At 42.9% G+C, this 571,213-nt stretch overlaps 5 protein-coding genes, 1 long non-coding RNA gene and 1 other non-coding gene across 15 annotated transcripts; 2 read left to right on the top strand and 5 right to left on the bottom strand.

Annotated features, from left to right (window-relative positions):
- Positions 1-116,360: 116,360 nt before the first annotated feature.
- On the bottom strand, positions 116,361-150,153 carry LOC132406404 (uncharacterized histidine-rich protein DDB_G0274557-like). 3 transcript variants are annotated; one of them, XR_009516156.1, is made up of 3 exons: positions 147,951-150,153; positions 140,236-140,308; positions 135,797-135,886 (listed from the first exon to the last, which is right to left on the bottom strand). XR_009516156.1 is itself a non-coding variant. In XM_059992041.1 (2 exons), exon 2 carries the CDS (start codon positions 120,421-120,423, stop codon positions 119,485-119,487), a length of 939 nt encoding a protein of 312 aa, XP_059848024.1. In that variant the 5' UTR covers positions 120,424-122,612; positions 147,951-150,153; the 3' UTR covers positions 116,361-119,484. The 3 variants fall into 3 exon arrangements, 1 of the variants encoding a protein (XP_059848024.1); XM_059992041.1 differs by lacking the exons at positions 135,797-135,886; positions 140,236-140,308 and adding an exon at positions 116,361-122,612; XR_009516155.1 differs by lacking the exon at positions 135,797-135,886 and having other exon boundaries at positions 139,967-140,308.
- Positions 139,592-139,676, bottom strand: trnar-ucu (transfer RNA arginine (anticodon UCU)). Its single transcript is given in 2 exon segments — positions 139,592-139,627; positions 139,640-139,676. It is a non-coding gene; the product is annotated as a tRNA-Arg (tRNA).
- A 5,852-nt stretch (positions 150,154-156,005) lies between the features above and the next one.
- On the bottom strand, positions 156,006-159,122 carry LOC132405857 (uncharacterized). Its single transcript, XR_009515982.1, has 3 exons — positions 159,070-159,122; positions 157,796-157,942; positions 156,006-156,628 (listed from the first exon to the last, which is right to left on the bottom strand). It is a non-coding gene; the product is annotated as an uncharacterized LOC132405857 (long non-coding RNA).
- Positions 159,123-167,512: 8,390 nt separating this feature from the next.
- LOC132406398 (breast cancer anti-estrogen resistance protein 3 homolog) lies at positions 167,513-218,892 on the top strand. The gene is made up of 11 exons (XM_059992028.1): positions 167,513-167,764; positions 173,054-173,181; positions 175,459-175,904; positions 183,469-183,563; positions 193,022-193,650; positions 196,230-196,345; positions 200,559-200,730; positions 205,202-205,313; positions 206,252-206,455; positions 210,508-210,715; positions 211,648-218,892. The coding sequence occupies exons 2-11, from the start codon at positions 173,074-173,076 to the stop codon at positions 211,661-211,663; spliced, it is 2,106 nt and encodes a 701-aa protein (XP_059848011.1). The 5' UTR covers positions 167,513-167,764; positions 173,054-173,073; the 3' UTR covers positions 211,664-218,892.
- A 9,768-nt stretch (positions 218,893-228,660) lies between these two features.
- On the bottom strand, positions 228,661-401,318 carry LOC132406403 (cdc42-interacting protein 4-like). Its single transcript, XM_059992040.1, has 14 exons — positions 401,073-401,318; positions 308,653-308,768; positions 296,461-296,517; positions 293,410-293,557; positions 290,148-290,210; positions 286,521-286,625; positions 284,307-284,435; positions 282,115-282,261; positions 275,876-276,073; positions 256,752-256,861; positions 251,651-251,783; positions 242,472-242,590; positions 240,112-240,248; positions 228,661-230,065 (listed from the first exon to the last, which is right to left on the bottom strand). Exons 1-14 carry the CDS (start codon positions 401,094-401,096, stop codon positions 229,911-229,913), a joined length of 1,641 nt encoding a protein of 546 aa, XP_059848023.1. The 5' UTR covers positions 401,097-401,318; the 3' UTR covers positions 228,661-229,910.
- LOC132406402 (protein GPR108-like) lies at positions 399,933-555,614 on the top strand. Of its 5 annotated transcripts, none has more exons than XM_059992036.1 (21): positions 399,935-400,092; positions 403,422-403,540; positions 418,090-418,259; positions 442,499-442,619; positions 470,809-470,925; positions 471,837-471,881; positions 480,485-480,576; positions 486,253-486,413; positions 487,332-487,411; positions 490,121-490,189; positions 491,501-491,608; positions 493,710-493,843; positions 504,079-504,154; positions 508,138-508,211; positions 511,954-512,071; positions 520,482-520,612; positions 535,529-535,572; positions 538,114-538,163; positions 540,329-540,412; positions 543,013-543,134; positions 553,862-555,614. In XM_059992036.1, the coding sequence occupies exons 4-21, from the start codon at positions 442,530-442,532 to the stop codon at positions 553,947-553,949; spliced, it is 1,683 nt and encodes a 560-aa protein (XP_059848019.1). In that variant the 5' UTR covers positions 399,935-400,092; positions 403,422-403,540; positions 418,090-418,259; positions 442,499-442,529; the 3' UTR covers positions 553,950-555,614. The 5 variants fall into 5 exon arrangements, with proteins under 5 accessions (XP_059848021.1, XP_059848018.1, XP_059848022.1 ...); XM_059992037.1 differs by lacking the exon at positions 403,422-403,540 and adding an exon at positions 407,785-407,972 and having other exon boundaries at positions 399,946-400,092; XM_059992038.1 differs by lacking the exon at positions 403,422-403,540 and having other exon boundaries at positions 399,933-400,092; positions 490,124-490,189.
- LOC132406401 (protein Dr1-like) lies at positions 428,818-442,008 on the bottom strand. Of its 3 annotated transcripts, XM_059992034.1 has the most exons (4): positions 441,855-441,902; positions 436,683-437,095; positions 435,559-435,722; positions 428,818-432,336 (listed from the first exon to the last, which is right to left on the bottom strand). In XM_059992034.1, exons 2-4 carry the CDS (start codon positions 436,903-436,905, stop codon positions 432,202-432,204), a joined length of 522 nt encoding a protein of 173 aa, XP_059848017.1. In that variant the 5' UTR covers positions 436,906-437,095; positions 441,855-441,902; the 3' UTR covers positions 428,818-432,201. The 3 variants fall into 3 exon arrangements, 2 of the variants coding, with proteins under 2 accessions (XP_059848017.1, XP_059848016.1); XM_059992033.1 differs by having other exon boundaries at positions 436,683-441,972; XR_009516152.1 differs by lacking the exons at positions 428,818-432,336; positions 435,559-435,722 and having other exon boundaries at positions 436,908-437,095; positions 437,213-442,008.
- Positions 555,615-571,213: the final 15,599 nt, after the last annotated feature.

Raw genomic sequence — 571,213 nt, 5'->3', positions numbered from 1 at the left:
GAAAATAGAAAAGGGGAAGTAAGGTAGTGCGAGTCAGGTCCGGATATCTGGAAGGTACGGCCCAGATCCGGGTCAGGATCTGTTCAGTAGTCTTATCGCAGTTGGAAAGAAGCTGTTCCCAAATCTGGCCGTACGAATCTTCAAGCTCCTGAACATTCTCCCGGAGGGAAGAGGGACAAAAAGTATGTTGGCTGGGTGGGTTGTGTCCTTGATTATCCTGGCTGCACTTACCTACTTACCTCTGAGGACATAACTAGTGGGATCATTTGGAGTATTGTGTGCAAGTTTGCCACGTTGCGGGAAGGATGCGGAGTTTTTGTGGGAGGCTGCAGGAGACGTTGCCTGGATTAGATGTCCTGCATTAACCAGACCAGCGACGTCTTTACTCTGTTTGTGCCACAAAGCCTTGCAGTGTATTCAGTTTACACAATGGGGAGGACAGAGATCTTCGGGATGTTACCTAGATTAAACAGTACTGGCAATTAAGAGAAACAAGACAGATGGAATGTTTCTTCTGGCATGCGGGAGACTGAGGGGCGACCTGGGAGAAGTATGTAAAATTATGAGTGATATAAACAGGGTAGATAGTTAGAGGCTTTTTCCCAGGGCGGAAATGTCAAATACTAGAGGGAATAATAGCTTTAAGGTTAGAGAGGGAAAGTTTAAAGGAGATTTATGAGTTGAATTTTTTCGTGGAAGGTGCAAAGGCACAAGTGGCTTGCTGAGTGGGGGAAGGGGAGAGAAGAGGGACTTGTTTTGCTGCTGTTGTGGTGTCGTTCTTGCTGCTTGGGTTGTGCTGCCGGACACCATGGGCACGCTAAGTGGCGTTGGAATGCGGGCTGCTGCCATCGCATCCTTGGGCTGTGTTGGGTCGTCAATGCGAACGATGCATTTCACTGTACGCGTATCTGAATCGGCGATCCTCCCAGGGGAGAAATCAGCCTGTTCCTGGCGCGAGACCCACCACTGAGGCTGGCTCCGGATGGGCCAGCAATCCACGCAGTTCCCGAGCGGGAAAGTCAGGGCTTTAATTGCTCCCCTTGGCAGAGATACTCAGATACTGATAGGTTAATGAATTAGAAAGAAAGCAGCGTGTGAGCATCTCTGTCAACACTTTGCATATGCGGACGGAGGCAGCAGATGCTGGAAATGAGCTGCTGCAGGGACTCAGTAGGTGAGGCAGCGTTTGTGGAGAGAAACGGACAGTGGACGTTTTGGGTCGACACACTTCATGTGAGATATCTGTTCACCTCCACAGTTGCTGCCTGACCTGCTGACTTCTTCCAGCATTCCGTTTCTCTTTCTCTGACCATCAATCTTATCTATACTTCTCATGGGGGCCCCACGCTAGCTTTGTGGTTAGCGCGGGGTGTCAGAGTTCAAAGTTCGATTCCAGCATCAGCTGTAAGGAGTTTGCATGTTCTCCCCTTGACGGCATGGGTTTCCTCTGAGCGCTTCAGTTTCCTCCCAAAGTCCAAAGACGCACAGGTTAGAAGATGTATTGGTCTTTATAAATTGTCCTGTGACTAGGCTAGTGTTTAATTGGTGGATTGCTAGACAGGGTGGCTTGTTGGGCCTGGAAGGGCAGTTCTGCGCTGTACTTGTTAATAAAATAATTTTATATTAGGCCAAATTTTTATATCCAGAGTGCATAGAACAGTACAGTGAGGTACAGGCCCTTTGGCCCGAGATGTTGTGCTGACATTTCAAACTATGATGCGTGTTTGAAATTCTCTTCCCTAAACAGGAAAAGTCAAAACTAAGCAGGTTTCCATACGTGGAGAAATAGGGGAGAGAACAATAAAGAAGGGAAGCTATAGAAATTATGGGTGGTAAACAATCCACTCCCATTGACTGGAATGCAAGTACAACCCAACTTCTGTGTCGGGTCAGTGTGTGTTTTTGAGTATTTTCCAGGCTGGGGGTGGCAGGGGTGGTGAAATGTTATGGCAGGTAGAGTTTGGGTTACACTCAGATCAAGCACAACATTCAAAATTCAAAGGGAATTTATTATCAAATTACATATATGTCAACAAATACTGTAACGTCCTGAGATTCATTTACTTGCACAAGGCAACAGGATTGATGAAAAATTACGCAGAAAGATGACAAAAGGAAACAAGTAATAATAACAATACTGAGTTGTAGAGTCCCTGAAAGGGAGTCCATAATTTGTGTTCAGTGTTGTGGTGAGTGAAGTTATCCACGCCAGTTCATGAGCCTGATGGTTGAGGGGTAATAGCTGTTCTTGAACCTGGTGGTAATGAACCCAAGGTTCCTGAATCTCCTTCTTGATGATCACAGCAAGAAGAGAGCACATTAAATAAGACAGCAGACTTGAGGGGCTGAGTGGTCTATTCTTGCACCCAATTCACACGTTTATGTATAAAACGTCCGTATGGCCTCTACCCATACTGGGCAAAGCACTGGAGCCCCTCCAGTGGCCTCAGTGATCAGAAATAGATGGACTGATGGTGTTTTTCAACTCGATCACGAAACATTTGATTGTATTAAGAACACCTTGAAACGCAGTTCTGTGTATTGAGCTAACTACAGTTCTTCAAAACATCTGTGAAGTCCACTAAAATCTTTTGATCTCTCATCCTTAGTTTTTTCAACACTAGTCATGTGACAGCAGAGTTTTAATTTCATAGTTTATAACCATATAACCATATAACAATCACAGCACGGAAACAGGCCATCTCGGCCCTCCTAGTCCGTGCCGAACTCTTAATCTCACCTAGTCCCACCTACCCGCACTCAGCCCATAACCCTCCACTCCTTTCCTGTCCATATACCTATCCAATTTTACCTTAAATGACACAACTGAACTGGCCTCTACTACTTCTACAGGAAGCTCATTCCACACAGCTATCACTCTCTGAGTAAAGAAATACCCCCTCGTGTTTCCCTTAAACTTCTGCCCCCTAACTCTCAAATCATGTCCTCTCGTTTGAATCTCCCCTACTCTCAATGGAAACAGCCTATTCACATCAACTCTATCTATCCCTCTCAAAATTTTAAATACCTCGATCAAATCCCCCCTCAACCTTCTACGCTCCAAAGAGTAGAGACCTAACTTGTTCAACCTTTCCCTGTAACTTAAGTGCTGAAACCCAGGTAACATCCTAGTAAATCGTCTCTGCACTCTCTCTAATTTATTGATATCTTTCCTATAATTCGGTGACCAGAACTGCACACAATATTCTAAATTTGGCCTTACCAATGCCTTGTACAATTTTAACATTACATCCCAACTTCTGTACTCAATGCTCTGATTTATAAAGGCCAGCATACCAAAAGCCTTCTTCACCACCCTATCTACATGAGACTCCACCTTCAAGGAAGTATGCACTGTTATTCCTAGATCTCTCTGTTCCACTGCATTCCTCAATGCCCTACCATTTACTCTGTATGTTCTATTTGGATTATTCCTGCCAAAATGTAGAACCTCACACTTCTCAGCATTATCCATCTGCCAACGTTCAGCCCATTCTTCTAACCGGCATAAATCTCCCTGCAAGCTTTGAAAACCCACCTCATTATCCACAACACCTCCTACCTTAGTATCATCTGCATACTTACTAATCCAATTTACCACCCCATCATCCAGATTATTTATGTATATTACAAACAACATTGGGCCCAAAACAGATCCCTGAGGCCTGAGTCAGTGGCCTCCATCCCGATAAACAATTATCCACCACTACTCTCTGGCATCTCCCATCTAGCCACTGTTGAATCCATTTTATTACTCCAGCATTAATACCTAACGACTGAACCTTCTTAACTAACCTTCCATGTGGAACTTTGTCAAAGGCTTTGCTGAAGTCCATATAGACTACATCCACTGCCTTACCCTCGTCAACATTCCTCGTAACTTCTTCAAAAAATTCAATAAGGTTTGTCAAACATGACCTTCCACGCACAAATCCATGCTGGCTACTCCTAATCAGATCCTGTCTATCCAGATAATTATTAATACTATCTCTAAGAATACTTTCCATTAATTTACCCACCACTGATGTCAAACTGACAGGTCTATAATTGCTAGGCTTACTTCTAGAACCCTTTTTAAACAATGGAACCACATGAGCAATACACCAATCCTCCGGCACAATCCCTGTTTCTAATGACATCTGAAAGATCTCCGTCAGAGCTCCTGCTATCTCTACACAAACTTCCCTCAAGGTCCTGGGGAATATCCTATCAGGACCCGGAGATTTATCCACTTTTAAATTTCTTAAAAGCGCCAGTACTTCCACCTCTTTAATTGTCATAGGTTCCATAACTTCCTTACTTGTTTCCCACACCTTACACAATTCAATATCCTTCTCCTTAGTGAATACCGAAGAGAAGAAATCGTTCAAAATCTCTCCCATCTCCCTTGGCTCCACACATAGCTGACCACTCTGATTCTCTAAGGGGCTAATTTTATCCCTCACTATCCTCTTGCTTTTAATATAACTGTAGAAACCTTTTGGATTTACTTTCACCTTATTTGCCAAACCAACCTCGTATCTTCTTTTAGCTTTTCTAATCTCTTTCTTAAGATTCCTTTTACATTCTTTATATTCCTCGAGCAATTCCTTTACTCCATGCTGCCTATATCTATTGTAGACATCCCTCTTTTTCCGAACCAAGTTTCTAATATCCCTTGAAAACCATGGTGCTTTCAAACCTTTAACCTTTCCTTTCAACCTAACAGGAACATAAAGATTCTGTACCCTCATAATTTCACCCTTAAATGACCTCCATTTCTCTATTACATCCTTCCCATAAAACAACTTGACCCAATCCACTCTCTCTAAATCCCTTCGCATCTCCTCAAAGTTAGCCTTTCTCCAATCAAAAATCTCAACTCTAGGTCCTGTCCTGTCCTTCTCCATAATTATATTGAAGCTAATGCTATTGTGACCACTGGACCCGAAGTGCTCCCCAACACATACATCTGTCAACTGACCTATCGCATTCCCTAATCTATTTACTAGATTATCTATTCACTCTTCTGTCCTTGAAATTACTCTGCACAAATCTATTTGCATTTTCACATTGCTACATCAAAATCTGCTTACACTTCAAGACTGATATCATTTCTAAATTTAACCACCAAGTTCAAAATCCCAGACATTCATGAAATTGAAGACAGCACTGGCCTTGAGATAGTCCTATGGGAGGTGTGGCAATACACAGAACTTCCTCTCAGGGTAACAGTACCGCACAGTGAATTCTGCTGTTTCTTGCCTTTTCCATTAGTTCCTCATCCATTCCCACGGTTCACCCCCAACCCGCACTGCATGGAGCATTGCACTTAACCGTGTCTTCATTTGCAATGTGAAAAGAAAGATTGGCAGGACCTTTGGCAAGGATGTCCCACAGCAACTTACAACCAATAAAATGCTTTCAAAATACCTGTAAAGTATCATTCTAGGGTTATAGGGTTATAGTTCCAAGAAACTTGTAGTTAGAGAATTGTCACATATGAAACCCAGACTTCCTTCTTGAAATGCTTTTGGTGAACCACACAGTTTTACTGACAACTCAGTGCAGGGAGATATGCGGAGTTCTACATTTAATCACTCTTTAAGGTGCATTTTAAACTTGCACGCACGGTCTGTGGAGAACTGGTTGCATCACCGGCTGGTACGGAGGCGTTGCTGCACAGGAGCAGGAAAGGCTGCAGAGGCTCGCAAGCTCAGTCAGCCCCATCAAAGGAACTAGCCTCCCTGGCACTGAGGACATCTTCGATAGGCAATGCCTCAAAAAAATGTGGCGTCCATCATTAAGGGCCCCCATCACCCAGGACGTGCCCTCCTCTCATTGCTCCCATCAGAGAGGAGGCCTGAGCCACACACTCAACATTTCAGGAACAGCGTCTTCCCCTCCGCCATCAGATTTCCGAACGGACAATGAACACTACCTCATCATTTTTGCTCTCTCTGTGCACTATGTATTTATCTCAATTTTATTTATATATATTTCTTATTGTAATTTATGGATTTTTCATGTACCGCTCTGCTCTGCTGCTGCAAAACAATGAACTTCATGTCATATGTCAGTGATAATGAACCTGATTCTCATTCTCATTCTGATCTACTTGCGTTTGGCCGTACACCTAATAACGCAAGATTAACTAAAGGAGCTTTGTCTTGACGGCCGTCCCCACCTTGCCCATGACCCTGGTCCAATAGTTTCACGGTCAGTGTTACTGATGTTTTCTAAAATGCAAGAATATGAGTTTAAGTTCCCCCAACATGGTACCTGAAAATTTTGAACTCTCCCTAAACAATCTGGAATTTAAAGCAGTTGTGACCAGGAAGGCACTGGAGACTCAAGAGGCTGTCGGTGCTGGGAACTGCAGCAACACACAATCTGCTGGAAGAACTCAGCAGGCCGAGCAGCATTTACAGGAGGAAAAGAAGTTTCGGGGTGAAATCTTGAATGTGCAATTTTGTATCTGAACCTTTCTGCTTCTCCATCTTCCTCTCCTTGTTTATAAAGCTCTTGAAAACTGATTCCCTTGGCCACGACTGGTTAGTTATGGACGTGCCTCGGTGTCAAACACAGAAGGCATCATAATAAACTCCAAAACTGCCCTAAGCAACTGTAATTCACAAAAAACGGTGGTGGGACTCAGCAGGCCAGGCAGCGTCAATGGAAACCGTCGACATTTTGGGCCGAGACTCTTCAGCAGGCAACTGTAGATGGACTGGTCACGAGAACCCCACTTTGTCACTCACAATCCATCCTATCCCGTCCCTCACTGAAGCCAATTGCATGTCTCATCATTCCTGGATTTCTTTACAGCTGCAGCTCTGCCTCTTTGCATTCACTGGGACATTGAAGAAGATAATACCATTCTTAGTTTAACATTACTATTACATTGAAGAGAACTTCTAGCCAGCTCCAGACACTCAGCTTATTAACGCTAGCTGTTACAACATTGTAACTGGCACTTTATACACGAGCTGTACAATCACATTCTCGTCAAATTACTGCACCAGAGATCCTGCAAAAAGTCACTGAACACACACAAAGTGCCGGAGAACCTCAGCAGGTCAGGCTGCCTCTATGGAGAGAAATAAACAGTTGACTTTTCGGGCCAAAACCCTTATTCAGGACTAACATTTTTTGTCACAAATGCAGTGAAGTGCATCACTTTGCATCAATGCTAACACTGCCCAAGGATGTGCTGGGGGCAGCCCATAGGTATTGCTATGCTTTCAGTGCCTATATAGCATGCCCACAACTGACTAACCTAGCTAGCACACACAAAATGCTGGAGGAACTCAGCAGGCCAGGCCACATCTATGGAACAGAGTGCAGTCGACGTTTCGGGCCAAGGCCGATCCAATGCAAAATTATAAGAGGTCAGAACTTGAGGGTGATTGGAGAAAAGTAAGAGAGAATGTCTGAGGTAGGTTTTTTTTACACAGACAGTGGCGGGTTCATGGAAAGCTCATCTGGGGTGGTGGCAGAGGCAGTACATTAGGAGCATTTAAGAGACTCTTAGGTAGGTGATGCACCATCAATAACTCTCGGAGACGTGAGGCGAGATATAGGCTTTTATTGGCTGGAAGAAAGAACAAGCAGCAATTGACCACCAGACTACATCGCCTTTATACAGGGGTCTGTGGGAGGAGCCACCGGAGCAGTCAGCAAGGGGGCGAGTCCAGACAGGCACATGTAGTTCACCACAGTAGGCACAAGGATGAAAGAAAAATGGAGGCCTATGTGGGAGCGAGGGGTTAGATTGATCTTAGAGTAGGTTAAAAGGTCGGCACACCATTGTGGGCTGAAGGGCCTGTGTTGTGATTTCCCTGTTCTCTCTGATGTCAAAGGTTATAATTACCTTCCAGCCAACATTAACTCACGTGTTTACGGGAACTTGGTATGTGTAAATTCGCTGCTGTGTTTCTTCAATTACAATCACACTTTGCTCGCTGTGAACGTAACACGCCCACAATGCTCGGCAGAACAACACTGAACACAACAAGCAACAAAACAATATCAGCAAAACAAGCCCCTTCCTCCCCCCCCCCCCCCACCCACCTACACGGACAGATCTCTGACTCCAGGACAGGCTTCAGGCCTCCAGTCACCAGATGTCAGGTTTTGACTTCCAGACATCCAATTGACCTTTGACCTTTTAAATAAAATCAAATGTTTTGTCTCCACTGCCTCTTCAGGTAGTGAGGTACAAGCCTCTAGGTGGAAAAAAATTCTTAATTTACTTCTGATCTTACTAACTTTGTATTGAACAATCACTTTGTCTGCAGTTTGTTTCTTCAATCAAATGTTTAGAAAATTCAGTGACAATCGGGATTATAGGGTTAAGGAGTACAGAATGGAAAGTGGGCACTGTCGACAAGTTTCCATAGCTTAAGGATGGAAATATTTTGCCTGAAATATAAAGGGCCAATGGCCTATTCTGCAGGGAATCTTATATTGGAGTAAGTTAATTGGCTAAAGGTCTTTTTATAAAACAAGGCCAGGTCACAAACAAACTGAAAAAAAAGGCAATGCTATTGTGATTATTTTCCCACACAAATCCTGCAGTACATATTTAAACTGACATGTCAAAATGTGGTAACATCTTTTCTGATTTGGGAACAAAATTGAATCATAAAATCTCCTGACCTACTAATAGGATCAAATATGTTATCCACCCAGTGTTTCTTCTGCACTTAATTCTTGGATTTCCTTGTGTGTGTGTGACAAGAATTAAGTGTTGTGGTAATATCTTTCCATCTGCTCTGTCAAATACGTGATGACAACAAGAAGCAGCATGTGAATTTGCAAAGTACCTTCGAGGTTAAGGAACGTAAACTGGAGGCAAAACTTAACACTGAGCCAGAGAAAGAATAGAGATGAATAAAGTCAAAAGAGAATTTAAAGAGCAAAGCGGAAAGGAAAAATGCAGCGGTTCAGGGGAGTGTATGCTAGAGCCTGGTGGCTGAAGACAGGTGTGTGTGTGTGAGTGTGTGTGTGTGTGTGTGTGTGTGTGTGAGTGTGTGTGTGTGTGTGTGTGTGTGTGTGTGTGTGTGTGTGTGTGAGTGTGTGTGTGTGTGTGTGTGTGTGCGTGTGTGTGTGTGTGTGTGTGTGTGTGTGTGTGAGTGTGTGTGTGTGTGTGTGTGTGTGTGTGTGTGTGTGTGTGTGTGAGTGTGTGTGTGTGTGTGTGTGTGTGTGTGTGTGTGAGTGTGTGTGAGTGTGTGTGTGTGTGTGTGTGTGTGTGTGTGTGTGTGAGTGTGTGTGTGTGTCTGACAATTTAGGAATGGTTTCATTTTGGTGAAGAAGAGGAGCTTAGGGTCACCAAAGACTGAATCTTTGACCGCATGATTGTAAACTCGGAGCTAAAGGCGAGGGTGAAGGGAGGCCGCTGGCAGAAAATTTAAAGTTGATCGCATGCTTGTGTGTTTGTGGGAACGCATTTCCTGCACTGTTGATACTTGTTGACGAAACAGGCATTTGTTTCTGCATTGCCCATTTCCCTCATAAAGCTGTGACCACCAGAAGAGTTGGCATGGTCGTGTAGTGGTTAGCATAAAGCTGTTACAGTTCCTGCCACTGGGTTCAGTTCCGGCCATTGTCTGTAAGGAGTTTGTACGTTCCCCCTGTGATTACAAGGGTATCTCTAGGTGCTCTGGTTTCCTCCCACAGTCCAAAGACGGATGGGTTAGTTGGTTAGTTGGTCACATGGGTGTAATTGGGCGATACAGGATTGTTGGGCGGAAAGGCTTGTTACTGTGCTGTACCTCTAAATAAAAAAAATAATTAAAGTTCTGAGAGCACGGGTACTTGGCAGCGAGTAGTGCAGGGTGAGGCCCCAATGTTGATTACTTTTATTAGAAATTGTGAAGCGAATTGTTGGAACAGAAAACAAATTGGATTAGGAGCCTTCTGGCCCATTGTGAGCGTGGAGTCATACAGCACTACAGCACAGAAGCAGGCCCTTCAGCCCATCTAGTATGTACTAAACTGCTATTCTGCTTCATCTCATTGACCCACACTTAGACCACAGCCCTCCACACCTCTCCCATCCATGTATCCATCCAAGCTTCTCTGAAATGTTCCACCGCTGCCACTGGCAGCTTGTTCCACATTTGCACTAAGAAGGTCCCCCTCAGGTTCCCCTCCCTTAACTATTTACATCTCTTCACCCCTTCTATTTCTTGAGAACCATTTCATTTGTGTTCCGTGGTACTCGGCTTTGTTGGGCTGTTGTTCAACCTCCTTCCTTCGAGATCTGAGCGTTGCCTTCAGTACACAAGAGAGGTTATAAAAGAGGTATAGCCTTCGACAGTTCTTCTGTCTTATTCTGAGGGTCAGTTAAACAAAGCATGTGATGCTTCACTGTACTTGCCTTACCAACTGGGAGTAACACACATTTAAAAAATGGCTTTCAAAACAATCTATCAATTAAAACAAGAAAGAGAATTTCCAGTCACTGCCCACTTCTCTTCTCATCTAGTTATGCTAGAATAAGATGGCAGAGCTTGTCGTTGAAACATTGGTTATAATTGATACCTGTACCCAGCTGAAGCCTGAGAAGAGTTTATTTGTCTCATCTATATTTTCAAATTCTATTTGTTCATTTTATTCTCTAGTAGCAATGTTCTACAACTTTTCAGTCTCAAGGAGAACACTTCCATTGTGTCCATCATAACTATGCGGCTAAGGACCCTGACTGCTGGAATAAATTCCGGATTCATATTTATTGATCACGTGTATGCAGAAACATATAGTTAACAACTGAGTATGTGCTGGGGGCAGCCTGCAAGCATTGCCACACGTGCTGCCACCACCTCTAATGCCCTCCCACCCACACTCATGGGCAGTCGTCCAACTGCCGGACCGGCCTCCAGCCCTGCAGTCTCCAGGTTTCAGCCGTGGGGACTTCCGATCAACCTCCGGTATCAACAACATCTACAAAAGAGTGGTCGCTTCTGCACCAGCTCTCTACAACTCTGACTGCTCAGTCACTAAGCATCTTCACTCACTTCTCAGCCTCCAGTACTTCTCCTTTTGCCTCTCTTGGTTCCCTCCACACGCTCCTTCCTCCTCCCCTCCTTATCCCACTCTTGTGGCCAAATGGGCTACGTTCATCCCAGAATGTATTTTAAAATATCTGTTGGTTCTAAAAAGAGTGTATGCTGATTCCCTAGCTTGTTATTACACCAGGGAGCAGAATGCCTTCACTCTGCTCCTCTCTGAGAGCCAGTCTGTAGCTTACTGCTTGTAAAACAATGTTCTGAGAGATTAATAGTATCTGTCAACACCGCTATTTACAGTTAAATGGAGTACGGTTTAAACTCTCCATTCACTCAGCTCTGTATTTGTTCAATGGGAAGGTCAGTTTAATGATCTAACTTTGCACTGCACACAGATTCACACAGGAGTTTATACAGACCTTTTCACAGCCTCAAGACATCTCAAAGTGTTTTATGTCCATGGCCTCTTCTACTGCCGCGATGAGGCCACTCTCAGGTTGGAGGGGCAACTCTCATATTCCGTCTGAGTAGCCCCCAACCTGACGAGATGAACATAGATTTCTCTAACTTCTGGAAATTTCTCCTTTCTCTTTTTCCATCAACCATTCTGGCTCCCTTGTTACCCCTTTTCCTCTCCTCACCTCCCCATCACCTCCCTCTGGTGCCCCTCCTCCTTCCCTTTCTCCCATGGCCCACTCTCCACTCCAATCAGATTCCTCCTTCTTCAGCCCTTTACCCCTTCCACCTATCACCTCCCAACTTCTCACTTTGTCCCTCCCCCCTCACCTATCTTCTGCCAGCTTGTACTCCTTCCCCTCCCCTCCCACCTTCCTATTATGGCTTCTTCCCCTTCTGTTCCAGTCCTGATCAAGGTGCTCAGCCTTGTTTATTCCTCTCCATAGATGCTGCCTGACCTGGTGAGTTTCTCCAGAATTTTCTGTGCGTTACAGCCAATGAAGTTCATTTTGAGCCTTAGATTCTGATTTTGCCTGGCAGCCAAATGGAGCACAGTAAGATCCTATAAACGCCTGATCACAGCTGACCAATACACATTGAAGCAACACTCCGCTGCTCAACGTGATGAAATCTGAGGTTTAACAGAATCACACTTCACGGTCTGACTCACCAAAGCTGAAAGGTGCAAAACGATGCATCGTAATATATACTCCAATATGAAGTAAGAGTGGCAGGTTTCTGGATAAATGGCAGATTGGTTTATTATTCTGGCTGCTGCTGGATAAGGTGCCTGTGTGTGATGGTTTATCGTTTGCTGCTCTTCCTCTGTGTTCGAGTGGTCTATCTCTCTCCCTCCCTCTCCCTCTCCCTCGAGGCTGCTGGAGGATGTTTCTTCAGTCCAGCACTTTATGGATTGGACTGAGCTCTTTCTGTTTTATGTTTTTTCTATTCCATGTTTTCACACATTCTTTCCTGTTGCCGTTTGGGGCAATTTATTAGGTTTTTTTGTGCAGAGGGGGTGCTCAGAGATCAACGTTCTTGCCATTTGTGCAATTTGGTTTTTTTGTGCGGGGAGGCGAATTTCCTTTACTCCACTGAGATATTGCTACATCAGAGTTTAATTTCTCCCTATCAAATTTCAAGTTGAACACAACCATTTTGTGTCTTGCATACCGCCATCCATTTCATTACAACAGTGCACTGAAGATGTACATGGTAAAACTTATTGTAGTATGTAGAATGAAGTGTCATAGTGAGGGAGAAAGATAATTTCAATTAGACCCTAATGAACAAGATCATAATGGGATGGATTGCAAAGTCAGGACATCATCCTATCAAACACTTTCCATTTCAGCTTATGAAAATAGGAATCTGATGTGCTGGGAGGTGATTCGGCAACACACAAAGACTATTTTATGGATTGCAGTAAATTTTCTGTATTCATATACTGGCCCTGAAACAAATGTGGAAATCTCCAAGATTATTGCGATCAAGAGATTTTCAACTCAAATTCAGTAAGTGGCTGCCTGCTTCAAGAAGTAATATTGCCTTAATTATTACAATATGGCTCCAAAGGAAATGTTACCACGATCGTTAGAAAATTGACTTGCCCTCTGATACTTTGCCTCCATTCGCTCTTCCCACTACTACCATCAGACAGGAGGTACAGAAACCTTAGGTCCCACACCACCAGGTTCAGGAACAGTTATTACCCCTCAACCATCAGCCTCCTGAACCAGCATGGACAACTTTACTCACCTCAACTCTGAACTGACATCACAAACAACAGACGCACGTTCGAGGTCTCTGAAACTCATTCTCCCAGTATAATTTACTTTTTTTTTGTTTGCACAATTTGTCTTCTTTTGCACATTTGTTGTCAGTTTTTATCCCTTTATTTTCCTGTAAATGACTGCAAAAATTAATCTTAAGGTAGTATATGGTGACATACACTTTACTATGACTTTCCCACTTTACCATCCAAATGAACTATCGTCGATTTGCAGAGAACCTGTAGCTTTATTCACACTTGAAATGACAGCCTGCTTTAACAGAGTGCTTTTCATGTTGAAAAACATCACAAGTTAAGTCATGGGTGAGCAGTCAAACAACCTGGGCGTTAATCAGCAAGGGGCCAGTTAAACTTCTTAAAGGAGAGAGGCGGGTTGGCAGAAGAGGTTGAGGGTGAGTTCAGAGCTTAGGGTCTTAGCAACCGAAGGGGAAGAAGTAATAAAACTGGGGAATTTGTCAGGCCTAAAGAAGCATTGGAGTGGCTACTAAGTATTTTCATTTAAATATATCCTCACCAGTTGAAACTCCACCATGGATAGTCCCAAGCCCAGCTGCAGAAGGAGAAGGCCTTGGACATGGGGCTAGCTAGCAACCTCATCCTATAAAAACCCTGAGTTACAGAAACATCAACAGAAGCTCCAAGGACCTCATTCCAGGAAAGGATGGTTCCTCGGCGAGAAGACATATGCAGTTGTGCGGTGAAAGTGTAGACAAAGGGATGACCGACCTTCTATTGGCCCAGGACAGAGGACTCTGGCACACTGCTGTAGGCAGCCTATGCCCCAGCAGGGCTGACGGACTTAAGAAGATCATCAGTTTAAGTAACATCACTGACAATGAGCAGAAAACAATTTATAATTCCTCATGTCACGGCTGGGTAAAAAAAAACACTTTCACCCCAGAAGGTTTATCATAAACCTGCAGCAACACAAGGATAGTGCAGAAGGGATGCTGCTTTGTACAGGAAAAGCTGTTTTTCTGGTGAGATGGCAGCAGGTCTCCCTCATGGCCTAGATACATTTATCCCTAAATCTTTAACAATAAGAATTGGTCATGAAGTCATTAATTTCATTTTGTGGCCTTGTGTCGTGTGGAAATGCAATTGCCATTTGAGCATATGTCATAATCATCACCACATTTTGGAAATAATTTGCTGTACTTTTGGATGTTCTATGGCCGCGTAAGGCTCGACAGACCCAGCCCTACGACCATCCGGAATGGAATGGCCTACAGAAACTGGCGGATACAGCCCAGTCCATCAAAGGCAAAGTCCTCCCCACTACTGAGCTTCATTTACAAGCACTGCCACTGTAACATCAGTGAGCGCAGCACCCATCAGCAAGGAAGCCAAGCGCCCAGGCAGTGCCCTCATCGTCAGGGTCAGTAAGTCGTTACCCTAGAACATCTGGCTTCTGAGCCAGCACAGGTAATTCACTCACCTCAATGCCAAACTGACTCCACAACCTATAGACTCACTCCATATCAACTTCTTTATTATTGGCATGATTTCTCTTCCTTTGCACATTGGCTGTTTGACTGACCTCGATTTTTTTATAAATTCTATTGTATTTCTTTATTTTCCTGTACAAGTCTGCAGAAAAATGAATCTCAAGGTGGTATATGGTGAAATGTATACACTTTAATAATAAATTTACTTTGAACTTTGATAACAAATGCACACCCTCCCTTTTATGAAATGGTCCCAGATGAACCCAACGAGTTTCAATATTCCACCTTTCATTTCCAGTCCACTCTATTCCTATTCTGGAGCCACTTATAATGATACTAAAAGTGCCCCTGTACACTCAGTGGCCACTTTATTAGGTACCATGGCACTGTAACTTCCTGTGGGATCAATAAAGAATCTACCTATTTATCTCAGTAATGCAAATGTGTAATCAGCTAATCATGTGGCAGCAACTCAATGTACAAAAGCATGCAGACATGGTCAAGAGGTTCTGTTGTTATTCAGAACAAACATCAGAATGGGGAAGAAATGTGATCTAAGTGACTTTGACTGTGGAATGATTGTTGGTGCCAGACAGGGTGGTTTGAGTATCTCAGAAACTGATGAGCTCCTGGGATTTTCATGCACAGCAATGTCTCCAAAAGTTTACAGAGTTTGGTGCGAGAAACAAAAAAACAAAAATCCAGTGAGCAGCTGTTCTGTGGGTAAAATTACCTTATAAATGACAGTTGAGAGACAATCTGCAGTTACTGAAAATCCAGGTAACACACACACAAAATGCTGGCCAGATGGTCTCTATGGAAAAGAGTACAGTCGACTTTTCAGACTAAGATAATGACAGAGGTGAGAGGAAAAAGGTCAGACTAGTACAAAATGACAGGAAGGTGTCAGTAATTCAAGTAACTATGCATTACAACAGTGGTGTGGAAGAGCATCTCTGAATGTACAATACATTGAACATTGAAGTGGCTGGGCTACAGCGGCAGAAGACCATGAATATACACTCAGAAACCACTTTATTAGGTATGGGGGTACCTAATAAAGTGGCCACTGAGTGTATATTCATATAGAATAAGCTCTTTGTATCATTAAATACGATAAATAAGCCTCAGCTTTGGTCTAAAGAAACTCAATAATCAATAGCAAAAACAGAGAGCTGATAATTATGCACCGCCTTCCCGTCGGCTGCAGAAAGAGAAAGAAAGATTCTCCCTTGCATCATTTCACTGATGGACTTCATTCGCACAAAACTTTTTCATGAGAATTTTGATTCACCTCAGCTATTTCTCAGGCAATGATGACAGGATTCTCCAAGTGTCGTTTAATGCCTTTCGGAGGTTTGTAAATTGTACATGAAAACAAGGAGCTGACTAAACCTCATGACTATGAAATGCCTCACAGAGATGCTGAACTGCATGTGCAAAGTTTGGTTTACAGATTAGTGCAATAAAAATAATTGTAGAGTTTCTGAATCACATGAGTGTTTTCTCGGAGGCTGGGCCATAAACCCATGGAAACAGCAAACAGTATTTTAAGAGAGTCATTACACTCAACAATATCACAATGCATTATATCCTGTTATTTACATAAAATATAAAGCAGGATTTGTGCGTTCTTGAGTCTTATCTTCCATTCAACATCAGCTGGCCACTATTACTCCTCGATCCCAATATCCCTCGATACATTCATTCAGTATCAAGAAAGCTATCAATCTCAACTGCCTTGTAATGACTGAATCCACAGCCCACTGGGAAAGAGAATTCCAAACTCTCTGGGTGAAGTCATTTCCTTTCAAACCAGTCCAAGGTAGCCAGACCTTTATCGTGTGACTACATCCCACGGTTTTAGGGTTTCCAATCCAAAGACACAGACTTTCAACATTTATTCCATCAATCCCTCACAGAACCTTGAATCTCAGTGCTTTGAGGCCCTTTCTCCTCAATATCCTCCCACAGCTCCACTGACAGCTCATTCAGGGGAGCAAAACTTTAAGGTGTTTGGAAGAAAGTATAGGTCGGATGCCTGAGGTGGAAGATCAATCTAACTCTTCCGTCCCTCCTTCCCACACAGCCCTGCATTTTTCTTTCATCCTTGTGCTTAACTCAGCGTCCCTAATGTATCTGCCTCTACAATCACCATGGCAATGCAGGGAAGATCGGTCTTCCAGTAGGCTAAAATGTCAGAAAAACACGATGGGCCCAGGGTCCTGCACTGTTCAATGCTGTCTGTTCTGTAACCTGCTAATACCATTACCACGAAGGCAACAACAACTAAAGGGATTATCTCTGTCAATGTGCCTTCTATCCGGTAGCCATTGAGTTAGACATGAACCCTGTCCTCACTGCAAAACATGCTATTTTTCAAAGAACGCAGAAACTCCTTACAGACGTGAACTTGGGGCACTGGCACTGTGTTAGCATTATGCTAACCACTGTCCTACTGTGCCACCCGTGTCTAAATAAATTCAAATTACATTTGTCACTATGAAATTTGATTCCCAATGTACAGTTGACAACTGGCCATCCCACCCACACTGCAAATACCGCAAGATTTCCACGTTTGGTATTAAATAAAAACATGTATATATCAACAGCAGCACTCCTCTCAGACAAATTTACCTCTTATTTCCTGATGTAGTGTCACTGTGCTAACTGACACCTCAGGCCTGTCTTGGCCAAGTCCTAACTTAGTGAATGCTTGAGACCACTTTTTTGGTTTAGTCTTGATAATTACTTTACCTTACTGAAGTGTTGAAGCCAGGGATCGTGAAGCTTTTTGAGAGCATGTGCCAAAATTGGCAGTAATCTTCAAAAAAACTTCTCCCATATGCCGTGATAATTTTAGCCAAGATTATCATTGATTAATAAATTAGTAACAATAATTACAAACATTTTAAGGGAAAAAGAACATAGTATTCATTGTTTAACTATTCATAAAAGTAGAAAATTTGTTAAAAATAATTAATATTAATTTTTAAAAAGACAATTGAAAAATAACTTCATTTCTAAATAGGATGGTTATTGTAATTTTTTACTGTCCAAATACTGATGTGTATACCAGATCTGTGAAGTTTTCAAAATGCATCATCCAGCATCACCTGTTCTTACAAGTGCAGCAAGCCAGCCAGCGTAAGACAGTTCCCGTGAAAGCATCTTGCTGATCTCGGCTTGTAAAAAAATTATTTGCTGCTTCGTAGGTAGTCATTATGTATCGTTTTATTATGGGTGGGGTTTAAAGAACCCTGCATGCCACATGCCAGCAAAATTTCTGTATGTGCCATCTTGGGCACGGGTGCCATAGATTCACAATGGTTCTTTATATTCATTACATAGGGCATATCTTAGCTCGTTCAAGAGTGAAGATTGTTCAGTACACTAGTGTGAAAGAGATCGAAATGTTTGTTCCACAATAAGCATAAAGAACACAATAGATATAAACAAGAGAAAATCTGTAGTTGCTGGAAATCCAAAGCAACACACAAAACGCTGGAGGAACTCAGAAAGGCAGGTAGCATCTATGGAAAAGAGTAAGCAGTTGACATTTTGGGCTGAAACCCTTCATCAGGATTAAACCTCATCAGTCCTGAAGAAGGGTCCTGGCCCAAGTGTCGACTGTTTACTCCATTCCATAGATGCTGCCTGGCCTGCTGAATTCCTCCAGCATTTTGTGTGTGTTGCTGCAATAAATATAAAAGCAATCTTAGAAATCACAATGTACAAGTAACCGCTATACATAGACTGATGCTATGTACATAAAGTGAAGCTAGGTAATGTATATGTGGCGACGGTGTGGAGTAGACTTCATGGTCAATATTTGACAAAAATCATAATGTGGTTGAAGGGTCACCATGCTGATAAATTATATTATTCATGTAACAAATAAATAACTTATCAATTATGAATTGTAAAATGTAAATATTAGCATTCTTACAAACAATGCCCAAGGAATGTAATGTTGCCATCTTATAAATCACCAGTGAACATAAACTCAACAGTGTAATTAACATAAACTGACTTATTCAGCCTAATATCACAATTAGTTTTCTGCAATAATTTCAGAATTAATGGTTGCTGCATTAATAGTTGAGGAGAATATTGTGTCAAAAGTTGGAATGAATACAAAGACATCAGAGCTGGACAGCATCAAAGAAAGTAATGGCAGGACTATATTTGAATTAGATTTGAGGTTAGCTATTTATAGCGGGGCCAGTGTCTGAGGAATCATTCTCTCATCCAGCGTCGTTTCAACAAAGGTCTGGAGTTTGTTCATTGCATCCCATCAGGCGTTAGATAAACAAATGGAACTGAACAACTGTGGGAAAATATTTTACATCCCTTCAGAGTGCAAATGGCTGCCTTGAGAAGGTTGGCCAAAACGGACTCCATGTGGTTTTCGAGTCAATCCAAAACTTGTTCTTAAAGCAGACCTCCTTGATGGCAGGAATATAAGAATTCTAATTGCAATGCAGCTAAGAGTTCAATTACTTATTTTATGTAAAATAGAAGTTATTAATTACCTTTTTACTCTAAAGGAGCTCTGTAACACTGCACAGCAAATGATTAGCAGCCACTGAACCAGCCAACATGCAGAAACCCTGGATTCCTTTTTCTGGTTCTGTGGGAAATAAACACAGGTTTGAGATTACACATGCCACACAAGAGGATCTTGAGTGACTCCAGAAATTACAAAGAGTTTAGAAATGTATTTTTACATCAGATTATTTAGAGAGAGAGAGAGTTATATGGCAGAAAAGCTGCCATTAACCCTGAATTATAAATGTGTTCTCAAATGTAAGCCAACGCTGGCAGGAGTTCAATTCCAGCAAACTCTGTAAGGTGTCTGTACATCCTCCCTGTGAACGTGTGGGTTTCCTCTGGAGTTGCAGTTTATTTATTTAATGGGATGCAGCGTAGAATGCTCCCTTCGAGCCATGCCACCTGGTCATCCCCCAATTTAATCCTAGCCCAATCACAGGGCAATTTACAATGACAAATTAACCTGTCAACCGGGAAGAAACTGGAGCATCCCAAGGGAGCACCCGAAGGAAACACACGTGGTCACGGGGAGAACGTACAAACTCCTGACAGGCAACGGGGTGGGGGGGGGGGTCCTCACACGGTTCATTGTGATTAGGTTGGGGTTAAATAGTTGGGTTGCTGGGCAGTGCGGCTCGTTGGGCACAGAAGGCCTGTTCGCTCTGCATCTCTAAATAAAATAAAAACAAAGTTGTTAACTCTGGATTATAAATTTACTTTCAACTGTAGGCAAACGCTGGCTCCGTAAAGCTTACACACAAGGTGTTCCACAGCGGTTTGCCTCAGGGCCAAAATCAGCCCTCTTTCTCTGGAACTGATGGCCAGTATATTGGGTCTTGCCTCGATTAAGGTAGCCAAGGGAAGCCAGAGCAATGTTTTTGGTGTAATTCCTCATCAAGGTGCTGACAGTAAAGGAAAGATTTTCACACAGTTTTACTTATATAATCTGATTTTGCAACCCTGGCGCACAAAGAAATCACTGAGCAAGAAATGATTGAATAGATCGCATAATATCAAAAAAACCTGAATGATATCACTAGTCATGTTTGTTCTGTCTCTTCTCCTGCCCTTCCCTTCCCTTCACTGCCTCAAACCGTCTGCTTGTAACCCACCTTACTGCAATAACTTGTTGCACGTTAAGTTTGATGAGATACACCCAGTGGCCAATTTACGCCTGCTCATTAATGCAAATATCTAATCGGCCAATCATGTGGCAGCAACTCAATGCATAAAAGCATGCAGGCATGGTCAAGAGGTTCAGTTCTTGTTCAAACCAAACTCAGAATGGGGATGAAATGTGATCCGAGTTTCCTGCTTATGGCAGGAAAGCATGTAGGTATGATCAAGAGGTCCAGTTGTTGTTCAGACCAAACATCAGCATGGGGAAGTCATGTGATCAAATGACTTTGACTGTGGAATGATTGTTGGTGCCAGTCCAGGTGGTTTGAGTATCTCAGAAATAAATGAGCTCCTGGGATTCTCACTAACAACAGTCTCTGCAGTTTACAGAGAATAGTGCAAAAACATAACAGCATCCAGTGAGCGGCCGTTCTGTGGGCAAAAACGCTGTGTTAATGAGAGAGGAGAATGGCCAGACCGGTTCGAGCTGACAGAAGGTGACTGTAACTCGAATACCCACGCATTACAACAGTGGTGTGCAGAAGAGCATCTCTGAATGGACAGCACTTTGAACCTTGAAGTGGATGGGCTACAGCAGCAGAAGACCACGGACATACAGCAGTGGCCACTTTATTAGATACAGGATGTACCTAATGAGGTAGCCGTTAAGTGTACTACATCAAGTACAACAGGCCCTTGGACCCATCTGCTCCATGCTGACCTGACCTTCTGCCTAATTCTGTCTACCTGCATTGGGACCATACCACCCCCCCCCCCCCCACCAACCCCCATCCACCACTCCTCTCAAGTGTTCCAACTGAACCTGCATCCACCTCACCTGCTGGCAGCTTGTTCCATGCTCGCTCCACCCTCTGAGTGAAGATGTATAAGAAGATTAACCTTATTTGTCACCTGTATATCGAAATGCGCCACCTGTGTCAAATCAAATCAGCCAGGAGCCTGCTGGGCGCCATGCTTTTTAATTTGTAAAGCGTTGCGTTAACCGCTACGCTACCCTGGCGCCCTGTTCTATGTGGCAACTGTTCTGCCTGCGACCACAAGAAACTACAGAGAGTGGTAGACACATCTCAGTGCATCATGGAAACCAGCCTCCCCTCCACAGACCATGTAAACATCCCGCTGCCTCATTAAAGCAGCCAGCATTTCACTCCTCCCATTGGGCAGGAGATACAAAAGCTTAAAGCTTTTACCACCAGGCTCAAGGGCAGCTTCTGTCCTGCTGCCATAAGACTGTTGAATATTCCCTAGTACGATAGGATGAAACTTGACTTCACAGCCTACCTCGCTATGACCCACCCCCCTACTGTCTGCCTGCATTGCAGTTTCTCTGTAACTGTAACTTTATTCGGCACAGATACTAGATGTAATGAATTGAACTGTGTGAATGATATGCAAGACACATCTTTCACGATGCAACACACACAAAATGCTGGAGGAACTCAGCAAGTCAGGCAGCGTCTATGAAGGAGAATAAACAGTCAAAGTTTTGGTCCACGACCCTTTATCAACATAGTCTTCGTTTTTTAGCTGCCCTCCATTACGCAATGGATTCGTTGCATAAGACAGCCTTCTGGGACTCAAAACTAATCAAGTTTACTTCCTTCCATAGATGCTCCGTGACCTGCTGAGTTCCTCCCGCATTCTGTGCATGTGTGTGTTGCTCAAGATTTCCAGCTTCTGCAGAATCTCTTGTGTTTAAGTTTTTTTTCTGTACCTCAATACATGTGACAATAATAAACCAATTTACTAGTTTCCCAAATCCCACCAGGGCAACTGGAGAATTTAAATTTAGTTAAATAAACCTGCCAGGAATGGTAATCATGAAACAATACAACCAATCAGCTTAATTATAGCCCCTCAGGGAAGGAAATCTGTCACATTTACATAGTCTGCCCTTTATAAACTCTCCCCAGCTTACAAATGCCCCATTGATGCACAGCCCAGATATACGAGTGAGTGTTGGGAGACTGCTAGTATGGATTTTCCAACTGGTGAGTGACTACAGGCACTTTCTGCCCCATGGGACCTTGATTTGTGAGTTCACAATCCACTTCTGAATTGTGAACTGTTGTAACCTGGGGAGGACCTGTAAGCAAGTCCCAGCCTATCAATCTGGTTGTGTCGGTAAGCCATCCAGCTCAGGGAGCTGGGCCTGATGGCACAGCTTGCATCCTGTGACAGAGTGTCAAAGGCTTCACTCTGCATCTGAATTTCAACGTGAGAAGACAGAGTGCTGAAAGCTGGAAATGTCTGGCAGAGAATTCCCAGCAGATGGAGGCTTGTGAAACATTCTGCAAGAACATCTTAGACTAAAACAGGATATTTGGAGCTCCTGACTTGAAGTAAAAGGCAGGCTTAAGCAGCAGACACTCCTGCAGTCCTATTCTAATTAGAAGAGTCAGATATTCCACGCAGACACAGGCCTTAGCTTGCTTTTTATCTGTTTGAAGGGGCTTTGGTCTAATTAAGGAGAGGAGTGTATATGAGTTAAAAAAGGACCACTGGTTTTAAGACAATAAGGGGCCCAAATCTTCTATAGGTCTGCTTCTACAGATTTAATAGCTACTTGTTTTCTTCAAATAATATACTTATTCTTTACGGATCACTTTCAAAGTTCAAAGTAAATTTAATACTGAGGTGCATATCTGACACCCTGAGATTCATTTTCTTGCAGGCATTCACAGTAGATCAAAAAAACACAATAGAATCAATAAAAAACCACAAAGACTAACAACCCGTGTGCAAAAGAAGACAAACTGTAAATACGAGAATAAATAAATAAATAAATCGGCGGACTTGCTACGTTGTGTCCTTGAAAGTGGGTTCATAGGTTGTGGAATCAGCTCAGAGTTGAGGTGAGTGAAGTTATCCTCATTAGTTCAGGAGCCTGCTGATCACAGGGTAGTTACTGTTCCTGAACCTATTATGGTCCAGTCCTTAGTCTGCATTCCGGGTCTTGATCTGGTCCACGGACTCCAGACTCCAGGTCTTGTAGCCACCCAGAAGCCCAGATAGGATCAACTTGGCTTAAGGAGGCACACCTGATGCCTAGCGGCTGGCAGGTGTAGATAAGGAGCTCTGGCACTGAGTCATGTCTGGTGCCATTTGCCTGGCTATCCTGTTTTGACCCTGGCTTGGAGTACCCACTGTTAATCATCTAATTCTGTAAGTCTGTTCTTGTAATCACCCTGAACTGAGCTCCCTTCCGATCCCTCGCCTCTGTTGGGTAAGCAGGCTGGACTGCTGTTGCCTGGTGGGGGGACTCTGACCCTTTCTTACCCCTCGCTTCTGATGGGTTGTGCCCTGCAACCTGCCCAGGTGCCCTGTGTCTTGCCCAGGCCCCTGTGTTCCTGCCTGGGAGGCTGGGCCCTGCCCAGGAGTTATGTGACCTGCCCAGGGGGCTATCCTCCCAGCATTCCTTGTCCCATTGACCCATCCTTTAGCCTAGCTAGGGTCTTGCCTTTGCCATGAAATCTCTGAACCCCAGGATCACCTTTGCATGCCATGGTCTCCTCATCTTGTTCTATCCTTTAGTTGTTCCTGTCCTGCCCCTAGTACTTCAGTGCCTGTGTCCTGCATTTGTGTCCAGTTTCCATGTCCCCTTGTGACAGAACCTGGTGATATGGGACTGGAGGCTCCTGTATCTCCTGCCCACAGCAACAGCAAGAAGAGGGCCTGGTCTGGATGTGGGAGGTTTTTCATGATGAATGCTGCTTCCTAGTGGCAGTGCTCCTGGTAGATGGTGTAGGTGTGCTCAATGGTGGGGATGACTTTGCCTGTGATGGATTGGGGTGTCTCCTCCACTTTCTGAAGGTGTCTCCATTCTTGGGTGTTGGTGTTTCCATACCATCAATCAACTAAAGCCTCTGTTTGCTCTGACTACAGCTGAAGCAGCCAATCACAACATAGGAGTCTTTCTGCTAACCCTGCTATCATCCTCTGGGCACACCAGTAGGGTGGTGCTTGCTGACAGGAGATTTGACTTTGATGGAGGGAACCAAAGCCCTTAAATAATCTACTTGAGGGCAAACAATGGGAAATTATTAAGAGTCTGTAAAAATTATTCAACTTTAGGTAAATGTTGTTACAACTGAAAGCAGTAAGACATTGCCTAAGGCAAGAAACAACTGGTGGGAAGAACACAGTTGGACGAGCAGCATCTATGTGAGGAAAGGAATTGTTGATATTTCACATCAACCCTTCCCTTTTACACTCAACACTAAACTCTACTCTTATCCTGCAGATATAAGGCAAGAGCTTAGTATTGGGTGCAAAAAAAGCTTGGACTTTGAGCCTTACATTGGAGATTAAGTGCAGACATTTTTGCTCAATGAAATACACTCGGTGACTAGTTAATTGGGTACAGGAGTGTAATAGTGAAGTGGCCACTGATTGTATGTTAGCAGTCTTCTGCTTCTGTAGCCCATTCACTTCAAGGTTTGATGCATTGTGTGTTCATAGATGTTCTTCTGCACATCACTGTTGTAACATGTGGTTATTTGAGTTACTGTTGCCTTCCTGTCAGTTTGAACCAGCCTGACCATTCTCCTATGACTTCTCTGATTGACAAGGCATTTTCGCCTGCAAAACTACCATTTGCTGGATTTTATTTTTGCTCTATAACTTCCAGAGACATGAAAATCCCAGGAGATCAGCAGTTTCTGAGATACTCAAACCACCCTATCTGGCACCAACAATCGTTCCACAGTCAAAGCCACTGAGATCACATTTCTTCCCCCCATTGTGATGTTTGGTCTGAACAACAAGTGGAGCTTTTGACCATGTCTGCATGCTTCTATGCAAAGAGCTGCTGCCACGTGATTGGTTGATTGGATATATGCATTAATGAGCAGGTGTACCTAATAAAGTGGCCACTGAGTGTAAAGTCCACAACATTTCTGTTTGCTACCTTGTAATTTACTCTGCATGCTCATAATGCTATGGTGCTGTTTAAAGGGAAGTATTATTAAAGAGCACAATAATAAAAGGAAATGTTCAGGACAACAGCCTGAATATTAGTTTGGTCAGTTGTGTATCTCTTCCTCTCTTTGTTTCTAACAACTTCAAGCAGTTCCTTGAAAATCGAAGTGTAACTCCAAAGTTGGATCATTGCCAATTTGGGAGCAAAAGGTAGTCCAGAGAAGCTTGACACCATATTCTTTTGCATGAACGTTACAACACTAGGAGTGATTTCTGAAGGCAGTGTTACACTGGCAGTAGCAAATCAGAAGTATTTTTCACACGCTGGATGATTAAATGGTCCATTTATCATAATAAAAAATAAAATGGGGGTGTAAATCGATCCTTTTGTGTAGCCGGTCAAGACCAATTTCACCTCCAGTGATTCTGGAATCGGGACAGTTTCACAATGGGAGTGGGATCACGATACAAATCCCTATTAACTAAGGTTAACAAAAGCTTTCAAACCATGCACAAAATACAAACAAGGCTCTAAGTTCAGAGAACCTGAAAAGATTATATTCCCTGCCAGTACACATGATCTCCAGGACAAAAACATTTTTTTATTTGTTTGGACTTCTTAAAATCGCGCTTTTTTTTTAACTAGAGAATAGCCACCCCCTGCTTATCCTCCACCAGCCCAGTGCTGGTGTGAAGATCATAACAAAAGCAAGATATTTGTCTAAGGGAGCAAATACTCCTCATCAGCAGGTCATTAGACAATTCATAGGTGAAAGATTTCCCCTCTGCTCAACTCATAAAATTAAGGACAACGCACGTGCTTTCACCAAAGTCCTGCTGAAATCCTGCCATAACCATGTTGGGAAACCTCAAGCTTCATTCAACATTATACTGCTAAAGATGTACAGATTTATTACATTCACAACGCAATTGTACACATACAGGTGGCAGGCACAGACACACACATGGACTTTCTCCTCTAATCTCACACACACTGACACCCTCACCCTCACTCTTTCACACACACACACACTTACTGACTGACGACACAAACGTACTTTTGATTTTGTTCTTTGTAAGCAGTTGCTCAAGATCAAGAATAACTTACTGTTATTATTATTAATTAACTTGCTATTAATTAATTAGAGATATGGCAAGATAACAGGTCTTTTGGGCCTTATGAGGCCTCATGCCCAATTACACCCATGTGACCAATGAAACAAGTAACACAGTCTTCGGAAAATGGAAGGATTCCGGAGCACATGGAGGTCATGTTGAGAATGTAGAAACTCCAAGAAAATGCAACTACCCAATAGGTCTACCATTGTAAAGACCTTCACCCTTTCCTTATGGGAAAACAAGTGCAGTTTGTTTATCCTTTATGATATTGCTGGCATTTCATTATAAATCTTCTCTACATCCTAGTCACTGTCTCTCCACTATTTTAAATGGATCATTTTTTTAAATTAAAGGACAGTAGCAGGCCCTTCCTGCCCAATGAGCCCACGCAACCCAATTGAATCCATGAGGCCTCCTAACACATATGAACTTTTGGAACGTGGGAGGCGCCCGAGAACACAGAGGAACCCCACGCGGTCATGGGAGGACATACAAACACCTTGCAGACAGCGGGGGAATTAAACCAGGTCACTTTCACTCTGGTTTTGTGGACTTGAAAGCTAATGAAACCAATATGGGATTCGGAGATTATTCCGCAGAGGGGTTAGGATGTGGTGACGGTGGGCAGGTGGATAGTCTGTGGTGGCCCCCTCCTCCATCATTTACTGTGAGCTCCTGACCACCCTGCGTGGCTCTCCTCCACCTAGAGCAGCCAGAGTTCCCCAGGAGTCAATGGGATGTTGCAATCCTTCAAGATGGCCTTGAGGATATTCCTTAATCTTTTCCTCTGTTTACCTGCTGATCTCCCCACAAATCAATTGGCGTATACATTACACATGCAAATAGGCCACATGCATGCTGACAGACTGACACACAGACACATACATAATAACAGGTGTGCGCGCGCACACACACGGCAAGACTAGTAATCTAGGGTAAATAAATAAAAAACATTAAAAAGCTGGAACATTTTTCAGAAAATTCAAGTCATTTACTATAGGTAGAAAGATAAACTGCAATCCAATGTACAGATTTCCAGTATCTGATATATATATATATATATATATATTTGACTTTCATAAACAAGATAAACACGGGCTGTCCCGCGAGATGATTTTCACATCTAGTATTGAAGAGGTTAACATTATTGTTCGCATACAGCACTGATTATGCTGAGGTATTCATGCATCACAATTCAACGAAAGGGCAAAAGACGGCTGGCATGCTATGGGAAAGCATGGAACATTAATCACCGGAGCCTGGGGCTGTGTGCCAGTAAATGTTGGCGGGAAAGTAAGCAAGATTGACAAGCAGTTCAAGCAGTGCATATGAGCAACAAGAAAAGGGATTTAACACATTACAGCCTGATTCAAATAGTAAACTTCTGAAGTGCTTTGCTAAGAAATGTCATTCTAATGCCACTGTTTCTATAAATAAGCATTGTGGAGTCATTGAAGCAGGGAATTGTCTGCATTCTTATTTCTTCAGAATTGTGGTCTCTCACAGGCACACAAACCTCCAACAAACTACAAACTCTTAAACACTTGTAAAGATTTTTTGATGGTATTTTTTGCATCATTCTCCTTAGGCTTTGGTCATTTACAATTGGAGCTGCTACTTTTTAATATCTTGGTCAAATTTGAGGTTCAGTTGTTGTTCAGAACAAACATTGGAATAGGGAGGAAGTGATTTTGACCATTGAATGATTGTTGGTGCCAGGCTGGGTGGTTTGAGGATCTTCGAAACTCCTGACCCCCTGGGATTTTCATACACAACAGTCTCCAGAGTTCACAGAAAACGTTGCAAAAAAAAAACACACACACACAAAAAAACATCCAAGTAGCAGCAGTTCTGTGGGTGAAAATGTCTTGTTAATGAGAGAGGTCAGAGGAGAATGGCCGGACTGGTTCACCATGACCGGAAGGTGACAGTAACTTGAATAACCATGTGTTACAACAATGCTGTGCAGAAGAGCAGATCTGAATGCAGAGCATGTTGAACATTGAAGTGGAAGGGCTGCAGCAGCAGAAGACCACGAACATGCACTCAGTGGCCATTTTATTAGATACGGAAGTTATCAAATGAACTGACCGCTGACGGTATCTGAGAAAGCTTTGGTTCTCCTTGGAGCAATGGTTGACCAGTTCACAGACCACATCTGATTTTGAAAGGGCAAATGGAGAAAAGGTGTTCTAATTTGCAGATGAATGAAGAACCAGGGGTAAAGCCTTGAAATGTTATCATGCTAATACGAGAGAGCATGATTTTAATGTAATGGAAGGGAAGTGGAGGGGGAATGTCAGAGGTAAGAATTTTACACAGAGAGTGGTCAGTGTGTGAAACACACTACCAGGGGTGGTGGTGGAGGCAGATACGTCAGGGACATTTAAGAGACTCTTAGATTGGCACATGTACAGTTGACAAATGGAGAGCTACAAAGGAGGGAAAGGAGAGGTTGAGCTTAAAGTTTCTGTACAACATCATGGGCCCAAGTGCCTGGACTGTGCTTTAAAGCTTTGTATTCTATGATCTACAGTATATAGAAGAGATGTTAGAAAGGAGCAAACACGAGGAAATCTGCAGATGCTGGAAATTCAAACAACACACACAAAATGCTGGTGGAACACAGCAGGCCAGGCAGCACCTATAGGGAGAAGTGCTGTCGACATTTCGGGCCGAGACCCTTCATCAGGACTAACCGAAAGGAAAGATAGTAAGAGATTTGAAAGTAGTGGGGGGTAGGGGAAATGCGAAATGATAGGAGAAGACCGGAGCGGGTGGGATGAAGCTAAGAGCTGGAAAGGTGATTGGCGAAAGTGAAACAGAGTTGGAAAAGGGAAAGGATCATGGGATGGGAGGCCTCAAGAGAAAGAAAGGAGGGGGGGAGCACCAGAGGCAGATGGAGAACAGGCAAACAACTAAATATGTCAGGGATGGGGTAAGAAGGGGAGGAGGGGCATTAACGGAAATTAGAGAAGTCAATGTTCATGCCATCAGGTTGGAGGCTACCCAGCCGATATATAAGTTGTTGTTCCTCCAGCCTGAGTTTGGATTCATTTTGACAATAGAGGAGGCCATGGATAGACATATCAGAATGGGAATGGGACGTGGAATTAAAATGTGTGGCCACTGAGAGATCCTGCTTTTTCTGGCGGACTGAGCCTAGGTGTTCCGCAAAACGGTCTCCAGGTCTGCGTTGGTCTCACCAATATATAAAAGGCCACACCGGGAGCACTGGACGCAGTATACCACACCAGCCGACTCACAGGTGAAGTGTCGCCTCACCTGGAAGGATTGTCTGGGGGCCCTGAATGGTGGTGTGGGAGGAAGTGTAAGGGCAGGTGTAGCACTTGTTCTGTTTACAAGGATAAGTACCAGGAGGGAGATCGGTGGGAAGGGATGGGGGGGGGGGGATGAGTGGACAAGAGAGTCGCGTAGGGAGCAATCCCTGTGAAAAGCAGAAAGGGGGGAGAGTGAAAAATGTGTTTGGTAGTGGGATCCCATTGGTGGTGGCGGAAGTTACGGAGAATTATACATTGGACCGGAGGCTGGTGGGGTGGGAGGTAAGGAAAAGGGGAACCCTATCCCGAGTGGGGTGGCGGGTGGATGGGGTGAGGGCAGATGTGCGGGAAATGGGAGAGCTGCATTTGAGAGCAGAGTTGATGGTGGACGAAGGGAAGCCCCTTTGTTTAAAAAAGGAAGACATCTCCTTCGTCCTGGAAAGAAAGGCCTCATCCTGAGAGCAGATGCGGCAGAAACGGACGAATTGTGAGAAGGGGATAGCATTTTTGCAAGAGACAGGGTGGGAAGAGGAATAGTCCAGGTAGCTGTGAGAGTCTGTAGGCTTATAGTAGATATCAGCAGATAGGCCGTCTCCAGAGATGGAGACAGAAAGATCAAGAAAGGGGAGGGAGGAGTTGGAAATGGACCAGGTAAATTTGAGGGCAGGGTGAAAGTTGGAGGCAAAGTTAATGAAATCAACGAGCTCAGCATGTGTGCAAGAGGCAGCGCCATCGCAGTCGTCGATGTAGCGAAGGAAAAGAGGGGGATGGATACCCGTATAGACTTGGAACATGGACTGTTCCAAGGTATAATGTAGAGTTCATTCTTGATAAGTGTGCTGGAATTAGCAGTGTTAATCCGTACATTCAAAAGCGAGTTGCTTTGTTACAAGGGAAAGGGGAAAAGCAATGAAACAGGACAAATTGAAACTTAAATTTCTTGTTTATCAATTAATTTCCATTTCCCTAAGACAATGATGGGATGTGAGAGACGTGGGGAGATTTTATAGAGGAATACATCATGGAAACAGGCCCTTCGGCCCACTGAGACTACACTGGCCATCAGCCACTGATTTAGACAAATCATACACGGATCGCGGTTAATTTTACATATATTCCCCTCATTCTCCCACTTCTCCAGCCCAATTCTACCAGGCATCTGCACAAGTGTGAATTAACCCACACTCCAGACATCTTTAGGAAACAGGAGGAAGTCAGTGGGAAACGCACACGGGCAGAGGGAGAATGAGAAAATGCCACACAGATAGCTACTGGAGGTCATGACTGAACCTTGTTCTCTGTCACAGTGAGGCAGTGCCTCTATTAATTGTGCCACTCTCTACTATTCTGTCTGGAAAGAATGAGACACAGGGCTCCGCTTGGTCAAGAGTGTCCCAGAAACATCGGCGGAAGTGGGGGACTGCAAGCCATTTAGCTGGTGGAAAGTAAATTATGGGATTTCCAATTGGCCAATGGCTGATGCCACTTTTTCAAAGACGGTTCCTCAAGATCATGGATGAACAACTCCCGGCCCAGTGTTTTTTGGGTTTTGAGCTGACTGACAGGGCCAAGCTGGGAACCACAGATTCTTCCCCACATAGGGCAGGTGATGGCGAGAGGTGAAGGCAGCTATACAACTTGTGAGAAGGTGTATCCCTTATGTCACTTTCATGTTCCTCATGGCCATAAACTCTCAATGATGTTATCCTGTCTTTACTTTGAGCAACCATGGGCCAGGCATTCCTCCTCCACCTATCACCTCCCAGCTTTTTATTTTGTCCCTCACCCACACACCCACCTTCCACCTCACCTGTCACCTATCACCTGCCAGCTTGTACTCGTCCCCCTCCCCTTGCTTCTGCCTTACCAATCAAGAACATATCAACACAACACACACAACACGCTGGAGGGACCCACCAGGCCAGGCAGCAACCGTGGACAAAAGTGCAGTCGACATTTCGGGCCGAGACCCTTCAACAGGGCTGGAGAAGAGAAACGATGAGGAGTATGACTGCTGTTTACTCTTATCTGTGCTTGCTCCTCCAGCATTTTGTGAGCGTTGCTCAAGATTTCCACCAGCTGCAGAATTCCTTGCATTTATTTCCAGGGGGGAGGCTGGATTATTTCAAGGGGCTTTTGAGCACATCCTTGAATCTTTTCTTTTCTTTTGCCTGCCTGGGAACCGCTTCCCATGACCGAGCTCAGAATAGAGCCCCTGTTTCAGGAACACAAGGGATTCTGCAGATGCTGGAAATCTAGAGCAACACACACAAAATGCTGGAGGAGCTCAGCAGGTCAAGCAGCATCTACAGGGAGGACTAAAGAGTTAATATTTCAGGCTGAGACCCTTCAGCAACCACAATGGGATGTGTGGGGGAATTCATAAATGAAATCAGCTTGGGAACAAGCTCTTGAATGTCTTGGTGTATCAATTACTTTCCATTGCTAGGAGACATTAACAGGTTGTGTTTGTTGCAGTGTGGGGCATGGATGTCCCAGCTAGCCAAACAAGTGTAACTAAAGCCTCAATAATTGGGATATCGGCCGTGGAGAAGACACTAGCATTGGTTCACTAGGCCTTCCAGTCAATGTTGGAGGATTAGGCCGAGAGAGTCTGGTGATATTTTTCAAGTGCCTTGAGATGCCAAGATCATGGTTAGGGGTCGCAGTTGCTTTTCGAACCCTGCCGCATCCCATTAATATGGAAAGCAACTGATTAACAAGAAACTTAAGGGCCTATTTCTGCGCTGCATTTGATGAATTCCTTGCAAAACCACAAGCGTTGTGGCAGGCCTGAGGTCACGGCCTTCAAATCTCCTTTTCCTCAGGCACCCAAAGGGTGCAGAATTGAACTGAAAGTGGGGGTAAATTTCCACACTGATATCCTTGCTTCCAAAATACAACCATAGGACATCAGAGCAGAATTAGGCCATTCAGCCCATCAAGTCCACTCCACCATACCTGTCTAGCCCCCTTTCTCAGTTTCCATGAAAACCTGTTGACACCTCTGTGATAAGAGAGACATCGCAGACCATGGGAACTGATTTTGCTGAGAATAATTTGGCTGACTTTCCCTTTCCAGTACATTGAGAATTGTTTACTTGGCATTATTTGTACTCGAGGAATGCATGGTATACAAACAACAAAAAGAAAACCAGAAAATTATTTCAAAAATAAACTTTTCAGGTTCTATATATAAAGATCCCACAATCCCTGTAATGCCTGGTACAGTACGTCTTTTTTAAATAACTCATAGTTCTGATTCTATAAACCTACTCTTATCCAGTGATGCACTGATTATTAAAAACAAAACACTGAGTAGCAGTTACTAAAATTATTAAAAATCATTAATAAGGATGTTTTAATTAAATAATTATTTTTTGAAGACTGAGCAACTTTGGGAATGCCTGAATGTCCTGAACAATATCCCTACCCCAACTCCCCAACTCACAGTCGCACTGGCCACTTCTCATCTTTTATTGCTGCCGTTTCATACATGTATACGACTGCTTGTCTTATTATAATAGTATCGGTAACATTATACTGTCTTACATGCGCCTCACACTCTCAGTCAACCTCAGCCACTCAGGGACTTGTGCTAATATTATTTTGTGACTGTATGTGCTGGATTGAAATCATATGTGCTGTGTGTGAGTACGTGTACTGTGGCTTTGCACTTGGACCCAAAGAAACGTTGTTTCATTTAGCTGTATATGTGTGTATGGTGGAACAACAATAGACTTGAACTGAACTTGAACTTTATACTTAGATGTGATCTGCTGGCACCAGTGGATGAGCCTCAGCTCCCAACATTTCACACAAATTTTCCTCTCATCCTCTGGATCACGATTAAACCTGTTCATACTTCCACCTATCACCAGAACATCAAAATGGCTCAAATCTATGAGTTTGTTTGTTGTAAATGCAAAAGGTGCATTTCACTGTATGTTTTGATGTACATGTGATAATTAAAGATGAAATTGGAAATGACTGCTGTGATAATCTTGGCTGGAATCTTGGTCTAAGCTAACATTCAGCCTCCGCCAGCTCAAGTTGCAAAATAAACTCTGATGCTGGAGTCTGAAAGGGTGGAAGCTGCACTCACCTGGATTTTTCAACTAGATGTCTACGTTGAGACCTGAGACCTCGGACTTTGTACCCTAAGATCACCACAATGAAATAACAGCCGATCCAGCGTTAGCAGAATCTCTTGTTTTTATGAGCAGCGGCAGATACGTGGATTATTGCAGAACACTTTCAGGCTAGACTCCTGAAACACAGGAGATGCTGCAAGTCCACAGCAACACACAAAACGCCAGGGGAACTCAGCGGGTCAGGCAGCTCCTACGGCAGGAATAAAGAGATCAGGCTGAGACCCTTCATTACATTCCTGAGAAAAGCTCTGGGGAACACATCAATCTATGGACTGAAACTGGAGCGCAACTGAATCGATAGTTAGGATTAAGATCTTAAGAGTAGTTTTACTTGTAGCATGTATATCAAAACATATGGTGAAATGTGCTGATTGCAGTGAGGGTGCTGCAGTTTCCTCCAAAGACACATCGGTTAGTAGGTTAACTGCTCACTGTCGGCTGTCTTGTGATTAGGTTAGGGTTAAGTAGGAGGGTTGCTGGGCAGTGAGGCTTGAAAGCGAAAGGGGCCTGTTTTGTGCTGTATCCCTAAATAAATTGTGCTGAGCGGTCCACAGGAGATGCCATGCTTCTGGCTCCAACATAATACTACCCACAGATCACTACCCCTATCCGTACGTCTTCCTGTAATGTGGGAGGAAACCAGAGCACCTGGAGGAAATCCACACGGTCATGGGGAAGAGGTACAGACTCCTTATAGACAGCAGCAGGAATCAAACCCTTTTCTTACAATTGGTACGGTAAAGCATTGTACTAACTGCTACACCACTATGCTGCCTCTTTAATCTTTACAACCAAACTTTATTTGTGTAGCAGCCAGATGTCAAGTGATGAATGTCATTTGCAGTGAAGAATGAGCCACGATATTCCCGGTCATAAACATAAGGGAGGGGTCTCAGCCCAAAACATCGACTGTTTATTCTCCTCCATAGATGCTGCCTGACCTGTTGAGTTCCTCCAGCATTTTGTGTGTGTGTGTGTGTGTGTGTGTGTGTGTGTGTGTCTGTTGCTCTGTGTTCTGAACTGCAATTGTTTCTAGCTTGGTTGTGGAGGTTAGTTGAGCTATTGTTAATCGAACTTGGCATTGTGAACGGGCTCGGAGAAACGAAAAGGTAAACGGTTGACAATTAGAGGTTATGCTTCAGCTGTTTACCGTGTGGGAAGAAAGCTCATGGTACCCAAAGAAACACAGCCAAAAATTTGTAGCAAGTTCCCAAAAACATAAGAGGTGATATTGGTTGGAAGGTTAATTATAATCTGACACCAGAAGGAACATAGCACATTACAGCACTATACAGGTCGTTTGGTCCAGACTATTGGACTGACCTTTTAACCTACTCTGAGATCAACCAAACCCTTCCCTCCTACATAACCTTCCACTTCTCCATCATCCATGTGCCTACCTAAGAGTTTCTTAAATGCCCCAAGCAAGTCCTTCATGCACTCACTCCTCTCTGTGTAAAAAAACTTACCTCTGACATCCACCCTACGCCTCCCTACGCCGCTTGTATTAGTCATTTCTGCCCAGGGAAAAAAGTATCTGGCTATCCATTTAATACACTGCACTTTTGAAACTGAAGAGTATCATGAATATATAATTAACTGCATTAACTGTAATGCTTAAATTTGACCAAAATCCACAGACGTCTGGCATCTTTGGAATTCTCTGTCCCAGATGGTGATGGATGTTAGATTATTGCAAGAATGTTAAATGGAGATTGAGAAAGCTTTGAAAAGTTGATGAATTGAGATTTAAGACCATAAGATATAGGAGAAGAAGTAGGCCATTCGGCCCATCGGGTCTGCTCCACTATTCCATCATGGCTGATCCTGGATCCCACATGAGTTTGATGTACTTGATAACATTGGATGTTTGAGGCTCTGGCTGGAAGACAATTTTATGAATTATGGGGGGTGGGGGAAGACAAGGTAGAGGTCTATTTCAACAAGGAAGTCATGTTTGCACAGAAAGAATCAACCTTTTGACTCAGTGGTGCTGTAAACAGTGGAGAGAAAGGGAAAACTACAGAACCACACACACTGATCTATTTTAGGAATGATTTAATAACACTTTTCAAACAAAAAGACAATAGGAAAGTGATACCCTGCAAGCATTACCGGTACCAAAGAGAGTTACAGGGTAAGATTTCAATATTGAACACAACACGCAGTGTTGGAGCAACTCAGGCAGCGTCTATGGAGGGAAATTAACAGGTGACATTTCGGTCCAAACACCCCCGTCTAGATTGAAGAAACCATTATAAGAAGGTGGGGAGTGGGAGCAGTACAAGGTTGTGGGTGTTAGGTGAGGCCAGGTGATGGGGAAGGCAGGTAGGTGAGGGAGGGGGGATGAAGTGAAGCTGGGAGCTGATAGGTGGAAGAGGTGAAGGGCTGAAGAACAAGACTGACAGGAGACGACTGTGGACCATCAAATAAGGGGAACCAGTGGTGGTGGGATTAGGCAGGTGAAGAAAAGTGGTGAGCTGGGAACCAGAATAGGGAGTGGAAACAGAGAGAAGGGTGAGTTTGAGAAATTGATATCCGTGCCTGCAGGTTGGAAGCAACCCAGATGGAACGCTGTTCCTCCAGCCTGAGTGTCACCTCATTGTGGCAGTAGAGGATGTCATGGACCAACATGTTGGAATGGTTCGAAGATTCAAAGGTCAAGTTTGATGTCAGAGAAATGTATACAATATACATCCTGAAATGCTTTTTCTTCGCAAACATCCTTGAAAACAGGGAAGTGTCCCAAAGAATGAATAACAGTTAAATGTTAGAACCCCAAAGTCCCCTCTCCAGCTCCACACCCCCCCCCCAGGCGTAAGCGAGCAGTGATCCCCCCTCCCCCCACCAGCAAAAAAAGACAGTGCATCTGTACTGTTACTGAGCCCAAGCGTGTGCTAAGCAATAGCAAAAACACAGACCAAAGTTACCCCAAAAGCTTCACATTTCATGTGAATTCAACAACCCACAGGTTTTCTCTCTCCCTGACAAGGGAGGGGGAGGTGTCCCCCATTTTCACAGCGAGCGGGAGACATAACAACAACACACTAGTTTACGATCTTAAAAGTCTGTTTCGTCGCTTTTCTCGAGCTCTGTGCCCAAAGATTGCAAAGACCTCGGGTCTTCGGGCACACAGCGAAAGATTTTCCGGCCTCCCCAACGACACACGAGTCTCCTGCCGTGACACCGACCCTCGATCCACCCGTCTCCAGAGCCCCGAGATCTTTGGCTTCCGAACACGATGGAGCTTCTCAGGCCAAACCCTTGGCATGTCGAATAGCAGCCAGTCGTGGAACCCCGAGACCGGGTCCCATTTCCACAAAGAATGGGAATGGGAAGCTTTTAATATTGAGTACTTCCTGAAGCTTCCGACAGTAGACTGGATTCCCACAGGGAATGCGATGCAGACCACTTGGCAATATTAGGCAAATATTTGATTTTTCAGGATTTCCACCAGTTTAGTAGAGTACATGAGATATTAACCCGTAGGAGCTGTGACCCAATTCTTCAAGGCATTTCTTCTGTAGATTATACACATCAGAGGAATGCCATGCTTCTAGGCTATGATGTTAAACTGTTTGGAGATATAAGGGATGATACGTAGGATAATCACCACCAGAGAATAAGTCAATATGGCAGCTTCTTCTTTCTAGCAACCATGTTAGAGAGTCCCAGTGTCAGAATTTCAGGACCAAATGGCTTTTATGAATGAAAAGGCCATTCACGCTAATTTGTCCTTTCCAAAGACGGAAATCGATGGCCAACACTAAAACAGCAAGCTTGGGGACAGAGTCGCTGGAAAGACAGGGGTTTTATGAGGCCGAAGTATAAGGAGCTTGAGTTATGTTCAATCTGTAAGCTATTGGTACCGTACAAAGTTTAAGTCTCGATGGGTTTTAATTATAGAAAAATGATAGATCAAAGGAGAAGTTGTGTGTATTTGATTGTCAATAGAATGCCTGTTCCCAGCATTTCCGACAAAGAGATTCTTGTTGCTTTAACCTTTTCACCCCATTTTATGATTATTTAAGGACTTAATGTGCTGAGCTAGAATGAACAGAACTAAATTATGACAGGATCATAACATTTAAAATAAGACAGCTGCCTAGATGTAATTACAAACAAAAGAGCGTTTATTTGTAGCATATAGAAATGGGAGTTACATAAAGCATTGACAACCAGGCATATTATGCTAATACTTGTTTACAGCAATGCATTCATTCATCTGTGACCATATAACAGATGCTCTTATGTTCCGACATTAAATTATACAGTCGTGTTCAGCACATTGTCTTCTTATGAGACACCAAGTTATTCAAAGTTCAAAGTAAATTTGTTATTAAAGTGTATATGTTACCATATATTACCTTGAGAGTCATTTTTTGTAGGCATTTACAAGAAAAATAAAGAAGTACACTAAAACATACAAATTTTCTCAGTATGCCCACAAGAAAACGAATCCCAGGGTTGCATATGGTGACATATACAGCATGGACTCTGATAATAAATTACTTTGAACTTTGATAAATAAAGGCTGTCCAACAACCAGTGTGAAAAACAAGAGAAGCAATGCTGAGAACATGAGTTGTAAAGAGTCCTTGAAAGTGAGTCTGAAGATCGGAGCAACACGCACACCAAATGCCGGAGGGACTCAGCAGGCCAGGCAGCTTCTATGGAAAAGATCAAACAGTTGCCATTTTGGGTGGAGACCTTTCACCCGTACTGGAAGAAAAGAGAAGAAGTCAGAGCAAGTCTCACCCCCGCTTTCTGCTTGATGGCAGTAGCAAGAAGAGAGTATGCTCTGAATGGTGGCGAACTTTAGTAATGGATGCCGCCTTCTTGTGGCAGCACTCCATAGTGGGAAGGCCTTGCCTGTGGTGGACTGGGCTCCATCCACCATTTTGTGTAATCTTTTCCATTCCCAGGCATTGGCATTTCCACACCAGGCTGTGATACAACCAGTTAGGATACTCTCCAGTGTGCATCTGTCAAAGTTTTTATTTTCACTTACCTTATTTTATTCTATTTAGAGACGCAGCACAGTAACAGGCCCTCAAGGCTCAACATGCCCGTGCCACCCATGCGACCAATTAACTTACTAACCTATATGTCTTTGGAACGTGGGAGGAAACCAGAGCCCCAGGAGGAAACTCATGCGAGAACGTACAAACTCCTTACAGATTTGAATTTTGATTTAAAAAATATATCATAAACATGAGAAAGTCTGTAGATGCTGGAAATCCAAAGCAACACACACAAAATGCAGGAGGAACTCAGCCGGTCGGGCATCATCTATGGAAAAGAGTAAACAGTTGACATTTTGGGCAAAGGCACTTCTTCAGGACCTGGATGTGAATTTCACCCAAACGTGCATCAAAGCAAAGCCGGCTTACATCTCCCGTCGCTCTGGACACAAACAAACTGTACTTTCCATATTTCACCACATACAGCACAGATAATGGACTTATTATCTAAGTCAAGGAGTTGTGGGTTCGAGCCCCGGTCCGAACAATGAAGCCCATACTACAGAGTGACTCTCAAGCTCAGAACTGAGGGGCACTTCGTTGGAGATACAATATTGCAGATAGATCACTAATAGTTCTCCAGATAGACAGAAAAAGCAGGGTGTCAGGACCAGAGACAGAGAGTCAGGCCTGCTCCGTTCGTTCTTCCACCACATTTACTCCTCTCTCCGCATTGCTGAGGCTGTGAGACTGCTCCGGCTGCCATGCGCCTCATACCTGCGAGCTTCGCGGTATTTTGCTTCACTAAATGATGAACTTAGACTGAGGCTATGGGCCTAATCCGGGTGCTCCGGTGTCCGTGGGTATGGACTCAATTTGGTTCAGAACGCTGTTGCTTGCTTTCACTATTTGCATGATTTGTGTTTGTTTCTCTCTCTCTCTCTCTGCGCATTGGGTGTTGGTCTCTTTTCTAATCGGGTTCCTTACGTGTTTCTTGCTTTGTGGCTGCCTGTGAGCAGACAAATCTCAAGGTTGTATAATTTACACATTCTTTGATAATAAATATAATTCCCTTTGAATCCTCTGAATGTCCTCTTCTGAGAACACAGAGGAGCAGTGAATCAAGTTGGTGTTTTAGCCGAGATTTTCCCCGTAGCCAATACTACAGTGACAGATGAGCTGTGCTGGGAATCTGCCTTTGTCATATGATCCAATTACTTACATTGTGGTTCTAGGGCTGTGAGACGCTTTGGGATTTTCTCTGAGAAATGGAACTTCTTGATGCCTTTACCCTTAACATTTCTATGTTGCTTATATGCAGCTATTTTAGTGTTTATCTGTTGCAATGTTCTTCCTAACGTAAAACATGAACATATAGGTAGGTTGTAAAACAATGGGCACCATTTGCCTTGCTTCTACATGTTTATATTTTCTGCCCTTTTAAACATTCTGGCCATAGATGTCCCATCCCCTTATTGCAAGGGGGTTGTAGTTCCAAAATAGAGAAGTCCTGCTATAAGTGTATCGGGCAATGGTGAGATCTCATCTGGAGTATTATGTACAGCTTCTCTGTCCTTATTTATAGAGGAATAAACCTGCACTGGAAACAACTCATACAAATTTCATTTGGTTGAATTCTAGGACAAAGGAATTGTTCAATGAGGGATGGACTGAATAGATTGGGCTTTTCTTCATTGGGATTTAAAAGAATAAGAGGTGATCTTAATTAAACATGAAAGTGTGTGAGAGGTATGACAGGGTAGATGCTGGAACAATGTTTCCCATCCTGTAGGAATCAAGAATAACAGATCACATACTTCGAGGACCTCCCAGAGAGTCATGAATCTTTGGAATTCACTACCCCGGAGAGCCGTGGAGGCTGTCAGCTAATATATTCAACGTTAGGAATAGTTTTTTTTCATCATAGGGAAAATTGAAAACAGGCAAGAGACTGGAGCTGAAGATAAGATTAGATCAGCCATGATATTAATGGCAAGGAAAACTTAAGGGTCATCAAGGCCAAGTTCTGCTTCTATTTTTGTTGTTCTTCCATTCACAGTTTTTGCACGGTAAGGAGAACAACAATGCGCCAGAGTTCCCTTGTTAATATTTAATGTGGTTAACCTGTTTGAAATTCAGTTCTGTGAAACCAGAAGTGCATCAATATCTTTTCTGCTCCTGGACTGAATTTCTGACCCTCCGGTACCTTTAGACCGATTTGCAGCTTCCTTAGAATGGTGTCATACAGTCATATAGCACGCAAACCAGGACCACCAAGACCCCATCTACACTATTCACAGTTCTGCCGCTCCCACTTCCCCATCAACCTCCCTCCTCCACCCTCAGCATGTTTTGGCTTGTGGGAGGAATGCGTCTGGTGAGAGGAACATGCGAGCTCCAACCAGTTAGCATCCAAAGTGAGGATGCAACCCTGGTTTCTAGATCTGTACAGCCACAACACTAGCAAATTGAATCCCTGGGTTGAGTGCTGGAACAAAACATTGAGGAACTACATTAACTAGACAATGTTTACAACTGGGATTTTCCCAGGATATGCCCATACCAAGAGCCAAATTACAAGCGGTATTGTCCGTGGAAAACCACACTCGCAATCCACAGAATTGCCATGCCCTGTGCACGTGTGCACGGCCCAAGTGTTGTACAAAACCTATCATGAAAGAGTTTTTGAGTCTAATGCGTTTATTTAATATAATAGCTTCTTCATTTTCTTTTTATTAGGCTGTGGGTGGGAAGGAGACGATCAGTAACTAGTATCTTTAGCCCAATCAACTACAGTGGAGTCTGTGTAGTCTAAATGGACCTCCTGGTCTCAATGTCCATTTCCTGACATGTGTTAGTTATTCTTGTGAATGATAGAGAAAGGGGAAAAAAAAATCATGACCCTAACTTGCTTATGAGTTGAAGAATGTTCCCACAGAAGACTATGCTGGTGGAACTGAAACATGTGTTTGTGATGTGGAGATAAAATGGGCTGCTGGGAAGCTGCCAAAAGGAAAAGCAACCCCGAAAGGAAAAGAAAGAGACCTTTTTACTTTACAGCAGCCCCGCAAGAGAACAAAATAAATTAACCCTTATAATCTTGTTCAGTGTTGAGCAGCTTCATGCCTAATCAGTCCGTATGCCACTGAAATTAGCTTGCAAGCAAATTCTTCACAGTTCATGAAGCCTGTGTTTGCTTACTTGAGGAATATAGAGTTTTGTTTTGATCACTACAAGAAGTGGGAATGTAAAAACTCGTGCAGTGGGTCAAATGACAGACGAGCATTTCTCCAGGAAATAAGATCCCAGAAGGTTTCAGTATTGCTGAATCTGCATTAAGTTTCTTTTGAAAATGCAGATACTGGAAATCTGAAATAAAACAGAAGAAAAATAAAAACAGAGTCTCTTTTCACAGATGCCACCTGATTTGCTGATGCCATCACCTTTGGTGTATAAATAATAGTGTAGTGGTCTGCTGACCTATGTGGAAGATCTCGCCAGAGGCGCTGATGCTGTTTTCTTCTTAGCTGTTGTTAGTCAGTCACCCTCGTGTAGTCGGGTACCAGGATCTTGGTTCATATTATAGGTCAAGGTCAGGGAAGATCCTGTATATCAAAGCAACTTCCCATGTGAGGTATTGGTACACAATGCCTAATGCTATTCTTCACTAAAACTGGGAATTATCCCCATTCCTTAGGTCACTGTGACAGTTTCTGAGCATAATTACACTCATGTCACTTACAAAATACTCTAATTTTTTTTTTTTGGTTTACTTAGAGACACAGCGTGGTAACAGGCTCTTCTGCAAACAAACCCGTTTCCCCCCCCCCCCCCCCACAATTACACCCATGCCATCAATTAACCTACTAACTGGTGCATCTTTGGAATGTGGGAGGAGACCAGAGCACCTGGAGGAAACCTGTATGGCCACAGAGAGAACGTACAAACTACTTTCAAACCCTGATCTCTCCCTGCATTGCCCTGCTCTATCTCTCCAATTCCTTCAGGCAATGTTAGACGTGACTGTTGGATTCTAGTGTTTTAATCCAAGATGTGTTTAGAAGTCAGGAAAGAAACACAAAACTTGTTGTTTCATGATTGTTTTGTTAAGGGTGGATAGAACAAAGGAAAGTTGAACTGACAGTGATAGAGATCTAATATGTGAAGGGAACGCCAAGATTAAGATAATGCTGCTTTGTGTTGAGCTATTTTATACCCATCCAGATAAGGAAAATACCATTCAAATTTGTAGATAGGAGGCAACCAATAAGAAAGAACTTATTCAAATAATGCAAAAGAAGTCTTAAGAGCTTTCCAGAATTATACTTCGTATAACCACTAGAGATGTATTACACATGCACAAAATACAAACAGATAATTACCTGTTAAACTGCAAAGAAAGTAACAATTAAACAGCTGGATCCAACACCAGGGATCCTCCCAATGAATCATCCCTTTGCACCCACTTCACCTTATCTTCTGCACCTTCCATAACACAGCTCAACCCTAATTCCTTTGCTTTCTCACCTCCTTCTCCATATTCAAATACACAGGTATCCTGCCACATTCCAAAAATGTAGACGTTAGAGTTAGCAGGTTGTTGGCATGAGATGTTGGTGCTGAAAGCATGGTGACACTTGCAGGCTGCCCCCAACACATTCTCGGATTGTGTTCAAAGTAAATTTATTATCAAATTATTGTATACAAACCTGACCTTTAATTTTTTGTAGACATTCATAGAAGAACGAAGAAGTACAATAGAATCATTGAGAAGCTACACACAAGGACTAACAAACAACCAATGTACAACAGAAGACAAACTGTAAAAACACCAAATAAATAAACAACACTGAGGACATGAACTGTAGAGTCCGTGAAAGTGGGTCCAGATGACCTATGTTGTTGTGTGAAGTTATCTAGTTCAGAAGCCTGAGGGTTGAAGGTAGTAGCTGTTCCTGAATCTGGTGATAAGGTTCCTGTACCTCCTTCCTGTTGGTCACTGACACTAGCGATGTGTTTCACTGTATATTTCAGAGTACATGTGACAACTGAAGCTGATCTTTAAGCTTTAACCCAATGCCAATACCAAAACTTATTTCAAGCAGTCACCTAAATACTGTGACTACGAGGGCAGTTGAGAAGCTGGTTATTCCATGGCAAGTGACATTCCAGGATAAGGCCGCTTGACTGGCATCTGTCAATCATCACCCAATACATTCCCACCCTCCACCACTGACACACAGTGCATACCACCTACAAAATGCTCAGCTGCTCAATGATGGAACGGTATAGACACAGTATGGTCCCTTTGGCTCACAATGTTGAGCCAACCAAGCTCAATCTAATCCTTCCTTCCCACATACAGCCCTCTATTTTCCTTCCATCCACATGCCAAAGGATCTCCTAAATGTCTCTAATGTATCTGGATCTACCACCACCCCTGTCAGGGCATTGCATGCACTTAACACCATCTTTAAAAAAAAACTTACCTCTGTTAACATCTCTATACTTCCCTCCGATTACCTTAAAATATGTCATTTCATATTAGCCATGGCTATCCTGGGAAAAGGGTGTCGGCTGTCCACTCTGCCCCATGCCTTTTATCATCTTATAGACCTCTTTCAAATCACTCTTCATCCTCATTCACTGCAAAAGGGGAAAAGTCTTTAAGACATGCCCTCTAATCCAGGCAGCAACCTGATAAATCTCCTATGCAGCCTCTCTAAAGTTTCCACATCCTTCCTATAATAAGGAGAATGGAACTGACACAATGCTGCAAGTCGGTAATAAGGAAGGCAAATGCACTGGATGGCTGCAGAGACCAAGTCATTGTGTATATTTAAAGCAGAGGTTGAAGGATTCTTGATTCGTAAGGGTGTCCAAGATTACAGGAGCAGGCAGGAGAATGGGATTGAGAGGGATAATAAATCAGCCATGATAGGATGGTGGAGCAGACTTGATGGGCCAAATGTCCTAATTCTGCTCCTAAGTCTATGGTCTTATTGTCTTAAGTGAGATCTAATTACAGTGGGCTTTTGCAGAAGGGGATTACCTTCAGGCCCAACTAAGTAATGTCCACCCTTCTAGTGTGCCTTCAAACATAAGAAATTGGAACAGGAGTAGGTTATGTGGCCCCTCAGTCCAACTCCTTCATTTAAAAAGATCGTTTTACTGGTTTTCTACATCAAGTACCAATTTCTTGCCTGATCCAAATATTCAAAAACATATTGATCTCTATTTTGAAAGAAAACGAAGTACGAGACTCCACAGCTCTGCTGACAGAGTTTTGAATATTTAATACACCGTGAGAGAATGGCTTTGGTCAGCACGCTATGTTGTCCACAAAATGTGTAGCAACCCTTGCTGGCTGCCCCCAACACATCTTTGAGCGCGTTGGTTGTTAATGCGAACAACGCATGTCGCTTCACATACAGTGGTCACTTTATTAGGTACATACTGTTACCGAGAAAGTAGCTACTGAGAGTAGGTTCATGGTCTTCTACTGCTATAGCCCATCCATGTCAATGTTCGACATGTTGTGTGTTCAGAGATGCTCTTCTGCACACCATTATTGTAACGTGGGGTTATTTGAGTTACAGTCGCCTTCCTGTCAACTTGAACCAGTCTGGCCATTCTCCTCTGATCTCTTCCATTAACAAAATGTTTTCATCCACAGAACAGCCACTCACTAGAAGTCCTTTTGTTTCTCACCCCATCCTCTGTAAACTCTAGAGACTGGTGTGTGTGAAAATCCCAGGAGATCAGCAGTTTTTGAGATACTCAAACCACCCCATCTGGCACCAACAATCGTTCCACGGTCAAAGTCACTTAGATCACATTCCTTCCCCATTCTGATGTTTGGTCTGAACAACGGAAACTCATGGCCATGTATGTATGCTTTTACACTTTGAATTGCCGCCACACAATTGGCTGGTTAGATATTTGCATTAAGCAAGTGTACAGATGTACCTAATAAAGCAGTCACTGAGTTTATGTTTCAATATACATGCAATAAATAAATCTAAATCTGAATCTTTTTTTGGCATTTCAGTCCTAAATGGCCTAACACATTGCTTTGAGACTGTGACACTTTGTTCTGCTCTTCCAACTAACTTAATAAAGATTTTGCCCCCCTTCGCCCCTCCATCTAGCGAAGCAAAATCCTTCTCTCCCAGTTAGCATTGCTGCTTCACAGTTCCAGAGTTCAATCCTAACCTTGGGTGCTATCTTAAAATGTCTACTTTCTCCGTGTGACTCTCTGGGATGCTTCTAGATGTTCCAGTCTCCTTCCACATCCCAAGGGAATGCTGATAGGTTAATTGTCTGCATCCTCAAGGACACCCACCATCCAGACCATGCACTCTTCTCACTACTACAATTGGAAAGGAGGTACTGGAGCCTTGGGTCCCACACCACCAGGTTCAGGTACAGTTATTACCCTTCATCCATCAGGCTCCCAAACCATAACTTCACTCACCCCAATGGATTCTACAACCTATGGACTGACTTTCAAGAATTCTACAAGTCATTTTCTCAGTATTATTTATTTATTATTATTATTATTATTATTATTATTATTAATAATAATAATAATAATAATAATAATAATAATAATATTTTGTTTTTATTTTTCTATTTGCATAGTTTGTTAACTTTTGCTTGGTGATTTATCTGTGATTGTGTGTGGTTTTTCATTGGAAACAGCCCGAAACGTCACCAGATTAATTTTTTCCATAGAAGCTGCCTGGCCTGCTAAGTTCCTCCAGCATTTTGTCTGTGTTTCCACTGATTCTATTGTGGTTTCTTTTTGTATCCACTGTGAATACCCACAAGAAAATGAATCTCCAGGCAGCATAGGGTGACATATATGTGGTATAACAATAAAATCACTTTGAACTTTGAACTGAAGAGCAGTCGATGGGAAAATAAGCTGTACGGCTACAGGGAACTAAATTAGGGAAAATAGGATGAGTGATCAAAATGTTTGCAGCCTAGCACAGACCCTGTGGGCTGAATGGTCTTCCCCGGCATTGTAAATAAAAAACCCACACGTTCGTAGCGAGAAACTGCAAACTTCACACAGTAGCAGAGGTCAGGGCTGAACCTAGGTCACTGAAGTTATGATGTTAACTCCATAGTGTCACTCTGCCACAAGTTCCAGGGCCACACTGGTGGTCCGGTCATCTGAAGCAGGGCAGGAAGGAGTTGTACGGATCAAGGTCTTGAAGGAAAAAGCAGAAAGAACAGTTGAGGGAAAGAGTGGGGGAAGAGAGTGCAAGCTGTAAGATAATAATCTAGAAAGGTTAAAAGCAACAAGAAGAGGTCATGGTACATGACAAGATAAAGACAATAATGAAAACATTCTGGGAATAGAAATTGTTAGAGTAAACAATCTAAAAGAAAATTAAAATAAAGCAGGTGTTAAATTGCGTGTGAGAACAGCACGACCGGGGCATAGGGGCAGAATAGGTACTTCAGCTCAAATACGGGTTCTGTATTGTATGCACATTGCATGAGAATTAAAACAAATAGGACCATGGAAGGCTCTACAAGCTGTTTAAATGCCAGTTCACCCCCCTCAGTTGCAAAGCCAGCATTCATTGCCTGTCCTTAAATGCATTGAAATTATGGACCTGTTCTGTGAAGCCCAAGAGATCAGGTTTAATGTCACCAGCATCTGTCTTGAACTTTGTTGACTTTGTGGCTTCAGTACAATGCAATGCATGACAATATAGAAAGAAACTGAATTCCAGTAAGCAGACATATTAAATAGTTAAATAAATAGTGCAGAAAGCAGAAATAAAAAAGTAGTGAGGTTGTGTTCACGGGTTCAATGTCCATTCAGAAATCGGATGGCAGAGGGGAAGAAGCTGTTTCTGAATCACTGAGTCTGTGCCTTCAGGCTCCTGTGCCTCCTTCCTAATGGTAGCATTAGGAGAACAAGGCATGACCTAGGTGATGGAGGTCCTTAATGATGGACGCCACCTTTTTGAGGCGTCGCTCATTGAAGAGGTCCTGGATACTACTGAGGCTGGTGCTCGTGATGGAGCTGACTAACTTCACAACTCTCTGCAGCTCACTTCAATCGTTCGTGGTAAGCTCCCTCCCCCACCAGCCATACCAGGTGGTCAGAATGCTCTCCATGGTACTTTGGTAGAAATTTTCAATGTCTTGAGTGACAAACCAAATCTTTTCAAATCCTAATGAAATATAGCTGCTGTCGTACCTTCTTTAATTGTGTGGAGCATGATGATCGGATTCAGACCGAATGACAATAAAGGAATGGGAATCCACTTCCAAGTTGGTGGGGGGGGGGGGGGGGGGGGAGGGAATTGCAGCCTGTAGTTAGAGTTCCTCAGTCCTCCATTTTTCTCAACACCAGTCTGGAACGTGCTGCTGAAACAGACCTAGTCATTTGCTGTGAACGACGTGATTTTGAACTAAACACTGTATTTCTAAATGTGCAACCTACAGAAGGAACTGAAAACTAGGAGAAGAAAAGGTGGAATTATAATTTTGATGAAAGCCGGCAGGAAGGAAGGACCCATGAGAGCAAACAGATAATAGAACCAACATGCGCAAAGCAAAGAAAGAGCAAAATGCATTAGATTCTGGTGGGGGTAGTCAACAGTGCAACACAGTAGTGAAGCAGCTGGTGTAATGTTTTACAACACCAGAGACCTGGGATCAACTCCAGCACTGTCTGTAAGAAGTTCGTATGTTCTCCCCATGACCACGTGGGTTTCCCCCTGGTGCTACAGTCTCCTCCCAAAGTTCAAAGACAAAGAGGTACAGTTTAATAAAGGGTTAGTAAGTTGTGGGTTTGCTATGGATCATGGCTACTCTTGCAGGCTGCCTTGTGCACATTGTCAGATTGTGTTGGTTGTTGATGCAAACAGTGCATTTCATTGCATGTTTCGATGTTTTGGTGCACAATCATAGATCTTTATCTTAAACACAGAAGTCTTATTTTTACCTTTTCATGCTGCAGTTGGGGGATGTACAGTGGCATGCAAAAACTTGGGCATCCCTGGTCAAAATTTCTGTTACTGTGAATAGTTGAGCGAGTAAAAGATGGCCTCATTTCCAAAAGGCATAAAGTTAAAGATGACACATTTCTTTAATATTTTAAGCAAGATTACTTTTTTATTTCCATCTTTTACAGTTTCAAAATAACAAAAAAGGAAAAGGGCCCAAAGCAAAAGTTTCTGTACTTAGTAACACCCCGTTTGGCAAGTATCGCAGCTTGTAAATGCTTTCTGTAGCCAGCTGAGAGTCTTTCAATTCTAGTTTGGGGGATTTTCACCCATTCTTCCTTGCAAGATGTCACAAGGGGGCGTTGGGGGCAGACTCAAATGCAAGACACAGACACTGAAGTAGTATGAGCAGGACAATATTTATTAAGAATACTAGGGAAGCCAAGGAGCGAGAACAAGATGACAACATGGACTAAAAGATAGGATAAAACCTGGGCTAGGACTTGGGACTTGGACTTGACTGGGAACTCAGGTCTTGGCGGGGATTTGACTTGTGTCTTGACTAGAACTCAGACTTGAGCCGGGACTCTTCTTGGACACAGAGCCGGGACTCTTCTTGGACACAGAGCCGGGACTCTTCTTACTGCAAACCGCCAGCAATTCTTAGCTGGTCACGAAAGCAACAGAATTCGTACCTTACTCAGAGCAGCAGCAGACAGCCGGCAACTCAGCTGGACGCAAAAATGACTGAATTCGCTAAGCAGCCACAGGCACCAAAGCAACCTAGAGCCCACGACACTTGGTCCAGACTTCCTGCACTGGCTGAGATCACATGTTTCTGGCAACTGGTTTTTGGTAATGAGCTTCTTGGTGTAGGTTTCTGATGGGACGGTCCAGCGAAAGAGTAGCTGGACCCCAGAGCTCCAGCCCAAAACGAGAATCAGGTGCCTCAATTAAGGGGCCCAAAGGAACAAGGGAAAACAGAAACAACCAGACTGTGGAATCCACGAACCAGACTGTGAACTGAAATGAGGAGTCTGTGGATCGGACCATGACACAAAAGGCTTCGTGTTCTGTAGGATTCTTCAGCCGTCTTGCATGCACTGCTCTCTTGAGGTCTATCCACAGATTTTCGATGATGTTTAGGTTGGGGGACTGTGAGGGCCATGGCAAAAGCTTCAGCTTGCACCTCTTGAGGTAGTCCATTGTGGATTTTGAGGTGTGTTTAGGATCATTATCCTGTTGTAGAACCCATCCTCTTTTCATCTTCAGCTTTTTCACAGACGGTGTGATGTTTGCTTCCAGAATTTGCTGGTATTTAATTGAATTCATTCTTCCCTCTACCAGTGAAATGTTCCCCATGCCACTGGCTGCAACACAAGCCCAAAGCATAATCAATCCACCTCCATACTTAACAGTTGTAGAGGTGTTCTTTTCACGAAATTCTGCACCCTTTCTTCTCCCAACATACCTTTGCTCATTACAGCCAAAATTTTAACTTCATCAGTATACAGGGCTTGTTTCCAAAATGCATCAGGCTTGTTTAGATGTTCCTTTGCCAACTTCTGTCACTGAATTTTCTGGTGAGGATGCAGGAAAGGTTTCCTTCTGATGACTCTTCCATGAAGGTCATATTTGTGCGGGTGTCACTGCACAGTAGAACAGTGCACCACCACTCCAGAGTCTGCTAAATCTTCCTGAAGGTCTTTTGCAGTCAAATGGGGGTTTTGATTTGCCTTTTTAGAAGTCCTACGAGCAGTTCTCTCAGAAAGTTTTCTTGGTCTTCCAGACCTCAGCTTGACCTCCACCGTTCCTGTTAACTGCCATTTCTTAATTACATTACGAACTGAGGAAACCGCTACCTAAAAACGCTTTGCTATCTTCTTATAGCCTTCTCCTGCTTTATGGGCATCATTTGTTTTAATTTTCAGAGTGTTAGGCAGCTGCTTAGAGGAGCCCATGGCTGCTGGTTGTTGGGACAAGGTTTGAGGAGTCAGGGTATTTATAAAGCTTTGAGATTTGCATCACCTGGCCCTTCCTAACGATGACTGTGAACAAGCCATAGCCCTAACAAGCTAATTAAGGTCTGAGACCTTGGTAAAAGTTATCTGAGATTTCAAATCTCTTGAGGTGCCCAAACTTTTGCATGGTGCTCCTTTCCTTTTTTCACTCTAAAATTGTACAAAACAAAAATAATACACTAATCTTGCTTAAAATGTTGAAAAGAATGTTTCATCTTTAACTTTATGACTTTTGGAGATCAGTTCATCTTCTACTCACTTAACTATTCACAGCAACAGAAATTTTGATAGGGGTGCCCAAACTTTTGCATGCCACTAGGGAGGAGGTGCCTAATGTTTTACAAAGACTGGGAAAAGCAGGGATAGGGCCAATGAAATAGTGGAATGTGTTCAGGGCAGTTTCCTGAAATTGGCAGAGAAACTTTGTTGCTCCCAGTTCCAGACAAGGGAGGTGCACTGTTTCTCCATGGCAAAGGATTCAACAGATATGGAGACTTAGCTTCAGTTCAACTGAACTAGTGAGCAAAAGATCGGGACCCTTCCTTTCCAATCCTGATGAAGCGTCTCAACCTGAAATGTCAACTGTTTATTCCCCTCCATAGATTTTCTGTGTTTCCTCCAGCATTTTCTGTGTGCTGCTCTAAACTTCCAGCTATCGGTACCAGAATGCTGAGATGGTTATGTAGTCAAAGAAGGCCACGGAGGTTTGGCTGTGGTGTGGCCTTGGAGTCATCTGAACATGAGGCTGAGATTCTGCGTGTTACACTGGGGGTTAGAATGGCTGTCAGATCTCTGAGGCCACATTGTTTTTGGTTTGTAGGAAGTTTGCAGGAGGTGAAAAATGGGAATCCGTCCAGGAGGGCATTAGATTAGTCAAGTGCAGAGATGTCAAATGTCTGGACACACTTCTGAGCAGCAGATTAACTACAGCTGGGGTGGAGGATATTATGAAGGTCACGGTGGACAGCCTGGGTGAACGGAGGTTCTGCACTCTGTAACTCATTCCAAGTCAGCTGCTGAAGACGTCCAATTCGGCCTAACAGTGGAGAGAAGGAGGCAGAGGCCAGAACAGTGATGGAGAGGATGCAATGCAGAAATTCATCCAACGTCAAAACATAACACGGCATCTGGTTCAGACTAACAGAGGATAGAGAGAGATACGAATTGATCAATCTTCCCAACATGCAACTTGAGAAATATCAGTCCATCCAAAATTTCTTATCGGATAAGTAGTGTGACCACATTAGTTCATGCTGATTATAAATTAATACAGTCCTTCGTACAGATTAAAAGTAATACAGTTCTTCATTCAAACAATCCAGAGCCAAGTGTGGAATTTCAAGCAGTTTGTTTCTGTCGGGAGGAAAGCGGTTCCCACTTCATTCCTTTGAACGCTATGCATTCAGCGTGTAATTCTAGTCCACAGTTCCACGTTCGCTCACATCGCTCCACACAGCACAGTACAATGAAAGCTCAGAATCAAAGAGTAGACCTCAGAGGTAAAGTCCGACTCTGCGTTATTGAACGTTTCAAGTGCACGGAAGCGTGCAAAGGGGAAAGGTGATTTTTCACAATGCAAACCCTGTTACCTGTTTTGGTTAGGTTTCAGGTCAGTGATGTGCAACAGATCACAACATCCAGCAAATAGTGGTGATAGAAAAGCTGCTTGAGTTCTCACAGTCACCTAACAGGAACAGGTGGGCAATGCCCTCCGTTTGATGGTGTAGGGTGGGAAACCGGGCCGCAAGGTGTATTAATGGCAAGCAAGGTCCCCACTAGGGCAGCAGAGATTGGCCAATGCTGCAGAGTCAGCGGTGAACAGTACGACACTCTATACCACAGTGGAGGCTTCGACACATCTAAAGCTTCAGCTTTCAAGATTATTATTTCCATCTGGGGTCGGCACAGTTAGTGTAAGGCTATTACCGTGCAGTGGGTTTGCTACCTGTACATTTCCCCCGTGACCACACAGGTTTCCTCCAGGTGCTCTGGTTTCCTGCCACATTCCGGAGACCCGCGAGTTAGTAGGTTGATCGGTTACAGGGGTGTAGTAATGCAGCCTTACTGGGTCTGTTCCTGTGCTGTGTCTTCAGTAATAAATAATACAGAGTGCCCTCGCTGATCAAAGTCAATGTCAAACTTCAGTTCAGAAGTTCCGGAAACTTCATGGGGAATTGTTGGGGTACGGGATTAGCCAGAACCTCATTGACCAATAGATCAGCCTCATGAGTTCCTCATGAGCTACTCCACAAAGGGTCACCAAGTCCCCTCCTCTTCGGAGGGTCACAAGGCCTACTCCTGTTAATGAGGAACCCAAGGTCTCCACCTTTTCTCTGGACCTAAAGGTCCACCCCTATTGTTGGTGTCAGCAGGATAGTTCCCATTTGTAGGATTACAAGGATGGCTTCTGCACACGAGGTGTAAGGCCTTCGCAAACTCGTGGGGCTGCCTCTTGCTCATGGGCTAACAAAGACTACTGCTGCTCATACAAAATGCTAGAGGAATTCAGCAGGTCAGGCAGCACCTATAGAGATGAATAAACAGATGACGTTTTAGGCCGAGGCCCTTCTTCAGGACCAGAAAGGAAGGAGGAATAAGCCAAAATAAGGTGGGAGGAATGGAAGCAGTAGAAGCTAGAAGGTGATGGTGAAGCCAGGTGGGTGGGGAGGGGAATTAAGTAAGATGCTTGGAGGTGATGGATGGAAAAGGTCAAAGGCTGAAGAGAAAGGAATCTGATACTAGAGGAGAGCAGAGCATGGGAGAAAGGGAACGAGAAGGAGCACCGGGGCAAGGTGAGGCAAAAAGGGGAGGAAAGGGGGTTCACAGAGTGGGGAATTGAGGAAGAAGGAAGGGGGAAGAAGTAAAAAACTACTGGAAGTTGGAGGGAGCAATGTTCATGCCAGCAGGTTAGAAGCTATCAGGTATAGTTCCTCCAACCTGAGAGTGACCTCGTTGTGGAAGAAGAGGAGGCCATTGCTTTAGATGTCGGAATGGGAATGGGGATTGGAATTAAAACGGTTGGCCACTGGGAAATCCTGCTTTTTGCCGAGGGAGTGAATGTGCTGGACAGACCTCCCCCCAACGCATGTCAGGTCACACCAGTGAAGAGGGGCATGGGATACAGTAGACAACCCAGGTGGAATGTTGGATGGACTGTTTCCGGCCCTGAATGGAGGCAAGGGAGGTGGTGAATGAGCAGATAAAAGAAGTGCCACTTGGATGTCGTGCAATGTACTGTATCCGGATAACTACACGGGTGGGCAGTTGTAGCTCAGTAGCCTCCCCAGTTATGCTCCGCTTTTCTCCTCTGGTAGTTCCATGCTGATGTTATGTTGCACTCCTAGACTTTGTTCTAAATGCCAGGAATGCAGGGTTTTAGGATATCATACCAAAAGGCAATAGCTCATATTGTGGAAATCTGTAAAATGTCAATGATAAAGCAACTCTGGATGCAGTTAGAGATGAGATCGGATATGGCAGGTTTGCAGGCCATGACTACCTACGAGGCAAACCTAACATGATAAATGTGCTACTTCACTCCCCGAAGAACTCAATGCCTTTCATGCACACTTTGAAAAGGAGAATTAAACTATAGCTGCTCAGATCCCTGCGGCATCTGGTGACCCTATGATATCCATCTCAGAGGCTGAATTCAGAATGCTTTATAAGAGGGTGGACCATCACGAGGCATCAGGACTTGATGGTGTATTTGGTAGGGCTCTGAACACCTGTCCCAACTGACTGGCTGGACTGTTCCAGGACATCTTCAATCTGTCACTGCAGCACTCAGAGGTCTCCACCTGCTTTGTCCAGTGACCATAGACCACAGACCATAGAGCTTTGTCCAGTGACCATAGACCACAGACTGTAGAGCTTTGTCCAGTGACCATAGACCACAGACTGTAGAGCTTTGTCCAGTGACCATAGACCACAGACTGTAGAGCTTTGTCCAGTGACCATAGACCACAGACTGTAGAGCTTTGTCCAGTGACCATAGACCACAGACTGTAGAGCTTTGTCCAGAGACCATAGACCACAGACCGTAGAGCTTTGTCCAGTGACCATAGACCACAGACCGTAGAGCTTTGTCCAGTGACCATAGACCACAGACCGTAGAGCTTTGTCCGGTGACCATAGACCTCAGACCGTAGAGCTTTGTCCAGTGACCATAGACCACAGACCGTAGAGCTTTGTCCAGTGACCATAGACCACAGACCGTAGAGCTTTGTCCAGTGACCATAGACCACAGACCGTAGAGCTTTGTCCAGTGACCATAGACCACAGACTGTAGAGCTTTGTCCAGTGACCATAGACCACAGACCGTAGAGCTTTGTCCAGTGACCATAGACCACAGACTGTAGAGCTTTGTCCAGTGAACATAGACCACAGACTGTAGAGCTTTGTCCAGTGACCATAGACCACAGACTGTAGAGCTTTGTCCAGTGACCATAGACCACAGACCATAGAGCTTTGTCCAGTGACCATAGACCACAGACCTTAGAGCTTTGTCCAGTGAACATAGACCACAGACTGTAGAGCTTTGTCCAGAGACTATAGATCACAGACTGTAGAGCTTTGTCCAGTGACCATAGACCACAGACCATAGAGATTTGTCCAGTGACCATAGACCACAGACCGTAGAGCTTTGTCCAGTGACCATAGACCACAGACCGTAGTGCTTTGTCCAGTGACCATAGACCACAGACTGTAGAGCTTTGTCCAGTAACCATAGACCACAGACCATAGAGCTTTGTCCAGTGACCATAGACCACAGAATGTAGAGCTTTGTCCAGTGACCATAGACCACAGACCATAGAGCTTTGTAGAGTGACCATAGACCACAGAATGTAGAGCTTTCTCCAGTGACCATAGACCACAGAATGTAGAGCTTTGTCCAGTGACCATAGACCACAGACTGTAGAGCTTTGTCCAGTGACCATAGACCACAGACCATAGAGCTTTGTCCAGTGACCATAGACCACAGACCATAGAGCTTTGTAGAGTGACCATAGACCACAGAATGTAGAGCTTTGTCCAGTGACCATAGACCACAGACCGTAGAGCTTTGTCCAGTGACCAGAGACCACAGACCGTAGAGCTTTGTCCAGTGACCATAGACCACAGACCGTAGAGCTTTGTCCAGTGACCATAGACCACAGACCGTAGAGCTTTGTCCAGTGACCATAGACCACAGACTGTAGAGCTTTGTCCAGTGACCATAGACCACAGACTGTAGAGCTTTGTCCAGTGACCATAGACCACAGACTGTAGAGCTTTGTCCAGTGACCATAGACCACAGACCATAGAGCTTTGTCCAGTGACCATAGACCATAGACTGTAGAGCTTTGTCCAGAGACCATAGACCACAGACCATAGAGCTTTGTCCAGTGACCATAGACCACAGACCTTAGAGCTTTGTCCAGTGAACATAGACCACAGACTGTAGAGCTTTGTCCAGTGACCATAGACCACAGACCGTAGAGATTTGTCCAGTGACCATAGACCACAGACCGTAGAGCTTTGTCCAGTGACCATAGACCACAGACCGTAGTGCTTTATCCAGTGACCATAGACCACAGACCGTAGAGCTTTGTCCAGTGACCATAGACCACAGACCATAGAGCTTTGTCCAGTGACCATAGACCACAGAATGTAGAGCTTTGTCCAGTGACCATAGACCACAGACCATAGAGCTTTGTAGAGTGACCATAGACCACAGAATGTAGAGCTTTGTCCAGTGACCATAGACCACAGACCATAGAGCTTTGTCCAGTGACCATAGACCACAGACTGTAGAGCTTTGTCCAGTGACCATAGACCACAGACCATAGAGCTTTGTCCAGTGACCATAGACCACAGACTGTAGAGCTTTGTCCAGTGACCATAGACCACAGACAATAGAGCTTTGTCCAGAGACCATAGACCACAGACCATAGAGCTTTGTCCAGTGACCATAGACCACAGACCGTAGAGCTTTGTCCAGTGACCATAGACCACAGACCGTAGAGCTTTGTCCAGAGACCATAGACCACAGAATGTAGAGCTTTGTCCAGTGACCACAGACCACAGACCATAGAGCTTTGTCCAGTGACCATAGACCACAGACCGTAGAGCTTTGTCCAGAGACCATAGACCACAGACCATAGAGCTTTGTCCAGTGACCATAGACCACAGACCATAGAGCTTTGTCCAGTGACCATAGACCACAGAATGTAGAGCTTTGTCCAGTGACCATAGACCACAGACCATAGAGCTTTGTCCAGTGACCATAGACCACAGACCATAAAGCTTTGTCCAGTGACCATAGACCACAGACCGTAGAGCTTTGTCCAGTGACTATAGACCACAGACTGTAGAGCTTTGTCCAGTGACCATAGACCACAGACCGTAGAGCTTTGTCCAATGACCATAGTCCACAGACCATAGAGCTTTGTCCAGAGACCATAGACCACAGACCATAGAGCTTTGTCCAGTGACCATAGACCACAGACTGTAGAGCTTTGTCCAGTGACCATAGACCACAGACTGTAGAGCTTTGTCCAGAGACCATAGACCACAGACTGTAGAGCTTTGTCCAGTGACCATAGACCACAGACCGTAAAGCTTTGTCCAGTGACCATAGACCACAGACCGTAGAGCTTTGTCCAGTGACCATAGACCACAGACCGTAGAGCTTTGTCCAGTGACCATAGACCACAGACCATAGAGCTTTGTCCAGTGACCATAGACCACAGACTGTAGAGCTTTGTCCAGTGACCATAGACCACAGACCGTAGAGCTTTGTCCAGTGACCATAGACCACAGACCATAGAGCTTTGTCCAGTGACCACAGACCACAGACCATAGAGCTTTGTCCGGTGACCATAGACCACAGACTGTAGAGCTTTGTCCAGTGACCATAGACCACAGACTGTAGAGCTTTGTCCAGAGACCATAGACCACAGACTGTAGAGCTTTGTCCAGTGACCATAGACCACAGACCATAGAGCTTTGTCCTGTGACCATAGACCACAGACCATAGAGCTTTGTCCAGAGACCATAGACCACAGACTGTAGAGCATTGTCCAGTGACCATAGACCACAGTCCATAGAGCTTTGTCCAGTGACCATAGACCACAGACCGTAGAGCTTTGTCCAGTGACCATAGACCATAGACTGTAGAGCTTTGTCCAGAGACCATAGACCACAGACTGTAGAGCTTTGTCCAGAGACCATAGACCACAGACCGTAGAGCTTTGTCCAGTGACCATAGACCACAGACCGTAGAGCTTTGTCCAGAGACCATAGACCACAGAATGTAGAGCTTTGTCCAGTGACCACAGACCACAGACCATAGAGCTTTGTCCAGTGACCATAGACCACAGAATGTAGAGCTTGGTCCAGTGACCATAGACCACAGACCATAGAGCTTTGTCCAGTGACCATAGACCACTGACTGTAGAGCTTTGTCCAGTGACCATAGACCACAGAATGTAGAGCTTTGTCCAGTGACCATAGACCACAGACCATAGAGCTTTGTCCAGTGACCATAGACCACAGACCGTAGAGCTTTGTCCAGTGACCATAGACCACAGACTGTAGAGCTTTGTCCAGTGACCATAGACCACAGACTGTAGAGCTTTGTCCAGTGACCATAGACCACAGACCGTAGAGCTTTGTCCAGTGACCATAGTCCACAGACCATAGAGCTTTGTCCAGAGACCATAGACCACAGACCATAGAGCTTTGTCCAGTGACCATAGACCACAGACTGTAGAGCTTTGTCCAGTGACCATAGACCACAGACTGTAGAGCTTTGTCCAGTGACCATAGACCACAGACCGTAGAGCTTTGTCCAATGACCATAGACCACAGACTGTAGAGCTTTGTCCAGAGACCATAGACCACAGACCTTAGAGCTTTGTCCAGTGAACATAGACCACAGACTGTAGAGCTTTGTCCAGTGACCATAGACCACAGACCATAGAGCTTTGTCCAGTGACCACAGACCACAGTCCATAGAGCTTTGTCCAGTGACCATAGACCACAGACTGTAGAGCTTTGTCCAGTGACCATAGACCACAGACTGTAGAGCTTTGTCCAGAGACCATAGACCACAGACTGTAGAGCTTTGTCCAGTGACCATAGACCACAGACCGTAGAGCTTTGTCCAGTGACCATAGACCACAGACCGTAGAGCTTTGTCCAGTGACCATAGACCACAGACCGTAGAGCTTTGTCCAGTGACCATAGACCACAGACCATAGAGCTTTGTCCAGTGACCATAGACCACAGACTGTAGAGCTTTGTCCAGTGACCATAGACCACAGACTGTAGAGCTTTGTCCAGTGACCATAGACCACAGACTGTAGAGCTTTGTCCAGTGACCATAGACCACAGACCTTAGAGCTTTGTCCAGTGACCACAGACCACAGACCATAGAGCTTTGTCCAGTGACCATAGACCACAGACTGTAGAGCTTTGTCCAGTGACCATAGACCACAGACTGTAGAGCTTTGTCCAGAGACCATAGACCACAGACTGTAGAGCTTTGTCCAGTGACCATAGACCACAGACCATAGAGCTTTGTCCAGTGACCATAGACCACAGACCATAGAGCTTTGTCCAGAGACCATAGACCACAGACTGTAGAGCATTGTCCAGTGACCATAGACCACAGTCCATAGAGCTTTGTCCAGTGACCATAGACCACAGACCGTAGAGCTTTGTCCAGTGACCATAGACCATAGACTGTAGAGCTTTGTCCAGAGACCATAGACCACAGACTGTAGAGCTTTGTCCAGTGACCATAGACCACAGACCGTAGAGCTTTGTCCAGTGACCATAGACCACAGACTGTAGAGCTTTGTCCAGTGACCATAGACCACAGACTGTAGAGCTTTGTCCAGTGACCATAGACCACAGACTGTAGAGCTTTGTCCAGTGACCATAGACCACAGACTGTAGAGCTTTGTCCAATGACCATAGACCACAGACTGTAGAGCTTTGTCCAGAGACCATAGACCACAGACTGTAGAGCTTTGTCCAGTGACCATAGACCACAGACTGTAGAGCTTTGTCCAGAGACCATAGACCACAGACTGTAGAGCTTTGTCCAGTGACCATAGACCACAGACTGTAGAGCTTTGTCCAGTGACCATAGACCACAGACCATAGAGCTTTGTCCAGTGAACATAGACCACAGACTGTAGAGCTTTGTCCAGAGACCATAGACCACAGACTGTAGAGCTTTGTCCAGTGACCATAGACCACAGACCATAGAGCTTTGTCCAGTGACCATAGACCACAGACCGTAGAGCTTTGTCCAGTGACCATAGACCACAGACCGTAGTGCTTTGTCCAGTGACCATAGACCACAGACTGTAGAGCTTTGTCCAGTGACCATAGACCACAGACTGTAGAGCTTTGTCCAGTGACCACAGACCACAGACCATAGAGCTTTGTCCAGTGACCATAGACCACAGACCGTAGAGCTTTGTCCAGTGACCATAGACCACAGACCATAGAGCTTTGTCCAGTGACCACAGACCACAGACCGTAGAGCTTTGTCCAGTGACCATAGACCACAGACCATAGAGCTTTGTCCAGTGACCATAGACCACAGACTGTAGAGCTTTGTCCAGTGACCATAGACCACAGACCATAGAGCTTTGTCCAGAGACCATAGACCACAGACCATAGAGCTTTGTCCAGTGACCATAGACCACAGACCATAGAGCTTTGTCCAGTGACCATAGACCACAGACCATAGAGCTTTGTCCAGTGACCATAGACCACAGACCGTAGAGCTTTGTCCAGTGACCATAGACCACAGACCATAGAGCTTTGTCCAGTGACCATAGACCACAGACCGTAGAGCTTTGTCCAGTGACCATAGACCACAGACCATAGAGCTTTGTCCAGTGACCATAGACCACAGACCGTAGAGCTTTGTCCAGTGACCATAGACCACAGACTGTAGAGCTTTGTCCAGTGACCATAGACCACAGACCATAGAGCTTTGTCCAGTGACCATAGACCACAGACTGTAGAGCTTTGTCCAGTGACCATAGACCACAGACCATAGAGCTTTGTCCAGTGACCATAGACCACAGACCATAGAGCTTTGTCCAGTGACCATAGACCACAGACCATAGAGCTTTGTCCAGTGACCATAGACCACAGACCATAGAGCTTTGTCCAGTGACCATAGACCACAGACCGTAGAGCTTTGTCCAGTGACCATAGACCACAGACCATAGAGCTTTGTCCAGTGACCATAGACCACAGACCGTAGAGCTTTGTCCAGTGACCATAGACCACAGACCATAGAGCTTTGTCCAGTGACCATAGACCACAGACCGTAGAGCTTTGTCCAGTGACCATAGACCACAGACTGTAGAGCTTTGTCCAGTGACCATAGACCACAGACTGTAGAGCTTTGTCCAGTGACCATAGACCACAGACCGTAGAGCTTTGTCCAGTGACCATAGACCACAGACCATAGAGCTTTGTCCAGTGACCATAGACCACAGACTGTAGAGCTTTGTCCAGTGACCATAGACCACAGACCATAGAGCTTTGTCCAGAGACCATAGACCACAGACCATAGAGCTTTGTCCAGTGACCATAGACCACAGACCATAGAGCTTTGTCCAGTGACCATAGACCACAGACCATAGAGCTTTGTCCAGTGACCATAGACCACAGACCGTAGAGCTTTGTCCAGTGACCATAGACCACAGACCATAGAGCTTTGTCCAGTGACCATAGACCACAGACCGTAGAGCTTTGTCCAGTGACCATAGACCACAGACCATAGAGCTTTGTCCAGTGACCATAGACCACAGACCGTAGAGCTTTGTCCAGTGACCATAGACCACAGACTGTAGAGCTTTGTCCAGTGACCATAGACCACAGACCATAGAGCTTTGTCCAGTGACCATAGACCACAGACTGTAGAGCTTTGTCCAGTGACCATAGACCACAGACCATAGAGCTTTGTCCAGTGACCATAGACCACAGACCATAGAGCTTTGTCCAGTGACCATAGACCACAGACCATAGAGCTTTGTCCAGTGACCATAGACCACAGACCGTAGAGCTTTGTCCAGTGACCATAGACAACAGACCATAGAGCTTTGTCCAGTGACCATAGACCACAGACCGTAGAGCTTTGTCCAGTGACCATAGACCACAGACCATAGAGCTTTGTCCAGTGACCATAGACCACAGACCGTAGAGCTTTGTCCAGTGACCATAGACCACAGACTGTAGAGCTTTGTCCAGTGACCATAGACCACAGACCATAGAGCTTTGTCCAGTGACCATAGACCACAGACTGTAGAGCTTTGTCCAGTGACCATAGACCACAGACCATAGAGCTTTGTCCAGTGACCATAGACCACAGACCATAGAGCTTTGTCCAGTGACCATAGACCACAGACCATAGAGCTTTGTCCAGTGACCATAGACCACAGACCATAGAGGGCAGCACATAGAGCTTAGGCCTGTGACCGTAGACCACAGACGTTCCAGTAGAAACCAGAGAGCTTAGCCCAGAGACTAGCCTCAATGACTATCACCCAGTGGTACTCACATCTACCGTGATGAAGTGCTTTGAAAGGCTGGTAATGGCTAGAGTTAACTCCTGCCTGAGCAAGGATCTGGACCCACTGAAACTTGCCTACCACCACGACATGTCTACAGCAGATTCAGTCTCACTGGCTCTCCACTCAGCCTCAGTCTACCAGGACAACAGCAATACCAACATCAGGCTGCTGTTTATTGATTACAGCTCAGCATTTAACACCATCAAGATCTCAGTACAAATCAACAAGCCCCTAAACCTGGGCCTCTGGATCCTCATCAGGAGACCACAGTCAGCATGGATCAGAAATAACACCTCCCCCTCGCTGACAATCAACACTGGCACACCTCAAAGACACATGCCTAGGCCACTGCTCTCCTCCCTACATACATAACTGTGTAGCTATACACAGCTCAAACACCTTCTATAAGTTCACAACTGCTGTTGGCAGAATCTCGGACGGTGATAGATCGGTTGGGTAGAGTGCTGTCTCAACCATAACCTTGCACTCAATGTCAGTAAGACCGAGGAATCTATTGTGGACTTCGGGAAGGGGAAATCAGGAGAATGCACAGCATTTCTCAGCGAGAGGTCAGCAGGGGAAAGGATGAGCACTTTCAAGTTCCAGGGTGTCAACATCTCTAACGATCTACCCTGGGCCCGACAGTGATGCAATTGTAAAGGAGGCGTGCTATTGGCTAAATTAGGAGTGTGTGAAAATTTGGTATGTCACCAAAGATTCGAGAATATTCCTGCAAAGGTACCATGGAGAGCATTCTGACTGGTTATATCAGCATTAGATACAGAGGCACCAATGCACAGGATTAGAAATAGCTACAGGCTGTCTGAACTCATAGGCCTGCCCCGCCCTACCATCAAGGCCATCTTGAAAGCGTAATGATTCAGGAATGCGGCATCCAATTGAAGGACCCTCATCATCCAGGAAATGCCCTTTTCTCATCACTACTATGAATGAGGCGGCACAGGAGCCTGAAGACCCACACTCAACATTTTAGGAACTGCTTTTTCCCTCTGCCGTCAGATTCTGAAAGGTAAATGAACATTACCTTATTATTTTTACTCCTCGTGTGTATGAAGGATGTAAGTCATAAAGTCAATTCAATATCTTGCTGTCTTTTTGCACTATTTTCTTATTCTTATCTTACTGTATTCTTATATTCTTAGGTAACCTTTATGTATTACTCCGTGCTACTGCTTCAAAACAACAAACTTCACCAAATATATCAGTGATAATATGGCTGATTCTGATTCTGAAAGGCACTGCCTCACAATAGTCAGCAAGGCAATGAGCATTAAAGAATGAGGCGTGGGCTATGGAAATGCAAAGAGAATGGAATTGCAGATATACTCTGTACCTATTAACTCATCAGTGATACATCACAGGAAGGTCAACAACATATTCCACATGGACCAAAACGTTTGCTTAGAGAGCACCCGGAACTTCAGAAATCACTACTAGACTTCCCTAAGAGGTTTCCTGCACCTTCACGGCTACACGTTTTAGGTTATCTGCGCATCAGAACAAGCTTGGACATGACGACTAAGATTGCTGCATGTCCTCCCTCAGGGAAAGGAACACCAGGAAGTTTAAGACAATCACGCTCACAATCACCGAAAATAGGGGAGGCCAAGGGAACAAGTCCAGATGAATTGAAATTCATTTATTATTGCCACGTGTACAGTGAAAATCTACCAACAGATTATATAGTTTTACAGATTATTGATTAGCTTTATTTGCCACATGTACTTCGAAACATCAAAACATATGGTGAAATGGATCATTTTGTATCAAACTGAAACAGCAAGGGTTGTGCTGGGGCAGCCCACAAGTGATGCCACCCTTCTGGCAACAACATGGCATGCCCACAACTCACTAACCCCAACTGTATGACACTGGAATTTCCAAGGAAACCAGAGCACCTGGAGGAAACCCACATGGTCATGGGGAGAACATACAAACTCCTTACAGACAGCAGCAGGAATCAACCCTTGATCGCTGTTCGCTAGCGATGAACTAACTGCCCTGCAATGGTGATGCAATGCATAAATGAGAATATTTATAAAAGAAAGCCTGCAACTTTTTATTCAATTTTTTTTAAATCTCCTTTTTCTTCTCTGATTCCTTAAAGTGATGAATCCATTGTTGGGGAAGAGTTCCAAGGGATTCATCAACTAAGTGGCCGTTTCCCATCTGTGAGCAAGAGTTGAGAACAGGAACACCAACAGCTCCAACTCCGATCCATTCTTTCCTCGTCAGAGAGAAGCAGCAAGGAATGGAAGAAAGTGGCCATCCACAAAGGGGGCTGTCAAGTTGGGGGAGGAGTGGGGCAAAGGATTTGGAAAAACATTGAACCTGAACACCAATATGGAAATAGCTAATACGAGGGCCATATTTTAAAGGTGATTGGTAGATGGTGTCAGAGGGGGGTGTCAGAGGTAAATTTTTACACAGAGAGTGGTAGGTGCATGGAATGCACTGCCAGGACTGTGTTAGAGGCTGATATATTTAAGAAACTCTGAGACAGGCATATGGATGATTGAAAAATGGAGGGTAAATACAGTGCCTATAAAAGGTATTCATCCCCACTTTATTGTTTTACAACATTGAATCATAGTGGATTTAATTTGTCTGTTTTTGACACTGATCAACAGAAAAGACACTTCCGTGTCAAAGTGAAAACAAATCTCTACAAAGTGATCTAAATTAATTACAAATATAAAACACAAAATATAAAACATAATTACTCACCTGCTTCAAGTCAGTAATTAGTAGATGCACCTTTGGCAGCAATTACACTGTGATTCAATGTTCTAAAACAATAAAACATGAAAACTTACAAGGGGAAGGGGGGGGGTGAATACTTTTTATAAGCACTGTATGTGGAAAGGGGGTTAGACTGATCTTGGAGTAGGTTAAAAGGTCCAGCACAATACTGTAGACCAAAGGGCCTGTTGTGTGCTGCAATTTTCTATATTCTATGTTCAATAAAATTCTATCATGAATACATAGCCAGGACAGACCAGGACGATGGCAGAAGGTTATCAACAAGATAAATCAAAGTTGAGGAGAGTGAAAGTGGGTGGTGCAGTAGCACATCAGATGATGCTGACATCTTACAGCTCCACCAAACCTGGAGCAAGCCTGGAGTCTGCACGTTCACTCTCTGACTGACTATAAGCTATAGGAGCAGAATTAGGCCATTCGGCCCATTGAGTCTGCTCCGCATGGCTGATTTATTTTCTGTTTCAACCCCATAACCTTTGACACCCTTTCTAACCTACTAACCTCTGCTTTAAATATACCCAATGGCTTGGCCTCCACAGCCATCTGTGGACTGCGTGATTGTACATTAGATATTCTGCTATTCTCCCACATAGAAGGCCATGAAGAGTGGCAGATTAATTGGCTGCAGTACATTATTCCTATTCTAAGTTGGTGACAAAAATGTCAGAGAAGAGCAAATGACATGTAAGAGAGACTAATTTACAGAGAAATAAGGGAAGGACTGGATTGAAAAGATGGCTCTGACATCTCCGCTCTCCTGCGGGCACCAACACAAATCTTGAATAGCTTATTGCCATCATTACAGGCTTCCAGGAATGGCAGGGAGCAGCGAGGAGGTCATTCATAAAACCTGGTTTGCTTAAAGTAGTATGAAGGGGGTTTGCAGAGAGAGTGTGAGATGTTACATGGGGCCAACATGAGATTGTACAAAGGATTTTTATTTTTTGCACAATATGCTGAGATTGCAAGATCTTCACACATTAGAACTGGAGTAACCAGTTCAAACCTGGTATCCCACCATGTAAGTAGGGTAAGAGATCACTCCAACATGTATCTCCATCTACCGGCATCTCATTCAACAGCCCCACAACTCACCAGACTAAACAATGAACATTATGAATAGGTTGAAAGTCAAAATCACCAAAACAAAAGGAAAGTCAAGTTTAAAAGGTACTGAGGCCTGAGAATTTAAACCCAGTCCTCCTCAATTCAAGAATCCAGCTAGCAGAAATTCGTTTGAACCATATTTTTCCAAACAGGAAGTATTGAACTCTGTCCAATGGGGGCTTACTTGTAATAGAACTGCACTCCTTCCCTAAGAAGAACTGCACTTCAAAAGCACTCAAATGGCCTTGAAGCATTTTGGAACATCTGGACGAACATGAAAGACAGCATACAAACACAAGGTCTTTATTTATTACAATGAGATGCTTTACAAGCTTAATGTGGCCAGCACTGACCCCAAAGTATTGCAACTGCCTGACTTGCTGCACCTAACCCAAGAACTTGTCAATGAGATGAGTGACAAGAGGAAAACTTGACCAGCAGGAGGTAGGGCTGAGAGTCTTGGGAACAAAGATGTTGCCAAAAGGAAAATTATAAAGGGGCTTTATGAACTGCCAAGTATTACAATATCTAGTTGATTCCAGGTACTTTTAAAACATTAGGTTTAATATTACACATACTTTCAAAATTAAATGGCAAGTTATTTCACTTTCCAAGCGCGATATATTATTTACACCAAAATAAATTAGAAACTGCACTGTATCTCTTTAACATCCTGAAACCAATTTTATTGTAATTTTCATATTATATCTGAATTCTAGTTTTTTGATAAAGGATGTTTCTTTTTTTAATTTTCTTTTTCTCTGTCTATCTACCTATGCTTCTTTGGACTTCATTTTGGTTCCCACGAGCCTGCAAATAAAACCACCCTGTCCAGTCTCCCCTCATACCTTTGCAAAAATTACCTTTTGAAGATCGATCTCTTCCAAAGGCGATGCCTAAAGAAGGTGACATCCATCAAGAAAGACCCTCTCATTCCAGAAGATAGCCTCTTATTATTACTGCCATCAATGAGGAGGTACAGGAGCCAGAAGATGCACGCTCAACAGTTTAGGGACAGCTTCTTCCCCTCTGCCATCAGAATGGTCCATGAACCCATGACCGTTACCTCTCTATTTTGCTCCCTGGTCTATTTATTTATTATACAGTATATTCTTGTGGCAATTTATAACGTATGTCGGTGATAATGAACCTGATTCTGATTGTGATGCTTGAAAGGTTCCACCAAAAGTAGCATGCTGGTAAATCTACCTCTGATTTGTTTGTCCTCAGTGAGGTCTCCGATATCCAGTGACACTCAAACTTCACGGTGTGCCCTGACAGATGTGCCTGTAAATGATCAAGGTCATGGATCCTCTCAGCCTGCTGGCCTCAGGACTATTACTGCTACCGATCCCAGCCAGTTGCATTGGAGAGCTTGTACTAATTCCACGATTACAGGAAGCGACCTTCTCGACTCAAGCTCAAAGGAGGCGGTAGAACAGATGTCCAGTGCAAGCATTCAGAAAGCACATCCACTGCAGTGCAGTGGGTGCAGGAGTCAGTGTTCATCCCTCACACCTCCAGGGATTAGGGTTCTGGAAGGCACACTTCACAGCACCAGCAGTCGGAAGTTCAGTGTTCAGTTCCTGTCACTGTCTGTAAGGAAGTTATATGGTCTCCTCGTGACTGCATGCATTTCTTCTGGGTGCTCTGGTATCCTCCAAAAGCATGCAGGTTAAGGTCAGTAAGTAATGGGTTGGTATAGACAATAGACAAGGTGCAGGAGTAGGCCATTCAGCCCTTCAAGCCAGCACCGCCATTCAATATGATCATGGCTGATCATCCACAATCAGTACCCCGTTCCTGCCTTCTCCCCATATCCCTTGACCCTGCTATCTTTAAGAGCTCTATCTAACTCACGTTGGTGTCATGGTAACGTCAGCAGATCATCGTACTGTGTTGGTCATTGACGTACTCCGCTGGATGTTTCGATGTACATGTGACAAATAAATCTGACCTGATCTTAATCCTATTTTGAACCTCATGTCTGGAGTTTGCCCATTCTCTTTGTGGCTGTGTGACTTTCAACCCTGATGTTCCCGTTACCGCTGACATTTCAACAACCTGCTTGGTTAGTTAGCTGTCAATCATTGCACGTCTAGGTTAATGACTGAAACAACTGTGGGATGCAGGGAAACATGGGAGAGGGAATGGGACTAATCTGATACTCCTCTGGGATCTGATGCACCAGTGGCCTCGTTGTCAGAAAAATATGAAGTTCTCTCAGGAGTGCCTGGCTTTGGCTCTTAAAAGATCTCCATGATCCCCTTGTTCAAAGGGCATATGTCTTGTGGGTGGTGTTCTTCATCAGTCCCTGACCCTTGGAGACACACTCCCACACTCCTCACTTTATGGCAACATCCATTCATTCATTGACCGCCAACCCTGTAGAGGGAATAATGCTGCCTTCTTAGTGGTGTGCCAAAGATCACACCTGCTGCATGGCTTTGTGACAATTCGCCTTGCAATCCTACATCACTCCGAAGTCATTACTGCACCACATTACACAGGGAAGCTTGTTGCTCCAGGAACTTCACATTCAAAGTCCTCGCTCTCCTCACAAACATCGCTACAGTCACCCATAATGCTGCTTTAACACTCAAAATACAGCAGGGAGCAATTGCTGAGTCTATGCACCCACCTGGACTGATGCAGTTCAATGCCTTTTTCTAATGTTGACCATACATCATTCCCTCAGTACTGAACTGATGTGCTTACCCAACGTTAGGCTAAAGATGGGAGCAGTTACATAAATAAAGTGTATTGAGTTCTAAAGCACTGGCACTCATCTGGTAAATTCTGTAAGCCAGGCTTTTGAAATAGTTGCTGTATTCATATTAAAATTATCAGTGAGATTTTCTTCTCATGCAGTAATTAATATTCCACGGAGCAATCTAGCAAAGGTAGAAGCCCTCACCCGTATCTCCTCCATTTCCCGCACTTCGGCCCTCACCCCATCCTCCCGTCACCACAACAGGGACTGTGTTCCCCTTGTCCTCACCTATCATCCCACCAGCCGCCGGATCCAGCATATTATCCTCCGCAACTTCCGCCACCTTCAACAGGACCCCACCACTAAGCACATCTTTCCCTCTCTACCCCTCTCTGCTTTCTGCAGGGTTCATTTCCTCCGCGACTGCCTGGTCCACATGTCCCTCCCCACAGATCTCCCACCTGGCACTTACCCCTGCAAGCGTAAGTGCTGCACCTGTCCCTACACCTCCTCTCTCACCACCATTCAGGGCCCCAAACGATCCTTCCAGGTGAGGCAACACTTCACTTGTGAGTCTGTTGGGGTAATCTATTGCATCCAGTGCAGCCTCCTCCACATCAGCGAGACCCGACACAGATTGGGGGACCGCTTCGTCGAGCCCCTCCGCTCCATCCGCCACAACAGACAGGATCTCCCGGTTGCCACTCACTTCAACTCTGCCTCTCATTCCCATTCGGATATGTCCTTACATGGCCTCCTCTACTGCCATGATGAGGCCAAACTCAGGTTGGAGGAGCAACACCTCATATACCGTCTGGGTAGTCTCCAGCCCCTTGGCATGAACATTGAATTCTCCAACTCCTCCCTCTCCCTTCTCCATCCCAGTTTCACTCTGCCTCCTCCTCCAGCCGCCTATCACCTCTCTCATGATTCTATCTTCTTCTACTACACAGTGCTTTCCTCTTACATTCCTTCTTCACCTCTCCTGCCTATCCCCTCCCCCACCCCTTGATCTTTCCCCTTACTGGTTTTTCACCTGGCACCCACCAGCCTTCTCCTTCCCACCCTCCCCCCACGTTCTTTATAGGGCCCCTGCCCCCTCCCTCTTCAGTCCTGACGAAGGGTCTCGGCCCGAAACGTTGACTGCTTGTTTCCATGGATGCTGCCCGAGCTGCTGAGTTCATCCAGCTTGTTTGTACGTGTTGCTTTGACCCCAGCATCTGCAGTGCACTTTGTGTTTACGTGTCGCACAGGTAGGGTGGTCCTGGCAGAGGAAATGTGGGGATTTTTCAATACTTCCTGGTAAAGAAATGGCATGCACTGCTTGGATGATCTCATGCAATTAGAACATTTTCTCATAAGATGCTTTCTTGCACAGCAGACAATAAACACCACCTCACCTTTTTGCTCTTGTTTTGCACTACTAATTTATTTTATAAAATTGTATTTCCTTTAAGTTACAGTTTTTACAAATGTATTGCGATGCTCGGCTGCCACAAAACAACAGATTTGATTTGTCGGAGATACTAAACTTGATTCTGATTCTGATTCAAGTCACCCATCAGACACCCATTTACCCAACACTAACCTCATTCTCTATTTCACCACATTCCCAACAACTCGGTATGTACCACTCACGTAGATATGCAAGGAGAAATTTACAGTCGTATCAAACTATTAAAACCTCCAGCTTTGTTATTTATCAGTAGAAAGTTCTAAGGTTATGAGACAGAGTATGAATCGTTTAACTAAAAGTGTCCTTATTCAAACTTTACATTATATTTCATTTCATTCGGCTATTTTATGAAGGTTTTATAGACCATCTGCTACTTAAAGTTCAAGCTCAAGACCTGCAAATAGATGGGTTTAGAAATATCTGTATAAAAGTTAAATCAGCTTACACTTCATGTGATACAAAATAAAAAAAACAGCTTAGGGTTTCAGTGTAAGATTTTACTTGGAATCCAAGATCACACTGCAAGAGTTTTGGAACCAAGTCAATACTTTGGTTCCAAGGTGTCAAATTAGCCAATTCTAGGGAACTCCAGGGAATTGATTTTGGTTAATAAGTCTGGCTGACTTGTAAAATCCATCGCAGTGAGATGAGATTTTCTCCTCACTGAGCGACTAATATTCCACAGACTGAGCTCCCACAGATAGGGTGGCCCTGGCAGAGGAAATGCTGGGATTTCCCATGGCAAAGAAACTGCGCGGATTGCTCAGATGATCTCAGGCAATTAGGACATATCCTCATAAGTCCTGGTTTCTGACACAGCAGACCCTACAACCCACCAAGTCTACATCAGCCAAAATGCTGGAGGAACTCTTGTGTGTGTTGCTTGGATTTCCAACATCTGCAGATTTTCTCTTGTTTGTGATCAACCACATTAGGCACCCATTTATTCTACACTAATCCCATTTTCTATTTCTCCACATCCCATCAACTTCCCCAGTTTCTACCACTCATGTATATACACTAGGGAATACTTACAGTGACCAATTACCTTACCAGCCGGCACATCTTTCAGATGTGAGAGCACTTGAGGACATCAATGCAGTCACAGGGAAAATGTGCAAGGCAGCAGCCGTAGTCTGGGTTGAACACTGGAACTGTGAGGAGGTAGTTATACCAAGAAAGCACAAGAGATTCTGCATATGCAGTCCTGATGAAGGGTCTCGGCCCAAATCGTTGACTGTTTATTCCTCTCCATAGATGCTGCCTGGCCTCCTGAGTTCCTCCAGTATTTTGTGTTTGTTGTACCAAGAAAGGTGGAGTGGTGTAGTTGGTGGAGTTGCTGCCTTACAGCTACGGCAATCCAGGTTCAGTCTTCCAATGGAGACTGTGTGGAGTTTGCATGTTGTCCTTTTGATTGGTATTGGTTTATTACTGTCACATATACCAAGATACATTTACCTCACTGGCGACACACAGAAACTGAACCCCTTTCGGACTCAGGGTGAACTAAGAGGACAGGGAGGAGGTCCGGCCCTTGCATACATAGCACACAGGCCCACTGGTGTGTGGACGCACCATGGCGCCCATGAACCAGATCCCCAGCTATGGGTAAATAACCCCTCTGCTTTTTGGGCAGCCTTGGGAGAGTGAAGGCTAGAGGAGTAGACCCAGACAGCAAATCCAGAGTGGAGCCCCTAAGGCAGCTGGACGTCATCGAACATCCTTCCGGCAGCTCCTGCAGCCAAACTGGTGCCAAACATGTTGCTTCATAAGCTTTCCTTTGGAGCACACTGGTGAGGCCGAGAGGGGGATCTTGATGACTGGGATCTCTATGCCTTCCACCCAGGCTTGCGATGATGATAATCAACACCCATTGTCCTTCAAGACAGACGGCTACCAACCACCAAGGTACAGTGAAAAATTTGTCTTACATACTGCTTATACAGATCAAACCCTTACACAGTGCACTGAGCTGGAATAAGGTAAAGCAAGAATAATGCAGAATGAAGTGAAAAGGACACGGAAAAAGTGCAATTGAGGCAAATGATAAAGCGCAAGATCAAAGCAAGATAGATTGTGAGGTCAAGAGTTCATCTTATAGTCCATTCAAGACGGTGGGATAGAAACTATCCTTGAGCCTGGTGGAACGTGTCTTCAGGCTTTTGTATTTTCTGAGAAGAGGGGAGAAGAGAGGATGTCCGAGTTGGGTTGGGGTCTCTGATTATGTCTGCCACTTTACTGAGGCAGCAAGACATTTAGATAGAGCCCACAAAGAGCAGGCTGGTTCTCGTGATGTGTCCACAACTCTCTGCAGTTTCTTACGGTCACAGGCAGAGTAGTTGCCATACCGAGCCATCGTGCATCCAGATAGAAAGGTTTTCTGGTGCACCAATAAAAATTAGCAAGGTCCGACAGGCACATGCCAAATTCCTTAACCCTCCTGAGGAACTGGAGGTGTAGGTGAGCTTTTCTGGCCACAACGTCAATGTGGTTGGACCTGGGTTGGGTATGGGTGATGTTCCTACCAGGGGACTTGAAGCTCTCAAGCCTCTCAACCTCTACACTATTGAGGTAGACAAGAGCGTGTGTGCCACCCATCCCCCCCCCCTTTCTGAAGTCTATGACCAGACCTTTTGTTTTGTTGACTTTGAAGGAAAGGTGGTTGTCATGACACATGTTGCTAAGTTCTCTATCTCCTTCCTGAATATGTGGGTTTCCTTGGGTGCTGTGGTTTACTCCCACATCCCAAAGACGTGTGGATCAGAAGGTTAATTGGCCACTATAAACTTCCCTTAATTGTGAATGATGTAATCTGGGAGGGGCTGACAGGAATGCTGGGATAATCAAGTGGGCTTAGTGTAAATGGGTGCATCCTGGTCTGTGAAGACTCAGTTGGTTGAAGGACCTTTTTCAATGCTGTATGACTTTGCCACTCTAAATGCTCACATGCACATATAAATTTACCAGTTCAAACTCTGCTAACCTGTGCCAAAACTCTTTGTCGCATTAGGGACAGGATCTGCTCTCCACAACGGCCAGAGAGGACTGAACTATTCAAATCTTGTTCTCTCTTTCTTCCCCAGTCCTGACGTTAACTCGATTTCTCTTTTCTTACCTGCTAAGGGTTTCCACACTTCAAAAATCAATGTAACTTTATTATGGAAGTACATATATGGCACCTGAGATGAATTTTCTTGAAGGCAGGCACAGAAAATACAAAGAAATACAGTCAAATCAGTAAAAAAAAACCACGCAACTAGATGGACAAACAACCTATGTCCTAAAGACAACAAATGTGCAAATAAAAAAAGACTAAATAAATAAACAAATAAGCAATAATTATCGAGAATATGGGGTGAAGAGTCATTGAAAGTGAGTCCCATAGTTTGGGGAACAGCTCAGTCTTGGGGTGAGTGAAGTTATCCGTGTGCTTCTGGAGTCGGATGGTTGAAGGGGAATGACTGTCCCTGAACTGGGTGGTGTGTGACCTAAGGTTCCTGTACCTCCCTCCCAGTGGCAGCAACGGGAAGAGAGCACGGCCTGGATGGCGGGAGTCCTCGGCGATGGTCATTGCTTTCCTGTAACAGTGCTTCTTACAGATGCGGGCAATAGTGCACTGTTTCCCGTTCTCATTTTAAATCCTCAGCCATTTAGTTTTCCCAGTCTTAAGCAAGAACGTGGATCTCAATATATTAGACAACATGCACATAGCTGAGAAAATTTGGCAGTATTTAGAAGGAAAATCAAATATTAACCATTCAGCTCAGCATTCTGCGACTGTTCCATACTGGGCCGTGCACAGTGGGTAGATCAGCAGGAACACCACAATCCTCTCATGATCGTTAAACACATTAAAGATGGATATGGATATATTATGCACATTTGCTTAGTGTCCCTTTGCAAAAGCAGACAAATTTAAAAATCTAGCGTGAGTGCCATGTCCACGATATCTGTGATATCCAAACTATGAAGTGTAAGCCAAGTAACTCTGGGCTGAGTGGAATTTTATAGAGCATTTGAGGATGACAAGAAATGTCAGGATCTCAGACTTACAGAAAAATACATTAAAGAAAGAGGCCATTTGGCCCACTGTCCATACTATCCATATGCAAGAGTAGCTCAACTGGTCCCACGTCCCCACCTCTCCAGACTTCTGCATGTTCCTTGTATTCTTACCCCCTTCCTTTCCAGACCCCACAATTGAGTCTGCTTCCACTGCTACTCTTGGCATACATTCCAGAAGCTAAGCGCGTACTGGATAAAAGTCATAATTCTGAATCTTTCGTCAATCACCTCCATTCTACTATATGTCCCCTGGCTCTTCACCTTGCGGCCAATGTCATGTTTCTTTATATCGAAGCTGAGGGGCCACTCCAATAGTTACTGTTTTTCACCCAATGCTAGAACACCCCACCCCCACACTCAAACACTTCAAGGAGCTTATTTAGGTGGGAATCTTAAATATGAATTAAGATAAGTAGCAGAGCACTTTGCAACACCAGTGACCCAGGTTTATTTCCCTCCGCTGTTGGTCAGGAGCTTGTACACGGGTTTCCTCCAGGTGCTCTAGTTTCCTCCCACATTCCAAACGTGTACCAGTTACTAGGTTAGTTGAGCACATGGGTGCAACTGGGCAGTGTAGGGTGGGCTCGTTGAGCCAGAAAAGCATGTTGCTGTGCTGTATCTCCAAATAAAATTGACAAATAAATATTCATTGCTCTTCAGAAACCTGTGCAAATTCCTCTGTCCTCAGTACCCCAACTGTGGCCTCCCACTAGCGGCAATGACAAGGAATGAATACATGGTTTACGATGATCAGAGAAGGTTAATCGATTGCTGGTTGTATTGTGGTGTGACCACAGAGCTATTTCCTGTGGTCACAAGACCGGAGGAAAGTGCAGATGGTTTTGTTAACATCTCTTTTTCTCTCTTTTTAAAAAATTCCTTATTTGATAAACTTGAAACCATTTCACATATTCAAGGATTCTCTCTGGCATTTATAGTTATTTAATTTTGAAGAAGAATTATCTGGCGGGTGGTGTGAGAACTGGCATCCCTCTTTGGGTTTTCACTTCATGAGGTTTGTACGGGAGTTGTGTCTGGCTTCTGAAATAGCATCATTATTAAAACGGTTCTTCTGGAAAGGGAACACTGAGGTTGAAAACCTGTCAGATGGCAAATTTTTGACCTTGCACTATGACCACCCTGCCTCGCCCACCATCCAAGCCTTCTCGAAGGAGGTACAGGAAGTTTAGGTCCCAAACCACCAGGTCCAGGTTCAGGTATTACCCCTCAACCACCAGACTCCTGAACCGGCGTGGATAACTTCACTCACATCAGCACTGAACCGATTCCACACCCATGGAGTCAACGACTCATGTTTTCAATATTATTGATGTATGTATTATCATTACTTTGTTTTTCTTTTTGTGTTTGGACAATATGTTGCCTTTTGCACCTTGGTTGTTGGTCCATATTTGTCAGTGTGTAGTTTTTCATTGATTCTGTTGTGTTCTTTGTATCTGCTCTGAATGCCCACAAGAAAGTGGACCTCAGGGTAGTATATGGTGACATATATGTACTTTGAACTTTAAACTTTGACTTGAGGTTACTTGAGTGAGCCAAACACTGGAGAAGCAGAGCAACGCATCCAAACCTTTCACAGCAATAACAGCACATGAAATTAACAACACGTGATAACTTTCCCAGTAACATGTCAGTAATACAAAGTTTAATGTCATCTCCAGTAACTGTGGGACAGAAGCTGCCCTTGAGCCGGTGCTACATGCTTTCAGGCTTTTGTACTTTCTGCCCAATAGGAGAGGGGAGATGGGAGATCATCTGGGGTCTTTGATTATGCTGGCTGTTATGCTTTGTAACTCCAAAAACTAATTGAAAGGAAAAACACGGGAGCTGGGAGATTCAGGTCCACTCGGCTTTACGTCTTTAGTGAGGCACTCACGTATGACGTGGTGGCGTCGTATAATCAAATAATATATTTACAATTTACTCAAATGTTACAAAAGTATTAAATACACAACACTCCTGCCTGCTTAGCTATAAACCCCAACTCACCAGACAAAGTTTTGAGCCAACATTTTCATCTTGACCATGCCTAGACGCCCAGTATGTAGCTCCTCCAACACTTTAGCTCTCAGCTTTGATGGTACAACTCACAATATCCACTTAATGCAAACATCCTCAAGAGCAAGTTCAATGATAAAAATGGGAGAACTGGAATTTCTGCTGCACAGTCCAGCCATTTAAGGTTGCCATGCAGACCCAAGACAGTGTGGGGCCCTTTCTGGTTCCCCTTTGGATCATCTCTGCTGTAAAAGGGAGGCTTTCAATTTGCATTAGGTAGAATGCGTCAAGAGGATTGTCCTCTTTTGTAAGTTTTTCAAGTATTTCCCTTTCCAAGGGTAAAGGTGACAATCCATCAGCATTCCTAAGATTTGTTGTCCTTTTGAATTCAATCTTGTAATTGTGCACTCCAAGAAACAGAGGCCGTTTCTGCATTCATGCTGCTGCTGTTAGTGGAACTCCCTTCTGTGGACTGAAAATGGACACTCGTGGTCGATGATCAGCAATGACGATAAACTCTCCCATACAGGTAAAGTTTTACACCCCAAACTAGACTCGAGGCTTCTCAGTCAATCTGGGCATAATGTTCTCAGTAGTGATAAGGAAATCTGATACAAAGATTGTAGAGCATTCACTTCCATCACTCATAACACATGACATGACTGCACCTGTACCATAAGTAAAACATCACAGGCAAACTTCACTGGACAATGTGGATTATGACGTGTGCACAGAGTCTGATGTCAGCATTTCCTTTAGCTTTTCGAAAGCCACCTCACACTGCCTTGTTCATTGCCAATTCTTCCCAATCTGTAATAATGAGTTCAAGGGATGGAGCACAGTAGCTAAGTTTGGCAGGATAGTCATTGACAAATCCTGAATAGACAATTGTGATATGTGCTTAGGTCTTGGGTCATCCACCACTGCTAGAATTTTCTCAGCACACTTGTGCGTCAATGGTGCGACCGCAGTAAATGATGGTTCATTCAAAGAATTCACACTTGCTGCATCATGCTCTGAGCCCATAATTTTCTTTTACTTTTAACACTATCTTGAGATATTGGAGATGTTCCTTGTCATCCACATTGGTAACAAAGTTTGACATCCAGGTAACACTGAGTGCCAAGACAGCCTTGCAGCACCTGGCCCATGGCCCATAGTTTTCTGCCAGAGTGCAAGTGCAGATGCTGCTCAAGAAATAAGCCCTCTGTGAGTATTTATGGTGAGAAACATTTTGGACTCTTCTTCTATCTCCATCTTTAGGAAGGCCTCAGCTAATCTACTTTGCTGAAGTGTTTTCCTCCAGAAAGGTTTGCTAAGATATCATCTATCCTGGGCAGAGGTTATTGATCTACTTTCAGCACTGGGTTGATGGTGACTTTTCGATCAGTGGTCATCCTGACAGACCTATGCATCTTGGTCACTGGGACCACTTGCATTGCCCAAAGGCTCCACTTAGCTCAAAAAGAATTTCTGTGGTCTCCATGTGATCTAACCCACTGGCTACCTTATCATGGATGGTATAAACAACCAGATAGGCTTTGTAAAACTTGGGGCTGGCATTTTCATTTAACACTGTTTATCCTTGATATGTTTAAATTTTCTAATGCCATCCTTCTTGTTGTTTACATTTTCTAATGCCACCCTTAAACTCTGCTGTGGCATCATCCAGTACCTTCATAAATTCACTTTCAGTTGACTCTATTACAGGGTATGTGGTATGCAAATGGTGGATGAATCAAGTTGTAGTTGTCTCAGCCAATCACAGCCCTAAAAAACTGGTTCTCCTGTTTTTACCACATACAGGCCCAATGTGGCTTGTTGTTTTTTTTTTAATTGTTACTAACGCCATTGCTACAGGAGTTTCCTTTCTCCAGTATATGTTTTTAGTTGGATATCTGCAGGCATCAGTTTATAAGAACATAAGAAATAAGAGCAGGAGTAGGCCATTCGGCCCATTGAACCTGTCCTGCCATTCAATAAGATCATGGCTGATCTGTCTGTAAACTCAGCTCCATCTACCTGCCTTTTCCCCATAACCCTTAATACTCTTAATATGTAAAAACCTACCTAACTGTAAATTTATTTAGCGAGGAAGCCTCAACTGCTTCTCTGGGCAGAGAATTCCACAGATTAACCATTCTCTGGGAAAAACAGTTTCTCCTCATCTCCGTCCTATATCTTCTCCCCTGAATCTTGAGGCAATGTCCCCTAGTTCTAGTCTCACCTACCAATGGAAACAACTTTCCTACTTATATCTTATCTATCCCTTTCAAAATTTTGTATGTTTCTATAAGATCCCCTCTCATTCTTCTGAATTCCAGAGAGTATAGTCCCTGGTGACTCAATCTCTCCTCTTCATCTCTGGAATCAACCTGGTGAACCTCCTCTGCACTGCCTCCAAAACCAGTATATCCTTCCTCAAGTATGGAGCCCAGAACTACACACAGTACTCCAGGTGCAGCCTCATCAGTTCAGTACCTTTGAACTACCAATTAAACTCATTTTGTGGAATGACTGAAACAGCCGTGCCAGTGTCCAATTCAATTTTAATTAATTTGCTGTTCTCTTCTGGTGTGAGCTATATTACTTGTCTCTTGTTAGATTTCACATGGTAAATCTCAAGGCTAATCAGACCTACGTCACTCTCATCATTATCAGCTTTTTCATCAACAGCAAGCAGATTAGTGCTCTTTTTGAAACTACAAATTGACTTTTTATCTCTTTCTCTTCCCTGTGGAGTATATTTATTTTTGTCTGCCTACATGCTCTGTGTATGAGTCCTATTTCACTGTATTTTCTGCAAGTTTTGCCTTTAAATCTGCATTGGTCTGTTGTACGTGAGCCCTGGCACAACAGTAACACAATTTGTTCGGTCAGGCAGGTCTCTGTTGAGAGATATTGCTATTTTGTTAATGCTCGTTTTCATTTCTGATTGCAACTCAGTTGTGTCTCTGGCTGCTGTTTCCTTCAATACAGTTATTTCAACTACTATATTAAATGTGAGTTATGCTTCAATTAGGAGCCATTTTTGAATGCTTTCTTGTAAGATTCCACAAACTAAATGATCTCTTAGTGCATCATTAAGCCCAGCACTGACCTGACAATGCTTGAACGATCTCTTTAATACAGTCACATAAGCTGAAATGGACTACCGTTCCTTTTGATTCTTCGTATGAACCCTAAAGCATTCTACAATCAACTAGGGTTTTGGTTCTAAATGTTCCTGCATACCATTCTTGATATAAGCAAAGCTCACTATGGCTGGTTTGGTTGGAGCAATCAAATTTCTAAGCAACCTGTATGCCTTTCCACTTATTGCGCTGGCACTTGCTTTTTATTGACTATTTCATTTGTTTCAAAATACTGCTCAATTCATTCAGTATACATCACCCAGTTATTTGTAGTGCAATCAAATGCATCTATCCTTCTGATGCAGCTAGTCATTTCTGCTTTATTTTTAAATTTATGATTATTAATGTCATTATGTCCCCCCTCACAGTCCTCAGCAGTCCTGTGTCCACTGTGGAGAACTTCAGGTTCCTGGGAACCACCATCTCTCAGGATCTGAAGTGGGAGCAGAACATCAGCTCCATCCTGAAGAAGGCCCAGCAGCGGATGTACTTCCTGCGGCTCTTGAGGAAATATGGTCTGCCTCAGGAATTGCTGTTGCAGTTCTACACTGCAGTCATTGAGTCTGTCCTGTGCACCTCCATCACTGTGTGGTTTGGAGCCGCCACCAAGCAGGATAGAACCAGACTACAGCGCACAGTGAGGACTGCCGAGCGCATCATTGGAGCCTCCCTGCCCTCTATTGTGGACCTGTACTCTTCCAGGTTGAAGAAGAGGGCGGGGAACATCATAAAGGACTCCTTCCATCCTGCGCATGGACTGTTTGAACTGCTTCCGTCTGGTAGGCGCTACAGATCACTCCAGACTAAGACTAATAGGCACTGGAGAAGTTTTTTCCCTACTGCGGTCACTTTGCTGAACAGTTAACTGCCGGTTAGCTGTCGGCTAACTATTACTTGGATTGCACTACCTGTACGTATAATCTATATTTTCATTTATATTTATCATCTGTTATGAGCAGAGAGACAACATCTGCCGGAAGTAAGTTCCTTGTATGTGCACAGGTACTTGGCGATTAAAGTCTGATTCTGATTCTGATTATCACCCAGTATAAACTGTTTATGAACCCATGAGTTTTGTCTGATTTATGCCTTTTTTAAAAAAACTCAAATGTCTCTCCCCCCTTTCAAAGAAAAATCATGCTGCACTTCATGGGGTAGGTAGCAGTCTTTGGTTTGTTTTAAAACTCGCTCATTGCAACTGTTACGTTTTATAATTCCAGAAGCTAATTGTAAGGAAAAGCACAGGGGCCATGAGATGAGTGTTTACTTAATTTTACTTCTTTAGTGAGGTGCACAGCGGTGTGATGACATTTGCTAATCACGTACTTCTTACATGTAACCTTAATGCAATATACAAAACACAAAAATGCTTAATCAAATGATATAGTTACCATTTTACTTAAATATCAATGAAATATTAACAGAACATAGAAAATCTACAGCAGATTACTGGCCCTTCAGCCCATAATGTTGTGCCAACGATGTAACCTACTCCAGAAGCTGCCTAGAATTTTCTTACTGCATAGCAATACACTATTGCAATACACAATAGCAATACCTCAGTATACAATACTGGCTGTTTTAAGACTCTGCGACTCCTTTGCTTGGTATTTGTCACAAATTAAGCAAGATTAAGGTTAAGATTAGCTTTATTTGTCACATGTATGTTGAAACATTCAGTGAAACGCACTATTTGCGTCAGCAACCAACAGTCCAAGGATGTCCTGGGGACAGCCCATAAGTGCTGCCACGCTTCCAGCACTGGGACGAGATGCTCAGAAACTACTAGCCCTAACCCATACACCTTTGGAATGAGGGAGGAAACCAGAGCACGTGGAGGAAATCCAAGTGGCCACTGGGAGAATGCACAGACTCCTTAGCGGGTGGGAGTAGCCCGCTCTTACAGCTGGAATAGTGCTACGCTCATCACTGTGCTACTGTGCCATCACAGGAGCCTTTGCTCTGGCCGTGCAGGTGAAAGGCCTTGAGGCACCAAAGTTATCCTAATGAAGCACCAGCAGCAGGTAAACATCATCCCTGTCCACCAGTCACCGCTGCAGGCTCCAGGCCAGGAAGCTGAAAAGCCAACCATTCATTTCCCTCCATTGACACTGCCAGATCTGCAGAGTAAGTGCAACATATATACTTTTACTGACTTCCCGGTTGCTAGACCTGCTTTAGGCCCCACTTTTGTTCTGCGTCACTGCCCCACCTAGAGAGTTGCTCAAGTGTCCTTTGTTAACAGGCAGCAGGCAGTGGGCTAATGAAGCTACTTGTACAGCAACCTTTCAATCTGTCCAAGATCAGGGGGATTCCATGAGCAGGAAAGTGCAGTGCAATTTGAGGAGGAAACAATGCACACCAGTCTACGTCCTACCTGGAACACCCTTCCCCCACCACCTCCTCCAGATTAAGTTGCTGATAGAATTGTCTGTTACTCTGCTGATGATAACAATGAAATCACTGGTGCCTGGGCAAGGGTCACTGTGATCACACAGAAGAGGGCTTGTGCTCCCTGGTGCGTGCTGGCACTGTTTTTGAGAGCAGGGAATGTCAGGCAAGGGAGTGCCAATGCGACATACTGGGAGTGCTCCAGTCATTTTACAAAAGATTAGAGATTAATGAATGCCTGTTAGCAGTTTCTACCTCAGATCCACTGCATTGATGTAAACATTCTGAAAACAGTAAAGCCAATCCCTGTTGCATCTCACACCAGCAACAAAGCTCACACAGAGTAAAAGCATAAGGCTCCACCAGTTGAGTTATGTCAAGTGGGAAGTCATGGTTTTAGGGGCAAGGTTGGGCATCATGGTAGTGTAGCGGTGTGCTACAGGCAGCGCTAAAATTACGACACGGAGTCGGTAACTGCAGTCGAAGGATAAACTTTATTCGAAAACCTCAGCCTCACTTTTAAGCCTCCCTCGACCTGCCCCCCGTGGCGCAGAGGCTCCAAAGCTCTGTGCTCGCAAACCCCCGTAGGCTATCTAATTGTGAGCCGGTTTGGATGTGCCAGGAAATGGGTCGCCACATAACCCCCCCCCCAGAACCGGCGATACACCCCCCAATGTCCACAGTCTGGGCCAGAACCTGCTTGGGAGCTCGGCCTCTGCGCCGAGGTGCCGGAAACTCGGCCGGTTGCGCCAGGTCCACATGGGCTGGTTTGAGGCGGTCCACCGTGAAAACCTCCTCTTTCCCCCCAACGTCCAGCACGAACGTGGACCCGTTGTTCCGGAGCACCATAAATGGCCCCTCGTATGGCCGCTGCAGCGGTGGCCGATGCCCGCCCCTTCGTACAAACACAAACTTACAGTTCTGTAGGTCTTCGGGTACGCAGGTCGGGTGCCGCCCGTGCTGTGAAGTGGGTATGGGGGCCAGGTTACCGAGCTTCTCGCGTAGTCTGCCCAGGACTGCTGCGGGATCTTCCTCTTGCCCCCGTGGGGCTGGTAGGAACTCCCCGGGGACGACCAGGGGCGCGCCGTATACTAACTCGGCCGACGAGGCATGCAGGTCATCCTTGGGCGCTGTGCGGATGCTGAGTAGGACCCAGGGAAGCTCGTCCGCCCAGTTGGCTCCTCGCAGGCGGGCCATGAGGGCCGACTTCAGGTGACGGTGGAAACGCTCCACTAGCCCGTTCGACTGTGGGTGGTAGGCAGTGGTGTGGTGCAGCTGAGTCCCCAAAAGGCTGGCCATAGCTGACCACAGGCTGGAGGTGAACTGGGCGCCTCTGTCGGAGGTAATGTGGGCCGGTACACCAAAGCGAGATATCCAGGTGGCGATCAGGGCTCGGGCGCAAGATTCGGAGGTGGTGTCGGTGAGCAGGACCGCCTCTGGCCATCTTGTGAACCGGTCCACGATAGTCAGGAGGTGCCGCGCGACACTGGCAGGGGGCCCACGATATCCACATGAATGTGGTCGAAACGCCGGTGGGCGGGATGGAATTGCTGCGGTGGGGCTTTGGTGTGCCACTGCACCTTGGCCGTCTGGCAGTGCATGCACGTTTTGGCCCATTCACTGACCTGTTTGCGGAGTCCGTGCCAAATGAACCTGCTGGAAACCATCTGGACAGTTGTCCGGATGGAGGGATGCGCCAAGTTATGAATGGAGTCGAAAACGCGGCGCCGCCATGCTGTCGGGACGACTGGACGGGGCTGGCCGGTGGCGACGTCACAGAGTAGGGTCCTCTCACCTGGGCCCACGGGGAGGTCCTGGAGCTGCAAACCGGAGACTGCGGTTCTGTAACTCGGAATCTCCTCATCTGCCTGCTGTGCCTCTGCCAGTGCCTCAAAGTCTACCCCTTGGGAAAGGGCATGAACGGTAGGGCGAGAGAGCGCATCCGCCACGACATTGTCCTTACCCGAGACGTGCCGGACATCCGTTGTGTATTCAGAGATGTAGGACAGGTGGCGTTGCTGGCGGGACGACCAGGGGTCGGACGCTTTCGTAAACGCAAAGGTAAGCGGTTTGTGGTCCGTGAACGCGGTGAAGGGCCGACCTTCTAGGAAGTACCTGAAATGCCGGATTGCCAGGTAGAGCGCCAACAGTTCCCGGTCGAAAGCACTGTACTTGAGCTCGGGTGGTCACAGGTGTTTGCTGAAAAACGCCAGGGGTTGCCAGCGACCTGCGATGAGTTGCTCCAGCACCCCACCGACTGCCGTGTTAGATGCGTCCACTGTGAGGGCGGTAGTGGTGTCCATTCTGGGATGTACTAGCATTGCGGCGTCCGCCAAAGCTTCCTTCGTTTGAACGAAAGCGGCGGCGGACTCCTCGTCCCAGGTAATGTCCTTGCTTGGACCCGACATCAGGGCGAACAGGGGGCGCATGATCCAGGCAGCTGAAGGGAGGAAGCGGCGGTAGAAATTGACCAAACCTACGAATTCCTGAAGGCCTTTGATCGTGGTGGGTCGGGGAAAGTGGCGGACCGCATCTACCTTAGCGGGCAGAGGGGTTGCCCCGTCTTTAGCAATCCTGTGGCCCAGGAAGTCAATGGTATCGAGTCCGAACTGGCATTTGGCGGGGTTGATTGTAAGACCGTACTCACTCAGTCGGGCGCAGAGTTGACGGAGGTGGGACAGATGCTCCTGATGACTGCTGCTGGCTATGAGGATGTCATCCAAATAGATGAACGCGAAGTCCAGGTCCCGTCCCACCGCGTCCATTAACCGCTGGAACGTCTGTGCGGCATTCTTCAAGCTGAATGGCATGCAGAGGAACTCGAAAAGGCCAAACGGGGTGATGAGAGCCGTTTTGGGGACGTCGTCAGGATGCATCAGGATTTGATGGTACCCTCAGACGAGGTCTACCTTGGAGAAGATCCGTGCGCTGTGCAGGTTTGCCGCAAAGTTTGAATGTGCGGCACAGGGTAGCGGTCCGGTGTGGTAGCCTCGTTCAGCCTGCGGTAGTCGCCGCACGGTCTCCAGACCCCCGTCACTTTGGGCACCATGTGCAGGGGGGAGGCCCATGGGCTGTCGGACCGCCGGATGATCCCCAATTCCTCCATCCTCTGGAACTCTTCCTTCGCCAGTCGGAGCTTGTCCGGGGGGAGCCGCCGAGCGCGGGCGTGGAGGGGTGGTCTCTGGGTCAGGATGTGGTGCTGTACGCCGTGCCTGGGCATGGCCGCTGTGAACTGCAGTGCCAGAACGATGGGAAATCCGCCTGGACCCTGGTGAAGTCGTTGTCGGACAGCCTGATGGAGCCGAGGTGAGGGGCTGGCAACTGGGCTGCACCCAGGGAGAACGTCTGAAAGGTTCGGCGTGTACCAGTCTCTTCCTGGGCAGGTCGACCAGTAGGCTGTGAGCTCGCAAAAAATCCGCACCCAGAAGCGGTTGGGCTACGGCGGCCAGTGTGAAGTCCCACGTGAACTGGCTGAAGCCGAACTGTAGCTGCACCTGACGGGTGCCATAGGTCCTTACTGTGCTGCCATTCACGGCCCTCAGGGGGGGACTCGGTGCCCTGCTGCAGGTGTCGTAACTCGTCGGAGGTAAAACGCTGATCTCGGCCCCAGTGTCGACCAAAAACCGGCGTCCCGACCTTCTATCCCACACATACAGGAGGCTATCCCGATGGCCAGCCGCCGTAGCCATCAGCGGCGGCTGGTCCTGGCGTTTCCCGGGAACTTGCAGGGCGGGCGACAACGGCGGGCTTCTGCGCTCCACCGCTGGTGGTAGAAGCACCAGTGTTCATTGGGCCGGGGGTTGGCGGGCTCTGCGGCCGGGCCTGGACTGGTTTGCTGCTGGGAGCGTGGCTGGGAGATCTGTGCGATGGACGCCCCGCTCACCTTTTTGGCTTTCCACAGCAAGTCCGCCCGGGCTGCCACCTTCCGGGGGTCACTGAAATCCGCGTTGGACAGCAGCAGGCGTATGTCCTCGGGCAGCTGCTCCAAGAAAGCCTGCTCAAACATGAGGCAGGGTGTGTGTCCGTCGGCCAGAGACAACATCTCATTCATTAAAGCCGATGGAGGTCTGTCTCCCAAGCCATCCAGGTGCAGTAAACGGGCAGCCCGCTCGCACCGTGAGAGTCCGAAAGTCCTGAGGAGCAGGGCTTTGAATTCCGTGTACTTGCCGTCTGCCGGGGGCGACTGTACGAACTCCGCGACCTGGGCCGCTGTGTCCTGGTCGAGGGAGCTCACCACGTAGTAGTAGCGGGTGTCTTCTGAGGTGATCCGGCGAACGTGGAATTGGGCTTCGGCTTGCTGGAACTATAGGTTCGGGCGCTGGGTCCAGAAACCCGGCAGTTTCAACGAAACCGCATGAACAGAGGCAGCGTCGGTCATTTCTGGTCCAAAAATCGTTTGGACCGTCGGGGTCACCAATTGTAGTGGTGTGCTACAGGCAGCGCTAAAATTACGACACGGAGTCGGTAACTGCAGTCGAAGGAAAAACTTTATTCGAAAACCTCAGCCTCACTTTTAAGCCTCCCTCAACCTGCCCCCCGTGGCGCAGAGGCTCCAAAGCTCTGTGCTCGCAAACCCCCGTAGGCTATCTCCCTTAGCCGGAACGCTGGCTAATTGTGAGCCGGTTCGGATGTGCCAGGAAATGGGTCGCCACAGTAGCATAGCAGTTGTTGTTGTTCCTTGTGGTGGCAACCTTGCAATTTCTTTTAGCTGTTTTGCCTGGTTTTTTTTTACGAAGCTGAGTTGCTAGCTCAACACCCAACCCAGCACGGATGGAAAGCGTGCAAGGGAGCCAGCCGGATTCGAACCTCCAAGTCCGGAGCCGATGCCACTACAGCACCGGCCAATAAAGCACAGCGGCTAGTGCAGCACTATTACAGCTCAGACTTCCGGTGCCATATTTAAAGAGTTCGTACATGCTCCTCGTGAACTGCATGGGTTTCCTCCAGAGGCTCCAGTTTCCTCCCACAGTCCAAAGGCGGCCCAGTTAGTAGGCCATTGCAAATTGTCCCATGATTAGGCTAGGGTGAAATAGGTGGGCCGCTGGGAGGCATGGCTTGTTGGGCCTGTTCAGGAAATCTGCCCTATTGAAGATTAAGCAGTTGGGTCCTGATAGGAGGAAGTTATTCTAAAAGGAGAAATTGAGCAAGATTGGCCTCTTTGCTCCAGGTATTTACAGTAGAAGAAGGGGAAGCAATACAGAGGCAACTAAGCTTTAGAGAACAGCTGAGTGGAAATGCTGCGGGTCTTCCTCTGGCTGGAAAATCAGAACAATGGGGTAAACACTAGAGCAACACACACAAAATTCCAGAGAAACTCAGCAGGTCAGGCAGCATCTCTGGAGAAAAATAAACAGTCGACGTTTCAGGCCGAAACCCCTCTTCTGGTCTGGAAAGGAAGGGGAAGAGGTTGGGTGAGGGGAAAGGTGTATGGATGGGGGAGGGAGATGAAGTAAGAAGCTGGCAGGTGAGGTGAGGGAGTGGGGGATGGCAAAGCTGGCAGGTAATAATTCAAAGAGATAAAATATCACTTCCCTGATTCTCACTTCAGCCCCCTCCCCTACCTACCCACCTTCCCCCCACTACCTATCACCTGCCAGTTTGTCCTCCTTCCTCCACCCCCCACCCCCCCCCCCCCCCAACCACCTTATTCTGGTTTCTGCCCCCTTCTTTTCCAGGACAATGGAGTGTAGTTTTCAGATAAATAGTTGGCAGTTTATTCAAGGTTAAAAATCTCTGAAATTCTCTAACAAAGGGGGCTGTAGATGTTTAGTCAATGTGTTCAAAACAAATTGATTGACTTTGAGCTGCAAAGGAGTCAAGGTCAAGATCAGGATTGTTATCATAGATACACATGCACTGGGTATAAATGCAGAGTGTATAAAAGTTATGGTACAGACATATAAACCACTAGGAGGCTACAGCTGGGGTACTGGGTGCTCCACAGGAAATGCTTTAAAGAGATAAATATAGAGACCAGCTTTGTTTGTCACATGTACATCAAAACGCTGAAACACACAGTGGAATACGCCATGTGCGCGATGACCAGCGCAGCCTGATGATGCGCCGGGGGCAGCCTGCAAATGTCGCCAAGCTGCAGGCAGCAACATAGCAAGACCACGACTTACTAACCTAACTCGTACGTCTTTTGAATGTGGAAAGAAAGCAGAACAACATCATTATGTGCCGTGTCAATTGACGTAGGCGATCACACTCTCATGACCATGATTATTCTTGACAAACTTTTCTCCACAAGTGTTTTGCCATCGCCTTCTTCTGGGAAGTGTCCTTACAAGACAGATGACCTGGCTATAACTCTTCTGTCATGGTCCCTTCTGGCAATCCCCCACCTTCCTATTTACCTCAGGAACTGGGCCTCAATCCCCTCTTTTAGTTTCCAATCATTCCCAGGTTCCACTAGCTACACACACCTGCTTTCCATCAGCAAATGCAGGATAAAGACCCCCTGATCACAACATGGAGCTGCCAGTTCGTTGGTTGACTCCGGTGTGAGTAAACTCGTTTCATGGTTCTTAGGACTGCCAATTCTAAGTCTAGCATTGCTCCTGGATACCAATTCCACGCTCGCTACATCAATAGCACCTCCCGACTCTGCCTCCGCACCTGTGGTCGTCCACCGCCTCGCTCACGTAACATCTTCAGAGATTGTTTGGTGTCAGTGGTCGCAAAACCAAGAGCAATCACTGCTCCCTAGGTTTGGTATGACCCTGATCGGGGCATTAAGCAGGTGCTACACCTTGCCCAAGGGTGACCTGCAGGCCAGTGGAGGGAAGGAGCACCTCACGCCTCCTTTGGTCGAGACGTAACTCCACTGTGCCACCCAGAAACTAGAGTGCCTGGAGGAAACCCACACGGTCATGGGGAAGATGTACAAACTCCTTACAGACAGCAGATGAAATCGAACCCTAATCTGCTAACTGCTACACTACCTAGCCATCCATATTCACTTCTGGCCCGCTCATAGACATGGGCCGAGAGGCAGTTCTACAGGGTTGGAGCATTTTGGATACGAGAGACTGGAAAAGCTGGGTATGTTTACTTTAGAACAGAGGAGGCCGAGAGGTGAGCTGATAGAAGTATACAGAATTACAAAGGCTGTAGATAGAATAGACAGCGAGAGACATTTTGCCTAAGTCAGATGACTTTGTTTAAGGTAAAAGAAAAGAATTGGAGGACAATCATTTTTTTTAATCCAGAAAGTGGCTGGAATCTGGAACATGTTGTCCGAGGGGGAAGTGGTGACAGATACAATCAGATGATTTAGGGGTATTTAGATAAGATCTTGAAGTACCATAGTGTATCAGGGAATGAGAATGATTTCAGTATGTTCTCGATGGCTGGTGTGGCTTTGGTGAGCTAAAGAGACTTTATGCAAGTGAGAAATAGCTTCTTTCTCTCAATTTTCAAGATGGCGGCGCAACGCAGCACACAGCAGCCACTCCAGGAATGAATATCTGTTATCTGTAAGTAGGGGCTGTGTACAATCCTGATTTGACGGAGACAGACGTGCGAAGCGCGGAGGAACATCTGGTGAAACTTTTGAAATGCCTGTTCCGCTGCCGCTGCTACTGTGTGATCAGAAAAATCTCCGGGAGGAAGGCCCCAAATCCTCGGCTTTGCCTGTTGCTTGGCGGCCGGTGCCGGGGTCGAAGCGCTCAGCAGAGATGGTGCTCCGTGCTCAGTGTCAGAGGGCTGGTCAGAGGCTCGAAGTTTTCGGACAGACTCGGAGTTGGCTGTGGTCGGAGCTCCCAGAGTGCTGTATCGGCAAGCTGCGGCGCTGGAGGTTCATGGCAGGAAGAGTTTTTCTTCCTTCTACCGTCTGCGTGAGATGATGGGCTGTAGGGACTTTGAGACTTTCTTTTAAACCGTGCCATGGACTGCTCTTTATCAGATTACGGTATTGCTTTGCACTGTTGAAACTATGTGTTATAGTTATGTGGTCTTTGTCAGTTAGTCTTTTATCAATTATGGTATTGTCTGCACTGTTGAAACTCTATGTTAACTATAACTATATGTAACTATGTGGTTTTGTGTAGGTCTTGTAGCTTTAGTTTAGTCTGATAGGTTTGTAGTTCCTTTCCGGGGAACGCGCTAAGATGGTAGCGCGATATCGATACGCAGCAGCCTCTCTGGACTCTGGATTGGGAGTTACCAAACGTTATGTGGTTTTTCTTGTGTGGTCTGTTTTGTGTTTTTTCGTGATATCATTCCAGAGAACGTTGTCTCATTTTTAACTGCAGTGTATTTGTGGTTTCTAAATGACAATAAACTGAATCTGAACATTAGATTTCTAAGCAATCCATGAACTCCCATCATTAATCCTTTTTTTTGTACTATTTATTAATTTTGTAATTTATAGCCATGTTACGTCTCTGTATCTTACTGCTGCGGCAAGACAATAAATGTCACATCATATTGAACAGATAATCAGAATAAACCTGATTCTGAACATGATTTACTACACATTACTTAAATATATGAAGGTTGCAGAAAGAATGGAGAATGTATTAAAAGAATGGCTCCAGGGACAAGGGACTATTAGACTGGAGAAGTGGATGTTCTCAGAGAAAAGACTTAAAGAAGATTTATTGGCAATGTACCAGACTGATTAAAAGAGGATAATATTCCTATATGTGAATGACACAAGGATAATTTGAAATATACTTAACTATTTCTTTCTAGCAAAAGAGATGAGAAACCTATTTACTCAGAGAGCAGTTATGATCCGGAAACAGAATCAATCATGCACTCACAATGAAAATGGATTTGGTGCTTTGGAGAGAATTATTTACGGGACCTCTGGGAAAGAATGAAAAAGCACCTCACAGGGTTACTCTACCAGAAGCCTACACAGAGTTAATCAATCAAATGCCACCTTTCACAGTCATCTCAATCCTGCGGTTCAGTGAATACAACATCTTCCCCATTTCCACCAAGATATTCCAAATATGAATCATGCTTTTTAATGTTATCTCTTGATTTATGCTTACCTTGCTTTTTGATCACAGCAAGCAATCTAAATTTAGCATAACAAATCTATCAGGATGGATCTTTTACACAACGGCATCCAACTCTGAGTGTATATAGTGGAACAATTTTGAAGCTCATGCCTGCCCTGCTCTAGGCTTCTCTAGCACTCCAACTGTAAATTGGTTTCAATGTAAATACTGTAAATACTCAGATCATAAAAATATTCTGTTTCTGCCTTGAACGTGCAATGCCTGAAGTGGTTGACCCTTTTTAACCAGTCTCAAGTTAGCCACAAGTATAAAGGCAAAGCCAAGTTGCAAGCAGTGATGGGAAACTGACTGAAGAATGTTAGCCCTTTGCCCCTAGCCTGAGACACAACGTTCTTCTGCTTTGAGTGACTACTTCCATAATTCCCACCAGGCAGAATGTTTACTGAAAACAGGATCTTTTTTGTTGCTTCATAAGGGCCACATTCAAGATTCATACCCAGACAGCACTTGATTGAATTGCACAACCTTTTCCCTTCCCTCAAATGTCTGGGCACATTCCCTTAAACTGAGCAGCATTCAAACCTCAGGTTTTCCCACCCACCGCTCTGGGAACAGGGAGAACATTAAAGTAGGAAGAAACTTATAGGCAAGATTTGTGTCAAGTGTCTATGTATACGTGCTCATAAATGTTCAAAGATCAAAGTAAATTTGTTATCAAGCTACGTATGTCACATACAACCTTGAGGTTTACTTTCGTTCAGGCACTCACAGGAAAACAAAGAAATACGATAGAGTCCACGCGGGGAAAAAAAAACAAAGACTGACAAATATACAATGTGCAAAAGAGGACCAATTGTGGAAATAATTTTTTTTTTAAACAAATTGTACTCTGGGCTCAACGGAAGTGAGTCCTTCGGCTGGCGAGTCAGTTTGGTTCTAAGGCAGGTGAAGCCGGCCCAGGAGCCCAGAGCAACAACTCTTCCACAAAATGTCACTTCACGGACATCACACCCTCCAGCACAGGGAAAAGGTGAAGATAAAAAACCTGCTGACAAACAACCCACATGTGATTTTTAGTAAGTGAGGGTAATCAGTACCCTGTATCAATCTTTCGCCTAATAATAAGGGCAGGAAGCCACCCCCCCCCCCCTTAGAACAAAGAGGGCCAAGAAAACACTCCTAACAGTGATCAGCTAACAAAGCCATAGTAAAAGTCTAACCACAGCAGTCAAATCTATTAGTGAAAGTGAAGCTAAAAAGCAAAAGAACTGTGGGTGAAAAACAGCTAACAAAATTAAAATTTATCAAATTAACTCAGAATCGGTCATTGCAAAGCTCCCAAGGTCTTGTTTCATTGAATACTCATGTAATCCCCTGGGTCGCCTCAGGCTCGCTCAGCTCGTTCTCGTCTAGGGGGAGCAGCCTTCGGCCCCACCAAACTGGGTAATCAGCTGGTGTGGATGCTGTGTGATGTCCCCGCCTCGCCCAAAAACAGACAGTACACCATATGCGATTAAATGAGTACAATTTATAAAGGTTACTATAATTAAGTGATTAATAATGATACAGTATAAATGAAGAAAAAAATAAAGAAAAGGCGCCAAACTTATCAAAGTCCAAACCACTTCATACACAACCGTTGGAGCTCAATTACCGAAGTCTTCTGGCCACCATTCGATCCCCTCCGAACTCCTCGACTCGCAGCTCAGGACCCTCCAAACTCCTCGACGCGCAGCTCAGGACCCTCCAAGTGGTCAACCAAGCACATCTTCCTTCATCTCCTCTCCTCGGAGTACCTCCTGGCCTCGGACCCCGCTTGGGGTCCATTCCTCGCCCAGCTTACAGCATCGCGTCCTCTCTCTCAACCCCTCGCGCCGATCTCCCCAAAAGCCAGTCAACAATATTTTACAGACTCAGAAGAAAGAACAACATTAATCCCAATTGGTTTACAAAGGAATACAATTCTCGTTATCAGTAAATTTTAACCCAAACAAGCTTCCAGCACTCTCTCACAACAAAGAAGCATTCCTACTTTTAACAAAACAAAGAAGCCATTTTGATTACATACCCAGTAACAAAGAAAAAAGAAGAAACCCCCTTTACACTCAAATACTACTTTGGGTTACGATGACAAAGCACTTCCTTGGGTAATTAATGATACCTTTCAGAAAACTACAAATATTTCAGAACCCTTTTCATATCAAGTGCTTGAGGTCAATTGTTAAGAACTTTTTCCAGTATGAGAGATTATTGCTTTTACTCAGCCGTGACTAAATGACGGTGCAACAGAGGGCTGAAAGATAGCCTGGCCGACCTGTGGTGTGGAACTGCATTCCAATGCCAGGACCCTTGGACTTTGAACTTGAGATTCAAGTTATTCAGGGAAAATGATCTAAGGCTCGTTGACAATCAAAGCAAAGGTCAATGCTCTGGAAAATTGTTTGCTTAAAAAATATAGCACCGATTGCTGGAACTCAGAATGATGGAGAGCAAAAGTTATACTGTGACTCATATAGTAGAAAGTTCCAGCAAGTGACAAGAACGATCAGGCTATTGGACCAACATCAAACACAATACATTTCTTACATGAAAGGCCATTAGTTATTCCTATCCCTTCATTCATTTTATTTTGGGTTATTTAAATATTTCACGATCTACTTTTCACTTGTGGCCTTAACTCGAGAATGCCCCAGCCTCATCCGGAAGTGCTTACCAGAGGACAGCATTTAAAGTCATGAGCAGGTGAATTCACGTGGGCTGCAGATGGAACTTGCCCCTGCTACGGGAGGACCAAACCCATGGTAGAAAGTCTGAGCCACAAACGCCGTATAGTTAAAAAGAACAGTTGTCGAAACGGGAAAAATCAAGTTGTCAAGATGAAAAAGCTGTGCGCTCTGGCATGGCTTTTCTAGGCTGCTGGTGTGAAGTCTGAGCTAGATTTATTTTCTAAATATTGTCCCCTAATTCCCTGCTGACCAATAAGTCAGAGGGACTGTCATACCACTGATGTGGTATCCAAAAATCATAAACTGGAAGGTCTGTTTCTGGCCCACCTTGAATTAGTGATGCACCATCAATAACTCACTCTGAGACGTAAGGCGAGATATCGGCTTTTATTAACTGGAAGAAGGAACAAGCAGTGAGTGACCACCATACTACATCCTGGAGACTGAGAGCCGGGCTCAGGCCTTGATCGCCTTTATACAGGGGTCTGTGGGAGGAGCCACAGGAGCAGTCAGCAGGGGGCGTGTCCAGACAGATATATGTGGTTCACCACAATTAGGTGATCAACAAGAAATGGGAATCAAAACAGAATTATCATATTTGATTATTATTCAATATCCTTTGCTGAAATGTCTGCAAATATGCGCATTAGGGTAGAAATCCATCCTAGATCACATGCACTAAATGTGTAACAAAATAGATGTTTCATTTCATACTCTTCTTCCAAAATTATTTTATTTTATTTTATTTTATTTAGAGATGCACAGTGGTTGTCCATCATATCCAACAATGACAGGAGACCTGAGCAGGAAAGTTTTTGAAGTGGAAAAGCTATTGCACTGGGGCAGTTCCACTCTCTTGACCTTGGAAAACCAGATCCAGTGGTAGAAGTAGTCACCACAAACTGGGGTCTTCCTTGGTTATAATGAATGACCATGACTTCGTCTGTGCCTTGTCATGTGTTATGGTTTGTAACTTCAGAAACTGATCAGGAGCCAGGGAAAGTCGTGTATTTAGTTTTTTCTGTCAGTGAAACGCTCACACATGATGTGATGGCATAATGACGTAACAACATATGCCATTCACATACATATAACACAAAATGAGTTATGTAAACAAAGAATGCTTAATCAAACAATATATTTACAATATTACTCAAATATTAAATACACGACATCCCTCCGTGCTTAGTTATGAAGTCCAATCCTATATAGAATGCATCTAAACTCAAATATGTAATGTATTGTTCTCTGGTAATTATATATATATATATATATATATATTTATACACACACACACTGTATACTATATAATACAACCACTACATAGACATTCACAGCATAGTAAATTTTAAATTGTCCCATTTAGATCTAAAGATTTAATTACTTTGGAGGATTTCATACTCTTGTGAGATAACATCCTTCCTGACAAGGAAGGTGGGATGGTGCTTGACGGTGGGACTTGTCACAAATTGTGGTCTACAAAGTGTTCTGAAACAGCAGTCCTTCAGAAGAGACATCTCAAAACAGTAGATGAGGCTGGAGTGGAGGCTATAAGGAACACTTCTGGCCACCTTGTAGCTGTATCCACTACTACCAAGAGATTTGTGCCCATGAATGAGCAGGCAAAATCCACATGAACCCTCTGCAAGGCCATTCCCAGGATGGAGAGCGATGGTCCCTCTAAAGTACGCAGGTTATGTGCGCACACATCTTCTGCTGCAAGTGCACAGAGGAGTTTAAGCTGCACAACCTCTACCTCGTTGGCATGTTAAGTATAAGTCACCATCACATTTCCTTTTCCGGTTTCTGATGCCAAAGGTGTTGACAATGTGGAATTTGCAATGCTTTGCCTGCAGTTATTAGAACTGCCTTACTTATATTGTTTTTGTTGAAGAGATTATTGATTCACTACATCGAATTCCAAAGAAGCAAAGGGTGTGAAGCGCCAAAGAACTGCTAGTTCATTTGAAGTTGAATGGCTTAATGAAACAGTAGAAAGTACTACACCACCAGATCACTTCCGCTACCCTTGCCGCCGCTATGTCGTCCGCCGTTTTCCGAGGGCTCGCTCGCCTCGCCCGGGCCCCGAGGCCGGCGGCGCTCACGCCCCGGGCAGGCTACACCGTCAAGGCGGCCCGCAGCCCGGTCGGCACCCTGGAGACCTTCATTGGATTGGGCACCATAACTGTCGCGATGCTGGTCCCAGCGGGCTTTCTCCTCGCCAACATCGAGAACTTCAAGAAACGGGACTGATCTGCTGGCAGGGAGCTGAACCGGAGACTACACTCCACTCACCCTCTCAACTGGGGATCCCATCTGCCGACATTCCAAATGCTCAAAAACCCGTGGCCGTCTCACGAGACGGCTGCCTTTGAATGTGATGTTAAATGCCTCACCTTGTTGAACTGATGCTGATTAAATTAAAATTAAATTTCTAAAAAAAAAAGTACTACACCAAAAGCTCAGGAGGTCAGGAACGTGCAGCTACGAGTAATATTTACATACAATACAGAAACTGGTGTTACCTATGTGCATTGTTGCAATGCAAAAGTTGCTGGAGAATTTAAACAATGAACAACAAGCTGCACGTGGTAGCTTATTATCCTTAGAATAGCTTCAGGTTTACTTCCACTTAAATATTCAATGTGCACATGTTGTTGTCACTGGGCAAAAAATTGCTCAGCACGGGTTTTGCGCACACTGGTCGTTACAAATTAGAGGGAACATTCAAGGAGAGGCACTGATTCTGGCATCTTCTGGATGTGCTGACATTCCGAACAGGGCACAGCAAGCTGCTTGATCTGCTGATCTATCCCAGGCCAGCAGCCAAAGCCTTCATTTTGACCAGCATGCAGCTCCTCCAACACTTCAGCTCTCAGTTTCAATGGTGCATCAAACCTCAATCCCCACCTAAGTCAACCCCCCATCAGGCTCAAGTTTATCTTGGTGCTGGTAAAAATAGGAGAACTGGAATTTCTGCTGCACAGTCCAGCCATTTAAGGTTGCCATGCAGACCCGAGACAGTGTGGGGCCATTTCTGGTTCCCCTTTAGATCATCTCTGCTGTAATAGGGAGGCTTCCGATTTGCATTCGGGAGAACATGTCAAGAGGAGTGCCCTCTTCTGTAAAGTGCTTCCCCCCCCCCCCGCAGAATAAACGAGGCAATCCATCAGCAATTTCATGAATATTGTCCTCTTGAATTCAATCTTGTGGTTGTGTTCTCCAAGAAACAGAGCCCATCTCTGAATTTGTGCTGCTACTGTTCGTGGAACACCCTTCTGTAGATCAAGAATGGACACTAGTGGTTGATGATAAATTCACTCCCAAATTGGTACTGGTTGAATTGTTTTACACCCAAACCAGGACTCAAGGCTTGTCTGTCAATTCGTGAATAATGTTTCTCTGCAGAGGTAAGAGCGTTCACCTCCCTCGTTCATGAAATGGACGTGACTGCACCTATACCATAAGGCAAACCGCCACAGGCAAGCTTTACTGAATGACGCGGATTATAATGTGTGAAGTCACCACTTCCTTTACCTTTTGAAAAGCCACTTCACACCGCTGTGTCCATTGCCATTTCTTCCCGATGTGTAATAATGAGTCCAAAGGGCGGAACACAGTAGCTAGGTTTGGCAGGAACCTGTGAGAGTAATTGACAAATCCAAGAAAAGGACTGCAGCTGTGACATGTCCTTTGCCGTGGGACATCCACCATGGATTGAATTTTCTCAGCACACTTATTTAATTCTTGTGCATCAATGGCGTGACCACAGTAAGTAATGTTTGGTTTACAGAATTCACTCTAGCGGCGCATTGCTCTGAGCCCATAATCTTCTAATCTTCTTGATGCTGTCTGGAGATTTTGGAGATGTTCCTTCTCACCCTCACTGGTGACAATTATGTCATCCAGGTGATACTGTGAGCCTACATAGCCTTGCAGCACCTGGTTCATAGCTCTCTGCCTGGGTGCAGGTAGAGATGCTACTCCAAAAATAAGCCTATTATAGCGATAAAGCCGGTTTTGAATGTTTATGGTGGAAATACTTCAGACTCTTCTTCCATCTCCATCTATAGGTAGGGCTCATCCAAATCCACTTTGCTGAAGTGTTTTCATCCAGGAAAGTTTGCGAAGATATCCTCTTTCCTGGGCAGAGGGTATTGATCTACTTTCAGTACCAGGTTGATGGTGATCTCAAAATTACCACGGATCCTGACAGACCCATCCTTCTTGGCTATTGGAACCACAGGCTTTCCCCATTCAACCTTGGAGAGAATTCCTTTAGCCTCCATGCCATCTAGCTCATTGGCTACTTTATCACAGATAGTACAAGAGACTGGATGGGCTTTGTAAAACTAGGGTATGGCGATTTCATTTAACAATTTTTTAAAAAAATTTTTAAAAACACAATTTCAACACCATTTGTATTTTCCAATACCATCCTTGAATACTGCTGTGGCATCATCCAGAACTTTTCCTAATATGCTTTCAGTTGACTCTATTTCAGGGATTGTGGCATGCAAATAGTGGATGGATCTCCAATCAAGTTGTAGTTGTCTCAGCCAATCACAGCTCCACAATGCTGGCCCTCCTGTTTCTACCACATTCAAGCCCAATGTGACTTGTTGGTTGTTGTATTCTATTGTTATGAATGTCATTCCCACAGGAATTATCCTTTCTTCAGTATACGTTTTTAGTTGGATAATCTGCAGGCTTCAGATCTTTGAAATGTCATTCAAATTCATTTTGTGGAATGACTGAAACAGCCAAGCCAGTGTCCAATTCCATTTTAATTAATTTTCTGTCCATTTCTGGTGTAAGCTATATTGCTGGGCTCTTGTTAGTTTTCACATGGTAAGTCTCAAGGCCAACAAATCCCGTGTCAATCTCATTATCAAGTTTTTCATCAACAGCGTGCAGATTAGTGCTCTTTTTGAAATTACAACTTGACTTTTTATCTTTTTCTCTTCCCTATGCAGTATATTTATTTTAGTCTGCCTGACATGCTCTTTGTATGTGCCCTATTCTGTGGCATTTTCTGCAGGTTTTGCCTTAGAGCCAGCATTGGTCTGCTGTATTTGAGCCTGTACCACAATGATAACAAAATTTGTTCAGACAGGCAGGTCTCTGTTGGGAGGCATTGAAATTTTGTTCACACTTACTTTCATTACTGACTGCAACTCAGCTGTGTCTCTGGCTGCTGTTTCCATTGATACAGCTGTTTCAAATGCTCTTCTAAGTGCGAGTTTCAGTTACGTGTTATTTTTGAATGCTTTCTTGTAATATTCCACAAACCAAACCAAACATCATTAAGCCCATTACTGATCTGGCATTGTTTGGACAATTTCTTCAATTCAATCATGTAAGATGAAATGGACTCTCATTCCTTCTGATTCTGCACATGAAACCTAAAGCATTCTGCAGTCAATAATGGTTTTGGTTCTAAATGTTCCTGCATTAAATTCACAATATCTCACTTTGGCTGGTTTGATTGGAATAGATAAACCAAAGCAAACTGTATGTTTTCTACCTATTAGATTCAGTAACACTGTTACTCACTTTTCATTTCCTTCAAAATACAGCTCAGTTCTTTCAGTATACATCATCCAGTTATCTGTTGTACAATGAAATGCATCTATCTTTCCGATGTAACTAGCCATGTATGTTTTGTTTTCTAATTTATTATTATTATCACATAGTACTCACTGTTCATGACCCCATGGCCATAGCCATTGCTTGTTGATTTTGTCCATCTTCTGCCCTTTTGTTTCAAATCAACTGCCTCTCTCCCCCTCTGAAGTAAAAGCATGCTGTGATTCAATAGGTACGTAGTCATCCCAGGATTGCCACTGTCATGGAGCCATGAATACTCGTGTACTTAGCTTTTCTTTTAGTGAGTCACTCACATATGACGGGGTGGCGTAACAACGTATGACATTCGCGTACTTCCTACATACAACACCTAATGAGTTATGTAAACAAAGAATGCTTATCAAACAATAACCTTTCAATATTACTCAAATGTTACTGAAATATTAAATGCCGGTTTCTCTCCACGAAGCGTTACCGAACCACCTTCTTGGTCAATGGATCTCCCTGTTGATCCCATCTGCCCAGTCGGCCAAAGCTGCCTTCACACGGTTGGGTTGCCAGCAGGCCTCGTACCCCAGTGAGCCGGGGACGTGCCTGTCCTGGTATGCATGAAGTTATTTAGAGATTAGCATGGTAACAGGTTCTACCAGCCCAACATCGCCACACTGCTCAATTACCCATGTGACCAATTTACTATTAACATGTACATCATTGGAATGTTGTGGAGGGGGGAACCAGGGCACCTGGAGGAACCCCATATGGCCACTCCTTACAGACAGGGGTGGCATTGACCCTGGGACACTGGAGTTGTAAAGCTTTCTCTAACTGCACTGCAACAATGCCATCCCATTTTTTTTATTGTCTGCAGTAGTGATGGTGTGCAATGTACATACATTAGTATAGTATAGACACACGAAATTCTGCAGACTGAGTAACACACACAAAATGGTGGAGGAACTGAGCATTTTGTCATCAGGGTTGATGATGGGTCACAGACCGAGATGTTGACTGTTCATTTCTCAGCATAGACGCTGCCTGACCTGGTGAGTTGCTGCTTGATCAAATGTACAATGGTCATGCTCATGGCATTGGAATGTCCCAACAGCACTCAATCACAGCACTAATACATTAATAGCCAGTCGTTCCCATATACCTGCACACCAATGCAAATATCTAATCAGCCAGTCCTGTGGCAGCAACTCAGTGCACAAATCCATGTAGGCGTGGTCAGACTAAACGTCCTAATGGGGAAGAAATCAGTGATTTGGACCCTGGAATGATCATTGGTGCCAGATAAGGTGTTTTGTGTATCTCAGACACTGTTGATCTGTGATTTTCACACACAAGTCTCTACAGTTTACACAGAATGGTGCGAGAAACAAAAATCATCCATTGAGCAGCAGTTCTGGGGATGAGAAAGCCTCGTTAATGAGAGAGCTCAGAGGAGAACGGTCAGACTGGTTCAAGCTGACAAGAATGTGACAGTAACTCAAAGAACCACGTGTTACAACAGTGGTGTGCAGAAGAGCGCCTCTGAATGTACAACACATCCAGCCTTGAAGTGGATTGGCTACAGCAGTGGACGTTTATGCATACACACTCAATGGCCACTTTTCCAGGTACAGGAGGTATAGTAACTAATAAAGTGGCCGCTGCGTTTAAATGATAAAGTCTCCAGTAAATAGCTTCAAAAATAGATCCATGTTCTGGGAAACTATGAAAGGTCAACATTTGGACTATATCATCTATTCAGAATTAAAGCTACAGCTGACTTAAATTAACTAATATGACTAGGAGATGAATCTTGAAGGAGTCTCCTATGACTAACAGTGTTACACGTAATCTTATATATATCTCATTCCTGGGCTATAAGGGAAGCCATTTTTCACCAATATGCAAAACAATCTATGATATGGGTATGAATTCTTGGAGAAAAAGTTAATACCTAAAAATCCCAGTGAAGATAAAAAGAATAGTTGTTGAAGCTGGAGTAATCGAGAGATAGAGATTAAAAAGCAGTGCGCTCTGGAAATACACGGCAAGTCAGTGTCTCAGAAGATTTTTAAAAATGCTTTTTAAAAACATCCAAACGTCCATCACAGCTAAAGTCCTGTCCACCACTGAGCACATCTACAAGGAGCACTGCCTCGAGAAAGCAGCATCCATCAAGGACGTCCCCTGTCCAGGCCATGCTCTCTTCTCACTGCTGCCATCGGGAAGGAGGTACAGGAGCCTCAGGACCCACACCACCATCAATCATTGGACTTCTGAAGCAGCATGGATAACTTCACTCACCTCAACACTGAACTGATCATCGAACACAACCTATGGACTCACTTTCAATGACTGTGCAACTGATGTCCTCAACATTGCTTGTTTATTGTGCACAGTTTGTTCTTCTTTTGCACATTGTCACAGTTTCTTTGTGTTTAGTTTTTCATTGATTTGATTGCAATTCTTTCTTTTACTGTGGATGTCTGCAAGAAAACGAATCTCAGAGTAGTTTATAGTGACGCGTGTACTTTGAACCAGAGCAATCTAATTCTAATTTTAAATACAGGTAGTTCCGCCATATATTTGCAATAATTTCTGTTTCTGTTCAAAAGGAAAGGGGTAAATCTATAAACAGATGTTGATGGGAGAAAAATTCACTAGAAAACCTAAGCCGATATTGTAACGTTTTAGTCACTACCTTTGTTGTATGTTGGATTGCATTGCAGCCGCAGCCAAATACAATGTGTGACTCTCACTAGCAGTTCCCATCACAATCATTCCCATTACACGTTGCACACAGGAATGACCAACATCTTTGTCGATTATGCTTCAGATATTTATTTATGTATGTATTAGTCTCAAGGCCAGAAATAACAACAGTCATTATCAGACCTAAACTTTCCAATCCTTATTTGGGAATATCAACTGAAAGAATTTTGCCTTCCTGACCCTAAAAAAAATAGTTTCCCGTGACATCATTAGCTCCAGCTCACAAGTAGCTGCATGTCTGAACTAACAATGAGGCAATCTGGCTCGATGGTGTGTCTGTGTCAGGGCTTTTGTCGTGGTTTCATGCGAGAGGCTCTGACGTTCAGTGATGTTGGTCTTTCTTGATAAGTTCGTCTTCAGGACCCCATCCATAGTGAGCACGGACACTAAGTGACAGGACAGTCGGATTCCAGCCACGTGCTAATGCTTCATAAACTGGCATATGAACCACCTATTCTACTTCTAAAATGTCCTGCATACAAACTTGGGGACTCTACATATCTGACCCTTCGTATCCAGTAAGTAATAAAAATTATAAGGGCTCAAAGGACTTTAGGCTATTGATGATAGCAAGGCTTCAGCAAGAAGGAGAACTCCTAGAAAACTGTCTGACACCATCCTGAAATCCTTCAATGTCACAAGCTGAAACTATACCAATCATTTCCATTTCTATGAAATGAAGGCAGAAGATTCTGGAACTATTCAGTAGGTCACGCAGCATCTGTGGAGTGAAAATTGAGTTAATATTTCAGTTTATCGACCTGTCAGCAGAGAATCGATCTCACTGATCTCAAGTTTTAACCCTGTTTCATCCTCCAGATACTGCCCGACCTGTTGAATATTTCCAGCACTTTTGTTCTAACATTTGGTTTCCAGAATCTACAGTACCTGTTTGCTTTTCTATTTACATAGCATATTTAATATCTCACTGTTAGTTCAGTGAGTTCTTCAATTTTCCTATATATGAACAATGTCTTATGAGGAGGGTTTTACAGAGCCTGCAAATACTGGAAAGAGTATTGTTTTCATTTCAACCTTTCCTACAAAGGAAGCAGATTCCTGCATTCCCTTAAGAAAACTTTAACAGGAGAGAATTCCCTCTGTCATCACAACTGCCAAACATACATTATATTTCAATCTTTAATTATAAGCCATTTCACTTATAGACAAGATGAGATTGCCAAGGCATGATAGCATTAGTATCCGTCCCTACCCTGCAGTGCAGTTAGGTTAAGAGTCGTCAACATTGAAGTTCTGGAGTCACACCTAGGCCCAACTGAGTAATGATGGCAGATTTCTTTCCCCGAAGGACATCAGTGAACCAAATGGACACTTATGACAGTGCAGTCTTTTCACAGTTTCTGTTACTATTCCCAGATCGATTTCATTGCTTGAATTTGCAGTCCCCAGCTACTGTCACAGGATTCATTTCTGCAGTCAGCAGTGCAGAACCCCGGCTGCTGGTCCAGTAACTTAACCACTACGTTACTGTCCAAATTCAAATCTAGTATAACTGAGATTTATAACAACGATAAGATTTGTCTCTCACACGTACATTGAAACATGCTGTGAACCTTGTCATTTACCTCGACAACCAACACAGCCTGAGGCCGCCCTCAACTGTTGCCAGGGCATGCCCACAACTCACCAGCCACAACCCGTCCGTCTTTTGGACTGCGGAAGGAAACCTGAGCATCTGTGGACACGGGGAGAACATACAAATTCCTTACAGGCAGCGGTGGGAATTGAACCCCGATGGGTGACTGTTGCTGCTGTATGACTCTGAGGGTCGGACAAGGAAGAGTCACATGCTGAGATCATGAGCTCAGTGCAAAGCCAGAATTAAACCTTCCAACTTTTAGTGGTTCAATTACTTACGGGAGAAAAATGGAGTTTCTAATGTTCCAATGCATTGCAAAGCAGAGGCCCTAGTGATTACAACCTCCTCTCCAACCTCATTAGATCTTTGTTAATACAAATAAATATCCTGTTACTTCAATATTGTGCTGAAATTCCTTCTCAAGTAAGAGAGATCATATCAGTGGAGAAGCCAACTGTTTACTATAGCCCATCTTTAAGTGAGTAAGATGCCTGTCAACAGGCAGGAGTGTTGTGAAAGAAACATGAAATTGACAGACTGAGATTGGAAATTAGCTTGGAGAGAAATGGTAATCAGATCTATAAAGACACTAGTCTGCTCGATCCTTTGTTTTGCAGTGCTGTTGGAACATTTGAATCATAACAAGATAATGCAAAACTTGTTCTTCCTGAAAGAGAGTTTTTCAGAAAAAAACACATGAGGCCTGGGGACAAGTTTAAACTTTCTGTGATTGCCTGATTTTTGATATACAAAATCTGCCACAGAGTTTGAAAAGAGTTTGTCACAGCCATTTGGGAGGATTTAATTGCAATATTCAATACTTGTTTTTTTCTGCTGTTCATCCCATCTAAGTTTCCTTGATGCCACACACTGTGCGTTTTCTGAACAGACAAATGTTTTATTCTGAGATTTCTACCAATGCTGGGATATAGTGAATTTCTATTGCTGTGCCAGTTTCTATTGGCAAAGTTGGCAAGGCCATATAAAAGAAATCTAATTACTGGGATTCAATTCTACAGAGTTTGCATTGTAACATACAGAAGTTATGCAAAAACTAAATTTAACCTTGATTGAGCCATACTAGGAATACTGATTTTACTTAGAGACATGCAACACTGAAACAGGCCATTCAGCCCACTATGTCCATGCTGACCCATCTGTGCTACACCCATTTACCAGTACTTGCTTTATGGCTTCCATATCCTGGCGATTCAAGAATTAATCCTAATACTTCTTAAGTGTTAGGGAGTATACGTCTCCCTTACCTTCTCAAGCAACATATTTCAAATTTGTAATCACCCTCTGATTGAAAATAAAACTTTCTCTTAGACCCCTTCTAACCCTCTTACCCCTCATCTTAAACTATGCCTCTGGTTTTAGATGCCCGCCTTTATGGAGAAAAGATTCACACTCTTCAGCTTGCTATCTCCTCTCAATTTTGTAAATGTGGTATTTTATAAAGGTAACCTCCTTCCCTGCGAGAAGCAACCCGGTCCATCTAGTCTCTCCTCGGATCTCCTATGCCACGGAGCGTGCTAATAACTCTTCTGTTTCCTCCCCAATTCTGGTCACCATATTGGCCATGGAGGTTGCATCCCAGCATGAGCCAGTATGCAAGCCAGGTAAGAACAATATGGACAGCAAGCTATTCCCCCGTAGCTGGCTCCCCGTCTCCATGCAGCTGATGAATCCAAAGGTGCGGCAGACGCCGATACAGTTTGACACTAGTGTTGCCAATCAGCATGGAAATCGACATGGGACTGCCTTAGGGGCTCCAGCTCTGGATTTTTCCCTCGAGGTTTACTCCCGAAGCCTTTTCCATGAGTGGGTACAGCCACAGGCAATGGAGGTTTGAGATCAGAGTTTTCCCTCTCCTAGATGAGCTGCCAAACACAGCTGACAAAACCTGTCTGCTCAAAGTGACAGGTTATAAGGCAGCAGTAACCTGCCTTTGCCCCTTCTCCTGTCAGGAGAAACAGTTCTGCCCGGTTTAGCAGCTAAGCCCCATATGAAAGCCAGCAGATGGGCTTGGTTGACAGAAGCTTTTTGAGATGCACTCCATTGAATAGGTAGCAGGAGCTTGTCCCCACTATCTCCCAGGCTATGACCACCTTAAGGAAGTATATTAAAGAAAAATTATCCACACATTAGAAAGGATGCGGAGAGGATTTAAATAATGGTGCCTTTGTATTTAAAGGTACTGGGAAATTATTAGCAGCCTGGTCTCTTTAGTGGCTAAAAGACTGAAGATTGGTGACCTAAAAGAGGAGTTTAGAATCATGAAAGTGTTTGTTGAAGTAGATTGGGAGAATGTTTCACTTGTGGGAAAAAAAAAGCATTGAAGCGATCAATAAAAAAAATAATCACCAAGAAACAAGATTAAAAATTTAAGATTGTTTATTGTCAGTATACGAGCGTAAAGGAGAAGAAAATGCTTGTTACTCCAGTTCCATTGCAGCGTTAAAAAACACAATAAGCATAATAAACACCATAAATACAAATATAATACAATCCTATAAAACACAACATACAAATGATGAATTCACAAGAAACTTCTTTACCCAGAGTGCTGTGAGAATGTAGAATTTACACAGACTAGGAGTGGTCAAGTTGAATACAGTGGATGCTTTTGAAGGGAGATTGGACAGGCATATGAGACAGAAAGGAAAAGAGACAAAAATTGTAGATTAGCTTCATTTTTCACATAGACATCAATACAGTGAAGTGTGTGAATGACAAACACAGTCATCACCACGCTTCCAGCACCAGCAGAACATACTCTCAAACTGCTAACCCTAATTTGTATGTCTTTGGAATGTTTGTATGTGATGCACCATCAATAACTCTGAGACGTGGGTTAAGGTAGGCTTTTATTGGCTGGAAGAAAGCACAAGCAGCAAGAGCCCACCACACAACATCCTGGAGACTGAGGGAGGAGCAGTGCCTCCAATCGCCTTTATACCGGGGTCTGTGGGAGGAGCCACAGGAGCAGTCAGCGGGGGGGGGGGGGGGGGTGTCCAGACAGATATATGTAGTTCACCACTGTATGGTCATGGAGAGAGCACCTTTACAAGGTGGTGGAATTGAACCCTGGTCACTGGCGGTACATTAACCGCTGATCTATCTTTCCACTGGAAGTGAAGGTGGATTTAGATTTTTTTTAAATGGGAGGAGATTTGAACGAATGCTAGCGTGGATGGTTTGGATCAAATGGCAGGTCTCTTGTATATTGCTACATCCCACCATTCACAGAAAAGTCACTTCAAAGCACAGCTACAAGAACTGACTTTCCTCCCCACCCCCACCCCCATACATCAGCAACCAAATCCTCATTCATGGGAAGATTAAATTTAGAATTAGTGTGTTTATTTTCTTAGGCAACAGGCATGGGTCTTAGAGTTTAGCATTGTTGAGAGAAGGACAATACAGAATTAGTCAAGGTAATTTCCCATCACCTTTCCTCTCCTTAATTTACATGTTTATCGTTTGGTTCAGCTTCACAGATGGTGGCAGTGTATCAATACTGATTAAGTATGCATCAGGTGTAGAGTGAAAAAAGTATCTTGACAGATCATCTGTGGGATTTTACACATTACGGTATATCGGGACAGGTCTTGTCCTGAAAACAGTGAGGTCATCGCAGCACATGAGAGAAATGATTGTTGATATTTCTTCTCTTTTCTTATTTTGACTAAAATCATTGAAGGCCAATTCTAATACTGTGTGCGTCAGGTCAGCTGGTTCACCAGAGACCAGAAATCAAGCCTAGAGTACTTTTTAAAAACACAAGAGGTTCTGCAGTTCTTGAAAATTCTAAGCAACATGCACCAAATGCTGGGAAGGGACTCAGCAAGTCAGCCAGTACCTATGGAGGGCAATACTCTTTGCTCTCTATCACCCAGCAATATACCCCACTTAACTTTCAGGACAGCCCAAAACAAAATCAGGGTCATAGTTATTATCAGTGATAAAGGTTGTAAAGTTTGCTGTTTAGTCGCAGTACAGTTGCAATACACAAGTATATTATAAATTATAAGAAAAACATATTTTAAATAAATAAATAAATTTTCTTGTGTTAAAGGTATGGGTATCTTAGTCTAACCACAGGTAATTTATTACTTATAAATACAAGAAATTCTGCAGATGTTAGTAACACACACAACATGCTGGAAGAACTCAGAAGGTGAGGCAGCATTTTATCTATTATTTAAATAATTGGATCCCGTGACTAATGCAGTGTTGCCAACACTTCAGATCTCAGGGCCTCACTTTTAAACTGCTCCTGTGTTCCTTCAGGGATATACTGTCCTTGTATGGCAGGTGGGATTTTAGTTGTATTCCTAGTTATCTGTGATCCTCCATGTAGCTGTCTGAGATGCATTAGGGAAACAAGAATTCTACAGTTGCAAAGTCCAGGGAGGAATGGCAGGGTAAGTGAATACGCTGCTGGAGAGATTCAACTCCTGTCACTAAATAAAAAGATGTTCCGTGTCATTCTTCTGACCAAGTTAGAACTTCTGGGCAGTTCAGTTTATGGGTCAGATTTTGTTTTCAAACACTGGAGCAAACAATGTCAGTGATCAGGGACCAGGGTTCAATTCGCGCCGCCTCATGTTCCCTTTGTGACCGCATGGGTTTCCTCCCACGTTTGGGTTGGTGAGTTGTGTCATGCTAGGTTGGCCTGGAGCTGTAAGCATAGTGACATTTGCACGCCCACAACTCACCAGTATGAGGATGTGCCGGCTGCCCTTGTACTTGTGTTGGTCATTGACACAAGCAAGTCATTTCACTGCTTGTTTCGATGTACAGGTGACAAATAAAGCCAAGCTTCTCTTCAGAGGTTAACCCCCTCAACTCCAGAATCAACCTTGTGAGCCTCCTCTGCACCACCCGCAAATCCAGTGTGTCTTTCCACAAGTAAGAGGGCCACAGCTGCATACAGTACTCCAGCTGCGGCCCCAACAACACTCTGAACAGTTGCAGCATCATCGCCCTGTTCTCAAATTCAATCCCTCTAGCAATGGCCAACATCCCACTTGCCTTCTTTATAACTATAAGACCATAAGACACAAGGATCCCATTCAACCCCATACACCTGCCCTCTTACCATATCCTTTGGTGCCCTGACTATTCAGGGAACGGTCAACTTTCATCTTAAATATATGCATGGTCGTGGCCTCCACCGCAGTCTGTGGCAGAGCATTCCACAGATTCACTACTCTCTGGCTAAAAATATTCCTCCTTACCTCTGTTCTAAAGGGTCACCCCTCAATTTTGAGGCTCTGCCCTGTAGTTCTGGATACCCCCACGATAGGAAACATCCTCTCCACATCCACCCCATCTAGTCCTTTCAATATTCTGTAGGTTTCATTGAGATCCTCCTGTATTCTTCTAAATTCCAGTGAGTACGGGCCCAAAGCTGCCAAACGCCCCTCATATGTTAACCCCTTCATTCCCAGAATCATCCTTGTGAACCTCCTCTGGACTCTTGTGTTGCACCTGGAAACCAACCTTTTGCAATTCATGCATGACACTCCCAAGTCCCTTTACACAACAGCACGCTTCAACCTTTCACTAGTTAAATAATAATCTGACCCTCTAGTTACCTCGCAAAGTGGATGGCCTGACATTTACCAAAGTTATACTCCATCGGACAAATCCTTGCCCACTCACTTTATCTATCTATACATTTCCATTGTCCACAATCTCTGCACAAATTGCTTTTCCACTCAGTTTAGTTTAATCAGCGAACTTAAATATGCTATACTCAGTCCCCTCTTCCGAATTGTTAGTGCACATCAAGATGGTCTTAAAAATGGAAAGTGCTCTGGGTATGATTTTACCCCAGAAAAAAATAATATTGTAACATGATAATGAGGCTGTTAAACAGGAAGGTGGTTATAAGGAAGAAGGATACAATGGAAGAGAACTGGGCATAGGTTCAGTACGAAATTACATTCAGCAGCAGAGTAAAATCAGTCTGTTTCACATAATGGTTAACATTTAAACAATGAATGCATATTTTACAATACAGCCATTTAAGTCAACTAATTTAACAAGAAAAGTTGTTCAGCCATGACTATCAGGAAAAGTTAAAGATAATTAAAGGAAAATGCTTATAACACTGCCATAAAAAGCAGTAACCCCAAGGACTGAAGAAATATTGGACTTGGCAAAGAGTGATCAAGTCATTAATTATGATCAAGAAAGGAAATGTAGAATAAGAGTTGAGTGAGAAACATAAAAACATAGAGCTTTTATGGACATGTAAGGAAGGTGAGGATTAACTGACATTAATATGGATCTCTTACAGACTGAGAAAGAAGAAATTACACTGTGCAAGATGGAAATGGCACAGTATATTCAAACTTGCTTAAGCCCATTGCCCCTATGGTGTATTTACAAAACTGTAAAATTAAACAAATAATTTTTCTTGAATTGCAATTTAAATTTACAATAAATTTTAAAGTAAGGAGTAAGAAAATCCTGCAGAAACAGTGGTGCACTCCAGGTATACAGTGAATAAGCTGCAGAAGAACAACAACAGTATTGGAGAAAATAATGGAGTTTAAAAGTTGTAAACCCTTATTGGACTTAACACCATAGGTGTAGAGTTAATGTTTTTCTGGCCAAGTATTCAGAAACAGAAATCACACTCTCAGAATGAAGAGTCCACACTTCAATCTCAGCCCACACTGAGGGCCGAGATGAGAGGAAGTTATTTCACTCAGAAGATGAATCTTTGAAATTCTCCCGTGCAGGAAGGAGGTTCGGACGTGGAAGATTTGCCATTATCTTATTCTGACTGGTTGCATTGCAGACTGGTACGGAGGCTTCAATGCACAGGATCGGGAAAAAAATGCTGTAAAGTATTGTAAACTCAGCCATTTCCATCAAGGGCACCAGCCTCCCCACCATCGAGACCATCTTCAATAGGGTGATGCCTCAAGAAGGCAGCAAACACCCTTAAGGACCCTCACCATCCAGGACACACTCTCTTCTCATTGCTACCATCAATGAAGAGATGCAGGAGTCTGAAGACACACGCACAATGTTTTAGGAACAGCTTCTTCCCTTCTGCCATCAGATTTCTGAAAGGACCATGAATCCCAGCAAACTACCTCACTTTTTCCATTACATTTAATTTTTTATATTTCTTATTGTACTTTATAGGAATTTTTAATATATTACATTGTACTGTTGCCACAAAATAATAAATTTCACAGCGTATATCAGTGATAATAAACTTGATTCTGATTCTGACTGATCAGATAAATATAGCCAAATAGACCACCCTTGCTTTGACTGTTCCATGTTCTGATGTTAAGCAGTTGCATACCTGAATGCTCAATACTCAGCTACTTGCCTGCTTCAAATGTTAATTCCAATGGAATTATCAATCTAAAATATTGGTTCAGTCCAATCACAGTATGGCCGTCAAAAATATAATGCAACTTGTTAGACATTAAGATGCATGGTAAAATGAATCAGGGAGAGGGAGGATCCAATCTGAAACTCAAGCAGGCACTATTGGAACTGCCCTTTGCTATTGCAAACCATGTAGAAGTCATGCTCCAGCAATCTGTAAACATGGTCAAAAGCTTAACAATACGCTCCTGTTGGAGATGGTATCAGGAGTTATTTATGATTTAGATTTGAATTGGCTGATTGAGAAGCAATTAAAGCACAGAAGGAGTGCATGTGCGAGAATGGCAGTCATATCCTAGCAAACTATCACTGAAGCGGTGTGCACACATCATTAGGATTGCAAAGGAAACAATCCACGATCCCACACAGTTGCATCCTTCCAAGGTCATCGCCTCCATCGCAGTTAATGAACGCCATGCTCTTTGAAGAGTCACGCTTGCTATATTACGGCCCTGTCATTTTTCCACATAAACAGCAAGATTTATCTGATTGCTTGCATCAATATTTGTGTTCCAGTGAGGGAAATGCAAAATCAAATGAAAGATAAAGGCTTCTCTTCAATACATCACACAGTGGGCTTCAAATTCTTCCTAATGAGAAATCATGTAGGTAAATAGTTGCACAAGAAACAAACTATTTCAATGGAAATCATGGGGGAATGACTCTCTTACACACATAATTTGCAAGGAACATGCATTTATCCCACACTGTAGCAACATGGTAGGGCCTAGATATTGGCATAGCTGTTAGCATAGCACTTTGCAGTGCCAGTGATTGGGGCTCAATTCCCACTAATCCCTGTGACGAGATTGTACATTCTCCCCATGACCACATGGGTTACCTCTGGGTGTTCCGGTTTCCTCCCACATTCCATCAGAAAGGGCATACATGTGTCGGATAGTAAGCTGTGGGCATGCTACGTTGGTACCCAAAGCATGGCGATACTCGCAGGCTGCCCACAGCACATCACAGACAATGACAAACGATGCAACTCACTGCATGTTTTTCAATGTTTCAAAGTACATGTGTGTTCAGGAGTCACATGTGAAGCATGTACTTCCTTATGTTAAGTCCCTTAATGGGTAGAGATCTTAAAACAAGGATAATGGGTAAAGAACTGGCAAATGGGATAGAGGGTAGGCACGTGCATCATCAAGCACTTGGGTAGAAGGAATGACATAGACTTTTCTAGACCGGGATCAATTTCAGAAATTAGAGATGCAAAGAGACTTGGGATTCCCTGAAGATTAACTTTCAGATTCAGCCTTATGGTCTTCTCAAATGGAAACACCGCTGGAGGCAGGAAATGGACCCTACTGCTCTTGTCTTCTGCCTAACATGTTCTAACAATTATTGAAGATCTCACCTCCACAATACTCGACTGGGTGTCTTGTTGGCACCTCGGCAGAGGACAAGATCAGCAAGATGTTCCTCACCAAAGAAAGTAGAAGACCTTGTCCACAGAATTCTTAGGAACTTAATCTGTTATTACTTTGAGAAGAATCCATAGTTATTTGCTGTATGTCTGTTTAGAATTTTCTTCCTTTAGTGTCTCATTGTTTCCTTTAAAGTTTGTAGGCACCAGGTAAAATGTACCAGGCATTCTGAAAATTTCCAAGAATCTTTTTCCTTAAAGCAAAGATCAACCTGGTAGGCAGTCGTGACAAGAGATGTTTTAACCAGTTAGCTTCTGAAGACCTTGACCCCTGTTAAAGCTTATGGCCATTGAACCATTTTTGATACAATAATGCAAGCCTCCAAGGGAAAAAAAAAGGGTGTGAAATTAGATTTTAATGAAGATGGAAAACTATTGGCATTGTATCTGAACTCTAACTGGATACATCACTGTGTGGCTCGGAGGGGCTGCTGCACAGGATCGGATGAATCTGTGGAGGGTTGCAAACTCAGTCAGCTTTTATCCTGGGCACCAGCTTTCCCAGCATCAAGGACATCTTCAAAAGGCGATGCCTCAAAAAGGCAGCATCCATCATTAAGGACTCCCACCACCCAGGACATGCCCTCTTCTCATTGCTACCATCGGGGAAGAAGTACAGGAGTCTGAGGCACACACTTAACATTTTAGGAACAACTTCTTCCGCTCCACTATCAGATTTCTGAACAGTCCATGAACACTACCTCACTGTTTTTCCCCTCTCTTTCCGCACTACTAATTTAATTTCTGATTCAGATTTTGATTTGGAATTCGTCATGGGACATTGGTCACAAAACTCCACCCCATTCTTACAACTAGCCTTCAGAAACACATTCGGTGTTCACACGCTTCCACTTTACTGCTGCAGGAAATTGGACATTAACTGAGCTTGTTCCTTTAAATCTGATGTTAATCCTGATGATTTAGAATTAACATGCTCCCATTATTGGAAGGTAATTCACAAAATCTTTGTGTACTATGTCTGGAAATCTTGGAAGGGGCAGAAAACATTTTGGCCAGACATCTTAAATGTATTATGATGTCATTTGTTGGTTTTATTTTTTCCCAAAGCAAGTGAGGTCACCTTGGTGAAGATAAGAAATCAAAGGACATTTTTAGGACTTAATTTCTTTTGTTTCTGGTCAGCAAATTGCATTTTTTAACTGGATAATTTAAAGAATATGTTCATACTTGCCAACCCTAACATTTATTACATATCTTTAACTGATCTTGAATTAAGTGGCTTACTTGGCAATTACCGGGCAAATTGATTTGGGCCTGAAGTGACACATTGTGCCTGTAAAAAGTATTCACACCCCTTGGAAGTTTTGTTTTACAACATTAAATCACAGTGCATTTAATTTGGCTTTTCTTTGACACTGATCAACAGAAAAAGACTTTCGTGTCAAAGTGACAATGGATCTCTACAAAGTGATCTAAATTAATTACAAATATAAAACACAAAATAATTGGTTTTATAAGTATTTACCTCCTTCAAGTCAGTATTAGTAGATGCACCTTTGGCAGCACTTACAGCTGTGTGAGTAGGTCTCTATAAGCTTTGAACATCTGGACACTGCAATTTTTCCCCATTCTTCTTTATGAAACTGCTCAAGCTCTGTCAGATTGCAATGTGATCATGAGTGAACAGCCTTTTCCAAGTCCAGACACAAATTCTCAATTGGATTGAGGTCTAGACTCTGACTTGGCCTCTCCAGGACATTAACTTTGTTGTTTTTAAGCCATTCCTGTGTAGCTTTCTTTGACTTTATGCTTAGGGTCATTGTCTTGCTGGAAAACAGATCTTCTCCAATTTGCAGTTCTCTTGCAGACTATATCAGGTTAACCTCCAGGATTTCCCTGTATTTTGCTGCATTCATCTTATCCTCTACCTTCACCAGTCTTCCAGGGCCTGCTGCAATGAAGCATCCCCACAGCATGATTCAGCCACCACCGTGCTTCACAGTAGTGATGATATATTTTTGATGATGTGCAATGTTCGGCTTACACCAAACATAGCATTTAGTCTGATGGCCAACAAGCTCAATTTTGGTTTCATCAGTCCATTGAACCTTCTTCCAGCTGATTTCAGAGTCTCCCACATGCCTTCTGGCAAACTCTAGCTGAGATTTCATAAGAGTTTTTTTTATCCCAACAGTTGCTTTAACTTTGCCACTCTCCCATAAAGCTGTGACTGGTGAAACACCCGGGCAACAGTTGTATGTACAGTCTCTCCCATCTCAGCCACTGAAGCTTGTAACTCCTCTAGAGTTGTCATGGGTCTCTTGCTGGCCTCCCTCACTAGTCCCTCACTAGCATGGTCACTCGATTTAAGAGGATGGCCTGTTCTAGGCAGGTTTTACAGTTGTGACATATTCTATCCATTTCTTGATGATTAACTTAACTGCACTGCAAAAGATATTCAATTACTTGGAAATCTTCTGGTATGCATCGCCTGACTTGTGCTTTTCTGCATCCTTTTCGCGGAATTGCTTGGAGAGTTCCTTTGTCTTCATGGTGAGGTTTTTGTCAGGACACTTGACTCACCAGCAGTTGGACCTTCTAGCCACAGGTGCATTTTTACTACAATCAATTGAAATAACTTAACTGTACACAGGTGATCTCCATGTAGCCAATTATGTGACTTCTAAAACCAATTGGCTGCACCAGCGATGTTTTGGTGCATGTGTCATATTAAAGGGGTGAATACTTACGCAATCAATTATTCTGTGTTTTATATTTGTAATTAATTTAGATCACTTTGTAGAAATCTGTTTTCTCTTTGACAAAAGAGAGTCTTTTTCTGTTGATCAGTGTTAAAAAAGCCAAATTAAATCCACTGTGATTTAGTGTTGTAAAACAACAAAACATGAAAACTTTCAAGGACGGGTGAAAACTTTTTGAAAGGGAAACTGGGTAAGGATGGTGCATTTCTTTCTACATCTTTTCAGTTGGTGGTCAAGATTACCATCTGGTGAATGAGATGCGATGCTACAGTCCCCAGTTGACCCGAAGAGGCGCTGATGATCCGTCTTCTTGAACCACTACCCTTTTTGTGTTAAAGATACACCCAGTTCCGTTAGGTAGAGCCGCGTTGGAATTTAGGCCCAGTAAAGTCGAGGAATGATGTTTCTGCCGATATATTCCACAGGGGAGCCTCTTGTCATTTGTGTTTTGTGTTTCTTCCTTTTCTTCATCTTCCTCCTCACTGCCTCCTCTCCTAACTGCTGCTGGTGACACTTTGGAAGCCTTAATCTTTGGATCCGGTTGACCGTCCATCAGGTGAACACAGAAGCGTGACTCTCCGAAGGCTTGGGGGGATAGGTTGCTTTGGACAATGCCTTTCTTCATGTCTCTTCTGGTTCCATTTAATGGAGTGCTTGCCTTCAGGTCTTTGGGAACCAAGCCCATAGATCAGCCTTTGTCCATTCAGCTGGCTCAATCAAGGAGACCTTGCCCCAAGCCCTTCTCTTTCTCTTAGGTAAAAGGATCTAACTACAGTCAAGAATCAAGGATCAATTTTATTCATCATATATACATTTACACGCATTAGGAATTTGCTGTGGTGTGTTGCTGTGACATATAACAACAAAAAAACAGCATTCAACAACTATAGAGAGTAAAGAATTATATAAAATAAAGTTAGAAGTACGGATATGGAATAAAAACAACCATGATTACATAAATACCAGCATGTGTTTACAATGTAAACTCCATAATTAAAAAGCAGTTTAAAGTGCTTACAGTGCAGTGATAGGGGTAATAGATTGGGGGGTGGTGGGGGCGGTAACTAGAATAGTTGATCAGATTAACTGCCTGGGCAAGAAGCTTTAAGGATAGCATGAAGTTTTTGTTTTAGTAGCTCTCTGGCGCTTTCCCAGAAGGGAGCCTTTAGAAAAATCAGTTTGCTTTCACGATGATGATTCCTGTCTGCTCCTTTGCCCGGGACACATACAAGCCCTGCCCTGACGGTAGGCTGCAGCCAGCGACCTATTGTGCTGACCTGACAGTTTGCCACAGTTTTTGTACATTGTGAGAGGACGCTGCACCAAACTAGGCAGTATTGGCTGAGGTGAGAGTGCTTTCTACGATGGCAGTGCAGAATTGCACCAGTACGTTCTGGGGAAGAAGGAATTTTACCTGAGCAGCTTCATACATTATACTGAAAAGAGCTTGTTTTCTTCCAGCACCAAGGCAACAAGAGGTCAATTTCACCCTGTACTCTCTGTGTCTGTGCCATACAGAGAACACTCCACACCCTGTACTCTCTGTGTCTGTGCCATACAGAGAACACTCCACACCCTGTACTCTCTGTGTCTGTGCCATACAGAGAACACTCCACACCCTGTACTCTCTGTGTCTGTGCCATACAGAGAACACTCCACACCCTGTACTCTCTGTGTCTGTGCCATACAGAGAACACTCCACACCCTGTACTCTCTGTGTCTGTGCCATACAGAGAACACTCCACACCCTGTACTCTCTGTGTCTGTGCCATACAGAGAACACTCCACACCCTGTACTCTCTGTGTCTGTGCCATACAGAGAACACTCCACACCCTGTGATCCCTATGCCCTGCTCCACAAAAATCATGGCCTATCCACACCCAAGTGCTCAACTTGCGAGTGTGTGCTTTATACTACGGCAATTTCAAGTTACGGTCATGAACGATCTGGTATCAAAATGCCAGCTGACACCGGTCTTTCAAACAGCACCAACTCAGTTTTATCTGAAGCATTTATCAACAGATAAACTCTCAGTGCTGCTATCAGCTCCTTCCAGATTTCCAGTGCACACGGGACAAAGCGAGAAATGAACTGAAGTAAAGGGAATAGGATGTCTGAACTTCAGGACTATTGTTCCATGTGACAGTAATGAACACCCTATTCTTAACAGATTGCACTGCCCAGCTCTTCACAAGCCTCATCCAGTTCATCTTAATGAATGAATACTATATTCAATCTGTCTCAGCGTGCATGAAAGACTACATAAAATGGAAGCAAATATCTGCTGATACCGTCTCTTTATTGGAACACCCAAGTGAGAATAAAACGTCACATTCATTAAAGAGTCCAAAGTCAAAGCCTAAGATCCAAGTAAATTATCAAGGTACATTTATGAAACCATTTGCTACCTGGAGATTCATTTTCTTTCAGGCATTTACAGGAAAGTAAAGAAATACAGTGCTATATGTAAACAAAGACTGCCAAACAACCAATGTTTAAAAGAAGACAAATTATGCCAATAAAAATTTAAACCCTGAGAACATGAGTTGTAGAGTCCATGAAAGTGAGTGTGTAGGGTGTGGAGTCAGGTCAGTGTTGTGGTGAGTGAAATTATCCACACCGGTTCAGGAACCAGATGGTTGAAGGGGTAATAACTGTTCCTGAAGCTGGTGGTGTGGGACCTAAGATTCCTGTAGCCCTCCTGCCCGATGGTAGTAGCAAGAAGAGAGCATAACCCAGATGGAGGGCGTCCTCTCTAAAGTATTTTACTGACCAACTTCAACATACTGGAACTTACATGACTCTCCTAAGAATTAATAGAATTGGGTTTAATGTCACTGGCGTATGTCATAAAATTTGTTGTTTTGTGGTAGGAGTACATTGCAATATGAATTGGATCAGCCCATGATTGAATGATGGAGCAGACTCGATGGGCTGAATGGCCTACTTCTGCTCCTATATCTTATGGTCTTATAACAGTAGAAACTATAAATTACATTAAGTACATTATATATATATGTGTGTGTGTGTGTGTGTGTGTGTGTGTGTGTGTGTGTGTGTGTGTGCATGTGTGCGTGTGTGTGTGTATGTATGTACCTATAGTCACATGTATTTACATATGTACATACATATGTATGTGTGTGTGTGTGCATATATGTATGTATATATACACACACACACACACATACATACAATGTACTTAAATATAAATTAAATAAGTAGTACAAAAAGGGAGGAAAAAATACCACTGGGAACAAAGAGGGTTGATGTCCCTTCTGATACATAAGGAACTATCTACCAAAGCAAAGATTTATATTTGCAGAAAGTACTTATTTTTAAAATGTAGAGTTGTAGATCTCCTGTTGGGCTGCAATGTGCGGTAATTATCAGGACAGGCTGCAGCTGTCTGATTTCAGCAGCGTTTACAAGGGTTAAAATTACCAGTGGCTCCTGATGACTCTGTTGACACTCACTCAACTCGAAGTTGACAGCCTGAGTGGGCCAGAGAGGTGAACTCCCTGACCTTTGCAGCAGAGGTCAGGTGCAGTGATATCTGAGTTAGTGTTGACAGCTCTGACAGAAACAATGCTTTGTGGTTATGCTCCAGGTCTGCAGAAGCTCCAGCATCAGCTTCAGAGGTACTGTGGAAAAAATTTGGAATTACCTAATTCTTCCACTTCACAAACAAGGCCAACACCATGGACTGGAGGAGTTCCCTCCCCCACCTGAGTTTCACCACATGCAAATAATTAATATTCTCCCATATTACCTAAATGTCTGCCACGTTCTCTTGCAGGTCCTTCTTTTTCTCTGATTAGAATAATCCGTAAAAACACAGCCCATTTCTGGAAAAGCCCTCCCCAGCATTGAGCACATCTACAAGGTGCACTGCCACAAGAAAGCAGCACCCCCACCATCAAGGACCGCCGCGTCCCACCCCCCACCATCCAGGCCACGCTCACTTCTTGCTGCTACCATCCGGACAAAAGTATACGACCCTAACCCCTGCGACCAGCTTCAGGAACAGTTATTACTCTTCAACCGTCAGGCTCCTGAACCAGTGTGGATAACTTCACTCACCACAAAACTGAACTGATTCCACAACCCATTGACTCACTGTCAAGGTCTCTACAACTCATGTTCTCAATATAATTTATTTACTATTTATCTATCATTATTATCAAATGTTTTTAAATATTTGCACAGTTTGTCTTCTTTCACACATTGATTGTCAGTTTGTGTGTTCATCGATTCTATTGTATTTCTTTGTTCTACTGTGAATGCTGCAAGAAAATTAATCTTAAAGTAGTATTCGGTGATATATATGTACTTGATAGGAAATTTACTTTCAATTTTAAGTCTCAAGTGGATGGGGATTGGATATGTGCTGATGAAGGGACTCCACCCAAAATGTCGACTCCTTATTCCTCTCCATAGATGCTGCCCGATCTGCTGAGTTGAGTTCCAGCGTTTTGTGTGTGTGAGTGTGTGTGTGTGTGTGAGTGTGTGTGTGTGTGTGAGTGTGTGTGTGTGTGTGTGAGTGTGTGTGTGTGTGAGTGCGTGTGTGTGTGTGTGTATGTGTGTGTGTGTGTATGTGTGTGTGTATGAGTGAGTGTGTGTGTGAGTGTGTGTGTGTGTGAGTGTATGTGTGTGTGTATGAGTGAGTGTGTGTGTGAGTGTGTGTGTGTGTGAGTGTGTGTGTGAGTGTGAGTGAGTGAGTGAGTGAGTGAGTGTGTGTGTGTGAGTGTGTGTGTGTGAGTGTGTGTGTGTGAGTGTGTGTGTGAGTGTGTGTGTGAGTGTGTGTGTGAGTGAGTGTGTGTGTGAGTGTGAGTGAGTGAGTGAGTGAGTGTGTGTGTGTGAGTGTGTGTGTGAGTGTGTGTGTGAGTGTGTGTGTGTGTGAGTGTGTGTGTGAGTGTGAGTGAGTGAGTGAGTGAGTGTGTGTGTGTGAGTGTGTGTGTGTGAGTGTGTGTGTGTGAGTGTGTGTGTCTGTGTGTGTGTGTGTCTGTGTGTGTGTGTGTGTGTGTGTGTGTGTGTGTGTGTGTGTGTGTGTGTGTGTGTGTGTGTGTGTTGCTCTGGATTACCAGCATCTGCAGAATCCCTCATGTTTATATTTGTTTAACTCATTTAGTTTTCAAGATATAGATTGCTTTGGCAGTGCCAGCATTTATTGTCCATCTCCGAATGCCCTTGAAAGGATGGCATTTTCCTGAATCCCTGATGTCAGACTGCAGGTGGCCCAGCAGAGACAAGAATAGATTGCCGATCTTGGAATCTGGGGCCGCAAACACAATGCTGGAAGAACTCAACGGGTCAGAAAGCATCTGAGGAGAGAAATGGGGAAGGAAATCTCTCTTCACAGATGCTGCCGGACTGAGCTCCCCCCCACCCCCCAGCATTTTGTTTACTGCTCCAGATTAGAAGGGCCATTTCGGAAGAGGCAAACACATTGATTGGCTCTATTTGTCACATCCACATTGAAACATCCAGTGAAATACATCGCTTTGCACCAAATCAAATCAGTGAGGACTATGCTGGCGGCAGCCACGGTGTTGCTGCATTTCCTGTCCCAACGTAGCGTGCCAACAACTACCTGCCCGTCTTTGGAATGTGGGAGCTAACCAGAGCACTCGTGGGAAACCTATGAGGCCACGGCAGAAACATACCATATAACCATTACAGCATGGAAACAGGCCATCTCGGCCCTTCTAGTCCGTGCCGAACGCTTACTCTCACCTGGTCCCACCGACCTGCACTCAGCCCATAACCCTCCATTCCTTTCCTGTCCATATACCCATCCAGTTTTTTTTTAACTCCTTACAGGAATCAAGCCCCAATTTTACAAGTGGTGCTGTACAGAGTTGCTCTAGCCGCCTGAGGCTGGAGTCAGATTTGTCCTTATCATCACCGACTATTTGTTTTGTAAAGCTTAAATTCCTAATTAATGGCCAAATTTAAATCCCTAGTGGGATCTGTACTCAGGTGACTGCTTTTTTTTAGACTGGCAGCCTGTTTGTCTGGGAACTAGTGTTTTGTACACCACAAAACAAGGCTTTAATGAAAAATAAAGTAGAGGAGCTACTGTGAGGTGAGACAAAGGTTGTGTTTTTCGTTCAGGATTCTCCATATCTGAAGTGCTAAAGCACAGATGCGGAGTGATAACACAGCTTCTACCATCTTAGCCATCTGCGTCGGCCTGGGCCACTGGGGCATTGATGAGGACCGCCTCAGAACTTCTCTGCTGTAGCTCTTCCTTGTGGCCACAGCCCCCCTTCAGTCATGACACCCACAGCCCCAGTAACCCCCCCACCACCCAAGGTCAAAATCTGGAAAAAGGCAAAAAAACACGAGATTGATATTTTCACATCACTGATATTGCACGCATGTATTGGTACTCTCTTCCTTCAAAGTACAGCATAAATCATACACCTGACACACCACTTTCTTCACCTCGTTCATTTGTCCATGTCCTTCAGTATATTTCTTAACGGACTTTTGGTGTGAGTTTTCTATGTCCCTACTTTGATTTCAGTCCAACTGCTGAGAACTGCCCATAATCATAGAAGCAGAACTAGGCCTTTGCTGGAGGAATTCAGCAAGTCAGGCTGCATCAATAGAAGGGAATGACAGTTGACATTTCAGAATGAAACCTTCACCACGCCTGGAAAGAAAGGTGGGTGGAGGAATGGGGCAAAGTGAGAAGCTGGGAGGTGAAAGGTGGAAAAGGTAAAGGGCTGAAGAAGAAATCTGATGAGAGAGGAGACTGGGTATGTGGAACAAGATGCCAGAGGAGGTGATAGAGGCAGGTACATTTAAAAGACATTTGGACAGGTAACTGGACAGGAAAGGCTTAGAGAGAGACATGGGCCAAATTCAGGCAAATAGGATTAGTGTAGACAGGTATCAGACCCATTGGGTTGTAGAGCCTGTTTCCATGTTATGTACTGGAACTATGAATTCTCTATTCCAATGGCCTTGTCAATCCAAAAGTCATCTATTTTTAATATCTCTAATATAGCTTACAATGAACAAACACATTGTTTTCATAAAAACAAGATATGCAGACATCTACAAGGAGTTTTGCCCAAGGAAGGCAGCGTTCATCATTGAGGATCCCCACCACCCAGGGCATGCCCTCTTCTCGTTGTTGGGAAGGAGATACAGAAGCCTGGAGGCCCACACTCAGCGATTCAGGACCAGCTTCTTCCCCTCCGCCATTAGGGAGGAGGTACAGGAGCCTGAAGACACACACTCAGCGATTCAGGACCAGCTTCTTCCCCTCTGCCATCCGCTTTCTGTATGGACATTGAACCCATGAATACTACTCCACTACATTTTTTTATTTCTACTATTTTACACTACTTACTTTAATGTAACTGTTTAATAGATGTGTATATATACTTAATGTAACTCAGTTTGTTTTTCTCTATATTTATTTATCATGTATTTCATTGTGTTGCTGCCATAAAGTTATCAAATTTCCTGACGTATGCCGGTGAAACTAAATCTGCTTCTGATTCTGAGATGCTGGGAGTCACAAAATGTTGGAGGAACTTGGCAGGTCGGTCGGTATCTACGGAGCGGAACAAGCAGTAAACATTTCGGGCAGAGACTCTTCACCAGGACTGGAAAGGAAGGGGGAAGAATCTGGAATAAGATGGTAGGGGGAAGGGAAGGAGTACATCTGGAAGGTGACAGATGAGGGGAAAGGTGGGTGGGTGGGGGAGGGGGGATGAAGGAAGAAGCTGGGAGGTGATCGGTGGGAAAGGTAAAGGGCTGAAGAAGAAGGAATCCGACAGGAGAGCAGAGTGGACCAGGGGAGAAAGGGAAGGAGGAGGGGCACCAGAGCGAGGTGATAGGCAGGTGAGGAGAAAAGAGGGAAATGGAAGAAATCCCAATAACAAAACATTTTCTATCCTGGAACTTCACTTGCTACGAGGATTTCTTTGCAAATGGAGTAAATTTCTGAGTAAAACTGATTTCTTTTAAACAACCATTCATTCTAAAAGTAGTGCTTAGTGTTGTAATTTGCATTTAGTTCCCAGGATGAATAACGCAATGAACTGAAATTCTAAATTGTTTGTAATAAGAATCACCCCTGAGTGTATTTGAAGTTATTTGTTGGCTCCGTGATTATCTAGCTTCATAATGATTTCTGTTGTTTATCTGCAGGGCAGTATTACTTTGCAGTGAAATGTCAAATTAGAATGAGAGCATGTCCTAGGGTAGAAACCAGGGACAATGGCCCAGTCTAATGTCGTCTGACAGTCTTCATAAAGGTGATTGGTTTTGACAGCTCAGGCTGTGCTGTTGTTTATTTTTTTCCGTGGGGCAGGGAGGTGGTAGGTTGTGTTCATTCTCTCCAAGACAATGGGCAAAAGTCGGAAAATGCAGGGACGTTGACACAGCACAACACTCCAAAGGCTCAGGCCTTGGCAGCGGTGTTTGTCCCACTTCACACGGGGCACGGCTGTCTTGGATGGGAACCGGGTCACCGAGCTTCAGCGCTGTCACACGAACCTTATTAAGATAATAAACGGGTCTGCTTCCAGTCGGAATGTACTTGCCAAGTGATGGAGAAGCACACTGCTTCGACTGTTTCACAATATACCACCCAGCTGCCCTTATCACGCCCGCCCGTCCCTTCATCCCCTTTCCACCGTGCCACACCACTGGCCACTTTATTAGGTACAGGAGCGGTCTTCTGCCCATCCTCTTTGAGATTCAATGTATTGTGCATTCAGAGACGCTCTTCTGCACAGCACTGTTGTAATGCACAGTTACTGTCACCTTTCTGTCAGCTTGATACAGTCGTTCTCCTCTGACCCCTCTCACTAACAAGGTGCTTCACCCACACAACTGCCACTCACTGGGTGTCTCTTGTTTGTGAAAATCCAGGCGATCAGCAGTTTCTGAGACCCTCAAACCTCCCCATCTGGCACCAATTATCATCCCCACGGTCAAAGCCATTTAGATCACATTTTATCCCCATTCTGGTTTGAACATCAAATGAGCCTCTTGACCATGTCTACGTGCTTTTATGCATTGAGTTTCTGCCACATGATTGGCTGATTAGATACTTGCATTACCAAGCAGGTGTACACGTGTACCTAATAAAGTGGCTTCTAAGTGTATAGCTTTCCTATTTCCGGATTTAAATCTCTCTTGGAACAGTGTTCTTTACCACCCTGGAAGCAAATTCAGAGCTGAGTAAAAGTTCAGACATCAGCACCTATATCGTCTGGAAAGAGAAACTCGGTGTCCATAGTCACCAGCTCTGTGATTGTAACTGACTCGGATAGATGGACTTTCATCTCAAGAGAATTTTCCAAGGTTCATATCAAATGATAGAAATGTTGGTGCACATTTATTCAGAAAATGCTTTAGAAATTTCTCCAGCCACACTGTGTTCTGGCAAGTATTTTCATTTCCCTCAGAGTTTCATCAGATACAAGTTTAAGTATTTATCTGATTCACAGCTGTACTTAATTCTACTCTGACTCAATATTTACACATCAGAAAGGGACAGTTAACCAGATGATCGACAACCAGCAAGTTTGTGTTACATGTTGCAGCCCCCCCCCCAACACCCCAACCCATTTATTTTTGGAGAAATTCAACACACTGATTACCCTCACTACTTGCACACACCATTTCACGTCTAAGTTACTTCCATGAATACTCCACCATAGATACGAGTCATGAATTTGGGCAATTGTCTCCTCTTTTGCTGTTTGATCAGTCGGGAGACACCTTTGCCATCTTGGATAATGTAAGGGGGATGGCACGTAGGGTAGCGGTTAGCGTAAAGCCATTACAGCGCTCGAGACCTGGGTTCAGTTCTGTTGCTGTCCGTAAGGAGTTGGTACCTTCCACCCAGGTGTTCCAGCTGTCTCTCACATTCCAAAGTCATACAGGTTATTCAGTTACTTAGTGACATGGGTGTAATTAGGCTTGAAGGGCCTGTCACAACGTTGTATCTTTAAATAAAATAAAGCACAGCACAAGTTGGCTGAAGATAGCCTTATTCCCTATCTTTCACAATCTCCTGGTGTTGCATTTGGATCCTGAGTCGATAGCAATGTTCAAAGTAAATGTTATTATCGAAGAACATCTCAGTCACCATACACAACCCTGAGATTCGCTTCTTTGTGGGCACACTTGGCAAATCTATTGGATAGTAACTATAACAGGGTCGATGGAAGATCAAACAGAGCACAAAGTGCAAACTGTGCAGATGCAAATATAAATAAACAACAATAACACAACCATGAGATAAAGAGCCCTTAAAGTGAGACCATTGGTTGCAGGAACATTTCAATGACAGGGCAAGTACAGTGTCAGTATCTCCTCTTATTCAAGAGCCTGATAGCTGAGGGGTAGTAACTGGTGCCGTGAGCCCTGGGGCTCTTGTACCTTCTCCCTGAAGGCAGAGAGCTTGACCTGAGTGGTGGGTATCTCTGATGTTGGGTGCTCCTTTCCTATGGCAGCATTTCATGCAGATGTGCTCAATGGTAGGGAGGGCTTTACCAGTGATGTACCTGGGTTGAATCCATACCTTTTGTAGGGTTTTCCGTTCAAGGGATTGGTGTTCCCATACCATTCTGTACAGTATGCCTAAGTAGGTTGCAAAGCATCTTTTTTGTAAAATTCTAGGAACATGGGAGCCCAGCCACTATGGTAGAATTATATTTGTATACAAGTGGAATGAGTGAAGGTATTTGTATCACTAAGAAGAGACATTAGAATGAGCCACTAATAGTTTAAGATCAAACTTAATGACAATAATATCATTAAAAAGTTAACTGGATTTAAAGAATGGAATTTCCCAGAGAAAGGCAGATTAGGTAGAGGTAGCACAGGCTCAAGAATGTTTGTAATCAGGAAGTATATGGTAGAGCTGGAAAGTGGCAAACCCTACACATGTGCCCAAGTAAAAGAAAAAGGATGCCAGGGATTGACCAGTCAATATCTGCTGAAAATCTTACCAAATACTGTATATCCTCTATTATCCACAATGTGAGAAGAAATTAGAAAATGCTCAGGAAAAAAAAGGAGTAGGAAAGGTCGTCATGCGTTGTAGTTGCAGACAATTTTGAATGAATTTTTCAAAGAAATAATAGAATAGATTGTGTGGGGTAAAGACGCTGGCCTCCATAGATCTTCATAGATCTTGGGGCAAGTGAAGTTGAGTGAAGTCATTGCCTTTGGTTCAAGAGTCTAATGGTGGAGGGGCAGTACCTGTTCCTGAACCTGGTTGTGTAAGTCCTGAAGCTCCTGTACCTTCTTCCTGATGGCAGCAGTGAGAAGAGAGCATGTCCTGGCTGCTAGAGGTTCCTGATGATGGACGCTCAGTACAATCTCCCTGTGACCATGTGGAAGGCAGTTCAGGGGAAGGAGGAGAAGAAATTTCTTCGTGGGGAATTTGTAATTCTCATAAGCAGGGTGTGGGGAAGGCTCAATCATTGAATTCTTTCAGAAAGATTAGGGCGTTACAGGAAGCTGGCTTTGGCCTTGTGGTGACATAGTGGTTGGTGTGACACTCAGAGCAGAGTTCAATTCCGGCACTGTCTGTAAGGAGTTTGTATGTTCCCCCAGTGAAATGCATGGGTTCCCTCCGAGTGCTCCGTTGTCCTCCCACAATCCAAAAATGCCCCACCTGGTAGGTTACTTGGTCATTGGAAACTGTCCAGAGACTAGGCTAGTGTTAAAAAGCTCGGTTACTGGGCATCGTTGGGCTGGAGGGGCTGTTCTGCACAGTATCTCTCAGTAAATAAAAAAAAACTAAACAAGATAGACCATTCAGATTCAGATTTATTTTTCACATGTATGTCAAAATTTACAGTGAAATGTGTTGTTTGTGTCAACAATCAACATACCCAAGGATGTGCTGCAGACAGCCCGCAATTTTAAAAAATCAGGCCGTGGTTTCAATAAGCGTCAAAGCAGACTTAAAGAACACAAAGGCCTTCTCCAGCTCCAATTTCTTGTATTCTTACATGAAGCTTCCACTCACTGATTAACTAGTAATGTTTCATCCACCAGATGGAGTATTACAGGAGACCTACAGAACTTCCAGATGAACAACTAATAGCAGCTATTAATGCTATTCCCCTTGGATATCTGCTGATATCCTGCCAAATTAACAGGAGGAGACAAGGAACACAGCGCAGAATTTCTTCTCCCTTGAAAGCTGCCCTTGCTGACAAGCGAGACTGTTTTCCCTTTTATGTGCAAGGTCAAGCAGTGTGCACTGGCAGATTGCTCCATAATGTGAGGTGTCACAAACGATTTTGTCCTTAGCCCACATCTAAAAAACATGCACATTTCAACATGTGTAATGAGATCGGGATCAGGAGTGGCAGCCAATGGTTTAAATTCCCTTTCCTAGGACAGGAATATAAAGCTAGTTTTATCCAAAGTTGCCCAATTTGAGGTCAGTAACTCAGTCTGGGTTGGGAATTAAAGCTGGGATCTATTCTTACCGATAAAATCTATAATTGATGTCATCTCTATTAAAGAATAAGTAAAGCATCAACTGAATTAAACCGGTTTTTTTTTTGCCTGTTCTGCTTAAAGAAATTGGCCTGGATCTTCATCTGTGCAAGGGGAAAAAAACAAAATTTTACTCCAACTTGTAAGTTCAGAAGTTCAAAGTTCAAAGTAAATTTATTATCCAACTATGTATACGTCACCCTGTACAGTAGTAACTTGAGATTCATTGTCCTGCGGGGATTCAGAGAAATACAATAGAATCAATGAAACCTACACGCAAAGGGCTGAGAGGCAACTAATGTACGAAAAGACAAACTGTGTAAGCTGTCAATAAATAAACAAACATAAATAAAACAATCAACATCTAAGTTGTCGAGTCCGTGACAAAGGATCCGTAGGTTGTGGAATCCACTCAGAGTTGAGGTGGGTAAAGTCATCCACCCTGTTCAGGAGCCTGATGGTTGAAGAGTAATAACTGTTACTGAACCCGGAGGTACGGGAACTAAGGCTCCTGTACCTCCCGCCAAATGGCAGCAGCGAGAAGGGAGAATGGTCAGGATGGTGAGGGTTAATACTAACTGCTAATAAACATTTTGGTGCAAAACTTTCACATACCTTGGCATCTTTTAGGTTCCCAAAGATGCCAGTTGCATGCAATAGCCAAAATTTGATTCTGTCAAGAATTAAAAATATATCATTGGTCAACAGATGCTGTTGTTTTCTGGGGAAAAAATAGCTTCTAACAGTACTGAAAGTCATTGGGAGAATTTTGCACAACTGTCTACGGAACAAACCTCAAGCACACTGATCCAAGTTGGGAGCCGAGTCACCACACCCTTGGTAGTTTCAAGACGCCTTCCTTCAAATTTGTGACCAGAAAGATATAGAAGGACGTCACTAGGGTTTGAGGAGTGGAGCTGTGGGAACAAGCTAATTCTTTGTTCCATGAAGTGTAGGAGACTGAGAGGTGTATCAAACAATGAGGGGAACAGGTCAACTGAACACACTCAATTTATTTTCTCAGGTTTGGGGAATCAAGGTCTAAAGAGTATAGGTTCAAGTGAGAGGAGAGAGGTTTAACAGAAATTTGAGCAACTTCCTTATACAAAGGATGGTGTGTGTGTGAAATGAGATGCCATGTTTGAGGATAGCACAATAACTTTTTTAAAGGTATTTGGACAAGTACATGGAATGAAAGGGTGGAAAGGTTTAGAAGGTTATGGGCCTATTGCTGGCAAGTGGGACTAGCCTAAGTGGGGCCTCTTGGTCAGCATAGACCAGCTGGGTCTGTTTCCATGCTGCATAATTCTGTGAATTCTATAAATATCAGAAGAAATTATGTTTAAAAGGGAAGTGAATCCATGCTCATCAAACGAGAAGTAAGTTAAAACAAAGCAGGAGAGAGACCCGATAAGAGGTGGTATCAAAACTGTCTTTGGCTTCCTTGTAGCTTTGAAAGTAGACTTCAAGGAGTCTCACGACAATATATCTAGTGGTCATTCAGCTGTACGAATTTCAAAAGGAAAGTGCGGGCAGGAGGCAGCTTGCTCACATGCCAGAAGGTTGCCACAAAGGTACCTGCAGGAGCACCATGCTGTGATGTTTCAGGCCGAGACCCTTCGTCAACCCTTCCTGACGAAGGGTCTCAGCCCAAAATGTCAACAGTGCTTCTCCCTATAGATGCTGCCTGGTCTGCTGTTTTCCACCAGCATTTTGTGTGTGTTGTTGATTGAATTTCCAGCATCTGCAAATTTCCTCGCGTTTGTTCGACCTATCTAATCACTCTTTACAAGCAAAGCCCTCCATCCCAGGCAACACCCTTGTGAACATTGTCTGCAGTTCTTCTAATACCACCACAAACCTTCTTGTGGTGTTGTAAAAGTCATGAACACAGTGCTCTAAGTGTGTCCTGACTGACGTCTTCTACATTTGCAGCACATCTCCCCAGCCTTGCCCTGTGCAGCCAAGCATGTCAAATGCCTTTTCACAACTCTACCAAACTACAGTGCCGTTTTCAGGGACGATGAGCTTCCTGCCCCAGCTCCTGAGGTCCTTGCCATTTGCTGTAAGTGCCCCTGTAGTGCTCAATGTCCTGAAACACCTTACCTCATCTTTAAATTTCACCTGCTATTATTATAGATAACTTTATTGTATTATTAGCATTCTTAAATATCCACTTTGCATGATAGCAGAGAGATGACGCCTCCCAGTCATGTGATGAAACTTCCAGGAATACTCTTCACTAGTGTTAGTAACACTCGTAAGAACACAATAGGGACAACAGAAGCCCCACCATTCAATGTGACCAAGGCTGATCTTCCTTCGACCTCATGTCCTCTTCTGTTCCAGTTCCCCATAGTCCAGTCAGACACAGAAATGTATCTACCTCTTCCCGTATTCCCCCTGATAATTTATGAAACCTTCAGGGTAGAGAATCCCAGAGATTCACCACCCTCCCTCCACAAGAATAAATTCCTATGCACATTTGCCTCCCAATGGAAGACACAGTCCTGTAAAGATCCTGAACATTAACAAACTGGGTAACATCCAGAATTTAGTCAATAAACAATTAAATAGTTTCATACTATGTTCTTTTGTCAGGTACATAAAGCTGCATGAGAACTTGAAGCTTTCTGTGCAAGACGGTTAGTTGGAGTTAATCACAACTGCCATCCTCTGAGACGGGCCTATAACTCCCCCTGGTGGTTTGAATACAAAATAACTAAATTTAATTAAAGTCTATTTTATTTTGATTTCCTGAGGGGCACAGGTCAAATGGCAAGATATTATAAATGTTGGAAAGCTTAGGGGAGATAAATCAGCATTATTATTTATTCCTTAGCATAGATTAATAATTAATTTCTATATAGGTGCAGTTGAGAGCATTCTGACTGGCTACATCACAGCCTAAATGGAGGCTCCAGTGCACAGGACTACAAGAGGCTGCAGAGCATTGTAGACAATGAAAAGCACAACGCTCCCCACCAGTGAGGACATCCTCAAGAGCCAGTGCGTCAGAAAGGTAGCATCGTTAACTAAGGACTCTCACCATCTTCTCATTACCAGTGTCGGGAAGGAGGTACAGTCAAGTCAAGTCAAGTCACTTTTATTGTCATTTCGACCATAACTGCTATGTACAGTACATAGTAAAAATGCGACAACGTTTTTCAGGACCATGGTGCTACATGACACAGTACAAAATCTAGACTGAACTACGTAAAAAACAACACAGAGAGAAAAAAAAAACTACACTAGACTACAGACCTACCCAGGATTGCATAAAGTGCACAAAAAAGTGCAGGCATTACAGTAAATAATAAATATGACAATAGGCACAGTAGAGGGCAGTAAGTTGGTGTCAGTCCAGGCTCTGGGTATTGAGGAGTCTGATGGCTTGGGGGAAGAAACTGTTATATAGTCTGGTCGTGAGAGCCCGAATACTTCAGTGCCTTTTCCCAGAAGGCAGGAGGGAGAAGAGATTGTATGAGGGGTGTGTGGGGTCCTTCATAATGCTGTTTGCTTTGCAGATGCAGCGTGTAGTGTAAATGTCCGTGATGGCGGGAAGAGAGACCCCGATGATCTTCTCAGCTGACCTCACTATCCGCTGCAGGGTCTTGCGATCCGAGACGGTGCAATTCCAGAACCAGGCAGTGATGCAGCTGCTCAGGATGCTCTCAATACAACCCCTGTAGAATGTGGTGAGGATGGGGGGGGGGGGGGAGATGGACTTTCCTCAGCCTTTGCAGAAAGTAGAGACGCTGCTGGGCTTTCTTTGCTATGGAGCTGGTGTTGAGGGACCAGGTGAGATTCTCCGCCAGGTGAACACCAAGAAATTTGGTGCTCTTAAGACTCACACTCAACATTTTAGGAATAGTTTCTTTCCCTCCACCACTGGATTTCATGAACCTCATTTTGCTTTTCTATTGCACTAGTTATTTATTTTCTGTAATTCATTGTAGCTTTTATTGTATTGCTCCCACAAAGAAAACAAATTTCATGTCATACAAGTCAGTGATAATAAACCCGATTTGATATATAATTAGGAAACAGTTAGATGTTCTTTAATTCATTAAAAAGATAAATGTCCATGTATTTTTCCAATTATTTCATTACTAATTCATTCCCACATCAATTACTTTTAGAATACAGAATTCAAAAGTAATTCATGTGAGAACGACCTACTAGTGACATTACCTCCCCAAATGAGAATAGCCTTTTGTTAATAATTAGCTAATTGTTCTTCCATGAGCATAAAAGGAATGTGTTAGCGAGATGAGGTAAACACTGATTTTTGATTCCATGTTTAACAAATCTATTTAGAAAAAGAACTTCCAAAGAGGACTGGTTATAGTCTCCTACCTTAATAATACGATGGAGCGGAGTCAACCTTCATTTATATTCACACTATCCATGGGTCCTGTAGCACTTCTCAGAAATGGGCATACTTTAGAAATGTTGTCACTGAGGTAGGGTGACATTTTATGCACAGCAATGCTCCTGGATAGCATAGTGATCACAACAAGGTGACTTGCTTCAGTAGTGCTGGTTAACTGATAAATATTAACCAGGACCCAGAGATAAACTCCACAGTTCGTTACCAAAATAGCTCCTTTTATACCTGCCCAAGAGAACAGCTTAGCTTCTCAGCCAAACACAAACACCTTGAACTCACTCATATCACTGGCACGTCAGTCTAGATATTTTGACACAGAAATTTAATTGCTATCCTTTCTGAGTTGGTGGTGTGAGAGCTCCTCACAATGACAGATGACAATACTGTGTGCTGGCGATACTAAGTTTGCTGCAGTTCATTCATGAGCAGGACTGTTGCCAGGTAAAACACACACAAAATGTTGGGGGAGCTCAGCAGGCCAGGCAGCATCTATGGAAAAGAGCAAACAGTCAACGTTTCAGGCTGTTACTCTTTTCCGAGATGTTGCCTGGCCTGCTGAGCTCCTCCAGCGTTTTGTGTGTATTGCTTGGATTTCCGGTATCTACAGATTTTCACGTTTGCTGTTGCTACGTAGGTCTTTCATTCCCCAACATAGACTGTTGGGGAAAGCTGCCACAAATTCAACAGCTCTCTGCCATAATTCAGTTACTTCATTTTCTCAGTGTTTCGCAAATCCCTCCAGCTTTGCCTGTCTATCAAAAGTAACATTGTGCTTTCTTTGTTAGAGAAGGCTGTGTATTTCTGTCAGAAGACAAAATACTGCCAATGTTGGAAACACTGACACCCTATTACAGGAAAGAAGTTATTAAACTCGAAAGAGTGGAAGAAAAGATTTACTAGGATTTGGCGGACTTAAAGGTCCGAGTTACAAAGAGAGGTTGCATAGATCAAGAATATATTGCCTGAACTGTAATAAAGGGGTGATCTGATAAGTTCTTGCTTCGTAAGGGTGGCAAAAGGTTACACGGAGAACATAGAACATGAATAGTACAGCACATTACAGGCCCTTCGGCCAACAATGTTGTGCCGACCTTCAAACCCTGCCTCCCATATAACCCCCCACCTTAAATTCCTCCATATACCTGTCTAGTAGTCCGTTATACTTCACTAGTGTGTCTGCCTCCACCACTGACTCAGGCAGTGCATTCCATACACCAACCACTCTCTGAGTGAAAAACCTTCCTCTAATATCCCCCTTGAACTTTCCTCTCCTTACCTTAAAGCCATGTCCTCTTGTACTGAGCAGTGGTGCCCTGGGGAAGAGATGCTGGCTGTCCACTCTGTATATTCCTCTTAATATCTTGTACACCTCTGTCATGTCTCCTCTCATCCTCCTTCTCTCCAAAGAGTAAACCCCTAGCTCCCTTAATCTCTGATCATAATCCATACTCTCTAAACCAGGCAGTACCCTGGTAAATCTCCCCGTACCCTTTCCAGTGCTTCCACATCCTTTCTATAGTGAGGCGACCAGAACTGGACACAGTACTCCAAGTGTTTTATAGAGCTGCATCATTACATCGCGACTCTTAAACTCTATCCCTCGACTTATGAAAGCTAACACCCCATAAGCTTTCTTAACGACCCTATCTACCTGTGAGGCAACTTTCAGGGATCTGTGGACATGTACACCCAGATCCCTCTGCTCTTCCACCCTCCCAAGTATCCTGCCAGAAGACAGGAGAATGGCGATGAGAGGCAAAATAAAACAGCCAAGATTGAATGGCAGAGTAAACTTAGTAGGCCGAATAGCCTAATTCTGCTCCATGTCTTTTGGGCTTATGACAAAGGTATATAAAATCAGAGACACATGGACAGGGTGAAAGCACTTTGTCTTTTCCCCAGGGAGAGGGCGCTGTAGACAAACGGGTGCAGGCTTAAGATCAGAGGTGAGAGATTTAAAAGGGATATCTGGGGGAAGCTTCGTTGCCCAAAAGGGAGTTTCCTAGTTGGAATGAGATGTCAGAAGAGTGGCTGAGGTGGGCAGATTAGAAACATCTAAAAGCCATCATTTAATGAGAGCACAGATGGGACTAGCTAGCTGGGCGCAGGGTCGACGTCAATGAATTGGCCAAAGGATCTGTGTCCACACTCCGACTCTGATCAGCAGCTAGCATACGTGGAATATGAAACATTAGTTTTCAAATTAATGCACCCCTCTGAAGAAAGATCTTTAACTTGAAATATTGGATCTGCTTCTCTCTCCACAGACGTTGCCTGATACACTGACCAGTCCTGTTTTCATCGTGACGTACTGTCAGGCCATTCAGCCCCTCAAATCTGTTCCACCATTCAATTAGATCATAGCTGATCTGTGTTATGATTCCATTTGACCAGCTTACCTTGTACCCCTTAGTAACAGAAAAGATCCGCAGGACTTCCAAAGTTCTCTTTCTTTCCATTAGGTAGCAGGGAGAACAGATTTCTATTAGGGTGGTTAAGATCACCAGCCTCCCCAGCATCAAGGACATATTCAAAAGACAGCATCCGTCATTAAGGACCCCACACCCCCCCCCAAATCACCCAGGAAATGCCCTCTTCTCATTACCACCATCAGGAAGGAGGTACAGGAGCCTGAAAGCACACACTCAATGTTTTAGAAACACCTCCTTGCCCTCTGCCATCAGATTTCTGATCAGGGCGATACCTCACTACTTTTTGCACTGCTTATTTAATTTTTACGTATTTCTTATTGTAATTTTTATTACGTTTTGCACTGTACTGCTGCTGCAAAATAGCAAATTTCCTAACATATCCCAGTGATATTAAACCTGATTCTGATTCTGGTTTTGAATCTGAAGGCTTATCGTGTGTTGGCCTTCTTTAGTTCAGGGATGGAGTTCATGAAGCCGTTGCATCTCTGTAGAACTCTGCTGAAACCAGAGTTCAGTTCTGGTAGCTGCATTATAGGAAGCTTTAGAGAAGTTGCAGAGGAGACGTACCGGGATGCTGCCTGGATTAGAGAACATGTTTGATGAGGAAAGGGTGAGCAAGCTTAGGCTTTTCTCTTGGGAGCAGAGGGGGATGAGAGGTGACTTGATGGAGGTGCATAGGATGATAAGAAGCATTGATAAAGTGGCACACGCAAAGTGCTGGGGGAACCCAGCAGGTCAGGCAGCATCCATGGAAGTAAACAAACAGTTGATATTTCGGGCTGAGACAAGTGGGCAGCCAGCAACCAGAACAGAAATGGCTGATATGAGAAGCATAATTTTAAGATCTAGGGGCGATGTCAGAGATAGGTGGGTTTTTTTTTACTGCACCATCCAGGCCACGCTCTCCTTTTGCTGCTGCAGTTAGGAGGCACGGGAGCCACAGGAACCATGCCACCAGGTTCAGCAACAGGTATTACCCTCAAACATAGGGCTTTAGAATTAGAGGGGGAAAACTTCACTTGCCCATCACTGAACCGTTCCCACAAACTATGGGCTCACTTTCAAGGAATCTCTATTTCATGTTCTCAGTGGTTATTTCTTATTCATTTATTATCATTATTATTTCTTTTCCCTTTCTTCCTTTTTGTACTTGCCCAGTTTGTGGCTTGCGAACATTGGTGGTTTGTCCGGCCTGTTGGGTACAGTCCTTCGTTGATTCCATTGTGTTTCTTGTATTTACTGTGAATGCCTGCAAAAAAACGAATCTCAGGGCTGTATATGGTGATGTATATGTACTTTGATAATAAATGTATTTTGGACTTTGAACCCACAACACTGAGTTACATCAGTCGAGTCCATAACAAATATGGCCGGGAGTCTACAACAGACCCCTAGGGCACTCTGTGATCAAATCATCTTATCATTCCTGTCAATTAAGTCCCAGGCCAAGTCAAAAGTCTGTTCCAATTCTGCACAGTCTGATTTGTAATCTTACATAGGGAGCCATAGAAATGGAGACACAAAAGGCTACAAATGTTGGAACTGTAGAAATGCTAGTGCAAGTGCAAGAAGTACAATGGCAAAGCACCACAATATTTGCAAACTTGAAGTGGAGTTGGAAAATTCTGCAAATACAGGAATGATATACATCTAGAGCAACACCCACAAAATGCAGAGCAACTCAGAAGATCCGGCAGCATCTATACGGAAAAGAATAAACAGCCAAAGTTTCAGGCCGAGACCCTTTATCAGGACTGGAAAGGACAGGGGAAGATGCCACAATAAGAGCGGGGATGAGGAGGGAAGGAGGACAAGCTACAAGGTGGTAGGTGAAGCCAAATGTGTGAGGGAGAAGGGATGAAGTAAAAAGCTGGGATGTCATAGGTGGAAAAGGTAAAGGGCTGGAGAGGAGAGCAGGCCATGGGAGAAAGGGAAGGAGAAGGGGCACCAGGAAGAGGTGGCAGACAGGTGAGGAGAAGGGGGGGGGCAAGAGGAGATGTACCAGGATGCTGCCTGGATTAGAGAATGTTTTATGAGGAAAGGTTGAGGAAGCTAAGGCTTTTCTCTTGGGAGCAGAGGACTGAATTGCAGAAGAGAGAAGAGGAATGGGGAAAATATGACCAGAAATTGGAGGAATTGATATTCATGCCATCGGGTCAGAGGCTACCTAGATGGATAATGAGGTGTTGAGGGTGGCCTCATCATGTCAGAAGGGGGTGCCATAGATAGACTGACATGTTGGAATGGGAATGAGGATTGGAATTAAAATGGCTGGCCACGAGGAAACCCTGTAATTTGCAGATGGAGTGAAGGTGATCAATAAAGCAGTCCCCCAGTCTATGCCAGGTTTCACTGTTGTACAGGAGGCCACATTGGGAGTGGCCAAAACAGCAGAAGCACAGGTGAAGTGTTGCCTTACCTGGAAGGACTGTTTGGGCCCTGAATGGGGGTGAGGGAGGAAGTGAATGGGCATTCTGCTTGTACGGATAAGTGCCGGGAGGGAGATTAGTGGGGAGGGATGAATGAACGGGATTCAGAGAAGGAATGATCCCTGAAGAGTGTGAGGGGAGGCAACAATGTGTAAGGTTCCATTGAAGATGGCATATTCTAACCTAGTGTCTGAATGTGGAGCAACACACAAACTCAGTGCATAAGGAGCACCAAGGAGCACAGGAGGTATATCCGTTTGGGTTACCCAGAGAAATCAGTGGTGGCAGAACATTGCATTGGCAATGGCCATAGGATTGACTTTGACTGCACAAAACTACTGTGCCGTGCCAATGGCTTGTGGGACTGCCAGGTGAAGGAAGCCATAGAAATAAAACTGGAGAAAAGGAATTTTAACAAAGATGAAGGTCTCACTCTAAGTAAGAACTGGAATTCATTGGATTCAAGGTGGGACCTTGGAAACCTGATTGAATGAGGACTAACCGATCAGCACGGGTGGACTATAGGAGTATAAATACAACCAGACTAGATGTGCCCAGGAAGAAGGCAGAGTTTGTATGCGATTAAAATCGATACCTGTATCCGGCTGGAAGTCCGAGAAGAGTTTATTCATATGTATTGTGTCTCTCCAATCTCCTTCACCACAACTGCCCCACAGGGACGTGTGCTTAGCACCCTGCTCTACTTGCTTCACACTTATGACTGGTGGCTAAGCACAGCTCCAATACCATATGCAAGTTTGCTGATGACCATGACTGTTGTGGACTGTATCAAAGGGACGTGATGAATCAGCATACAGGAAGGGGATAAAAAAATCAGTTGAGTGCTGTAATAACAACAAGCTCTCACTCAATGTCAACAAAACCAAGGAACTGTTTGTAGACTTCAGGAAAGAGAAAGCAGACGTTCCTGATCCCATACTCATCCGAGGTGGAGAGGGTTAGTAATTTTCAAGTCCTGGGTGTCATTATCTCAGAGGCCCCGTCCTGGACCCATCATATAAATATAATTGCAAAGAAAGCACAACAGCACCTCTACTTCCTCAGGAGTCATCATCAAATCAAATCATCAAAAACTTTGACAGACTTCTATAGATGTGTGATGGAAAGGGTACGGACTGGCTGCAAAGGCTTTGAGTGGAAAATCCTACCACAGGTAGTGGATTCAGCTCGGTACATCATGGGTAAAGCCCTCCCAACCACTGAGCACATCTACATGAAACATTGCCATAGAAAAGAAGCTTCTATCATCAATGATCCTCACTACCCAGATCATGCTCTTTTCTCTGCCATCAGGTAGAAGGCACAAGAGCCTCAGGACTTGCACTACAAGGTTCAAGGACAGTTACTACCCCTCAACCATCAGGCTTTTGAACAGAATGGGGTAGCTACACTCATTCTATTTCTGGTGCTCCCACAACCAATGGTCTCACTTTAAGGACTCTTGATCTTGATACTTCATTCTCTTGTTATTTATTTACATTTGCATTTGAATAGTTTGTTGTCTATTGATCCTGTTTACAGTTATTGCTCCATAAATTTGCCGAGTACACCCACAGAAAAACGAACCTCATGGTTGTAAGTGGTGACATGTATGTACTCTGATAATAAATTTTACTTTGAACCTTTGAACTTTGAACTTTGTATTTTGTTCTCTTAAAATCTGCATCTACATGAAATCTGCATCTTAAAATTTGTATTATCTCCAATTTTGTGATGAAAACTCATTGAATTGAAACATCAATTTTGTGTTTTTTTTTCTGTTAGAGTACTTCCAGCTCAATTCTGACTTAAACACAGCCAGCTGATCAGAAAATATCATCAGGTCAGAAAAATAAAAAGTGCATATTTTGCAGAAAAGAACACAATAATATTGTTTTTTTTTAATGTACTTCAGCTTGACACTGATCTCTGCAACAATTCCAAATGACATTAAAATGTACGTTTTCTTTATTATCTAAATTCAGCCCTCATTTTTAGGAGATTTATAAAAGAACAGATTTATTTCCCTCAGCAATGAATTTTTAAAAACCCTCAGAAACAAATAAATTTGTATTTTAAAAAATTATCATCTGTTTCACACTCACTTCTCAGTGGTGCTCTCTATTCTATTGCTCTCTATTATTCCATTATTATCATTTTAGCGTTTCTTCTTGCACTATTGTCACAATATTTTCACAAATTGCACCACAATATTTGTGCTACATGTCTGCGCTGGTTGCTGTAATTATTGTTGCATTTATTATTACCATGTACAGTGTTCACTCTGTGAGCGCCATGCAAACAAGGAATTAAATTGCAGTTCAGCAATAAAACTAATCCTAACCTTATATTAAAGAAAAACAAAACAAAATTAACATACTTATTATTTCTCCTATTGGTTAATAAACGCTGTATATAAAAGAAGTGTCTTATACTCCTGTAAAATTAAATGGCCATTTCAGATGTTCATAAATACTTTTGAAATAGTGAAGTTCAGTAAGAAGTCGAGCGATGTAAAAGGTTTTCGACTCCGCCGGGACTCGAACCCGGAACCTTTGAATCGCTTCAGCCGCTAGAAGTCCAATGCGCTATCCATTGCGCCACGGAGCCACCTGTTGGATCCAAGCTGGAAATAGACTATTCATTCTTGTATCGGAAGCGTAATGCTCAACCCAAACGCGCGACTGCTAATACCCTCCGCCTATGCCCCCCGACTCGCTGAACTCCCCCAGCATTTTGTGTTTGTTGCTCAAGATTTCCAGCACTTGCAGAACTTCAGATAATTACTTGCCATTTCTATTTTTTAGCTATCACCTTGCTGAGTCAACATCTACCCCAGGCGGCTCCAAATTATACCACCACGTCCTCTTCGCCGATGAGGTGATGTGAAATTAATGCCTGTATGTGTGTGGGGTGGGGAGGGGGAGAGCGGCGGCCGGCGCGGCGTCCGATACACCGGCGCCCATACCGGCTGCCGCCGCTAGGAGCCGCCCGTACCGACCGACCCGGGACAGAGAACGTCAGCAAGCCGTTGCCCCTGGCAACGCGTCCGCCGGGGCCGAAGGCGGCCGCCGATCGTTCGAATGGAGGAGGTGTTCAAAATGGCGGCCGCCACAGTCCGTTCAAACGCCGACGTGATGGCTGCGTATTTAAAAATAATGTTCATTACCTTTGAACACGCTGAGTGGCTGTGCCGCGCAATATTATAAAAGGTTGCGATTTTCAGCCTTCCGAAATTTCTTCTGGAACGGAGAACGGCTTCATATAATCTCAAATTCAGCGTTATTACCCCTGAGATATGCCGTAAAAATTGTTTTGCGGCTGAGGTACAGTGCAATACATATATTACAATAAAATATAGTAGACTATTACATATATAACAATGATATATATAGTACAAAAATAGAGCAAGATAGTGTTCATGAGTTAATAGACTATTCAAAAATCTAATGGTTAAGATTGAAGAAGGTGTTCCTAAAACGTTGAGTGTACATCTTTAGGCTCCTGTGCCTCCTCGTTGATGTTAGTAATGAGAATAGTTATGATAGAGTTGACTGTCTACAACACTCTGCAGCTTTTTCCAATCATGTGTAAAGATTAGTATGGGGCCCTCCATACTACACGGTGATGCACCAGTCAAATTGCTCTCCATGTAGAGCATCTGTAGAAATTTGTTAGTTTTTGATGGCATACCAAATCTCCTCCTCAATCTCCTAATGAAATATTGCCACCAGCGTGCCTCCTTCATGTTGGGCTCAGGATAGATCTTCAGAGATGTTGACATTCAGGAACTTGAAGCTGCTCACCCTTTCAGCTGCTGACCCCTCAATGAGGACTGCGTGTGTGTTCCCTCAACTTCCTGTTTCTGAAGTCCACTATCAGTTCCTTGGTCCTACTGATGTTGAGTGGAGGTTGTTGCTGTAACACCACTCAACCAGCCGATCTAGCAAACGCTTGCATGCCTCCTCGTCACCATCTGAGACTCTGCCACCAACAGTTGGGTCAGCGAATTTACGGTTGGTGTTGGAGCTGTGCTTAGGCACACGGCAACGAGTTGTAAAGAGAGTAGAAATCTCAAGGACTACAAAATATTTTAATATTCCATCCTATTATGTACACGCCTCTGGAGCTGGGAAGTGAGGTTAATATAAGATGTTATGCTTTAACAAGTGAAGCCAATGAGCCAAATGAACTCCTTCCATGTTGTGCATGTCTCTAATTCCAAAGCATTAAACTGTGCATTTTTTCTCTCCATATACTTATGTATTGGATTGCATTAGGTGTACATAGCTGACAGTGCAATTGGGTGAGGAGTTATACCACCAATGGTAGCACATTTGGCTGAGTAAGAATAATCAGTTTCCATTCTCAGTGCACAGAAATGTAGGTTGCTTTTGTAACAAGGAAGTCCTTTGTTGTCAGAGGTGCTGTAGAATCATAGAAGTGGCCCTTTCAGTTCATCTCGTACATGTAGACAGCAGTGCTGGTCTATGCTAACCCCATCTGCCTGCATTAGACCCAAATCCCTTTATTCTTTACCCATCCAGGTACTTATCCAAATGTCTTCTAAATGTTGAAATTGTATCTGCTCTGGCAATTTGTCCCAAATATTCACTACCTCTCAAATTTCTCCCTTGTCATCTTAAACCTGTGCCCACTAATTCTTGACTCCCCCATCCTCGTAAAAAGTTTCTAACTGTGTCTCTTATCTATGACTCTCATAATTTTACAAACTTCTGTAAGGGAACCTCTTGGCCTCTTGCATCCCAGTGAGCGAAACACAGCCTGTCCAATTTGTCCTTGTAACTGAGACACAAGAAAGACCTCAGATGCTGGAAATCCAAATCAACACTCATAAAATACCGAGGAACTCAGTGGGTCAGGCATCATCTATGGAGGAAAATGAACAGTCATTGTTTCAGACTGATGCCCTTTATCAGGGATCTTATACAGGATGTGAAGAGGAGTCCTATTGAATTTTCTTGGCACAGTTCATTTTACTCCATGGATGCTGCCTAACCGTTCCTCCAGTGCATGTTTCTCCTTGTAACTACAGCCCTGCATTCCAGTCAAAGCGACATGCTAGTGAACCTCTTCCTCGCTGTCTCGTTTGCTACCACATTAACTATCTTTTGCATAAAATTCCAAGCACAGATCAAGTTTTCTCTCACAGTTGGATGCAGCAATGGAGTCATTCCTAGTGTCCTGCGCAGTACTCATTCCTCAATCAATATCACTATAACTGATTTTCTGGTCATGATCTTATTGCTGCTTGCTGTACATAAATTAGCCTGCTTATATTATAATAATGTCTACAGTTCAAAAGTACTGTTTTTGGTTTACAATGTTTTGCAACATCCTGGAATCATAAAGGATATGCTATAAATTTAAATCTTTCTTCATTCAGCTAACACAAAGTAGTGCAAAGGGCTATGAAGAGGCACCAAGAAAGGACACGACACAATAATAAAAAATTAAGGACATCACTGACTACGCAAGGAAAAACAACTTCGACTGTACCAGTGACACCTCCCTCCCTGACGCCCTCAACAACTTTTATGCGCACTTCAAAACGTGCGACACCACGCCACCGTGAAAGCTACCTCCTGCCAGGAAAGCAGCCAATGTAAGAAGGACTCTGCAGAGACTCAACCCCCGTAAGGCAGCCGGGCCAAGTACTTAAGGAGTGTGCTCACTGACATCTTCATGGATATCTTCAGGACATCATTCATGCAGGCTGCTGTGTCCAATGCTTCAAATCAGCTACCATCATCCCTGTACCGAAGAACTCTCCGTTTTCAGAACTAAATGACTATCATTCAGTGGCATTGATGCTAATTTACATGAAGTGCTTTGAACTGCTGGTAATGTCACATATCAAATCCATTACTGCTACTTTGGATAGTCACCAGTATGCTTACGGACAGAACTGCTCTACGACAGATCCCATAGCATCTGTCACACACCTGGCCCTGTCATTAGAAAACAAGGACTCTTATGTCAGAGTACAGTTTCTGGATTTAATTTTGGTATTTAACACTATTGTCCCACAGACCTTAGTGAACAAACTCCTACTCCTCAGTCTAAATATGCAACTGGGTGTTGGACTTCCTAACCAACAGACCACGGGTATTCACGATGCACAACTGCGCCCACCCTTCCCATTATCTTCAACAAGGGTGCCCCCCCCCCCCCAGGGCTGTGTCCTGAGCCTATTTACACCCTACTCACACGTGGCAGCTTGGCTAGACACCTGAGTAATCACTTTGTCAAGTTCACAGATAGCATGACAATGGCGGGGCTTATCACCAACAACAATGAGGCAGCCTACAGAAGGAGGTGGAAGAGCTTGATAACCTTTTCCTCAATGTCAACAAGGCAAAGGAGATGGTTTTTGACTTCAGGAGAACTTGCACCACTCACACCCCTCCCTACATCAACGACATAGCAGTGGAAACTGCAAGCAGTTTCAAACTCCTGAGAGTTCACATCTCGCACAACTTCTCATGATTCCAGAACATATTACACACAACCAGGAAAGCTCAGCAATGCCTCTGCTTTCTGAGGAGGCTGAAGAGAGCTGGACTATGCACATCTATACTCACATCATTCTAAAGATGCACAGTAGAGAACATCCTAACAAGTTGCATCACTGCATGGTACGGACACTACACTGTGATGGACAGAAAGCTCTACAAGCAGTAGTCAAAATTGCCCAGTGAATCACCGGCACCAGTCTATATACAGAAAGGTGCCAGAAAAGGGCCAGTAGCAACATGAAGTATCCCACCCACTCTTCTCATGGACTTTGTCCCACTCCCATCAGAGAGGGGGCTGCGTAGCATCCACTCCAGGACCACCAGACTCAAAAACAATTACTTTCCTCAAGCAGTAAGGCTGACCAACACTTCCACCCACAAACCCACACTCCATTCCCCCAATCGCCACTACTTTATCACTTCCTGTCAGTCACCTTATCTACAGACACTCCCATGTCTAGTGTCACTTCATGGACATACAATAAATCTAGATATATAAGCTATCTTATGTATTTATATTTATTATGTTTTTATTGTTATTGTGTTCCTTAATGTGCTTTTTATGTGCTGCGTCAGATCGGGACTAACAATTATTTCATTCTCCTTTACACTTGTGAACTGGAAATGACATTAGACATTCTTAAAGGTCTTATGGGCATACAGAACAATTGGAGAGGGAGGGTTCAGTCTTGACAAAAACCTACAAGGCTGTGAAGTCTTCGGAAACCATTTCCCAATCCACATAAGAATGCAGGCTCAACCTTCAATCTGATCTCCAGGTGGATTTATTTATATATGTAAACTAAACAAGCTATGTGCCCCACACTGTGGTGAAGCATAGATTTCAGAGTGCTGGCAAATCACTTCCAGCAGAGGGGGCACAAAACCAAAAGAACTTTCCAGAAGCTTCAGCACTGTAGCCACTTACTGGAAGTTAATACTTGGAGAAAAGTCCCATTGCAAGGGGGCAGAGTTCCCAGTGAGAAAGGAAATAGGTTTCAGTTGGCATAGTAACAATCACATTACCTGATTAATCTTGCCAAAAAAGCAGGTACAGACCTACATGATTTATGAATAGTGATCAAAATCCAGTTGTTTGTTGAAGGAGCATGAACCCTTGAGAGTCACAAGGGATAGAATAATTAACACACGCAGGCCATTTGGCCCATTGTACCTGTACCACTTCTTTGAAAGGACTATCCATTGAGTCCCACTGTTCCTAATCCTTCCCATATCCCTTCAAGTTCTGCTCATTCATGCATACAAATGGTGGATCTTGCTGAAGAAGTTAGCATGTTGGCCTGACTCAAATCAAAGAGGCCTTGGGAGGGAGATCCCCCTCTTTGATACAGTTGCCATGGAGAAATGAGTAAGTGTTAGCAGTAACATGGTTAATACAAACAGGAACTGCAGCCTGTTTCAGTTTGAAATTTGCTAGAGACAATGGCATGCATGGCTACTGTCCACTTAACGCTAGAGGTAAAGAGCAATATGGAAGGACTAATTAAATAGCTCGTTTAACGAGCTGGCATAATCACAACAGATCATGTGGGTTCTTTCTCTGCTGTTTTATAATTCTCTGTATGCCTCTTAAATTAATTTGCTGTAGAAACTTCTCATAAAAGACTCCCAGTCATTACAGTATTTTAAACCAATCTGTACATTGCTATACAGTTTGAGGATGCATTGAGGAAGTGGTATATTGATGTGAAAATCGTACTTGGAACTTCACTTGCATCATCTGACACTCAGTTTCAGTGCTTCTTGCATGAATTGTGGCTATTTTAAAATGTACAATTGTGTCAGGTCAATAGCTGACAGTTCCAGAAAGGATTCAATTGTGTGATGTATCTTCTTCTTAGGCAGTCTTTCAGGACCAAGGATGATTTGCTGCTGCTCCAGTTTTGGATATTTTGAAGAGGTGAAAGTGGTCTATGCTGGAACTGCAGACTCTATCACAAGTTGAGCAGAAGATGATTTTGGGACAATGTGCATTTCTGCGGTTTGCGTAAGACTTGTGTGTCTTCCCGTCATCAAAACTGAGGGCTCTCATTGCCTCCTAAATGCTTCTCCATTTAGAGTAAGGATCCCCACTAGCCAGGTAGAAGCTACATTTTTTTCAAGGTGATTTTGAGAAGAACATCTTTGAGACACCTTTTCTGCCTTCCTGGAAATGCCTGTCTATACAGAGCTCAAAGTATATGGAGCTCAGAGCTCAAATTATTTTGGGAGTCTTCTGAGCCCTGCTGATGAAATTACTGACCTTGGAAAGTTGATCATCATTTTTATACCTCTCCTGCCAAATGTTTTATAGGATTTTGTTGACATAATATTGATAGTGATTCTTCAAAACCAAAGACTTCTACAGTAGGTTATGAATGACTTTAGAGCAGCAGTAATCACCTGATGTATGGATCACTATAGACTAGGCGCTTGAGGTTTTGGCCTTTGTGCAACCTCAGTCAGCCAAAGACAGCCTGCCACACTGGGGAGTGGTGAATTCTGTTGTCAACACTTGCCTTCATTCAAAGGTGTTCTCAGGCTGCCTTGATAAAGTGGAGGATTGTTTGTGGTGCCACTGAGAACCTTAAGAACCTTAATGATGGTCCTGAGGTAAGAAAATTAATAGACAGTTTCAAGCCTCTGGCTGTGGTTATTGATTGTCATCGTGTTTTGTGGCAAAGGAAGATTGATAGAGGGCCTTACCCTTCTGGATTTTGTATGTGAAGACCATCCTTTTGTATACTTCATTGAAGGAGTCAATGACATGTCACTTGATTTCTAAGGTTGCGGTTATCTTGATTCTGAGGTAGAGGCAATGATAATTGAAGAGCTTCCTGCTCGAACTTTAGACCAATTCCACTCCATTTGGAAGCTTGTTGGAAGTGAGGTGCAGCATTTTAGAGAGGAAGTTGATGTGTTGAAAGGTTCAGAGCTTGCTTGGTCATTTTCTGTGCTAGTATTGAATGGACCAGTCTGATAGGACCACAGCTTATATACTGTACAATTGTGTGGCAGATGTAGAATGGTAATGAATTTTTGAAGGCAGACACATTGGAGTACGATTCTTCATTATCTGTCTTTGCAACGGTGTCAACCACTTATGTAAAAATATTCAAAAATATCATGTACTATGTATGATTGGAGCTGTGCTTCATTTTTCATTGATTTTTCACATGTGGTATCTCTTGACGGAATTGTCCTTATGAGTCTGAGGGGAACCTTTCATCCACTGAGAGAAGGCCATTGGAGAAGATCCTTGTGAAGATTTTCAGGCAGTAGATTCTCAGAAATGTCACTAAAATGACCATAATCAGATGTCTCCTTTCTTGGATACCTTCTCATATGAGAATCATGATTTAGTGCCAGAAGTACTTTTCCACCAAGTTTTAATATCTTGGATGGAATTTCTCTGCTCTGGTAGCCTTGTACAGAATAATGGTCCTCGCATTTAGCATTCAGGGTTAAGAAATTACTTCCCCAAACTGCATGAAGAAGCAAATTATTTGCTTGAGGCAGGCAAAAGCAAACTCCATTGGAAGTACATAAATTATCTGTGAATTTGTATCATTTTAATTGACGTATAAAGTAACTGACAGTGGTATTTCATCCATTGCCCATCATTCTGCTCCTATCATCAACTGCAGATGAGATAGGATTAAGTAATTTCAGACTCAAGATTAAGTATCTCACCCTAGATTTGGTAATATTTTTGGTTAATGGACTTGCATTCAAACTAGCATAGTGTCCTAGGTTATAAAGTTGGATTCCACTCTACAATTTGAAGTTACATCTCTGTGACTTACATGAATTGTTTGAAAGATATCCTTAGTTCTATTTTACCACCGATTGTGATTTTCTCAGAATCAAAGAACAGTGCTCCTGTTAATTAATGTTAAGTAAAATGTCTTATAATACATATAATATGCATGTTGTTAAGCCAAATTGCCTGTTTCTGTAACTGCCTACACTTCATAGTAATTTGAAAAAATAGGCCTTGGGCTTGGGAAACCATTCTCTAATTCAAGAAGCACTCATGCCAAATAGAACTCCCCCATGTGCTGCAAACTTATGGATTGAACCTTTTAATTCTCTTCACTTGCTATAGTTCTATTATTTTCTGTTTCTTGAGCCACTAATGAAGCAAGGGGATTTGAAAAGGCTTTAATTGCCTGTCGACATTTTGTTCGAAACAACCAATTATAAATGCAATTTGCTACACCAAGTGAAACAGTGAAATATTTTCCCTTCCTATTCTCAGGACCTTAACTCCCTTGATGACTTAAGTGCATTAGAGTGAAATGTTGATAATATTTACTATATGATATTCTTATTTTGTACTCACATTTCCTGGCCTCTTGGTTTCCAATCCTGTACAAATGACTTTTCACTCCAGGCTGGTGTCTATCCCTTAGTAAACTAATAAAGAAGTGAAAAAGGTAAACAATCCCTAATAAAGGCTCAATGTCCAGAGAACAGTACATCCAGGAAGTCTTGCCAGCTACAATCAGACCTTTAAATATATTCAAGTATATTTTAACCATGCCTGGTTTATTCTTGCCTAGTTTAGACTTGCCTGTTTGATCATTTGTAGGTTTTCATGGAATTCCTTTGAGCCAGCTATGAATGGCATTTAGGGTAATGTACTGACATGTCTACTCTGAACACTTTGTTGAATATGTGCAGACTCAAACTGTTAAAAAAAATAATTCACTGAGAAATAATATATTTGTATCTTGTCTTAATTATCATGCACCTTTTCCTTGTTTTGTTTCTCTTTTTAAGTTTCCTCTATTTTGTTTATCTTTGCTCAGTCTTGAGTTTATCTGCCCTGTGCGGAGTGATTCCCAAGTCCTAGCCTGTGACTTCTGCAAACCAATCCCTGTGTAAAGATTCTTTGTTCAACTCCATGTTTGTCTCTGGTCTCCACTGAACTTCCACTGGTTGAAGATATGGAACTTCATGATAACAACCCTAGTTCAAATCCAGCCTGACTTACAGCAAGACTGAGCCACAACACGGACCCAGCAAAGAATTAATAGCTCCAATCAGTGCTGGCTAGCCATGATGAGTAGACATGAGCATGTGCTCCAGCAGATCTTGACCACCCTGCAGACACATTACCGAGATCATCCAGCTGAGCCGGCAAACTCCTGCTGCCACATAAACTCCCGAGTCTCTGAACCTGCCAGTGCCCAAGCGATTTGATGATAGTCCAGGGACCTGTCAAGGTTCTCTTACTCAGTGTCCTCTGGCTTTCAAGCTGCATCCCACCAAGTTCCCCTATGACCACCACAAATTGGCCTCTGTCGTCTCTCTAGGGTCTGGCAAAACTCTTCACTGGCCATAGTGCTCTTGGAGAAGAACTCTTCAAATTGTGCAAATGTACACCAGGGAGATGAAGAGGGTGCTTGACCACCCAGTCATCATATAAGAGGTGGCCAACTGGCTCCTCCAATTTCTTCAGGTACCTGTAGCATGGCTAACTACACAATCAAATTTCACATCCTGGTGTTAATGGGCATGTACTGCCATGGGTTATCAGGAGAAATTAAAGATGAATTGGCAGCCAGAGACCCAGTTGAGGATCTTGAGACATTCATTGTTATCTCCATCTGGGCTGACAATTGTCCCCAGGAAAGGACAGCACTGCACCAGGGCCTCTAGTACTGCCAATCTCTGAGCCCCTCCAGCTTCATCATTCTTGATGTAGTCACACACCCTTCCCCTTCAGCTCCCTTAAACTTACTCCAGAGGAATTGATGCACCTTGACAGAGCACAGCTTTCTTCAATTGAACGGGACTGGAGAATGAAGGGAAAGTGTTGCCTCTACTGTAGTGAGTCAGGCCATTTCCATCCTGCCTGGTCAGACTCATCTGGGGAAGGGGTGTGACAGGTTCCACAACTCCTCCCAGGTCTGCTACTTCCAGAGTCGTGCTGCCTGCCTCCATCTCATGGGAGAGCAGCAACATGCCTTTGGAGTTTTCATGGATTCTGACACGGACCTAGGTTTAGCAAGGTATCTCCAGGTTCCTCTGGTCCCTCTTGACCAACCAGTCATAGCCACAGCTCTGGACCCTGGGAGGGTCTCACTGCTCCCATATGTCTACATATAGAACATACCAACACGGCCCTCTTTCACCTTATCCATTCTCTGGAGATCTCGTTGATCTTGGGACACACCTGGTTGGCCCTCCACAGCCAACAAATTACCGGTGCACTCCATGGATGGTCTTGTTGTTGCCAGGCCCCCTGCCTACCCACCTCCTAGGCTGCCTCCTGCTGCCTCTCCCAAGCTGTCCTGAGTTCTGCCCATGTATGCAGAAGTGTTAGAGGGTGTTAGTAAGAAAAGGGTCTCTACACTCCTGGCTCATCGAACCTATGTCTGCACAGATGAATTGGTGCCCATGTAGGGTATAATACAATTAGTGAAGATATACAGAATTCACAACCACCAACATTGAATTGGGGTTCACTTTAAAAGATAGGTCTGGTGGGATTACATAATTACCCTTACCATGCTTTGTATTCAGTTTTTTGGAGTTCAATAAATGAGTTGCTATGGTTTTTTTCTTAAACATAAAATGTCTTGCATTGTTTTTTTTGCGAAAACCTACACTGGTGACCCCAATGCTTCAGGATGATTCCAGGGTTACTGAACATATTCGCCAACACAGTCATTTTGAAACTGCCAGAGCTTTGGGAGCAAAATGCCGTCACTTGGTTTGTACAAGCCAAGGCCCAATTCATGCTACAAGAAATCAGTCAGACCACACCAAATTCTACTATGGGGTAGCATTGCTCAAAAACTCCGTGGCTGGAGAGTGGTGAGTTTATTAGAACACGCGCCTGAACACGATAAATACCAATCGCTTTCATAGAAATTCACCTTTCATAGAAATTTGGACCATCAGAGTCTGAACACGCCAAACAGTTGCCGTCTTTGCCCAGCCTCAGTATCTCTCCTGAGAAATCACCATCCTTGTTTTATCTTTAAAGAACTCTTCATGCAGCAAATGCACGATCAAGTTCACATAGCCCTCACTTATGCACTTGAGAAGGATTATAGTGAGCTTGCTAAAATGATAGTCTACGCTCACCCAGGCTGCGGTGCATAATTTTTCTGCTTTTCCCTGCCTCAGTAAGTCGGGTCAGTGAGGCCTCCAACATAAGCACACAAAACAGGCAATGCCAAGTCTATGTTTTTACCATGCTCACTTTGGTGTAAATGCTAAGAAGAGCTGATCACCTTGCAGCTTCGACATTGCCAGCACATCGGGACGTCAGTGAAAACTGTGGATTCCAGCTGCCAAGGTGGTCTACTGTTCATTACGGACTCTCTTTCAGGGTGACACTTCCTGTGTGACATGGATGCTCAAGTGAGTGTGCTGCCAGCATCACCTATTGATGAGAAGGCAAAGAGCAACAAAACCTCCCTGGAGGCCGCCAATGGCAGCAGGATCCACATTTGATTGATTGACGCTGTGCTTCAGTGGACTTTACCCCTCTGTCCTGACTAAAGTGGCTAGATTTCTGCTTGGTGCAGATTTCTTGTGTGCTCAAGGACTGTTGGTCGATCTAAGAAATACCAGCTTGTGGATGTCAAGGGTGTCAGGGCTTGTTACCCTGGTCTCCCAGTAAGTTCCCCACAACAACTCTGTCAAGCGCATGCACCACTGCATGTGAGTTTATCCAACTGCTGGGTGAATTCCCAAACCTCACCAAGCCCACATTCTATACTACAGACACAAAACATGGGTTCAAGCACCACATTCCCACAACTGGCCCACCAGTCCATGCCTGCACACATAGACTGGACCCTGAAAAGCTGGCAATTGCAAAGGCTGCATTTGCCAATATGGAAAGAGTTGGCATTGTACACTGGTCAAGTACCCGCTGGGCTTCGCCCCTCCGTATGGTCCCTAAATATGATTGTGGTTGCCAACCATATAGCAATACCAATGCCTTAATGAGGTCACCAACCCTGACTGTTATCTGGTCCCACAAATCCAAGATTTTTCGGCACAAATAGCCAGAAAGATAATTTTTTCCGAAGTCAGTTTGGTTAGGAGCTACCATCAGGTGCCTGTGCAATTGGACATTCCCAAAACAACTGTGATAACCCCATTCAGCCTCTTTGAGTTTCTGCACCTGCCATTTGAGCTGAAAAATGCAGTACAGACTTTCCAACAGCTGATGAACTCAGTATCAAAAGACAGATTTTCCTTTTGTCTACCTGGATGACATACCTGTCTCCTGTGCATCGAAATTCGAACGCATATCTCATCTCTGCACACTCTTCGAGCGCTTAAGCCAACACAGTTTGATTATTAACTGCTAAATGCCAGTTTGGGTTGTCAACCATTGACATTGTTGGCCGTCGCATCTCCACAGAAGGTGCGAAACCACTCCATCAAAAGTAGCTGTTATTAGAGAATTCCCACCACTTCACACTACAGGAGTTTTCAAGTATGGTGAATTTCTATCACTGCTTCATTCCACAAGCTGCTGAACTTGTGCTCACACTGCATAATGCATTTAAAGGCAATGCCCCTAATCAAGTGCTTGACTGGTCAGCAAACATGAGCAGGGCATTTGATGATGCCAAACAAGCTTTTTCCAACATGACCCTACCGATGCATCTGCTCCCCAATGTACCTGTGGCCATTTAGTCATTACTACTGACATTTCAGACTGTGCTGTGGTTGGAGGTGTGTGGCAGCTGTTCACCTTCTTCAGCCGGGAGCTCCGTCCCCCCGAAATGAAGTAAAGCATGTTTGACCACAAGCTTCTTGGTCTCTATCTGGCTGCACATCATTTGTGGCCTGTGGCCATCAAACTTTACAACTCCTCCCTCGGAGTGTCAGACACCCTGAGCCAATAGCCTGGTCCTAGACTAATTTCCGCTTGGCATAATTTACTTATTATTATTTAATTATTTATGGGTTTATATTTGCTATATTTCGACACTATTCTTTGTTGGTGCGACTGTAACGAAACCCAATTTCCCACGGGATCAATAAAGTATGTCTGTCTGTCTGTTTTCTAGAGGGTCGCCATTTCACCACAAATGACCACAAACCCCTAATCCATCTGCCACTTCTCAGCCCAGATTGACAGAATATTATACCCTCGGTCTGCATGGTAGCAATGTCACCTGGGCTACATAATCAGATTTTGCAACTGATATACAACATATAGAAACATAGAAAACATACAGCACAATACAGGCCCTTCAGCCCACAAAGCTGTACCAAACATGTCCCTACCTTAGAACTACCTAGGCTTTACCCATAGCCCTCTTCTAAGCTCCATGTAGCCATCCAGGAGCCTCTTAAAAGACCCTATCGTTTCCTCCTCCACCACCACTGCCGGCAGCCCATTCCACACACCCACCACTCTCCGAGTAAAAAACTTATCCCTGATATCTCCTCTGTACCTACTTCCAAGCACCTTAAAACTATGCCGTCTCATGCTAACCATTTCAGCCCTGGGGAAAAGCCTCTGACTATCTACATGATCAATGCCTGTCATTATTTTGTACTCCTCTATCAAGTCACCTCTCATCCTCCGTCGCTCCAAGGACAAAAGGCCGAGTTCACTCAACCTATTCTCATAAGGCATGCTCCCCAATCTCCCCAGGTACTATCCTTATAAATCTCCTCTGCGCCCTTTCTGTAGTTTTCACGTCCTTCCTATAGTGAGGTGACCAAAACTGAGCACAGTACTCCAAGTGGGGCCTAACCAGGCTCCTATATGGCTGTATATGGCTACAACATTACCTCTCAGTTCTTAAATCTCAAACCTCAATTGAGTTTTTTTTAACTCAATCTCATGATTGATGAAGACCAATGCACCATATGCCTTCTTAACCACAGAGTCAACCTGCATAGCAGCTTTGAGTGTCCTATGGACTCGGACCCCATCCCTCTGATCCTCCACACTGCCAAGAGTCTTACCATTAATATTGTATTCTGCCATCATATTTGACCTACCAAAATGAACCATCTCACACTTATCTGGGTTGAACGCCATCTGCCACTTCTCAGCCATTTTGCATCCCATCAATAACCTGTTGTAACCTCTGACTGCCCTCCACACTGTCCACAACACACCCAACCTTTGTGTCATCAGCAAATTTACTAACCCATCCCTCCACTTCCTCATCCAGGTCATTTATAAAAATCACAAAGTGTAGGGTTCCCAGAACAGATTCCTGAGGCACACCACTGGTCACCAGCCTCCATGCAGAAAATGACCCATCTACAACCACTCTTTGTCTTCTGTGGGCAAGCCAGTTCTGGATCCAGAAAGCAATTGCCCCTTGGATCCCACACCTCCTTACTTTCTCAATAAGCCTTGCATGGGGTACCTTATCAAATGCCTTGCTAAAATCCATATACACTACACCTACTGCTCTACCTTCATCAAAGTGCATAGTCACATCCTCAAAAAATTCAGTCAGGCTCGTAAGGCACGACCTGCCCTTGACAAAGCCATGCTGACTATTCCTAATCATATTATGCCTCTCCAAATGTTCATAAATCCTGCCCCTCAGGATCTTCTCCATCAACTTACCAACCACTGAAGTAAGACTCACTGGCCTATAATTTCCTGGGTTATCCCTACTCCCTTTCTTGAATAAGGGAACAACATCCTCAACCCTCCAATCCTCCAGAACCTCTCCCATCCTCATTGATGATGCAAAAATCATTGCCAAAGGCTCAGCAATCTCCTCCCTCGCTTCCCACAGTAGCCTAGTGTACATCCCGTCCAGTCCCTGTGATTTATCCAACTCAATGCTTTCCAAAAGCTCCAGCACATCCTCTTTCTTAACATCTACATTCTGAAGCTTTTCAGTCCACTGCAAGTCATCTCCACAATTGCCAAGATCCTTTTCCGTAGTGAATACTGAAGTATTTATTAAGTAGTTCCACTATTTCCTCCAGTTCCATACACATTTTCCCACTGTCACACCTGATCGGTCCTATTCTCTCACATTTTATCCTCTTGCTCTTCATATACTTTTGGAATGCCTTTGAGTTATACCTAATCCTGTCTGCCAAGGTCTTCTCATGGCCCCTTCTGGCTCTCCTAATTTCATTCTTATGCTCCTTCCTGCTAGCCTTATAATCTTCTAGATCAGGGGTCGACAACCTTTTTGCCTCTGTGGGCCAGATCACATATTAATGAGCGGATAGTGTGCCAGATAAATGCCATAAAAAACTTGAAATATGGGATTTATCCATTTAAATACATCTAGTTATGTTTTGCCTCAAATTAATGAATAACGCATGCTATAAAACCCCATGGGCCGTAGGTTGCCTACCCCTGTTCTAGATTCATTTCATTACCTAGTTTTTTGAACCTTTCGTACGTTCTTCTTTTCCTCTTGACTAGATTTACAACAGCCTTTGTCCACCACGGATCTTGTACCTACCATCCTTTCCATGTCTCATTGGAACATACCTACTCAAAATCCCATGCAAGTATCTCCTGAACATTTGCCACATTTCTTCTGTACATTTCCCTGAGAACATCCGTTTTCAGTTTATGCTTCCAAGTTCCTGCCTGATAGCCTCATAGTTCCCCTTAATCCAATTAAATGTTTCCCTAACTTATCTGTTCCTATTCCTCTCCAATGCTTTGGTAAAGGAGATAGAATTGTGAACACTATCTCCAAAATGCTCTCCCACTAAGACACCCGACACCCGACCAGGTTCATTTCCCAATACCACATCAAGTACAGCCTTGTAGGCTTATCTTATAGACTTATCTACATATTGTGTCACAAGAAACCTTCCTGAACACACCTAACAAACTCCACCACATCTAAACCCCTCACTCTAGGGAGATGCCAATCAATATTTGGGAAATTAATATCTTCCTCCACAACAACCCTGTTCTTATTACTCCTTTCCAGAATCTGTCTCCCTATCTGCTCCTCGATGTCCCTGTTACTATTGGGTAGTCTATAAAGAACACCCAGTAGAGTTATTGACCCTTTCCTAATCCTGACTTCCACCTGCTGAGACTCCATAGACAACCCCTCCATGACTTTCTCCTTTTCTGCAGCCATGACACCATCTCTGATCAACATTGCCATGCCCCCACCTCTTTTTCCTCCCTCCCTATCCTTTCTGAAACATCTAAAGCCTAAACCTTGAACCATAGAACATTACAGCACAGAAACAGGCCTTTTGGCCCTTCTTCACTGTGCCAAACCATTTTTCTGCCCAGTCCCACCGACCTGCACCTGGACCATATCTCTCCATACACCTTTCATCCATGTACCTGTCCAAGTTTTTCTTAAATGCTAAAAGTGAGCCCACATTTACCACTCAATCTGGCAGCTCATTCCACACTCCCACCACTCTCTGTGTGAAGAAGCCCCCACAATGTTCCCTTTAAACTTTTCCCCCTTCACCCTTAACCCATGTCCTCTGGTTATTTTTCTCCCCTAGCCTCAGTGGAAAAAGCCTGCTTGCATTCACTCTATCTATACCCATCATAATTTTATACACCTCTATCAAATCTCCCCTCATTCTTCTACGCTGCAGGGAATAAAGTTCTAAGCTATTCAACCTTTCTCTGTAACTCAGTTTCTCAAGTTCTGGCAACATCCTTGTAAACCTTCAAGTCCTGGCAACATCCTGCCATTCTTACCCCTGCACCATCTAAGTCTCTGTAATGGCCACAGCATTATAGCTCCAAGTGCTGATCCACACTTTAAGCTTATCCGCTTTATTCATGATACTCCTCGCATTAAAACAGACACATCTCAAGCCATCAGACTGAGCGCATCCCTTCTCTATCACCTACTATCCTTCCTTTCGCACTGTCTCCAAACTTTCTCTATTTGTGAGCCAACCTCCCTTTCCTCTCGCAAACACAAGGGAATCTGCAGATGCTGGAAATTCAAGCAACACACACAAAATGCTGGTGGAACACAGCAGGCCAGGCACCATTTATAGGAAGAAGTACAGTCGACGTTTCCAGCCGAGACCCTTCGTCAGGACGAACTGAAAAAAAAAGATAGTAAGAGATTTGAAAGTAGGAGGGAGGGGGGAAATCCGAAATGATAGGAGAAGACCGGAGGGGAAGGGGTGAAGCTACGAGCCGGAAAGGTGATTGGCAAAAGGGATACAGAGCTGGAGAAGGGAAAGGATCATGGGACGGGAGGCCTAGGGAGAAAGAAAGGGGGAGGGGAGCACCAGAGGGAGATGGAGAACAGGCAAGGAGTGATTGTGAGAGGGGCAGAGAGAGAAAAAATAAGGAAGAGAGAAAAAAGGGGGGGAATAAACGAATAAATAAGGGATGGGGTAAGAAGGGGAGGAGGGGCATTAACGGAAGTTAGAGAAATCAATGTTTATGCCAATAGGTTGGAGGCTACCCAGACAGAATATAAGGTGTTGTTCCTTCAACCTGAGTGTGGCTTTATCGTGACAGGAGAGGAGGCCATGGATAGACATATCAGAATGGGAATGGGACATGGAATTAAAATGTGTGGCCATTGGGAGATCCTGCTTTCTCTGGCGGACAGAATGTAGGTGTTCAGCGAAATGGTCTCCCAGTCTGCATCGGGTCTCACCAATGTATAAAAGGCCACGCCGGGAGCATCGGACGCAGTATACCACACCAGCCGACTCACAGGTGAAGTGTTGCCTCACCTGGAAGGACTGTGGTGTCCTGAATGGTGGTGAGGGAGGAAGTGTAAGGGCAGGTGTAGCACTTGTTCCGTTTACAAGGATAAGTGCCAGGAGGGAGATCAGTGAGGAGGGATGGGGGGAACAAATGGACAAGGGAGTCACATAGGGAGCGATCCCTGAGGAAAGCAGAAAGGTGGGGGGGAGGGAAAGATGTGCTTTGTAGTGGGATCCCGTTGGAGGTGGTGGAAGTTACAGAGAATTATATCTGGATGCTGGTGGGGTGGTAGGTGAGGACAAGGGGAACCCTATCCAGAGTGCAATGAGTGCATACAGAGGACCAAACAGGTCCTGGAGAAGACCCTGAGGTGACATGTTGGGTAACCTAACCATTCGGAGAGATCATCAGCTCTGGGAAAGTTTGCTCAGAACGTTCTGTGTCATGATCAAAGGGTCTAGCTTTCCACCAAAGACCTTCCTTTACGGGTTACCTCTCAGAAATTGGCACCACGCTACATTAGACCATACAACCCAGTCACTTACCGTCTCCAGCTGCCCGACGCCATGCGTATCAGCCCACCTTCCATTTCTCCCTTCTGTGTAGTCTGCTAGCACCGGTCCTGAGTGCCCCCTGCTCCTCACATCATCGACGGTCAGCTGGTGTATGCCTGTCGGCTTCTGGATTCCCATCTGGTTTGCAACCCAGAGAAAAGTTATGGGTTCCCTCCCGTGATACTCTGGACCCAGACCTGATCAGAGGCACCCACTGCCACCACCCAGATAACCCTGGGCCATCAGGTACCAGTCACAGGGGGTAGGGTCCTGTCATGCTTTGAGACACACCTGAGTCCACTCCTCCTCCCCTGATTATCAGTTAATTATTTTCACTAGTGTCTTGTTCTAGTTACCAGTTTATGTGTGCCTTGTGTCTCTATCGAATTTCCCTTTGCTTTGTTTGATTTTGCTCAGTCTTGAGTCTACCTACCCTGTCTGTAGCGATTGTCAAGTGTGTTTTCTACAAACCAATCCTCAAGTAAAGATCCTTTATTCAACTCCATGCTCACCTCTCTCTGCATCTGAGTTCACCTGGTAGTCTACTGGTTAAAGGTACGGAACGTCGCCATAACAACCTGATTTCAAACCCAGCCTGACAACCACCTGTGTTATAGAAGGTCCATGTTCAAGTGAGATCAGGGTGAAAACTGACAGTAAACATCATTAACTTTCACTCTCTTCTTGTTACTAACATCAGCAGGAGGCACAGGAACCTTGGGTCCCACACCACGAGATTCAGAAACATTTATTACCCTGCAATCATCAGGCTCTTGAACTAGTGTGTGATTTTTATTCTTAATTGCTGTTTAACTGCATGAGTAGATCGGTGTAATATCACAGTAGTACTCTGGGCAATATGTGTCTAATCCCTGTATGGCAATTCGGATATAAAATAATGATTGGAAATAAAATAATAACTCTGTCAAATGATCATATAAAGCCCTAACTGGTTAATTGCAGTGGAGACGCAAGGCTGCAGATGCTGTAGGAACTCAGCCAGTAAAGCAGCATCTGTGGGAGGGAAGGCAATATCAATGTGTTGTTTCAAAACCCTATATCAGAATTGCATGAGCCACGTCCCGGACATGGGTGGGAAGGGGCTGGACAAGAAGAGACAGGAAAAGGTGAGGTATGTAGAGATATGTTTGGTGGGACATTGCAGTTTGTTATGATACAGCCTGGATCCTGTGACTCTAGTTTCATAGAATGATCTGGTGTATTCCAACAAGACTCTCATCTATATCTAACAGAAGAAGGCTTACCTATGTGGGAGTTCATCCAACATAAGACTGCATGCTTTAAAAAGGTAACTCACATCACTGACTCAAGGGAAAACAGAGATAGTCAATAAGTGTTGGGTTTCTCAAGCAAAGTTCAGCTGGCCTTGTCAGCTATGACCATTTCAGGAATTAATTAAAAATTCTTGCAATGTAATCAACAACTCGAAAGAAAGGCAGGTCTTTGTTTTGATGCTGTTCTTGTGAGTGTAATAAAGGCTGTCATCTCTTTATGGAACAGGCAGTTACTGTATATTAAATTCTGCATCAGAATTACTTAATACCATCTAATGCTCATTAGAGACATCATTAATTGAATAAAACCTTGCATTAGTGGGATGAAATCAACTATAAACTTTCATAGAACGAGGGTGACAGTGTAGTGTAGTGTTTAGTGAAAGTGGATTACAGCATCAGCAGCTTGGGTTCAATTCCAGTGCTGTCTGCAAGGTGTTTGTATTTTCTCCCGTGACTGTTTGGGTTTCCTCCCACATTCCAAAGATGTACAGGTTAGTAGGTTAATTGATCACCTGGTATAATTGGGCAGCATGGGCTCATTGGGCCAGAGGAGCCTGTTACCATGCTGTATCTCTAAATTTTAAAAAAATTAAAAGCTGTGCATTTAGTCTAACACCCTCTTTTTGAAAGATACTATTTAAATTGCTCCTAGCACCCTTTCAAACCCCTCTCAAAAATAAACATTATATAACACAATTTCTCACTCCCTTTTTTTTTAGAATTTTCTCACATCTGTATTTTTTTAACAGATCTTCTTACAGAGAAAGGGAGGAGAAAAAAGTTTTCCTATCTATCAGGCACTACAATTTTGGATTCTTCCTATAATCCTCTTCTAACTTTTTTGCTCTCAGATATCCTAAAGTACATGACTGTAGAATGAGTTACAGGAAGAAAATTAAGTCAGTTATCATCAGAAATTCTGCAGGAATAACATAGAATTATATTGATCATACATAATTAGTTAATACTCCTATATATGCACCTATAAACTTTTTCCCACTCTTCTTTCTCAATTTATCCCTCTATCCGTTCTTCCTCATGACTTTATCTAGATTCAAATGCATCTGTGATATATGGAACAACTATTCTTCACCATAATGAGCTGCATATTTCCACCCACCTCCAGCCAGAAAATTTATTTTGCTATATATATTATTGATCACCTTAGTCTCATGGCTCCTAGTCTGTTATGGAACCTTCTCTGTTCCTGCCCCAACAAATCCTGCCATAATTGCTATCAAATGAGGGTAACCAATTCTCTTCTCAGGGAATCCCAATCCGTTCATTTTTTCCTGAAAGAAATTACCTCCTAAAGTTCAGTAAGCAGTCTTGTGAATCTTTTCTGTACCTTCTCGTGTACTTTGTTATCCTTTTCTAATACAGGTACCAGAATATTTTTCATTAAGTAAATTCAAAACTGATAAGGATAAATGGTTAGATTAATGATTCCCAATGGGGGCAGTTACATGCCCTAAAGGGACATTAGGGAAAATAGAAGTTGTTGGGAATTGTTCAAGATTCATGGGAGGGTGGAGTGCAGTAAGTGGCACCCTAACTAGAGATACAAGACCCTACCAACCATTAGTAGAGCAAGTACTTCCAAATAAAAGAATGAGACATTGGAACACAGGAAGATCCATAGCTCTGTGGACAGTGAATTAGAACCAATCAGTGAACCTGCCAACCCCAAGGATTCCTCTTGAGGTGTTAAAAGCAACCTCAGCTTCAAACATGGAGTCAAGAACTATCTTTGGGGATTATGAGAACTTACATGATTGGTCAATTGCGCTAACTGGAATAGTATAAAGGTAGCTTGCCGAACACCAGCTCTATCCCAACTAACATTCAGATTCCAATCTGAATCCTTGTCAATGTAATTTTTGCTGTTATCATCTTCATCTTCGCCTCACTGTTCCTTTTGCATGGCGCTACCATCATTCAATCCATGTCAACTCACTGCCATTGTCAATATTCGATAGGCATTTGCAGTTTGTGTTAATTTTTTATTTTGATTTAGCCCAGTTAATGATAGATAAATACATCTGGTGAGATCTCTATGACTCTGAAGGTGCTGAAGCCTTGAATTCTAATCCCGCTAAAAAAAAACAGAAATGACAGAATGTGCGTCAATACAATGTAACATATCTGGAGTATGGTTTAATTCCATTCCCGTCAGATCAGCGATGCCCTATGTGTCCTATTTGTACCGTCTAATGAAGCCATGAAACCATCAAGGTTGCAGGAACACTTCAGTAAAGGGCATCCCGAAAAGGCTTCTTATGTTATTACTGTTCTAGAAGATGAAAGAGGCATTTGAAAAGCGTTGTACACTGGAGTCATTTGCAAACAAAGCTAAAAGAAGACCTTGATAGTGGTCTCATTGCTTCTTATAACATTCCCAAAATGATAGCAAAGTGTGGAAAACCTCATACAATTAGTGAAAGATTAATAATGTCATTATCAGAAGTGCTCACCACTGTTCTCAAATGAATACTAGTATTGTAAAATCAATACCTCTGAGTAATAAATCAGTAGCTCATCATATAGACAAAATGAGTAAAGACATTGAGTATCAACTGTGCACAGAGCTACCAAAAAACAGAATTTACGATTTTACTGGATGAGTCAACATGCATGACAACGAGGCATTGCTAATGGCATATTTACAGTTTACCAAAAATGGAAAAGTTTATGAAGAGATTCTCTTTTGTAAAACGTTAAAAACAAATATCAATGGAGATTCAGTCTACGATTTGATGAAAATGTATATTGAAAATAAAAGTATTCCGATTAGGAACATGATTTCTTGGACAACAGATGGAGCACCATATATGGCAGGTTAGATCTGGTTTAGTGGCATTTATGAAAAAGAAATTCCAAGTCAGTTTGCAATCCATTGTGTAATTCTTCATAAACATCTCACAGCCAAAAACCTCAGCTAAGCATGACTCTTGTAATATCTGCTATCAATAAAATTAAAGCTCATCCATTAAATAGCAGAATATTTTACCAGCTATGCCAAGATAACAATGAAGAATTTGAATGCTTGCTTCTTCACACTGAAGTGTATTGTCTGTCAAAAGGCTACTGCTTAAAACATTTCTTTGATCTTTTTGACACTGTGGCTGAATTTTTGCTCAAAGTTGGTAAGAGATTGGGAAACAAAATTGAACTTCTATGTGGTGATGTAGAATACCTAGCCGATCTAGATGACAAAATGAACATTCTAAATATGAAATTGCAGGATGAGAATTTCAATTTAATCCAGACAAAAAGTGCAATTTTATCAGAAAATTTGAAATACATTAGCAAAACATTGGGAGAAGAATGTTCTTACAGTCTCCCTGCATAGAAAGTATGAAAGTCTCTTTCACAGACAGTGATTTGCAAGAGTACTGCTTACACCTGCAGTCACTGAAGAAGGATTTTCAGAATCGATTCAAGGATTTGAACAATCTGGAAATTCCAGACTGGATAATTAACCCATTTCTTTGCAAGGTGAAAGAACAGGAAGAGAGCTTGCAAGAAGGAACTATCAAAATTCAGAATGATGAAGAAGCAAAAATGCTTTTCAAAAATGTCAGCTTTTGTGGTACATGGCTACACTTTCATATTAAGTTTCCTGGTCTTTGGGGAAGAGCCAAACTGCTCTTCATTGCATTTCCATCCTTGTAAAAAGAGGCTTCAGTGCAGTGAACCACATACTCACAAGAAACAGAAACCATTTGGACACTGCTACACGTGGAGACTTAAGGATCTTGTTGTCACTCTTGAACCAGATATTTCAATTCTCACTAAAAAACATTAAGTTCAAGGATCATCTTGATATCGAAGCTTCTGTACAGCACATGGGTACTGTGTAAGCTAATTTAAAGATGAATAAAAATTAAAAGCAGAAACATTGTTCATATGTTGGCATATGGTAGACATGTTTTTACACTCTGGGGGCACCAGAATGTATATTGTGCCTAAGAGGTGTATCGGCAAGTATGAACATGCTTTAAGGGGTGTTGGGCTAAAAAATGTTGGGAAACACTAGGTTAGATTTTAAGGGAATCAAGGGTCCCGGAATCGGCAGTCTGTGCAGATCAATACTGAAACTCAAAGGCCAATGGCTGGAAGCCCAGGGTCTGTGAGTCCACTGGAGGCTGGAGGAGGCCTGCTCTGGGGGGGGGGGGGGGTGTGTGTGTCTGTGTTTCAATAATAATAAGTACTTCATTGATTTCAAGTGGGAAATTCTCTCATTACAGCAGCAACATGTAAAAATACACTTAGCAGTGTACAAATTTTACTAATAATTAAGTATTGAATAATAATTTACCTATGTGCAATAATATACACAATGCAAATAAATCTGATTCTGAGAATCAGATACAAAAGTGGAACTCAGGACTACAATTAGTTCAGCCCTAATTGTTTTAAATAGAGTGGATGTATGGTTTACATCTCTTCCTTGTTATGGTCTAATCAATATTTAATGTTTTATAGATTCTGCTTCCATCTCTTGAGAAATGACCCAGTTGTTTAGCTGACTCTTTCCCTATGGCCTGAATTATGGAATGAATGGGTTTGAACACTAAATGGTAACAACTCGTGCTTAAGTAGTACCTATAACCTGCTTTAAGCAGCCTTCAGTTATACCGGTGCCAGAGAAGGATGTGGTGGCCTGCCTTATTGACTATCATCCAGTAGCACTTACATCCACAGTGATGAAGTGCTTTGAGAAGTTGGTGACAAAACCTATCAAATCCTGCCTGGGAAGTGACTTGGTTCCACTCCAATTTGCCTACCGGAGCAACAAGTCCACAGCAGATGCCACCTCACTGGCTCTTTACTCAGCCCTGGAACATCTGGACAGCAAAGATACACACATCAGGATGCTCTTCATTCAGCATCCAATATGATCATCCCCTTAAAACTAATCAATAACCTCCAAGACCTTGGCCTTATCATCTCCTTATGCAACTGGATCCTTTATTTCCTCACTTGCAGACCCCAGACAGTTCGGATTGAAACAACATCTCCTGCATGATCCACATCAGCACAGGTGCACCACAAGTTTAGTCCCCCACTCTACTCGCTTAGCCCAACTGTGTGGCTAAGCTCAGCTCCGATTCCATTTTCAAGTTTGCTCATGACACCACTGTCATAGGCCAAATCAAAGCGGTGATGAATCAGCACATAGCAGAGAGATTGAAAATCTGGCTGAGTGGTGCCGTAGCATCAACCTCTCACTCAATGTCAGCAAGCTTATTATTGACTTCAGGAGCCAGTCCTCATCAGAGGATCAGAGGTGGAGAAGGTTAGCAACTTTAAATTCCTCAGTGTTTGTTGTTATTTTGGAGGGCCTGTCCTGGGCCCAGCATGCAGGTGCTATTACAAAGAAAGCACAGCCATGCCTCTGCTTCCTAAAGTGTTTACAAAGTTTCAGCCTGACATCTAAAACCTTGACAAACTTCTGTAGATGGGTAGTGCTGAGTATTTTGACTGGCTGCATCACAGAAGCACCAATGCCCTTGAACGGAAAATCCTACAAAATATTCAAAGTTCATAGTAACTTTATTATCAAAGTACATATATGTTACCAATGTTACCATATACAACTCAGAGATTCAATTTCTAGTGGGCATACTGTGGTGAACTGCATATACCTGTCTGGACACGCCCCCCCCCCCCCCGCTGACTGCTCCTGTGGCTCCTCCCACAGACGATTGGAGGCACTGCTCCTCCCTCAGTCTCCAGGATGTTGTGTGGTGGTCACTTGCTGCTTGTGCTTTCTTCCTGCCAATAAAAGCCTACCTTAACCCACATCTCAGAGAGTTATTGATGGTGCATCACATACTCAATAAATCCATAGAATAATAACCCTAACAGAATCACTGAAAGACTACACCAACTTGGGTGTTCAACCAGTGTGCAAAAGACAACAAACTGTGCAAATACAAAAAGAAAGAAATACTAATAATAAGTAAGCAATAAATATTGAGAACATGAGATGAAAAGTCCTTTAAAGTGAATCCGTAGGCTGTGGGGGTATTTCAATGATAGGGCAAGTGAAGTTATCCCCAAGAGCCTGATAGCTGAGGAGTAATAACTGTTCCTGAACCAGGTGGCATGAGTCCTGATGTTTCTGTACCTTTTTCCCAATGGCCGCAGCGAGAAGAGATCATGTCTTGGGTGGAGGAGGTCCCTGATGATGGATGCTGCTTTCCTATGGCAGCACTTCATACTGATGTGCTCTGTGGTGGGGAGGGCTTTACCCATGATGGACTAGGCCTTATCCACTACATTCTGTAGGGTTTTCCATTCAAGGGCAGTGATGCAGCCAGTCAATATACACCCCACCACACATCTAAGGAAGTTCATCAAAGTTTTAGATGTCATGCTGAATCTTCATAAAATCCTAAGGAAGTAGAGGCACTGATACGGCCCAGTCCATAAAGGGTAAAGCCCTCCCCACCACTGAGCACATCTACACGAAACACTGTCACAGGATGTCAGCACTTGAGGAGATATCAGAATATTAAGGAGTTGCATTTAACCATTTTGAAGTGAGATGCCATTTCCCTTTGAAAGCAGCAGGGACAGAGATGAAGAAACGGAGGTAAAAGCCAATGTGGGCGTATCCTGATGCTTCTTCACATGATCGTAATATGTGCAGTTCTGATGGCCACGCTGTGGGAAGGATGTGATTAAGTTCAAGAGGATGCAGGCAGAGATTCACAGGAATGTTGCCTGGACTCGAGGGTTTGAGTTAAAGGAGAGAATGGATAAGTTGGGACTGTTAATAATGTACTGGTTACACTCCATAATGTACTGGTTAGGCACAAGAGTACATTCAGCCAGAGACTCATTCCACCGAGATGTAACACCAAGCATCATAGGAAGTCATTCCTGCTTGTGGCCATCAAACTTTACAATTCCTGCCTTGCAGTGTCTGACACCTTAAGCCAATAGGCTGGTCCTGGACTTATTTCCTCTTGGCATAATTTACTTATTATTATTTAATTATTTGTGGTTTTATATTGCTATATTTCTACACTATTCTTAGTTGGTGCGACTGTAACGAAACCCAATTTCCTTCAGGGTCAATAAAATATGTCTGTCTGTCTGTCTGTTACCCCTGGAGTGTTGGAGACTGAGAAGTAAGCTTTAGAGGTTTATAAAATTAACAGGGGTATAGATAGGGACAGAGTAGGAGAATCTAAAGTTAGAGGGCATAGATTTAAGGTGTGAATAAATTATTTAAAGGGGTTCCAGTGGGGAAGTGGGCAAATGGAACAAGCTGCTGGAGGAGGTGATAGAGGCAGGTACAATTACACTTAAAAGACATTTGGACAGCTGACTGGACAGGAAAGGCTTGGAGAGGGTTATGAGCCAAAATCAGGCGAATGGGATTACCGCAGACAGGCCTTTTGGCTGGCTCAGACCCAATTCTCTATTCCAATGGCCTTGTCAATCCAAAAGTCATCTATTTTAACATTTTTTTGGTAATGGACAAACACATTGTTTTAATAAATACAAGAGATTCAGCAGATGCTGGAAATCCACAGCAACACACAAAATGCTGGAGGAACTTATCAGGTCAGGCAGTATCTAAAGAGATGAATAAACAGTTAACGTTTTGGGCAGAGACTCTTCACCAGGACTGGAAAGGAAGGGGGAAGAATCTGGAATAAGATGGTAGGGGGAAGGGAAGGAGTACAAGCTGGAAGGTGATTGGTGAGGCAAAAGGTGGGTGAGTGGGTGGGGGAGAGGGGATGAAGGAAGAAGCTGGGAGGTGATCAGTGGAAGAGATAAAGGTGAAGAAGAAGGAGGTCAACAGGAAAGGAGAGTGGACCAAGGGAGAAAGGGAAGGAAGAGGTGCACTTAAGGGAGCTGATTGGAAGGTGAGGAAAAGGGGTAAGAGGGGAGCCAGAATGGGAAATTGAAAAAAGATGGAAGAGGGAGTGGGGAGAAATTACCTGAAGTCAGAGAAATCAATGTTCATGCCATCAGGTTGGAGGCGATGTTGCTCCTCCAACCTGAGTGTGGTCTCATCATTGCAGTAGAAGAGGCCATGGACTGAAATGTTGGAATAGGAAGTAGAATATCTTTAAAGTGCCTCAGATTTTTTTCTCTCTGGGAGTTGCCTTGAGCAGTGCTCTGGATATATATTTTTTTTAATTGCTGGGCAATCTTTGTGGTTGGTAATCTTGATTAGGTACCGACAAGAGGGAAGGGCAAAGTTTGCACAATCTCTCCACTTACTAAACTGAATGCTATGCATTAGTGTTACATAGGTTTGCCGTCACAGTGTCCTCTAAGCTAAAGGGTGGAGTACAGCACTGGGATATTCCATGTTTTGTGGGGGCATTGTGTCTCTCAAAAGTTCAGTAAAATGTTAACACTAAAATAGAATGACGTCATTTTAATTGTTAGACCGTTGTGCTAGAAACTGTTTGATGATGCTGCTTCACTGAAGCAGTACCCCTGCCAACCTGTGTGGGGTTACCTATCAGCAACCTTCAGTCCCCTTGTACCTTTCCGCTAATAGTTTTCCCTGGAGGTGCGGTTCCCCTGGGCTGTGTTGAGGTGCTTTTCCTCTCCTGAATAAAACCACTAACCTAAATGGCTCTATCTTACGGTTAGCAGATCAAAACTGGAGCAAACAACATACAAGGTAGGGAAAAATTACTGATCGGTGGTTCTCTATGGCACATCAGTTGAGACTGGGTGAGAAATGTGTGGAATGTGATTAATGAAATGGTTGAAGTTTTATTCTGTATTTACAAGGAGAGTTGTGCAAGACGTGTACAAACCAGTACCAGCGTGTTCAGGCTTCTAAAGCCATGAGAGAAGTAATTTTATCTCCTTCAAAATGGAAAGAAATTTTTGGAAGAAACATTAACCTAAATAACTAATTTGAATGTAAGTTATGTATGTGAGAATTGAATGGTGTGTGGGCATAGATTTAGAGGGATGGACAAAGGATACAGGGGCTATGAATGAAAGGGACTACAATGAAACAGAACATAACAGCAACAGGACCTTCAGCCAACAATGTTGTGGCAAATCAATTTTAAAATTAGTAATCAAATGGCTAACTGAACTAATTCCCTCTGCCAACCCAGTGTCTACATCCTTCCATTATAGAAATGTTTTTTTTTAACTGTGCAATTATGATATGTAACTTGCTATCTACAAGAAGCATAGCTTTCAAAAGGGGGAGAAAGTTGACAGGAAATAATTTGCTGGTCTGTTGTGAAAAGACAGGGAATGAGACTGACCAGCTACCTTGATAAGGAACCAGCGTAGTCTCAATATTTCCATGTCTTAATAATTCTGAGTGTGTTCTTTATCGATTCCTTCTACTGTCAGCAAAATCATTTCAAAATTTCTGATAGAGGAATTGTTACAAATCACATTTGCACATTTAAGGCCTGTCCTTTAAAAGCACTACTTTGCCATTTTCCCACTAGCACAAGAAAATAGGATCAGGTGTAGTCACCGGACCACTCTAGCATTCAATATGATTGTAAGACCATAAGCTATAGGAGCAGAATTCAGCTGTTTGGCCCATTGAGTCTGCTCTGTCATTGGTCATAACTGATTTACTAATACTTACCATAAACTCCTTTCGCTATTTCATTTTAACAATACTTATGAAACAGCTTTAACATAACAAAACATCAAGGTGTATCACAGGAATGCTGCTGATCAATACTAAAATTCTGCTACATCAGAAAATATAAGGACTGGTTACCAAAAGATTTGTAGTATAGGTTTTAATCAGCTTCTTCGAGGTTCTCGCAATCACTGATCTGCAGTGTCCTCCTTTTCGTGTGAGTTCGCACACCTCCACGTTCCTCAATCTACCAAATATTTTTCAATCTCCACTTTAAATATATCTAACTATCTCTAGGGCCTCAACCTTCCCTAGACTGTAGAGAATTCCAGAGATTTATTACCCTCTGATAGAAAACATTTATACACACCCAGCTTTAACTGACCATTTTGTGACTGTGATCTTTGGCTCTGGAGAGTCACTGAAACTGATGATATAAAGGTCTTTATTCATCGCAACAACCAAACATTCTCTTGGATATCCTCTCCACAGAGTCTCAGAAAGTTGAAGTAAATCACAATCTTACACCATTCGGATCGAAGGTAATAGCAGATGATTCAATACAAATTCAATAATTACAATGACACAGTTTATTTCAAAATTTTGAGTCCTAAGAGTTACATATCTACAGTGGGAGGCACCTCTGATATTCAAATCCCTTTGCTGGGACAACGTCATTCACAAAGATGGTCTAAAAGCTTCTGTCTTCTGTCTTCAGACATTCAAAAGTTAATGGTGTGAGGCTGACTCTCTGAGTACACAATATCCCAACCATTGATTAATCAGCTACACTCGTGACCATGTATGATATGCTAAGTGACATAATCAGTCTGGTCTGCAAGCTTTGCTGGACTCAGCCACAATGGCGCAAAATAACTCAGCCTATGTCGCCTTGTATTTGGATATACAAATGAGAACTTCATATGGTCACTTAGTAAACCTTAGCAGCCATCCCATGCTGTGGGCCAGCAGCCTGTGCGCTAGACAATTCTGTTTGTTTACAAAGCTGTCCTTTTAACTTCAACCTTGCAGTTTACATCTAGAACTAAAGGTAGGTTTGTATCTGAATTAATATCTGCTATGTTCGTATCAGAATCGGGGTTAATATCACCGCAATATGTTGTGAAATTTGTTAACTTTGCAGCAGCAGCACACTGCAGTACATGACAAACGTAGAGAAAAAACTGAATTACAGTAAGTATATATCTGTATTTAATAATTGAGTTAAGTGATGCAAAAACAGAAATAAATTTAAAAAGTTGTGAGGTAGTGTTCATGGGTTCAAGCCCATTTAGAAATCAGATGGTAGAGAGGAAGAAGCTGTTCCCGAATCGCTGAGCTTCAGGCTCCTGTACCCCTTCCTGATGGTAACAATGAGAAGAGGGCATGTTCTGGGTGGGAGGGGGGGGCCCTCAATGATGGACGCTGCCTTTCTAGGGCACCACTCCTTGAAGATGTCTTGGTTACTGTGAAGGCTACTACCCCTGATAGAGCTGGATAATTCTACAACTTTCTGCAATCCTGTGCAGTAGCACCCCCCCCCCCACCAAAGTCCACACAAAACAGCTCTTTGGTGTCACTAACATTGAGTGCAAGGTGTTGCTATGACACATCTCAGCTAACTGGTATAGCTCACTCCTGTAAGTCCTCTCATCACTATCTGAGATTCTGCCTACAATGGTTGTATCACCAGCAAACTTATAGATGGCATTTGAGCTGTGCCTGGCCACACAGTCATGGGTGTAGAGAGAGTAAAGCAGTGGGCTAAGCGCACATCCCTGTAGTGTGCCAGTGTTGATTGTCAGCAAGGTGGAGATGTTATTTCCAATCCGCACAGATTGTGGTCTTCTGGTTAGGAAGTCAAAGATCCAGTTGCAGAAGGAGGTATAGAGGACAAGTACTGTAGCTTTTTGATCGGGACATTTAATTGCATAACTCCTGAATCCTTAATGCCGCATCCCCTTGATCATGATTTGAGCCACGATCCTTGTGGGACAGAGTATCAAGGTCTGTTGGTTTGCAAGGACCCAGCATCAATCAGAAATGTGTCCTGATATTGCATAATTCACCTCTCAGGACATCCCAAAGTATATTGTAGTCAACGGCATAGCCTTGGAAGTGCAGGTATTGTGCACAGCAGCAAAATGTGCTCCCAAAAATACCAATGTAACAATATCCAGATAATCTGCTTTTAATGATCTTGGGTAAAAATAGGCCAAGGTGTTAAAGAATCATAGAAAATCCAGAAGAAGGTTGTTTGGCCCACTACATCTGCATTTTCTGATTCCAGCCCCCAGCACTTGAGCCAAGGCCCCTATGAATCATGGTCTCAAGGATATGCCCACACAGGTTTTAAATGTGATGAGGATTTCTCTTTTAGGAAGAAAATTCAAGACCTCTCCACCCTCTGGATGAATAAGCGTTCTCCCATTTCTCCACTTCTATCATTTACTTTCAATATTTCCCTCCTTATTTTTGTTTCCTTAACCAGGAAAATTAATCTTTCCTATATATTCTATCTATAAACCCATCTATACATTTATTCTATCTTTTCATCTTTCTAAAGTCCCCAGTTAACATCAGTGTGGATAACTTCACTCAACTCTGAACTGATACCAAAATCTATGGACTCACTTCCAAGGGTCCTGTAATTTATGTTATCTGTATTATTTATTTCCTATTTATTTATTATTATTTTGGGGTTTTTTGTACGTACACAATTTGCCTTCTTTTGCACAATGTTTGTTTGTCAGTCTGTGTGTAGCTTTTCATTGAATCAGTTGTACTTCTATGTTCTATTGTGAGTGCCTGCAAGAAAATGAATCTCGGGGTAGTTTATGGCGATATCTACAGTACGTACTTTGATAATAAATTTACTTTGGACTTTGGACTTACCTTGCTTTCCCTTGTTTCAAAGAAAACATCCCCGGCCCATCCTTATTCCTCAGAGCTAACATTTTCCAGTCCTGGTAACATTCCTATAGCTCTTCTGTGCACCATTCCAGTGCAATCACATGTCATGGACTGCATCCTGCTCCAATAAATAATGATGTGGGAACCTTTCACACCCACCTGAGAGAACAAACAGTGCTTCAATTACGCATCGCACCTGATAGATGACACCTCTACAGCACTCCCTCGCTGGGATGCACCTTGAACCAATAACCATATGAGGAGAGAGGCAAGATTGCTACCTATCCTCCCTTTGCCCCCCACCCCCGCCCATTCATCAGGTAAGGTTGCTGATGGGGATAGTATTTTTTTATATTCTGTGTGAGAGACGGAATTTATTAACACAGCTATAAATAAGTCTGGAATTAAACAATACTGAATGAACGTGCCCACATTCAACATTTCTATTTGTTCAGAATTCCCATTTCAGGCTGAATCGTTACGTTTGTGTTTCCCAGGACAGAGCTACATTCTGTCTTCATTAACTTTAATAAATAGCAGAGAAATTATAAACAAGGGAAATTGAACCCCCTGCTAATTACCAGATCTTAGTAGGTTGGGCTGCACAATTTTGCACACTGATTACTTTTCCCCTGAGGCATCTGAGAGTAATTTATGTTTGGCCACTGTGATCAAATGGTTACAAGATTATCATCTGCTGATTGTATTCAGCTCCTGGGAGAAGTGAATATCAGAGGCAAGCTGGTATTCTCAGACATTTAGCACAAGGAACGGATGACATATTTTTCCTCAGTGAGACTCCATGTGGCGTGTTGCATTTCACTGTAAGCATCTGCAGAGGTTTTGAAATATACTCCATGCCCCTATCACATACAAAAGTTGTTCGAGGCTGATCCAGAATGAACATTCTGAAAATCATGACCTTTATGAGTAAAGAAAGGCTTGCGTTCTACAGCTCTTTTTTACTAAGTCAGTCAAAGAAGTACTCTTGGTGAGTGCTGCAGTCCAAGAAATACAGCAACCGATTGGCACACATCAAATGTCTACAATTAGTAATCAAACCATCATCAGTCATCTTTTGTAGTGTTGCTGAGTGAGGGTTAAGTGTTCGCCATGACAAATAAGCCAACTGTTTTGTCAAATGCTGCCACAAGATATTGCAAGTCACGGTAAGAAGGAAGCAGGTTTTAGTGTAACCAAGAGATGACAGCAAGAATAAGGACGTCCCCTATATCAGTGTCAGGCGTCTCCCCTGATTTTATGCTGAGGCCACTGGGGTGGGATTTGGACATAAAGTGATCCAACGTGCAGCCCCAAGAACGCTACCACAACCATCAACACATCAGTGATTAGGGTCAGTCTGCATTGGAGATCTGACTGTTTGGGATTATAATTAATTTGGCACTGACCTCATTAATCCATTTTTTTTAGCTGCTGGCTGATAACATAGAATGGCTTCTGTGAAAGATCCATTAACAAAGGAGCTGGAGGAGGAACTGAAACTGAACACAGACGATCTCCGTAGCCACGCCTGGTTCCATGGCCCTATCCCACGACAGGTTGGAATTCCCTCTCTATTTCATTCTGTACCTATGAACCATGAGGCTCAAACTTAATACAACTTGAAAACCATAGCATACAGTTAAATTTCCTTGAAGTTAGTTGAAAATGCTGTTTTTCCAGTATTGTGCAATTGAATTTTTTAAAGTTAAGCATGCGAATAACCACTACAAACCCTTCATGGCCTCAGTCACCTGCGTCCTGTTGGAAAGTTGACACAGACTGATGTGTTTTGCTCCTATAGTAACACTAGGTCACACTGTGCTGGGGTTGAATGTTCCCAGGATAAGTAGGTTTTGACCTGGGAAATGGATATTACTGTGTTGGACTTGGCCCTCTAATTTCTTATGCTTCAAGGTCATATACACACTATACCAATCCCCACTTTAATGTCCCAACAGGAGCCCTAGGCAAATTCAGGCCCCAACCATTCTGTTGGTCTGCAATTTCCCAGATCACCGAATCTACCAGGTCAGATTTCATTCCTTCTGTTTTGATTCTACTGGACTCTGATCCATCCAATGGCCAGGATTTTTCTAGTACCTAATTCTACCCTCCCCACTCCCTGCTGATTCTGTTAGACCTTGAATACACCCTCTCCTCGTGTATGAGTCTTCTGATCTCTGACCTCCACTTTATTTTTCATTCTGGCACTACCGGAGTCCTTCCCCTCCCTGCGCCACTGATTCATCAGTTCCCAGATTCCTCTCTGGCTCTTTCTTTATTCTGTTAGTCTCTAATCTTTTAATTCCTTATCACTATCCCCTCCACCCCCCATCCCCAATCACAATACCAATAATGCTCCCTGAGCAATCCTCCTGCTTTCAAACTGCGGGATATCAAAGCCACATTTTACCACCCTCCCTAAATCCTGGCTATGGCAAAGGATGTCTTGGACTGTGTCCACTAACCATGATCACCCACTCCCCCAGTATGACCTTAGCTGAATTAGGCCATTCGGCCCATCGAGTCTGCTCTGCCATTCCATCATGGCTGATTTATTATCCCTCTCAACCCCATTCTCCTGCTTTCTCCCTGACTAATCAAGAACCTATCAGCCTCTGTTTTAACTATACCCAATTGTCTGGTCTTCACAGCTGTCTGTGGAATGTATTCCACAGATTCACCACCCACCCCCTTTCCCCAGCTAAAGAAATTCCTCTTCAGACGAAGTCAGCCTCTTAAAGGGGCTGAGGGCATATTTTGTAAAAAGATGCAATACAATAAGTGAAAATGTCAGCTGAGGGCCAAGGATAAAAACACCAATTTGCTACATCCATCCAGATTGCAAAAGAGGTTGCAATAAAATCCTAACCAGTTACCTCTGCAAGGAGGTTTTTTAAAATTATTAATTTGGCTCAGAGATCAAATGAGAGCCAGAATAAAGAACTATAAGACTAGGGTAAAGCATTGATGACATATAGAGGAATCCACATGGGTTCTAATAAACTGATTTTGTCTGAACCAAATGGCAGATCCAATTCACCACTAATGTGACATTCCATTTGCCACACTGCCTAACTGTGCCCTTTAATTTTACTTTTTTCTGCAGTCACAGAACAACAGATTTCATGACATACATCACTGATAATAAACCTGATTCGGATCCCGATTCACTGCTTGGATTGGAACTGTTAGCCCCACCTATTAAGGCAACAACACATTCATACACCACTTCCAACACAAGAGAAAACAGTCCTTAAAAAGGTGCAGACTTCACAGTGGGGAGAAACTTTTCATGGGAAAAGTGAGGAATTGAGATAAGTGTTTTTTTTCCAAAAACATCTAAATATAGAGAAGGAAATGGCAAAACTAATACTTCAACAGGAAGTTAAGGTTCCAACAGTTGATTAGATATCAGTGGCTGAACAGGAGTTATGCTCTTGCTTTCAAAAGACAATAGTCAGGAACCACTATGCCATCAAAATGGCCGGCTGCCTAGAAAATAAAGGAAGCACCCATGAGTTCCACCACTGTGTTATTGGTGATCATGAAATAGTGCCAACTTTTTCACATTTATTATCCTGCAGAATTTCAAGGAATCATTTTCCTTGGCCTCTTCTAAGAATTTATTTAATTCATAGCCAAATAGCAGCAGGATCAGATGTTGATCTTGGACTTCAGCTGATCGGTTGACCTCAGGTCTTATCTCTAATCTCAAGCCTGAAATCTTTCATCCTTTCATCCTAAAACAAATATGGAAAGGCAAATAAAATAAATTTAATATTAGCCAATGAATACCAGATGGAGGCTGATTCTCCTCTTTGTTAACGTAGGAAGCAGAGGCACTGATTGAGAGAGATGGAGATTTCCTCATCCGCGAGTCCCGTTCCAGTCCGGGGGACTATGTACTGAGCTGCACCTGGAAACACGAGTCTCTCCATTTCAAGATCATACACGTGGTCCTGCGGCGCAAGGAGTCCTACACCCGAGTGCTGTACCAGTTTGAAAAGGAGAGCTTTGATAACCTCCCAGCACTGGTGCGATTCTATGTGGGGAACCGCAGGCCAATTTCAGAGAAAAGTGGAGCGATAATCTTCCACCCAGTAAACCGCACTGTACCCTTGAGGTGCATAGAGGAAAAATATAGAAAAGCATCAAATCAAAGATCACAACATGGACCACAGGCAGTCAAAAGCAATGATCAAAATAAAAGATTCAGCTTAAATCTATTCGAAGGAGTATCTTCAGGCCAGCTTGAAGTGGATAGTAATCTTTTGAGGTAATTATTTATTTAAATAATTCTGGGAACCACAGTGACAGGGCTGAGGGTGGAGCAGTTGGTATACAACTAGATGCAATTGTATACAGGAAGGACAGGCAGATGATAGGACAGCAGTCAGCGGGATGAGTTGCAGTGTAACATGGGAACAAAATCTAAAAGGGTGTTGAATACAGGACCGGAGGTGTTATATTTTAATTCACGCAGTATATGGAATATTGTAGATGATCTTGTAGCGCTGTTACAGATTGGTAGGAATGACATTGTAGGAACCACCTAGTTAAGGCTGAAAAAAGATCATAGTTGGGAATTAACATCTAAGATCACACGTTGTATCAAAATGTCAGGTAGGTAAGCAGAGGGCTCTGTAGGTAAAAAAATCAAATCCTTAGAAAGAGGTAACATACTATCCAAAAATGTAGACTCCTTGTGGGTAGCATTAAGAAACTGCAAGAATAAAATGACCCTGGTGGGGGTTATATACAAATCTCTGCACTGTAGCCAGGATGTGGTCTACAAATTACAACAGGAGATTATAAACACATGTCAAAAGGGCAATGTTATGATAATCATGAGTGATTTCAATATGCAGGTAACTTGGGAAAATCAGGTTGGTGTTGGATCCTGAGAGAGAGAATTTCTAGAATGTCTTTTTAGAGTAGATGGCTTTTTAGAGTAGTTTGACTTTGAGCCCACTAGGGGAAGGGCTAATTTTGGATTGGGTGTTGTGCAATGAACTAGATTTGATTAGGGAGCTTAAGGTAAAGGAACCCTTAGGAGAGGTGATCATAATATCATAGATTTTACCATGCAGTTTGAGAGGGAGAAGCTAAAGTCAGATGTATCAGTATTACAGTGGAGTAAAGAGAATTATAGCGGTCTGAGAGAGGGGCTGGCCACAGGGAGTTGGAAGGGGACACTAGTAAAGACGACAACAGAACAGCAACGGCTGGATTTTCTGAGAGCAATTTGGAAGGCACAGGATAGATACATCCCAGTGGAGAAATACATTCTAAAGGCATAATGATGCAACCATGGCTGACAAGGGAAGTGAAAAGCAAAGGAGAGGGTACATAACCAAGGAAAAATTAGTGGAAAGTTAAGGGATTGGGAAGCTTTAAAAACCCAACAGAAGGCAACTAAAAAGGCCATAAGGAGGGAAAAGATGAAATATCAAGGTAAGCTAGCAAATAATATCAAAGAGGATACCAGAAGTTTGTTTTCAGATACATAAAGAGTAAAAGAGAGGTGAGAGTAGATATTGGACCACTGGAAAATGACACTGGAAAGGTAGTAATGGTGGACAAGGAAATGATGGATGAATTGAATAAGTATTTTGCATCTGTCTTCACGATGGAAGACACTAATAGTATGCCAGAAGTTCGAGGGTGTCAGGGGGCAGAAGTGAGTGCAATTGCTATCACTAGGGAGAAGGTTGCTTGGGAAACTGAAAGGTCCTAAGGTAGGTAAGTCACCTGGACCAGATGGACTATACATCAGGGTTCTGAAAGAGGTGGCTGGGAAGATTATGGAGGGATTCTTCTTTCAGGAAGAAGATTCCGGAGGACTGGAAAATTCCAAATGTTACTTGACTCTTCAAAAAGGGAGAGAGGCAGAAGAAAGACAATTATAGACCAGTTAGCCCAACCTCAGTGGCTGGAAAAATGTTGAAGTTGATTGTTAAGGACAAGGTCTCAAGGTACTTGGAGGCACATGATAAAATGGGCCAGAGTCCGTGTGGTTTCTTTAAGAGGAATAAAGGATAGACAAAGGAGAATCGGTGGAGGTAGTGCACTAGGATCTTCATAAGGCTTGGCAAGGTACCGCACATGAGGCTGCTTAACAAGATAAGAGCCCAATGTACAGGAAAAACTTTATCATTGATAAAGGATTGGCTGATTGGCAGGAAGCAAAGAGTGGGAATAAAGAGAGCCTTTTCTGGTTGTCTGCCGGTGATTAATGGTTGGTGTTCCTCAGGGATTGGTGTTGGGAGCACTTCTTTTTACATTATATTTGGTTGCTATATCTGGTTGCTATATTTGGTTGTTATATTTGGTGCTCTGGCAGGATAGATTAGAGGGCTCATCTCGGGAGACTATTTGGGTGGAACTGAGGAATGGGAAAGGTGTAGTAACACTTATAGGGGTGTATTATAGACCACATAATAGGGAGTGAGAATTAGAGGAGTAAATTTGCAAGGAGATAGCAGATATTTGTAGTAAGCACAGGGTTGTGATTGTGGGAGATTTTAATTTTCCACACATAGACTGGGAAGCCCATACTGTAAAAGGGATGGATGGTTTGGAGTTTGTAAAATGTGTGCAGGATAGTTTTTTGCAGCAATACATAGAGGTACCAACTAGAGAAGGGGCAGTGTTGGATCTTCTGTTAGGGAATGAAATAGGTCAGGTGACGGAGGTATGTGTTGGGGAGCACTTCGGGTCCAGTGATCACAATGCCATTAGTTTCAATATAATTATGGAGAAGGATAGGACTGGACCCAGGGTTGAGATTTTTGATTGGAGAAAGGCTAACTTTGAGGAGATATGAAAGGATTTAGAAGGAGTGGATTGGGACAATTTGTTTTATGGGAAGGATGTAATAGAGAAATGGAGGTCATTTAAAGGTGAAATCTTGAGGGTACAGAATCCTTATGTTCCTGTTAGGTTGAAAGGAAAGGTTAAAAGTTTGAGAGAGCCATGGTTTTCAAGGGATATTGGAAACTTAATTAGGAAAAAGAGAGATATCTATGATAAATATAGGCAGTATGGAGTAAATGAGGTGCTCGAGGAATATAAAGAATGTAAAAAGAATCTTAAGGAAGAAATTAGAAAAGCTAAAAGAAGATATGAAGTTGCTTTGGCAAGTAAGATGAAAATAAATCTGAAGGGTTTCAACAGTTATATTAATAGCAAAAGGATAGTGGGGGATAAAATTGGTCCCTTAGAGAATCAGAGTGGATAGCTATGTGTGGAGCCGAAAGAGATGGGGGAGATTTTGAACAATTTCTTTTCTTTGGTATTCACTAAGGAGAAGGATATTGAATTGTGTAAGGTAAGGGAAACAAGTAGGGAAGTTATGGAAACTATGACGATTAAAGAGGAGGAAGTACTAGCGCTTTTAAAGAATATAAAAGTGGATAAATCTCCAGGTCCTGACAGGATATTCCCTAGGACCTTGAGGGAAGTTAGTGTAGAAATAGCAGGAGCTCTGACAGAAATATTTAAAATGTCATTAGAAATGGGGATGGTGCCGGAGGATTGGTGTATTGCTCATGTGGTTCCATTGTTTAAAAAGGGTTCTAAGAGTAAACCTAGCAATTATAGGCCTGTCAGTTTGACATCAGTGGTGGGTAAATTAATGGACAATATTCTTAGAGATGGTATATATAATTATCTGGATAGACAGGGTCTGATTAGGAACAGTCAGCATGGATTTGTGCATGGAAGGTCATGTTTGACAAACCTTATTGAATTTTTTGAAGAGGTTACGAGGAAAGTTGACGAGGGTAAAGCAGTGGATGTAGTCTATATGGACTTCAGTAATGCCTTTGACAAGGTTCCGTACGGAAGGTTAGTTAGGAAGGTTCAATCGTTAGGTATTAATATTGAAGTAGTAAAATGAATTCAACAGTGGCTGGATGGGAGATGCCAGAGAGTAGTGGTGGATAACTGTTTGTCAGGTTGGAGCCCGGTGACTAGTGGTGTGCCTCAGGGATCTGTACTGGGTCCAATGTTGTTTGTCATATACATTAATGATCTGGATGATGGGGTGGTAAATTGGATTAGTAAATTTGCAGATGATACTAAGGTAGGTGGCGTTGTGGATAATGAAGTAAGTTTTCAAAGCTTGCAGGGAGATTTAGGCCAGTTAGAAGAGTGGGCTGAAAGATGGCAGATGGAGTTTAATGCTGATAAGTGTGAGGTGCTACATTTTGGTAGGAATAATCCAAATAGGATTGTAAATGGTAAATGGTAGGGCATTGAAGAAGGCAGTAGAACAGAGTGATCTAGGAATAATGGTGCATAGTTCCCTGAAGGTGGAATCTCATGTGGATTGGGTGGTGAAGAAAGCTTTTGGTAAACTGGCCTTTATAAATCAGAGCATTGTAGGAGTTAGGATGTAATGTTAACATTATACAAGGCATTGGTAGGGCTGAATTTGGAGTATTGTGTACAGTTCTGGTCACCGAATTATAGGAAAGATGTCAAAAAAAATAGAGAGAGTACAGAGAAGATTTACTAGAATTTTACCTGGGTTTCAGCACCTAAGTTACAGGGAAAGGTTGAACAAGTTAGGTCTTTATTTGGAGCTTAGAAGTTTGAGGGGGGACTTGATAGAGGTATTTAAAATTATGAGGGGGATAGATAGTTGACGTGGATAGGCTTTTTCCATTGAGAGTAGGGGAGATTCAAACAAGAGGACATGGGTTGAGAGTTAGGGGATATTCAAACAAGAGGACATGAGTTGAGAGTTAGGGGACAAAAGTTTAAGGGTAACATGAGGGGGAACTTCTTTACTTAGAGAGTGGTAGCTGTGTGGAACTAGCTTCCAGTAGAAGTGGTAGAGGCAGGTTCGGTATTGTCATTTAAAGTAAAATTGAATAGGTATATGGACAGGAAAGGACTGGAGGGTTATGGGCTGAGTGCGGGCCAGTGGGACTAGGTGAGAGTAAGCGTTCGGCACGGACTAGAAGGGCCGAGATGGCCTGTTTCCGTGCTGTAATTGTTATATGGTTATATGGTTACATGGTTGTCAGAAGTGATGGCTTTGTGGCCAAGTTTGCAGATGATATTAAGATGGGTGGAGGGGCAGGTAATGTTGAGGAAGCAGGGAGGCTGCAAAAGGACTTACACAGATTAGCAGAATGGGCAAAGAAAAGGCAGGTGGAATACAGTATTGGGAAGTGTATGGTCATGCACTTTGGTAGAAGGAACAAAAGCATAGATTATTTTCTAAGTGGGCAGAAAATTCAAAAATCTGAGTTGCAAAGGGATTTGGGTGTCCTTGTGCAGGACTTCCTAAAGGTTAACTTTCAGGTTGAGTTGTGGTGAGGAAGACAAGTGCAATGGTACGATTCATTTCAAGAGGACTAGGATATAAAAGCAAGGATGTAATGCTGAAGCTTTGTAAAGCACTGTTGAGGCCTCACTTGGAGTATTGTGAGCAGTTTTGGGTTCCTTATCTAAGAAAGACTGTACTGACATTGGAGAGGGTTGAAAGGAGGTTCACAAAAATGATTCTGGGCATGGAAAGGCTTATCATATGAGGAGTATTTGATGACTTTGGGTGTGTACTCACTGAAATTTAGAAGAATGGGGGGGATCTCATTGAAATCTACTGAATGTTGGAAGGCCTTGATAGAATGGTTGTGGAAAGAATACCTCCTATAGTGGGGGAGTCTACGACCAGAGGGAACAGTCTCAGAATAGAGGGACGTTCGCTTCGAATGGAGTTGAAGAGGAATTTCTTTAACCAGATGGTGGTGAATCTGTGGAATTTGTTGCCACATGCAGCTGTGGAGGCCAGGTCATTGGGTGTACTTAAGGCAAAGATGGATAGGTTGTTGATTAATCAGGGTGTGAAGTGTTACAGAGAGAAGGCAGGGGAATGGGGTTGAGAGGGAAATTGGATCAGCCATGATGAAATGGCGGTGCAAATGCATAGCTTAATTCTGTCCCTAAATATTATGGTCTTATGCTCTTAACTCCATTAGCAAGTTCAGCTCCCTGATGTCATCTTCCGTGTTCCATAAACTTGAGCTCATTGAAACTCTGCTGAAATATCCCATTGGTCATTCACGTTCTTCAATATCTCTGGCCTGTATCAATTCCGTGCTTACAGTATCAGTACCTAAATTTAGAAATCTAGTTTACAAATCCCTGTATTGTCTGGCTGACAAACTATCCAATTTTATTGTTCCACCAAAGGCAGTTTCTAGCTTTCGAGGCCCTAAATTTGTTGGGTGAACTATCTTTCTCTTTCTCTTTGATACCTTAATGTTTTTGGTCAAATGACCTGATTTCTTTTTTGAAGTCACTGGATGAAGTTTAGTTGATAATACTCCTGTGAAGCCCCTTGGGGCATTTTTACTGTGCTAATCCTAGCAGAGGCAAAGATATGCCTTATAAGATATGCCAAATAAGACCATAAGATATAGGGGCAGAATTAGGATATTCGGCCCATTGAGTCTGTTCTGCCATTTGATCATGGCTGACTTTTTCTAAACCCCATTCTCCTGCCTTCTCCCTGTAACATTTTACCCCTTACCAATCAAGAACCTATCAATTTCTGCCTTAAAGATTTGTTTTATTTGCAACATGTAGATCGAAACATCGAAGCATACAGTATCAGCATTCAGCACAGTCCGAGGATGTTCTAGGGACAGCCCACATGTTACCATTCTTCCAGCACCAACAGAGCATGCCCACAACCACCTAACCCTTACCCATTTGTCTTTGCAATGTGGGAAGAAACAGGAGCACCCAGAGGAATCCCACACGGTCACACAGAGAATGTCCCAACTCCTTAAAGAGAGCAGAGGGAGATGAATCCTGACTGTTGGCGCTGAAGGGCATTACACTAACAGCTACACTACCATACCTACCTATCGCTTGGCCTTCACAGGCCTCTCTGTATCAACAAATTCCACAGCTTCACCACCCTCAGGCTGGAGAAATTTCTTCTTCTCTCAGTTTTAAAGGAAGGTCCTTTCCTTTTATTCTGAGGCGATGCCTCCCAATCCTAAACTCTCCCACTAATGGAAACATTCTCTGTCTATCCAGTCTTTCAGTATCCCATAGGTTTCAATGAGATTAACCCGCCCACCTCATTCCTATGAACTCCTTCGAGACCACAAAAATTCCCCATGTCAAGCCTTTCATTCTCATGAACGTCCTCGGACCCTTTCCAGGGCCAGCTCATCTCCCTTTCAGATACCAGGCCCAAAATTGTTTCACAGTATTCTAAATGCAGTCTGACCAATGCTTTACAAAGACTCGGTAGTATATCCTCGCTCTTATGTTCTAGTCCTCTCAAAGTGAATGCTAACATTACATTTGCCTTCTTAAATTATCAACTCAACCTGCAAGTTAACCCAAGAGGACTACAATTCCCAAGACACTTTGCACCTCTGATTTCTGAATTCTCTTTAAAGATTAATTTAAATTTAAAGATAAATTTAAAGACAACTTTTATTCTTTATTCTTCAGAAAGGAAAGAAATAAACACAAAAGAAATAAATCAGCCAGAGATCTCTAGCTGACTACTGAGCTGTGCTGGGCAGTGCTGGCAAAGTTGGTTTGCTGGTCCCATAACAAAACTACCAGCAAGAGTATGCTGAAATGGAGAAACAAACAATGTGAGAACCCACAGCTAATTCTCATGATTATCACAGTACAGCACTCCAAAAATGTATTGTAGAATGTTTTAAATTCATGAAAGCACTATAGAGTTGGAGGCTCTTTTACAATACCAATTGTACTCTACCATGTGAATTGTTTGATAAGTTAGAAGGGATAACTAACAAAGCCATTCTATACTTACTGACATATTTTTATTCTAGGAATAAGGACAAGAGTGGCAGCCATCCAAATATTCTGGATTGGAATGACATAAAGCCATTGCAGTCTGCCCAGTCTGATAGCTACCTTTCTGGAGGTAAGTCCATTTTAAATCTCGCCCCTTGCACTGCATGCATTCCTATCCTGATAGGATGCATCCTAATAACACTGCCATTTCAGCTTTGAGATAATATATCTAGACTGTAATATCTTTTGCAACTGCACCCAATACTCTTTGATCCTGGGGACTGAAAGCTGTTAGAGATGAAAGTGGTGAATTATGAGCATAGATTGCTGATGCTGGGTTTGTCTTCCCTTGAGTATACATCAAGGGATGATTTAGTGGCATCAGGATCAGGCTTAATATCACTGTCATATGTTGCGAAATTTTGTTGTTTTGCACAGCAGTACATTGAATAATAATAAAAAACAGTAAATTACATATAATGGAAAAAATACATTAATTAAGTAATGCAAAAAGAGAAAGAAAAAATAGTAAGGTAGTATTCATGGGTTCATTGTCCATTCAGAAATCTGACAGTGTAGGGGAAGAGACTGTTTCTGAAATGTTCAGTGTGTGTCTACAAGCTCCTGTACCACTCCTTGATGGACACAATGAGAAGATGGCTTGTCTTTAATGGTGGACGTCGCCTTTTTGAGGCATCCCCTTAGAAGGTGTCCTGGGGGGGGGGGGCGCGGGGTTGCTGGTGCCCATGATGGAGCTGGCTGAGCTTACAACTTTCTGCAGCTTTTTCCGATCCTGTGCAGTGGTCCCACCAGGTGCTGATGTAACCAGTTAGAATGCTCTCCATGGTACATCTGTAGCAATTTGCGAGTGTCTTTGGTGATATACCAAGTATCCTTAAACTCCTAATGAAATATAGCCATTGTCATGCCTTTTTTGTAATTGCATTAATATGTTGGGCCCAGGATAGATCCTCAGAAATTACACCCAGGACTTTGAAACTGCTCACCCTTTCCATTGCTGATCCCTCAATGAGGACTGATGTGTCTTCCCTTGACTTCCTCTTCCTGAAGTTCATAATCAATACCTTGATCTTACTGGCATTTAGTGCGAGGCTGTTGCTGGAACACCACTCAACCAGCTGATCTGTCTTTCTCCTGTATGCCTCCTCATCATCTGAAATTCTGCCAACAGGAAGTGTCATCAGCAAATGTATAGATGGTGTTTGAGCAGTGCCTAGCCACATAGGGCATGGGTGTAGAGAGGGTAGAGCAGTGGGCTAAGCACATATCCTTGAGGTGCACCAGTGTTGATAGGAGGAGATATTATTTCCAATCCACACAGACTGTTTTCTCTTGGTGAGGGAGTCAAGGATCCGGTTGCAGAGGGAGGTACAGAGGCCCAGGTTTTGGAGCTCATTGATTAGAACTGGAGGTATGATTGTGTTGAATGCCGAGCTGTAAATAATAAACTGGTATTACTACTGTCCAGGTTATCCAAAGCTGAATGGAGAGCCAGTGAGATTGCATCCACTGTGTACTTATTATGGAGATTGATGTATCTGAGATAATTAAAGGTTTTCTTGAAACTGTTTCCTCTTGTGGGAAACTCTAGAACAAGAGATCATAACCTTAAATCTAGAACTAAGGCATTCATAGCTGATGTAATGAAATACTTCTCCGGCTAAAGGATTGTTCTTCCAAAATGTGTTGATCTTGGGCTTAGTTGGCATTTTCAAGTTGGGGATTGATACACTTTTATGAGACAAAGGTACTGATGATTATTGAATCAAGGTAGGTAATTTCCAATGGTACAGATCAATCATGGTTTTATTTATTAGCAGGAGGCACTTTTTAAAGATTAGCTTTATTTGTCACATGTTAATCAAAACATACAGTGAAAAACATTATTTTGTGTCGGCGATCAACGCTATCAGAGGGGCAGCCCACAAGTGTTGCCGCGCCTCTGGCGCCAATATATCATGTCCACAACTAACTGGAGGGACTGCATGATCTGTGACCTATTCCAGGTTTCGCAATAAGTTTCACGTGATAATCTTGAGTAAAGGCCCTTGATCTCACCCTTTTAAATACAAATCTACAATATAGCCACAATTTATAGCTCTCATCTGGATATCCTGAGAAGATTTATCTCATGTTTCAATAACAGGAAACTCCTCTGACAGTTCAGCATTCCTCAGTATTTTTTATAATTTAATTTGTTAATCTCCTATGGAGGTCCAGTTGAAAACTTGCTAATGAAGAACTATCAAATACGTGTACACGGACAGTGTGGGGAGAGACTGACGGAAAAATTAATTACTATCTTATTCAATGCACTTCTTTCAGATAAGACAAATTTTGACTGAACACAAGAGATTCTGCAGATGCTGGGAATCTTGAGTAACACACACAAAGTACTGGAGGAACTCGGCAGGTCAGGCAGCATCTATGGAAGGAATAAACAGTTGACCCTTCACTTGATCCTTCATCATCTTCATCAGTTTTCATTGAGGCTTTTAAAATCATGAATGGTTTTGATATGATAAGTAAAGCAGAGGGATGAATAGCCAGAGGTTACATGGAGAACACAGGACAGTATAGCACAGGTTCAGGCCCTTCGGCCCACAACATTTTACTGAACCAATTAAATTTGTAATCAAATGGCCAATGAATCTCTTCTGTCGACTCAATATCCATTTTCCCTCACATTCACGTGCCTATCTAAATGTCTCTTAAAATCCCTAATGCATCTGCCTCTAACGCCACTCCAGGCACCCATCACTCTATAAAGAAACAACCTGCCCCTCACATCTCCTTTGTAATTAACCCCTCTCACTTTAATTTTATGCCTTCTGGTATTCAACATTTCAACTCGGGGGGAAAATTTACTGCCTGTCTACCCTATCTACACCTCTCATAATCCTATAGATCTCTGTCAGACTGCCCCTCAGCCTCCAGAGGAAACAACGCAAGTTTATCCAGCCTCTCATTACAGCACATGCCAATCTAACATGTTTAAGATGATTGGGAGTGAATGGCAAGAAATATGAGGTAAAACATTTTTCTGCAGTGAATACATGTGAAACATACTGCCTGAAATGGGAAGAAGAGTCAACCATTAGCCGCACAGGAAATTGGATAAATACTGAAAGGAGAAAAGCATGACTACAGTATGAGGCAAGAATGTGAAAGTGCATTTAAATGGATAGTTCATTCAGAGAGTCAGCCCAGAGTCAATCAGTGAATAGCTGCCTTCTAAACTGCATCATTAGTTGACAACCCTGTGGCCTGTCCTTGTGGTTAGGCTGAGACATATCCTAAAAGGGTGGGGCAGGCAAAGGCCGTTTCTGGACTTATGAGGTTTGCATCAGTTTAACAAGTTGATCTCCTTTACATTTTTTTTTACATTTTCAGGATATGGCATTGTCCATGTTTATTGCCCATTAATAAATACCCTTTAAATTTCTTACTCATGGAAACTAAGATGTAGAAACAAAAGGATGTTAAATGGCTCCTGTAGAATTTACTCTCCTTTTCAGTAAGATCTATGCAGACCCTGTGCCTTGTCCATTTTCCTGCCTGTTTCCGTAACTGGCATTACATTTACTCTGTCTCCTGCACTCACTATTTTCATAGCCCAGCAATAACTTGCCACCAGTTTCTTTGAGCTTTAAAATTGGCCAACTTACTTTGAGCAGCTTTATCAACTGGCTTCTGGAAGTTCATATACAAAGTACTGTTCACTTCTGCAGTGATGTCCCTGTGTGTACAGCAACAGCCTTTGTTTGTTCCATCCAAGTAAGTTCTGTTTCACCATGACCACAAATTCACACTCAATCCTTCTGACCAACTGAAAGATTTCAAATTTTTCTAACAGTCTATGGACTATAGGCTCACTTTCAAGGACCCTACATGTTCTCAGAACTATTTATTATTATTATTATCATCATCATCATCATCATTTGTTGTTGTTTTTGGTGCACAGTTTGTCTTATTTTGCACGTGGGCTGTTTGTTAGTCTTTATCTGTAGACTTTCATCGATTCCATTCCATTTCTTTGCACTGCTGTGAATGCCTGGAAGCGAGTGAACTACAGGGTAGTAAATGGTGACAGTTACATCCTTTGATAATAAATTTACTTTTAACTTTAAATTTGGCACATTATTCAGCACAATATTGCCAGCCCTTGCATGCCTGGTTTGAGAACGTAAGCAGAAAGCTGCCTTGCACATTAACTCAGAATTACCTCTCAGATATGAACTAATCTGCTCCTCTCAATCTAAATGCAGTTAAAATTCCTAATTAAAATGACTGTGCAATTGCAACATGCTTGCCCATTTCAAAACTCCCCCCGAGATGCCCGTACCCCACTCCAGGAAGAGCTTTATACTAACAAATGGAATTGGCATAAAAGGGTCATCATGCCTTTAGAACAGAGATGAGGAGAAATTTCTTTAGCCTGAGGAATTCATTGCCACAGACAGCTATGGAGGCCAAGTCATTTAAAGTGGAAGTTGACATGTTCTTGATTAATCAGGGCATCAAAGGTTATGGGAGGAGGGAGGAGAGTGGGGTTGAGAGGGATAATAAATCAGCCATGGCAGAGGAGACTCGATGGGCCAAATGGGCCTATGTCTTATGGGACAAGATGTGATACTGAAGTTGCTGCTGTGCTGAGGACCTAGTGCAAACACCGCCCTTTCTGTTGCCTCTCTGCTGTCATTGGAAACCTGGGTGCTGGGAGCATGGGGTGAACAAATCCACTCCTAATTACCAGCCTGTCCACCCACCCTCAGTCAGCAACAAAGTGATAGATGCTGTCTTCAAGAATCCCATCAGGGAGCACTTACTGGTTCTCCGGTGTCGAGTTTGAACTTTGCCAAGCTCAGACCTCAACAGAGGCTTGGTCCAAATGTGGACCAAAGAGTTCAATTCCATACGTGAAGTGAGATTGACTGTCATCAACGTCAAGGCAGCGTTTGACCATTGTAGCATCAAGGTGCTCTGTAAAACTGGGATCAATAAGCATCAATCAATAAGTTAAAGTATTGAGTACCGGAGTTGGGATGTTATGCTGAAGTTGTGTAAGACATTGGTGAGGCCAAACATGGAGTATTGTGTGCAGTCCTGGTCACCTACTGTGCCTACTGGAAAGATCTCAATAAGATTGCAATCATACAGAGAACATTTACAAGGATGTTGCCAGGACCAGAGTTATAGGGAAAGATCGAATAGGTTAGGATTTTATTCCCTGGAGCACAGGAGAATAAGCAGAGATTCTATTGAGGTATATACAATTATGAGTGATACAGATAGGGTAAATGCAAACAAGTTTTTTTCACTGAGGTTGGGTGAGAGTAAAGCTAGAACTCATAGGTTCAGGGTGAAAGGTGAAATGTTTAAGGGAAACTCAAGGGGGGAACTTCTTCACTCAGAGTGTGAGTGTGTGGAGCAACCTGCCAGCAGAAGTGATGGAAATGGTCCAATTTCAACTTCTATAAGAAGTTTTAATAAGTACATGGATGGGAGGGGTATGCCCAGGGATGGTCATTAAATACCATTGATACCCAATTGCTGCGTGCTTTTGTGACCATTGCACATTTCCATGAAGAAATGTCTGAGCTGGGGATAACTGACCATCCAGACAAAGCAAATGGGAGACATCTAATCATAAACACAAGAGATTCTGCCAGTGCTGGAAACCCAGAGCAACATGCGTAAAATGCCAGAGGAACTCAGCAGGTCAGTCAGTGTCTATGGAGAAAGAAAAATCTATGGTGAGACAGCATCTTTAACGGGGAAGATGCTCCAGGAATATGTACGGTCACAGCAGTCACTCCTGCTCCAATCAACGGTGAAACTTGTAGTCCTGTTCATCTTTTTTATGACTGGAAAACTCTGCTGACTATAACGAACACTAAAATCTGCAAGTCTACCTCGTTAGCAAGTGGTATAGTGAAGGTGCTGCTCAGTCCAGACTAATGTGGGGAGCTGGCCTCAGTTTGCTACAGCTACTCAGAGAGGAGGCCGTTGGAAGCGGTGCACAGAAAGCGTGTCATTTTTTGAGTGAGACTTAAAACAGGTCCGTACAACTCTACTCACTACTGTTCAATCACTAGAGAATAAGAAGGATTACCAGACTCTGTCTGAACCAGTGGTAGGTGAGGGACTATTGCACATTTGTCCTGACACAACTTCAGATTTGGCCATCCAGCTAGAAGGCTTAATCTCCTTTCAGGTGGACAGAAACGCTGCAACGTCCAGCTAGACCTGTAGAGGAGGTCTGCGTGTCTACGTCAATGAGAACTGGTGTGCTAATGCCTCGGTAGTAAATGACAGATCGTTTTTAAATGGTGGAGTGCAGGCCCTTCTGCTTAGCGAGGGAGTTCACTGCCATTGTGATTATTGCTGCTTATTCCTCACCTCCTCCCCCTCCATCCCTGTGCTAGTCTGGGGAAATGCTATGGGAGCTCCACAGCACCATCTACAACCTCAAAACAACTCACCCCTATGGCGTCTTCGTTGCTGCTGGAGACTTCAATCAGGCCAGTTTAAAAACAGTCCTGCCAGCATGTCAGCTTCACAACCCGAGGAGAGAATACAATCCTAACGAAGGGTCTCGGCCTGAAACATCGACAATGCTTCTCCTTATAGATGCTGCCTGGCCTGCTGTGATCCACCAGCATTTTGTGTGTGTTGTTGAGAGAATACATTTGACCTGGTTTATACCAAAGTTTATGGAGCCTAAAAGCCTGCCCCTTCCCCCACCCTCCCTCAGATATTCAGACCACATATCCATTTTGCTAATCCTTATGTATAGACCACGGGTTAAATGAGTTAAGCCAGTTCACAGGGAGATCAGACCTGGCCAGAAGTTGCCATCTCAGCACTGGAGGACCGCTTCAAAACCATGGACTGGAGCATTTTCAGGGAGCAGATCATCTTTTGATCATGTTTCTTTTTCTTCTATTATGTTTTCTCTCTCTCCTGTATCCATTTCAACGTATATTTAGTTCTTAATCCTGACTACTCAATACCACAACTACAATTTATGATCACACGGAAAGGAGGAACTCTTTAGGGGAGTCAGTGTGGTCTTGTGCATGGGAAATCCTGCCTCACAATTCTTACTGAGTTTGTTTTAAACGGGCTACAAAGAAAGTTGAAGGAAAGGCAGCAGACGTGATATACGTGAACTTCAGCAAGGCTTTTGACAAGACCCTGCATGGTAGACTAATCTAGAAAGCTGGAGCATACCAGGTCCATGTGTTGCAGCAAACGACCAAATTTGGCTTAGAGATAGAAGCCTGATGGTCATGGAGCAGGGTTGTTTTTCTGACTGGAAAACTGTAACCGTGGCGAATGAATGGTGCTAGGACCTGCGTCGTTTGTCATATGTATAAATGACTTGGATGAGTGTGTTTGTGGTCTGATAAGTAAGTTTGCTAATGACACAAGGATTGGTGCAGTTGTAGCTAGTGAGCGAGGACTGTTATCTGAGGATACAAAAAGGCACAAATTTCTGGGAAGCTGGGCAAAGAAGTGACAGTTGGATATTTTTAATCCAGACAAATATGAGGTAATGCATTTTGTATCATGTAATAGCAGCCAGCCATATCACAGGAAATGGCAGCAGCCTTAAAAGTGTTGACGTTCAGAGGAATCTTGGGCTGTAAGTTCATAGCTCCCTCAAAAAATTGCAACGCATGTGGATAGGGTAGTGTAAAAAAGCATAGCTCAGAGGCTGGGGTATTAATTTTGTTTATTTTGCTGTGTAAGTCATGTATAATTTATGTTAATTTAGTTTGATGCAATTTACATTTGCCATGGTTGTGTCGCTGCTACAGAAAGCTAATTTTGGTGGCATTTATCCTGTAGGTGTGTATTCCCTTGACAATAAACCTGTATTGAGTATAAGAGATGAGGCAACATGTTGCAGGTGTACGAGATATTGGCTTGCTGTACTTTCAACATTGTGTAAAGTTCTGGAAACCACAATATAAAAAAGGTGTGGTTGCAGTAGAAAGATGGCAGAAGAGATTCATCAGGATGTTACCAGGAATGGAGGCTTTGGTTCCAAGGAGAAATTGGATAGGCTGGGATTATTCTCACTAAGGTGCTGGAGGATATAGAGTGACCATACAGAGGTTTATAAAACTGTGAGTGACATAAACAGGTTAGATAATCACAGTCTTTTCTCAAGGATATGAAGTCAAAGCTGGTGGACGTGAGCTTAAGATGACATTTAAAGGACGTTTTTCCACAAACTATTCATTAAAATTGGTGCTTATTCGTTGTCTAAGTGCCTTCTGAATTTCAAACTCCAACCTATTCTACTCTATCCTGTATGGGGTGTCAGGGAGGGGGTAGCACCTCTGGGGTGAAGACCTGTTCTTCCTTACTTTGGTCCTCAGCTAGCTCTCACCTGTGGCTCCAAGTGAGCTGTTTGCGTGTGACAGCGGCCACACCCCAGGCAACGGCTTCGACAGGCCGTCCTAACCAGGTGAGAGGAGCCGCCGGGGTTTTTTTGAACCTGGGTGATTCGTGCTTGTCTACCCAAAGTGTGTGAAGACAGGATTCGGCGGACTTCACAGTGGAATCCGCCAGCTGGTTCTATGGGCATGAAGGCGTATCCCAGCACACATTGTAGAATGTAAAGAGCATGACAAGACATGTAGATCGCACTAGTCATCCACTGCGTTCTGACCCATCTCCAGATGTCTTGACTCTTGACTTGCCACTGGATTCAGATAGACTAGGATGAGAGAGTGAGGTTGACCGCCTGCGCAACTCTCCCTCATTTTAATCAAACTCACGCGCAAGTCGCGACATCACAAACACACCCACCATGTCAGTTGTCCTCATTGCTCACGATGGATGTGCACAGGCACTCTATTTTCTAGCTTCATTTGATTACACTTTTAATTTTCCATTCACCTATTGTGGCTAAAACCTACAGTTTTCTTTTTTTAAGAGCTGTTATTAATGCTAATCCTCCTCAGAAACATATCATCCACTTACAAGGTTTAAGTTCTTGTGATTATTGTGTGTATCCTTTTTTGATCTCAGCTGGATTAAGATAGATCCCAGCTCAATGGTACCCCAAAATGGCACTATTAAGTGAAATGTCTTTTTCCCACACCTCGAATTTATCCACATTATCACCTCCCTAATCTTTTTATCCCTGTGCCTATCATTTGGGCGACAATTTAGAGATTCTGTTCTTGGTTTTCTCCGAAAAGGAATATGGTGTTGGTCCTGAGAGAGTCAGCAACATGATTAGAGCACTGGTCAAAGTGAGGAGTCAATAACAAGGGTTTAAGGTGGAGATTCCAGAGCTCAGAGGTTTGATAAATATAGGCACAACCAGCAATTATGGAATAATTAAATGAGCTAGAAGTTTGAAATGAAGTGGTACAAGTATCTTGGAAGGGCTTTGGTATTGTGTTTAATGGCCAGTTGAGAGAAACAGCAGTGCCCTAGCATCTATCTACCCATTTGACAGGGAAGACAACAAAAAAATAAGAAAGGGGAGATTGATGTACAGTGTGAGATTTATATTATTCATATTGTGTTTCTGTGTCACAGGACCCAGGGACATCATTCAAGCAAATGAAACACAGAAATTAATTCGATCTTCATCAGTGATGTATAGAGCGGGGAGTGACCCATTAATAAACCCCAAAGTGGGCCCAAGACGCCTTTATTCCCAGTCTAGCATTGGGTCAAGAGGTTCTGAAGGACAGTTACACTTGAAGGCACCTCCAAAACCACTCAGAATTCCGTCCATTGTGGTTCCGGATGTTCCTACAGATCCACTGTTAGATGGAAGCGTCTACTGCGAGCTAGTGCCACACGTTCTAAAGTCCGGCCAGAAAACTTCACCGTCAATAACTCACGTGGAGAGATTGCGAGCTGCAGAACGATCGAAGATCAGGACCCGTATGACAGACATGAATTTTTGCCTCCTGGATTTAGATATGAACTCAGTCTCTATGAAGGCCTGCCAAGAGGAAGCTGTGGAGGAAGATGGTTGGACATTCACTCAGCCACAACTGGAGACTACCAGCTCATTTCAACCCGACACCTTTACTTCAATCTTACTTCCGCCCGACAACAGATCTCTAGATCCATCTGTGCTTAAGCAACTCAAAGAAATATTCAGTGAACATGATGCAAAGACAATAGCACAGCATATTTTGAAAGTGGACTCTCAGGTACAGTACATGGGCTTTAATTAGTGATGAACCTGATACAGTCAAAACCTTTAGCATTACTGTTTCATCTTCTCAGTCATTTATTTGATTAGGTAAACTGGAGCATTGTTGGCACCGGAATGTGTGGTGACACTTGCAGGTTGCCTCCTGCGCACCTTTGGGTGCGTTGATTGTTAACTCAAATGACACATTTCACTGTATGTTTCCACATACATGTGATAAATAAATCTTAATCTGTAAATTGGAGGCTAAAAGTGCATTAAGGAGTGATGTAGGAAACTATCCAGCCCATTGGGTTTGCACAGACTTCCAGCAGATCAATCCCACTGGAGTATTTCATCTTGTTCCCATTTGAAACTGTCTCACATAATTTCCCCTATCAATTCCCCTTCGGTTTTCCTGTTGCCATTCACTTACACAAAGGGATCATTTACTGTAGAATATTAGCCTGACAGAACTGAGCTCTTTAAAATTTAGTTGGTGTTTGAAAAAGTCATAAATATAAATAAATACCCAATGGAATCTGTTTTGGTCTACTTGCGGGTGCAGACCCAGAACTAGAGGCATATATATAAATAAATCCAACAACAAAATCGGGAGGACCTGTCAAGCCAGAAAATTGTTAGAATTATAAACACAAGTGATTCTGCAGATGCTGGAAGCCCAGAGCAACACAAAATGCTGGAGGAACTCAGCAGTTCACATAGCAACTGTAGAGGGACATTAAAATGAGTGGCCTCCTGTATATCAGTGAGACCTGACGTAGATTGGGAGACCGGTTCACCGAGCACCTGGGATTCGCTCACCAGACAAAGCGAGATCTCGCAGTAGCCACCCACTTTAATTCCGCTTCCCTTTCCTATTCTGACATGTCAGCCCATGGCCTCCTCCACTGTCGCGATGAGGACATACTCAGGTCGGAGGAGCACTCCTTATATTCTGTTTGGGTAGCCTCCAACCTGATGGCACGAACATCGATGTCTCAAACTTCCGGTACGTCCCTTCCCTCCCCCCCCTCCATCTTCACCATTTTTCTCAGGTGCTCCCCCACCCTGCTCTTCTTTCTTCCATGGCCTTCTGTCCTCTTCCATCAGATGCCCCCTTCTCCAGCCCTGTACCTCTTTTACCAATTTCCCAGCTCTTTACCTCATCCCTCCTCACCTCCTGGTTTCACCCTTCCTTCCTCCCCTCCCCCCACCTTCTTGCTCTGATCCCTCATATTTTTTTTTCCTCCAGTCCTGATGAAGGTTCTCAGCTCAAAATGTCGACTGTACTCTTCTCCATAGATGCTGCCTAGCCTGCTGAGTTCCTCCTGTATTGTGTATGCATGTTGCATCTTGAATCTTCAGATACATCAGAGAAATTTAAGAAACTCTTAGGTTGACATGGATGGAAGTAAATTGGAGGGTTAAGTGGGAGGGAAAGGACACCTACTGTGGTATTGTTCTATGTTCTTACCTCAGTGCTGAATAGCCACTCTTCATTTATGAAACTGTGCCATTTGTCTTAGATCCCTCAGCCAGGTGAAGCATCTTCCCTGCGTATTGCCTGTCAAATCCTTTAAGAATTCTACAAATTATGGTGGGATCTCCTCTTATTCTTCGGTACTCTAGTAAATACAATCCCAGTCTACTCTCTCCCTCTCCTTGTATTGTAATTCTAAATCTGGAACCAGTACACCTCTGATGAGTGAGGAGACCGTAACTGGTAAGGTTCAGTCTCCCCAAGGCCCTGTACGATTGCAATTGGATTTCCTTCCTTCTGTATTAAAGTCCTTTTGTCATAAAGCTACTTGTAATAAACTGATAGCTTGCTGTGTCTGAAGTGTTAATCTTCTGCCACTTGTGCACCCAGGTTCTTTTCAACATCAACTCTTCCCAGTCTCTCACCTTTTAGCAAATACTCCACATTACACTGATAATGGCACACATTCCAGTACTATGCTCCTGCATGACCACTCAGCTGGCCTGCATCTCCTCAGTGCTTGCAATCTCTTACTTTGTGGAGTATTATTTCACGGATTGTGAAAAGCTAGGTTGTGAGCAGCAATGCCCGAATAACCTCACTAATTACAGCCTGTCCAAGATCAATTCATTTATTCCCAGTCTTTGTTTTCTGTGATAACAAATTATCTATCCACGTTGGTATCTTAATCCCAATTCCATGTGCTCTCACCTTGTTGATCAACCTCCCGTGTGATACCTTATTAAATAAGGCAAGACAGAATTGACTGATACTGGAAGAATCCCTTCCTATCACCCTGAGTTGAATTTGGCTCCTATTCCCACTGCCGAGATTTACACATGAATAAATGTGAGAAAACATATGATGCTACACGCATATATGTTTAGTGTCAGTGAAGGCCTTGACTTCAACGATGGCATATGAGGAAATTCTCAGTATCCACAAACTTGTGCCATTGGATCCACGCGTTTAAATAAATTCTGCATTTCTTTGTGAGGTTACTCTGAGAATAGGTAGGCCATTCCAACAGAAACAGAAAACACGTCAACGCCCTTTGCTAGGAGGAACAAATTGTTTTAATCTCTTGCAAAGATACACATGCTTTGATCTTGTAGGTTGCTCGCCTCGTCAATGTGTCCCCAGAGCAGAAGAGGATGATGGGAGTGAGGTCAGGACTCGATCTGATCACATTGCCCCACGGACACCAGCTGAGGATGGATCTCCTGGACAGGTAACGCCAACAATCTTTGGCACTGAGATGCCTAAGACCTCAACCAATTAAAACTTCTCTTGTTCAGCGTTTTGGGAGATCCACCTATACTTGTTCATTGTAGGAGAGAGGAAACTCAGCAGATAAAGATGAGATGAGGATGTCATCACAAGAGAAGCAAATTCCAATGTCAATTGCTTGTGATGTCTCAGGTTGTACTGCCGCAAGCTCTTTAGATGATGTTACTAAGCTACCCAGCAGGTGGAAACATTTAACAAAGTGAAAATTTGGGTTAGAACACACTTGCAGTACTGTGAATGGTCATTTTTTTTTGTAGTGTATAATATAAAACTATTGGTGAAACTGCTGAAAAGATTTTTATGATAGCAGGACACAGATGTTATATTGTTCAGAGAAGATAAAACAATTGGGATACTTCATTCAAAAACACAGAAAAAGTGAGGACTACCCAAGAAAAGTCTTGTCTTAACATTATTAACTTCCTGGAAAAGTTTTGTACTTGGGAGAGGAGATAGAACAAGGGCTATAAATTATGCATATCGGGAATTTAGGGGAAGCCAGCATATGATGGAAATGCAGGACACATATACAAATGAAGTCTTTGGTGTGCAGCAAAGAATATGGAAAAAGCAAAGGCAGGCACAATAGAATCACAGGGTGAGACAAGTAAGTGTACCTCCCATCTTTTGGGCTAAACGTCCTGGAGCAACATTCACAAAATGCTGGAGAAACTCAACAGGTCAGGCAGCATCCATGGAGGGAAATGAATAGCTGATGTATTTGGGTCCAGACCCTTCATCAGGACTAAAAAGAAATAATGCAGAAGCCAGAATAAAAGGATGGAAGAAGGGGTGGAGAGAGAGAGAAAGTGTAAATCATGTGAGAAGCTTGGAGGTGATAGGTGGAAGAGGCAAGGGGCTGAACAAGATGGAGTCTGATTGGAAGGACAGAAGACCATGGAATAATGGGAAGAACTGGAGAATAAGAAAGACAAAGTTGTGCACGATGGTAGGTCATAAGGGTGGGGGAGGAGAAAGAGGAATGAAAGGGAAATCAGAAGGGGAGAGGGGAAACAGAGGGAAGAGGTTACGAGATGTTAGGGAAATCGATAGTGATGATATCAGGTTGGGGACTACCAAACAGAATACGAGGCGCTGTTTCTCTAATCTGCATCTAACCTCAACTTGGTAGTAGAAAAAGCTGTAGACTAACCTGTCAGTGTGGGAATGGGAAGTGGAATTAAAAAGGCTAGCCAGCAGGAGGTCCTCTCTGTTACGGTAGGCGGAGTGAAGGTGCTCAGCTAAGCAATAAGTCAGGCCTCACTGTTATAGAGGAGGCCACACAGGACACAGTAAATGACACCGATGGATTCACGTGTGGGATAACTGAAAGGACTGTTTAGGGCCTTGAAAGGTAGTAACAGTGGGGGTGTAGAGGCATGTGTAACATTTAGCTTGCTTGCAGAGATAAGTGCCTGGAGTGCCTACGTGCCCTGTCCCTGTGTGGTAAGTACTGTGCGGGAATCAAATAAAGAAAAATGTACTCAGTGGCCACTTCATTAGGTATCTCCTGTGCCTAATAAAGTGGCCACTGAGTGGACGTTCCTATGCTGCAGCCCATGCACCTCAAGGTTCAACGTGTTGTGTGTTCAGAGATGCTCTTCTGTACACCACTGTTGTAAAGCATGGTTATTTGAGTTACTGTTGCCTTCCTGTCAGCTTAAATCAAACTGGCCATTTTCCTTGGACCTCTCTCATTAATAAGGTATTTTTACCCACCACTCACTGGATGTCTTTGTTTTTGAGTTTTGCACCATTCTTTGTAAACTCTAGAGACTGTTCTGCATGAAAGTCCCAGGAGATCAGTAGATTTCAAGCTACTCAAACCTCCCTGTCTGGCACCAGTAATCACTGCATGGTCAAAGTCACTTAGATCACACTTCTTCCCCATTCTGAAGTTAGGTCTGAACAACAACCGAATCATTTGACCACATTGAGTTGCTGCTATGTGATTGGCTAATTGGATATTTGTATTAATGAGCAGGTGTAGCTGATAAAGTGGTCACTGAATATACACTAGGAAAGGTATTCTGATGTTTGGTCACAGATAAAACAAAAGAAAATGTAGAGAAAGGCAAACAAATTGTTCACCAAGATTATTATTAGCAATTCACACCAAAGGAAATGCCTATTGGCTATTGGATATTTTCTTTTGGATCTTTTGAATTTTAGTCTAGATGGTGGACAGAAATAACAGGTGCTTCAGATGGTGGTTCCAATAGTTCTGCATTTCTGTTATGGATTGCAACCAAGGGTGTACGATAATAACAAAACCAGACATCGGTGCAGACAGTATCTGTAGAGAATATTGGGGATTTTTTTAAAATTGATTTTTTAATGCATTTTCTACAACATTACAAACAAAAAAAAACCCAAAGACAAAGTAGAAAATTAGTACAGTGCAAGATAAACATACAATAGTAATATAATACAAAATAAGATAATTGAGAAAGCACCCAAGTTGAAGTCATGTAAAGTTAGTGTCCTCCCCAAGCCCCACAATAAAAAAAAACTCCAGACCAACCAAAACAAAATGTAGAAAATATAAATCAGAACATTCAAACCCCCAAAACTGTAAATACACTTGAAAACAGAAGATAATAATGCCTACTACCAAAAAAAAAGAGCTGAAAGCAAGGGACTGAATTAAGAGGAAAATTATGAAAATACTCAATAAAAGGTCCCCAGACCTTATGAAACTTTATATCCGAATTAAGAATTGAATAATGGATTTTTTCAAGGTCTAAACAGGACATGATATCGTTAAGCCATTGAGCATGCTTGGGCGGGGCAACATCTCTCCATCTAAGGAGGATTAGACGTCTAGCCAGGAGAAAAGCAAAAGATAATATTCGACATTTAGTCGAACTCAAGTGTATATCTGTCTCACCCAAGAAACCAAACAGAGCAATTAAAGGGTTAGGTTCTAAGTGGTGATTCAGAATACAGGATAAGGTTATAAAAACATCTCTCCAAAATTTCTCTAAGCTAGGACAGGTCCAGTACATATGAATAAGAGAGGCCTCGCCACTTTTGCATTTATCACAAAGAGGACAAATATTAGGGTAAAATCGAGATAATTTAGATTTGGACATATGGGCCCTATGAACAATCTTAAACTGTAAAAGACAATGGCGAGCACAAAGAGAGGTTGAATTAACCGATTTGAGAATCAAGTCCCAAATCTCATCAGATAAAGGAATATTTAAGTCATGCTCCCAAGCCATTCTGATTTTATCCACAGGGGCACGCCGTAAGGATACTAATTTATCACAGATAAAGGATATTAAGCCTTTACCCAGTGGATTAATAGAAATAAATAAATCCATAGCATTTTTCTCGGGCATTTCAGGGAAGTTGGGAATTAAAGGATTGATAAAGTGTCTGAGTTGGAGATATCTAAAGAAATGGGCATTAGGCAGATTGAACTTTGCAGAGAGCTGTTGAAAGGATGCAAGGCGATTATCGATAAAAAGATCTTCAAAATGCCTAATGCCCTTTCTATACCAATCATAGAATGTTGAATCATACATAGTAGGTAGAAAAAGTTGATTATGTAAGATAGGACTAGAAAGGGAAAAACCATAAAACCATAAAATTTCCTAAACTGGGCCCATATTTGCAAAGTATGTCTAACAAGAGGATTAACAATTCGTCTAGACAAACTACTAGGGAGTGCAGAAGTAGATAGATCTTTAGTGGAATTCAGCTCCATTGCTACCCAATTAGGGCACTCAGATTAGCTATGAAAAAAAGACCAGAAGATAGTGCAATGAATGTTAGCTGCCCAGTCGTATAAACGAAAATTAGGTAAGGCCATGCCACCCTCTTTTTTAGATTTCTGAAGATAAACTTTATTAATTCTAGAATGCTCATTCTTCCACAGATAGGACAAAATAATAGAGTCTAAGGAATCAAAAAAAGGTTTTAGAAATAAAAATTGGAATAGATTGAAATAAATATAAAAATTTAGGGAGAATGTACATTTTAATAACATTAATACGACCTACCAAAGACATAGATAGAGGTGACCATTGTGACAGACTCTGTTTTGTAGTGTATAAAAGATTGGCAAAATCTTTTAGATTTTTTTAGTAGCTTGCCAAAAAAATGTTAAAATATTCTTATTGACCTTCTCATTTTGTTTCTTTCAGACATCACTTAATAGCTCTTGGAATTGCAGTGGACATCTTGGGCTGTACGGGAAGTGTTGGACAAAGATCTGCAGTACTTCACAAAACTATCCAAGTTGCAGCCGAGCTGAAAGATTCCATGGGCAATCTGTTTGCACTGTCAGCAGTGATGAAAGCGTTGGAGCTGCCTCAGGTACTTAGATAGACCCTCACTCCTTCTTCCTTTCCCAACTCGTTTCACTTTATCTCCCCCAAGTACATGAGATTCACACCAGGGTACGGCAGAGATGAAAATGAATGATCTTAGTTTTACATTTCACAGAAAGGGGCTACTGTGCCAGAGCCAGTTCATTGAAAACACAAATTAATTAGCTACTATGTCCTGCTTTTTTTCCCTCTAACCCTGAAAATTGTTCCTTCTCATGTTCATCCCCATCCCATTTGAATGTCATTACTAAATCGGCTTCCACTGTCTTTTTGGGTAATGCATTCCAATCAGAACAATTAAATGCATCAAGAATGTATTTTCTGGCCTTCTGATTCTTTAGCCTTTTTCAGTTCTTGACCCTCTGTCGGGTATTGATCATTAAATTATTTAGAAGTTGAGGTGATTTATTGATAGGAAATTCTACCATCTGTATTTGTAGCAGGCCAAGAGTGCAAATTTCAGTGGTGAAGTTTGTTTTAATTTAAGTACCTGAGAAAGGGGCTAGAAAGCTGATGAAGTCAGACAGGTCATTATTATCCAGAATTCACTGACTGAAAGAGCAGTGAAAACGGTTTCATTAGTAACTTTGGAAGGGGAATAGGATAAATATTTACAGGAAATAAATTTGCTGAGTTACAGCAAAATGTCAAGGGAGTAAATCTTATTTCAAAGGGCCAGCACAAGTACAACAGACCCAATTGTTGCTGCAGTACTTAATCTCCCATATGGACTGGTGGACTGTAATACCCACTCTCTCATGTAAAGTAACAGAATTAGCCTGCAGTCTACTGCAGTAGCAAGTTAGAAGTGTCCTGCACTTTCACATCAATTGTAGAGCTTGTCTTACTTTAAAGAAATAATCTAAACAACTTGATTTTAACTGGATCTTGATTTTTGGTGTCTGCTGTCTATGCCCTTATCATTATTTTGAAGGTACTTCCTTATGTTTGGGTACAACTTCATGCCCTGAAAGGGCTCAGGAGACACTCTACAATGAAGTGCAATTTGTCCATATCTGATATCTTCATAAACACACGATTTTCTGTACAGAAAATAGTGATTGTGATCAGCACAAATTTCTTCTCTGTTTTCCCAAGCCTACTACAAATCATTTGGAAGTCTCATATTTCTAAACTGGCTGAGATCAGTTATCTTATTGCAGACCAGATATCCAAACACTGTGGTCTGTTGATGAATGTAGGAATATTCAGAATAGATAGCTATTCAGTTCCAAAGACTGTTCCATTATTGTATTCTAGCTGTATACCTCTTAATAATCTTTTAAAACAATAATCCGTCTATCTAAAGCTATAGTTGGTCCATCATACACTGTCTTTTGGAGTAATAATTTCTAACATTCTGTGAAGAAATGTTGTGTGATTTCACTCCTATACAGTCTAGCTATAATTTTGAGATTATGTTTTGGATTTCTATACCAAAATAAACCATCTTATATCTATCCACCTTTTGAAATCTTCAGATGTTTTATACAAGATCACAAGAGCCCTGATGGCTTAATAAGAAATAGTGTGTGCTCAGGCTACAGGAATAGTTTATGAGGATAGGTTTGTACAACATTTGCACATATTAATTTGAGTTTAGAAGTGATCTAATTACTTTGATCAGATTACCACACCCCCACCTTCTATATACCAGATAGTCTTGCACTAATTTATAAAACCCATCTGAATCACATGACAATCCAAACCGATTCATTCTATTGATCAAGCATTGTATCTGCTCTTAAGCCAATATATCGTCTAAGGTGTCGTACCCAAAACTGAACACAGTATTCACTAAAAATGGATGGGGGTATGATGATTTTGTTCCCATGCCTTTATCGCGTTCAGAACACAGTGGAGCAGTAATTCAGAGTCTCACACACAAAATACTGGAGGAAGTCAGCAGGCCAGGCAACATCTATGGAAATGAATAAACAGTCAACATTTCGGGCAAAGACCCTTCTTCAGGACTGGAAAGAAAGGCGAAAGATGCCAGAATAAAAAGATGAGCGGAAGGGAAGAAGAACTAGCTAGAAGATGATAGGTGAAGCCATGTGGGTGGGAAAGGTTAAAGGGCTGGAAAAGAAGGAATCTGATAGGAGAGGAGAGTGGACCATGGAAGGGAGGGAAGGAGGAAGGACACCAAGTAGAGGGGATAGGCAGGTGGGATCAGAAAACAGGGAAGGAAGAGGGAAAAATTTTACTGGAAGGAGAAATTATGTCCATGTCAGTCAGATTGGAAGCTACCCAGACAGAATATGAGTTCTTGTTCCTTCTACTCTGAGAGTACCTCATCATGGCAAAAGGGGAGGCCATGGTCCGACATGTCAGAACTGGAACAGGATAGGAACTTAAATGGTTGGGCACCAGGAAATTCCGCTTTTGGCAGATGGAGCGGAGGTGTTCAACAAAGTGGTTCCCAAGTTTCCCAATGTCGAGGAGGTTGCATCAGGAGCACCAGATACAATAGGTGGCCCCAACAGATTCACAGGTGAAGTGTTACCTAACCTGGAAGGACAGTTTGGGGCCCTGAATGGAGGTGACGGAGGAGGTAAATGGGTAGGTGTTGTATTTCTGTCACCTGCAGCGATATGTTCCAGGAGTGAGATCATCAGGGAGGGACAAATGGACAAGGGAATCATGAGGAAGCAATCCCTTCGGAAAGTGGAGAGTTGGCGGGAGGTAAAGATGTATTTGATGGTAGGATCCCATTAAAAATAGCAATTGGGCTTACCGGGTGATAGGTGAAGACATGAGGAACTCTATCTTTGTTAAGGTGGCAGGAAGATGGAGTAACCGCAGATGTCTGGAAAATGGAGGAGATGCAGGTGAAGGCAGCATCAATGGAGGAGGATGGGAAATTCTGTTCTTCAAAGAAAGAGGACATCTAATGCCCTGGGAAGGAAAGCCCTGTGCTGGGAACAGATGCGGCGATGAAAGAACTGAGAGAAAGGAATAGCACTTTACAGGAAGCACCATGGGAAGAGGTATGGTCAAGATAGCAATAGGAGTCAGAGAATTATAAAAGATGTCAGTCAACAGTTTGCTCCAGGGTGGAGACTGAGATTGGTAAAGGAGCCGTCATAACTGGACCAAGTGATTTTAAGAGCAGGGTGGAAATTGGCGGCAAAGTTGATGAAATTGATGAACTCAGCGTGGTTGCATGAAGCAGCCCCGATTCAGTCATCACTGTAGAGCTGGAGGAGTTAGGGAGTTTTGCCAGGGAAGCTTTGGAACATGGACAGTTCTACGCAGTCAACGAAAAGGCAGGCATAGCTGGGGCCTATGTGGGAGCCCATGGCCACCCCTCGAGTCTAGAGACAGTGGGAGGAGCTGAAGGAAAAATTGTTGATGGTGAGAATCAATTCTGCCAGATGGAGGACCGTGGTGGTAGAGGGCAACTGGTTGAGTCTTCTGTTGAGAAAGTAGCAGAGAGCTTTAAGGCTTTCTTGATGGGGGTTAGAAGTGTAGAGGGATAGGATATCCATGGTGAAAATGAGACAGTCAGGGCCGGGAAGGTGCTGAGGAGATCGAGAGCACATGAAGTGTCATGGGTGTATATGGGAAAGGAATGAACCAAGAGGGACAGAATGGAGTCTAGTATGTGGATGTGAGTTTAGTAGAGCAGGACCAGGCCGAGACAATGGGTCATCAAATCCCATCGAGGAAATTGTGGAATAATCTCAGTTAAAGTATTATATATTTTTTAAATTGACATAAGTAGTGATGTCACAACACCATGAGATTTTTGTACAAACCCTTCAGAGGAGAAGGCCTGCTCTCTTACTCAGCCTGTTCAAACCATGGCTGTCTCTGCAATGGGTCAGCTCACCACTCAGTTCCAAAGCATTCATAAACGGACAACAAATGGTAGCTTTGCCAGTGACACCAAGATCATGAAAAAAGTGAATTAAAAGAATTTAAATGTTGGGTCTGAAAATGCAAGGGGCTCAACAGAAAGTAGAAACAACGCTACATTTAACTACAAACTTAACAACGTCTCCCAACAATCTCCCCACAAAGCGCAGTGAGCTGTGAATGGTTTTATAATTCACAGTCTCCATGCAAAATCATCACTTACAGCACTGTTAGGTCTAGGGATGACTGAGAGGGAAAATTATTCCACACTGCCATGGTGGCTCAGTCAACCTCGCACCTCGCAATTTAAGTCAATCTCAGGCCATGACACCCAGGAGCTTGTGTTCATTTTACTTGTGACTGTATGTGTCGGATCATAACTAAATGTATGGTGTGTGTTTTGCACCTTGGCCCCAAAGGAACAATGTTCGTTTAGCTGTATGGCTGAATAACAATAAACTTGAACTTGAACCACAGGAAACACTGGAAAGTAACCCCTCACATTGTTGATCTGGAATTGTTCAATTCCAGGAATAAAGGAGTGAAAAGCTCAAAAAATTCTACTGTTGATGCAACTTGGTCTCTTCCCCTTGCAGATTGTGCGCCTCGAGCACACATGGAGGACCCTGCGCAGAAATTATACAGATAGTGCCATCAAGTTCGAGAAGGAGCTCAAACCATTCATGAAATCCTTGAATGAGGGGAAAGGTAGGTATTTCTTTTCCAAAAAAAAGTCAATCAGTGACCAGGTGAGGGCAGAATTAAGTTAGCATTTCAGAATCAGAAATCCACCCAAATATTAAAGAATAGGCCTCGTTTTTTTTAAAAAGTTAGCTTCAAATATACTCCAAGGCCTCAGTGGTCATGCACTTTGTAATTATATAGTTCTGCTAAGAGTCAACTCTGTTGTTAAAGAGACCAGCATCTGTCTTTAGTAGTTAACTAGGTCTTGTGATTAACTGAGCAAAAGTCTTTGAATTTGGATAATTAACATGAATTAGATAGAATTATATGCATTGCTGCTACAAACTTATCACTTGATGCTTTCAGAACTTTCTGAAAATCATTTACAAAGAGAAATAGGAATGGTGGTAGAGAGATGTGGAAGCCTGGCATTCCATTTGTATTCTACCATGACAGCCAGGAAATCAAAATTTTGTTGATGATATTTTTAAAACCCCTGCAGTTTTTCTAAAAATACCTTTTTGCTAATTCATTGTTCTTTATCAGCATAGCCTGCTTGTGAACCTAGAGTCATAGGAATCGGGCAACTCCCAACTCTGAAAAGTTCCCGCAAGCCATTCGGTTGTGCAAAGCAGCCCCGTAACACACTTGGATAATCTGTTCTTATTCATTGCTGTAATTAATCACTGTACTATTAGCATATATGACTTCTAGTGGATTAAGCTCCCAAACCAATCTGCATCTCCATCTCTGCTGTTATTTACGATGCCCCTTAAAGCCTCTCTCATTGACTCACTTCTCGTCATCTGGCCTAATATCCGGTTTGTGTCGTTAAAAGATAACATGTTTGATAACATTCCCAAGAAATAATGTGGGTCATTAATGCCATATTAAAGATGCTACATAAAGGGATATAATGTTGTGAAAAGTGTCATTAAAATGCAAGTTCTTCTTCAACACAGCTGAGTTTCCTCTGCAAAATACCACCATTCCACACATTATGCCCATCATCAAGCTGATGGAGACACAGTCTGTATCTGATTTTATGGAAACTTGGGATAACATCGACTCAGACTGCGAACTGCTATTTAGGACCCTGGAAGCAGCTCGTGTTGCAACAGTGAACACAGCAATATACAGAGCCAACACTGAAGCCAAACTGAAAGGTAGGCTCCTCGCCCCGCAGTATACTACCCGACAAGTGTTAAATCCAGCGTTTCCTTTCAGGACCAGGCCTGGGCCCAGGTCTGTGCTAATTTGGGTCGTGGCTGCAATTCTTGGCACTCGCTGCCAGAAAGTTCAAAGTTCAATTTAAATTTATTAACAAAGTTTGTATGTTTCACCATATACTACCCTGAGATTCATTTTTCTGCAGGCATTCACAGTAAAACACAGTAGAATCAACGAAAAACCACAAAGACTGACAAACAATTAGTGTGCAAAAGAAGGCAAACTGCGCAAATAAAAAAATAAATTATGCTAAGAATATGAGTTGTAGAGTCCTTGAAACTGAGTTGGTAGGTTGTGGAATAACTTCAGAGTTGAGGTGGGTCAAGTTATTCACACTGGTTCAGGAGCATGGTGGTTGAAGGGTAATAACTGTTCCTAATAATAAGGGTAATAACATGGTGGTATGAAACCCAAGGATACTGTACCTCCTTCCCAATGGCAGCCATGAAAAAGAGAGCATGGCCTGGATGGTGGGGGTCCTTGATGATGGAAGCTACGTTCTTGAGGCAGCACTCCTTGTAGATGTGCTCATGGTGGAGTGGGGCGGGGGGTAGAGTTTTTCCTGTGTTGCACTGGACTGTATATTTTGTAACTTTTTCACTCTTGAGCGTTGGTGTTTCTGTACCAACCAGGATACTCTCTACTGTGCATTTACACAAGTTAGTCAAAGTTTTAGATAGCTTGCTGAACCTACAGAAACTTTAAGGAAGTAGAGGCCCTTCCATGCCTTCTTTGTGATTGTACTTATGTACTAGTTCCAGGAAAGATCTTCTGATAATGCCAAGGAATTTAAAGTTACTGACCCTCTGCACCTCTGATCCCCGCATGAGGACTGGGGCTTCATCCCCAGTTGATAATCAGCTCATAGGCTGTGCTGACGTTGAGTGAAAGGTTGTACCATTCAACCAGATTTTCTGTCTCTGCTCACTGCAAAGTTGTGGGTTCGAGCTTATCAAGATCCTAACCAATACTCCCCATGAAGTGCTGAAGGAGTGACGTGCTCTGAGGTAGTCTTTCAGATTAAACATTAAAACTCTGCTCTTTCAGCTGAATGTAAGCGTACCATAGTAATGCTTCTTTGAAGAGCTATTTATTCTGCATCATCCAGCCACCGGTAAAATAAATTATCTGGCCACCTTCACAGGCAGATGATAGTTTAGATCTTATCCTCTTCAATGACCATAGAGTACTGCAGAGTGTACTGAAATTTTAAAAATGCAATAAAATAGCACAGGAACAGGCCCTTCACCCCATGTCGTTCCCTAATACTCCCGTAGACTGTTGGGTTTTGGCCTACCTTTATTTGTCTCCCAAAGTGCAAACTTCTGCATTTATCAAGATTAAATTGCATCTGCTTGATCTATCTTACCATCTGATCACCAACTCACCAGTAACCTAAGACCATTCTCCAATTTTCATATCATATACAAATTGACTTGTACATTCATACTCAAATGGTTCAAATATAATGTTACTGGCATCTACCTGAAAAAGTAACACTGCACTGTCACTTTCAGCCTCCTCTTTATCTAGCCAATTTTGGATTTAATTTGTCAGAGGCCTCACTGAAGTAATATGATACCTAACTCTGGGGTTAAGCAGCGAAATCTGTTTAACAGCAACACAAATGATATCAAAGTATCCCTCACTTTTAATAAGCTATAACGTCCCTAAGGGATTGCACAGGAGGATTAACAAACAAAATTCAACAGTGGACTATGTCAGAGGATATTAGCACAGACGATCGAAAGCTTGGTTATGGAAGTGGGTTTATGATACCTTGGGAGGTGAAGGTATAATTACCAATGATAGATCAGTTAAGGGATAATCCAGAGGTCAGATCTTGAAGAGTATGAGATATGGAAGGTCGTAATGTTGACAGAGATTAAAGATGGTCTGGAAATGAGCATTTTATATATTTTTAAAATAATCAAAAATACAAAGAATTGCCTGCATGACAGGCCCTTCATTGTAACAACACTCACTGTGAGACATCCTCCCATATATTAAGGACTCTGCATGTTTGATGCGAGCCAAACATTCAATGAATATCTGTGGACTGCCCATCCATCACCAGCAGTCAAAACTATATGGAGATGGCAAACGAAGTGTGTTACATTGGGTCAGCAGTCTGCCTTCCTGTAAGGGTGCGACTGGGGTTGACTTGGTTCGGGTTTCAGAGGGATCTGCAAATGCTCGCCTTGCTCATGGAACATAAACTATGGAAACAAATCTGTTGAAACAAACTAATGTACAACTTTTACTCCCTTCCCTTCCACCTCAACCTCCTCCCCTAATCACTTCCCAACAATCTGTTTTTGGCTTAACATCTTGTTCTTTCTCATTCAATCTATCTCATCATCTTCCTTATTCTCTCTCACTTATAGAATCTTCATCTAGAAACCCAGAAGTGTCCAAATATAATAATCCTGTAGTGAACAGTTCTGTGTATATCAAGTTCATCTTTTGCCCTTTTTAAATACAATAATTCTTGCTAAATTTTCTCATATACAGTACATTCCATGTCTAAGAATTTAGCAACCAAAATATGGACATGATTATAATTCTGCTAGTGCCATGCTTAAGTCAAAAATATAGAGAAGGTGCATGGTCCCTGTTCCCACCAATCCCGGTTCATTTCCCTGACCGTAGGCAGTCTGCCTTTAACCAGATGCATCCAATGCAGCACCATTAGGAAACAATGCATCAAGATACTTTAAAAGAATGTCCTAATTTAAGATCTCACAGGTATTGCATTGAGACGAGGTCAGAAATTTTAACAAGGCACTAATTCTGTTACTAACTCGAGGATGAAAACAGAAATAGAGGCACCGCAGTAGCACAGGGGTTAGTGTGACAATTTTCCAGCTCGGGGCATCGGAGTTTGGAGTTCATTTCCAACGTCATCTGTAAGAAGTGTGTTTCCTCCAGGTCCTCTGGTTTCCTCCCATAGTCCGAATATGTACAGGTTCATAGTTTAATTAGCCATTGCAAATTGTAAAAATAAGAACTTCTGCAGATGCTGGAATGTTTGGTCACCAATAAGTTTCAATTTTGGCGAATGGAACAGAGGTGCTCGATGAAGTGCCCCCCAACTCCAATTTACAATGAGTCTCACTAATGTAGAGGAGGGTGGGGCCTGCTTCATCGAGCACCTTCTCTCCATCTGCCAAAGCTGAATTTCCCAGTGGCCATAAGTTTTAATTCTGATTCCAGCACGTGCCACAATGAGGCCACCCTCAGGGTGGAGGAGCAACACCTTATATTATCTGGGTAGCCTTCAACTTGATTTCTATTTCCTGTAAAATATTTTTTCCCTCCCCTTCTACTGTTCCCCACTCTGGGCTCTTGCCTCTTCTCACCTGCCCATCATACTCTCCTGGGACCCTTCCTCCTTCCCTTTCTCCCATAGTCCACTCTGTTCTCCTATCAGATTCCTTCCTCTCCAGCCCTTTAGCTTTCCCTCCCACCTGGCTTCACCTATCACCTTCTAGCTATCCTCCTTTCCCTCCTCCCACCTTTTTATTCTGGCATCTTCCCCCTTTCTTTCCAGTCCCAAAGAAGGGTCTGTATATTCATTTCCATAGGTGCTACCTGAACTGCTGAGTTCCTCCATCATTATGTGTGTGTATGTGTTGCTTTGGATTTCCACTATCTGCAGAATTTCTCATGTTTACCGCTTACGATGGCCAATTAACCTACTAACTGGTACATATTTGGACTGTGGGAAGAAACTGGTCACGGGGAGACGTACAAACTCCTTACAGTTGACACCAGAATTGAACTCTGAACTCCAATGCCCCATGCTGTAATAGTATTGTGCGAGGTGCCCCTATTTCTTTTTATGGGGAGAAGGCAGGAGATTGGAGTTGAGAGCCATGATCGAATGATGGAGCAAACTCAGCGGGCTGAATGGCCTAATTCTGTTCCAATGTCTTATGGTCTTACAATACGAGACTTCAATAATTGGTATTAATTTTTTCCCCAGATTTTCAAGCTAAAGAAGAATTGCTAGAGGTATTCGCGACTGAATTTGCTCTAAGATTGTTCTGGGGTGCCAATGCAACTGTAGTTGCGCGCAAAGAGAGATATGAGAAATTTGATAAAATTCTTAATGCTTTGTCACGGAAGCTGGAGCCTCTGGGCCCTTCAGAGATTTCTATGACAGAACAGACACTCGAGGCCAAGGAGAAAAGGTAAAACAAGTGAAGATCTAATGGCCAACTCATGAGTTAACAAAGTGCGTGTAGTGAGGTACTGACCAATGTGGCACGGGCCGTATGGGAAACGTCCTTTTCTTCTGTGCATGCATCTCCTACAGTGTGGAACTTGCTGCTTTCAGACTAATTGTTGTTTCTGTAACATGGACAGCAACTTTCAAATCCACAGCCTCCGGGCACTGAGGAAAACAAGACCAGTGGTTGCATGGGATCAGCTTTCCTCCCAAGTCACACACTGGATGTATTATTTGTATATACAACCTGAATATATATCTAAAGTTCCTTCATTGTCAAAATCCGGCAAATCCTTTATACATAGATTGTAGCAATTTATAGTGGTGGCTCATTATAACCTTGTAAATGGTAATTAGAGAGGAACAATACATGCTGGCTTTGGCCAGCAGCAACTTCATCAAAATAATTATTTTAATCTTAACTCCACTATGATTCTATACCCATGGAGACATAGTTGGTGTTGTAATGGCTTTTATAATGGGCTTGGGCTGCCCCAGCACATTCTTGGGTGTGTTGGTTGTTGATACAAATGGCACATTTCACAGTATGTATGTGTGATAAATAAATCTTAATTCTGTACCGAATGGATAAATTCTTTACATTTTACCAAAATATGGTCTAAATTTTACAGTGATAGAATCAAAGGAACCTCCGCATAGAAGTACCTTATACAGGTGGCAGTTTAGATAACAATCCATCTGACAACACAATCATGTCTATGGTAAACAGTGGTCTCCTGTTAACAGTGGTACACGTCAACCATTTGTTTCCTGTGCAAAGCATCAGATCATACCACAGTGAACTCCCCCTCTTTTTAGCCAAGGAACTTCAACGATAATGATGTCTTGCCGCAAAAGTTGTTTCATTTTCTCTCTACTTTGACTCTTATTTAGAGATACAGCACGGTAACTGGCCCTCCCAGCCCAACAAGCCTGTGCCTCCCAATCGCACCCATGTGACCAATTCACCTAATAACCCGTACAGCTTTGGACTGCTGGAGGAAACCAGATCACCCACGTGGTTACGGGAAGGACATCCCAACCTCCTGCAGACAGCAGCAAGTTGAACCCGAGCTGCTGACGCTGTAATAGCGTGATACCAACTGCTGCCCAAGATTATCTATATTTACTACGTCAGACCGAATCTTTCCAAATGCTCCAAAAATAAGCATAGAATTGATATATCCATCAGAGACTGCCCATCTCAGAGATTTTGGAAACAATCAGATGTACAACATACCACCATCTAATCGGGCTCAGCCTTCATTTGAAATCAGTGCAATCTCTATTGCTCTGTGCATTAGAGACAGAAGTGACTGCAGATGCTGGAAGCAAAAATCGACTGCAGGAGGAACATGCATGAGAGACATGGAGATTCAATGTTTCAATTGGGACCCTTCATCTGGACTGGTGTGCGTTTAATTTGTTTTAATTGTAAAAATGCAAACTCATTGTGAATTTAAGCTAGTGCAGGATGAAGCTAGCATGAACTTGAAAAGGAAACATGGGAGTTTTTTTGTTTTCTGGCCTAATTTGATGTCTATTTTCAGCCTGCTTCTCACCACCCAAGGCTGTTACATAATTTTAGCAGAATAGGACATTTTATCTTACAGACTTTTCTGTTGCTGTAAATCAAGGTCAAAATTCTCGATAAAATCAAAACAAGTATTGAAAAATTTCATTCATAAAAATAATCTTCAAATATTTCTTCAAAACCTTTTCTATCTCAGCAGCTGGAACTGTTTAACCTTGTAAACAGGCTTATTAAAGAGGACACAGCAGTTGCATGGACAGCAGGAATATGAATTCAGTACGTAAACAGACTGAGGTTTCCTGAAGGAGACTCATGGGTGGCTCGGATGGACTGATTGGTGACAAAAATCAGAAGAAAAATACAGGAAAAAAATGTCGCAAAAACAAAGGAGCTGGTTGTGGATTACAGGAAGAATAGAGTCGGGCTAACCCCTATTGACATCAATGGATCTGAGGTTGAGAGGGTGAACAGCTTCAAGTTCCTCGGCATCCACATCACCGAGGACCTCACATGGTCTGCACACCAGCTGTGTGGTGAAAAAGGCACAACAGCGCCTCTTTCACCTCAGACGGTTGATGACATTTGGTATGGGCCCCTGTGGTGAACTACATATACCTGTCTGGACACGCCCCCCCTGCTGACTGCTCCTGTGGCTCCTCCCACAGACCCCAGTATAAAGGCGATTGGAGGCACTGCTCCTCCCTCAGTCTCCAGGATGTTGTGTGGTGGTCACTTGCTGCTTGTGCTTACTTCCAGCCAATAAAAACCTACCTTAACCCACGTCTCAGAGTTATTGATGGTGCATCAGCCCCCAAATCCTAAGAACTTTCTACTGGGGCACAATTGAGAGCATCCTGACTGGCTGCATCACTGCCTGGTATGGGAACTGTACCTCCCTCAATCGCAGGACTCTGCAGAGAGTGGTGTAGACAGCCCAGCACATCTGTGGATGTGAATTTCCCACTATTCAGGACATTTACAAAGTCAGGTGTGTAAGAAAGATCACTGGGGACCCAAGTCACCCCGACCACAAACTGTTCCAGCTGCTACCCATCTGGGAAACAGTACCGCAGCATAAACACCAGGACCAACAGGCTCCAGGACAGCTTCTTCCACCAGGACATCAGACTGATTAACTCACGCTGATCTGAGTGTACTCTATATTACATTGACTGTTCTATTTATTATAAATTATTATTAATTACTATGATTGCAAATTGCACATTTAGATGGAGATGTAACACAAAGATATTTACTCTTTATGTATGTGAGGGATGTAAGAAATAAAGTTAATTCAATTCAGATTCTGGAAATTTGAGATGAAAACAGAAAATGCTGGAAACACTCAGCAGATGAGGAAAGAAAAATAGAGTTAATGATGTCTCATCTTCAGCTTAGTTGGTGTTGAGGCAGACATGCCAAATTGACTAGGCAGGTAAACACCAGTTGCTTCATTAAATATTATGACTGAGGCAATAAATCTAGAGCATTCTTCCCTCCTGCCCTTTGTCACTGAGCTACATAGAAAGTAACTGAGAAGATTGCAGGTAAGTGCATGCAGAGTTAATTGAACTGGTCACCTGGGTTCCTGTAATAGGTTATTGGAGCTGCAACATGAATCCTGCATTTGGTTTATTTTAGCAGAAAGATGATTCCATTATACAGAAGCCAAGTAAACACAAGACCTTAACATTTTGGTATAATGTCCCATAGATTTTCTGTTTGAAATAATTATTTTCACCAAAATTACTCAATCTCTTTTTCCTCTCCAATTGTAATTCACCTACAGAGATTGTCAAAGCCTGTCTGTCTGAATCCTTCAATAGTCAACTGTAAGTGGAGGGTCCCACCAAAGACCAGATAAACTGGTGGGTTGGGCCAGGTTGGGGCCTGCTGCAATAGTACGGATCTGTACACTCGCCAGGTCATTTTCACATGGTTTTCCTTTGCTAGCTGGATACTCAGCCGGGGAATGCATAAAGAACTTGACCAGAGTAGTCCCACTGTCAAGAGAATGGGCAGGGAACAGGAAGTGTAGATGTAGCTTCAAGTGTAGATGTCTACAATCCACATCTGAGTTGAGTTAGGATAGGGAAGAAATACACACAAGGGCTCAGATTGGATGTGTTCATATTTTAATTTTATACTGAGCTAATTTCTAGACCTTACCAATGCCTAAAAGTTGCCAAATCCAAGACCAAGCTCCAGCTACAACCTCAACTTCCACACAGTCTTAAAAAAAAATGACTTGCAAGTCTATAGTATTGTAAGCAGAACTTTGAGTGGGACTCAGCAGAATTCTCAAGCACTAGAAATATTTGATTTTCAACACATTAAGCTTTGACTTTTCCCCTCACCACAAAAGTTATTGATTTCTACATTCCCTCGTGATAAAACGTACTCCTGTTGGAGGTTCAAAGACCAAAAGGTAAAGAAGTGCGTCTTAATTCAACATTGCTAAGCACATGATAATATTGGCCATTCAACATTTGGTTTCATTAAAGACCTGCTTTTCCATACATGAACAGTAGATACCAGATAGAAACTGTACAGCTGTTCAGTATTCATCAATGATAACTACTGTAGCGGTGCTCTCCAAGTTTAAAACTTAGTATAAATAAAGCAAACATATAATATAATTCATGTATAACTGTTTAAAAAGTTTCTGTTTTAGTCATACTTAATATCCCCTTTCTATTCAGTGACCATAGGAAGAATTTTCCCCTCCTGATCAAGATCTCACTGGATGCCCATGGGTATCTTATAAACAGGCAGCACAGCAGGCGCCAGAGGGTCTTTCTGCCTGCAAGAGATAAAAATCAAAAAGGAATGCAAGAGTCCCTGTAATTGTCATAAATTACGAGACACTTCAGAGCAACTCTGGAGAATTGTCAGGGTTTCCCAGAACAATTTGCTGCCTTCTTTGCCTGTCCTTTTACTGGGTAAACAAACTGTGTCTGTAACAAGAGGTTTTATCAACAGGACTGAAGAACATTCACTTCCAATTCACATAATAAAATCTATACTATCCAATCCTCACCCATGCATACAAACCATTATCTGCATTATTTCTTAATCATCTCCATTACACTCCCATTTGTTCCTTCAATCTCAACCACAATTCTTTGAAATCTACCTAAATCATTCAATTACCAGGCAGTGCAGGGATTGTATCTCATTTCCAAAAGACAGTCCCTCCAAATCCCGCAGGGAGGAGCTAGCCATGAGATGTTAAAAAAAAGCCAAGCATCATTATTTCAAATATATCAAAGAAACAGTCAGAGGGCCTGGAAACTCAGTTCATTGTCTAAGCACAGAAAGAAGGCATTCAGTCTACACTGTGTTCTTTGAAAGATCAGGCAGACTTAATTTACCCCCACCCACTGCTGTTGTCAGGAAGTCTATCTTCCAGTTCTTGTAAAACTCTGATCCAAAATTATTTGTGGAGTTTGTTTCCAGCTCCTTTACAGGACAAACCATCCTGCTCCTGACAATTCTTAAATGAAAAATAAACTCACCACCTCCCCTCTGGGCCTATTGCCAATGTTTTTAAATGCACTCACGCATAACTAATTCGAAGGGTTAAATAAAATGTGGAACGAGCCCAGGGAATTTGCACAATATTCACAAGAACACTACAAATATTTGAGTTAATGAGAGATGCATGTTGAGCTCTGTCTGGATAGGTCCTTTGAGGATAACTTGTTGTAAGATACTTAGAAAGTCAGGAAATGTCAGGTGTGTTAAATTAATTCCCAATTTCCAATTCAGTTAAATCATCTTGAAAATCCATAACATATGTGGACAGGAATCTGTTGTAAAGATACTGAAAGAATTCTTGACTGTAAATCTCTAAAAAGGACTCATTAGAATCCTGAGGAAAGTTTCCAGGAAATGGTTAATGCTTTAGCTTATAGTTGGCTTCATAAAAGCCTGAAGCTGAAGACCGGTTGATTTTCCATTTTGCGTTTATCTCATAAGGTGGTCAACCACACATTATGGAGTAATTCCTATATTCTTCTAATGAACACAGGCACCACATCGACAATAGCCAGGTTTCAGAAATATGTTCACTCAAAATTTTGGGACTTTATTGTGGATTTTTGCTAAAGTTGTGGCAGTCCTATCAATTCTGAGTTGGGTCATTGGTAATTTCTTTGGCTGACAACACTAGTGGGATGTCCAGGGAGTATTGCAATGTCATTGATACCATGTTTAGAGATTGGGATAAAATTACAAAGCCCTTTAATTTTATAAACAAGGTGCATAGAAACTTCTCCTGCTATCCTGACCACCAGTAAGACATCAGAAAGCAAACTGTCCAGGCACCATCACGATGCTGTTGGTGAAAACTCATTCTGCAGAAATTGTCTCTCAGGCTTTACACATTACAGTCCTTCAAAGGTTCAGCATTGGTCATAAAATCTTTTGGGATTTCCAGATGAGCCCAGGTATATTTTCTTTAATGACGTTTGCCTTTAAGGGTCCAGTTTTAATCCTGCTCACTCAGTAGGAAGTTGGGTAGCTGGACATAATTTGCTTTCCACTACATTTTGAACATATATGAATCTGAGCCTGGATTATGGAAGGACGGGGTACCAATGAAACCTAGAGACAGTCAACAGGTCCAGGAGAACCTTTAATTAAGATTTTGTAAGTTGCATGCTCAAGTGTCTCCCCATACCATTACATCATTTTTCTGTGCATTACACTATTGACTCACCAATTTCAATTAGCATAGGTCCCGTCCCTTCAATTCTACCCTCTTCCCACGCCAATTACCAGCTTCGTCATTTCCCAGACAGATCAAGTAGAAGTATTTCTCTACATAGCACTGAGGTCCCAGAACTAAAATATGACTCTCATGCTGACAAACTATCCCTAGTCAGAGTAAAAGAGGTGCAATTCCCCCATCAGTCAAGCCTGGTGACACTTCGTTGTAAACGACTGGGATTAGTTTTTAATCTAACTCTCTTCCACTCACTGCATTTTTCCATGCCATTAGCTGCTTTTATTGGGAGATGTTTCACAACAGCCAAGCTAAATGAGAGTAGCATCTGTAGATGAGTGCCAGAAGACCAAATGACGGAGTAGATAATGGCAGAAACCCATATGCTGGACAAACCATTTATCAGCAACACTCTAAAAACAAATCATAACACTCATATGCATGGGAACGCAAGTACATATCGGTGGCTGTATGTCCCATATTACAGTGAATGTGCTTCAGAAGTGCTTCACCAGTTGTAAGATTTCCTAATAAATGTGCGTCTCTCTTATTTCAGTAAGGATGTCTGTAAACTAACATACATCCATGCACAAAACAAATTGGAAATGATGGTCTAACAATGTTAACCTGTAAAATAAGTTGTAATGTGTGCTCACGACTGCTTGTATTCTGTTCCATTTTTTAATAAAGAAGTTTAAAAGAAACATTTCCATTGTACCCTTTTGAAGTTTAATTAATGCTGCAACGTAGGAACCAAGGCAGCCAAAGTATACACACTGCTCCCACTGAAGGCATTGTTTACAGTGGCCAGTTGATGTTATGAATACCAAAGACATATTAATGCACATTGTAATTATCACTATGTTTAATAACTGATAAATATTGTACTATAAACAATATTTACAGAAAGACATTGTTTCCTGCTTGGCATTGCTGTCTGCCACACCTCCAACAGTGCCCATATGCCATCAGCCAGGGACCACCGCTCATTATGTTTCGCTCCCTCAGCCCTGGTACATCTCCTGGTGGTGGAACAGTAGCAGGAATGTCTCCCTGCCAACCCTGCAGCTTCCAGTGAGATTAGTCATTCCCCACCCCCCCCCCCCACACTCATTTCTGTCCTTCCTCTTCAGCCACAGCCAAAAGACGCCCTTTTCTGTCTCTTCAGCCAGCTCCTAATCGTCGCTCCAGTCACTGCCGTATCAGAGAGTAACCTTGTTGTCGATGGTCCAACGAAATCCCCGCATCCTACCTCCACAGGGTAGATGATGTAGTCCAGCCAGCTTCCTTACCCTCAGCTGCCAGGTCTGAATACTTCAGCCTCTTTCACATGAGGGCAGCCTCCACTCTTCCTCTGGTAAACTCAAATGAGGAGGACTGTCTTGGCAGCCATGGACAGAAGTATTGTGTCTGGGTGGAGAGACATGGTGGTGATTTCTATGGGGAATGTCTTTATGTCAGAGATAATCATCTTGCTCTTTAAATTGTACCATGGGATCTACTCAATCTATCCAAAGAGTACAGACAGGGTCCCTATTTGTCATCTCACCAAAAGGACACCATCTCTGAACTGTAGTCTTCCCTTGGCATTGTTTTATAAACTCAGTGTTCACTTTATTAGGTGCACCTGCTCGGTAATGCAAATATTTAATCAGCCTACCACGTGGCAGCAACTCACTGCATAAAAGCATGCAGACACAGTCAAGAGGTTCAGACCAAACATCAGAATGGGGAAGAAATGTGATCTGAGTGACTTTGACCGTGGAATGATTGTTGGTGCCAGACAGGGTGTTTTGAGAATCTCAGAAACTGCTGATCTTCTAGGAGTTTCACGCACAGCGGCCTCTAGACTTTACAGAGAATGGTGTGAATTTTTTTTTTAAAAAAAAATCCAGTTCTGTGGGCTTGTTAATGAGAGAGGTCAGGGAAGAATGGTCAAAGTGGTTCAAGCTGACGGGAAAGCAACAGTAACTTAAATAACCACGTGTTACAACAGTGGTGTGCAGAAGTGCATCTCTGAATGCATGACATGTTGAAACTTGAAGATGATGGGCTACAGCACCAAAAAAAACCACACCACGTTCCATTCCTGTACCTAATAAAGTGGCCGCTGAGTGCATTATCACTAAAATTTGTTGTTTCGCAGCTATAGAGAGCAGTATTTAAAAAAAATACTGCAGGTTACAATAACAAATATAAACAATATAAATAAATAAGGCAAAAGGAACAAAGTTGTGAGGTGATGTTAGAGTAGCCGGTCAGATTTTTGTCCCCAGTAGGGGCATCTAACAATAGAAGGCCTAGGTTCACAGTCAGAGAGGAAAGACAAAAGGGCAATTTTTCCATACAGAATGTGGTGGTAGAGCGTGGAGGGTTTATGTATCAAGCCACTAGAGGAAGTGGTAGAGGTGGGTCAATTACAATGTTCAAAAGACATTTGACCATAGACACGAATAGGGATGATTTAGCAGGATATGGGCCAAATGCACTTAAATGGGATTAACTTAACTTGAGAAAGCCAGGAAGATCACTCATCAATGGCGTCATTTACAAACCTTAACAACAAATGCCAAAATTATTTAACTAACATTCTGGATTCTGCTGATGGGCACTAAACCTACATTATAAGTGGTGAATATTATGAGTGATGGGTTGTAATCCTAGAAAACAGGCCACATCAAGGTTTTTGATACCATGAGGCCCCATCATCCGCGCATATGCCAAGAATTGTGAGTTTGAAAAAATGTATCTCTATAGTCAATTTTTTTTTCCCAGGGTGAATTTTTGCTGATAGGATTGAGAGTGAACTTTTGGATAGTGATTTGAAAGGGTGAATTTCTATTACTCAGAAGTCCATAAAGCAGGGATCACCTGTGATGGATTTCTCAAGTGCCATGTAGCTTCCAAGACCAAATCTAACCCAAAAATCAATTAACATTACATGAGAAGGAGCAGCAATAGTAGGAATGAAGTCAGGAGAATGAGTGGCCAGCTCACTTCTAAATTATCATTTTCCTGGAAAAAGAGTCAATTGAAAAAAAGCTCCTGTTTTCAGTTTTGAACAAAGAAAACTTGCCATTTCTCAAGGGTTTCTTAGAGCAGAACACAGCCAGCTAATTGAGGAAACAAATTGTTCCCAGCAAAAATGGCCCCAGGTGGGTTCTGAAACTCAAGAGTACAAGGTTATAGTTAACAGTAATACATCCCCACCAGACTGTTTGTACTGGGAACCATTCCACAATGAACTCTGCAGGAAAACAAACTGTGAAGATAACACTGCCTTCCTTGGTAGGGAACCGACAAAATGTAACACACAAACTTTCTCAAGAAGAAAAAAAATGGGATTTCCCTGACAGTTTTCAGATCCCCTTCAGGATCCCCAATGTTTCCAGCTGATAATTTAGGAAGTGCCGCAGTGGCTTACACAGAAACACCACACATTACAGAGCCGGCCACAGGGTTCAATTCCCACTGCTTCCTGTAAGCAGTTTGCATATTCTTCCTGTGACCATGTGGGTTTCCTCCAGGCGTTCTGGTTTCCTCCCACATTCTACAGACATATGCCCTGTGCTGGAACTATCTATTACCGTGCTGCATCTCTAAATAAAAATAACACTGAATAAGGCATAAATATTGGCCAGGAGATTAGGAATAAACCATTCCTTTTCTTAGAAACAGTATCATGTGTTCTTTGTTATTTCCATCTAAGAGCAGACAGGCCTTCAGTTTAACCTCTCAAGGTTGCATCCTCAACCTTACAGTATTACCTCAGTATACAGTGACCTAGGCATTCACGTTTGTTACTGGAATTGCACTTAAAGGAAGAAAGCTGCCTATGAATATTAAACATGAGGAAATCTGAAGATGCTGGAAATTCAAGCAACACACACAAAATGCCGGTGGAACACAGCAGGCCAGGCAGCATCTATAGGGAGAAGTACTGTCGACGTTTCAGGCCGAGACCCTTCGTCAGGACTAACTGAAAGTAAATCTCTTACTATCTTTCCTTTCAGTTAGTCCTGACAAAGGGTCTTGGCCCAAAACGTCGACAGTACTTCTCCCTATAGATGCTGCCTGGCCTGCTGTGTTCCACCGGCATTTTGTGTGTGTTGCTATGAATATTAAAGTTATCCGGAGTGAAGTGGAGAAAATGTGGCACTCACTACCAAATCTGTCAATTGTGGACCTAGATGAGGGGTTATTGCCCACCCTAGCTTCTCCTGAAAAATACAGAAAGAGAACCCTGTGGGTGTGGGCCTACTGATTTCCTCCGGCAGTTTGTGTGTGTTGCTTGGATTTCCAGCATCTGCGGATTTTCTCTTGTTTCAGGTTCACTAGGAATCTTGTTTGGAAGGCCTCTAGAGCTACTGTATTCTTTTTGTAAGATAAGGGGACTATGCCTTACCTGTGCGCTGTATTTCCTAACACCCTGTAAAACTGGAACAAAACCTCCCTATTCTTAAACTCCAACCTCATCACCATAAAGACCAACATGCTGTTTGCCTTCCTTGTTGGGCCTGTTTGCTAATGTTTTGTCACATGGAGGCCAAACCAGGAACAGACAGCAAGTTCCTTCTCTTCAAGGACATTGGTGAAGTACCTTCACTGGCCACTTTCTAAGGTACACCTGCTCATTAATACAAATATCTAATCAGCCAATCATGTGGCAGCAACTCAATGCATAAAAGCATGCAGACATGGTCAAGAGGTTCAGTTGTTGTTCAGACCAAATGTCAGAGTGAGAAAGAGATGTGATCAAGGTGACTTTGACCATGGAATGATTGTTGATGCCAGATGGGGTGGGTTGATTACCTCAGAAACCCCTGATCTGCTGAGATGTTCATGCACAACAGTCTCTAAGTTTACAGAGAATGCTGAGCGCATCTCTGAATGCACAACACATCAAACCTTGAAGTGAACGGGCTGCAGCTGCAGAAGACCACAAACATACACTCAGTTGCCACTTTATTAGTTACAGGAGGCACATAATAAAGTGTCCACTGAGTGTAGATGCCTTTGTAAAACAGTTTAATTGTACACTCACAAAGTTCAAAGTAAAGTTATTATCAATATACATATATGTCACAATATACTGACCTGAGATTCATTTCCTTCTGGGCATTCAGAGAACAACATGCCACAACAGAATCAATAAAAAAACTACACACAAAGACCGGCAAAACAACCAATGTGCAAAAGGAGACAAACTGCAAATACAAAAAGCTAATTAAATTAAATAAACAAATAACACCAAGGACATGATTGTAGAGTCCTTCAAACTGAGTCTATAGGTTGCGGAGTCAGTTCAGAGATTTGGTGAGCGAAGTTATCCGCTCCAGTTCAGGAGCCTGTGGTTGAAGGGTAACAACTATTCCTGAACCTGGTGGTGTGTGACTCAAGGCTCCTGTACCTTCTTCCCGATGACAGCAGTGAGAAGAGAACATGGCACAAATACTGATATTAAAATTCCTCTGTTGTATTGGTGAGAATTAAATTCACAGCAATACCTGCGGTTTAGGCCCCTGGCTGTGAGTCCAGTAACAATTGTAGGGCACCACAGTAATTATGTGAACAGCAAAGATGCATTTGAAGGGGGGTTGGGGTCTGGAAAAACGAATGAAAGAAACAGCTGAAGAAAAGTAGATGGGGTTGATGCAGGAGGACAAATAGAAGCAAAAATCAAAAGATCTTTGTCCACATTTTGTCAGTTCTATACAAGTGTTAAACTCATTTAATATTAACTGGCAATAATATTAATTATTGCACTCTTCTTCCCCTGTTGCATTGATCAATATCCAGTATCTCAGACATCACTCATATTCTTGCAAAAAGTATTTTTTTTAATTTGCAATATTATACATTGGACTTTGCCAGAATTGATCCATTGCTCTCACAAGGAGAGGAAGAAGTCAGGGATTTATGATAATTGACAGCACTCACTACTAACCCCAAAACCTCTGCTTTACCCTGTTGCTTGCCTTAGTCCCATGGAATCTCTGGTTCCAGGAACATCACATGTACATTGAAATATCCAGTGGGATGCATTGTTAGCATTAACACAACCACACCACACGTTCTGGCTCCAACACAGCATACACACATTTAGCAGAACAACAACACAGCCAGCCTACAAAACAACAATGCTGAGACAAAACAACTCCCTTTTCTCCCCTCCTACCCACACACACACATTCATGGCTCCAACCCACCGACAGGCTGTCCCCAGGCCTCAGACCTTCAGTCCTTAGCCCAGGCCCCGGACCTGGACCCACTGACTAGGGGCTTCCCCAGACTTGTCGACCCCAATCTTCGACCTCAAGACTCACTGACATCTGGGTTTTGACCCCAAGATATGTCAATCATAGGCTTCCAACCTCAGGACCTGCCGATTTAATATGGGCCTCCGATCCCAGGACTTCCCACAGAAGAGATTCTACAGATAGTAGGGCTCTGAGCAACACATACAAAATGCTGGAAGAACTCAGCAAGTCAGGCAGCATCTAAGGAGTTGAGAAAGTGATCAGTAACATTGAAAAACCTGGATTATACCAGCCAGCTGTATTAAAAAAATTCTTGCTAGCAACAAACCAGATAGGGGAATAATTATCTTTTCAAGCCAATGTTTTTAATTATTTTACAGAGCACCAAATTAAAAATCAAAATCTTTAATACTGAAATGTTTACCCAAGGGATTTTCAATCGAGGTATACAAAGGTCACTAATGATTGGTTAGTGAACTATTAAAAACTCCACACAATAAAATATAAAATATTAAAGGTACTTTACTCAAGAAAAGTTCGTAAAGCTCTTACTCTGATGTCCCAATTCCTTTCCTGTCCTGGAGTAAGGTCTCGGCCCGAAACATTGACTGTTTACTCTTTTCCGTAGGTGCTGCCTGGCCTGCTGAGTTTCGCCAGCATTTTGTGTGAAAGTTTGTAAATACCAATTTTCTGAAGATGACACTGGAGAAAGCTGCAAATTATCATAACAAATGCAGGACTCGTTGATCATTAATTCCTGGAAATCTCTTTTTCACAGACTAACAACAGTTAACACAGATAGAGTCCTCTATCTAGATTTCCATAAATCAGCAACACTTTGCAACTGACTGCAAAGATCAGGCCAATATTTTGAACTTTAAATCCACACGTACATCGTACCATACACACAAACAAAGTACCAATGCCTTCACCCTGAGAAGTCAAGCTTTCTGCTGGATGAGAATATGTGGGAAGTGGCAGAACTCCATTTACTGTCTGTGACAAATAACACTGTTGGCGTTGCTCATGATAGGAGAAAAATGACGGCCAACACAAACGTCCCCATTCAGAATACTTGGCAAACCACCACAAAAGTGTTTAAAAACTCATGCAGGCCACTTCAGGAAAGAGCAGCCAATGTCCATGCCATAGAAGAAATTGTCTACCCCGATGGAAGAAGGGGGGACCCATCCAATTTATGAAATAAATCATTTGTCACTACATCTGCAAGGCTTTAACCTCCAAAGATAGTGGACAACCCTCAACAGAATCCACATAGGCCACGAATGAAGCAGCTCCTTGGAAGTTGCATGCCAGCTCAAAGTTCAGCTACAAGTCCCGAAGGATCCCATTAATCTGGCCTCTAAAACGGGAGTAGGAGGCACCTCACTTTCTGACTGAATTCCGAGACAATGTCTAGGGGAGAACAGGGAAGACCAACAATATTCCAATGTCAAGAACACTGGTATTTGTTTTATTGTTAATGAAATCCTAGCTGCAATACCTTCCCTGGAGCCGAAAGGATCTTTCAATAGCGTTGGGGACTAACTTCCTTATGTCAATCCCACTAAGCCAAGAAATGGAGTGAATGAGGTGCTTCACATGGCCACTGATGGGTTTATGTAACAAGCTCACTGACCTTGTTTCTAATACAATGGGAATTCAGAAAAAACACAAGAGATTCTGCAGATGTTGGAAATCCAGAGCAATGAGATGCTGGGAGGAACTCAGCATCTATGGAGAGAAATAAAAAGTTGATGTGCTGGTCCTTTTAGAATCTAGTAACCTTTGTATTCTCTGCATTTGACTTTCCTGTACTCCACTCTTACTTTTCTCTTATAGAAAACAAATTTTTTGCTTTGTTCTCTGCATTGCTTCCCTCTGCCTTTCAAGTTGGCGTGTGTGTGTGTGTGTGTGTGTGTAGGGGGGTGGAAAGGGTTTATTTTGCTTTTGCTGTTTGTTGTACGTCGGCTGCGTGTTGTATGGCTACACATGTGGGTTGGCCCCAGCACATCCTCAGACTGTGTTGATTGTTAACACATTTCTCTGTATGGCTTGATGTACACAGGATCACGATCGGTATCTTTTGCTAGCTCCCCTAGATTATCTACTCCCTTACTTGTGATAGAGCTGTGTTCACAGGTTTGGCTGTGTGTTTGAAATCTAATTGATGCCAGATGCACCATGCCAGAGCACAGGAAATTACCCAGAGATACATAATGAGGTCACTATGTTACTGCACCATACGCCAAGACAGAACACCACCCTAAATCTATCAGGGATGAATGTTAAATGAACATTAACACTGGAGCTGGGGAGATTATGTCACCATGCAATCTCTGGAACTATCTTTTGTTTCCAACCCTTTCCTACCCTCCCCCCCCCACCCACCCATACACAGACAGGCCACCAGGCACCATCTTAAAATGTAGAGGGAAACAATACAGAGGCCGAAGCAGAAGTCAGAAAACAGAGAAGTCAAGGTGGAGTACAGAAATGTCAAATGTAAAACCGAAGAGTTCAACATGGTCTTATCATTGACTAAAGGAGGATGAAGCTAGAGAACCATCAGCCAGTTTTCTTTAGGGGAACGGAGGTGGGGAAGGTAAGTAGCTTTAAATTCCTTGGTGTTAGCAGATTGGATGATCTGTCCTGGGACCAGTAAGTGTCCTCAAAGAAGTTACGAAGTACCTGTATTTTCTTATAAGTTTCCATAGATTTTGAATGTCACCAAAATCTTTGAGAAACTTCTTTAGGTGCAGGAAGGAGAGTATCCAAACTGCTTGCATCACAGCCTGGTATGGACACACCAATGTCCCCACCATCCAGCCCATGCTCTCTTCTCACTACTATCACTGGGCAGGAGGTTCAGAAACCTCAGGTCCCACACCTCCAGGTTCAGAAACAGTTAGAAACCTTCAGACTCCTGAACAAGTGTGGATAATTTCAATCACCACTACTTTGTACGGATTCCACAACACCAGACTCAGTTTCAAAGACTCTTTACAACTCATGTTCTTTTTTTTTATTATTTGCGGTTTGTCAGTCTTAGTCTGTTTATGTCTAGTTTTTTTCCATATTCTATTGTATTTCTTTAATTTCCTGTAAATGCCAGCAATGAACCTCCAAGGTACTGTATGTACTTTGATAATAAAACTATTTACTTAAGTTATTACCAATAATAAGGATAAGTGGATAGCATAACGCATTACAGTGCCAGTGACCCAGGTTCAATTCCTGCTGCTCTCTGCAAGGAGTTATGTACATTCTCCCTGCGACCGTGTGGGTTTCCTCCCACATTTTAAAGATGTATGGGTTAGGGTTAGTAAGCTGTAGGCATGCTACGATCGCAGCACAGCAGGGTGACACTTGCAGGCTGTGTTGGTCGTTGACGCAAATAACGATTTTCCATGTGTGCTTCAATGTAAATGTGACAAATAAAGCTAGTCTTTAACTGACTTTGAACTTGATTCGCCTACAAGATGAGACCATCACTGTGAACACCAGCATTTGTTGCTCGTTTCCAAACTTAGTGGGGCAACTAAAATCAAAACCTGAACACAGAGAATATTGCTAACTCTCAGCAGGCCAGGCAGCGTCCGTGGAAGGAGAAATAGGGTTAACTTTCGGAGTACAGCCTGAAACATTAAAGTGACTTCTCTCCCCACAGATGTTGAATGTTTTCAGCCATATTCTATTGTTAACTCAGGAACCCATTCAGAATCAATAAGCTTCTTGCCAAAATAGAAAAGGCAAGACTCAAAGCCAAAACTCTCAAAGTTCAAAGAGAACGTACAAACTCCTTGCAGACAGCGACGGGAATTGAACCCGATCTTGTCACTGGCGCTGTGAAGATGTACACCATTAGAAGTCGAAGGAGAAGGGCTGCTCCATTGTTTAATGGTGCCGTGGGTGACCCTCTATCTCAGAATCACTTTTTTGTACTAACCCAATAACCTCTGCATTTTAATCTCCTTCTCTGTTGTAACGTCTTTTTCAAGACATGTCTCACTGACCAGTGATTTTAGATGTGCATCTGATCATGACCCCCCATGGTTCACTGTTGTTTCCACTCAATTTTTCTTTCACATTTGATATACCACTCAACTATAGATAGAGGCTGTTCGTGGAAGGCTTGTTCAGGCTCCTGTACAGCACCTGAACCTATGCCCACTGCCCATCAGCAGAGGTAAAGATACAAGGAAATCCCTTTAGAACAGAGATGAGGAGGAATTTCTTTAGCCAGAAGGTGGTGAAGCTGTGGAATTCATTGCCAATCGGCTGTGGAGGCCAAGACACTGGGTATTTTAAAGCGGAGCTTGATAGGTTCTTGTTGAATAAAGCTGGTCATAGGTTATGGGGGAGAAAGCAGGAGTATGGGGCTGAGAGGAAATATAACTCAGTCATGATGGAATGGTGGAGCAGATTCGAAGGGTCAAGTGGCTCAATTCTACTCCTACAGTTTATGGTTTAATATTTTCATCAACGATTAAATAGTTGAGGCATTCATGAACCAAATTCCCCATCAGTTTCCTAAATGCAGCACAAAGGGAAATGCTTATTTATAAACTGAGCCTCTCTGCATGTTGGCCAGAGTATACTTGGTCCCAGCCATTGCATTAAAATAGAAGGGGAGGACAGCAGTATGTTTAAAAAGTGTACCAGACTGATCATGGCCCAAGTTAAACATCTGAGAGTGTCCAGCACAGTCTGCAATTGTAAATTTTTTTTAAAAATCAAGATTAGCTCCATTTGTCACACGTACACCAAAACATGCAGTGAAATACGTCATTTGCACCAATGGCCAACGCAGCCCGAATGTGTGCTTGGAGCAACCTGCAAATGCCACCATGCTTCTGGCACCAGCATTGCATGACCACAACATACCAAACCTTACTAATCTACAAGTCTTTGGTACGCAGGAAGAACCCAGAACAGCCAAAGAAAACCCACATGGTCAAGGGGAGAACATACACAGTCCTTACAGACGGCGGTGGGATTCGAACCCTGATCACTGGCACTGTAAGCCGTTATGCTAACCACTACACTATCATGCCACCCACACTACTTAACCAACCAGAGCTGGAGGGAGGAGGTGGGGAAAGGAAGAAGCAACTAACGTTTGGAAACTGTGCTTTGAATGTTCAAAGATGGGCAGGCTGTGTGAAGTTCAGTAATTTGTATAAAAATAGAAAGTGAACATTTTCCATACTACAGGCAAATACCGGACGAGTGATCTCCCACTTAACAAACCCCGGAATGGGCAGTTTCCAATATTCTGCCCTGTGGCTGCCTGATAAGTGGATCAGGGGCTCAGCTATGGAGAGCAGCAATCACCACAGGAAGACTGTGTGTACACAAGCTGACATATTGTACATGGAGTCCTCAGTTGGAACAGTATTTTATTACAGTATTAGATTCGTGCAGGAAAACAACCAGGTTACTGTCCTATTGTAATGTGAAGCGCTTTATAGGTCTACAACATCATAAATGCTCCATTACCATATATTTTCCGCCATGGTTTAACAAATGGGCTACATTCTGGACAGCATACCAAATACCACAGAAGAACTGCTCAAGTTAGGACCCCACAGGTTAGCGTCAGGGCTCAAAATACCCGCCCTCAGTTCACTTCTGACTTATAACAATTCATTGATTTGTTTCTTGTAATAATATACACTTAAAAGACCAATAATTGGCAAACATTCAATTTTAGTGAAGTCGCGCTATACAAACGCACAAACAGATATAACCATCCATGCCCCGCCACAGGTTTCCAGAGGCAGCCCAGTACACTCCTGCTCTCCCCCAAAAATCCACAGCCTAAACTAGCTGCTAGTGTCGATCATCAGCCCCACCATCTAAGGCATCGTTGGGCAGTGCGCTGAGCTTTGCTCTTCGTTTCTAAATCGTTTCTTCTTACCCTTACCCCCACCATCTATCAACCTAAATTGACGCTGGCCCCCATTCACTCGGAGTGAGCCGTAGCCAATTCGCGCCAAGGCCGGGCTCCCTGCAGACTCTGCTGTGTCCAGTTGCTTTTCGGAACGGCCGGCCCACTCCTCACGTGCACGACCAGGCCGCCGCCGTAAAGGATTTGGAGAGCCAGCTCGACGCTGCCAGAGTAATTTCATCCGGGTGCCTCAGGCTGTCACACTCCAGGTCATGTTCTGAGTGGCTTTAACCCCGTGCACAGGACTTGACGATTGTACATAAAAGAAATGACAGTCTATGTAAAATATCTATATAAAAGAACGGCCTCAGTGATTTGCAATTAAAAGTCAGGAGCTCATCCCTAAATACAATTATTACTACACAATATGTACATTAGAACTGGATTTACTGTACCAGAATGGAATGCACAAGGCAATAGTCTTCCTAAAGTGAACTGAATGGTCAGAAATGCTCTCCTAATTATGTGCCGAAGATATTACAATGCAACTAAGTGACTCTTAGGTTTTTTTTTCCAATGTGAAGACCAGTGATGGTCAAGTAACCCTTGTCCCTCTCCCACTTTTCCAAGGAGCTGCCTGTCCCATTGAATGCTCCATCACAACACCACAATGGTCCAAAGGTGGAAACTGAGCCACTCTGAACCAGAGGGCAAGTCCCAAAGCCACTGACACCAGCTGGCTCACATTCTGCTGAGGGAGATCTTCACGTACGACGTGGGGACGTAGCCTTCCTCGCCGTTGTGCCGCCTGACCCGAGTCCATCCATCCCCCTTGTCCTCCTCGATCAGGTGCAGCACCTCTCCTTCCGCCATTGCAATGGTCCCTTCACTGTTACCTGCAACGATCAAAACAGCTCTTTACTCATTACGTCCTTCAATACCAAGCTCAAGCAGGCACCAACCCACGCGCTAAAGTTATACTGGCACATGCGTGCAGTGTCACCTCTCCATTCTGTAAACCCTACCAATAATAAAAACACACACAATGATTATCCTTACTGCCAAGTGAAGTAGCAGAAGATTCTTTACAACCCGAGAGTGAAGAAAATGTCTCACACCATCTCGGTGTCAGCTAGGCAGTTGCAAGAACCCACGAAGTTGGATAACACATTTTGAAATCCTCGCAAACTTGGTGTACACATCAATAAGTAGAGAGTACAGATAGACTCACTGATGAAAATAGTGTTGTGTGCATAGCTCTCAACACAACCACGTACAAACTGGACATAAATTATATTTGCCATCGCTAGTGCAGCAAAAGGTCTCACTGAAAGTAAAGTGTGTCTATTTCCCTTTCCTTGACCTTTTATAAATATGCACTAAAGCTTTTCACATTTCATGTTCACATTTCTATTATATATGAGCTACAATAACAATACTATTTAGAAATGATGTTATTTTTTCAATTGGTTTTTTAGAAGATTAATATTGATCATTTTTGAGCAGGTTTTCTAAAATGCTTCATTTATTTTGATCTGTCTCTGTTAGCAATGGAAGAGCAATGAATACATGATTCATCCTTCTTCCTTAAAAACGTTCATAACGAATGTTACTAATTCATTTCTCACTAACAATATCTGCTCAATATTACTAAGGCATGTGGAAGAGTTTTTAGAAGGTTATCGCCAATTTGGGCACACAAACTCAAATATGTTTGCCCCTTTGCACTAGACCTTTCTGCTCTAGAGCTCATAATATTAAAGACAAGTCCTTGATGGGCCTGTGGTCTAGGGCGGGGGTCGGCAACCTGCGGCTCCTGAGCCATTTGTGGCTCTTTCACCTCTGTGCTGCGGCTCCCTGTGGCTTTGGGAAATAATTGGTCAGTATTTAATTAAAATGTATTTTATGTTAGTTTGTTAGCTTTTGAAATGTAATTCTAAATTTGAAGATTATGGTGATCTTGTACAATCTAAGTGTGGCGACATCCGAAACGGCTCACAATTAGCCAGCATTCCGGCTAAGGGAGATAGCCTACGGGGGTTTGTGAGTACGCGTCTTTTGCAGCATCTGCGTCCATGGGGGCTGGGTTGAGAGAGGCTTAAAAGCAAGGCTGTTTAGTTCGAATAAAGCTATCTTTGACTGCAGTTTACTGACACCGCTACAACGTGTTTTTATCGCTGGCTGTCCAGACGGAAGGTGCTGAAACGCTTTGTCGCGTGTCTGGAAGAAGTGAAAACTTTCCTGGGCAGCAAAGGGCTCACCTTTCCTGAGCTGGAACAGCCAGAGTGGCTGGAAAAGCTACACTTCATGGTAGACATGACAGCGCACCTGAACACGCTGAACACAGCTCTTCAGGGGAAAGGACGTACAGCCCTGCACATGTTGGAGGATGTTTTGGCATTCGAGCGCAAGTTGACAGTGCTTGCCAGAGATTTACAGAAAGGCACTTTGTCTCACTTCCCCAATTTGAGAGAGTTCAAACAAGGTCACGACATGATAATTTCGGAGTATTTACATTCTGCAATCATCGCAATGCAAACATCGTTTGGGAAACGCTTCTGTGAGTTCAGAGAGGAAAAAAACACATTATCCTTCCCGGTCACTCCCTTAAGCATCGATCCTTCCCTACTGAATACGACTGCATTGGCAGGTGTGAGTCAACCTGATCTTGAGATGGAACTGGCCGACATAGCCGACAAAGACATATGGGTGTCCAAGTTTAGACGCTTGACAGCAGACCTTGAAGATGTTGCCCGTTCTTGCTCAGAAACACAAATGGAGTGATATTGAAAACCTTCCAAAACCGGACAAACTTGTGTTCGAAACATGGAATGCTATGCCCGACATTTATGTAAACATTAAAAAGTATGCGCTTTGAGTCCTGTCGATCTTTGGATCCACATATGTAAGTGAGCAGGTGTTCTCCAACATGAACTTTATTAAAAACAAACATCGAGCACGCCTCACAGATGACAGCTTGCGATCCTGTGTAAAGATGAAGGTGACGTCATACAGCCCTGATGTGCAGACGCTGTGCGCTGAGGTCCAGGAGCAGAAATCCCATTAACCAAGTATGATAAATATTTTAATTGCCTATTATTTTATGTGTATTCATATTTTTTCATTGTTCAGTGAAATAGTCCTTTTATTTTTCAGGCTGACAGCTGGCTGACGTTATCTTTGGTTTGCTGCTGGCGGAAAATTTAAGTTCGGCGTTTTTCATAAATACAAGAAGGACTCAAATAGACATTGAGTATTTTACTTAAAAGTAACTTTCAACCCAACGTCTTTTTTTCGGAGTTCAAAATGTTTTTGTTGCATGCAGAAATGTAATTTCGTTTTCTCTGCAGGAGTTCATCAATTTCATAAATGCAACACATTATAGTTTGTTTATACATAGCATAAAGGCAAAAAAAACGTTGTATGCAGTGTAATTTCATTTTAAATGTCAAACGGGTTTTGCGGCTCCCAGTGTTTTCTTTTCTGTGGGAAACGGGTCCAAGTGGCTCTTTCAGTGGTAAAGGTTGCTGACCCCTGGTCTAGGGGATAAGATGCTAAGAAACTATTTCCATTGTTGGGAAAATCCAGAGAAAGGGGAGATATTGAGCTTTTCCCCATTGCAAAGGTACCCAAGACCATTCAGCAGAGTCAAGTTTATTGTCATTGGCACAAAAACAGCGACACACAGATATAATGAAAAAACCTACTTGCAGCAGCATCAGATTCAAAACACACTGAACATAATTTATACGTGATGGTGATCAACGAGATTGTGCGAAACTAGACATTTAAGTGAAGTAAGGGCCTCGACCATGGATGTGGCGTCCAAGCTGTAAGCCAGCACACAAGCCAGGGCAGTCGATACTGAGAGCGAGCTGTTGCCCATGGAGCAGGCTCCCCCACTGCACACAACTGATGAATCCAAAGGAGCAGCAGAGGCTGATATATTTTGGCACCAGCAGCTGCCAGAGAGCCTTCCCCATAAGCAGGTATAGCCGCAAGGAGGTTTGAGACAACTTCCCTTTTCCTTGATGAACTGCCAACCAAGGCTGACAAGCCCCATCTGCCCAAAGTGCCCAGCTTTCCCCATCCCCTTCTCCTATCATTAAAACCGGTTCGGCTGTGCTTAGCAGCTAAGCCACACAGGAGCTAGACTTGGTGTCAGTGGCTATTTAAGACGCACACTATGGGAGCAAGACATTAGTGGTTTAAAAAAAGTACATCACAGGGTGTGCATGAGATGATCTGTGATGTGGTGGGATTAGGGCTGTGCAGGTCGGTTCAAGAACCTGATGGTTGCAGATTCTGGTTCAGATTTATTTATCACATGTACGTCGAACCATAGAGTAAAATGGGTCACTTGTGTTAACAGCCAACACACCCAAGGATGTGCTGGGGGGCACCACTCATCTTGACACCAACATGACATGTCCACAATGTTCAGCAGATTAAACCTGGTCGTGCAGGACCTCTGTATCGTCTGCCTGACTGCAGGGGTGAGAAGAGGGCACGACCAGGACAGAGGAGATCCTGGACAACAGATGCTGCCTTATTGAGGCAGTCCCTCATGTAGATGATCTCAATGGTGGGAGGGGTGTGCCAGTGAGGGGCCAGGCTGCATCCACTATTCAGTGCATTTCTGAGGCTTGGAAATGCCATACCAGGCCATGACACAACACACAAAGAATATCATCGATAGTGCACCTGCAGAAAATTAGAAAGCTGAGGTGTTGTCTCATCTCCTTCATGATTGCATCTATGTACCATGCCCAGGGCAGGCTGCTTGAAGTGTTAACGTCCAGGAATTGGAAGTCGCTGACTCTCTCCACCTCCAGCTCACTAATGAGAATGAGCATGTACTCTCTCCACCTCCAGCTCACTAATGAGAATGAGCATGTACTCTCTCCACCTCCAGCTCACTAATGAGAATGAGCATGTACTCTCTCCACCTCCAGCTCACTAATGAGAATGAGCATGTACTCTCTCCACCTCCAGCTCACTAATGAGAATGAGCATGTACTCTCTCCACCTCCAGCTCACTAATGAGAATGAGCATGTACTCTCTCCAGCTCACTAATGAGAATGAGCATGTACTTTCACCACCTCCAGCTCACTAATAGGAATGAGCATGTACTCTCTCCACCTCCAGCTCACTAATGAGAATGAGCATGTACTCTCTCCACCTCCAGCTCACTAATGAGAATGAGCATGTACTCTCTCCACCTCCAGCTCACTAATGAGAATGAGCATGTACTCTCTCCAACTCACTAATGAGAATGAGCATGTACTCTCTCCACCTCCAGCTCACTAATGAGAATGAGCATGTACTCTCTCCACCTCCAGCTCACTAATGAGAATGAGCATGAACTCTCTCCACCTCCAGCTCACTAATGAGAATTAGCATGTACTCTCTCCACCTCCAGCTCACTAATGAGAATGAGCATGTACTCTCTCCACCTCCAGCTCACTAATGAGAATGAGCATGTACTCTCTCCACCTCCAGCTCACTAATAGGAATGAGCATGTACTCTCTCCACCTCCAACTCACTAATGAGAATGAGCATGTACTCTCTCCACCTCCAGCTCACTAATTAGAATGAGCATGTACTCTCTCCACCTCCAGCTCACTAATTAGAATGAGCATGTACTCTCTCCACCTCACTAATGAAAATGAACATGTACTCTCTCCACCTCCAGCTCACTAATGAGAATGAGCATGTACTCTCTCCACCTCCAGCTCACTAATGAGAATGGGCATGTACCCTCTCCACCTCCAGCTCACTAATTAGAATGAGCATGTACTCTCTCCACCTCACTAATGAAAATGAGCATGTACTCTCTCCACCTCCAGCTCACTAATTAGAATGAGCATGTACTCTCTCTACCTCCAGCTCACTAATGAGAATGAGCATGTACTCTCTCCACCTCCAGCTCACTAATGAGAATGAGCATGTACTCTCTCCACCTCCAGCTCACTAATGAGAATGAGCATGTACTCTCTCCAACTCAATGAGAATGAGCATGTACTCTCTCCACCTCCAGCTCACTAATGAGAATGAGCATGTACTCTCACCACCCCCAGCTCACTAATGAGAATGAGCATGTACTCTCACCACCCCCAGCTCACTAATGAGAATGAGCATGTACTCTCACCACCTCCAGCTCACTAATGAGAATGAGCATGCACATTCCCGACTTCCCCTTTGTGAAGTCAATGGTACGCTTGTTACTGCAGCATCACTCAATGAGACATCCTGTACGATGTTCAGATTTAGATTCTGACTTACTTATCACATTTTATTTCCAGGATCATAGGAGATGTGAGAGAGGTATACAAAATTATGAGGGACGTAGATGCAAGCAGCCTTTTTCCACTGAGGTTGGGTGAGACTAGACTAAAGGCTTTGGGCTAAGGGTCAAAGGTGAAATGTTTAAGGGGAACTACTTCTCTCAAAAGGCAGCGAGAGTTGGGAACAAGCTGACAACAGTAAAGGTAAACGTGGCTCCGATTGCAGCACTTATGAGAAGCTTGGAGACGTACGTGGATGGGAGGGGCACGGAGGGCTGTGGCGGTGGGACGAGGCAGACGAACAGTTCGGCATGGACTAGACGGGCGAAAGGCCTGTTTCTGTGTGGTTGTGCTCTAAGACGATGACACATGCATCAGGATACAGTGAAATGTGTCATTTGCATTAGCAACCAAGGACGGGCTGGGGGCAGCCCACATTTCAGTGCCAACTTAGCATGCCCCCAACCTTCAGCAAAACAACCCACAGCTAAACCAGCACCTTTCCACCCTCTCATCCATCCACACAGGCCTCCAACCCCAGGACCCAACTAAGCCAGCATATACTCTTTGTTAGGTACACCTACGTACCTTCTCATTAATGCAAATATTTAATTAGCCAATCATGTTGCAGCAACTCAATGCATAAAAGCATGCAGAGACGGTCAAGAGGTTCAGTTGTTGTTCAGACCATCAGAATGTGGAAGAAATGTGATCTAATCGACTTTAAGCATAGATTAATTGTTGGTGCCAGATGGGGCAGCTTGAGTATCTTCTAGGATTCTCAAGCACTAAAGACTCTAGAGCTTACAGAGAATGGTACAAGAAACAAAGAATAAGACATCCAGTGAGTGGCAGTTTTGTGGGCAAAATGCCTTGTAAGTAAGTGAGGTCAGAAGAGAATGGCTAGATTGGTTAAAGCTGACAGGAAAGTACAAGTAACTCAAAAGGTCACACATTACAACAGCAGTGTGCAGAGAACAATTTCTGAATGCCCAACAGGTCGAACCTCGAAGTGGTTGGGCTACAGCAGCAGAACCACACTGGGTTCCACTCCTCTAGCTTATAAAATGGCCACGGAGTGTCTACTGCCCACCTGTAATTACCCTCAGGGTGGGTGCGAATTGCCCCCGAAACAGCTACAGTCCTCCTGAAGATGCTCACGCTGCTCTGTTGAATTGCAGGATTTAGATACAACAGCAATGAAGGGCAAGCACTTCATGTCCGTCGCCAACATCGGTGTCTTGGCCAACAACAAGTGGTGGTGTTGGTAGAATTGTGAATGGCACTGGAGTGGTGCTTACCCGCACAGTCACAGGTATGACGAGAGCAGAGCGTGGGGCTCCATACACAGTCCTGAGGTACACCAACCACAGGCTTCTGGTGAGGTTTGAGGCTTCAGAGTTTTGAGGGAACTGGAGGGTGTTTGTAACCTGGCACTCACTGCCTGACAAGCAGAGGAGACAGGCTTCCACAACATTTGAAGGGGTTTTGAGTTTCCAATGCATCGTTGGGTACGGAGCAAGAATTTTCTCCTCATTAACATGCTCAAAACACCGGCGAAACTCAGCAATTCAGGCAGCATCTATGCAGGGAAAATTTTCCAGCATCTACAGTCCTTCTGGTTTCTCTGAGTTTCTGCCTCATCACTGCTGATAATTGGGATTAATCTAGTACTAACACAACGGGCTAAAAAGCTCATTTCTGCACTATAGGACTCTACAATCAAAGGACAGTATTTCTGAATTTTAGGGGTTATGCTCTTAAAACAGTGATGAGGATGAGAGATCTGTGAATACTGGAAAATATTCCTTCCATGGATGCTGCCCAACTGTTGAGCTCCTCCAGTGCTTTGTGTGTTTGTGCTGACAAGGAGAAAATGCTCCTCTTGGAAAGTTCTAAATCTTTGGAATTCCCTAGTTGGTAAGCTGGGAAGCCAAAAGGCTGATGCATTTGAGATTCAAACAGACACTTGTAGGGGAGAACAGGATTGCTGGAACTGGCAGGAAGGAAAGTTGCAGCCATGAATTTAATAAATGGAAGAGCATCTGAAGGCTGAACGGCCTATTCCTCTTCCTATTTCTTGTTATGAATGAACAATAAGCACATGAACACTACCTCACTATTTTTGCTCTTTTTATTGCACTACTTATTTGATTTTTGTGATATACAGTAGACTCTGGTTAATTGGGCCATCAGTTAAGCAGAGCAGCACTTCCTGGGGATAACTCTTAATGAAAAGAAAACTAATCAAGAAAACAGCCAGATTCCTTTTGTTTACTTGGGACAGTAAGCCACTTAACTGGGGTAGGAGACTGTTGCCAAACAGTTTCTAACTTGTGTCAGACGCAGTTAAACATGACCCCGTGCTTACGGAGAAGAAATTAAAATGTGTTGTGTGTGCTTGTATTCAAAAAGCAGATATCTTTTGTCACTGATAGTTGCCTAGAAATAAGTAGAGAGGCAATTCAGAACTGTTTTGCTTACTGCAGTTTCAAGCATTCAGGCTTGGAGATGGCAGAAATGACCGAGAGTAAAAATGAAACAATTTCTCCACTTCAACAAGTTAGGAATTACGGAGAATTTGAAGGTATTGACGATCACCTTGAACGTTACAATGAAAATGAAGATTTGGAGGATTCAATTGTCAAATATGTTGTGGATTCAATTGTCAAATTGTATGAAGGCAGATGACTATCTGCACTAGGTGTCTGCACTGATTTTGTTCATGTACAGTCAATCAAAAGAAGACAGCAGCATACACTGGATGAATTCCTCTGTCAATTATTAAGAACTAATACCCAGTTTCATAGTACTGTAATAGTATTAGTAGCGTTCTAATTTTGTCTGTATTTAATTTAAATACATAATTTGTTACTCAGTTAAGATGTAGTTTGTCTTTTTATACCTTTTTAACTATTTCTATGAAACTTCAGCTAATTGGGGCAACTGCTTAATTGGGCCACAGTGTACTGGTCCCGATGTGCTCCAATTACCAGAATCCACTGAACATTTTGTATTACTTATTGCAATTTCTAGTACATTTTATGTATTGTACTGCTGCCATTAAACATCAACTTTCATGACCTATGTCAGTATAATAAATATGAATCTGATTATATTCTATTGCCTGAGTTCTGCTGTTATTAAAATTTAAGTATCAATGCCTGTAACAAAATTACTGGACTGGAAAAATGATCCAGGGATGAGAGTTTTATTACCATCTCTGCAGTAGGATGATTTAATCGAGTAAGTTCCAAAGCCGGGGTGGAGACACAAGAGACAGCAGTGCTAAAATCTGGAGCAACAAACAATCTGCTGGAGGAACTCAGAAGGTCAAGTGGCATATGTGGAAGGAAGGGAATTGTTGATATTTCTGGCCAAATTCCTGCACCAGGACCTGGTGCCTATACGCATCAGGATGTTGCGTACACACACACAAGCAGGAATAGTAGTAATGATACAATCACGCGAGTTGGATAACATACTCTCTGAAGGGATTGTCCACTGGGTTCCTCAGTTGGCTGTAGAGGCAACTCCGGGATCCAAATATTATCCCTTTAAGAGAGAATGCCTGTGCGTATCTTTGTCTAAAGTTGGGAGGCTGATGCATGGGCAGCCCTTGACAGACCAGGGTCAGGATCGAGTGGCATGTGATGCAAGATGACTGGGGACCTTTCACTGTCAGTGTGACAAGCCAACGTCATCCACCAGCTCCACCACTTTGTCTGGGACCTCACCGCCATGGCTGACCCTACCAGGAGCTAAACGCCAGGAGGCTAAACTCCAGACAACACTGCTCTTGGGACCTCAGGAACACAAGCCTGCCACAACAAGCTGATGAGCCTCCGAGAAGGGCATGTGCACACACACTCAGACTTGTTTAATTAGGATGGAGAGGCATTATTTTTCTAGTCGTTTTCTTGTAGTTTAACTTTCCTATGCTACCTTGTTTTTTTTAAATAAACCTGTGATCAGCACGCTGGGTCAAGGACTGGAGGTCTGCCCGGGTGTGTGAATGGATGGGAAAGGGGCTCATCTTGCTGTTGTGTTGCTGTTGTGTTATTTTGTTGTTGCTCTATGAAACACCGTGGACATGCTGTGTTGGCAACAGAAGCACAGCGACACTTCAGCACATCCTTTGGGATGCTGGTTGTTAACGTATTTCACTGTATGCTTCAATGTGCTGTACATGCGATAAACAAATCTGGATCTGAATCACCTGTAACTGTTCAGTGGTTCCACTCTCTCAGCAGAAGTGACGGAGGGTATGTGGTTGGGAAGGCTAAGGAGGGCTGTGGTCCAGGTGTGGGTTGATGGAACTAGTTTCTGAGCTGTGGCATTCTCTGACTCTAAAGCTCCCAGTAACTGCTGTAGAGCTGATTCTGTATTTCTCTAAAAGCCGCTCAGATTTTCTGCAGCAGGTGTCATGCCACTTAAATCTGCCTATTTTCTAGATTAATTTTTATCTCCAGTCTGAGTAAGAGACGGCCATGACTTACTTGAATTTGTGCCTGCAACATTTAATAAAATGATCGTAACCACCACATTCTAAGCCTCATTCTTGACTTCCAAAGAACCTTGGATCAATATCACTGGATCTAAGACACTAAAGCACACATGAACATACACACACCCGATCTTGCCAGCTCTTACCGTCAAATGGATACAGGGCAGTTGAGCTTCCTATGGGCTGAATGATGTCGTCCACTTCAAAATCATCAAATTCTGAGAGGGTTGGAGGCTGTGGCAGAGGCTCCTGCCCACTATCATCAGAGTAGGTTGTATCCGGACTGGTTCAAGGAGAGAAAGAAAATTAATTTATAGATACCTGATCTTTTGAAAACAATATGGTTTCTTGGCTGTGAATCAGTAGTTGGCACATACATACATCTATCAGAAGATTCATAGAGTCAGAGGAGGAAAACAAGCCCTTCAGCCCAAATTGTCAATGTCGACCACACAACCTACATAGGGTAATCCCACTTACTTGTGTCTGCCTCATATCCCTCTTAAACCCCTGCTATCCATGTACTTGTCTAAATGTCTCCCCTGCTATCAATGACCTCAGTCACTGCATCGTAAACACTTTAAAATCCTTTTTCTAATGCACAAAACATACTGGTATTTATGCTCATTTTATTCCATATCTGTACATCTAACTTTATCTTTCGATATAATTCTTTATTGTATTATTGTTGAATTTTTTTTTGCTGCATGTAGTGCCATAACACTGTCACACCACAGCAATTTCCTGATGCAGTGGATTCAGTTAATTGGAAAACATTGGGACTAATACATCTTGGCCCAATTAGCTAAAGTTTCATGGAAATAGTTTAAAAGGTATAAAAAGGATAAACTACTATTTATTAGTTCCAATGGTTTAGATAGGGCAGAGTTTGTTAAGTGCGTCCAGGTCAGATTCCTGTCACAGTATGTTGACAGGCCGACTGGGGGACTGCCATACTAGATCTAATATTAGGTAACAAACTGGGTCAGGTCACAGATCTCTCAGTGGGTAAGCATCTAGGGGACAGTGACCACCACTCCCTGGCCTTTAACATTATCATGGAGAAGGATAGAATCAGAGAGGACAGGAAAATTTTTAATTGGGGAAGGGCAAATTATGAGGTTATAAGGCTAGAACTTACGGGTGTGAATTGGGATGATCTTTTTGCAGGAAAATGTACTATGGACATGTGGTTGATATTTAGGGATCTCTTGCAGGATGTTAGGGATAAATTTGTCCCAGTGAGGAAGATAAAGAATGGTAGGGTGAAAGAACCATGGGTGACAAGTTAAGTGGAAAATCTAGTCAGGTGGAAGAAGGCAGCATACATGAGGTTTAGGAAGCAAGGGCTATTGAGGAATGTACTTTGCTGTATTGTTCTATGTTCTAATAATTAAATAACAAATTATGTACTTAAATGAAATACAGAACAAATTAGAACACTACAATACTATAGTTCCTTGTGGTTTTCAATGGGAAAATTCATCCAGGGTACAGTATGTATGCCACTGGGTTCTTTTGATTGACTGTAAATGGACAAAATCAGTGCAGCACCTCGTGCAGATAACGGGCTGCCTTCATACAATGTATTCAACAACTTTATCTGCCTAATCTTCATTTTCATTGTAACATTCAAGATGATTGTTGACACCTTCAAATTCTTCATAGTTGCTAATTTGTTGAAGTAGTGAAATTGTTTCATTTTCACTCCCAGCCATTTCTGGCATCTCCAAACCTGGATGCTTGAAACTGTGGTAAGCAAAACACTTACTGCTTACTTCTCGATTTCTATCAGTGACAAAACACACACGCAATTAACACTAATTTACAAACTGCTCACTCTAAGCACGGTGTAGCATCTAACGACCATGCAAGCACATGAGACTGACAGTAGTTAGAAACTGTTTGGCAACAGAATCCTGTCCCAGTTAAGCTGCATAGCGTGCCAAATTAAAAAAATGGAATTCCGGCCACTTTCTCGATTAGTTTTTGTTCTTTAAGAGTTATCCCAAATAAGTGGCTGTCCCAATTAACCAACAGCCTAATTAACCGTAATCGTCTGTACACGTAAATAAAATTGATCCTGATCCTGAATTGAACATTTTATTTACCTCTACCACTTCCTCTGTCAGCTCATCCCATTAACTGACCACCATGTTTGTGAAAACCCTGCTCCTCAAGGACCCCATACATTTTTCTCCTTCCCACCCTAAATTTAGGTCCCCTCAGTCTAGACTCCATTAAAGCTGGGGACTCAATTACTTTAGCTTTGCACCTCATGTTTCTGTAAACCTCTGTGAGGTAATGTGTCCAAGGAAACCAGCCTCAGTCCACCCAACTCTCCTTGTAAGTCAAGGCCACCAGCCCAAGCAACAACCTTGTGAACCTTATCTGTACCCACTTCAGCTGAATTAGATGCTTCCTACATCATACAAATCTCTAAGCTAATATTCCCGTGGAGGTTAAGTTACTTTTTCCGGTGGAGTTATCTGTGGAACTCACTCACCTTTCCTTTTCGTGTGACCCGTTGTTGTTCAAGGAGGGTGACTGGTCACAGTGGGGGATGTACTGTACACAGCTGTCACTTCTTGAAACAACCTTCCCTTCAGCATCTGTCAGCCACGACTTGGAACAAAACAAACAATTTGCTGTCATCAACATTCCTCCTCTGCTGGGGAATTCATTTCTCCATTTCCCTTTCCCTCCCTCGCTCCCTCCATTTTCCACAACCAAAGAAGGATAAAAGATTTCAGGAGCCCAGCCAATACTGCACAGAGAAGCCCACTGCCCACTGCCTGCAGTGGACTTGATCGCTTCATCAGTGACGAAGTGTTTTGAGAGGCTGGTAATAAAACATATCAGCTCCGGCCTCAGAGGCAATTTGGATCCACTCAAGTTTGCTTACCAGACCAACAGGCCCACAGCAGATGCCATCTCATTGGCTCTTCACACAACCCTGGAACATCTAAACAGCAAAGATGCATACATCAGGATGCTCTGTATCTATTACAGCTCAGCATTTAATACCATCATCCCCTCAAAACTAATCAATAAGCTCCAAGACCTTGATCTCAATACTTCCTTGTGCAATTGGGGATCTGGGATTTTCTCACTGTAGATCCCAATCAGTTCGGATTGGCAACATCTCCTCTGTGATCATCCAGACCAACAAGGTCTGCTACTGTTATTCACTGTACCCCAGGACCATTCCAGTCTGGAACTCCCTGCCACCACACATTAAATCTGCTGCTGATAGTAAAACTTCAAGTCGCTGCTCTTAAACACCGTAATTTAAATTACAACTGCATGCACAAGGGACTGCAGAGCCCAGTGGCGGCAGTTGGAGCAGTATGGACAAGACAAGACAAGAGGTAGTGGATTCAGCCCAGTACATCATGGGTAAAGCCTTCCAAACGAGTGAGCACATCCACACGAAATATTGTTGTAGGAAAACAGCATCCACCATCAGAGATCCTCAGCACCCAAGCTATGCTCTTTTCTTGCTGCTGCCATCAGGTAGAAGGTAAAAGAAGCCTCACGACTCGCACCACCAAGTTCACGAACAGGTACAATAAGGCTCTTGAACAAAGGGGTTAACTACAATCACTTTCCCATTCATTGAGATGTTCTCACAACCAATAATCTCACTTTAAGGATTCTTTATCTCATATTCACGTTACTTATTGCTATTTATATTTTCATTTGCACAGTTGATGTCTTCTGCACTCTAACTGATCTTTCAGATTTGCTGATTGTGCCCGCAGAAAAATTAATTTCAGAGTTGTATATGGTGACATATATGTACTTCAATAATAAAATTTACTTTGAACTTTGAAGACCAGGAATCCTTTAGTCACAAACACACTAAATGCTGGAGGAGCTCAGCAGGTTAGTCAGTATCTTTGGAGAGGAATTAGCCGACAACATCAGGCCTAGATCCTTTAGCAGTACTAGAAAGGAAGGGTTGGTGTGTGTGTGTGTGTGTGTGTGTGGGGGGGGGGGGGGTAGCAGAAGCCAGAATAAAAAGGTAGGGGCGAGGGAAAGGAGTACAAAGTTCAAAGTACAATTTATTATCAAAGTACATCCACGTCACACATACAACCCTGAGATTCTTTTTCTGCAGACATTCTTAGCTAATCTATAGACTGTAATTATAATCAGGATCTGTAAACTACAAATTTAAAAAAAGCTTTGACTAGCAGCCAATTCAGCATCAAAAGTTTGGAGGGGTGGGGACTTCAATCAGGTTCACTACCCGAGGAAAAAAGGCAGCCGCGTGTCACGGCAGCGAGAAGGAGCTTTGACCAGCAACCGATCGGTGTTTGGGATTGATTACTAAGAGCAAATTATAGGAAGGCAGGAGCAAATGCAGCAGCTGTCGTCCGAGTGGACATCGACTGGTGATTTTGAGGCTTTAGCTCTTCGAGGCTTCTCTCAGAGAAAACAGGAAAGAAAAGCTCAAGTTTTTTTTTCTTCTCTTCTTTATATCTGCTCAGCTAGGACGTTTGAGATGCCAGGCAGGAGAGTGAAATGCTGCTCTTGCGGGATGTGGGAAGGCAGGGAGACCTCCAGTGTCCCTGACGATTACAAATGTGAGAAGTGCATCCAGCTGTAGCTTCTAATAATGTGTTAAGGAGTTGGAGTCGGAACTAGATGAAGTCCACATCTGAGGGGGTATTAGATAGGACATATGGAGAGGTAGCTACACCCAAGGTGACAGTCAGGAAGGGAAAGGGACAAAGGAGCCAAGGAGCCAGTGCAGAGAACCCCGTCGTCAACCCCCTCAACAGTTTGGAAACTGTCTGGGGGTGGGGGGTGGAAATGACCTAACAGAGGAAAGTCGCAGTGGTTGGGTCACTGCCTCTGAGACTCAGGAGGGAAGTGGGGGGAGAAGAGGTGCACTGTGGTGATAGGGGACTCGTTAGATAGGGGAACGGACAGGAAGTTCTGTGGGCGAGAATGAAATTCCCAGATAGTATGTTGCCTCCCAGGTGCCAGGGTCTTGGATATCTCAGACTGAGCCCTCAGCATTCTTAAGTGGGAGGGTGAAAAGCCAGAAGTCATAGTCCATGTCAGTACCAATGACATGGGTGGGGCGAGTGACAAGGTTCTGTATAGGACAGGGGTGACAAACTCATTTTAGGTCACGGGCCGGATTGGGCAAAATGCAGCTTCATGCAGGCCAGATCAGTCGGACGCGTGCGAATGCAGCTTTCATTGCCTCCGTTTTTTCAGCCTGTTCTCATGTGTCTCAGTCTCTGCTATAACTACAAAGTGTTTCACTTCACAAATTCCGTTTCTTATGAAGAAGACTGCTGATCAAGCATTATTTTTATGATTGGTATTAACTTACAATCATAGGCTTCATATCACCGGGCCATTAATAATTAAAATAATAGATCTATCTAAAATGATCTCGTGGGCCGGTTATAATTGTACGCCGGGCTGGATATGGCCCGCGGGCCTTGAGTTTGACACCTATGGTATAGGGAGTTCAGGGAGTTAGGAGATAAGTTAAAGGACAGGACCCCCAGGGTTGTGATCTCAGGATTCCTACCCGTGGCACAAGCTAGTGAGGCCACAATTAGGAAGATTATACAGTTAAATATGTGGCTAAGGAGTTAGTGTAGGAGGGAGGGCATAGGATTTTTGGAGCATTGGGCTCATTTCCAGGGAAGGTCTTGAGCTCCCTATATTTCAACGCAAGAAGTATCATAGGAAAGGCAGATAACAGTGCTGAAGATGAGGTTGCTGGTTTACCAACAGCGGCAACGCATAGTGAGGAGAGGCTGTTGATAGGGCAAAATTCCAATCAACAAGATGAGCTGCAATGTAAAAGGCGGACAAAATCGAAAAGGGTGAATACAGGAAGGGTGTTATATGTGAATGTGCACAGTATGCAGAGCAAGGTCGATGAGCCTGCAGCACAATTACAGATTGGCATGTATGATGTTGCAGGCATCACTGAATCATGGCTGAAAGATTATAGCTGGGAGCTTAATGTCCAAGGATACACACTGTATCAAAAAGACAGGCAGGAAAGGAAAGAGGGGGTCGTGTTGCTCTGTTGGTAAAAATTTAAATCAAAGCATTAGATAGAGGTGACATAGGGTCAGAAGATGTGATAGAACTAAGGAACTGCAAGGGTAAAAAGACCCTGATGGGAGTTGTATACAGACCTCCAAACAGTAGTAAGAACGTGGCCTACAAATTACAACGGAAGATAGAAAATGCATGCTAAAAGGGCAATGTTACAATAGTCATGGGGGACTTCAATATGCAGGTAGATTGGGAAAATCAAGTTGGTGCTGGATTTCAGGAGGGGGGAATATTTAGATTTCCTAGGAGATAGCTTTTTAGAGCAGCTCATGGTTGAGCCCACTAAAGGATGCTGTACAATGAACCAGAATTGATTACAGAGTTTAAGGTACAAGAACCCTCAGGTGAAGTGAGCATAATATAATCAAATTTGCCCTGAAATTTGAGAAGCTGCTAAATTTAGATGCATCAGTATTACAGTGGAGAAAAGGGTATTATAGAGGCATGAGAGAGGAGTCGGTTAGAACTGACTGGAAAAGAACATTGGCAGGGATGACGGCAGAGCAGCAATGGCTGGAATTGCTGAAAGCAATTCGGAAGGCGCAGAATATAACATCCCAAAGAGGAAGAAGTATTCTAAGGGAAAGATGACACAACCATGGCTAACAGGAGGAGTCGAAGCCAACATAAAAACAAAGAGAAGGCATGTAAAAAAGCAAAAATTAGTGGGAAGTTAGAGAATTGGGAAGTTTTTCAAAACCCAGAGAAGGCAACTAAATATGTCATTAAGAAGGTAAAGATGGAATATGAAAGTAAGCTAGCCAATAATATTCGAGAGGATACCAAAAGTTTCTTCAAACAATTGAAGTATAAGAGAGGCAAGAGTGGATATCAGACCACCAGAAAACTACGCTGGAAAGATAGTAACAGGGGCAATGAAATAGTGAACGAATTGAATAAGGAGTTTGCATTAGTTTCACTGTGGAAGTACTAGCAGAATGGTAGAAGTTCCAGATGTCAGGGGGCATGAAGTGTGTGAGGTTACCATAATCAGACAGAAGGTTCTGGGAATCTAAAAGGTCTAAAGTCACTTGGACCAGATGGTGTACACCCCAGTTTTGAAAGAGGTGGCTGCAGAGATCGTGGAGGCGCTAGTAATGATCTTTCAAGAATCACTAGATTCTGGAATGGTTCCAGAAGACTGGAAAATTGCAAATGTCACTCCACTCTTCAAGAAGGGAGAGAGGCAGAAGAAAGGAAATGATAAGGCAGTTAGTCTGACCTCAGTGGTTGGAAAGATGTTGGAGTCAATTATCAAGGATGAGACGAGGTCTCAGGGCACTTGGAGGTACACGATAAAATAGGCTAGTTGGCATGGTTTCCTCAAGGGAAAATCTTGCCTGACAAATCAGTTGGTATTTTTTGAGAAAATAACAAACAGGATAGATGAAGGAGAATCCGTTCATGGTTGTACTTGGATTTTCAGTAGGCCTTTGACAAGGTGCCACACATGAGGCTCCTTAACAAACTATAAGCCCATGATATTACAGGAAAGATTCTTGTATGGATAAGGCAGTGGCTGATTGGCAGGAGGCAAAGAACAGGAATAAAAGGAGCTTTTTCTTGCTGCCAACGACTAGTAGTGTTCCACAACTGTCTGTGTTGAGACCACTTCTTCTTACATTATGAGGGGTGATTGATAAGTTTGTGGCCTTAGGAGTCAGTTTTAGAAAACCTAGCACATTTATTTTTCAACATAGTCCCCTCCTACATTTACACACTTAGTCCAGTGGTCGTGAAGCATACAGATCTTGGACCCCTAGAAAGTGTCCATAGCATGGGTGATTGTTAAGTTTGGAAGGAGACGAGTTATACAGCTCTCGTTACAAGCACATGCAGTTCAACTCTGAGTGATTATGCAGAAAGTTTGAAGTTAATAACTCGTCTCTGCCTACCTTAGGCCACGAACTTATCAATCACCCCTCATATATGTCAATGATTTGGATGACAAAATTGATGGCTTTGCTGCAAAGTTTGCAGACAATACGACGACAGGTGAAGGGGCAGGTAGTTTCGAGGAAGAAGAGAGGCTACAGACCGACTTAGACAGATTAGATTAGGAGAATGGGCAAGTAGTGGCAAACGGAATACAGTGTCGGAAAGCGTACGGTCATGCACCGTGGTAGAAGAACTGAAAGGGTTGACTACTTTCTAATTGGAGATAAAATACAAAAAACTGAGCTGCAAAGGGACAGGAGTCCTTGTGCAAGATTCCCTAAAGGTTAATTTGCAGGTTGACTCTGTGGTGAGGAAGCCAAATGCAATGTTAGCATTCATTTCAAGAGGACTAGAATATAAGAGCAAGGATGTAATGTTGAAACTTTGTAAATCACTGGAGAGGCCTCACGTGGATTACCATGGGCAGGTTTAGTCATCTTTATCTTAGAAAAGAAGTGATAAAACTGGAGAGTGTTCAAAGGAGGTTCACAAAAATGATGCAGGATTGAATGGCTTGTCATATGAAGAGTGTTTGATGGCTCTGGGCCTGTATTCACTAGAATTCAGAAGAATGAGGGGTAACGTCATTGAAACCTATTGAATGAAGAAAGGCCTTGTTAGAATGGATGTGGAGAGGATGTTTCCTATAGTGGGGCAGTCTAAGAACAGAGGACACAGCCTCAGAATAGTGGGGCGTACTTTTAGAATGGAGATGAGGAGGAATTTCTTTAGCCGAAGAGTGCTGAATCTGTGGAATTCTTTGCCACAGGCAGCTCTGGAGGTCAAGTCTTTATGTATATTTAAGGCAGAGGTTGACAGATTCTTTTCTGGTCAGGACATGAAGGGATATGGGGAGAAGGCAGGAGACTGGGGCTGAGAGGAAAACAGGATCAGCCTAGATAAAATGATGGAGCAGACTCGATGGGCCAAATGGCCTAATTCTGCTTCTATAATTTATGGCCTTATTGTAAAAAAACTGTGCAAACAGCTCTATTTCCATCTTTAATAATCTTTATATTTCCCTTTCTGGGTTCTTTTGAAGACCCTGACCAGGATTTACACACAGACTTTAGCTCTTTATGGCAACGGGACCCATTCTTGGGGTTTCAGGACCTGACGTTGTTTGGTACGCTTGTATTTGGAAACCTAACATCTCGGGGCTCTGGAAACAGGCAGATCGAGGGGCAGTGCCACAGCAGGAGACTCGTGTGCCGTTGGGGAGGCCGGAAAATCTTTCGCTGTGGGTCCAAAGATCCGAGATCTTTGCAATCTTCAGGCACAGAGCTCCTAAGAAGTGACAAAACGGACTTTTTAACATCGTAAACCAGCGGATTGTTGTTATGTCTCCCGCTTGTGGTGAAAATGGGGGACACCTCCCTCTCCCTTATAAGGGAGAGCGAGAACCTGTGGTTTGTCGAATGCCGGATGAAATGCAGCAGTCTTTGGGGTAACTGCAAGGTCTGTGCCTTTGCTGTCGCTTGTGCTCGGTAGCGCGTGTACTTTTTTTTTGCTGGGGGGGGGGGGTGGGAGGGGGATCATTGCCTCACTGCTGCTTATGTGTGGGAGGGGGGAGCTGGAGGGGGACTTTGGGGTTCTCACGTTTAATTATCCTCCATTCTCTAGGGCACTTCTCTGTTTTCGTGGATGCTTGTGAGAAAAAGCATTTCAGGATGTATATTATATACATTTCTCTGACATTAAATCGGACCTTTGAACCTTTGAAATGCAGATGTAAATAAACAGCAATAAATAAGCATAAAATAACAATATATCAGAGTACTAAAATGAGAGTTTTGTTCAAGAGCCTGACGATTGAAGGGTAGTAACTGTTCTTGAACCTGTCCGTGCAAGTCCTGAGGCACTTCTGCCTTCCACTTGATGACAGCAGCGAGAAAAGAGCATGGTCTGGGCGGCGAGGATCTTTGATGATGGACGCTGCTTTTCTACAGGAACGTTTCATGTGGATATGCTCAATAGTTGGGAGGGTTTTACCCGTGATGTACTGGGACAAATTTTCTGCTCAAAGGCATTTGTGTTCCCAGGCCATAATGCAGCCAGTCAGCACACTTTGCACCACACATCCATAGAAACTTGCCAAGATTTTCAATGACATACTTAACCTCCACAGTCTCTTGAGGAAGTAGAAGCACTGTTGTGCTTTCTTCACGATAATATTCATGTGATAGGTCCAGGGCAGGTCCTCTGAGATAAGTGACACCCAGGAACTTAAAGTTACTGACCTCTCCACTTCTTATTCTCCAATGATTACTGGCTCATTGACCTCTAGATTCCCTCTCCTCAAGTCTACAATCAGTTCCTTGGTCTTACTGACATTGAGTGAGAGGTTGTTGTTATTACACCACTCAGCCAAGTTTTCAATCTCTCTCCTGTATACTGATTCATTACCCCCTTTGATACAGCTCACGACAGTGGAGTCACCAACAAACTTGTACACGGCCTTGAAGCTGTATTTAGCCGCAGTCATTGGTGTAAACCAAGTAGAGCAGAGGGCTAAGGACACAGCTCTGTGGTGCTCTTGTGCTGATGGAGATTGTGGAGGAGATGTTTTTGCCAATCTGAACTGACTGGGGTCTACAAGTGAGGAAATCCATGATCCAATTGCACAAGGGGGTAATTGAGGCCCCGGGTCTTGGAGTTTACTGATTAGTTTTGAGGGGATGATGGTGATAAATGTTGAGCTGTAATCGATAAGGAGCATCCTGATGTATGCATCTTTGCTATCCAATGTTCCAGGGGTGTGTGAAGAGCCGACAAGATAGCAACTGCTGTAGACCTGATGCTTCTGTAGGCAAAATGGAGCGGGTCCAAGTCATCGCTCAGACAGGAGCTGATATGCTTCAACACCAGCCTCTCAAAACACTTCATCACTGTGATTGTCATTTAGTCAGGTTACCAAGCTCTTCTTGGGCACCGGTACAATTCAAGTCTCCTTGATGCAGGTGGGTAACACACTTTGCCAGAGTGAGAGGTTGAAGATATCTGTGAATACACCAGCCAGTTAGCTGGCACAGGTCTTCAGTACTCAACCAGGGTCTAACCAGGGTATAATAGAGCTCCAACAGAACTTTGCGGCTCTGGAGTTCACATTCCTGGGATTTGGGATTCACAATGTCTGCCCATATTAGTCCCTAAGGAGACAAGGCCATTAACAGTTGCACATTTGGGTCTACTAGGATAGGGTAGTCAAACATGGAGAAATGGAGAGAAGTGTTAGATTTATCTTAGAGTGGGTTGAAAGATTGGCATAACATGGGAGGCCAAAGAGCTGTACCGTGCTGTATCATTCTATGTATGAACATTACATCATTAGTCCAAACCCAAGCTTTTAACTCTTCTCCTTCTCCACCCTATTTTCCCTGCCCCAGTCACCACACTACAACCTCCAGAGCCTGCGGTGGGTAGGCCCTCTTCCAGAAGAGACACAGGCAGATGTGAGTGGCTCCATAGTTTAGTTCTGAAGGACAGCATAAGAATTCTCCCAATATTTACCCCAAATTACTAAACCAAATGAATTAACATTATCTCATTGCTCTTGAAGGGTTAAATCAGCTGTGCGCTCGAGCAACTGACTTCGGAAATGCTGCACTGGTGGAGAGTTTCCTGGGCTGCCCTGTGGTTTCACCCTACCTCATACTTCTGAAGTTCGTGATGCAGTCTGTCGATGTGCTGATTAGTTTCGACTATTCTGGGCTCAAGGCTGTTTGGATCTCCCATCTGTGGGTTCCGCTGATAGACATCTTTCATTTTATCCAATGCTTCTCTGTAAGAACAAAAAAAGACGTAACGTTAGTTCACGGAGTCCACTTCAACACTATGCCTGAGAGAGTCGGTCCCCATGCGGTTCAGGCCAGTGGTTTTCTGTAAGTACACACACCTTCACAACCCTGCTCGAGTAGTGAGCATCAGGCTGCCCAAACTTACATGGCAGAAGTCTCCGCCAAGCCTGACCCCATCAGTCACATCCGCAAGGTCACCTGGAGAGGAAATCATGGGTGGGTTCATCCCCTTCACAAGGGTGGGCACTTGTGTCAACCCAGTTGTAAACATGATGTTAACCAATCCATCTGTATCTTTGAATAGAAAAGGTGTCTATGTGACTGTGAATCTAGTGTGAGGGAAGTATGGGGGGGGGGGGGGTAAATGTCAGAGGTAGGTATTTTACACAGTGGTGGATACGTGGAATGTACTGCCGGGGTGGATGTAAGGGCAGATACATTAAAGACTCTTAGGTAGGCACAAGGATGACAGAAAAAATGGAATGCTATGTGGAGGGAACGGTTAGATTGATCTTAGAGGATGTGCTGGCACTAGAGAGGGCCCAGGGAAGGTTCAGAAGAATGACATTGGAATGAAAGGGTTAATGTATGAGGAGCACTTGATGGCTCCCTACCTCTACTCGCTGGAGGTGAAAAGAATGAGGGGGGGGGATCTCATTGAAACTTATCAAATATTGAAAGGCCTAGATAGAGTGGACATGGAGAGGATGTTTTCTATAGCGGGTGGTTCCAGGATCACAGGGGACAGCCTCAGAGTAGAAGGACGACCCTTTGGAACAGAGATCTGAAGTAACATCTTCCGTCAGAGGGTGGTGAATCTGTGGAATTCATTATCAAAGATGGCTGTAGAGGCCAAGTCAATGGGTATGTTTAAAGCGGCGGTTACTAGGTTCTTGATTACTAAGGGCGTCAAAGAATATGGGGGTCCATAGAAGAGGGTCCAGGGTGGATAACAAAGTAGCATGATGCAGACTCAATGGGCTGAATGACCATACTATGTCGTATGAACTATGGTATTAAAGGGTCAGCCCAACTTGGTGGGCTGAAAGGCCTGTACCGTACTGTTTCATTCCAGCAAGTCAGAAAGAGGAGCTGTCCAGACAGAATGGGACCGTGCGCCTGTTGCACAACAGTCTCTCTCTGTCTGCTTCTTTTCCAGAGAGGTAACAGTGATATAGGAGGGCCAGGGAAAGAGACATTATGTTCCAAAGAGGGGAGGAGCTGGCAGTCTGCCTAGTTGGCAGTCACCCAGCTATCATCTATTGAAGACGGGAGGTACAAGGTGGGAAAGTAGCACTCAGGAAAATAATTCCTCATAAGGTCTCTGTAAAAAGTAAGCTTTTAAATACTGAAAAAGAACGTGATATTTAATCAAGACGTTTTCTTGCTGATATCAAAACTCCATTACTTATCAGTTTGAGGTGTTTTGCAGCATTGAATTAACTACATGGAATGGCTGACAAGAGAAGAGACCAAATATTTCAGTGTTATGGTGCAGCTATGCTCCTATCAAAGAAAGCTAAATTAAAGGTTTGATATGAATCCCGATGAAGTTTTGAAATATCAACTGTTTATTCCTCTCCATAGACGCTGCCTGACCTGCTGAGTTCCTTCAACACTTTGTGTGTGTTGCCCTGGATTTCCAGCACCCGCAGAATCTCGTGTTTAAACTAAATGGCAGATCCGTTTCCCATTGAACTTTTTATCTCAAGCTGTGCGTGCGTGCACACACACACTACTGTTCTGATTTAGCATTTACCCAGCAGCAGTAACAGAGTAAAAGCACTCCTATGCAATACTCAACAAAACCAAAAAGTAACAAGTCAAAATACAAAAAGTACAAATTGGAGCAAGTCGGCAAATTTTCTTAAGTCGGGTTTCCTCTAGTCTGCAGCCTCACCAATTTTGTGTCAGCTTAGTCCAGGAGATACTCCCTCAGAAAACACAAGTACATGCTGAACTCGGTTAATTTAAAGAATTAAATGAAATATAATGAGCATCACTGGATGCACATCAACAGAGCAGAATAAATTCCTTACTGATAATACAGGGCTTGGCAATAATTGGTTTGTTTTCTGCTGAAAAACAATGTATAAAAAATCATAAGCAAGGATAATAGGGTAAGTCAGCTGTTGACATGTATTCAGCTGGAGTAACACCCAGCTCCCTGCCCAAGCTGAACAACCGGAGTTGCCTCCTTAAGCAACGATCTCAGAGGTTTAAGTGCTTATTTATAACAACTTCCAGTGACACAATGACCTGGAGCAGAGAGAACACGATGTGGAGAGCTTGCTTCCCATAGTGGGGAGTCTAGGACTAGAGAGCGCAGTCTCAAAATAGAACGTTCCTCTAGAACAGAGATGAGCAGGAATTTCTCCAGCCAGAGGGTGGTGAATCTGTGGAATTCATTGCCACAGACAGCTGTGGAGGCCAAGCCATTAGGCATATTTGCAGTGGAGGTTGATAGGTTCCTGAATAGTAAGCGCATCAGAGGTTACGGGGAGAAGGCAGGAGAATGGGGTTGAAAAGGGTCATACATCAGCCATGAAAAAATGGCAAAGATTCAGTGGGTCAATCAGCCTAATTCTGCTCCGGTATCATGTTGCTTTTTAGAATTACTATCAATCCAATAAGTAATTCTTCCCTGCATGGATCTGAAGGCCTGGTTCAGTGGTGGATCTATGCTGGCTTCAGTGGGAGAGGGAATTAAGCCGAAAATATTAACTCTATGTCTCTTTCCACAAATGCTGCCCGTTTCCATCATTTACTGGGATGGAACTGTATCACAGCTGCTAGCGTAACACTTTACTGCGGCAGCAACCCGAGTTCAATGCCGGCCACTGTCTCTAAGGAGTTTGTACTCTCTCCCCATGAGTGTGTGGCTTGTCTCCGGGTGCTCCAGTTTCCCTCTACATTCCAAAGACATAAGGCTTATGGTTAGTGAGCTGTGGGCTATGTTGCCACTGGGCTAATGTTGTTCTGTGTAAGAAAAGCTCTAAAAATAAACCAGCAAGTTGTAAGCTGGCGAGCCCAACATCAGTAATGGGAAAGTTAGTGGAAGATATTCTAAGGGACTGGATTTATAAGTATTTGGATAGCCATGGACTGATTAATCAGCACGGCTCTGTGCCTGGAAGGTCATGTCTACCCAATCTTATAGAGTTTTTTGAGGAAGTTACTAGGAAAGTTGAAGGCAAGGCAGGGGATGTTGTCTACATGGACTTTAGTAAGGTATTTGACAAGATCCCACATAGGAGATTGGTAGAGAAGGTTCAGTCACTCAACATTTAAGATGAGGTAGTAAATTGGATTAGACATTGGCTTTGTGGGAGAAGCCAGAGAGTGGCAGTAGATGGTTACCTCTCTTACTGGAGGCCTGTGACTAGGAAGAGCGCATCGGGGATCGGTGCTGTGTCATTTGTTGTTTGTCATCTATATCGATGATCTGGATGATAATGCGGTTAGCTGGATCAGCAAATGTGTAGATGACACCAAGATTGGGGGTGTAGAGGAAGGATATCATGGCTTGCAGTGGGATCTGGATCAGCTAGAAAAATGGCAGGTGGAATTTAATGCAGCCAAGTGTGAGGTGTTGTATTTAGGTAGGACCAACCAGGGTAGGTTTTACACAGCGAGCGGTAAGGCACTGAGGAGTGTGGTAGGACAAAGGGATCTGGGAACACAGGTTCATAATTCATTGAAAGTGGGTCACAGGTAGATGAGGCGTGAAGAAAGCTTTTGGCACGCCAGTCTTCATAAATCAAAGTACTGAGTACAGGAAATAGATGTTATGTTGAAGTTGTACAAGACACTGGTGAGGTCTAATTTGGAGTATTATGTGCAGTTTTGGTCACCTACCTGCAGGAAAGATGTAAGCAAGGTTGAAAGAGGGCAGAAAATTTACAAGGATGTTGCAGGGGAGTGAGAATGACTGGAAGAATTGGATCATTTTGGATCAATTAGATTGAATGGCGGAGCGGACTCAATGGGCTGAATGGCCTACTTCTGCTCCTATATCTTACGGTCTTATGGAAGCATGGCGAAATTTGAAGGCTGCCCCAGCAAATCCTTGAACTGTTTTGATCTTTGATGCAAAGTATTCCACCATATGTTTTGATATTTAAACATACATGCGACAAATAAAGCTAATCTTTAATTTATTACTTGAGTCGTGAGAATTCCTATTATTATGTTTTAGGAAAATAATACATTTATTGTTACCTGACTGGTACCTTCCAGGTCAAATAACACATCCTGGCCATCCATCCTGTCAGGGCAAGTCATGAAACCGAGAAAGTAAATCCACAAAGAGATTCTGTAGATGCTGGAAATCCAGAACAACACACACAAAATGCTGGTGGAACTCAGTAGGTAATGCAGCATTCGTGGAGAGAAATAGTCAATATTTCAGGCCGAGACCCATCATCCTGATGAGGAATCTTGGCCCGAAACATTGACTGCTAATTCATTTCCTTAAATGCTGCCTGACCTGCTGAGTTCCTCCAGCACCTTGTGTGTGTTACTGTCTGAACTCTGTCTGGGACAGAATATGCACATCACAACACACACTGATGGTTGAAAGTGCTCCTCCTGATCTGCTTCAAGTCTATCATCTGCTTACTGAACAGTGCAATGAAATAGAAGGATTGCTGAAACCTTGAGGTGCACAAAGTAGGTGAATTTGGATCAGGGGCAGAAAAAAAAATGCCAGTGGAACTCACAAGGTTGAGCAGCATCTGTGGGGAGAAAGGAACTGTTAACATTTCGGGTTAGTCCTGATGCAGGCATCTCGACCTGAAACATCAACAACTCCTTTCCCCCCAGATGCTGCTTGACTGGCTGAGTTCCTTCAGCAGATTGTTTGTTGGTCCAGTTTCCAGCACCCGCACCCTGTCCAAATTTGGATCAGAACACGTGTATTCCTGAATTTAGTTCAGATTCACCAAAGTTACCTCTGGTCAACTTGCTTCTGCAGCTCCTTGTTCAAGTCATCGATCTTCTGCTGAAGCTTTTTTCTGCGCTGCTCAGGTGGGAGGTGGCTGAAGTCTTCAGACACTGCCAGCTGCAGGGAGTAGAAGCCTGATCAGTGGCTGGAAAAACTGGGAAGAGGATCAAAGGTTTTGGCAGCAAAAGAACAATGGATCAAATGGATAATTGAACACTAAGCAAATCAGAGAGAAGGGTGGGGATGCAGAGAGTGCAGGGTTATCCTCATTTAACCAATGAACCTCTCCCACCCATTGACATGAGAAATAGATGTGCAGCTACTTTCAACTTGAGTCAGAAATAGATAAATTCCACTCTGTGAGCCTCACTCTCCTGGACAAGTGAAGTGGCATGAAAGCGTTCTTTAAATTTAAGTGAACTGGTATTGTTTTACTCGATAAACTTGACATTTTTTCTAATGCTGTACTGATAGATTTTCAAAATCACAATCCAATTTAGCAACATTCTCCCCCCACCCCCCCCCACTACTCTCAGTCCTTATCTTGGATCCTTGGAAAATTCGGGAGGCTTCAATAAATTTTGCCTCAAAAGTTATTTGCTCTGTGAACGTTGAACCATCCAGATCCTGAGTTCACTTTAAAAAAACGTTACCATGTGCCTCATCTTTGTGCAAGGCACAGGGATCGATAAACATCAGGAAAACCCAGCCAATAACCGAGTTTATCACACTACATACCAAACTTCACATCCTTTATCAGCAGCATCTTTAGATCCAGCCCTACACTGGAATTCACAGCAAACAAGATTTAATTTGTTTTTTTACAGACAAAAATCTCATGTGTGTTTTCAGAAAATGTGAGCCACTTTTATCCATTAAAATATGAACATCACTCCCCTACTCTTTTGTCAGAAGTCAGAAGAAATGTCTGTGGATTCAGAAAGGTGCAGTTTGACCACTCTCCATTGCACATCAATGGCTCTGCTGTGGAGAGTGAACAGCAGAAAGTTCCTTGATGTGCATGTAAAGGACAGTCTGACCTAGATGCACAACACGTCCTCGCTAGTCAATATGGAACAGCAGCATCTGCACTTTATGAGAAGCTTATAGGCTCCCTGACCCCATTCTAACAACCTTCTACAGCAGCATCGTCAAGAGTGTCCTGTCTGGCTGCATCACGTATGGCGCGGAAGCTGCAAGGCATCAAGACTCTGCAGAGGATTGTGAAAACCACCAAGGGGATCACTGGGGTTTCCCCCCATCTGTGACATTTACCAGGACAGTTGTAGATGTAGGGCCCAAAGCTTTGTTGGGGATCCCTACCACCCATCCCAATATCTCTTTGACCCACCACCATCAGGAAGGAGGAACAGCAGCACCAGGACTCAGACTGCCAGACTGGGTGACAGCTTCTTCCCTCGGGCTGCGAGACTAACGAATACCGAGGTTTTGGTCACTAGGACAGTGAGCTGTTCACCGCGCTGTTTAATGTTTACCTGCAGTGCACACTACATGCATTTTGAACTATATTTTATAAACTTATGGTAACATTTGTTTTGCGTGCTGTGTGTGATGGCCTGGGGGAATGTTGTTTTTGTTTGGTTGTATATATGTGCACTCTGACTGTGCAGCAACAGGCTTCCTTTGGACTGCAGTGACCTACTCCAGTTGCAGGTCACCTCAGGGGGAGGGGTAAAGTGCATCCAGAGCAGGGACCACCACACCAAGTAGCTTCCATCTACAGTGAAGGAGATGTCAAGCCAGCAACGATTACTGGGGATTCCAGGTTAGGGTTGCAGGTGGTTTACGTGCCTACGCTAGTGACTGTATTGCCTTCCTGGGAATAGAGTTAAGAACAGAAGTGGGAGGCTGCAGAGGGAACATGAAGAGGCAGAGGTTATTCTCCATATTGGTGCCACAACATAGATGGAGAAAGGGATGAGGAGAGTTTAAGGAATTGAGAAAGATTAACAATCAAGACCTCACAGAATCTGACAGCTCTTACCTTATTCATGCAAACCATAGTGCCTACCTACACTAATCCCATTTGCCTGCATCAAACCCAAATCCCTCCATGTCTTTCCTATCCGAGAAACTGTCCTTTAAACACTACTTTCATCACTTTCTCTGGTAGCTCCTTCCAGACAATCATCACTCTATGTGTGGAAAATCAGACTTCTCTGATCTTGTTCAGTTTTTTCCCTTAGAATCTTAAATCTGTGCCCTCTAGTTTCAGACTTCCCTGCCTTGGGGAAAAAAAAGATTCTAATAATCTCTCCTATGTACCTCATAATTTAATAAAACTCACCCTCAGCCTCCATTCTTCCTGTCGTGTAGCAAACAGAACCGGACAGAACACACTGCCCCCAATGGCTTCCTCGTCAATCATTAGCCCATCCTCATACCCTGTCAAGTCACATACTTCAGAAAACCTACCCACATTCACTTAATATTCCTTCCCTATCTAAACTCATTGCCCCAAGGTCATTTTTGTCAGTATTGGGAAAGCTAAAATCCCCTACGATTCTGCAACCCACCTACATATTTGCTCCTGCTGACTGGGGAGGGGTCTATATGTAACCCCAAAGTGACCACCCCTTTCATATTCCTAATTCCATCTCTATAGCTTCATTGGCCAATTCTTCCAAGATATCTTGAGTATTGCTGTGATACTTTATTTGATAACTAGTGCAACAGCCACCTCCCATTTTGCAAACCCTTGCTCATGCCTTAAACAGACAGACATAATTCATTGATCCTGAGGGAAATTGGGTTTCGTTACAGTCACACCAAGAATAGTGTAGAAATATAGCAATATAAAACCATAAATAATAAGTAAATTATGCCAAACATCTATAGTCTAGAAATGGAAATGTCTGTCCTGCCCTCCCTCCAGCCATGGTTCCGACAGTGGAAAGCCCATATCAGAATGTTGATAGCATAGGTAAACACTGGCCTTGCTGGTCACTGGCCTCCGAGCATGAGAGGGGGCCTGGACCGTGGATGTCGTTACAGAAATAGGCCCTTTCAGCCATACATTGTCCATGCCAACCAGGATGCTTATCTGCTAATCCAATTTGCCTGCATCAGGCCTGAATCTCTCTATGCCTTTTGAGAGCCAGTATAGGAGGAAAAACTTAAAATTCCACTGTACACATCTGCTTATATGCTTGTCCTTTCATTTCCTGTTTATTATTGGGTGGCATTTGTGTCACCCAGAATGTCCAAACTGCGCTCTTAATCCTAATTCCAACAAGCCTCACTGACTAATCAGGATCACATTTAGTATCACTGGCAAATGCCATGAAACTTCTTGTTTCGCAGGAGTGGTACAGTGCAATACGTAATAAAAATATATAAATTACAAAAAGAATGAAATAAATAGTGCAAAAATAATGAAAAAAATACTGAGGTAATATCAAAAAGGAAAGAGAAGATTTAAAAAAAGATTAAGAGGTCCTGTAGTGGGGAACTCTAGGACCAGAGGGCACAACCTCAGAATAGATGTCCCATTAGAACAGAGATGAAGAGGAATTTCTTTAATCAAAGGGTGGTGAATCTGTGAAATTCACTGACACAGGCAGCTGCAGAGGCCAAGCAATTGGGCATATTTAAAGTGGAAGTCGATAGGTTCTTGATTAGTGAGGGTGTCAAAGGTTATGGGTAGAAGCAGGAGAATGAGGTTGAGAGGGATAATGAATCTGCCATGATGGAATGATGGAGCATATTTGACGAGGTGATTGGCATAATTCTGCTCCCACGTCTTATGGCAGGAAAGCAGCATCTATCATCAGGGACCCCCACCACAGAGGTGATGCTCTCTTCTCACTGCTGCCATCCACAGGAGCCTCAGGACCCACACCAGCAGGTTTGGGTACAGTTATTACCCCTCAACCATCAGGCCCTTGAACCCAAAGGGAGATCTTCACGCAATTTCACTCGCCCCACCACAAACTATGGACCCACTTTCAGTGACTCTTCATCACATACCCTTGTTTTGTATTTGCACGGTTTGTTGTCTTCTGCACACTGGTTGTCTACCGTATTGCTGCCGTCTTTCATTAATTCCACTACGGTTATTAGATTTATTCAGTATGCCCACAAGAAAATCAATCTCAAGGTTGTTAGTGTCCTGACGAAGGGTCTCGGCCCGAAACGTCGAGTGTTTCTCCCTATAGATGCTGCCTGGCCTGCTGTGTTCCACCTGCATTTTGTGTGTGCTGCTTGAATTTCCAACATCTGCAGATTTCCTTGAGTTTGCTCAAGGTTGTATTTGATGACATAAATGTACTTCAATAATAAATTTACTTTGAACTTTGGTGTTATGGTCTTATATATACGCAGACCAGAAGAAACAAATATTTTAGACAAAGGGTACAAGATAATCTAAGGTGCACTGTAGATCTGATGTATATTAAAAAAAAATGTAGGTGAATATTTATTGTGATTAATCACATACAATCACAATGTTGGAACCATGAATCCGGCTAAGAGAAAAGGAATGGGTGAATGCTCATTATTCCAGCATACAAGGTGTTCAGGAAAAACAGGGAAGAGGAATGTGGGCAGAGAACTGCAGCGCTGAGGAGGATACTGCAGTACCGAGGAGGGAGGATGTCCTGGAGGAATCACGGATAGAACTGCTTGGAAACAATGGAGGTGGGACGTCTGTTGGCTGCCAACAAGCGAGGAAGACAGGCACCACCTTCAACAAGACAAACAGGCAGGGAGAATGGGCAAGAGAGGAAGCAGATAAAATTTAATGCAAACAAAATTCATGCTTTACATCTGTATAAAGAATGAAAAAGTAAATTATAATTTAGAGACACAATTCTCAAAGGGAAAAGAGATCTGGGGGGGATATATGGGGATAGCTCCTTGAAAATAGTAGGTTGAGAAAGTAATTGAAGCATTTAGTACCTCTGCTTTATAAACAGAGGTGAAGATAAGGATTAACTGTTTTTGTCACATGTATCAAAACATCAAAATATACAGTGAAGCAGACACAAAATGCTGGAAGAACTCAGGAAGTATCAATTGAGAGGAATAAATAGTGAACTGTTCAGGCCAAGTCCCTCCTTCAGGAAATATACAGTGAAATGGATTCTTTGTGTCAATAACCGACACAGCCTGAGGATGTTCTGGGGGCAGCTGCACGTGGTGCCATGCCTCTGGCGCCAACCAGCATGCCCACAACTTACCAACCCCAAGCCACAGATCTTTGGAATGTAGGAGGAAACCAGAGAAAACCCACATGGTCACAGGGGGAAAGCAGAGCCTCCTTACAGACAGTGGCAAGAACTGGACCCGGTCAATGGCGCTGTAATAGCGTCACGCTAACCGCTGTGGTAATGTGCCGCCCAACACGGTGGCCTGACACACAGTAGAGTATAATATCAAGGAGGGTCCATAGCAATCAGTGCAATACTACTGCAGCCTGGGGCATCGGAGTTTGAAACTCAGCTCCGGTATCCTCTGTAAGCAAGTTTATAAGTTCCTTCATGTGTGTGCGTGGGTTTCCTCTGGGTGCTCCAGTTCACTCCCACAGCAAGATGCATCGGTTGGTGGGCTAATTGGTCATTGTAAATTGTCCCGTGATTAGGCTGGGGTCAAACTGGTGGGCTGTTGGGTGGTGCAGCTTATAGGGCTGAAGGGCCAATTCTGCGTTGTATTTCTAAACAAAATAAACAAGTCTTAAAGGCATCAGGTTCATTTGTGGGCACCAAGCCTTAGGACAAACATGGAGACTATGGAGAGGCTACAAAAAAGATTTTCCAAAATTGTTCCTGAGAGGAGGAGAGGACGGGTTCTAGACATATGGACACATGTCAGAAACTGGATCAACATCCCAAAACACGGGAGGAACTCATCAGATCATGCAGCATTTATGGAGAAAAAACAACTCCCTGTGTTTCAGGTCTTTCTGCCCGTGTGTCCGATGGTGGGGATGATCTCCTTGAAATAGAAGAGGCTGTGAGGGCATTTGAAATATCACAAATTTGCCTTTTCCTCAGGGGTGACACACTGAAACCCTAGTCTTTGATTTAGAGGATGCACCCCTGAGTACACAGCCTAAGGCAGCGCAGTTGGTGTCTAACAGCAACACAGACCCCTGTGGCCTCGAGTGCCGTTTGCACATTCTTGCCCTGACTGCCAGGGCTTCTTCCAGCTGCTCCGGTTTCCTCTCACACCTCAGAGACGTGCAGGTCCGGTGAGCTTATTTGCTGCAATAGGTTACCTCTCATGTGCAGGTAAGTGGCAGTGCGGGAGACTGATGAGAAGATGGGCAGGGATTTAAAAAGCCACTGCAAAGAAACGGGTAACGGGCAGCACAGATGCAGTGTGCCAGAAGGCCAGGTTTTGCATAATGTCACTTTGCAATTCCAGTTAAAGTCATGAAGGGCAAAAATGGAAAAAGAAAAAGTTAATGTTTCATTAACGGAAAAGGCTGCATATGTAAACAACTGGCAAAAGCAAAATGAGGAAACATCTTGTAACACAATGAGTATCCAGTGTTTGGGATGACTGTTGGGGTAGCAGTTTCTAAAGCTAAAGTAAATCCATTATCAAAGTACGTATACATTCAGGGCCACATTATTAGGTACACCTGCTCATTAATGCAAATATCTAAATCACGTAATCACGTGGCAACAACTCAGTGCATAAAAGCATGCAGACATGGTCAAGAGGTTCAGCTGTTGTTTAGACCAAACATCAGAATGGGGAAGAAATGTTGAGTGACTTAGACCATGGAATGATTGTTGGAGCCAGACGGGGTGGTTCGAGTATCTCAGAAACTGCTGACAAACTGGGATTTTCACGCTCGGCGGTCTCTAGAGTTTACAGAGAATGGTGCAAAAAAACCAAAAAAGCCTCCAGTGAGCAGCTGTTCTGTGGGTGACAATGCCTTGCTAATGAGTGAGATCAGAGGAGAATGGCCAGACTGGTTCAAACTGGCAGGAAGGTGACAGTAATTCAAATAAGACAGCATTACAACTGTGGTGTGCAGAAGAGCATCTCTGACACACAACACATTGAACCTTGAAGTGGATGGACTACAGAAGCAGAAGACCACGGTCACTTTATTCAAACAGGAGGCGCCTAACTGAGCCATTGAGTGTATGTCACCAAGTATTATCATGAGATTCATTTACTTGCAGGCAAGAAAGGAAATAAAGGGAATGAAAATTACAATAGAATTTATGAAAAGTATACTTAAACAACCAATGTGCAAAAGAAGAAAAACTGAGCAAATTAAAAAAAATAATAAATAACAAAAAGATTATGAGTTGTAGAGTCCTTGAAAGTTAGTCTGTAGGTTGTGGTATCAGTTCAGAGTTGAGGCCAGTGAAGTTATCCACACCATTTCAGGAGCCTGACAGTAGCAGGGTGGTAACTGTTCCTGAAGTTAGTGTTGTGGGACATAAAGCTCCTGTATCTCCTGCCCAATAGCAGTGAGGAGAAGACTGCATGGCCTGGATGGTGGAGGTCCTTGATGAGAGACATTGCTTTTTTGTGGCAACGCTTCATGTAAATGTGCTCCATGGTGGAGAGGCCTTTGCCTAAGATGGTCTGGGCTGATTCCACCACTTTTTTCATCCCTGGGCATCAGCGCTTCCACACCAGGCAACTAGTCAGGATCCTCTCCTCTGTGCATCTATAGAGGTGGAGGCAGATTCGATTTGAGCGCCTACGTGGGAACCTGGATAAGTACTGAAAGGAAAACAACCAATGTGCTGAAGAAGAAAAATCAGAAAAGAATGGGGAAGTTAGCAGGGGAAGTGGGAATAGCTAGCTTGATTTAACTCTCAGCCAGTACCGACTTGATGCCCCAAAAAGCAGCTTCTGTGCCCCAACCGTTCAGTGGTGTGACTCATTTGCTTGCTCAGGAGAAATTAGGGCTGGCCAGCAAGGTTCACATCCTGCAATAAACCGATTTTCCTTACACCTGCCTTCTGCTTACCCCAGGGGGCACTTGCAGACTTACCTGCCGTGATGCAGGGTATCGACCAGAACATGGACAATTCCTCCCACCCACCCCACCACAGTTCCTACAGCAGCTTTGCCTGTTGTTCCATTCTGCATCTGCACTCGCTGCTGTCTCCAAGTTTTATTTTAATGACAATCTCCTGAGCTGGTTTTCATCAGCTGAAGAATTACTTTTCCCTCACACCCACCAACCCCCTCCCACACCTTCCCTTCCCCAGCCCCCCTCCCTCCCCTAAATCAAGCTCTCTCACACCTCACCTATCCCCTCCCCAGAGCCTTCTCCCTCAGCCCTCCCCATCCCTTCTTCTCACGCTCCTCCTAAATCAAACCCTCTCACATCTCATCTCCCCCCATGCAAGCCTCACTTAAAACCAAATTCCCCTTTCTCACCTCCCCTCACGGACCCTGCTCCCAAAATACCTTCCCTATCCCCTCCCCTCACTCAAACCCTCCTTCCTCACACCTTCCCTATTCCCTCCCCCAGACTCTCCTCCCTCAACACCTCCCCTGTCCCCTCCTCTCACTTCCCCTAAATCAAATCACTTTCACACCTCACCCTCCTCTGTCACCCTTCATACCTATCTGCCTTCCACCTCCCCTACCCCTCTCCCACCCCCAACACTTAACCTACCACCTCCCCTCATGGCTGGACCACCTCCTCCCCCTCACAGTGGCCCAGTCAGTCCATGAGAAGACATATAGAGAGGACGTAAAATGGCTTATAGAATGGCACAAACACAATAACTTGTATCTCAACATGGACAAGATCAAAGAGATAATTGTGGACTTTAGGAGGGTGCAGACTGACCACTCCATCACTGCATATGAACAGCTCCCCTGTGGACAGAGTTGGGAGCACCGTATTTCATCTGTTATGAGCAGAGAGACAACATCTGCCGGAAGTAAATTCCTTGTATGTGTACAGGTACTTGGTGATTAAAGTCTGATTCTGATTTCTGGGAGTGCACATATTGGACGATCCGACCTGGTCCCTCAACACCACCTCTTTTGTCAAGAAAGCACAGCAGCATCTCCACTTCCTGACAAGCATGAGGCGAGTGAGATCTCCCCCACCCCCCCCATTCTCACCAATTTTTACGGGAGCATCATCGAGCGTCCTGACCAGCTGCATCATCATCTGGTACGGGATTTACAAGACATCTGACCACAAGTTCCGACAAAGTATTGCGAGGACTGCTGAGAGGATCACTGAGTCTCTCTTCCACCCGTCAGCGATACTTATCAGGATGACTGTGAACACGCTATCAATTATCCCTCCCACCTGTCCAACAATCTCTTTGAGCCCTACCATCAGGCAGCAGGTACCGTAGCATTAGGACAAGTCCTGATAAGATGGGAAACAGCTTCTTCATCCAAGTCATAAGACTACTGAACTCCTTGCTACCAGTCAGGTCTTAACACTCATAAAGTGCCAGTAGCATTATACGGTTTACTTTTTAAACTTGTGTCGTAAAGGCACCTTAATATTTGCTAATTTACTAGTGGTAATATTGCTTTATATGTAACATGCGTGAGTTAAACGTACTGAGTCGTGCACCTTCTTCCGGAAGAGCATCGTTTCCTTTGGCACTGTACATGCGTATAGTTGAATTAAAATGAACTTTAATTTGAACTCCCCCTCACACCTCACCTACCCCCTCCCCAATCACCCCTCCTCTCACACTTCTCCACATTTTCCTACCTAGCTTTAAATCATCACTGCTGGGGACACAGGAAGTCCACAGACCTTAGTACTTCCAGATTGAAGCCCAAGCCAGCTCTACAGGGCCCCGCGACTAGAGCAACAAGCCACTGCATTTTTCCCTCCCAGCCTGGGTGTGTTGGGATGATGCGGACACATGAAAGAAGATCAAGATAAGAAACTAGAATAAAAGGGTCTTGAGAATAGGCGTGTCTGTGTCTCAGGCACGAGGCAATGCCTACTTTTACTAACTTTCAATCACACAAAAGGCCCTAGTTTCCAAATAGAATAATGGGTATCAGGTGGTTAAAGAAATGAGTACTAAAAGCAAAACCTTTTTAAAACTTGTTTTCGTTCTGGACACGCCTTGCTGGAAGCAGTACTCTCTGTGTCAATTACACTCCCTTTATGTGCACATGAACTGAACTGGTAAGTGTGAGGTGTCATTGATTCCCAGAGTAACAGAAGCAGAGCTGATCTTACAGATAAGATCACAGAGGGGGCACAGATTGGGTGAATACAATCAAGTTTGGTTTTTTGCCCAGTGTTCAGGAATCAAGAACCAGAGAAGAGATTTAATTGGAACCTGAGAGACAAGCTTTTCCTCCCAGACCAGTCAGTATATGGAACGAGCTGCCAGACGAAGTGACTGTGGAAGGTATACGAACAATATTTAAAAGATGCACGGGTAGGAAAATTTTAAGAAGGCTATAGCCCAAACGTGGGCAAATGTGACTTCTTCAACGTGGACCAGGTGGACTGAGGGGCTTGTTTCCACGCCGATGGTTATGACTGTAAGAGGAGTACTGGTAGAATTGATCTGACAGCTAGCTCAGACTGGACGGGCTGAACAGTGTCCTGTGTCATAAGGGTGTGTGGTGCACAGAACAGGATACATCAACACAGCAGGGGTCTAATGATGTTCATAACAGGTTTTACATAACTTCCTAGCTTTTATTTTGTTCAGAGTCTGTTAACAAAGCCAAGAATATGGGAGTTCCAACCCCGAGCAGCTATTTGAAACTGCCACCTGTATTGTCCATTGCTTCTTCATAATACATCATCACTGCTAACTTGTTTTGCTGCATAGCTGCACAGAAGTGGTATCTATTCTTTTTTTTCTCTTGGATTTTACTCATAAACCCAGACACATGACATCTGGCAGGAAACGGTGAATGCAACCAGAATAGCATGAAGCTCTTCCACGTGGTCCTAGTGCCTGCCAGATTTCATAACACAAAGCACTGAAGTTAGTGACACATCAGTAGCTTTTCCCCTGTCCTCTACCCTCCAATTCGCTGACCCAAAAAATCATGAAAATATCCAATAGTTACATAAATGGTCATATTTTACAGCACACTCCTAGATCATCTCCAAGCATGCACAGAATTCCAATGGACCAAATCACTTCCTAGCAACTGATACATGAAATTCCTTCCCGACCCAATCAAAACACATAAGAGGATATCCCAGGACATGGCTGGAATGGTTCTTTTAATTTAAAAAAAATTAAATCAATGTGGAAACATCCTCAAGTTTCTTATATTTTCCTATGATTTTGGAAGAGGCCATTTGGTCCATCATGCCTGTGCAAGTTTTCACTTCAAAAATTTCCCTCCTGCTCATTCTCTCTTGCAGAGATTCCCGATTCTCTAACTCCATAATTCAAAGCCATTTCTAGCCCTCTTCCCATGTCAATGGCTATATGTTATTAGGAGCTTGAGATCTGGTAAAACAAAAACCCTGGCAAATTTCTACAGATGTACAAGGTGGAACATTCCAACTGGAAGCATCACTGCTGTGTATGGAGAGGCCCAATGCACAGGGTTAAAGGAGGCTGCAGAGAGTGGCAATCAGCCAGCTCCATCACGGGCACAACCCTTCCCACCATCGAGGACACCTTCAAAAGGTAGTGCCTCAAGAATCTGACATCCATCACTAAGGATCCTCACCATCTGGGACATGCCTTCTCTTTACTACCATCAGGAAGGAGGTACAGGACCCTAAAAACCCACATTCAATATTTTAATAACAGCTTCTTCCCCTCTGAATGGCCCGTTAACACTACCTCCCTATCCTGCTTTCAGACTAGTTGTTTTTTGTAACTTGCTGCAATCTTTTGTGCTTACACAAAATAAAAAATTTCCCGACCCATGTCAGTGACAATAAACCTGATTCTGAATTCCATGCTCTCTTTCCCCACACCTTCTGAGGTGCTGTCAGTTCTGAGTGTTAGTGGACAGTTCATAAGGAGTTAGATGAACTGAAAAGGGGTGGATATAGACAGATGGTTTATGCTGTTCGAAACACGTGCACTGGTCTGTTGGGACTGTGCGTTATCCTGCCAAGGAAAGAAAACAAACATTCTAAGTTTGTGGATGATCCTGAACTGACGTAATTGAAGCAAAAGGAAGATGTACGGCCAAATAGAGAGGATTTGATGGGACAAATGGCCTAATTCTACTCCTATGTCTGGGAGATAAGGAGTAATGGGTACAGTAATGAGAATGAGTGGAAACAGCAAAGAGAAGGATTGTGTAATAATGCTAGAATCCATGAGACTAAACTTTGTACTGTAAAGGGCTTTCTTGTGCTCAACCGTGTATGCATTCCAGCGTACTCTGCAGTTAAAACCGCTGGAGGAGGAATAACTGTGTGCCAGTTTCCTGATTTTAATCTATCCACTGACAGCTGACTGTGGTAAAGTTTAGCAAAAATATTGTTGGTAACACTCAGCTGGACGGGCAGTCTCTCAGGAGAGAGAAACAAGGTTTGGCGTCAATGACTTTTCATCAACAAGCTAAGGCGCTCATTTTGTGACAAGATGCCGGACACCCAGAGAAACACAGAGAAAGTGCTGCATGACTTCAGCAGGTCAAGCAGCATTTTTGGAAAGGGACAGACAGTCGACATTTCAGGCCATGACCCTTCATCGGCACTGGGGGGGGAGGGGGAGGAAGCCAGAATGAGAAGGTGGGGAGGGGACGACAGGGATAAAGTGAGGAGCTGCAAGGAGAGAGCTAGAAAAGGTAAAGGGCTGAAGAAGAAGAAATAGGAGAGGGCAGTGAGGTAGACTAGCTGGCGACAGAGTGGATGAAATGGAGCGAGAGGCTGCAACAATTCGGCAAGAATTTACCTGCTTTTCACATTGAAGGCCCAGTTCTGACTAATGAAATAGTCATATTGATTACATCTGAATAAGCTATTGTATTATTGTTAAAACCCCCAAACGTATTAATCACCTGGGAGTCTGTACTACAGGAAACCATCTGCAACAGTGAAAGATCAAAGTTACTCTAGACTACAGGTTAAGAATTGGGAGTTCATTTCTTCTACCATTTTCAAGAAATAATAGTACTCCTTTTTCCAGTTATCCCTAGTTTAAAAGATATACCATGCTCTTCTGGAAAATGCCTGTCCTGGGGTTGAAAGGCAATGTGTAGGTGGGAGGGAGGGACAAGGCTTGTTTTGCTACTCTAGTGCAGTGTTCTCTGTTATTCTGCCAAACACTGCGGACATGCTGTGTTGGCACTGGAATGTGGAGACGTTTGGGGGGATGGCTTCAGCACATCCTCAGGTTGTGCTGCTTGTTAACACAAACAAGGCATTTCACTAACACAAAAACAATCTGCAGATGCTGGAAATCCAAAGCAACACACACACAAAACGCTGGAGGAACTCAGCAGGCCAGACAGCACCTATGGAGGGGAGTAACAGTTGACATTTCGGGCCGAGACCCTTCATCAGGACCGGAAAAGGAGAAGTCAGTGTAAGAAGGTGGGGAGGGAAGGAAGAAGTAGAAAGCGGCAGGTAATAGATAAAACTGGGAGAAAGACAGGGGCTGAAGTAACAAGCTGGGAAGATGATTGGTAAAAGAGAAAAAGGGGAAATCTGATAGGAGAGGACAGAAGACCAAGGAAGAAAGAGAAAGGGGCAGGAGCACCAGAGAGAGGTGATGGACAGGTAAGGAGATAAGCTGAGAAAGGGAAATGAGAATGGGGAATGAGAGGAGGGGGGCAATTCATTGAAGACATTTCACTGTACGCTTTGATGTACATGATAAATAAACGAATCTTAAACTGAATCTGCCTTAATATTCCATTTCTAATCCCCTTCTTTAAAATTGCATTCTGTCTTTAGTAGAAGTCAGGTGGCAGTTCCAGCGGCCTACATTCAATCTAACCTCCCGCGCCACCTGCATGCAGTTTCCCTGCTCTCCCTGTGAAAATCAGAGCTTTATTTGGATGTCCTTGCTTCTCCACACATCCTGGTAGATTAATTGCCTTAACTTGTGAGGCATTCACGGGAATGTGGAAGGAATAAATTTGGATTTAGTTGGTGCAAATACGGCCGGCTGAAGTTAGACGATGAGACGTAGGAGCAGAATTAGGCTATTCGGAGCACCCAGTCTGCTCCGCATTCAATCATGGTTGATCTACTTTCTTCGTTCTCCTGCCTTCATCCCATAACCTTTGATGCCCTTACTAATCAAGAATCTATCAACCATATGAATGCCAAGTTATAAATGCCCACAAGGGAGGGTCCTGCCTCAGGAATTCCTTCTTGGCCTCAGGATGTCCCATCTGAGGGGAGTATCCTGCTGTAGATCACACACAGTGAAGATCCAAGATCACACCGCCAGATCTTTAAAACCAAAGTACCTACAACATCTGACCAGGTACCCTAGCATACTTTCCACTCGAAGGTATGATTACCTTGTACTTCCTTCTCATATTTTGTATTTTCCTACCACACAACAGGTGGGGCCTTATGGCCAAGCAACTATATATGGATCTCTGAGCAATCCAGTCTCTAAAACTTACTTCCAGATAACCTGTACCTATACCCTTTCAAGCGGTTACAAGACCACACGATATAGGGGCAGAATTAGGCCATTCAGCCCATCAAGTCTGCTCTACCATTGAATAATGGCCGAGTTATTTTCCCTCTCAACACCATTCTCCTGCTTTATCCCCGTAACCTTTGACACCTTTATTATTCAAGAACCTATCAGTCTCCACTTTAAATATACCCACTGGCTTGGCATCCACAGCCTTCTGTGGCCATGAATTCCGCAACAGATTGGGTAACATTACAGGACACCTTCACTTAGTTTGCAAGGATAATCCATAGTTTCTAATTATCTGCAGGTTAATTTTCCATTTCTCCCCCACTATCATCTCTCTCTCTCTCTCTACCCAAGGCCCCTGTTGTTGTTCCAATCTAGATCACTGCAAGCTCGAGGTCAGTATATGATAGTGTAGGAGGTAGAACATCAGCCATGATCTAGAAAAATAGCAGAAAAGCCTCAAGGGGCCAAATAGCCAACTTGCTTCCATTCCTCCTATTCCAATAAGTCATATTGCTACACATCCTGAGACCACATCTGACCAGGTAGCAAGGATAAGCCAGAATTAGCCAAACATGAACAGCAGCTCATTCAGCATTAAAACTAAAGTCAGCAAAATTAGGGCAGTTTCTCTTTTGTATAAACTTTGTGCATCTTTTAATGACAAAACCTGCGATGATGAACTTGATGTGTACTTACTGAGAAAAAGAAAATAGCAATAACTTGTTAGCTATCCCGCTGTTCTACGCCAAGATGATGGCAAATCAGCCTAAGTCATACTGACCCAGTATCCATTTTGCCATGTTGTTTATGGTTTGGGTGGAATAGTTTGAACCAGACAAACCTCTTCTCAGTCTTTTCCTTCTCTCCGATCATGAGAAGACTGTGACTGTGATGCAATTACAAAAAAGACATGCCAGCAGCTATCGTATATTTCATAGGGAGTTTGAGGAGATTTGGTATGTCAAAGGCTGCAGCAAATTTTTATAGATGTCCTGTGGAGAACATTCTAACTGGCTGCATCACTGAGGACATTTTCAATAGGCGATGCCTCACAAAAGCAGCATCCATCACCATACAGGATGCACTCTTACCCAGTTTCCCTCGGGATCAATAAAGTATGTCTGTCTGTCTGTCTCATCTTCATCAGAGAGTAGTTTCTTCCCTTCTGCCATCAGATTCTCACCAGTTTTGCTCATTTTGCACTACTCCATTAATTTAATTTTCACATATACTTTTTGTAATTTACACTACTTTTATGTATTACACAGTCCCACTGCAGCAAATTTTGCAACATATGCCAATGATATGAAACATGACTTTTAAAAAAATTTCTTTGGCTGAATTCTGTTAATTACTGTGACTATCCGAAGCTCACCAATCTGTAGTACTCGGTATCATTGTGAGATCTGTCCCTGCAAAGTACACGGAAGGAAGCCCAACTGCACTGTAATGCAACCACCAAACCTTGGATCCGGAACAGTGACTCAGGGAGAAGAGATAACCAAAGTGGTCAGACTTTTAAAGGTGAAATCTGCTGGTAAAGGAGGATTTCACAGTCCATAGTTCCATATCGCACCCCGCCAGAACGTAGGACAGCGCAGTGACACAATTACCAGAGCTGCTGCTTCACAGCTCCAGAAACCCAGGTTTGGTCCTGACCTCTGGTGCTGTCAGTGTGGAGTCTGCATGCTCTCCCTGTGACTGTGAGTTCTTTCCTGGTGCTCCAGCTCCATGAAGCCACACGACAAGGAACCAGGGCCCGCTGGCCACCAAACACCCATTAATCTTACAGTGCGGCACTAACCTACATTTGTGGTCAAAAGAAGATTTTAGTTGGGAACTTAATATTCAAGGATACGCATTGTATCAAACAGACAGGGAGGTAGGCAGAGAGGTTGGCGTGACTCTGTTGGTAAAAAATTAAATTAAATCCTTAGGAAGAGATCATTGTGGGCAGAGTTAAGAAACTACAGGGTAAAAAGACCCTGATGGGAGTTATATACAGGCCAGGATATGGGCTACAAATTACAACTGGAGAGAGAAAAGGGCAATGTCAAAAGGGCAATGGTACGACAGTCATGGGGGATTTCGATATGCAGGTAGACTGGGAAAATCAGGTTGGTGCTGATTTTGGATCCCAAGAGAGAAATTTTGTAAAATGTCTATAAGTGGCTTTTCAGAGCAGCTTGTCCACTAGGGGATCAGCTATTCCGGATTGCGTGTTGCATTATGGATCAGATTTGATTAGGGAGCTTAAGATAAAGGAACCCCAACTAGACAGTGATCATAATATGATAGAATTTGCCCTGCAATTTGAGAGGGAGCTGGTCAGATTTGTCCATACTACACTGGAGTAAAGGGCATTACAGATGCATGAGAGGGGAGCTGGTCAAAGTGATTGGGAAGGATATGAGCAGGGATGACGGCAGGCAACAATGGCTGGAGTTTCTGGGGCCAACTCTGAAGGCACAGGATAAATACACCCCAAAAAGATGTATTATAACAGACAGGATGACACAACTGTGGCTGACAAGGGAAGTCAAAGCCAACATAAAAGCAAAAGAGAAGGCATGAAGTAGAGTAAAAATTAGTGGGAAGATAAAGGATTGGGAACATTTTAAGCACCAACATAAGGCAACTAGAAAAGCCATAAGATGTGAAAAGATAAAATATGAAAGTAAGCTAGCTGATAATATCAAAGAGGATGCCAAAAGTTTTTTTTTCCAGTTATATAAAGATAAAAAGAAAAGAAAGAGTAGATATCGGACCATAGGAAAATGACACTGGAGTGGTAGTAATGGGGAACAAGAAATGGTGGATGAACTGAGTAAGTATTTTGCAGTCTTCGTTGTAGAAGACACTAGCAGTAAGCTGGGAGATTGAGTGTTGAGGACAGAAGTGAATGCAGTTGCTTTTATTAGGGAGAAGGTGCTTGGGAAACTGAATGGTCTAAAGTAGAAAGGTCACCTGGACCAGATGGACTACACCCCAGGGTTCTGAAAGAGGTGGCTGAAGAGATCGTGGAAAATTAGTAATGACCGTTCAAGAATCACTAGATTCTGGCATGGCTCCAGAGGACTGGAAAATTGCGAATATCAGTCCACTCTTCATGAATGGAGGGAGGCAGAAGAAATGAAGTTAGCTTGACCTCAGTGGTTGAGAAGATGTTGAAGGCGATTTATAAAGATGAGGTTTTAGGGTATTTAGAGGTACATGATAAAATAGGCCAAAGCCAGCAAGGTTTCCTCAAGGTAAAACGTTGCCTGATAAATCCGCTGGAATTCTTTGAAGAATTAACAAGCAGGATAGACGTAAAGGGAAATGGCTGCCAGTGACTAGTGGTGTTCCGCAGGGGTCCACGTTGGGACTGATTCTTGTTACATTGTACATCAATGACTTGGGTGATGGAACTGATGGTTTTGTGGCCAAGCTTGCAGACAATACAAAGATAGGTAGAGGGGCAGGTCGTATTGAGGAGACAGAGAAGGACTTAGACAGATTAGGAGAATGCATAAAGAAGTGGCAGTTGGAATATAGTGCGTGGTTATTCACTTTGGTAGAAGGAAGAAAAGTGTGGGCTATTTTCTGAACGGGGAGAAAATACAAAACTCAAGAGATGCAAAAAGATGCAAGAGGTGCAGGACTCCCTAAAGGTCAAATTGCAGATTGAGTCGGGGGTGAAGAAAGGAAATGCAATGTTAGGGTTCATTTTGCCAGGTCTAGAATATAAAAATAAGGATGTAGTGTTGAGGCTTTATAAGGCCTCACTTGGAGTACTGAGAGCTGTTTTGGGCCCCTTATCCAAGATGAGCTGACATTGGAGGGGGTTCAAAAGAAAGTTCACGAAAATGATTCCAGGAATGAAAGGCTTATCATGTGAGCAATGTTGGATGGCACTGGGCCTGTACTTGCTTGAATTTAGAAGAATTGAAACCTACTGAATGTCGAAAGGCCTAGGCAGAATGAATGTGGAGAAGATGTTTCCTACAGAAGGGGAGTCTAGGACTAAAAGGGCACAGCCTCAGAATAGAGGGGCATGCATTTAGAACGGGGATGAGGAGGAATTTCTCTAGCCAGAGGGTGGTGAATCTGTGGGGTTTGTTGCCACAAGCAGTTGTGAAGGCCTGAGTGAGGTTGATAGGTTCTTGATTCGTCAGGGAGTGAAAAGTTATGGGAAGAAGGCAGGAGAATGAGATTGGGAAGGAAATGGATCAGCCATGAATAAATGGCAGAGAAGATTCGATGGTTTTATGATCTTACTGGCCCGCACGTCTTTGGAATAACGGCAGGAAATCAGAGTACTCAGGGGAAATCCAGGTGGTCACATGCAGAACGTGCAAACTCCACAATGAAAGGACCCAAGTCTCCAGAAAGTTTCCTCCCACATCTCAAAGACGTCCAAGTTGGTAACTCAACCCTAGTGGTGGGTGGTAGAATCAGTCGAAGTGGAGCAGGATGTTGGTGGAGATGTGGGAGGAATAAAGTAGGATTAGTGTAAGTGGTCAGCAAAGACTAGATGGGTTTGTGACCTGTACAACACTGATCTACGCCTTAAATGATGGTACCCTAGTTAGCAGTCAGCCCTTACCTTGTTCTTCTTGCCGAATGGCCAGCGTTTGTTCTTGCTTTTGCCGATGGTCCTTTGGTCAACCTTTGACTCTGATTTAAGGGAACCAATGCTATTTTCTGAAGAAGTTCGATTAATCAGCTGGCTGTAGTCTTCAAACTCTAACTCCCCTGGCCTCTCAAATCCTGATTTGTAGGCCTCAATCAGAACACGAGAATCCTGATTCCAAGAGAAAAAAAAACAAGAAGAAAAAAAATCAGCAGATTTGCTTCTAGTTTACTCAGCTAATCATGCACATGTTGTAATCATTATAACTCAGTGGTTAATTAAGTGAATCTGCACCCAGAAGCTAGGACTACCAACAACATAGCCCATCACAGCCCCTGAGGAATTTAAATTAATTAAAAAATAACTCCATCTGCAACAAAAATCTCATCTCAGTAATGGGGCATGACAGCAATAAATTATTACTATTTTTATTTGTGTTAGCGCCGGAATGTGTGGTGATGCTGGCGAGCTGCCCCAGCACACCCTCAGGTGCGTTGGTTGTTAAAGCAAACAGCCCATTTCACTGCAAGTTTTGATGTACAGGTGATAAATAAATCTGAACCTTGAATCCTTCAGGTATTGCGGTCTGGCCCAGTCTAGGCTATATGTAATTCACTGAGTGCCCTGTGTGATGAGCTGACCAGCTACTCAGTGCAGGGCCCAATTATGGATGGACAATAGATCTTGGTTTATGCCAGTGTCCTTCAGAGGTGGAGAGGGTGAGCACCTTCAAAGTATTCAGTGTTATCATTTCAGAGAATCTGCCCTGGATCCAGCATGCAAGTACAATTACACAGAAAACATGACAGCAACTCTATTTTCTTAAAAGTTTGCAACAATTCAACATGTCATCTAAGACTCTGACACACTTATGCAGCGGAGAGTATATTGACGAGTTGCATCGCGGCCTGGTATGGAAACAGCAATACCCTTGAACGGAAATGCTTACAAAAAGTAGTGGACACAGCCCAATCCACCACAGGTAAAGCCGTCCCCACCACTGAGCTCATCTCCCCAGAGGCGTTGTTACAGGAAAGCAGCATCCATCATCAGTGACCCCCACCATCTAAAACATAATCTCTTCTCGCTACTACCATCAGCAAGGAGCCACACCAACAGGTTTAGGAACAGTTGCTACCCCTCAAGCATGAGGCTCTTGAACCAGTGGGGATAATTTCACTCAACTTCACTCACTCCAACACCTAACTGTTCCTACAACCTATGGATTAACGTTTAGGGACGCCTCATTTTGTGCTCTTGATATTTATTGCTTAATTTTTTTTTGTTTTTATTCTTTTGTAAGTGCATAGTTTGTTGTCTCCTGCACATTAGTTGTTTGTGCATCCTGTGTGTCTGGTTATTCACTGATTCTATTCTGTTTCTTTGTATTTGCTGACAATGCCCACAAGAAAATGAATCTCAGGGTAGTACTGGTGACATGTGTGTACTCTGATAATAAATTTGCTTTGAACTTTGAAATACATTTAAAAAATTGAAAGGCTGTTGAGCAAGGACAGAATTACTACTACTCTTGGATTGTATGCCTTGAAGAACAGGAGACGGTGTACAGAGAGGAGGTAAAGTAGCTGGTAGAATGATGCAAGCACAACAACCTGAGTCTCAATGTGGACAAGACTAAAGAGATGATGGTGGATTTTAGGAAGGTGTAGGCTGACCACTCCTCATCGCACATTAACAGCTCCTCCTTGGAGAGAGTTAAGAGCACCAAGCTTCTGGGAGGGCACATAATGGAAGGTCCCTCAACACCACCTCCTTAGTTAAGGAAGCACAACAGCATCTCCAGTTCCTGAGGAGACTGAGACAAGTGAGGTTCCCCTCCCACCCACCACCCTCATTCTGACCAATTTTTACAGCAGCAACACTGACAGTGTCCTGACCAGGCGCATCACCATCTGGTACGGGAATTGCAAGGCATCACGAAGGATTGTGAGGGCTGCTGTGAGGATCACTGGGGTCTCTGTTCTACCCATCTGAGGTACCCTGAGCATCATCAATGATCCCTCCCATCCGTCCAACGATCTCTTTGAGCCTCTATCATCAGGAAGGAGGTGCTGTTGCAGTAGGACAAGGACTGTTAGGATGAGAAGCAGCTTCTTTCCCCAGTCTGTGAGACTCCCTACAACCACCCAGGTCTCGCCACACATGAAACAACAGTAGCGTTATACAGTTTTACTCTTTAAGTCGTCACATAATTGCACCTTATTATTAATTTATTTATTTATGGTAATATTACTTTATCTGTTGTGTGTGAATTACTGTGTTGTACCCCCTGGTCTGAAGGAAAGTTGTTTTGTTTGGCAGCATACATGTATATAGTTGAAATGACATTAAACTTGAACTCAAACAACATGGTAAACCTTCATCTATTGCAGAATCAAGTGAAGCAGCCCTGTTCTTGGAGCACCGGGTAATACTGTACAGATTGTTGTTCAAAGACAGAAAAGGAGCTAGTAATTCTAAAGTACTTTCAGAACTCTGAAATGTTCTGCAGGTAAGGAATTGTTTCTGGTATCCTTTCGCGCTGAAAGGATGAAGGAAACACAGACAGCAAACTGCACAGAATTAGGTCCTCCCATGATGCAATTTAAAAAAAAACAAGCAAACATTTGTTCGGTCTGCAATAGGGAGGATTATCCAGTGCTAACCATTTTAATTCCATTCTGCTTTCACACATCCAAGACCTCCTGTTGGCCAGAAGAAACAATGAGTGGATTTGACAAGTCAAGGACAGGGGAAGCAGACAAACCAATTGTCTTTGTTTCCTACCCACCCCCCACACTCCTCCCCAATTTGTGGACTCTGAACTGATTCTTGCTCTAGGATAATCTAATCAGAGCAACTGAATGTGGACACAAAGAGCTAAACACTATTCTCAGATGAGTGCTACTTGTTATGTAAAATGCCAGACCTATGGAAGAAACTGTCTGCAATCTCGTTAGACTCTCTCTGGGTTGCCTCGTTTAACTGGTTTGGACCAGTCAGAGTGTAAAGACACATATACACAAGGCTGGGGTGGGCAGAGCCATGAAACAGTGTTGGTTGCAGCCCAGGACGAGAACCAGTAAGAAGGTGACCTTGAGCCAATGGGATTGAGATTGACCAGTTGAACTGATGAGGAACACGAGAAGAGTCAGGAGCTCCAAATACGCAGGGGCGATAACTGTCCAGCAGCCAGAGACCAACCATCATGAGTAAGAGGGCCCCACGGAACGCCTGGCCCGCGAAGGCTCCTTTCCCAGGTAATACCATTTCTCTTCATTGACTGTTCATGGGGTGGGTAGGGTTTGTAGTGGGCTTCCCACAGGTGGTTAGCTTGTGAAACCACAGGCTTTTTAGATGAGACAACAGAAGTTAATTACTGGTAAATACAGATTCTCTGTGCCTCACTGATCATTATTACAAGGGGTGATTCGTGTAACAGGCGTGATGAGGCCACTCTCAGGCTGGAAGAGTAACACTTGGTATTCCATTTGGGTAGCCTCCAACCGGACGTTCCTCCTGCATTCCTTACGTGTCACTCTGGATCGTCAGCATCCACAGCATCTCGCATTTACAGGTAATTTGTTTCAATCACGTTGTCTAAATCTTTGACAGGATAATCCCAAACTCTGCAGAATGGATCTATAGGATCTTTTACGTTCAATATGGAGGGCAGAGAGTTATCCTCAGCAACACACACGAAATGCTCGAGGAACTCAGCAGGTCAGACAGCATCTATGGAGGATCAGTCAACGTTTTGGTCCAAAACCCTTCATCAGGACTGGAAGGGAAGGAGACAGAAGACAAATAAGGTTGCAGGGGAGGAGAAGGAATATAAGCTGGTAGGTGAGAGGTGAAACCAGGTGAGGTAGAAGATGGGTGACTGGGAGGGGGGGGGAATGAAGTAAGAAGCACGGAGATGAAGCTGGCAGTGCTCAGTTCTGGTCACCTCACTACAGAAAGGACGAGGAAACCATAGAAAGGGTGCAGAGGAGATTTACAATGATGTTGCCTGGATTGGGGAGCATGCCTTATGAGAATAGGTTGAGTGAACTCAGCCTTTTCTTCTTGGAGTGACAGAGGATGAGAGGTAACCTGATAGAGCAATACAAGATCATGAGAGGCATTGATCGTGTGGATAGAAAGAGGCTTTTCCCCAAGGCTGAAATGGCTAGCATGAGAGGACGTAGTTTTAAGGTGCTTGGAATAGGTACAGAGGAGATGTCAGCAGTAGGTTTTTTTTACGCAGAGTGGTGAGTGCGTGGAATGGGCTGCCGGTGGTGGTGGTGGAGACGGAAACGATAGGGTCTTTTAAGAGACTCCTGAGTGGCTACATGGAACTTAGAAAAACAGAGGGCTATGAGTAAAGCCTAGGTAGTTCTAAGGTAGGGACATGTTTGGCACAGCTTTGTGGGCCAAAGGGCCTGTATTGTGCTGTAGGTTTTCTATCTTTCTATGATAGGTGGAAGAGGTGAAAGAACTGAAGAAGGAAAAATCTGATAGGAGAGGAGAGGAGAAAGGAAAGGAGTTGGGGGTACCAAAGGGAGGTGATAGGTAGATGAAGATAAAAGGAGGAGTAAAATAGGAGACAGAATAGGGAATGGAAGAAGAGAAAAGGAAGAGTTCGTTAAAATTATGAGAAGTTGATGAAATTAATGTTCATGCCATCAGGTTGGAGGCTACTCAAATGGAATAAGAGGTGCTGCTTCTCTAACATGAGAGAGGCCATGGACTAACACTTGGTTATGAAGTACTGAATTGGCATTCTGATCACCAGAGCTATTCTGATTTCCAGTGCTGTCTGCGTGTGGGTTTACCCCTCGTTAAAATGGAAGCAGTGCAGAGAGAGTTTATGAGGAAGCTGCCAGGATGTGAAGGCCTGAGTAACAAGGAGAGATTAGAAAGGCCAGGACTTTATTCCTTGGAACACAAGAGACTGAGGGGTGACCTCATAAACATGTATGCAATCATGAGGGGCGTGGTTCGGATGAATTACACATTCTCTCCAGGGTTAGAATAGGTTCCTATTGAATCTCTCCCCTCTCACCTTAAACCAAGAGAGATTGAATCTCTCTTTCAGGTGGGAAGAGAGAGGCTTAATAGGAACCTAAGAGGCAACTTTTAGAGAACATTTAGTAAATGGCATGAATACAGATAGGAAAGGCTTAGAGGGATATGGGCCAAATGGGACTAGTTTAGATGAAAATCCTAGTTGGCAGGACCCTGGCAATATCCTCTTTGATTTTCTCTGTACTGTTTCCATTCTACTGAGGTGGAAATCTATATGCAAACTCCAAGCAGAAATCAGAATTGCTCTGGTGATTATAATGACAATTCCAAAATCAATCCACGTAAGAAATACTCCCTAATTCTGAAGAGAACGGAGGATCATTCTGCCCATTTTCCAAACTGCATGTAAAAGATCCCATTGATCTATTCTGAGGAGCTTGACATTATCCTGTTAAATATTTGCTATTAAGACAATGTGACTGAAACATGTTATATTTTCACATTGCGTTACTTGATGTCCTAACTTTGAGCGCCTTGGTCCCTGTGGGCTGAAGCAGTTGTTTCCCTGCTTGGCTCTATGGTTCTCTGGTTGCCTTCCACATCAGAAAGACGTGCAGGCTGGAAGGTTAATTTGCTGCTGTAAATTACAACAAATAGGTAAGAGAGTGGTAGAATCTGGACGGGAAGATGATGGGATGGTGCAGAGAATAAAGCTGGACTAGTATAAATGGGCGCAGAACCGTTGCAGTGAATGGCCTGTTTTTCTATGATCAAGGATCAAGTTTTTCTTGCCATATACACTTACATGTATTAGGAATTTGCTGTGGTGTGTTAGTATGATTTGCAACAAAGAACAACAACATTCAACAGTTACAAACAATAAATAATTATATAAAAATAAGTGAGGTTGAAGTGCAGATCTGGAATAAAATGTGCATAAATACATAAATACCAGCATGTACTTACAATGCAAACAGCATTATAAAGAGTGTTTTCAAGTGTGTACAGTGCAGGTGGTCATTGATAAAGTGGGGCGGGGCCCAACTAGAATGGTTAATCAGATTAGCCGCCTGGGGGAAGCAACTTTTAAGATGGCGCGAAGATTTTGCTTTAATAGCGCCATAACATTTTCCAGAAAAGAGCTTATGAAAAAGGCATTTGCAGGGTGAGTAACGTGTGCAACGATTAATGATCCTACGTACACCACTTTCATTCACAGACTCCGCAGCTTTTGTCATCTCGTCCAGACACTTCCCAATGATGGGCATGACCTTCCGTTCTGTGTCCGCAAACATCTTGTACGCCTCACAGAGTTTCCGTGTCCGCCGCTCATCCATGTCTTGCAGCTTCTGCAGAAACAACACCAGGTGGATGGCTGGTCAAGAAAATGGCCACAGGTACACCAGAAGATGCCCGGGCCTCACAGTACACATAAATGTTAGGGCCCCTCAAGTACTCAAGCTCAGAACATAAGAATATAGATGCTTGGCATGACTGTCAATGTTACATAAGCTTTCCAGGATTGAAAATCAATCTCCATACAAGCTGCAAGTTGAACTGGCAGAGAATAATCACAAGGCATTGATTATAAGAGCTGGTAGATAGAACACAGTACAGGCCCTTCAGCCCACAATGTTATGCTGACCTTTTAACCTACTCTAAAATCAGTCTAATCTGCTCCTCCTACAGAGCCCTCCACTTTTCTATCATCCACATGCCTATGTTCCTTATATATGTGTCTCTACCACCACACTGGCAGGGTATTCCATGCACCCAATACTCTAAGAAACTTACCTCTGTCATCCCCCTCTATACTTTGCTCCAATCACCTTAAAATTATGCCTTCTCATATTACCCATTTCCACCCTGAGAAAAACTCTCTGGCTATCCACACGTTCTATGCCTCTCATCATCTTTTACACCTCTATCAAATTACCTCCCATCTAGTTGTTGGTTAGGAAGGCACCTGGTCTTGGTGACTTTTATAAATCACTTGGATGAGGAAGTGGAAGAGTGAGTAAGGAATCGGAATTAGAGTCAATATCACTGGCATATGACGTGAAATTTGTTGTTCTGTGGCAGCAGTACATTGCAATACATAATAATAAAAATCTATAAATTACAATAAAAACATATTTTAAAAATAAAATTAAGCGAGTCATGCAAGAAGAGAACAAAACAGAAGAAAAAAGTTGAGAGAGGATGCAGGGGAGATTTACCAGGATGCTGCCTGGATTGGGGAGCATGTCCTATGAGGACAGGTTGACTGAGCTAGGGCTCGTCTCTTTGGAGTGAAGAGGATGAGAGGCCACTAGATATAGGAGTACAAGATGATCAGAGACATAGATTGAGTGGATAACCAGAAACTTTTTACAGGGCTTAATTGTTAATATCAGGGGGTATAATTTGAGGGTGATTGGAGGAATGTACAGGGGTGGGGGGTCAGAAGTAATTTTTACTTTTTTGGGGGTTCTTTACACAAGTGATAGGTGTGTGGAATGCCCTGCCAGGAGTGATGATACAGGTAGATACATAAGGGACTTTAAAAAAAAACTTAGACACATGGATGATATAAAAATGGAGGGCTATGTATGAGGGAAGGGTTAGATTGATCTTAGAGTAGGCTGGAAGAGCCTCTACAGTGCTGTAACATAGCCCAGAGAAGCTGCAGAAAAGAAACATGAGGATGTTATTGAATTGGAGGACTTGATCTGTCAGGAGAACCTGGCCGGGCAGATAAAGTAGATAGCTAGAGGCTGTTTCCCATGGTAGGCATATCTAAAGTTAGAGGGTGTAGGTTTAAGGTGAGAGGGAAGAGGTTTGGGGGGGGGGGGTCTGAGGAGTATATTCTTCTTTTACACAAAGAGTAGCTGGTACTTGGAATGAGCTGCCAGATAATATGAAGGAGATGGCAAGAACAGTAGCAACATTTAAAAGGCATCTGGACAGGTACTTGAATGAACAGGGCATAGAGGGATATGGAATTAAATCAGGCAAGTCAGATCAGTATAGATAGGCATGGCTGCAACCTTTCTTCCCTCCCTACTTGTCCACAAGACCCTCAAGTTTTGCCTCGACTCTGTTTACTGAATGCTCTGCAGCCCAATCCGATCTGAATTCTCAGCTGGAAACCAATTCTGAAGATTTCACGACAAACTTGGAAGATTTGACATAGGATTTAATGCATTCACTTCCCTATCTGGTCTACCTACAAATAAAGTGAATCCAGGATCACCATCCACTACATTGTAACCTAGCACTTCAAATACCTACATTCCAAACATACCTCGTTCAAGTGTTTTTCCCTTACTAATGTCAACCTGACAGTTACCCATTGCTCAGTTTGCCCACCCTCCCCCCCCCTGCACCCAAAACTCTAATTTGTCAAACTTACATTGAAAACGTTGGGCATTTCCACAAAGTAAAACTCGTTTTGGTCCTTGTTGTACTTCTGCAGCTGAGCAGCATATTCGTTTTTGCTCTCCTCTGCCATGTGGTTCCGCAGGTTCGCTTGCTGTTTTGCCTGAAGAGCGACCAAGGGACATTGTTTGTGCTTTGGTGATGAAGGAACCTCATTCAATCACTCTGTCAGAATTCCAGGTACCTCTGGCTACGTATGCACAGAGTAGAGCGGTAGGATTAAACACTATTGTTAGTCATGGTACCTGCTGGGCAACTTGCAGTGTGGGAGCTATAAGCGCTACGAAACTTGCGCACTTGAAAGCCCATGCAAAAAGAAAGAGCGCTCCACACACAGGATGCCCAATCGATTCACCACACAATCAATCACATGTGCCCTGGCCACATTCTGGCAACTGATTAGATAACATTTCATCTCTCTTCACTGCCAAAGTTACAACCAACAACTTTCAGACTCGTAATTAAAGAGGCAGTACTGCTTAGTGTGGGTATCCAGTTGGCTACATGGTTTTTACTATCTTGGTCTATTACATGCCCTAGTGTGGCATTTCCAAGAGTTGATATGTGTAAAGTTATAGGACAGGATGAAAATTGACCTGGTTCTTTTGACAGAGAGGGGCAGAAAGTTAACTGGGTTTGGCATAATAGTTAGTGTGCCGGCTACAAGATCAGGGATCAATTCCCACCACAGTCTGTCTACGTCCTCCCTGTGACCGTGTAGGTTTCCTCCAGGTGCTCTGGTTTCCACCCACATTCCAAAGGCACACAAGTTGTGGGCATGCTATGTCGGCACCGGAAGCATCATGACAAATGTGGGCTGCCCCCAGCACATCCACAACACAAGCGACACATTTCACTGTACGTGAAATGTGGCAAATAAAGTTCATCCTTATAAAGTTATTCTGAAACGATTAAAGAGGTGCTGATAAAAATGTCAGTAGCAATTGGGTCTGGATCTTGTCAGATGAAAGGACAGAGGAGACAGAAACATTCATCCCATTTAGAGCTGCGCTGACAATGGCTTTGGTTTATCATTGTCACATGTACCGAAATAGAGTGAAAAGCTTATCTTAAGTACTGTTGATACAGATAAAACCGTAACACCACGTATTGACAGCGACAGAGAAAGTGCAGTGAAGGTAAACAAAAATGAACAAGTTCATAATAAGGTTGAGTGTGAGGTTAACTACTTAGGGAGCTACTTAGAATCAAAATCAGTTTTATTCTCACTGACATAACACTTGTTTTTTTTTGTTTTGTGGCAGCAATACAGTGCAGGCACAACAAATTACTCTAAGTTACAATAAAATTTTCAGAAGTCTTATAACAGTGGGATAGAAGCTGTCCTTAAGCCTGGTGGCATGTCCTTTCAGGTTTTTTGTATCTTCTGCACAATGGGAAGAGGCAGGGGAGGGAATATCTTGCTGGGGTCTTTGACTATGTTACTATGCTTTACCAAGTCAGTGAGAAGTACAGACAGAGTCCATAGTGGGGAGGCTGGTTCTGTCATTTATTGAGCTCTGTCAATACGATTCATTGACAAAAAGTGGGAAGAGTCAACATGGACAAGCCAAATTTCTTTGGTATATTGGAGGGGAGATTTGGAAGTGGTGCAGCTTTCAGACCTGCCATCTCACAGCTCTGCAACCCAGCTGCGATGCTGACCAGGGGTGCCGTCTCTGTGGACACCCCAAAGTCAAGGTCTTTGTGAATTGCCCCTAGTGTGTAGTTGACTGGTAGAGTCTGGGTGGAACAGAAAAGAATGAAGAGCAAATAATAAAATGGGATTAGAATACGAACCGTATTGGATTGTGGCGAGAACATGGCCGATTGATTGCACGGTGATCAATTTGGCCTTCCATGCACGCAGGGCTCTCCTCTTTGCACAGGCTTTCGAGTGTGCGTGTTTTCATTTCGGTGGGCTCGGCCTGTCACTCCCACAATGTAACTCGTCCAGTGTGTGCCGTTGTCTAGCATGACTCAGTAAAAATACATAAACCCTGCAGCTTCGTTATCGCTCTTGCCCTGCGCATACGTAGCGGTATAAATGGAGGATTGACAATTGTACCGAAGGGCTCATTTCAGAGAAACTCACAGGGAGAGAGATCATGGGCAGTGAGAGTAACCTAAAAGGCTTTAATGTCCATCAGTCAGCCTGAAGCAACCTAATGGCTCAGTCTGACTTTACCTTTTCCACGTCAGCTTTAGTTGTGTTGATGTCATTGTCGACTTTCTCTGCATTCTGCTGTGCCTTCTCTGCCTCCTTGCAATCTCGCTCAAACCTCCTCTTGGCCTGTGGGGAAAATAACAGAACATCAGACCACAGTTTACAATTATCTCTTTGGACAGCTCTGCTTGTAAGACACACAGTCAAGCAGGTTGTGGTTCGAGCTGACCACACATCAACTGCCTCCAATGGAGCTCACACTACCTCAGCTCAGTCCAGTCTTCACCCAGCCGTGGGGATGGAAAGACAGTGCAGAGCACCAAAAGCCAGGGCAGTAGCCGAGCCGGGCGAGCCACTGGCTCTGGCCAGACTCAATTCTAACCCTGAGCGCCATCTGCGTGGAGTTTGCACGCTATCCCTGTGACTACGTGGGTTTACTCCAGGTGCAAGTGTGTGATGACAGGTTAATTGCCCTCTGTAAATCGACCCTAGTGCTTGATGGAGTGACAGTAGTCCTAAACAGGAATATTTGATGGAAATAAAACTGAAGGGAATTCTTTTCCTTCAGAGCTGCATGCAAAGAGTCCCCACATTAAAATACCATCTTAGAAAGGATCTGGGGGAATGTTGGGAATTATTGTGTACATACTAGGGCAGCTGATGGTCAGCATGGACTCATTAGGCTCAAAGGGTCCATTTCCATGCTGTGCGATGAACTCAACAGGTCGGCCATTTCTGAATGTAAAGGAAGGGAACCAAAACAGCCAAGGGACTATACCATGGCTGCAGGCAGGTAAATGCGCACAAGGACTAGAACACAGATTGCTTCCCACACTATACAGACCATTCCACTTCCCACTGCACAAAACGGAACACATCAGCTAGTGTAAGTCTCCCAGTGCAGTTGTGCACAAGCCTTGCACTGTTGAAGGTGCTTTGATTGATGTGAACCAGAGGCCTCAGCACTTCACTAGGCTGTGTGTAAAAGATCCGTGCAACACACACAATGCTGGTGGAACGCAGCAGGCCAGGCAGAGGCAGCATCTACAGGGAGAAGCACTGTCGACGTTTCGGGCTGAGACCTTTCGTCAGGACTGGAGAAAAAAATGAGGGACGTCAATCTTGTTTACTTTGCTACAGATTAGGAAGTGATGCTGGCTGTATCGCTGCCCGATCTGGGAACACCAATACCCAAGAATGGAGAAGTCTGCAAGAAATCATGAGTACAGCCCTGTGTCCAATCACAGGAAAAGCTCTCACAACCATTGAGCACATCTACAAGAAGCACTGCCACAAGAAAGCAGCATCCATCATCAAGGACCCCCACCATCCAGGCCATCTGCTCTTCTCGCTGCTGCCATCAGGAAGGAGGTACAGGAGCCTTAGGTCCCACGCCACCAGGTTCAGAAGCAGTTATTACCTTTCATCCACTAGGCTCCAGAACCAGCTTGGATAATTTCACTGAACTGATTCCACAGCCTATGGACTCACTTTCAAGGATTCTAAGCTCATGCTCTCAATAATTTATTTATTATTACGTATTTCTGTGTATTTGCACAGTTTGTCTTCTTATTCGCATTGGCTGTTTCTCATTCTTTGCGTCCAGTTTTTCATTAAATTCTATTATATTTTTTTGTTCTGTGAATGCCTGCACGGAAATGAACCTCAGGGCTGTACACGATGACATAAATGTACTTTGAGAATAAACTTACTTTGAAATTTGAAATGCTGCCTGACCTATAAGGCCATAAGACACAGGAACAGAGTTCAGTCCACTGAGTCTGCTACGCCATTCGGTCGTGCCTGATAATATCTTCCCTCTCAATCCCACTCTCCTGCCTTCTCCCTGTAACCATTGGCACCTTTGCTAATCAAGAACCAAGCAACCTCTACTTTAAATATACCCGCTGGGTATTTCCATTATCTTCAGTGCCCGGCCAACACTTATATATCAAATGATAAAAGAGTGATTACAACTTCACTGCCTGCAACAGGATGTGCCAAGGTAGCAGGAGGTGCTGTGTGAATGCAGTTTTCTCCTTCCTGATCTGAACAGTGCACTGAGCCACCAAGCTCTGCGTAGTGCACCACCACACTATTTCACCAGCCCAAGGAAAAGGCCCATATTCCTATCGAACTTTTCTCAGCCTCAGGACAGCCCAAAGCACAAAAGAGAAAATGAAGCAAAGCGCAGTTACTGTGGTAACACAGGAACCGTGGCACCCAACATCATCTGCTTCTGTGCCGGTAACTGAGCAACAGGGAGAACCCCCTCCTTTGCACATCCTGCACACCTCCCTTGCTCTTACCTTGGGTGTTATCTTGAGCTACTTATATCCATCCAAGATCAGATGCAACCCCATTCTATCTTTTGATGTGAAAGCTTCTATAGTTTACAAACTGTGTATCACTTCAGCAGCACAACACAGGTAGTGCCAGTCTAAAACAGTTGCTCTTTTATCCACTCCAAAAATACATTAATTCATTATATATACAATAAATACCAGCAGGCAAAGTCGTTCTCTTTCCATTCACTGCACGAAGCAATGCAAGGCAACCCCCTACATTATCTTTACACCAGTAATATTTTATCCTTAAGCAATGCATCAGTGAAATGTTTTAGTGACTCTTACACACTGGGCCCAGTCGTTCAATGTCTAGTAGAGGCAGCAGGACTCTAGAGCGTTGTCCTTCCCCACAGCATCCTGGTGATGACTGGCATTAAAGTGAGGTGTAAAACACCACCCTACACCATTTACAAACAGCGGTCGGGTGGAGGGAGAGGGCGAGGGCAGTCTCCTCCAGCTCCACCTCCAGGGAAATCAGCTCTGCTCCACGTGTCGCCTGAACCATCAGACTACAAGACACAGGAGCAGAATCAAGCTGTTCGGTCTGCCAGGGCTGGTCCGCAGTTTGTTTATGCCCCAGTTATCTTCCCTTTCAATCCCACTCTCCTGTCATCTCCCTGTAACCTTTGACACCCTCATTGATCAAGAACCTATTAACCAACACTTTAAATATACCCACTGGATACTTCCAGCATTTCTTGTTGTATTTCCAATTTCCCTCATCTACACGTCTCTCTGCCCCCACCAACCGCCGTACACACTCACGCACCTCAGCCGGCAGCATGGGCATCTCCTTGAACAAGTTCTGGCCAGACCCAAGTGCAGCTTTAACCAAGTCGGCAATGTTAATTCTGGAGTTGGGTTTGAGCCCTCAGCATTCTGGGTAAGGCCAGGCACAGATCTACAGCTAATTCTTTGTAGTGATTAGATAACCTGGATGAAGCCGCATTTCAAAGACTCAGCCTCACAGTTAGGTTCTGACCACACTCCTTGAACTAAGACAAGACTGTACAGTCACCGCACGTCTGCTGAGGATACAATATCTTGGAGACTTCTCCTTACAGTATGAACAAGGGATTTATCAAGCGTATTCCACAGTAAACGTGACCAGTTTTACTCTTGATTGCTTCAATGTACAGGTGACAAATAAAGCTGATGTAAGAATGTAGTAGAGCTAATCTTAAAGTCTCGACCTACTGTGTGTTTCGGGCATTTTCTGTTTTTATTTCAGGTTTTCTGTACCAGCAGTTCTTTTGAAAAAAAGGAAGTGAGTTTCTTGCAGTTACTCTGGTAAACTTACATTATCCAACTGTTTGAAGCTGACTTCCAGGTTCTGCTGGGCTTTTCTTCCTTCTAGAAGGTGCTAGAAGAGAGAAAACAAGAAGCATAAAGGTATGGCCAAGAATTCACAACACGTCTAGATTAAAACAAGAGGAAAACTTGATAAGGCCAGGCCAGGGGGCACACATTTAATGAATAAACTTCAGGCTGCTCTATTAACATTATTTCAATTCCATTCCATTGTAAAAGGTTAAAGCAACTGGATGGATCAATATGGCTATGCCTTTGTCCCCCAGCTGTGAGAGAGCTGACAACAAGTTCTGTCCATTGAGTCCAGTCTCTGCAAAATCGCTTTCTTCCACATTCAAGGTCATATATTACTGTCGGGTCAACAGAAAAGGTCTCTGGCTGCAGTCTGCCATTACTGCAGGTCTTGTACATGTCCAGAACAAAAAAAAGAGGACAGGGAAAAAAAAGTCACTCCCCACCCTGCAAACTGCCTTTTCCAAAAGCTCCCTTCTGGAAAGGAAAACTTCATGCCATCTTATAAGTTTCTTCCTGCAGACAGTCAATCTGATCAACCATTCTAGTTAGCCTCCCTACACCTATTACACCCCCTCTCCCCCCCCACCCCATCACTGCACTGTAAATACTTTAAACCACTTCTTATAATGCTGTTTAATCATAAATACATGCTGGGATTTAATGTATTTATGCACATTTTTCCTATATCCATTCATTAATCTGTAACTTTATTCTCTATATAATTCTCCGTAATTGTTAAACGTTGCTTTTTGTCGCATGTGTCGCCCTGACCAATAAATACACCACAGCAAATTCCTAATACATTTAAGTATATATGGCAGATAAAGTTCATTTTTGATCCTTGAAATTACTACAAGTTGAGTATTCAGCAGGACAGTTAAGAAAAGGCATGGTATCAAATTTTTAAAGATTTGTATTGACAAAGCATGAGAAATTCATTTGTGAGTTTGCCAGGATCATCGCTGATGAAAATCTAACACTGAACGGCTACATCAATATGTCTGTGTAAGATCACGACTGCTCACCAGGAGCACATAAATAAATTCAAAAGTTGGAAATGATGGTGATCCCAATCTATCTCATTCTACATTTCAAAATCTAAAATATGAAACACCTCCAGCCCCAGGACATTTCGGATAAGGGGTACTCAACCTGTACTAAACACACAAGGATGGACTGTCCCTGATCCTTAAGCCGATATATATCCCCAGATCCATGGTTCACCGTCACTACACAGTTTACAACAGAGTTTGCTCAAAGGCCAACAGGGGAATTCACTCCCTGAACCTCCATTACACACCTCCCCCTTCACAATACCCCTCCAAACCTGCCTTTTTGATCAAGCTACTGGTCACATTCCCTTTCATCTCAAGAAATTAAGAACAGAAAAATGCTGAAACACTATTCAGGCACCGCGTAACATTAAGGGAAGCAGTGCTGCTGTTTCAGGTCAGCGACACTTTGTCAGAACCATCCTGAGAATTGATCTTCCTCATAAATTGTTAACTGTTTCTCTCTCCACAGACGTTGCCTGACCTGCGGGATGTTTCCAGCATTTTCTATTTTTATTTCAGGCTTCCAGTTACTTATTTTCATCTACCATCTCTAATGTGGCTCATTGTCTTTCATATGTGGCTAATATGAGGACACATTATTTTAAGGTGATTGGAGAAAAAGTATTGGTGGGGAGAGGGGGAATGTCAAGGACAAGTTTTTTTATACAGGCAGTTCCCGGGTTATGTACGAGTTCCGTTCCTGAGTCCGTCTTTAAGTCGGATTTGTATGTAAGTCGGAACAAGTACATCTGGTATTATTTAGCAACAGTTAGTCAAACGTTTTCTTAGTATATAGTATATAATTTACCTTTCTATGCATATAAAACACTTAAGAAATGTATGTATTCCAATAATTAAACCACTGCGTTGCTTAGTAATAATTGTAGCTTTCATTGGGGCAGGGCCTTTCACATGCTCCATTATTCTCACTTTATCCTTTAAAATTGTTCCAATCGTTGACCAACTGTAGCCTAACGCTTTTCCAATGACCGATGGCATTTCACCTCTTTCCAAATGCTTTATTATTTCCACTTTATTTTCAATCACAATCGCTTCCGATCAATGGAACAGGAACACAGCAGGCAGCGGGTCCCAGACTCCGCTGGGTCCTAAGGACCTCCGCACTGAATTCCCCGGGTCCTAAACTCCACTGCACTGAGGCAGGTTAAATGGGACAAGTGGAAGCTGTGCTGGGTTTGGGTATTTGATCCTCCACAATATTCTGGAGGTGGCAGTATTTTTTTACGAGGTCGAGTTGTGAGCCCGATATCAACCCGGCATGGGAGCAGTCTGTTACTGGATCGAACTTGGGAACCTCCGTTCTCAAGCTCAGCACTGATCTCACTGCACCAGCAGCCGATCGGAAAGGGGGGGAGCGGGGTCAGGGTGAATCTTACTAAGACAATTTTAAGCCAAATACAAAGTTAAACATTCAACACAGTGTCAACAGCAATGACTTAAAATGGCGGAAGGCATCACGATCCGACTTAAAATGGCGGATGACGTTCTCCTTCCTCGGTTCATAAGTACGAGTTATCCATAATTCGGACTTTCGTAACTCTGGGACTACCTGTACAAAGAATGGCGGGTACATGGAATGCACTACCAGGATTGGCAGTAGAAGCAGATACATTAAGGACATTTAAGGGACTCTTAGATTAGATGTATGGATGATAGAAAAATGTAGGAGGGAAGGGTAAAGTTGATTTTGAATATGTTAAAAGTACACCACTTCGACTGTTGCCTGTAAGAAATTTGTAAGTTCACCCTGTAACTGCTTGACTTTCCTCTGGTGCTCTGGTTTCCTCCCTTAGTCCAAAGACTCACCATTTGGTAGGTTAATTGGTCATTGTAAATTGTCCCACAATTAGGCTGGGGGTAAAATCGGAGGGTTGCTAGGCGCCGTGACTCAAAGAGCTTTTGGAATGCTAAATAAATAAATAAACAAATAAACACCTTGGCCAAAGGGCCTGTATTGTGCGGTAGTGTTCCATATACACATACACATGCTGACCTTGGGGGAGTTGGCCCTGTAAAATTCTAAATACGAAACCAGAATCACTATTATTTGCCAAAGGTCCATGGTGCATTAGGGAGGAGTAACCAGTTGGGAAGATGGATGGCACGGATATTTGGAAGGAGGGTAGAAGGGAGTGGATGAACGATGACACTGCACCGTACCGTCTTGCGTTCCTGCTTATTTTCGTGTAAGTACTTCATGAGTTCAGCAAAGATGTACTGCGTCAAATTCTCTGCAATAACCTCCCGCTGCCCCGCGTAGTCGTTCAGCTCATTGAGAATGTTAATGAAGGTCTCATACTGGGAAAACCTGCAAGAATATAAAAGGCATTATAACCAGTCGGATTAGACAACCTGAGCAGGAGGAGAAACTTCAGTCATCCATGCAGAATTTACTTATTCTGAGAATCCTACACAGAAATTTCAATTCTACCCCCTTCCTTTCCAGTCCTGATGAAGGGTGTCGGCACAAAACACCGGCTCTTTATTCCTCTCCACACATGCTGCCTGACCCGCTGAGTTCCTCCAGCATTTCGTGTGTGTTGCTCTGAATTTCCACGACCTGCAGAATCTCTTGTGTTTTCAATTCTACACCCTGGGTTTAAGTTATGAAGAAAGACGATAGGGGCTGCATCTGTTTTCCCCTGGAGCAGAGCAGGTAAGAGGACACATGATTGAAGCAGATAAAATTATCCGAGAAACCAGAAAGCCTTCCTCCATTTTTAAGGTAGATACAACTAGATCTCAGGAAACATACTGAATATTGAAATGCCCAGAAAGAGTGTAGGTGGAGAGGATGTTCCCTATAGTGTGGGAGTCTAGGACCAGAGGACACAGCCTCAGAATACAAGTACACTCCTTTACAGCAAAGACAAAGAGGGATTTCTTCAGCCTGAGGTTGGTGAATCTGTAGAATTCATTGCCACAGACAGATGTGGAGGCCAAGTGATTGGTTATATTTAAAGCAGAAGTTGATAGGTTCTTGATCAGTAAGGGTGTTAAAGGTTATGAGGAGAAGGCAGAAGAATGACACAGAGGACAAATAAATGAGCCAGACTCGATAGACTGGGCTCTGCTCCTACGTCTTATGGATGCCGTAGAATTATTGTAAAGGGCAACAATCACTCAATCAAGGGAGAAAGAGGGGGGCAAATAATGGATAATCAGTGGACTTTGAGGAAAAAAATAATCCACCTAATTAAGTCCACAGAAGTACCTGGGGAAAGCACATGGTGGGAACACGTACACTTCAAATCACTAGATTTACTCAACCACTTTATAGTCGCAAAGGTCAGGGGAGATAAGTGGCTCCTATTGACAAGTGATCAACCAGGGTTTGTTCTGACTGCCACTGCCGATCACTGCTCTGAGGGCTAGGTGGCAAAGCACAACTACGGAGTGAAAGACCTGGCTCCGGGCCCAGAAATGACATCATGGAGATATTGTGATTATCAGGTACTTCCTGAAGAACCAGTTTGTGTATGAGCTAACCTAACACCCTCGCTTGTGTACGCACCTCTGCAGACATCTATGGACCTAACATTTGCAGACACACACACAAACATCCATGCACATGTACACTGGCATACGCACTCTTGCTTATGTGCATACATACAAGAATCAGCATACACATAAGCATAAATGTACGCGCATTTAACACAGTCCTGCTGAAGGCTCTCAACTCGAAATGTCGACTCATTATTTCTTTCCGCAGATGCTGCCTGATCTGCTGACTTCGTCCAGCAGTGGGGCGTGTTGCCCTGGATTTTCAACATCTGCAGAATCTCTTCTGCTTATGCATTTAACGTTCATGTGCTCAACACAGATAAAACATGCGCACACTTGTTTACACACATTCACAAATTGTGCATATGTTTACAGATACATACACAAAATAATGCACACGCACATTAAAAAACCAAGATTGCAAACACAAGCAACAAAAGGCTGGAGTGTGGAGCAACAGGCAAAGTGCTGGAGGTGATCAGCAGGTCAGACAGCATCTGTAGGGGATAAGGGACAGACCTCTCTTTCATTTTCTGTCTCCCCCTGATCCGCCCAACCCCATCGCCCTCTTCCTTTCCTGCTCCACCCCACCCTCTCCGCACACAGGTTCCCCTCCCCACCTCCCTCCCTTACTCTGTGCTCTGCCTTCCTCTATCAGATTTTATCATCTTCAGCCTTTTGCCATTCCCACCTAGAATGAGACTGCGATGAACGCAGGTACCTGGGATCTTTGGTGGGTCCGAACTGGGAGGCCTGGACACGGAGCTGGAAACCATGAGGAACAAGCTGGCGATGGAGACAAGTTCCCAAGAAAGATGCTCATCACCTATCCACCTAACACTGCCCAGTTCTTAAATCACTGCCACTTCCCTCAACTGGCTATCGTGCCTTCCTCCCCCAAAAACACGTGGGTCTACTCATCACCTGCCAACCCCATTATACCTGCTATCTTCTCACACGTTCCAGTCCTGATGAAGGGTCTCAACCGAAAACTGTCCATTTCCCTCCACAGATGCTGCCTGATCCTCTGAGTTTCTCAAGTTACTAATGTAAATACTTACACATACACGCACTTACAGAGAGCATGCATGTGTGCACTGCTCACGTGCCCACACTCACTCAAACCGCCTAAGGGGAACCTTGGATGTAACTGGAAGGAAAACTTAAGGAAACGAAAGGACGGTCAGTGCAAGGGTGACACAGCAGTCAGCACAGGAGTGACAAGGTGGTCAGTGCAGCCAGCTGTAAACTCGGAATTTGACTCCCATTAAGAAATTTGCACATCCTTCCTGTGACCCAGTGGTACGAACCTTAACCTTCCCTGCATTCCAAAAGTATATTGTTAGGGTTAGTGAGTTATGGGCATGCTATGTCGGCACCAGAAATGTGGCAACAATCGTGGGCTGCTCAGCACAACGGTCACTGATTTCCTAAGAATGCCTGTATGTGTTGATGTACAGTACATGTGACAAATTAAAACTAATTTTTATCTTTAACCTGGATGGAGTGGTGATTCCACTGTGGAACTCACAACTCCCTTCTGAATACTCCAAACCCCAGCGCACTGAGAAATATGACCAGGAAAGGGCAGGAGCATGAGACATTAAATGCCCCACCTCTCATGGTGTTGGGGGGGTGGGGGTGGGTGGGGTACTCGCCATCCAATGAGTCCAGCTATGGAGATTTCACAAATGGACTCTAACTTACTTCAGCTCGGGTTCTTCTTTCATAGCTCGCTTGGGGCTGTATTTCTTCACCAAGGTCCTGAGAAAAGAAAGCAAAATAGTCAGCAGTCCCACTCCCAGAAGGTGAGCAAGCCTCCATGATGGGAAGAAACTCAAATCTGAGCCAGATTTTAAAATCAATCTGTGCCCTGACTCCCAATGGCCCACAATGGCTTCCTAGCAATTCAAAAAGTTACATTTCCATAGTCATTGAGCATAGGAACAGGAACTTTGGTCCGTGTAGTCCAACTTGGCCTCCTACCTAGTCCTACCCGTTGTCACAATTGAATCTGCACCTACCACTTCTGCTGCCAGCTCGTTCCATACTCGCACTACCCTCTAAGAAGCTCCCCCTTAAATACTTCACCTTTCACCCTAAACATATGACCTCTAGTTGAAGTCTCACGCAACCCAAGGGGCAAAAGCCTATGTGCAGTCACCCTCTCTGAGCCACTCACGATTTTAAATACCTTTGCAAGATCTCCCCTAATTCTCCTGCACTCAGGGTGTCTGTATGACTGGGAAGGAGAGAAAAAGAAAGACACCACATGCATCCTTGAGAAAGAGAGAGAGAGATGGAAAGAGAGCAGAACGGAGGCAGTCAAGTGTTTGGAATTTGCCACATGGAGAAAGGCCGAGGCTAAGTATTTGGTGCATTCGGGACCAGGGCAGAATATTACACTACAGGGGTGGGGGATGGGGAGTGGGGTTAGTGTACAGGAACAAGCACAAGAGTGGGGTTTAGTCCAAAATTAGATCAGCTGTGATGCAATCGAGCCAGTGCACTTTGAGAGGCTAAGTGGTCTACTGCCAGCTCTCATTGTTCCATTGGTGGGCATGCATTCTCTCTGCTTTCATTCCACCAAACTTTCTGGGCTTTAAGCTAAATCTATGACATTTACGGTTTATCTGGGCATTGGCACATATCCAGGTGCACAATAATTTCTAAACTACTGCTCAAGGTAACCAGGCCTGTCTGGGATGAAGGAAGTCTAGCAAAAGTTGTGAATTTTCGATTTCTATCAATGTGGGTCTTCTTTACTGTCTTGAAAAGGGAACCGTGATACAGACAGGGAAATCAGTTCCTTCAATTTCAGCTTGGTTCCCTATGTACTTCTGACAAACAGGATGCAGATGCTTCTGGCAAGCTCAGCAACTATGACCCCCTTAAATGCCCACTGAACTGAACAGATGGATGGTTGGACCAGCCCTGGGGGCTGTAATGGGAACAGAAGGTATGTGTGCTCTAAGGAAAAGTTTCTTGGGGACACAAGAGACTACAGATGCTGGAATCTGGAACCACAAGCAATCTGCTGGAGAAACTCAGTGCATCAAGCAGCATTGTTGGTAGGAGAGAGAGGGGAAAGAATTCGATAGCCAGTCTATAAGAATACTGTCAAAGAGCTGGTGAGCAGCTCACAAACCTGCAGAAGAGGAGAGGAGAACTCTTCCAAAGTCAGCATGCCTGAGTGTAGGGTTTCAACCCAAAATGATGATGGAAATCTGGCAATCAGTCTGGGATGGAGGGGAGCAACTGGAGCTCAGGATGGGGAGGCTGGTGGTGATGGAATGAGGAATAAAGAGTGGATGTTTCAGGCTGAGACCCTTCAGCAATTCCTAAAGCATTTTGTGTTACTGCACCCCACACTATTCCCCACCCCTGTTCAAGTTCGCAGTAAGAAATGGGAACTGGATCAGACTATTTGGCCCCTCGAGCATGCTGTACCACTCAATGAGACCTGTTCATTTTCTTACACCACCTTCAGACCCGATTCCTCTGGTAAGGAGAAATATATCAATCTTGCTGTGGACTACCTTCAATGACTGAGCCTCAATATCCCTCTGGGACTGAGAATTCCAAAGATTTAGTACCTGTTGATTGAAGGGATTGCTCCACATCTCACACTCAGGCAACCCCTGGATCACCACGTGGACTTACAGGGACCTTCAACTGGATGGCATGCGGAGTGGATCCAGGCTACAGGGGAGGAGCCCAGTGATAGCTACTAACGACACATTGGGTTGGGGATCAAAACCAGTCACATTCTTGGGTCCAGAGTCCTACACCTCCCCCGCCCCCCCATCCTGAGCTCAAATTGCTCCCATCCAGCCCAGATAAATTTCTGATCCAAGATCATACAGCATTCCGATATTGTCAAGCCCACGGCTTTCCTGGGAAAAGCAGACCATTTACTTTTCACTCACATCTCTGAACAACATCCAACCTCCTCAGTTTTAAGTCAAGCCTTTAACTTTCTACCCTTGAAAAGTTCCTGGAACTGCTTGAGCCCGCCTAAGTGTACAAACTAACTCAGAACATCTCGAATCCACTTCCTCCTTCATGCTTTAGATACCGGCTGAGTAATCCTAAGCAAGGTCTAAAAGCTTTCTGGAAACTCAGGGGATCCAGCAAAGTGGGGACAGCACAGGGCACTGATGCGGGACACGGCCGTTGGCACGGCGTGGGGCACAGATGTTCAGACAGCACAGGAAAACTGAGGAGGAGGCAGACCAGCATTATCTGCATGAACAATGGGGGGTGAGGGGAGCAGGTCTGAATTACCATATGGCCTGAACTACCTGCTCAGAGTACCCATGATGCAATGTGTCATTAGTTTCTATGCCGGCAGTGTAACCTCACCACTCACAACAGTCACTGACGCCAGAAACAATTTACAAATAGATATCCTTGTCCACTCATCTTGCCAGTGAATGCTTTCAGCCACCACTCTCGAGCAGAGTGTGCCAGCCTGGGGGTACTCAGACGCCCTTGCTTACTGGTGTTTGCCCACGGCATAAAAAAAGTTGGGAACTCCTTCTCTAGAGGGATAAGCAAGCTGACAACTCACAAAGACCACCTAACAATCACAAAACTCAAGTTATTTGGGGATGACAAGAGGAGTTCCGGTTGTGTAAGACATTCATTTTGAACACCCTTGCTTATTTCTTTAAGAAACACTGTAGATGAGAGAGAACAATTCGCATTTCAATCAGGTGTACAATGTCCTGTGTATGGTACTCAAAATGGCTTCTTTGGTTTGTTACGAGTAGGAATGCTTCTTTGTCGGATAAGTGTTTCTCTCACTGTTGTTTCGCTTTAGAATGGCTGATATTGTAATTGTATTCATTTGTTAATCAATGGGGAATGTTATTGTGTCTTGTGTCTTGGGAACTTGGGGGAGGGGTTTTTGCGGGTTTTTGGTGTGAGGGGAGTCGGGAGGAAGACGTTGAGGAAAGTGGACATGCGCTGGACTTCTCGTAGGACCACCGGGGTGGTCCCAGGTGCGATGGCGGGGCGGTCGGATGGGTCGTTGGTTCGATGGTTGAGCTCCAACGAGTGCACTAAACAGACTGAACTTTGATAAGTTGGCGCCTTTTGTTTTTTTCCTTATATACCAGCCTTTTGGGTAAGTGTTACATTTGTGGGGTGCTCGTCCCGGATTGGATTGTCAGGGGCTGTGGAATCGCGCAGGCAGCAGAGGAAGATGGACAAAGATAAGATTGCTTGTTGGTGCGAATTTGAAGGTGTACCGGTGCAGTATGCATGCGTAGTGAGCGGAGTGGATTTTCGAGTTTCGGGAGACACGGTAGTGCGGGGGTTAAGTTTGGTAAAAGGTATTAGGCAGGTAGAATTCGTAGCTGGACGGTGTGGTAGAGGTGGAGTCTAGGCTGGGTGTTGGTTAGTACGAGTGCTGAAGTCAGGACGGTGGAACTGCCGGCGACTGTCAGTGTACCGGGGAGGAGGGGCTGTGGGGGCTCCACACCCTCTCCGAGGATGAGGCTGAGGAGACATCGGAGGAGGAGCTAGAGCTAGAGGTGGACCCCAGAGAGGTGCCCGGCACTAGTAAAGGGAGGTGGGAGGAGGGAGTCGTGACTAGGCCCCGCCCCCCAGGTAGGGTGGAAGCCTCGGAGCTGGCAGCCGCACTTAACTCCCTGGTGGGGGTGGCCGAGAGGCCACGGCTGAAGCTGGGGGTGTTCTCCGGAACCAAGCCTACTCCGGACGGGGAGGTGGACTATAAGACCTGGATCGAGCATACATCCTTGATGTTAGAGGAGTGGCCAGGCTCGGAGGAGGAGAAGAGGCAGCGATTGGTGGGAAGTTTGAGGGGTTTTGCAGCCAAAACCGTCCGGGAGTTGAAAGCTGAGAAGCCTGGGGCCTCAGTGGAGGAATGTATAGAAGTTTTGGAGGGAGCTTTTGGGTTGTCAGGGGAACCCTGGCTGCTTTTAGCAGAGTTCCAACGCCTGGAACAACGGAGAGGGGAAAAGCTCTCCGAGTACATATTTAGGATGGAGGGGATGCTCTCGGGGCTGCGGCGCCGGGGGGTAGTGAAGGCGACTGACGTGGCTAGCGTGAGGATGAGTCAGCTATTCAGTGGCTCTCTGGAGGAGGACAAGGTGGCGTGGACTATCCGGCAGGCTTATAGGAAAGGCCCCCCTCCATTGTTCGGGCAACTGATTAGAGAGGTGCGAGAGGAAGAGAGAGCGTTAGGGCGGAAAAGGGACGCGGGCCTACGGGAGCGATCCTCAGCGATATAAGAAGTGGTGGCTGGGTGGAGGAATGACAACCCCCCGGGGAGTAGGGAACCCCCTCTGGAGGGGAGGGACAGGGGAGGTACCCACTCTCAGGGGCGATCAGTGCAGTGGATTGGGAGCGGAAGCCGTCCTGGGGAGGAGGGGCGGCAGGCAGCGTGTGCTTTAACTGTGGGAAAGAGGAGCATTTCAGGCGGGACTGTAGGCGGTCGAGGGTGTGCTATAGCTGTGGAGAGGAGGGACACTTTAGGTGGGATTGTGAGAGACAAGGAGTCCCGCGGAGGACAAGCCCCCCTGCGACTAAGAAGGGAGAGGTGTCGGGAAATTTAGGAGAGGCTCAGTGAGGGAACGGACTGGAGCCTCTGGAGGAACACGTTCCCAGAGATCAGCCGGAAGACCACCGGGTGCCCATGCCTCTATTCCGGATGGGCTGGTAGGACCCCATGCCAGTGTGGGTCTACGGATAGAGGGAGTTTACGCAAAAGCCGTTCTTGATAAGGGATCGCAGGTGACCTTATTGTACCGGTCTTTCTACAACCAATATCTAAAGCATTTGCCTGTAACCCCATTTGACGCCCTGCAGGTTTGGGGTGTGTACCTGTAAGATGGGTACCTATCGGTGAGATTGGAGTTCTCGGAGGGCGATGTGGGAGTGTCCGAAGCTATTGAGACGTTGGTGTTGGTGTGCCCTGACCCAATGGAAACCGGTGGTGCTGCCCTCCTGGTGGGGACTAACTCCCCTGTGGTGCGACGGCTCCTGGGAGCTTGTAAGGAGAAAGGGGGGGAAGACTTTCTGGAGACCCTCTCGGTGCATCCAGTGTTTCGAGCAGTGTTCGAAGAAGGGGTTGCCTCCCTAGGGCTGGACCTGGAGTGTAAACGAGGGACAGTACGCAGGCGAGGCCCAAGGTGATCCAACCAGGGGAGGTAGCACTAGTGATGGGGACCCCCAGATTCCCAGGAGTGCCGACAGGAGAAGCCCTGTTAGTAGACGCCCCAGACGATCTTGAAGGGGAGACACGATTTCCGGCGGGGGCGCTGGTGAGGCCCGAAGTGCAGAGACCAGGGGTGGGACATGCCAGGCGTATAGCTATAAGTGTCAGGAACACCACGGCAAGAGAAATCACCTTTAAGAGGGGAATGCCGCTGGCACATCTGTTCCCAGTGACTGTAATATCTAGCACACCAGTGAGAACCCCTAACGGGGAGGGATTGGAGCATCGAAGGGAGCTGACCGCTGAAGTCTTTAACTTCGGGGATCCCCCTGTGTCGCCGGAGTGGAAACACTGGCTAGTGGAGAAGATGCTGAAAATGGAAGCTGTTTTTTCTCGGGGCGAGTTTGATGTTGGCTGCTCCAAAAGCACCCGCCACACCATCCGGGTGACGGAGAACACCCCATTCCGAGAGAGATCCCAGCGGCTGGCTCCGGCAAATGTTGAGGACGTGCGACTGCACTTGTGCAAGTTGAAGGAGGCCAGAATCATAGCTGAGTCCCAAAATCCTTATGCGTCCCCAACAGTGGTGGCACGGAAGAAGAATGGGAGAGTGCGCATGTGTGTTGACTACAGGACGTTGAATCGGCGAACTGTCCCTGATCAATATACTGTCCCAAGAGTCGAGGATGCGTTGGCCTGCCTGAGCGGTGCGAAATGGTTCAGTGTGCTGGACTTAAGAATTGGGTATTACCAGATCCCGATGAGTGCGGCTGATAAAGAAAAGACCGCCTTTATCTGCCCGCTGGGGTTCTTTCAGTTCGAACGAATGCCCCAAGGCATATCGGGAGCCCCAGCCACCTTCCAGAGGCTCATGGAGAGAACTGTGGGGGATATGAATCTGTTGGAGGTGCTGGTGTACCTGGACGATTTGATAGTGTTTGGATTGACTTTGGAGGAACATGATGAGAGGCTGTTGAAGGTGTTGGGCCGGCTTAATGAAGAAGGGTTGAAGCTTTCCCTGGACAAATGCCAGTTCTGCAAGTCGTCGGTTAGCTACGTTGGCCATATCATTTTGCGAGAGGGAGTGGCTACTGATCCAACCAAGAAAGAGGCTGTGACCACCTGGCCAAGACCCCAGAAAGTGGGCGTTCTGCGCTCATTTTCGGGGTTCTGTGGGTATTACCGGCGATTCGTGAAAGGATACGCCAAAGTGTGTCACCCGTTGACTCAGCTGTTGTGTGGCTATCCCCCGGTGGGGAAGAAGAGGACGGGGAACCAGAGGCAGGATGCTGGAGGATACTGGAACCCGGCAGAACCTTTTGGCTCAAGATGGGATGATCAATGTGAAGAGGCGTTCCGATCTTTGAAAAGGGCACTGACCCAGGCCCCGGTGTTGGCTTTTGCCGATCCCCAGAAGCCATAAGTGCTGCACACGGATGCCAGCCGAGAGGGTCTAGGGGCTGTTCTGTACCAGGAGCATGGCAAAGCATTGAGGCCGGTAGCCTTTGTCAGCCAAAGCTTGTCGCCTTTGGAGAGAAACTATCCCACTCACAAGTTGGAGTTCCTGGCGCTTAAGTGGGCTGTGGTGGACAAGCTGGGCGATTACCTGTACGGAGCCAAGTTTGAGGTGAGAACGGATAACAACCCTCTCACTTATATTTTGACTTTGGCGAAGCTGGATGCCACAGGACATCGGTGGCTGGCGGCCTAGTCAGTATATGATTTCAGCCTGAGGTACTGCCCCGGAAGCAAGAATGTCGATGCGGATGCATTGTCTCGTCGGGAGCAGGGGGAACAGGAGAGGGACGAGGAGTGGGAGTGTGTCCCTGCCCCTGGAGTGAAAGCAATGTGTCAGTTTGTTATCACCGTGAAGGCCGAGGGAAGAGGGAGGATGGAAAGAGCCGTGGACCACTTGGGGATTTTTGACGACGCCATACCCCTAGCTTACTGTGACCTGACCGCACTGGGGACTAAACAGTTGCCGGAACTGAGTCCGGGGGAAGTGGCAGCTGCTCAGCAAAATGACCCGGGCATTGGCACAGTGTGGAGAGCGGTCGAGAAGGGGGATGGGGCGTTGGCTGAGAAGGCAAAACACCCTTGCGTGCCTCTGTTGTTGAAGGAGTGGTCTCGGTTAAAGTTAAAGAACAAAATCTTGTACCGGGTAACGACACCTCCGGACCAACCCCGCTGTTGGCAACTGGTCCTGCCGGAGGAGTATCGACAGGCTGTACTCCAGGCCTTACATGATGATTCTGGACACTTGGGGGTGGAAAAGACATATGGATTACGCAAAGACCGGTTCTACTGGCCCCGGATGAGGGGGGATGTCGAAGAATACCGTAGGGGATGCAGCCGTTGCATCCAGAGGAAGACCCTGCCAGCGTTGGCGGCTCCACGGTCGCACTTGCAGAGTGCGGGACCTCTGGACCTGGTATGTATGGATTTCCTGTCGATTGAGCCTGACACCAGCAACACCGCGATTGTCTTAGTCATCACCGAACATTACACTCGCTATGCTCAGGCATTTCCCACTAAGGATCAGAAGGCAACGATAGTGGCGAAGGTGTTATGGGAGAAGTATTTTGTTCATTACGGCCTTCCCAGGCGAATCCATAGTGATCAGGGGTGGGACTTTGAGAGTCGCCTTATCCGTGAATTACTGACTATGCTTGGGGTTGAGAAATCCAGGATTACCCCTTATCACCCACAGGGAGATCCTCAGCCAGAGAGGTTCAACAGGACCCTGTTGGATATGCTCGAGATGCTGGAGATCGGGCAGAAAAGCAGGTGGAGTCGTCATATTGGACAAATGGTTCACTGTTACAATTGTACTCGCAATGATGCTACAGGGTATTCGCCCTATTATCTGATGTTCGGGCGGGAAGCAAGGTTGCCCATTGAAGTGTGTTTTGGGGGTGAAGTGGGTGAATTACCCGGGAAGGCCTATCTAAAGTATGTGTCCGACATGAAGAGGGAGTTACAGCGGGCGTACGAGTTGGCCAAGGCAGCGGCTACCAAACAAAACCAGAGAAATAAGATGCGGTATGATCGAAAGGTGAAGTTTGTCCAATTATTGCCGGGCGACTGGGTCCTTTTACAGAATTTGGGACTCCCTGGTAAGCACAAGCTGGCCGATCGATGGGCGGCCAGCTCCTATGTAATAGAGAGCCAGATGCCGAACCTGCCAGTTTACTGGGTGAAACCTGAGGATGGGAAAGGGCCTATCAAGGTACTCCATAGGAATCACCTGCTGCCCCTGGGTCAAGCGGTGCAGGTGGATAAGGAGCCCGAGTGGGAGGTTACGCCTAGTACAAGGACTCTGCGAGGGCGCGGAGAAAGGGAAGAGCCCGCTGCTGAAGAGCGGGGACGGGTCCCTCACCTGGGAATGGCTACCGATTCAGAAGAGGACGACTCAGATGAGTGGGTCCTGTTCCCATTCGCTGGTGCTCCAGTACCAGGAGAGGAGGCTCCTGGCCCTTCCCATACTGAATTGGGTGAGAGGAGGGAAAGTCTTGAGGGTCAGATGGAGAGGCAGCCAACATTGGTGGGAGAGAGGGTGGAACCCGAGCGTGAGCCGGAGAGATCTCAGGTGAGGGAGGACCCCCATGAGGAAGGGGGTGAGGGTCTGTCAGGTAGACCTGGGGTGTCCGAGACAGTGGGTTCGCAGGTGACGAGGGAGCCCAGTGGGGCAGAAGGGGTGTGGAGATCTCAGAGGATTAGACACCCCCCGGAGCAGTTGACATATGTGGTACCGGGAGAACCGAGTGTGATTTCTACTGCTCTGAGTAGTTATGTCACTGCTTTCTGCACCTGGGTTGGGTTTTGTGTGTTGCAAGAAGCTTTGGGGAACTCTAGTAATGCCATGAGGGCATGACATTTGCTGGTGGGGAGAGAATGTACAATGTCCTATGTATGTTACTCAAAATGGCTTCTTTGGTTTGTTACGAGTAGGAATGCTTCTTTGTCGGATAAGTGTTTCTCTCGCTGTTGTTTCGCTTTAGAATGGCTGATATGGTAATTGTATTCATTTGTTAATCAATGGGGAATGTTATTGTGTCTTGTGATGCTGGGAACTTGGGGGAGGGGTTTTCGCGGGTTTTCGGTGTGAGGGGAGTCGGGAGGAAGATGCCGAGGAAGGTGGACGTGCTCGTAAGACCACCGGGGTGGTCCCAGGTGCGACGGCGTGGCAGTCGGATGGGTCATTGGTTCGATGGTTGAGCTCCAACGAGTGCACTAAACAGACTGAACTTTGATGTTGGCGCCTTTTGTTTTTTTCCACATATATATATATATCATCATATATATATATATATATATATATTGTATTGCCTAATACTCTTTTAATTTTAGTAAACTCTTTAAAGTGTATTTCATAACTGTACTTGTTGTGGGTTTGATATTGTTGGCGGGCGCAAGGCAGAAAACTCGATTCTCACAGCACCTGCGCGAACGGGAGGTGGGTTGGTGAGTGGCTGGATCTCCGTTTCCCCTAGACCGGGGGTCGGCAACCCACGGCTCCGGAGCCACATGTGGCTCTTTTATGTCTGTGCTGCGGCTCCCTGTTGCTTTGGGAAATAATTGGTCAGTATTTAATTAAAATGTATTTTATGTTAGTTTGTTAGTTTTTGAAATGTAATTCTAAATTTGAAGATTATGGTGATCTTGTACAATCTAAATAAGACGTTGTGGCGACCCATTTCCTGACACATCCGAACCGGCTCACAATTAGCCAGCGTTCAGGCTAAGGGAGATAGCCTACGGGGGTTTGTGAGTACGTGTCTTTTGCAGCATCTGCGCCCATGGGGGGGGCGGGTTGAGGGAGGCTTAAAAGCAAGGCTGTTTAGTTCGAATAAAGCTATCTTTGACTGCAGTTTACTGACTGCGTGTAGCACACCGCTACAATGTGTTTTTATCGCTGGCTGTCCAGAGGGGAGGTGCTGAAATGCTTTGTCGCGTGTCTGGAAGAAGTGAAAACTTTCCTGGGCAGCAAAGGGCTCACCTTTCCTGAGCTGGAACAGCCAGAGTAGCTGGAAAAGCTACACTTCATGGTAGACATGACAGCGCACCTGAACACGCTGAACACAGCTCTTCAATGGGGTAAGGACGTACAGCCCTGCACATGTTGGAGGATGTTTTGGCATTCGAGCGCAAGTTGACAGTGCTTGCCAGAGATTTACAGAAAGGCACATTGTCTCACTTCCCCAATTTGAGAAAGTTCAAACAAGGTCACGACATGATAAATTCGGAGTATTTACATTCTGCAATCATGGCAATGCAAACATCATTTGGGAAATGCTTCTGTGAGTTCAGAGAGGAAAAAAACACATTATCCTTCCCGGTCACTCCCCTAAGCATCGATCCATCCCTACTGAATACGACTGCATTGTCAGGTGTGAGTCAACCTGACCAAGTATGATAAATATTTTAATTGCTTATTATTTTACGTATATTCATATGTTTTCATTGTTCAGTGAAATAGTCCTTGTATTTTTCAGGTTGACAGCTGGCTGACGTTATTTTTGGTTTGCTGCTGGCGGCAAATTTAAGTTTGGCGTTTTTCATAAATACAAGAAGGACTCAAATAGACGTTGAGTATTTTACTTAAAAGTAACCTTCAACCCAACGTCTTTTTTTCGGAGTTCAAAATGTTTTTGTTGCATGCAGAAATGTAATTTCGTTTTCTCTGCAGGAGTTCATCAATTTCATAAATGCAACACATTATAGTTTGTTTATACATAGCATAAAGGCAAAACAAAACGTTGTATGCAGTGTTATTTCATTTTAAATGTCAAACGGGTTTTGCGGCTCCCAGTGTTTTCTTTTCTGTGGGAAACGGGTCCAAGTGGCTCTTTCAGTGGTAAAGGTTGCTGACCCCTGCCCTAGACATATACCAGCCTTTTGGGAAACACTGTAGATGAGAGAGAACAATTTGCATTTCAATCAGGTAATAAGGGCAGAGGTGTTGAGAAACCAGTAGTGTAGGAGATCTTGAGCTAGGCCAGAAACCTGTGCCTCTCTGGTCTCTGAAGTTGGACTTCGGAGTTGAGTTTATAGTCACGTGCACAAGCATATGTAAGCACAGGTGCAATTAAGAATTGACCTGCAGCTTCACACATCGTCAGGAGCACAACACTCAAGAGAAAAACATAAATCATACAAAGTTGTACAAGAAAGAACACAAAACAAAAACACAGGTCCATTATGGTGCAAAGAGATCAAAGTGTTGCTTTACCCAGGTAGCGATTCGGGCTGTGTAGGTTGGTTTAAAACCAGTGGTGGAAGGGAAATAGCTGTCCTTGAGCCAGGTGATGTGGGACTTGAAACTTCTCTATGTCCCGCCCAGTGTAGCCGTGAGAAGATGCTGGACATCTCTGATGATTGACTGATTCCATAACCTACAGACTCACTTTCAAAGCCTCCACAACTCATATTCACAATACTTTAAAAAAATCAATAGTTTTGTCTTCATTTACTCATGTATGGTTTTTCATAAATTCTTTATTTTCCAGAAAATGATCTCAAGGTTGTATTTGGTGACGTATGCGCACTTTGATAATAAACTTACTTTGATTTTTAGCCTTCGTGAGGCAGCATCTCATATAAATACTTCTTGCGGTGGGGGGCACGGGGGACCGCTACACCTTGCAGGTTCTGCACATTCAAGCTGCCATACCAGACCCTGATAAAAACCACTCAGGGGACTTCCAACTCACCTCAGCTGCTTGGCGTAACTCTGTTCGATTTCACTGCGATCCTTCACAAACTTCACATACTTCTCCACTAGTTCGATCCCCCACTGGGTCTGTCGTTCTATGATCTCATACTGGTCCTGGACAAAAGAAAAGCAGCTGGTCAGGATGGTGGAGACCGGTCAGAAAAATAAAGTGGAAAACATGCAGAGCCAGCTATCATGACTTCTCAGTGAGAAGTAGCATCAAACGACCAATGCACATATCCAAGGACAGATGACCTCAAGCCTCAATATCTGAATCTTGCACGGGCAATACTTTTCACAATACTCCAAGATTAGTCTCACAAATGCCTTATAAAGCCTCAGCCTTGAGAGAATCAGTATCTTCCCAACCCCACCCCTACATCCAAACAGGGACACTGTAGAAGAGCTTGGACAAATTAGGATAATGGGCAAAGAAGTGGCATATGGAACACATAAGTGGGGAAGTATAGGGTCATGCACTTTAATAGAACAAGTAGCGGCACAGACTGTTTTCAAAACAAGAAGCTAATTCAGAAATCAGAAGTGCCAAGGGACTTAGGAATACTCATGCAGGATCCCTAAAGGTTAGAATTTGCCATTTGAGTCAGCAGTAAGGAAGGCAAATGCAATGTTAGCTCTCATTTAAAGGAGACTAGAATATAAAAGCAAGGATGAAATGCTGAGGCTTAATAAGGTATTTGAGATACTATATTTGGAGTATGAGCAGGTTTGAGCCTCGTATCTAAGGAAGGATGTGCTGGCGTTAGAGAGGATCCAGAAGAGGTCTATGACAATGATCCCGAGAAAGAAAGGATTATCATATGAGGAGTGTTTGATGGCTCTGGGCTTGTACTCGCTGGAGCTAAGAAGAATGAGGAGGGATCGTATTGAAACCTACCAAATATTGAAAGGCCTAGATAGCGTGAAAGCAGAGGATGGAGCCAAGGACCTGAGGGCAGAGCCTCCAAATAGAAAGATGTCCCTTTAGAATAGAGATGAAGAAGAATTTCTCTGGCCAGAGGCTGTGAATCTGTGGAATTCATTGCCACAGACGAGGCTATCCAATCTTTCAGTGTCCACAGTACCTTCCCTTCAGTTCCACTAACCCTCTCCTTATGTGGTAGCACTGGAAGTGTATCACCTCTCACATGTTCATCAACGACTCTGTGATTGTTTGCCAGTTATTTACTCAACAGAGGAAAGCTTCTGGGAAGGTTCCTTGGTGAATGTTCAGAGGTTTGTAAATGACCAGGGAACACCACATTCAAATATCAATTAACCTGCCAACACATCTTTGGGATGTGGGAGTGAAAAACATGCTGTTGAAAGGGAAAATAAATCAGCCATGATCGAATGGTGGAGGAGACACAATGGGCCAAATGGCCTAATTCTGGCCACATGCCATATGGGAGAGAATGTGTAAACTGTATTCAGACATCACTCGAGGTCAGAATCGCACCTAACTCCTACACCAGCATGACCATATGGACCAAAGAGTTAAGGTCTGTAACCCTAGAATCGTTCAGGGCAGTATTCCCGACACTGTACAATAGGATGGCCTGCAGATGCAGTGTTCCCTGGTCATTCGCAAACGATTAAAGTAAGCAACATCCACCAAGGAATCTTCCCGAAAGCTTTTCTCTGTTGTCTACAAACTGGGAACAGCTTACTTCAGCTGCTTCAATAAAGTGCATTGTTTTTGTCTCGGCCCTCAGTGTGTGCCAATAAACTTTTACAGCCAAGTTAATCCATTGTGAATACACTTAAAATACTTGGAACAGAGACAGAGAGAGAGAGGGAGAGAGACAGAGAGAGAGGGTGAGAGAGACCAACACACACACACACACAGGGAGAGAGAGAGAGAGAGAGAGACAGGGAGGGAAGGAGGAGGCAGGGGAGGGGAGGGAGGGAGAAGTGTATGGGGGTGCGGAGGGAGTGGGGAATGTGGAAGAGAAAGGGGAAGGGTGTGGGTGAGAGGATGGTGAAGGAGGATGAGGGCAAGAGGGAGTAAGGATGAGGGGAGAGTAGCATGATGGGGGAGGGAGAGGAAGAGGAAGTCATATACCAGCTAAGAAAGGAGATTGAGAGATGTGATTTGGGTGTGCACCAGACACACACACACATACACACAGAGACATACTGTACCATGCAAAACAGCTAGCAATATTATGGGCACAAAACAAGTGACCGGACATTGGACAGAGCAAGAAGACAGAAAGAAATGCTGGCACGAACAATCAGCTGTCAGGCGAAGGCTTGGGAACAACTCCAGTGTCTCTCTTTGACCTTGTGCCACCACAGAGCTGGACTGCAAAAAAAAACAAGCAAAAGCAAAGACCAATACTGTTCTGAGGGTGGTTTGCTGCCAGTTCACTCTGCCACTAGAGTTTATGGATAAGATTCAGCTGTTCTGCAATGAAATCACTGTTATGAAATTTAAATTAATTTATTCAAGTGCTGTTGTGTTTTCAGAAACCGCAGTTAACTTGACCTTTAACTCAAAAAATGTGATTTGTCTGCTTGGTTTCCACATTAACAAATATGATGATAGAGATTTAAGAGGTGCCTCATCACTTGGCTCATAACGGGAGGGATTTATAGTTAACTAAAACATTAATTTTGTCTATCTGCCTCTCTCCCCCTCTCTTCCTTTCTCTGCTTCACAACATCCCTCCCTCTACTTCCCTCACTCTTACTTACTTCTCTGTTTCTGTACACCCATCCCCGACTCTCCATTTTGCTCCCTCCCTCCTTTACTTTGCTTTCCTCTCTTTCCCTCTGCTTCCCTCACTCTCTTTCTCATTCTCTCTCTATGCTCCCACATCTCTCTCTACACTCCCCCCACTCTCTGCTTCCCTCCCTCCCCACCCCCCAAATTCAGACCATTTTCTGCTTTATTTTAGCTTTCTATCAGCTTCAGTCAGTTGCTCTTGGGATCTACAGTACACAACCGCGATCCACAAGAGTTACCTGAGGTATGGCAGTGTAATGGTTAAATTACTGGACATGTCTCCAGAGACACAAATTCAAACCCTAATTTGGGAATTTAAACTCAAGCAATTAAATAAGTTTGAAAATTAGAACTAGTGACCATCTGACTACTAGTTGCTGTATAAGATCACTTCTTTCCTCGGTGTCTTTTCCTGCCATTTCCCATGCTAGCCTACATGTAAATGGGCATACAGCAATGTGACAAACTCTTAATTGCCTACTCCGTTTGCAGAAAATTATGGACGCACAACAAACCTCAGCCTTGGTAGTAACGTCTACATCAGCTAAACAAAAAAGTACCCACATTACCAGGCAGATCTAACTTGTGCTGGGAAGAATCTCTACGACGTGTTTAAATCGGACTTTCCTCCCCTTAGTGACATTGCTGGGGAATTCAAAGTCACCCACGAGCTTGATGCGGCTGCACACTGCCAAACAGCCTTCTTGTTAATATGCAGAGGTTTCCAAAAGCCACACAAAAGGAGAAAGGGAACTCAGTGTCTGAGATTCCCTGACCCTCTGCTACATGGACAGAGGCTACAAGCCAAGGTACCACCGTTCTCTGAAACCTGCTCATGCACTAAGGGATCCCATCATCTCAATCGCATAGTTCCTCTTTGCAACAACATTGTGACAACTTGCTCACTTCTAGAAAGCACTGTAGGGCAATTTAAACAAAATCTTTCACGCCATCTAAAAAGTTTCCTACCCCAGGAAGCTAATCTGATCAACCATTCTAGTGTTTATGCACATTTTACTCCAAATCCACAAATTAAGCCAACTTTATTTTTCATATAATGCGTTATTCTTTATAATTACTGAATGTTGTTTTTTGTTGCATGTCATCCCAACAAACCACACACGTGTGTGTGTGTGTGTGTGTGTGTGTGTGTGTGTGTGTGTGTGTGTGTGTGTAATTTACTTTCACATGTATTGAGAACTTGGAGTGAACATGGAATGGTGGAGCAGATTCAATTGGCTAAGTGGCCCAACTGTGCCCTGGGTCTTTAAAACCCAGGCAAGCTCAAGCAGTATTACCATCCAATGAGGACAAATACCTCTGGCAGTGTGGAGGGAGTGCAGCAGTATTGGAGATGCCCTCCTCTCCATGAGGCCTCTGATGAACATCGTTTCAAAGTAGAACAAGATGAAGAGTGCAGTAAGATGGACTCCTGGCCTCACAATCTACCTCATTATGATCCTGCACTTTATTGCTTATCTCCATTGCAATGATTCGATAGCCTTTACTCTTTGCTCTGCACTGTTTTTGTTTCACCTAGCTCAGTGCATGGTGTAATGCTATGCCTTCTTAAACAGAGATACAGAACTTCTGACCCAATGAGCTTTGTCGCCCAACTGCACCCATGTGAGCAATTAACCTACTAACTTTGTCTTTGGAATGTGGGACGAAACTGGTGCACCCAGAAGAAACCCACATGAAATGTATAAATTCCTTACAAAAGCAATGGAATTAAACCCATGTCTCTGGCACTGTAACAGTATTAAACTGACCATAATGCCACTGTGCCACTCCACATATAAACCCAGTTCTGTTTACCACAGTGGCTTACAAACGTTTACATGTTACCACCTCCTTAGCTCACAGTCCACTTCCCCTCTCCCTTTCCAGCCATTACACAAAAACTATAAAGAATGCAGTGAAAGAAAATAGGAACTGCAAATTTAAAGCAATGACAAATAATCACAAAATTTATTCAAATCTATTTAAAGCTACAAATAATCTTATTTAGCTACAGTAAAAACAATTTTCAATAATTTTAGTACATTAATGGTCTAACTATTCACTATTTCAGTGCTTATTCAGCTTCCAATGGGATGGATGGGCCTGTTGCAGTGTTATCAGGCTGAATGTCACTCAGTAGTACAGGTCCCCACCTACAGTAATTTGCAGTCTGTTTCATTGATTTGAAGGAAATTGGATGATTGCACTGAAACCTCCCTCCACTAAATACGATTTTTGAAAGGCAATAAAGAATATCTTGACCTCTTTCCCACGGTGCAGGATAGCCTCCAGAGATATCTTTCAGCAACCAAAAGCATTAATATGATTTTTGAACCTCGGCTTCAACTCTAAGTAATTTTGTAGCAAGATCCGATCTTCCTCCATTGTTCTGTCAATACCTAATTACAAATGTACAGGAATGGATTTATTACCCAGTCTGGAATTTGGATAGAGATAAGATCCTCTCTCTGTAATGTGTCTTTATGCAGCTCACCCAGGTGGGCACAGTATACTTGAAGATTATTATTCGATATTCTTTGTCTTCCAACTCAGAGAGGCTCCGAAATTGGAAAAGGTCATGACAGCCAATGTTGCACTTAAATAGGATAACTCTTAAAAGAACTTTATTACAGTTTCAAAAAGCTCACAGAAGTGTCTCGGGCAGTTTCCTTTTGAGAGCCATCTGAATTCTGTGTGCAACAGCAAGCGTTCAAACTGTTCATCATTCTCAATACAAGGTTCTCGAAATAGTCGAGAATTGAGAGCATGGGACTTGTATCTGTTTACAATTAATTAATTACAATTAATTTGTGCAGCCAATCAATTAGGGGTTTTGTAACAAGATATTATCTGAAAATTTCACAGTGAATGATAATTATGTTAGGTACAGCTTTTTTCAAGAAAGTAATAGCCTCACAGAATAATTAAGAATTGAAAATACACGTGGACTAAGGTGTTAACTGTCCTGTGCCATCATCAGTGGGATCAACGGTTGTTCTGCCACCTGTCTTCAGCAGTTTCGGCCCGCTTATGATCAAGACTCCCTCGAGGTGGTGGGCCAGCAGTGCTAAAGCACCACCTCTTGATAGTACCCCGTCTGTCACAGCAAGAATGCTGACAAGTAGAATGTCCTTCTCTTTGAAAAATTGCTCAACAAACCAAAATCTTGATTTCCTCCTTCACATATTTTTCTAGTCCCCTTGCATTACGAATTATGCTTTCATCTTATATGACACAAACATAAACAAGAAGCAAAGATTTATTGCCTGGCAAAGTTGATTTATCCAACCACAGAGCAAATTCTATGGTCCTATGTATGCTACACACTATGTCTTCCACATTCTGACATTTCATTTATTTGTCTTTGAGCAGAGTTGTCGCTGAGGAATCTCTTTAAATACTTAACTCCGGCGATTTATGCAAAACCATACTCAGAACCTCCCTTACTGCTGGCAAAATAAGTTCTCCAATTTTATGGGACTTTCCAGATGTAACAATGAGCAATGAAATGTTGCACGCAGCATGCAAACCATCACTGTTTTGTTGTGAAGTGCTGGAAAACATGTTTCGAAGTGCTTTCCCCATCTGAAAGTTTTCACAAAGTGAATGAAAATAAACCACGTTCTTGTTTGCTTTATCAGAGGGCATTCTCTTCAACAGTTCAAGGAGTCTGTATGGTTTCACTACCTCATTGGAAAAAAACACAAATTCACGTAACAGATAGATTGGCTGCTGTTGTTTCCTTGGTGTTAGTATAAATCCATATTTCAGATACTCAACACTGCACAGTCTACACTTCTTTTTCACCTAGTCTGCTGCTGCCATTTTCGTCACAGATTATCAATCACAGTCCAATGCTTATTGTCAAGCACCGCAATCAATAAAGGGGATAACTATGACATCATAATAGGACAGGCAAAACTTGACTTTCTGCCTGAGAGTACATAAAAGTGGGGTAGCGATATCTCCGTTGAGCCACATGCTAGAGAAATGCAGTGAAGACCACACAAAAAGAGAAATTCTGAATTTTACCCCATTGAATACCATACCCTAATTCATAGGAATTGTGTCACTGTGTGATTAGAGTACAGGAATCATACTACAGTAGTAAACACAATAATGCACGGGCCAAGCCCAGAAATAACATGATTTCTTCAGCCCAGAGTTCTCATGATATGCCAAATTCAGAAACGTCACATTGCTTTTCAACAACTATAACTAATTTTGAGCAAAGTCGAAGAGAACGGTGGGTTAGAAGAGATGAGGTGATTGTATCAATTATGAGGCAGAGGATCAAGCGCGTATAATAAATCATTCATTTCTTAAATTAATCCTGTAATCCCTCAAGCTGTTCCCTCCTTGCTCTGTGCACCCCCCTCACCAGCCCACTTAGAAACTCCCACCACCCCCGGGGGCGATATCACCCACTTTGGGAACCACTGGTTTACACACTATGCATTGTCTTGCATACTCTATAAACAGTGTGCAAAAGAAGCTTTTCACTGTATCTTGGTACATGTGACAATAATACAGATAAGATTGCTCTTCATTTAAGATCAGTTAAAGTGTTTATTACTTCATTGCTGCTAGTGGAAGCTTGCTGAACCTCCTACACTGCAGCACTGAATTCACTGGGAAAAGTACTGTAAAATGCTTTATGATACCCTTGAATGGTTTTGAAGAAGACAACATAAATGCCAAGTCTGCCTTTCACTCCAAGTTAAGCAGTTTGAATAGTGCTGAGCTATCCCAAACCAAGCTTCTGACTCATTATAGGCAGAAGAAGAATGACAATCCTTCTCCCTGCAGACGCCCACTTATTACCATGGCACCTCTGAATTCCCCATTTTAGGACATCCTAATGCCAGCTCATCCCATACTCATTAATACCGCCTCAAGTCAGTTCATGTTCTCACAGATACAAAAAAGAAAGCGTCCTGTACAGTATTAGAGGCAGACGAGGGGGAAGAGATTTATCAATGAAATTTGTAGAGCAGAGCTGGTGGGCTCCAACCCATATAGCACTGCATTCAATGATTCAACACAGGCAATTCTGCAGATGCTGGAAATCCAGAGTAAAGCACACAAAATGCTCCCCCACCCAACTACCCACCCTTCACCCGGCTTCACCTATCACTTTCTTGTTCAGGCTTAGTCCCAATCCTGATGAAGTGACTCTGCCCGAAACATTGACTATTTATTCCTCTGTATATGCTGAGTTCCTCCAGCATTTTGTTGTCCTTTCAATGACCAACTTATCAGCGAACAAGATACTGTCACAAAGTTGCAGGATCCAGACCCACTCTGGAGACTTGAGCACAAAGATCTAGACAGACAGCCAGCATGGTGAAAGAGTGACAAAAGATTAGCTTTATTTGTCACATGTACATTGAAACATCGGACATACAGTGAAATGCGTTGTTTGTGTCAAGTCAAATCAATAAGGATTGTTCTGAGATTGCAAGTGTCACTCCCAAAGCCAACGTAGCATGCTTGCAACTTACTAACCCTAGCACGTACACCTTTCAAATGTGGGAGGAAACTGGAGCACCCACAGGAAATCCAGACAGTCATGGGGAGAACATGTAAGCTCCTTACAGACTGCGGTGGGAATTGAACCCGCGTTAAAGCAATTGTGCTAACCACTATGCTACTGTACCAGGATGCTGCAGTCTTGGAAGTACCTTCTTGAGTGTGGCATTAAAATGGAGCATGTAACAATTCCCCTTGATCTTAGTGTTCAGAATCCGAAAAAGTTTAATTATCACCAGCATATGTCATGAAATTTGTTGCTTTGTCTCAGCAGGTCATTGCAATACATATTATAAAAATATAAATTATAAAAAGTATATATATATATATATATATATATATATATAAGAAAATTTAATAAGTACTGCAAAAGGGGAAAAATACTGAGGTAATGTTTATGGGATCATCGTCCATTCAAAAATCTGACGGCACAGGGGAAGAAGCTGATCCTAAAATGTTAAGTGTGTGCCTTCAGGCTCCTGTACCACCTCAACGAGAAGATGGTATTTCCTGGATAATTGGAGTCCTTAGTAATGGCATCACCTTTTGAAGGTGTCCTCAATGCTGGGGAGGCGAGTGCCCATGATGGAGCTGGCTGAGGTTACTATTTTCTGCAATGTGCAGTCACCCCTCCATACCAGACGGTGATGCAACCAGTTAAAATGCTCTCCACGGAACATCTATAGACATCTGCGAGTGTCTTTGGTAATATACTAATTCTCCTCTAGCCCCTAATAATATACAGCCGCTGTCATGTCTTTTCTGTAATTGAATCACTATATCGGGCCCAGGATAGATCCTCAAAGATGTTGACACCCAAAAACTTGGAACTGCTCACCTTTTCTGCTTCTGATCCCTCCATGAGGTTTGGTGTGTGTTCCCTCAACTTCCCTTTCCTGAAGTCAGCAATTGATTCCATCGTCTTATTGGTGTCGGGTGCAAGGTTGCTGCAGTGACACCACTCCACAAGCTGATCTATCTCGCACTTGTATGCCTGCTGTCGCCATCTGAAATTCTGCCAGCAATAGCTGTGACATTGGCAAATTTATTGATGATGTTTGAGCTGTGCCTAGCCATACAGTCATGGTGTAGAGACAGTAGAGCAATGGACCAAGCAGACATCATTGAGTGGAGGCAAGGTTTTGTGCCAGTGAGGAGGAGGTGTTGATTGTCATCCCTCAATCAACTTTGTTGGGTTCGCCTTTAAGTTCACTCTAAGTCTGCATGCAAATTTACTACTGCGGTTCTTAGATTAAAATAGTGACTTGCTGGCGGCACAGCGTTTGAAGACATTGACGTTTGCAATTGGTGCAGAGTCTTTCTAAACCCAGCATGTTACAGAGGGGGAAAAAAAAGCTCGTACTGATACGAATTACAGAACCTGCCACAAAACCCACGCAAAAACCTGCATCTCCCACCGTTTGAGGGCAGACACGCGACTTGGTGCTAATTTTAGAAGTGGCTGCCTCCTCCAATTTTCTGGTACAGTTTACACATCTGTGCAAAGAAGCAGGCGGCTGACAAACATCAAGCCAATCAGTGAATTGGGCAGCTAAAATAAAAGCAGAAAAATGCTGGAAATAGACGGCAGGCCAGGCCTTGACCTGCTAAGCATGACCAGTATTCTCAGTTTTACTTTAAGCAGTGAAATTGTCACTAGAGTCACAGAATAGAAAGCACGAGGACCTCTACACAGTGAAACACCTCATGCTCCAGGATTACAGGGCCTCCAGTAGTCCCAATCCCAGGGAGAGAAGAGTGGGGTCATGAATAGGTTAAATACTTCCAGAATGGGAAGGAGGATGAAATTTCGTTGACGTCATTGAACCAGATTTTTTTCATTTACTCAGTTTTGGTTACAGAGACATTGCTATCAAGGCCATTATTTATTGCCTATTCCTAATTGTCATTGAGAAATTAGTGGTGAACTGTCCCCTTCAACCAGTGTAACTCACTTACTACTTTCACAAAATAGAAGGAAAAATAAACTTTATTCAAAGTACTAACAAGAATAAACCATTCAATCAATGTTTTAAGTGGAGCTTTATTGCATTCCTTAAAATCAACAGGACTGCTGCACCCATTTTTACAAAACATTTACGATAGAACTGCAAATCATTAACAGAAGAAATTCTGCAGATGCTGGAAACAAGAGTACCACATACAAAATGCTGGAGGAACTCAGCAAGTCAGGCAACATCTACGGAGAGGAATAAACAGTTAATGCTTCAGGCTGAGATTCTTCATCAGAACTGGAAAGGAAATAGAAGAAGCCAGTGCATGTTACCATAGAACTGTGTGGTTTGCCAGGCAGTTTCAGAGGCTAGATAAGAGGCAACGTCATTGTTTCAGGTCTGAAGTCACATTCAGGCCACACACTGAGCGAGGCCAGCAGATTTCCTTCCCTAAAGCACATCAGCGAACTGCATTTTTATTTAAAAGTAATGATCATCCGAGAGTTTTGTGGTTTCTGCTACTGACTTGTTTCTCCCAAAAGATCATTAACTGAATTTAAATGCCACAGAGGCATTTGAACACATGACTCTGGATTCGAGGGTCAGTTGTGGCATACTGGACGGCATTCTCGCCCAGTCACCGGGTGATTGTGGGTTCGTGTCCCACTCCGGAGCACTGCACACAGAGCACTGTATTTCCAGTGCAGTACGGAGGCAGAAGGGTACAGAATTCCTAAGAGTTACAATTCTTTAGCTGAATAAATTTCCTCTCCTTTCTATCCTGATTGGTCAGACTCTTATTCTAAAATGGCAAATTGTTGCTCCAAGCACCCCGGGAAACATCAGCTCATTATCTACATTATCAAACCGCAGGTTTCAATGAGATCCCATTTCATTCCCAACAAGTGAAACTTTTGACTCTTCAGGATCAAAATCAGATTTATTATCATAGACATTTGTCATGAAATTTGTTGTTTTGCAGCAGCAATAAATAAATACACTATAAATTACAATAAGAAATACATACTAAAACATTACGTAATGAAAAAAGTGAAGTAGTGTTCATAAGTTCTTTGTCCACTCAGGAATCTGATGGAAGAAGCTGTTCCTAAAACATTGACTGTGTGTCTTCAGGCTGCTGTACCTCCTCCCTGATGGTAGTGTTGGATTTTGGTGTTCTAATCCAAGTTTTTTTTAAGAAGTCACAATGAGGCTCAAAACCCATTGCTTCGTAATCATTTTATTACGAGTAGATAGAACAGAAGAAAACTGAGTAGACAGAGACAGGGAAAGCTAATACTAAAGATGGTGCCTAGCACAAAACAGCTATTTTTATACTGCAGAGATAAGGAAAGTTCCATTCAAATCTATAGATATAAATGTTTATTCACATAATGCAGAACAAAGCAGCTTCCTGAGCTTTCCAGAATTATATTTTGATTAGTCACTAGAAGCATGTTAAACTTTTATGTATATAAAGACTACTTAAGATACAAGCAGGTAATTAATTGTTAAACTACAAAGAAAATAACAATTAAACAATCTAATCCTAGAATTAAACAGTCAGATCCAACAGTAGTAATAAGAGGCAACAATGTCAATGTAAGGCAGGATCTCCATACTTCTGCATTCAAGAAAAGTTTCATGGCATTAAATAATTAAGGGTTTACATAGTGTATGGATAAAGCTACAACCGCTTAGCTGGAAGAAACTGTTTCCTGTACCACCTCTCTGGTGACAGCAAGAAGAGTGTGTCCTGGGTGCTCTTAATGACAGACGCTGCCTTCTTGCAGCATTGTTTTTTCAAAGATGTCCTCATGTTGGAGCTGGCTGAGTATGGGACCCTATGCAGCTTTTTCCAATCCTGTGCAGAGGCCCCTCCATACCCGACAGTGATGCAACCAGTGAGAAAAGGGTCTTGTACTCAAACCCTCTTGTAATATACCAATACATGCCCTTCTAATTGTTTAGAATATGTAATCTTTCAGTGATTTGCATATGACATTCAATCCCCTGTGACACAAACACCCGTCGTCCTTTACCATTTAAAAACTTGTGCTATTTATCAAAGTAGGCATAAAAATGAACCCACAGCCCACTTTATCAGTGACTGTATCATTAGCCATCAGAATACTCATGACCACAATTCAGATTGCAATCAGAAGGAATTCCGGTAACACTGACCCTCATCCCCACACAGAAGCCAGAAATGAAGGGTTAACATCGGGGCTGGGAGGTCTGTGTGCACGTGCCATGGGTGGGCAGGAAGGAACAGGGCTTGTTTTGTCACTGTGTCCTGTGTTGTTCTGCTGAGCACTGTGGGCGTGGGGAATGTGTAGCCACACTTGAAACCTGGCTCAAGGACAGCCTTGACTGCACTGCTTGTTAATAAAAATGATGTACACCTGATAAATAAATCTGAGACTTTCTTGACAACAGGTTCCGTACCAGAGTCTTTTACCAAGTACTGTATCCCTAAATGGAAGCACAATGCAAGCCTGACAGGATGGTTACAGATTGTGGACACAACATGTATCTGGCCTTTGGAGCCTGCTCATCATGAAGATCATGATTGACCTTCTACCTTACTGCTATTTTTCTAAATTGTGCCCACATCCCTTGATTTCCTTGATGTCCAGCAAAATCAATCTGTATTTTGAATGAATTCAATGACAAAGTCGCCATAGCCCCACAGGAGAGAGAATTCCCAAACATCCTCTGAGTGAAAAGATGTCTATTATTCTGTGCCCAGTGGTCCCAAAGGAAATACCCACCCTGCATTAGGCATGATAAGCCTTCACTATCATTGGTACACTATAGAGTCATGGTGCAGGATAGAAAACATAGTAAAAGCAATACCTGTTCACTATTAGACAAAATAATGAAGTCAACCATCTCTCTCTGAAAGTGAAAAAGATGGCCATGATACATACTGTGAGCTTCGTATAAACCTTTATGAAGGCTTTGTAGGCATTACAGCCATTCAGCCCATCACAGCCTGCTCCACCACTTCTTCATGGCTGATTTATTATCCCTCTCAACCCCAATCTCCTGCTTTCTCCCTGTGATGTCTGATGGTCTGATGCCCTTGCCAATCAAAACCCATCAAATCTGCTTTAAATATACCCTATGTTTTGGCCTCCACAGCCCATCGATGGCAACGAATTCCACAGATTCATCACCATCCAGCTACAGAAATTTTTCTTCATCTCTGTTATAAAGGGACATTCTGTGCCTATGCCCTCTGGTCCTAGGACTCATTCACTGCAGGAAACATCCCCTCCATGTTCACTATATCTAGGCCTATCGAGGTGAACTCAGTATCACTCCCCCAACCATTCAATAGGAGCTGTAGGTCTCTGTTCAGGTTCGTGTTGGACAATTCTTAATGAGCACATTCACTCCATGAATTCCTGATTAATTCCTGATCTGATCAGTATTGAACTCTAGGGAATATAGCTCCAGTCTATGGAATCTGTCATGCAACAAACGTGTAACCAATCAGGTGAACCACCTTCAAACTCTAATTATAGTTAGTATTCCCACCTTAGTCAATAAAACCAAAAGTACACACAAAACATCAGATGTAGTCTCACAAAAAGGTACTGCACAATTTCAAAAATCCTCCTTACTTAAATTCACTTGTACCAAAGCCTAACACATTGTTAACCTTAATAATCGCTTGATGCACCTGCATGTTGGCTTTCATAGATCAAGATTACACAATCTCTCACAATTTAACTAATACTCTACTGTTCAGAAAAAGAATCAGGTTTATTATCAGACATTTATCATGGAATTTGTTTTATGGCAGCTTAGAATGAAATACATAAAAATGACTATATATTAGAGAAAGAATATATCAGAGAGCCGATGGCAGAGGGGAAGAAGCAGTTCAGTGTGGGGTTTCAGGCTCCTGAACCTCCTCACTGACAGTAGTCATCAGAAGAGGACATATCCTGAACGGTGAGGGGGCATCCTTTAATGATGGATGCCATCTTCTTCAGGCATCGCCTACTGAAGATACCCTTGACGGCGTGGAGGCACGTGCCCGTGAGGAAGCTGGCAGAATTTACAAACCTCTGCGGCTTTTCCCAATCCTGTGCATTGGCGCCTCTATACCAGACAGCAATTCAACCTGTCAGAAAGCTCTCCACTGTGCAACCGTAGAAATTTTGCTGGAGTCTTTGGTGATGCACCAAGTATGATAGATATGGCCCTTGTGGCTAAAGGGATCAGGGGGTATGGAGAGAAAGCAGGTACAGGGTTCTGAGTTGGATGATCAGCCATGACCATACTGAATGGTGGTGCAGGCTCGAAGGGCCAAATGGCCTACTCCTGCACCTATTTTCTATGTTTCTATCCTCAAACTCCTAATGAAATGTAGCTGCTGATGCACCTTCTCCATAATTGAACGTTTGGCCCAGGGTAGATCTTCAGTAATGTTGACACCCAGGAATTCACCCTTTCCACTCTGATTTCTCAATGAGAGCCAATGTATGTGCTTCCAATTTCCTCTTCCTTAAATCCAGGATCAATTCTTTGGTCTTACTGATATGACTGCAAGGTTGTTTAGCCACTCAGCCAGCCAATCTACCTCACTCCCATACGCCTCCATGTCACCAGCTGAGATTCTACCAACCACAATCTATTCCAGCTGCTACCATCCGGGAAGTGGTACCGCAACATGAAAGCCAGGACCAACGGGACAGCTTCTTCCACCAGGCCATCAGACTGATGAACTCACACTGATTTGAGGGTACTCCATATTACACTGGCTGTTCTATTTATTATAAATCATTATAAATTACTATGATTGCATATTGCACATTTAGATGGAGACGTAAAATAAAGATTTTTACTCCTCATGTATGTGGAGGATGTAAGAAATAAAGTCAATTCAATTTAACTCAAATACGATCATCGAGGAATTTATAGATAATGCTTGCTTGCCCACGCAGTTATGAGCGCAGGGAGAGTAGATTGGTGAACTAAGCTCTCACTCTGGTGGTGCGCCTGTGTCGACTGTCAGTGAGGTGCCAGAGATGCTAGTGCCAATCCGCACTGTCTAAACGGTGGATGATCTCACAGTTTTCTACATTATATTTTATGTCATGTTTCATAAATTCTATTGTATTTCTTTATTTTCCTGTAAACACCTTCAAGGAAAGGAATCTTATGGTAGGAAATGGTAACCTATAAGCTCTTATGGTCACTTTATTAGATACTCCTGCTTGTTAATGCAAATATCTAATCAGCCAATCATGATGCAGCAACTCAATGCATAAAACACGCTGACATGGTCAAGAGGTTTAACTGTTGATGAGGCCAAAACATCGGAATGGGAAAGAAGGCAACTGGAATTCAGATGACCATGGTATAAGAGTGGAGTGTAGCAAAACATCTTTCAATGTACAACACGTTGAACCCTGAAGTGGATGAGCTACAGCAACAGAAGATCACACCGGATTCCACTCCTGCACCAAATAAAGTAGCCAATGAGTGCATAAGTACTTTTTAACAATAAATTAACTGCTTTCACCAACTAACTCAGCTTGCCCCCATCTCCTGGAAGCCAAAAATCACTGTTCAACAAATACCCTACTATCCTGACATTGATGATTCATGAAGTGCCTCAGGAGAAAATATTCAGACAGGTGATTAATCCTGGACATCTCATTTACACATCAAGGTTAACGTTAGACCTTTCCAAAGAAATCCGGCACAGAACAAGCCATGACAACTTAGGGTTGAAACTTTTCACTGTAAACCTATTCTATCATCAGCATAGGAACCCTGGGCTTAGCCTGTGCTTCAGATCAGTTCACCTCACCTTGAACAACAACAAAACAGAACAAAATTTCAGCTAATTCATAGGACAGAATTAATGGAAATCAAGGATCTCAGGCGGCTGTGGATCTGAATGTTAAGAAGATACTAATGGCAGAGTTGCAATGGAAAATATCAAAATCACAGAATTGTTGTGTTACTTTAGAATGTTATCAAATTTTCTTCTTGATCTTTGCCTTCCAAAAAATATTTCCGCTACCCCCACCACGTGCCCGGAGTTTGAGGTCCCATTGCTGGCTAGTCCAGGGGTCATTAGCGAAGATGATGACCAAGATGTTAATCTAAAGTCCAGAAGTTGAAGGCTGAAGCCTGGAAACTGGTGTCCTATCCCAAAGGAGGAGGAGGAGGAGGAGGAGGGTGTGTGTGTGTGTGTGTGTGTGTGTGTGTGTGTGTGTGTGTGTGTGGTGTGTGTGTGTGTGTGTGTGTGTGTGTGTGTGTGTGTGAGTGTGTGTGTGTGTGTGTGTGTGTGTGTGTGTGAGTGTGTGTGTGTGTGTGTGTGTGTGTGTGTGTGAGTGTGTATGTGTGTGTGTGTGTGTGTGTGTGAGTGTGTTTGTGTGTGTGTGTGTGTGTATGTGTGTATGTGTGTGTGTGTGTGTGTGTGTGTGTGTTTGTGTGTGTGTGTGTGTGTGTGTGTGTGTGTGTGTGTGTGTGTGTGTGTCTGTGTGTGTGTGTGTGGTGTGTGGGGGGGAGGGGGGGTGGGGTGGAGGGTGCTGGAGAAAAGGGAGGAAGGGGCTTGATTTCCTGCTGCCGTTTTTTTGTGTTCTGTGTTGACCTGTTGAGCATAGTGGGCATGTTACGGGGCAACACTTGTGGGCTGCCCTCAGCACACCCCTAGATTGTGCTGGTCGTTAACATAAGACACATTTTACTGTATGTGTCAATATACATGTGATAAATGAATCTAAATCTCCAAAACATTCCTCCTTTCAAATTTCCAAAGGCATACCTATACAGTAAATCTAAAGGTGTTACTGCGTTAATATAAAGCCACACTCTTTGGAAAGCTTTAAAAACCAGTTAAAAGGAAACTCCTACTGTGAATTTGAAATAGTGACATAATCTAGACCAGCAGAGCGGAAAAATGAGCTTCGGCGAATTTCCAGATGGAAATGGAGATACAGTTGTTAATCAGGTTGTTTCCAACATTCATTCTTAACGAGGTGACTCATGGTATTGGGCGTAGTAACTCCATTTCTGTACATCTTACACATGCACCCACATCAGCTTCCCGAAGACTGAGGAACACCGATTCTGGTTGGTGGTGAACCTTCTCCCTCGCCTTCCTCCTCTAAAACAAGGCCACGTGGCTATCCCTCGTCTCTTCTGCAGTGTATTTAATATTTCAGTAATATTGTAAATGTATTGCTAGATTAAAATGTTCTTTGTTTACATAATTCGTTACGGGTTATATGCAAGAAGTACGTGAATGGCATGCGTTATTTACGTCATCGTATCATATTTGCATTCTTCACTAAAGTAAAGAAACAAAGTATACATGTTCTCCCCGTGTTCTTTCTCTTCCATTAATTTATGGAGTTACAGGACATAACATCTTCGATCTAGCTCAATCCTTGGGCAAAGTTAGGTAACAAATAACCGGTTCTTTGACAGGACGAGGCTAATCGAGTGGGATACTGCTGGTCATTTAAGCTTGAACTTTCTAATTCAACTGGGCAGCGCCCCAGTACATCCATCTCCTTGATAAGTCATGAGGAAGCAGAGGAACCAATTCCAGACACCAGGAACTGAATTGAGGGCTTTCTTCACTGCCTCCGTTAGAAAAGTAATCAAATTATATGGAGGTGAACCAGAGAATTAACAGCACCAAAAGGAGGCCATTTGGCCCAATATGGGCTCATCACTTGGTCCATATTGAGAGTAAGTGTCAGGATGAAGTTGTCTAATATGTTGGTGAGGTCTGCTTTGGATTACGGTGTGCACTTCTGGTCACTTAGCTACAGGAAAGCTATCAATAGAACTAAAAGAGGTCACAGAAAATTTACAATGCTGTAGCAGGACATGAGTTGTAGGGAAAATTTGCATAGGTTAGGACTTTATTCTCTAGAGCACAAGAGAATAAAGGAAGATTTGATAAAGATTAACAAAATTATGAGGGCTAAAGGTTAGGTAAATGCAAGCAGGCTTTTTCCACCGAGGTTGGCTGAGACAAGAACTAGAGGTCATTGGTTAAGGGTGAAAGATGAAATATTTAAGGTGAACCTGGGGGAGAACATCTTCACTCTGATGGCGATGAGCATGTGGAATGAGCTGCCACTGAAGTGGTGGATGCAGGTTCAACTGCAACATTTAAGAGATGTGTGGATAAATACATGGATGGAATGTGTATGGAGAACTATCATCTGGATACAGATCGATGGGACAATCAGAATAACAGTTCAGAATGGACCAAATGGGCCAAAAAGTCTGTTTCTCTGCTATAATGCTCCAGGACTCCATGTTCTATGTATAAATTAAAGCAGAAGTTAATAGATTCTTGACTACTCTGGGTGTCAAAGATTATGAAGAGAGGAAAGGAGAATGAGGTTGAGAGGGCTAATAATTTTTATTATATAAGGAAGTATTTACCTTCTTTTCTCCTTAATGAAGAGCTTCGGTATTGGTAAGGGTTAGACACTTTTTTCTTTTGTAATAAATTAGTATAGTTCAATATAACTATTGATTAACATTTGAATAAGGGGTAATGTAATTGTTATTATGAACAGATATAATGTCACTGGTAGTTTTTTAAAAAATATTTTCTGACCTTTATATACACTTTCTTGTACTCTGTATTCTACGTAGAAACTAAAAAAATATTGGAAAAGAGAGGAATAATTAATCAGACATGATGGAACGACGGAGCAAACCCAATGGGCTAAATGGCTCCTACGCCTTAAAGTTCCTACTTCCAGAAAAAGAATCTTCCAGCCCAAACATGCTTTCCAACTCTGAATTGCAGCCCTGAATGTATGGCTAATTAAAGACTCATCTGGGTACTTTTGAAATGCACTGTAATGTCTACTATCTTTTGGACAACAACGTTTTTCCGCAGCTCCTCTGCAAACTATTTCCTGAAATTCCTTCACTCCCTGTTGATGAAATCTCAGGCAGGAGTACAAGGCCTACCTGTTCACTAATCCAAGCCTCTCATTTTAATTAAGTTTTGAATCAGCCTCCTCCAGTTCTCTGCTGTAAATCTCTGATCACACTAACAGAGACAGTTTCTTCTGTTGCCAAGATCCCATCTCTGGAATTTGTGTCTCCTTCCTAAAGCCTAGCTGTTATACAGATCCTCAGTCACCTGTCCAAATATCTAAACACAAAAAGATTTTGCGGACGCTGAAAGTCCAGAACAGCACACACAGTATGCTGGAGGGTTTCAGCAGGTCGGGCAGCACCTATGAAGGGTTTGGGCTGAGACCATTCATCAGGGCTGGAGCAGTTTGGAAGGCCATAATGGACAAATTGACAGGCAAATCCAAACCACGGAAGTGAGTTTCTTGCCTGAGAGCCCAGGTGCATTACCTCAGGAACCAATCAACATAACATAAGAACATAAGAGATAGGAGCAGGAGTAGGCCAATCGGCCCCTCAACCGGCTCCGCCATTCAACAAGATCATGGCTGATCCAATCTTAACTCTAGTTTTCACCGAATCCCACAAGGCAACAGTGCCAACCAACAGGGCACCATGCCACCCATTTTATTTTATTATTCATCCCACCCAAACCCATGTGATCACCCAGGGAAAAAAAAAACGATTTGCCAATTGAGGAGAAAAAATCTGGAAAATTCCTCTCCGACCCATCCAGGCTATCAAAAACTGGTCCAGGAGATCACATGGCTGATCTAAACCTAGCCTCATGTCCACTTACCTGCTTGCTCACCGTATCCCCTAATGCCATTTTTATCCAGGAAAATGTCTATCTCCGTTTTGAATTTATTGAGTGTAGTAGCTTCCACAGCTCTCTGGGGCAGTAAATTCCACAGCCCCACTACCCTCTGAGTGTAGAAATGTCTCCTCATCTCAGTCCTGGAACGGCATCCCCTTATTTTAAGATTATGCCCCCTAGTCCTAGTTTCATCCATCATTGGGAACATTCTCCCCGCATCCACCCGATCAAGCCCCTTCGCAATCTTATATGTTTCAATAAGATCACCTCTCATTCTTCGGAACTCCAATGAATAGAGTCCCAATCTACTCAACCTCTCATCATACATCAACCCACCCATCCCCGGAATTAACCTAGTGAACCTTCTCTGCATTGCTTCGAGAGCCAGTATGTCCTTTCTTAAATATGAACACCAGAACTGCACGCAGTACTCCAGGTGTGGTCTCACCAATACCCGGTACAACTGCAGTAAAACCTCCCTGTTCTTATACTCCATCCCCCTAGCAATAAAAGCCAGCATTCCATTGGCCTTCTTGACCACCTGCTGTACTTGCATACTAACTTTTTGTGTTTCCTGCACCAGGACCCCCAGATCCCTTTGCACAGAAGCACTTTCCAGTTTCTCTCCATTTAGATAATAACTTGCTCTATTATTTTTCCTGCCAAAGTGCAAGACCTCACATTTGTCAGTATTATATTTCATCTGCCAAATGTCTGCCCAATCACTCAGCCTATCTATGTCCCCCTGCAGGGTTTCAATGTCCTCCGCACTCATTACACTCCCTCCCATCTTTGTGTCATCAGCAAACTTCGATACGTTGCACTTAGTCCCTTTCTCCAAATCATTAATATAGGTTGTAAAGAGTTGGGGTCCCAACACCGACCCCTGCGGAACACCACTGGTCACCAACTGCCAGTCTGAGAATAAACCATTTATCCCAACTCTCTGTTTTCTGTTAGAAAGCCAACCCTCCACCCATGCCAGAATATTATCCCCAATCCCATGATTTTTTACTTTAAGTAATAATCTTTGGTGTGGCACCTTGTCAAATGCCTTTTGGAAATCCAAATACACCACATCCACTGGTTCCCCTTTATCTACCCTATATGTTATGTCCTCAAAGAACTAGAAGAGCTAGTGAAATGAAGCAGTAAGGGAGAAGAGGTAACAACGATAAAGGAGATATTTCCCTACACAATCAAGCAACACCAGCTGACTAAAGAATTTCTTTTGTTCAGAAGTACCAGGGATTTCTACGTAGAACTGAACCCAGGAGCCCTCGATAGCACCTATGGCTTTACTGCCCACAACAACCCCCGAGTTTTGAGCCCTTATTAACCTCAATACAAGAGCTCGCCATTAGAGAGTTCCTACAAACATTAGCAGCAGAGGAATCTCTCAGAAGCCAAACTGCATGTAAACAGGAAGGTCTCAATGGAGTAAATGCAATTAGGGGAGCAAATGAAACATCCTGAAAGACAAGGAAGCAAACTTTCATCTTACATTTCTACAGAACAGCACTTCAAGCAATCACAGAACGCAGGAACCTGGCTCCAAACACACTATCAACATACCAGTATTGAGCCAGCTGGCTGAAGAACGCCACAAAGTAAGCTTCCAAAACACTGGGTAATGTTAACAGGAAATAGTTTGGAAAGTGGTACTGATATGTGTGTTTCATCTGAAATGAAACCAAAGAGTGTGCAACCTCAATGTGGCTTTAGCACATAAGCAACAACGTGTAGAGGAAGTACGGCAAAAGGTTGGAGGTGGGTAGAAGCCAGCCCGGGGGCAAGACGGCCAGCTGGTGGTTATGACCCAAAGGCAGGCTGTGAAATGCATCAGCTTGAACTCAGGGCACAGTTCAGTCCTCACCTGTTACTCTGGATTTCAGGTATCTGCAGAATCTCTTGTGTTTATGATCTTTCACCAAATCTTATCACTAAGGTAAGTACAGCAAGCACATGGGAAACCAGTGCATGTTGATTCCTCTTCACCATCTTGACTTGGATATACCTTGTCAGGTTTAAGTGCTGAAGCTCCCTCCCCAACAGCACAGTGGGAGCACATCACCAGAAGGACTGTCGTGGTTCAAGGGGCAAATCACCACCACCTTTTCAAGGGTGATTAATGCTGATCTTCCCAGAGACATTTCCATCAAAAATAAACCTTGATGCCCAACACTAGAAGTGACGATAGGAATAGGGGAGTAACTGTTGTTGGACAAAAGCAAATTTTAGGGCAACACATACTTCCTAAAGATTTAGTACCTCCAATGATACTGATTAAGGTGTGACCTGTGCAGTGCTTACGTAACAAATGGTAAAGGCTTGGTAGACAGGTTTATCATTGTCACATTTACCAAGGTACAGTGAAAAGTTTGTTTTGTATGCCATCCATACAGATCATTTCATTACCACAGTGCAGAGTACAAGGGGAAAACAACAACTTTGTGTAGAATAAAGTGTTATCGTTACACAGGAAGTGCAGTGAAGACTTACAATAAAGTTAACAAGGTAGATTGTGAGGTCAAGAGTTATTGAACTTAAGCGACTGTTTAATATTCCTATAACAATGGGATAGAGACTGCTCTTGAGCCTGGTGGTACGTGCTTTCAGTCTTTGTATCTGCTGTCAGTGAGAGAACACAGAACACAGAATGTACAGCACATTTACAGCACAGTTGAGGACCTGATGATTTAGTTTAGATTATAGAGTAGAGCACTACAGCCCATCTAGTCCATGCCAAACGATTATTCCGTCTAGTCCCATCGACCTGCACCTGGACCATAGCCCTACACCTGCCCCATCCATGTACTTACCCAAACTTCTCTTCAATGTTGAAATGGAGTCTGCATCCACCAGTTCCACTGACAGCTCGCTCCACATTCTCACCACCCTCTGAGTGAAGATGTTGCCCCTCATCTTCCCCAAAAATATTTCACCTTTAACTCGCTCTAGTCTGATCCAGGAGGAAAGACTGCTTGCATTTACCCTACCTATACACCTGGTAATTTTGTCTACAATACCTCTATTCTCTACAGTATAGGAGAATGAGGAGAGATTTGATAAAGTCCTAATCTATGCAATCTTTCCCCAGAGGAGATTTACAAGGATGTTGCCTGGATTGCGGAGCATTCCTTATGAGAATAGGTTTAGTGAACTCGGCCTTTATTCCTTGGAGCGACGGAGATGAGGGGGTGACCTGATAGAGATGTATCAGATGATGAGAGGCATTGATAGTGTGGACAGTCAGAGGCTTTTCCCCAGGGCTGAAATGGTTGCCATAGGAGGACACAGGTGCTAGGGAGTATGTACAGAGGAGATGTCAGGGGTAAGTTTTTTTACTCAGAAAGTGGTGAGTGCTTGGAATGGGCTGCCGGCAACAGTGGTGGAGGCGGATACGATAGGGTCTTTTAAGAGACATTTAGATAGGTACGTGGAGCTTAGTAAAATAGAGGGCTGTGGGTAAGCCTAGTAATTTCTAAGGTTGGGTGGGACATATTCGGCACAACTTTGTGGGCCGAAGGGCTTGTATTCTGCTGTAGGTTTTCTATGTTTCTATAACCAAGATCCTTAAAGTATTATATTATACTTATATAATAGTATAAGTATGTATACATTGTAGCGGTGTGCTACACGCAGCACTAAAATTACGACACGGAGTCGGTAACTGCAGTCGAAGGAAAAAAAACTTTATTCGAAAACTTCAGCCTCACTTTTAAGCCTCTGTCAACCGGCCCCCCATGGCGCAGAGGCTCCAAAGCTCTGTGCTCGCAAACCCCCGTAGGCTATCTAATTGTGAGTCGGTTCGGATACGCTAGGAAATGGGTCGCCACAACATTACCATATACCACCTTGAGATTCATTTTCTTACAAGCAATTACAGGAGAACAAAGAAATACAATAGAATCGATGAAAAACTGCACACAAAGACTGACAAACAACCAATGTGCAAAACAACTAACAATAATAAATAATTTAACAATACTGTGAGCACGAGTCGCAGAGTCGTTGAAAGTGCCTCATTAAGTTGTGGCATCAGTTCAGTGTTGAAGTGAGCTGTTATTGCAAGTTTCTCAACATACACCCTGAATTTCTCCTTCGGATCTTACACACTTCAACAAGATCTCCCCTTATTCTCAGCTCACCAAAAAAGTAGCTTAATTTTCTTTAGTTACTTTTGATAGGATAGATCTCGCATTCCAGGAATTAGTCCAGTAATTTTGTTGGGAAGTGCCTTCAAAGTTAACATATCCTTTCCCAAATAACGAGACCAAAACTGTGCATCACCCTCCAGGTGTTGCTTCACCAGTACTTGCGACAATTACAACAATACTTCCTTTCTTCTAAACTCCAACACCGCCCTCCCCACAACAAAAGGCCAATATCCTGCTTGACTTCCTGGCCATTTTTCACACCTGCTTGTAACTTCTTGCAATTGATGCAGAAGAACACCACATTCCCTCATCTGCAATAATTCTCCAGTTAGAATAGTCCTGCAGCTTCCCCTACCAAAGGACGTGACCTCACACTTACCCACAATAACCTCATCTTTCAAGTTTTCACCCATTCACACAACCAAATTATACCCGGTCAGAGTCCAATTTGCAACAACCCTATTACAACATCCTCTCTTACCTATTTCAAATCATCAGGAAATCTGGATACCTTTCAACACCCTGCCAGCACCACAGGAATGGGATTGAAATTTGTAACCAAAGTCCCATTGCACAGGTGTTAATTATAGGCTAGGGCACTGGGGTTTTAAACATAGACAGTACATGCCCTTAGGCCCACAATGTTGGGCTAACCCTTTCACCTACTCAAAGATCAATCCAATCCTTCCCTCCTACATAGCCCACCATTTTTCTTTCATCCATGTGTCTATGTAAGAGTCCGTTAAAAGTATATAACATATTTGCCTCTATCATCATGTCTACCACTCCCTGTTGTCAAAAATTCTACCTCTGGCACCCTCCCAACACCTTATAGTTCCACCCTGGAAAAAAAACTCTAGCTGTTCACTCTCATCTATGTCAATTATCATCTTGTTTACATAACCACTTTTTGTGTAATAAAGGTTCCCCTCAAGTTCCTACTACACCTTTCTCCTCTAACTTTTACTTGCTGTATGCCACATAGGTTTTGATTCAACTATGGCAAATGGTCCAAATGCATTCGTTCTATCTGCACTCCTTCATAGAAACACCTTTCTATGTTCACCTTTCTATGCTGAGATCACTTCTCAGTCCCCCATTCCAAAGAGAAAATTCCGAGCTAGTAGAACCTCTTCCCATAAGTCAGTCCCTCAAGTACTTGCAGATCTTTTCTCTATCCGTCCTAATTTAGTAACATCTTTCCTATAACAACGCATCCAAAAGTGAACACAATACTCCAAGTGCTACATCACCAGCATCCTGTACTATCATAGCATCACCTCCCATCTTTAATCCTCAATATGCTAACTTCTGAAGGTGATCATATCAAAAGCCAAAAGTTCTCTAGTATAGAAACGTGCTCCTCACATTCAGATTTATTTATCACATATACAGTTGCAAGAAAAAGTTTGTGAACCTTTTGCAATTACCTGACTTTCTACATGAATTACTCATAAAGTGTGGTCTGATAATCTAAGTCACAATAATAACAAACACCTGGACCTTGACTGTAATTGTTAAAAGTGGTGTACTCAGTATTGACTAGAAGTACAATTGTTTGTATTATTAACTTGGGCAGATTGTGCTCGTCTATTACTGTGACATTGATGAGGATCAGACCACATTTTACCAGTAATTAATGTAGAAAAACCAGCTAATTCCCAAGGGTTCACAAACATTTCGTTGCAACTGGTCATCAAACATAAGTGAAATGTGTCATTTCCATTAACAACCAACACACCCAAAAATATGCTAGGGGGCAGCCTGCAAGTGTCTCCACACATTCTGGTACCAACATTATCATGTCCACAATGTTCAAAACAACACAACAACAAATCAAAACAAGTTCCATTCCCACCCTTAGAACCCCTCACACATACAGGCCACCAACCCCAGGACAGGAAAGCTGAGCGAACCATCAAACACCCATTTGCACTAATCTGATTTTATTTTCTCAGCATACACACTATGAGGAGCAATTTACAGTGGACGATTAATCCACAAACCCACATCTCTTGGGATGGTGGGAGGAGTCTCGAACACCCATGTGGCCACAGGGATTATGTGTAACTTCTGAAGGACAAGGTTGAACAAAGGTTACTGGGTCTATGAGGGAACCATTCCAGCAGCTCTGCCACTACTCATCAGAATTGGGATTAACTCCAGACAACAGCCTTTCCTGTCTGTCAGACCAAAGATCAAAAGTCAAATTAAATTTATTATCAAAGTCTGCATTCTATATGCATACTTGAGTTGCAACTTCTTACAGGCAACCACAGAAAAACAAAGAAATACAATAGAATCCATGAAAAAAATGTAATAAAGACTAAGAAATATTCAAAATGAAGAAGAGAACAAAGCTTGCAAGTAAACAAATAATACATAGAACACGAGCTGCAGATTCCCCAAACGCGAGTCCACAGGCTGCGGGGCCAGTTCAGCACTGAGGTGAGTGAAGCCTGTCCAGGAGCCTGATGGGCAACAACTCAAAGTAAATTAATTATCCAAGTATATATACAACACGATATGCAACCCTGAGATTCATTTTCTTACGGGCATTCACAATAAATATGAAGAAACACAACATTATCAATGAAAAACTACACTCAAAGACGGACAACCAACCACCGTGCAAATATTAAAAAGAAAAAAAATAAACGAAATAATAAACAAACAATGAATATCGAGGACACGAGTTGAAGAGTCCTTTAAAGTGAATCCACAGGTTGTGGAATCAGTTCAGTGTTCAGGTGAGTGAGGTCAAGTAAAGTTATCCGCTCGGTTTCAAGAGTCTGATGGCTGAGGGGTAATAACTGTACCTCAACCTGGTAGTTCAGGAGCTAAGGCTCCTGTACCCCCTTCCCGATGGCAGTAGTGAGAAGACAGCAGTGCCTGGATGGTGGAGGCCTTGAAGGTAACTGCTCCCAAACCTGGTGCTGCGGGACCCAAGACTCCTGCACCTTCTGTCCAATGGTAGTAGCGAGAGTTGCTCACTATGATGCAAAGTAATTCACCAGTAACTCACAACATCAACTCTGACCTACTGCCAAGTTTCACCATTCTCCCTTGCTTCATCTTTCCCGAACTGCTCAACATCTAACTGCACCAACAACAAAAAACAATTCCCCTCTCTGGCCTCCTACCTCTTTCCACCTGCCTATCACTTCCCCCTAGGTCTTCTTCCCTTTTTCCCCATGGTCCATTCTCCTCTCCTATCAGATTCCTTCTTCTCTAGCTCTTTACCTTTCTCACTCACCTGGCCTCACCCATCACCTTCGAGCTATCCTCGAAGGGCCTCGACCTGTAACACTGGCTCACTGTTCATTTCCACAGATGCTGCCTGACCTGCTGAGTTCCTCCAGCATTTTGTGTGTGTTGCTTTGGATTTCCAGCTGCAGAACTTGTCATGTTTAAAACTGTTTTGGTCCCTTGTTTCTCCAAATGGCTACACCAGAGTAATTGTTACCTGGACAATCTTCATCTCCACCTTACCTACAGCATTCCACCTATTCTCTCCAACCTCACCCTCCCTGCATCTCACCGTTTCTCACTTTTCCGATTCTGAAGCATCGCTGAACATCCACTTCCCTCCACCGGTGTATACTAAATGCATACATAAAAGTCAGTCTTCTGAAATATATTTTATTATTTGTTAACTTATTTGTGGTATTATTAACTTGTGAGTTATATGTACAGTATTGTGCACATTGGTCTGGAGATATGTTATTTCATTTGGCAATAAACATGTATAAGATTGAATGATAATAAACTCACATTTGAACTTGCGTAGCCTGACCTGCTGAGCTCCTCCAGCACTCAGTTTCTTGCTCCAAGAGTGTTTAATGGCTCTGGCCTCGTATTCGCTGGAGTTTAGAAGAATGAGGAGAGCATCTCATTGAAACCCATCGAATACTGAAAGGCCTGGCTAGAGTGGACTTAAAAAAGGATGTTTCCAATCGTAGAAGAGTCTAGAACCAGAGGGCATCAGCTCAGAATACAAGGATGTTCCTTTTGAGTAGAAACAAGGAGATTTCCCAAACAAGAAAATCCAACCTTTCCCCCCCAACCTTCACAGGGGTGAGGTAATGCTAGGGTGGAAGGTGAAATTAACAATGGAAGGGCAATGGAGGCAGAGCACCACATTGAAATATTCTCCTCCATCTCAGATTCAGATTATTGTCATTTAGAAACCACAAATACAATGCAGTTAAAAAATGAGACAATCTCTGGGCTTGAGTTAAAGATTTGAAGACACCACCCTCTCCCCTTCTGAGCAAACTTGTGTGCGTAAAGACAGATGTCCCCTGGTCCTGATGGAATGCATCCCAGGGTACTGAGAGAAATGGCAGAGGTTATATTTGAGGCTTTGGAGATAATTTACCAAAATTCTATGGACTCTGGGCAGGTCCCAGTGGACTGGAAGGCGGCGAATGTCACACCACTGTTCCAAAAAGGATGCAGGCGAAAGGAAGGTAACTATAGGCCAGTTAGTTTAACATCTGTAGTTGGGAAAATGCTTGAAGCTGTCATTAAAAAAGAAATAGTGAGACATCTGGAAAGGGATGGATCCATCAGGCAGATGCAGCATGGATTCAGCAAAGGCAAGTCCTGTTTGACAAACTTACTGGAGTTCTTTGAGGACATAATGAGAGCAGTGAATAGAGGGGAGCAGGTGGACGTTATTTACTTGGATTTCCGGAAGGTGTCTGATAAGGTGCCACATAAAACACATATCCAAAAGATGAGGATGCAGAGAGTTGGGGGGGGGGTGATGTATTAGTATAAATAGAGAATTGGTTAAGCAATAGAAAGCAGAGAGTTGGGATAAATGGGTGTTACTCTGGTTGGCAATCAGTGGTGAGCGGTGTGCTGCAGGGGTCAGTGCTGGGCCCGCAACAGTTCATGATAATATATTAACGATCTAGAAGAGGGGGGACCAAGTGTAGTGTATCTAAGTTTGCTGATAACACTAAATTGAGTGGAAAAGCAAATTGTGCAGAGAATACGGAGAGTCTGCAGAGAGAAGTGAGCAGGCAAGGGTCTGGCAGATGGAGTACAAAGTTGGTAAATGCAAGGTCGTTCACTTTGGAAAGAAAAATGGAAGATCAGGTTATTATTTAAACGGTAAAAAAATTGCAGCATGCTGCTAAGCAGAAGGACTTGGGAGTGTTTGTGCATGAATCACAGAAGACTGGTTTGCAGGTATAGCAGGCTATCAAGAAGGCAAATGGAATGTTGGCCTTCATTACTAGAGAGATTGAATTTAAGAGTAGAAAGGTTATGCTGCAACTGTATAGGGTACTAGTGAGGCCACATCTGGAGTAGTATGTCCAGTTCTGGCCTCCTTGCTTGAGGAAGGATATGCTGGCTTTGGAGGTGGTGCAGAGGAGGTTCACCAGGTTGATTCCAGAGATGAAGAGGTTAGACTATGAGGAGAGATTGAGTCGCCTGGGACTGTACTCACTGGAATTCAGAAGAATGAGAGGAGATCTTATAGAAACATATAAAATTATGAAAGGGATAGATAAGATAGAGGCAGGAAAGTTGTTTCCACTGGTAGGTGAGACTAGAACTAGGGGACATAGCCTCAAGATTTGGGGGAGTAAATTTAGGATGGAGATGAGGAGGAACTGCTTTTCCCGGAGAGTGGTGAATCTGTGGAATTCTCCAATGAAGCAGTGGAGGCTACCTCAGTAAATATATTTAAGACAGAGTTTGGATAGATTTTTGCATAGTAGGGGTATTAAGGGTTATGGAAAAAAGGGAGGTTCGTGGACATGAGTCCATGGCCAGATCAGCCATGATCTTATTGAATGGCAGAGCAGGCTTGACAGGCCACACGGCCTACTCCTGCTCCTATTTCTGATGTTCTTATATTCTCAGTTTGCATTTACAGGTCTGTGTACCACCACTCTCAGAAATCAACTGGTTCATGTGTTCTGCAGGCAGTCATCATAGATCATCATTCAGTCTCCAGACAAGCACAGAACATGGCAAAACAAACACCAAAGCATCAACTCCTGTGTAATTTTAGTATGCAAAACTGCAGACTAAAGAATTGCAACTATCTCTTACTGGAATAAAACTGTACATTCCAGACTAAAACATGTGACAAGTCTGTGCAAGTGGCTGTTCCTCAGGTTTCCTAACACATTATGTTCCTCGCAGTGAGCAGTGAGGAAAATGGAAAAGACTGGTGCTCATGCTGCACAAATTTCAAGCTGAATGCATTACCAAACTACGTACATGTCCCCATACACTAACTTGAAATTCACTTTCTTGCAGACATTAACAGTAGAACAAGGAAATACAATAAAAAAAACCTAAAGGATGGACAGATAGATCGAAATGAGTTCAAGTTTAAGTTTACTGTCATTCAACCACACACATGTATACAACTAAAAGAAACAACATTCTTCCGGAAACAAGGTGCAAAATACAGTAGATATATCACATATAATACTATCTGGTAATAAAAAATACATTCAGATGTACAAGTCAACATAAAGTGCACATACAACAGGTAATTAATGTGCACAGGATGGAAGTGAATCTATAGGCTGTAGAATCAGTTCAGAGTTGAGGTAAGTGAATTTATCCACACCACCTCAGGAGCTTGATGGTTGAATTGTCCTTGGAACTATTCCAAAGGGCTGGAATATCTGAGTGTACAATGTGTCATGATTTCTTTTTAAAGTTTGGTTATGGAGAACAACACAGTCTGGGCATAGGTAGGAAAGCAGACAGATAAACAAGCTCATACAGTCTTTGAGGGAGGGGTTTTCCCAACAGAGATTTTTCACACAATCCAATCACTCTTCAGATGCCCAAACAAGCAGGTTACGACAGGTCTTGAATTTAATATCTCGGTTCATGAATAGCATCTTGGAGCCAGCCTGGATTCCCAGCTCAAACTCTTGAAGTAGAGTCCAGCTCAAAGGAGGAAGACTTGGCTTTCTATCATGTCATTAACCTAACCCTCAGAATTTGGAGCTAAAAAAGCTGCATTTAAAGTGGAGAAGTTGTTACAATGCACAAAACTATTTCAACGCCGAAAGCTCCCACAAGTAAGGTTGATAAAGACCAATTTTTTTTTTTGCCTGTTATTTGCTTTTGGGACAAGTATCTCCACTGTCCCTCAACACCGCTGCTAGCTAGGAGAGCTCCTCTTGCAGGAATTACTTTGGCAGCATCTATGGAAAGGAACGAAGAGTTGGTATTTCAGGCCGAGACTCTTCATTAGGAAGTTAATGACTCATTCAATAACTGTCGCAGTTAATAACGGGAGACAGTGGTAGAAGTAGCTCAATCCTAAGCAGTTTAGTCAAATTTATGATTATAACTGGAGATGTTAGTTAGGGCACAGTTTGGGGGCAAAGTGGCATGTCTGGTAGAAAAAGCCGCCTTACAACTCCAGCGCAAATTCCCTGAAGAGGTGCCTCAACCCAAACACATCAACTACCCGTTTCCCTCCATGGACTCTGCTTGACCAGATTATGTGTCACTCACAATTCCAGCCACTTGGATTCATTCTCAATCTCTGGTGATCTTCATGTGGAGCTTACGCATTCTTAGTAACTGCTTGGGTTTCCCTGTATAGTCCAGTTTTCAGCTACATCCCAAACACATGCTGGCTAGTCACAGGGGACATAAATTGGCCCTGGTGTCCAAGCAGTTGATGGGAATGTGAACTGGATGGGTTTGGGGTAAAATGTGAGGGAATGGGATAGCCTGGAGAGCCAACATGGACTCAATGGGCCAAAATAATCTCCTACCATTAGGAAGTATGGAGAGAACATCTGCTCACTGGGAATAGTGAGTTGTGGGCATGCTATGTTGGTGCCAGAAGTGTGGCGACACTTGTGGGCTGCCCCCAGCACAATCCTCACTGATTTGATTTGACACAAATGACATTTTTCACTGTGTGTTTGATGCTTCGATGTAGTGACAAATAAGGCTAATCTTCTCGTGACAGTAGACAGAATCTTCAGAACTAATAGAAAATTATATGACCTGGAAAACATGGATTTTTACAACAATCCGGTCGTTTTTCAGAACTAGAATCTGAATCAGGTTTAATAACACTGGTATATGTCGTGAAATTTGTTACTGAGCAACTGCAATACAATGCAATACATGATAAATATAGAAAAAAACTAAATTACAGTAAGATATACATATATTAAATAGTTAAATTAAAAATAGCAGTGCAAAAAAAAACAATTAATAAAAACGTGAGGTAGTGTTCATGGGTTCAATATCCATTTAGGAATTGAGTGAGCTGTTCCTGAATCGCTGAGCGTGAGTAGTGAAAAGGGAAGTCAAGAAATCCATGGATTGGGATCACATCATGTGGCGCTGGCTAATTTTACAACTTTCTGTAGCTTCCTTTGATCCTGAGCAGTAGCCCTCCCCCATACCAGACAGTGATGCAGCCTGTTAGAAAGCTCTCCATGGTACATCTGTAAAAGTTTGACTGTTTTAAGTAACGAACCAAATCTCCTCAAATTCCTAATGAAATATAGCTGCTGTGTTGCCTCCTTTATAGCTGAATCGATACGTTGGGGGCAGGTTGCATCCTCAGTTATCGACACCCAGGAACTTGAGATTGCTCACTCTCTCCACTTCTGATCCCCTTACGAGGAATGGTTTGTGTTCCCTCATCTTACCCTTCCTGAAGTCCACAATCAGATCTTTGACCTGACTGTCACTGAGTGCAAGGTTGCCTCAATTAGCTGTGGTTGTTATCATCAAGACAAACACTAAATTGTTAATTCCACAGTTCCTGCAATTGGATTTGAATTCTGTACCATTTGTCCTCTGGTTATGAAAGGAGAGCATTACAAAGGCTAGATAATTTGAGATGGTTAAGGAGGGTATAGTTAATCACTGAAACATCAGGGAATTGAGGGTGTGAGGAGCTGGCACAGAGGCGGCGTTGAGGCCTGGGAAAGATCAGACAAGATCGCACTGATAGGTGGATTAAGTCTGAAGAGCCAGATATCCTACTCTTGCCCCTATTTTCTTCTGGTCTTCTCCCAGTACAGCCAGTCAGCCAACTTCCCAGAGTCACAGAGCACTACAGACCCCTCTGTCCATACAGTCTGTGTCAACCTATTACTCCACCTAGTACGACAAACAGGTTTCTCCTCATAGGACAAACATGCCCACCACAGGAATCAATCTGGTAAATCAGACCAGAACATGATGTGACGTGAGACAAGGGAAGGGAACACTCTGGTCTTCTTCAGGACAGACAACTCAGAAAGGCCACCCTGGTATATGGGACGCAGAAGAAAGCAAGGCTCATTGTAAAATGGAAGTCATTCTTTACTATAAAAAGAAATGAGTAAGCATAGACAGGCCATAAGAATGAAATTGTTTCAGCCAAACAACTGTTGATCTTGGATACAAAACACTAAGGCAAAGTTAACCTAAACCATCACTAGCAAGTTACACATGACCACATCGATTCAATCCTTAATCGTCATGTAATGTTCACACGAACAACATTCCCCAACATCTCCAGCTTGGTTGAAACATTCGACGTGAGCGCTGAAAGGGGAAGTCAAGAGGCCTGTGGATTGGGACCACACAATGTGGTTTGGAGCACTAAATTTCCCCAGAGCCAATGAGATCACGAACGTTTGCTCTGTGAGATGTAACTCCCCAACCACAGATGCAGTGTTTGGTGGGGAAATGAAATAAGCAAGCTCCAGGTGGAGTGGTGCAAGCGAGCAGTTCTACTGCCTCACAGTTCCGGAGATGTGGGTTCAGTCTCAGCTTCCAGTGCTGTCTCTTGCAGGCTCTCTAGGAAGAGAGACTTCTTGGAGTGACTAGGAAGAATAAAATGGGATTAGTGGAGATGGGTCCCTCACACATCAGGGACGTTGGGCCAATGGGCCATTTTCCTCACACAATGACTGGGGAACCTGCAAGGGCCTTGGTAATGTACTGGTCCATTTTACATCATTCACCGCAACTCGGTGTTTAACCTGTTTAATCAAGCTGGAACGCTGGCAAAAATCGAAGAGCTGATTATCGACTATGGGAAGAAGAAGCCAAAGATCCATGAGCCTGTCCTCATCAGGAGGTAGAGAGGGTCTGTAACTTTAAATTCCTTGTCCTTAATATATCAGAGAGCCTGGCCTGGGACCAGCACAGAGGTGGCACAACAGTGCCTCTACTTTCTTAGAATTTAGCTTAGATTGAGCATGTCACCAAAAACTTTGACAAATGTCTATAGATGCACAGTGGAGCGCGGTTAAGATGGTTAAGGAGGCTATAATCAATCATTGAAACATCAAGGGATTGAGGGTATGAGGAGCTGGCACAGAGGAGGGGTTGCATCCTGGCCTGGTATAGAAACATCAATGCCCAGGGAAGAAAAAGTGGTGGATACAGTCCAGTCAATCACAGGCAAAGGCCTCACCATCATTGAGCACATTTACATGCAGTGCTGCCACAGAAAGCACCAGCCATCATTAAGAACACCCACCATCCAGGCCATGCTCTCTTCTCACTACCACCATCAGACAGGAGGTTCAGGAGCCTTGGGGCCCACACCACCAGGTCAGGAACAGATATCACCCTTCAACCATCAAGCCTGTGAAACAGTGTGAACAACTTTACTCAACTCTGAACTAATTCTACAACCTACAGACTCACTTTCAAGGACTCTTTACAACTCATGCTCTCAGTATTTTTTCATTTGAATAATTTGTCTTTTGCTTGTTTGCCAATCTTTAAGTATATTTTCTGTAAATTCTACTGCCTTTCTTAATTTTCCTGTAAATGCCTGCTAGAAAATGAATCACACAGAGGTATATGATAACACTGATAATAAAGTACTTTGATCCTACCATTACTTTATCATTTCTCGTCAGTCACCTTACGTACAGATACTCCGTGCCCAGCACCACTTTATGAACAATCAATCCACGTATATGTCAAAGTACAAAGTACATATACTTTAAATAACCTTGTGTTCGGCTCCTTACAGGCAGCCACAAAACAAAGAAACCCAATAGAACCCATTAAAACAAAGAACACCGTCAAACAGCCAACGAGCAGAAAAAAAACAAATGATACGAACAATAAAAGCAAGCAAATAATATTCAGAACCAAAGTTCTCCAAAGTGAGTGCACAGCCGTGAATCCAGTCAGAACTGCAGCAGCCCTTTAGCAGCAGACCACAGCCTTAGTTCAGTGCAGAGAGACGAGCAACCTCACAAAGCAGCGAGCTGAACAGGCCCATCCTTCCCCTCCAGCACCAATGCCCTGACCTTTTCAATCAGGCCCGACATTTAGTTTGACCAAACCTCGGGTGATTCCACACTCCCAAACCTGGGCCCTGCTGCTTCGATATGCTCCTGGGCTCCATCGCATGTCAGTGATTTGCCCCGTGCCCGACCTTTCTTACTTGGCCCCAGTGCTTAAATCGATCAAACCTCGGGTCTTCCCTCGGTCTCGGGCCCCACTGCCTCAGTTCTGCCTCACAGAATCGCCTCCGAGTCCGCTCCGGCAATGCCCAAACGTTAGCTCATTCCCCACTCTTGTGCCCAGGACAAACCGCAACCATCCCACACGCTCGAGACTTCAGATCACACCGCGAGAACAGCAGGTCATACAGGTGGTTCAACAGCTCAACTCCGAATGAGAAGTTACAGTGATCACATCTGAGAAAAGTGTCACTAATACAGTAATTTTCATTTGCTGAACAAGTAGTGAGTCAGACAGCTGGGCTGCTGGACAAGTGCATCTGACTGGCTGCGTCGTGCTCTGGTACGGCAACGCAAGCAGCTGCAGAGAGTAGTGGACTCCACGCACCTGCCACCCCACCACTGGTAGTATCTACATGAGACACTGCCGCAGAACAGCAACATCTATCAAACATCCCCACTATCCAGGTCATGCCATCTCCTTGCCCGAGGAGCCTGAAGCCCTACATTCAATAGCTTAGGAACAGCTTCCTGCCCCCTGCCGTCCACGTACACAACATTGTACCTTTTTGCACTATTTATTTTGTAACTTATAGTTTTTAACGTTTTTGTTCCATCAACGTTCATGGTCATACATGTCAGTGATCCTGAGCTACAGAAGCCTGAAATCCTATACCACAAGGTCCAAGATCAGTTACCTTCCCTCAACCATTCTAATTGTGTTCTTTCTTGGACAAATTTGTAGAATTTATGTTTAATTTCAGTTTTTCTCGTGAGTGTTGTGTCTCTGATATGTGCTGGGACCTGGCGGTCCCGATGAAGGGTCTTGGTCAGAAACATTGACTCTCTCCATCGGTGCAGCCTGACCTTCCGAGTTCCTCCTGCTAGGCAGGGCACAAAACAACAATACTACTGGATGCCAAACCCATCCCAACACGAGAAACAAAACTTGGAAAAACGTGACCAACTATTAGAGCCTCTCCACATCATGTCGCAGTTCCTCTCTTGCAAGCGTAGAGAAGGCATGCAAGAGAGGCTGTGGATGCAGGAACCTGGAGCAAAGCACAAGATTCTGGAGGAGCTCAGTAGATTAGGCAACATCTAACTAATGCTCCACATATGCTGCCTGACCTGCTGAGTTCCTCCAGTATCTTGTGCGCTGTGGTGATGCTGTATTCCACTGACATGGCAATTCACATTTAGACTTCTTCTCTCTTTCCGATGATTTGGTTTGGAGTTGGAGTCAGTATCGTAGCTTATGGATTCATTACCCTCAGTATCTAATCACAGCCTGGATACTGTGTTTGTTCAAATTGGGAGTCAGTATCTGAGATTTCTGATCGGTCAGATGAGGGGTGTTACAGGCAGTCTACCAAAGGAAGGCAAGCTTCAAGTATCAAACCTTCATCGGGACAATCTGGATTTACACAGGCCAATCAGAATGAAGGAAAGCACCTCCTCAGATAGAGTGATTCAGCTCCCAGTCCTAGAGCCAAATTAAAATCATTGCATCAGTGCAAATCAAAGTCACTTTCTACCCATGTTAAAACTGCACCCAACTGAAGACCAAAGTTCACAAGACTTTTGATAACTGGGTCAATAATAAAGATAGAAGACTCTTCTTCCAGGAGTAACCAATCCTGGATCCCACTTGTTGAGGAGCTTAGGGTATAAAGAAATGTTAATAATTTCTCTTCCCACAGATGCTGTCTGAGTATTTCCAGCATTTTCTCTTTTTTTAATCTTGGGCTCTTCCAGCCTGGCTCCATTTCAGGCACTCCCTAAAACCTAGTTAATTTTACTATGACTAAGGAGTCATGTGACTCAGGTGTCAAATTCTTTTTGTTATTACTCTAGTTATGGTTTATTATATTGAAAGGGCTATATAAAAGGAAGCTGCTTCATTGTTCAATTAGTGAAGCCCTTCTATCATCTAATTAAACCTTATTTATGCTCTGAGTCACAGCATGTTGAAAGCCATAATCATTGATATTAACAGAACAGCAGGAGGAAACGTTCGACTGATCAAATCCACGGCAGGCGAAAAAACGGACTAGATTGCCTCTCCCACTAACTGTTCACAGTCCATGACCCTGTAGGAGATGGTTTATCCAGGTGATTTTTAAGATCACAAGACAAACTCAGCAGCCACTTTATTAAATACACCTACATGTTAATGCAAATATCTGATCAGCCAATCAGCTCAATGCATAAAAGCATGCAGATATGGTCTAGAGGTTCAGTTGTTATCCAGATCAAATGTTAGAATGGGAAAGAAATGTGATCTAAGTGACTTGAAACGTGGAATGATTATTGGTGCCAGACATGATGGTTTAAGTACAGTACCATGCAAAAGTCTTTAAGCACATATGTATTGCTAGGGTGCCTAAGACTGCATTTGTCAGTGTGGAGCTCCACAGAAGGGGTGTGGGACAGGTGGCAGAGAAGGAGTGCCAAAGCTGGGGGGCACGGTCTACCCTGACCTGAGACACCAGGCAAAGTCATTTGATTCCAAACAATTGGTTTATTGATCATTACAGAATGTATTTCTGGTACTTCCCTTCCCTTTTCCCAACAATGATTTCCCTCTCCCTGCCCCCTTCCCACTCTCAGCCCACAACAGAAGCCTATCCATCAGGTTCAGTATCACTCACATAGGTCATGAATTTTTTTTTCCCCGCAGCAGCAGCCAAGTAGTACAATATATAAAATTACAACAGTACTGTGCAAAAATTTTAGGTGCCCTCACATTACAACATCGGTGCTCTGAAGCACATTTATGAACACACTGCATGTCGAACCTTGAAATGGATGGGCTACAGCAGCAGAAGACCAGAGTGGGTTCCACTGCTGTACCTAATAAAGTGTATAGGATGAACGTTTCTGCCTCCACCATCCTTTCCAGCAGCAAGCTCAAGACGATGACCATTTAAGTGAAATCATTTGTTGTCAATTTTCTCCCAATCAGCAATATTTTTCCTATCGACAAACCAGCACCACGTTAAGTTGTGCAGCTGGTAGACATATTGCCTCTCTTAGCTCCAGCAACTATGTTTAAATTGACTTCTGGTGCTATTTGCTTGGCGTTTTCATATTCTCGCTGTGACTGCCTAGGTTTCCTCCAGGTAAGAAATGAGGCACATTAGCAACCCTACCAGATGAAGGGTCACAGGTAGGAACCCACAAAGACCTTTTCCTGCACACTGAGAGGTGCCATTTTACAGCATTTGGAGAGAAGAATAGCAACAATGGAATGTGGGGAATGGGAAACGTGGATGGAGTCAGTTTGTGAACCACTTTTCCACAGTGATCAGCTCACCTTGACACACCTTTCAAGACGTGAAACTGCACCGTTCCCATACCCGTTGCCACATCCTGCTGATTAACTCTTACCCTGGCTCTGATGGGTTTACTAGTCCCTGGCACACAGGGCATCTGCCATCGCATGGCCCTCCACACCATCCACGACACCTTCAAGAGACAGAGCTCAAGAAAGTGACATGTGTCACTAAGGACTTTCACCATCCAGGAAAAGGCCTCTTCTCCTTACTACCATTGGGGAGGAGGTACAGGAGCCACACTCATGATTCAGGAATAACTGCTTCCCCTCTGGTATCAAGATTTCTGAATGGTCTGTGACTTAGGAACACTACCAAGCTACTCCTTTTTTTTGACACTAGAGTATTTATTTTTGTAGCTTTCTAATAATTTTTTATGCCTTTGCACTGTTATTTGAGGCATCCATTAGTCTTGCGAGACCATGGATCTGTAAGTCCTGGAGTGTCCTCCCCAGGGTGCAGGCCTGGGCAAGATTTTATGGAAGACCGGCAGTTGCCCATGCAGCGTCTCCCCTCTCCGTGCCACTGATGTTGTCCAAGGGAGGGCAAGGGCCGATACAGCTTTGCACTATACTGCTGCCATGAAACAACAAATTTCACATTATACAAGTCAGTGATAATAAACCCACTTCCAATTCTTGGGGCCCTCCATCACCCTTGCAGCCTCTGCCTCCGACATTTCAGAATCAGAATTCAGTTTACTATCACTGAAACATGCTGTGAAATTTGTCGTTCTGTGGCAGCAGTACACCACAAGACACAAACACACTTACAAGTTACATAAATATATAGTGCAAATGATGAATGATGAGGTATTGTTCAATGGACCGCTCAGAAATCTAGTGGCAGAGGGAAAGAAGATGTTCCTAAAACAGTAAACGTGTACATTCTCCCTGACTGTAGTAATGAGAAGAGGGTACATCCGAAACACTTTAATGATGTAAACCGTCACCTCTTGAAGATGTCCTCAAGGGTGGGGAGGTTTATGCCCATGGAGCTGGTTGAATCAGTATGCAGCCTCTGCATTGGAGTATCCATGCCAGGTGGTGATGCAACCAAACTCTCCACCATACATCTGTAGAATTGGTAACATACCAAATCTCCTCAAACTCCTAACGCAGTAAACTCGCTGCAAGGGACAGTGCATGAAACAGCAGACACTCTGGGGCTGCCACACTGCAGAGCTACAGGCATTGTGTACAACTGAAGATGCCCTTGCATTTTTCAGGCTGTAATGCAGCCGTAGACCCCACCTTGGAATCAACAATCACCTTGGAGATCATGGAGCCAAAATGGGAGGAAGGTTATCCTCCAAAAAATTCCAAGGACTCTGGAAATCTGGGGGGAAAAAAATAGAAAATAAGAAATGTTGGAAACACCCAGCAGGTCAGGTAGCATCTCAGAGAAGCAGAGTTATGCTTCAAGTCAACTTCATATTTCTCTTTCCACAGGTGCTGTTTGACCAAAACTTTTCCATATTTTAACTTGGGCCAATTTTTTTTGATGGGCTTCTGAACTGATGTTTGTGCTCTTGGAGCAATATTTTACATCAAAATAAGGTTCCGTACCAATTTCGTGACATATCATTCCAGTTTCTGTCCTTTTATCTTAGAAATATTCTTTTGCTTTGGGACAAATGAGAAGCTAAGGCCTAGGTAGGCAGGCTAGGAAGGAAATCCCTCTCACAGTCCCATCCTTTGCAATTCACAGATCACCAGCCAAACTGTGAGGTGCTTTCTAAAACCTGTTCTCAGGGATTTCTCTGTCAAGACCGATTATGAAGCATGGAAACAGTGACAGAAGTAGGGGAACTAGTCTTAAGGGGTGGACATTTTTCTTGCCTGGTGAGAAAACTGTTCACTGTCAGGCATTTGAAGAATTTGTCAGTGATGCAAACATGTAAATGTACTGAAATACATCCATGATAGAAAATGGGCTGTCAACACCTGAGGTGTTTAGTGGGCTAGAGGCAGGTGCAGGGAAAGAGGAACAGAGGAATAGACCAATGGGAATAATTAAATATTCCTGTTTAGGACTACAACAACTGACATCCACAGTAACAGCTGATCCTCAAAATCAGTAGACTCTGGATGACTCTTTTAAAAAGAAAAGAAACAAGGAAGGCGCACTGGTTCGCAGGAACGAACGAAATGCAAAGGGCACCGACCTGCAATACTGACCATCCTGCTGGCAAATATAGTCCGTGGAAAATAAAACCGAAGACCCATGTGGATGGTTATGTGCCTTCAAGAACATACCCAAACCAAAACCCATAGGTGAACGGGGAGATTCGTAGTCTAAGGAGGGCTAGCTCCATGGCACTCAAGACTGGTGATCTAGAACTGTACAAGAACTCCAGGTACAACCTATGGAAGGCTATTTTAAAAGCAAGAGAACAATTCTGATTGAAGTTAGAGATGGATTTGGATGCACATCAGCTCTGGCAGGGTTTCAAGGGCATTGCATGTAGGCCTCCGTTAGTCTTGACAGACCATGGAAAGTTTCCAGGGCGCAAGCTGGGCAAGGTTGAACGGAAGACCGGCAGTTGCCCAAGCCACAAGTCTCCCATCCCCACGCCACCGATGTTGTCCAAAGGAAGGGCATTAGGACCCATACAGCTTGGCTGCCAGTGACATCACAGAGCAATGTGTGGTTAAGTGCATTGCTCAAGCACACACACGCAGCCTCAGCCAAGGCTCGAACTAGCGACCTTCACATCACTAGACGAGCGCATTAACCACTTGGCCACGTGCCAACTTTCCACAAGGCAAAACCCAACATCATGAATGTCTGTGATGCTTCACTCCCAGATGCAGACTTTGGAAAGCAAAACAGAACTACACCTATGCAATTCCCTCTAGTGTCTGGTGACTCAGTGACCTCTGTCTCAAGAGGCCCATGTCAGAATAACTTCCAAGAGAATGTATTTGGTAGGGCACTGAAAACATCTGCAGCTGAATTCTTGAGCTTCTCACAGGCAGCCCGCAATCAGTCTGGATCAGAAATAACATCTCCTCCTCGCTGATAATCAATACCTCAAGGATGTGTGCTTGGCCCACTGCTCTATTCTCTCTACACCCATGACTGCGTGGCTAGGCATAGCTTAAATACCATCTATAAATTTATCAATGACACAACTATTGTTGGCAGAATTTCAGATGGTGACGAGCAACTAAACAGGAGTGAGATAGATCAGCCAGGCTGGTGGAGACGCAACAACCACCTTGCACTCAACGTCAGTGGGACTGTGAACTGTGGACTTCAGGAAGGTGAAGTTGAAGGAACACACACAAGTTCTCACCAAGGGATCAACAGTGGAAGAGGTGAGCAGTTTCAAGTTACTGGGTTTCTACATTTCTGAGATCTATTCTGGCCCCAATACCGTGATGCAATTAAAAAGACATTAAGTTCCATGATAGGAGCACCACAGTAGAGTAGCAGTTAGCGTGATGCTTGAGGCATCAGAAGTGGAGTTCAATCCCACTGTCCTCCGTAAGCAGGTTTGCATGCTCCCCCCATGCACATGCCAGTTTCCTCCGAGTGCTCCAGTTTTCTTCCACAGTTCACAGAGGTACCGGTTAGTAGGTTAATTGGCCATTGTAAATTGTCCTGTGATCAGGCTAGAGTTAAAACAGTGAGTTGCTAGGCGGCATGGCTCAAAGGGGCAGAAGGGCCTCTTCCACACTGCATAATAAAATTTCCGTAGGAGTTTGAGGAGACCTGGTGCGTCACCAAACGCTCTGACAGATTTCTACAGAAGCTCCATGGAGAGCACTGGAACTGGCTGCATCACCGGCTGGTTTGGAGGGGCCACTGCACCGGAAAAAGCTACAGAAAGCTGTAAACTCAGCCAGCTCCAGCTCCACCATGGGCAATAGCCTCCCCAGCATCAAAGACACTTTCAGAAGGAGATTCCTCAAAAAATTCCTCAAAAAGGCAGCACTCGTCATTAAGAACCCTGTCACCCAGGACATGCCCCCTAATCAATGCTACCTTCAAGGAGGTGGTTCAGGAGCTTTCAGAAACACACTCAAATGTTTCAGGTACACCTTCATCCCTCTGCCCTCAGATTTCTGAACTACTATTTAAATTTTTTATACAGTATATTTCTCATTGTAACTTATGTTTTTATTATGTATTTCTGTGTACTGTATCACAAAACAACAAATTTCACAACATATGCCAGTGACATTAAAGCAGATTCCGATTCTGAGATGGGAAAAAGGGGGAGGGAAGGGAAGGGGAGGGGAGAGGAGTGTAGTGTTGTCCGGGAGCGGGTGGTAGGGACTACGGACAGAGGAGGGGAAAGGAAAGGAAGGAGACAGAGGTGCAAAGATGGCAGGGGCCAGGAAAGAGGTCAGAGGAACCAGGACGACAAGCATGACAATCCAACAACAACAGTAGGATTACTGGGCAAGACAAACACAATTCTGGAGGAACTCAGCAAGTCAGGCAGCATCCATGAAGGGGAATAAACAGTCAACATTGATTGCTTACACCAATCCATTGATGCTGACTTGCTAAGTTCACCAGCATTTTGTGTGTGTTGCTCAAGATTTCCAGCACCCACAGAATAAAAGGCATAAATCAAGTGGACAGCCAGAGATTCCCCCTCCCCCCAGGCAGAAACAGCCAAGGGTGCATAATTTTAACTTAATTGGAGGAAAGCGTAGGGGGATGTCAGAGACAAGCTTTTGCTACACAGAGTGGTGGGTGTGTGGTATGTGCTGCCAGGACTGGGGATAAAGGAAGATACATTAAGGACATTCAAGTGGCTCTTTGGTAAGCCCATGGACAAAGGGGGTAGATTGATGTTAGAGCAGTTAAAAATATGGCACAACGTCGTGGGTTGAAAGAACGTTACGGCACAGAACAGGCCCAAGTTCTTGCGTTTAGGAGCAGGATTGTTTGACTTGGCCTCAGTTAAGCAACCTGTCAGCAAAGTGCAGGTGGGGGAGGAGTCAGAGTACACCTCAATCAAAGCAAGTTTGTGATCTTGGACATCCCAACAGAACAGAGGCTGGGCCAAACCCCGAAGCCAGGGGGTAAATCCCTCCCCATCAGCAGCGGTATCTGCAAGAGACACTGCCTCCAGGAGGCAACATCGAACATGCCCCCACCTGGGCCACGCCATCTTCCTACAGCTAGCATCCGGCAGGAGGTAAAGAAGTCGCCCGCCCAATGTAGCTGTGAGAAGGTGGTGTCCCGACACTAGCAGCTTCGAGACAAGCTACTTCCCTTCAACCATTCAAATCTCCAACCAACTGGCAAAACCCTAATCAAAACAGTTTGGCAATACTGTGACCATTTTGAATGAGCTAAATTTCACTATGGTTTTCTTGTGAGTCCTGATAAAGGGCCTCAGCCCAAAACATCGACTCTGTCCAATTCCATAGATGCTGCCTGACCTGCTGAGCTTCTTCAGCATTTTGTATCCGTTACTCTGAACTTCCAGCATCTGCAGAATCTCGTTTTCTGATTGTCTGTGTTGTCATTGTGCTCTTTTGCATATAATTTAAGCTCACGATGTTACGTACCTGTGATGCAAGTTTTTCCATTGTACCTGTAATAATAAAGTAAATTTATTATCAAAGTATGTGCATGTCACCATATACATCCCTGAGATGCTTTCCTTGTGGGCATTCACTGTAGACATAAAGAAACACAATAGAATCAATGAGAACTGCACACAAGACAGGCAAATAACCAACGTGCAAAAGACAACGAACTCTGTACAAACAATAACAAAATACATAAATATATAAATAAATAATATCGCGGACATCGATTGTAAAGTCCTCGAAAGTGAGTCCATAGGTGGTGGAATCAGTGTTGTGGTGAGTGAAGGTAACCACGCTGGTTCAGGAGCCTGATGGTTGAAGGGCAGTAGCTGTTTCTGAACCTGGTGACGTGGAACCCAAGGTCCTTCACGAAGGTGTGGATGCTGCTTTCTTGTGGTAGTCCTCCTTACAGATGTGCTCAATGGTAGGGAGGGCTTCCTCTGTGATCGACTGGGCTGTTTCCATCACTTCTGGCAGACTTTTGCATTCTTGAGCATTGGTGTTTCCATACCGGGCTGTGATGCAACCAGTCATCTATAGACGATTTGTCAAAGTTTTAGATGATATGCTGAACCTGCGCCAACTTCTAAGAAGTTGGAGGCGCTGCCTGGCCTTTTTTGTAATGGCACTTGTGTTTTCGTGCCAGGACACATCCTCTGATATGATTACTCTAAGGAATTTAAATGATAATGCAAGATTCACAAAATAGTGCACCAACCAAATGCTTCTTCAGATTCCCTTAAATGAAAAAGGGAGTGGGAGGGGGCCGATGCCTTGTTGCTCACCGCTCCTTCACACTCACAACGATGGAACGATTAAACCTTGTGGCTCCAAGTCCAATTTGTTTCCAAACTACCTATTTAAATGGAATAAAAACATTCTGGAGTGGATGTTAAATATAACCAAATGAGAGGGGTCAACTGGAAACAACATATGAATAATACACAATTGCCTCTCATTAACACAATGATAAGCATAACCTTTGCACATGATAGATTTTCATTTTTAATTAGTGCAATTTATGCTTCTCAGAAGCCAAATAAATTGCTGAGGGATCAACAACATTGCTGGAATGTTTCATAAACATAAGAGATTCTGCAGACGCTGGAAATCCAAAGTAACACACAAAAATGCTGGAGGAACACAAGTCAGGCAGCTTCTATAGAGAAGAATAGCCAGTTGACGTTTCAGGACAAGACCCTTCATCAGGATTCCCAAAATATTGACTTGTTCATCCTTCTCCATAGATGCTGGCTGACGTGCTGAAATGCTTCATTCATCCGGTTAGAGCCCAAGGGAAACATCATTCATCAGCCATGTAAGAGGCGCTTGGGCTCCTGCTGTGTGTCTGTCAACAAATCTGTATGGGGCAAAGTCCGACTACCTCAGCAGTGTTCTTGCTTTGATCAGCTGTGCATTCTGACCACAAGTTACTGGTAAAGCTGGATCAGCCCAGCTTAGTTCTGCTTTGGAAAGATTGACAAAAGCTTGGCAAATAACGTCCTGGGCTTGAGTATGTGTACTTGTACACCGAGTGCTTGCTTGTAATTGCATTTTTGAGATCATTGATTCTTGTATGCCAAACTCAGATTGGGCGAGAGATACAGCATAGTAACAAGCCCTTCCAGCCCAACAAGCCCATGCTGCCCAACTACATCCACGTGACCAATTATTCTACTAAACTGAACATCTTTGCAACATAGGAGGAAAGCAGAGCACCTGAAGGAAACCCACAAGCTCATGGGAAGAACGTACAAATTCCTTACAGACTGCGGATTTTCATTTTCTCCCAAAAGAGGCTAACAATACGAGCCACACGCACACAAAATGCTGGAGGAACTCAGCAGGTCTATGGAGGGGGATAAACAGTCAACATTTTGTTCCAAAATCCTGTACTAGGACTAGAAAAAAAAAGTGGGCAGAAGGAAAGGGAAATAATTCTGAGTCTGGAGTGGGGGAGACCAGAAAGTGATGGCTCCTCTCTGCAACCAGCCTGGTAACCTGCTGAGTCTTCACAAGTAAACTGCTGTGTCTACATAGCACTTATCAAGGGGGATCACTCCTACTGTGTGGGAGAATCAAGAAACAGGATCCCTGCGTAATAATGAGAGGTATTGTTTCTTTTCAGTGGATTGCAATACCTTGGAACTCTCTTCCTCAAAGGGTAGCAGGAACAGTCTCTTGGACATTTATAAGGAAGTGTATGAATAATCCGGGGGGGGGGGGGGAACGAGGTGACCAAAGGTAGCAGGGAATACAAAGTTGAGGTTGCAGTCTGATCGGATACTGAATGGTAGTAGGTTCAGAGTCAGGATGAGGATTATCATTACTTGCATATGTCATGAAAGGGTTGGATTCCCTACTTCTGCTGATCATGGGTACGTTTTGGTACAAATATGAATACCAACTGCATGGTAGCATAGTGATTAACGTAACACCACTATAGCGCCAGCAAACTGAAAGGAGTCTGCATATTCTCCCCGTGACCACACAGGTTTTCTCCAAGTGCTCCGTTTTCCTCCTATGTTCCAAAAAGATGTATGAGTTAGTACATTAACTAGCCGCATGGGTATAATTGGGTGGAGTGGGGTCCATTGGGCTGCAAGGGCCGATTACAGCACTGTATCTCTAGATCAGCTGATTTGTAAATGTCATTCCCCAAGCTGTGAAATATCCTAAATCAACAACCAGTAACTCATAATACCCGTTCAAATCATTAATCAGTATTCATTCCACATTTCCGCTCTTTCAGCTAAAAGCAGTTAACACCTACTGTTACCACAACACACACACACACACACACATGAAATGCCGGAGGAACTCAGCAGGCTGGGCAGCATCCATGGAGGGAAATGAACCTTCGATGTTTTGGGCCAAGATACCTATTGCTGCCATTCCTGACAGAGAGGTCGGTCACACTTGGGATCTGTTTAATCCACATAATAATGTGCTGAGATACTTTTGACATTAGTAAATACAGTCATGAACTTGGCTGCTGAAGTCATAAGAACAGAAAGTGGTGGATGCAGCCCAATCTATCGCAGGCAAAGCCCTCCCCATCACTGAGCACATCTACAAGGATCACTGCTACAAGAAAGCAGCATCCATCATCAAGGACCCCCACTGTGCAGGCCATGCTCTCTTCTAGTTGCTGCCAGAATGAAGGAGATACAGCAGTCCTAAGTCTCCTGAACCAGCGAGGATCACCTCATTCACCTCAACACTGAACTGACAGCCACAACCTATGGACACACTTTCAAGCAACCCACAACTCATCTTCAAAATATTAATGCAAGTATCTTCTGTATGTATTTAGTAGTCTATTTAAGTGTGGTGCCCTGGTGCACATCTTTACTGTTGTGCTGTAGATATTTCATTTAGCAGCAATGCAAGAGCTGCCATTCTGCTTTCAGCCTGTTTGGATTATTGGTGAAGATAAGGGACGATGTGGAATGTGTGTCATCAAATTAGCAAGAAGTTTTCTTGGTACAGGACAGTAAGGTTGGACATGGGTTTTTTTTTTGTTGTTCGCGAGGAGATGAAGAGAGAAGACACTGGGGAGAACCGGTGGTAGCATACGATCCAGCCAGAGTCCCGTTTGCTCGAGATGGATTGTGAGCCACGTTCGGAAGGTGGTGTCTGCTTCCACGCTGACCGAGCGCCCAGCGCGCGAGTGACAGAGCAGTTCAAGATGAGCTCCAACTTGTGCACATTTGTCTGTTTAATTAGAATGGGCCCTTTTCTTTTTGTTATTCTTTACTAACCCTTTAGTTAAGATTCATAAATGTAATTCCTTTAATCGTATGCAGTGTACTGTCTGTTATTTCGTGGCATTGATTTGTAACAGGGTAGCAAATGACTCAACAGGGGTGGGATCAAGCACACCTCACTCTCTCCAGTTTGGCGGGGCAGAAGGATGTCTTCCTTAGACTTATGCAGCAAGGAAACCTCGGTGTTTCATATGTACTTATCTATTTATTTATTTATATGCTTATCTGCTTATGTATTTCTGCAGTTTTTCTTCTTTTATACATTGGTTGTCAGTCTGTGTGTAGTTTTTCTTTGATTCTATTGTATTTCATTACTGTAAACGCCTGCAAGAGAATAAACCTCGAGGTACTGTATGATGACATATACGTACTTTGATAATAAACTTGCTTTGAACTTTAAAGTGAAGGTGCAGAACATGGTAATGGTTAATGAGCCACACCCCATAAACGTCCTTCACACGAAAAACACTCCGACTCTGAGGTAAGAACAGGTCCCACTGGATGTCATTCACCCCGAGCTTGGCATCTTTACATTGTTTTTTCTTCTCCTAAAGCTTAGTACATTTTTTGCATCTCAGTGCAAAGCCCCTCAGCCAACCCCTGCATAAAACTGTAGAGGTTGGAAATCTAAAATAAAGACAGAAAATGCTGGAAATCTCAGATGGGGAGACACAAGCAAAAGTATTTCAAGCTAACAATCAGTCATCGTGGAAAAGTTAATACTTCAACTCCAGGCTCCTTCTCTGCCACAGTCTCTGTTGCACAAGGATTGGGCTGGTGGTTAAAAATGAGACTAACCTCAAGGGTGAAAGGTAATCTTTGGAGAGATAAGTAATCTTTCAGCACAGTACATCTTAAATACAAAGACAAAAAATATGAGGTGCACTGTAATATGTGGGAATTCCAAAGGTAAAGATTCTGTTTCACCTGCTACCATCAGGAGTTTTTATAGGTTGATCAGCTGCCAGTCATCAGATTGCACCATTGGAGGAAGTATTCGAGCTGGTCTTAGAGATCCCTTGGCCAAATCAACAACCAAGCCCTCAACCTGGAAGAACAGTTTCTGACAACTGAATCCATCAACTACAGTGGCAACAAAGTCAATAAATCAATGTTCAACAAACTAAGGAGGATTTGCATTTCTATTGCAGATTTTATGTCTCTATTGTATCTCACAGCAATCTACAGCCTGTGAATAATTATCAAGTTTTAGTCAACACACACAAAATGCTGGAGGAACTCAGCAGGCCAGGCAGCATCTATAGAAAAGAGTGCACCAGCATTTTGTGTGTGTTGCTTGGACTTCCAGCAAAAGCAGATTCTCTCTTGTTTGTATCTAAGTTTAGTAAGATACTTGACAAATTTTTCCATGGTAAGCCCATTGAGAAAGTCAAGAGGCATGGATAGGATCCAGGGAAACTTTGATAGCAGAGCTGGGCTGAGAAGTGGCAGGTGGAGTTCAATCTGTAAAAGTCTGAGACGATATACTTTGGAATGTCAAGGATTCTTATCAGTGTTGAGAAACAGAGGGAACTTGTGGTCCACATCCACAGATCCCTCAAAGTTGTACAGGATCCCTCATATTAATAGGGTGCTTAAAAAGGTTGGCCTTCATTAGCGGGGGAATTGAGTTCAAGAGCTGTGAGTTATTGTTGCACGCATTAGGGAGGGTGCAGTGGAGCTTTACCAGGATGCTGTCTAGATTAGAGAACATGTCTTACGAGAGAAGGTTGAGCAAGCTAGGGCTTTTCTCTTTGAAGCAAGGGAAGATGAGAGGCAATTTGATTGAGGTGTACAAAATAATGGAAATTTGATGGAGTGGACCAGCAGAGGCTTTTTCCCCAGGGTGGAAATGGCTAATGTGCTATTTCAGGTAGGTGTATTTTGAGAGAGAGACAGAGAGAGCGAGCACCAAGGATGGTAGCAGAAACTGATACTGTAGGGGGAATTTAAGAGACTCCTACATACGCACACGAATGAAAGAAAAATGATGAGCTATGTGGGAGGGAAGGATTAGATTAATCTTAGGAGTATGTTAAAAGGTCAGCACAACATCATGAGCCGAAGGGCCTGTACTGTACTGTATCTTCCCAAGTTCTATTCTCTAAAATGCAGTAACTATAATGATGCAGGGTATGGGGGAGTTAATTTACACCCCCCCCCCAAATACAGCTCATTTGTTTTCATGAAGTTTATCAATGAGCGAATATAAGGAGGGGGTATCTGCTGCTCTTACGTCCACCCACGAGGGTCGACAAGCCCTCTGTTTGAGACTTAACCCACTTCAGATAGTGTAGTTCTCCTAGATCCTCGAGTCCACTCAAGATTCCGAGAGACTGGAAGGAACAATTTGCCTTTAAAAGATCAAAGAGCAAAGGAATCCGAACAGGAGCGGACCATTACCGTAACCCCAGTTCACACAACCGTCACTCACTCTTTCCCCTCACAGATCAGATTGTGAACTCTTATTGACACCCCCTCTACAGTCTAGTTTCACTTCTTCCTTCTGCTACGTTACAGCAGGATCCAAGGTCTGACGAATGCCTTTACTCATGACCAAAAGGGCTGACACAGTCATCCTAACCGTGCCAGCTGGGGAAAGACCTTTGTCAAACCTCAAATGGAGCAAACACGTTTATCAAGAATCAACTTTATTCCCCTTATACATTTACATGCATTAGGAATGTGCTACAGCGTCATAGTCAAGGTGCAAAAAAAAACACTGAAAAAATATACGGAATAAATGATTATATGAAAATATAGTTAGAGGTTAAAGTGCAGTATGGAATAAAATGTGTATAAATGCACAAATAGCATCTTTTATTTACAATGTAAACAGCATTATAAAAAGTGGTTTAAAGTGTCTAGGGCAGGGGTCGGCAACCATTACCACTGAAAGAGCCATATGGACCCATTTCCCACAGAAAAGAAAACACTGGGAGCCACAAAACTCGTTAGACATTTAAAATGAAATAACACTGCATACAACGGTTTTTTTTTTGCCTTTATGCTATGTATAAACAAACTATAATGTGTTACATTTATGAAATTGATGAACTCCTGCAGAGAAAACAAAATTACATTTCTGCATGCAACAAAAATATTTTGAACTCTGAAAAAAAGACGTTGGGTTGAAGGTTACTCCATAGTTAGCTTACCTTCGATCGAAAAATTAAAAGAAATCGCGCACTGGCGGGTGTCAGGGATTGGCAGTGGTGATGTATATTAATAGCGATAAAAAACACGTTGTGGCGGTGTGCTACACGCAGCGCTAAGATAACGACACTGCAGTCAAAGATAACTTTATTCGAACTAAACAGCCTTGCTTTAAAGCCTCCCTCAACCTGCCCCCCCCCCCCATGGGCGCGGATGCTCCAAAAGACACGTACTCAGAAACCCCTGCAGGCCATCTCCCTTAGCCGGAACGGTGGCTAATTGTGAGCCGGTTTGGATGTGCCAGGAAATGGGGTCGCCTCAACGTTTTATTTAGATTGTACAAGATCACCATAATCTTCAAATTTCAAATTACATTTCAAAAACTAACAAACCACGGGGAGCCGCAGCACAGAGATGAAAGATTCGCATGCGGCTCCGGAGCCGCGGGTTGCCGACCCCTGGTCTAGGGTGCAGTGCAATGACAGGGTAATAAAGAATGTGGTGTGGATGGCTAACCAGAATGGTTGATCAGATTAAATGCCTGGGGGAAGAAACTTTTAAGATGGCATAGTTTTACAGTGCTTTCCAGAAGGAAGCTTTTTGCAAAAGGCAGTTTGCAGAGTGGTTAGTGTCCACAATGATTTGTCCTATGTGTTTCTTTTCACACCGCAGCACCGTGTGAACTGTAGCCCAAAGTTTCACCTCTCGAGTCCCAGATTCAACTCCCAGTTCAGAGATCGGAGCTCTGAAGTCCATGCTGGAACTCCAGCACAGTACCAAAAGTGTGCCTTGGGTGCTGCCTTTCAGGATCGATTAAACCAAGACTTCATCCTGTAGTTTGCAATTTTTTTTTGATTTCTCCCCAGCAGTAGGATGAATATTAATTAAAATATTGACCAAAGATTAGTAGATGATGGCATGGGGTTTAGCAGCTAATGCCAGCGAACACCGATTCGATTCCTGCCGCTGTCTAAGGAGTTTGTACATTCTCCCCATGAACGTGTGGGTTTCATCCGGGTGCTCTGGTTTCCTCCCACATTCCGAAGAAATAAGGGTTAGGTTAGTCAGTTATGGCCATGTAATATTGATGCCAAAAGTGTGGCAGCGCTTGTGGGCTGCTCAGCACATTCCTCATCAACTTGATTTGAACCGTAACGCTGGATTTCACTGTGTGTTCAATGTACATGTGGCAAATAAAGCTAATCTTTATTAAACTTCTTACGAGAGCATACTCCGTGAAATTAGTTGCTGCTTTTCCTGCAAAACAGTGGCTGCACATCAAAACTTCACTGGCTGCAAAGGGCTTTGGGATATCCACCTTTCACATCCATTTAAGGGAAAGAAACGCAAGTCCTTTTTTAGTTTTTTTTAAATATATAAATTGAAGTTGTGAATAAAGCCAAGGCAAATCTCTTTCCCAGACCAGATAACTTAAAAATCCATTAAATGAATGAATCATTTACACATTGTCATCACTGTTTTAGTAATTCTGACCAACAAAAGTCTCCCCTTTGGATACACATCCTCTTTCAAGAAGGTAATGAACTTTCAAACAACCCAATTGAAACCCTTTGAGCCATTAACAATCCTATCATTCCAAATCAGTAAAATGTTGTTTTTTGCAATCAGAGATAAGAAAAACACCACTGAAAACTGGATTTGTTTCTTCTGCTTGGGGAGAACAGTGGGGTGGGGGAATGCAGCTCCATGGCAACAGGATTCTTGGAACTATAAGACCTGCCCTGTGAGAAAAGGCACAGTCAATGAGGTTCAGGATAAGTGGAAGATTTTCCAGTGCAGTAGATAGGTAACAAATTTCAAAATCCTAGCCCAATCTAAATTACAAAAGCAGTAAACTAAGTACTTGTTCATGTTTCCAATGGATTTCTAGTCTTTATATTTCAGAGATCCAGCACGGTCACAGACCCTCCCAGCCCAACAAGCCAGTACCGCCCAATTTCACCCATGCAACCAATTAACCTACTAACCCGCAAGTCTTTGGAATGTGGGAGGAAACCAGAGCACCTGGAGAAAACCCACACAGATACAGAGAAAACATACAAATTCCTTACAGACAGCAGCAGGAAATGAACACAGATTATTGAACCTGGGTTTGAATCAGCCACCCAATTGGCAGTGAAAATGATGGAACATAGAAAAACAGTCTGGCCCATATACGAGTTAAATGCTTTATCAGTTCACCAGGTAATGTACTCACTGTGCAGAACTTCAATGACTAATTCTTACGTTGTTGTACAGGAATGAATGTAATAATTCAAGAAGAATGAATGTAATTCAAATAATCTGAGGGGAGGCTCTCCTTCCTGCCCACAGAGAGCCATAAATATCTTCCCAATGAGTTCAAATCCCAGTTCTGGTCAACACACTTTCAACTTTGAAGGCACTAGAGTAGAGGAAATACAGATCAAATTTAATAAAATACAAACTCCTTCCCACCGCTGTCTGTAAGCTTGTATGTTTTCCCAACAACCACGTGGTTTCCACCGACATTGCAAACCGTGGGCACGCTACATTGGTGCCATAGGCGTGGCAACACTTGTGGGCTGCCCAGCACCAACCTCGCTGATTTGATTCAACACAATGACAATGCCTATTTTGATGTACATGTGACAAAGTAAAGTAATTTTCATCTCTCTTTCTAAACAAAAGAAGTTAAGAGCAAGAGTAGGCCACTCAGGCCCTCAAGTCTGAATCACCATTCAATTAGAACTATGGACTGTATACCCCAGGCCTTATCTGCTCTTCTTTGCCAGTTGCCTCTAGTACTCAAATCCCTCACCTTTCGAATATTTTTCCCTTTCCCCTCTTAAACACTTCTGATATCAACCTCCAGGTGTACAAAATTCCAGAGATTCACTCCGTAAAAAAATGCTCCTAAGCACCTCCGGTTTTAAATGGGTAAATGGTTTGTTATCCTGGTTGGTCCTACCTAAATACAACACCTCGCACTTGGCTGCATTAAATTCCACCTGCCATTTTTCAGCCCATTTTTCTAGCTGATCCAGATCCCACTGCAAGCCATGATATCCTTCCTCTACACCCTCAATCTTGGTGTCATCTACACATTTGCTGATCCAGTTAACCGCATTATCATCTAGATCATCGATATAGATGACAAACAACAAATGACACAGCACCAATCCCCGATTCGCTCTTCCTAGTCACAGGCCTCCAAGTAAGAGAGGCAACCATCTACTACCTCTCTCTGGCTTCTCCCACAAAGCCAATGTCTAATCCAATTTACTACCTCATCCTGAATGTCGAGTGACCGAATCTTCATGGCCAGCCTCCCATGCGAAGCCTCCCTTGTCAAATGGCTTGCTGAAGTCCATGTAGACAACATCTTATTGCCTTGCCTTCATCAGCTTTCCCAGTAACTTCCTCAAAAAACTCTACAGGATTGGTTAGACATGACCTTCCATGCACAAAGCCGTGCTGTCTATCCTTAATCAGTCCATGACTATCCAAATACTTATAAACCCAGTCCCTTAGAATATCTTCCAATAACTTTCCCAATACTGATGCCGGGCTCGCCTGCTTACAACTTGCTAGTTTATTTTTACAGCCTTTCTTAAACAGAACAACATCAGCCATCCTGCAATCCTCCGGTACCTCACCAGACAATTTAAATATCTCTGCTAGGGCCCCTGCAATTTCTGCACTTGCCTCCTGCAAGGTCCGAGGGAACTTCTTACAAGGTCCGAGGGAACGTCTTATCAGGCCAAGAGGATTTATCCACCTACATTTGCCTCAGGACAGCAAACATCTCCGCCTTTAATCTGTATAGGGTCCATTAAGTTGATGCCACTTTGCCTCTTGTGTCCAACATTGTGATCACTAGATGCACGGTGTTCCCCTACACAAACTTCTGACACCTGCCCTGTCTCGTTCCCTGACAGCAGATCAAGTATCACACACTCTCTCGTTGGGACCTCTACGTACTGATTAAGGAAACTTTCCTGAACGCATTTGCCAAACTCTATACCATTTAGGCCTTTTACAGTAAGGGAATCCCAGTCAATATGTAAAAAGTTAAAGTCACTGACTACAACAAACTCATGTTTCTGGCAACAGTCTGCAATCTCTCTGCAGCTTCATTCATCTAAAACCCCTTAAATGGGGTCTATAAAATAGCCCCATTAACATGGTGATACCTTTCTTATTCCTCAGTTCCATCCATAAAGCCTCACCAGATGAGCTCTCAGTCTGTCCTGACTGAGCACTGCCATATCATTTCCCTGACTAGTAACACCACCCTAACCCCTTTAATCCCCCTCACCCTGTGGCAGCAAAAACAACAGACCCCCAGAATATTCAGCTACCAGTCCTGCCCCTCCTGCAACCAAGTCTCACTAATGGCTTCAATATCATAATTCCATGTGTTGTACCATGCCCTGAGCTCACCTGCCTTTTCTATGATACCTTTTGCACTGATGCAGCTCGGGACATTAGTTGCAATGCACTATGCTCAACTTTCGATTCCTGACTTTGTCCTGATCTTTAACAAGATCTGCCTCGACAACTTCTACTTGATCTGTTCTAGCACTCTGGTTCCCATTCCCCTGCAATTCTAGTTTACACCCCACCATACACATCAACAAACTTTCCCACTATGATACTAAATCCCTCCAGCTCAGGTGCAAACACCCTCTTCTGTACTGGTCCCATCTTCCCTGGAAGAGAGCCCGATGATCCAAAAATCTGACGCTCTCTCTCCTACACCAACTCCTTAGCCACGTGTTAAAATGTATAAATAGAAAATAGAACTTTACAGGCCCTTCAGCCAACAATGTTGTGCTGACCATGTAACCTACTCTAATCTCCCTATAGTATAATCTCCCCATTTCTGACCTCACTGGCGCGTGACATGGCAGTAATCCTGAGATCACACAAGCCCCTTACCTTAGCACCCGATTCCCTGAACTCACTTTGCAGGACCTCATCACTCTACCTACTATGTCACTAATACCTACATGGACCTCGACCTCTAGCTGCTCACCCTCCCACTTGAGAATGCAGAGGACTCAATCCGAAATGACACGGACCTTGGAACCTGGGAGGCAGCACACCATCTGTGAATCTCGTTCTCATCCACAAAGCCTCTTTTCTGTTCCCCTCATCACCACAGGTCACATCTTCTTCCCCTTCCCCTTCCAAGTCACAGAGCCAGGTTCCGTGCCAGGGACTTTCTGCTGTGACTTTCCTCTGCTACGTCATCCAGCCCCAACAGCATCCAAAGTGGTATACCTGCTGTTCTGAAAATGCAACATGTGCAGATGTGTTGAACCCAGATTTACTGGCGAGATGGCCCTTTTCTCAACATTCAGCTGTTATTTCCAGTATCTACAGACGCATTTGGCATTTAAGAGAGCCATTTGAAATATCCAAATGAAAAGAAGTTTGCCAACATTTCTGCGTGAAGACCGGTCATTTTCACAGGTGGACCATTCCACTTCTACTTAACCAGAGGTTACTCTGCACCAACAGCTAAGCCAACACGAAGTCTTTGGTGTTGAAATACAAATTCCTGTCAAACAGCCAAGGTACTTGGCTGAGCCTTATGACCTGTCCTCCCTCTCTCAACAGGATCCCAAGGAATAATTCTGTTCACAGCTGGTCAAGGGTTACCATTGAAAGAGCACAGAAGCAAGGGATTAATGCTAAACCTTTAGAATTCTCTGATTAGGCCTCAGCTAGAGCATTAATTCAGGGCGCCACATGTTCGGAAGTAGATACGGTGAAGGGATTTACTGGAATGGTACAAAGAATTAGGACAGTTCCATACAGAAAAACTAGGATTGCTCTCAGAAGTACAGTTTTAGCTAAAGGGTACGAGACCAGAAGACCTTTAAGACACCGAGTGGAATTAGTCCATCCAGTCTGCTCCACCATTCCATCGTGGCTCATTTATTATTCCTCTCAACCCCTTCTGCCTTTTCCTGGTAACTTTTGACACCCTTACTAATCAAGGACCTATCAACCTCTGCTTTAAATACACCCAATAACTTGGCCTCCACAGCCATTTGGGACAATCAACTGATTCACCAACCACTGACTAAAGAAAGTCCCTATCTCTGTTCTAAAGGGATATACTTGTATTCCGAAGCTGTGCCATCTAGTCCTAGACACTCCCACTCTGGGAAACACCCTCCCCAATCCACTCTACCTAGACCTTTCAATATTCAATAACATTTCGACGAGATCCCCACCTCATTCTTCTGAACTGCAGAGAGTGCAGGCCCATGGCCATCAAACAGTCCTCATGCAGTAACATTTTCATTCATACTTAACAGCTACAGGGATGGAGTGGGGAATGAGGTTGACTTTAGCTCTCAGAGAACTTTTGATCGGATGAAAAGTATGTCTTGATAGTTGGCAAAGAATCCAGCAATAAATGGAGGGTCTCAACATTCATCAGGAAACATAGACCACTGAGACTCCTCACCATCTGGGACTTGCCTTCTTCTCATTATTACCAATGCAGTGAACGTACAAGAACCTGAAGACTACCATTCAACAATTCAGAAACTGCTTCTTCCCTTCCACCATCAGTTTTCCGAATAGTGTATGAACCCATGAACACTACCTGATTATTCCTTTATAGTAAAATATTTACTATTGTAGTTTTTATGACTTTATGCTGTACTTTATTTTATTATGTTTGTTTAGAGATACAGCACGGTAATAGTTCCTTCTGGGTAAATGAGACCGCACAATCCAATTACACTCATGTGACCAATTAACTGACTAACCCACATGTTTTTGGACTGTGGGAGGAAACTGGAGCACCTGGAGGAAACCCACGTGGTCATGGAGAGAATATGCAAACTCCCTACAGATGGCGGTGGAATTGAACTCAGATCACTGCCAGGCTACCGTGACGGCCTCAGAAAACAGAAAAGCCACACGGTTACAAGGAGAACGTACAGACTCCTTACAGACAGTGGCAGAACTGCTGCCCAAAATAACAGGTTTCACACCACATGCGGAGTGATAACAAATTTTTTTCTGACCTGAAAATTAAATTCTGAAAGATGAAAATTAAAAACAAAACTACTGGCATTGCAAATCTGAAATAAAAACTGAAAATACTCAGCAGACCCAGACAGCATCCATGGAAAGAGAAACAGAAACAATTATGACAAATGCTGCCTGACATGCTGAGTGCTTACAGCATTTTCAGTTTCATCAACATTATAGAGTCATAAATTATTACAGCACAGAAACAGACCCTTTGGCCCATCTAACCTGTGTCTAATTCCATTGACAAGCGCCAAGACCATAGCTTTCCACACCCCTCCCATCCATGGATTCTCCTTGCCACTCTTCCATAAATACCTTTTTGTGCAAGGCCTCAGACATAGTGGAGCCATTAACTTCATTTCCAGTTACTGCCAATGACTTCTGCAACTCAGAGTGACCCTTGTCGTCACAGTTGCCTCTTACAAGTACTATTCTTCTCTGGTGACTAAGCTTAGAGGGGCAGACCAACCTACACAGTGTGCCTGTCACTTTTTCCACAACGAACTGTATTGAGCTGCCAGGTATGTTCAGTTCCTTTGAGGTGGTCTTCTAGCCTTCCCCAGGTCTGTACTTCTCTATTCTAGTTACCCTGACATGCCCTGAATGCTCTTTTGTCTACTGAAAATCTACCATACAAAGAGAGGGAGTATTTATTCAGGTGATCCTCCGGTTTTATACATCAACAGAATGGGCGAGTTGGTAACGTAATGTATAGTACTGCACCCAATGAGAGTTAGCATAGTGATTACAAAGGGGATGAATGCTTTTGCAGCCTCTCAATTTTGGTTTTTAATTTTTAGTAAATTGACAAAAGGTTTAGAATTCTTTTGATTTGACACGATGAAAAATGTTTTGTAGATTAGCCCAAAAAAATCCTACTTCATTATATCTACGTTTAGAAAATGAGACCGTTAAACGCGAAAATAGTTGTGGGGGCTGAATACTTTAGCAAAGGCACTGTACCTCTGCTATGGGGAAAAGTTTCTTACCATCTACCCTACCTGTGCCGCTCATAATGTCGCATACCTCTATCAAGTCCTCTGAGTCTCACCTGCTACAAGGAAAACAACCTCAGCCTTGACAGTCTCTCCTCCTAACTAAAACATTCCATATCTTATGTAGTCCTTGTATGTGTCCATACATTTACCATCACTGCAGGAGTTCTTGTGTCCTGGACAAAGAAGCGGGCAGGAAATTATCATTGTGGACACCACCTACCCTGCAAACTGATGTTTCTAAAGGCTCCCTTCTGGGAAGGCACTACAGAGTTACTAAAACAAAAACTTACTGGCATCTTTATAGTTTCTTGCCCAGGCAATTTATCTGATCAACTATTCCAGTTAGCACATCCCATCATCTATTACCCGTCTCTGCACTGTAAACACTTTGAACTACTTTTTAATAATGGTGTTTACATTGTAAATAAATGCCGGTATTTATGTAATCACAGCCATTTTTATTCCAGATCCATATTTTAACCTCTAACTTTATTTTTTCAATAATTCATTATTCTGTGTAATTGCTGAATATTGGTTTTTTTTGTTGCATGTCATGCTCTGACCAACACAATACAGCAAATTCCCAATATATACCTTAAATTTATATAAGGCAAATAAAATTGATCCTTGAAAGTAATGATAATGTTACAAGTATTCCTGGCTGAACAGCAACAGGAACACTGCTACTGAAAGATTTATCCCTTCCACCATCTATCTGAAAGGGAGCACATCCTATTTTAAAATGATGTGATCTGCTGAGAGACCTGACCATTCATGAACTGGTTTATGTGACTGATACTCTGAACTGTACCCAGGGTGCTGTGCCTCTCCCTGAAATAACAATTGCTAGACATAAAAATGGGCCCCAACCATCTCAACAGATACACAGAGACCTATTACTAGAATAGTTTGGCCTTGATTCATGATATTGTTAGAAAGTACTGTGAACAGGAACTCTTGCTACTGGATCGATTTTTAGTCAAGACTTATTCTGAACTGTTCTGCAATTGAGTGATTTGCTTGGCTATTCTGGTGGATAATTAAGACTTTAGTGACTGGAGGCACGTACTGGTCAGATGAAGACAGCAGATTTCTTTCACTAAAAGACTAAGAGTTTCTGGGTGTCAATGTCTCAGAAGATTTATCTGGGCCCAACACATTGATGCAATTACAAAGAAGGCCAAGACAAAAAAAACTTTGGATGAGGGAACAATCAGCATACAGATGAGAGATTTTTGAGTTTCATTACAAGTTTTAGGAGATTAGGTACTCAACAAATCTTTAGCAAATTTCTACAGATGTACAATCGAGAGCACTCAGACTGGCTGAACCACAGCCTGGTATGGAGGGGTCCAGTGTACAGGATCAGAAAAGGCCGCAGAGAGTTATAGACTCGCCCAGCCCCGGTCATGAAGGACCCTCACCACCAAAACATGGCCTGTCTCATTGCTGGTACAGGAGCCTGAAAACACACTCAGCATTTTAGGAACAGCTTCTTCCCCTGTGCCACCAAATATCTGAACAGCCCATAAACCCTTCAACACTTGGCCCTGATGAAGGGTTTCAGCTTGTAACTTCAACGCTTTATTCCCTTCCATAGATGCTGCCTGGCCTGTTGCATTCCCCCAGCATTTTGTGTGTTTTGTTCACGATTTCCAGCGTCTGCAGAATCTCATGTGTTTATGCCACCATGACATATGTAAGTGATGATAAAACCCTGATTCTAATACTAAACCCCGACTCTAATTCTAAAAAACACTGGTTAACCTGACGCATTTTTACAGCGAAACTGGACCCTTCATCAGGGGTAGAGCATACGCCTTGAAAACAAAAAAGGAATAAAGGTTCTGCTGTGGAGGTAGTCAGGAAGCAATCAGCATACAGGAGAGATGTCTATGCTTCATGTCTGCCTGGTTCCATTTCATCACCTCTTATAATTCACAATATTAAATAATTTACACTATTCAAATACCTGCTAAAGTCCACAAACCCATCATAAAAGAAGCCTGTTAGCAAGTTATCATGATCTAAACTATGGTGTCAATTTACATTTACACATTAACACTAAAATCTGTGACACAAGCACATCAATAGAGATGAGTGTGTTTCGGGGCGGGCTGAAGCTTAGCAGGAGAATTCCAGAGTTTAGGCAAGCCTGGAATCAGAACTGGGATCTCTTGTTTATGATACATATAAAGGATATGCTATGTATAAATGATATGGACAAAAATGTAAGCATACCGATTAGTAAGATTACAGATGTTGCAAAAATTGAGTTGTGGGTAGCAGATATTTAGATCAGTTAGAGATGTGAGCAGAGAAATGGCTGATGGAATGAAAGGGCTACAGAAAATAGTGGACACAGCCCAGTTCATCACAGGCAAAGCTCTCCCCATCACTGAGTCCATTTATAATGAAGTGAATCAGATTCAATATAACTGGTATAAGTTGTGAAATTTGTTATTTTGCAGCAGCAGTACATTGCAATATATAATCATAAACAACTATGAATTATAATAAGAAATACATATAAATATTAAAATAGTGGAAAAGAGAGCAAAAGAAAAAATAATGAGGTAGTGTACATAAGTTCATTGTCCATTCAGAAATCTGATGACTGTGGGAAAAAGCTGTTCCTAACTTTAGGCTCCTTCTCCTGTTGGTAGTAATCAGAAGAGGGCACGTCCTGAATGATGGGGGTCCTTAATGATGCCACCTTTTAGAGGTGTCCTCGATGCTGGGGAGGCTAGTGCCCATGAAGGACTTAGACGAGTTTGCAACTTCCCGCAGTTTTTTTCCCAAGCCCGTGCTGTCGCCCCACTATAGCAGACGGTGATTCAACCTGTGACAATGATCTCCGAGGTACCTCCATAGAAATGTATGAGTCTTTGGTGACATATCGAGTCTCCTCAAATTCCTAATGAAATACAGCCACTGTCATGCCTTCTTTGTAATTGCTTCAATACAATGAACGCAAGGTTGGTGTTGCTACATCACTTAACTGACACAAGAAAACATCCAGGCCATGTCCTCTTCCCACTACTACCATTGGGCTTGAGGTACCCCATAGTAGGCTCAGGAACAACTATTACCTTACAACACTTAGGCTCCTGAAACAGTGAGAGTAACTTCAATTACCACTACTCTGAACTGATTCTACAACCCACAGGCTCACTTTCAAGGACTCTTTGCAACTCATGCTCTCATTATGTTTTATTTGCATAGGTTGTCTTCTTTTACACATCAGTTGTTTATCAGTCTTTGTTTCTTTATGTATAAGTTTTCATGAATTCTATCGTATTTATTTTTCTCCTGTAAGTGCCTGCAAGAAAACAAATCTCGAAAGGTAGTATGGTAGCAAATGTACTTTGATAATAAATTTGCTCTGGAGATTAAGATTGAGCTTAATCTAAACAAGTGAGAGGTGTTGCAATTTGACGGGTTAAACTAACAAGAAAGTACACAGAAAACAGCGGGACCCTTTAGAGCAATGAAGTACAGAAGAGTTTGTGATTCAATTCCATAGTTCTCTGAATGTGGACACACAAGTAGATAGGATGGAAAAGGTGGTGTACTGATACTTGCCTGCAAGTACAAAAACTGACAAACCATGCTGCAGTTAGGTAAAGCTTTGGTCAGACCACAAATGAAGTCTAGCGTACAGTTCTGATCAATGTATTAAAGGAAGGATATGGAGGGTCTGGAGAGCATGCAGAAGAGCACCAGAAAGCTGCATGGGTTAGACTATTAGTTAACCATATGAGTCCCAATGAACAGTCTTGGCCCAAAACATTGACCATTTATTCCTTTTCATTAGACACTGCCTGACCTGCTGAGATTCTCCAGCAGTTTGTGTGTGTTGCTCTGGGTTTCTAGTAGAATCTCTTGTATTAGCCTATTGGCTGTAAGGAAAAACTGAACAAACTGAAATTGTTTTCTCCAGAGTGTCGGAGGCTGAAGGGAGACCTAAGATCATGAGAGGGTACAATTTTGTTCCCAGAGTAGAAATGTCAAAGACTGGAAAGCATTGCTGAAAAGTGAGAGGGGAAAAAAAAGTTTAAAGGCATTGTGCCAGCAAGTTTTATTTTTTTTTACAGAGTGCAGAGGCACTCAGAATGCATTGCCAGGGGAGCTAGTAGAAAGAGGGACGATAGCAACATTTGGAAAATCATAATATTATCACTTGTACCGAGACATAGATAATTTCTTCACTTTAAAATTCAGTTAATTTATGAGACATTTAGACAGGTGCAATAATAGATAGTTAATAAGGGATATAGATCACGTGCAGGCTAATGGGACATGCTTAAATTGCCATTATGATCGACAGAGACTGCTCCTATGTTGTATTATTCTGTGTTCTAACACAGGGATATACAAAACCAAGAGGTCACAAGAGGTCAAGCTGAGAAATTAAGTGCAGCACTGTTCAGGCACACGCTGTCACTCACAATGCAGCCCGAGTCTCTCTGGATAGCCTCCAACCTGATGGCATGAACACAGATTTCTCTAACTTACTGCAATTTCTCACCCCCCCCCCCTTTCTCCTCTCACATACCCATCATCTCCCTCTGGTTCTCCTCTTCCTTCCCTTTCTCCCACGGTCCAATGTATTCTCGTGTCGGATTCCTTCTTCTTTACCTCTTCGACCTATCATCTCATTTCATCCCTCCTCCACCACCCACCCATCTTGCCCCTCAGCTGGACTCACCCATTACCTGCCAGCTTGTACTCCTTTCTTCCCCACCCAACTGATTCTGCCTTCTTGCCCCTTCCTTTCCAGTTCTGGTAAAGAGCCTTGGCACAAAACACCGACTGTTTATTCCTCTCCACAGACGGTGTCTGATCTGCTGAGCTCCTCCAGCATTTTGTGTGTTATGCAGGCTGAGAGCAGCTTATACAATTACCAACACTGAATGGTGAACATTTTTTTCCAGCAGATTAAAACAGCCAGTTCTAATGGCATTTAATATTGTTCCGTGAGCTGACCTATAAAATTACCAAAAACAGCATCACCTTATACCCTCAATGGGTGCTTCTCCCCATATCAAAGTGATCTCCAGATGCAAGCAGGCATTCTCTGCCAGTGTTTAGTCCTTTACTGTATGTGGCCCAGCTGGAAGGAACTTTGCCCGTGCCTTCGCCGGCTGACAGCTCAAACCACAGCCCAAATAATTCATTACATAATGAAGGCTGACACTTCCAGTTCAGAATCAGATCTACTGTCACAGACACGTGGTGAAACTTGTTGTTTTACAGCAGAGCAGCGCAAAGCACAGAAACAGCAAGTTACAAAATTAAATAGTGCAAGACATAAAATGAGGTAATGTTCATGACTGCTGCCATCCTAAGATTCTGTCCTTCAGACAGCACCTTATAGCAAAGTTATTGTCTCTCCCCCCTGAATAATCTAGAACAGCAGAGATCATTCCCTCCATTCTGTGTGTGTGCTGGTTAAGAGAGCAATACCAGGCACAAACCCATCTTCCTGCACTACAGATAAAACCTTGCAGGTCATAAAAGATAAGCTTTTTTTGTCACATGTAGTGAAAAGCATCAAATCACAGCATGCCCACAATTCACTAACCTTAACTGTACATCTTTGGAATGTGGGAGGAAACCAGAGCACCCTGAGGAAACCTACGTGGTAATGGTGAGAACACAGACACTCCTTACAGACCGCGGTGGGAATTGAACCCCGATCTTACAGCTAGTGCTGTAAAGTATTGCACTAACCACTATACTATCGTAATGCCATGGGTCTTCCGCATTCTGTTTTCTTACTAACTAGATATTATGACATGACCCATCTGGGTGACATGCAAAACAAAAGCTTTTCTCTGCACCTTATACATCAGTATTTGAGCGGTATTTATCCAAACATTTTCCCAACCCTTCAGGTAAAGAATTCCAGGCTCTTCCTCCTCCATACTGGGAGACAAAAAGGTCCCTGATTTCCCCTCAAATCCTTTCACCAATGACTTTAAATCTACGTCCCCTGGTTTTTCATCCCTCTAAGGAAAACAAGCCCTTCCTACTTATTTTATCCGGGCTCTATATGGTTTCACATACAGCTGTCTGCCAACCACTTCCTCCGCTTGAAGAAAGAACTACAGTCTAGCTGACGATCCAGTCTTTAAAGATCAGCACATTGAAGCTGCCTGGCTTGGTGAGTCCCTCAGCACTTTGCAGGTTGCTCAAGGTTTCTAGCATCTGCAGGATCTCATATTCCACAACTATGCATTGACGTTGATTATAAATAGGATGATTGTAGATGGGCAGAAAGATATCAATGGAAGCTGTGGCCCAGAAGGCCTGTTTCTGGTTATACCAAACCTGGAACAAATTTAGTCGTCCTGTGGTGAATTAAGCCAAGGCCACTTGCACACTCGCTGCTATTTCAGTGCTCATAGTGGTTCCAAAGTCATATTAAGCAACACACACACACACACACAATCAATCATGAAGGAACTCAGCATGTCAGGCAGTATCTATGGAAATCAATAGATAGCTGATGTTTCAGGCCGAGACCCTTCTTCAAGACTGAGAAGGAAGGGGGAAGGCCTCAGAATAAAAAGCGGGGGAGGGCAAAGAGGTTAGCTGGAAGGTAACAGGTGAAGCCAGGGGTTGGGAAAGGTCAAAGGCTGGAGAAGGAACTGATGGGAGAGGAGACTGGATTATAGAAGTAAGGGGGGCCCCAAGGGGAAGTAACAGGCAGGTGAGCCCCACTCTGACCTTCCACCTTTTCTTACCTACCCATTACTATGTCAGTACTGGCAATAGGAGGGAGGATGCTGTGGTCAGCGTGGGCCAGTTGAGCCAAACGGCCTGTTTCCATGCCATATTACTCTATATTTTAAAAATATCCAGACAGGTGTATGGATGACAAGAGCTTTAAGATGGCATGAAATTTTAAGTTATTAAACAAACATGAGCCAAGTGCTGGGTAATAGGAGCAGCCTCAACGTACCTCTAGGTTGTCCTGGGTATCTATGGGCCAGAGTTCCTTTTTCTTGTGCTGTACAAGTCTATGTCTCTACACTTCTTAGTCTTCCAATGGCCTATCTATCATACGGAGAGAAATTACCCACCCCATAAAACTTCTTTAACAAAAGTTCCCTATGGAAGGCTCTATATGGCAACTTAAACAAAAATTCCAAGCCATCTGAAATTTTAATTGCAACACACCGGCTGTTACATCTGATCAACAATTCTATTTACTCTCTTGTCCCCCCCACCCCCACATCTATTACTAATATCACTGCACTGAAAGCACTTTAAACCACTATTTATAACGTTGTTTACATTGTAAATACATACTGGTATTTAAGTATTTATGCACATTTTATTCCATATCTATACTTTAACCTATAATTTTATAATCTTTTATTCTTTATAATTGTTGAATTTTTTTGTTGCAAGTCATGCCAACACACCACAGCAAATCCATAATACATGTAGACATATATGGCGAAGAAAGTTGATCCTTGATGAGCCCCACTGGAGCTGTGGAGGGCAGAAAGTCACATGTTCAACACACCTTATCCACTTTTAATCTACTTTCTGCCCCCGTTGGTTCCACCTGAATACTCAAGGGCCGGGAGCAGCCCTCTTATTGGATCTTGTGCCACAAGATCCCATAGGACCCTCACAAGTTGCCTTGAGAAATTAGAAGTCAATATTTTCATTGAACAAACTTTAACAGATCTTGATGTTAAAACATGAGAGAAGCTTAGGGAAAATATAATTTTAAAAAAGGCAGTAGAGGGAGAGAGAGCGAGAGAAATAAAAGGGCAAAGAAAGACAGGAAGATAGAGAAAGCGACAGACAAAGAGAGAGACAGACAGAAGTGCTTACAGTAAACCAGCCTGCTAGAATCATATGAAGCAGTTGCCATGGCAACAGAAAAAATTCTGAATAAATAAATATCACAGGAGTCACTTGATGGTTTCCAGGTAAAAAAAAAAGCACTTCGATGAACATCATGAATTTATTTACCAAGTATTTAATCCCAGTAGTTTCCGACAAACTGGATTTCCTAAACCATAGCTCAAGGAATGGGGGGGGGGGGGGGGGAGTGGATTATCACTGAGGAATATCTTCATTACAATGTCAGTAAGTGATTCTCAGAATGCAGGGCAGGGAAGAAACTACAACAGGCTCCAAGTCTCAAGGGTTTTTGATGTAGGGTGGGGTGGATGAAATGGTAAATAAAAAATACTCCAAGTTTGCTATAGTCAGTTGGCATCCGACCCAAAACCTCTTTTCACTTTTTAAAATTGATGGCCCAATTACCTTTCATCCAGAAACAATCTCAATATGCTCATCACCGACTCTGTCATAGACACCAACAACCAATGATTCAAACCAGTTTGATTGAGCACTGGCAGGAAGCATAGGAAGACCTACATTTTAAAAAAAAGGTTTCCCTGATTGTCTACAGGTGTTACCCATGTACGGATTGAATGAGAACACGTCAAAAGGGAAACCTGTGCTTTTCAGCAGGACTCAGCTTCCATTAACCACAACAATTTCCATTACATACCAGTTTCAACAAATCAGAATCCGGTCGATTATCACTGACGTATGTCGTGAAAGGCGCTGCTTTGTGGCAGCGGTACAGTGCAAGACAAAAAAAAATTACTACAAGTTACAATCATAAAAAGTACAAAAGAGGAACAGGCAGCTGATGTTCATGGACTGATCAAGAAAAGCTGATGGCAAAGTGCACAGTGGAATCTCAGGTTTAATTTTGCTGCTGTCCAGAACTGGTTTGTACAGCATGACTTTGCTCAGAGTTCTCCAGCATCTTCCCACATCCCAAAGATGTACAGGGTAGTAGGTTAATGAGTCACATGGGTGCAATTGGGTGGTGTTACCACCTCTAAATAAAATTAAACATTAAAAAGAGGGGGAAAAACCCCCGAGTGTGGGTTCTCAGGTTCCTGTACATCCTCCCTGATGGTAGAAGTGTGAAGAGGGCATGTTCCGGGTGGCATGAGTCCTTAATGATGGCTGCCACCTTCTCAAAGCATCGCCTCAAGTTTCAGTTACATCTGCTTCTTAACACCATCTACCATGTTGGTCTGAGGACATGAATATCATACAAGCATTGCAAGAGTCTCAAAACCCCCACACCAACCCAACATGACGGTATGATCACAAACCATTATTGGCACTGGGTCAAGGGCAGCACGGTAGTGTAGTGATCAGAACTCCTTACAGCATCAGCTGTTTGTATATTCTCCCTGTAATCCTGGTGCTCTATTTTCCTCTGCATTCCAAAGATGTGGAGACAGGGTGAGAGTTAGTAGGTTGCAGGCACGCTATGTTGGTGTCAGAACACCTGTGCGGCCTGTCCCCAGCACATCATCGGACAGCATTGGTCATTAACGCAAAAGGTGCATTTCACTGTAACTTTCGATGTGACCAATAGAGCCAATCTTTAAAAGCTCATCACGCTCCACCTGATGTCCAAGCATCCATCGGCACAATGGCTGCAGGCCGCCAGCCCACTCCCAAATGCTCCAGGAAACAGGCCTGGGCTGCCCCTTGTCCTACACGTCCCAGAAACAAGTCAAATTGTGGCCTTAAGGACATTAAAAAACTAACCAGAACAGGAGTAGGAGTAAGGCATTTGGCCCCTCATTTAATAACATCATGGATGATCTCATTTTGGCTTCAGCTCCAAATGCACAATTTTGGCCCTACCCTACCCTCTCCAGATAGCACTCAATTCACAGCATTCTTGCTCATACATGACTAAATTCAATGACTCTGACTCCACAGATCTCCTGGGTAAAGAAGTCCAAAAACACAGCGCTCAGAAGAAATTCCTCCTCTTCTCATTCTCAAATAGGTGACCGGTTAATCTGAAACCATGCACCTAGTTCTAGGTTCCGCCATGGGACGGTACTCACTAGCTTGAATGCTCTGTGGAATTGGCGACATTTCAAGAGTGTTGTGAGACAAATCTCAACCAGAGCTCAAGGTGACCCAACCACAAGTGTCAGTTTAAGGTTCCATTTGGATAACAAATGGCTCTTTAAATAAACGTAAGTGAGGATCAATATTTTTCTAGAGCCAAGACTTCATAGGATATGCAGCGCAGAAACAAGCTATTTGGCACATCCAGTCTACACAGGCATTTATCTTCCCCTTGAGCCTCTTCCCAGCATTCTACTTTAAAATCTAATCACTTTCTCTTCGCCCAGATCTGACACTACCAATACTATTTGTCTAGCTAGCGTATCGCCTTATGACACCAGCTGTAAGATCAGGGCTCAATTCCTGACGTTCTCTGTAAGGTGTCTGTATGTTCTTCCCGTGACTGCGTGGGTTTCCTCCAGGTGCTCCAGTTTCCTCCCACACTCCAAAGACATACAGGTTAGGGTTAGTATATTGTTGGCATATGCTGGCACTGAAAAAATGGCGACATTTGCAAAATGCACCCAGTACATGTTGACTATGTTGGTCATTGGCACAAACGACGCATTTCACTGCATGATCAATGCACGTGCCAAATAAAGCTAATCTTTAAAAACATTGATGGGAGTCATTTCAACATTCTCACTGCTCTTTGGATGAAGCAGCTTCATCCAAATCCCGCACTGGACAATCTTGTGTGGATAATCTCAGTTTATTCTCTTCTCCACTGCTTGTATCAGGTCGAAAGACCTGTAAGTAGGGCAATTCTCGGCCTGTTTAAAGAGACTCCTTCTCCAGATAGAAAGGTTTTATTTCCAGTTGTGTAGAATTTCAAATTACACTCAATAGCCATTTCATTAAGTACCTCCTGTACCTATTAAAGAATTTATGCTCATGGTCTTCTGCTGCTGTAGCCCATCCACTTCAAGGTTTGACATGTTGTGCATTCAGAAACACTCTTCAGCACACCACTGTTGTAGCCCATGGTTATTTGAGTTAGTGTTGCCTTCCTGTCAGCCTGAACCAGTCTGACAACTCTCCTCAAACCTCTCTCATTAATAAGGCATTTTCACCCACAGAACTGTCGGTCACTGTATTTTTTTTCATTTTTTGTACCGTTCTCTGCAAACTTTAGAGACTGTTGTGTGTGAAAATCACAGATCAGCAGTTTGAGATACTCAAATCACCCCATCTGGCACCAATCATTCCACTAAGTCGCTGAGATCACAGTTTTTCCCCATTCTGATGTTTAGTCTGAACAACAACTGAACCTCTTGACCACGTTTGCATGCTTTTATGCATTGAGTTGCTGCCACGTGATTGGCTGATTAGATATTTCCATTGATGAGGTGTGCAGGAGTACCTAATAAATTGGCCACAGAGTGAAGGAATACGATGGCAAACCGATATTAAACCTTATTTAGAGCAGCTTTGCTGTCTTGGTTGGGTTAGGGATCTCTGTAGGGTTGGGGTAGAACAATGAACAGCTTTCAATCATTCAGCTGCATTCAGTCATAGATTAAACATTTTCACTCTAATGCTCACAGCTTTTGGACAAAGAGAGCAAAGGTGGGAATTTGTCTGACACACACTGCATCTTTTCTTCCAAATAATGGATCTCGGTGGCAAAAAGCAGAAAGCATTTTAGCTTCCTCTGCTGGAGCACACCTACTTGGAATTCCCCTCCCCAAAAGATCCTCTCCCCTTTGCTTGTGAGAGATATTCCATAGCAGGTACAAAGTTGAACCGATAACAGGAAATGGTTTTAATTCCTGTCATACCCAGCCTCCAACTGCAAGTTGGGAGCCCTCTCCCAAGGCTGAATGTCTGCTCCAAGCTAACCAAAACAATTCCCCAAACTAGGCACCACTGGTTATGCAATTCCAACATAATATCCCATCTCCTGTACAAATACTTTGATTTACAAAGGCCAATGTGGTAAAAGCTTTCTTTACGACCCTAACTACCAGTGACTCCACTTTCAATGAATTATTAACCTATATTCCCAGAACCCTCGGTTCTACTGCACTCTTCAGTGCCCTACTGTGTAATACCTACCCTGGATGGTCCTATCGAAGTGCAACACCTTGCACTTGTTTGCATTAAATTCCAGCTGCCAATTTTTCCAGTTGGTCCGGATCATGATATCCTTCCTCGCTGGCCACGACACCCCCAGTCTTGGTGTCATCCACACATTCGCTGATCCAGTTAACCACATCATTATCCAGATGACAAACAGATCCCTACAGCGCTCCACTAATTACAGGCTTCCAGTCAGGGAAGCAACCATTTACTACCACCCCTGGCTTCTCCCACAAAGCCAATGTCTAATACAATTTACTACCTCACCTTCAATGCCCAGCAATTATACCTTCCAGACCAACCTCCCATGCGGGACCTTGCCAAATGCTTTGCTAAGGTCCATCTAGACAACATCCACTGCCTTCTCTTCATCAACTTTCTTGGTAAGTTCCTTGAAAAACAATTCCTTCAGATGCTCCTTCACCTTGGTCTGCTAGGGCAACCTCATGCCTTCTTTTAGCCCTCCTGATTTCTTTCTTAAGTGTTCTCTTGCATTTCTTATACTCCACAAGCACCTCATTTGTTCCTACCTGCTATGCGCCTAATTTTTATTCTTAACCAGGGCCTCAATATCTCTTGAAACCCAATGTTCCCTACCCCTGTTATCTTTATCTTTTACTCTCAAAATTTCACTTTTGAAGGCCTCCCACTTACCAAGTACACCTTTGCCATAAAACAGCCTGTCCCAATCCACATTTGCCAGATCCTTCCTGATACCATCAAATTTGGCCTTTCTCCAATTTAGAATCTCAATCCATGAACAAGTCCCATCTTTTTGCATATTTTTTGAGCTCACTGGATGCAAAGTGTTCCTCTATACAAACTTCTTCACATGCCCTGTCTCATTCTCTAATAGCAGATCAGGCATTACACACTCTCTCGTTAGGACATCTATGTACTGATTAAGGAAACTTTCCTGAACACATCTAACAAACTAGTCCTTTTACAGTATAGGAGTCCCAGTTAATATGTGGAAAATTAAACTCACCTACAACAAGAACATAAGAAATAGGAGCAGTAGGAGGTCATCTGGCCTGTCAATAAGATCATAGTTGATCTGACCATGGACTCATCTTCACCTACCTGCCTTTTCCCCGTAACCCTTACTTCCCCTACTATGCAAAAAATCTATCCAACCTTGTCTTAAATATATTTACTGAGGTAGCCTCCACTGCTTCATTAGACAGAGAATTCCACAGATTCACCACCCTTTGGGAAAAGCAGTTCCTCCTCATCTCAGTCTTAAATCTACTCCCCAAATCTTGAGGTTATGTCTCCTAGGTTATGTACCAGTGGAAACAACTTTCCTGCCTCTATCTTGTCTACCCCTTTCATAAATTTTATGTGTTTTTATAAGATCTCCTCTCATTTTTCTGAATTCCAGCAAGTACAGTCCCAGGTGACTCAATCTCCCCTCATAGTCTAACCTCTTCATCTCTGGGATCAACTTGGTGAACCTCCTCTGCACTGCCTCCAAAGTCAGCATATCCTTCAAGTAAGGAGACCAGAACTACACAGTACTCCAGATGTGGCCTCACCAGTACCCTGTATAGTTGCAGCATAGCCTCCCTACTCTTAAATTCAATCCCTCTAGCAATGAAGGGCAACATTCCGTTTGCCTTCCTGATGGTCTGCTGCAATTTTTTTACCATTTAAATAATAGTCTGTTCTTCTATTTTTCCTTCCAAAGTGAATGACCTCGCGTTTACCAACATAGTACTCCATCTGCCAGACCCTTGCCTACTTGCCTAACTAATCTACATCTCTACAGACTCTCTGTATCTTCTGCACAATTTGCTTTTCCACTCAATTTACTATCATCAGCAAACTTAGATACACTACACTCAGTCCCCTCTTCCAGTGTTAACGTACCTCCTGAACAGTGCAGGCTGGGCACCGACCACTGCAGCACACCGCTCACTACAGATTGCCAACCAGAGTAACACCCTTGTATCCCAACACTCCGCTTTCTACTGGTTCCTGTCTAATACATCACTCCAACTCTATGCATGCTTATCTTATGGGTAAGTCTTTTAAGTGCCATTTTATCAAATGCCTTCTGGAAATCCAAGTAAATAACATCCATAACGTAATTCCCTTCTATCCACTGCGCTCGTTATATCCTCAAAGAGCACCAGTAAGTTTGTCAAACAGGACCTGCCTTTGCTGAATCCATGCCGTGTCTGCATGATGTTTCCATCTCTTTCCAGATGCCTCTTTATTTCTTCATTATTTCTTCAATGACAGCTTCAAGCATTTTCCCAACTACAGACATTAAACTAACTGGCCGATAATTACTGCCCATTAAACTAACTGGCCGATAATTATTGCCTGTTTGCCTACATCCTTTTTTGAATAATGGTGTGACAGTGTCATGTATAACAACTTTGCAACCAGCTGTGACCTCTCCACAATTCCTTTAAATCCCTCAGACTGTTGGGTGGTCTGTAATATAGGCCCATTAACGTGATCATACCTTTCTTATTTCCCAGTTCCACCCATAACGACTCACTAAACAAGTTCTCCAATTTGTCCTATCCTGACTGAGCACTACCAGGGAAACTGTCATTGCTAGTAATGTCACCCCTCTTCCTTTAATCATTCCCACTCTGTTGTGTCCAAAGCAGCGGACCCCCCCCCCCCCCCCCGGGGAATAATGAGCTACCTGTCTTGCCCGTCCTGCAACCAAGTCTCACTAATGGCTGTAATTCCATGTGTTGTGCCATGCCCTGAGTTCATCTGCCTTTCCTACAATACTTCTTGCATTGGATTAAACATAGCTCAGGACATTAGTCACACCATGCTCAACCTTTCGATTCTTCGTCTGAGATCTTAACATCTGCCTCCACAAGCACTCCACTAACTGTTCTGGCACTCTGGTTCCCATCCCCCTGCAAAGTTAGTTTAAACCCCACCATGCAGCATGAGCAGTGTATGGTCACCTGGTGATATATCAGCTGCCCTCACAACTGGGAAGGTCACGATGTGGGCCTAATCTCCAGTATCTGATGCACACAACTGGAGGACACAGCAGCAATGAAGCATTTAAGGAGTTAAGTCACAGGTCCCCATGATCTCCTAGACCAGCTTGAGGGGCTCAGTGGCTTCCTTCCACTTCCCAGTGGGACAGCACTTGCAAAATCCAAACAGCATGGCATATAATGTATAATGCATATAATATGTCTTTATTCTGGATGGAGAGATTACAAGATCTGAAGTTAACCACAGACATTTACTGAAAGGATCATCAATTATGACACTAAAGATAATTATTACAGGTTGCATTAAGGGCACAGCAAGATGAACAATGTTATTGTAAGGCCAAGTGGGCAGGAACAGACAAAGTAACAAGGGATTATTGGTCAGCAGCTTTCAGAAATGTTCATCTGTATGTAGCACAAACAAGTTTTCTAACCAATAACCTAGAAATCTAATCTAGGAATCCAAACTTTCTTGGGTTCAATTCCCATAGCAACAGATTGGGAATTTAAATATGGTGAAATAAATAAGTTGAAACAAATGAGAGTCAGTGTTAGGAATGAAGCTAACGGACTGCGGTAATATCTATCTAGGTCACTAAAGTCCTTCAGGGAAATCTGGAAATCTGCTGTCCTTGCTTGATCTAGCCTACATTCGAGTCCAGACACACAAAGCAATGTGACCGACTCTTAAGTCAGTACAAGAAGCCAATGTAAAGGGAAACAGGGGTGGACAACCCTGCAAAGGAGTCAGAAGTTACCCATAAGGAAAGGAGGCTGAATCACCAACAGGAGAAACATTTATGATGGTTTTGAGGCCTAAGTATCATGAAAGCAGCAAAGCCATTCTGTGTATAGTTCTGGTCGACCTGTTTTAGGAAAGATTATTTAATTAGAAAGTGTGCAAAGAATACTGAAAGACTTAGATAGAGGGACATGGAGAAGATATTTTCAATAATGGGAGAGTCTAGGATCAGAATAGAAGGATGTCCCTTTAGAACAGAGATGAAAAGGATTTTTTTTTAGCCAGAGGATGGTGAACCTGTGGAACTTGTTGTCACTGATGGCTGTGGAGGCCAGGTCATTGGGTGGTTGGGTGGTGGAAGTTGACAGGTACTTAATTAGTAAAGATGATAAAAGTTACAGAGAGAAGGCAGGAAAATGGGGTTGAGGGGGGAAATAAATCAGCCAAGATTCAATGGCATAGAAGACTTGATGGGCTGAATACCTAATTCTGCTCCTAAGTTTTATGAATGTTGCCTGGACTTGGAGACCTGGGTTACAAGGTTAGGTTGTATAGACTTGAACTTTAATACAATAATATTCCAGTTCTGTGGTAATGAGTTGAAGTTAAACAGTCTTCCACTTGGGGAGTTAGACAAATTTTTCAGGGTTATTTCAGTGAATACAATGAGCTCTAGTTAAGACTTCATTTGCTCCAGTTAAGACCACTTCTTGCCTGAAGTTCAAACTTGAGTGCACAAAACCATGAATGCAGCAAGGCTTGTACAGTCTCCAGACTTAAATTTATTTATCACTTGTACATCGAAACATTCAGTAAAACAACCAACACAATGTGAGATGGGGACACATTTCAGTGCCAACACAGCATACCCACAATGTTCAGCAGAACAACAATAAACAACAAAAGCATAACAAGTCCCTCTCCTCCAACCCAGCCACCCACATGGACAGTCCTTCAACCCCTAAACAATTTTGGTTGCTCTGTTATTGGAAAGATGTGGTTAATCTAAAAAAAGTGTAGAAAAGATTTGCCAGGATATTGCCTGGACTTAGAGGCCTGAGTTACAAGGAGTGGCTGCGTAGAATTGGATTTTATTCCCTGGAATGTAGAGCAATCCAAGACAATAGACAGGGTGAGTGCACAGTCTTTTTCCAAAGTAGAGGTTGCTAAAAACAAGAGGCCATTGGTTTAAGTTTAGAGATGAGAGATGAAAGATTTAAAAGGGCTATCGGGAACAGTTTCATTGTACAAATGGTGGGCATAATTTGGTATGAGTTGCCAGAAAGACAATGAGATGGGAAAATTAGCAACATTTAAAAGCTATCTAGATAAATATGCAGATAGGACAGGTTTAGAGGGTTAAGGGCCAGATGGGATTACTTTACTAGACAACACAGTTAGTATGGATGAGTTAGGCCAAAGGGGCTATTTCAAGCTTCATGACTCTATGACTGCCAGACTGGGTGAGATAAAACTCAGGGACTGACAAACAAATATCAAAAAAAAACAAAAACAAAAAAGTAAATTTATTATCAAAGCACAGATATGCCACCATATCCTAGCCAGAGACTCATTTTCATGCAGGCATTCACAATAGAACAAAAAAATACAATAGAATCAGTGAGAACCTAGACACCGAGACCAACATGCAACCAATGTGTAAAAAGACAGTCTGTGCAAGTACAAGAAGAAACAAATCAATAATAAATAATGCTGAGAACATGAGTTGTAGAGTACTTGAAACATGGAATGCTCAAAGGGCAATTTCATGATTTTTTTTAAAGAGAGTGTACTTAAATTTAAGTGCCTGTTTTGTAAAGTCAATCACCTCATTGTGCAGAGGCTGTGATATAAATAATCACTTTATGTCTGAAGGAGATAACTGAAACAGACAAGAAGTTGCATCACAACTTCTGCGCAAGTTGACCTGAATAAAGTCTGTGTGATGAGTTAACCAAATCTCACGGCACACAAGGAATTTGGATGTAATACAAAGCTTTCCTCCATTCTTAACAATTGGGTTCTGCAGCAGAGAATTCCCAATCCTATTTTTCAGCCCTTTACTTTTTTCAGCTATCATCTCCCAGCTTCTCCCTTCATTCTTCGAACCCCCCCCCCCCACCCCCACTCCCTCTGCCACCTACCTGGCTCCTCCTATCGCCTGCCAGCTTGAAATCCTTCCCCTTGTCCCAGATTTATTCTGGCTTCTCATCTCTTCCTTCCAGACCTAATGAAGGGTCTCAGCCCAGAACATTGACTGTTTATTTCCCTCCATAGATGCTGCCGGACCTGCCAAGTTCCTCCAGCATTTTGCATGTGTTACTCTGGAGAATGTCCAAGTATCGACTTTAGGTAAGAACTGGACTTAACTGAAGGCAGATCTGGGCCAGATAACTTGAACCCTCCATCTTCACTGAAATGGCCCAGATGAATTTGTATAACTCCCCAAAGTAGAAGACTCAATTTAACTTCCAGAGGTGCATCACTGACAACTTATTAACCACAGCATTGAAGGATTAAAGAAATTGAAACATGGCTTGAACCCACAACCAGGGGGAAGGACAGATTGGCAACTGGTTTAGATTGGCAGATTGCAACTATACTGCCTGACTTGCTGAGTTGTCCTTACATTTTGTGTGTATTACTCAAGATTTCCAGCATCTGCAGAATCTCTTGAGTTGAATAGAATATGCTGCAACCACAAAACACAGGGGTCCTCTCTGTGGGTTAAGGTTCTGAATTAATGCTCTAAATTAGGATGTGCCTCATCAGCAGGGGCAGCTTCCCCTCAACTATTGAGAAGACAGAGAGATCTGAAAGCATACAAGATCATGATAGGTTTAAAAAGGGCAGGGAGGAAAAGTTGTTGCCACTTCCCAATGGTAAAGGACAAGATCATTTCAAGTTTTGGGCAAAAGGCACAAAGAGGACAATGAGTAATGCATTTTTAAGTGATCTGCCTGTGGTGCATTAGAGACAGATGGTAATCGGAGCCTTTAAAAGGGTATTTGGTCACCCCGTTATAGGAAAGTAGATGCAAAGACTTATAAGAATGTTGCCAAGACTCAAAGACCTGAGCTATGGGGAGGGGTTAGGCAGATGAGGAGTTTATTCTTCGGAGTGTAGGAGTCGAAACAGTTAGTGCTACTCTATTACAACTCCGAGTTCAATTCGGATACCATCTGTAAGGGATTTGTTCATCCTCCCCAAGAACAAGAGTGATTCCTCCAGGTGCTCTGGATTCCTTCTACATTCCTAAAGTATACCGGTTAGTAGGCTAACTGGTTATTGTAAATTATCCTGTGCTTAAGCTTGAGTTAAGTAGGTGGATTGCTGGCCAGAGAGTGGCTCTTCGGGTCAAAAGGGTCTGTTCTGTACTGCGTTTCCAAAATTAAGAAAGAAAGAAAGATGAATGCGCACAGTTTTTTTCTCAGGGAAAAGGAATCAAAATTAAAGGGCACAGATTTAAGATGAAGGAAGGGCTTCAAAGGAACCTGAGGATGGTACACACACAGAATGAGCTGCCAGAGGAAGTAGTTGAGACAGGCATAATAACAACACTTAAAAGATATTTGAACAGTTACATGGATAAGAGAAGTATAGAGGGATGTGACCCAAATGCAGAAAATTAGACTACATTAGATGGGCATCTTGGTTGGCATGGACAAGTTGGGCCTACTTCCATGCTCTAGCTGTATCTAGAGAGATTCGGGAGAATTGCAAAGGTATAAGGAAGGCTAAAAGATGAGAATGTTCCATGGCAAGCTGGCAGAGACTCAATGGGTCTAATGGTCTCTTTCCTCTGTCATAACAAATCTTATATTCTTTCCAGAATGTCGAGAGAATCTGTGTGCAGATTGCTTAGCCTTATGCATGTCTGCTGAGGAGCTGAGTGATGATCTAAGCACCTAGTGACCACATAGCTGGCCTAGTGAGGAAGTGAATGCTCCTGGACACTGGCCAACCCCATACTGAAATAACAGCATTGACATCAGCCTCACACACGCTCTAGTGATCCCAGCAGAGGAAGAGCGCAAAAAAAAGGAAGAGATACTCGTGGTCAGGATAAACGACTGTTGCTAGCTGCCGAAGAGATTTGTCTGGTGGCTTTGCGAATGGCTTAGAAGTCACCCCCTTTAAGATGATATCCTCTCAATTAAATCAGAGATCAGAGGCTAGCCAAGAGCTTCAAATGCTGAAACACTGTTTGAGAGTTCAGCCAGATGGCCCAATTCCATACAGCCAACTATTTTATAGTCAAATATAAAAGCCTGAGGCCCAAAGGTCAAAATCCTGTGGTGTTAAGCTGCTCTCTCTATTGAGATCGTGACTCAGACTTAATCATCTTTTTTTAAAAAAAGTTCCTAGGGATGGTTTTGGGGAAAGAAAGGGGAATTATTTCTTTAAGCTCTTGCTAGAGAAGTACAGGGCTCTACACCATGTTCTTCAAAGCTACTCCATGGTTTGTTTTTGAGTCCATCCAAGGGGTAAAGTGATGTCTTGGCTCAATTTAGATACTGGAGCATCACCCCAGGACTGTCATTGAAGTCAATCCAGATTCTGGTTGATCATGACTCTACAAAGTTTGGAGATTCCAGGTCTTGATGGATGGGTCTCAGACATCCACATGTATCTGCTACGAAACTCCATTGCCAGACTATATTAACAAAGAGACAAGTAGGCCAAACATAAGAGTCATAAGAACTATGATATAAATGGACAACATCCAACTCAGCTCTAAACCTTTTCCCTTCTTTCTTCCTGGGTGTTAACTGGTCAGCAAAATGTGATTCATGCTATTCAAAACATCTTCCCAACTGATCTCATGGCCTGAGTATCTGGGTTGAGTAGAAACATAGCAAAATACAAACTAACAGAAATGAACTGTAAGCACTTATGTAGAAAGACCCAGGAGGGGCTATCATTCAACATAATGAAGACCTGCATTTTTATAACATAGAAAGACGTCCAGAACACACATTAGCAAACAAAACATGATAACAAGCCACAACAAAATGCTCAGACTGATGGTTGTAGAGATGACTCTAAGGAAACGTTTTAGAAAGGGTTTTCCACAACCACCATTGAGTGGCAACAAATTTAAGGACAATAAAAAATCATGACATCAAAGCAATTGGTATGACCACAATTTAATATCTCCACAAATAAAGGGTCACCATTTACAGTAAATCACTCATTCAATACTGTTCTGAAGAGAACATGTCACAGGATCATGCAGCACAAGAACAGATCCTTGGCCTACCATGTCTATTAACGCTATTTATCAGCGCAAAGTTCTTCGTCTACGCAGTGTGGCTGTCTCTTTTTCCACAATGGACTGTATTGAGCTCCTAGGTATGTTCAGTTCCCTTGAGGTGGCCTTGTACCCTTTCTCAGGTTTGTACTCTATTATAGCTTCCCTGACATGCCCTGAATGTTCCTTTGTCTGTTGAAAATCTACCATACAAAGAGAGGGCGAGCTGGTAACGTATAGTATTGCACCTGACGAAAGTTAGCTTAGTGATTACAAAGGGGATGAATACTTTTGCAGCCTCCTAATTTTGTTTTTTAAATTTTTAGTAAATTGACAAAAGGTTTTAGAATTCTTTTGATTTGACATGATGAAAAATGTTTTGTAGATTAACTTAAAAAATCCTAATTCATACATCAACATTTAGAAAATGAGACAGTTAAACGTGAAATAGTAGTGGGGGCTGAATATTTTTTCAAGGCACTGTACCTCTGCGATGGGCAGAAGTTTTTTTTACCATCTACCCTACCTCTGCCACTCATAATGTTGCATAACTCTATCATGTCATCCTGAATCTCACCTGATACAAGGAAAACAACCTGTCTCGCCAGTCTCTCCTCATAACTAAAACATTCCATATCTTAGTGAATCTTCTCAGCACTCTCTTTATAGCAATAAGCAACTACATATTCAATTCCAATAATTTCAGTGTGTTTTGAACCAAAGGAGGAAGGAAGTTGCTTTAAAACCCTGACACTCGATGTCAGATGATAAGACTAGGTTTAGTTCTACTCTCTATTCCCATTCCAACATCTTAGTTCATGTTCTCTGCTACTGCCACATTGAAGCCACCCTCGTTTGAGGAGTAACACCTGATTTTCCATCTGGGCAGTTCCCAACTTGTGGCATGAGCATGGATTTCTTTAATTTCCAGTCATTTCACACCCCCCCTTCACTTTTCTTTCATTCTTCACTCTGGCTTCCCTTTTAACTCTTTCCCCCATCACCTCCTTCGGGTTCCCCTCCTCCTTCCCTTTCTCCTGTGGTGCACCTTTCTCTCCCATCAGATTCCTTCTTCAACTCTTTACCTTTAAAACCTATCACCACCCAACTTCTCACTTCATCCCCACTCACCCAGCCTTCCCCCCAGCTTGATTTCACCTATCACCCTCTAGCTTGTACTCCTTCCTTTCCCCACCTTATTCTGACTTCCTCCACAACAAAGGGCCTTGTCCCAAAACAGCGAATGTTCATTCCTTTGCATAGATCTGTTGAGCTCCTCCAACATGTGCAGAACCCCCTGTGGCCAGACTAGGTTTTGGCTGATTAACCATTAAATCCTTGTGGTCTCGTACTGAAGTGAAGCAAGACGATTGCTACAGGAACAGATCCCAGTGACAGTCACTCACGACTGGTCAACTATCACAGTCTGGCCACGTGACCCGACTGCGCTGTGCTTGGATGCCGAAAATAAAAGTTGAGTCAGGAACACCAACAAAAAGTTACAGTGAAGAGAATAACTGGAAAAATTACCTCATCGTTGTACATCACACCAATCACAGCACAGATAGAGGCCATTCAGACACAACTAGTTTGTGCCAGCAAATGTAATATTGTAATTACCCAGACTATACAAAAACACTTTACACACAAAGTGCTTCACACCCAATAAAATCCTTTTATATAGCATCTTCAACATCCTCTCCAGAATGCTGAAAAGACTTCCATAGATAGCCTATAACTTCATGTCCCCTCCCCAACCCAAGTACAATCAGTGTTAGACTTACAACAGTCAAAAGGTGCACAGCAAAAATGTCACAGCGTACATTTAGATCTTTCATCACTTAGCCAACTCTGACTGGGTTAGTTGAAGGAGAAATATACTCAGCGGCCACTTTATTAAAGTACCTTTTTTATGCTCGTGGTCTTCTGCTGCTGCTGTAGCCCACTTACTTCAAGGTTTGACATGTGCATTCAGGAATGCTCTTCTACACAACACTGTTATAACATGTGGTTATTTGACTTACTGTCAGCTTGAACCAGTCTGGCCATTCTCCTCTGATCTCTCACCTTCACAAGGCATTTTTACCCACAGAACTGCCACTCAATGGATTTTTTTTTGCTTTAGGCACCATTCTCCATAAACTCTCGAGATTGTTATGCATGAAAATCCCAGAAGATCAGCAGTTTCTCAGATTCTCAAACCACCCTATCTGGCACCAACAATCATTCCATTGTCAATGTCACTTACATTACATTTCTTCCCCCATACTGATGTTTGGCCTGAACAACAACAGAACCTCTTGATCAAGAGCTTTTATGCATTCAGTTGCTGCCACATGATTGGCCAATTACATATTCGCATTAACGAGCAGGTGTATACAACATAACTAATAACGTAGCCACTGAGTGTACATGCAAGGTTACCTGGACAAGTTGCCTACTCTTATCCAAATGAGTCAGCATGATTCTTTTCACCCTGATTGAAGATCTAATCTAAAAGACACACAATGCAGCCCAGCATTCCACAGCAACTGCCGCAAAGCTCAAGTCTCTGGAATGGGATTTAACACACAAATACTTCATCCGTTAGTCAGGGAATTTAGGAACTTGCTCAAAGCTATGATGCAGCCTACGTGACTAAATGCTTGCACACATTCATGGAGAGAACAGGGAAGATTCCACTCTAAATGGTAGGTCAATTGGCCACTACAGATTGTCCATGTAGTCTGGAACGAAAGGGGTTAACTTCACTCGCCTCATCATATTGATATGGATTGATATTTATTATTTTCTCAATCCATTTCTTTTTGTATTTGCAGTTTGTTGTCTTTTGCACACTGGTTGAACACCACATAGTGTGGTCTTTCATTGATTCTGTTATGGTTACTATTTTTTAAAATTATTGAGTATGCTTGCAAGAAAAGGAATCTCGGGGTTGTTACGGTGACATACATGTACGTCGAATTTCACCCCGCAGCACAGGTAAGAGACAAAATAATTAGCAACCACCTGAAAGAGAAAAATGTTGCAGAGATACAGGGAAATTGAACTGCTGGGAACCTGTATACAACAGAAGAGCAAAATGCCTTTTTACATTATATGTCAATAAATCGGATGATGGAGTTGATAGTTTTGTTGCAAAGTTTACAGACGATATGAAGATAGGTGGAGGGGCAGAAATGGCTGACGGAATAGCGCGGAATACAGTGTCGGGAAGCGTATGGTCATGCACTTCGGTAGAAGTGAGAGGGTTGACTATTTTCTAAATGGAGAGAAAATACAAAAAACTCAGGTGCAAAGGGACTTGGGAGTCCTTTCAAGAGGAATAGAATATAAAAGCAAGAATGTAATCGTGAGACTTTATAAAGCACTGGTGAAGCCTCACTTAGAATATTGAGAGCAGGTTTGGGCCCCCTATCTTAGGAAGGATGTGCTAAAACTCGAGAGGGTTCAAAGCAGGTTCACAAAAATGGCTCCAGGTTTGAAATGCTTGTTATTGGAAGACTGTTTGATGGCTCTGGGCCTGTATTCACTAGAATTCAGAAGAATGAGGGGTGACCTCATTGCAAACTGTTGAATGGTGAAAGGCCTTGATCGAGTGGATGTGGAGAGGATGCTTTCTATGGTGGGAGAGTCTAAGACCGGGGGGGCAGCCTCAGAATAGAGGGGTGTCCTTTTAGGATGGAGATGAGGAGAAATTTCTTTAGCCAGAGTGTGGGGAATCTGTTGAATACTTTGCCACAGGCAGTTGTGGAAGCCAAGTCTTTACGTACATTTAAGGCAGAGGTAGAGAGATTCTTGAGTGGTCAGGGCATGAAGGGATACAGGGAGAAGGCAGGAGATTGGGGCTGACAGGAAAATTAGATCAGTCATGATGAAATGGTGAAGCAGATGCAATAGGACCAATGGCCTAATTCTGCTCCTATATCTTACAGTCTTATGAGTTCCTCCAGCATTTTGTGTGTTGAATACCAGTATCTGTAGATCTGGTGTTTTTGATTTCCCATTTACCATAATCCCATTTTATTTGCCCTTCATTCTCAGAATCTCCCACCACCAGGTTCTACCATTCACCTACGCATTACAGGACCAATTGCAACCACCTTTAGGATGTGGGAAGAAACTGAATCAGGTTTTGTATCACTGGCACGTCACAAAATTTGTTGTTTTACAGTAGTGCAATACATCAAAAAACTACAAATTAAAATTATAAATGAATATATTAAATATTATTTATATTCAATTGAATAAGCGTTGCAAAAAGAGAGCAAAAAATGAAGTAGAATTCATGGGTTGGTTTATCAACCATTCAGGCATCTGATGGCACAAGGGAAGAGGCTGTTCCTAGAACTTTCAGCGTGCCTTCAGGCTTCTATACCTCCCTCCCCCCCTCCCCCCCCAAGGACCTGGAGGAAACCCAGGCAGCCACAAAGAGAACATGCAAACTCTACACAGACAGCACCAGAGGTCAGGATGGAATCTGGTTCACTGGAGCTGAGACAAGAACTCTACCAGCTGTGCCACCCTCTCAGGAAGAGTGATGGGACTAGCACACCATGCTTGGTGAAGCAGGGCAGTGAGGGTGGTTTCAGTGGTGACAGATGAAGAGATGCTTCAGATTCAATTTCCGGAATTTTCTCTTCACAAGACAAGTAACACGAGGTGCCAGACCTTAAAACTTGTACTTCAATTAAAAATGCCCTCCCTCCACTTTGCAAATTACATAAGCAGTCCAGATAACTCATTACGAACTACAAAATGTAAAGTTTATTATCAAAGTACGTATATGTCACCCTGAAATTCATTTTTGCCAGGCATTCACAGTAGAACAAAGAAATACAATGGAATCAATGAAAAAATACAAAGACTGACAAACAACAAAAAATTTCAAAGCACATCATCAAAGTATGTATACAATATAAAACCCTGAAATTCATCTTCCCGCAAACAGCCACAAACAAACACCACAGAACCTGTTTAAAGAAGAATTGCACAAAGACCAAACATCCCGTGCACGATGAAATCGGGGCAACAAAAGCAGGCAAATAACACACAAAACATGAAACATCAAGCCACTGAGTCCCTGCAGGAGGGTCTGCATCCACAAGCACCAAGGTGAGCGAAGCCAGTCCAGAAGTCGATGGCCGCAAGTCACGGCCACCAAGCCGGTCGGCTCAGCGCTGCGTCAATGCTGCAAGGCACAGCCAGTTCCGCGCCTCGAACAAATCACACAAATATATAAACAAAAACACACGGAACAGAAACTGCAGAGTCCCTGAAGTGAGCCAAAGACAGAGCTGAGGACATCAAACCAAAGAGTCCCCAGAAGTGAATCCACAGAAGGAACCGCCGAGGAACTGCACGTTGAGGATTAGGAATCGAACCTTGCGGCGTGGGACTCGAGACTCCTGCACGTTCTACCAGCAGGAGACCAGTAAAACACAGGCAGATGGCACTGAACAGCTGGTTGTTTTCCTCTTTCGTCCCCGTCGATTTTAATCTTGTTCAATGCTTTAATTAGTGCGGAATAATGGAGCTGACCACGGATTCACGTTCTGCCATTAGAAATTGATGGCCGCCCCTCTCATTCTTGCCAAATTCGCTGGGAGATCGCAAAAGCAGCAGATCCTTCAGTCAGTTCAAAAATACATCCTTACAGTGGAAATTACACAAACTGCAATCAATCGCAGTTCAGGAGAAGTATACTTAGGAAAAGGAGAAGGGTATCAAGTAGTTTCATGAGCTTTTCTGCAGGATGTCGCCATTGGCCGCTGGCACCATCTTGCCAGGTGCAAAGGAAGACGAACTGTGCAAATACAAAAATAAAACAAATAACAGTGAAAACATGAGTTGCCGAGTCCATAAGTTAAGGAATCAATTCAGTGTTGAGGCGAGTGAAGTGATCCATGCTGGTTCAGGGGCAATAGTTGTTCCTGAACCCGGTGGTGTGTACCTTCCTGCAGGTAAGGCTCCTGTACTTTCTTTCCAATGGCCGCAGTGAGAAGAGGGCCTGGTCTGGATGGGGAAGGGCCTTGATGATGGATGCTGCTTTCTTGTGGCAGTGCTCTTTGTAGATGAGCTTACTGGTGTGTGGAGGGAGTGTGATTATGGACAAAGGAAGTCAAGAGAGAAAAAGTTAAGTATGTATCTTCAGTGTATTTTGTTCTTATGTTTTCAAATTGAACTCCAGCCTACAGGTTATGACAAAGATTTTGTAAATCCCAATCAGCTGTGTGTTCGGGCTCCAATGCCCGTTGCTAATCTCTGTACAATGGACTTGGCAGGAAGCAGAGGAACCCAATCAGAGAAGAAGACCTACAGCTTCATCAGACCTCATGTAAGCAGAAGTGATAAGGAACCTTATAACTGAGTCACTCTTTGGGAAAATGCTTGAAAGTTGCTGCAGTCTGTAGGAGTTACACAAAAGAATGTAACAAAACGCTGGAGGAACACAACAGATCAGGCAGCATCCATAGAGGGGAAGAGACAGTCTAAGTTTCAGACTTAAAGCCTCTATCAGGATTGGAAAGGAATCGGGGGGCAGGGTGGGAAGGAGTACAAGCTGGAAAGTGATAGGTGAAGTCAGTTGAGGCGTCAGTCAGAAGGAATGAAGCCAGGTGAAGGGAAAAGTGGGTGGGTAGGTGAATGAGGGATAAAGTGAGAAGCTGGAAGGTGATTGGTGAAAAAGGTAAAGGGCTAAAGAATAAGGAGTCTGGTTTAAGATGGCACTGGTGAAACACAGTGACGACTTACTGGCAGCAAACAAAACTACTGTTTTATTAATCTCACTTTTCTGGAAGCCGATCACGCCTGTAACTTTCCTTTCAGAGTTCAGCTTTCGAATCGCCAGCATGACCTGGCAAGCATAGGCTGAACTGAGGTGGCAGGGCCCAGGCCCAAGAGCAAGGAACAAGCCGATGTTTGACCAATTCCAGCACCAGGCCAGATTTGAAAGATAGGTACTGGCCGAATCGAGGTGATGGAGCTCAGACCCAAGCGTGCATTGACGCGGCGGGGCCTGGGTCCGAGATTAAGGAATGAGCTGAGATTTAAGCACCAGACCAGATTGAACTGAACTGGTGTTCAGCTCGTTGCTCAGCAGGGCTTACTCACCTCTGAGGCTGTAGTCAGCAATGAACTGGGTCCTGGACTGGCTGTGGCCAGCTTTGGGGCTGTGAACTCAACTCTGAATGTGATTGGCACTCTTTTTACTGTTTGCACGATTTATTCTTTTCTCTCCCCCCTCCACCCCACATTGAGTGTTTGACAGTCTCCTTTTTTTTAAAAAAAGGGTTCTATTGAACTTCTTTGTTTTTGGCTGCCTGTAGGAAAAGTTATCTCAAGATTGTATTTAGCGTACATAATTTAACAACAAATGTACTTTGAATTTTGAATCTGATTGAAAAGGAACATGGATCATGGGAGCTGTGGTGGCAATTCTGGGTGAACATGTGGTTGAAGAGTCATACAGCAGCCGAAATCACAGTGAGTGAGGTTCTCACTGAACACCCAATGAAAAGAAGATTTACCTCAATTTAATAGGGTAGACGTACCTCCTAAGAGACTTTGCAGTAGAGCAGCAAATCAAAAACATAAAAGATTCTGTAGATGCTGGAAATCCAGAGTAACACACAGCCAATGGTATGGAAGAACTACGGTTTCCTCTTATACAAAGAGCACAGACCCACCATTTAGCAAAAATGACAAACCAAAGTGAAAAGAATTATGCTAGGTCTTATAAAAATCAGAGAGGACCCAGACCTGCAGGCTTTAACATCCGATCTTCACTGCAAAAAGCCCTTTTTTTAAAATTATGAAATATTCCTGCTAGTTTAACCACATCAGCACTGAGTTGTATGGAAAAACAGAAACGTCCGAAGAACTTAGCTGATCAAGCCCACCATCGAGGACATCTTCAAAGGGCTGAGCTTCAAAAAGGCAGCATTCAACTTTAAGGAGCCTCACCATCTTCTCATTACTACCACCAAGGAGGGACAGGACCCTCAAGACTTGCTGAGTGTTCCAACAGCTTCTGTTCTTATTTCATATTTCCAACATCCGTAGCTATTTTGATTTGTCCTCCAATGCTCTGGCCAAGTGACTTTGAATGGCACTTGCTCCTATGTGCAGACATTCATCACTCTATCAGTAAATCATTACAACAAATTTAGCCATCATTAGCATGTTGTTTACCATTAAAACTTGCCTTCCTACATGACTAATCCAATTTAAAACTACTTCTGTGGGTGCAAAATGCTCCAAATGTGGGCATGTACGATATAAATGCAAAATACATAAATTGATGGGATGTACAAAAGGCCACAATAGCAAAGTAAATCAAATGTTACGTGTAACAGAAAAATAGCCAAGATTTTCAGATTATGCCTATACTTCTCGTTACTTCCGTAAAGCAGCTGGAATAATCAAAGACCCCACCCACCCCAGATATCCTCCTCCTCCCTCTTCCCTCAGGCAGAAGATGCAAAGTACAGAAAGCACATGCCACCAGGCTCAAGGACACTAGTGAAATACTACTGAATAGTAATCTGGTACAATAAAATGGACTGGACCCACCAGATTCTGCAGATGCTGGAAATCCAGAGCAACACACTAAATGCTGGAATAATGGAATCTATGCTATAAATGCTGGCATCTATGGAAATGAATCAACAGTCGACATCTTGGGCCATCAGCATGATAAGATGAACTCTTGACCCACCTTGTTATGGTCTTATTGTTCACCTGCACCACACTTTATTCTCCATTCTGTTCTTTTATCATGCTTTCCTCCAGTGTTCTAGGTAATGAATTGATGTAAATTCCAGACGAACAGTATGCATCCCAGCACATCTAACAATCATAAACCAATTCCAATTCTGCACCTGAAGTATTTTGCTTATGAGCAAGATAACACTTTGTTTGACTAACACACACAAAATGCTGGTGGAAAGCAGCAGGCCAGGCAGCATCTATAGGAAGAAGTACAGTCGACGTTTCAGGCCAAGACCTTTAGTCGGGACTTTGTTTGACTTCACTTTTCTCAAAAGGCAACTCTCGACAGATACATCCTAACTCACTGGATATTTCCAACATTTTTTTTAATCTCAAGTTTCCATTATCTGCATTTTGTTCTCACACTTTTCAACTGTGTTTTATTTAAAGCTGATTAAAGCTAATTGGACTGAAACATCTAACTCTGCTTTTGTCTACAGATGCTGCCTGACCTGTTTCCAGCACTCATTTAACAGCTCTTTAACACCTAGAAATTCAAATGAAAGAAGTCATCTGAGCTACTGTGCATGATAAAAAAATAAAATGTTCAACAAAGAAAAGGTTTGATTTGCATTCTGTTATTTGACTTTGCTCTACCTCAATGCACTCTGCAGTGAATTGCCCTGGATGCCTACTATGCCCTCAGGTAGGAGGAAAAAGCAGAGGGAACTAACCGGACAGTACAACACTCACATAATGGATCAAGAAGTCTCCTATGAAAAGTGATCCAAAGAAATTATGACCAGATCAATACAATCACAAACAAGAGAAAATCTGCAGATGCTGGAAATTGTGTGCGTTGCCAGACCATCACAAATACAATTCTTGGTGTTCACACAAATTAAACCTCTTGCGCTCTAACAATGTGCTGGAGGAACTCAGTAGATTCCTGAGCATTGGTGAGAGGAAAGGAATTGTTTACATTTTGAGTCAAAACCCTGCATCATCAACAGTTCCTCCAACGGCACCCCCCCCCACAGATGCTACCCCAACCCCTTGAGTTCCTCCAGCAGATTGTTTGCCAGATTCCAGCATCTGCAGTCTCTTGTGTCTTTCTTGTTTTATTCCATCAGAGGCAAAACCTCCTCCTCCCTCCAGAAACCACTGAGACACAAAGAGCAAGATCCTCGCAGATCCCACCCAGGAGCCGGGTCAACTACTCCCCCATTCATGGATTTCTCAGCAACAGGATGGGGTTCTCTTCTCGAGAAGGTAACCCTTGTCACAATCTGAAGAGTTCTTCAAAAATGGGAAGAAACTCCAAAAACTGCAAACAAAAAAAAAGATAAAAGCTGCAGATGCTGGAAATCTGAAATAAAATCTGCATGCTGCTAACACTCGGCAGGACAGGCAGCAAACACGAGGAAATCTGCAGATGCTGGAAATCTGAAATAAAATCTGCATGCTGCTAACTCTCGGCAGGACAGGAAGCATCTATAGGAAGAAGTTCAGTCAACATTTCGGGCCAAGACCCTCCGTCAGGACAGGCAGCATCTGTGTTGAAGGAAAACGAACTTAACACACTAATGTCACCACACAGAAAATTCAAGGGGAACTCTATGGCCAAGCAGCATCTATGGAGGAAAATGAAGAGTCAATGTTTTGGGTCAAGACCTTAAATCAGTTGAAGGGCCTTAGCCCAAAAAATTGCCTGTTCACTTTCCTCTACTTGACCCAAAGAGCTCCTCCTGCTCTTTGTGTACCTTGGTCCAGATTTCCAGCATCTGCAGTCTCTGGAGTCTAACATTCTATTTTGCCAAAAATGTCATCAACATGAAACATTAACAGTCTCTCTCGCCAGAGATGCTGCCTGACCCGAGTGCTCTCAGCACTTTTTTCGGTGAGTCATCGAGAGAGTTTGGTAGGGAGGGAGCCTCTCCACCTTCGGGATCCTGCACCAGGCGCCATGAGGGCATTCCCGAGCAGTGCTTTACCTGCGAGAGGTATTAACTCCCAAATGGATATGGGGGGCGAGACAAAATGTTAGTGCGAAAGGAACAAAAAAGGGCGGGAGGAGGTGTGTCCGGACCTGTTGGGGTCAAATGTCACACCTCTGCGCTGTGGCCTTTATGCCATTCCTTAAAACATTTACAAGTAATCCATTTCAACGGCGTCTTTAGTCAGCAGGGCAAGGAACATACATTATACCTTAAAACCTGGCGTCATTGGAACAAAGGGCTAAATTAAAACGCGAGTACCGTGCGCAAGACAAGGCGAGGTTATAAAGTTGAAAGAGAATCCTCACGCAGGTATGGGAAAAGGGCAAGGTGGGTGGGGGGGGAGGAACTGCTATCGAGGGGCAAAACCATTCGATGGGCCGAGTGCCCAGCTCACAGCCACGATCCCAGAACAATACCAAACGTATCCGGTTTGCCGCGTACATCCAACTAAATAAAAATCTCACATCCCACCACCACCCCCCACCCCCAATAAATCGCCAGTTTGCTCTCGGGATCGACAAAGCGTGTCGTGTGCTGCGTACTCTCTCGAATTACTGCTCCTCAAAGTTGCAGCTCATACCTTTGAAGATTAAAACAAAAAAAAACACCCAGACACACCAAACAGCTGGAGGATTCTCCAAGTAAAGCCAGACAGACCTTGCAGCGAAGGGAAATTTTACAGGAATGAAAAGCAACATGGGGGGGGGGGGGAATTTCGCCGATATTCCCAAAACCTTTCAGCCTCCTGTAACACCGAAAATCGGCGTTTTAACACAAAAGGTTGTTACATGGTAAGTTAATATTGAATTCAAAGAAGAATGGTTCTAGCATTGACGGGTTTTATTTTAAATATCTATGGAGAGTTTAAAATTAACACACATGGGGGGGGGGGGAGGCTCGTGGAAAGTGGTACAGAGAAATCTTCCACAAGGTCTGCAGGGAAGTGTCACAAACCTGAGAAGTCGACCGCTTCGCAGTTTAAAAAAAAGATGCGTTTCTTTAATAACCAAAACAAAAAAAAAATCCCTGCAAATCGTTGTAATCTGGCCAGAGGCGGCCGCTTCCTACAACAGATACATCCACACAAGAAAGGGAGGCAGGGTAAGAGGGAAAAATAGTTTTGGTGTAAGTTGGGCGATGAACTAATTTGGACCACATTGACTTTACACCAAAATAAAACTTTCTTGGGGCATCTCCGATGTTCGTTGCCGTGCGTCCGATACAACAGGAAACTCGCCATCAACATCCCCAGGACATCTGATTTCTTGGCTTTTTTAAACAGCACTTACCCATAGCTCCGATCCCCACTCCATAATGTTCCAACTTTCTATAATCCTGGTCTCGACCAGACTGAGAAGCAACTAGGACCTCTTCAGTTTTAAGATTCTCTCACTCTATTTCTACCTCTCTGCCGATGTGGGTCTTTCTTTGGAAAGCAAATACCGATTGTGAGAACTCCTCTTATGAATGAAGTTGCTAAGCTTTCTCAAGCTGTAAACATTATCCCAGCCCTGGCTAATTTCACTTTGCCAATTTCCCTGCGCAGCGCAGCCCCGCGTCATCGACGCAAATCCGCCTTAAAAGCTCAACTGCGCCTCCCGGCGACCATGGCGGGAACTGCCGGAGCGCCCGGCTCTCGCCTTAAATCTGTCTGCAATGCAGTGTCGGGCTATTGTCTGGAAGCAGATGCTGGGAATTAAGTTATAAACGCAGGAAATGCTGGAAATACTCAGCGGGTCAGGCAGCTTCAGCTCCCGACGAGAGGTCATAACACTGCAATGTTAACTCTCGATTGTCTTTATCCACGGCTGTTGCATGATCTGTTGAGCTTTGATCTATTGTGCAGGATATTTCCACGTGGATGCAGTAAAGATGAGTTGTGCTCAGTTGAGGGGGGGGGGGGGGGGAGAGAGAGGGCAACACCAATGAGCTTCTATGCATTGTGTCCTGAATGCAGTCGTTGCCTGAGTTGACAACACCATCCTACAGAGAGACAGAGGACAAAACCAGGCTTGACAACCCACTGACAAGGTGTGGGTTGTCAGTCAACCATTCAACCATGTACATTAATTACAGTAATACAACATGGAAATAGACCCTTTGGTCCAACTAGGCCCTGGTGGCCAAGATGCCCATCTAAGCTAGTCCTTCTTATGCGTGTTTGGCCCATATCAAAAATAATCAATACTGTATCCCCTCAAAACTCATCAAGAAGCTTCAAGACCTTGGCCTCAATACCTCCCTTTGCAAAAGGATTCTCAATTTCCTCATGTGCAGACCCCGGTCAGTTCGGATTGACAACAACATCTCCTCCACAATCTCTATCGGCAAAGGTGCACCATAAGCCTGTGTGTTTAGCCCCCAGCTCTACTCGCTTTACACTTATGACTGTGTGGCCAAGCACAGCTACAATGCGATATTTAAGTTTGGTGACAGCACCACTCCCATTGGCTGAATGAAAGGTGGTGATGAATCAGCATACAGGAGGGAGATTGAAAATCTAGCTGAGTGGTTTCACAACTGCAATCTCTTACTCGGTGTCAGCCAGACCAGGGAGTTGACATTGTCCTCATCCGCTGTTGGGATAATTTAAACACCAGCCCAGATAGACTGGGGACTGCTCTCTCCGCGACACCGAGGCTGTGAGAGTTACCCCGGCTACGGTGCTTTGAGTCTGCGAACTGTGCAGTGATTTGCCCCACTGTTATGATGAACTGGATACAGAGGCTTTGCCCCTACTCGGGGCTGCTCAGGGGATTTGGATCTATGGACTCCATTCGGTTCAGAATGCTGTTTTTGTTGCTCGCTTCTATTGTTCGTATGATTTGTCTCTTTCTCTGTGTTATTGGGGGTTAGTCTTTTTCTTTTGTTAATTGGGTTCTTTCGGGTTCCTCGCTTTGTGACTGCCTGTAAGCAAACAAATCTCAAGGTTGTATAATTTATATATTCTTTGATAATAAGTGTGCTTTGATACTGGAAGTCCATGAACCATTCCCCAACATGGAATCAGAGGTGGAGAGGGTCATCAACTTTAAGTTCCATGCTGTTAACATTTCAGGGGACTTGTCCTGGGTCCACCATGGAAGTGCAATTACGAAGAAAGCATGGCAGCAACTCTACTTCCTTGGAAGTGTGAAGATAGGAATGATATCAAAAACGTTGACAAACTTTTATAGATGTGTGCTGGAGAGGATATTGACTGGCTGCATCGCAGCCTGGTATGGAAATACCAATGCCTTTGAATGGAAAATCCTACAAAAAGCAATGGATACAGCCCAGTCCATCACGGGTAAAGCACATCTACACGGAGCATTGTCGAGGGAAAGCAGCATCCATCATCAGGAACCCCCACCACCCGGGTCATGCTCTCGTCTTGCTGCCATCATCAGCGGGTCACACACCACCAGGTTCACAAACCATTATTACCCCTCAGCGATCAGGCTCTTGAACAAAAGGGGATAATTTCACTCAACTTCACTTGCCCCATTACTGAACGGTTCCCACAGCCTATTGACTCGCTTTCAAGGACTCTTCATCTCAAGTTCTTGATATTTATTGCCTATTTATTTATTTATTTATTTATTTATTTATTTATTTATTACTATTTACTTTCCTTCTTTGTTTTTCTATTCGCACAGCTTGTTATGTTTTGCACACTGGCCGTCTGCCCCATTGGTGCAGCTTTTCATTGATTCTATTACGACTATTGGATTTATTGAATATGCCTGCAAGAAAATTAATCTCGGGGTTGTATATGGTAAGATATATGTACTTTGATAATAAATTTGCTTTGAACTTTGAATATCCCTCTAAACTTTTCCTATCCATGTACCTGCCCCAATGTCTTTTATACACTGTGATTTACCTGCCTCCACCTCCTTTGGTAACTTGTTCCATATACTCACCATGTGAAAAACTTGCCAGTTGATATTTCAGGTCAAAACCTTCACCTGAAGTTAATGGAGAACATTTCAGGTTGAAACTGGAAATGTTGACTGTCCATTTCCCCGTGTCGATGCACCTTGACCCACGGTGTTCCTCCATCTTGTTGTTTTCTCTATAAAACTGAAGTCTTCCAAGACTCTGCACTGCTTATCCTTGCATCAGTCAGGAATCAAAAGGTCGAGCATGGTGCGAGTAACATCCTGAGCTGTGTATACTTCAATGGCAGAAGTATGGCAGGAAAAGCAGATGAGCTTAGGGCATGGATCAATACATGGAATTATGATATTGTAGCCATTAGTGAGACTTGGTTGTAGGAGGGGTAGGTCTGACAGCTCAATATTTTGGGGTTCTATTGTTTTAGACTCAATAGAGCAGAAGGGATAAACAGAGGAGGGGTAGGGTTTACTAGTAAGGGAAAATGTCATGGCAGTGCTCAGTCAGCACGGATTGGAGAACTTGACTTGTGAGTTGTTATGGGTGGAACTGAGGAATATGAAAATTGTCACCCCATTAATGGGCCTAGATTATAGACCACCCTACAGTCGCGGGATTTAGAGGAACAAATCTGCTAAGAGATCACAGACTTTTACAAGAAACATAAGGTTGTTATAGTCGGCAATTTTAACTTCCCACTTATTCACTGGGACACCCATATTGTAAAAGGTCTAGATGTGACAGAGTTTTTCAAATGTATTCAGGAAAATTTCCTTAATCTGGACATAGTATTCCCAATGAGACAGCATGCAATTCTTGATCTCTTTATTAGGGAATGAGAGAGAAGTTTGTGTAGGGAAGCACTTTTCATCTGGTGATCATAATGCCATTCATTTCAAAGTAAATATTGGAAAAAGATTGATCTGTCCCGGGGATTGATATTCTAAATTGGAGAATGGAATCAGAAAGGATCTGACGAGTGCGGCTGTTTTCTGGCAAAGGTGTACTTGGTAAGTGGGAGGCCTTCAACAGTGAAATTTAAAAGTAAAAAGCTTGAAAGTCAGAACAAAAGGTAAAGATAACAGTGGACTACCCTGGTTAAGAACTCTACAGCTATTCTGTGAGGTGTTTCATGTTAGCAGTCTTCTGTAAAAGCAGTGTGTCCTGCTGATAGAATGATTAGGTTTCAGCTGAAGATAAAGTCATGTTGTTCAACTTGGGATTGCCGTGTCAGCCATTCAGGTTGGTGGGTTCAGGAGAAGGTTCTAGAGAGAGCAGGGTGGAAAGAGATTCGTGACGGACTGTGGCCAGGTTCATAGTCTTATAGCAGGAGATGCGGAGAGGAGAGGATCCAGGACGACCTTTGGAGAAGCCAATCCGAAGGAGAGACCTTAATACACGGAGTGCTTTGAAAGACTACAGAGTCCATGAAGGGAAGTTCTATCTGTGATTTTAAAGCTGTACACCAACCCATTGCAGACTTGACCTGAGCCCCACCGTTGTGTGCAGATTTAGCCTGGCCCTTTCATTTTATTTTTCTTTTCTTTCTCCTATCAACTGTTTGATAAAGCTGAAAGTGGGACATCTATTTTCTTTATCATTTTTTACAGTGTGTGATGTACTATTTCTTGCCAATCAATAACTGTGTCTGGGCAATATTTACAAAGCATTCACTCAAATTGAGGTTCCTTTAATCGGAATTCCCAATGTTCCTATTTGGTTGAACCTCAAATCATACCGACCTTAGATGTGTATTGTTCATGAATGGTGGCCTTCTCATAGTGGAGTCACGGGGCTTTTAGCAGAGTTAGCTAACAAGCTGAGTATGCAACCCTTGGTGAGAGGGTTACAGTTTGTGGGGGCTTTGTCCTGGTTTTGAAGTACTGTGTGAGTGACACTCTAGAATTAATTGAGCAGTTTGTGTGTTTAAGCCAGTGGTTAAACTAGTGTCAGGGAAAATGATTAAGGTACATTATTATGGACGCCACAGGGATTAATGTTTAGTGCAAGTCAAAGAGATTATCCACTAATAATGCTTGTGTTCTGAGTGGGGTGGATACTCGAAGCCCTGATGAACTGTTACGCAGAGTGCTGAGTTATGTGAAAGTATTTGGGCAAGTTATGCTGGTTGAATGGCGTTTTGATCAATTGGCTGGTCAGGATGTCATGATAGAGTGACATAACTGAAGTAGGGATTGCCCGATACATTAGGAGAACCTGGAGAGGTGGTGCTGTGGGCAGTCCATATTTTTGGAGAAGTGGGGAATGTGGCTGAGGGTAAAGATTTTAAAAACAAGTTGCTTGTAGCTGAGGGTGAAGACTTTAAAGACAAGTTGATCTAATTTCTGCAAAGTGAGGGAAAGGAGCTGTCTGTTGTGAAAGGTCTAAAGGGTCCTTCAGTGGGTGATGGAAATTCTGAGCTGGTTTCGGCAATTACATCACTGGTAGATAAATGCCAAAGTGTACCGGCAAAGAGCCAAAGTTATCGTCGGCTGAGAATATTCCCTGGAGTCAAACCCACCCCCAATGAAGAAGAAGATTATGAAGCTTGGGCAGGGCAGACATCTCAGTTACTGGATGAGTGGCAGTTCTCAGATAATATGAAAAGACTGATAGAGAGTCTAAAAGCTCCAGCTGCTGAAGTGGTGAGGTATCTAAAGGCAGAAGACCTGTTGGTCAAATCCATAGACTATATGCAAACATTAGAAAAAGTTTTTGGCACAGCAGACAGCCTAGCATAGCTTATGATGAGGTTTGGTCACACACTCCAGGGGAAAGGGGAGAAATTTTTCAGGCTGGGGAAACTGTTGCGTTGCTTGTGCTGTAAAGGGGAAATTCAACTGGCTGAGATAAATCGGTTAAGGGTGGGACAAGTTGTGAAGAGCGCACCGTCACATGACATGATTGCTTTAATTTCTTTGAAGGACTCATGAGATGCATCCCCCTCCCTCATTTGTTGAGCTAATCAGAGAAGTGAGAGAAGAGGAAATAAAAAGGATGAGCGAGAGGTCTCCACTAGTTGGCAAAGCTGATGTGATGCCTGATGTCACACAAGTGGGAGTTTTGCGGGACACAGTGAAAGACGTATCTCTGTTGGTGTCAGCTAGTGCTGCCACCAAGCGTGACAAATTCAACTGGACACCGGACCCACCAGTAGAACATACTAAGCAGAGGGTTGCTGCTGCAGGGGTCTCTTAATGAGGGAAGGGACCAGTGTTTTTTGTTACAACTGTGATGAGGATGAAGATTTAAAGCACAGGTGTATCCATATTGATCGAGGGTATTTATGCTGGAGCCATACTTGACATAGGTTACTCGACACTACAAATCATTTTACAACTGATATTTGACACATTTACCATTGACGCCTATCAGTGCTCTAGAAGTTTGGGGCCTTAGTACCCGTATGGTGTCATTGAAGCTGGAGTTTTTGGAAGCAGATGTTGGTGCAGCTTGATGCATTACTGTTGGTTTGACTGGATCTGGTTGAAAAGGGTGAAGCTTCCATTATCGTGGGAACAAATACTCCCATTGTGAGAAGGCTCGTGGGAGCATGCAAGGAGAGAAATGGACAGAAGTTTTTGAAAACATTGTCCATTCACCCAATGTTCAGAGCTGCTTTTGAGAAGGTACAAGTTCCTCCTAAGCAGGATGGTGAACATAAACGAGCCATCATGTTAATCCTGGGGAAGGAGTTAGAATGATGGGAAACCCCTAATTGCCTGGAATGCACAATGCCAAGGCCCTTCTGGTGGATGTTCCGGAGGATCATGAAGAAGAGTTATACTTACCTGCTGGAGTGCTGATGAGACCTGAACTGCAAAAAACCTTCAGTTATACACAAAAACGGGATGACAGTGATTGTCAGGAATGCCTCAGAGAGTGAGGTAACCCTCAGACGTAGGATGCTAATAGCACATCTTTTCCTGGTAACTGTAAAGTCTAGTTTTCCGGTGAGAAAACTGGGAGAGACACAGTTTCCTGGACAGGGAAAGCTAACAGCGAAGTTGTTCAACTTCAGTGACTCCCCAGTATCCAAGGAATGGAAAGTAGACTAACAGAGAAGATGTTGAAGCTCAAAGATGTCTTTTCTACTGACAAGTTCAATGTGGGTTGTTTCAGGAGTACTTGCCACACTATTGAGTGACAGAGGACACCACTTTCAGAGAGAAGTCTTGACGGTTAGCACCAACACAGAGGTGGGGGATGTTCCGCAGCATCTGCTGAAACTGAAGGAAGCTGGAATTATCATTGAATTGAAGCGTCCCTGTACGTCACCCATACTGCTGGTGAGGAAGAAGAATGGGAAGGTATGGACAACATGAGTGAATCTGCAGATGCTGGAAATAAATAAAAAACACAAAATGCTGGCAGAACTCAGCAGGCCAGACAGCATCTATGGGAGGAGGTAATAACGACATTTCAGGCCGAAACCCTTCATCAGGAGTGAAGTAACATGGGATGGTCAAGGGGGGGATAAGAAGTGGGGGGAGGGATAAAGTAGAGAGCTGGGAAGTGATAGGCTGGAGGGAAAAGGGCTGGGGGAAGGTGGAGAATTGTGGGAAATAAAAGAGAAAGAAAGGTAGGGCTGGGGGGAGAGATTATAGTGAGGGTATGGAACTATGGGACACTGAACACACACACAGTCTCTAACCAATATGCTGTTCCATAGTTCAAGGATGCTCTGGTCTGTCTGAGTGGACCAAAGTAATTCAGTATCTTGGATCTAAGGTGTGGGTGTTATCAGATACTCATGAGTGAGGCTGACAAAGAGAAAACAGCACTTATATCTTCACTTGGATTCCTTCAGTTTGAAAGAATGCTCCAGGGCATATATAGACCCTAGCTACTTTTCAACATGTCATGGAGAAGACTGTTGGGGGTATGAACTTGCTTAAGGTACTGGTGAACTTGGATGATCTCATAGCATTCTGGTCTACACTGGAGGAGCCTGGGATGAGGCGATAGGTCACCTGAAAGCTGAAGGTTTAGAACTGTCACTGTGCCAGTTCTGTAAGATGTCAGTCAACTATGTCGGACACATAGCCTCATAATACGGAGTAGCTACTGATCCGTCCAAGATAGAGGTGGTGACCACATGGCCAAGGCCCAAGAATGTGAGTGCCCTACGTTCATTCCTTGGATTCTGTGGGTACTAACGGAGATTTGTGAAGGACTACTCCAGAGTAAGCCACCCTTTGAATCAGCTTCTGTGTGGTTACCCCCTACCGCTGGGGAAGAGAGGGAGGAAAACGAAGGCTCATATTAGCCCTTTGGAATCTTTCGAAGAACAATAGGATGCGAAATGTAAAGTGGCCTTGCCCCTGCTGAAAGGGTTGCTGGTCTTTGCAAACCCCCAGATGCCATATGTACTGCACACCAACACCAGCCACAAGGGCTTAGGGGGTATTCTATATCAGGAGCAAGGTAAAGGATTGAGACCTGTTGTTTTCATCAGCCAGAGTCTGTCACCCTTTGAACAAAATTATCCTACGCACAAATTGGAGTTTCTGGCATTGAAATGGTGGATAAGAGGTAAATTCGAGGTGAGGACTGACAACAATTCGCTGACTTACATTCTGACCCTGGCGAAGTTGGATGCCACTGGTCATACTGACCCTAGACATGCATTGTTTATGAAAGGAGGCCTTCTCATCGCTGTGGCTGTTAGCAAAGTTAGTTAACGAGCCGAGTTTGTATACGAGCCCCAGTGAGAGGGTTACAATAAGTTTAGGGAACCTTGGTTTTCAAGAGGTATTGAGGTCCTGGTTAAGGAAAAAAAAGGAGGTGCATTGCAGGTGTAGGCAAGTAGGGACATATGAGGTACTTGAGTAGTATAAGAAATGTAAAGAATGCTTAATAAAAAAATCAGGAGGGCTAAAAGAAGGCATGAGGTTGCCTTGGCAGACAAGAAGGAGAAACCTAAGGGATTCTACAGATATAGTAAGAGCAAAATGATTGCAATGGACAAAATTGGTCCTCTAGAAGACCAAAATGGTAATCTACACATGGAGCCAAAAGAGATGGAGGAGATCTTAAATGGAATCTTCACATCTGTATTTACTCGGGAGATGGACACAGAGTCTATAGAAGTGAGGCAAAGCAGAAGCGAGGTGATGAACCCTATACAGATTACAGGGGAGGAGGTTTTTACTGTCTTGAGGCAAAATTAGGGTGGATAAATCCCCTCCCCAGGGCCTGGCAAGATGTTACCTTGGATCCCTGGGGAGTTGAGTGCAGAAATTGCAGGGGCCCGAGCTGAGATGTTTAAATCTTCTTTAGTGACAGGTGAGGTGCTGGAGGATTTGAGGATTGCTAACGTCACTCTGCTGTTTAAGAAAGGCTCTAAAAATAAACCAGGAAATTATAGCCGGTTAACCTGACATCTGTAGTTGGAAAGTTTTTGGGAAGTATTCTAAGGGACTGGATATATGAATACTTGGATAGACATAGACTGATTAGAGATAGTCAACATGTCTTTGTGCACGGTAGGTTGTGCCTAACCAATCTTATAAATTTTCTCAAGGAAGTTACCAAGAAAATTGAAGGTAAAGCAGTGGATGCTGTCTACATGGACTTTCATAAGGCATTTTACAAGGTCCCGCATGGGAGTTTGGTCACAAAGGTTCAGTTACTTGACATTCAAGATAAGGTAGTAAGTTGGATTAGACATTGGCTTTGTGGGAGAAGCCAGAGAGTGGTAGTTGATGATTGCCTCTCTGACTGGAGGCCTGTGAGTAGTGGAGTGCCACAGAGATCAGTGCTGAATCCATTTTTGTTTGTCATTTATAGCAATGATGTGGATTATAATGTGGTTAACTGGATTAGCAAATTTGCAGATGACACCAAGATTGGGAGTGTAGTGGACAGTGAGGAAGACAATCAAAGCTTGCAGTGGGATCTGGACCAGCTGGAAAAATGGGCTGAAAAATGGCAGATGGAATTTAAGTGTGTGAATTTAAGACAAGTGTGAGGTGTTGCACTTTGGTGGGACCAACCAGGGTAGGTCTTAAATAGGGTAGTGTGGAGTGTGGTAGAACAAAGGGATCTGGCAATACAGGGTCTTAAAGAAAGTTTTTGGCACATTGACCTTCATAAATCGAAGTACTGAAGATGTAAATAAGGCTGAAAGAGTACAGAGAAAATTTACAAGGAATTTGCTGGGTCTGGAGGATCTGAGTTCTAAAGAAAGATTAAATAGGTTAGGACTTTGGAACATAGAAGATTGAGGGGAAATTTGATAGAGGTATACAAAATTATGAGGGGCAGAGAGACAGGATAATTGCAAGCAGGCTTTTTTCCATTGAGGTTGGGTGGGACTACAACTAGAGGTCATGGGCTAAGGGTAAAAGGTGAAATGTTTAAGGGGAACATGAGGGAAAACTTCACTCAGAGAGTCATGAGATTGTGGAATGAACTGCTATGCAAATGGTGCACACAAGTTCGATTTCAACATTTAAGAGAAGTTCGGATAGGTACGTGGATGGCAGAGGTATGGAGGGCTGTGGTCCAGGTGCAGGCCGATCTGATGAAGGGCCTGTTTCTGTGCTATGCTTTTCTATAACTCTATGATTCTAAATCTCTCACCCTCATTATCAACTCCATTAGAGGTCCTAGTCCTTCCCAGCTCTAAAATATCCTCTATTCCTAATATCTGAGATCTCCAAGTCTAGCTTTGAGCACCACTCCCACCATTGGCCACCCTCCTTAAACACCTCCACCATTCTGTCCTTTCCTAGAATGGTGCAAAGTTCCTCTCATTCTGAGAAGTCTTCTGTTGTCTGCCTCAATGTAATCTGTCGGCTTGCCATTATTTTTTCCCTGTTAATGCGCCTTGGGACAATTTGCTACAGGTCACAGCTTTTCATATACACATCCTTTCAGTCAGGGAGTCTCACCACACCCTGGGTGAGAATGTTTCTCATCCTCCCTATAATTGTTCTACCTCAGGCCTGGTTTTCACTGCTCTTCTGTCCTGTCTATGTCCCTCATATCTTTGTAAACCTTAATTAAAGTTAATGAAGGCCCTGCCAGCCTTCATTGCTCTAAAGAAAACAATCCTAACTATAGTGGAAAAGGCAATCAGTGTCAGGAAGTAAGTTAGTTGTTTCTGCCTTCTCAGTGTTTGACTTGCATTTGTAGCCATAGTTTTTAACTAAACTGGTTCAGATGAGTCTCATAGCCTTTCACGGCCTACAAGTCATGAGGTAAGATTCTCCCCTTAAGGGTTGACATCGTCCTAGACAAATAGCCCTACAGATAGGCATGCAGACCCAGCCTTGAGTACTCAATCCTGCATCGCAAACGTACAGTTGGTATAGTGCTACCATCTGATTTGGTTTAATTCTTCAAGACTTTTCAAGGTTTGTGCCCTGGAAACTTTCCAAGGTGCAAATCCATGGTCTATGGAGACTAACGGAGGCCTACGTTAGCATGGATAAAGCAGTTGCTGATTGGCAGGAGGAAAAGAATGGGAAAAAAGGGAGCCTTTTCTGGTTGATTGCTGGTGAGTAGTAGTGTTCCACAGGGATCTGTGTTGGGACTGCTTCTTTTTACATTATATGTCAATGACTTGGATGATGGAATTGAGGGCTTTGTTGCAAAGTTTGCAGATGATACAAAAATAATCAGGGGGCAGGTAGTTTTGAGGAAGAAAGGCTACAGATTAGGCCAAAGGGACAAAGACGTGGAAGCTGGAATACAGTGTCAGGATGTGTATGGTCACGTATTTTGGTGGAAGAAATAAGTGGAGAGAAATTTCAAAGTTAGGACGGGTAAAGGAACTTGGGAGTCTTGTGCGGGATTCTCTAAAGGTTAATTTGCAGGTTGAGTCTGTGGTGAGGAAGGCAATTGTGATGTCAGCATTCATTTCAAGAGGACGAGAATTTCAAAGTAAGGATGTAATGTTGATGCTTTATAAAGCTCTGATAAGGGCTCACTTGGAGTATTGTGAGCAGTTTAGAGCCTTTTATCTGAGAGAAAGGACGTGCTGACATTGGAGAGGGTTCAAAGGAAGTTCACAAAAATGATTCCGGGATGGAAAGGCATGTCATATGAAGAGCATTTGAAGGCTCTAGGCCTGTATTCACTGGAATTCAAAAGAATGAGGGCTGACCTCATTGAAACCTAATGAATGTTGAAAGGCCTCAAAGGGTGACCTTTTAGAACTGAGATGAGGAGGAGTTTCTTTCACAAATAGTGGTAAATCTGTGAAATTTGTTGCCACAGGCTGCTGTGGAGGCCAAGTCATTAAGACAAATGTTGATAGATTCTTGATTAGTCAGAGCAAGAAGGAATATGGGGAGAATGCTGGAGATTGGGGCTGGGAGGGAAAATGGATCAGCCATGATGGGATGGTAGGGTAGACATGATGGGATGAAATGGCCTAATTCTGCTCCTATATCTTATGGTCTTACAAGATCTTATGATCTTGTCCCATACAAGTTTTAGTCCTGGTAATCTTTTTATAAATCTGCTCTGCACCCTCTCCAAAGCAAATATGTCTTTCCAGTAATGTGGTGACCAAAACTGTATATAGTACTCAAGCTGTGTTCTAATTGGTGTTCTTAATAGTTCTAGCAGCTTGCCAGCCTACAGAAGGCATCTCATAACACTGGAGCAATATCTCTGCAAATCCTCCAAATCCACTGGGAGGGTCAGTGAACTAATGTCAATAACCTCTTCCAGGCTCATATCCCTGGTCCAGGGGCTTACTACTCTGTTGTCGCCTTAGGAAAGCAGCCGGCATAATCAAAGGCCCCACCTACCCCGGACATTCTCTCTTCTCCTCCTCCCATTGGGTAGAAGATGCAAAAGCCTGAAGACATGTACCACCAGGCTCAAGAACAATGCCCACCCGCTGTTGTAAGACTATTGAGTGGTTCCCCACTATGATAAGATGGACTCTTGGACCCCCTCAATCTACCTCATAAAGATCTTGCACCTTGTTGTCCACCTGCACTGCACTTTCTCTGTAGCTGTCACACTTTATTCTACATTCTGTCATGTTCTACACCAGTGCACTGTGTAATGATTTGATAATATATGAACAGTATGCAAGACCACCTTTTCATGGTACATTGGTCCCATGACAATAATAAACCCATTCCAGTTCCACTCAAGTCATATTGTTAAGCTACTCAATACCATTCAGACACTCGACTCCAAACTACATCATGCCAAAAGTTCAACAGGAAGGAAAATACAAGATTGCTTCTTGTTGCATACCCTGTGAGTACCTTGTGACTGTCTTATGACCATGATGTAATTGAGTATCTGGTGAGCATGATGTAATGGTCCTGTGAAGGTGGGGTGATGTAATTTCCCACCAGCGTGAGGTCACGGGATGACATGTTCCAACAGGTATAAAACGGGAAAGCCTGCTGTGACGCGGGAGTCTTTTTTGAGTTGAGTCGTTTAATTCGTCAGTTACTCTGTTATGCTGCATATTTGGTCTCATGATGCAGTTTCGTTTTAAAGTGGAGTTTTACTTTCTACTGTAAGGTACAGAATCGCTGTGCCGGCAGTTATTGGCTAATCCTTGCCAGTTGTATTTGATGTGTCTTTGATTTAATTTTGAAGTCTAAGTATTGGAGAGCGAAGACTTTACCGAAGTACGGAAACCCGAAGAATCAAGTATAGTTGGTGTCGTCTGCGGTTTACTACAGGATCGACCTTATTGAATCTTCGTTCAAGAAGTAGTAGGCTATTGCAGTTACTTGGAAATCGGATTCATACTTAAGTATAGAACGTTGGAAGAATGAATTTTTCATCTGCATTCCACTTGAAAAAATTACTTATAATTTAAGAGATAAATATGAAATATTTCTGAAAATTTGGTGCCCTTATTTACAAAAGATAGGATTAAATAGGTAGGTACTCTGAAGATAAAATTATTGGTTATCTGGGGAAAGAAACATATACATATTAAAGCTATTTTGAACTCCATGGAACAGGTGGGGATCTTTCGATATCCAGGCATTCTTTCTTTCTTTTTTCTTTTTTTTCTATAGGGATATGTTAGGGGGAGGGGGAAGGGTTGACAATTTTTTTCTTTCTGTAATCTATTTGAAAATTCAATTAAAAAATATATTAATTTTTTTTTTTAAAAAGCTCCAAGATCTTGGCCTCAATGCCCCCTTGTGCAATTGGATCCTGAATTTCCTCACATGCAGACCCCAGTCAGTTCAGACTGGCAACAACATCTCCTCCATGATCTCCATCAGCACGGGTGCACCACAGGCTGTGTGCTTAGCCCCCTGCTCTACTCACTTTACATTTATGACTGTGTGGCTAAGCACTGATCCAGTGCCGTATTCAAATTTGCTGACAATACTGCTCTCATAGGCCAAAGCAAAGGTTGTGACAAATCAGTATATGGGAGGGGGATTGAAAATCTGGCTGAGTGATGCTGTACCAACAATCTCTCACTCAACGCCAGCAAGACAAATGAATTGATTATAGAATTCAGAGAAGGAAACTAGAGGTCTATGAGCCAGTCCTCACTGGAGGATCAGAGGTGGAGAGGGTCAGCAACTTCAGATTTCTTGGTGTTATTATTTCGAAGGATCTGTCCTGGGCCCAGGACAAAGTGCAATTATGAAGAAAGTGTGGGAATGGCTCTACTTCCTTAGGAGTTTGCAGAGATTTGGCATGACACCTAAAACTTTGATAAACCTCTATAGATGGTGCTGGGGATTATATTGACTGGCTGCATCACAGACTGATATGGAAACACCAATGGTCTTGAACGGATTAATATTTCTTTCATTTTGTATTTGCACAGTTTGTTATCTTCTGCATTCTGGTTGATGTCCAAGTTGGTATGGACTTTCACTGATTTTGTTATGGTTATTATTCTATAGATTTATTGTGTATGCCCACAAGAAAATAAATCTCAGGGTTGTATTTAGTGACATATATGTTCTTTGATAATAAATTTACTTTGAACTTTGAAGCCAGACAGGGTGGTTTTAGTATTTCAGAAACTACTGATCCCTTGAGATTTTCATGCACAACAGTCTCTAAAGTTTACAGAGAATGGTGCAAAAAATCAAAAACACAAAAAAAAATCCAGTGAGCGGTAGTCCTGCAAGCGAAAATGCCTTGTTAGCGAGAGAGGTCAAAGGAGAATGGCCGGACTGGTTCCAGCTGACAGGAAGACAACAGTAACTCAAATAGGCACGGCTCTCCAGCGTCCTCAGTCTTGCGTATTGGCGCCTCCGCTCCAGCTGGAGATGCAACCAGTCAGAATGCTCTGTACGGTATATCTGTAGAAATTTCCAGGAGTCTTTGGTCACATACCAAATCTTCTCAAACTCCTGATGTAATAGAACCACTTTGTAATTACATCAATATGTTGGGCCCACGATAGACCTTCAGAGATGTTGACATCCAGGAACCTGAAGCTGCTCACCCTTTCCACCACTAATCCCTCGATGAGAACTGGACTTTCCTTTCCTGAAGTCCACAATCAATTCCATGGTCTTACTGATGTTGACTGCAAGGTTGTTGTTGTGATACCACTCAACGGGCGGACCTATCTCACTCCAGTGGCTTTCCAAATTAAAATTTATACTCTTCCTCAGCACTGATTTCACATTCTGCCCACAAACCAGGTTAAACTAACTGATATATAATTACTCGATTTGTCTTTTTTTCCAACAACTGTTCCTACGACCATAAGGCATATGAGCAGAATTAGGCTATTTGACCCATTGAGTCTGCTCCACATTTCTTCATGGTTAATTTATTATCCCTTTCTTCCCCATTCTTCTGCTTTCACTCCTTAACCTTTGACAACCTTACTAATCAAGAACCTATCAACCCCAGCTTTACATATGCTCAATGACTTGACCTCTACAGCCATCACTGGCAAAAAATTCCACAGATTTAACACCCCCTGGTTAAAGAGATTCTTCTTCATCTCTGTTCTAAAGGGATATCTTTGTATTCTGTGCCCTCTGGTCCTAGACTTCCTCCTCCCCCAAGCCCCCAAGTATAGAAAACAGCTTCTTCATGTCCACTCTTTCTAGGTCTTTTAATATTATGTAGGTTTCAATGAGATGCCTTCTTATTCTTCTACATCCCAACAAGCACAGGTCCAGAACCATCAAATGCTCCTCATAAGTTAATCTTTTCATTCCAGGGGTAATTCTCGAACCTTCTCTGGACCCGCTCCAATGCCAGCAGGTCCTTTGTTAGATAAAGGAACAAAACTGCTCTCCATATTCCAAGTGCAGTTTGACCAATGCTTTATAAAGCCTCAGCATTACATACCTTACAGCAAGCAAACTGTTGGAGGAACTCAGCACTCCGACCATCATTTGTGGCTGGAAAGGTCCTGATGTTCTGAGTGCTGATGAAGGGTCATGGACTGATACATTGGAGTCTCAACTGTTTATTGCCCTCTGTAACCCCCTGGGTCACCTCAGGCTTGCTCAGCTCATTCTCATTTAGGGGGAGCAGCCTTCGGCCCCGCCAAACTGGGTAATCAGCTGGCGTGGATGCTGTGTGATGTCCCTGCCTTGCCCAAAAACAGACAGTACACCATATGCGATTAAGTGAGTACAATTTATAAAGGTTACTATAACTAAGTAATTAATAATGATACAGTATATATGAAGGAGAAAAAAAATAAAGAAAGGCGCCAAACTTATCAAAGTCCAAACCACTTCGTGCACAACTGTTGGAGCTCAATTACTGAAGTCTTCTGGCCACCATTCGATCCCCTCCGAACTCCTCGACTCGCAGCTCAGGACCCTCCCGAGTGGTCAACCAAGCACATCTATCTTTGTCTCCTCTCCTCGGGGTACCTCCTGGCCTCAGACTCCCACTTGGGGTCCATTCCTCGCCCAGTTTACAGTATCACGTCCTCTCTCTCTCACCCCCTCACGCTGATCTGCCCAAAAGCCTGCCAACAATATTTTACAGACTCAGAAGAAAGAACAACATTAATCCCAATTGGTTTACAAAGGAATACAATTCTCATTATCAGTAGATTTTAACCCAAACAAGCTTCCAGCATTCTCTCGCAACAAAGAAGCATTCCTACTTTTAACAAACAAAGGAGCCATTTTGATCAACATACGCAGTAACAAAGAAAAAGAAGAAACTCCCTTTACACCTCCATAGATGTTGCCTGACCCCCTGAGTTCCTCCAGCATTTTGCATCTGTTAGAAAAATAGTCAAACTTTCACGTCGAAATCCCAAGTGGATCATGATGCAGGGTCTTGATCCAAAATGTCTACGCTTCCTTTCTTCCCACAGATGCTGTTTGACCCAATGAGTTCCTCCAGCAGTTCGTTTATTCCTCCAGATCCCAGCTCTTGTGTTTCTACAACTTCACAGAACTCTGGTGCAGGCAAAAAGGTTTGAAAAACTGTTATCAAAACCTTTGCAAATTCAACCCTTGCTTCTTTTAACAGCCCGGGATATATTTCAAACAACAACACACACAAAATGCTGGTGGAACACAGCAGGCCAAGCAGCATCTATAGGGAGAAGCGCTGTCGACGTTTCGGGCCGAGATCCTTCGTCAGGATATATTTCATCTGGGATTGGTGACATTTACTTTCAACAATGCTGAAATCCTTAAGTAAGTAAGAAACAGAAGCAAGTATTGACCTTTCTGTCTCTTGAATATTCTCTGTCATCCATTATGATCACAGCTCACTTTCCCCAGAATAACCTTATATCCCTCAATTTCCTTAATATCTAGAAGTGTTTCTGTCTCTGTATAAAATTTACCCATCGGTTGAACTTCCACGGCTCTCTTGATTGGAGAATTCCCAAGAATCAGAATCATGTTTATTATCACCGGCATGTTGTGAAATTTGTTGGTTTTATGGTAGCAGTACGGTGCAAGACATTAAAAATCATTGTAAGACTCACCACCATTTCTTCTTTGCTCGGCCCCAAAAGGGCAATCTCCTGTCAGGGTGGACCCCTGCTTCCAGATGACCCAGTCAGTGGAAACATTAACTCTACATCTGCACTGCCAGTTTCATAAGTATTTTGTACATCACAATGCTAGTACTGCTCAGTCTTATAAACTCAAGGGTACAGGTCCAGTCAGGTTAATTTCTCTTCACAGGGAACCTTCTGCCCCCCCTCCCACCTCTCATCCCAGGAATCAATCTAATGAACTCTCATTGCCCCCTCTACTTCATATGTTCTTCCACATCTGTGTGCAAAATCCCAGCCAGAGTCTCACTGGGGCACTATAAAATTGCAGTGGGATGTTTTTACTCTTGAAGTCAAACCCTCATAAAATAAAGGCCAACATATGTTTTCCTCTCTATTTAACTTCCACGGATTCATGTCCAAGAATTCAGCATCAGCTTTATTGGCCATATACATTTACATGTATAAGTAATTTGCTGTGGTGTGTTAGTCAGGGAACAACATGCAAGAAAAAAAAAAGCAACATTCGACAATTATTAAGAGTAAAGAGTTATATAAAAACTAATAAAGTTATAGGTTACAGGACAGACATGGAATAAAATGTGCATAAATAAATAAATGCCAGCATGTATTTTCAATGTGAACAGCATTATAAAAGGTAGTTTAAAGTGTCTAGGATGCAGTGCAGTGAATTGGGTAGGGAGGTGGGGTGGGGTAACTAGATTGGTTGATCAGATTAACTGCCTGGGGGAAGAAACCTTTAAAATGGTGTGAAGTTTTTGGATTTTAATTGCCCTATAGCACTTCCCAGAAAGGAGCTTATGGATTTTATTATACACTGTATAATATGGTATATGTACTGTATGTCATATGTGATGTATTTGTTACTGTTGGGTCCTCTGCTGTTCATGATATACAACATATAAAGCAGGGGACCTTTATAAAGCATAAAGCAGGGGACCCAACTGTAATGAAACTTTAGAGTTCTATATAGGAAGCAATGAAGGGCTGAGGGAGAGGGTCTGACTGGGACTGAAAGAAGAACTACTCAGTGCATTCCACAAAGAGACAGGCACAGTTTTGCCCCAACTGAGTTTCCATAACAACAGCTCTGATTTAGAGGAAATGAATGGAGTTAAAGGAGAAGTTCCTACTGAGATTGGGTCTGTGGTTGAGAATCTATTCATGGGGGTGGTGATGGAGGAGGATAAGCTGGGCTTTCTGTTCGAGGGAAAAGATGGGTGCTGATTTCCTGCGACAACACTTGGTGTAGATGTACTCAATGGTTGGGAGGGCTTTACCTGTGATGGACTTGGTCATATCCACTACATTTTGTGGTTATGCTGTGAGGAAAGAATGAGTAGATGTGGCTTGTATTCTCCAGAATTTAGAACGAGAGGCAGTCACATTGAAACTTACAAAATTCTTACAAACCTCAAATTGGGTAGATTACAAGGAGGATGAAGATTTTCTAAGCAGGGAATCAGAATCAGGTTTATTATTACTGACATACGTTGCAAAATTTGTTGTTTTGTGGCAGCAGTACAATGCAATTCATAAAAATGACTATAAATTACATTAGCTAGATCAGTGGATGGGTGGATGGTTGAATGGAGGTGAATGGAGAAATGGATAGATGGACAGATGGATAGTTGTTTTTAAAAGAAAAATACTTTGTTCAGTTATTATGTGGACTGTATTTTCTTGGTGTCACCTTGTGGGTGTGCAGTTACCTTTTACGTCTACACCTACATGTAATTGCTTTGCAGACATCTCATTTAGTATCTGGGGATTGCTAAACTCTCTTTGTATTTATCACTTTTATTCAATTTGGGATACTTCAAGTAGCACGGGATTTTCAGTGTCTTGCATTGTAGTTGTCTTTGGGACTATTGCTTCGTCTGGACACCTGGGTTGTCTGACTGGTCCTGAATTCCTACGTGCTTCACGGTGTATTTTGGCGGGGGGCATGCCAAACTCTCTTTGCTCTCTGGTTGTGGATCCTTGTCTGGCGAAACTCAGTCCCGGTTCTTCTGCGTAGTGAATCATTTCAGTTCTTCAAGATTCTGTTTAGTTTGCCTGAGCTCTTGTTAGTGTTACTGGTTAATTTCTGTAATGAATCTTTCGTTACATTTGAATTGCCGAAGTCTCTTTGATTCCTACACTAGGAACCCTGACAGATGGATAGAGAGATAGATAGTCACAATGTCAGAACAAAGGGTAAGCAAGGGATGAGGGAACTTTTTCAAGCAGATCGCGAATCTTTGGAGAGCCGGTTTCTTGAACTCATTCAAAACACATATTGAAAGTAACAAGAGGTACTGCAGATGCTGGAAAATCTAGAGCAATATACACAATGTGATGGAGGAGCAGTCAACATTTCAGGCTAAGACCCTTCATCGGGACTATCAGGTTGATAGTTTTATGCATTTTAAGAAAATCAAAGATTATGGGGGCTGCATCTTCTGAGATTATCTGGCTGCACTTCAACCCCATGCTCCTGATCTTTGAGCACCCAGTGCAGAGGGGAGGGAATTGTGGTCTGTCGGGGAACCTCCTGGTCAGTTTGCTCCTGGGCCTGGTGGCCATTCATAGGTCCATGTGGCCGGCAGTCGAGGGTCCAGCCTGAGCCAATTGACTGCCCCTCTGCCAGGGTTAAGTCCATGCCCATGTGTCCCTGGAGAAGGAGCATATGGTATCCACAGGTACAACAAGGGATTTCTGGGACTGGTGGGTGCCACAGGGGCTCGAGTGTGTTTTGGACAGCAATGACAGTGTTAGAATTTGAAACTGTAGATAATGTGAATCATAGAGTTCTGTAATATTGTGATAAAGTGATTCTGTAATCTCGGAATAAATGACTCCTGGAAAAGGGAAAATAAAGGATATGGGGATAGTGCAGGTATATGTCCGTTAGAAAGATCAGCATGGTCCTGAGCTGATTGAAGGACCAGAGCCAACTCCGGATCCTAATTCTTATGTTCTCGTCGGAACTCAAAGCCATTTTTAAAAGACGAAGATAGCTTTGTTCATCGCGTGTACATGGAAAGATACAGTGAAATGCATCATTTGGTTCAAATCAGATGAGTGAGGATTGTACTGGGGGCAGCCGTAAGCGTTGCTGTGTTTCCCGCAGCAACACAGAATGCCCACAACTCACTAACAACCTGTACCCCTTTGGACTGGGGGGGGGGGGGGGAACCAGGGCACCCACATGGTCACGGGGAGAACATACAACCTCCTTACAAATAAGGGCACAGTTTGAAGCCCGACTGGTGGGGGGTCACTAGTGCTATCTGCCATGCTGCTGTGCCACCCATTTTCATTATCATGCCACCCATCCCCACCTCCGAGATACCTACAAATACCTTATTTTGTGCTTCAAGTGAGAGGAGGCTTAACTCAATCTATTGACAACAACTGCATGTGGTATTGTAGTTCTACAAAAGTAATAAACAATAAAAACAGAAATTGTTGGAAACAAATTGCTGAAAATGAGGAGGGGCTGGAAAGATCAACGACTGCAAAAAGAAATGCAGTTTAGACTCTATAATTAGGAACTAGGTTCTATTTAGAAACAGCTTCTTCCCCTCCCATCCATTGAGTACATCCACAGTACATGAAACAGTGTTGCAGGAAAGCAACATCCATCATTAGGGACCCCCACCACCCAGGAAATACTCTCTTCTCGCTGCTGCCATCAAGAAGGTGGCACAGGAGCCTAAGGACTCACACCAACAGGTTCAGGAACAGTTACTATACGTCAGCCATCAGGCTCTTGAACCAATGAGGAAAACTTCACTCAACTTCACATACACTCTTCATCTCATGTTCTCAATATTTATTGTTTATTTATTTGTATTATTTATTCTTCTTTTTGTATTTTCAGAGTTTGATGCCTTCTGCACTCTGGTTGAATGCCCTTGTTGGGTGGTCTTTCATTGATTCTGTTATATCGATTGTTCTTTAGATTTGTTGAGTATGCCCACAATAAAAGAATCTCAGGGTTGTAATATGATGACACAAATGTACTTTGATAATAAAATTTACTTCAAACTTTGAAATTGCTGAAGGGACAATGAACGAATCCATGAATACAACGTCACAATTCTGGCTCTCTATGCAATACTTACTTAATAATTAAAAAAATACATACACACACATGTGTGTGTGTGTGTGTGTGGAGAGAGAGAGAGAGAGAGAAATAATTACAGTTTTTTATGTATTGCACTATATTGCTGCCGACCCGATTATGCTTTTACGGATAGGCACATGAGCTTTTGAACAACACTCAATAACATTTTATCCCTCCCTAATACAGGGGGTAGAAGCTAAAAGAGGAGCCCATGAGTCCATTCCACACTCTAGATTCAAAACTGATGTCATGCTCTCCTACTTGAAGTAGCTCTGCCTTCGGTGCATTAGCTTGTGAATGTTTGGAGAGTCAACATGAAGTCATGCTTGATGTTTAGAGAGTGAACATCAGCACACTGATGTATAGCCTAGAGCCTATAACTGACTTTGTAGTATGAAGACAAAAGGAACTGCAGATGCTGGAATCTGGAACAAAAAATGGAGGTGTCATGGCTATTTTTCAGTGGTCCAGAGCCGAGCATGTGAGTTCAAATGCAACAATTATACTGTAGTTTCAGAATTTGGATCACCACAATAATCAGCTTAAAGCTGTAAAATTAATCACTGTAAACCAGACCACCTCTCCCCCAGATCACCTCACTGCCTAATTCTGAGGAAATGACCTGAAACATTAACTCTGGCTTTTTACCCACAGATGCTGCCTGGTCTGTAAGGTATTTCCAGCATTTTCTGTTTTTATTTTAGATTTCCATCAAGTGCATTGTGGATATGTTCACTCTGCCAGATCTGGCCTGGGGAGGAGAGAAGAAACACAAGACGAAAGGTGAAACCTGAAGGAGCAGGGATAAAGTAAAGAGCTGTGAAGTTGATTGGTGAAGGAGATACAGGCCGGAGAAGCAGGAGTCTGATAGAAGATGGCAGAAGGCCGTGGAAGAAAGAAAAGTGGGGAGACACACTAGAGGGAGGTGATGGGCAAGCAAGGAGATGAGTGAGACAAGGAAAAAGGGGACAGGAATGGTGAAGGTTGGGGGGGGGGGGGTGAATACCAGAAGTTCGAGAATTCAATGTTCGTACCTTCATGTTGAAGGCTACTAAGACAGAATATAAGGTGTTGTTCCTCCAAACTAAGTGAGGTCTCGTTGCGACTGTGGAGGAGGCCATGGATGGACATATGGGAATGGGAAGTGAAGTTAAAATGGGTGGCCACTGGGAGGTCCTGCTTTTTCTGGCAGATGGAGTGTAGGTGCTTGCGAAGCAGTCTCCCAATCTACATCAGGTCACACTAATATACAGGATGCCACACCGGGGGCACTGGGCACAGAATATGACTGCAAAAGAATCACAGGTGAAGTGTCACCTCACCTGGAAGGACTGATTGGGGCCCTAAATGGTGGTGAGGGAGGAGCTGTAAGGGCAGGTGTAGCACTTGTTCCACTTGCAAGGATAAGTGCCAGGAGGGAGATCAGTGGGAAGAGATGAATGGACAAAGGGAGTCATGCAAGGAACTATCCCTGTGGAAAACGGGGGAAGGAAAGATGCTTCACCTATCACCTTGTGTTTCTCTTTCCCCTCCTCCCACCTTTTAACTCTACTCCTCAGCTTTTCATCTCCAGTCCTGCCAGAAGGTCTCGGCCCAAAACGTTGACTGTACTCTCTTCCTTAGATGCTGCCTGGCCTGCTGAGTTCCTCCAGCATTTGTGTCATAAATTCTTCATGTAGCTTCTGAGTTTCTTCTTCACAGATAAGCAATAGCCTATTTTGAGATAGTGTACAAACCACTTGCCCGTAGCGAGTGTGCTTAAATTCAAATATTGAAAGCTCTGCTGTCAGTGAGGTAGATTTGGAACCTCTTTTCTCTGCATCCAAATGGCATTAACTTGGACGATGGACGATGCTGAGGACATTCTACGAGGCTGTGGTGGCCAGTGCTATCATGTTTGCTGTTGTGTGCTGGGGCAGCAGGCTGAGGGTAGCAGACACCAACAGAATCAACAAACTCATTTGTAAGGCCAAATTGGGGGGTTGTGGGGGTGGAACTGGATTCTCTGATGGTGGTGTTTGAAAAGAGGATGCTGTCCAAGTTGCATGCCATTTTGGACAATGACTCCCATCCACTCCATAATGTACTGGTTAGGCACAGGAGTACGTTCAGCCAGAGACTCATTCCACCGAGATGTAACACTGAGCGTCATAGGAAGTCATTCCTGCTTGTGGCCATCAAACTTTACAACTCCTCCCTTGGAGTGTCAGACACCCTGAGCCAATAGGCTGGTCCTGGACTTATTTCCACTTGGCATGATTATTATTGAATTATTTGTGGTTTTATATTGCTATATTTCTACACTATTCTTGGTTGTTGCAGCTGTAACAAAACCCAATTTCCCTCAGGATCAATAAAGTATGTCTGTCTGTCTGTGTGTTTTACTTACCCTCACCTCTATGAGGATCATCACCAAGTAGTGGAGAGGTTTGTGAGTTCCTGAGATCCCGAGATTGATGCTGTCTGGAGTTCAGCAATCTGCCACTTAGCTCCTGGTAGCTTCCCCCATGGCGGTAAAGTCAAGGGGGAACTTCCAGACAAAGAGTGATCCAAGACCTTACTGGTGGAGCTGGCAGAAGATGCTGACACATCACAATGGCCACAACAGAAAAGGATTCCCATTCGCCTTGCACTCCATGTGACTGGATCCTGACCCCAATCTGTCTAGAACCGTATGGTGGCTGCCCGTGTACCTTTCACCCCTGCATAAAAGGAATCCACCCATCATCCCAGATTAAGGCCCATAAAATATGTGGATCCTCGACAGCCAGCTGAGGACCCACCAACAGACAACCTCCTTGGAGAACATGATACTTGACTCAAGGGATCATACTACCTTACTTACCTTCAGCTCCATGTTTCCGAATGTAAGTCCTTTCCTACATATAATAGAACATAGAACACATTACAGGAACCGGCCCTTCAGTGACAAGCACAGGTGCGGAATTGAACTCATTCACTTTTGCCTGCACGTGATCTGTATCCCTCCATATTTGTGTGTCTATCTAAAACACTATTTTTATATCTGCTTCCACACTAATCTTGATAGCTCGTTCCAGGTGTTTTTTTTTACCCTCTCTCTGTGTAAAAACTTTGACTTACCCATCTCCTTTAAACTTCCCCCCTCCTCCGTGTGTCTTCTGATATTTGACATTTCTACCCTGGGGAAAACATTCTGTTTACCCTATCAATACAAAGATATATTTGGAATTTGCTGGAAGTAATACACAAGAGTAGTAAATATACTTTTACAATATGTCTGGTACATTTTAATTGCTATAGCCAATATAAATTTAACTTCAAAAATCTTGAAAACACCAATCTTCACTCATATGACAAGTACATTTTGTAACAGAAGCACAAGAGATTCTGAAGGTGCTGGAAATCCAGAGCAGGAGGCTCTGGAGGGACTCAGTAGGTCAGGCAGAATTTATAGAGAGGAATAAACAGTCGATGTTTCAGGCCGAGACCCTTCGGCAGGACATTCTGTGACATAATGTGATATCTGCACCACCTAGTGGCCTGTAACAGTAGTGCAGGTGTTCGCAGCCAGAGCTAAGCAACATTAGATCACACAACACACGTAGAAATGAGCTTTATCACCGTAAATCATAGATTTACAAATTGTTGATAATAGAAGCAGAAAGTTCAATAAATTGAAAAGTATCCATCATAAAAGGTCTTAACAATCCCCGAAGATGGTGCAGCATCCTGACAGGGATAAAGGTACAAAAACTAATCATTATTGGAGCTTGGCTCAAAAGTTTCAAGTCAAGTCACTTTTATTGTCATTTCGACCATAACTGCTATGTACAGTACATAGTAAAAATGAGACAACGTTTTTCAGGACCATGGTGTTACATGACACAGAACAAAAACTAGACTGAACTATGTAAAAAACAACAGAGAGAAAAAAAAACTACACTAGACTACAGACCTACCCAGGACTGCATAAAGTGCACAAAAACAGTGCAGGCATTACAGTAAATAATAAACAGGACAAAATAAACATAGTTTTACATGTAAAGTTCAAAAGCGTAGTTGATGTAACAAGTCAGTAGCTATGAGCAAAATCTCTATACTTGTGTTCAAGAACATTTTAATGGTATTAATAGTTAAGGGTTTACATAACATGCACTAAATGCCAGGACTCATCAGGTCAGGCAGCATCTATGAAGAGGGATAAACAGTCGAATGGGGTGGGGGGGGGAGAGAAGGGGGTGTGCAAGCTGGCAGGTGTTAGGGGAGACCAGCTGAGGGGGAAGAAGTTAGGTATCACCTCCCAGCTTCTTACTTCCTCCTCCATCCACCCACCCTACCCTCAGCTGGTATCACCTATCACCTGGCAGCTTGTACTCCCTCTCCTCCTCCACCCTCAATCTTTTTATTCTTTCCTTTCCAAGCCTGCTGAAAGCCTGAAACGTCCACAGTTTATTCCTCACCATTGATGGTGCTCAACTTGCTGAGTTCTTCCAGTGTTTTGTGTACATTGCTGTGGATTTTGCTGCAGAATCCCTTTGTGCTTATGAAAAGTTCCACCCCTAATGTTGTTATTAACACTGAATATATATGCACCATATATAATTAGCCAACCCAACTGCATATCCATGTTGTCTGCTAGTTATGATGAAATATCTAAAAGAGATCAACTGTTACCCTCTACTCCCCGTAAACATAGCTGGAAATGAATACTTTTACAATGATTAATTATAATCTTGTGTGAGCATGCACAAGTTAATCCCAATGTTTACTTAAATTATTCAAAAGTCAAATTATAAGGGATAAAAGCAAACATAATGTATTTATACAGTTTTGGTAAGAAGCTAAAAGTAGATGCATTTCCATCAAGAATAAAAGTCAGCTCTAAAATAGAACTGTGTTCTGATGAAGAGTCTCAGCCCAAAATGTACAGTATGCTTTTTTTTCTTTTCCATGGATGCTGCCTGAGTTGTTGAGTTCCTCCAGCATTTTGTATGTTACTCTAGATTTCCAGCATCTGCAGAATCTCTTGTGTTTAAAATTTCTAATCTCTGTAAGTTAAGTTGTGCATAAAGAAACCTACCATGTCCATTGAACATCTTTAATGCGCACTTTACTTTGCTGTGCTATGTCTTTCTGGCTTGTGGCAACATATTCACATAAGAAGGCACTCGAGTCCACAACTGGAGAATCATCCTTGGCAACAGATCAGAATCAGGCTTATTATCATTGGCATATGTTATGAAATTTGTTGTTTTGCATCAATGCAACACATAAAATCTTACTGTAAGTTATAACCAAAGATATGAAAGAAGTAGTGAAAAACGTGAGTAAAAAGTGAGGTTGTGTTCATAGGTTCATTCAGAAGTCTAATGGTCGAGGGGAAGAAGCTGTTCCTAAAAAACGTTGACTGTGTATCTTCAACCTCCTGTACCTCCTCCCTGACAGCAGTAATGAGAAGAGGCCAGATTGGTCAATGTAATGAGTTCAACTTCAATTTTATATACACACACACAGAGACAGAACCAAATGAAACACCATGATCACACACAGCACATGAATCAAAATATTACCATAAGTAAGTTAATAAAACATAATTCATAACATGTAGTGCACAGCACAGGCAACGGTAAACCATAAACAGCTCGCTGTCCTAGTGACAGGACCTCAATGGTGTCAGGGTATTCATTAGTCTCACAGCCTGAAGGAAGAAGCTGTTGCCCAGTCTGGTAGTCCTAATCTTGATGTTTCTGTACCTCCTTCCTGGCAGCTGTGTGTGGAAGAGACTGTGGGATAGGTGGTAGGGATCCTCAACACTGCATCAGGCTGCAACACTCCTGGTATATGTCACACTTGGGGGAAGGGGACCCCAGTCATCCTCTCAGTGGCTTTTACTGTCCTCTGTAGGGTCTTGAGGTCCGATGCCTTGCAGCTTCCATACTACACAATGATGGAGCCAGACAGGACACTCCTGATGGTGCCCCTGTAGAAAGCAGCTAGAATGAGGGCAAACACAAGGAAATCTGCAGATCTGGAAATAGAATCTGGAAATTCAAACAACAACACACACAAAATGCTGGTGGAACACAGCAGGCCAAGCAGCATCTATAGGGAGAAGCGCTGTCGACGTTTCGGCCCGCCTCTCCCTATAGATGCTGCCTAGCCTGCTGTGTTCTACCAGCATTTTGTGTGTGTGTTGTAGAATGAGGGCAGTAGCTATGAGCAGGATCTCTCTCCTTCTGTGTTCTAGAGAAGTTTAAAGGTTTATGTAGAGAATGGCTGGAAAGATTAGACAATGGCTGATTAGCTGGAAGAAGCTGTTTCTATGTTGAGTGTGTGTCTTCAGGCTTCTGTACCTCTTCCTTGATGGTAGCAACGAAAAGAGGGCATGTCCTGGATGGTAAGGTACCCTTAGTGATAGATGCCAGCTTCTAGAGGCATCGGGTACTGAAGATGTCCTTGATAATGGAGGGGCTTGTGTCCACAGTTGGAGCTGGCTGAGTTGACAATCCTCTGCTGCTTTTTCTGATCCTGTGCACTGGCGCCTCTATACCAGATGGTGATGCAACTAGTCAAAATGTGCTCCACAATACATCTGTAGAAATTTTCTAGTGTCTTTGGCGACATACCAAATCTCCTCAAACTTCTCATGAAATAGAACTTGTGAAGCCCAGATCCCTTGAACGAATACATAAAAGAAAAACATCCCAAATCACTTTCCAGTCAATTAATACTTTTAATTGCTTCATGTACAAAATGTGGCAACCAATTTTCTTATAGCAAGATCTCATATATAGCAATGAGGTAATAAACCATAACAATTAGCCAGGACATTGGGGATATTTGCTCTGTGTAAAGTCCAATAACATCATCCTTGTTCACCATGAATAGGTAGACAGTGCTTCTATTTAAAGTCCCATCTAAAAATTGCAGTCACACCTCAGTACTGCATTTAATGATCTACTTCAATTATGCACTGAGGTCTCAGGAGTGGAGACACGTCCTCTGCCATGGAAGCGGAAAGAAGTCCATATGGAACGACACCTACTGAGCTTACGCATCATTCTTGTCTGGAATTGACATCGGCTATACGCTTGCCTCAGTAGAGCTGAAGCCAAGGGTTTTCAACCTAAAAGTGTTCTCATCCCTGATTATTAACCAACAATCTTGTCCGAAAATGCAAATGTACTAACAGTAAGCAAACTCTGAATTTAGTTTAGCGTGGTGCCGCCTATAGCTGGATAGTTTGCCATCACTACGCATCTTGAGATTCAGGGTAGGGTAGTATATGGTGACATACTTTGATAATAAATTTACTTTGAACTTTGAGTACCCCAACATCCATACCAGTTACATGGGCAAGGATGAGGTGGATAGGACTCAGAAGAAACAAAACAATAGTAACACTGCTAGACAGATAAATCCTCTGGTTTTGTGAAATGGTTGCACAGTCTGACGAAGCCCCAATGTGAAAAGGTATCACAAAGAAGCAGCTCCGTTTAAATACATCAGCATTTGTAAATATGTTAGTTAAAAGGAAAACCTCACATTTGTAAGGATGGCAGTGCATCAGTGTACAAATAATCTTGGCTGCAGTGATGGAATTTCCAACTCTATTCAGCTCATAGTGCGGGTCAAGCACAATTTCTTGGGAAGGGACAAAAACATTTAAATCATTATTTTACCGTAATTTGAATTAAGAGGCTACATTGTACTGGAAGGTAGAGAGACACAGTTTAGCCTGTTCAGTCTGTTACATTCTGTATGAACTTCCTTCCACCCCTCTCCATCTTACTCTTAATTTAACTAAAGATTCCTTTTCTTCTAATGTGTTTGTCCAAGCTGATGTTAAAAACACAACTGGGAGCAAGTTCCACATTTACAGCACCTACAGTGCAAATAACATTTCAATGCATGACCAATGATACATTACCAATTTTTTGTACCAGTAACAAATATCCATTGGTAGAGAAGACCGAAAAGACCTCGATAAAACTTTGGAGTTGTAGAATTGCACAGCAGAGAAACAGGCCCTTTGGCCCAACTCCTAAAGGAAATGAGGACAGTACAAATTAATGGAGACTGAAAATTGATAAATTGTCAGGGTTTGATGGTGTGGATTCCAAAGTTTTGAAAATTGTGGTTGGCTATCATTCTTCAAAACTTAGTCTGAGAATGATTCCTGCAGTTTGGAAAGTAATAAATGAAATCCACTATTTAAGAAAGGAAAGAATAGGATAGGGAGAGGGAGAAATTGGGGAAATACAGTTAGTTTGACATCAGTAGGAAAAGTGGTAGAACCTAGAAATACGGTAGTGTGTACAGGGCAATTAGGGAATAACAATAGGGATGGGAGTTATGGTTCATATATCCATTAAGTCTTTTTTGAGGTTGCAACAAGTTGGATAGGACTAATCCAGTGGATGCATTGAAAGTAACTGAGCTTCCAGCAAGCCTCTGAAGAGATGTCACATACAAGAGAGATCACTAGACTGGCATCACACAAGGATTGTTTAAGGCACGCCTGGAGGTAGAAAAATGGCAGAGTTTCCATTTGGGAGTTCATGACAAGTGAGTGTCCCAGCTATACAAATGGATGAGATGATCACATGTATTGTATCCAAGCTTGTTGACCAAACAAGCTGGATGATGGTATTCATTGTAAGGAGGATGCAGAGAGGTTTTGAGTGATAACAACATAGAATGAACTGGGGGCAGATGAAATATGTGAGAATTTTGGAAATACCCAGTTTGGCCAACTCCTGTTTCTATTCCTTATGTTCTTAAAGCTGCCAGTTATCGAGATGAGTTACTTTGCACACAGTAAAAATGCCACACTTACTGGTGCCTCTCTAGTCTCTGGGTCTGTAATGTGGCCTGGCAAACCATAAAACAGCTAAAAACATTCCACCACCTACCTAGCATTTAGAGAGGGCGGAGAAAGCAATACATTACATCTTGTTGATGATGCCCACTCACTGAGAAACTTAAAAAATTGATCACAGCATGAAACACTATCATGATAAGTAGCAGGAAGGATAGACAGAGGATCAGTAAATAAAAATATACATATACATACCATCATGCTTACATTCAAAGAAATACCTACTCCACTTTCATCATACCATAACTGTAAACAAGGCAACAATCTTCAATTATCTAACATCAGCAAAACCCACAAAACAAGCTCAACAGTGAACTTTTAACCATTTAACATTTAACTTCAGTTAACCAAAATCTGTTGAACATATAACAGTTTATGATCTGAAGGTCCACGCAAGTAATTTGTCCAACTCAGACCACATCAAGTTTTTAAACTAGTTCAGTCCAAAGGCACGATGATATCCTTTTCTTCCCTCTTTTAGTCTGTTTAAAATTCCACAGCCAGTATTTCAGACTCAAGCTGAGGGCACAAGATACCTTCGGCCAATGACCATCTGCACTGCCATTTTGATACATGGCAGGACCTAAGTAGACAGGAGAGGGTGGCAAAGAGGGAGCGAGATGGCTTGAACGATGGTTAGACATCTTCTTCCTCAACCTCATCCTGTGAAGACCCAGCCTTGGTGGTTACTGCTGTGAGCTGAGCCTGCTGAGTAGCCTGTTGCATCTCAAGCCACTCCTGCTGCACCTGTGCAGCCTGCTGTTGTCGAGCCTGAGGGAGAAAGGGACATAATCAGGCCAGGTCAAGAGAAAGCTCCCCCACTACAGTGCAGGGAGCAGTGGTGATTCGTGTTCATCAACAGAATAGTTAGCAGCTTTAGCCCGATGCATTTTGCTTTCTTGAGAGTAATAGGTCAATCAGAAGAGTATGCAAACCGATGGGAATGTAAATGAAAGGCATTCCCATCTGTATAGAACATTTTTCAAACTAGGATGACCATTCTATCATAAGATATAAGAGCAGAACCATCAAGTCTGCTCTGCCAATCGATTATGGCTAATTTATTTTCCTTCTCAATTCCATTCTCCTGCCTTCTACTTGTAACCTTTAAAGCCCTTACTAATCAAGACCCTATCAACCACCACTTTAAACATACCCAATGACTTGGCCTCCACAGCCGTCTGTGGCAATGAATTCCGCAGATTCACCTCCCTGTAGATAAAGAAATTCCTCTCCATCTCTGTTCTAGAAGAACATCCTTGTGTTCTGAAGTTGTACCCTCTGGTTCTAAACTCTCGCACTATTTAAAACATCTTCCCTCCATCCACTCTGTCTAGGCCAATATTCAGTAGGAGTGATGGTGGGAGGGGTTGCTAAGAAAAGTAAGCATCTGCTATGAATATAAATATTAGTAAATATATGTATTAATATATCCAATTTTCTTCCTTTTCTGATAGCATTCCAAATTGTCTGCTGAACATTGCAGGCATGCTATCTTGGCACTGGCATGTGGGGCGACACTTGCGAGATACCCCAGTACATCCTTAGTTTTAATGCAAATGACATATTTCACACTGTCCACGTGAGTAGTTAATGTATCGGAATCTGAATGTGAACTGACTCCACTCATATTGCCAGCTCTCCACAATTACGTCCAGATGGTTAGAACTGGACTGGAAGGATGGAGAGTTCAAATTCCCCTCCACAGACTTCATCACAACACACTGACGGAAGTTCAGTGTCAGACGAAGGAAGCGCTGCACTGTTAGAAGTACCATTGTCTGGAAAGCTCAGAAAGATCCCTCGGCACTGTTTTGATTCAGCGCAGGGATGTGCTTCCTGGTATTCCACACAGTATTTGTTCCTTAACCAATATCAATAAAGCAAGTTATTTCACCATAAACCCATTGTTATTTGTGAGAGTTTGGTCTACACAATTTAGCTATTGTACTTCCTAAATTTAATCTCCACAAGAATTCGGCTAAATATAAAGCATTCTAGGACATCCCAGAGTTGTGAAAGATTTCTTTATGAAGTCCATCAGATTCTCACATGATCAAACATCAGCAGTTTTTAAATAGGTTAGACAGCATTATAATTAAATCTGATTCCTTCCATGCCTCAAATTTATTTAGCACCTAATTCCTCCCCACATTTTCAAATATATGAAGTCCATAAGCCTTTCAAATAATCTGGGGACCTGAACCAAATCTATGGGCAGTATGTAAATGACCTTAACAGAGAAACATGTGTTCATGCTGACCAGACTGAGCTCAGGATACAGTCACTTCAGAACAGCATTTCATTAAATGCTACTTCTACCTACAAATGTGGTGTCCAGAAATAACTAACTATGCAATACCTCCCAAGAATAGGCCATGGATTGGGGAGTCAATATCTAACCAGACCAAAGGAGAAGTGATAATTGTACGGAAACCCAGATATATGCTTTACATCAGGCCACTTTGCATCAAAATGGCCGCGTAGCATGTGTTAATCTAAAATGAAGTGGAAATAAATTTCCTTCATCATTTTGTTCCGATCTGAAATAAGTTTGGAAAATATCATTTTCCAGGCCCATGCCACATTGCTGTTGATTTGGCACCAGTAGATCTGCGGCTGCCTTACTATAAGGTTATGTGATTCTCTCAATAATACTGAGAGGCAGCTGTAGTTTACAGTAACAACAATGGTTACAGACTCAAGAGTCCGGCCACTAACTAGTAAATAGAGTTAAAGGAAATGCAATCAGCCACAGGACTAATTAGTACCCAAGATATTGAAATTTATTGTTGCAGTATGATTAAATGGAGTTGGGAAAAATGTGAAGAGTAGATTTACTAGAATAATGTCAGGAACAGCTGAAGAACTGAGATTTTCTCCATCAACTGAGAGACTAAATATTAATCGGTGTTTTGAAGGATCATTATTTGAGTTCAGAATATAAGGGAAATGACCTTATATCAAGGGTTGATGGGAGACATTTTTATTTGGCTCGGTGAGGTGTAATCAGGAATATTTCAAAAGGTGATAGAAGAAGAATCAATAAAACATTCAAAAAAGAGAAATGGATATATAATTTTAAAATGGAAATATACACCTAGTGGCCACTTTATTAGGGTCATTTGTGTACTTGTTTGTTAATGCAAATCTTAATCAGCTAATTACGTGGCAGCAACTCAATGCATAAAAGCATGCAGACATGGTCAAGAGGTTCAGTTGTTGTTCAGACCAAACATCAGAATGGCAAGGAAATGTGATCTAATTGACTGACCATGGAATGATTGTTGGTGCCAGGCAGGGTGGTTTGAGTATCTCAGAAACTGCTGATCTCCTGGGATTTTCACATAAAACACTCTCTAGAGTTTACAGAGAAAATAGTGTGAGAAACAAAAACATCCAGTGAGCAACAGTTCTGCGGGCAAAGACGCTTTCTTAATGAGAGAGGTCGGAGGAGAATGGCCAGACTGGTTCAAGCTGACAGAAAGATGACTGTAACTCAAACAACCGTACACATTAGAACCATGGTACGCAGAAGAGCATTTCTGAGTGCACAACATGTACCTTGAAATGAACGGGCTACAGCAGCAGAAAAACAAACATAGACTCAGCGGCTAGAGTGCACATCTACTAAATGAAAAAGACCGAGGGAATGCAAATAATCGGAAAGGTCTTTCACAAGCACTGATGCTATGGCAAGTACCCTTCTGAATGATATGATAAAATAACTTTACTTCACCGATCTTTATTTCCGGAGGAAAACACATTGCTTTCATAAATATAGTTCCTAGAAAAGCAATTCTGGTAAGTAGGTTGTGTTTCCATTGAGAACCAAGTATAAATGAACTACACAGTACAAGCAAACCAGTTGGAGATAAGGTAATGGAAATAAAGAAAACATTTTTGATGAGAAGTGAAATTTGTGATTGAGATAAAACAGATGTTGGTGGTGGAGAAACAAATGCCTTATGCTTCAAAATGATATGTACTTACTTTCGCAAACAACTCTTGCTGTTGACGTAACAGTTCTTCTTCAGGGATGCCCAGGTTCTCGAGACGTGAGTTGGCCTTCCTCCTTTCAAGGGCCACTATCTTGCATTCCCGCAGAACCTCCTTTGCTTCAGATAAATATGATCCAAAACCTAGACGTTCCAAAGCTGCGATGCAAGGTAACACAAACTTCAACATGCAGACTATTAAACTACAGTTCCGTTTCAAAATATTTCCACTATCGGTATTATTGATTACTGTTTAATAGAGAAGTTCTATGCTCTATTTCATTTCTTCTCTTTCTTTGACATTTAGTAACCTGCAAGTACTAAATGAAACACTCTGGAGAATCAGCCCCGATTTTTGTACTCTTTCCTGGAGTTAGACTGGACCTAGCAAACATCTGAGAGGTGAAATTTCTATCTCGGCACAAGTGCATCATGTCAATAAATATATCCCATTGGAAACTCAAAATAGATGAAGTCCTTCTTTGCTTACCACTAAGATTCCACCTAAGAATGTTATAAACTATACAGTATGCTGTCGACAATACTGCCTGGTCGGTGCCAGATTATCAGAATTTTTTTGTATTTCAATTCTAGACAAATCAATCTTGCAATTCTTTGGGTATTTCAATAGTCTTCTACAGGTTAATACATCATAATAAAAGACAAGCCATTCACAAACAATCCAAAACACTTCACAATGCACAAAACATATGAAGTGCACTTACTGAGGTAACTTGACAGTTAATTTGTATGCAACTTGTTCCTGAGATAAATGGCCAGATGACATGCCAGAAACAGCATTAGTTAGAGAGTAAATACTAGGTAGGAGACCAGGTGATCCACAGCGCCACAGGGAGTCTATAAAGTCAACCCAAGGCAGCCGATGTGGCTTCAGTTGGAAGCTTATCCAAAGAATGACACCACAGAGAGGGAATTGCTTGCTTGATGCTGGAATTAAATATCTGTTGAGACCTAATCTTTGAGAAGGGATCTTCTGACCATAGCTAAAGAAAGGTAATGCAGTGAGCTACCAGAAAATGCAAGCTGCTGTGTTTAAGACAAGATAAAGTTCAAACTAAAGGAGAAGAGTGATTGCGTTAAGTGATTTGAATCACATACCTTGCATGATGTGCTCTGGTGAGATGGTTTTCTTATCGGACTGACTGCAGATTTCATATGCTTCTGAAGATACTAAATGAATAAACTCGGTGCAGCAGTTCACCACCATCTCCCTGGCATCATTTGCTACCCTGATATTGGGTAGGATCTCTTTGATAATCTTGTTGATGGTAGCTCTTGGAATAGTTAAGTCATCATCATTGTTGCCTGAAGCTGAGGCCATTGTCCTTTGTTCTTTGAAGTTTCTTTTCAAAGGGTAATTCAATGTTATTTCACCCAGTACAGATATGTATATGGCAAATCACAAGAATGCACGAAAAGATAATTTACTGAAAAGTTTGATCCAAAACTAAAGCATAGTTGAACACATGGTTTAGGGGTGAGAGAAAGGGTTAAAGTATGCTCTTGAAGTCCTGGAGAAAAAGAAGCAAAAGACATTTCAATATGAAAGCTTAACAAATAAACAACTGATGAATCATTATTCACAGGCAAGAGAAAAAAATTACAAATTGCAAGTAAAGCAGACAGACCTAGAGAAAATCAACGGGCTGCATCTGTGATTGGTATCCCCATGTTTAAGACAGGTTTAGCTGAGCCAAAGTAGAGTTTCACAACAGATTGTGGGAGAGGGAGGCAGGCACAGAGGGTGAAGGGGGGCAACAGAAGGAAATAGAGGTGGGTGGATTAAGGAAGGTTTGTAGAAAAGAAGGTGTCAGGGAGGGGGAAGGAAGGGTCTTTTGAGAATGAGCTTTTGGGGGAATGTTTTAGAAAGAGGAATGTTTTCAGGGAGGGGGAGATGCTTAGTGGGAAATGGGAATGTTTGACGAAGCGGATTGATGGTATGTTGAGAATGCAAATGAAGGACAGATTGGGAAGAAGGAGGAAGTGGAAGTGTTTACAGAGGAAGGATGAGCCATCTTTGTTGGAAAGGTCTGGAGAGTCCGGGTGGACAGGGATTATTATGAGGGAGTAAGAGGGATGCAAGGGATGGAGGGTGAGTACTTAGAGGTTATTTATTGAGTGAAGGGGTACCGTTGGAGGGAGATGGTGTGGGTGGGGAGGGAGAGTTTGGACAATGAAGATGCTGGAAGTGAAGGTATATTTGGAGGGAGAGGATGTTTACTGGTGGCGATGGAAAGAGGCTGCTTTGGAGGTGAGGGAGAAGTTTGGAGGGAGGGGTTGGTGTGCAGAGGGTGTGCACTGAGGACATTGCAGGTGGAGGGACAAAGTTTGGAGGGAGGGGAGTGTGGGGGCAGAGGGGGAGAGTTTGGAGGCAGGGGAGTGTGTGGAGCAGAGGGGAAAAGCTTGGTAGGTGGGGAGTGAGGGGGGCGAAGGGGGACAGTTTGGTACATGGGGAGTGTGTGGATGGGGGGTGGAGGAGGACAGCTTGGAGGGAGAGGAGCGTGGGCAGTGGAGGGAGAAGGGAGGAGAGTGTAGGAGGTGGAAGGGGAGAGCTTGCAGGGAGGGGAGTGTGGGGGATGAAGGGGGAAAGGGAAGCCAGGGAGTGTGGGAGGTGGAGGGGGGGTGCTTGGAGGGAGGGGAGTTTGGGGTGCAGAAGAGAATAGCTTGGAGGGAGGGGAGTGTGGGGGTGGAGGGGGACAGATCGGAGGGAGGGGAGTGTGAGAGGCAGAGGAGAGCTTGGTGGGAGGGGAATGAGGGGCACGGAGGGGAAGATCTGGAAGGGAGGGGAGTGCGGGCAGCGGAGGGGGGGAACTGGGAGGGAGATGACATTGGGATTGCAAGGAAAAGTTTGAAGGGAGGTTAGCAGAGTTAGAGAGTGGAGGAAGATGGCGTTGGAGGTGAAGTGATTGAAGGGAAGAATTGTTGCGGGTAGGGGAGGGAGACAGTTTGGATGGAGGAGGCGTTGGGGGTGGAGGGGGAGTTGGAGGTGGAGGGGGAGTATTTGGCAGGATGGGGTGCTGGCAGTGCAGAGATGGAGGAGGCGTTGGAGGTGTGGGTGGAGGGGGAGGGAGAGTTTTTGGAGGGAGAGAGTGTTGCACGTGGAGAAGTTGCGTTAGCGTGGAGAGAGAGCATTGTGATGATGGGCGAGTGCTGGAGGGAAGGGTTTTGCAAGGAGGACAGGGAGGGGTAGTTTGTAGACATGGTTTGTTTGGGTAGATGAAGACGTTGGACGAATGTTTGGAGGGAGGGGATTGAATTGAAGCCTGAATGTTTGGCAGGACGGAGAGTTGAGTGGGAGAGGGCGGTTGTTGGGGTGCAGGTGGTGATTTGGGGGGAGGAGTGGGGTACTCGGAGGGAATGCATGTTGGGGATGGAGGGAGGGTGTGTTGGGGTTGCAGGGGGATTGTAGGGAGGGAGGACACATTGGAGGCAGTGGGGAAAAGCTTGGGAGGAGGGAGGGGTGGGGGCGGCGTGTTTGGAGGGTGTGGAAGTGTGGTGTCCAAATGTAGGGGAAAGGGGAGTGAGGTTGCTGTGTCTGGATGTGGAGCAGCGAGAGTGGAGGTGAATTGTTTAAAAGGACAAGGATTGGGAGGGAAGTTGGAGGGATATTGGGAATGTTTAGAAGAAGAGGCAGATCGGGAGGAGGGAATGGGTTTTGAGGGGCGGGTGGTGTTGGGGGAGTGGGGATGGGTGGAGCTGTTGTGTTTGGTGAGAGGAGATTTAGGGAGACAGTTTGGATGATGGTAATGTTGGGAATGGAGGGGGCACATTTCAATGGAGGGGAGAATTGAGGGAGTGAGTGGAGGTGGAGGGGGTGCTGTGGGTGGAGGGGGAGACGTCGGATGGAGGTACTGTTGGGGTTGTAGGGGACATGTCTCGAGGTAAGGGAGTATTGCCTGATGGAGTGCAGGGGGAGAGGTTAGATGGATGTAGTGCTGGGGGTGGAATGGACATGTTACAAGGGAGGGAAGTACTGAAGGAGTGAGTGGGTGGGGATAGGGTGCAGTGGGTGGAGGGGCAGAGGTCGGATAGAGGTAGTGCTGGGAGTGGATAGGTAGGTTTTCAAGGGAGGAGGGAGTTGATGGAAGGCGGGAAGGTGACGTTGTGGGCGGAGGAGGAGAGGGTGGGTGAAGGAAGTGTTGGGAGTAGAGGGGGTGCGTTTCGAGGGAGGGGAGTGTTAAGGGAGAGATTGGAGGGGGAGGAGGTGTTGTGGGTGGAGGGGGTGTTTTGAAGGTGGGAGTGTTCGAGGGAGGAGGTATCGGAGGTGGAGGGGGAATGGGTGGAGGGAGGGGGTGCTTGGAGTGGAGGGCTAGGGTTTGGAGGGTGGAGGAGCAGAGTTTAGAGGGACCATGTTGAGTTTGGAGGGAGACAACATTGTGGGTGGAGGAGGAAGGTTTGGAGGGAGAGGGTTTTGAGGATGGAGAGAGTGGGTGTTGAGGGTCATGGGGTAGTATTTGGCAGGAGTGGCTGTTGTCTGGAAGGGGTGCTGGGGGTGGAGGTGGACTATTTGGCGGTAGGGGGTGTTGGGGAGAGAGAGGCTGCTGGGAATCGAGATGATGTGTTTGGGGAATGACATTTTTGAGGGTGGAGGTGCCATCTTTATAGAGAGGCAGCACTGGGGGTGGAGGTGGTGTGCTGGGCGGTTGTTGGGGGAGGGAGTGTGCAGGAAAAGGTGAGTTGGGTGTGGAGGAAGGGGGTATTTGGGGTAAAGTATTTGGGGGGAGGGAGAGTTGAGTGTCTAGGGGTTGCATTAGGAGGGTAGGTTCACTGACTGTGACAGGGGAGAGTTTGGAGGGAAGGATTGTTGGAGATGAAAGGATTGTATTTGGAGGGTGAGTTTGCTGGGAACGGAGGGATGGTGTTTCGAGGGAGGAGCGTTGGGGTTGCAGAGTGTGAAGGAGTGCTGGAGACTCTGAGTGTTTATAGGGACGGTAACTTGGTGGGAGAACATTGTGCTCATGAAGAGGGCTGTTTTTGAAGAAAGGGACAATGGACAGGGAAGGGTCGTCAGGAGAGTGTTTGGGCTCAGTAGATATAGGGATTACGTGGGAGGATTGGATGTTGGGCTTGGAGAAAGGAGGTGTTAGTGGTGCATTCGGAGGAAAGACATGAAATGGATAGAGTGCCGAGGGTGGAATGGGAATGCTCGGAGAGACCACTTGAAGGGAGGGATGGAGGGGAAATGTCTGGTGGAAAGTTGTGTTGCAAGGTAGAGGCAACATTTGAAAAGGGAGGGGTTCGTTCGAAGTTGAGGTAGGATAGTTCTGTGGTGCATGGTAAGAGTGCTTACTAGGGGAGGAAGGCTGTTTGAGGCTGCATGCCATAACACCAGTGGAATGAGGGTTGTACTGAGGAGTAGAGGTTTCAGAGTGTGGTAGGATTGAGGGTCCATCATCGGTTGGGGAATCAGAAGTACTGACAGTGGGGGAGAAAGAATTGATGCAGGTGAGTGATGGCTGAGGAAGGACAGGAGGAGACATTGGTTTGCAGAAGAGGCTCGTGTGTTGAGGGGAAAGGAGTGCAAGACTGATCAGTGATGTGGTGCTGTGAGGTAGGATGTTCAAGATGTAGGGTTGTGGAGGAGCAAAAGTGACTGGAGAGGATACTAATAGGTGGTTGACTATGAAAAGAACTGATATGAGGAGAGGACACACGAGGAATGTGTGCTAGCAGAGAAAACACAAGGATTATGCAAGAGACTACAGCTGCTGGAATCTGGAAGAAAAAAAAACTGCAGGCGGAACTCAAAGGGTCTATGGAGGAGTGGGAAATGAATTGTCAACAATGAGATATATGTGTTCAAATGCCAAGCAGGGCAGAAACATAAGGAATGTAGTCAGGCTTCAGGATGTGGTGACCCTGATATGTTACTGGGGCAGATTAGGATTAGTGCTGAAGGGATGGGGTAAGTGTGGTAGAAGACATTGAGGAGAGTGGAAAGGAAAAGGGGATTGATATGCTGGGGAGGCTTCAGGGTAGGAGGAGGAGAAGGGTGGGTTAAGGTGGGGCAGGAGGAGGATGTGAAGAGGTTGGGAGTAGGAGAGAATGAGGGAAAAGGGACTTGGATGGAAGGAGGGCGGCTGTGGAGGGAGTAGATGGGACTGACTGCTGGAGGAGGAAGGCGGTGCGGCTGATGGAGGAAAAGGGTGCAGTTGATGGGGGAGGATGTGATGAGGTGATGAGATGCGAGGGTGCTGTGTCTTCCACAGTTACCCGCCTCCCCTGGCGTCACTCCGGCGCTCTCACGGCTCCCTCTCCCGCGATCTTTACCATTTTTTTCAGTCCAGGAGCCGCTCCATCAGCACCGGAAGTCGCCGCCAGCACGACTTCCGTTTCCCGGGGTAACGGATTTTACTTTTTAAAATCACCTCTAATTTTTCCAGTATTTTTAAATCTCCCCTTTATTATTTTTTGTCTTGGTGAAACGTAATATATATATATATAAAAAAAAACTGCTTCCACGCATTGCATTCTGAGAGTTGTAGTTTTGTTTGCTTGCCATTTAATTTCTAAATTTATTATTGTTGAATTATATTTATCAAAACTAGCAAAGGTTGAAATAGTTAAACATAAATTTAGAATAAATAATGTAATTGAGATCGCGCCTAATGATCTCTGGGAATTGAAGTCTCTAATAATTTTTGTTTACATTCGAACTGAATTATATTCCACTGTTAATTCTTTTATATTAGTTAAATATTCTTTATTATAAAATCAAATATTATAATATTTATTTGTGTGAAGTTCTTAACCATTTAATACGGCTAACATGCCCGCCTTTTGTAGGCGGACTGTTACCTGATTGATCAGACACTAGCATCGTGTACAAAAATGTTATGTGATGATTGGTTATTTGATGCGTCGATCAATTAAAAGTCCCGTCGCTGATTGGTTATTTGCATTGCCCGTCACAGGTGGCCCTCCGTTGCTTCCGCTAGTGTCACGATGATGGCTGGTGGAGGAGTTAGGATTTTATTTCTACTGCTTCTCGCCGTCGTTGGAACTACCGGGCGGATCCATCGCCTCACACTTAAGGTGCGTGGTATTTGGTTGTTGTAAGTGGTCGATTCAATGGATGTCAATGTGGCTGGGGGCTTGTTTCCTTCCAGTGTCTCTGAAGGAGTCCAGGTGTCTTGGGCTTGAGGCTCTCTTCACCTACCCAGCCCACATCCTCTTCGCCTTTGGACGCAGTGTTGGTGAAAAGTTCCTCTACATCTCCTTTAGTTTGAAATGCCATCTCAATGTGTTGTGAGTGCGGGTAGGAAAGAGGCGACCGTTTAGTATTGATACTCACAACAGACACGTAATGATGGAGGAAGTCAGCAGGTCAGGCAGCATCTGTGGAGGGAAATGAAGATTCAGGCCGAGACTCCAAGGGGGCAGTAGCTACAATAAAAATGTAGAGGGGGAGCACAAGTGAGAGGGTGGGTGGGGGGGGATTATTAGAGGCTAAGAGGTGATAGGTGTGAGAGATAAAGGGCAGAAAAAGGAGGAATTTGACAGGAGGGCGAAATAGACCATGGAATAAAGACAAGGAGGTGAAGGTGAGGAGACAAAGAGAAGAGGTTGCAGGAATGAGGGAAGATGAAAGGTGTGTGGGGGGGGGAGGGGGAAGAAACAGCAGAGTGAGTACTGGAAGTTAGAGGAATTGATATTGATTCCATCTTGTTGGAGATTACCAGGACAGAATACAAAGTGTTTCCCTTCCGACCTGTGATTAGCCTCTTTATGGCAGTTGAGGCGGTGGACAGACGTGATAATGTGGGAATGGGAAGTTGAATTGAAATGGGGTGGCCTCAGGGAGAACCATTCTGTTGGTAGATGAAGTAAAGACACTTGATGAAGCAGTCCCCTCATCTGTGTAAGAACTCACCGATGTAATGGTGGCAGCACCAGAGAAGGAGCACAAGATGAAACAATTTACAGGTGAAGAACTGCCTCACCTGGAAGAACTGTTTAGGGCTTAATTTCTAACATTTTTCCCAAATTCTGAGTAAGTCCCACTTCTTAGCAGGTTTGCAGGACTGTCCTTGCCTGGATCATTCCAGAAACATGATCAAATTGGGTTTGTTCTTGATTATTGTTCATTCAAATCAATATCTTGTATTGTGCATTGAAGTGATACAAGGTAAAATAATAGCAGAATGAAGTGTAACAGCTACAGAGAAAGTGCAGTGCTGGTAAACAATAAGTTGAAATGTCATAAGGAGCTAGATTGTGAGATTATTGTGCTATGGAACCATTCAGTAGTTCCATTACATCGGAGTGGAAGTGGTCCTTGAGGCTGGTGCTATACATTTTCATTCTTCTGATTCTCCCCGTGGCCGCATGGGCTTCCTCTCTCATTCCAAGGATGCGCAGGTTCGGGTTAGTGAGTTATAGGTGTGCTAAGAAGAATGGCGACACTCGCGGGATGCCCTGAGCACATCCTCGGTCTGTGTTGGTCTGTAACGCAAATGACACTTCTCACTGTACGCTTCAATGTGCATGTGACAGAAAACTAATCTTGTTTACACGTCAGATCTGTCCTGCTTTTATCAGACTCTTGAATAGGCCTTTTATATAAGATGGACTCTTGACTTCACGACCCACCTTGTTACGAGCTTGCACTTTACTTACCTGCTCCGCACTTTGTATGTAGATGTTACACTTTATTCTGCATTGTTTTTACTTTGCTCTACCTCAGTCCACTGTGTGGTGACTTGATCTGTGTGAGCAACGTGCAAGACGAGCTCTTCACTGTTTCTTTATCTTGTTTCTAATGATGCCATGTATCTAGTCAGTATCTGCATATGCTGCCCAGCAAACTGAATCTTCCTGAGGTGGTTGATAGGAGGTTTGCTGCCTCGGGCCTGGTGGGAAGCTTATTCGCTATGAACTGGAAGATCTCTAAGACATCAAATTGAAGATAAGATGTTGGTGTCAGGGGTTTTATTGTTGCAGTAATCCTCCTGTTCCACTTGCTTTTTTGCCTCCAGCTGTGCTCCCTTCATGGGACTACTGCCTCCTCGCAGTACACTTTCACCCTCCATTTCAAACTAGATGTCCCTTTCCATCATTCTGTTCAAGGAATCTTATAAGTCAAGGTCAAAATAAAATTTATCCAAGTCAAAGTAAAATTTATTATCAACATTTGTTATCACAGTAAAACAGACAAGATGAAGGCGGAACTTGGCAGGTCACACAGTATCTATGGAAAGAAATGATTGACATTTCGGGCTGAAGAACCTTCATCGGGACTCGCCGTCTGTTCCTTTCCACAGATGCTGCCATTTTCCACAGAACCTGCTGAGTTCCTCCAGCACTTTGTGTTCTACTCTGAATTTCTAGGTTCTCCACAATCTCTTTGTGTATATGTTAGCATATACTGTAGGCTTCATGATCTTGCAGGCATTTACGGGAAAATAAAGAAATACAATAGAATGTATGAAAAACTAGGAATAAAATAGCAAAATTTATTAATGTGCATGTTACCATATACTATTTTGAGATTCAGGCATTTACAGGAGAAATAAAGAAATACATTAGAATTTTTAATAGAAAAATGATATATAAACAAAAACTATACCCAAACAAAAATGCCAAAACAATATTTGAAATGTGATGAATTTGGCATTAAGAGAGATTTGTAAGGATGTTGAATATAATCTCACTTTCACTGTTAAGGTGAAAAGGCTAGATTTTTTTCCTTGAAAGAATGACATTGAGGGATCATATAACACAGGGTTTGTGAATAGAGAAATACAGATTGTTACCATCTGCAGAAACAGTACATGCTGTAATTTTGACTTTATTATCTACAACATGAATTATATTTACTCGCCCAGATGATTCTGACAGCACCTCCCAACCTGCTACTTCTACCACCAACAACGATAAGGATTTCTCAGAGGCCAACAATAATTCCAATCCCCATTTTTCATTCTGACATATCAGTCCATGGCCTCCACTACTGCCGTGATGAGGCCACTCTCCAGTTGAAGGAACAACACTTCATATTCTGTCTTGGAAGCCTCCAACCTTACAAAATGAACATTGATTTCTTTAACTTCTGCTAATTTCTCCCCCTTCCTCCTCCTCCATCCATTCTTCACTTTGGCCCCCCTCTTACCCCTTCTCTTCTCCTCACCTGCCTGTCACTTCCCTTTGGTGGCCCTCCTCCTTGCCTTTCTCCATTGACCGCTTTCCTGTCCTGTCAGATTTGTTCTTCTTCAGCCCATGACATTTCCCACCTACCATCTCCCAGCTTCTCCCTTCATCCCCCTCCTCCTCCAACCCCACCCACCTACAATCCCCATTCCTGGTTTCACCTACCATCTTCTAGCTTGTACCCCTTCCCCCACATTCTTTTTCTGACTAAATTCCCCTTCCTGTCTAGTCCTGATGAAGAGTCTCAGCCTAAAACATTGACTCTTCATTCCTCACCTGACCTGTAGAGTTCCTCTGGCATTTTGTGTGTTATTCTGAAGTTCCAGCATCTGCAGAATCTCTTCTGTTTGTGACATGTACAAGGCAGCAGGTACATGGGAAGACTAAGCTGCAGTTTCCCCTCTTAAGTCTCTCCTGTTGATTTAGAAATATGTTACCATTCCTTTGTTGGATCTAAATCCTCCAATTCCTTGCCAAACAACCCTGCAGGAGTACTGTTAACACTGATTAACAGGACTCCGAAGACTCGTACTTGTTCCTCAATCACACTTCATTTACGCGTGCTCAAGGAGAACAACTTGGCCCATGTCACCACGCTGTTTGAACAAAGAAATCAAGTTCAAGTTTATTGTCATCTGACTGTATGCTTGTACAACCAAACTAAACAAAGTTCCCTTGGACCACAGTGCACCCACAATACATATATCACACACAGCACATAAAGCAAAATATTACCACAAATGAGTTTTCTTAAAGAGAAATTATATTTTTATGCAGAATTGAGTAGTAAAGTTAGATATTGATCAACTGGTAACCTTGTGTCTGTTCAAATTATTTGCATGATCAATCACCAATTGCACTGCAGTAATACAAGTATTGCCAATAAAATTACACATTAAAGGCCAATAATACTATAGAATTAGTAAAGTAACTGACCAGTAGTGGCACACGAGAATCCTGTATTTGCATTCTTATCTTGGTGTGCCAAGTGGCTAAGGACTGCTGCTGGGTGTGGTCTTCAAAGACCTCCCTCCCCTGGATTGACGGCACACTATTTGTAAGCTAACTTTGCCTGGACATCATCCTAACCCATGCTCTACTGAAACTTTGATGGTACCAACACTAGGCAGCTCACCACCATCACTTCAAAGGCAACTTGGCATGGGGAGCAAAAGCTGTTCTTTTTAAAAAAAAATACACCCAGCTCCTGGAAATTATTGAAAGCTGTCAAGAATTTAAGTTGGGAAATCAAAGGTTCTTTTTCAGCGTGTTGAGGATATAGAACTTCAAAATCAGCATCAGGTTTATTATCACTTTTTCTGATCCTGTGCAGTGGCCCCTCCATACCAGACAGTGATAGAATAAGTCAGAAAAGAAGGAAGGCATGAATTCAAGAGCAGCACCTGCTGGTTGGGCTGAATATCATTCAGAACATCAAAACAAGTTATCAACAACTTCCTGTACATCAATAATCTCTGCACTTCTCTAAATTCTATTTTGTTTTGCATCTCTGGTTAGAATGACTTAATTACTTACAATTCCTGGGCCTACAATTCCTTCCTCAAATTGCCTTTACCTGGCTTCCTTTGTTGCCTTGCTTATCATCTCCTTGTTTTATCCCGGTATTACAGATTTATGAAATGTATATTAAAAGAAATCCAAAATCTTGTGGAATTCATTGCCACAAATGGCTGTGGAGGTGTCGGGGAGAAGGCAGTATAAGGGGTTTAAGTAGAATAATAAATCAGCCTGATGGAATAGCGGAGCAGACTGCTCCTATATCTTATGGTCTAACCTCTTCAAACACTGGTTCTTCATGATGACTGGTTGAAACTTATTGGGGGTGTCTGATTAATTTGATGTTTGTGGTTATATTTAGCAGAAGTTGAAACCAAAGGCTTTTGATTGGAGGATAGAGTTAGCCTTTTGAATTCAAATTTTAAAAAGCTTATGAATGCCTCTACTTCCTCATAGGATAAAGAAATTTGGTATGGTCCAGCAAACCCTTAACAATTTCTATAGATTCATCATTGAAAGCTTTCTGTGTATGACAACTACTCTTCACATGACCACAAGAAACTGCAGAGAGTTGTGGACACAGCTCAACACCTCACAGCAATCAGCCTCCTCTCTACAAACTCTGTCTAAACTTCCTGCTGCCTCAGTAAACCAGCCAGATTTATCAAGACCCTACCCAACCCGGACATTCTGTCTTTTCTCCTCTCCCATCAGGCAGAAGATACAAAAGCACATAACACCAGGCTCAAGAACACCTTCTGTCCCTCTGTTATCAGACTCTTGATTGGACCTCTTGTATGATAAGATGGATTCTTAGCCTAGCAGTCTACCTCATTATGATCTTACACTTTATCATTTACCTGCACTGCACTTTTATGGTAGGTTTTTCACTTCATTCTACCTTGTTACTGTTTTACCTTATTCTAGCTCAGTGTACTGATCTGTATGAGCAGTATGTAAGGGCTTTTGGTATACGTATATGACCAAAAACCAAAAATTTCCCATCTAGAAGAAGATGGGCACTGGAATTTTTGGTCAGCTTGCGGAGTGTTCACGTCTAAATCACCATTATTCCATGTCATTTTCTGAGTTTAGGAGCAATGATCTCCACCACGGGTTAAAACAAAGTAATTGATCGATCCTATGTTTGCGTCTTTTTTTGTGTGGCTCTGCAAATGTTTTCCTTTGAACTTATTCTGTTCCCCTTTGGAAAGTCTCATTAATGTCCTGTGCTTTCTAATCTGTCTGTGTTTGGAAAGATCACAGATGTGTTGTAAAGCTGCTATAAAATAGTTGTTATCTGCTTTCAAACTCCATTGTTCTCTGGGAAGGACAGGTTTATCCAGTTCAGGGCTTTCTAAGCTGATGTACGCAAGAAAGCATTCGGCACAGAAATTCTATGCCTGACTTTGAAAAGTCCAAGGCAAATTTATTGTCATATGTCCAGGTTCCTCATAGGCACATAGCATTTGAATTGACTATACTACTTGCATCCTTCACATACATGAGTAAAAATCTTTCTGTTATGTCTCTGTCTAAATGTGCAATTTGTAGTAATTTGTTATAAATAGTGTGTACAACGGACAGTCAATTTAACATAGAAATACAGTTGCATCAGCATGGGTTAAACAGTCTGATGGCCTAGGGCAGGGGTCAGCAACCTTTACCACTGAAAGAGCCACTTGGACCCGTTTCCCACAGAAAAGAAAACACTGGGAGCCGCAAAACCCGTTTGACATTTAAAATGAAATAACACTGCATACAACGTTTTGTTTTGCCTTTATGCTATGTATAAACAAACTATAATGTGTTGCATTTATGAAATTGATGAACTCCTGCAGAGAAAACGAAATTACATTTCTGCATGCAACAAAAACATGTTGACCTCCGAAAAAAAGACGTTGGGTTGAAGGTTACTTTTAAGTAAAATACTCAACGTCTATTTGAGTCCTTCTTGTATTTATGAAAAACGCCAAACTTAAATTTGCCACCAGCAGCAAACCAAAAATAACGTCAGCCAGCTGTCAACCTGAAAAATAAAAGGACTATTTCACTGAACAATGAAAGCATATGAATATACGTAAAATAATAGGCAATTAAAATATTTATCATCCTTGTTCAGGTTGACTCACACCTGACAATGCAGTCGTATTCAGTAGAGATGGATCGATGCTTAGGGGAGTGACCAGGAAGGATAATGTGTTTTTTTTCCTCTCTGAACTCACAGAAGCGTTTCCCAAATGATGTTTGCATTGCGATGATTGCCCAATGTAAATACACCGAATTTATCATGTCGTGACCTTTTCTGAACTCTCTCAAATTGGGGAAGTGAGACAATGTGCCTTTCTGTAAATCTCTGGCAAGCAACGTCAACTTGCGCTCGAATGCCAAAACATCCTCCGACATGTGCAGGGCTGTACGTCTTTACCCCGTTGAAGAGCTGTGTTCAGCGTGTTCAGGTGCGCTGTTATGTCTACCATGACGTGTAGCTTTGCCAGCCACTCTGGCTGTTCCAGCTCAGGAAAGGTGGGCCCTTTGCTGCCCAGGAAAGTTTTCACTTCTTCCAGACACGCGACAAAGCGTTTCAGCACCTCCCCTCTGGACAGCTAGCGATAAAAACACGTTGTAGCGGTGTGCTACACGCAGTCAGTAAACTGCAGTCAAAGATAGCTTTATTCGAACTAAACAGCCTTGCTTTTAAGCCTCCCTCAACCCGCCCCCCATGGGCGCGGATGCTGCAAAAGACACGTACTCACAAACCCCCGTAGGCTATCTCCCTTAGCCTGAACGCTGGCTAATTGTGAGCCGGTTCGGATGTGTCAGGAAATGGGTCGCCACAAAGTCTTATTTAGATTGTACAAGATCACCATAATCTTCAAATTTAGATTTACATTTCAAAAACTAACAAACTAACATAAAATACATTTTAATTAAATACTGACCATGTAGCGGTGTGCTACACGCAGCGCTAAAATTACGACACGGAGTCGGTAACTGCAGTCGAAGGAAAAAACTTTATTCGAAATCTTCAGCCTCACTTTTAAGCCTCCCTCAACCTGCCCCCCATGGCGCAGAGGCTCCAAAGCTCTGTGCTCGCAAACCCCCGTAGGCTATCTAATTGTGAGTCGGTTCGGATGTGCCAGGAAAAGGGTCGCCACAACCAATTATTTCCCAAAGCAACAGGGAGCCGCAGCACAGACGTAAAAGAGCCATATGCGGCTCCGGAGCCGCGGGTTGCCGACCCCCGGCCTAGGGGAAGAAGTTGTCCTGGAGCTTGTTGGGCCTGGCTTTGATGCTGTAATACCATTTCCCAGATGGTGGTAACTGGAACAGTTTGAGGCTGGGGTGACTCGGGTCCCCAATGATCCTTCAGGCCCTTTTTACACAACTATCTTTGTAAATATCATGAACAGTAGGAAGTTCACATCTACAGATGCACTGGGCTGTCTGCACCGCTCTCTGCAGAGTCTTACGATTGAAGGAAGTACAGATCCCATGCTAGAAAGTGATGCAGCCACTCAGGATACTCCCAATTGTGCTCCTGTAGAAAGTTCTTAGGATTTGGGGGGCCCCACATCAAGCTTCTTTAACCGTCTGAGGTGAAAGAGGCACTGTTGTGCCTTTTTCACCACACAGCCAGTATGTACAGACCACAAGAGATTTGAGAACTGTTATGTACAGACCACATGAGATTTGAGAACTGGAAGATGTAACTTTGTCAAAAAAAAAAGCATTTTGTGAGCATCAGTGCAGACTGAGCTAGTTAACATTGATCCAAGTAAACAAATAAACACACAACAGTTCAAAGAGTCTGTTAGCAGATCTTGTTGATTAATTAAAATAGAAAATGCATGCTAGCAGGGAAATTCAAAAAGATTAAATTTGTAAGAGGGTCCCTGAGAAAGGTTTGGGATTCTTTTTAATATTTAAAATCCATGGAGGAACTTCCTGGCCTGGATATAGTGATCAACAAAGGAAGTTGCTTGTATATCTCTAGCAACTTTGTGGCAAGAGCTTCTCTTTCTTTTTTTTTAAATTTTTTTTATTGAATTTTCAAATGGGTTACAAAATAGGAAAAAATATATATATCTCAACCCTCCCCCCCCCCCCAATGTCAAACTGAAATTATTAACCCGCTTAGTTGAGGAAAAACACCAGAGTCATGAAATTACCTCTGAAACGGTTTTTTATTCAGAGATGAGTCCGCAGCCCCACGCACTTCAGGCGTAAGGTAGCCAACTCCCAATTTGTCGGTTTACAAAGGTCATACTTATACCCAAAAGCAGGGTACTACATTCGCAAATATCGAATTCATCAATTGATTGGCTATTGCATAGCTAAGCATGCGAAATACTCAGAATTAGCAAAGGTTAAAGCGTAATACTTGGAATTAATACTGACGCACTTCAAATAGATATACTCAAAATACTTTGCCAAGCACATTGTCTTGTGGTCGCAGGTTCCCTTTTCCTTGTGGTCTCCATGTCTGGCCTGGCACCTTATTTTAGCTTCCCAAATGACATACCTCCCTCTGGCCTGGTCTACATATTTTGCTACACTTACCCCTCGCCCACCCCCTCTACACGTACCCCTTACCCTCTTCACATTCTTACTAACACATCCCTATATATAAGAAAAAGAGAAAAAAAAAGTGCATGGATATCGGAAGATCCCCACATGCTCCATGGAGTTCAAATTAGATTTAATGTATGTATATGTTTCTTTCCCCAGATGACCAATAATTTTATCTTCAGAGCACCTATATATTTAATCCTATCTTTTGTAAATAAGGGCACCAAATTTTCAGAAATATCATATTTATTTCTTAAATTATAAGTAATTTTTTCAAGTGGAATGCAGCTGAAAATTTCATTCTTCCAACGATCTATGCTTAAGTATAAATCCAATTTCCAAGTAACTGCAATAGCCTTTTTGGCTATTGCCAATGCAATTTTTATGAACTCTTTCTTGATATTTGTTCAATTTGGGTTTCGGTTTTATCCCTTCGGTATCACCTAGTAAGAATAATATTGGATTGTGTGGAAGCTGTGTTCCAATAATTTGTTCCAGTAAAACTCTTAAATTTGTCCAAAAAGGTTGAATTTTAAAACAAGACCAAGTAGAGTGTAAAAGAAGTACCAATTTCTTTATTACATCAAAAACATTGATCAGATAAATTTGAGTTTAATCTATTTATTTTTTGTGGTCTATAATTGATGTAAAAAGTTATTGTACTAATCTAATCTTAGTCAAACATTTATTGTATTTGTCATACTGTCAAGACATAATCTTGACCAACTTGTTTCATCAATTTTAATATTCAAATCAGTTTCTCATTTTTGTCTTTACTTATGAATTCCTTGTTTAATTCCCTGTTTTGTAAATCAAATTATACATACCAGAAATAATTTTTAAAATTTTTCCTTTATGAATTAAAGTTTCTATTTCATTAGGTTTTGGCAATAACATTGTTTGACCCAGTTTATCTCTTAAATAAGCCCTTAATTGGAAATAACAGAAAAGACTTTTATTTGATATTTTATATTTATTTAATTGGTCAAATGACATTAATATACCTCCTTCAAAACAGTCTCCTATATATCTAACCCCTTTGTGAAACCAGTAATATATAAAAGTTGATTATCTATTGTAAAAGGAATAAGTTTATTTTGAATTAAAGGTCTCTTTGCTAATAAAGATTTCTTTATCTCATCATCAACATTTATCTTATTCCATAAATTAATCAAATGTTTTAGTATAGGAGATTCTTTCTTTTCCCGTATCCATTTAGATTCCCATTTATATATAAAATCTTCTGGTATATTTTCTCCTATTTTATCTAATTCTATTCTAATCCATGCCGGTTTATCTTCATCAAAAAAAGATGCAATAAATCTAAGTTGATTTGCTTTGTAATAGTTCTTAAAATTTGGTAATTGTAACCCTCCTAGGTCAAATTTCCATGTCAGTTTTTCCAACGATATTCTTGACATCTTACCTTTCCAAAGGAATTTCCTCACACATTTATTTTAACACTTGAAAAAACTTCTGCAGTAATTGTATTGGTAGTGTTTGGAATAAATATTGTAATCTAGGGAATATATTCATTTTTACAGTATTGACTACCTACTAATGTTATTGGTAACATTATCCATTTGTCAAAATCCTCTTGAATTTTTTTCAATAATGGCAAATAATTTAGTTTATATAAATTCTTTATATCATTATCAACTCTTATACCTAAATACTTTATACCATTTATCAGCCATCTAAATTGAGTTATTAATCGACATTGACTATAATCTCCTTTAGTAAGGGGTAGAATTTCACTTTTATCCCAATTTATTTTGTACCCTAATATTTTCCCATATTCTTCCAATCTAGAAAATAATTTATGCAATGGGTTAGTTAGATAAATCAGAACATCATCAGCAAATAAGTTAATCTTATATTCCTCCTGATTAACTCTGAAACCCGTAATATCTGAGTCAGTTCTAATTAATTCAGCTAATGGTTCTATTGCCAACACAAATAAAGTAGGTGATAATGGACAACCTTGTCTAGTTGACCTTGTTAACTGAAATGATGTTGAAATTTAGCCATTTGCCACCACTTTAGCTTTGGGGTTAGTATTTAAGGTTTTAATCCATTTTATCAAAGATACTCCTAATCCATATTTTTCCAATACCTTAAATAAAAATCCCATTCCAATCTATCAAATGCTTTTTCTGCATCCAAAGCAACTGCCACACTCATTTCTTCCCTCTTTTGTGCTAAGTAACCGAGTTACATTATCTGCCGATTGTCTATTTTTAATAAATCCTGTTTGGTCCATTTTGGTAAGTATTTAGAAAATCTATTAGATAAAATCTTTGCTATTATTTTATAGTCTGTGTTCAACAAAGAAATAGGTCTATGTGATGTTGGCTTTAAAAGATCTGTCTTTTTTTGGCAATACTATTAAAATAGCTGTCAAAAAAGATTCTGGGTTTATGCGTTCTTTCCGCTTGGTGTATTAGCTCCATAAAAGGAGCTGAAGTTAAATCTTTAAACTTTTTGTAAAATTCAGGTGGAAAACCATCTTCTCCTGGAGGTTTATTACTCTGAAGTGATCCGAGAGCTTCTTCGACCTCTTTTAATGTAAAAGGCACATCTAATCCCTTCTGTTCTTCCAAGTTCAATTTTGGGAGAGTTATTTGTGATAAACAACCTTTCTATCTCAACAATATCATTTTGTGATTCTGATTGATACAGTTCAGAATAAAAATTTTTAGAAGTTTCATTGTTTTCTAAAGGTTTAAGTAATTTTATTTACACTTGTTCTAATTGCATTAATCGTTTTGGAAGCCTGGTCTGTTTTTAACTGCCAAGCAAGAATCTTGTGTGATCTTTCACCTAATTCGTAATATCTCTGTTTAGTTCTCATAATTGCTTTTTCTGTTCGGTATGTCTGAAGTGTATTATATTGTAGCTTATTAACAAGTTGTCTTTGTCTTTGTTCTGTCATATCTTTGAGATTTTTCTAATTTTGTAATCTCTTTTTCCAATTGATCTATTTCTGCCATATATTCCTTAATTTTAGAAGTATAACTTATTATCTGGCCTCTCAAATATGCCTTCATCGCTTCCCATAATATAAATTTATCATCAACTGAATGTGAGTTTGTATCTTAAAAAAAACTGGATGTTTTTTCATAAAATCACAAAAATCTTGATGTTTTAATAATATTGAATTAAATCTCCATTCATAAATCGATTCCTCTTTATCCATCGTTATCATTGTCATTATCAAGGGGGAATGATCTGACAATATTCTTGCTTTATATTCCATATTTTTCGCTCTGTCTCGAATATTCGCTGATAGTAGGAAAAAATCTATCCTTGAATAAGTTTTATGTATTTGAATAAAATGAATAATCTCTTTCTCTTGGGTTAATTCTTCTCCATATATCAATCAAATTTAAATCTTTCATCAATGATAAAGTTAATTTTGCTACTTTTGGTTTTGTAACAATCTTTGTTGACCTATCTAAAACTGGGTCTAGACAAAAGTTAAAGTCTCCACCTATTAATATTTTATCATGTGCGTCAGCCAAATTCAAAAAAGCCTCTTGTATAAATTTTACATCGTTTTCATTTGGTGCATAAATATTCATAAGAGTCCATGGTTCTGAAAAGATTTGACAATGTGTAATTACATATCTTCCTGCAGAATCAATTAATACATTTTGTATTTTAATTGGTAAAGTTTTGTTGACCAAAATTGCAACTCCCCTTGCTTTTGAATTAAATGAAGCTGCAATAACATTTCCGACCCAGTCTCTCTTTAATTTCTCATGTTCTATCTCTTATATAAAAGCTGTACCTATTTTCATTTTCTTATTGTATGTTAAAATTCTTTTTCTTTTCACCGGTCCATTAAGCCCATTAACATTAAAACTTTGAAAATTCGGTAAATTAGTCATTATTTTTAACGGGGTTACTCCAGTCTATAATAATACATAATATTTCAACTCATAGTACCTTGGGGAATTATTTTAAAATTCTCCATGTTGCTATGTGTCTCCCCTCCAATCATCCAGGCAAAGAAAGAAAAAGAAAAATAGATTATAAAGAAAAACAAAAAACCCCCCTGCTAATGTTGTGAATGAAATAAAAAGTACCCCCCTCTATTGTGCGGGTCATGGCAAACGCTATGATTATACACGTGAATCCCGTAGCAATCGATCAGAGTTTCCCCAGCTCCCCGTAACATAAAAAAAGTATATATAAGAAAAATAATATCACTACTCAATTAATATTTCTCAAAATTTTACCTTTCTCCCCCTGTATCATATAATTAAAAGTATATTTAAATATTCTTCTGTCCTTAATGGCCATCAATTCACTTCACTGTCCCCGTCTTCATCTTTAATCTGTTTCACTTTTAAATCTTTACTGTGTCTAGTGAATATTTGGGAGTTCTTGTGCAAACTCCTCTGCATCCCGATGATCAGTAAAAAATCATCTTTTTCTGTCATCCAAAAAAATTCAGGGTTGCTGGGTGACACAATATAAATTTATAACCCTTTTCCCATAAAACTTTTCGATGGATTAAATTCCTTCTTTCTCTTCAAAAGGTCATAATTAATATCAGGATAGAAAAGAACGGCTTTCCCTTCTATCATCAATGGCTCATTTCTCTTTCTGGCACATTGGGCAGCCGTCTTCGGGATCTTTTCATTATCTTGATATCTTAAGCATTTTATCAGGATTGCTCGTGGGTTTTGATCAGGTTGAGGTTTTGGTCTTAAGGCTCTATGGGCCTTTTCAATTTCAATCAACTGGGTTCCCTCTTCCATTTCCAAATTTTACAGGATCCATTTTTGAGAAAATTTTATTGGATCCTCTCCCTTGATCCCTTCTTTAAGACCAACAATTTTAATATTATTTTGTCTACTAAAATTTAAGCACGTCTATTTTTTCCAACAGTCGTTTTCTTTCTGATGTCCAGGCAAGAATATTATCTTCCATTTTTTTCACTCTATCAATAGAGTCTCCTGTTATTTCTTCCAGTTTTTAAAAAAACTTTCTTGTCCATTTTCCCCTGTTTTTTCACCATTTTATCAAATAGTCTTCATATTTTTAATATCTTTTATTTTTAATGTTTTTAATTCTTTTAATTCATGCATTATTTGCGCTAAAGCTTCTGGTATATCTCCAGAAGATCTTCCACCTCCAACCTCTTCCTGTTCTTCTTTTGCCTCCTCATCTTCATCTGTGTGTTCCAGAGAATCCAAATCCACCTCAGATTCATTTTCACTTCCAATCATAGCTGGGATTTGTAGTTCAAATTGCTCATGTTTGCACATGTCCCTTCCTTCGCGCACGCGGAGTTCCTGTTGTTCCTTCTTGGAGACTGTTGATGTTGCCGCCGATTCCTGTTCTGTATCGCCAGAAGTGAGATGCATTTGAGTCCAAGGCTTCTTCATGGTGGCCGGTCCAGCTTGTACTGTCTTCAAAGTAGTAGTTTTCTTCTGCGGCTGTTTAGGAGGCATATGTAAGGAGAATCCTGAATGGTTTAGATGTAGTTTCTAGAAAATATTTACTAACTTTTCTTCACTTAAACATTTATTAGTGTTGTTTTTTTTTGTTGTTTTTTTTATAAAACGGGAGAGCTGGATTTCCACGTCTCGATCCTACATCATCACGTGACGTCCCCCGAGCTTCTCTTTCTTGAAGCTTTTTGCTGCCAGCCATTGATTCAAGGGAGATTTCTGATGTGCAGCATTCATCAGTCCAGCTGATAAACCAGTTGAATTAAAGAGTTCTCAAAGACAATAAACCAAAGAGGGGAAAACATAACTGCTATGGACGGTCCCAAGCCTGACTGCGGAACAAAGAGGGTTGGGCATGAGGCGAGCAATCCCATCTGGTAAAAACCAATGTAAACTTAAAAAATGCCAGATCAAATAACCACAGCACAAAAGAATGTTACTTATCTCTTCACCTGTTCATTTCTTTGCGCTCAGCCGGCAGGTCAACGAGGTCACTGCCTGATGTCAGAATAGTTAGAAGTTGTAAGGCCACAGATACAATAGAACAATCAGTTTGATAAGCATTCCAGCCAAGTCAATGGATTATTGATACAAAAGAACAATGAGTTTGATAGGCAGTCCAGCCACTTTAATTAGAAAGGAATGTCTTGTCTAATTTCCATCAGGTGCTGCCTTTTGTCAAAACCAAAAGGTGTGACAAATCAGGAGACAGCTTATGTGGATCTGTGTGAACTTTGACCCTTATCTTGCTCCAAAGAAGCAGCTGTGAGATATTATTCAAACACACTGCAGTCATAGACATAGTTGGTACTTAACCCATTATTTACAGGAATCTGAGAATCCCCCAATTCCTTTAAACTTTATCACCCAGAGCTAAGAGATCACCAACAAAAGTTCCAATGACTTCATCCCTGGGAGAGAAAGGATCTTTGCCTAGAAGATACATGAATTTGTGTGGTGAAAACTGAAGCCACTGGGCCTATAGATGCTGCCTGGCCTGCTGTGTTCCACCAGCATTTTGTGTGTGTTGTTTGAATTTCCAGCATCTGCAGATTTCCACGTGTTTGGGCCTATCAGCTCAGGATAGAGGTACTCTGGTGAGCCACTGTCAGCGGCCTACATCCCAGTAGGGGTGACAGGCTTGCCATGCATAATATATAACCAAATAACAATTACAACATGGAAACAGGCCATCTTGGCCCTTCTAGTCCATGCCGAATGCCTAGTCCTACCTACCTGCACTCAGCCCATGACCCTCTATTCCTTTCCTGTCCTTATACCTATCCAATTTATTTTTAAAATTTTTTTTTTTAAATGACAAAATCGAACCTGCCTCTACCACTTCTACTGGAAGCTCATTCCACACAGCTACCACTCTGAGTAAAGATGTTCCCCCTCGTGTTACCCCTAAACTTTTGCCCCTTAACTCTCAACTCATGTCCTCTTGTTTGAATCTCCTACTCTCAATGGAAAAAGCCTATCCACGTCAACTATCTATCTCTCTCATAATTTTAAATACCTCTATCAAGTCCCTCCTCAATCTTCTATGCTCCAAAGAATAAATACCTGACTCGCTCAACCTTTCTCTGTAACTTAGGTGCTGAAACCCAGGTAACATTCTAGCAAATCTCCTCTGTACTCTATTTTGTTGACATCTTTCCTATAATTCAGTGACCAGAACTGTACACAATTAAAGCAAAGACTGAAGTATTGTGTTTGCAGAATGTTTAAAATAGTTATTTGAAATACATATTAGTGTACATAATTATAATCTATATTCAAAACAATAGTTTAAGACCAATATTGATTGAGCAGTAGTAATGAAATGGGATGCTATTTGAAATATTACAGGTAGCTCATAACAAAATCTAACAGTTTAAAAATTTAAGACCACAAGATATAGGAGCAGGTTTAGGCCATTTGGCCCTTAGAGTCTGCTCTGCCATTTCATCGTGGCTGATCCATTTTCCACTCAGCCTCAATCTCCTGCTTCCTCCCTGGATCAGAATTGGGTTTCCAATATCACCAGCATTTGGCGTGAAATTTATTAACAGTGGCATCAGTACGATGCAATGTGATAAAAAGAAATCAATTGTATTCCGTATATATACTTTGAATTTAGAATTTTCTATTTCTGCATAAATGACCTAAAATGTCATCAGATCATTAAAGGTAAAGGGAGCCCAATTAAATAAATAACGCAAACATACATTTTCATTTTATTTATTGAGAAAAATTATCTAATATTGCATGTTTTGTTGGAAAAATTGTGAACCTTTGTTTTCAATAACTGGTGTGATCCCCTTGTACGGCAATAATTTCAACCAAACATTTCTGGTAACTGTTGATCAGTCCCACACATTGGCTTGGAGGAATTTTAGACCATTCCTCCTTACAAAACTGCTTCAGCTCTGGGTTGTTAGTGGGCTTCCTTGCATGAACTGCTTGCTTCAGGACGTTCCAAAATATTTCTATAGGATTAAGGTTAGGACTTTGACTTGGCCATTCCAAAACATGAACTTCCTTCTGCTTTGACCATTCTTCGGTAGACTGACTTGTATGTTTAGGGTTGTCGTCTTGCTGCATGACCCACTTTCTCTTGAGCTCCAGTTCAGACAGATACCTTGACCGTTTCTGTAGAATTTCGTGGTACAGTTTAGTTCTGTCAATGATGGCAAGCTGTTCCGGTCCAGAGGCAGCAAAACAGACCCAAAGCATGACACTGCCACCACCATTTTTCATAGATAGGTTACAGTGCTGGAATGTAGTTTTGCTTTTCACCAAAACTAATGCTTCTCATTTAAGCCAAGGAGCTCTATTTTGAACTTGTAAGTCCACAGACCATTCTTCCAATAGCCTCTAGCTTATCCACATGGTCTTTAGCTAGGCAGCAATGTTCTTCTTGGAATGTAGTGGCTTTCTCCTTGCAATCCTGCCATGCATATTGTTTTTCACCGTTTGCCTGATGGTAGATTCATGAACACTGACATTAGCCAATGCAGATGAGGCCTGTAGTTCCTTAGATGTTACCTTGGGTTCTTTGTGACCTCCTGGAACATCCGCTCTTATCAAGGCCTTTCACCATTTGATTGCTTTCGATGAAGTCACCCCTCAATCTTCTGAATTCTAGTAAATACAGGCCAAGAGCCATCAAACACTCTTCATACGACAATCCATCCAATCCCGGAATCATTTTCAAAAACTTCCTTTGAACCCTCTCTAGTTTCAGAATGTCATTTCTGAGATAAGGGCCCAAAACTGCCAACAATACTCCAAGTGAGGCCACATCAGTGCTTTATAAAATCCCAACATTCCATCCTTGCTTTTATATTCTAGTCTTCTTGAAACAAATGCTAACATCACATTTGCCTTCCTTGCCACAGATCCAACCTGTAAATTAACCTTTAGGGAATCCTGCACAAGGACTCCTAAGGCCCTTTGCAGCTCAGTTTTTGTATTTTCTCTCCATTTACAAAATAGTTTACTTTTTTTCTAGCAAAGTGCATGACCATACACATCCTGACACTATATCTGCCATTTCATTGCCCGTTCTCCTAATTCACCTAATCTGCCCAAGTCTCTACTTCCTCAAAACTACCTGCCTCCTGCACCTAGAGGTGACTACCTCCCTGTAGCTCCTGTCACAACCACATTCTCCTGTATGAGTTGAAGGTCATCGAGCTGCAGCTCCAGTTTCATAATATGTTCTCTCAGACTTCCCACATCCCACACACAGCACAAAACACTGCCCTGGAGCCATTCTCACTAAACTACTATGCTCTAACAGAAGGAATGAACAAATAAGAAAAGGAGAAATTTACCAGATACTTCACCTCACCCAAGCCTGATCATGCCTCAGCTGATGAGCCAAAGCTGATCACTGACTCACTCACAAGAATGGCTTGCACATGAGTCATTTTTATTGGCCCTTTCTAATGAATCCCCTTTCTTGATTGGTTGCTTCTTAACTCAGAGAAACTGCTGTGAAGCTCTGCCTTTTAAAACTCAATCACCATTCTGATTGAAAGGTGGCTCCTTTTATGCATTGCCTCTTGCTGATTGGTTGCTCCTCAACTCGTATCTTGCATTCTGATCTTTTAAATATTTTTTCTCATTGATTCAACTGATCTGTCTTGATTCTAGTGGAGCAGAATGTATATCAATGTGTGGAGGTTGAGACTTGAATTTCCAGATTTTCTTACACGTGCCAATTGCCAAGTCAGTATTGGTTTTTCATGATGTAGTAATGATTGTTGAGCCCTTCACCATACATACAACTGTAATTGAACTTTATGTAGGTTATTTCAATACTTCTGATGTTGAGTCAGTTTATTAAAAAAATTAGGAAATGACAGATTTATGCTATTTTATAACTGGGAGAACACTAGAGTATTATGTTGTTTGCTTGATGCAGACCCTGCTCATATGCATTTAAATCTCCCATGAGATATTCCCGTTCTGGTTCCAACATCGTGACCTCCTTGTGCCAAGATGAGGCCACCCTCAGGGTGGAAGAACTACACCTTGTATTCATCTCCAACATTGTGGCATGAATATTGATTTCTCTTTCTGGTAAATAAAGTCCTTCACCCCCCCCCCCCCACCACTCTGAGCTTTGACCTCTTTTCACCTGCCGATGTCCTTCCCCAGTGTCCCCCCTCCTTCCCTTTCTCCTCTGGTCTACTCTCCTCTCCAATAAGACTCTTTCTTCTCTAACCCTCGACCTTTCCCATCCACCTGGCTTCACCTATCACCTTCCAGCTGGCCTCCTTCCCCTCCCTACATTTTTATTCTATCATCTTCCCCTCCTTTCTCAGTCCCAAAGAAGGGTCTCAGCCTGAAATGTTAACTATCTGTTCATGCCCACCCTGCTGAGCTCTTCAGCATTTTGTGTGTTGCTTTACATCCCCCTTGGGATGTGGGAAGGAAATTATGATGGAAACCTACACATCATTTATTTACAAATGAGAAAATCTACAGATGCTGGAAATCCAAGCAACACACACAATGCTGGAGGAACGCAGCAGACCAGGGAGTATCTATGGAAAAGAGTAAACAGTCGATGTTTCAGACAGAGACCCTTCAGCAGCACTGGAGAAAAATAGCTGAAGAGTAAATTTAAAAGGTGGGAGGAGGGGAGAGAGAAATACAAGGTGATAGGTGAAACCAGGAGGGGGAGGGATGAAGTAAAGAGCTGGGAAGTTGATTGATGAAAGAGATACAGGGCTGGAGAAGGGAGAGTCTGATAGGAGGGGGCAGAAGGCCATGGAAGAAAGTAGAGGGAGGCATTGGGCAGGTAGGGAGATAAGGTGAAAGTGGGAAAAGGGGATGGGGAATAGTGAAAGGGTGGGGAGGCAAGCAGAACAAGTGCTACACCTGCCCCTACACCACCTCCCTCACATCCATTCAGGGCTCCAAGCAACACTTCATCTGTGAGTCTGTTAGGGTCATGTACATGTCCAGTGCTCCTGGTGTGACTTCCTGTACATTGGTGAGACCCGATGTAGATTGGGAGTCGATTCGCCAAGCACCTACAGTCTGTCCATCAAAGGAAGTGGGATCTCCCAGTGGCCACCCATTTTAATTCCACTTCCCATTCCCATTCCGATAACACTCCCTTCACTGTTGTGATAAGGCCACACTTGGGTTGGAGGAACAGCACCTTGTATTCTGTCTGTGTAGCCTTCAACCTGATGGCATGAACATTGAATTCTCGCACTTCTGGTAATGCCCCCCCACTCTCTCCTTCACCATTCCCCATCCCCTTTTCCCTGTATCTCTTTCATCAATCAACTTCCCAGCTCTTTCTTTCACCCCTCCCCCTTCAGGTTTCACCTGTCACCTTGTGTTTCTCTCTTCACTTCCCCACCTGTTAACTCTACTCCTCAGCATTTTTTCTCCAGTCCTGCCGAAGGGTCTCGGCCTAAAATGTCAGCTGTACTTTTTTCCATAGATGCTGCCCGACCTGCTGAGTTCCTCCACCATTTTGTAATTGTTGCTTTATTTATTTATTTGTTTTTGTTTACTTATTGAGATGCAGCATAGCCCTTTCCCGCCCTCCGAGCCACATTACCCAGCAATCCGTTGATTTAATTGTAGCCTAATCACAAGACAATTTACAATGACCAATTAACCTGCCAACTGGTACATCTTTGGACTGTGGGAGGAAACCTGAGCACCTGGAGGAAACCTCAGTCGCATGCAGTGACAGGAACTGAACTCCAGTGCATTGTGCTAGCCAGTATGCCACCATGCCACCCTTGCTGAGAGTGGTTCAAAACACCAGACCCTGCCTTTGGTAATCAAGTACCTGGAGGGGAAAAAGTTGTCAGATATGGACAAAGAACATGAAAGGGCATCAGGGTTTACTGTTCACTAATGTGACATATAGGCTTCTTGTACTAAATCATTCTGCCATACAATCTCTTTTTATAATTGATCTTCTCCATAATTCAGTTACTAATAGCAATCAAACCACATGTCTGATGTTTTTGTTCATGATTGTTTCAAGCAACAGAATTTTTAACAGTAGTAGAAACTATGTCACAGGAGAGTTGTTGGAATAAGCAAAATGATTGCTTCAAACATTTATCATGTGTTATCACTTCAAGAGTATTAGTCATTTCTTGACTCAAGCCAAGAGGAATTGTTTGCTTGTGACTTTTGATGCTTTCTGTGTGGGTTTTTGCATGCTCTCCCTATAACCATGTGGGTTTTGCTGAGTGACCTGATTACAAGTTCATTTAATTGTCATTCAACCATACATAAAAAGAGCCAAACGAAACAGTGTTACTCAAGGGCTAGTGTGTAAAATACAGTGCCAACAGTCTTTCAGCGCCAGGCAAACATAGCAAGTATAAGACAGCTGTAAACATACAGTCACACACAAACAAAATAGTCCAAGTTCCTGAGTCCAGGAATGTTGCAGCAGTCTGCAGTCAAACACAATACATCTCGTCTTTTGCTGAGTGAAAACTGGAGGACAGCACCAACTCCAGCATGGACGCCACACCATACTGCCTCTAGGGGAGGACACTGACTGTGCCTCGTGTCCATGCTGCAAACAGGCGGCACCACGATTATAGACCACGCAGTTTCCCCTCCATTTGCCAACAAAATGGTGATGTTTGAGCTTAAAAAAAGCGTACAGCACGTGTCTCTTAAGAGGAAGAGAAACAGTCATGTTTTTTTTAAAGCAGAAAACAAGACAGATTCACAAGTTCATAAACAGTGAGTAATAATCACTGTGATCATAAAACAGTAATAATAATTACTTTAAAAAGCAGAAATAGTTAACTGCGTTTGATTGCACAATGGATTATTGGCTTATATATACGCTGAGTGAAGTGAACAGTATTTTGAAGCAAGTGAAATAGTCAGTGAGAAGCGAGTGCCAGTTGTGCTAAGTGCGTTGGGTTTAAAGACGTACATTTTGCTTAGAAGTTTTAATTGCTCCAGTCAAACCTGCCAAAATGAGCTTTGCTGATATCATGAAAGTAATGTGGGAACATTTAGAACCAAAACCATTGTTGATTGCAAAACACTTTGGGTTTCATAGGCAGAATCAAAAGGAAGGGGCATCTATTTCAGCATATGTGGCTGATTGAAGAAAGTTGTCTGAGCACTGTCAGTTCAGTGAACTCTAATGATGTACTGAGAGATCGTTTAGTTAGTGGAATCTTACAAGAAAGCATTCAAAAACAACTCCTAGTTGAAGCACAACTTATATGTAAAAGAACAGTTGTAATAGCTGTATCAATGGAGACAGCAGACAGATGCAATTGAGTTGCAGTCAGGATTGAAAGTGAGCGTGAACCAAATTGCAACGAGTGAACAAAAACGCCTGGTTGAACAAATTGTGTTAGCATTGTGGCAGAGGTCTTGCATACACCAGACCAATGCAGTTCGAAGATGAAATTTACTGAAAATGGACTGCCCAGGGTAAGGATTAAAAGTCATGTTGCTGTTTCAAAATGAGCACAAATCTGTATGCTGTTGATTTTAAAAAAAAAATCAGAATATGAGAGTGACACGGATCTGGGTAGCCTTGAGGATTTTGATATGAAAACTAATCGTAGGCAACCAGAAGTGAATGGCAAATTAATTAAAATGGAATTGGACACTGGCTCCAGCTGTTCCAGCCATTCAACAAACTGAGTTTGAAAGGCATTTCAAAGATAGTGAACTGAAGCCTGAATCCAACTAGGAAGTTGTACTGGAGAAAACTCCCATGGGAATGGTATTTGTAACAGATACAAGCTCAATGTGGCTTGTTAGTTGTTGTATGTGGTAAAAACGGGAGGGCCAGCATTGCGGGGATGTGATTGTCTACACATGAGTTAACTACAACTTGTATTGAGATCCATCCACCAATTGCATGCCTCATCCCCTGCAAGAGAGTCAACTGGAAGTGAATTAGGAAGGGTACTGAATGATGCCACAGAAGTGTTCAAGGATGGCTTTGGAAAACTCAAGACATATCAAGAGCAAAATAGTGTTACATGAAAATACCACACCCAAGTTTTACAAAGAAGCCTGCTTAGTTACTTGATTCATCCATGATGAAGTTCCCAATGAGCTAGATCACATGGAGGCTGAAGGACTTCTTTCCGAGGTAGAATGGAGCTCATGGAAAATGTCAGTGGTCCTCATAGCCAAGTAGAATGGTCTGTCAGGATCTGTAGTTATTCTAAGGTCACAATCAACCCAGTGCTGAAAATAGATCAATACCTTCTACCCAGGATGGGGATATCTTTGCAAACCTTTCTGGAGGGAAAGACTTCAGCAACGTGGACTTAGCTGAGGCCTGCCTTTGGATAGAGATGGTGGAAGGGTCCAAAGTGTTTCTCATCATAAACACTGACAGATGGGCTTTATCACTATAGTAGGCTAATTTTTGGAGTTCCATCTGCAGAAAGCTATGGACCAGGTGCTGCAAGGTTGCCCAGTTACTCAGTGTTATTTGGATGACATCATTGTTACTGATGATGACAAGGAACATCTCCAAAATCTCAAGACAGCATTAGAAAGATTAGAAGATTATGGGCTCTGACAATGATATAACGAATGTGAATTATTGAAACCAAACATCACCTGCTGTAATCACATCATTGATGCACAAGCATTACACAAGTGTGCTGAGAAAATTCAAGTAGTGGTGGATGTTTCTAGGCCAAAGGACACAGTTACAGTCCTTAGGGTTTGTCAAATACAACAAAAGGTTCTTGCCAAACCTCGATACAGTTCTTCACCCCTTGGAGTCATTACTGCAAATTGGGAAGAAGTAACAATGGACAAAGCAGCGTGAGGTGTTTTTCAAGAGGGTAAAGGAAATTAATGATGTCTGACATTGTACTCACTCTTTATTATCCATGTCATCCAGTGAAGCTAGTCGCACACTGTTCGAGATGCCAACATGTGCAGAAGAAAGATGTCCAGAGCTGTCAGAACCTATGTTTTTTTATATATATATATATATAAAACTTTCTTGTTTATTTAAATTTATTACAGGTTACATGTTTAAAAAAATTACATACATCATGAAGTTACCATGTCGTACATGCATGACTTGCTAAAAGTAAAACTAAGAATGTATATGATTTATCCGCGTTCCATATTTTCTTTCAGTTGTTTTTTTACGCATGAAGTTACAAAAGATAACATATGAACAGTTCGTCACAGGTAAAGCCATTGAACACTTCCATATGGAGAATTGTTGCAGTAAAGCCATATCCATCATCAATGACACCACCACATAAGACATGCTGTCTTCTAACTGCTTGCATCAGGAAGGAGGTAAAGGAACCTCAGGACCCACACCACCAGGTTCAGGACCAGTTGCTACCCCTCAACCATTAGGCTCTTGAACCAGAGAGGATAATTTCACTCGCCCCATCACTGAACTGTTTCCACAACCTATGGACTCACTTTCAAGGACTCTTGATCTCATGTTCTCAATATTTATTGTCTATTATTATTATTATTATTTTTTTTGTACTTGCGGAGTTTGTTGTCTTTTGCACTTTGGTTGTTTGCCCATCCTGTTGGGGGTAGTCTTTCATTGATTCTCTTGTATTTCTTGTTTTGACTCTGAATGCCCACAAGAAAATGTATTTCAGGGTAATATATGGTGACATACAGTTGCAAGAAGAAGTTTGTGCACCCTTTGCAATTATCAGGTTTTCTGTATTAATTATTCATAAAATGTGTTCTGATCTTCATCTAAGTCACAGTAATAGACAAACACAATCTGCCTAAACTAATAACTATGATAGAAATAATAAACTAATAACACACAGACAGTTGTACACCATTTAAACAATCACAGTCCAAGTTCAAAAAAGTATGTGAACTTCTCAGGCAGGGTTTCTCATCTGGGGTTCCCAGGAACCCTAGAGTTCCGTGAGAGATCATGATTAAAAAAATATTAAACATTATGTTTTAAAATTCTGTACATTCTGGAATGTTAACATTGCTAACCAGTGATGGGCAATGACTGAGCAGGCCTCTTAGCAATCTCGTTTGATGTTTCTCAGTCCAGTATGGCACTGTGCAGTAGGACTATGTTTATTTGCTTGAGTCCATTCTCAGTTTTTGTCATGAGATGGGGAGGACTGTGGACTGATCATTGGTGAGCGATGTATTGCTTAGAGTAGAGGATGGTAGGCTGACGAGTGCTGTATTACACTGAGGGAAGGATGGTAGGCTAGTGGTGAGCACATTTTGCAAGGGGGAGGACAGTAGGTAAATGAGGAGTGATGTATTGCATGAAGGGGAGGTTGGTAGGCTGATGAGGGATGTGAAGGGAGTTTTCCATGCTTTGAATGGACTTGCCCAACTTGGGCTGTGATGTCAGCCTCTCCCTCCTGAATTACCTCCCAATTTCTCCTTGCGCACTGACTGACTTCTAGGAGTAAGCAAACTCTAGAAAATTAGAGAGAAATTTTCATTCAAAAGATAGGTTTTATAGCACCGTGACTCAGCTACTGGCTGTTGTAAACATTGCAAAAGGTCGATTGTGTAGGTTAGAAGTGAATTGTACTGTGAAGTTTTTGGATTTTTTGTGGTTTTCTCTTTTAGTTATTAATTATGCTATTCTTATCATGCAACAATGGACACACAAAAAGTCAGTATTTATAATGAAGACTACTTATCAATGGGTTTTACATGGTCTGGGGATCCAAGTTGTCTATTCCATTGAGCCTAGTCTGTGGCAAGCAACTTATAAATATAGCTATGGCTCCAGCAAAATTGACTTAACTACAAAATACAACCATGTGACAGTAAAAATGCTGATTATTTTAAACAGCTATTGGAATCTCAAAACTAACAAATTAAAGCTTTTATTAATAAGGTCACAGTAAAAAGGTGCAGAAGCAAGTTATTTAGTAGCAGAACATTTACCCAGAAAAGGAAAATTCATACAGTTGGTGAGAACCTAATGATGCCAGCAGGTAAAATTACAGTGTGTAAAATGCTTGAGCAAGATGCAGAATGAGAAATTGAAAAGGTAAGTTGATGCGTTAATGACACGTCACAAGATGCTAAAGAGGTTTTGAGTGATAAACTGAAACAGCTTCTCAATCCAGGTTGATGAGTCAACAGATTTCACCAACAAATGTCATGTTGTAGCATTAATCATTATATACATTAATGATCTGGATAATGGGGTGGTAAATTGGATTAGTGAGTATGCAGATGATACTAAGGTAGGAGGTGCTGTGGATAATGAAGTAGGTTTTCAAAGTTTGCAGAGTGATTTAGGCCAGTTAGAAGAGTGGGCTGAGCGATGGCAGATGGAGTTTAATGCTGATAAACGTGAGGTGCTACATTTTGGTAGGAATCATCCAAATAGGACATACATGGTATTGAAGAATGCAGTAGAACAGAATGATCTAGAAATAATGGTGCATAGTTCCCTGAAGGTGGAATCTCATGTGGATAGGGTGGTGAAGAAAGCTTTTGGTATGCTGGCCTTCATAAATCAGAGCATTGAGTATAGTAGTTGGGATGTAATGTTAAAATTGTACAAGGCATTGGTAAGGCCGAATTTGGAGTATTGTGTACAGTTCTGGTCACCGAATTATAGGAAAGATATCAACAAAATAGAGAGAGTACAGAGAAGATTTACTAGAATGTTACCTGGGTTTCAGCACCTAAGTCACAGGGAAAGATTGAACAAGTTAGGTCTTTATTCTTTGGAGCTTAGAAGGTTGAGGGGGGATTTGATAGAGGTATTTAAAATTATGAGGGGGATAGATAGAGTTGACGTGGATAGGCTTTTTCCATTGAGAGTAGGGGAGATTCAAACAAGAGGACATGAGTTGAGACTTGGGGGCAAAAGTTTAAGGGTAACATGAGGGGGAATTTCGTTACTCAGAGTAGTAGCTGTGTGGAATGAGCTTCCAGTAGAAGTGGTAGAGGCAGGTTCGGTATTGTCATTTAAAGTAAAATTGGATAAGTATATGGACAGGAAAGAAATGGAGGGTTATGGGCTGAGTGGGGGTCAGTGGGATTAGGTGAGAGTAAGCATTCAGCACAGACTAGAAGGGCCGAGGTGGCCTGTTTCTGTGCTGTAATTGTTATATGGTTATTTGTAAGATATTGTAAATGATGGTGAAATTCAAGAAGACTTTTTCTATTGCAAAGAGCTGCTCGAAACAAGCAAAATGTCCAAGATGTATTTAATGTTTTGTCTTCATATCTGGAAACAAAATGTCTGTCTTGGAGGAACTGTGTTGGCACCTGTACTGATGGTGCCCCATCAATGGATGGCTCCATGAGAGGTTTCGTTCCTCATGTTAAAAAAATTTTGATGTTGTCACAGTACACTGCTTCAACATGGCAAAATAATGTTCATGTTGTAAATAGAATTAATTAAAATCAATTTACATCCTTTATTCAAGTTAAATTTACAGAGCCTACCTTTAGAAAAATTAAATTCCATTTTGGCTTAAGCCTGTTATTTAACAGAAATTTGTTACGCTTGCCTTGTCAGTTTTTAAAATTTATGGAAGGAAAAGAAAGCAGCTACAGGAAATATTTGGTAAGGGTTATTGCTGCTAAAGGAGGTTTTACCAGTTATTAAATGCAATGATTCTTGTAGCAATGATTAGACAGTGTGTTCAATAAAGACTTGAAAAGTATAATTGTGTGTTATTAGTTAAGCAGATTGTGTTTGTCTATTATTGTGACTTGGATGAAGATCAGCCCACATTTTGAGTAATTAATGCAGTAAAACAGTTAATTACAAAGGTTCACAAACATTTACTTGCAACTGTTTTTGTACTTTGATAATAAACTTTGAATAAGTATATTTAACAAAGTCTTTCAATGAGGAGAAGCCTTTGATATGTATTTCAATTGAAGAGGCTGTTCACTGTCGTAGAAGTGAACAGTGAGTGTAATTAGCTATTTGAGAGAAGGCATCTCATGCAAACCCAGTGCTGACTTTGCCTGCTGCTGAGGCATAACCTAGTTGGATTTCTCTGTACTCACAATCTTTTTCGCCTTTTTTTTAGGATGATACAAGATCAACAATTTACTTGAACACATTTGGTTTCTACACTAATGGAACCTTGTTAGTAAACCTCACAAGTCTTAAATTAAGAAACAATATAGTCTTGGAGAAGATTTTGGTAAGTACTTTGAATGAAATGTTGTGTAACATGGAAATGACACAATTTTAATGATTCCCTATTATAGAGTACAGGGATTGGTTTGATAACACTCCTTTTTGATAAAGTTTTTTTTCCTCTTTCACAGATATGCAAAAATAGATAGCCCCATCCACTTGGGAAAAATTAACACTAGCACTTTATGCCCCATTAAACTGCTTAGCTTAAATGTTCTGCTTATTGAAGCCCAAGTTTGATAATGTCAGAGCAGTGGCTTTGCAATTCTTCCCAAACTGTTGACAGCAGCTGTCTGGCTCAGAGAAGACGAGAGATCAAGTTTAAGACTCTAATGACACAAAGCTGTTTGCTTGAATCTCACCGTTCCCCATCACCCCATGCCTCCCCTTCCATCATCACAAGGATCTCCTCATCTCTCTCCAAATCTTACTGATGTGCTGCTCCTTTGAAACATACCAATTTCTACATGTGTTCTTATCCCTAGTTTTACTTCTCCATCTTCTCCCTTGATCCCTCTGCTATCTTCAGATTATCAGGCAAGTTGGATTGGAACATAGAACAATATAGGCCATTCTCCAAGATCATTCTAACCCTTCTCTCCCACATTGCCCTCCATTTTTCTTTCATATAAGTGCCTACCCAACAGTCTGTTAATTGTGTGTATGTATACACACAGACACAGTCTGCTTGACATTCACCTCGAAATTATGCCCACTGGCCCTTTGAGCTGGCGGCTTAGCAACCCTCAATGGAATATGTCACAAGAGCAGCTGAAAAATACAAAGCAATTTTTTTCCACCAAGTACTTAAGAATTCTTGCTCATTTATTGCAGCTTATCGTTCAATAAATAGTTGGTAATACATTTTTTTTCTTTCTTTCCCCCCCCCCCCACCCCACTGTGTTTATAAATCAGATTGGGTTCAGCATTTCGAAAACGAAGACTGATACGCCATATACAGTGAGTACTGTTAAAGAAATTTTTACACCTCTCACGCAGATTGTCCTGAAGTATGTTACTGCCAAAGGCATCCTTTGGAAACATGGGTATGGGTATAAAGTGGGAAATGTCTTGGCCTATTTTTATATAAACTCCCATAAGCATTTTTAATTAATTGTTCCAGAGAAATTTTTGTATTTTGTTTAAGAAAGCAACATATTAAGTAGTAGACCCATTTTCAAATAAAAACTTGATGTACCCAGTACATGGATTCAACAAAGATAACAGAGAGGATACTAATGATCGATGACATAATGAGCTTAATGAACTAAACTGCTTAACTGAAACAGGTGTAGAAAGAATCAAACTGGGCAAAGTACAATCAAACTAAAGGTACAGGTGTGGCAGATGTGACAGTTTAATCATCAAATCATACACCAGAGAAAGAGTGAGAATAGGAACAAGACACAAGCTGCTTATCCCGTATCAGCACAGTCTCTCCCAAGCAGAAAGTTTGCAGCAGGCAGGAGTTTCAAGATGTGCTGCCTGGGGAAGCACAAAGAAACGGGCAAGTTTGAAGACTGGAAACGGGGCACAGCTGATGAGAGACATCAAACTGACTCCCTACTAAATCGGAAGAAGTCCTGCACTGCCATCAGCTCAGAACCTTCAGAAATCACTATCCACTCCTGCACAGTCCAGAGGAATCTTGTCAGAAGTGACCTCCATGGAAGAGTTGCTGCCAAAAACCCATTCCTCCGAAGTGGAAACAACACCAAGAGACCCACTTAGACACAAAAATACACGGAATGTGGTGCCGAACAATGGCAGCAAGTGCTCTGGACTGACAAGTCAAAATTTGGAATTCTTGTCTCAAACAGGAGGCAGTTTGTCTGTAGAAGAGCTGGGGAGTGCTACATGGATGAGTGTCTGCTGACTTCCCTGCAGGCTTGGGACTGCATTTCTGCAAATAGAGTTGGAAATCTGGTCATAATTATGCAGTCCTCAATATTGAGAAAGAAGTACAAGCAGATTCTCATCCATCATCCATCAGGGAGGCGGCTGATTGTTCTAACTTCATTCTGCAGCATCCAAGATCATAATTAACTATCTTAAGCAAAAGGAAGAACAAGGAATTCTGCAACAGATGGTGTGGCCGCCACAGAACCCTGATCTCAACCTCATCGAGGCTGTCAGGATTTACCTGGAGAAACAGAAGCAAGTAGGACAACCAGTCTGCAGAAGAACTCTGATAAATTCTTCAAGATGCTTGGAACACCCTACCAGCTGCTTTTCTTATAAGACTGCACGACAGTGCACCTAAGAGAGCTGATACAGTTTTAAAGGCAAAGGATGGTCACACAAAAATTGATTTGATTTAATTTTTTTAAAGTTCAAGTTTAATTATCATTCAACCATACCCTTCGAAAGCCATGAATATAGCCAAACGAAAGAGCATTACTCTGGGGCCAAGGTGCAAAATACAGTATTGTGGCGACCCATTTCCTGGTGCATCCGAACCGACTCACAATTAGATAGCCTACGGGGGTTTGCGAGCACAGAGCTTTGGAGCCTCTGCACCATGGGGGGCCGGTTGAGGGAGGCTTAAAAGTGAGGCTGAAGTTTTCGAATGAAGTTTTTTTCCTTCGACTGCAGTTACCGACTCCGTGTCGTAATTTTAGCGCTGCGTGTAGCACACCGCTACAATTGGTGACCCCGACGGCCCAAACGATTTTTGGACCAGAAATGTCCGACGCCGTCTCTGTTCATGCGGTTTCGTTGAAACTGCCGGGTTTCTGGACACAGCGACCGAACCTATGGTTCCAGCAAGCCGAAGCCCAATTCCACGTTCACCAGATCACCTCAGAAGACTCCCGCTACTACTACGTGGTGAGCTCCCTCGACCAGGACACAGCGGCCCAGGTCGCGGAGTTCGTACAGTCGCCCCCGGCAGACGGCAAGTACACAGAATTCAAAGCCCTGCTCCTCAGGACTTTCGGACTCTCACGGCGCGAGCGGGCTGCCCGTTTACTGCACCTGGATGGCTTGGGCGACAGACCTCCATCGGCTTTAATGATGAGATGTTGTCTCTGGCCGACGGACACACATGCCTCATGTTTGAGCAGGCATTCCTGGAGCAGCTGCCCGAGGACATACGCCTGCTGCTATCTGACGCGGATTTCAGTGACCCCCGGAAGGTGGCAGCCCGGGCGGACTTGCTGTGGAACGCCAAAAAGGTGAGCGGGGCGTCCATCGCACAGATCTCCCAGCCACGCTCCCAGCAGCAAACCAGTCCAGGCCCGGCCGCAGAGCCCGCCAACCCCCGGCCCAATGAACACTGGTGCTTCTACCACCAGCGGTGGGGCGCAGAAGCCCGCCGTTGTCGCCCGCCCTGCAAGTTCCCGGGAAACGCCAGGGCCAGCCGCCGCTGATGGCTACAGCGGCTGGCCATCGGGATAGCCTCCTGTATGTGTGGGATAGAAGGTCGGGACGCCGGTTTTTGGTCGATACTGGGGCTGAGAACAGCGTTTTACCTCCGACGAGTTACGACACCCGCAGCAGGGCACCGGGTCCCCCCCTGAGGGCCGTGAATGGCAGCACAGTAAGGACCTATGGCACCCGTCAGGTGCAGCTACAGTTCGGCTCCAGCCAGTTCACGTGGGACTTCACACTGGCCGCCGTAGCCCAACCGCTTCTGGGTGCGGATTTTTTGCGGGCTCACAGCCTACTGGTCGACCTGCCCAGGAAGAGACTGGTACACGCCGAGACCTTTCAGACGTTCTCCCTGGGTGCAGCCCAGTTGCCAGCCCCTCACCTCGGCTCCATCACGCTGTCCGACAACGACTTCACCAGGGTCCAGGCGGAGTTCCCATCGGTTCTGGCACCGCAGTTCACAGCGGCCATGCCCAGGCACGGCGTACAGCACCACATCCCGACCCAGGGACCACCCCTCCACGCCCGCGCTCGGCGGCTTCCCCCGGACAAGCTCCGACTGGCGAAGGAGGAGTTCCAGAGGATGGAGGAATTGGGGATCATCCGGCGGTCCGACAGCCCATGGGCCTCCCCCCTGCACATGGTGCCCAAAGCGACGGGGGGCTGGAGACCGTGCGACGACTACCGCAGGCTGAACGAGGCTACCACACTGGACCGCTACCCTGTGCCGCACATTCAGGACTTTGCAGCAAACCTACACGGCGCACGGATCTTCTCCAAGGTAGATCTCGTCCGAGGGTACCATCAAATCCCGATGCATCCTGACGACGTCCCCAAAACGGCTCTCATCACCCCTTTCGGCCTTTTCGAGTTCCTCCGCATGCCGTTCGGCCTGAAGAATGCCGCACAGACGTTCCAGCGGTTAATGGACGCGGTGGGACGGGACCTGGACTTCGCGTTCATCTATTTGGATGACATCCTCATAGCCAGCGGCAGTCGTCAGGAGCATCTGTCCCACCTCCGTCAACTCTGCACCCGACTGAGTGAGTACGGTCTTACAATCAACCCCGCCAAATGCCAGTTCGGACTCGATACCATTGACTTCCTGGGCCACAGGATTACTAAAGACGGGGCAACCCCTCTGCCCGCTAAGGTAGATGCGGTCCACCTCTTTTCCCGACCCACCACGATCAAAGGCCTTCAGGAATTCGTAGGTATGGTCAATTTCTACCGCCGCTTCCTCCCTTCAGCTGCCCGGATCATGCGCCCCCTGTTCACCCTGATGTCGAGTCCGAGCAAGGACATTACCTGGGACGAGGAGTCCGCCGCCACTTTCATTCAAACGAAGGAAGCTTTGGCGGACGCCGCAATGCTAGTACATCCCAGAATGGACGCCCCTACCGCCCTCACAGTGGATGCATCAAACACAGCAGTCGGTGGGGTGTTGGAGCAACTCATCGCAGGTCGCTGGCAACCTCTGGCGTTTGTCAGCAAACACTTGCGACCACCCGAGCTCAAGTACAATGCTTTTGACCGGGAACTGTTGGCGCTCTACCTGGCAATCCGGCATTTCAGGTACTTCCTAGAAGGTCGGCCCTTCACTGCGTTCACGGACCACAAACCGCTTACCTTTGCGTTTACGAAAGCGTCCGACCCCTGGTCGTCCCGCCAGCAACGCCACCTGTCCTACATCTCTGAATACACGACGGATGTCCGGCACGTCTCAGGTAAGGACAATGTCGTGGCAGATGCGCTCTCTCGCCCTACCGTTCATGCCCTTTCCCAAGGGGTAGACTTTGAGGCACTGGCAGAGGCGCAGCAGGCGGATGAGGAGATTCCGAGTTACAGAACCGCAGTCTCTGGTTTGCAGCTCCAGGACCTCCCCGTGGGCCCAGGTGAGAGGACCCTACTCTGTGACGTCGCCACCGGCCAGCCCCGTCCAGTCGTCCCGACAGCATGGTGTCGCCACTTTTTCGACTCCATTCATAACTTGGCGCATCCCTCCATCCGGACAACTGTCCTGATGGTTTCCAGCAGGTTCGTTTGGCACGGACTCCGCAAACAGGTCAGTGAATGGGCCAAAATGTGCATGCACTGCCAGACGGCCAAGGTGCAGTGGCACACCAAAGCCCCACCGCAGCAGTTCCATCCCGCCCACCGGCGTTTCGACCACATTCATGTGGATATCGTGGGCCCCCTGCCAGTGTCGCGCGGAGCGCGGCACCTCCTGATTATCATGGACCGGTTCACAAGATGGCCAGAGGCGGTCCCGCTCACCGACACCACCTCCGAATCTTGTGCCCGAGCCCTGATCGCCACCTGGATATCTCGCTTTGGTGTACTGGCCCACATTACCTCCGACAGAGGCGCCCAGTTCACCTCCAGCCTGTGGTCAGCTATGGCCAGCCTTTTGGGGACTCAGCTGCACCACACAACTGCCTACCACCCACAGTCGAACGGGCTAGCGGAGCGTTTCCACCGTCACCTGAAGTCGGCCCTCATGGCCCGCCTGCGAGGAGCCAACTGGGCGGACGAGCTTCCCTGGGTCCTACTCGGCATGCGCACAGCGCCCAAGGACGACCTGCACGCTTCGTCGGCCGAGTTGGTATACGGCGCGCCCCTGATCGTCCCCGGGGAGTTCCTACCAGCCCCAAGGGGGCAAGAGGAAGAACCCGCAGCAGTCCTGGGCAGACTACGCGAGAAGCTCGGTAACCTGGCCCCCATACCCACTTCACAGCACGGGCGGCACCCGACCTGCAAACCCAAAGACCTACAGAACTGTAAGTTTGTGTTTGTACGAAGGGGCGGGCATTGGCCGCCGCTGCAGCGGCCATACGAGGGGCTGTTTATGGTGCTCCGGAACAACGGGTCCACGTTCGTGCTGGACGTTGGGGGGAAAGAGGAGGTTTTCACAGTGGACCGCCTCAAACCGGCCCATGTGGACCTGGCGCAACCGGCCGAGTTTCCGGCGCCTCGGCGCAGAGGCTGACCTCCCAAGCAGGTTCTGGCCCCGACTGTGGACATTGGGGGGTGTATCGCCGGTTCTGGGGCGGGGGTTATGTGGCGACCCATTTCCTGGCGCATCCGAACCGACTCACAATTAGATAGCCTACGGGGGTTTGCGAGCACAGAGCTTTGGAGCCTCTGCGCCATGGGGGGCCGGTTGAGGGAGGCTTAAAAGTGAGGCTGAAGTTTACGAATAAAGTTTTTTTCCTTCGACTGCAGTTACCGACTCCGTGTCGTAATTTTAGCGCTGCGTGTAGCACACCGCTACAGTCACACACAACACAGAGCACATATGAGAAATCAGTAAAATATAGTCACACAAAAAATATAGACCAAGATCCTGGCTCCATGAATGTTGCAGAAATCTACAATTGACCACGATACTGCTTACACACACAAATTGCTGGAGGAACTCAGCAGGTCAGGCAGCATCCATGGAAATGAACAGATAGTCGACGTTTCGGGCCGAGACCCTTCTTCAATACATCTTGCCTTCTGCCGTGCAAACACTAGGAGGCAGCACTGATTCCAGCTTGGCGCCACACCAACTCTGCCTCTCTCCCGTGTGGCTGTAAACAGGTGACATTGCAGCTCGAAACCTAGTCTTTGCCACAGCCAAGGCCACGGAGCTCCCCTGCCTTCCGCCAATAAATCAGTGAATGGAGCTTGCAGCATTCCACATTAATAATGTCCAACAATGTCTTGTGATCACTATAAGTGACTAAGACAATTATTCACTGTTAGACTGCACACTGCCTTTGCATACCAACTCCTCCGAACACTCTCCGATGCATGATCCGCACCGGGTCCAGCTCCTTCACTTTCTCCACCAATCAGCAACTCGCCGATGGAGTTCCACTGCAGTTCTTTAAGTTCTTAATGTGTAGTGGGGGAGGGGTCTAGTAATCATAAACACATTTTATAAAGTACAGTAAACTTATTGTTGACCCTGTAGAAGCGACTGCAATCAAACACATCGCCATTTTAATGGAAAGATGACTGTTTACTGTTCTTTATAGTAAAATTTCTGATATCTAGAAATTTTTCATTATTTTTGAAAGCATCTTTGCTTTACAGAATAATGGTACATATGCCTAGGACGTTTGCTCAGTACTGGACGTGCTGAGGTTTGATCACCTAGTCTTCTGCCACCTCCAGGTGGTGGTGAAGAAGGAAGTGTGTGTTTACCCACTGAGTCATAACTGGCACCAAACTGTTGAACCTGTTTAAAAATGCATTGCTATCAATGTAAAGTCACTTCCGTATCTCTGGTGTTCACCCCCTTCACTTACCAGACTCTGAGAGTTTTACCTTTTTATTTAAGCTTGATATAAATGTGGGTTCTCTCGCCGATCACTTTTCTCTGTTCGTGGCCAACACTTTCTCTTGAGTTATTGTTATTCCAGTTAGGATGATAAGACCATAGAGAGAAAGGGTGTGGAACCAGGGCATTGGGCTCACAAAGTTTGTGCTGATTTTCAGCTACCTGATTACACTAATCTTACATTAAACCATTTATTATCCCTCCACATTCTCACCGCTACCTTCTTCTTTACCACTTGCCTACACACCAAGGGCTAATTAACCAACCACCACATTTCTGGATATCAGAATCAGGTTTGTTGTTATAACTAATGTTATGAAATCTGTTGTTTTGTGGCAGCAGTACAGTGCAATACATTACAAATTACTATTGGTTATATTAAGAAATATAGAAAAGATAGTGCACAAAGAAAGTAAAATAGTGAGGTAGTGTTCATGGTTCATGTACCATTCAGAAATACGATGGCAGAGAGGTAGATGCTGTTGTTAAATGTTGAGTGCATCCTCAGGCTACTGTACCACCTCCCTGACGGATCGGATACAATGAGAAAAGGGCATGTCGTGGATGATAAGGAATTCTTGGGGGGGGGGGGGAAAGAAATACAATAGAATTTACATAAAACTATACACAGTCAGACAAAGACTGACAAACAAATCTTCAATGATGGATGTCGCCTTTTTGAGGCATCTTCTTTAGAAGATGTCCTCAATGTTTAATGGTGAGAAGGCTAGTGATGGAGCATGATTGAGCTGAGTCTACAGCCCTCTTTTTTTTTTGTTTTGATCCTGTGCACGGCAGCCCCTACACCCAGAGGTGATGCAATCTGTCTGTCCATGGTAGATCTATAGAAATTTGCTGGTCTATGATGTACCAAACCTCCTCAAACTAATGAATCAGAGCCACTGGCGTGCCCCGTTCGTGATGGTATCAGTATGTTGGTCCTAGAACAGATCCTGTGAGATGGTGCTGCTCAGGAACTTGAAGCTGCTGACCTCTCAGCGAGAACTGGTCACAGAGAGAACATGCAAATTCCACAAGACAGCACCCAAGATCAGGATTGAACTTGGTGCTTTGGTACTGCGAGGCAGCGACTGTACCAACTGCACCACTACCGCCTTAGCTGCACTGCTGCGCTGCTTTTCCATTCACTAAGATCACATGCAGTGCATACCTGCCCTTTTTCTCCCCTGCCCCAATAACCCCTGACTATTCTGACTTTAAAAAAAAATCAACGTTGAAAATAAATATTATTAAAAAATATGTTGCCATATACTACCTTGAGATTCATTTTCTTGCAGGCATTCTTGGGGGGGGGAAGAAATACAATAGAATTTACATAAAACTATACACAATCAGGCAAAGACCGACAAACAGATGTTCAAATGAAGACAAGCTATACAAATAAATAAAAAGAACTTGAGTTGCAAAGAGCCCTTGAAAGTGAGTCTGTAAAATCAATTCAGTGTAGTCATGATTGATGTTATCTATACTGGTTCAGGAGCCTGATGATTGTAGGGTGATAACTGTTTCTGAAACTGGTGATCTGAGACCAATTATATAAATCTGTTTATTAAAGTAACATTTTAAGTTTGTGTCTCAGCTAACATCACAAATACAGTACCTACACTTGAGGAAATTTCCAAATTCACGCAGCCTTCTAGCTCAGACTTTTAGAACATAGTTTCTACCTATCTATCTACACATTCAATTTGTCAAATAACTGAACCTGGATTCCAGGAGACGCTGATCTGCTAAGAGATGCCATTCAATAGTGGCAAGCTTTGCAGCTGCTTATTTTGTTATTTTTCAGCCCTTTTTCCCTCATGTTTCACCTGGTAACGAGATTTTATTTCTAACACAGGTGGACAACTCTGATACATGTTTGCTGAGGAAGTACGCCAATTCTTCAGATGAATCCCTCACCCTCTTTAAGTTTAACTTAAAGGAAAATTTGTAAGTATTCTAATGTGGAAAAATTCTATTCTTTGTGGAAGGGTAAGAGGGGAATTGATTTTTAAAGAATTCGCCATTTTGTCCTTATAACTATAATGAATTACAGTCTGCCCTCCTTATCCGCGGGGGATTGGTTCTGGGACCCCCTGTGGATACGAAAAAAAGTGTATGCTCAAGTCAGTGGACTTTAGCAGAGCACAGGAGCTTATTTAAACTGTAGGACCCAGCGGAGCTCAGGATCCACTGCCCACAGTGTTTCTGTTCCATTGATGGAGCTCCTGACCTGCCGCCCGCAGCTGCTGCTGAATCCGCAGTGTTTCTGTTCCATTGATGGAAAACAATCATGACTAGAAATAAAGTGGAAATAATAAAGTGATCAGAAAGAGGTGAAACACCATTGGTCATTGGAAAAGTATTAGGCTACAGTTGGTCAACGATCGGAACAATTTTAAAAGGTAAAGTGAGAATAATGGAGCATGTGAAGGCCCTGCCCCGATGAAACCTACAAGTATTACTAAGCAACACAGTGGTTTAATTATTGAAATACATACTTTTCTTAAGTGCTTTATATGCATAAAGGTAAAGTATATAATATATACTAAGACAAACGTTTGACTAACTGACGCTAAATAATACCGGATGTACCTGTTCCAACTTGGAGAACTTACATTATTTTCCGATTCCCAATCCGCGGTAACCTATGCACATCCTCCTGTATACTGTGTTACGTACTCGTGGGTATCATGTACTTGTCACATGACCGTGGTTTTGAGCTGCTGGAGATGAGGTAATGGTCTTGTGATGGTGGAGTGATGTCATTTTCCCGCTAGTGAGAGGTCATGTGAAGGTTTTTCTCAACAGGGTATGAAAGGAGGACCCTTCCCTGTGACGCGGGGCAGTCGGTGGTCAACTTCACCGGTGATGCTATGCTGCTGCGTTTTATGACGCAGTTTCGTTTAAAAATGGAGTTTTATTTTCTGCCTTAAGTTTTAAAAGGCTATTGCCGGCAGTTTCGCTATAATACTGCCAGTTTAGAAGTGGAGAGTGAAAATTCGTCGGAGTTCAGAAATCCAGAAGAATCGGGAAAATCGATTTCAACGGTGAAGCAGGCTCGACCTTGTTTAATCCTCATTCGGAAGGAATTCATTAGCTGTGCCCACGATAACCTCTGTTCTGCCAAAAGAATAGAAGGTTTGGTAAAGTTTCGCCAAGGAAAGGTCAGTGCCTTTAAGCCGTTTTATTTTCTCCGATCATAAGTCCTCCGGGGAAAGTATTCTTCGACGGGAATCAGCAGTAATGCCACGAAAGAGAACTTAGATTATTTCAAAGGAAAGAAGTCTCTCTTATGGAACTGAGTAAAACTTTGGACTTTCACATTACTACTTCTAAGAACTATTCTTCACATTATCGCTTTAGGAACTCTTTGAGCTGCCGCAGAGCAGTTGACTTCCGGTTACGTTAGTTTTGTTTACTTTTGGGTTTTTTTTCAGTGTTTAATAAAAGTTTTATTTGTTATAAAAAAACCTGCCTCAGTTATATATTGTTGCCAAATCCATAACAACTTTAAGTTATTAGGTATTTATAATACCTAATACAATGTAAATGCTATGTAAATAGTTGTTATGCTGTATTGTTTAGGGAATAATGACAAGAAAAAAGTCTGTACATGCTCAAACAATGAATGCTGGAGAGAGGGCTTCCAGGTTTTCCCGATCCACGGTTGAATCCACGCATGCGGAACCCGCGGATGAGGGCTAACTGTACTGAGCTTTAGATCTTGTGGGCGTAAGATTTTTCTTGGAGCGAGCAGATTGCTGTGACATAGTAATCTAATTCCAAAGTCACCCAGATATTGACTGAAATTACTATGGTTAGTAAGGAAAGCATGGGATTCCTGGAATGTGAAATTGGAACTAATGTCAGAAAATGTGGCAGATAACTTAGACTGATGCTTTGCATCAGTCTATATGGTGGAGGAAACTACAGGTATTCCAAAATCAACATTTAAAAGGCATGGAAGAACTTGTAACTATCTTTATGACCAGGGCCACAGTATTACAAAACCTGAGGTGACTAAAGGCAGACAAGTCACTAGGACCCATTGCTGGCATCCAAGGATTTTTAAACAAAGTGGTTGCAGAGATGGTGAAATTTTCCATGGAGGAGTGGCACAATAACATAATGGTTAGTACAATGCTGTTACAGTGCTACTGACCTATGTTCAATTCCGCCACTTTCTGTAAGGAGTTTGTACATTCCCTCTATAACTGCGTGGGTTTCCTGCTGGTATTCTGGTTTCCAACCACATCCCAGGCGCATACGGATCAGTAGGTTAATTGATCAGATGGGTGTAATTGGGCAGTGCGATCTTGTTGGGCTGGAAGGGCCTGTAACTGTGCTGGACCTCTAAATAAATATAAAATCAGATGTGATCATGGAATTGAAGGGCTTGTACAACTAGCACTGAAGCATCTATGATCACGTTGGATAATGGGGCAGGTTTGAGAGATTAGCTGGGCTATTACTCTTGTGTGCTTTGCCTGAATGTTGTAATTTTAACTGGAGGATTGTGTGTGTTCCAGAGGCTGAGGAAATTCACTGATAACCAAATGATGGAAAGTTTTGATATGTCTTTTAAGGTGTTAATGCGAAATTCTGTACTCTGTGTTACCTCGCCTCACCTTTGCTTTTATGCATCGTGGCCCTGTACATTTACTACGTTTCCCAAGGTGCTTCATGGTCTTGTGCCTCTTGCTGCTCTCCTGAGACGTTGCTGGGGACTGACAGTGACGTGTTCCCACTCTGGTTTGCAGTGCTCTGAGCTTACTAATGAGGCCAGTGTGAGGATTACAGACCTTTCCACAGATGAGGCTGGAGCTACCTGACAGGACAGATGGGTGGGTAATACTCCTTTCATAAGACCTTAAAGGATTAGACCATTCAGCCCATTGAGTCTGTCCCACCATTCCGTCATGGCTAATTTATTATCCTTCTCAACCCCATTCTCCTGCATAATGTTTGATACCCTTACTAATCAAGACTATAACCCAATGACTTGGTCTCTACAGCCATCTGTAGCAATGAATTCTACAGATTCACCACCCTCTGGCTAAAGAAATTCCTCCTCATCTCTGTTCTAAAAGGACATCCTTGTATTCTGACATTTTGCCCTCTGGTCATTAACTCCCCCACCACAGGAAACATCCTGTGCACGTCTCCATTATCTAAGCCTTTCAGTATTTCAGTAGGATCCCCCTCGTTCTTCTAAACGCTAGCAAGTGCAGGCCCAGAACCATCAAATGCTCCTTATTCATTAACATTTTGTTCCCAAGGTCATTCTCTTGAACCTCTCCAATGCCAGCTCATCACTTCTTAGATCCTCAAAAATGCTCTCAATACTCAAGTGTGGTCATTTATGTAGTTTGGATATGTATCATGTGAAGTTCAAGAATCTGCTGCAATTCTCATGCCTATAGGAGCGTTCATCTTGTATCACATACTGTAACTGTTGCTAGTCTGTGAAACCTATAGCTAAACCTTAATGCTATATACTCTATATATCCTTTGTGTCTTTTACATAAATCTGTGTAGGGTGTAGAAGAAATAGGTTTAAAGGTTGGTGCATTATTATATTTTCAACATCTCACAGAGTACATATATCCCTGTCTACTGTATGTTGTATGTGCTGTATGTTGGCTTAGTCATTCAATTTCTGTCCTTGTGCCTTCTATGAGCATGGATGACGATATCCACCTATTTCTCTTGTATCTTAACATGTGTAATTTATAATGTATTTTCTTGCTAACTCGCCTGACCCAAATTCATTGCCCTACACTTCTCCAGGTTGAAGTGCATTCATAAATTCTTCACAAACAAGATAAAATCTGCAGATGTTTGAAATCCAAACAACGCACACAAAATGCTGAAAGAACTCAGCAGACCAGGCAGCATCTATGGGAAAGAGTAGATTTTGGGCTGAGAACCTTCAGCAGGGCTGGAGAAAAAAAGAGTTGAGGAGAAGATTTAAAAAGTGGGGGTGGGGGAGGAGAGAGAAACACAAGACGATAGGTGAAACGTGAAGGAGCAGGGATAAAGTAAAGAGCCATGAAGTTGAGTGGTGAAGGAGATACAGGCCGGAGAAGCAGGAGTCTGATAGAAGACGGCAGAAGGCCGTGGAAGAAAGAAAAGTGGGGAGACACACTAGAAGGAGGCGATGGGCAAGCAAGGAAATGAATGAGACAAGGAAAAAGGGGACAGGAATGGTGAAGGTTGGGGGGGGGGGGTGAATACCAGAAGTTCGAGAATTCAATGTTCGTACCTTCATGTTGAAGGCTACTAAGACAGAATATAAGGTGTTGTTCCTCCAAACTAAGTGAGGTCTCGTTGCGACTGTGGAGGAGGCCATGGATGGACATATGGGAATGGGAAGTGAAGTTAAAATGGGTGGCCACTGGGAGGTCCTGCTTTTTCTGGCAGATGGAGTGTAGGTGCTTGCGAAGCAGTCTCCCAATCTACATCAGGTCACACTAATATACAGGATGCCACACCGGGGGCACTGGGCACAGAATATGACTGCAAAAGAATCACAGGTGAAGTGTCACTTCACCTGGAAGGACTGATTGGGGCCCTAAATGGTGGTGAGGGAGGAGGTGTAAGGGCCAGTGTAGCACTTGTTCCGCTTGCAAGGATAAGTGCCAGGAGGGAGATCAGTGGGAAGAGATGAATGGACAAAGGGAGTCATGCAAGGAACTATCCCTGTGGAAAACGGGGGAAGGAAAGATGCTTCACCTTTCACCTTGTGTTTCTCTTTCCCCTCCTCCCACCTTTTAACTCTACTCCTCAGCTTTTCATCTCCAGTCCTGCCAGAAGGTCTCGGCCCAAAACGTTGACTGTACTCTCTTCCTTAGATGCTGCCTGGCCTGCTGAGTTCCTCCAGCATTTGTGTCATAAGTTCTTCATGTAGCTTCTGAGTTTCTTCTTCACAGATAAGCAATAGCCTATTTTGAGATAGTGTACAAACCACTTGCCCGTAGCGAGTGTGCTTAAATTCAAATATTGAAAGCTCTGCTGTCAGTGAGGTAGATTTGGAACCTCTTTTCTCTGCATCCAAATGGCATTAACTTTCTGATCAGTCTTCTGTGTGAGAACTGTATGGCTTGTATTGCTATTTGGGTAGAATTGGCTGCTTTAGTTTCTATTCTATTCTATTCTATTCTAACTGTACATAATCAACTCCTGTGTCCATTACAAAGGCAAGCTGGATTGGCCCAACACAAGTGGAGGAACTGCTGCGTGTTTGCTCTTGCAGAAACATGGCTCAAGGACAGCATCCCATGCACCACCTGTCTTCAGGCTATGCCACTCAGGGATTTGTGCTAATATTATTTTGTAACTGCATGTGCCAGCATAACTATATTGCTGTGTACATGCATATGGTTGAATAACAATTAAATTTGAACATTGTGTACCTGAGCCATGGGCTGGACGATGGTTAGCTATGCGAATTTCATCCGAGAACAGAAAGTGATGAACAGGTCGATTCACTTTACAGCCATTTCCTTGTTTCACGGATGAAAGTTATCTGAGTTCAACTTCTGTGACAGTATCTCATGTGGGTCACTACTTAAATTTGAGGGGAGTTGAACTGAAAGTAAAGTTGAAATTCTGAATCCACAGAGTCTCTGTGAAGAAATTCGGTCAACAAAGCAGGTTGTTAATATCAGAACTGAGTGATGGAAAGGACTTGGATAATGGTGATGCAGCAAACGTAAAGAAAAACAGCAAACCAACTCAGGACAAAGAGTCAAAAGGAGATGGTCAGAAGGTATCATCTTCAGGTAATGAGCTGCATTTTTTTCCTCTCTTTTTAACTTTGTCACAAATCAAACTACTTGGAACTGTCATTTAAAATTTTTGCTCCCATTTGAGAGCAGTACTGAAATATCAGAACCAGGTTTATTATCGCTGACAGATGTAAGGTTTATTGGTTTGCAGCAACAGCACAGTGAAAGGCAGAAACATATATTTTAAGTTACATTAAAAATAAGGAGAGCATAATAGTGAGGTGGTTTTGTGGGTTCATGGACCATTCAGAAGTCTGATGGTGGAGGGGAAGAAGCTGTTCATAAAATGATGAGTGTGCGTCTTCAAGCTCCTGTACCTCCTCACCAGTGGTAGAGGGCATGTCCTGGATGATGAAGGTTCTTAATGAAGAATACTGCCTTCTTGAGGCATTGCATTTTGAAGGTGTCCCCGCTGGTGGGCAGGCTAGTGCCCATGATGGAATTGGCTCAGTTTAAAACCCTCTCCAGCTTTTACTGATAAACTGCAGAAGAATTTGGAGACCTTTTTAAAATTTTCATCCTGATTTGAAATGGAGTTGCTGTGCTGATATCTGAATTTCAATTACATTAGCTTTTCTTAAAAACTACTCAACACAATCAGCTTTTTAGAAAGCCTCCAGTACCAAAACAATATCTGGCTGATTGAGCAATTTAACCCCTTGCCAGCCCAATACATAACATGCAGTTGTCAGAGCTGGTAATAACATTGCTTCCAATGTTAGGACGTCAGTATTAAATGGATTAGTTTAATGATGCAGACATTGTTGGACTTCTTGAATCCAGGAAATATCATGGCTGACACTCTCAAAATGAGGAGTTAGGCAATCAGAGTGGAAATTAGAAGAAACATTTGCCCAGAAGCATTAACTTCTGTGCAGCAAAGCTTTTCATGTTGAAATTCTGTCTTTTTAGGTAAAACCAGAAGAAAAAGAGGAACGGATGATAAAAAGAGCAAGGAGCCAATAAAAGGAAATGTGAATCCTGTTAAAGAGGTTAGTGTAGTTAACTTCAGTATTGCATGAGATGGGTTCCTAACTAAAATTGATTACATGTGGTAAAATAACTTAGTGATGGTTTAACATGATACAGTAGTACATATCAAACAAGAATAAGCAGAAAAACATGATTTCATTAGTCCTGGGGATTAGTTGGCAGAAATCAAATCTGTGAAATAACTTCCTCCCTCACCACCATTCAGGGCCCCAGACAGTCCTTCCAGGTGAAGCGACACTTCACCTGTGAGTCGGCTGTTGTGGTATACTGTGTCCAGTGCTCCCGGTGTGGCCTTGTATATTGGTGAGACCCGATGCAAACTGGGAGACCGTTTCGCTGAACACCTACGCTCAGTCCGCCAGAGAAAGCAGGATCTCCCTGTGGCCACACATTTTAATTCCACATCCCATTCCCATTCTGATATTTAACAATAATTTTACAATGATTTTTAACAATAAAAATCTCTTATATTTTGAAATATTCATATAACAAAATTACAGTGGAAAATTAAGTTGGATTTGTGGTTCCACATTGCTAGCACCTGAACTTCTTACACAGTGAGGTTATTTTGTGGGGGGGGGGGGGAATTACTTCTGGTAATATTAGTTTTATTGACCTAGAAACAACACAAGCTGTGAAGAATCACTGAAAGTGACTTGTGTGAGAATCACCAAGTTGCTGTCAGTTTAGTGGATTTACAGAACAAAAATATTTAGTTTTCCCACCAGTACCACAAAATCCAGACAAGGGAATCAGAAGTCATATTTCTTTTAACCTGTGGAAAGATATCCCAAATGTACACTCAGTGGCCACTTTATTGGGTACGCCCTGTACCTAATAAACTGACCACTGATAGTGTGTTCAGAGATGCTTTTCTGAACACCACTTTTGTAATGTGAATTGAGTTACTGTCATCTCTCTATGAGCTTGAACCAGTCCAGCTACTCTCCTCTGACTTCTCTCATTAACAAGGCATTTTCGCCCACACAGCTGCCACTCACTGAATGTTTCTTGTTTCTCGTACCATTCTTTGTAAACTCCAGAGTCTGCTGTGTGTGAAAATCCCAGGAGATCAGCAGTTCCTGAGATACTCAAACCACCCCATCTGGCACCAACAATCATTCCATGGTCAAAGTCACTGGGTCACATTTCTTGCCCATTCTGAAGTTTGGTCTGAACAACAACAGAACCTCTTGACTATATCTGCATGCTTTTATACACTGAGTTGCTGCCACATTAGCTGATTAAGTATTTACATTAACAAGCAGGTGAATCTAATAAAGTGGCCATTGAGTGTGTATAAAGGCTAGACTTGAGTTATATGGGTCTATACATGAATGCACACAAGGAAAATGCTGCTTTCTTTCGTTTTCTCTCTCAACTTAAGCCTTGGGTGTATGGTGAGGAGAAGAATCTAGAGAACTGATCAGGAATGGAGCATAGAGGCTGCCTAATCCAAGGTACTGTCTTGCTCTGAAACAAGACAAGCATGGAGCTTGGTACAGCAGCTGATTAACGATGCAGAGAATTAATACACCAACTCGCTTAAATTGTACTTTTCCTGTAATTGTAAGACATGGCAACAGGTAAAGTAGTAGCTGATGTGAGTAAATCCCAGTGACCAAATCCACATGGCCCTACAAGTAACAACAGGATAATGGTTGATTGTTATTATGGTTGTCTCTCGGGGTCTGAGGAAGACTACATTGTGCAAGGTGGCAGTGTTTTTTTTTTACGAGGCCGAGTTGCAAGCTCAACATCAACCTGGCACGGATGGAGAGCGCACTCGGGGGCAGTCTGTCACTGGATCAAACTCGGGAACCTCAAAAGTTGGGAGATGAACGTTGTACAATGTAAACAGTGCATGAAAGATGTTAAAGTGGAAAAGCCTTGCATAGAGACGATCCCACTCTTTCGGCCTCAGAAGTCAGGATCCAGTGGCACGAAGAATTGTTACGTCTGGCAACTTCCTTGGCTGCATCTTAAGCGCTCTGCAATGCACTGCTGCAATGCCTTCTCAGCCGTTGAACCCCCGGGGTTTCCTCTGCCTGATCCACCGAAGCAGCCTTCGCATGCTGGGATGAGCAAATTCCCATCTCACCAAGGGTTTCAGACCCATTGACTACCCTCGCCTGGTTTAGCCGGCCTGTCCCATTGCCCGAGGTGTGGCCACTGTCGCATGCAAACAGCTGCGAGGAGCCACAGGTGAGAGCTGGGCATTGGTGGGGACCGATAGATGAATAGCCACTCCAAGGAGTGTGAGAAGCCCCCCCACCTAGCGGTGCCACCCCTTCCATGCACCCCAGATCACCCCATGGTTGGTAATTAATGGTTAATGAGTTTTTAGTTTATCCCTGTCAAGTGAGAATTGTTAACAATTCATGTTAATTGTCATTTGTCAGTACACAAGAGTAAAGGAGAACAAAATTACTGTTACTCCAAATCAGATGCAGCCATTAGAAAAGCCACGATAAGCATAAAGAACACAATAAATACAACAGATTATCTTGTATACATAGACTGCACTAATTTCATGTATTTGTATAAAGGGAACTGAAGTGCATGACACACTGAGAGGTTGTGTTTTTGGTGCAGGCTACCTTTTGGTGCGTTTGGTAGCAGCCTGTGAGTGATTGACAGATCCATCAGCAGTTTGCCTGTTCACTGGAGTTCAGTCTTCTGGTTTCAATGATTTCTTTTCTTCCTAGCAGGCAAAACTACAAATACATGAAGAAGTTTTTAAACTGCAAAAAGCAAATGATTCCTACAACTTCAAAGTAAGCATCTTCATTCTAAAGCTTTGTCGCCTTGTTTTGTTCTCTTCCTCCAACCACTCCATCTGCCCATCGTGTGCACACTCTTCCCATTGATTACCATCTCCCTGTATTCCCTTCTGTACTCCCACCTCCTCCATTTGGTTCCATGGTCCACCTTCCCGTTCTATCACATTCCATCATTATAAACTCCTTGTCACCTCAGCCTCTGTCACTATTTCCATATTTCCTCCTCACCTGGTATAATGAAAGTGTTTTTAAAAAATGGTTCTTGTTCTTTTCTGATTCAGCAGCAAGTGGTATCTAAACAAGGAGGCACTGTACATGTGTAAAAGGTTATAAAAATTACTTGGGTAAATGTGTGTAAAAAAAAACAGAAAAGTGGTTAGATACTCATATGATCTCATATGGTGCACTTTGGAGCAGCACAGCTGTTTTAGTCTGTTACTAAAAGTGCTCCTCTGTTCAGCCAAGGTGGCATGCAGAGGGTGAGAGTTGCCAGGATGTTCTGTAGGATCTTTTGTTCTACCATAGCCTCCAGTGTGTCCAGTCCGATTCTTCTGAAAGTCCAGCCAGCCTTTCTAATCTGTTTATTGGGTCTGTTGGCATCACCTGTGTTGATGCCATTACTCCAGCAGACCATTGCATAGAAGATTGAACTGGTGACAACAGACTGGTAGAACATGTCTAAGCCATGCCACACAATATACTGCCAGAGGGAACCTCCAGTATCTGACAGCTGTTCCAGCCTCTGTCACTCTTGATGTCCTTGTCTCTATTTCTGGTTCTGGGCACTAGTAACAACCCACCCTTATGAAGACTCCCACTTGCTCAAAAAGTTGCCACTTTTTGATATCTTTAAAAACCCTTTACACAAATACTTTAACAGACAAATATGTTTTTTTTAACCGTAGCTACTCAATGTTGTACAGTAGACTAATTGTTTTGTACTTTCTCAAAATATTCCCACATCCCAGATTAACACCATTCTATCCATTTTGTGTTACACATTTTAGCATTTCCTGTACCAAGGAGGAATCAAATTTAACTCTTTCCTTACATCCAGACCTACCTATCATTAGACAACTCATGCTCCTCTCCTTCCCTCTTTTTAGACGAGTTTTTTAGACTCCCTACTATCTTTTACTCCATATGAAGGGTCTTGACCTGAAATGTCTACTCTGTCATTTTCCCTCAATATATGCTGCCTGACCTCCTGAGTTCCTCCACCATCTTGTGTCTATTTTAATCTATTTGAAAATTAAAAGTTAATTTTAAATATTGGCTTTATTACAGTAACTTTTTATTTTGCAGTTCTTTATGAAAGTTCCATCCCAAACTGAGGAAGGCCTTTATACCCTCAGCTTTCACAACTGCCATGACATGGTTTCGCGGAATCAGATGGCTTCATTCGATATGACTGTAAGTACATTGGAAGAAGGGGCAGAGGTTAGGATAGAAAGCGTTTAACTCTTCATAAAAAAAACCTCAAAAGCTCATCCAGATGAAGGGTGTCAGCCCAGTATGTCAGCTGCTTATTCCCCTCCTGAGATGCTGCTCTACTTGCTGAATTCCTCCAGCATTTTATCACAACCAAACAGACAGAGCTAAGAAAACATTTAATAGTGGGCTGAAGGGGCTAAGTACCTTTTCTGTTTCTGTACCAACAAATCTATGTCCCTTCTCCTATTCCTGGCCTCCAGAGGTGTGTTTCTCTTCACAATTAGTACTTCTTAACTGCTTAGTTTAAATAAGTTCAAGTTCGGGTTTATTGTCAGTCAACCATACACGCGTATTCAGCTAATCAGAACACTGTTCCTAAGGAGCTAAAAGTTCAAAGTAAATTTATTATCAAAGTCACCATATACAAACCTTTGTTTTCCTGCAAGCATACACAGTAACTCCAAGAAACACACAGAGTGAAAGACCACGCCCAGCAGGATGCACAAACAGCCAATGTGCAAAACACCACAAACTGCTAATACAAAGGAAATAAAATAATAAATAAGTAAGTAATAAATATCGAGAACATCAGATGAAAGGTCCTTGAAAGTGAGCCCATAGGTTGTAGGAACAGTTTAGTGATGGGGCAAGGGAAGTTGAGTGAAGCTGTCCCCTTTGCTTCAAGAGCCTGATCATTGAGGGGTAATAACTGTTCCTGAACCTGATGGTGTAAGTACCGCAGAATTTATCATGAAACACAGACCCCACCTTCTGCATTCTCTGAATCAGCAGTCCGGTCCATCCTGTGTATCAAGAACCCTTGGGTCTTACTGGTGTGCCCAGAGTGAGTCATGTTTCTGTGAAACACAGAAAACAGCAATATTTTTGGTAAGGTGCAAAACACAATATGTAGAGTCAAACACAGCACATGTAGTTACGATTCAGCACATACAGTTCCAAAATTATGTTAGCACAAGCCCTTGACTGACGTGGCTTGAAGAATGAGAGGTTAACACATCCTACACAGTCAAGACTGCTCACCAATGCCTCTGTTTTCTGAGGAGCCTGAAGAGAGCAGGACTTAGTACATCCATACTCGTGTCAGTCTACAGATGGACATCCTGACAAGCTGATAACTGCTTGATACAGAAACTGCACTGCACGGGCAGGAAGGCTGTACAAAAGGCTGTCAAAACTTCCCTATGCATCACTGGCACCAACGTACCCGCCATCAAGGATATGTACAGAAAGGAAGGGCCAGTAACATCATGAAGGATTCCATACATCCTGCTCATGGACTATTTGTCCCCCTCCTTTCACGCCAGAACCACCAGACTCAAAAACAGTTGCTTTCCCCCAAGTAGTAAGGCTGATTAACACCTTCACCCACCAACTCCACCAGTACTTTATTATTTCCTTTCGGTCACTTTATGTACAACCTAGTGTCACTTAATGAACATACAACCAATTTATGTATATAAGCCTTGTTAAGTATTTATATACCTATATGCACGTGTTTTTTAAATTATTATTGTGTTCTTTTGTGAGTTTTTTTGTGCATCATTGGATCAAAAATAACAATTATTTTGTTGTTCTTACACTTCTGTATAGGAAATAACAAACAGTCTTGATTTAAAGTGTGAGGTGCATGTTTGTGTAAGACTGTATAAAGTTACTGACACTATTATAAAACAAGCAGTGATATAGATATGTGAAACAGCAGCAATAAATGGAAACTTTAATTAGAGTATAATGGTTTGTGCATTCTTTCCCTCTGTTGTAACCCCACTGTTTTTCCTAATTTATTGGATTATTTGTTATAAATTGGTTTTGATCGTTTTAAAATGTAGAATTTTAAAAAATTTGAGCTTCAGTCTGTGATTGACTTCACGGTTCCCAATAGACAATACCAACAGTTTTCATTTGTACAACAATTTTGATAAAACATCCTGAGGTATGACCGAAAGCTAATTTTAATTACCCATTTCTTTTAATCCTTGATTGGAACAACAGTGAGCACACATTTGAGTTATAGTTGCCATTGTAAGTGTACCCTTACGTTTTAAATTTTGCTTCTTAGGTTGAGATTACAGCAAGAAATCCTCAGAACTACCTTTCTGCTGGAGAAATGCCGTTGCCTGTGCTGTACTTGGTTATGGCTGGGTTTTTCTTTACTGCAGCCATGTTCTGGGTTTACCTACTTCTGAAGCACAGGTAAAGCTTCTTTGCTGTTGTACGTGTGTCTGTGTGTGTGTAGAAGATCGTACTGTAGTATGTCGCTTCATTGAGTTGTTATCCTCTCTAAGGAGGTCAGTGTTGGCCATCCCTGCTGACCTAGCTGTGCTGCTTCAGAAGGAGCTTAAGAAATAGCTACTTTGCTGTGGGTTTGTGGACATGTATAAGCCAAATTAGACAAGGAGGCAAGACTTGCTTCCTGATGTATACATTATGAATTAAATTTTTGCTACAATCCTTTATTTCTGAGAACCGCATCTGATACTGGCTATTTAAATCTCAGATTTACTTTGAGATTCAAGGTTTAATTCCTGAGCCGCTGACAGGAGACTTTAATTTGTGTCAGAGGGTAATTAGACAAGTTAGTAACATGGCCACTACATTACTACCTAACCTTTAAATTCCCATTGCCTGATCCTTTGTATAAACTTGTCATACAAGATGCAGGTTGGGTAATTGGAGAGTTTATTTGCAGCACATTTATGTTAGTGGCCCCTCTGCCTTTGTTACAAGGTTGGCCAGTTAGCTTCAGCTAATCTATGGTTCAAATCTAAATAAAATCCTAGTGACAACTAAAATATGTTCAATAATTTCTCTTAAACTTCAAAACATTTCTTTAAATCGTGTTTCATTTTACTGATTTTAATAATACAGAACTGAACAAGGATTACAGGTTGTGGTTTAATCAATGCTCTGGTCTTAGAATCGGGTTTTAATTTATTTAGAGATACAGCACGGCTGTATTCCAAACTTTCTCTGTACTTTTCAAAGTAAATTTTAAGCCTGACCCTTTTGACTGCCTTATTCAGTATTGTTGGAGGAAAAGATATTATTTTGGAGACATCTGATTTGCACAGTTTGGCTTTTATTTCGCTTATAGCTAGGAAGGGCGCTCTTGCTTAAATGGAAGGATGTCTTGTCGTTCCTCCTACTCACGCTCAATGGTTATGTGATGTTATGTTGTGCTTAAATTTAGAGAAGATCTGTTGTTCTATTTCTGAATCTAGTCAAGACTTTCAAACATTGTGGGGACTACTTTTGAACTATTTTCAAAACCCTTTATTTTCTTTTAAAGTACAGATGTTGGCTGATAACATTTCACTATATGATAAGGATTTGTTTTCTTTTTTCTTTCTTTACCAAACAGCTTCGGTCTTGGTAGTGGGATTAGATTCTTTTATTTTTGTATAATAAAATTATCACATTTCAATGTTAAGATTTAATTTACATGAATATAGTGTAATGAGATTCCAAGTGTGACTCAAATATAGAACCCAGATGCATGTTTCTCCTCCTCTTGGAAGATGAAAGTACGATAAAGCACGATAAAGCATTCTTCACCAAAATAGACCCATTTCATCCACATTGAAGACCAGCTCAGGAGGATAATTGTCCTTTTCAATTATAGCCTTGCAGTGTTGCGGTAAAATCCTGGGCTGCCTTGCTACCTGCACTAGTCACTTTACCAAAGATACATGTGCTATGGAGGTTACTGCACCTGTTTAAATCTATCAAAACAACCTTGTCTAGCTGTGAATGTTACCAACGTATCTTCTTTTTCTTGAATATGATGGAAGATGTTTCCTGCTTTTTCCATTATTATCAACTGACTTGGGGGAATGTTTCGTAATATTTGATCATTCACCGGTATATTTTCCATTTTTTTCAAGCAAATAGCCCCTTGAACAAGTCACAAGATCACAAGACAGGAGCAGAAGTTGGCCATTCGGCCCATCAAGTCTGCTCCACCACTCCACCATGAGCTAAACTATTCTCCCATCTAGTTCCAATTTCTGGCTTTTTTCACATATTCCTTGATACCCTGACTAATCAGATACTTATCAATTTCCTCCTTAAACACCCTCAATGATCGGGCCTCCACATCTGTATGGGGCAACGAATTCCATAAATCCACGACCCTCTGGCTAAAAAAATTTCTCCTCATCTCTGTTTTAAATTGGTGCCCTCTAATTCTAAGACTGTGGCTTCTTGTCCTGGTCTCACCCACCAAGGGAAACAGCCCTTCTATATCTACTCTGTCCAACCCTTTCAACATTCAAAATGTTTCTATGAGATCCCTTCTCATTCTTCTATTAATGGCTACAGTCCAAGAGCCTACAAATGCTCCTTATATGTTAGCCTCTGCATTCCAGGAATCATCCTCGTAAATCTTCTCTGAACTTTCTCCAATATCAGTGCATTGCTTCTAAGATAGCAGGCCTGAAACTGCACACAGTATTTCAAATGGGGTCTCACCAGTGCCCCATCAACACCTCCTTACTCTTATACACTATTCCTCTTGAAATGGATGTCAACATAGCATTCGCTTTCCTTACTGCCAATCCAACCTGGTGGTTAACCTTTAGGGTATCCTGCACGAGGACCCCTAAGTCCCTTTGCACTTCCGATTTTTGAATGTTCTCCCCATCTAAATAATAATCTGGCCGATTATTTCTTTTTCCAAAATGTACAACTGTACATTTCTCAACATTGTATCATCTGCTGTTTCTTTGCCCACTCTCCTAAACTGGCCAAGTCTCTCTGCAACTTTTCCGTTTCTTCAACACTTCCTGCTCCTCCACCTATCTTGGTGTCATCCGCAAACTTAGCCACAAAACCATTTCATCCATAATCTAAATAATCGATATACAGTGTAAAAAGAAGCGGCTCCGACACCGACCCCTGCGGAACATCACTAGTAACCGGCAACCAACCAGAATAGGATCCCTTTATTCCCACCCTCTGCTTTCTGCCTATCAGCCAAAGTTCCACCCATTCCAGTATCTTTCCTGTAATCCCATGGGCTCACATCTTATTAAGCAGCCTCTTATGCAGCACCTTATCAAAGGCCTTTTTAAAAATCCAAATACACAACATCCACAGCCTCTTCCCTTCTCAATCTTATATGAGATTACCTCAAAAAAGTTCCAATAGGCTGGTGAGGCAGGATCTTCCCTTCATGAAACCATGCTGGATTGGGCCTATCTTGTCATGCACCCCGAGGTATTTTATAACCTCGTCCTTGAGGATCGACTCCAATCATTTTTCAACTACCGATGTCAGACTAAGAGGTCTGTAATTTTCTTTTTGCTGCCTCCCTCCTTTCTTAAACAGCAGAACTACATTTGCAACCTTCTGGTCCTCCAGAACCATGCCAGAGTCTATTGATTCTTGGAAGATCATTTCCAATGCCTCCACAGTCTCCAAAGCCACCTCCTTCAGAACCTGTGGGTGCACCTCATCCGGTCCGGGAGACTTACCTATCCTTAGTCCATTTAGCTTCCCAAGCACCTTCTCTGTAGTAATCTTGACTGTACCTAATTCTATTCCCTGAGACCTCTGACTATCAAGTATGTTGCTAATGTCTTCCACTGTGAAGACTGATGCAAAATACTCATTTGGTTCGTCTGCCATCTCTTTGTTACCCATTATAATTTCTCCAGCAGGGCTTCCAGTGACGCCACGATTCAGTATTGATCTGCCTCACATTTCCTCCCACAAAACTTGAGGAATAATAGCTGTTAAGTTACTTTTGACCATCAATGAAAAGTATTTTCGTTAAGTAAAGAGTAAAGGAACTTGAGTATGGCGTCTCAGACTTCAAAACATACTGGAAAACAAAAAATAAAAAGAGAAAGCAAGATAAAAAGATACAGCTAGCGCCAGAACAGGCCGAAGCTAGCAAAGACGATGAGGAGAAAGGTATGGCGGTGATATTACGTGAGTTGAAAGAGCTGAGAAAAGAAAATCAAGAGTCATTTTCAGACACCAAGGCATCCTGGAGACTTCGGTGACCTGTAGGAACGACTAGACCTACTTGAGCAGAAATCTACCAAGTCTGAGTCCAGAGTTAGTGCTAACAAGTACGCACGGTTCCGGTATGAGAGAGCACTTAAATACCTGTTGAAGTGCGAAGCCGCTCTTACCACAGCTTGCGATGATCTCCAGAACTGCTTATGAAGAAATAACAAGAATTTATCAGATACCTGAGGGTAGTGAGAAAGGAGACGTGGTGCGGTTTGTCAAACAGTTAGTTAAAACGACGCTTCGGCTGTCAAAGTACTTAAATATACACGTTGAGAGAGCCCATCGACCTCTGATCAGAGAGCAGTGCCCTCTGCATCACCTTGCTCTGTCATTGTGCACTTCCTGGATTATACAGTAAAAGAGCCAGTACTGCGTCAAGCATGGGCTCAAAAACAAGTTAAGTTTCAAGGCAGAGTCATCTAATTCGATCAGGACTACTCTCCTGAGGTCCAGGAAAGAAGAGCAAAAGTCTGTGCCGTGATCAAACAGCTAAAGGAGAAAGGTGTGGCTTCCCAGTACAGCTGAGAACAAACTTGGATGCTGGAGTGAAGACCTTTCCTTCCCTGTACTGAACAACCTGGGTATCTCCGTGCGGTGAGTGGGAGGGAGAAGCGACTCATCAGCGGGGTGGAGGGGGAGAGGAGGGAGCGCTGCACTGTCAGAGGCAAACATGAGAGCTTTCCTGACAGAAGAAGAGGACAATTACAATTTTTCTATTAAAGAAGGAGGGATTATGAACAGTGTCTTCTTTGGACTGATAAATTATTTCTGGTTGTGAGTAATATTTAACCGTCTTCGCCAACATGTACAGCTATTTACTAGTGTAACCGACATATTTTGATACACAATCCAGTTTTGTGAGGGAGTGGAGAGGGCGAGTTAAGGAAAAGAAATCACCAAGGGAGGGCAACAACTCAACCAGGGGGATATGTTTTCTCTCTGGTTTGCAGCAATGACACTGTAGGCGTGTTCCCCAGAGAGAAGCAGGTGTCATTACTCTCTGCCTAATTATTGTCGGGGGCTGTTCTTGGTAAGAGGAAAAAACAGTCATAATAAGTTGTTTTATCAGGAATCTTAGAAGACCAACTGGGTTTTTGGAAGTCTTGTTTGGTTTTGTTGTGTCTTATGGGTTACATTCTTTTGAAAAGTAGTTTCTCTAGGCATCGGCAGGTCATCACAAGTTTTTCAGTTATTATACTATAAAAATGTTGAGGGTGGGAGCGGGGTGGTGATATATAGTAATCAGAATCAGACTTTAATCGCCAAGTACCTGTGCACATACAAGGAATTTACTTCCGGCAGATGTTGTCTCTCTGCTCATAACAATAATAATGATAAATATAAATGAAAATATAGATTATACATACAGGTAGTGCAACCAAGTAATAGTTAGCCGACAGTTAACCGGCAGTTAACTGTTCAGCAAAGTGACCGCATTAGGGGAAAAACTTCTCCAGTGCCTATTAGTCTTAGTCTGGAGGGATCTGAAGCGCCTACCAGACAGAAGCAGTTCAAACAGGATGGAAGGAGTCCTTTATGATGTTCCCCGCCCTCTTCTTCAACCTGGAAGAGTACAGGTCCACAATAGAGGGCAGGGAGGCTCCAATGATGCGCTCGGCAGTCCTCACTGTGCGCTGTAGTCTGGTTCTATCCTGCTTGGTGGCGGCTCCAAACCACACAGTGATGGAGGTGCACAGGACAGACTCAATGACTGCAGTGTAGAACTGCAGCAGCAATTCCTGTATCATGGCCACTTTGATCATAATTAGTTATAATATTAATGGAATCAATCACCCCATTAAAAGGAAAAAAAAATTGGGTCCGTTGAAAAAACTTAATTGCTCTTTAGCTCTATTACAAGAAACTCATTTAAGAGACATTGAACACAAAAAATTAAAAAGAGAGTGGGTGGATCAAAGTAAAAACAAAATGCTGGCAGAACTCAGCAGGCCAGACAGCATCTATGGGAGGAGGTAGTGATGACGTTTTGGGCTGAAACCCTTCATCAGGAGTCAAGGATGGATCAAGTCTATTATTCATATTGCCCTAATGGAATGAGAGGAGTAGCAATATTAATTAACAAATCAGTTTATTTTGTGGTGGAAAAAGAGGTTAAAGATAAGCAGGGTAGATATGTGTTAACTTTGCGCTCAATGGGAGGTGAAGAGTTTACTATCATGAGTATCTATGCACCGAATTAGGATAACCCCACCTTTTTAAAAGAAGTAGCTTTATTACTTGCCAGGGTAGCTAGAGGTACTGTTATAGTTGGAGGAGACTTTAATTGTATTCTTAATAGGAGTTTGGATAAATTACCTGAGAATGGGGAATCTTACCTGAGCAAGAAGTCTGAAGCAGTAAAACTTATGTTGGATGAGCCTGGGCTAGTTGACGGCTCGAGAGCATTGAATCCAGGTGCCAGGGATTTTAGTCATATATCAAGAGCCCATGGCTCATATTCAAGAATTGACCTTATTTGCATCCCAAAGAAGAATCTACATCAGGTGAAGGATTGTGTTATTGAACCTATTCCATTGTCAGATCATGCTCCTGTTAGACTTGTACTGAAAGTAGGCTCTGGGTAGCACTTCAAATATTGGAGGCTCAACTTTTCCACCTTGATGGACCCCTCCTTCTATAATCAACTAAAACAATGCATTGATGAATATTTTGTGACAAGTGACAATGGGGAGGCTTCCCCCTCAATACTGTGGGGAGGTACAAAAGCTGTATTAGGGGAAAATTTATTGATTTGGCTGTTCAAATGAAAAAATACCAAAATAAAAGATGTTTTTAAAGCATTAAAAATAATAAATCCCCAGGTACGGATGGATTTCCAGGTAAGTTCTATACAATATTTACAACAGAACTTACTCCAGTTTTATGTAAAGTTTTTAATGATGCTCTGAATGAACATGACACCCCCCCCCCCACCCCCCGGAGAGCTGGTCTGAGGCAATCATATCAGTAATTCACAAGGATGGAAAGGACCCTATAGCATGTAGTTTATATAGACCAATCAGCCTGCTTATACTGATGTGAAGATTCTTTGTTCTATTTTAGCAGAGTCTACAGAAATAGATAGGAAAATTGATTAATCCAGATCAAACTGGATTTATTCCAGGCCGCCAGGGAGCAAACAATGTTAGAAGAGCATTAAATATCCAGTCTTTAGCACAGAGATCCATCTACCCTTCAATGCTTCTTAGCTTAGGTGCCGAGAAGGCATTTGATAGGGTGAATTGGATACACTTGGACTATACCTTAGAAAAAATGTGTTTTAATGCAACATTTCAAAGTTGGATGAAGACACTGAATAAAGATCCAATTTCCAGGATTAGAGTAAACAGATACTGTTCCAATTTCCTCAGGCTCAAAAGGGGAACCAGACAGGAAAGTCCCCTATCCCCGATATTATTTGCCTTAAGCATCGCACCACTAGCAGAGTTAATAGACAAAATGAACAAATTGAGGATATAATAGATAAAGGAGGTATAACCTATAAAATAGCTTTATTTGCAGATGATATTCTTCTTTTTATAAAGAACCCTCTTTCATCAGCTCCCCCGCTTATGCGATATTTGAGAAGCTATGGAGAGGTGTCTAGACACAAAGTTAACAAAGCGAAATCTGAAGCTATGATGATTACAGGGACCTGGCCAAGCCAGCTGGATGATGAAGTGACTTTTCGTTGGCCAAAACGGGGCTTTAGATATTTGGGGGTTAGTGTGCCTCATAGCTCCTCCCAGCTCTTTGCAGCCAACTATGTTAAACTTATTAATCAAGTGTAGAGAGATCTTGATCATTGGGAGATACTTCCTTTATCACTGATAGGTAAAGTAAAAGTGATCAGGATGAATATTTTTACTCAGCATTCTTTTCCTTTCCAGTGCTCTTCCCATAATAGTTCCTGTATCTACTTTTAGACTCATCAGTAGATTTATATGGCAGAAAAAGAGGCCTCGGGTGAGACTATAAGTAGTATGCTCAAATAAAAAACAGGGAGGTTTAGCTCTACCTCATTTAAAGACCTGCCCAGTTAAGAGCAATTGTGTCATGGATTAAAGAAGATGTGGATTCAAGATGGGTTCACATAGAGCAAAATTCAATTGGTGAATTATCCTTAGCAGCTCCTTCCTTTTTAAATCCAAACGTGTGGAAGAATGTTAAGACTCAGAATGAATGGGTTAACTATACGTTGAAAGTATGGGATAGAATTAGGAAAATACTAGATCTTCCAAGGACTATATCAAGGGCAACCAGAATTGCATTCAATTTAGATTTTATTGCCATAAGACTGGATTCTGGTTTTAACAGGTGGGCGCAAAAGAGGCCTGGTTCTTGTGGACCAAATGTGTACTTAAATCTTTCTCCCAACTCCAAACTGAATTTGACCTTGTATCAAATGACTTTTATAGATTCCTCCAAATTAGACATTACCTTACATCACACAAAGAATGGAACAATCTTAAAATACAGCCAAAAAACTTGGAAAAATTTTGGATAGAGATCATCATGGGTAGGACACAATCCCAGAAAATTGTACATATAAAATAAATACACCTGGTTACAATGGATAACACGTTAGATGTTAAACATAAGTGGGAACTGGAAGCAAATACTATAATAGAAGAGGAAGAGTGGGAGAGGTCTTGGGAGTCATGGCATAAATGCTTGAATAGTCCCAGTTGGAGGGAATTTGCTTGGAACAACCCTGTTAGTAATAGCATTATACACGGGGGAAAAACAACAGCAGAATTTGGTGGAGAGGATGTGGCCTCGTGGGAGATTTTGCACATGTATTCTGGGACTGTCCCAAATTAAGGGAATTTTTATTTTATTTAGAGATACAGCACAGCTGTTCTGGCCCAACGAGCCACGCAACCCACCTATTTAATCCTCACCTAGCCACAGGACAATTTAAAGTGACTAATTAACCCACTAACTGGTACGTCTTTGGACCGTGGGAGGAAACTGGAGCACCTGGAGAAAATCCATGCTGTCATGGGTCACTGCACAAACTCCTTACAGGTGGTGCTGGAACTGAACTCCAAACTCCGGCACCCCCATTATCACAACATGCCATGAAATTCATTGTTTTGCAGCAGCAGTACAGTGCAATACATAAAATATGCTTTAAGTTATAATAAGAAATGCATTTTAAAAATTAAGTAGTTATTTTTTAAAAAAGCGAAAAAAAAGAGGTTGTGTTCATGGGTTCATTGTCCGATCACAAATCTGATGGCAGAGGGAAAGAAGCTGTTCCTAAGACATTGAGTGCCTTCAGGATCATGTACCACTGCTCTGATGGTAACAATGGAAAGAGGGCATATCCTGGGTGGTGGGGGGTCCTTACTCATGCCTGCCTTTTTTTTTCTTTCTTTTTTTTTGAAGCATTGCCTTTTAAAGATGTCCTAGATGGTGGGGAGGCTAGTGCATACGATGGAGCTGGCTGAGTTTACAATCCTCTGTGGCTTTTTCTGATCCTGTGCGTACCAGACCACCCTGTTAGAATGTTAATGAAATGTTGAATATTAAGGTTGAAGTTTAGGTGATGCTGAGTTACAAGTTTACAGGGTGGGTGGGGAGGAAATTGTGGGACATTTTAAAAAAAAAACACTTCAGAAATACCAATTCCAATCATCCAACGCAATTGTTTGCTTGTTTAAGAGTTCTCTGGAATAGGGACTTAATAAAGGAAGGAAGAAATATTCACTGTGTTGCTCTTCAAAATAAGTTTTTAATCTTTATGCCTAAAGGTAATGGACAATATGCTTAGTGGCCACTTCCTTAGGTACAGGAGTGAAACCCTGTGTGGTCTTCTGCTGCTGTAACCCATCCACTTCAAGGTTCGATGTGTTGCGCATTCAGAGATGCTCTTCTGCACACCACTGTTAAGATATTGGTTATTTGAGTAATTGTTGCCTTCCTGTCAGCTTGAACCAGTCTGGCCATTCTCCTCTGGCCTCTTTCATTAACAAGGCGTTTTCACTCACAGAACTGCTACTCATTGTATGTTTTTTGTTTGTCGCATCAATCTCAGTAAACTCTGGAGACTGTTGTAGGTGAAAACCCCAGGGGATCAGCAGTTTCTGAGATACTGAAACCACCTCGAACAACAATCATTCCACAGTCTGTCACTTGGATCACATTTCTTTCTCGTTCTGATGTTTGGTCTGAACAGCAACTAAACCTCTTGACCATTTTTTCATGCTTTTATGTACTGAACTGCTGCCACATGATTAGGTGATTAGATGTTTGCATTAACAAGCACGTTACCTGATAAAGTGGTCACTGAGTGTATGCATGTATTTCCCCTCTCCGTCTGTATCTAAAGTCATTGTTATTGTTAGATGAATTTGAGTTATTGTTATAAAATTACTAATGCAGCATAATGTGTCCTTTAGGTACAGTGTGTTTAAAATCCACTGGCTGATGGCTGCCCTGGCATTCACCAAGTCCATCTCCATACTCTTCCATGCTGTGAGTACATGGTTACATTATGAAGGCACTTATTTCAAACAAGTTCCTGTTCCCATTAGCAGCACTTTGATTAGCTGTTTTATTGGCCTAGATTTGAAAACTGGTGTGCCAAACATCGTACAAGAATGAGCAAGCCAGAAGGTCTCAGAAGTTCAGTTAAATTAATTGAGTTAATGTACCTGCCTGAATCACTTCCTCCGGCTGCTCACTCCATATACGGACCACCCTCTGGGTGTGAAAAATGTCATCCCTCGGGTTCCTATTAACTCACTCCTCTCTCACCTCGCACCTGTGCCCTCTCATTCTTAATTCCACCCCGCCCCCTGAAAAAATCTGTGCACCCCCCCCCAACCCATCTATGCCCCTCATGATTTTAGACACCTCTATAAGATCATCAGTTGGTTTCCTGCACTCAGATGAAGAAGTTTCTAGACTGCTCATCCTCTCTCTGTTAATTTAGCCCTTTGAGTCATGGCAACATCTACTAATCCTTCCTGCATTCCTTCCAACTTAATGGCATCTTTCCTATAGCAGAACACCACTTTCAAGATGTAACCTCATCAACATTTTGTACAGCAACACCATAACAACAGCTGTACTCACTGTCCTGACTGATGAAGGCCGTTGCTCCAAAAGGCACTTTCACCACCTTGTCTACCTGTTTGTACTGTGTTCAATTCCTCAGCAGATGAAGGAGCCCTGCCTGCAAGCAGCAAGTCCTGAATAGTTTCCTGACAATTAGGTCATTATACCGGAGGGGGAAAAAAGCATTCGCACATCATAAATGCCAGGCAATGGTTATCTAATGAGAAAATCTAACCACCTACCCGTGGCAGTAGTGGTGGTACTGAATGTCACATTTTTTTTCTTTCATCCTAATCGTAGGGTGGGGAAGGGAGTGACTGAAAGTTCAGCTGAACCAGCCACATAAAGCTGTGACTATATTGGTATGTCAGAGGCTTGGTGTTGAGCAGTGAGTATCTCTCTGCTTGATGCCTCAAACCCTTCCCTCCACCACTGACCCTGGAGCACGATAACGGTCACTCTACTTGCCTGGCTGAACGCAGCAGCAACATGTCTCTCAAGGAGTCAATACTATTCAGAACAAAGAAGTTGCTTGATTGACAACCCATCAATCATGCTAATAATTTTTCTACCTGTGCACTTTGGTTGCAGTGGATATTGTTTACCACATGTGCTGCAGGTACCTGCTGATGTTTTCCGGACAATAGCTCCCTAACATGCAACTTCTATCACCAAGAAGAATAGGGGTGGCAGGGACATAGTGACGCCACTACCTCTGGGTTCTGCTCAAGTCTCACACCATCCTGAATTTGATCACCAGACCTTCATTTAGCCGAAGGCTGTGGAAATGCCTGACATTTGGTTTGGCTTGCTAAGTTGTACACTATCTCCTCATTATCCACGAATCCATGTACTGCTGAGATTGAGTATGGCTAAGTGTGCAACTGAAACCAGGTTCCAGTGCTTGTCTGCTTCATCAATCTTCCCACAGCCATTAAACTCATTGGGTTCATGGGAACAGTTATAATGGAATTGAAAGTGTATTGTGGTATATCAAGTACAGTCGGCCCTCCTTATCCATGGGTCATTGGTTCCGGGACACCCTGCGGATACCAAAAAACGTGGATCCTCAAGACCCTTATTTAACCTGCCTCAGTGCGGGAGGACTTTAGGACCCGGGGGAGCTCCAGACCCGCCGTCCGCGGCTGCTGTTGAATCCGCAGTGTTTCTGTTCCGTAGATGGAAAACAATCATGATTGAAAATAAAGTGGAAATAATAAAGCGATCAGAAAGAGGTGAAACACCATCGGTCATTGGAAAAGCGTTAGGCTACAGTCAGTCAAGGATTCGAACAATTTTAAAGGATAAAGTGAGAATAATGAAGCATGTGAAGGCCCTGCCCCAATGAAAGCTACAATTATTACTAAGCAACGCAGTAACTATTGAAATGCATACATTTCTTAAGTGTTTTATATGCATAGAAAGGTAAAATATATACTAAGACAAACGTTTAACTAACTGACACTAAATAATACCGGATGTACCTGTTCCGACTTGCGTACAAATCCCAACTTAAAGACTGCCTGTAGTTTAAATCATTTCTAGATTACTTATAATACCTAATACAATGTAAATGCTATGTAAATAGTTGTTATACTGTATTGTTTAGGGAATAATGACAAGAAAAAAAGAGTCTGTACCGGGTTTTCCCGATTTGCGGTTGGTTGAATCCGCGCATGTGGAACTCACGGATAAGGAGGGCCGACTGTAATATCCCTTATTACAGAAAAAATACCAGCCCAATTCCTCCAACATCACAGTCTTACAGGTGACTGTGCCAGTGACAAGAATCAGGTTTATTATCACTGACATATCGTGAAATTTGTTGTTTCATGGCAGCAGTATAGTATAAGATGTTTAAAAAAAAATTACTTCTACAATACCTCCTTAAAGTGTAGGAGAGGAACAGTGAGGTAGCATTCAGAAATATAATAGGAGTGGGGAGGAAGCTATTCCTAAAATGTTCAGTGTAGGTCTTCAAGATCCTGCATCTCTTTCCTGATAGTAATATGAACAAGGCATGTCCCAGATGGTGAGAGTTCTTGATGATGTATACAGCTACATGACATGATCTACTAAAGATGTCCTCAATGGTAGCCCATGAAGGAGCTGGCTGTGTGAACAGCCTCCTCGCCAGCACATATCAGGGATAATTATGCAGTATATTGGGTACCGTGGTAGCATTGGTGTTCCGAGTTCAATTCCGACATCATCTCCAAGGGGTCTGTACTTCCTCCCCGTGGAATGCGAGGGTTTTCTCTGGATCCTCCAGTTTCCTCCCACAGTCCAGAGAAGTAACAGTCAGCAGATTAATTGGTCTTTGTAAATTGTCCTGTGATTAGGCTAGGGTTAAATTAGGGGCTTGCAGCTCGAAGGGCTGGAGAGGCCTATTCCACACTGTATTTCAAAACAAATTAAGTGCTATCCTTGAAAGTATCGAAAAAGCTGACTAATGGAGGTTAAGTGATAATACAATCTGTGTTGCAGTAGTCTCTGTTGAAACTTCTACAAATGGATGAATTAAAATGAATGCATTCTGACAACGATGCCATCCCGAGTTGGAGGGGGCAGGCTGCGTGTGCCTGGGCTTACTGTAGTTTTTTAATAGAGCAAGCCAAAATCGTAAAGTGTAGAGTGAAGGAAAGAGATGGAAGCTGTTACTAATTCTCTAAACGAAAGCAGGGTAATTTCACAAGAAGGTGTGATGAGATCACCAGGTGAATTACAAGTGTGAAGTCGATCTGTTATTTTCAACATTCTTATCACCAGCTGTGACTGATCAGAATTACCCATTCATTTACTCTCTTTATAGCTTTAGCAGATGCCTGGATTAGAAGTTAGTAAAGCCTGAAGTGTTGACGTATTTAATAGATAATAGATTGATTATACATGTAACTTGATTCCAATCCTCTGTCCTATAACACCTGGATGGATGAGAGGTAAAACACTAGTATCCTTTCTGTACCATGACCCAGCTGAGTGCCAAGGCTCAAGTTGAAGTAATACAGCCCAGAAATGAATTTTGGCCCACTGGGTCTGCACCCACCCAATCGCACCAATCCGATTTCAATGACCCCACATTCCCATCAGTTCCACCCACCGTCTCGATTCTGTCACTCACCTACACACTAGAGGCAATTTACTGTGGCCAATTAACCTACTGATCCCTATTTTGTTGGGATGATGTGTGGGGATATGGTGGGGGGAGGGCTGGCAGAGGGGGACCCATGCAGTCACAAAGAGAGCATGCCGATTCCACGCAGGATTGAACCCAGATTGGTGGAACTGTGAGGCACCTTATCGTGGGAGCACCTGTAAAGCCTTCCCCCACCCCAGCCCATCTTACCTGAAATTCCATGAGATATTTGAAGCTATTATAATAATGTGTTTATTTCTAGATAAACTACTATTTCATTGCTATCAAAGGATCAGCAATTGAAGGCTGGGCAGTGATGTACTACATTACCCATCTGTAAGTATTTTTTTGGCACAAGCCTTGTTTGCCCGAATGAAATGAAGTTCCAGCAGCATTAAAATGTCCATCTGAGGGCTTGAGTCCCAGGGCAAAGACTGAACTAAGCACTTTATCAAGTACTGGGTGATCACACTAAACATTCATTCCCACTGTGTATGAAGGTACTTCCATCAGAAGTAATCTTGGTACTGAGATAACAATTAATTTAATTTCTGCTCTCAAAAGAATTCAAGGCTGGGAGGGATAAGTCTCAAGGATGCTAAGTGAGATTTAAATGGTTATCTCTCCATGCTAAAGCAAAATTGTCCAGGATTTGTTTTTTGATGTATTAATCAAGTTTGACATTGCAATGATTATTCCTCTTATTCATGTAGCCCTCCAGAACGTGATGTTGAAACTTGTATAAAATTCAAAGTAAATTTATCATCAAAATACAATGTCATTAACTGCTTAGAAATTAATTCTTACAGGCATTTACAGGAAAATTAAGAAGTACATTAGAGTTTATGAAAACAATACTAACAAAGACTGGCAAACAGCCAATGTGCAAAAGAAGACAAATCATGCAAATAATTAAAAAGTGAATAAATAATAATGAGAAAGGAGGAGGACTTAAAAAATACTTCCATACTTTCTATGCACCAGAAGCCCAAGCGCCTTCCCTTTTGGTTTTGGCATGGATAGTTGATCTTGATTTTATAAGCATTGCTCTAAAGTTCTCAGCATTGTACCAGTTCTCTCACTCATACATGTAAAGACAAGCTGGTTCCAGTGCAGCTAAGATTTTCCCTGTGGGAATTCTAGTACTGTCTTCTGTGGAACAGTGAGAACTGCACAGCCACATGTTTACTATCCTGCTGAAATCCTACAGTACTTTAGACTTAATGGTTGGGGCAACATTCTCTCCTAGTTTAAAAGATCTGTGTCCAAACCCCATTCCATAAACTTCACAAGTCCTGGACTAATTCAAATGCAGCATTTGGTATTGATTGCATTTCACTTGTGACCTTTGTGAAACACAGAGGACTTGTGTTTCTTCAGATCTTTCAGATGGACGGCTTAGAAGAAGATCAGTATGGTCTCTTTGGTGCTCATTTATCCATTATTTATCATTGTTCAATTTGTTGTGATTGGTATTTATGGGAGTTTATAAACAGAATAGCTAAACTCTTTCATATATAATAACAGTGATAATGCTCTAAAGATTCTACAGTTGCTGTAAAGTACTTTGAGACATCTTGGGTCCTGAGCTTAAAACTAATGTTTAACTCAGAATCAATTTTGTTATCACTGACATACAGTATGTCATGAAATTTGTTATTTTGCAATGTTCAATACATAAAAAAACTCAAGTTACATTAAGAACTATATATTAAAAAAATAGCTAGTGCAAAAAAAAACAGCAGGAAGTGCAGTCAACGCACACACAAAATGCTGGAGGAACTCAGCAGGCCAGGCAGCATCTGTGGTAAAAGAGTAATAGTCAGCATTTCAGGTTGGGAGTCTAGGGTCTTGACCAGAGGTGTTGACTGCTTACTCTTTAGATGCTGCCTGGCCTGCTGCATTCCTCCAGCATTTTGCGTTTGTTGCTTGGATTTCCAGCATCTACATATTCTCACTTGTTTGAGAAAGTGCACGAGTGTTTATTGGTTAATTGTTCATTCAGGAACCTTGTGGCAGAGAGGTAGTAGCTGTTCCTAAAATGTTAAATGTGTGCCTTCAAGCTCCTGTACCTCCTCCCTGATTTGTCCACTGAAAGAACTTTAGTCTTAAAGAAATTGTGACAATCTAGCCTAAAACTCAAGTTTCCAGATTCAAGTTTTAAGTTTATTGTCATTCAACCATGTACATGTACAGTGGCATGCAAAAGTTTGGGCACCCCTGGTCAAAATTTCTGTTACTGTGAATAGCTAAGCGAGTAAAAGCTGACCTGATTTCCAAAAGGCATAAAGTTAAAGATGACACATATCTTTAATATTTTAAGCAAGATTACTTTTTTATTTCCATCTTTTACAGTTTCAAAATAACAAAATAGGAAAAAGGCTCAAAGCAAAAGTTTGGGCACCCTGCATTGTCAGTACTTAGTAACACCCCCTTTGGCAAGTATCACAGCTACTAAACGCTTTCTGTAGCTAAGAATCTTTCAATTCTTGTTTGGGGGATTTTCGCCCATTCTTCCTAGCAAAAGGCTTCTAGTTCTATGAGATTCTTGGGCCGTCTTGCATACACTGCTCTTTTGAGGTCTATCCACAGATTTTTGATGATGTTTAGGTCAGGGGACTGTGAGGGCCATGGCAAAACCTTCAGCTTGTGCCTCCTGAGGTAGTCCATTGTGGATTTTGAGGTGTGTTTAGGATCATTATCTTGTTGTAGAAGCCATCCTCTTTTCATCTTCAGCTTTTTCCACAGACAGTGTGATGTTTGCTTCCAGAATTTGCTGGTATTTAATTGAATTCATTCTTCCCTCTTCCAGTGAAATGTTCCACATGCCTCTGGCTGCAACAGAAGCCCAAAGCATGATCAATCCAGACCCGTGCTTATCAGTTGGAGGGGTGTTCTTTTCATGAAATTCTGCACCCTTTTTTCTCCAAACATACCTTTGCTCATTGCGGCCAAAAAGTTCTATTTTAACTTCAGCAGTCCACAGGACTTGTTTCCAAAACGCATCAGGCTTGTTTGGATGTTCCTTTGCAAACTTCTGACGCCGAATTTTATGGTGAGGACACAGGAAAGGTTTTCTGATGACTCTTCCATATGAAGGTCATATTTGTGCCAGTGTCGCTGCACAGTAGAACAGTGCACCACCACTCCAGAGTTGCTAAATCTTCCTGAAGGTCTTTTGCAGTCAAATGAGGGTTTTGATTTGCCTTTCTAGAAATCCTACGAGCAGTTCTATCAGAAAGTTTTCTTGGTCTTCCAGACCTCATCATGACCTCCACCCTTCCTGTCAACTGACATTTCTTAATGACATTACAAACTGAGGAAACGGCTACCTGAAAACACTTTGCTATCTTCTTATAGCCTTCTGTAGGCATCATTTATTTTAATTTTCAGAGTGTTAGGCAGCTGCTTAGAGGAGCCCATGGCTGCTGATTGTTGGGACAAGGTTTGAGGAGTCAGGGTATTTATAAAGCTTTGAAACTTGCATCATCTGGCCCTTCCTAACGATGACTGTGAACAAACCATAGCCCTAACAAGCTAATTAAGGTCTGAGACCTTGGTAAAAGTTATCTGAGAGCTCAAATCTCTTGGGGTGCCCAAACTGTTGCATGGTGCTCCTTTCCCTTTTTCACTGTAAAATTGTAGAGAACAAAAACACTAATCTTGCTTAAAATGTTGAAAAGAATGTTTCATCTTTAACTTTATGACTTTTGGAGATCAGTTCATCTTCTATTCACTTAACTATTCACAGTAACAGTAATTTTGACTAGGGGTGCCCAAACTTCTGCATGCTACCATGTACCACCAAACAAAACCATATTTCTCCAGTCCAAGGTGCACAACACAATGCAATAACTCAAACACAACACAATGTAATAATTCCACAAATAAACAAATAATAAAATATATTCTAGAAGATCGATATCATCAGGTGCATTAACGATAAAAGTTTGAAAGGTAAACATTGTTAACGCTTCTGGTGCTTCTTACGTGATAAGAGCTGGGAGTAGTCTCATGGCCTGGGGGAGGAGCAAGCTGTTTCTCATCTTAACAATCCTTATCCTGACTTGTTCCATAGGTTGAAAGGTGCCTTACTGTTCATTACTTTGGCTCTGATCGGCACAGGCTGGGCATTTGTGAAGTACATTTTGTCAGACAAAGACAAAAAGATATTCATGATTGTGATCCCCCTCCAGGTAATGAAAGAGTGAAAATTAGTGTTACTTTTATTTGTACTTGTTTCCAAGGACTGCACTGACCTTTAATAATACATGTTGATAAAATTAATTCATGACTTAATTTAGAATTATTAAATAACACAAGAGTAATTAATTTTCCCACATCTGTGATGCAGCTAGTCGAACTGCTGCCTCATAGTACCTGGGCAGTATGTGGGTTGGTAGTTTACTGCCCACTGTGTTTGGGGACGGGGGTTGATAAGAATGTATGGAGAATGTTAAATAAAAATGGGACTAGTGTAAACTTGGTGGTTGGTGGCCAGCACAAAATCTATGGGATAAAGGGCCTATTTCTGTGCTATATCCCTTTGACTGCATTTCATAAGACCACAAGATATAGCACCAGAGTTAGGCCATTTAGTCCATTGAGTCTGCTCCACGATTAAATCATAGCAACTCCATTTACCTGCCTTCTCTCTGTAACCCTTAACCCCTTTACCAATCAAAATTGATTTTCAAAATTCTTCCTTGGCATGTCCTTGGTGTAGATTATCCATTAATTATCATTAATCTAATTGTTAAGTGATTAGTATTTATGGGAGCTCATAAGCAAAATAGCTTAACTCTTTCATATATTTTTGTTTGTTCCACACACGCTTGAGTGCTTTATCAAAATGGCACTCGATGTCGCAGGTTAGCATGTTAATGGGCCATTCAGCCCAACTAATCAATGCTGGCATTTGTATTTCACTTAAGCTTCCTTCCATCTTTCCTTATCTAAATCTATCAGGATAGCCTGCTATTCACTTCCTCAACAAGTTTGTTGAAACTCCCCTTAAAAGCATCTGCTTTATTCACCTCAACCACTTCCTGTGGGCATAAGTTTGTCAATTCCAACATGTTCTCCTTGGATATAGAGGTTCCTTAAGTTGCTTCGGATTTCTTGATGGCTGTCTTACATTGATGGCCTCCAGTTACGCTGATACTAGGCAGAAACATTCTCTCTCTATCCACACAACCAATACTTCTCTTTCTTTTCTTTTTCAATCTTTTTATTAAATTTCATATATAAAAAAAACAACACATAATAATGAATAGATTACAGATTCAATAAACTTGAGATTACATTAGTAATAGGATAATAATATCCTATTAAAACATCCATCAACAAAAGGTACATAAATCAATCAAGTCTATATAAATATATATGAAAAAAAAACAAAAATAATCATCGAAAAAAGAAAAAAAAAATTGAAATTATATATGAGAAAAAATATATATTGAAAAAAAATACTAAACTAAAACTAACATGGGCAATAATAGCACTTTATAAATATATAAAGGTGTCAAGAAAAGAACTCCGGAACTCCATACCTGAACAAGTATAAGTAGAGAAAAGGATCTGAAATAGGCCAAATTAATTCATATGAAAGTGTCGAATAAATGGTCCCCAGGTTTCTTCAAATTTAATTGAAGAATCAAAGATAGTGCTTCTGATTTTTTCCAAACTCAGATAAGAAATAGTTTGGGAGAACCACTGAAATGTAGTAGGAGGATTTACTTCTTACCAATTTTGTAATATAGACCTTCTGGCAATTAATGTTACAAAGGCAATCATTCGTCTGATTGAAGGGGAAAGCTGATTGCCATCTTCATTTGGTATACCGAAAATTGCAGTAATAAAATGGGGTTGTAAATCAATATTCCATACTGAGGAAATGACATCAAAAATGTCCTTCCAATAGTTATGTAAAGTGGGACATGTCCAAAACATGTGAGTCAATGAAGCCACTTCTAAGTGACATCTGTCACATTGAGGATTAATATGCGAATAAAATCGGGCAAGCTTATCTTTAGACATATAAGCTCTATGTACAATTTTAAATTGTATTAAAGCATGTTTAGCACAAATAGAGGAGGAATTAACCATTTGTAAAATTTTTTCCCATTTATCTGTTGATATATTACATCGAAGTTCTTTTTCCCATTCTTGTCTAATTCTATCCGATATTTCTGGCTGTATCTTCATAATCATGTTATAAATAAAAGCTACTAATCCCTTCTGACAAGGATTAAAAGTAAAAATCAAATCTGAAAAATCCGATGGAGTTGAGTTAGGAAAAGATGGAAGAATTTTATGTAAGAAATTTCTAATTTGTAAGTATCTAAAAAAATTAGATTTAGGTAATTCAAATTTGTTGGATAGTTGATCAAAAGACATCAAAGTACCTTCAAAAAAAAGATCACGAAAACATTTTATACCTTTCCTTTTCCATATACTAAAAGCTTGATCTGTCAATGAAGGTTTAAAAAAAAAATTACATAAAATAGGGCTGTCCAGAGCAAAGTTTTTCAGATTAAAGAATTTGCGAAATTGAAACCAAATTCGTAGTGTATGTTTAACAACAGGGTTAGATATCTGTTTATTGAATTTGGCTAAATCAATAGGAAGAAAAGAACCAAGAACGGAAAATATAGAATATCCCTTAACCTCACTACATTCCAAATTTACCCACTGTGGGCACACAGGTGAATCCAAATCTAGTTTCCAGTACATTAGGTTACGAATATTATTCGCCCAATAATAAAATCTGAAGTTAGGTAAAGCTAGACCACCATCTTTTTTAGACTTTTGTAATTGCCTTTTGCTTAACCTAGGATTTTTATTTTGCCACACAAATGAGGAAATTTTTGAATCAATATTATCAAAAAAAGATTTAGGAATAAAAATTGGTAAAGCTTGGAATAAATATAAAAATTTCGGTAAAATCATCATTTTAATAGCATTAATCCGACCAACTAATGATAAAAATAAGGGAGACCATCTAGTAGTAAGTTGCTGAATTTGATGAAGCATAGGTAAAAAATTCAGTCCGAATAAATCTTTATATTTCTTGGTGATTTTTATACCTAAATAGATAAAGTTATCAGTAACAACTTTAAATGGCATCCTATCACTCAATAAGGTTTGCGCGTTTAAAGGGAATAACTCACTCTTATCTAAGTTTAACTTATAACCAGAAAAGCTACCAAATTGAGCCAACAAGGATAAAATAGCAGGAATAGACCTACTAGGATTAGAAATATATAACAACAAATCATCAGCATAAAGCGATAATTTGTATAACTTCTCATTACGGGTAATACCAAAAATATTAGGAGACTCACGAATAGCAATAGCTAAAGGTTCTAATGCAATATTAAATAATAAAGGACTTAAAGGACAACCTTGTCTCATACCACGAGATAATTGAAAAAAAGAGGATCTATAATTATTTGTAAGAACAGAAGCAACAGATTTATAATATATTAATTTAATCCATGATATAAAATTAGAACTAAAATTAAAGTTTCTCAATGCATTAAATAAATATGTCCATTCAACTCTATCAAAGGCTTTTTCAGCATCTAATGAGATAACACATTCTGGGGTTGTAGGTGATGAAGTATAAATTATGTTAATCAATTTTCTAATATTAAAAAAGGAATACCGATTCCTAATAAAACCAGTTTGATCTTCTGAAATAATCTGTGGTAATACCTTTTCTAATCTAATGGCTAAAATTTTTGTAAGAATCTTAGAGTCTACATTTAATAATGATATAGGGCGATAAGATGCACATAAAGTAGGATCTTTATCTTTTTTAAGAATTAGAGAGATAGTAGCTTCATAAAACGATTGAGGTAGTCTCTTCTTAACAAACGCATCATTAAAGATTTCACATAGCCAAGGAGAAAGCAATAAAGAAAAAGTTTTTAAAAATTCTACAATAAAACCATCAGGACCAGGAGCTTTCCCTGAATTCATTGATGAAATAGCCTCTCTTATTTCATCCATAGAAATAGGAGCATCAAACAAGCTACAATCTTCATCTATCAGTTTAGGAATATTCAAGTTATTAAAAAAATTATCCATCGTAAACCGGTCACCGTCAAATTCTGATTGATATAAAGATTTATAAAAATCTTGAAAAGTGTTATTGATTTCTTTATAATCAGTAGTTAAATTACCGTCTTGTTTACGAATTTTAATAATTTGTCGCTTAGTCGAAATAGCCTTTAATTGATTAGCTAACAATTTACCAGTTCGATCACTATGAATATAAAATTGAGCCCTAGTCTTAATTAATTGATTCTCAATTGAAGAAGATAATAATAAACTATGTTCCATTTGAAGCTCAACTCTCTTCTTATAAAGTTCTTTGGTAGGAGTAACGGAATAAATCTTATCAATTTCTTTAATTTTATCCACCAATAAAGCTATATCTGAATATCTTTGTTTTGTTTTACCAGCGGAATATGAAATAATTTGTCCACGAATAAAAGCCTTGAAAGAGTCCCAAAGTATTCCTTTATCAATCTCTTCATTATAGTTTGTTGAAAAAAATAAGTCAATTTGTTGTTTTATGAAGGTAATAAATTCTGGATCTTGAAGTAAAGTAGCATTAAGTCTCCAAGATCTAGTATTGATAGAAGAGTCCGGAATCTTGATAGATAACTTCAAAGGCGCATGATCCGAAATAGCAATAGAATCGTATTTACAATCAATAACATCTGTTAATAAACGATGATCAATAAGAAAATAATCAATTCTAGAATAACTATGATATACATGTGAAAAAAATGAAAATTCTTTATCTTTAGGGTTCAAAAACCGCCATATTTCAGTAATTCCAGAATCAACCATAAAAGAATTAATAAGTAAAGCTGATCTATTCGGAAGAGTTCGAATAGGTTTAGATCTATCCATCGAAGGATTCAAACAACAATTAAAGTCTCCACCCATAATCAACATATATTCATTCAAATTAGGAAGAGAAGTAAATAAACGTTTAAAAAATTCAGGACAATCAAAGTTTGGAGCATAAATATTAACTAAAACAACTTTCCGATTTAAAAAGTGAACCAGTTATCAACAAAAATCTACCCTGTGGATCAGAAATAATTTCATAATGTGTAAACGAAATTGAGGCGTCTATAAAAATAGACACACCCCTAATTTTAGCGGTACAATTTGAGTGAAATTGTTGACCTTTCCAGAACCTAAAAAAACGTTGATTATCCTCCCTCCTAATATGGGTCTCCTGTGCAAAAATAATATTAGCGTTCAATCTATGGAATACTTTAAATATTTTTTTACGTTTAATCGGATGATTTAAACCATTAGTATTCCACGAGATAAAGTTAATAGATTTATCCATCATACCAATATTAATTGTGTGTATCATAAAAGGTTAAAAAGACACATAACCCACAATTTAGGAAGAAGGAAAATTGATTCAGGAGCAACCGGAGATCCTGACACCTCAACAATATTAACAATTTAAAGTCAGCCCATAAACTAAAAGCAAAAAAATAAAAAGCAAAAGCATGAAAAAAGATCCCTCCCCCCTCCCCCCACCCTTTGAAAGAAAGCCAAGCGGCAGGCGCATGAACTAATACTAATATTACCCCCATTTCAAGATGGCAGCTCCATAAGAAAATTTTTTAAGAAAAAACTATATAACACCCTAATTAAAATATAGAGTTGCAAAAAAATATATATATATATATATACATACACATACACACACATATCAGACAAATCAAAAAAAAACTAAAATAGTAAAACCAGAAAAATCATTAATAAAAAAAATGAACATTAAAGTTTAAAAATGTAATACACCTTTAAAAAAGAAATTCCATATTCAGATACAAAGATGACGTTTCACAAGCCAAGACTTATGGGAAGAAGAAACGACATTTTGAGAAAGCCGTATTACAAAATATGGATATAAATTCAGCAATCTAATAAGAAAATTTAATTTAAAAAAAAGTTATCAAAATAGAATTTTTTTAAAAAAAAGATTTAATAGACACTACAACATATATAAAAAAAAACTAAAAAAAAAGAATTCAAAACCTTTGTTCCATTTCTAAATACAGGCAAGCAAATAAACGCTTATAAAAAGTAAAGACTTATGGGAAGAAGAAACGACATTTTGAAAAAATAATTCATTATTACAAAATACAAACGTGTATAAAAAAGGATATTATAAAAGTTAAAACAGCATCTATAAGCAATAATAATAGTAGTAAAAAAAAAGACCCAGACCCATAGTTCAAAATAAAAAGTTATAACCCAACTTCCAGGGTTAAAACTTAAAATGAAATGACATCCTCTCTCCAAAAAAAATCTTCAATGTAACTCATAGTTCAAGTTGCACTAGAGGATCGATATTCTTCAACAAATTTCTTCGCTTCTTCAGGAGTGTTAAAAAAGTGTAGACTGTTGTCGGGCAGCACCATTCTAAGCTTCGCTGGATACATTAAAGCTTGTTTAAATCCAATCGAATGAATCTCTGCCATCACTGGTTTAAAAGCGATCCTGGCTTTCATTACTTCATAAGAATAATCCTCAACTATTCGAAATGAGTAATTTTTGAAGGAGATCATACCTTTTTTACGAGCTAACCGAATTAAAAGCTCTTTCTCACGAGGATAATGAAGGCGAACAATCACCGCTCGTGGTTTATCAGGCACAGACGAAAGCCTCGCAACTCTATGAGCACGGTCGATAACAGGTTCATTTTTCAAACCTTCACCACCGAAAATTTCCCACAGTAATTTAGAGAAAAATTCAGTTAAATCACCGGACTCAACTTTTTCGGGAATTCCGATGATGCGCAAATTCTGTCTGCGAGAACGATTTTCAAGATCAGTAATTTTAAACTTATACTGATCTAAAGTTTTAGCAGTCGACTCTATCTTCTTCTCTAACACTTCAATTGTACGTGCTTTTTCACAAATTGATTGTTCAAGAGTCGTGATCTTATTTCCAAGCTGCTGAACCACTAACGCCTGCGACTGAAACTTAGTTTCAAGCGATTTAACAACTCCTTCAAGATCGGATATTTTCGAAGTAATCCTCCTTTCCAAATTTAACAGTTTACTGTCCAATTTACCTTCTAGTCTGCCTTCCAGACCCGCAAATTTAGCATCCAGTTTATTGTCCAATTTACCTTCCATACCCGCAAATTTAACATCCAGTTTAATGTCCAAAAGACCAGAAATTGCGTCGATGGATACAGGATCCTTAGCCGATTTCTTACTTGTAGCCATTTTAGGTTTGACAAGATTAGATCAACTATTATTTTAGGAAAAAAGGGTCAATCAAAGGTAGCAACTCATATGATTAAGTTCGAAAAGATCTAATTAAAGGGTGATTATAGTTAAAAAAATAAAGAGCGCCTAAAAGGCAGATGCTTACGTCGCCATCTTGAAACTCCACCCCCCAATACTTCTCATAATTATAAAAACCTCCAAGCCATCCCTGCTATCTTTTCTCAAGAGTTCTGCTTGTCTTTTGGTAGCATTTGCATCCTTATATTTCTAGCTGTAAATACTCTCTGCAGTAATCTAGACACATAGCATCAGCAGGCCATTGCCAAGAGGATGTCAGATGCTGCCCGTCTTACTAGGTTCTGTGAGATGGAGGCCCCACTGTAAGACTTGTTGACCTCAGTTTCCTCCCACTGCTTTATTTTCCCCATCACCCTCTCTGTGCACAGCAAAGTGTTGAGTTCAAATCCCACCATGGTGTTTTGAAGAGGCATGGTAGTGTTGTGGATAGTGTATCGCTATCACAGCACCAGCGACCTGGACTCAGTTCCCACCGCTGTCTGTAAGGAACTGGTCCGTACTCCCCGTGACCACATGGGGTTCCTCTAGGTGCTCCGGTTTCTTCCCACGTTCCAAAAGCATTAAGATTAGTAGATCAAAAGGGTGTAATTGAATGGTACACCACGGCCCTGAAGGGCCTGTTATCATGCTGTATCTCTCTGGGACATTGAAACATCCAAAACCTCTGTCCTTCCTGTCTCCGCAACTCAAAAGACACAAGAGAGCCTGTAGATGCTGGAAATCTTGAACAACACACACAAAGTGCTGGAGGAACTCAGCATCGATGAAGTGAACAGTCAACATTTTGGGCTGATATCCTTCATCTAATAAAGAGCCTTGGCCCGAAACATCGACTGTTTATTTTCCCTCTGTAGGTCCTGCCTGACCTGCCGAGTTCCTCCAGTACTTGAGTGTGTGTGTTGCTTCAGATTGCCAGCATCTGCAGAATCTCTGGTGTCTCTGATTTATGGTAAGAACAATGGCAAGTTTGCAAATGGGGGTAAAAGATGTGATCTAACATGGGAAAAGTCCACCTAGCAAGGAAGGATTTCAGTCTTGTGAGTAACTGAGCCAGTAGTCAGCAGGTATAGTGTAAATCAGGGCTTTTGGATGAACTGCACGTGACAGGAGAGGCAATAAACTCAACCTATTGAATTTGTATTCCTCAAATAATGCACTTCTATTCTATAAATAAAAAAATAATATTGAGGTACAAGAAATGGAAAATATGGGAAAGTTAATCGTCTTTTTCAAATGTCTTTTTGAGGTGCTAGCAAACACAGCCTATATTATCATTGAGTCAACAGAAGAGGGAACGACTGACTATGCATTGTGGAAGGAAGTCCTGTTCCTTGTAGATCTTATTTGCTGCGGGGCGATCCTGTTTCCTGTTGTCTGGTAAGAGTACTGGAATGTGTCACCTGTTTTCACGCAATGCCTTCTCACAACACAAGCAAGTGCTTTGTCAAGGGAATGTGAAAGACTGTGTATTGTAACAGTATGGACGGCTGCGTGCTGAATGTGTACAAAACTGAGCTCTCCTCTGAATAACTACTTCTTCACATGGATTTAATTTGTAATACAAATTCCAAAGCTTTCAAATTTCAACCATTTATGTACTTTCTTATCAAGGTTGTCTTCCTCTTCGTAATATATTTTTACAATTTTCTCTAGTTTGATGGTGTTACGAACCCCGTAACTGGGTCACTTACCAGCAGAGATAGAGAGGTCCGTTGAAGTCTGATGATCCTATTTTTAACAGTATTTATTAGTAAAAATACACAAAAATAATAGCAGTGCAAATATACAGATAATATACTTCGTCAATGCTAAATCTAAAAGTGCGTGGATAATAATAATCAATAAGAAATAAGCTCTATTGTTGTCTAGGGGATAATGTATTGTCCGATGGAAATATAAAGTTCACTCAGTTCATGCGGGCTGCAGCCGTTGGGGACCGCTGTGTTGCAATTGTTGGAGAGAGAGAGAGATTTGGAGAAAAACTTGCCGTTTTTCCTTTATAATTTCGATCTGTCAGGAGTCTCGTTGTCGTGGCCGTTCACTTGTGACCTCTCCTTTAGCTAAACCGTTCTTCCGTGGTGAGCTCGCCACCCCAGGCAAAGGGAGGACGCACACGAGCCCCCACTGGCTTTCGCTATAAAACGCTGTCACGGGATCTCTAGCATTTCTCCTGGTGCGTCTAAAGGGGTTGTTCCCCAGACCCCTCTTTTATCCTTACTCACAGGGTCTCAGATGTCACTCAGGTTGGGATGATGCAATCCCTCAACCAGACCACTCTGGTTGTCCCCTGAGGGGTTTCAATGAATAATACAGTACTCAATACACAATTCCATCTCCAAGAGACAATGGCCGTTATCAGTGGTTCCGTTCCGCTGAGGCCAGGACACATTCCAAACCTTGTGTATTCTGCGTGTCTCTCTCTCATTTCCTGGGTCTCAGACCCGAAATAATAGCGATCTTGCGATTCTCAAAAAGGAGGGGGCAACTTTGTACTCTTCGGCCCCTCAGAGTTGCATCACATTTGTAACACCCCCTTCCTTCTAGGATTTTTGCCACAGGTAAAAATTAATTAATATAGAGTCTTACAGGATTTCTAACACAATACCAAAGATTTTTTTTCACTACAGAGTAATACAGTTATACATTCAATTCAGCATCTAAACAATTAGCGATTACATTGTCACTTCCTTTAATATCTTAATATCTTGTACCTTAATAAAATTCTTGTAGCATCAGACTCCAATTTAATAACCACCTATTTTTTATTCTTTTTCTTCAGCAAACAAAACTAAAGAGTTGTGATCTTAGCTTACGTGTATATTACAAAAGTTCATGCAAATACTAATCTTTATTTTACTTTCAAACTTAACAGTCAATCTTCCATGGGGTTGTCTTTATTAGTTACATGCTTTGTCGAAATCCCTTAAAACCGGATCCTGTTATTTAAAGTGGCCTCCCATCAACCCTCGCCCCTTTTCCAGTTAACTCCCACGTGGTTAGCTTGTGCACCAGTGTGGAATAGGCTTTTGCATGCTCCTTTCATAGGAGTTATTTTATCAACAATGTTTTCCAAACTTAACCCATTGGCTGAATTTCCACACAATTCTTTATTTTTATGCAAGTCGTTAGTTTTATCTTCAGGACCCTTCATTCTATTGGCTTTCAGTTTGAAATCTGCAAGCGATCCCTCTTTGTCCAAACAGCATTTCAAACTCTGCCTCTTCAAAGCACACCCTTGAATAACAATAGCGCGTGGGGCACCTTTACATTCCAAATCAAACTGTAATTGATTCGCAGGCACCATGTTAACAAGCCATTGTCCCTTCAGCCTGGTTACTGCTTCTGACACCAATCCAGACTTTAAATTTTTTTCATTCAATTTAGGAACTACACTTTTCCCTTTTCCTTCAATAATAATAATCACCTCACCACCTTTTATCTCCTCACTAACTTTTAACACACTGTAGCGGTGTGCTACACGCAGCGCTAAAATTACGACACGGAGTCGGTAACTGCAGTCGAAGGAAAAAACTTTATTCGAAAACTTCAGCCTCACTTTTAAGCTTCTGTCAACCGGCCCCCCATGGCGCAGAGGCTCCAAAGCTCCGTAGGCTATCTAATTGTGAGTCGGTTCGGAAATGCTAGGAAATGGGTCGCCACATAACCCCCCCCAGAACCGGCGATACACCCCCCAATGTCCACAGTCTGGGCCAGAACCTGCTTGGGAGGTCAGCCTCTGCGCCGAGGCGCCAGAAACTCGGCCGGTTGCGCCAGGTCCACATGGGCCGGTTTGAGGCGGTCCACCATGAAAACCTCTTTCCCCCCAACGTCCAGCATGAACGTGGACCCGTTGTTCCGGAGCACCATAAACGGCCCCTCGTATGGCCGCTGCAGCGGTGGCCGATGCCCGCCCCTTCGTACAAACACAAACTTACAGTTCTGTAGGTCTTTGGGTACGCAGGTCGGGTGCCGCCCGTGCTGTGAAGTGGGTATGGGGGCCAGGTTACCGAGCTTCTCGCGTAGTCTGCCCAGGACTGCTGCGGGTTCTTCCTCTTGCCCCCTTGGGGCTGGTAGGAACTCCCCGGGGACGACCAGGGGCGCGCCGTATACCAACTCGGCCGACGAGGCGTGCAGGTCGTCCTTGGGCGCTGTGCGGATGCCGAGTAGGACCCAGGGAAGCTCGTCCGCCCAGTTGGCTCCTCGCAGGCGGGCCATGAGGGCCGACTTCAGGTGACGGTGGAAACGCTCCACTAGCCCGTTCGACTGTGGGTGGTAGGCAGTTGTGTGGTGCAGCTGAGTCCCCAAAAGGCTGGCCATAGCTGACCACAGGCTGGAGGTGAACTGGGCGCCTCTGTCGGAGGTAATGTGGGCCGGGACACCAAAGCGAGATATCCAGGTGGCGATCAGGGCTCGGGCGCAAGATTCGGAGGTGGTGTCGGTGAGCGGGACCGCCTCTGGCCATCTTGTGAACCGGTCCACGATAGTCAGGAGGTGCCGCGCTCCGCGCGACACTGGCAGGGGGCCCACGATATCCACATGAATGTGGTCGAAACGCCGGTGGGCGGGATGGAACTGCTGCGGTGGGGCTTTGGTGTGCTGCTGCACCTTGGCCGTCTGGCAGTGCATGCACGTTCTGGCCCATTCACTGACCTGTTTGCGGAGTCCGTGCCAAACGAACCTGCTGGAAACCATCCGGACAGTTGTCCGGATGGAGGGATGCGCCAAGTTATGAATGGAGTCGAAAACGCGGCGCCGCCATGCTGTCGGGACGACTGGACGGGGCTGGCCGGTGGCGACGTCACAGAGTAGGGTCCTCTCACCTGGGCCCACGGGGAGGTCCTGGAGCTGCAGACCGGAGACTGTGGTTCTGTAACTCGGAATCTCCTCATCCGCCTGCTGCGCCTCTGCCAGTGCCTCAAAGTCTACCCCTTGGGAAAGGGCATGAACGGTAGGGCGAGAGAGCGCATCCGCCACGACATTGTCCTTACCCGAGACGTGCCGGACATCCGTCGTGTATTCAGAGATGTAGGACAGGTGGCGTTGCTGGCGGGACGACCAGGGGTCGGATGCCTTCGTAAACGCAAAGGTAAGCGGTTTGTGGTCCGTGAACGCGGTGAAGGGCCGACCTTCTAGGAAGTACCTGAAATACCGGATTGCCAGGTAGAGCGCCAACAGTTCCCGGTCGAAAGCACTGTACTTAAGCTCGGGTGGTCGCAGGTGTTTGCTGAAAAACGCCAGGGGTTGCCAGCAACCTGCGATGAGCTGCTCCAGCACCCCACCGACTGCCGTGTTGGATGCGTCCATTGTGAGGGCGGTAGGGGTGTCCATTCTGGGATGTACTAGCATTGCGGCGTCCGCCAAAGCTTCCTTCGTTTGAACGAAAGCGGCGGCGGACTCCTCGTCCCAGGTAATGTCCTTGCTCGGACCCGACATCAGGGCGAACAGGGGCGCATGATCCGGGCAGCTGAAGGGAGGAAGCGGCGGTAGAAATTGACCATACCTACGAATTCCTGAAGGCCTTTGATCGTGGTGGGTCGGGGGAAGTGGCGGACCGCATCTACCTTAGCGGGCAGAGGGGTTGCCCCGTCTTTAGTAATCCTGTGGCCCAGGAAGTCAATGGTGTCTTCTGAGGTGATCTGGCGAACGTGGAATTGGGCCTCGGCTTGCTGGAACCATAGGTCCGGGCGCTGTGTCCAGAAACCTGGCAGTTTCAACGAAACCGCATGAACAGAGGCGGCGTCGGTCATTTCTGGTCCAAAAATCGTTTGGACCGTCGGGGTCACCAATTGTAGCGGTGTGCTACACGCAGCGCTAAAATTACGACACGGAGTCGGTAACTGCAGTCGAAGGAAAAAAACTTTATTCGAAAACTTCAGCCTCACTTTTAAGCCTCTGTCAACCGGCCCCCCATGGCGCAGAGGCTCCAAAGCTCTGTGCTCGCAAACCCCGTAGGCTATCTAATTGTGAGTCGGTTCGGATACGCTAGGAAATGGGTCGCCACATAATTGATCACAAACAACTGGGAATTCTCACTTCCCACTAGTACCACGGTTAACCCTTTCTTCACTGAACCAAGTCCATCTGACCCACAAGGACTGCATTCCTTTTCAACTGAATCAAATACCTCAGACTTTTCCTGAGTTTCAATGCTAGGTTCAGTATCCCGTGCATCCACATCTTGAACACACTCAAGCGGGACATCTGCCTCTTCCAGGCTTTCAATACCCGTCCCCTTTTCAAATTATAAGTTCCCCTTATCCTCCCAGTTACTCTCTGGGCAACTCCCTTCCGGAGTAAACTCAACCCTGCGGGCTGAAACAACCTCATCTGCCAACCCAGCGGACTTCTTCAAGGTAATGGCATCCTTTTCATCTAAGACTACCCTCATTTCATTATTGGGAACACCTTTAAAATTTTCAACTTCTTCAAACAGGTCTGCCAAACCAGACAGATCATCCATGTCCAACCCTGGACCTTCTAACAGCCTTATCTGTTTCTCATTTTTACACTGTGCCTCTATAAATTTTCTCCTGGCTAAGGGCAGGTCTACCTCCTCTCCCTTACTCTCTTTCACCTCCCTATTCTCTGTTTTACCACCCTCTAACCCCTCTTGGTACAGGGTCAGTAAAAACGTCTCAGCCAAATCGATACTGGCCTCTTTCTCCGCTGCCTTTCTCAACATGCTGCGAGTGGTCGCGCATGCGGGATAGATCTTGGAATCTAGGGGCGGGTCCTCGACACTTACAGGCTGACTCGTCAGCTCCATGGCCGACCAAACTTCACCACCAGCTAAATCATTACCCAGAAGGATGTCTACGTCAGTTCTCGGAAATTCTGATCACACCCCTATTTCCACTGATCCAGATACCAGCTCACAATTTATAATGATCCTATGCAAAGGCACAGCTTCTGTCCCTTTTCCTATGCCTCTCAAAGCCACCTCTCCAGTCTCGGGACCAAAATCTAGTACCTTACTGCGAATCAATGACAGCTCAGCTCCAGTGTCTCTCCAGATCCGCACTGGAACTGGTGTGTCTCCCTCTTTCACAGACACGGTTCCTTCTTTCTTTCTTTCTTTCTAAATCTTTTTATTAATATTAGTAATATGGACAGAATACAAATGATATATTGATAAAGAAATTACCAACATATAAATTCCATTACATATGAAAAAAAAACATACATAATAGTTACAATATAAATGAGTTTACCAAGACATAAGCCATAAAATATATGTATGAACATAGTAAATCTAAATATTTCATAATATATGATATAAAGAAAACAGAAAAAAGAAAGAAAAAAAATTAAAAATATATATATAATGCAAAACTAGCTAATCTAATAACTAATAAGTAATATAGAAGAAAAAAAAGAGAGAAAAAAAAGGGGGCTGTTTATAATATGTCACAAAAATAAGTATTCATCAATGCCATCACTTCCAGTCCTCTCAAAATACATAAGCTAAAAGCTGGGAAATCAAATGAACTTGGCACAGAGTCATATTACATCATATGAAAATGTTGAATAAATGGTCTCCATAACTTTTCAAATTTAATAGAAGTCTCAAAAGTACCACTTCTAATTTTTTCTAAATTTAAACATATCATAGTTTGAGAGAACCAATTAAATACAGAGGGAGGATTAATTTCTTTCCAATTGAACAATATAGATCTTCTAGCCATCAGAGTTAGAAATGCAATCATTCGACAGGCAGAAGAAGATAAATGCAGTGAGTCTAACATTGGTAAACCAAAATTTGCAGTAATAGGATGAGGTTGTAAATCGATATTCAAAACCGCAGAAATAATATCAAAAATATCTTTCCAATATTTCTCCAGAAATGAACAAGACCAAAACATATGAGTTAAAGACGCAATTTCAGAATGACATCTATCACAAATAGGACTAATATGAGAGTAAAAATGAGCTAATTTATCCTTGGACATATGGGCCCTATGTACGACCTTAAATTGTATTAATGAATGTTTGGCACATATAGATGATGTATTAACTAATTGAAGAATTCTATCCCAATTCTCACTAGAAATATTAAGACTAAGCTCGCTTTCCCAATCCTTTTTAGTCTTATAAAGAGACTCTGAACGTATCTTCATAATTATATTATAAAGTTTTGAAATAAGCCCTTTTTGAAAAGGGTCTAATTCAAATAAACTCTCCAAAATATCTGAAGGCACAAAATTTGGAAACGTAGAGAGTACAGAACTTAAAAAATGTCTAATCTGTAAATGTCTAAAAAAATGAAATCTAGGCAAGTTATATTTGTTGGATAATTGCTCAAAAGACACGAAACAATTATCTAAAACTAAATCAGAAAATCTTAGTAATCCCTTAGTTTTCCAAGCCGAATAAGCTTGATCTATAATGGAAGGGTGAAAACACAATTAGATACAATAGGACTATTTAAAACGAATTGAGTCAACCCAAAAAATTTCCGAAATTGAAACCATATAACTATCGGGTTGTCAATTCGTTTCGGCAATTTAGAAAGAGCAAAAGGGAGAGACGTCCTTAAAATAGAACCCAGAGCATAAGCTGATACCGATTTAGTTTCTAAACTCACCCAACAAGGGCCAAAAGATCCACCCCCATCTTTCAACCAACATATCAAATATCTAATATTAACTGCCCAATAGTAAAATCTGAAATTAGGTAATGCTAACCCGCCTTCCTTTTTTGTCTTCTGTAAATACATTTTACCTAACCTGGGATTTTTATTCTGCCATATATATGAAGAAATTTTAGAGTCAACATTAGTAAAAAAAGATTTCAGGATAAAAATTGGTATCGCTTGAAAAATATATAAAAACTTAGGTAAAATAACCATCTTAATAGCATTAATCCTACCTATTAGGGATAAAGATAAAGGTGACCACTTAGTAAACAAACCTTTGATCTGATCAATTAAGGGTAAAAAATTAAATCTAAATAACTCTTTATGGTTTTTTGTGATTTTGATCCCTAAATAAGTAAAAGAGTCATTAACTAATTTAAAAGGTAAATTTCCATAAATTGGGACCCGTTTATTCAAAGGAAACAATTCACTTTTATTAAGATTTAACTTATACCCAGAAAACTCACTAAATTGAGCCAATAATGATAAAACTGCTGGAATGGATTTCTCCGGGTTAGAAATGAATAGTAATAAATCATCTGCATACAAAGATAACTTATGAATATCTGTCCCACGATTAATACCTAAAATATCCTGTGATTGTCTGATGGCAATTGCCAAAGGTTCTAAGGCAATGTTAAATAGTAATGGACAAAGAGGACATCCTTGTCTAGTGCCCCGAAATAGGCGAAAAAAGGGAGATCTTTGATTATTGGTAAACACTGAGGCTACTGGAGTATGATAAATCAATTTAATCCATGATATAAATATCGGACTAAAATTAAACTTCTCCAACACATTAAATAAGTAAGGCCATTCAACTTTATCAAATGCTTTCTCCGCATCTAATGAAATCACACATTCTGAAGTGTCATGTGAGGGAGTATAAACAATATTCAACAATCTCCTAATGTTAAAAAAAGAATAACGATTTTTAATAAAAGCAGTTTGATCATCTGAAATAACTTTGGGTAATACTTTCTCCAATCTAGATGCCAGTAACTTGGAAAAAATCTTGGAGTCTACATTCAATAAAGATATAGGTCTATAAGAAGCACAGTTAGTAGGGTCTTTATCTTTCTTCAATATTAAAGAAATGGAAGCTCTATAAAAAGATTGTGGCAAATTCCCCAATCTAATGGCTTCCTCAAAAACCTTACCTAACCAAGGGGAAAGAGTAGCGGAAAAAATTTTTAAAAATTCAACTGTATAACCATCTGGACCCGGTGCTTTCCCAGAATTCATTTAGGAAATAGCCCCCTTAATTTCTACATCCGTAATAGGAGTATCCAATATCAAAAGATCATCAGATGATAATCTTGGAAAATTTAATTTCCCAAGAAAATCAGACATGGTATTATGATCTTGAGGAAATTCAGATTGATACAGGGAGGTATAGAAGTCTTGAAATGCCTTATTTATCTCATCATGATTAACTGTCAGATTCCCATTCTGCTGACCAATCTTAGTGATTTGACATTTAACCAAAGCATTCTTCAATTGACTAGCTAACAGTTTACCAGATTTATCACTATGTATATAAAAATCAGATTTAGTTTTCATTAATTGATTTTCAATCGAGGATGTAAGTAACAAACTATGTTCCATTTGAAGTTCAACCCTTTGTTTGTAAAGCTCCTTACTAGGAGCAATCGAATATTTCTTATCAATCTCTTCAATTTTATCAACCAATAAAAGTTTCCATCTTAGTACGTTTCCTCAAACCAACAGAGTAAGAAATAATATGTCCACGTATATACGCTTTAAAAGTGTCCCAAAGTGTTCCGCAGGAAATATCATCTGTAGAATTAGTTGAAAAGAAGAAGTCGATCTGCTCCTCCATAAATTTTATAAAGTCAGAGTCTTGCAACAAGGTAGAGTCAAATCGCCATTGTCTAGCATTAAAAGCTGTATCCGTAAATTTCATAGAAAGTAATAATGGAGCATGATCAGAGATAGCTATAATATCATAGTTACAACTGATTACCAGTGGAATAAAACAAGAGTCTACAAAAAAATAATCAATTCTCGAATAAGAGTGATAAACATGTCAGAAAAAAGAAAACTCTTTGTCATTAGGATGCCGGAATCTCCAAATATCAAAAACTCCATTGTCAGTCAAAAAAGAGTTAATACAAGTGGCCGACTTATTAGGTAAAGTCTGAATAGATAAAGATTTATCCATCAGAGGATTTAAACAACAATTAAAGTCACCACCCATTATTAACTTATATTCGTTTAGATTGGGTAAAGAGGTAAATAAAGACTTAAAAAGTCAGGACAATCCACATTTGGAGCGTAAACATTAACCAAAGCAACCTTTTTATTACAAAGTAAACCCGTAATTAACAAAAATCTGCCATTCGGATCCGAAAAAATATCATGTTGAACAAATGAAATAGAGGAGTCAATAAAAATTGAAACTCCTTTTACTTTAGCATTCGAATTTGCGTGATACTGTTGACCCCGCCAAAATCTAAAAAAACGAAATTTGTCCTCCTTCCTCACATGAGTTTCTTGTACAAAAATGATATGAGCATTAAATCTTTGGAATACTTTGAAAATCTTCTTTCGTTTAATTGGATGATTTAAACCATTAGTATTCCAAGACACAAAATTAATGGTCTGAGCCATAATTCTAAAATCAACCCTTTGGTATAGAAAGGGTTAACCAACTTATAAACTCATGCACCCGGAAGAGGAACAAAAGTAAAGAGAAGACACGGAAGTGACGACAGCACATACATATTTGAAGTTCAAAAACAGCCCAAATAAAAAAACTAACACAAACTGGTACAAAAAAAATAGAATTAGAAAACAAACCATCCCCCCCACCCCCCAAGAAAAAGAGAAAAAACCAAAATATGACTTAAAAAGGGAAAAAGTAAGACTAAGCCTACCCCCATGTCAGCTGAAGAACACTCCATATATAAAGGATATATATAAAAGAATCACCCCAACTTTAAAAATTAAAATCGCTATAATAAAAACCATATTTCTAAGTATAGTTAGTTGTAAAAAGAATAAAAATATAATCGCTAAAAAAAAATTATAAATCGGGCTCTAGCCCAGACAAAACAAAAAATATTTAAGCTATGATAAGCGATGCATTGTAGGAAAAAGGTGAAAAAAATAAAAACATAACGCCATCTTAAGCAAAACCAAAAATCTTTTTCAAAAAACCACCATCTTAATCAAAGAAAAATTCACCTTCAAAGGATTAAAAATATACCTTCGAAGGAACAAAGTTAATGGACAAGTATGTAGTTAAATGATTAAAGTGTATAAGGCAAAACAATTAATATGACGAAAACACACTTTAACTTAAGTATAAAGTATAGGATGAACCTACACCAATAACCAGATTTTAATTCTGGTTTAAGAGATCGAGAACCATCTTACAAGATCAGAATCGTTCATTTATTAGAGACTGGTGTACGGTTCCTTCTGAAATAAATTTCTCAGGCCCCTCTCGTATTCTGTCTACCTGGGGCTTTCTTGTCGATTTACTGATCACCACAATACATTCTGCTGCTGCTTTCCCCTTTCCTGTCTCCTTCCTCGGAGCAAGGCACTTAGATGCAATATGACCCACCTTTCCACAATTAAAACAGGTCAAGCCAGGACCTCTCCTGCCGTCTTGCCTTTCCTCCTCCTTATTTTTACCACTAGCTCCCGGCTGGATCTCTGCCTCAGCTGGCGGGCTTTCTCTACCGTTCCCACGGTCTTTCTGGTAACTCTTATTCGAGGAAAACTTTATCTTGTGGGTTAGGGCATACTCATCTGCAAACCTAGCAAATTCTGAGATGGACTTACTCGGCCTCTTGTTCAAATACATCCAGATATCATCCGAAACACAACCTTTAAATTCCTCAATCAGAATTAACTCCCTGAGACGCCAAAAATCTTCTTCCACCATTTCTGCTGCACACCAGAGATCCAAGAGCACACCCTTCTCATAGGCAAACTCTGCATACATCTGATTCCACCCTTTCTTTAAATTTCTGAACTTTTGCCTATAGGCCTCAGGTACCAATTCATAGGTCCGAAGAATGGCCTCCTTTACTTTCTCATAATTCTCAGACTCCTCCTCCATGGACAACGCCGTATATGCCCCTTGTGCCTTCCCTTTTAACACACTTTGTAACAATGCCACCCACTGATCTCTGGGCCACTGCTGACTCACTGCCACCTTTTCAAAATGCAAGAAATAACTATCAACATCCGTCTCCTCGAACGGAGGTACTAACCTAAACTCCCTACTAACGTTAAACCTCTCCTCTTGGTCTGGCCCTTGAGCTCTTCGCTCTTGCCTGAACTTCTCCATGTCCAACTCATGTTGCCTCTGTTTCTCCTTCTCCTCATACTCCCTCTCCTTTTCAGCTCTTTCCTTCTCGTTTTCAGCTGCTTCCAGCTGTTTTAACTTAATTTCATGCTCCCTCTGCTTCTCAGCTCTTTCCTGCTCCCTTTTCACCTCTATCTCCTTTAGCTGGAGCTCATACTCCCTTTGCTTTTCGGCTCTTTCTTTTTCCTTTTCAACTGCTTCCAGCTGTTTTAACTTAATTTCATGTTCCAACCTTAATTTCTCCAACTCTAACTGAGCCATCCCATTAGCTGGTGCCTTTTCAGGGATATTTTCCAATACCTCAGCCGAAAACACATTCTTCACAATATAATACTGAGTTATGGCCCTCCGTACCTCCTGCTTTTTCATTGACAACCTCACCTCTGCGAGGTTTAGTCCTTTCGAAATATTTATCAAGTCCGACTTTGTGGCAGCCTCCAGAGTCGGGTTTTCTATGAATTCGTCTATGTCCATCTTTGCTGGTTTCCATGTCTGGATACCCACGCAACCAGATCCAAGTTTGGACTTAAAAGCCCGATTCACTAGCCCTCCAATTTGGTATCAAATCTCGAGACGAGGCCCCACGTTGTTACAAACCCCGTAACTGGGTCACTCACCAGCAAAGATAGAGAGGTCCGTTGAAGTCTGATGATACTATTTTTAACAGTATTTATTAGTAAAAATACACAAAAATAATATCAATGCAAATATACAGATAATATACTTGGTCAATACTAAATCTAAAAGTGCGTGTATAATAATAATCAATAAGAAATTAGCTCTATCGTTGTCTAGAGGATAATGTATTGTCCGATGGAAATATAAAGTTCACTCAGTTCATGCAGGCTGCAGCTGTTGGGGACCGCTGTGTTGCAATTGTTGGGGAGAAAGAGAGAGAGAGATTTGGAGAAAAACTTGCTGGCTTTCCTTTATGATTTCGATCCGTCAGGAGTCTCGTTGTTGTGGCCGTTCACTTGTGGCCTCTCCTTTAGCTGAACCGTTCTTCCATGATGAGCCCACCACCCTGGCAAGGGAGGACGCACACGAGCTCTCACCGGCCTTTGCTATAAAACGCTGTCACGGTATCTTTAGCGCTTCTCCTGGTGCGTCTAAAGGGATGTTTCCCAGACCCCTCTTTTATCCTTACTCACAGGGTCTCAGATGTCAATCAGGTTGGGATGATGCAATCCCTCAACCAGACCACTCTGGTTGTCCCCTGAGGGTTTTCAATGAATAATACAGTACTCAATACACAATTCCGTCTCCAAGAGACAATGGCCGTTATCAGTGGTTCCGTTCCGCTGAGGCCAGGACACATTCCAAACCTTGTGTATTCTGTGTGTCTCTCTCATTTCCTGGGTCTCAGACCCAAAATAATAGTGCGATTCTCAAAAAGGAGGGGCAACTTTGTACCCTTCGGCCCCTCAGAGTTGCGTCACATTTGTAACAATGGAAAGAGATGTAGTACTTCTACATTTTCATTTTCAGACAAGGAAAGATCCCTACATGAGGAAAATTGGTAGCGGTGTACATAATTTTCCTACCTTGGAACTCAATATCAGTTGTGCCCAAGTGTACAGTGGAAATCCAACAAATCTTCCTTCAGCTTAAACACCCCTGAAGAAATGCAAGATAAGAAATCATTGGTGTAAAACAGTATACAGAAATTACACCCCAGAAATTCTATTCAGTCATTTGGTCCAACATATTGTATTTAAATTCACATTTGTATTCTAAACAAGGTGTTTTGTGCCACCTTAACATTCTACACAAATAATATCCCTGATTTGCATTTCTACTTATCATAAACACAAGGGATTCTGCAGATGCTGGAAATCCACAGCAGCAACACACAAAATACTGGAGGAACTCAGCAGGTCAGGCAGCATCTATAGAGAGTAATAAACAGTCAATGTTTTGGGCTAAGACCCTGGTAAAGGGTCTACTTATCACTTTGATCTACCTTTCAAAGCAGAGTTTCACATTCTCTGGGTAAAGATGCTTCATCGAAAATCTCGTTTGGGTTTACTGGTGATTCTTAGCTGAAACACAAACTCTTTTGTATATACTGCAATAATCAATGTTTATCAGAAGCTGATTTTATTAAGAAATGTGTTCTAGGGAAAGTTAACCTTAGAATCCTCCCCTTTATATGCTAATTGGCTTTGTGCATTGAATAGAACCTGAAGAAAAGGCAAAGCAGACATGCAGCTGGTTGAGCCACTGCCTTGTCTCCAGTCACCCAGGTTCAGTCCTGACCTTCAGTGCAGTCTAGCTGGAGCTCACATGTGCTCCTTGTGACTGCATCAGTTTCCTGCAGGCGCCTGCTTTCCACCCTGGCTGGAGGCTGAAGAAGACATGAGCTGGGGTTGGAGGACTATGTGGGTGGGTGGGACAAAGGAATGGGGCTTATTTGGTATGTTCTGCTTTGTTGTGTTCTGTTTTGATCTGCCAAGCATTGGGGGCATGCTATACTAGCAGTGGAATGTTTGATTTCAGTTGTAGGCTGCCTCCAGCACATCCTTGGGTTGTGTTGATTGGTAACTCAAATGATACATTTCACCATAAACAATGCAGTGCTTGCACAGCCCACATCCATTCATAAAACTTGATGTGGTTGTGTTACTGGAGTACAAGGCGGTAAGTGTTGAGGGTTTATCTGAGATACTATGGGACACTGCTCTGGAGCTCATTTTTGTGGCCAGTGCTTGGTACTGAAACAGAGCTGTCCATGGATCTCTCATTTCGAAGTCAGGTTTTATCACCTGAGCAGTGAAGTGTATCATTTGCACCTGAAGATGTGCTGGAGGTAGCCCACAAGTGTTGCCATGTGTTCTAGCACCACCATAGCACGCCCACAATGTTCCACAGAGCCACACAGGACAAGACCACAGCAAAGTGAGCCCCTTTCCCATCTCACCACCCACTCAAACACACAAGAACTCCAACCTCGGGACAGATTGCCTCCAGACCTTGTCCCCAGATTCACAGTCATCAGACTCCAAACTGCCTGTGTTGGCAAGGCTTGACATGGACATTTCACAGAGAGTTTGTGGATACGTGTGCATCCAGGTTCTTTGGAAGCAAGTCCTGACCCATCTGTGAACTGTTAAGGGGATAGGTGATGTTCTAGTAACATTCTTGACCTTGTCTGAAGTTAACTCGAGTGGTTTTGTGCTTTTTTTAAAAACAAAACAAGTCTGATTTATTTGGTGTTTGCATAGAAGGTTATTTGGAATTCTGATTGTTTCAATAAAAGAAATGAAATTCACCAATTTAAAACTTCCTTTCTGTTCCTCCTTCTATTATACAGGTCAATCAGGCACTTGCAGGAGGCCTCAAGCACAGATGGTAAAGGTAAGCCTGATGAAAGTCAACAGTAAAACAGGAAAGTGGGTCCTCCTAGACACTGGTGAATGACTCTCTCCATATTTGGGCAACACAAAAATAATCAGAACCCATTGGAGGGAAATGGGTGGTCCATGTTTCAAATCGAGACCCTTCATCTGACACAAGACGGCCATAAATAGGTATAGGAGGGGGTATATGATCTCTAATGGCCATACCAGCATTCAATGCCTTTCTCTGATTTGATTCCCTTTTCTCAGAGTGTACTCTTGCACTTAGATTGAAAGTTTTGGACTCTTGAGGAACTACGGTCTCAAATACAGTCTCCTGATGTAAATACACTGGATTCCTGTTGATTGGGCCGATGGTTAATCAGGGCAGCTGTTTATTTGAGACAACTCTTAAAGAACAAAATCTAAATTGAGAAAATAGCTGGGACTCCTTCATTTATTTGAGACACTATCCTACTTAATTGAGGCAGGAGACTGTTGCTGAACATTTTTTTTAAACTAGCATCAGTCAAGTCAAGTTTATTGTCATTTAACTATATACATGTATACCGTCAAACAAGACAATCTTTCTCCGAAGGAAAGTCACATGCTCTTGCGTAGCCATTAGACACTACACCATGCATAAAGTGATCAGTTTTTAAATAGTTGCGTATTTTGGGTTCAAAAAGTAGGGCTTTTTGACACTGATATTTGGCAAGAAGTAAGCAGTAAGACAATTTGGAACTGTTTTGTTTTGGTTTCAAGTATTCAGGCTTGGAGATGCTAGAAACTACTGGGAGTGAAAATGAAATGATTTCACTAGTTCAAGTTAAGAGTTGCAAAGAATTTGAAGGTATTGACAGTCACCTTGAATGTTATAATGAAAATGAAAATTTGGCAGATGCAATCTGAAGCATTGTAAGAAGGCAGTCCATTATCTGCACTAGGTGTATGCGCTGATTTTGTTCATTTATCATCAATCAAAATAACACAGCAGATAAATTCCTCCGTCAATAACTATGAGGAACTATAGTACTGTAGAGGTTATTGGTAGTGTTCTAATTTGATCTGTGTTTTATTTAAATATTTTGTTTCTTAGTTAAACAGTAGTTTGCCTTTTTAATACCTTTTAACTATTTCCATGAAACCAACTAATTGAGACAGCCACTTAACTGGGTCAAAACATACTGGTCTTGATGGGTCCCAATTTGCTGGAATCCACTGTGCTTCAAATGTCCAACAAGATCTCTCTTCTCATCTGTGTTAAATGCCCAGACTCAGTCCTTTAAGTGAAAATCCAAAACAAAAAGGAAAATGCTGGAAATCTAAAAACATTTTTAAATGTCCGCAGCCGGTGGCACTAGGTAGGGGTATCAGCCTCCCTGTGTCTATTTTACTGGTAACCCAGGAGCAGGCCCTTTGGCCCACTAATTGTGGCAGACTAATTAATCCAGTAATTGGAAATCTATTAAACTAATTCCTTCTGCTTATACAAGTCTATATCCCTCCATTTTCTGGGTTTTCTGGAGCCTGTTTACGAACGTCTTGAATTCCTCCATTGTACTTGCCTCTACTGTCTCCTCGGCTACACATTTCAGCCACCTACTGTATGTGTCCTGGACATTTTCCTCGTGTCCAAGTAGGCTTTTATCAGGTCTCTTGGTCTCCACTGCCTCAGAGAAAACAGCCTGTCCTCATAGCACATGCCCTCTAAACCTGGTAAACTTGAATGAGTTTGTCATTCAGGTAACTATATTTCATTATAATAATTTGTATTCTGAAACTTAATGTCCTTTCAAGGGAAATTAGCAGCTTACCTTCCACTGCCCCTCCCTCCCACTCTCACTACTATTACTCAGTCCAGGCCATATTGGGAACAAACAAGTTGTCCAAAGGTCAGAAAATACACAAACATCACCCCAATATTGTAACGACCTCCACAATATTGAACAAATGGAATCAAAAGCACATAATACGTTTAAGAAAGAACAATTGCTAAAAGTGGAGAGTGGAAAGAGAGTACATACATTGGATTTTGGTTACTGTTACTAATAATATAAGGCAGGCTTGCTCATCTGTTGGTGTAAGCATTCAGAACCCGGGGCCGAACTGTTAAGTGCTAGATGTTGATGTTGAATACTGTAGACTGGTCCTGTGCCCCACCCACCATGTTTGGTCAACATAATGGAACTGTCAGTCACAGGCATGCACATGGTCTGACCCTCTGTTTAAACAAGAAACAGGTGAGCAGCACACAAAATGTTGGAGGAACTCAACAGGTCAGGCATAAACAGTTTGAATTTTGGGGCTGAGACCCTTCTTCAGGACTAGAAAGATGCCCCCTCCTTTCCAGTCCTGATGAAGGATCTCTGCCCGAAATATCAACTACTTATTCCCCTCTACAGATGTTGCCTGACTTGCCGAATTCTTTCAGCATTGTGTTTGTGTTACTGAAGATTTTCAGCATCTGCAGGGTCTCTTGTGTTTAAGAAACAGATGAGAATATTTTGCTGAAAAAAGAACTTGTGTGCACTAATTGTAATTTTTTTTGTATCTGCAGCTGCAATGAATTTGGCAAAGCTGAAACTCTTCCGGCACTTCTACGTCATGGTAGGTCTGTACATTGTCTGCTGCTGGGTAAGAATGTGGTTTGCCTCTTGAGCTGGGGTCCAACAGAACAGAAGGCTGTTCCCAGAAACAGGAACCTGGTATTTTATATGCAGGTGGGCAACCTTTGGTTTGGAGGGCGAGCAGAAATGATTGGTGTTGGGAGAAAGGTTATGGCAACATCAGAGGCAGTGTTTGGACCTGGTGTTGTAGCTCTCTTCTGAGGTTGGTGAGATGTAGCTTTAGATGTAACCTTAACCCTATTCACCAATACTTCCACCCAATGACCTACCTCCCTCCTCCCCACCCCCCCACCAACACTACATGCACATCCCCTAACGTCACTTTATGTGCGTACAGTCAGTTGATGTATGTACGGTTACTTGTACATTGTGATTTATGCTTTTATATTATGTTTGTTTTTCTTTGCTCCATCAGATCCGGAGTAGCGATTATTTCATTCTCTTTTACATGTGTATTGAAGAATGACAATAAACAATCGTGAAAAAGTTGCACGCTCTCGAGCCTTATCCATTCTCCGTCATCGTGAGTCAGCCAGTACTTACCCAATTTCCTGGCTGATTTCATCATTCCATAAATCCAGAGATCTGTTGAAGCTATCTTTGTGGCTGAATACCTACAGTCCTGAGGAATGGAGAATCCCAAACATTTCCAGTCTTCAGATTCATTCAGAGAAATGACTGATTTATTTTTTAATCCTGAACCTGTGCCTCTGGTTCCTCCTCTCCAGCCTGACAACTCAATAATGTAGTGGTTAGCATAACTATTTACAGATCTATTTTTAATTCCCACAATTGTCTGTAAGGAGTTTCTACGTTTTCCCTGTGATTGCGTGGGTTTCCTCCGAGTGCTTCGGTTCCCTCCCACAGTCCAAAGGCGTACTGGTTAGGGTTAGTAAGGTTTTGGCATGTCGGCACCAGAAAGATGGCAATACTTGTGGGCTGCCCCTGGACATAAACAATGCATTTCACTGTACATTTCGATATACAAATCAAGCTCATCTATTTCTTTAACCAGATCAGTATAAATAACTAAGTATCTAAAGGCAATTGATAAATTAGTTGTCACTGCCCAGTTCTCCCTTCCTCCTGTGGTTGTTGCTGTTTTCCAGTGTTGAAAGGATGAGAAGTAATCGGTTGAAACACAGAGGTCATGGATGAGTTGATGAGGCTGAAGGCTGACAAACTGACAAACTGGTTTTCCTAGTTGGAATTAGGGGCATGGGATCAGCCATTTAGTGCTGAGATGAGGAAAACTTTCTTCACCTACGTCAGGAATCTTTGGATACTCGGATGCTGGGTCTTTGAGGATAAGACTTTTTTTTTAGAAATGAGAAATTGGGGATGAAATAAGGAAAATGGAAGCAAAAGATCAGACGAGAGGCTGGCAGGGTAGCATAGCGGTTAGTGTAATGCTTGACAGCACTAGTGATTCAAAGATCGGGGTTCAGTTTCTTCCACTGTCTGGAAGGAGTTTGTATGTTCTCCCTGTAACCATGTAGGTTTCAAGATTAGCTCTATTTGTCATATGTACATCAGAACACTGTGTACATCAATTTGCGTCAATGACCTAAACAGTCTGAGGAAGTGCTGGGGAGGGGCAATCTGTAACTGTCCATGCTTCCAGCACCAGCGTAGCACACCCACAACTCCCTTACCCAACCCGAACTGTGCATCTTTGGAATGTGGGAGGAAACTGGAGCACCCAGAGGAAACCCACATGATCACGGGAGAACATACAAACTCCTATGGGTTTTCTCCAGATGCTTTGCTCCCACATTTGAAAAGAAGATGTATGGGTTAGCACTATTAAGTTGTGGGCATGCTGTGTTGCCACTGAAAGCACGGCAACACTTGCAACAATCTCTCACACATCTTGGACTGTGGCCATTTAAGCAAATAGTATATTTCATTGTATATGTTGATGTACATGTGACAAATAAAGCTAGTCTCCCTCTGACCTTGGTGGAGCAGACATTAGGTATTACATAGAATACTCCTGTTTCTATTGTGTGTTTAAGTACCCTTGTGTAGTGAGCCTACTAGACAAGTGAGGAGCAGCAGTCTACAGTGTACCATTTGGCATATGACTTCGTGTTTCTAATAATTCTAATGCTAATAATATTTCTGGTATTTTTCTTTGTTTAGATTGTCTGCTACATATATTTCACCAGGATCATCGCAATTCTTCTCAAGTTCACTGTCCCATTTCGGTGGCAGTGGATGTATAATGTAAGTAAATGCTGATGGTTTAATAGTTGCTTTTTATTGGCTTTTGGGTCTTTAATTACTGGTAACAGGAGAATAACTCCAAGAGATATTGAAAAGAGTTGTAATGGCAGAGCTTTGAAAAGATAGACTCAGATCCATGTTCTTCCTCCTGCTCTTGCACCATCTCTCTGGCCACTGGAAATTGTGATAATTGGTTGAACTGTCCAAATGTAAAGCGACTACAGTAGGATAGGAATCATCCAAAGGTCTAGAAACACGAGCTCAAATCCCACCGTGACTGCTTAGGAAGTTATTTAAAATTATTTGATTACCAACAGTTTGATTACCAAAAACCTGCTGGAATAATGTATTACTTTTAAAAAAGATATGGAAGTGGCTATGACAAGAGGGCATAATTTTAAGGTGACTGGAGGAAAGTATAGGGAGATGTCGAAGGTAGGTTTTTTTTATACGGAGAATGTTAAGTGCCTGGAACACACTGGTGGGGTGGTGGTGGAGGCAGGTAAATTACGGTTATTTAAGAGACTAGCGGTGTGCTACACGCAGCGCTAAAATTACGACACGGAGTCGGTAACTGCAGTCGAAGGAAAAAACTTTATTCGAAATTCTCAGCCTCCCTTTTAAGCCTCCCTCAACCTGCCCCCCGTGGCGCAGAGGCTCCAAAGCTCTGTGCTCGCAAACCCCCGTAGGCTATCTAATTGTGAGCCAGTTCGGATGTGCCAGGAAATGGGTCGCCACAAGACTGTTTGATGGGTGCATGGATGAATGGAAATGTTGAGCTATGCAGAAGGAAAGGGTTAGATTGATCTTGGAGTCGGCTGAAAGGTCAACACATCACAGGCCTGTGCATTGTTGTACTGTTGTATGTTCTATATTAATTTTCACTCAAGAAAAAAATCTGTCATTCTTAACCAGCCAGAGTTGTGAGACCGCACCCCCATTAAGATGTGTTCAACTCATAACTGCATGTTAAATTGACCCAATTTAGTCAGGGGCAGTTAGTAATGGGCAAACTGCTCCGTTACTGACTGGTGTTCTCTGAGTAGTACATTTGAAAACATCAACCTACTAATTTTCTTTAAATTCCATCAGTTTATTTCTAAGCTGCTTGGTTCAAAATAAAGCTTGTCATTATATTTATCAAAGAAGCTAATGAGTGCCAATATAAAGAGGATGTAATTTTGAGGATTAGATTTATTTTCCCCTCATTCTATACTTAAGATAAAGGTAGTTTATAATAACAGATTTCTAATCATCTAAATTACATCCTAAACAAGAACTCAGAAAACATGATGAATATTGTTGAGTTTGTGATGGATTGTATTTGTAAAATTGATGTCTACTGTAGAAACAGTTGGGGCAAGTTTGTGAAAGAGTTGAGCAGCCTGTCCTGGGTTTAAAGGCCTTCCTTCTCTGGGTGGGTGGGTGGGAAACAGGCTTATTTTACTGCTGTTGTCTAGTTTAGTTTTGTTGTTGCAGCTCGTGTTGTTCTGTGGAACATTGTTGGCGCTGGTGTTCGTGGCTTACAGACTGCATGTTCTTGCGTGTGTTGGTTTTTAATACAAATGGCACATTCCACTGCATGTACACGTGATAAATGAGAAGAATATAATAAGAGATAGCAAGCAAATAGTCTAGTAAGACATTAAAATACCAAAATAGCTAAGCATAGAGGGGAATAAACAAAGGCAAACATTACAGGTGAAATCAACAGAAAGTACAGAATGTAAACAAGTTGCACCCATCAATATTTTGGTTTTGTTAGAACTGACACAAACCTTTTGGTATAATCTGGGTCAAAGAGTATTTAGATTAACCAGCTGGGAGAGTAAGTAGAGGGTCAATTGTTCTTGTGTACGTTACATTTTGTTCATTCATAAACCTGATATGTTTCTAATGGATACTGCATGAACTACACACAAATACTTGTAGTCGAAGTTACCACGTTAGGTAACTCGAGCTAAAACACCATAAGATAGAATTAGGACACTCAGCCCATCAAGCCTGCTCTGCCATTCAATCATAGAAATTTGTTATCCTCTCAACCCCACTCTCCTGCCATCTCCCCTGTGGCGCCCTTACTAATCGAGAACCTACCAACCTCTTTTTTTCTAAATGTACCCAATGAATTGGCCTCCACAGCCATCTGTGGCAAGGAATTCCATAGATTCACCACCCTCTGGGTAAAGAAATTCTACCTTATCCCTTCTTAAGGGACATCCTTCTATTCTGAGGCTGTGCCCTCTGTCCTAGACTCTCCTACTATATGTCTTAAGTCTTTTCGTTCTCGCTATAAATCTGCGCCCACTAGTTTTAGATTATTCCATCTTGGGATAAAGACTGAGATATTCACTTTATCTGTAAGTTCACCCCTCAGCCTCCTACACGCCAGATAATTCAGAATCAGCTTTATTATCACTGACATATATTTCTGGGCAACTGTATTCAAATCTGATCAAAGACCTCAAAAATTGGATTTGCACTGTGGGTAATCTGCTCCTGAATGCATCAGCAAAGGTTTTGCCTGTTTATTTGGCAATTGAGGTTAACGAAGAATCTTCTGCCTTTTTAGCTGCTTACTATTTATTTCATTCTATTAGTTTCTAGTGGAGGTGTCAACACTGGTGTTCTTTGTACTGACGGGGTTCAAGTTTCGACCAGCCTCCAACAACCCCTACCTACAGCTGCCACAAGATGAGGAAGATGTCACAATGGATGAAGTGTGAGTATCTGCCAAAGTTAATCTGGTTGTTGTTGCATCTCCCTGCTGTACTCATTTTGACAGCCTTCACTGCTACCCATCCCCTTAGTTCATCTATCCCAACAAACCAGGTCTTTTAAGCTCATCTGGGGCTACTTAACCCACCCAAGTACACAGCCGTGCAATAAAACTCCAATAATCCTGCATCCAGTTGTTCGGATATCCCTGATGGATGGCATCTAACACACTCATCTGTCCAACTATGAGCTGGAGAACGATGCAACTCAACATGGACCCACACTATCTGGGGACATGTCCTCTTCTCAATGCTATCACCAGGCAGGAGGTACAGAAGCCTCAGGACCCCACCTCAAGGTCCAACAATAGCTTCTTCCTCACCATCATCAGTTTCTTGAACTGACCTGAAAATCCTTTACCCCATATTGGACTCTTTTTCATTTCCTCTCTCTTAGCTTGCAGTTCTGTTGTTTATGTTTATTTTGTCATGTAAGTTGTTGTATTATTTGTCAGAAACATAGAAAACCTACAGCACAATACAGGCCCTTCGGCCCGCAAAGCTGTGCCGAACATGTCCTTGCCTTAGAAATACTTAGGTGAACCCATTGCCCTCTATTTTTCTAAGCTCCATGTACCTTATCAGGAGTCTCTTAAAAGACCCTATCGTTTCCACCTCCGCCACAGCCGGCAGCCCATTCCAGGCACTCACCACTCTCTGTGTTTTTAAAAAAAACACAACTTACCCCTGACATCTCCTCTGTACCTACTAACGAGCACCTTAAAACTGTGCCCTCTCGTGCTAGCCACTTCAGCCCTGGGGAAAAACCTTTGACTGTCCACACGATCAATGCCTCTCATCATCTTGTACAACTCTATCAGGTTACCCCTCATCCTCCATCACTCCAAGGAGAAAAGGCCGAGTTCACTCAACCTATTTTCATAAGGCATGCTCCCCATTCCAGGCAACATCCTTGTAAATCTCCTCTGCACCCTTTCTATGGATTCCATGTCCTTCCTGCAGTCAGGCTACCAGAATTGAGCACAGTACTCCAAGTGGGGTTTGACCAGGGTCCTATACAGCTGCAACATTACCTCCCGGCTCTTAAACTCAATCCCACGATTGATGAAGGCTAATGTACTGTATGCTGCCTTAACCACAGAGTCAACCTGCATAGCAGCTTTGAGTGTCCAATGGACTTGGACCTCAAGATCCCTCTGTCCTCCACACTGTCCCTCTGTCCTCCGCACTGCCAAGAGTTTTACCATTAATGCTATATAGTCGGCCCTCCTTATACACGAATTCCACATGCGCGAATTCAACCAAACACAAATCGCGAAAACCCAGAAGTGCTCTTCTAACACTTGTTCGAGTATGTACAGACTTTTTTTTCTTGTCATTATTCCCTAAACAATGCAGTATAACAACTATTTTACATAGCATTTACATTGTATTAGGTATTATAAGTAATCTAGAGATGATTTAAAGTATGCGGGAGGATGTGCATGGGTTATTGTGGATCAGGATCGAGAAAAATTGCAAGTTCTCTTACAAGTCGGAACAGGTACATCCGGTATTATTTACCGTCAGTTAGTCAAACGTTTGTCTTAGTATATAGTATATAATTTACCTTTCTATGCGTATAAAACAGTTCAGAACGTATGTTTCAGTGCCGGGCTCGGGAAGTTCCCGAGTTCCATCCAGTGACAGACCGCTCTCGAGTGCGCTATCCACTGTGCCGGGTTGATGTGGAGGATCAAAACCCAATAATGAAACCACTGCTTTGCTTAGTAATAATTGTAGCTTTCATCGGGGAAGAGCCTTTCTGACTTTATCCTTTAAAATTGTTCTGATCGTTAACCAACGTAGCCTAATGCTTTTCCAATGACCAGTGGTGTTTCACCTCTTTCCGATCGCTTTATTATTTCCTCTTTATTTTCAATCGTGATTATTTTCGTGAACAGTAACACTGCGGATTCAGAGCTCTGACACCGAATGTCCACCACACTGAGATAGCTTAAATAACGTCTGGGGTTCTGTTGGGTCCTGAGGTCCACCGCACTGAGACAGGTTGAATAAGGGACTTGAGCATCCGTGAATTTTAGTATCCGCGAGGGATCCTGGAACCAATCCCTCGCGGATAAGGAGGGCCGACGGTATTCTGCCATCATATTTGACCTACCAAAATGAACCACCTCACACTTATCTCTGTTGAACTCCATCTGCCACTTCTCAGCTCAGTTTTGCATCCTATCAATGTCCTGCTGTAACCTCTGACAGCCCTCCACACTAACCACAACACCTTCAACCTTTGTGTCATCAGCAAACTTACTAACCCATCCTTCCGATTCCTCATCCAGGTCATTTATAAAAATCACAAAGAGTAGGGGTCCCAGAACAGATCCCTGAGGTACACCACTGGTCACCAACCTCCATGCAGAATATGACCCATCTGCTCTTTGCCTTCTGTTGGCAAGCCAGATGTTCTGTATCCACAAAGCAATGTTCCCTTGGATCCCAGTACCAGAGCACATGGTTTGAGAATAAGGGGTAGGTCATTTAGGACAGAGTTAAGGAAAAACTTCTTCTCCCAGAGAGTTGTGGGGGTCTGGAATGCACTACCTCAGAAGGTAGTGGAGGCCAATTCTCCGGATGCTTTCAAGAAGGAGCTAGATAGGTATCTTATGGATAGGGGAATCAAGGGATATGGGGACAAGGCAGGAACTGGGTATTGATAGTAGATGATCAACCATGATCTCAAAATGGTGGTGCAGGCTCGATGGGCCGAATGGTCTACTTCTGCACCTATTGTCTATTGTCCTTACTTTCTCAATAAGCCTTGCATGGGGTACCTTATCAAATGATTTGCCGAAATCCATATATACTAGATCTATGGCTCTACCTTCAATAATGTGTTTAGTCATATCCTCAAAAAATCCAATCAGGCTCATAAGGCATGACCTGCCTTTGACAAAGTCATGTTGACTATTCCTAATCATATTATGCCTTTCCAAATGTTCATAAATCCTGCCTCTCAGGACCTTCTCCATCAACTTACCAACCACTGAAGTAAGACTCACTGGTCTATAAATTCCTGGGCTATCCCTACGCTCCTTGAATGAGGGAACAACATCCACAACCCTCCAATCCTCTGGGACCTCTCCCGTCCCCATTGATGATGCAAAGATCATCACCAGAGGCTCAACAGTCTCCTTCCTCGCCTCCCACAGTAGCCTGGGTACATCTCATCTGGTCAAGGAAAGTATTCATTAAGGACCTCTGCTATCTCTTCCGGTTCCATACACAGTTTTCCACTGTCTCACTTGATAGGTCCTATTCTCTCACGTCTTATCCTCTTGTTCTTCACATACTTGTAAAATGCCTTGGGGTTTTCCTGAATCCTGTCCGCCAAGGCCTTGTCATGGCCCCTTCTGGCTCTCCTAATTTCCTTCTTAAGCTCCTTCCTGCTAGCCTTATAAACTTCTCGATCTCTATCATTACCTAGATTTTTGAACCTTTTGAAAGCTCTTCTTCTTGACTAGATTTACAACAGCCTTTGTACACCACGGTTCCTGTACCCTACCATCCTTTCCCTGTCTCATTGGAATGTACATATGCATAACCCCACGCAAATATCCCCTGAACATTTGCCACATTACCCTGAGAACATCTGTTTCCAATTTATGCTTCCAAGGTCCTGTCTGAGAGCCTCATATTTCCCCTTACTTCAATTAAACGTTTCCCTAACCTGTCTGTTCCTATCCCTCTCCAATGCTATGGTAAAGGAGATAGAATTGTGATCACTATCTCCAAAATGCTCTCCCACCGAGAGACCTGACACCTGACCAGGTTCATTTCCCAATACCCAGATCAAGTACAGCCTCTCCTCTTGTCAGCTTATCTACATATTGTGTCAAGAAACCTTCCTGAACACCACCAACAAACTCCACCTCATCTAAACCCCTCACTCTAGGGAGCTGTCAATGGATATTTGGGAAATTAAAATCTCCCACCACAACAACCCTGTTATTATTACACCTTTGCAGAATCTGTCTCCCTGTCTGTTCCTCGATGTCTCTGTTACTGTTGGGTGGTCTATAAAAAATGCCCAGTAGAGTTATTGACCCCTTTCTATTCCTAACTTCCACTCACAGAGACTCCTTAGATAACCCCTCCATGACTTCCTCCTTTTCTGCAGCCGTGTCACTATCCCTGATCAACAGCGCCATGCCCCCACCTTTTTTTTTATATTTGTTTACTTGTATTTGTCATGTTTGTAATCAAATTTTCATGGCATTTATATTTCTACTAGTGTTTATATGCCTATGACGATGAACAAACGTGAGTTCTAATGGGGAATGTGGCAGTAGTCCAAGCATGTGGCTGGAACCACATTTTCCACTCCCGTTTGGTTCACCGGAAATGTATTATACCATCGTATAACATGCTTTAAGAAATGAAATGAGTGTTGGGCTGTAACTAAGAACAGCGCCCAATAAACACAAGAGATTCTGCAGATGCTGGATATCCAGAGCAACACGCACAAAATGTTGGAGGAACTCTGCAAATCAGGCAGCATCTGTGGAAAGGAATAAGCAGTCAACATTTCAGGCTAAGACCTTTCATCTGGACTGAAAAGGAAGGGGGGCGGAGACATCAGAATAAGGAGGGGGGAAGAGACGGAACACAATGACAGGTAATAAGTGAGAGCAGGTGAGGAGTGAGGTGAGTGGATTGGGGAAGAGAGTAAAGTAAGAAGTTGGAAGGTGATCAGTTATAGGAGAGGAGAGGGGGCCATAGAAGAAAGGGAGGGAAGAGGAGCACCAGAGGGAGATGAGGACAAGAGAAGGGCTGAGTAAATCTGTCAGTACCCAGTCTCTGAGTGTCCACTTGGACAGACATGATGCACGAGGCTATGAGTCAGGAGATGAGAGTTGACTTATTAGCCAATGTGAACAGGATGGCTGAACGGCACCCTCTGTATGTCAAAATAACGCTGGCCTATTCGCAAGACGATTGACAATGACCAATTAACCTACCAACCAAAACATCTTTAGACTGTGGAAGGAAATCAGAGGAAACTTACACGGTCACGGGGAGAACATACAAACTCTTTACAGTTTGCAGGAATTGAACCCGGGTCACTGGAACTGTAAAGCGTTGTGCTAGCTAATATGCTACACTGCAGCCCCTATTGATCCTGTGATGTGTATCTGTGCCTCCATGTCTCCTATAGATGGTGTACGCTGCAGCCATCGTACTCCAGTTGTACTATACAACACAGCACTCACCGAGTCCACATCAACCATCCGCCCACCCATTCACTCACGCTACGTTGATCCCATGCACTCCCAGATTCTGCCACTCACCTCCTCATGAGGGGATTAACCTACCAACCCACACAGTTAACCTAAGGGAGTTTTTTTTTTTTTTTTTTTTTGTTCAGCATAACAAAACTTCCAATTTCCAGATACACTTACATTTATATTTCTTCCCCTCACAGATATCAGGTATCAGAACACTTCCATCAAAATATAGACATCATCACAACATCCTATACAAAAGCCCTTATTAGTATAGCAGACAGGTTTACATCTACGTACTGCAGAATAGGTTGCCATGTTTTATGAAAAGTATTTGTTTTTGAACGTACCATACATGTCAAAAAGTCCAAAGGAATGTATTCCATGATTAATTTACACCAACCAAAAAGTCCGGGGGCCTTATCGGATATCCAACAAAGTAAAATGTTCTTCCTCGCACAGGAAGTCAGGATGTTAAAAAGTTTTTTCTGATGTGCATTAATAATACAACTGTTGGGTAAGCCGAAGAGAAAAGACACTGGGTCCAGTTCAAGCTTCATCTTCAGAACCTTTTCCATTTCACCCAGAATATCACTCCACTATTCCTGAAGTTTGGGACAAGTCCAAAAACAGTGGGTGAGAGTTCCAGTATTTACTTTACATTTAGAACATATTGGACAAACCCCCATCTTAAATTTGTGTTTTAAGCCCTTTACTGTTTGATATTGCCCTGGAGCCCTTGGCAATTGCTGTTTGTGATTCACCTAATATATTTGGTATTATTCATGGGAATGGGACGCATAAAGTACATGTATCACTAAGTGCAGATGACCTTTTATTATATATCTGTAACCCAGAAAAATCCATCCCTGCAGTAATAACACTACTTGCTCAGTCTAGTGGTTTTTCTGGTTATAAATTGAATCTTGATAAGAGTGTGCTTTTCCCATTGAATATGCAAGTTCCAATTTATAGACAATCATCATTTAGATTGGTTACTGATTATTATTTGGTAGTTAAAATTACTAGAAGTATAAGGATCTATTTAAAGTAAATTTTTTACCCTTAATTGATCATGTTAAACAACTGTTTACTAAATGGTTCCCACTGTCCTTATCTTTGATTGGTAGAATTAAAGCTGCTAAAGATGATTATTTTACCTAAATTTCTCTATTTCAATTTTTATCCCTAAATCTTTATTTGATATTATTGATTCTAAAATTTCTTCATATATATAGCAGAATAGAAATCCCAGGTTAATTAAGAAATATTTACAGAAATCAAAAAAAGGAAGGCGGTTTAGAAAGATTTCAACCCCCCCCCCCCACCACATTTCAATGGTTTTCCCAAACGATTGCCTGTTTAGACTTGAAAAAATTAGGAGTGGCGTTATGGACCCTTCAGTTAAATTTGAAGAAACTTGGAGGCCATTTATTCAATATTTTCATATGATGTAAGTTGACCCTTTCTGAATCCTTTTTTAGTCATTTGTTATTCATGTATAGAGGAGCGGAGTTAACGGCTAATTATAATTTTAACCGATGAAGCATGGCAGCCCAATCTTTGTTTTTTTTTTAGTTTTGTTTTGGGGTTTTTTTCTCTCTGTAAAATATCTTTTTCATAGTTAGTTACTAAGAGATTGGAGGCTAAACCCATTTGTTACTTGGAATCTGTGTGTGTACATGTTAACCGTTATTAATGTAATCCCAATCTCTATGTACCATCATCAATATTGCTATGTTTATTAATTTGAAATTTAATAAAAAGAAAGAAATCCAAGTTTAAATCCAGAATCCATTATGCCAGGCTGAAAATCTGGACTGTCAATTATTGGAGTGAAGGATGATATTTTCGCTGCGTTGCCCTCAATTTGTTGCACTGCCCTCCAAGCCCTGACTGTATTCATTGTTATTGGATTGCGACAATATTCCTTAACTAGTTTTATCTTATTGAGGAAAAGCAAATTAGTAAGAGGGCATTTTGCTTGTGAAGCTTCAATGTGTAGCCAAATTGAGCAGGGGTCCCTGCAAACCCAGTCAACCACATAAAATAAAAAGGAACTTAAGTGATATTTTTTGATGTCTGGAAAATCCAGACCCCCGGACTACTGGGAAGCTGTAACTTAGACATTTTAATACAGGGTCTTTTTTCATTCCAGATTAAAGAAACAAACCAGCCATTTATTTTTTTAGAGTATTTGTTCGGTAAAAATGACTGGAATCATTCGTATTGGGTAGAGCAGATGAGGAAGAATGTTCATTTTGAGCAGGAATATTCGGCCAAGCCAAGAAATGAGAAGAGTGCTCCATTACTCAAGATCCTGTCTGATTTTGTCAAGTAACTGTGTAAAGTTAGCTTTAAACAATTGATCAAACATAGGTGTGATAAATATGCCTAAGTAAGCAAAACCTGTCTGCAACCATTTAAAGGGGAAAACACCCTGAGTGTCAGGTACTTGCTGCAGATTCCCCAGAGGCATAGCCTCTGATTTAGTAAAATTGATTTTATAACCTGAAAAGGTGCTAAATGAATTGATGCATTGTATAAGGTATATAGCAGGGTTTGATATGTAAATTAGAATATCATCCGCATACAATGTAATTTTATGTGACTTTAGTCCTTTGTCTGGAGCAGATATTTTGGGGTCTCACTGAATGGCCTCAGCCAATGGCTCGATCACTCGTGTGGAAACTAGTGGTGATAAAGGGCAGCCCTGCCGGCTGCCCCTCAGAATACTAAAATTATCCAACCTAATACCATTAGTGAGAATCACAGCCATAGGGTCATTATAAAGAACTTGCACCCACTTAATAAAATTATTGCCCAACCAAATTGTTCTAAAGTGAGAAAAAGATACGGCCATTTGACACGATCAAAGGCCTTTCCTGCATCAAAGGTAACCACCAAGCCATCCACTGCCTGTTTCTGACCTGTTTGAATCACATTAAGTCATCTTCTGATATTGGTAGATGATCTACAGCCTTTTACAAAACCCATTTGATCCTCTTTTATGATAAAAGGGTAACACAGTTCCTAATTGCAATGCTAAGGTTTTAGATAAGACTTTAAAGTCAACATCTAACAATGAAATAGGTCTTTAGAAGGCACAATCTTCAGGCTCTTTCCTTTTTTAAGAATTAGGGAGATATTAGCTTCTCTCAATGATAGTGGGAGGAGAACACAATTAAATGCATGATTGAACGTGTTTAGCCTAAGCGCTGATAATAACTCTGTGAACTCTTTATAGAATTCACTAGTGAGTCCATCAGGACCAGGGGCCTTCCCACTTTGGAGCTGTCTCGCAGCTTCCTGTATCTCATGTATAGATAATGGAGCATTGAGGAGGGACTCTTCAATGTAAAACAGACTTGATCAAATCCACTCTGTTGCAGTTTCAGATGTTCTTTATCATTTAAGTGTGTCTCCTGCAATAAGGCTATGTCCACCCTCTCCTTTTTCAGGTTTCATAGGATTTTCTTTCTCTTAATTGGTGAATGACTCCTTTTAATGTTCCAAGTGCACAATTTGTGAATATTACTGGTCATAACCCTTTATAACAATCATTTGAATCCAGAGGAGAAACCGGACTTAAGATCAGCTGAGCAGCAATAAGTAAACAAAAAAACCCCAAAGTCCCAACAGCGCTGAACAAGAGGACTTACCCCACATTTAAAGGGGATATCTGAACCTTCTAGCACCCCATATTCTGCCCCACTGCCAATATGGTATTTAACATAGTCAAAAATGAAAACCGGGCATAATTTACCAATCCACCGATTTGTTACCGTCATGTTTAAACTCCTTCAGGCTGGAGCAGCACCGCTAATTTAAACAAATAATGAAACTGTATTAATCAAAACAAACACGTTACCCATCCTATAAGATATCTTGCCGTCAAGTAATGAAAAAGTAAAATAAAGCAACCATCGAGCATGTTATCATCCATAACTAGGGCTACACAATATACTGTATACATTCTTTAGCCTAACATGTCCACAAAAGCTTTAGCTTTGTCAGGAGATTCAAATATCTTGGTGGTCTCGTTGTAGGTGATTTTCAGCACCACTGGGTATAGCATAAAGTACTGGATTCCGGATTCACTCAGCTGCTTCTTTACCTGGTCGAATTCCTTGCGCTTCTGAATAACGGCTGCCGAAAAATCTTGGAAAAAACATAAGCCCCGCTGTGTCTCAAAGCCTCCTTCACTCTTGGCTTATCACTGAAATTATGGAACCACACAAGAACAGGTCAAGGGCACTGGCCTGGGCCTGGTTTTGGAGCCAGTGTACAATGAGCTCTTTCCACTTTAATGCATCCAGCCTTGGTTTCCAAATCAAGAAAGTTAGGCAGCCAGCCCTCAAAAAACTTCAACATGTACAAACACGCTGGATGGACTCAGCAGGTCGGGAGGCATCCGTTGAAATAAGCAGTCAATGTTTCGGGCCGAGACCCTTCGTCAGGACTGAAGAAGGAGGAGGCAGGGGCCTATAAAAGTTAACTGCTCATTTCAACGGATGTTGCCCAACCTGCCGAGTTCATCAAGCGTGTTTGTACATGTTGATTTGACCACAGCATCTGCAGCGTACTTTGTGTTTCCTCAAAAAAACTTTGCTGGCTGGCTGCCTGCTGTACCTTCAGGTAGACTGATGTTCCGTATGTTCTTCCTCCTACCTCTGTTCTCAAGATCATCGATATAGTCAGACAGGCTTTGAACTTGCTTTTCTAGCGCCTGGATGTGGCTGTGGGCCTGATCAGTTACAGTCTTTTCCGCGGAGTCTCGGCCCTCGGCCTCGGTCGTTCCTGTATCAAGATTTTTAAGCTCCCGTGTGTGGTTTTGGAGTGTTAGAGAGGGTGGACCCAGCTTCTTGTCAATCATTTTGGATATGTTCTCCTTAACTTCATGAATTACTTGACAGGAAGCAGGGTCCAACATGTTAGCATAACTAGTAACAGCTAGCTCTGCAGCCCCGGGTAAGTGCTCTGTAAAGTCCGTCTTGGCCACCTTTTTAACCTTTTTAGTACTTTTCAATGGCATGGTGTTGAAGCAGCTCAAAAAAATATACTCATCAATGTTCATGTCATTAAATCCGACACTTGAACATTTTTTAAAAGGTTGAAACGTTTAGGTTTATTTGCAAAATTATCAGTGTTGCAATGGTGAGCTCAGCAAAGCAGGCCTTTCACTGCACTGCCATCTTGGAAACCCTGAGCCAAGGGAGTATTTAATTAATATCCCATTTCAAAGAGGGCAGCCCACCTCCCCACCCACCACTGCACCTGGATTATCAGGTGCACTGAGTAGTTAATGATTCCCTCATGAAGTATTTTTTTGACAAAACAACTTGTTTTCTACAGTATGAGTTGCCAGTGAATGTTTGTACAACTTACGATTTTTGTCAATAACTCTCCCAATACCTTGTCTCCACCAGGCTGACTGAGTCGGGTTTATTGGAAAGTGTAACCAAAGTGAAAAGGATCAACAATGGACGTGAACAGATTCAAGATTCCTCAGTATGAAATCTGCCATCTTCGGACTGGTTGTTTCCATATCAACGAGGCCTTTTGCCTTTACCTAGAAATTGGGAGAAAAAACTGGCACAGGAATTTCCAGTGGGAAATTACTGGATCCTGTTGCAATCCCAGTTAGGTAACTTAGCAAATAAAGTGGCTGATTTGATCTGTACATATGTAATACATATAAGATAAAGCTTTCTATGATACTCTAGTGGGAAGTATTTTCTTTCTAAGCCTTCATGACCAAACTCGTAAGTAAGTGGAGGACAACGTTTTGTCACTGTAAACTTCTTTCACTGTTCACAACTGTTTAGCATTGAAGTTTGTTTACTATGCTTCCACAAGAAAACCTCAGTGATTTTTTTACAAACTGCGAGCCTGTCCACTTTCTCAGCAGCACCTTGTGCTGTGTGTAACCTGTCATCTGCATTACCTTGTGTTTGAAGATGGCTTGGCCCAGTTATTATGTCGATAATTTGCAGCTGTGATTCTTATATGGAAAACCTAATGAGAACCAGTATTGCAGCATGTAGACTTTATTTAATTCAATTATTTTGTACCTGGTACTGGTGATAACAATCCAGAAACATTTGGACCTTTTTTTTTTGATAGCTTATTTTTAATAATCTTATTTTGATTGTAGTGAAATGTTACTCCCAAAAGTGAGATTGGTGGCAGGTCCTGTTTTAAAAACATGGGACCCAAAACACACCACCTGAGGAGGGCAAGAAGTTACTTTTGAGCCCCAGACACGGAGGTGAGGCGCTATCTTTTTGACCAGAAGGTGACTTGTGGCTGAGCAGTAATTCTCTCCACCAGCTCAATGTTGCAACAGCTCTTTTGAACTCCTGATTTCCACAGGTTTGTATAAAGTTGACCCATTTTGTAATATTTTTCTTTGCAGTGCCTTTAGAGCAGTCCTGCAGAGAACTTTTGATTTTACTTTCCTGTGTTAGAAGGGGATTGAGATCTTGCATCTTACTGCTGTGATAGGAATTGATAACTTGTATAAAATTTGATGTTTAAGAAAACTGTATGAGGGTATAAATATTTGTATGATATTCTTATGATCCCATTATAGAATTTGTATTTAAATAAATTTTGCTTTTAAATTAATGCTTCAAATAATGGGATTCTTGAACTATTCATAGCATTTTTTTATCTCCCCATTTCTTTCTGTTACCCTGCATTATTTGCCCTCGTTTTTTTTGTACACCATCTGTTGGGCTCTTGTGCAGTCTCCCTCAGTCCACCTTTCTCATTACAGGTTCTTTTCTTTCTTTATGCCCATCTGGCATTTCTGGGCATCGATTGTTTTATGAGTTTAGGGTGGCTGCTGACTGTAAGCACAAGTGCCTTTTCCAGCACTATATCTCAATGCTTGCATAGGGACCAAGAAAGCTGTCTTCTCTGAGTGGAGAAGTGGCATCTCTGCAGCTATGCAAGTTGCTATAATGTTGTTGTGCATTTACTGAGTGCAGGTTTGTAGACACCACATCAAAGCAATGATTATTGCCATAGTTCTCATCAGAACCCATTTTAATTTATGGAGCTCCAATCTATTGAGTTACTTGCTTGATGTATTTATTTTCTCCATAGAAATAAATTTATGCTTTGAAATGATGTTGTAATGAAATTTTTAATTAAAAAAATTTGGATATAATTGGATCCGGACTCTCATAACTTCTGTACTGTGAGATGTGAGGTAAAATGAGACAGCATATGCAGGAACGCGGTTTAAAGTCACCCTGGATTGAGGAAAGGACTTTTTGCACTGGAAACCACTTCAAGGTCAAGATTTCAATCAGGGTTTCCCAACCGGGGTCCACGAGAGATTGTGATTTTTTTTAAAAAACGTCTTTTAAACTATGCGCGATGGTAGTGTTCGCAGTGACTGAGCAGGTCTCTTAGCCCGGTACAGAAGTGCGGAGTAGGACTGTGTTTATTTCATTGTCCATTCTCAGTTTTTCACATCAGGTAGGGGGAGAACATTTATCATTGGTGAGCACCATGTTGCACGGAGGGGAGGACGATAAGCTGAAGAGCATGAAGTACATTTTCTGAACTTTGAACGGACTCACCCAGCTTGGGCTGTAACTTCAGCCTCTGCCTCTTGAATTACCTCCCCAGCTGCTGACTGACTTATGGGAGTGATCAAACTCCACCAGTGTAGGTGAAAATTGCAGGGACATTTTCATACTGAAGAAGGAATTTTTATGCCCCGTGATTCAACTGCTGGCCTACTGCTTTGCTGTGCAACGAAGGACATCTTTTTAAAGTCCTTCTTTATAATGAAAACTACTTATCAATGGGTTTTACATAGACTGGTGATCCAAAGTGTCCTGTTCCATTGTGGCTAGTCTGCAGCAAACAATTTACAAATGCAGCAATGGCTCCGGCAAAATTGAAAAAACACTTAACTACAAATCACAGCCATGTGACACGTAAAAGTACTGAGTATTTTAAATAACTGTTGGAATCTTGAAACAAAACAAAATTTGTTAATAAAGTCACAGCTTTAAAAAAATAAGTTCAGGAAGCAAGCTATTTAGTAGCAGAACTTATTACCCCAAAAAGAAAAGGTCACACAGTTGGTGAGAACTTAATGCCAGCATGTAAAACTAAAGTGGATAGAATGCTAGGACAAGATGCACTACGAGAAATTGAAGAGGTTTCACTCTCAAACAGTAAAATAAGTTGATGTATTGATGATGTGTCACATGATGCTGAAGAGGTTTTGAGTGATAAACTGAAAAACAACAGCTTCTCTATCTTGGTTTTCCTAAACCAGGCGCATCCATTGTCTACTTAGACAGATAGAACCATTATATATTATTCTATCCAGGTTGATGAGTCAACAGATTTCACAAATAAATGTCATGTAGAATTTGTAAGATTTGTAAAATGGTGAAATTCAAGAATATTTTTTTCTGCTGCAAAGAGCTATCTGAAACAAGCAAAGGCCGAGATATATTTAATGTTTTGTCTTCATATCTGGAAACAAAAGGGCTGTCATGGAGGAACTGTTGGCATCTGTACTGATGGTGCCCCATCAATGGATGGCTCCATGAGAAGTTTCATTTTTCTTGTTCTTAACAAAAGAAAATCCTGATGATGTCACAACACACTGCTTCAGCATTGCAAAATAAAATGTTTATGTTGTCAATGGCATTAATTAAAATCAATTTTCAACCTTTATTTCAATTAAATCTACCGAGCCTACCTTTTGAAAAATTAAATCCCATTTTGGCTTAAGCCAGTTATTTGAAAGAAATTTGTTGTTTGCCTTCATGTTTTCAAAATTACTGAAAGTAAAAGAAAGGTTAATTTCAAGAAAAGTAAGCTAAGCTTAACTACTTGTTTTATTTTCAAGAAAGGTTGGCTAAAAATTCAATCTCTACTCAAAAGAGCATTGACAATTATTTTTGGATTATTATGTCTACAACGTACTGATCACGCTAATGTGCTGTGAGCTGCAGATATAACTTTCAGGCAAGGGTTCCTCCAGGACAAAAAAAGGTCGAGAAAGGCTAATTCAGATCTTTAGCTTGGAGTGTGGTATTGTCCCCAGCACTTGATTTTCTGGTGAATGGATGGTGTAGATCTTGTATAGTCTGAAAGTGTCCTGCAAGTCCCTGCATGTCAAAATGGTGGAGCAGACATGAGGGGTCAAATAGCCTAATTCTGCTCCCATGTTTTATGGGCTTTTGATGCCAAAATGTGTGGTGACATTTGCAGACGACTAATGGCACATCCTTGGGTGTGTTGGTTGTAACTGCAAATTATGCATTTCACTATGTTTTGTTGTACTTTTTCAAGAAATACAGTGGATTCTGGTTATACGGTCATTCAGTTATTTGGGACAATTCTTAAAGAACAAAAATGAATCAGAAAATTAGTTGGTAATCCCATTGTTTATTTGGGACACTATGCCGCTTAATTGAGACAAGGAGACTGTTTGCAAATAGTTTCTAACTAGTGTCAGTCTAATGAACTCATGTGGCCATTGAGCACAACACTATGCTTAGAGCGAACAGTTTTTAAATAGCATAAATTATGTATGTTTATGTTCAAAAAGTAGTGATTTTTGCCAATGATAGTTCGTGAGAAATGAGCAGTAAGACAATTGAAAATGGTTTTGCTCACTGGGGTTTCAACTGTTCAGGCTTGGAGATGCCAGAAACAGCTGGGAATGAAAATGAACCAATTTCACTGCTTCAAAAAGTTAGGAACTGCAAAAAATTTAAAGGTATCGACAATCATCTTGAATGTTACAATGAAAATGAAGATTTGGAGGACGCACACATACCCATCTGGGCCTAAAGATTTAATTGCTGTAGGGGATTTCTTACTCTTGTGGATTAATGTATTTCCTGACAGGGTGAGGGTCACTGCTTGTCAGGTGAGACTTGGGGCTGTGAAACAATCTGAGCTTCTGAGGCCGCCTCCATGGTGCTTGGAAAGACTGCAGGAAGTGGATCTTGCACCTCTGACTACTTTCCTTCCCCCCCCCAACTGATTGATTTGCCGCCTCCAGATGATAACTGATGTAGAAGAGTGGTCCAGTTCCAATCTTTTGATCACCTCTGTAGTCCTTTGCCAGAGCCGTTTGTCCAGAAGTGAAACATCAAACATCCTAATTGATGAACCTTCAATTTGTCTCGGCTGTTTATCCTACATATGCCTGAGATTGGGTTTGATGAGATCCAAGTGTGAACATGAGGGACAACAGTATAGATGATGAGTTGGTTGTGGAGTGTAGTGTGTTCTGCTGACATTGCTTGCAGTTCACCCTTTAAACTTTGGATAAATGTTTCCATCAAACTGATTGGTACTGTGAGATTAATGTGTCTTAATCCATTTATTTTCAAGAATGACTATAATTGTTCCACAACAAACTGTGGTCCATTGTCCCTCACTAAGTGTTCTGGGACACCAGTCCTCGAGAAGACCATAAGACATAGGAGCAGAATTAGGCCATCTGGCCCATTGAGTCTGCTCCACCATACAAACATGGCTGATCCTTTTTTTCTATCTCCTCCTCAACCTCAGTTCCCAGCCTTCTCCCTGTAACCTTTGATGCCATGTCCAATCAAGAACCTATCAAGCTCTGCCTTAAGTACACCCAACGGCCTGACCTCCTCAGCTGCATGTGGCAACAAATACCACAAATTCACCACCCATTGGCTAAGGAAATTTCTCTGCATCTGTTTTGAAAGGGCACCCCTCTATCCTGAGGCTCTGCCCTCTTGTCCTAGACTCTCCCCTCTTGTCCTAGACTCTCCCACCATGGGAAACGTCCCTTCCACATTTACTCTATCTAGGCCTTTCAACATTTGAAAGATTTCAAAGAGATCCCCCTCATCCTTCTGAATTCCAGCAAGTACAGACCCAGAACTGTCAAATGATCCTTGTATGATAACCCTTTCATTCCTGGAATCATCTTTGTGAACCTCCTCTGAACCCTTTCCAATGCCAGTACATCTTTTCTTAGCTGAGGAGCCCAAAACCATTCACAATGCTCAAGGTGAGGCCTCATAAAGGCTCAGCATCACAACCCTGCTCTTGTATGCTAGACCTATTGAACTGAATGCTAACATTGCATTTGCTTTCCTCACCTCTGACTCTACCTGCAAATTAACCTTTAAGGAGTCTTGCACAAGGCCTCCCAAGTCCCTTTGCATCTCAGATTTTTGGATATTTTTCCCCATTTATTGAATAGTCTGCACATTTATTTCTACTACCAAAGTGCATGACCATGCATTTTTCAACATTGTATTTCATTTGCCACTTTTTTGCCCATTCTAATCTGTCTAAATCCTTCTGCAGCCTACCTATTTCCTCAACACTACCTGCCCCTCTACCAATTTTCGTATCATCTGCAAACTTGGCAACAAATCCATCCATCTAAATTTGCAGGGGGCAGGGATCCAGAATGTGAGAGAGGATAGCGAGAGGAAGAATAAAGGACAGGTGGGGACTACACGGTTCCGGAATATTAAGTGTGTAGAAGAGAAAGGTGAGGCAGAACAAGTGATAAGGAGGACACATGTACAGAGGGATGATCTGACAGAACATGCTGTTAAATGTGTTGAAAGAATAAGTAAATTTAGGAAGGACAACAAAATTCTAGGGGCATATAGCCCTATGGGAGTTCAGGGAGCTGGGTTAAGCACAATAGGCAGCGATTCAAACAGAGAGAGAAGAAATGGGCTAAAAATTCTGTATCTGAATGCACAAAGTGTCAGAAATAAGGTGGATGAGCTTGAAGCACAGGTGCGAATGGGTAACTATGATGTTGTTGGGATAACGGAGACATGGCTGCAGGGAGATCAGACCTGGGAAATTAATGTACAAGGGTATACGTGCTATCGTAGGGACAGAAATGTGGGCGGGGGGTGGTGGCCCTGTTGGTGAGGAAAGAGATTCAGTCCTTTGCAAGGGGGGACATAGGGTCAGGAGAAGTAGAGTCCGTGTGGATAGAACTGAGGAACAATAAGGGCAAAAGGACCCAAATGGGTGTTGTCTACAGGCCACTAAACAGTAGCATGAATATTGGGTGCAAGTTGAATAGGGAGTTAACACTGGCATGTGGCAAAGGTAATGTCGCAGTAGTTATGGGGGATTTCAACATGCAGGTGAACTGGGAGAATCAGGTTGGTGCTGGACCACAGGATATAGAGTGCCTAAGGGATGCATTCTTGGAACAGCTTGTACAAGAGCCGACCAGGGACAAGACTATTCTGGATTTACTGTAATGTAATGAACAGGATTTGATAAGCGATCTTGCAGTAAAGGAGCCATTAGGAGGTAGTGATTATAATATGATAAGTTTTTATCTGCAATTTGAGAAGGATAAGGGCAGCTTGGAGGTGTCAGTGTTGCAGTTGAACAGGGGAAACTATGGAGCCATGAGGGAGGAGCCGGCCAAAGTTGACTGGATGGATAGCCTAGCAGAAAAGACAGTGGAACAGCAATGGCAGGTATTCTTGGGAATAATGCACAAGGTGCAAAATCAGTTCATCCCCCAGAGAAGGAAGGATTCAAAGGGGGGAAAGGGGCCACAGTGGTTGACAAAGGAAGTCAGAGATTGCATAGCATTAAAAAAAAAGGAAGTATGACAGCTAAGGTGAGTGGAAGGACAGATGATTGGGAAGTTTTTAAGGAACAACAGAACTTAACTAAAAAGGCAATACGGGGAGAAAAAATGAGGTATGAATTCAAGCTAGCCAGGAATATAAAGGAAGATAGCAAAAGCTTTTTCAGGTATGTGAAGAGAAAGAAGATAGTTAAGAACAATGTTGGGCCCTTGAAGAATGAATTGGGTGAAATTGTTATGGGAAACAGAGAAATGGCAGAAGAATTTAATGAGTACTTCAGATCTGTTTTCACTAAGGAAGACACAAGCAATCTCCCAGATGTATGGATGGGCTAAGGACATAGGGTAACAGAGGAAAAGAAACAGATTGACATTAGGAAGGAAACGGTGATGAGAAGACTGATGGGACTGAAGACTGACAAATCCCCAGGTCCAGATGGTCTGCATCCTAGGGTACTAAAGGAGGTGGCCCTGGAAATTGAAGATGCATTGGTAATCATTTCCTTAGATTCAGGATCAGTTCCTGAGGATTGGAGAATGGCTAATGTTATCCCACTTTTTAAGAAAGGAGGGAGGGAGTAAACAAAACTATTGACCTGTTAGCCTGACATCGGTGGTGGGGAAGATGCTAGAGTCCATTATTAAGGATGAAATAGTGGCATATCTAGATAGGATTGGGCCGAGCCAGCATGGATTTACCAAGGGTAAATCATGCTTGACTAATCTGTTGGAGTTTTTCAAGGATTTAACCAGGAAGTTAGACGGGGGAGATCCAGTGGATGTAGTGTACCTTGATTTTCAGAAGGTATTTGATAAGGTCCCACATAGGAGATTGGTGGGTAAAATCAAAGCTCAGGGCATCGGGGGAAAGACATTGACATGGATAGAAAACTGGTTGGCAGATAGAAAGCAAAGGGTAGCGGTGAATGGGTGTTTCTTGGAATGGCAGGTGGTGACTAGTGGGGTGCCACAGGGCTCAGTATTGGGGCCACAGCTGTTTACAATTTACGTCAATGATTTAGATGAAGGCATTGAGAATAACATCAGCAAATTTGCAGATGATACTAAGCCGGGTGGCAGTGTGACATGTGATGAGGATGTTAGGAGAATTCAGAGTGACTTGGATAGGCTGAGTGAGTGGGCAGATACTTGGCAGATGACGTTTAATGTGAATAAGTGTGAGGTTATCCACTTTGGGAGTAAGAACAGGAAGGCAGATTACTATCTGAACGATGTAGAGTTAGTTAAGGGAGAAATACAAAGATCTAGGAGTCCTTGTTCATCAGTCACTGAAGGTGAATGAGCAAGTGCAGCAGGCAGTGAAGAAGGCTAATGGAATGTTGGCCTTTATTACAAAGGGAATTGAGCACAAGAGCAAGGAAATCCTCTTGCATTTGTACAGAGCCCTGGTGAGACCACACCTGGAGTATTGTGTACAGTTTTGGTCTCCAGGGTTAAGGAAGGACATCCTGGCTGTAGAGGAAGTGCAGCGTAGATTCACGAGGTTAATTCCTGGGATGTCTGGACTGTCTTACGCAGAGAGGTTAGAGAGACTGGGCTTGTACACGCTGGAATTAAGGAGATTGAGAGGGGATCTGATCGAAACATATAAGATTATTAAGGGATTGGACAAGATAGAGGCAGGAAATATGTTCCAGATGCTGGGAGAGTCCAGTACCAGAGGGCATGGTTTGAGAATAAGGGGTAGGTCATTTAGGACAGAGTTAAGGAAAAACTTCTTCTCCCAGAGAGTTGTGGGGGTCCGGAATGCACTAACTCGGAAGGTAGTGGAGGCCAATTCTCTGGATGCTTTTAAGAAGGAGCTAGATAGGTATCTTATGGATAGGGGAATCAAGGGATATGGGGACAAGGCAGGAACTGGGTATTGATAGTGGATGATCAGCCATGATCTCAAAATGGCGGTGCAGGCTCGAAGGGCAGAATGATCTACTACTGCACCTATTGTCTATTGTCTATTCCAAAACCTAAATTATTTATATACAGCATAAAAAGAAGCGGCCCCAACACCGACCTCTGCAGAACACCACTAGTCACTGGCAGCCAACCAGAAGGGGTTTCATTCCCACTCACTGCCTCCTACCAATCAGCCAATGCTCTAACCATGTTGGTAACTTTCCTGTAATACCATGGGCTTAACTTGGTAAGCAGCTTCATGTGAGGCACCTTGTCAAAGGTCTTCTGAAAGTCTAAATATACAACATCCACCGCATGCCCTTTATCTATCCTACTTGTAATCTCCTAAAAGAATTCCAATAGGTTCATCAGGCAAGATTTTCCCTGAAGGAAACCATGCTGACTTTGTACTATCTTGTCCTGTGTCACCAAGTACTCAACCTCATGCTTAACAATTGACTTCAACATCTTCCCAACCACTGAGGTCAGGCTAACTGGTCTGTAATTTCCTTTCTGCTGCCTTCCTCCTTTCTTAAAGAGTGGAGTGACATTTGCAATTTTCCAGTCCACTGGCACCATGGCAGAGTACAATGATTTTTGCAAAATCATTTCTAATGCCACCACATTCTCTAACGCCACCTCTTTCAGGACCCTAGGGTGCAGTTCCTCTGGTCTGGGTGACTTGTGTACCTTCGGGTCTTTCAGCTTTTTGAGCACCTTCTCTCTTGTAAAATAGCTGCACCCACTTCTCTTCCTTCACACATTACAACATCAGGCATGCTGCTAGTATCTTCCACAGTGAAGACTGGCACAAAATACTCACTTAGTTCATCAGCAACTCCTTGTCCCCCGTTATTATTTCTCCTGTCTCATTTTCTAGGGTCCTATATCCACTCATTTCTCGTTTATTTTTAACATACTTGGAAAAACTTTTACTATCCACTTTGACATTATTTGCTAGCTTGTTTTCATATTTCATCTTTTTCCTTCTAATAATCTTTTAATTGCTCTCTGTAGGTTTTCAAAACCTTCCCAATCCTCTATCTTCCCACTAATTTTGCTTTGTTGTATGCCCTTTCTTTTGCTTTTACAATAGCTTTCACTTACCTTGTCCCCCACAGTTTTACTATTTTACCATTTGAGTACTACTTCATTTTTGGAATACACATGTCCTGCACGTTTCTCACACACCATTGCAGCTCTGCTGACATTCCTGTCCTGAGATGCTGAAGCAGGCCGTTCCCAGGGATGGATGGGGGCTCCTTTAGGCATCTTCTGAACGAGTTGGCGACGTGAACAGCGTATGGCCAGTTGCTCAATCTGCTGGTCAACCCTAAGCCCCAGGCAAAGCTTTCAGCCAAGGCTTTCATTTTGACTACGCCTGAATGATTGGCATGTAGTCCTCCAACAATAGCTCTCAGCTCGGATGGTACAACTCTCAAACGCACCTCTATCAAGGGCAATTTCATCCCAGTGCTGGTAAAATTGGGGAAACTGGAGTCCAGCTCTTTTGGATGGCCATGTAGACACGAGATATTGTAGGTTTTTTTCTGGTTTCCCTTTGAATCCACTTTGAACCAAATAGGGAGACTTTTGATTCACATTAGAGAGGTTATATTATGATGAGTGTCCTCTTTTTGAAGGTATTTCCTTTTCCAACTGTAAACGGGACGATCCATCAATATTTCCATGATTAGCTGTCCTCTTGATTTCAATCTTGTAATTGCGTCCTCCAAGAAACAGCTCTTCCATAGATTGAAAATGGACACCAGTAGGTGATGATCAGTAGTGAGGGTAAACTCTCTCCCCATACAAGTACAGATTGAAATGTTTTACACCCCATACCATACTCAAGGCCTCCCTGTCAATCTGCGTGTAATCTTTTCCTTCAGCTTTAAATGAGTGTGATGTATGTGACATGACTACACCTATACCATAGGGTGAGGCATCACAGGCAATCCTCACTGGATGAAGTGGATCACAATGTGTGACTACAGTATCTGACATCACCGTTTCCTTTACTTTTTGAAAGCAACCTCATACTGTTTTGTCCACTGCCATTTCTTCCTGATTGTAGTAATGAGTTTGGCAGGAGTCTGATGGACAAATACTAAAAAGGTAGACCTCAGCAAAATCTACTTTGCTAAAGTGTTTTCCTCTGGAAATGTTTACTGAGATATTCTCAATACTGGGCAGAAGGTATTGATCTACTTTCAGTACTTGGTTGATGGCAGCCTGAGAATCACCACAGATCCTGACAGACTTGGTTTTCTTGGCTACTAGGACCACTGACGTTGCCCACGGGCTCCACTCAACCTTGGAAAGAATTCCCTCAGTCTCCATGTAATCTGGTTTACTAGATACTTTATCACAGATGCTATAAGGAACCAGACAGGCTTTGTAAAGCTTGGGTGGGATGTTTTAAATTTAACACAATTTCAGACATCCCACCTCTCCCAGAAGTTCCATATTGATACTGGCTCCCTGATGCCCACAAATTATATACAATATCCTGGAAATCGATTTCTTTTGAGAGGGAGCATCCTGATTGGTCTCTCTTTGTGTTAAGTAAACCTATCAGTTTTCTCTGTGGGCGGGCTTTACAGTTGACTTCAAAAATAATGACAGTGTTGCTCGCTGCACTGTTTGCAACAGTGACTTTTCTATTGCCCGTGGTGGGTTAAATTCAGATTCAGATTCAGATTCAGTTTATTGTCATTTAGAAACTACAAATGCAATGCAGTTAAAAAATGAGACAACGTTCCTCCAGAATGATATCACAAAAGCATGTGACAAAACAGACTACACCAGAAAATCCACATAACATTTGGCAATCCCCAATCCAGAGTCCGGAGAGGCTGCTGCTTATTAATATCACGCTACGTCTTAGCGCGCTACCGTCTTAACGCGTTTCCCGGAAAGGAGCTCCAAATCCACCAGACAAACAAGACCAAAAACTAAAGACCATGGGCACAGTAAAAATAGTCCAAAGATGTTAAAGGACTATAAGTTCAAAAGAAATCACCACACAGTTTCCACAAGTCTCCAGGGTCCCAACAGACTCGCCATCCCACGCCGGCGGCAGAAGGGAGTACCCCCGCTATGGACTTACAAGGTGCCGCCCGACTCAGCTTCGCAGACGCAGCACACAATGGAAGCTCTGTCGAACCCAGCCTCACAGATGCAGCACACACAGAAAGCAACCTGACCACAGCAGACTCCGCATCCGTCGAACCTCCAAGCCGACGATCATCCCCTCTGGCACAGCTTCTCCGAGCACCATCCTCTGCCGAGCATATTAAGACGGCCCCGCCAATGGCCATCGGCAACACGACCCCGAGGACTGGGGGCCTGTTCTTCCCAGCAGAGTCCCGGACCTCACAGCAGCAGCAGCAACAACAACAAAGAAGGTCTTCCTGGAGATTTCCCGATATTCCTCCGTGCTCCCACATCCATTTTCAATCGATTATGATTGCGCACAGCACCCCAGTTCACAAATAACAGATAATTAGCTCCGGAGTGGACGCTGCAAGCTGCGTCGCGCCACCATCTTGGTATATGTTGAGGTGAGTTTAACAGGTGTCATAGCTAACGTTATTTAAACTAGCTGGCTCGCTGCTAAGGAGCTTCTCTATTGATGTCCCACATCAGGGGTGTCAAACTCATTTTAGGTCACGGGCCGGATTGGGCAAAATGCAGCTTCATGCGGGCTGGATCAGTCGGACGCGTGCGAACGCAGCTTTCGTTGCCTCCGTTTTTTCAGCCTGCTGTCATGTGTCTCAGTCTCTGCTACAACTACAAAGTGTTTCACTTCACAAATTCCGTTTCTTATGAAGAAGAATAATGCTGAGCAAGCATTATTTTTATGATTGGTAGTAACTTACAATCATAGGCTTCATATCGCCGGGCCATTAATAATTAAAATAATAGATCTATCTAAAATGATCTCGTGGGCCGGTTATAATTGTACACCGGACCGGATATGGCCCGCGGGCCTTGAGTTTGACACCTGTGTCCTACGTGATGAGGCCAAAGTCCCTGTAGACTTGCTTAATGTTGTAATAGAATAAAAAAAGACTCCATGATAATATATATATATTATAGTACGTATATATATATATATATATACGTGATAATATATATATATTATAGTACGTATTTTAATGTCACATTTTCTGCATATACCTAACTTGGTTTACCGATTAGACAAAATCACTAAACAAAGTATTACATACACCCTTGGAGGTCAACCGGGGGGGGGGGGGGGGGAGGCGGGGCAGGGTGCTACCTCCCTGAAATGAGTTTTCGCAGGGTGGGATGTCTGTAATTTTACCCTTGTTATGTTTGAGTTCTCCAATGCCATCCCTGAACACTGCTGTGGCATCATCTAGAAGAACTAGAAGGGTGGGTTAGTAAGTTTGCTGATGACACAATGGTTCGGGGTGTGGTGGACAGTCTGGAGGGCTCTCAGAGGTCACAGCAGGACATCAACAGGATGCAGACCTGGGCTGAGAAGTGGCAGATGGAGTTCAACCCAGATAAGTGTGAAGTGTCTCATTTTGGTAGGTCAAATTTGAAGACAGAATATAATATTAATGGTAAGATTCTTGGCAGTGTGGAGGATCAGAGGGATCTTGGGGTCTGTGTCCATAGGACACTCAAAGCTGCTACGCAGTTTGACCATGTTGTTAAGAAGGCATATGGTGTGTTGGCATTCATCAACCGTGGGACTGAGTTCAAGAGCTGTGAGGTAATGTTACAGCGATATAAGACCTTGGTCGAACTCCACCTGGAGTACTGTGCTCAGTTCTGGTAACCTCACTGCAGGAAAGGTGTGGAAACTATAGAAAGAGTGCAGAGGAGATTTACAAGAATGTTGCCTGGATTGGGGAGCATGCCTTATGAGAATAGGTTGAGTGAACTCAGCCTTCTCTCCTTGGAGCGATGGAGGATGAGAGGTGACCTGATAGAAGTTCACAAGATGATGAGAGGCATTGATCGTGTGGATAGCCAGAGGCTTTTTCCCCAGGGGTGAAATGGCTAACATGAGGGTGCTTGGAAGTAGGTATAGAGGAGATTTCACACAGAGTGGTGGGTGCGTGGAACGCACTGTCAGTGACGGTGGTAGAGGCGGATACAATGGAGTCTTTTAAGAGACTCTTAGATAGGAGCTTAGAAAAGTAGAGAGCTATGTGGTAGGGTAATTCTAGGCAGTTTCTATAGTAGGTTATATGGTCGACACAACATTGTGGGCTAAAGAGCCTGTAATGTACTGTCAAGTTCAATGTTCTAGTACCTTTCCTAATTCACTTTCAGTGGATTTTGTAGTGGATGCGGCATGCAAATGGTAGATGGATCTTCAATCACGTTCTTCTTGTCTCAACCACTCACAATCCCATAATGCTGGCCCTCCTGTGTTTACCACATACAAGCCCCATGTGGCTTGTTGTAATTCACTATTACAAATATAATTCCCCCAAGAGTTATCTTTTCTCCAGTAGAAGTTCTCAGTTGGATATCTGCAGGCTTCAGTTCAGTATCTTTGAAATACCATTCAATCTCATTTTGTGGAACCTGAGCTAGTTCCATTTTAATTAACTAATTCAGCTCTAGCAGGGTTTGCAGGCCATTACTTCCCACAAGGAACCTAACATCGTGGATGGCTGTGATGCTTCACACTCAGATGAGCTCAACACCTGTCATGTCTGCTTTGAAAGGGAGAATAAGACTACAGCCTTGCAAATCCCTGCAACATCCAGTGACCCTGTGATCACTGTCTCAGAGGCTGATGTCAGGACATCTTTCAGGAGGATGAACCCTTGTAACAGCACAGAAAACCTGGGATAACCAAATGCCGGGATCTTCAGTCTCTCCCTGCTGCGGTCAAGGTCCTCACCTGCTTCAAAAAGGGTGGCAATCATTCCAGTGGCCAAGAGGGGCAACATCAGCTGCCTCAAAGATTACTGGGCTCACAGCCACTGTGATGAAGTGTTTTAAGAAGTTAGTCATGGCCGGAATCAACTCCTGCCTAAACAAGAACCTGGGTCAACTGCAGTTTGCCTTTCACCACAACAGATTTACAGCAGATGCAATCTCAATGGATCTCCACTGGGTCTCTGATCGCCTAGAGAACAGCAATACCTGCCGCGGGCTGCTGTTTATTCATTACAGCTCGGTGTTTAACATCACCATACCCTTGCTTGTAATCAACAAGCTCAAAAACCTGGGCCCTCCCTCCCTCTGCAACTGGATCCTTGACTTCCTCAGAACAAGACCACAGTCAGTGCAGATTGGAAATAATTTCACCCAGGCAATCTACATTGCTGCACTCAAGGATTTGTGCTTAGCCCTCTGCTCTGCTCTCTCTATACTCATGACTATATGGCCAGGCACAGCTCAAACGCCATCCATAAATTTGCCGATGACACAACTATTGTTGACAGGATTTCAGAAGGTGACGAGAAGCCGTACAGGAGTGACATAGAGCAGCTGGTTGAGTGGTGTCACAACCACAACCTTGCACTCAATATCAGGAAAAGTGAGGAATTGATTGTGGGCTTCAGTCAAGGGGAGTTGAGGGAACACACAGTCCTCAGTGAGGGATCAGCAGTGGAAAGGGTGAACAGTTTGAGATTCCCAGGCTTCAGCACCTCTAAAGATCTATCCTGGCCCTAACATACTGACACAATTACAAAGAAGCTATATTTCCGTGGTATATGACCGTGGCTATATTTCATTAGGAGTTTGAAGAAACTTGGTATGTCACCAAAGACTTGCAAGTTTCTACAGATGTGCTGTGGAGAACATCGCATCACTGTCTAGTATGGAGCAACCACTGCCCAGGATCAGAAAAACCTGCAGGAAGTTGGAACCTCAGCCAGCTCCATCGTGGACACTGGCCTCCCGAGCATCGAGGGCCCCTTCAAAAGGGTGGCATCTGTCATTCAGGACCTCCATCAGCCAAGACATGCTCTCTCCTCATTAGTACCAGGAGGAGGTATAGGAGCCTAAAGACAACCACTCAACATTTCAAAAGCAGCTGCTTCCCCTCCACGATCAGATTTCTGAATGAACACATGTACACTACCTCATTCTTTTTCTACTTATTTAGTTGAATTTTTAATATAGTGTATATTGTTTTTTATAAATTGTGTATTGCAATGTTCTGCTACTGCAAAGCAACACATTTCACAGTATATGCCAATGTTATTAAACCTCATTCTTATTCAGTCTTGCTACATCTGAATACAGAAGATATGTAGGCAGCCTTCAACCAGACACCCTCACCCCCCTGCTAGGATCAAATTTGTACTTCATGCCTGTATTTGCAATTGTTATCCCCACTGTTATCCATTCTTTCATGTTATCCATAATATCTCCAAACCCTTAAGCAATAATCCACTATGTGGTACTTCATGCAATGGCCTTGGAAGTCCAGTTATACTATAGCCACTGATTTGTCTCCTTTTATCCTATGAGTTACATCCCTGGGGGGAAAAGTAAGATCTACCTATCAACCCCTCTTCCCTTTTCTGCTAGTCCACTGTCCTCGCCTATCAGATTCCTCCTCCAGCCCTTTACCTCTTCTACCTATTACCTCCCAGCTTCTCATTTCATTCCACCCTCCCCACCCACCCTCACCTGGTTTCATCTATCACCTGCCATCATGTACATCTTCTCCTTTCCGGTCCTAATGGTGTCTCAACCTGAAAGGAACATTGACTGCTTGTTCCCATCTATGGATACTCCAACATTGTGTGTGTTACTCTATAAAGATCTACATTAATCAGTCTAATCAGATTAGCATTTTAGGAAGTTTATTTCAATAGTTGTGTTGATTCATCAGATCCTAAAGTTCAAACATACTGCCTGTAGCATTTAGAATTCCAATAGTTGAGACACGAGAGACTGTTGCTCTATGGAATAAGATCTATGTAATCTACTCAGATTAACATTTTGGGAAGTTTAGTGTTGTGTTAATTCAGATCCTAGATTTTAACCAAATTGCCCATAGCATCAAAAATTCCAGTAATTAAGAGACCAGAGATAGCAGACATGCTGAAAGCTGGAGCAACGATCAATTTGCATCTATGGGAGGAAAGGAATAAATAGTCAATGTTTTGGGCCAAGACCCTTCATCACCTTTTAATTTCTTTCCATAGATGCTGCCTGATCTGCTGAGTTCCTCCAGCATTTGGTATGTGTTGCTCAGGATTTCCAGTATCTGCAGAATCTCACGTCCATGGAAAGGAAT

Source organism: Hypanus sabinus, chromosome 16, assembly GCF_030144855.1.
Source record: "Hypanus sabinus isolate sHypSab1 chromosome 16, sHypSab1.hap1, whole genome shotgun sequence".
Lineage (NCBI taxonomy): Eukaryota > Metazoa > Chordata > Chondrichthyes > Myliobatiformes > Dasyatidae > Hypanus > Hypanus sabinus.
Note: the sequence above shows the minus strand (reverse complement) of the source record. Positions and strands in the feature narration are given on the sequence as shown.

Excerpts from the sequence above, each read along its gene's own strand:
- LOC132406404 (XM_059992041.1), bottom strand. The coding sequence starts at position 120,423 with ATGAGGGATTCTGCAGATGCTGGTAATCCAGAGCAACACACACACACA.
- LOC132406398 (XM_059992028.1), top strand. The coding sequence starts at position 173,074 with ATGGCTTCTGTGAAAGATCCATTAACAAAGGAGCTGGAGGAGGAACTG. Across the intron at positions 205,314-206,251 it reads ATCCTTGAATGAGGGGAAAG|CTGAGTTTCCTCTGCAAAAT; the intron begins GTAGGTATTTCT and ends TCTTCAACACAG. Across the intron at positions 206,456-210,507 it reads CACTGAAGCCAAACTGAAAG|ATTTTCAAGCTAAAGAAGAA; the intron begins GTAGGCTCCTCG and ends TTTTTTCCCCAG.
- LOC132406403 (XM_059992040.1), bottom strand. The coding sequence starts at position 401,096 with ATGGAGTGGGGATCGGAGCTATGG. Across the intron at positions 286,626-290,147 it reads GCTTCAAACAGTTGGATAAT|GCCAAGAGGAGGTTTGAGCG; the intron begins GTAAGTTTACCA and ends TTTTCCCCACAG. Across the intron at positions 256,862-275,875 it reads CATTCGGCAAGAAGAACAAG|CTGGCAGTGTCTGAAGACTT; the intron begins GTAAGGGCTGAC and ends TACTCCCTGCAG.
- LOC132406401 (XM_059992033.1), bottom strand. The coding sequence starts at position 436,905 with ATGGCCTCAGCTTCAGGCAACAATGATGATGACTTAACTATTCCAAGA. Across the intron at positions 435,723-436,682 it reads ACCAGAGCACATCATGCAAG|CTTTGGAACGTCTAGGTTTT; the intron begins GTATGTGATTCA and ends CTTGCATCGCAG. Across the intron at positions 432,337-435,558 it reads AGCAAGAGTTGTTTGCGAAA|GCTCGACAACAGCAGGCTGC; the intron begins GTAAGTACATAT and ends TTTCTCCCTCAG.
- LOC132406402 (XM_059992035.1), top strand. The coding sequence starts at position 442,530 with ATGATGGCTGGTGGAGGAGTTAGGATTTTATTTCTACTGCTTCTCGCC. Across the intron at positions 520,613-535,528 it reads ATCCTGTTTCCTGTTGTCTG|GTCAATCAGGCACTTGCAGG; the intron begins GTAAGAGTACTG and ends TCTATTATACAG. Across the intron at positions 543,135-553,861 it reads GATGTCACAATGGATGAAGT|GCTGACTGAGTCGGGTTTAT; the intron begins GTGAGTATCTGC and ends TGTCTCCACCAG.